The sequence below is a fragment of the Dromaius novaehollandiae genome, chromosome 2 (genome assembly GCF_036370855.1).
Source record: "Dromaius novaehollandiae isolate bDroNov1 chromosome 2, bDroNov1.hap1, whole genome shotgun sequence".
Taxonomy (NCBI): Eukaryota; Metazoa; Chordata; class Aves; order Casuariiformes; family Dromaiidae; genus Dromaius; species Dromaius novaehollandiae.
This window is the reverse complement of record NC_088099.1, coordinates 7,570,776-8,147,491: the sequence shown is the minus strand read 5'-3', so window position 1 is coordinate 8,147,491 and position 576,716 is coordinate 7,570,776. Positions and strand designations below refer to the sequence as shown.

Sequence of the window (576,716 nt, the reverse complement as noted above, 5' to 3'; positions counted from 1 at the left end):
TTCAAATGACAAGTCTCAAAATGTTACAGGTGGCTAATATGTACAGGGCTTAACATATATATATATATGTGAGATATATATATATATATATATATATTTATAGCAACAGTATGAGCAAGCCTATTTATTTAGCTATTATCTTCTTCATATTAAATAACAAGCCAGCTGCAATTCAGTGCTGCATCCACTTTATGTATTTGTCTATTATTGCAGGCTTCAAGACCATGTTATGGAGCAGTTTTTGACAGCAGCCTCCAACTTTCCCCACAGGGCAGCAAAAAAGGTCAAAAATCCTCTGCAGGGGGCAACAACTTCAGACAGTAAATAAAGCAGCCATCTGCTCTGCCTGTTTGAGGAGCAACTTGGGTTTGAGGCTTTTGAAACAGCCAACATAAAGGCCACAGGAAAAAAAGCCAGCAAGGCTGGCGCACATCCGACCTGACAGCCAAGGAAGATTTCCCAGCCCAGGGCAAAGCCCACCGAACAGCTGGGAGCAGCTGGGCCAGCAGCCCCGGCTGCTTCACGCCAGCACCTAGGAGCAGGCAGGATTAATCCGACAGGCCTAAAAGCAGCTGCAGCTCATCCTTCTCCTCCACGAGGACTGGAATTAATTCCATGCACAAAGCTCACAGAGGTGTCACCCCAAGGAAACGGGATTTGCATTCATCGTAAAGCCGCTCTAGAGCCCTTGGCACACTGCTCTGCTCCGTTTTGGCCACCCTTAGAGCCGCTGGGGCAAGCTGCAGCTATAGGGAACAGTGGAGGCTGCTGCGAGCAGCCGCAGGGTGAACCGGCGGCAGCCCCCAAGGCCAGACAGCACTGCCGCACTTCACCAGGTGTTGGGGAAACGATTTCCGGACACTGCGCTCCCTACAAGGGCCCGACTGCTTGGGAGGCGCATGGTACGGGCCTCAACCGACGGACAACCGCTGGAGAGGGCTGTGGTCGGTTCTAGAGACTTTCACTGGTAGGAAGGAGCTTGGCTGGTGTCTGATTACTCACATTATAATGCTTTCTCTGGAAGAACTTCCACTTCGGCCCATGGGTCTGGCTTACAGTAATTAAAGCCCCGCTTACCTTGCCGCTGCCTGCTCCTGTGACTCGCCACTGCCCCCCGCGCGGCAGGCGGCCAGGTGCCGAGCAGCAGCGAGGGGCTGCGCCGACCTGCTCATTTTCTTCTCCTGCACTTCCTCGCCCAGCCTGGCCGCCCTGGCAGGCTGCTAAAGGACCAAACGCAATTTGTCACCAGTCAATCTGTCCTCCCTGCAGGAAGACTCGGCTCTGTAATTACTCCAACATTACCGTTATTTGCCTCACGCTGCCAAAATGTCAGTAACTGGATGCCGCAGTATTTCTGCGGTTGGAAAACGCTCCTGCTGCCCAAGTGGAAGGGCAGGGCTGTGCCGGCGCTGCCAGCGCGGGGCTGCCTGCCCGCTTCCCAGGGAGGACAGGTCGCTCCTGCGTGGTAAACAAGGCCAGCGTTGCCAAGAAAAAATACAGTGGGTAAGACAATTCTTCTACAAATTGGGTAATACATTCTTCTACAGCAGCTTCCACACACTGGAGAGAGAGAGACTCAGGCAGGAAGTTAAAGTAGTGAAATAAATGAATCTGGGAAGGGAAACAGATAAGTGGAGAAGAAGAGAAAAGCTGTATCTGCCAAACCCTCCTGGAAGTGAGAGCAAGAGAAAGAACTGGCTGTGAACAAAAGGGAGTGAAAACAAGGAAAGACCCAAATTATGTGAGTGCTAGTTTGCATCAGTCTCTTTGTGCTTTCTGGGCTAATGGCTGCAGAGAAAAAGGCAATACTGATTAATAAAAAAATGGTATTTTATTTTAAATGTAGCTACTGTCATGAGTCATCAAAATAGACTTTGTAATAGTTACTTTGTTTTAAATACAAGGTGACAAATGACAGCTGAGAATTTAAACTACATGAAACATCCTAAAACTGGAAATTAACAGAACTAAACTTAAATATTACAAATGACAACTTCCAGAAGATAAAAGGGAATAAAAATATTTTCCAGATAAGGTAAAATAATTTGGCCAGTAAAATCATACTAAAAATGTAAATTAATGATACTGCACATGAAACACTTGAGGAGGACTCCTTTCTGTCACTGTCATTTAAAAGATCCACAGAGCTGAAATCTCACAATTTAGATTACATTGCTCTAATCATTTTTTCTTACTTAAAATCAGTTTGATAATCCAGGGAAATCCAAGAAACTGCAATTCTACATGTTGATTTTCTGTAGCGGGACGGCTGCATCTGACCAGGGACCAGCGACCAGGCGGACCTTCTCGTGCACACAGCCTTGGCAGCAGCCTATTTCTGAAGGGTGACCCGTGCAAAGGTCAGTGCCGGGTGTAGCAGCTAAGGGCTCCTCACAAAGCCCTCCAGAATCACTTGAAATCACGGCTGAAGGGTAATCAGGTCCGAACGCTTCTCAGAGCCGCATCCTTGCCGACTCAGCTCTCAAAATGCCACTGCTGAGGAAGGGACCCATCACAGATGGCCATGGTCACGTACCCTTTATGGCTAAGTGGATCTACCACCTTCATGCACTGCCCCACAGACACCTGGTAGAGGCGGTTGTTTTTCTGCAGGAGAGAGAGAAAGACGGGTGGGATTTATTTATTAAAACCTCTATTCTACTTAATTTTCAAACTGAAGCTGAAACTGCTGCTTAGGGTGCCCCTTCCTTAGGGATGACCATTCCAAAAACCTTTCTCCCAGGCCCTGACACACAAGACCCACAGCAGCAATAGTTAAAAACCAGAGTACAGCATGCCCCATAACCATGTTCAGAGTTTGAAACAAGGGTTCCCATGCCCTTAGAGGGGCTTAATTCATATTTTGTTTATACTGTAGTTTCTAAATGAGGTGGAAGGATGATCAAAACTGTTCCCCACGGCGCAGCGGTGAGGAAGCCCGCAAGGGTACCCTGTGGCACAGTGACCGCCGCTCTCCTGCATGGAGGGGGCAGGCGTGTGAGAACAGCCACGGAGGCCCCGACCTGGGCTCCGGGGCTCTGTTGACGGCCGTAAGCGGACAACCAGGGAAGCATGAAAACATGGCAAGAATATTATGATGCTCCCCCCCAAGTGCTCACCCCACCTCCAGCTATCATTAGCTCAGAAGATTGCTGGAGCTTGAGGCAGTCTGTGCTTTAGTAACCCCCTCCAGAGTGCTCCCCTGAGTATGTGGCCACTCTCCCGTAATTTTTTTTATACTCACAGCAGCCTTTAGCGAGGCGTTGTACAGCTCATGGCCTCGCCACACTACCAACCACCTCATTTTGAGCCTGCCCTCTATCGTCTTCATTTGACAATCTCATGTCTTGCACTACGAGACATAGCTTACAGTTGGCCTCTATCTACTTTCTCTATGCCACTGACTCTTACACATCTACCACAGTCCCCCTGCCCATACAAATCATCACTTTTCTAATCTAAAGGGTCCCAGACTACTCGCATATTCTTCACATGAAAGATATCCTACAGCTCGGATCTACCCTGCCACCCATTTCTGAACCATCTCCAGCCCTAATTTAGCCTGAAAGGAGCAGACCAGCATGCACAGCACACACAAACTAAGGTGGTATGATGCCATTTTTCTATTTTGGTCCCTATTTCTTTCCTAATAAATTCTGTTTGATCCGCTTTCTTTCGCTGTTGATCATCACTGCGCACCAATCAGACACCGGTACAGATACACCTGCCACAGGCCCAAGTGGCAATGGTCAGCTCAAAGCCCACGTTTCCTACCTGAAGCCTGATTGCCCACCAGCACATCTATCACCGAACATTTATACACATTGAATTTCTGCTGCAATTGTATTGTCCAGTCCTGTCTCAGGCTTGTCAATCTTTGCCCACTAATTCAAGCTGAAGAACCCTGAGCAATCCCCTATCACCAGCAACCTTCCTCAGCAACCTGCTCCCACCCCCTCTCTCAGCAGTGGGCTGTGTTGCTGCTGGATGCAGGCTGTGGCAGAGCTGCAAGGTGTCTCCAACTGTCAGACACACGTGTAACCCTGGGTCTGCCCTGTATCTGCTTCTTGAGGTCCCCGAACCTTCCTGGATTGCAGCAAGCTTCCTTATTTGAATCCACTTAGGAACCTGTGCTCCCAAGGAGCAGCACAGGAAGAACCCAGGACAGTATATACAGGGCTGTCCTGGAAGTACATGACTGTGCGACAGGCAATTTCCTTTCCTTTGTTCAACAATATTTCTATTACAGACTTGCTGCTGTACTGGAGGCATGTGAGGAGACAGCTTTTAAGTTAATACCAAGGAGTCATATTTCAGGTATATGCACCATCAGTTCAGTTTTGTGAAATCAGCCACTCCAGGCTCTAAGCCACTAACAAAGGAGATGCGACTGTACTGCAGAAGCAACTGCAAAAAACTCCTCTCAGTCCCCAGCGCTGCCCTGCGCTGCTTCAAGCGCTCAGCAGAAATAACCACAAGACTGCTCCTGCCTCCTATTCCTGCTAGCCCTGCAAGGCAACACAACACAGTGCTGTGAGCTGGATTTTGTTCTTTCTAGCACTTCCCTGCGAGCCACAGGTCTGTGGGTGGCTGTGTAAAAGGGACAAGAGTCTAGATGGGGCTGCAGAAACCTTCCTGCGTTGGAAAGGAAAAGGCCCAGGGAACATCTTGTTCAGGCTGCAATGCAGCCACCAAAGCTGTGCAACTCTGGTATGGGCGGCATCACCTGGGGGCTGGGACTGCTATGGTACAATCGGCTTAGTAAATCTGAGATTTCTTCATAATTAACCCTATCCCTGATGTCTTGTTAGTGTCACTGTCACTTATCAAGGTTTAAATACAAGAAATATGCTGCTACATGCCATCCACTCCACTTACCCCGAAAGTCCACTGTTGTGACCCACCAGACCCGTGGCATTTCATGAGACGCGGTGGATCAGATGAACGAGTTTCCGAAACATCCAAGCAAAGGAGATTATTTAAAATCAGCTCGTGGTCTTCATTGTAAACCCAGACCTGAAAGAGGAAAAGCATTTATCATGAAACTTCCAGGGTAGCTGCCTTACATCTTGTGTCCAGCCACAGAGCTGGCAATGTCACATCTGGATGTCAGAAATGTGCCTTGTAATGCTCATTGCCCCTCTGCTGCCTTTTCCCCAGCAACTGAAATGCAGCTGCAGCACTCTGCTGCCTTCCCAGCACTATCCCGTGCAGAGGCACCAGTAGGACAACCTGTTTTCCTGCTGTGTACTAGCATTTTTTCAAAGTTAGGCAGCACCCCCATATGTTCCTCCTGTCCAGACAGCTAGACAAGACACAACAGACGAGCAGAAGATCTCCAAGCAGGTGACCGGCCACTCTCTGAGCCAAGTCATTAAGCCAGGCAGTAAATCTCCTTATCCAAAGATGATCCTTTAGGCACGAAGGAAGGCTGGTGGATTGCCTCAGCTACATGCAGGAAGCCAGCACGGGGGCCAGCGGGGGAAGCTGGGCAGCAGCAGATGGCACAAGAGCTGTGTGGAAGCAGCTTGGCAGGCATGCAAAGCAAAAAGGCATCTCCGGTCTTCTTGGAAACTGCTGCATTTGGCCAGAAACATGTATGAATTTGCTTAATGTTGTGCTCTAGGGGCAGCTTGTGGATGCTGAATGATGAGGAACCAAAATCAGCTGTGCAAATTCCAGCACCAGGCAGCCTACTTTAGTCCCTGCACTGGTCCCAGGGTCCTACTCCTTAGAGCCAGTGGCAGAGACCCTTGCTCAGGTAGGAAATGATCTCTGATATCCAGATGCTATCAAAACTTTCCAGATCACTCTCTGGGGAGTGTGAGAAATTGCTGCTCTACCACCCTCACGCTGAAAGCTACATGTTTTACAGCTGACAGGTTACCTTCCCCTCTGTGTTCCCCAGCCAGGCTGCGTTTGCTAGTTGTGCCAGGGTTAAATGTCCGGGGGAGAGCAGCCCTCCCACTTTACACTCACTTTGTTTCAGGGCAACAGCTGACTAAATGAAAATGCCTTGACCTGGATCTCATCAGCCTACACAATATCCCAGAAGCCCACGTGGTGGTGGGAATCGAGCTCACATCTGAAGCCCCACCTCTCTCTGCAGTCTATCTATATGAAGCAAGAACACATCATTTACATTTGCAGCTATGAATATGTCATGTGACTTGTTTGGAGAGTTTCTCTGCTGTCACGCTGAAAACTACTGTCACCTCCCACAGAAAGCAAGGACACACTGAAGCTGTCAGTTTGTTCTCTCGCATGTGCTAACCCAGCACAAGCAGGTACTTGCATTGTTGGCGTAAAATGCTGTCGGGCACCGTCGGTTGCTGCGGTTCACACCCCTGTGCTGCTGGCACTCGCTGACCTGGCCTAAGCCTTGTCCTGGAGTGAGGCACACCTGCCGCACCCAAGGGTTCAAGAAACCTGGACCATCCATCCCATCTCAACTCAGGGGGCTGTTGGTCCCACCTCCCTCCCTCAGTGCCCTTCAGGCCAGCAAAGACTTGGGCCAAGAACAGTTAGGCAGAGGACCCTGGAGCTCTTACAACAAGACCCTAATCCTTGTGCCTGAAAGCAAAGAAATGGGTGTACCTTTGGTGCATGCACCTCAAAACCTCCTAGGTTACAGAAGGGTGGCAGCATGAAGAAAGTATATGGGAAAACTGGAACTCAGCAGTGAAAGGAAGATGCCTAGACCATCTAGCTAAATACCAAACATAACTTCTGCTATTCTGAACCCACAGTAAGGCTCCTACGTTTGCACAGCAACTGGATGTTGAACCTCTCTGGGTGCTGAACAGGTAAAGGTGCAGGTGGCCAGGTCCCTGGTTCTGCTGCTGCCCTCAGGCTGGCACATATGAGGAGTAGCTCCACGAGCCTGCCTTGCTCACCTCCATCAGCTCCCCTTCCTCTGCTTCTGCTGCTGTGAGTGACAGGGAATTGAGCCCCATGTAACTGTACCAGAAATAAAGACCTACAGGCGTGCTGAGCTCTTTGGTGTGTTCTTTCTTTTTGCACTGTAATGACTTCACACAGCTCAGTGCTGCAGTAACAGTGCCCTCTATGTGATTTTTTTTCCAGCAAGTCTGCGTGAGTTTTATACTCAAAGCCTAAAATATCAAACTACATGCAGTGAAGTCAGGCAAATTTAATTTGGGTGGGTTTTTTTGTTTGTTTTTTTGTTTTGTTTTTGTTTTAGTCTGGTGAACCTAAAATCAGCCTTCTGGAGGGAGCTGTGATTCAAGGCAGCACCTCAGCTGGAAGGCATGATTAAAAGGTAAACAGTTCACATAGTCACAGTGACTATTACAGTAATACAGTGAAGGACTCCCTCAAGGAATTGCAGGTATTACATTAAAATGTGTCCTAACCTTATGGGTTCTGTGTCTTCTAACATACCTTTTCACTGTAAACCTTGTCACGAAAAAGAAAGCAAGGAAAGATTAAAGAGGAGGAGAGAACGGAGAAATAACAATAATCTTCTGGCAACTCCTGCTATTAAAAGAAGAAAGACAGAGCAAAATTCAAACAGACAGAAATGATAATAATTGAGAATCAAGAATGCAGTGGCACAAGGGAGCAGACCCTTAATCAAAAGCTGAGTAATGGGCTGCTGGGAGAAGAACACACATTGGTTAACATCCAGTGCAATCCTCCAGAAAGGCCTATAGAAGCCAGCCAAAATTAATTTCAAGCTAGTTATATGTTTGGGGTGGAAAAGTAAGGAGAGAGAGAGAAATAAGCCCCACACTTGAGACACTTTAGTTCCAAATTCATAATAGAATATCAGTATGGAAGTGCAGATCAGTAACAGATTTGAGCATAGGGAAAGAGAAGTCACCAGTGTGGCCGATGCGTTTTTTGGGTTGTTATTTTTTTTTTTTTAAAGATTATGTAACTGCAAGCCTTTGCATACCTTGAAATTTATTAAGTATTTTCTTTCCCTGCCTCCACAGGCTGGAAGGATGATGTTTAGCTCTCATGGTTACAGGGTGACTGGAGTGGAAACCCAGTTCACACAGAAAACTGCAGTAGAGGAAGGAAACCTCACCTGTAATAGAGCACCTGACTTACAGGGAAAGTCTTCTGCTCCCATTTTGTCAGTGACTTCCTTGGGTTCAGGCTCAAGCCCAATAGCAAAGCTTCGCCTACAACCAGTAAAGTGTCTGCCTGGGCTGTATACCTCATGTCTAAATCATGGCTGGTTTTATCCTCCTACATGTTTTCTACAAAAATGCTATCAAGCTTTCTGGACAAGAAGCAACAGGCAAGGTGCTTCTGTGGCCTGCACCCACCCCCAAACCCCCGGAAGATTTCAGTTTTTAAAAATGTAAGTGTGCCTAGCTCCCACCACAGAGGAAACACATGTTTAACCAAGTCCTCCAGAGAGACATGCTAATTACTGACCTGCTTCACTCTCTACAGGCCTAAGGAGGGGAAAAAAATTAAAAAAATAATAAAAAAAAAATCACTGCCCATTTTCAAGGAAGTCAAATAAAAAAAAAAAAAACACTGGGATCCACTGAGAGTGTAATTAATTGCTTATAATTTCAGACAGAACCTAAACAGCAGATATTATGAAAAACCCTCTAATGGAAGTTCACTGAATTTATGTGAAATGTACTATTTGTTGAATGCTGCACGATTGACATCTTTCCAGTAGCTCTTTTCCCCTGCCTCCCAGCCCAGGGACCAGGACAGGAGGAAAGGTGGGAGGAGCTCTTCAGTGTTGGGGAGCAGCAGCCCCCTAAGCTGCCAACTAACCCCCTTCTGCGGTCCTACTGATGCTCCCCAGCACCAAGAGACCTTCCCTCAGGGAAAGTATTTCAGTTGTGGTAGTGCTTGGCAGACCTCATACCTTACTAAGATCCACAAGCTAGTGATTTTGCGTACTCTGCCTGTTGGGTGCAATCTGAGATGAGCAACAGCTCATAGAAAGGAAGAGACACCCACTACCCACAAGCACCAGTCACAGAATACGCACATCCACCTCTCTCCACTGCAGCTGAAAGGAACCGAGCCAACATCCTCCACTGCTCCCCGCTGAAAAATCAGTCGCTCTCAAACACCCTAGTGGGGGGACTTGAGCGTGTTTGGACTTAGAAGGAAGGACTTAACATTCACTCAGCCAGGAAAGGAAAAAAAAATAATAATAATTTCCAGCTGTTTCACTTGAAATGAAAGACTTGCCCAAGCATCCCATCCATCAGGGTCAACGCCTTCACCTTCAGTTACAGGGGCCAGAAGGGTCCTGTTCTCGTCACGGCTCAGTCACCTGCAGCGCAGTAGCTGATGCCCGCACCACAGGCAGGGAAAGCGTGGAAGTGGGATCTGGGGCAAACGCTCTCGCTGCTTGAGCAAAGATTGCATGTGCATATATCCCTCTGGTCACCTAGAGACACACACGGCCCTTGCTTGAGCAGATCTTGCAGACAAAATAAATGGGAGGAAGGCCAGAGTACGAAAGGCAGGCTTTGCTGCAAAAATGGGAAGCACCCAGTGGCACAGAGCCAGGCACCTAAGGAGCGATGTCCCTCCAGCATCACCCCTTTTTCACCCAAGTGCTGCTTATGAAGACCTGAATTTTGAATTTTGACCCCTCAAGGGGTAGTTCACACTATTGCAGATTTAAGACTGAAGTTTCCCCTAAGGCTTCTAGGATGTTACCTGTGCCCTAATTACACTTAAACAATCATCCAGCCTTCTTCTGGACTGATTGCTAAGACAACTCCACACTCTCCATGTGTACATATATGTAGGTACAAAACAGGTCTCCTGCATTATATCATCATATACAGCCTAATGCAGTCTGTGATGACAACTGTTATACTGCTGTCCTTGCAAGGAGTTTCACCTTGCTGGGTGTTAATGGGTTTTCTTGCGCTCTCCCATCTTACTAATATTTGTATTTCTTAGCTGTGGTTACAGGTTGCCACTGGTGGTAACTAATGTATGCTATCCTCTCCCTCCATAAACCCCCATATGTCATGGATCCCTCTCCATTTTACTATAATAAAAAGATCCTGGACTATCTTATGATTTTTTTTTTAAATAATGAAATTATTGCCACAGTGTGATCAGTTAATGTAAATGAACAAGAGCTACCCAAGCTACTTCAGAGAAAATTCAAGTGAGGAGAGGGCTCAAATGTTACCTCATCCTCTAGGATGGTGGTCAATACTGTCATTTCCTTTTGCAAAGATGGAGTTAACTATATGAGACTTTGGGTCGAGTATCAATATAGACATCTGTATTAATATAAAAAATAACTCCCAACCTAGACAAAAAAAATCTAAGAATCTGTAGTAGGTAGAAGAGGGAAGCCCATTGTTTCTAGGGAATAAATACTTCAAAATTATATGCAATAAAACAGAAAGCATCAGCCTACCCTCTGGTTTTCAGAGTGCAGTACAGTGTAGTAAAACGGATGGCTAGCCAACTGGCACAGCTTCATGCATATACACTCCTATTTTGTCTGCAGATTGCATTAGCAATAGAGGAATGCATTGAAAAGCTTCACTCCAAAAAATATAAGACAGTAACTGCTGGAAAAACAGCCCTTAGAGTGAAAGAAAATCACTGCCATGAACCATGTTGACAGGAGAAGCATTCCAGTACTTTGATCAGTGACAATCCACTGCTTAGATTGGCACTATTGCTTCATAGTGTCAGAGGGAGTTTTTAAAAGCCAAAAACTCAGCTTAAGAGCACAAAGAAGCCACCTCAGCACCAAGGAAGAGCTCTGCCTAGCTATTTGCATCATCACAGCTAGTTGCACATACTGCAGTTCCTGTTATTATGGACAGCAATGACATCACAGCATCAAATGACTTTTGTGAAAGTCACCAGAAACAGCAACGCTTGGTGCTTTATAAACATTATTTTAAGCTATTTTATCCAGGAAACCCGATGTTCACCTGAAGGTCGTTCTAAAGCATGTACACGTTCCCAGTTTTACATTTCAGCAAATGTGTTCCTGACATTTTGCAGAATGGACAAATTCTTTGTTAGGGAGACTGCGGAAGTGTGCTGCTCAAACCGCTGATGAAACTAAAGCAGCAAGCCAGTATCACAACCTGCTCTTCTCCACACTCACTCTAGACATGTGTTGTATCAAGAAAGCAAACTTTTATCCATGATCCAAAGATAGAAGGAGAAAGACCTCACAGAGAAATGCAGTGATTTAGTGAGTACAGCCTTCTACAAACTGTTCAAGAGCATGAGTCTAAAGTACTTGTGTAGCACTTTATAAATCCAAACAAGTGTTAACATCGCTTTTCTGAAATTCCCTGATCAAATCAATTATCTTTTAAAGTCATATTCAGCAGAGTACAGATGCACATGCTTAGACACCTGACCATCAACACCTGGAATGGCAACAGTCACATGATTAAAGCTTAACATATTGCTAAGTAGATGAAAGCTTAAATTATTCAGATGAAGCAAACACACAGAGGAGAGGTTATAAGAAACACAATCCAGAAAGTAAAGCTTAAAAAAGGTCAACTTGGTGCACTTGAAAACAAACAGTAGGAAAAAATGCACATAGCACAGTAGATTTTAAGAGGGGACTTTTAGGAAAAAAAAACTTGGCTTTAGGCATTTAGGTCAGGAGGATGACAAGCATGCATCAGATATACATTACAAATACAATTTTCTTTTAGCTGCTAGGTCACAAACACTCCCACTAATTTGTCTTGTTTTGGCCATTCTACTTAATGCCAAAGCCTTCTTTGATGTTCTTTTCCAAGTTAGTTGGTGGCTACTTCTATTTCTTTTCCTTTCTGGCAGTATCTAGTGCAAAGTCTGCTTCAGGATCCTTGCCTCCTGATCACCACCTCATTAACCCTTGGTATGGCATTTTTGGCTAGAATCTATACCACTTGATTTTTTTACTTCTGCATTTCAGACATCTCCAACCTTACATGCTCTTTCAAAGTCCTTTAATGTTTTCCATCGTTCTTCAACACACAGGTTTTGTGGTGTGCACCATCTTCAGCATTCTCAGCCTTGCTTCCAGAAAGAGCTCAGATATCCTGCTGACTTCAGGAAAGACAGCGCTTGCTTTGACAATCCTGGAAGTTCCTTCACACAACCACTCTTCAAGTAAAAAACTTCTCATTCCATGTTGGTCTTCTGCTTGCAAAATTCACATTCAACTTCTCTGCTTCTTAGCTTTTGTTACTTCAGACTTCTTTGCACTGACCTTTGTTCTACTAGATCACATCACCTCTCCTACTCATGCCATTTCCAACTACAAAATTTTCATTATTTATTCCAAAAGTTGTGTTCAGTTCCCAGTATTATCCCAGACTACTGAGTATTTCTGCTATGGCTATAAAATATGTTCTAATACGCATTAACATAACTTAGAGGAAGACCCTTATCTTAGAATATTTTCTAGATATATCACCTGTGAGAACCACTTCTCTTTTACATTTTCTTACTACAGAGAAAAAAAAAAAAACCACACCCCTGTAATGCCACTCTTAAGTTCTAGAAAATGGGTTCCTTTAACTTTGCTTAAGGATGATCAAAGTCAAATTGAGTTATTACGCATATTGATGATACAACTGCAAAGTTCCATAACATGTATTATTTCTTTAAATCAAGGAGTTAAGTGAAAATTCAGCTCCTCTTTGCAGCCATGAAAGACAGAAAACAAAGCAAGCCTAAACTAAAGGTAAAGCAGACTTGCTTGTAAGGCCAGTCTCATGACTTCAGTAAGTCTGTTGTGTTTTTTTCCCCTCTGATAACAGGTACAGTAAGTTAGCACTTTGGAGGTTAGCTCTCATGTCTAGAAATTGCCAGTATTACACAGAAGATCATTTTTCAGTCCAAAGAACTACAATTAATAAGAGTCTCAAGAAAGCCAAACTTTGTTTTCCCAGCTTTTGCACGTCTTCCAGGTAGACTGCATCTTACTCCTTACTGAACAGTAGTTTTTCAAGAGAAGATGCTATTTATTCACAAAGCAAAGGTAGCCTGGAACGAGATAAACAGTGATAACTTATTCCGATTCCTCAAAGAAAAATTAACAGGCTTCAAATGAAATCATCACCGAGTGGCATCACATTTTTTTCAACAGAAAGCACAGCTAAATTTTGGTACTCATTGCCACAGGATGCCAAAAACTTACATTGGCTCAAAATATAGTTAAACACCCATGAAAAAGCAAAATTCAAAGGCTGTTATTCACAAAAATTCCAATTTTGGCTCAGAAGGAAAAAAAAAAAAGAGACAGAAAAGTCACAAAAATACTCCTTGCAAGTTTACTTCCTTGAGCTGTCATCCAGCATAACTACATCTGCACTGTTTGTATTGCTCGCTTAGCCTTCTGCTACTGGGCATCCTCAGGACAGCACACTGGGGTACCTGCCTTTGACCTGACCCAACACAGCCTTTCTTGTTAGGCTAACAGTGTAGGACAGATGGTACAAAAATTAGCTGAAAAGACAAACAGATTGGATATTACCAGAAATGGCAACTAAAGGCATTTAATAACTTGGAAAGTTTCTCCCTATTTTTATAGGCAGAAACTATTAAGTGTCATCTTTCTTTACATTGTTCTCATGCATCTTCAGCAAGATTGTTCAAGAGGATCTGAAAGGAAACAGGCTGAAGTATATTCTCAGGATTTATTAGGAGAGCAAAGTCTAATGGCAGAAAACTATATACTGTTGGTTAAATGTACTTGGTTGGAGAAGAAAAACAATAAAAGAAGATAGCACAGCCAGTTTTCTATGAGACTGGTTGCTGCTTCCTACTACTAAACCAGATTCATCAGAAAGGGAGCCAGAGATCAACAATCTGAGCATTAATCAGTCTTTCTCGACACCAAAAGGCTAACTGGAATTTGTCTGTGGGAGTAAAGTAGAAGGTTCCGATAAGGGGGAGAAACAACAGACTTCCTCCAACCACATAGTGGTTCACCATTAGAAATATCACAGAAGGAGAGGAAGAGAAACAGTGACTGTGAGGACCCATCTGTTCTTACTGTGGACATCATCCACAGAAAACAGTTTCCGCTTCTTCAACTCAGACTGAATGGCTCAGAAAGCAGTTTAGCACCTTTGGCACTGTAAGTGTGAAATCTCTGGTGCCAACCGCTACATTTACATAGTCAGTAAGACTTGCTGACTTTCTTACAGCTTATGGAAAGAGAACATATTCGAAAACCTCAATTGCCCTTCCCATTCCAGCTTAAATCCAACCATCTTTAAAACAGAAGACCTACAGTTTGGTCACTCAGTATCCCCAAGGCAGCCTGAGCACAGGGATGTATTTATTGATGGGTTCAGTGTGACAGCTAGAGAGCACGTGTCTAGGGCCACACCACATTCACCCAGACACTGCCTAATGCCCCTCACACGTGCTCTCTCTCTCTCATAGCCAACTGGTGAGCCCACAGCTAAGAGCAAAGTCCCATTAATTCACAAAGTGTACAACCTTTTGTTTGGGGCTGTTATAAATATTGTGCTTCTACTGCTTCAGTCCTTAAGAAAATTAGTCTCTCTCATACAAAGTCATTACTAGAAATATTAACAAAGATCCAGTTTAAAGATTAATCACTTAACTTCACATCCACATCATTAGTTCTTTTTGTTGTCACTTATCATTTCTATTGAGGTCCATTTTTAAATCCTCAGACTGTAAACTCTACCACTCATCTCAGCTAATAATTCTCCACATAGCATAATATCAAGTGCTTTCATTGACTGACTGCTGCAGTTTTGTTGCCCTGAAAACTGCTGCCCATTTCATAAAACACCAAGTTAGCCTAGCACAACCCACCTGTGGTAAAGCAATGCTGCATTACATTGCATGCTCCATTTACTTAGTGCCTTTGACTACTTTTCTCCTTAGAAAAGATCCTAGTTTCAGACTTTGGTCCCAAGGACTCCTAAATCATAATGCTCTCAATGTAGTTCTTAGCTAGCTAAAGAAGTTAAAGGCATTACGATCTCTCTACCTTGAAGATGATTTTTCTCAGTCCTAAGTTTCTGTTGCCTGGAAAAATGGAAGTGGAATAGCAAAGGCTTTTCAGGAATACAAAAACTCATTAGATCTTTCACATCCATCCCCAGTTAAACACCACATTAGCAATTCACTCGCAGCCAAAGAACCTTCTAAATTTCTTAGAACTCCTTCTGTCTAGTGGAAAGAACAAATCACTCATTCATCCCAAACCACAAGCCACTACAACAGCAGATAAACACAGTGGCACACTACACAAGGAAGAGTGGGCCAAGAAAAGGCCACCCTGAGTCCCAACATGAAGAATTGACTGGAGGCACTTCTACAGAGCCTGAAGTGTCAATCAGTAGGTTATGAACTCATCAGAAGCTACCTGCAGCAGCTTTCAACCAAATATAGAGGCTCAGCCCATAAAGACAGGAGATTATAATAACCAACACTCAGCACTAGTAGGTACAGAGTCCTAAGCTCCGCAGTTTCCTTGGCCAGCCTTGCAGTTTGAAGAACAGTCTGAAATCAGCCTCCTTGGACCAAAATGAGATGTTATGCTAAGGTATTTTGCCAGCAGGAAAACATATTAGAAATCTGCAATATGTGCACCACTGTTCAGTACCATTAGGAAGAAAATATACCTGGTTTTGATCATTGTAGTCACATTCACGAACCACCACCAGTCCTCCTTTCTGACTCGGGTGTCCCTGGGCGACCAAGCATTTATTGGTTTGAAGGTGATACAACTGTGAAAGGAAAACAGAGTTTGATGGATACAGTAAACAGACATATCAGAGGGAACATATGGTAATGCTATTGGAAGCTCTAGAACTCAATGTACTCACAGAAAAAATCCCATAACAAAAAAGAAACCCTCATTCCCTTTTAAAATACCATTTTGTTTTTCACATAATTTGGAGAAAAGCCAGTATTAAATAATTCCATTTTGCTTTCTAACTACACCAAGATTTCTCTCTTAATGGTACAAATACAATACACACAATATGACAGTTTGGCCTGTGTACTCTGAGCCAGGTTTCTTTCATTTCTGCCCTTTGCAGAAGTCTAAGGTCACAGGTACTCACTCGCTAGCTCAAGAAATTAAACTGTATTGCATAAACTACATTTACTACAATTAACCTTAAACATGGCATTCCCCTCCCACAGCCCCTCTTCATGAAGTAGGACAACTTCTTTGGGGAAGGAGGAGAAAGGAGGTGCTTAAATACAAATATCTTAACATCATAAATAACATTTTGCGACTTGATTTTTCAAGAGCATTTACATAACTGAAAAACCATACTTACCAGCTATGTTATTTTAATTACAGATCAGAGAAGAAGGGAGAACTGTATACACCCAAACGCTCATTCCAGTTCAAATGAACTGCTTGCCCTGACCTAGAGTAATGAATGTGGTGGTGACGCTTGGCAGGAGGGAATAGATTCAAGTCAGGCCCATACTGCCGATGCAGAGTGGGAAGCATCTACCACCAAAGCAAACAAGGAGGTTCCTAGAAGGTTAACAGCATCTCTCCTTGTCTGGGCAATAAAGCCCCTCTAAAAGTCACCTAAGAGATTATCTGTAGAGCCTGAAGATTTGTTTGTCTTGTTCTAACAGTCCAGAATCATTAAGATGTTGATGTACGTAATCCCAGAGAATTACCCAGCATGCCAACACACCTTTATTCTGGGTTCAAATTGGTTTCTGTATTACCTACATACACGTGCCTTGAACTGGTGGCCAAGAGAATGCTTCTTTTTAACCCAATTTCCACCACCACCACCACCCCCCTTCATGTGCTGGGGAACAGCTATTTAGGCAACAAATCCTGCCTGCACCCCAAGCACTGTACTGCAGGCTGCAGAAGGTGCGTGTGGAGGCAGGCAGGCACGCCGGCCACGGCCACAACTCTGCCGCTTCCTTCTCAGCAGGGAAGAGCCCAGGTGCAGGGGAGCGCATATGCCACTGGGTATGGGCACGCGCAGGAGGTGGCAGGGCTCCACATGTGGCATCTGTATTAAAAATAATTGTTTCCAATTTGGAGCCAGAGAGAAAAAACTATTTTTTGTTCTCCTGAACTCGTAGCTGGGCTGACTGCTTTGCTAATTTTATTATGAACACACAGTTGCCTTGACCTTTGTATTGATTCTGCAGGGCTTTAGAAACCAAAAGGCACTTCCAATAATATGTTAGAAGGAAAGAAATAACTACGCCATCACAGGATAACAAAAATTAGAGAGTACATATCAAATACCATTCCTCTCTAAGTACCATTCCTGGCAATAGCTGTCCCAAGACACCATGTGCTTCCTCAAGTGCACCATGTTTCTCCTATTCCCTATACACATCTAAAACAAATTACACAAAACCTCCTAAGCAACATTTCCTTGCACCCCAGAGATTTGTAGGCGCAATCTCATTTACATCATAACTCTCTCAACACTAGGCTTTCAAATCATACAGCTACATGAGTTTTACATAATTTGTCCTTGTTTTTATTGACCATGATGATCAACATTTGATAACACTACTAAGAACTGTCACAATTTGTGATCATTACAGCTCTTCCCAGCTGTCAAACTACCATTTTATCTCCGGCCCAATTAGTTTTTGAGAATAAGCTGGGATTTGGAGTGATTCATTTTGAATTCTGAGAAGTTTGGCACATAATGGTGACATTGGCTGATCATTCTGTTCCTTATAGGCATCTGGAACTAGTTTATATAATCATCAGAGCCAAAGCTCTCACACAATGCTGGGTATAATGCTCAAACCCTGGAGAACCAGGCCGAGGAACTGCATTTTTCTGTGTCTTGCCTCCCTCCTTTTAAAGGATTCACAATCTTAAAAAAAAAAAAAGAAAAGAAAAATCATCAACACATGAGAAGTCATCATTAGGAAGGCTTCTCCTTTTTGTGGTTGCTGAGATGACTGGATCCCTCAGGAGCTTCTCCCCACATCAACATTTCTTTAGCTAAAACTCTGCCTGAATGAAAGCAGAAAGTCACTGAATTTCGGGGCAGGGCGGGGGGGGGGGGGGATGTCAGCCTAGAGGAATGCCTGGATCTGCTCATTATATCTGTTGTATTCAGGGAAACTATTCATGTCTGCCCCAATGAGTAACTTCTTAATTGTATCCCAGCCCAGTTCTAACATATTGTGCAAAGTCTGGGTTCCCAGACAGCTGCTTCCAAGCAAAAATCTGATTCTGTCCATAGGTTCTACGAGAGCTCAGGGCCTCCAACCTGAATCTACTTGCAGGACCAGCAACTGTCAGATTCTGCAGACGGTATTACGCTGCCCTCGTCATGGGGGGTACCTACATTCAGGGCTTAGTGGTTCCAGTTACTGAGTTAGGCTGGACTCTTTTGTTATCCGTAATCTCTGTGCACATGAAATAGTTCAAAGGTCTTCTCTTTCACAAAGGAAACACTGACAAAGTTCTCTCAGCTTTGGAATTAGCCATGATTTTTGGGAAGCATTTAAAAAAAAAAAAAAAAAAAAAAAAAACACCACTTATACCAGGCAAATTTAGCACTGGAGAAAACAGATGCACCTCTGGTTTTGCCTACGTACAAATCCATAAATATAGAAGTCAGAGTCAAAGGGTGAATCTTTGTCTAGATTTTCTTTGTGAACACATGTAAAAATATGTTTCCCCACTTCCACTCTGGGGATGGGGGCAGGGGGAAGACATTTTTTTGTTCGTTATCTGGGAACTGAGAATAAAAAAAATTCATTATCAGTCTCAGATGCAAATGTTCATCTTTGCAGAAAACTGTCCAGTAAAAGAAATGAGTTTGGAAGCTAATCGCATTGTTCTCTTATCATAAACCAACAGTGTATGAAAACTGCAGGCCACTTCTCTCTATTCAAAATCCAGCTACAGAACCAACAGCCCAGAGAAAAAACACCCTAAAGACTTCAAAACTTCAACTCAGAGCCTAGAGGTAAAAGACCTCACTGAATACTATCTAGTCTGAAGACAACCTGAAATACAGATTAGAGTCAGATTGATTTACTTTGTCTAAAGACACAAAATTAGTTATTTTCAAAACAAAATCAGTTGCAATACTAAAACTTTATGCTCTATGGAAGTGCATTATTTTATGCATTATTAAACAAATCTTGAGATTCTTTCGGAAAGATAATTCACAAGACAGACTTCTGTATTTTTAAGAAAGTTTCTTACCCTTCCACGCTGGATTATTTTTGGTCGCTTTTGCACTCTATTAATAAAAACCGGCTGCTGAGCTTTGGCATTGGGGCCAGATATTTGCATCTCAGGATAGATATTGTTTAAGTACCACTTAAATGACTTGCAGTTCAATCTTTTTCTCAATTCTACACGGTCAGTGATATTTCCGTAGTTCCTGGTCCTTAGCTCAGGTCTCAAAGCAAAATACTGCTCCTGTATTTAATAGAAACAGAAAGGAGAGGGGAATGTCAGACTACTTGTTTCCAACTTTTTCCCTATTTGCAGAATCCCCAAAGCTTTGTTTACAGTAGGTAAGCTTTTAGAAATTTAGAAATAACCTACAGAACTTGATTAATCTTATCACCCACAGAAAACTGCATTCTGTATTATTTCTAAAACCCACTTTTAGGAGCAACTAGTACAGCTCATCTAGTAAACATTAATCTCATTTTGCTAGTGATTTAAATCATTAAGTCTGAAAAGTTACTCTGAAACTATCATGAAATTCCAGGGTCTATTTTGCTGCAAGAAAAGGGGATTTACTTTGCCTAACTCTGGTCTAGTCTGCTGCTGAGCTAGTTCTCCTAGACTGCTTCTCTGATCACAACACTTTTCAGCCATGATTCTGCCGACCTATTTCAGATGCTAACTTGAGGAAGAAACTTGAAGACACTTCTGTTAGTAAGTTTGATTGTCCAGTTGATTGTTTTTTGTTAAGTATATTTTTTCTTCACCCACAATTACCAGCCTTCGTACTAGGACAAAGGGATCATATATAAGAATAGCCTTATAAGTGGGACTGTCTTGACAACTTCAGTGGGACCATATATTTATTCCCATGGGAATAAATAGGACCTTCACCAGGGCTGCATGTGAAGCTGAGTTTTTTCCCCCCCTACTCATTTGCATCATCTCCAGAAAGGCTCCTACAAACAACATTATTTTTTCATGTTTTAATTTATGATTGTACCCTGAATCGTACCTGATCAGGCAAGGATGAACCAAGATTCTGGCTGAATCTTAGCTTCACCTCAACTCTAACAGACACAGCAGGGACAAATGGAAAAACACAAGTATAAAATGCAACCGGCTGAAACTAGAAGAAAAATCCCCTTGTAGATTCTCAAATTTAGTTATATTTATGGGGCTCATAGAAAAAGCATTTTATTTGTGCGTTAACTAATTTACTAGGCATTATGTAGAATTCAACTGTCAGGGCACTAAGCTGTGGTATTTTGTTGACTGAATCTGTACTAGGAAAGTAGGAATTTATTAACAATGTTCTGACAATTTTCAATTACCTAGTGTCATCTCACACTCAGTGTCATACTCCAGTGACACAGTGTCATCTCAAGACAGATTACACGTCTGTCCTTGCTGAGTCTTCGAGCATTTAGATGAGTGATGCATTACTGCTATTTTAATAATGAAGGAAATGGAAACATTACATACAGTGGAATGCTGGACAATTCCAGGCAAGTTTGGAAATAGACTAGAAACACAATATCAGAAACTGCTCTGCTACAAAAAACAGCTCTGCTACTTCAATTGATTCTTTTCTAGTTAAAGTTCAAATTTTAGAATCCTCACTTTTTCGCATTATTTCAATTGTATGCATGAACTTACACATTTTCATAACTGTCAAAGCAAAAAGTGAACTTTGCTGTTTCCTTTCCATCAGGCAGTTTTATTTATTAAATACTGCCATTTGTTCTTTGATGCAGAACAGGCCCTCTAAGTCTCATCTTTGTGCTATTTATCATACAATCACTTCAGTAAATGATACCCATTTGGCACTAATATTTGAGTTACATTTGTAAGAGTAAAAATATCTCCAGACCTGCCTTCCATCCATACATCTGTGATAATGATAGACTCTGGCAGCTATCAGGGAATTAGATTAGAAACAGCTGGAAAAGGTCAGAGCACAAAACTGATAAGAGACCACTAGAATCAGCAGTTTAAGTTTTTATTGGACAAAGCAGTATTAGTTGGAAATGATAACAAAGAATCAATTCCAACCTTCAGAGAAAGTCATCATTAATCACAAAACAACTGTGCCCAGACACCAATAATGGGAAAATGTTAGATCAAATCTACAAATGCATTATAAAGATGGAGAATGGAGATAAATTTAATGATCCCTAATAGGTTCCTCAAACTGAGGGAACATCAAGATAAAGGATGGGTTTCAAAACACAAACCTCTAAGAAACGTAAAGTCAGCAATATATATAAATTGCATTTATATGTATTGCAATTGCATTTATATAAATTGCAAATTTATATAAATATAAATTGCAGGGACTAAAGGACCTGGCTACAAAGCAAACCCTGCGGTCTCACAAGGCAAAATGACCTGAAGTATCACAGAGATCAGGGCTTCACAAAAACTGGTGAAAGACCTAATCTACACTTAAAAACATCAGTACCAAGGTCTGAAGACGGAAAGAATACTGCTACCCATGAATGCAAAAGTCAATCCCCATTGACCTGCCATGGCTAGACAGACTCCAAGAATCAGATTGCTAACTAAAACAAAACAAAAAATAAAAACCCCCATCTCACTGACATGGAACCTGAAGGCACACAGCCATATAAGGCTGCCATGTAATATCGATTTGGACATGCAACAATGCAGCGCTTACAAGAAGCTCATTCATCATATTTTACTTCATGAGAAAGGCACAAATCGGAATCTCCTGAAGGCATCAGGAGCAAAAATGAAGGCAGGAGCAACAGGGAGTAAACTTGAGCACTCAGAAGATACACCACAGTCCTACAGAACTTAGAAATTTACACCAGGACAAACATTAGGAAATCAGAATACAGAAGCAAGCTCCTATTAGGAATGACAGCAGACATCGTCATAAAACAATCCTTTGACAAACAAGTCAGTTAACTTCATTTGTGGCCTGGAAACGTCTCTTACCTTATATTCATCCATCCATACATGTGCCAGCCTCAGAGAGTTATGAGCCATAGTGTCCTGTCCCCCTGGTGAGCCATAGGGGCGTCTTTTACGGAAAATGTGTCCCACCCTGGAGCAGGGGATGATCAGAAGTCTACCCCCACACATCCAGATCTGTCCATACAAAAGCAGAACATACCTCATTGTACGGTATACTGACAAGGCTCACTACCTCCTCCCCTTCTTCAAGAGATACTTAGGTAGGTTTATGCATGATGACGGGATTAGATGTCAGCACTGTTGTCCTACATGCCATGCTTTCTGACAAGTGAAATTATTAGATTTTCAAGTTAGAAAAGACCATTTTGGTCATATCATCAGACCTTCCACATAACATACATCATGCCTTTCACAATACACAAATACGGTATTATTCTAATGTCTTATGCTCTAACAATCTATTAGAAGACACTGAAATAGGTGGCCTGGGATTCAGCTTGCAGATGAAGATACCTAAACTTATTTGCCTACAGGAGAGTTACATGTCTACACTTCCAAGACAGATAATGAAATCAGTCAATACCACCAATGGAGCCTGGAGAGATTTTCAACTAAGTATGATTACCTATTTTACACGGTTGTTTGTCTCTGTTGACTATATGGGAACTCAGAAATATTGCTCACATTCTGACACTACATTTAGGTGTCTTAATCAAGCTCTACTGCATCCCAAATTGTTTCATTTATATTTTACTTCCATTGACTACTTTTTATGTTTTTCTTTTCAAACTTCAGCATCCAAAAAATTAAAATCATTGGACCTTTGTTGGATTAACATGTTCTCTGATTTCAAAAAGGAAGCCCTCTCACACAAGCAGTTAATAACCAAGTCACTCTTAAACTTCCTCCTGGATAAGATAAATAGACTGAACTTCTTAACAATGCTCTCCGAAGGAGGTAGGGCTTCCAGACCTTATAAGCTCTCTGAATACAGTCCAATTTTTCAAAGCCCTTATCATCAAAGTTTGGTGTATTACATAGTAACGACAAGAATTTCTCCATTTCTACTCCCTGCTCTCCTATTCATACATCTAACAATTACACTTTCTTACTGAAAATTTGGAAATTTTACTATTCACTACATACTCCTTTAAAGTCACTTTAATTTATGAAGCCCCTATTTTTGATCTCTATTCTTGATATCTCTAATGACACAATTAGACAACAGATTTCTCTGAAAAACATTTAACTGCAACTTTTAACCCTCTTTTGCATATTTGTCAATGATGCGCATCTCATTTTTGGGCAGACTTGTCAAACCTATTGATGAATCAACTTTACAAAACTGAAGATGTAAACATGACCTTCAACATGAAAAATTTTGCTTTTCTTTCAGGGGAGTGACAGTGAAGAAGAGAAAAATATAGCAATCTCAATGGAATATCACTTTAAAATCACCTGATAACCATTTTCTCATTATTTTTCCATCCAAGTTGACTCTTTTACATGCTTCTTCTCAATCTACTTATCAAAAATTACATTTCCAAGCCCTCCAGAGGCTGCAGGATCTGGAATGCCCTCAAGAAACATTATAAACTTTCTCATAGTCATTGCTGCTGTGAGCCATATGTTCACCTTTTAACTGGCTTGTGAAATTCATTAGACAATTCTCATCGGCTCAGTACAGAAGTTTACATGACTAGCATTCCCTGTGCTTCTTTATATGCATATGAAATGCCAGCCAAACAAAGAGAAACCACAAACTTAACTATGCAGCTCAAAATTCCCTTAAATCTTCCTGTTTATAAACTTAACTTGAAGATTATTGTAAAGGGTGTTACTGTGCGCTGAAGACATCCTTTCTGGGGATAGAAGTGCCAGTTTCTGTGTGCAAATACCTATTCCCTTGCTAAAGAATCTGTACACAGGGAAGTGAAGAAGCCAGACACTGAGGTTCGTACTCCGATACACATAAAAGCTAGATTACCCGAAACGATATTTCCAGGTTTTCTCCTCCCCAGATGTCCATGCCACTATCATACTGTCCAAGTTCATTGAAGTACTCACGATCCATAGCAAACAGGCCTCCAGCCATAGTAGGTGACCTAAAAAGAAACATTGAAAAAAGTTCTCACTTTAAAACACTGATCTTAGCTGAATCTGCTAGTTCTAAAGCTTACATTTAGACCTACAGAAGAAAGTTTCTATTTTCAAAAGCAGATCTGCAAGTGGTATTTGTGATCTTTCCTTATTCCATCACCTATAAAGCCTATTTTTTTGAATAAAAGAAAAACTGATTAGAATTGAGGAAGAAGGATGAGCCAGGTAAGGGAAACAAAGTGGCTGTCTCTTTTTACTCCAAAAAAAAGTAAAAACCTGTGCAAGTTTGGAGTCCTTCAAGTTTTCTACAGTGAAATTTAGACAGTTCCTTTCATTGGCTTCTGACAAAGAGAGATCTAATTTCCCCTACAGCTAGGAACAAACTAAAAAGAAATGTACCTTTGGGTGTGTGGGGGGAAACAGGAGTGCTCTAACTTGGATTGCACAACACCAATGCAAGTTTATCATCACATCACTAGGATCAGTAGTCTGTACCTGGTTCTTCAGAACCAACAGAAGTAATCTTCTCACCTAATCGGTTACTTAGACGAAGATGTATAGACACACCGCTTATTTTACCTAGCAATTCTATGGAAATGTGTAGACTTGCACACGATAAAATGTTCTTCCCTCTTACAGGTGCAAATTATACAGTCTGGGCCTGACCCAACTGGGGGAAAGAGTAGAATCCAGAGTACACATTACTTCCCAAATTAAATTAGATCAGGTAGTAATTCCCTAGTTATTTGAAACGAGGTCCAGATTTAAACTAAATAAGCCAGGAAGGCAAGAGAAATGCCACTATCTCATAGGTTAAATTTAAATACCAGGAACAGCATTGTTTCATCACTGATGAAATCATCAGTTTATTCAAAACTTATTTACAGTTCTTGTATTTGCATCTCTTCTCTTTGAGGTTCCCCAGTTTTTTGTCTTGCCTGTACATTACTAGAGTGGTGCTGTATTTTGTAGAAATCTGTATACGATCTCCATTTTACAACTCATGCACTAAATTGCTCTTGGATCACCAAAACTCTCACTTAATCAGAAAGTTGTAGTATGGGGATGCCCTACAAGATTATAGAAGGGAATAAAAACACTTCATAAACATGACATACAATAGTGGCTGTGAACAGGCATTTTCTCATTGTTAGTAAAAAGTTGTGATTAAGCTAAGCCTAAATCTGGATTTCCTTGCTTGATCCCACACAGTTTTCTACTGCAGTTTCTACTGTCACCTTAAAATCCGGGTTGAAAGATTACTCTGTTTTTTCCAGACCTGACACCAAAACATTTCATTTTGAAGGTCTCTAGATCATTAAAAAGTAGAACTTTCCATGTGATGGAAAGCCATTCTCAAAGGTTAAACAGCAAACTAGGTTTTGTTTTGAAGCAGGCAGAGAGCTCTAAGCAGGAAAGCCACTCTCAAACTCAGAAAATTTAATCATCTTAAATGATGAAACTCTCATAAAGTTCTCTGGGTTTTCCAGTTTTTCCAAGTGAGTTGAAGGACGGCAACAGCAGTGTTGATTACAGAGAGAACTAATCCTCTAGCATGCCTCAGATTAACCCTGACAAAAGCTCTTAACAGAATACGGATTTTAAGATTTTCTATGCTGTTTCCCCCCACAGATTTCCCCGGTCTGTCCTTTCCTTCTGACTTCAGAAATGGCCACAGTGACACTTTCCAAACAGACTGACAAGCCAGTCAAACTGTTAAGTAACTTAAGAGGTTTCCTGGCTCCTCAGAGCAAATCCTGTGATGGACAGATGGGGAAAGACTAACTGCAGAGCTGTCAGACCACGGCAGAGAGAATTAAAAGAAAAAAGATATGAGAGCACCTAGTTTCTGATTCACTTTGCAAATCTGATAAAAGCACCACACTCTGCAAGAAGTCAGTCTGTCCTGAAGTAGTAAAGTTCTTTCATTTTACAGAACCTGAATTCTGTACCGAGATGGAGACCTGCAACTAGAAGCAGCACAATCAGCTCCTTCCCGTTGCTCTACCAGCATTAGCCTTTCTCGTGAAGGGTTTCCACAGTGGGACAACTTCTGTCCTTGTGTCTGAACTGTATGCGCTTGCTAATGAAGGTGTCTACTGGCATCATCTTATAGCAGGGTTACATGTCCAGTAGGAAGACAACGTTGCCAGCTCTGTATGAGTCAGACAGCTGTCAACGGATAAAAGATTAAGGAAGGTGCTTTCAAGTCCTAGTGTTAAGTTTTATCGAGACTCTTCTTTCAGAATAACTCTCTCAAGCAATTCAGACCACAAAAACAGCAAGGACAGGCTTCCAACAGCCTGACAGTTTCAGGCATTTGCCACATTGTGCAAAGACACAGTTAAAGATGGTTTCCACATCCATGTGTGTTCAGTTAGGAAGCTTTATGACAAAATAAATGCTTTTCTGAGAAAGAATAATATAAACAAAATCAAAAAGAAGTTGACAGAAATTATTAAATGCTCTGATAGTCCCTCCCATCAGCTATGAAACCACCACAAAAATGTTCTTCCAAACTAGCAATTCACTAGCATTTCATCATAGAAATTTTAGAGACTATATTAGAGGGATATGCAGGCTATCGGTAGAGCAAATACAGTTATCAAAAATAATCATTATTTAGCCAAACATTAACAGACTGGAAACAGAAATGCACATCAATGCACAGTTCAAAAATGAAATTATTGGACTGATTTAGTGCAGAGTAACATAAGCTCTTTAAGTCTTCTATCTTCAGCAAAAGATGGCAAAAGATGCTGTAGTGTAAGCATTCGCTAAAGTGTGTTTTCTTGACCTAATAATACAGACATAGTTAAGCCAAGATTAAACACTGGAAATTAAACTGAAGCTTAAGAAATGTTCCTGATCAACTGTATGTTATACAAAGCTGACCGACTGCTTCGCGCCACACGGGAGGAACCTTACTTGATCGGAGCCGTGGCTCCCTCGGGTCCTTCCAATTCCGACAAAGGAACAAGGTCCCATTTAAAGTGCAGGCCCCAGTTAAAGCCTCCACGCACCACTGGGGAAGAGCTGTAGGTAAGCGTGTCAGCGCTGATTATGTCAATCACAGGGCACACCACAGTCCTGCGATCTTCTCTGATTGGTGTCAACAAAGGTTGCAACCACATCTCGTTCACCTCGCAGTGACTGTCCAGGAAAACCAGCACTTTTCCTAAGCAGGCCAAAGCACACAAGATGCAAAGATCGGTGGTAACATGAAATGCACAGAAACACACACACATTTGCATCGCCAGCAGAGTATTGACAGTGTCCTCACCATGCTGCGCAACAGAAGGGAAACACCATCTGCACTCAGAAGAGCTGACAAACCAGAGACTCCTCAGGGATCAGTTCAGTCACAAAGGCAGAAGGTAAATCTTGGCTATTCACATTTAACTGAATTGCTCAAGTGGGCAGTTATTTACATTTCCTTGGCAGGATTTTAGAGTCGTCAAATATTCTACCCGGACTCAGCGGAGGTATTGTACTCTAAATAAAATGTCTTGATCAGCCCACTAATGCTAAGAGCCCAAGCGATGCTGGCCAAACATCCAGGGTGCGGTGCAATTGCCCTAATGCAGAGCACCTTCCAAGTCTGATTTAATACTACCAAGGGAGTTGATGAAGATGGGTGAGAATCATCCTTAGGACCCAGCTGTTTCCATCTACTGACCATAATCACCTTGGGCTCTCTTTATATCAGGCTTCAGCATCCATCCAGTTACTGCTGCAACTAAGATCTGTGGATTTTAAGCCAAACCACCCTAATCAATTAATTCGCACTCCTTCATAATTCAGACCACAGCGTTTCAATTCCTGAAGATGAACTAATGTAGAACATCTACTTATTTCCTTAGCTTTACAGTTACTGTGGATTCATACCAGTTTAAAGGAGAATAAAGCCCTAAACCAGCATAACAAAATCCATCAATGTTAGACCAAGCAACATTTCAGTCGTGAAAAATCAATCCCATTAGTTTACACAAAATTATCTGCAATGATCAGGGAGGACAGTTCAGTCCATGAGAGATCTTCAGGCTGCATTGGTCTAAAATGTCATTTTAAGTTTTACTGCACAACCTAAATATGCAACTTTAAAAAAGCGTGGAAAAGAGCTTTACAGAAAACAATTCAAATGCATAAATATAATGAGTTACCCATTAAGAACAGACAGTGTTTGAATGGGGGGAGGAGGAACAGACTCTAGCAGTTCAGAAGAGCAATAAAATGACTTAAAATTGCACTAAGTCAAATGAGTCCTAGCACAGTTTGGAAATTGCAATCACAATTTTCCCTCTGAATTATGCTATTACAATGCTAATGAGTAAACACCAATTAAGAGACTTTATCCAGCACTCAAAAATTATTTGAGAAACTAGCACATACTTTCTCAAATGCCACAGAATTTAACCAGGAAGCATATTATGGTAAAATGCACACAGCGTACATAAAGCACCAGATACAGTTTATCCCGATTAACACTCACTGCAACAACAGGAAAGCTTGTGAGAGAAACATTCCAGTGAGATGGGTGAATTGAAAACCAGTCTAAAGTTTGCTAAACCTTAATAAGGAAGCAAATTGCCATTTTAGAGCAATAGATTTCACATGAAGAAGTACTCTGCAAATACAACCACCTGCTTAGGAGGAGATGTTTCCGAGACAATGTTCTTTCAGAGCAGGAATAAGAGAAATTCTACTCCACCCTACTAAGTTTGTCAAATACTGTTTTGTTTTACTATCTCACTGACTCACTCTAAATGGATCAACTTTTTTTTTTTTCTTTTAATCAAAAGCAAACTTACAGGGGAAGTAAAAACAAGACAAGCCAATGTTTCAGATAAGGTTTAAGAAACTTGCTCAAATCAGGCTCCAAATTTGCCAAGTCATTGTTTGGCATGCTTCAGAAAAATTTCCTAGTTACAAACTATAAAACCATTTGAATTTATTATATCTGTTCTATATTTATGTATAAGCAAGAACCAAGTCCCTCTTGTTTCCATCTCATTAAGTGGGTAACAGAAGAGCCGCAGGTGAGGAATAATTCAGTAAAGCCATGACAAAATGCTGCAGAAGGTTTCATATAGATTATGGCCAAAACCATGATGGAAACATTCAAATACACAGGTAATGCTAGTTAAGATCTACAATCATCACCATACAAGTATTACTGAAGACACTTTATTTAGCTGTAGCAACACAATTTAACATAAGGACAGCCAAAGAAAGATGCAGATAACTTACTTTAAATAGTCACTAACATCTTGTAACAATCATTCAAATGTCTTTCACCTAAACTACCATTATCCAAAAATCTTCTTTCCCCTGCTTTAAATTGTGTAGCTTGGAACACGGCATGACACACAGACCCCTCACAGTGGGCTAAAGCCATCACACACATCCAATATTCAACATATGAAAGAGCTGCACTACAGGACGGGAAGTTACGCAAATACATATGGTCAGAGTATGCAAGGAAAGGAGAAAGAAGAAGGTATACCTGTGGCATGAGAGGCTCCAATCATCCTTCCTCGAATCAAGCCCTCCCGCTTTTCATTTCTTACCAACTTTGTGGTTTTTGGAAGCTGAGTTTTAACATATTCACTCAGGTCTTTCTTCAAGTCAGCTGAAAAAAGGAGAATAAGTTCAACAACTGGATGCAAGCTTTGCTTTGATTAAAGTCCCCAGATGTTCAACTCAAAGGGGGCTGAAGAACTCTACCAGAAAGCGGTCCCCAATACAAACTTATCAAACCAAACTTATCAAAAAAGAACAGTTAGCCATTCCACATCCTGCACTTGCTCTCCACTTCCCCTGCCCATTTTTGTTGTTTTATACTCTCATTATCCTATTATCTGCAACATGTTTCCCCGGCTGTAGTGTGGAAACCCACGCTGGGTGAGGCATGGACAAAGCACGCACGTATCCTGCACGGGAAAGGGTGACTGACCATATATTGGCCTTCCACAGCACCCACTCTGCTGATATGCATTTCCTCATATACTTAGCCTTGGTTTCTTAAATACAGACTATATTGCCTTTTTTTTTTTTTTTTTTTTTTTTTGCTGTTTGCAAAAAACTTTAATACAATATGACTCAAGTTTTAACTGAAACTCTATGCTAACAGGAATTACTGCTGCTAAAAAAAAGTACAAATTAAAAAAAACAACTCTCATGTGTACACAGAGATAGCATTTTTCTTCCAAATTATTCTGATGGTGGCAGTCTGACATTTGTAGCAGAAGTAATGAAAGCCTTTTCACAGAGACGAGTAACTCAAATCACTAGCGTTCCATATACTAAAGCAAATACTGACATCTTTAAAAAGCAGCATGAGGACATCTTTCATCATCTGTACCTGCCTAGCTGGTAAAAGTTTAGGTTTACAAAGTAACAATGCCCAACAGCAGAAACAGTTACAACTTGCTCATAGGTGGTTGCTTTCTAAAATCCAGAAGAAGCAAAGACACTCCTGGCAAGCACGTGCTTTTGAAAGACAGTAAAGATCATTAAAGCCTATAAGCACTACTGTAATTTAAATAATATTAATGGCAGCTGTAACAATATTCCCCCCCCCCCAAAGATAGTAGCTTCCAACATTAAAGCAGGCAGCAAGCTTTTACCATTGAAGAGAAGAGGGACAGATGAAGACTGCAGTAACGGAGAAATGTAAGCTATTAAGCTTATGGAGAAATAGAAAGGAATATAAAATGAGGAAGAGAAAGAGCAAGTCAGTTGAGATTTTACAGAGAACCTTGGTATAGATATACAGATTTTTCAATAGAGGAAATTCTGAAATAAGATTATTATTCTAATGAATATCAATTCAAACATCAAAGTTACTGTAAAAAAAATTAAATGCTAAAGGAATATACATGGAAGCTGGAGCTGTAATCTTCAGGAAGTACAAGAAACTTCAACAGGAAGACTGAAGAGCAAATTCCAAGAAGCAACGAAATGTTAAGATCTCAGCCTCCACTCTGCCAGGTGGCTTTGCAGATCACGAATGAAAACGTTCCACATAGCAAATATGGTACTAGGAAATAGTCTGCGACAAAGAAAAGTCTCTTGAGAGATGCACACTGGATTCAATTAGGTCACAGGGATCCACTCTCTCCTTGTCTTCAGTGTGACATAATATGCCAGAAACAGGAAAGATTTTTGAAGGAAGTCTCCTAGAAAGTTGAGGAAATTAAGTCATTCCTATAATGCTACCCATTAAGGAATGCCTTATTTGAGCATACCTCAGGGCCAGAGTGTCATTCGATTTTGTCTCTACACTAGTATACCCAGACCCACAGTGTCCCTGGAAGACTTTTCAGATAACTTTTAAAGAAAAGGTTAATGTTCCTTCACCTCACCCAATGTGGGTTTCAGCTTCATGGCCACTGGGAGGACCAATTTTTTCCAACATAAACCCAAAAAATTGCTTCAACACAGCCTGCCTGTGAAATTTTGCTCCAAGGAGTGAACACCTCCCCTTTGGGCCAGTGGAGTATCTCCAGAAATTACTTTTCCATACAGATGCAATGATGGCTCCTCCAAACAAGAAAAACTAGGACAGAAGTCCATTGGCAGGGGCGGTACTACTGCAAAGTACTCAGTTGCAGAGTTCCCCAAGCTCCTGATATCACTATTCCCTTCTTAAATCTCTTCCTCTCCATAGGAGAATAGCACCAGTAACAACCTTTAACACCTGGTGTTATCCCACACCAGGTAAAGCCTAAACCCGAGAAAAAGAGGCTGTACTAGAGAAAGAAATCCTGCCTTGCAGCAAAGGGAGAGAAAGATGTAATGGTGGGATCAACTGAGCCCTCAAAATGCCTGCTCAGCTGGTGAGACACTTCATGATTGAAAACATAAGCAGCCTGCTGAGCTTAAAGTAGAGGCAAAGACCCAATCTTTGCACAACAGCACTGATGTGCAGCAGAGCTCCTACGATTAAAGCTGAAGAAACAGGCAGAATTTCATCTGAGCTATCATTTCAGGAAACAGTACCAAGTATATATTTCAGGAAAATAAAGATCAAAGAGCCAGAGAAATTAAGCAATTCACCCAGGCTCACATATGCAATCCATGGCAGAGCCAAAGACAAGTCTTGGACCACTTCCTCACTCACCAAACTAGCTTTGCTTTTTTCAGCTATAAAATTCCATCAGTTAAAATTAAGCAGCGGTGCAAACATCAGTTGTTTCACCATCGAGAGCAGAATTTCTTTGTATAAAGAGTATCACCTCCCATCTTGTGCTTCAAATCATGCTTGTTTCAAGTCAGAAATGCAAGAGCAGCCACTTGAACACTGAGATTAATCTGGCCTTTGAAATAGCAACAGGTCAGAAGAGCGATGGCATTACTGCTTAAACACAGCATGCTAATCAAATGCACCACCGTACTGAAAAGACTACATTTTGAAGTAAGCTTAGTTCTGAATGTGAAGGTTATGAAACTTGAAAGCAACAAATTGCACAACGGAATTTGTAGCAAAGGGTGCATATTGCTTCCAAAGCACAGAAGGATGAAAAATGCTTTTAAATATTACATACACATGCTTATCAGCAATGAACAGTATTTGGTCTTTGTTCTCTCCCGTATCTTAACATTTGATCTGACCTCACAGAAACAAACCTGTTGCGTGATGACAAGAGAATATCATTCTGTGTTAAGCATATCTAATCGGTCTCACTGAGAAAGTGAGACCTTAACCCAGAAAACAAGTTATGAGACCAGGGGAGTTAATTATATAAACTAAAAAAGAATTTAATAAAAACATGCAGAAAATTGTGAACTTGTATACAGGTAGCCAGGGAACTCGCACAGTCCTGACTGGAAGGACTACTACACTAACACATTCCTCTACAGGCTTCTGGCTTTTAAAGTGCCAAAATGCTCGAATTACATGTCTTTCTTTGCCTTGTGCATCATCCAAGATACCACCCTCCAGGGGCCTGCCCCGGGCAGTGGAGCAGGGGCTGCTCCACCAAAACCCAGCGAGAACTACTCCCAGGGTGGCCACAAGAGGCTGTACAAGAGCCAGGCAGAGCCCTTGCAGCAAGGCTGCTCCGATCCCAGCACACCACCGCCCTGAAACGCTGAGCAAGGACAAAGACCTGGCCACACCGTTTCCATAGTGCAACATCAACTTATTTTCAAGACTGCAGCTGAGGCTACAGGCATGCAAGTCCTTTCAGACACATTCACAGGAAGTCTCAGCCGACAAAATCTATAGGAAAATCGATGTAACCTGCTCTGAGCACTAGAGTAGCCCAGCAAGATTTGCTACATACTGCGACACTGTTAAAATCAGCTAAGCTATCAACAACTGCTTAATCATCCTCTCATCCCTTATTACCAGCTTCAAAACCTGTTTCTGTATCATATAGACATGAACACTCTTAAGTTCATCAGTAAAATTGGCGCCAGTGTCCATCAGCATGTCATTCTGGACTTCTCAGAACATCATGCGTCTATACTGGCACCTTTCAGATATGGACTGCAGTACAAATTGGTTTTACCCCTGGGCTTCTACATTTTTATTTGGACCAGTTAATAAAGCACAGGAAGAGATGGGGCAGGTCAGGAGCCAGTGGAAAGCATAAACAGTCACCAAAATACTACTGAAATGGTCTCTCACCCAATTCACTGTTGTCATCCACCAAAATAATTTCATGAAGAAGGTAGGCAGGGGTGCGATCAAGGACACTATGTACTGTGCGAAGCAAGGCAGAAAGTGCTTCATTGTAAAAACAGATAATAACACTGGCAAACGGCAGATCAGAAGGGTAGGACTTCTCTCTACATCTGCAAACAGAAAAACAGTATTTATCACTATTTTCAGTGGCATTTTCATAAGGCTGTATCACTACTAAAACTTCATAAATAAAAACAAACATTAAATGTGTAGGAAGAATCCCTAATTTGAATGTAAAGAGTCCAGGAGGATAACATCTATACTAGGGCTCAGCATACTAAGTTACCCTCCACATCATGCAGATTTTTAATAGCTGTGGGCTATTGATACACATTAGAAAACATAAGATATGATGGATTGGGGTGGAGGCGGGGGGGTCCTTTAGGACATGAGCAAAAAATAGAACCAAGCTAAGGGCTTGGTTCAGCTGTGAAAACACAGCGTCCAGTAATGCTGGGTGTCAGATGTGCACAAGAATGGCAAATATGATGTAAGGCTTACGGAAACCCCACACCTTTACTGGCCAGCTGCTGAAGGCCAGGTTGGATACCCCAGAACATCTCAAAAGATGCTATACGCCTGTCTAGGCAACCAAGGTTGGGATTCAGGTTGCAGATTAAGACACTTAAATCTAGTCAATACTGTCAGTGGAGCGAGGAGTGTTCAACTCCCCTGAGGCAGAGGTGTATTTTGTCAGCAGAAGAGCTCTGCATACTCCAGTAGTGACTACCTGTAACTAATCTGGTGCTGACTGGATCTCTGCTAATTATAACAGAAGTAGAGATGCCTGACTAGCATACAACTATCTACATTCAAGCATCTTAATTTGAAAGCTGAATCCCACTCAAAGCAGAAAAGCTTTCTTTCTGCTGATTTTGCTCACACAATCTCATACAGTATCACAAATAAATGCCATTTAAAGTAAGATGCCAGGCATGAAGGGATCCAATAAAAATATGACATACTACAAACGAAAACTGAGAGGTATATAAGTAAAGTCTTCACCGACTTGAAATGAACTCAGCTTTTGGGGAAAGACACATTTCAGCAAGTACAATTCATTACACTTACCCAGAGCAGAGCAACCACTAGAAAAATAGATGCAGGTTTATTCACAAGTAGCTGATCCTGGATCCTTCTCTCCCCAGGTGCCTTGCTCCCAGAGACACACACACAGGTGAGCCAAACCCCAGATCCTATGGTCTCTGGCTGCTGGCCAGGACCCCCGGTCCCCCGGTCACCAACTCCTTCAGACGCCTCACTCCTCAAGACACACTCACGAATGGGTGTCAGATGACCCCAGAACCGACTGCCTCTCCGGCAGTTGGCCAGGGCTCCCCTGGTCCCTCCGGTACCCAACTGCTCCTATGGTCTCACCCTTAAACACACATACCTGGCCCCAAGGCCACTTCACCAACTTGCTAGCTAGTCTGGCTTGACATTTGCTAGCGATCACACTCTGACAAGCATTCCCTCACTCACTCCACTTGCTGGTACCACAAACACACTGTACCTGTGACTCAAGGTCCCGCTTCAGTTACTGACTCTTGATTTCCACTCTAATCCCAACCTCCTCCTTAAAAACCTCTGTCCTGTCTTAAAATAGCCTCCTGATAACACTCTGGGGTGAACTCATATACTAACTACACTGAATCAGTCTCAGCTTCCCATTAGTTTTGTATACAGATACAATAATCAGCTGTGAAGAATCCCTTTTACGGACAGTCAGCTGGAAGTTAGCTCACTTCAGTACCATATTTCTAAATATGAAAATCCCAAATGGCTCCTTGGATTTTTTTTTTTTTTTTTTTGCAAGATATATGTTAGTCAATCAAGCTGCTTCATCTAGCAACCTTTCAAAACACAAACCATTTTTGTTTTACTCATTCTGCTCATTCAGCCTCAAACTAGTAAGATTCCACCATAGAGGCACTTCTTTGACAGCATCCTAAGCTCTAAAGCTAAAAACAAAATAGCTATCTGTTTTAAGCCACCTTAAATTTCACATATATTTCACTATGCCTTTGGGGAGTAGCCATCTGTTTTAATGTAACCTGTTTTCTGGGGGCTTTACCAATCACGCTCCCTTTCCAGTTTGTATAAAATTAAGCCTCCAGAGCAATACTCAAGTCAAAACAACAACAACAAACACAACACCCCCACATTCATACCAAAAACTCCAAAGAATAAAAATCCTAACCACAAGCACTCTGGCTTAAATGGCTGGAAATCTGCCTTCAGGGACACAGTATAAAGAGTATCTACCATAAATGTGACACCAAAAAAATGTTATTTACTAAATCAGTATAACATGTGTGACAAGCCCTCAAGCACATACAATTATACTCTGTTTTCTCCAAAAATTAAGTACATACTTTGCATCTCTTGTATCAGGTACCTCCCTGTGGTACCCCAGCCGGTTGCTGATAAGCATATTGAAGGCATGCTTCTGATAGCCCAAGTCTCTCACCTCCTGATCTTCTTCATTAAAAATCATCCCTGCAACAAAAACATGCCAAGATCAGTTTACAGGCTCAAAAATATCCTTTGGAAACTATCAAGGATTGAAAAGTAGGCTTTGACTTCCTCTAAAGCCCATTTTCTTCAGAAATCTCTTTAGCCTCTCATTTTGCAAAGTGCATTTTTGTGCAACTATTTTAGTTTCTGCCCCTCTAATAGATAGTATTTATGAATAGTCCTTACATCTGTAATACAATGAAATATTCTCCAAAAACTGATTGCTCCATTGTGTTTATTACCTTACCAGATATATTCCCTTCTTTTAAATTGCCTCTTAACTCTTACCACTGCCTAAAAACCCACATCAAACAAGCAACAGAGGATAGACTTCAGCCACACAATGCATCAGCTGCTATCCATACAGATGAAGGGTCTAGAAGCCAATTTTTCAAGAGAGAAAAAGAAAAAAAAATTTACAAGGGTAGAAAAAAACCTTATAATAATGTCTCAAATTTCATGTAGGTTTTTTCTGAGGTCTGCAGTAATGTAAAAAGATAGCTATGAAAAAATTGTAAACTTGTTTATCTCACCTGGGACTTTGACAGCAAGCTAAATAGCAACACAGCTAGCTATTTCTGATACTCTAGCAGAAGCATCAACTGTTGCTGAGCATGGCAGAGGCAACAGTTACCAGCATAAGTAAATAAGTAAGTACCCTGTTAGTGGCAAAGGGGAAATCCTGAATGCCACCCTGCCTGCCTTGACTCAGTGCCACAGGCTTCTCTCTCACTCAGCCGTATGCTTACCAAGGTGGAGAGAAGCAAAATATTACAGTGCACTGAACTCCTACAGAAAAGCGGAGGAAGTGGTAAGAGTGCACAGAAAGATTTGCTTTCCTTACATTCTCCTATCTGCTAGACACTTCTGCAACAATTTAGAAAGCAGATCAGTGTTTTATGGTCTCCATTTGAATGGCTGCACAGAATGAAATGTGAATGTCTTCTACAGCTATTACCAAGCTACAGAGGCAATTTCACCAAAATTTTAGTACAAGCAAGCAAGGATCTTGTAATCTATCTCCTTCCACTTTGCCCATTATGTTAATACGGTTCAAGATCTGAAGAAAGCTATTAGTAAGTCAGTCCTTCATCCACTTGCTTCCATACATCCAGGATAATGTTTCACACAATCACAGAATAATTTAGGTTGGAAGGGACCCCTGGAGGGCATCGAGTCCAATCTCCTGCTCAAAGCAGGTCCAACCAGATCAGGTTGCTCAGGACTTATCCAGTTAAGTTTTGCATACCTCCAGTATGTCCAAGAATTGAGATTCTACCACCTCTTTGGGTGCCTACTGAAGTATTTGACCACCAGTAAACTGAAAATATTTTTCCTCTTATCTAATTTAAGTTTCCTGTGTTCCAACTTCTTGTCATAACACCATGCACCTCCAAAGAGAGTCCAAGTCCATCTTCTCTACAGCCTCTTATTAGGTACTTGTTGACTGCAATAAGATCTCAACCCTTAGCCGCCTCCTCTAAGGCTGAATAAAACCAGTTCTCTCAGCCTCTCCTCAGACCTCATGTTTTCCAGTTTTAGAAGAGTTATGCAAAAGTCAGCTGAGCTCAAACACAGAGATGGAGGAAAAACAAAAAAAGACAGAGCAGAACAAAGTTCTGTTGTGTTACAGCAACAGCATTTACAGAGAGACAACAGGAAGACTTTCCGGAGGGAATTCTGTGCGTCCAGATTCCTACCATTGACATTTCCTACGCTAGCACTCACAGTTTTGAGCGCAGCAATGGCAAATAAGCCAAGGGTAGGTGCCTTACATTTGTGCGGGACCAAGCCAGAAGTGGTGGGTACCAATATCTGCAAAAGATGCGGGACACACACGGCCTGTCTTGTGGTGACTGATGCTATTAATCCCACAGATGAGCACTCCCACTATGGATAAGTTGTATCGCAGGGGGCAGGAATGAGGTCCAGTCACAAGGGTCAGTGCCTCTCTTCAGGCACCAATGGTCTCTAAAGGGATAAAAGTCAGTCCCTCCTTTGAACTACAGGCATTGCCAAAGCAACGTTTCCAGCTTGTCTGTTCTAACACCCAACTCTATTATCTTGCAATACTTGGCACCACAGCAACACTGTGCCACATGTTGTTCTATAATCCATCCATACACAACCACTAGCTACTTTTTTCTGATCTGAATGCAGACAAGAAGTAACACTACTATTCTCAAAACATTCTCCTGAAGAACAACATATAAAGTACATGCAAAAGGCCTGAAAGATTTCAGTCCAAACAGCAGATCTAACCCCTTGAAAAATAAGGTTTGCAGTGGAAACATCAACTCAGGCTTTACTTCAGCAGCGTACCATGGATTTCACAAATTTTTAAGGAAAACAAAAGATAGATTAACCTACCAGATGACAGTTTGGTTTTGGCTATCATACGCCAACCTTTTTTCCCCCCTCATTTTTTAGCTTTGCATGTTTATCACTGTCCTGCCACAGACAGCCAGGAATTCCCTGCAGCACCAAATCTAATTCTAACAGAGACCCAGCTGTCTTCTGGTGACTCACTTAGAATTTATCCTGGCACTGTAATTCCACTTGGCTTTCAGGAACCAAACAAGTCACTCTGCTTGAAGATCAAGGGACTTCTCAGCTAAAAGCTCCGATCTCTTTCCTGGCCAGTACTGAATAACTGGAAAGAAATGGTCACTTCTGCACTGACTTTCACTTCACTTGGCTCCAGTAGGTTTTGCAAGGAACTGGTAAACATTTGTAATCCCACAGGGCAATGCAAACCAGCATTTCGTTTTGGAGAACGTTTTTCCACGTATTCAGTCACACAAGTCTAATGACCAACTTGCAGACTGAAGCGTGGTAAAGTTCTATAAACCCTTGAAGCTGGGGATCCAGCAGCCATCCAAAGCAAGGGTAGAGGACTTTAGTCAGCTATGTGAGTATTAAACTCCTGGCTTCAAAGGGTACTGCGCCATAATACCCAAAGCAGCAGCAATACTCCATACTCAGAACGCACAATAACTGCCCCCAGACTTCCAGCAAGTTTGCAGCTCAATATGCCAAATGCCTCGCTTTGCATATTCAAACACAGCAGAGAACACTAAGCTATATGCCACTAAATATATGAAGAATTTTAATTAGTAGTTGAGGACAAACCCAAATCACCTCATTCATGAAATATGTTAAAAAAACACCACCCACAGATCTACTTTCTGGTACAAGGCAAGCAGGATTTGGCCAGTATCACTGTCATCTCAATAAATCTTTCATTGTAATTTTGTCCCAGAGTTGTTTTGTACGCGACTTCACACTGCAAGGATATTCTCCACATCAGTGAGTCCCCTTCACTGTGTATTGTTATCAAGGTGTTTAATTATTGCATATGAACAGAGTTTCTTTATGGCTAGTGAAAGTTTGTGTATTTGAGCCCAATCTAAGAGTAAGATCTGAAACAAGAATACACTGAACCTTCCAAAAACAAGAATTACAAAGGTAAATGTTTTGCTGTAATTCAGCCTTATTCTTTAGCACTTATGCAGCAAAGCTGGATATGTTAGGAATAATATATTTCCAACTAAACATGGCAGAATAAATTTCAAGTAATTCATAATGAAGAAAACTACTAGTACCACCTGCATTTTAATAAACAAAGATTTCATTATACAATTTTCCTGAGGATCCTTTAAAAACCTTATTAAATCAAAAGAAGAAATGAAATACTAAGTTCTTGTCACCAACTCTGAAAACCACTTACCCATTTCAGGAGAGAAATCTACCTCCCCCTTCACTGGGTCCTGGACATGATTTCCAAAAGGATTTCCTATCTTGTTCTCTTTCTTTTGCAATGCAGGTATATGAACTGGCCCCCGGGTAAAACGGGGGAAGAATTTTTTTGGAAACGGCCTCTGAGGTTCTAGCCCCTTGACGGGCACATTCTTGAAAGACTGGGTCTCTTCACTGAAGTTGAAGTAAACAAAGAGCAGAAGTGTCCAGGTCACAGACGTGAAGAGGCACCCATAGCAGAAATAGCGAAGTGTGACACTTCCCATTGTAGACTTAGCATCGTTGAGGGCCCATTCTCAATTACCTGGAAGAGAGCAGAACACGCATTTGAGAGTGCAGCCTGTTAACTCCTCAGCTCTGTACATTAGGAAATACATCCTATAGGTTACTTTTCCATTAAATAATTTTTGTAACAAACTTTAAACACAGACCTTAAGAATGAAATCCTTTTGCTTTCCCATTCAAAAAATAAATAGGACCGCATTTTGCTGAGGCTGTGTAGATACTATTGCTTTAAAACATAAATCAAACAGTGATGAAAAGCATAGTGTCACCCTTATCACAATGAAAAACAAAGATGGTTAATACTTCCACAGAGCAGTTACAATTATCATCTTTCTTCCGCAACAGTGTATTTCTCATATGCCTGCATTCTTTTAAACATATCACTATTTTAACTAAGTATATTCCTAAGCAGGGAATTGATTCTTGCAAGTACTGCTCCCATCCTGAAGCATGGAATGAGAGATTACAGATGCAGAAAGCTGAACAGTTTAGCCCTCCATGCCCCATATTTAAGAATAGTCATTCCGAGGGTCCCCAAAATCCATCACAGGGTGCGAATGAACGAACACACAGAATGAAGATGGCGACATTTACACATACCCTCTCATCAGAATGAAAGGGAACAGATACAGGATGGCAAAGAGGGAGAAGTGCCAAGGTAATTCACTGGCTTCCTGCAAACCCCTGCAGACTCCACACAGCTTTCGTACTCACTGGAGTAGATTCCCCCCAAACCTGGAAGGAAGCAAACCAGCCCAGTTTTATTGCACGCACCCATCCATTAACGCAGTTTTCCCAAGGTGTACTGAAAATTACTATAGTAAGCAAATCCTGGAATGAAGCATATGGTACTAGTGAGAACATTTTATTTACAGCCTAGGAGAACCAAGTAAACTTTCTGGAGTTTCTCATGTTTAAACTAAGCAAAAAAAAAAAAAACAAAAAAAAAAACAAAAACGAAAACAAAACACCAAAAAGCCCCATACTGCTCAGCTGCCAAACCCGAGAAACAACTCAAGAATTAGATCTCTCTAACCAGTATCTAAAACAAAGAATTCTTTCCATAGCAACAAAAAGTCAGGAAACCATTTAATTACCTCTTAATTATCAACAAGTTTGTGTTAAGAAACTAGAAAACATTGGTGGTGAGTGCCAAAGTTTTACATTATTGCGCTTCTCAGGTTTCTTGAAATGTCAGAAACTATCAGAAACGTTCAGGGCAGCCTCGCAAAGAAAAAACACGCTCACGAACACAGATTATTCCCCCCTCAATATAGAAAACTGCTAAAGAGAGGTAGATGGTGTTCACGATCCCATAGAGATCTATAAAAAAGCCACTTATTTTGGCAGCGCAATTCTGAGTCCTAAGCGATTTGTGTCCAAACAGAATACCTGTCAAAAATCAAACTGAAGTGTCCCAGACTGCACCAGGTCACTATCTCCCTTCCTGAAAGAAAATTCCCACACAGTGAAACAAAGCAACAAAAAAATTTTACCTGCTCTTCTTCCCATGTCAGACTCCCTCACTTCTGCAAAGCAGCAGTCTACGCAGCAGTTAAGCCCAAGGAGCTTAAATAGGTCTTAAACAGGGTTTAGACCTCATGCTGACCCTGTGCACACAGATGAATTGCATGCTCTGTGAAACAGGCTCTAACACTGTAGCACAGAAATGCTGCTGATTAACTGTAACTTTAGGGCCATGAGATTAGTCAGGCAACAAATACTGTGGGGGAGAAGTGATTCAAAAACCCCTTTTAGCTGGCAGCCTGGTTTACAAGTTTGAGAAAGGCAGAACACCAATCCCTGGTGCCTTATTCCCTGTGCTAACAGTGTTCAATGACCACGCCAAGGTGAATCTAGACTCGGATGAAAAATAAGGGATGCTGCAAAGGAGCAGTATTAGATAAACAGTTATATCCTCTCGTTACAATAATTCTTCTTGCCAGACAGTCTGCACACAACTAATGTTTATCCATAAAAGAAAATCTGGTTGCTTGCCAGTTTTCTTGCACGGCCACAAGAAGATCTGCTATAAGACTTGTCCTAACCTAATATACTGCTCCTCTAAACCTGCTAGAGTTGTTTTTTCCATTCACTATGGGAACACAGATGCACAATCCTAACACCATGGCACATATGCTTATATTTTGCAACAGAACTGTTGTAATAAGGTAACAATTACTCTAACAGAGAACAAACCTTATTTATTTCAGAGCCATGAAAGGATACATCCACACTGCAGCTCACACAGGAAAACCAAAGCTAAGCCTTGCTATCTCAGATGACACAAGGAACACAGACAGGGCAGAAGAGATCATCACAGACTAAGCACTTCTCCAGGTCCTTCAGTCTGTTTTACAGCTCATGCAGAGCTCCATGTTGCTGCTGTGGCACTGCTAGCCACACAAAAGTTGCAGTTTGTTGTGACTGAGATATAGACTTAGTCGGATTAGAAAAGAAGGGATAAATTAGTAATCACCAGAGTGGAAAAAACTGTCACACATCCCTTCCCTCTCAGAAAAGGCTCTGCTCAGGGTGAAATCATGCACTTGGAGACCTACCATGTTACTATAACAAAAGCAACAAATGCGTGATATTGTTTCCACGCGTTCTTTGCTAGAGCAGAGCTGCGTCACCTTCCTTTCCCATCCTTCACTGTTTTGCAGCTTTGTAAAAGGATACAAAGGTTGAAATAGTGCATTTAAAACAAATGGCAGAGCCTCCACCATGCAGAAGACTAGGCCTTTTCAGTAGCTGGTTGCTATTCAATCAAGACATTTGGTTATACCTCTGGCAGGAAAATACAGACTCACTTTTTATTAAGTTCCAAATGTTTTGTAGAGATTTTTTTTCTTATAAAGGCAGAATGGAAAGAAAAAAAAGCACTGCCTATAAAAAGCCACAGCAAGGCTAATTAGTTTACCTTAATTACCAACACATGAATATTTATATGATCACTCCGCTATGGCTCTCAACCACTTCTACCTGCCACTAGTTGTAAGCAGTGACACAAGTCACAACCTGTATCACAGCTCCTCACTCCAGTTTTAGACAGGGTTATGCTGCTGGAACACATCTGTAAGAGGAGTTATGGTCAAAGAGGCAGCAGTAGGTTTTCCAGGCCTGAGCAATGCCAGTCCCACTTGGGTCCTCCTCCTCCCTTAGCAGATCTCAGCCAAAGCTTCACACCAGGCAAAGGGCAAGGAGTCCTGAGACAGTGCTGGGCTGGAAAACACTAGGGAAGCGGGCTTGCCAGAGTGCTCACGAGCATCCATCACCACAGATTTGTCAGTACCACTCAAAGCCCCTGCCACGAGAATGCTGAAGTCCATTCACCAAGACATCACAGCAGGCAGACACCTTTACTGAGCTCAGCTCCAGAAAAATCCTGACCAGTGCCATCCTTCTAGCAAAACCAAGATTGAGGGGAGGAACGTACAGAGGACAGCTATAAACACACCATGGAATTATACGCCAGACAGGGAGAAAAGCTGTTTGAAGGATAACCTTTTCACAAGGACAAAAATCAGTACAAATCATTCAAGAACAGATTAAAGCTGAAAATTAGAAGGCAACAGTTTTCCACCAGGGAACAGGATTCTGGAAAAGACTCCCAGTAAATTTAGGGAAGAGAAGCCACCACCTAGTTCCAGAACAGAGCTGCCTCAGTTTATAAAAAGTGTAAGGCTTGGCTTTCTAACAGCAGGCGACCTGCCTTGATGAACCAGGAGAACCTTTCTAGTCCTGTATTTTGATGCACAACCATGTCAGTGCATCCCAGGGGACCTGCCCATACCCAAAAACTAGTAATCCTTGACTCATTTCAGAATATGATGGAGGAAGGAAAAAAAAAAAAACACAACACTTTGGTACACTTCAGAGGGAAGGAGGAGAGAATGCTTCACATGAACCACAAGAATCCAGGGGAAACAGCTCACAGAGGCAGCTACTTGCCCTTGATTTTTAGTCTGATCCTTCTCCCCAATTCCTGTATTTATTTTCCGCAAGTCTTCTAGAGACAGGGAATGAAAACCTTTCCCTCTCCGGAGTACTCTGCTCTCCAATTTTCTCAAGTTTTCTAGGCAACACACTTTACCAGTCTAACAACTTTCTCTGTCTATGCATGGTCACAATATTCTGGTGGTTGTCTTAAGGAAGCATCCATCCTCTCTCAGTTGGTTTCTCCAAGCAGGATTTTGAAACTTAAGCATCAAAGCCAAACCATTACGTTCATGTAAGCCAATAAGCTGCTCCTGAATACAGGAGACCCAAAGGACCTGCGTTTCACATCCAATACCAGCATCTTCCTCAAGCCTGATACAGGCTGCATGAGAAAGAGAGACACTGAAACTGAAGTTCCTGATTATATAAGCACATTTTTGTAGTTAGCAAAGTAAAGTTCAGGTAAAGCAAGCAGAGCTAGCAGGTTGGAATAGTTAGATCTAAAAAATTTAATCTGAAAAAGCAGAATTGCCTTATCCAAATAATAACATCAATAGACTCATAAGAATCAGTTTCACCCAAGTAATAAATATGACACTGAACCCAGTCACCACTAAACTGCTATTAGGATTCTATTTATTTAATCAAATACAAGCAAAAACACTGATTGCCACAGGAAAAATCTAGGATTTAAATACATCAAGAAGAATTGTTTCATAACATAGTTCCTCCTACAGATTTTACTGGTAATTTGAACTAGGGCTGAAGGGCTGAAGGATCTGCCCATCTCTCACCTTCATCTCTGAACAGCAATGCAGCTGCCTAAAGTAAGCTTCCAAAATACCTCAAACACATAACTCTTTTTCTCTTTCAAAAATGCAGGTAGTGAAAAAACATTCAGAATGAACGGAAGACACATACACTCCTTAGACAATATATGAGCTTTCACAGCAAGTAATGTATAAGTTATGATAATACCTTGAAGTATTTCGCAAGCATTCATTAACCTACACAACATCCTAGAAACACATGCGATTCATGGTTGATTGCATTGGTACACCTAGGAATCCAGTCAGAGAGAGGTCAGCATGACAAACAAAATCATTCAAGGTGGCAGCATCTCCTATACCAGGAGGCTGCAACCCATTTTGGAGGCAAGTGGGATGACAGAGAAAGGAAAAATCTGGGAAGCTACCTACTCAGCATCAACTCAATTAAAAGAGTTCGAGAGAGTATGGCACTGTCTTCTGTGTATTTCTAAACAAATATTCTGACTTTCAGCCTTGTTGCTCTATAGTGACTGCCATATACTTACCGCCTGATAGTTTTCCCACTTTGACAAAGCCTTGGAACAGAGTTTGCACAGCAGGATGCCAGAAATGCCAAGAGTAAAATATTCCTCTCTAATCTCCCTAAGTTCCAGTACAGAAATCTCAGTTCCTTGCAGAAGTAGTAAATCATTGATTTTTTTTTAAACAAAGTATAAAAGTTAAATATAAGTAACTTAGTAAAAACCTCCGAAAGTCAATCAGTTGCAGGGAAAACTCTAGGACCCTGCCCGTCAGTCTTGTGCTTTAGTAATTCCAGTGCAATTCTGTTTTCCGTGTCTGACCAACTCCTTGAAACTTCCTCAGAACACCAGCATGACATTCAAATACTTCAAACCCAGTAACTCTTACATTCATTTGATAACTGGCCTAACGATAGAGTCTGTTCCCCTGGACAGCCTGGAAGTTTGCCATTAGCAACCTGGGCAGTTCTAACACTGACCCAATACATGAACCTTCCATATTTTTAATGGGGGGAGGGGGGGGGAAGTCAGCTGCATTTCACAATATTTTGGCTTAAAGTGCAAAGGCAGTTACAGGATCTTTAACCAGCCACTGCTTAAATGCCGACATTTGCTTGGATGAACCTCAACTGTTTAGTAAACACACCGTATGACTAGATATTTCATGACCGTGCCAGAACTCCTGTTTGTCAGAGGTCAAACAGAGGATCAGCTCAACCTCAAAGATTTTTGAAGGAGAGTCAGAATTATTTGAGAACACAACCTCAAAGTCTGCTTTTAGTTTTTCCAAGAACAGCTTTTCTAAAAAATAAAAAAAATAAAAAAACAGAGATACAACTCATACTACCCAGATTTCCTGCAAGACTGCCTGTGTATTTTGGACCTATATTAAGGGAGAGAACAGATGTATATAATCTTCATTTTTAAAGAGAATTCTATTAAAAATTGCTAAACTAATATTTCTTATATTTCTACAGGGTAATAGTAATAGGATAAACTGGTGTATGACCTTCTACAGATGCTTTTAATTCTTATTCTGTTGTTTATTTTTGGAGGACAAAAGTGAGGATGATAGAGTAACACTACCTACAAGATTCTGCTCTTTCAATAGCCTTAACTCTTTATATCTTTCTTGGCCTCCAACACATTGTGGCTACCATTATTTTTCTTCCAAAAGAGCATCAGCATGATGTGCTTTTTTGTTTCCTTGTAAACTCACTAGCAAACAGCATTAACAGTTTGATGAATAGAGGCCAGATTAGAAAGAATTAGTACTCCAACAATATACTCATCACACAAGAAAACAGAAGCCATTCACAGCAGCTCCTGCAGTTTTATGTGACAATTTCCCCCCCCCCCCCCCGCCAGACACCCCTTACATTACAATCAGTCTTTAGGAAGCATCACAGTTAATAGACTAGAAAGATGAAGAATGGACACCTTAGACAGCTACTGTTTCAGGCTGTTTCTTGACTGTAGCAGGCATCACTACAGCAACCTACACTGAACACAAATATAGAACGCAAGAGCGACTTTTTCAGATAAAAGCTTAGTGTTTCACATGCTCTAGAATCTAAGCGCCAACCTAATTCAACCGCCTATGAAAAACTCCTACTGGATTGCTCTTAACACAAAACTGGATCCACCTACCAGTTTAGTTCTAGCATTGAGGAGAAAAACATTCATTAATTTTTGGCCTTACAGAACGGAGGGGTCGTTGTACTTTATGAATTAGGTGGCTATTTCTGACCCAACTTAGGCATGTAACAACTCACGTGACTACAGGTTGAAGAAATGGGCCAGCAGGGACCTCATGGCATTCAACAAAGATAAACGTGAAGTCCTGCACGTGGGATAGACAATCACTCCGGCCACCGAGACAGACTAGGGAGCAGCTCGGCTAAAAAGGACTGGGGAGGTCTGACAAAACACGAGCCAGCACAGCATCTTTGCAACAAGGACAGCTGATAACATACCAACTACAGCAAGAGGGGCAGAGCCAGCAGACCGAGGGAGGCAATTGTGCCAGTCTGCTCAGCACTCATAAGACTACGTGTAGAGTAGTGTGTCCAGTTTGGGACTTTCCAGTACAAGGTGGAGGGCCATCAAAGTTGTTGGGGGCTGGAGCACTTCCCCGTGCAGAGAGGCTGAGGGAGCTGGGCTGGTTCAGCTTGGAGAGGAGATGGCTTGCGGGGGGAACCTAACAGCAGCCTGACAGTACCTATGGGGAGTTATCAAGAAAACAGAGCCAGGCTCTTTACTGAGGTGCAAGGTGGGAGAATCAAAGACAATGATCTTAAGTTGAAACTGGATACAAGGAAAAGGTTTTTCCTCTGTGAAGATAATTAAGCACTGGAACAGGGGCCCAGGGAATCTCCAGAATCTCTCACCTTGCAGGTTTTCAAGACCCAGCTGGACAGTATCTTGAAGTACCTGCTCCAAATTCAGTGTCAACCTTGGTTGCAGCTAGTGGCCCCAAGGTCCCTTCCACCCTGAATGATTGAGTCTCATTTTAAAGATCTCAGAGAGAAGATACACTGTACCTTGTTTTACAGGTGGAAAGACAGAGGTGAAGCTGAAAAGTGACACGTGATAGTTCAGTAGCTACCAAATTAAAAGAGACTAATATAACTCCAGGGACAGAAAATCTCATTCACAGAAATACACCCTGAACCAAAGTCTGTCCTCTTGCATAAGACCATTGCTCCCATTCATTTTAATGAGATGACACATTAAGATCTATTTTTAATTAGCCTGAGCATGTCACTTCTAAGTTTAACTTATGAAGCTTTGAAAGCCAACAATTTAGTGATTTCAGCATAGCTATACAAACCCATGTCATACTGCTCAAAATAAGTCCTACTGGAATTAATACAACTTTTGATCAATACACTTTACAGATAAATAATTTTCAAATACACATACTTATTATACATCACAGATAAAGAAAGGTGCATAGACTAGTTGCATGAACTGCCAAAGTCCTAAGAAACTGTACTTTCCTACAGAAAGAAAATGTTTTGATTGATAGGAGCTACGAGTTTTCAAGAACTTGAAAAATCAGACCATATCTATCTTGCCTAAGATCACATGCAACCTGAGAGAAGAACAAGATTTGAGGGGTAGGGAACTTTAAATTTAAAGTTGTGTTGCTGCTGCAGAACTATCTTTCAGTTGAGAATAATTAGCTATGTGACATTAAATTGCAGCAAGTATAAAGTTTAAAAAGCTGATGATGTTTTACGGAAAATTTTAAAATTGATTATCATTTTAAACTTCAGTTCCCACTCCTCACTATTCTACCACTAGCAAATTGTTCACATCCTGATTTGTATTTCAAATCTTGGACTTTAACCAGAGCACTGCAGTTTTTAAAACTGTGGATTGTATATTGGAATGCCTCCTCTAGGAACAGGACTTTGCTTATCAAGCATTTTGGAATTTCTCAAACGCAGCACAAAAGCTTTACTTAAAAGGCTATCATATCAGAGTGAATGCAAGCAAATTTCAGCATTAAAAAAAAAAAAAAAAAAAGCAAAGTTACTTCTTTATCCACCTCCATTTGAAATGCTTCCTTACTGAAAAAGTTTAATTTCTTTAACCTATTTCACTTTGTCAACAGCAAAACATGCTGAATTTTTACTTTCCTTATTGACAAAAGATATCTTTATGCTCAGAGATTCCTTCTCTCCCAAAAAGTGAGACTATTTCACAAGGTCTCTCATTTAAGGATACAGAATTTAATTGCAAAAAGCAGTTACAAGCTTCGAAAGGAAAAAGTTTCATAACAGTCAGGATCTCATGTTAACCAGTAACAGAACAGAACACAAGTTTTAGGCACAATCAGTGGTACAACATTACATCAAGAAGATTAACATAATAGTCCAGTTTGTGATTAAAGAAAACAAGTACATTTGGATTAGAAACACTACCTTATTAAAATCTTAGTGCTCAATCTTGAGTAAATAAGCACTATATATTAGACGGATTTATCACACTGCAGCAGTGTCCTCGTCCCCCCCACCCCAGTCCAAAACGCTATCAATTTAGTAGGGCACAATAATACGCATGGAATTTTCTTACCTGTCTCTCTAGCAAACACGTTGCACTGTAGGGTTGCTCTGCTGGACTTTACTTTAAGCCAGCTGGCATATAAATACACGTCATGCCGTTCATGTAGTCCTAAAAATACCTTCTTCCTTCTAGTTGCTAATAAATACTTTCTTCCAATTGAAACAATGAGATTTTTTTGTTTTTCCCCCACTGGGGAAAGCAACTCTCAGAGAAACCAGAATGTTCACATTGTATCTCCAAAAGAAGGCACGTGAATTTTGTAATAGGTCACAATATTCGTTCCCTCATTAGCCCTTCCTTCTTCATGTATAGCTTAGAAAACTGCAAGATTAAAACTGGTAACTGCTTTTACAATCATCTCTCCCTTATATTAAAGATCCAGGTATCTAAACATTAGTTTATAACCCTCCAGCACCATATACAAATACAAAATGTTAGAGAACCTACAAGGTCAACCACATACAAGCAAGCTGCTTAATACCTTTTCTAAAATCTACTTAGCTGTTCTTGCATATTTTGTCTGCAAAGCTAACTAAAATAACAATTAAAACAGAAACGCATGCAGAATAATTAGATAAAACATACTTCTGCATAAACAGCTGAACAGAAAGGCTCTCACCTTCTTCCAGAAGAGTCGGCACTAAAGAAGCAGTGCAAGGTTACATCGTGAAAACACATTTACTGCAGTAGCAGTCAAATCCAGTTGGTGTCTTCATTCTCAGTGAACAATAAAACACCGAGCCTGAAACTTAACACTTTGTTGCTGAGCGCTGCTTCCAAGTCTTAACTGGGACTGGAGTAACAAACACAAGCTTCTCTATGACAACAGGCTAATTTGGATGAGTTTTGGGACACGAATGCTACAATGCCATTTCTCATTTGACCGCATATCCTGTGCCAAAAGCACTGTTAGTGGGGGATTTTTTGTTTGTTTGTTTTAATCTGATTCATGATCCATATGTTTGGCAGCATAACCAAGACTGGTCATTTTTCTGCCAGTCACTACAGAAGCATGATCAATCAGTGTATTCCTAAGGCATCCTTCAGCATTACAGACTGTAGTAATGTCATAGAAAACCATCATTAAGTCTGCATACAAATTTCCATTCTGCAGTTCTTCTGCTCCTCATTTTTCAAATCACTAATAATTTTAGAAAACTTCCATATTTTTAATGAAATTTTCTAGGTATGCTTTCTGTTTGAATGCCTCTTCTTAAAAAAACCTAATTAAGCACAAGTGGTTTGGCCTTTTTTTTCCCCCAAGCAATGTGAGAGCACATTTTCCAATTCTTAAAAAAAAAAAAAACAAACAAAAAGAAAAGAAAGAAAGAAAGAAAAGAAAATTCAGAGACTTCATTTGTACAGCTCTCCTGCCAAAAAAGCTAGCAGCAAAACAGACCTCACTGAAGTACTTCTCAGTGAGAAAACAAAATTAGATTCAATTTTAAGCCTATGAATACTGACCACAGATACTGCATTTTGCAAAAATTTTTTGCAACTCCCGGTTCTGTGATCAACTCCAAAGACATCCACTTGCTCAGAACTCAGTGCAATACTGGAACCAACAGCTGCGTACAGAAAGTACATTATAAATGCATCTGCAACCTCAGACTAGAAACTTCACAGAAGACTAACTGAACTGGCATAAAGTGCAAATCTACTGCACTTACATTTTAGTACTACAGAATTAGAGACTCTCTAATGCTGATATCATAGAAATGGTTAAGATGCACATTATCCTACAGCACTAGATCAAATACTTCAGAGACCTCCAAGACTGTTTTCCACAAATCATAAATGGCTCCTTCATGTCTGTTTTGTCTGCTGGATTTTCCTTTTCAATATGCAGAAACTTCCATTAAAAAAATACATAACAGAAGTGTTATGTTTGTACCCTGGACACGTTACATTCATTTACAGTCAAACCTCGGAAACGATGACAGGTAAGTAACATAGCTCACCCCAAATACTAGTCTATGACCTATGTACTGTGGCAGCACAGTTTGCACCTACAACTCAGTTTGGTTAGCTCTGGAACAGACACCTTTTTAGAGCTTGAATAACTGATATTAGCATAAACGTACAATATTTGTTCAAAATATAAAGATGAAATGCAGAAACAAAATTGTCAGTGAGGTTAAAACAAGTTAAGGTTTGCTGCGAGTCCACAAAAGCTGGCAGATCATTGCCTGTGATAGGAAAGCATTTAACTCTCTCTAATCTGTTAAGAACTATTAACTCCCGTTAAGTTTCTCTATTTGCTGAAGAAACAGCACAATCTTTGAGATATCCTCAGTATGTTATGCTGTAATTTAGCTTTTCTGGATGGCTGCCCATTGCTAAAATCTGTAAAACAACTCAAAGTAGTAATAAAAACAGGGTTTTATTGAACTCAAGGCTGATTTGCATTTCTGATACCCAAAAACAAAAGTCACTAGGATTTACTGGCTTCAAGCTTTAGCACAAATTCCACAGTATCCATACCAGGCGGAATAGCAGAGGTGTGGGACTTTCATTTTTCACAGTAAGGAACTCTTCCTCAAAGAACGCAGGAAAAGCCTTACAGCCTTCTTGCTTTCTAACCCACTTACCAGCAAAAGTTTTAAAGTCATTTCTCTATACAGATTTCTCTCCACTTCTCCCATTTGCTCAGTAATGTCTCCAGTCACTAATACAACATCAGAGGAAGCCTGAGGATATAAACTAACTTCAGCTCCATGTACTCTCTTCACCTCATTGACTGAATCTGCGCAGTTAAGGTGCCAGATCGAGCCATGGGACATTCTGGCTCAACCACCTGCTCTGCTGCAGATTTTGATGAGATCCTGGGCAAGTCACTGTATCAGCTCCCACCTATAAAAACTTTGATGCAGTAAAACAAAGGCTTCAAAGACACCAAGGCCACAGCAACAGAAGACGATACAAATACTGAACAGAGCTCTGGGTTTAAACAGCAATAACTCATTTTTTCTGCTCCCTCAGCATGCCTCTCCCCAAGTTATACCACCAAATTCTTGCATAGGAGACATTTTCTTTTTCCTTCCCCAACAAAATACAGTATTATAGTACTAACAAAAAAAGGTACCATTGCTGGTACGAACATGTCTAGAGTCAGAGTCAATGCAAACACTCTCACTCACATATCTAAACTAAGCTATCAAATTTAACAAATTTATATTGCTAAATTTTGTACTTGACAATAGGGTAGGGAGTTTTCCAAATATGTAAGCAAACAGACCTTCTATTAGCATACTTTGCTAACTAAAATCTGGTTTTTTGTGGTCATTAACTGTAGGACTAGAATGATAAATCAATAACATAGAAATTTCACATTGCACATAGAGAGAGCCAACTGCTGCAAGTTATGACAAAAATTAATTTTCTCCAATTTCTTTCTACATGATCTTACAGACTCACTTCCCTCCTCCAGAGAGGGTTCTCTGAGGAAGAACTGTGGAGCACTCCTCCTCCATCCCCTACTGGTCACTTTTTTTTTTCCTACTCATCTATTGCCAATGTTTTCAATGTGAAAACATACTCAGGATTTTCACACTGAAATCAAGCATGTTGCAACAAAGTAAATAGTAGGTCAAAAGTACATTTTTCCTACTTTACCAGGAGCCATACTTTCCCATGCACTGATAGCACACAAGGTTAGCATGCAATTTGAAAAATTTTTCTTCTCTTGTTCCACAAGGAATTAGTCTGAGCATCTGCTGATGAAAGGAGCAGACACTCATGCTAACTGTCAAAATTAAGGTGATTTTTAATTAGTCTTTCTTCCATATTTGTATGGTTTTTCTCTTCCTTCCCATCTCCTCTCTTCTCTCCTGATGAACTGCTGCTGAAAACATGCCAATGAAGAAACAAAGGTACAATTTTCCCAGGAAGTAACAAAATATACCTAGGGTGCACACAGAACTTGAATTCAGTCTTACTCCTTTAGCTTGCCAGAATGCTCCATAGCATGTCTGGACAGTGGCAGTTGCTGTGATTTTAAATACAGAAAGGGTTCAGCTATTCCCTCCTCCCCTATCCACCTCGGAAAAAATAAAGAAAATTACAGAGCACTTTTTGAAAAAAAATCACCAATATATAAAAGGTATTGACAGGGACAGTGAAATCATTTGTTCTTGATATCACACTTCAGGAATTAGCAAAACAGTCAAAAGAAAATACCTGCTAAGGTTGATTCATAAGGAGTTGTGTGTCAAAACAGGATAGAGTTTGGGGCTTCCTGGGAAAAGATCTCTAACTTTCAGAGGTGGCTTTAATTAAAACAGAGATCCTAATTTAATCCCTGTCTGCACAAGAAAATCTATGCCATTCAGCCAAGCCATGCTTAGACTGTTTTATATAAGCTAAAAACAAGACTTCCAAGAATATGCTCTTAACATTCACTGAAGTACTCATTTAAATCAGTTTGGCACACACCAATCATTTATTGAGGTATATTGTTTTTACTATGCCTCTGCAGGTTTTGTATTAGTTTAATCAATTTAAAATTTAACTTCTTGAATGGCACAGTGTCTCATAGGTAAAGGTCTTGGGACAGACATAAAGAAGTTTTGGCAAAAAAACAATTACCTCACATCAGCTGCTTTGCAACATTTCTTCGTGCATATACTCTTTCCCTCTTGCACAGCAGGAGAATTGATTTTTGTCAAGGTAGCTTGCCCCACAGCAAAAGAGGGGTTAGAGCACACACACCTACAGTTACTGTAGCACAGCCAATAAGCTTTAATCTGTTCATCATGTCAGATCTTTAATCTCAGAAATGCATGATCTTGCACAACTACTACCGCCATAAGAGAGAAAAATAAAACAGCTCACCCGCTGTAAACTGAATTTGGAGCTAATAAAGACATCTTAGTACCTGGCTGTGAGCAGTATGGGATGGTGGGGTCTGGATTCGTCCCCAGCCTGCATACCTATGTCTTGCTGATACTACAAAACATAAAGCAGACAATATAAAATTCGGAGCTTCCCTGCATTAGGGGTCTGTAGCTAGTGTAGACAGTGGGAAAGTTGATTCACACCTGAGCACCATACTCCAGTTTGAAACCTGCAAAGTATCTGACTGCAAAAACCCCAATACTGCACATGAAAAGGTTGAGATGTATAGCATATGATTCCTGCGGAGATTTCCATCCATGCTCTGTGCTGTGGCAACACAGTCAGGTGTTTAACCTACATGCTTAAGGTACTTTCATATCTTGGTGAAGGAGTCCAGAAGCTCCTGCAATAAAATATCTGAATTTCACATTGACACAGTATCAACAGCTTCCCAATTTTCTCTTTTTTTTTTTTTTTTGTTGCAGTGTATTACTAGCTTGCAGTTTTCAGATGAAGTATTTACACTAATTATTACACAATGCTGACTCACATGAGAAACATGCTAGGCCACAGCTGAAGGATGTGGTGGAGACCATTAACTCCTTCTCAGAATGAGCAGAACAAACGCATTTAACCATATTGCTAAACATTGGTTTAACATCCAAAGTCTTTGTACTGACAGTACTTTATACAATAGCACAGTAGCTGCAACAGCAGATGCATTCATCTCCACGTGTTTTGAAAATACATTTTTTAGTTTAGGGATACATGGAAACAGTAGCATTGTCCAGCTCCACAGAGCTAGTTAGAAAGTTGATAAACTCAATTGCCACAGAAAGGAATGGTTATACTTTTTCAAAATTTGACCTTGTCCCTTCAGCTGTAGGTCTCTTCTTACTTTTCTGCTTTAGTAATCAGCCCAGCTGCCATACTGCTAAACTCAGCCTGCCAGCTGCTCAGTCCCTGCAATCTTTTTACAGTACCTTCCAAGGTAACACAATTAAAGTACGATCCTCTCTCTGTTCTTTTCACCCCCGAGTATCCTATTCTTCCTTGCTGGAAGATCTGCAATTCCCATTGTTATTGTCTGCTCAGTTACTTCGAATCATCTCAGCCCAGTTTGCCCTGCTCTACAAACATGTCCTCTAATTAAAGCTTTTGTTTCTTTAGCATTTACTATCAGTCTACAGCATTTACTACAAGTCTATACTTATCAGCATAGACAAATTTCTAGCAATTCACCTTTACTTCCCTAACTCTGCTGTTTTGGGGCTGTCTTCCTCCTAAACGGCTTGAATCTCACCTACTGTTGTTTTACGTCACTATAAAAATGGTGATCGGATCCACCCATTCTCATAAACTGCTGTTACACAGTAGCTGATCAGGAACTCTTTCCAGTTTTATCCCTATGCATAATGGAGTATTGATTTGCCTCCTCTGAAACAAAATGATTAGATAGTGAAAGACAGGCAAGAGACCCCAAAATCTGCAGTCAGAATCTCTTAACTCAGAACACGTATCACATAGCCTGCTGGCTTCCTCATCTGAGGCTGAGAGATGAAGGCTCATTAGAGCTGCAGTGTTATTTCTTTTCTTCCCTGCTGCAGAAGAGCTCCTAAAGCTCTGCAGGAGCTTATCTTACCCAGAGATGAGGGAAAGACTATGCAGAAGGCATGCAGTTCTTCGGAGACAGTTACGCTGGGGGAGGCCAATGGCTCGTTAATCAAAAGCCTCTTATCTGAAGCCACCTGGACTTTCATGCTGCTCTAAAACTAGGTCTGGGAATCTCAAATGGATTATTTCACATATGCAGAGGCTCCCTGTGGGGGAGCAGGGCAGAAACACACTGCCAGGGAGAGGTTGGTACCACCCTTTGTCGGGCACACTTGAATCAGCTTAAGCTAATCAGAGATCTCTGGGAGCAGGTTTTTATTAAGATGGGATCCATACTGGGGGGGAGAAGCAGATGCTAGATCAGAAAGTATTCAAAAACATTAAAGGGCACTTACAGATTACTCTTTCTACAGAAGGACAGGAGAGATCTTATATTGAAATACGTTTTCCAGAAAAACAAGCATATTAGTGAGTAGCAGAACACCGATGATCCTGCCCACCTGCATAATTATTGCACTGGCATTAAGAGATTGCAGCACTCCCTCAAAGAGAAAGCACTACTCCAAATACACTAGGCAGAATGGATAAAGCACAGATCACCTACAGAGCAGCAAAGCCAAGTCATGAGATTTTTTTTGGGGGGGGGGGGGGGAACGGGGGGGAATAGGGGCTGCACTTTATATTTGGTTATAAAATAGAGTCCAGTAAGGTCTACTGCAGCTGTCCTGTAATTGATATTGAAAAGACAACTCAGAAGAGATGCTGTACTAAACAGCGCTAGTGTTTTAATTAGTGTCAGAGGCAGTTTTAAGCTTGGTATCTATGGAGAAGTGACCGAAGGCGAAGTGGCTCTCTGGAGGGGCAGCTTCTGATGCCGTGTTTGCTCCCAGGGCCAGACCACAGCGGGGAAGTCAGACCTGCTAAGCCCCTGCTACCGGCAGCACTGAGCTTTCGGTTGCTTGCTCCACTCAGGCTGCCCTCACGCAAACGAGGGACCAAAGACCCTCCTGTCGCCTCGCAAATAACTCGGGAGACTATTAAGTTGCTATCAGCGTTTTCAGCTGCAGCCATCCCTACAAGCTTTAACACACACCAGAAAAATATAACAAAAAAGCCACATGGCAGCGGGAGCTCGCTGGAAGGGCTGGAAGCCAGCCACGTTAAATAACGCGTATTGGCAAAGAGGAAAAGAGAGCCTCGATGCTGCAATCTCTATACTGAAAACCACAGGACCAAAAAAAAAAAAAGAAAAAAAAAAAGGAGAAACGATTTAAAAGTAAGTTTTCCAGTCACAAAGCTTCAACACGGAGACAAGCCGCTGCCCAGCTCTGCCCTCCGAGGGAATCAATGAGAGGGGCAGCGGCAGCAGGAATTAAGTTCAGGGCTCCGCGCCGCCGGGGCTCGCAGCCCGCCCGCCGCCCCTCCGCGGTGCCGTTAAACCGACGCCCCTCACCGCGCTGAGGCCGAGAGCGAAACAAGCCCGAGCGCCCCGCTCCGCGCCCACAGCCACGAGGGGGGAAACCCTCCCGCGGAGCCGTCCCAGGCGCGGGCGGCACGCAGTAACTTCGGCCGCCCCCGGGAGCGACCGGCCGAGCCGCGGCCCCCCGGGCAGGCGGGGTAACGGTCGGGGCCGCCCTCGCGCCGCCGCCTCGGCCCCCCGGGGCAGGCCGCGTAACGGTCGGGGCCGCCCTCGCGCCGCTGCTGCCGCCGCCGCCACCCCCGTCCCTCGCACCGCCACTGGCCCCCCGCACTCACCGCGGCGGCGGCCGGCGGGACGCGGCGGCGGCGGCATCGCCCTCCGCCCGCCCCGTGCCCTCAGCGGCGGCGGCGGCGGCGCGCACCGCCCGCGGACGCGCGGCGGCGCCACGTGACCGCCCCTCCCCCTCCCGTGCCGCGCGCGGGCCGGCGGCGCCACGTGACGCGGCCGGGGCGCGGCCGCCATGACAGGCGGGGCAGGGCCGGGCCGAGAAGATGGCGGCAGCTGCGGGGAGGGAGCGGTGGGGTTGTGGGGTTGCGGCTCGGGTGCTTGTGCTGAGCGCTGCCCGGCCAGGAAACACAGCGGGGACTCAGGGCTGGAGGGAGGCTGGAGGTGCAGCCCTCAAAACCCACCCCAGGCCTGGTTGTGCCTCTCACCAGCACACCAGGCACCCTGCGACCCTAGCACCAAGTCAAGGCCACTGGGAGCTCCCCGCCTTGTCCCCCTCTCTGAAGGCTAAAGCCCTCCCCAGTCCTTCAGGGAGGTGCATGCTTTGGGCTTCATGGTCTTAAATGTCTCCTGAAAGTACCTGGGCTATGGCTTTGCAGGGGAGAAAAGCGAAGAGGTCTGTGGAGGTCAGGACAACAGGGGATGTCTGGGCCGACTAGTGGGGTCTTCTCCTTGGCGTGTGTGAGGCTGGTCTGCTCCCCTGCTTTAGGGGATACAGCCACCCATCTGACAGCAGCAGGTATCCTAACAGAGCATGTGCAGCTGCTCCTTTGGAAGCAATCCCACTTTGTGCAAGTAATAAAATGCTATTTCAGCTGGGAAGAAATAATGAGTTCATACAGGTTGGTGGGTTAGGTGCTTGGAAGGGAAGGGCCTGAAATCTGCCTTTAGTAAGATTATTTTCACTCTTCTGTTGGCCCAGTGATTATTCATTGCTTGCATAATGGAGCGGTTGAGTGGAGGGGGGAGATAGCTGAGAGAAGTCTGCCATCTAAAACACCTAACATATCCTAAAATAACCTAAGCTTGGCAGTTATCACATACCTCTAGAAGCAAGAGTTTACATCCTCTTGGATAGGGAAGTTGAACCAGCAGGTTTTTCATATCCAGAATAAGTAATCCAACCATTGGCTTTTTAGGCAAAAGGGTGGTGGAGTAGCTTCTCCACTGACGAGGCTTTGTGCAGAACCCGACTTGGTGGATGTCCTTTGAGGGGTGAAACTGGGAGATGTTGGTTGGGTGAATCCTTAGGAATAGACTTAGTGCCAGACTTGCTCAGCACTGTCAAGACTGAGTGGTTTCTTGAGCTTACCCAGATGCAGAACTTGAGCTGCTTGCAGTGTTTGATAGCTGCTGAGTGAGACTTTGAGGATGGCAGATTTTATTTTAGTAAAGTGGAAATTAAGCAGAGCTGACACACCTGAGTTCGTTCTTTGGTGTGTATTGCCCCGGTATCCAGAGATTATGGCAAGGTGCTTTATAGTAACATGAACAGAGGAGAAGGCAACTTGTCAGAAAAGCTGTAGCTTTAAAGCATTAACGCATAGAGGCCAAAAAGCCACTACATAATCGGAAGCTACAGTAATAGGAGAAGGAGTGACAGTCCATGGAGGAGTTAGCAGGCAGATGACAAGGAGGTTGTGGGGATCAAGATGAAAGTAACGTGCAGTTACATGAGATAGTCACATAGTCAGCATCCCCATCAGCCAGCTTTTCATAATTCCTATTTTATAATGCCTAATATACAGCTTTGATCTCTCATTCATAATAATTCAGCCTGAGGATTGAAGGTATGTATTAAGCTCTTTCAGGTAAAAGCAGACTTAACATATACACTGTCTGCTTTCTGCAGAACTATTATCCCTGTAGTTCTTCTAATTTGGCCAGTTCTTGCCTACCTTGTAATTTCAGGTATTTCAACTACCCAAGTAGCCATTTCAGTTCTTATTACATTAAGAGTTTCCCTGATGCCTGGATTATTATTTTATTAATGGAACTAATAAATTGCTAGCAGCAGCATTCACTGTAAGATCTTTTAAGAGACAACCATTTCATTTCTCGAAATCCCTGATAATGATAATCTTCCCAGCCAATTGTTTAATATACTCTACAATGGCTCGTTAATTTTAACTAATTCACTGATTTCCCATGTGCTCACACCAAGGGAGGAAAATTCATACAAAAATGCTGGCAAAACTAGTAACCCAAACTAATCCTCTGTCAGTATGGATTGTGGTCAGAATTTGGGGTCCATATGTACTGAACTACAGGAAATTTATTTATACACCATTCGTGTTCTTGACATGTCGTGGACATCTTGGGCACAGAAATTTTACAAGAGAAATGACACTGAGCTACAAGTGATATTCTGTAATCCCATCTCATTTGTTGGATTGACTCTTCCCATCACTTCATGAAAAGGGAGAGGAACACCTTCAAACAGAATTAATACGTATTATTCTTTTAAAGCCAAATTATTTAGAACAAGTTTCTCTAGTTAACATGTAGAGCAGTTGACTGGCTGTGATAGAGAAGTCTGGAGGAAACTCTGACTGTTCTTTCCATAACTGGGTGAAACTGAATTTGTTAGAGTGATTTCCTTTCATAATAGTTTGCCTAGGGGCAGTCCATGACTGAAAACAGTCTGAAGATCCCCTAGGAGAAAGAATTTCTATACAATTAGTTTTGAATGGGGTGAATAAACCTTTCCAGGAGGTGGGCATCTCATTTGGAGTACCTGAGGAAACCAGATGTTTATCTGATTGTTCTCCAGATGCTCCTTCCTACTCTTACTTTTTGCTGCATATCATTTATGCTTTTTTTTGCCTGCTTTCCAGAAGAGAGAAGGTTGTATGACAACACAGAATAAGTGTTTGGGTTTATCTGATCTGCTCTCCCTTCTCAAACACTTTTGAGCTCTTGGGCCATTTTCAACAAATTTGACAGCAGTGGAGATCTCAAGGAGATTATATTCCTAATAGCTTTGCAAAAATAGGTACCTGGAAAGAAGAGAAAGACTTACCCACTGCCAAGGAAAAGCCTGTAGAGCAAGTTCATCCCACATACTCTTAAATTCATTGGGAGCACTCAGGAAACAAACTGTGGAGCTGTTGTGGCTAGTTCGTTGAAAACATCAGCTCTGTGCACTGTAGTAGGTGACAAGGCAAAAAGAATGTTAGGAATTTTAGGATAGGCATAAAGAACGCAGCAGGGTTGCACAGTCTGAATATTGTGTGAAATTCTCCCTAAAATATCAAGAAAAGTACAGAGAAAAGCAGCAAGCTGGTCAGAGGTATGGAATTGCTTCCTTAGAAAAAAGGTTAAATAAAGTACGACAGTTTAGCTTGGAAAAGGACTATGGAGGAATATGATCGTGGTATAAAAATCTGTTGTCATAGAGAAGGTGAATTCTCTGTTTCTTGTAACATGAGACTTAGGTGATCTGAGCAGAAATTTCAGGCCGTAAATTTAAAGAAACAAAAGGAAGAATGTTTTCCCTTGAGTTAAAATTGTAAGTGGCTGCAATATATTGTGGAGGCCAAAAGTATAAATGCATTCATAAGTGGATTAGAAATGGCAATGGAAAAAATGTCCATTGAGGCATGTTAAACATAACGCTAATGCAACTGCCAGCTCAGGAAATCTCCAAATAAAGAGGTGGATTCAGCTAGCAGATTAAGACACCTAAATTTAGGTTTCTATGTGTAGGTGTCTCCATGTGAACCAGATGTCTAAGCTCCCATTATACTCAGTGAAGTTCCAGTGTGGGATTTAGTTACATAAACGTAGGCATCTAGGGACATGTAAGCATTGTGGAGTTTCCTACCTAGCCTCCAGCTCCTGCTCCCAAAAGGTACAGGTTTCCTAAAAATCCTTTCACATCTGTCAGTCCCATGTAGGAGTCTTTGATACCCCAGACCATTATAATGATCGGTAAGCACCTAGGGTTAGGTAGCTGAACCCTGCTCATAGTTGATAGAGCAAGCCATTCAGATTGCCTTGAAGTAGATACACTGCTCTACTTTTGGTCAGCTGAATAACTCTCTATACTCCATTAACTTTATTGAGTAGTTCTCCATTGATTGTAATAGAAATTTAGTAAATCAACTCAGATGAAGTCACCTATGTGGGATAAGTTCAATCTAGGTGTCAATCTGCAGGCTGTCTCCCACCACAAGCATCAGAAATTTGAGATTGTACCAAGCTGTACCATAGTTTTTTATGCTTTTTCCTTAAGTTTCCTTGGCTAGTTGGACCACTGAGTAGATTCAGTTGGGACTGATTTAGGGGAAGAAGATAGGAGATGATATAACTAGGTACTGTGGTTACCCACAAGATACCTGATGGATAAGAATTCGGGGACATCTACAGATATTGCTCATGAAGCCACCAGAATGGACAAACCACTAAGCCATTAGATCCTGTAACTGAGGGGATATTTTACACAAAGTTGAATCAAAACTAATTTTTAAATGACAAGCTTTACACCTTCTATGAATAAAACAAGTTTCATCTTGTTAGAGTAGCAGAACTTGCCTAAAGGGAATTTAGGCTAAGATTCAGGCTAAAAAAATTAGAAGGAAGGTAAGATGATAATTAGATGACTTTTGGATATCAGAATCAACTTTCTCCTCAATCTCTTGCACTTAAAATTGTACACATTTTTTATCTGGATAAAGGAAATTTTCAGTACTAATGCTCTGCTCTTGGGCTGGTGAAAATTTTAACAGAACGAGTATTAAAACAACTTCTCAGCAAGTTCTGACTTAATTTTTTTGATTTTTTTAAAACAAGCTATGGAGGACGGTTTATGCTTTTAATCCTGTATTGGTCACCACTTGTGCAAGTTCAACATCGTTCCCTTTTGATGTTTATCGCCAGAATGTCTTAATAGTACAATACATAATAAAAACTCCTTCTTCAACATCACTGCTATTAACAGAGCATCTGTATCTCCCAGATGTACTGCTCTTCAGTGTGAAGCAGAGACAAGAGCAATGGACAGGCTCTCCTCCTTTATCCCATGCATGAGGCATAGATAAGATCTACCAACCAGCTAAACATATTAACAAGGTTATTTAATCCACATTAATGAAGCAAGAAAGAAGTTGTGGGGTAGCATGACAAGCCTACAAATGTGCAGGAACATGAGGAAGAAGCCAGATGCATGAGTCACAGTCTGTGCTTGAGAGAATTCACAGGCCTATGGATCTTTCCTTGTATTGTCTCAACAAGGAATTATAGTACTGAGCATGCTAACCCGTGTTATTTTCCTGTACTTCTCACACCTCTCTTAATATTTTCTGTGGAGTGTCTCCAAAACTGTGGAAAATTGTGTTTTAGGTATGAAGTGTTGCTGACAAAATTCCATCTGTTTTTTGTATTTACAAGTTCCCACTCTTAAGATCTGGGAATGAGATGCTAGATTTTCTGTCGTTTCTTTTTATTGAAATAAAACATTCCTTGGAATCTGTAGCGGGAGGTAATTAGCTAAATATTCTGTCCAGAGTTGCTCAACTGTGCTCAGATCACTTCACAGACTTGGGGTCTGGGCCAGCCTGGGCTGATTTCTGTTCCACTTTGGACTGTTTTACAAAGCTTTGACCGTGAAAACAATCACATAAAGCCCAGAAATCTCATCACTGAATTGGCTTTTTCTCACAGAGTTTTATAACTCTACCAGAAATTTCTTTCTGTTTTTGCTTCTACTCTCTGAAAAGAAGAAGAAAAAATAAGTTTATTTGCAAAGGAGATCAGTCTCATTATCTTCTTTTTACAGATGTGGAAGTTAAAGCACACAAGGATGAAATTGTTTGTTCCAGGTCATCCAACAGATCAGCGTCAGAGAGGAAAAACAGAAACAAGCCCTTCAGCGCTTGTTCTGTTGCATCACTCTGCCTTCCTGTTATGATGAAAATGTCTGAAATGCAACTTTCATAGGTAAGTGCATGAGAAAGGAGAGAATCAGAGTTCTTAAAGCCTGGAAACCAAAAACTTTAGAAATGTCACATAAATGGAGGTTAGATATGGTTCAAATTGAGATGAGGACTCTACTTCCTGAGTTGTGGCACTTCTGTTGTACTGATATTTTTTTGGTAAATCTTCCTCACAGCTGGTGTAAATGTCCCAGTATCTTTCATCAAAAGACACCTTAGCCTTAACCCCCATACCTATTGTAGAATGGGATGCTGACCTTTAATTTTTTTCATACTGAAGTTTAATTTTCTCCATTCTCAAGAATAGAGCTTTCACTTTCCTGGCACCAACAAAAACATAAAAAAGAAGTATGTGTAACAAGCAAAGGATAATTATACCGTAATATTCATAGCCTCATTTTAGCTCTGTCCTTCCCCTTCGTTTTACAGAATTATTCTGGTTCATAACAAATGGGGGGCAGTTCTTGTTTTTCGGTAGCAAATTTAGTGTCTCTTGTAATCCTAGAATCATAGGGCTGCAAATGGTGAACTGGTCTATAACCTCCCTTCCCCCCCACCCCCGACCACAGTCTGTCATTCCTGGCAGCTGTTTGTGTAACCCATCCTAAAAAATCTTCAGAATTGGTCACTTCACAATCTTCATGAACCACCGGACAACCATCTAGAAACCGCTACCCTAGATCATTCTTCTTCTTCGGAGGCCTGAGGTATATTAGCAATATAACTCATGTTTGTATTATTTTCAAAGGAAAATATGTGAAATTCAGTGGTAACTGTGTTTCCTATCTTATTATGCATATGTGAGAAACTGAAGAGAAATTATATTCTTACAGCTAGGAAAGCAAGAATTAGGAGACATGACTGTCTCTCAGGCTTCCTCTGTAAGTCTGGGTTTATTGCCTCATAACTGCATTTCTCATATACAGTATGTCGATAAGATTCATACCCCTACATCCCGTGTCTATTTGATCTATTTAGATTAGAAGCAGTGGTGGCCAAACACAGTTACTTATGGGACAATTATGTATCACTAAGAACAAGGGCACCTGATCCCTCCTGGGATTTGTAGGCACTAGGTCAGTACAAAACAAAACAGAAAATCCTCCTCAGTCACATACTCTTCATTGTATTACTAACTTGCAGTTTTTCCGGAAAATGTGCTATGAGATGCTGTCAAAAGCAGTGTCTCTAAAATGTAAGTTTTGTAAATGCCCTAAGCTTGAATTCAATAAATGATGACAACAAATTAGAAGATAAGTGTTCTGGTTGGTCTATACAGAATGCAAGAGCAGTACAGTTACTTCTTGTAAATTTACTCATTATTTTATCATGAACAAATTACATTTGATTAAAAAGCTCAAGGTAATTTGGGGGACTATTAAAAAGCCCTCATGTAAATAACGTGACCTTTATGTTAATGATTTTAGTGAAGGATTATCGGGCAATTAAATGAATGACTTGAGGAATCTTAAAATGTCAAATTCTGAAAGAAGTTTTACAGCGTGAGGAAAATGGTTGAACTGGAAGAAGAACGCTGCTGAAAGCTGCGCTAGGCAGACGCTGTGCTTGACAAGGGAGAGCACGGTGTTCTGTGCAAGTGGCGAGGTGCCCCCTGGCGTTACAAGGCTCAGCTGTTCATCTGTTGAGGCGTGATACGTGGTCAGAGCAGGAACAACACTGGAAGCGTTGACAGAGGATAAGAAAGTGTAAACAGTACACAGAACCTACAGAGAGCTGCAGGGATGGAGAAGGGGGGATTAGTAACAATGCCATTTATGATCTAATTGGCATTTACAAGAAGCAGAATTAGCCTAAGGCTTCTCAGCTGGGTAGGTAACATTTTTGATAGCAGGAGTTAGGGGATGCTGGGTGAAGGGCAAGGAGAGGTCACAGGGAAAGGAGATAGCAGCATTTCAGGGAGGCTGGAAGAGAGGCTTGAAGAGGTTGCAGGAGGCTCTGGAGACTCTCAGGGAGAGGAGTCTCTTCCTTCACCTAGCTGTCTCCCCCATACCACCTTGAGAATTATGGGATTCCCACACCTGCCCTTCCAGCCATGTCTCAACTCCGATCCCTGCAAACAACAAGGCACCCTGTCTTCCTCTTCCTACAGCAGTTTCTACTCACTTGGGGCTACTGAGAAGAGGAAAGAGAAGCAAGGAGAGAACAACAGAAAAGGGACTATTGCAGCAAAGGGAAAGGAAAGAAGAGAAGGTGCAGAGCCAAAGAGGAGGGCCTTTGGGGGCAAGGTTTTCTGTTCCTGCTATTACTGGGGTCAACCAGAACTGCTCCCAAGAGTCTTCACTCTAAAAGTAGTGCCTGCTTCCCTTTCTTTCAGAGGTACTAGTGGTTATGCACGCAGAAGGCAAATATGGCCTGTGTGGCTTGATATTTCTGAGCAGTCCAGAGCCATGAGGAGAATCCCTGTTTCTCAGATAGCAATAACCTAACTACTGGACACACTCATACCAAGAGCCCTATTTTTCAGGTAGACCTCTATGTATTCAAGCCATGTGCAGACATTTAAGTAGAAATGCATGAAAATATCACTTGTTAAAGAAATGCTAATCTATTGAGTAGTAGTACCTTGAAAACTGAGATAAAAAAATCAAAAGTGAAAATAAAACATTTTCCAGATGTCAGATTATGTGGTTGGCTTAAGGAGGATTTAGAAGAGTCAGGATTTTCTTGGAAGAGTCTTGTCAAGGAAGATGGAAGAAGAAAACTCTAATGAGGATGAGATAAAGTAGAATGTTGTTCAGGCCTGTTCATTAGTATTGCTCTTCACCAGCCTTAAGTGGCAGTTCTAGATGCTAGCAAGCGGTTCTGTGGAGCTGCATTCTCTGGGACTCTTCTGGAAATAAATTGTGTGGAACTAAAACTGTATAGGCAAGTTCAGAATCAAAAGCATGTGATTCTAAGTTTCAGAGGGGAATTCCCACACTATAACATAGCTATAACTTGATATTTAGTATTTGCAGCTCGTCTTCAAATGACAAAATAAAACATGGTTGCTGGTTCATTCAAGCAGGAAAAAAGAGTATTACAAGTTATTTTCAATACTTTCTGTATACCAAATCTCTGCCCCTTTTGCATGTCCTTATGACAGAAAAAAGGGCGTGTCTCATGGTATCAGTAAATATCAATGGTTTAGCCAGGTGGCTGGTTTTGGTGTCTACAGGTTCGCTTTTATATGGCAGTATTGTGGAGATTAATCACTTACAAAGGTTTTGGTTCTCTTGTGGATTAGAGGAGTGAGGACAGGGAAATGAGGACAAGTCCCTTCGAACAGATCAGTATTGACTGTAGCAAAACTTGCAGCACTTCATTGTGTAAAATTTTATTGTAAACCAAACAGTACTAGTGTTGTTATAGCCCCAGCTGTCAAAAGAAATAAGGTAAGAATTTTGGCTATGAAAGCCTCAAGCCCTTGTGGTCATAGGAATAAAACCTTGAAAATTTGAAACGTACATGAGATCCAACAAAAGTCAAATTAGGAAAAAAACTAAATTAAATCTCCTCTAGTGTTTTTGAATAAAGCCATTCTTCTGATTTTATGGACAGCAGCTCCTATTTTCCTAGTACTCCGGCTGGTAATACTGAGTTTGAGTCCCAAATATGTCTTCTGGCACTGTACCAATTTGGGTTAAACCAAAATATATTATCCCTTCTCTTAAATGCAAGCTTCTGCTTTACTATATTATGGAGCCATATTATCTGTGAGTTGCAAAATAGTGCCAGATGGTGAATGTATGTTGGCTGGAGTTTGCAGTCTCTCTCGGCTTGCCACATGTTTCACCACTTGGAAGCTTCTAAATTACATTGTTCAGTTATTTGTCCCCTTAGCTGAATATTGCTTGTCTTTCATTTTCTGATTTCATGCAGTTCTTCATGCTCTCACTAGGTGGGTCCCCACAACAGTACAGTGAGTAAGCAATTTGTTGAATAGCCTGACATGTTTGGGGAAATGTATGCCCCCGGACAGTTTTATTACCACTTTATTTGGCAGAAGTTCGCTGTGTGACATGTTTTGATGTACAATTTAGTGATTTTGAAAACTGAGTGTTGGGAAGTTGTTTTAAAGGGCCTGGATTTGGGGATCTTCCTAGGACTATTCCATTTCTAAGCTAGCCTATTTCAATTGGGGTTTTAAACAGATGTGCTTTTCTTGTAGCCAGTTCTATATCGTCGTATCAAGCTTTGCAATTATTTTACCTTTCAAAAGATGATGCGAAGCTGGTTGGTCTCCAACATCACATATATTCCTCCTTTCCAAAATCACAAGTAGGCCAGCGTATCTTTAATGTTTTGTGACTTTCCATGCTAATCAAAACAAAAAAAATCTCTATCTTTTTCCATGTATTTACTGACTACACAAGAAATAGAAAAAAAGAAAGATTTTTCAGCTAAAATCTTCAGAACCTGTCTTTCTAAGTACAAGTGCTTTGTGTGAGTGTGTACTTAGATTTGAAAGATTAGTCCACTAAACCTGACCAAAGCAAGACCCAAACACAAAACTTCTGACGTAGTACTCCCTATCTCCATAGTACTCCCATGAAGAAGATGAAGGAAAAAATGTCAGAGACTAGCCATGTTTCTTAATGTCCTATTAGAAAGCCAACCTAATAAATGGTTGGTAGCATGAGAGGTACACATACATAGAACTTGAGCCCTTTGTGATGCCCCCCTCCAAGTGTCTGAATATGATCCTTGCCTGGGCAGAGCACCCATTTGTCACATGGACCTGGGAGAAAGCTGCAAGTGGGGAACCGAGCAGCTATTCACCCTGTTAATTTTTGGTTAGAACTGTATGGTCTGTAAAAGTCATGGTGCTCTGAGCGAGGAGACATGTAGTTTCTTTACTGTCTCAAGTTATATCTTCATCCTGCCAAGGAGGAGGATCAGTTAACCTGCAGAAAGCTCTATACTGCCATGTCTAGGCTGTTTCTGACATTCAAGGTTGAACACTTACAGCTAGCTCTCTCTTTATAGTGTAGTCTGTAATGTTGATTTAATCTTAGACTAATAAGTGTTACCTGAGGGGTCTTGTCAGATGCCTTTTAATGACCACTTCTCATATCTTGGCATGTGGAGAAATTAAATCAAAACAGCCTACCTTATGTATTTCAATTATTGTGAGGTTTGGTTTTGTTTTTTCTTCTTCCCTCTCTTATCCAGGCTCATTAAGTAAATCTATTTCATCTGCTTATTTGACATGGAACTCACATAGAAGTCATTGCACATTACAGTGCAAATTTTGGTGGAACTAGGGATTTTGTTTCATATGATCTACATTTAGAGGTCAATGAAAGGTTTAGAAAACTTTTGCAATATGTGTTATGAAGATAAGCTGAAAACTAATGTTGATTGTTTTCCTACTCAGTGATCAACTTGCATTAAATAAAACTGATATTCGTTACTGAAAATACTTAAAGCTCAGATAATATTGGTCAGTCAAATAATTTATTAGTGCAAGGCAAGACAAAGGCTGTCACAATTTACGGAGTTACGGTAGTACTTCATGTCAGAGCTCTGGCTCAAAATGGATCCTCAACAGTAGCTATAACATCTGATTTCCTTGTTTAACAAGTAGGTAGGTAGAATTTGTGTTTTACCTAAGCCAGTATTAATGATCTTCTTATCTCCATTTTGAAGACTGTATTTTTTCTATATTCTTTTAGTTTACTTATGTCTCTAACTGATGGTTATGAGCTCCAATAATTATCTCTTCATTATCATCCTACTATCAGTCGCAGTCTCCGTTCTTCAGCTCTGGACCAACTCTACATTTAGGCTGAGTGCATATGCTCTAGGAATCCAGGGCAATGAATTCCAGTGAAACCTTGGTTCAGATTTGGGAAGTTCTTATGTATCCGAGCTTGGAGACTTGATCTGGGGGGGATCTCATGCTTTCCTGCATGAGAGTGACCATTCTGCTTCCCTGGGAAATTACACAAAGTATAGTGGGAGTGTTCATCATTTCTACTTGCAGAGTTTAAAACCACAAAGACAGACATACTATATGAGGTTGGTCTGCTCACACTTGTCTGGCACTATCATTTCCTCTGGGAAAATGGCAAGAGCAAATAGCAACTTGCCTGATTGCATGTAGGCGTGATCCTCCTGAGAACATATAATTTGGCACCATGTGCGAGTGAAGTTCAAATATCCTCAAACTATGAGTTGTTGACAACATCTCTCAGAATAGACGTATAAACTACTTAAAGAAGTTTTGGTGCTGTCTTATCTCAACATTACCTTCAGAAACTGTAATTGTTCCCAAATTACTCAGTCACCCTCAAATGTGCTTACAGCAGAGAAGGTTAGCCACTTCACCTTTGCATCTGCACCTCTGTAGGCAGAGGATAGCAAAACTTACCAACCTCATCATGACCCAGGGAAATGCAAAACACACTTAAACTTTCATGTGCATGATGAATGCTTATGTATTACTGCCCCACAGTGGCTGTGTTTACAACAGGTATAATTCTGACAGTAATGGTAAATAATAAAATATCTGACATTTCAAATAATAGAAATTACTCAGCCAGATTATTAGCTGTGGGAAATGGGCATTACATTCAAACTGATTCCATTTTACACTTAGGATTTTGAATGAGAGTGGCATAGCTGGTGGTGTCACCCCTATATTACTGTTGACAGACCTGTCTCCCCTTTCTAGGAGGTTGAATAGAAGTGCCAAGTATCACTCATGAATTCAGGAGGAGGTAAACATACAGACTTCCAAGGCCCCTCAAGACTGAGAGTCAGCAAGCAAACTTTGGCTGCAACACAGAATATTTGAGAGTTGTTAATAAAGAGGATTAAGATGGTAGGGATCCTCTGGGCTACAGCAGGATTTAACAAATGCCTGTGAGTGTGATGTTCACTAGGACTCCAAGGCAAAGCTCCACTGTAACTTGGAATCCACAGAGGAGAAGAGAAAGCAGTCCAGGATCATGTTGCTCACCTGATTGCAAAGGGCCCTGTTTTCAGCACTGCCCCCAGGGCTTTACCTGATCTATCCAAACAGAAGATGTCTGCCCTTCCCACCCTGCAATCATTCATACATAAACAACCTCTAAATAGTTTTCTGACTGTTCTGCCAGTTTCAGCTCTTGTTGCTTATTCAGTGCCTGCTCTCCTGCCAAAACAACAAACTGAGCTCGTGTGGGTTGTGGTTGAGGGCAGAGACAGGCAGCAGCGGTCTGTGCGTTTCCTTTGTTTTTCACGTTTCTGTTTGGCCTTTCCTTGGTTGGAAGCCAAGGGATAGATCATTGCTGGTTCCATCATGATACAGAAGGAGCAGACATCACTTTTCAAACAATGACAGCTTTATGAAGCTTAACCATCTCAGCCAAAATCTTGATGCTATCATCAGACATGCCTTTCTTCCCAGTCCCTGCAGGTGACTGCAGCTGGCAGTAGATCTTCGATAGTCAGATTCTGTATGTTATCTCTGCTGGACCAAGCCTTTAAATAATTGGATAGGAAGATCTGGGAAGCAGATAGGCTATTTCAAGGCATAAATAATGTAGTGCTGAGTGCTGCAGAGAATGTTTATTTAATTTAGTTCAGTTTGGTTCAAACTTGGTCATCTGGTTTGGCTTCCAACCAGGATTTCTGGAGACGTATGTTCAATTTCTTCTTAGATCACTGGTAGTCATATACAGATCACTTCTCACTCCATTCCTCAGCTGTGCAATGGGAATGGTAAAGTGTCCCCACTTGCAGGGAAGGGAGATAGGAGTAACAGAAAGTAAATGTATATTAGTTTGTGAGATTTTCTGATTTTCTAATCATAGGGATCCCTATAACTAAACCACATGACTGAAATGGCAGCAGTAATTGCTGCTAACAGCAGAGAAATGTGAAGAATGTTACAGTGTCATCATATCATGTCATATAACAGTGAAATCCATCCGTGTAAAGAAAGCCATTGTAGACCAGGCAAAGTAAAAACTATTTAAGCACTCAGAGTTGAAGTGGAACTTAAGTTTTGGGCACTCTATCTGACAATTTCACCATGATGGTTTAAAGAAGTTTAGTTCTTCAGTTTGCTTGCTGTCACTGTGATGATTACTCAGAGCTTCTTTTTAGGCCACAAGGTGATTCTGGTAGTGATCAGCTTCACATTTTAATCTGCACATATTAGCCCAGGGCTATTTCTTTGCTTCCAACACACCAAAAGTATTTAGCTAAACAAAAAAAACCCCGCCAAAAATGTACACACATTCCTGTTTGCCTTTTTTGTTTCCCCACCCTTTTTTTACAAAAGGGCAATTGCAACTACCTGGCCTTTTCTGGAATGCAATCTGGGAGGTGCTTTCATTTTGCTGTGTAAGGAGGAGCGCAGGACTCTCGCAGTGACAGCATCCTGCCAGCTCGCAGTGCTACCAGCGTATCAGCAATGCTGATCAGTCTGAGGGCTATGCGTTCCCTAACAGCTAGGGATCAGAGAGTGTAAAGAAGCATTTGACAACTTGACCTATGGCATTTTTAGGACATCTGCTCATTTCCCAGAAGTCTAGGAGGCTCTGGATTCTTTGGCGTCTGGTTGAGCCAGGGAGATAGATTAACTGAAGGACTGTTACTGTTTTGTCTTGGGTGAGGCCTTCTGGGCAGCCAGCTGTTTTATTTTGTATATCGCACAAAAGGTTGCTTTAAAACAGTGTGTTCTGGGTATGAGGAGTTGGAAGAGAGAAGTTAAGCTGGGAGATATTTTCTGTCTTTACACAGCAGTCTTTACTAGCCAAAACTGTTGGCAAAAGCAGACAGAAGAAAGATACTCCCTAAGAATAATGGTAATAGACGTTGTCCAGTCATGCGGAGTTTAAGCCAGAAGGGTCCAGTCTGATATGGTGCTAAGGGCCTCATTTTAAAATTAGTCAGTTGACTTGGAGCACTATATGCTGAGCAGTTCTGAAAGTCAGGATCCAAAACCCTGCTGTTTTAACTGGACTGGAATTAGCATGCTTTTGTGTACATGGTGAGCTCCGTTGTCTTTAATGGGTTTCTCCGTAGACAAGTGTTCACCTGGAAAAAAATGCATACCTGATTGCAGATACTAGATCATTGGTGTTTTACCTGCTGTACAGGAGAGAGCCTAAGCAAAACCAGGACAGACTGTAAGATCTTCCTCAGCTATGCTCAGATCATCCTTTTATAATGTAATACCCTTGTACCTCAATTCTTGCTCTCTTTCACATATGAAACCAGAAAAATCATTGTGTGCTATCTGCAATAATCCCTCCCTACCAAAGCCAACTCAGAATAGAAGGAAAAGACAGTTTGCTCTTCCAGCTAGGTCTTTTTATAACATTTTTGTCTGATTCTGTTAGATTCCAAGAGGATGTTTCATGGACATGTAGCATATTGTATTACTGCTTCAGCATTTCTATGTTAAACTTTTTATCATTCCAGGGCTCTGTGAAATAGGAAAGCCTCAGAAGTCTTGGGTTACAAATGGGAAAACAGTGGCACCGAACTTACCGCATAAGATTTCTCTTAGGCAAAATTTGCACATGGGAAGAGTTTGGTCCTTTCTTTGTCCTTGCCTCAGACCACTCAAATCAGTGAGGATGAGCAAACCATGTGGGATCAGGGCCATGCTGGGGTGGGGGGCAAAGCGATATTAGCTGAACTGCTGTAGCTCCCACTTACTTCAGCCAGAACTGTGAGCACACAGTTCTCTTGAAAGGCACGTCCTGACTGAGCTGGCAGTAGACATCCTCTCACTGCTTGCAAGAAGACTGCCAGTGGACCTCTGAGTTACTTGGTCAGTTTGTTTTCTTCCTGACTGGAGGGTAGGGAGGAAATGTGGTGCAGTAGCAGGTATAACACTCAGTTTGGGATGCCAAAAAAGGCATTTGTGTGTAAGTTATAACCTCCCTTTGCTTTCTTATGCAAACAATAATGAATAGAAAATATAATTGATAAGCATATTAATAAGTTAATGATTAACCTACTTAACAATGTTGGCCTTCGGATTGCCATTAGGAGGCATTTGAGCTAATGGACAGGTCTCAGAATTTGTGTTCCAAGTTCCATGCAGACCTCTCTTTACTGATCAAATTCTTGGGGTTTTTCGCACAACTGTTAAGAGCTAAAAACTTTGCTCTTTAATAGCGTGTATGCATGTGTTATGTGGCAAGGTTAAAGTCCACACTGCTAAAAGAAACGTAGGTATATCAGGTTTCTCTGGGTTTTCAGGTTTGTATAGAGATTTTTCTGATGCAACCAAATGAAAAACAAACTCATAAAGAGTTTGGACACAATCCCAAACTGCAGATGAACAAGCTTTAAACCCTAAGACAATATAAACAGAAGAACATTTGGTGTGTTCAGGCCACTGTCCTAAATTCACCCAGACGATTCCAAACTGGTTTTGGTTTCCCTGTCAAGTTTCTGGATCTAATTAGACTCACCTACATCTCACTAATCCATTTCGTGATATAATATAACATGGGAAAATCACACCAGTATAATCTAAGGTGTAATTTAAATTGTCAGTTTAGCTAGTGTTGTGATGGTGACCCTAAGTCTCCAACTCCTCCATTACTTTACTGCCTTCCAAGGAGACTTAGACTCAAACTTGCTAAGCAAATGCCTCTTTGCATCGCAGCAACTTGTGTTGTCTGCCTGTAACTCAGGTCTTTCAGGTCAATGGTAGATCCCCTCATGACTTGTGGGAGGCCTAGAAGTGTGCAGTAAGCCTTCCAGCAGTTTGCCAGTTGTCTCGCAAGTAACGGATTCATTATGCTGAAAGAAGTGCTGTATTTCATATCTGTCAGATGTGTAGAATCTGCTTTATCACTAGCCAAGACTTAAGGATGAAACAATATGTTTTACTTCAGAACATAAAATTTTCAATAACAGAATAAGTTACAAAAAGATACAACAGGATGTGTCATTAAGATTATGCTTAGCAATAAAGACCCTTCATAGCTGCTCTAATATCTCATCCACATTCTGCGCCTGACTTGACTGATTAGTTTCTGCAGTCTGTATCAGACCTGGTACACCTAGAAAATTTTAGAGTTACGTTTTTCATGTTCCTCTTGATGAAGAGGGTTCTCAGAGTCGTCTGGAACAGCTATTCTAGATTAAAGCAGAAAGTCTTGTCACCTCCCCCTTGTAATACTTTCCTTATTTCTTCTGATAGAACACTGAACATTATATGTTAATTAAGGAGATCAGGCCATTTCTGTTCACTACTCTCTTTAAAGTGCTTAATTAACTTTTCTCTGGTACACTTGTTAATACATTCCTGGCTTTGGCTTTGAATTCTTTTTTTCTTTTACAGACCCCTTCTGACAGGGTGCAAATCATAACTTATAAATATGTAATGTGCAATTCATAAATAATTTATCATCATTATTATTTATTTTATATATTATTCTAACTTATTTGTTATTATTATTTATTATTATTTATTATCCTATTTGAAAATGCAGCTGGAATGAGCTCATTTTTAGCAATTTAATTACAATACTGAAAGAGAAATGGATGGCAAAACTGGGACGTGGGTTTTCTACACTGACAGTTGCAGGAACTCCTCCCATTAGTTTCAGGGGCGTTTTCTTCTAAGCGCCTCACCCCTCTGCTTAGCCAAAGAGATGGGAGAGTTTAGCCACTATCTCAAATATACCACTGAGGATTTTTTTAGTTTGTGTATATGTGTAGGATTGTATATAGGAATGTACAGATCTCATACCCTTACACTTCTGGTGTAACTTACTCGGGTGCATTTACCTCTGCAAGACTTTGAACGTAGTATAGACCAAATGGGGTCTCAGCACAGTACACAGACCTGTAATATAGTCCTCCTTGCGTTAAAACTGCCCCATATCTGACACAACAGTACAAAGTTCAAGCAATTTGTTGAAGGCTGAACTGGACTTTTCTGATACGAATTTCTTTATCTTATCAGAAGTCTCCTCAGTGAGCCAGGTGAGTCCAGGCTACTTCGTTGCCTTTGGTTCTTTGGCTAAGTCTTTCTCTTCTCTTCAGTGTACCATTCTCTGGCTACCATTTTCTGGTTTTCTGACTGTTTTTCCTCTGATCATTTTTATCTGTGATGACATGTTAGGGATGTTTGGCGTCAGAAAACCCTCACTTACTTAATATGTTCTCCGAATAAAATCTTCCATGTTTTCCTAGTTCTTTCTCTGAATGTAGGCACACAAATTTTGACTGCCGTGTGTACTTTGCTTGGCCTTTTGGGATTCCCTGCCACCTCATTTCCTAAGAACAAAAGACAATTAAACGTGTTTGCAATTTTCCCCCTGTTACCATTTCTACATCCGCAGAATGATGATTGTGTATTAAATAGCAAATGCCCCTTTGCAGGGATAGTCACAGCTGCATTAGGCACTATTAGTATTCCTGTGGTGAAAGAGTGGCTTGTTTCAGCTTAGGTAAAACTCTTCCCCGCAGACTTCAGCAAAACAAAACAGGCACTAGAATAAGAGCACTCACATCACCTCCAGCAGCAGTTTAATTTTAGTGGTTGAAAACTGGGCCTTAAGGTACAGAAAAGCAGTATTTCATGTATACAGCTCCCCAGATATGGATGGAAAGCCTGTCATCCCATCACAAGGAGACAAATTGGATGAGAGGTCAGAAACCTACATCTGAATCCTTTGCTGAGGTTGAACCAAATTATCCTTACATCACAGTCTGGGAGGTTATCACTGGGACAGGTGCCTTTTACTTGAGGGCCTGTCACATGGAGTTAGTCCTGCTGGGATTGTAAATTTGGCCCCCTACATTTCTTACAGCTCTCTGATACAAGACGTGTAGATTATGGTTTAAAACTCTGTTGTGCACAGTTCACCCAGTTTTAAATGGGGCTAATGAGGTGAATGTTGCATGTTGGCCTGGGACTGGTACAGAATGAATTGCAGAATTATTTTCCTATGTTTAACCAGTTGTATTTCTCATTATGTGTGGCTAGTGGCTTCTTGTTCTGAAAGGCCTCTCTTTAACCAACTTACTTCCAATGTGACCTTATAAGGCTGCAATATGTGTCTGAAAAATCAATTTAAAAAGAACTGAAATACACTTCTATTATATATTAACACGTGTCCTTGTAAAAAAGGGCCATGATCTGGGTATGCAAAAGCTAATAATTGACCAGCTTGTGGTACCATAATATTTGATCTGTTTATTTTCTTTGCACAAGGCATGCAAACACCTTGGAGGGACACTAAAAAAATCTGCAAAATACTCATACAGTGTTTAAATAGGTACATTTTAAAATATTGAGCAATGATTATCAATGGCTATCACCAAAGGCTCCAAAACTCATCTGTCTAACAAAAGAGAAAATGTAGATTATAGAGGTTAATGGTAATGCATGAAAAATAGGTTTACTTTGGCTCATTATAAGAATACAGAAAGAACTGAAGATCTAATGTGATAAAGGAACATGAAAAGACTGGCTTGTGGTTTTCTTTTGCTCACAAGAAGCAAGCTCAGCATTTGATTTCAGGAAGTTTCTGAGGGCTCCACGAGGTGCTCAACATTTACACAACTGTGTCTGTAAACCACTGTAAAACTGAAGCTTAACTGTGACATTTGACTTGGAGGAGAAGCTCTTAGTGACTTGCATTGTTTTGGGAGAGCAAAGGCGACAAAGAGGACCATGCCTTCCTGTGTCAATACTAGGGGCAGAGAGTGTGTAGCCTGGGACTCCGGGTTCCTTGAGCAGCTGAGAACTGATTTGGCGTCCAGGCAGATGAGACCCAGCCCTCATTTGCCTTCCTTAATTTGTGTGTTAATGCTTGTTTGTCATTCGCTGGTTGTACTCCTTTTCCTCCAACTTGAATTGCCTTCTGCTTTGGAAGTGTTCTGCTTCCACAGATTTCACACCACAGGACTGTTTCTTTCCTAAAGTGCTCTGTGCTGTCACAAAAGCTTTGTCTTCATTACAGTAGTAACTAGGATAATTCATATTTGGTCTGCCAACAGTGTACATAGCCAGATTGCAAAGTCATCTGTGAGCTGCTGTACCCATGGACGTGCCACAGCTTTGGCTTAATGGTACTTCCATGAGGTGCTAGGACCTCTATAAAGAAATGTCCTGTAATGTTCAGAACTATGTCATGGTGTGTAGGACTACGGTAAAATGAGTCACTCATTCTTTCCCGGTGAATTTTGGGAGAACTCACCTTCCTTTCTGGACACAGACATATAGTCTGGGAAAACTTCAGAGGATTTTGAGCATTTGAATAGCTTAGATTCTATCCACATTATTTAAGGGTCTAGTCTTTCACCCAGATGAGTCAATTCTTTAATTTTAGTTTGTAACTCAAGATGAGCTAGACAGATGACCTTAAAAGCTAATTTGTGGTGCTTTCAACATAGGATTTCTAGCCTGGGAGCACCAAGAATTTAGGGTTAGATTTTTTTTCTCTGAATAAGAGGTAAACTGGGGGCAATGTGTCAACAATATACCAAGTTAATGTCAGGGAAGACTCAGCTGTGGTATCCGTGCATTAGCTGTGAATCTGACATTGGTCTTTTGGTAGTCACACCTTGTTGGGGCTAATCCTGAGATTAATGCTTGCATCATGGAAACATACTCCAATCACCTGTTATTGCACGTCATATCATATAATCCCTTTAATAAGTATATTGCATGGATATTTTTTGCCCTCAGTTTCTCACTGAAAATCTTCCAGAACTCACTTGCTCTTATAGCTAAGAAGCTTCTTCTAATTCCCATACTAAATGTATACATGCCAGTTTACAGCCATTTGTTCTCATATCAATCTAGAATTCAGCTTAATTGATTTGAGTGGGAGCTGAGAACAGTTTCAGAGCCAGGCTGATGCTTTCTGAAAGGTGCCTCTAACTCCAATGCTCTCCAGTTTTCTTCACGGAGAAGGTACATGTTTCCTCCTGCCCAGCAACAGAAATGCTTTGATACCAACAAGTTCCTTTAATTTTCTCAGAGCAATTCTTCAGTTTGGGGGCTTTGTTTTAATTTAGTCTTGTAACTGCTCTCTTGCAGTAGATATCGAACAGGAAAATAGCATACACTAACAGGGGTCAATTATATTAGTATTTAGTAACCCAGAGGATAAATGATGAAACAGCTTTATTGTGAAAAGACTTAATATTTTACAGATTAAAAAATAGTATCCTTCACTCAGCATTTCCATTGAAGCCCCAGTTTTCTGTCTGATTCGGTGGTAAACATTCATGTGAACTTTGATATATTTTTGTCTGGATATTGGGGTTTCCTCGGCTTCTTTGTTAGTGCTGGTGAACAGAATGTCCTAAAAATGTTTTTGCTGGAGTTGCCCTAATTTAGTGGCACATCTGCGTTCTGGTAGGTCTAAGCCTTTTGCTAAATGATTACTGTCAGACTCTGAAGAGATGAACGTGAAAAGTTGTCCCTTCATCTCCAAACAGCTTAAAATGAAATGGCTGAGCTTCCACTTCCAGTCTTGCTACTGAGTTAAATGACAGCAAAATTGGGCCTTAGGGATTTTAAGAGTATTGTAATTATTAGTCCAAATCTCAAGAAGTAAATCCTGAGTAACAAATGCCAAAGAGTGGCATCTGAATAACAAACATGAATATTCCAGAAAATCAAACACATTGTACCAAGTTCTTTACATTTTATTTTGGCAACGAGATAATATTTGTTTAATAGGGATCCTGAAGTCCTGATAAAAGCAAAACTTCCGTTATGATAAGAGAGCAAGATTAGTCCTGGCTTCGGTAATTAATGGCTTGCCTCCAGCAAAAACTATCAGCACTGTTTCCTCACTAGAAAATGTGGTTACCTTGGGGCCAGTTCTGCGTGGAATGCTTGAGACCAGCGTGAGATCTGTATGCCACACGCACATTTGTTCATGTCTGCGAATTAGCAGTTCTGTATTTTCACTTTGGCTTTTCCTTTAGTAAAAAAATAAACCTGTTTATAGTGCATTTTCCATATGGATGGTTCTGTTTCATTCCTAATTAGTTACACATTATTTAATTACTCATACAGTGTATGCTAGCCAAAATACAGATGTGTTAGGGTCCTGCTTTGAAGTTCCCAGGCACAAAACATTTGCCATTATAATCTGCTGGATACTGAATACCAGTTCGGACAAGAGAATAATGCACAGCACGGCTTACTGCTGTGCAACAAAAAAAGTCTGTCCCACACTATCAGCCTCATGGCATCAGGAGCAGCGCTGATGGGCAGGAAGAAATTGGAGAGGATGACTGCTCTGACCCTGCTTTGATCCAGGCTGCTCTGGGCCCACACTCACCAGCACACACTGGAGTGGGGCACAGACAGACTCTTGGGACCCCTCACCTTATACTCATCTCCGTGTGGAAAAGGGTCTTGTGTGGGTCACAGCAGTGCTGGTGCATGACAGACATATTTCACTCAGCTTAAAGATCCTCCCACTTTTCCCACCTGCTTTTTTCTTTCTGATATGTAGCAGAAGTCAAAAAAGATTGGGACCTGATAAAGATTCGTATTAAAAACAAGGCAGTAAGTTCCAGGTTATTCCTGCCAGCTGGGATGCTTGCAGAGATACTTGCTGAAAAAAATGCAGAAGTTGTTTGCATTTCACAGTACTTTAATCCTCTTGTTTTAGTCTCCCTCCTGCTGTTTATTCCTCTCCAGGATGTAGGTTCTGTTCCTCTCTCACAAGTGTTTCCTGATTTTAGTCTTCTGTCATACAGCAGTACCACTTTTTCATGTTAGGAGCTCTGCTCTCTTGCAGGGTTTTAGTAGTTTGTGGCACTAGGCCGTGCCAGATCCAGCTACTCTGTGGATGGGGAGGGGAGCAGGAAGAGGAGACATAGCGCAGTGCCTGGCCTCAGTGACACGGTGTCACCCCTTGCAGGTGTACTGTATTAGATGGTGCTCGGGGGATGCTAGTCCCTTCTTCTGTTGCACTTTCTGTCAGTCCTGCTAGTAAATATATACTTGATGAGCTGTCTTTTATTTCTAAATTTTGGCTCAGCCACATCCCCTCTTCTCTGGTTTGCTGAGAGTCTGTAGATATAGACTTCTCAGGGATAACATCAGGACTTTTTAGGGCTTTATCATTACTCTTTTCATGTTCTTTGGCAAGACTTCTGCCAAGAAGTCTCCTTTCTTTCATTCGGGTTGGCAGCTCTCTGTCCAGCATTCCAGCTAGTAGCGCTTTCCTCATTGGGTCTTGGCTAGTTTTCTCCCCAGCAGTGGATCCTGTCGCTTACCTTTGGAGGTGTGAATTACCTGGTCTGGAGGAGTGGATGACTTTGACATCTGCTCTTTCCAAGCAGATCTTTCTCCTCCTATCCCTTCATGATTCCTGCAGGCAATTGCACCCTATCTGTATTTCCCTTTGTCCTCCATACTTTCCCAGATCTTTGTGTGAGCTTCTGACCATGTTAAAATGAGCAATACTCCTGCCAGTTGCTTTTGTTTGACTCTGTAAGCTGATTGCCAAATACAGAGTAGACAAACAGCACAAATGAGGAAGTCGATTTGACTTAAAATAACACTTAGTGCTTCATAAATTCAAGGCTGTTCTCTGTGCTCTCCCTGCAGTGCTGAGCACCCTGAGAGTGGGGTAGAGTGACTCTCTTTTGCAGAAAGCATTTATTGTGTCCCAAAATTGAGACCTAAGTTGTTACCAGCTACAAAGGTAAAAAACAATTCTGTCTTGTTAGCTTTTTTGTCATGTTGGAGGGAGGAGTATTCAGTAAAAAAATACCTCTGATTGCATGGCCAGCACACCTCTGGTGATTCATGTTAACTGTGCTTCATGCCTTTCGAATGTCATTTTATGCCCCTCCTAGGGACGTCACAACTGTACACACTTCACCAGTGACAGAACACAATGAATTTCTTTTTGTTCTTGTGTTCTGCCTTCAAGACTTAGACGATCTCCTTGAGCCCTTCCCTTTCTTTCTTTAACTCCCTTTTTATCCTATATAGTATCTACTAATCTTAGGTGCACCTATCTGGCATTAGCTTTTAATTTTTCATTTAAGGCTGCAAAGTCCAGTTAGTTTGCACAATAAGACATAATCAAAAGCTTAAAAGAGAAAAAATTAATAATCTCAATGAAGCTACATTGATTCACACTAACTGAACATTTGTTTGGAGTTGGTTGGATCCAGGCTGGGGAGCACGTTTGTGTTCTAGGGTCATCTCTAGACATTTTTTGCTTCTAAAACTCTTACCCGATAAAAATTTAGATCATCATCTTAAGAACAGTCATATAGTTATTATGAGATATTTCAGAACAAAAGTTCTTCCTAACATAGAATTATATAACCATAAATCTCTTACCTGTCATTTTAGCCATTGTCTAACACTTACTGTGTGAGAGATTTAAAGCTATTCTCCTGGCTTTAGAATCTCAAACTGAGTTGAAAAATGGATTGCATTAAATCTATGCTTGCCACATTATAAATACATACTTATTTTTTGGAATTCCGTCGTTGCTATGGTAATGTGCAATCTGCAGACTTTGACTAGATATATGCACTGCCGTTCATGTGGCAGAATGATTTGCTAATAATTACAACCCTTTTTACCTTCAGCATAGTACACCTTCGTGCAATGTGGACAGCACTCCTCTGAAATCAAAAAGGAGTAGTATAGAAAGTAGCGCATTTTGTTTGTCTTTCCTATGAAAGTGGTCTATTGATAAGCTTTGAGAAGACTAAGGAGGAACTTCAGTTTTTGTTTGCACAAAGCCCAAGCCCACAGAGAAGCCAAGGATGTAACATTCCCAGCTTCTCTGCACAGGTCCAGGGTGCCGGCCTGAGGTGGTTCTCTGGCCCTGAGGCCAGTTGGTGCAGCAAGGCTTGTATCTATGTAGTGAAACTCTTTTACACCTGAGGCAGAGTAGCCATGTCCAAGCTTCCTACTGGGAATGGTCCCTGACCAGTGTTAATTCCTGAACCATGCCTTGGCAGTGTCTTGGAGAGTGGTAGCTGGCTTGAGCCAAAACTGTGCAGAGACTGTGTGAACCATTCAACAATATAGACAATCACAGGGCAATGCTTAGGTCTGTGCCATGGCCCTGTTTTTGGCTCATATGGATGTTAAGTACTGTTTCTAAGAAACCTTCCCAGCATCTGTCACCCTTCATTTGGGGAAAATGGGATCGTGGATCTGCGTCAGTGCAAACTTTGCCCCTGCACTGCCTGCAGACAGTATGCCTGCGCTCATCATGCATGGAGCAGCATAAAAGCAATTTCTTCAGCGCCTCAACTTTAGAAAGAACAGCTAGTTGGGGACTAAGTAATGCCTAGGTACTGTTGCAAGCAAGACTAATTTGAAGAGACCATGCTCTTAGTACAAGAGAAATACAATTTATTCATAAAAACAAGGAGAAGTTACCATCCACAGCTCATGGTTTCTGATGTTTGGTTCTTGTGATGACGTTCTGATATCCATAGGTGCTGCCAAGCTAGGTTGGGAAGCAAAGTCACCCTTGTGCAGGTGAGATTTCCTAGCATTCTGGACTCAGCTTGACTGGGGTGTCTTCCTCTTTTGCGTCATCCATAAATAGTCACCTTCGCATTGGTTCTCCACACATAATGTGATTTCTGGTGTTCTGCAATTAGTTAATATCATGTGAGAAAACACATTTGAATAGTTTTATGCAGGAAATACACTTGGTAAGTGCAATTTTGCTTTCCATTAATAGAGCCTAACCACTGGCCTTGGGCAGAGGTCAAGTGGAAGAACACTATTACAGGTACATTCACAATAGCAGCGCCTTGCACCACCACTTTGCAGCATAATGAAGTTGAAGCTAAATTTGCAAAAGTTATATTCTTTGAGATCTTACAGACTGTCCTGAATGGACTGCTTATGACTGCTTTCTGAAACCTCAACTATTTTTACATCTGCACCATCAACCAGTAACAGGCCGATGTTTTGGGGCAGTCTCATTTACTTTGCTATGGGAGGAAAGGGTCATTACTGCCTAGTATACTGCATGCAGCCCAACACACTCTATGCCAAGGAATAAATTGTGAGATTATCGCACAGAGAAGGCCATGAGTTTGTAATTCTTCCGCTCTCTGAATTCTTCCCAGTTCACTGTCAAGTGATAAACATGAAAGTATTTTCACATTTTTCCTGATGAAAACACTTTTTGTTCTTGTTCCCACACATAGCTGGCTAGAACTATGCCTCTGCCTCCTTTAAATGCTCTTTTAGATAATGTACTATATTACACATGCTGTTAGAAAAGAAAATGAAAAGCAGATTCTTCTTGTAGCCTATTTGTACTTCTCTGTTAATTTGCGGGACTGCAAAAAATCTCACAATATGGAAAGCAAGTAGATCTTTCCATTGGTTTTGCCTATTATCTGCTATTTTAAATTTTGATTGGGATTATCTGTCTAATTTGCAGGCCTATATATGCAAATCATAACCACTAAGTATTGTGTCTGGCTAACAGCCAGAAAGTCTGAATCACAATTAGTAGAAAATACAACAAAGGAAATTTCTGGTATCAGTAAGGAGGAAATTAGGTGTTTTGCAGGGCTTTGTCCAGTATTTCTGTGATTGTTCAGTACTAAGAAAACTTTTGAGGCTGAACAGCATCATTCCAATTAATGGGAATTTTTTTATTTGTAGAAATCAATATAAAAATAGATATTATTTATCTAAGAAGGAACACTGGTGCATCAGAGGGGTCTCATGGCTCTCAAAAGCAACATGTTATGTGAACCTTGAAAAATCAGCTTCAGAGTCTTTTATCAAGCTGTTGTGGCTCAAAAAAGAAAGTACTTTTCATGTTGTGCCTGATCACATCTCCCATAGACTTATTTTCTATGCAGAGATGACCCTGAGAGTACAATTCTTGTTTTACTCTTGTGCTCTAGTGACACGAGTGAGAACCTGCACAGGTGTACCTACCTCTCACTGTAGCGTACGGTACGGCGTCGGCACTGATGTGAACCGTACAGCACGGCTCAGGCCGTGTCGTCATGCTCCCGGCTGATTTATCGCGGTGGTGTCTATCCGTGTGGTGTCGGCTCTGCGCAGTACGCGGGCAACTGCGGCAGGATCTGTGAGCGGGAGGACGAGGGCTGGGGCGGTGAAGACAGGAGATGGTGGGGCAAGCGCTGCAGCTGGCAAAACAGGGGTCCCCCTGCCTCTCCTTGCCCCGGCGCCCAGGCCGGCCATGCTGCGGCACCTTAGGCACTACGCGAATCTGTTTTAGTAGGGATGGTTGCATGAGCCTGACCATTTCATGGTGACTCCTGAAATGTCAATAAAGACTCCTGAAATGTCAGTGAAGACTCCTGAAACTGTTTGGTTCAGTCATAGGATCAGTTATCAAGCTGTACACCCAGTTCAGATCTGCAACTGAGATACTTCTAGGAACCCCCCCTTATTTTGGCTGGTTGGGAAGACAGTAGCAGTGAGATTAAATTAGAGAAACGGTATAGAAAGGTCCTGTGAAACTGCCCCTCTCTCACTTCTCCTCCGCCTTGGGGCTGAGCCGCCGGTGTTGTCACTGACTCAGCAGGTGAGTCCCCACAGCAGCCCCGAAGCGACCGACCCGACCCGCCGGCAGAAATGACAGGAGGAAGGGGCAGAGCTGTAGGGCAAAACGGCTCAATGGGAGCAAAGCAGGCAGCTTTGAAACAGCGCTGTGTACGGCCGGGCTGTAGCTGATGAGAGAGAATTCATTCCAGTAACCGCTCATTTCCCAGAAGGGCTTCTGGCAGCCCGGAGAGGAAGCATTGCATCTGACCACCTCTCTCCTTAAGCACAAAGATTTGACAGTCTTTGTTACTGTTACATACTCCCGCCGGGGACCAGAAGTTTCTTGCTCATTAAACCTCATTATCTCACCGGTTAGGCTTTCCTGGTGGGTTTGCAATTTTCCCTGCAAAGTTCCCCGCAGGAGAAAATTTCAATTGCCGTTTTGCTACGAACAATTGATTTTATCTGTCTGCAGATACTTCCTCATGTTGCCTGTGTTGTACTTTATTTGAAAAGTTGTCCTTGCAGCGTACGGGGTTTCTCACACTTCTGGGAGTGTGAATGCAGGCAGACAGATGTGGTGCGCTGTGCCCACCCTGGCCTCGATGGAGAAGACTTGTTTGTGAATGTAGCCTTGCACCCTCATACTGCGTCGTATTGATTACGTCGCGCTGGGGACTGAATTAAGGAGCCCCGTACAGCAGGGTTGAATTCAGTCTAGTAAATGTGTTGAACAGAAAGCAAACGATAGCTTTGCATACACAGGAAAGTGAGTGGAGAAATGGAGAACAAAGAAGAATGGCGAACCAAAATGGAAGGATGAGAACAAGAGGTGGAAAGTGAAGCAACGGAGGGAATGGGAGCGGAAGGGGATGGATGGAAGAGGAACTGCAGTGACCAACATGGACAAAAGGTAGCATAGGAAGAAAATAAAGAGAAAACTAGCTATGATAAAGCATAGCGGATATTGGGATTTATGCCCTTAACCTTCACAGATGCCAATAATAGCCATACAAACTCTTGGACATCTAGACCTCAAGATATCTTACTTTTTGAGTATTTTTCTTTAAATTCTGGAAACATTTTTAAAAGGTTCAAGAATCCTAAGAATATTTATACATACCCAAATAAGAAATAATCTGGTTTATCTGAAAAAAATACAGTATTTATCCAGGTTTAACATAGACATTACTTACAGTGTGAAATTTAGTCTCCATAAAGGGGACTTTTGTTGGTTTTCCTTTTAATAGCTGCAGAATGCTTATTAATTGCATGTGTGAAAAATCTAAGTGAAATGCTGACAATAAGATGAGTATGTGTAGACCGAAGAGAAAGAACAATAGCTATTTTCGCAGGTAGTTTTATTCGGTAATAAAGTGTATGAAACAGTGCTTTGTAATATTAGTGACAGCAAATTTTAAAGCATTTAAAGCAAAAACGGCTATTTTTAATAAAGAATTTAAAAAGCACCAGGAACTCGCAAGGTTTGCACCATACACCACTATTTTTAGACACTTTTTACTTAAATTGAAAGTCTTAAAAAAATTCTTTATATATTACATATATATAAAAAATTCTTTATATATTGCATGTGAAAATTCAGCACAAAAGTTAGCTAGTGAGATATTATTTTACTTACGGCAACTGCAGTCAGTACAACTAAAGCTCAAGGCAAAGTTATATTGCTATTTTATAATCCAAGGAATGTACTGTGGGAGATTATAATGGAAAAATTGACTCAACCTGTGTTTAAGGAATAACTAGGGCAAATCCTGTGATGGGGTGTAGTCCAAAATGCACGTGCTATTTTTATTACAGGTATGTCTCATTAATGTGAAGCAATTACACAGGGAGAAATGAAATGTGGCTCTTGCGTTTGAGATCATCTTCTGCTGTCCACCTTGAGGCTGAGTATTTTTAAAAACTTGGGGTCATATTCTTGCAAGTATTTAAGTACTTGCAAGTATTTAAGTACCTGTTTGTCTTTAAAATTAGTAATTTAGATCCTTACCGGTCTTTGAAAGCATGGGTGTTAGTAGTCAAATTGACAAGATTCTGATGTGGAAAAAGTAATTCTTTAACTCTCATTAATGAAAGTATTCGCAGTGTTGCTTGTTCGTATGATGGTTGCATTCATCCCCAAAAATTAAAAAAGAAGAGTAAAAATACGATGCCTGACCATCTAAAATGATTGATGGTTCCTTTAACAGAATCTTATTAACACTTGATTTTATGGGGAGTCTTGCCTGATACTTAAAGTTCAAATTCCTGAATTATAGGGACTGTAGAAGTATTTTGGCTTTGTTTTTAAAAAGCATCTCTGTAACACTCAAGAATTTAAATACATGATTGGAGGATCAAAGGTCATATTTGTGATCTTAGAGGATCAAAGGAAAAAAGAATAACAACCCCAAATTCTGTTTTTATCAAAATTATAAATAGGCTTAAGGTATTATAATGATCTGGGTGGGGTTCATGATTTTTTTAAGTTTGGGAGGTTGGTCCTTATGCTATTTCCTAAAACTTACCTTATCCTATCCACCATTATGAATACAAAAAATCTACAAGAAGAAAAGGCATGGATTTAGATTTAAAATAGTAAATGTGGAAAATCAGTGACAATATTATAGGAGACACTTCTGTGTAAATAAGGGAATAGGTTATATGTCTGGTAGCTTTTATTCCCTGTCGGATACCTGTTGATTTAATAAAGAACAGCCCAGAGGTCTGCTCACTTCCGATACCTTCTGAAAAGGTAAAATCCTTCTGAAAAATTTCTACCTTTTTTTTTTCTTTCCTTGTTTCTTTATTTTAACTTTGGAAACCATACTAGTAATGCGAATGTCCTAACAGTTTTTTGATAGAGACCTGTTTAGTAGGAACTTTCTCAGCTGTTCCTCCAAGGGGCCGACCGTCGTTCCCAAATCTCCCCGCAGCAGCACTTCGGCGGCAGCAGAGTTTATGGGAATATGGCGAGAAGCAAGTGTTACGGACCCCTCGGATCTTCGCCGGCGGCATTTGTGGGCTGCCCCAGACACAGCTTCCTCTTTGGGGGAACTCTGCTCCCTCTGTCCCTTTGTCGTTACCATCCCTTTCGGGGCTGGTGACAATGTGGTGACAACCCCTGCAGTCCTATTTGTGGGTCTCTTCCCCTCCATGCCACTCTGCAGGAGTCTGTAGGACAGTTATATGCAACATTAAAGCAGGTTCATGTTTTTATCTGATTCGGTATGATTTTAGAGGAGTGTCTACTTAGAGGAGGGAAATAAATCTGAGTCGTGTCTCATCACGTGCCTATTTTTTCACAAGATAAGGAGACTTTTGTGTGAAAACACTTCCCCTTCTCCCCCTCAGTGGATATAAATCGTGTTTTCTAGAATCTCCTAAGTTTTGTTGGAGGTAATTATGGTGTAAATCCGGTGAATACACACGTGCATGGCTTTGAACTCAGTGAATATTTGTGTTCAAACGATGACGTGATCAAAGGCTTGTGGTAGTAAAGGGGCAGGTTCTTAGGGTGTAATCACCAAATTATGGGACGTCAACTGCCAAGGGAGAAAGAGTCACTTGTAAAACAAAACCTCCCATTTTGATGTAGAATGCAGGTTTTTTTCCCCGACATTTGAATCAGAACACTTGCTTTTCTTGAAGGCGGAGGCATCTCCGCTCTCCTGCAGAATTGGCCGTCCGAGCCGGGAGCCTCCGGGCAGCCCGGGGCAGCGGCTGCGGGCGGAGCGCCCTGCAGCCAGCGCAGGTGAAGGCGTTTGCAAAGCTGCTCGTTTGCTGACGCTCTCCAGCGGGGACGTGCTTTGTCTGCAGGGTGTGAGCTGCCTCTCTCGCCCGGCTGAATTTGCGTTCCCGTTCGCCGGCGTTTTGGAGGGAGGCAGCGGAAAAAGGAGCGGGCTGGGGCCCCCCGGGCTCTGGCAGCGGCTCCCCGGCAGCCGGCGGATCTTGCCGAGCGGGAGCGGTCTTGGCAGGGCGCAGGGGGCTGCGGGGGGGCCCGAAGCCGCAGGGGCACCGCGGGGGGGGGGGGGGGGGGGGAGGCCGGGAGGGGATGGCGCAGCCGCGGGGCGAGGCGCAGCCGGCCGCGGGCGAAAGTTGGGTTTCGCTCGCTCGGCGCTTCCTGTCGAGCCGCCCGCGGCTTTGGGCAGCGCCGCCGCCCCGGCACCTCCTCCCGCGCCGCTCCGCTCCTGCGCGGGGCTGCGGCGCCCGCTGCGCTCCGCCCCGCTCCGCCCCGCTCCGCGCCCCGGGCGCCGCTGCCCGCGGGGCGCGGAGCCGGCCCGCCGCGGGGCCCCGCCGCCGACGCCTTCGCCTCTCCCGCCGCGGGGGTTTTTTTCCTCCTTGCTCGGGGATTTTGCTGCTCGCTCCGTGGGAGCTTCCCTCCTCCTGCGCGGAGGGAAGGAAACTTCCTCGCCCCCCCCCACCCCCCCAGGATGCTCCGGATATTTTTGAAAGGGCGGAAGAGTGAGGAACGGAGCAGCGTTTGTAAGGGCATCTCATGCTCTTGAGAAGGTCCCCCCTGACACCTCACTTGGGCGATTAAAGGCCGGAGCTGGTGAAACTCCTCCCCTTCCCTCTGCTGCTCTCCCCCCCTTCCCCCCCCCCCGCCAATATTTCCTAAAGCCGTACAAAAAAAAAAAAAAAAAAAAAAAAAAAAGGAGCCTGGAGTAACTGGGGACGCTGGGGAGAGGTGGAAAAGGAGCCTTCCTTCCTCTCCAGATCCATCGCCCAGCACCTCGCCTGGGCTAAAGGGATGGGAAGCACTGCCATGGACACCAAGAAGAAAGATGCCTCCAGCAGCAGCAGCAGGAAAAGCTCCAGCCAGAAGAAACTCATGTTGCGAGTGCACATTCCCGTAAGTGCCTCCCGGCCCTTCCTCCGCTTCAGCAGCTCGGGTGACTTGGGTGCTGGTGCATGTTTCTCTTGATGTTTAGCACGGCTAGAGGCAGGCAGGCAGGTGGGAGCGGTGTTTCCTGCGCCTGAAACTGAGGTCCGGAGTTTGGGGGAAGCCAGGCTGGAAGGCGCAGCCTGCGCAACAGGCAAGTGCTGGGCATCTCGGGCGGGCTGGAGCACGGGAGTCTGCCCTGGTCCCTGCCCCTCCTGCGCAGGGCTGCGAGCCCAGGGCGCAGCGTCCCGGACGCAGCGAGCGGCGCGGAGGAGCGAGGGTGAGTCGCGCTGTACCGCTGCTGCTCTGCCCTGGGCTGCGCCTTCGGTATGTCTCACGCAGTTCACACACCAGCTGCCGGTGTGGTTTAGCCAAAAGTGTGTTCATCCCCGCATGGTGACTTCAGCATCCCCAGCTTTGGCTCTGGGAACTGTCCGTGCCTTGTGGCTGAATCAGAGTATTTAATCTGACTCTTCCATGTCTCAAGACTAATCCCCATCTGAATTGCCCAGGGCTCAGGAACCCAGAACCTTCTCAGATTTTGTCTCAAGCCACCTATGTATTGCTGAAAGAGCCAGAACTGTTATACTCTCGTGGTGGAGCAGACAAGTGAGCCTTGCAGGCTGTATACTGCCTCCGTTTTGTATATTCATGCTGTAAAGAAAGATGCAAGAAGCTGTAGCATGCAGATGCAGAAAAACTACAGACAGAAAGTTTCTATTTCCAGTGAATGCTAAAAGACTGGCTTCTCAGGGTCTTCAGAGTTTACATCCCTTTCAAAACTTTGGTTATTATTTACCATTACCATTTGGTTATTAAGAACCATTCTGTTCTTTTATTTGCAATCCCAATGTGCTTTTGGCTGCAGTGTTTCTGGCAAGAAATGGCTTAGTTCTGACATCTTTTTCTGTGCAATCCTTTTTTGGTCTCACTATATAGAAGTGGAGACAGTCCTAAGCATGTCTCTGCCAGGCCACCAGAGACCAAAGAGATAGTTTTGTTTTTAAGCTTTCCCTTTGTTTTAGAGAAGAATAGGAAGTGAAGGCAAATTTATTAGGTGTCTTGAGCGTGTGGAATAAAATGGAGGAGAAGTACACAGCTCCTCTGTAGACCTCGTTTTTCTCCGGACTGGAATGCAAGCCCAGGAACGTGCGCCAAACTTCTGCCTCATTGTTCGCGTGCATTCAAAACTAGGAGAAATGGATCTGCTTCTGGTAACGTGGGTGTCCCCCGTGCATTTGTGACTGGAGTGTTTAGGCAATCATCTTTGCCACATTACTGTATTACTTTCACAATAGGGTTATAAAATACCAAGAAAATAAAACATACCACATCAAAGAGCCACTCACACTATGTACCTTCTTCCTTTTCATCCTACCTGCTGCATTGCCTCTCCCATCCCTTTCCCTAGTCCTCTGCCTTTGGCTCAGTCGAGCCAGGAACTTCTGTGCAACTGTCTCTAAGTCTGTTCAGAGAACCTGTATTTTCTCCCTGCTGAAGAGCCCCAGGTAGCCTGGGAGATGCTGCTATTGCTTGATTCTGCAGGCTCTGTCTGGCGTTTTTTGGAATACCTGCCAACCACCACGCAACTTTGACCACACCAGTGCTAACTGCAATTTTTCACATTTTATGGTTGTGAAGCTAAGGTGGAGAACACTGTCTAAGTAACTTGTTCAAAATTAAGGATTTTTGACGAGTGAAAGGTAATGCTTTCTCCTAATCACCTCCCTAAGCCAGTAGACCGTCTTTCTTCAGGAGTGTTGTTGACTCAGTTTGGTCTTAGATAGAACAGCATTAGAAATAGACCATAATTTTTCATGTTCTTTGATCTTTTGGCTTCTTTGCTATGCAGTTTGTCACCTAGGCAGTGGTAGTTGTTCAGACACAGGATACTGCACCAAAGTCAACGTGAATTTTATTGTTCACCTATTTGGGAGCAATTCAAGAGTCAGTAATGAACTAGCACTGTCCCTCCCTCCTTTCCATGCCCAGAATATTACCCTTCTGTTTCATTCTGCATCATTCCAGCATTTCTGGAATGGACCATTGGGCCTAGGGTCTTTCAAGTTGTATTCTTATTCTTGGTGTTTTTCTATTATCTGGCAGTTTAAATTTGCCTGTGCTACAATAAGGAACATTTTTCTCATTCTCCTCATTTGACAGTGGAATCTGCATTTGAAAAGATCCATTTAGACTGTTTTTTTTTTCTCTTTCATAACGTTTTCTTGGCTCTTGTTTTGAAGCATCATTCCTATTATTTCAGTGGTGCCTGTCAGTGTTGCTGTAGTTGTCAAGGGAGCTTTCACCAGACAGCAATTTTTATTTTGTTCATCCTCTTCTTTGTTTTGCTGTGAGATCATGTTTATTGCTGAGACATGTAATTCTTGCTTATTGAGATCTTCAAATTAGGAAGAGAAGAAGGACTAATGAGGTCTGAGTAGGAAGGGAGAGAGGAATTAAATCTAAAAGTGAAAGCAGTGGGCCAGAAAGGTACTATTGTGATTCAGGCTAGGCTTAAAATACATGGTTACTAGTCATGTAGGAATCCTGACTTAAAAAGTGCTGACAAATATTGGGCAAAGAAGTGAATAATACAAAATACACAACAATTAGTGGGCATGTCTGCAAAGGAAGTTCGTATGCTTTTCTTCTGTCTCCCATTTATTTTTGTTTTATGAGTTTGCTGTGACAGTGGGAACATACAATTTGAGAAAGCTAGTCTTGTATCACGCAACCTCCAGGGCATTTCACAGGTAAATTTCTCAAGCAAGATCAGCAAGTCATGGTACAGAAAGTCTGAAAACACTCTGTTTTCACCTTCTTCCTGTGCTGAATGTTCTCCTTTAGCACGTGTCTCTTTGGTGGCACCCAAGTTTTGCTTCTGGGAGTAGTGGTAGACCACTAAGTTCCTGCCAGTTGGTTTTCTTAGCTACTCTCCACTTGTCATTTGGTAGCCAAGAGTGAAGTGGAGACCACTGTATTCTCTCCACATGGCAGGGAAATATTTGCTAAATTGCTGGACAGATTGAATGAGCTTTTTGTTTTGGTTTTGGGATTTTTTTTTTGATTGTTTATCTTCTTTGCAATTACACAACTGACTAACAAGCTGGTAATTTAGATGGACCATAATATAATCGCAGATGCTTGTGTAAGGCAGGTCATATCAACCTCCCTCCTTCCCAGCAGCACTTTCAGAAATCTTGAAATTAGAGAGACCCAAATTGAAATTTCTGGTCTCAATATCCTTCAAATCTGCTGCAGATCTGGATGCATATCTTTGCTCTCTAGATACAGCACATCTTCAATATGAAAGTATTAGCATTACAGGGTTTTTTTAAAGCCATTAGAAGATAATAGGATCTACATTTAATGCATCACTTGCTTTGAACATATTTTAAAAACTCTATTCTAAGACAGGCTGTGATTGCTGAGTAGGAGCTCTCAGTGGTGAGATCAGTATGTTCTTTTGTCATCTCGGTCCGTTCTAATGTTAACGTTACTGTTGTAACTCCATGTTGCTGTGGAAAAGGAGAGATTCTGCTCTGGTGTAATTCAGTCAGTGCCAGTAAAGTTATTTACCCTAGTGTAACTGAGAGCAGAACCTGTCTCAAGAGCTTCGCTGTGGCAAGTGCCAAGCACCCGCTGCTCCCAGCAGGTGGGAATTGCAGAACCTCGGTGCTTCCTTGGACTATACGCAAATACATGACAAGGTGACTTCTTAATGCAAAAGAACAAAGGGATTTTTCACAACAAGGACAAAAGTAACATCTGTAAATGAATGCAAAAACGTTCCCTCTCTCAGGCCAGTGAAGTGGCTATTGCTCTGGTACTTCTGTCCTGACACCAGAGCCGATGCAATAGAAGGAGGCTCTTGGAGACCAGGATCCTTTATTACCCATGTCGCACAAACATCTCTGGATGCTTTTTCCCATTTCTTTGCTGGCTACTGCGACTTTGAACAGATTCCTCAATGTGCAAATTTATGGGTGTTTTCAGGCCTGTTGTTATGTCAGGATGCCAGGCTGGAACATCAGATGGCTTAAACGTTTCTAACCCGATAGATGACAATGTTGTTCTGACAGCTTGTGTAGGCTCCCGCTCTGCCCCTCCATCTTGCTTTCCACACTTGCAAAGTCATTAGTAGCTGCGTGCCTAATAAATCACTGTGAAATGATTTTGTTCTGCCACAGTTTTTACAGAGTGCTGCTTTTCTCTTGGTAATTGCTGAGTGTGCTGATGAGAACTTCCCTTCAGTTTAAGGGTCACTTTAGAAAGCAACAAATGAAGAACAAGCTGGTGAATTCTTCCAAAGGAGATGCGGAAATCTACTTCCAATGGTATCCAAGAATGAAAATGTTTGTTTTTCTGGGGAGAAGGAGGTGGGGAGAGTGGGAGTCAAAGAGGAGGAGACATTAATGTTTCCCTAAAATTAAATCTGCAGCTATCCTCCCCCTTGCTCTCATAGGCCAGACTCTGAGTTGTCCTGAGTTTCTGTGGCCTTGAAGTTTAAATTTGGATTCCTCCCTAAAGGGCTGATATGTTAAGGATCTGAAGAGGGCAAGAGGTATTTGCCCAGGAGCTTTGAGACTGCACTCTGAATCTAGCTGAAGGAAAAAAGGATTAATGTTGGCAGTCATAATAGCTGCCACTGTAATAAAGGAGATGTTAGTCTTTAGTTTTAAAATACAATATAAACTGGTCATCAGCTAAGGCTTATTGGAAAGTACTACTTATTTAAAACATTGCTTTTTCTGCCAGGAGATTGCATTCCTAAGTTGTCTCATCCAACCTTCTGTATACCTGTGAGGGCTGTGGGCTAGCTAGAGAGAAGTTAATTTCATTGCAGGAATAACTCATGAATGTAGAAGAAACCGCACAGAAGTGCAGATCATTAGGGTCTTGGCCTCCAGGGTGGATGTTCACATGGTGCTTGTTGGGATTTACTGAAATAGAAGAAAATGTCAGACTCCTAGATGGATCAGGAGTGACGTAGAAAGTCGCCTTTGAAGGTGAGAGTGAGGTAAGGAGGAATGAAAATGAGTTAATGAAATTGAAATTGTAGTCCTCTGCCAAGGAAGATTCATGGTGCTAAATGTTAAATCACCTTATTAATTCCCATCATGTGAGGTTAGTCACTCCCTTTTGTAGAGAGCAGATGGCATTGCACCAAGTTGTGTCTGCCTCAATGACTCTGTGATTGAAAACTCTGTTAAAGTGTTGTTGTTTTTTCCCCATGTGCCTGTCCAAGGATATGCGAAAACCAGCTACATTCTTTCCTTCTCATGAATCATTTCCAGTAATAAATATTCTATGGTTAATGTGTGCCCTTATTAGCAACTGGGAGCTTCCAGTGCCTGTACACAGACCTGCAAGCTTCAGCTCATGCTTAGTTTCACCTGGGCACCACGTTGCATTCAAGGGACCTATTCACATGTGACTGAAAGCAGAATTTGACCCTGCAGGCAGGATTCAGAGGTCATTTTGTTGATGATGTATGGGCAGTCATGGAATTAGGTTGGTATGCCACGGTGCTGGCTTGGCAGGGCTTGATGGGAGTAGAAATAGTCAAAACTTTATCATGGCTGTTGGTAGATCACATTATGGGCCTACAGGTTGAGTGAAGTACTATTTTTAACTCTTGAGTTTTTTGGAAAAGAGATGAATTTGTATAAAAAGGTGTTACGTGCATAGGGAGCAGTGAAAGACAGAGCAGGGTTGGTTATAAGAGAAATGGAGCATCAAGGATGACATCAGTAGTGGATAAGGGATGTCACAGAGTATGTCTGTCTGGCACAGAGATACCCGACCTAGTCCCTTTGCAGGGTAAACTACCTTAGGCTGATCGTTGGGCCTCCACAATTAGCCTGCTTTCAGGACCTGATCCCGTTGCAGAGGAGTGCTGTTGCAGTTTTCTACTGGTGTTTGCATAGCAGACACAGCAGTGAAAATATTAAGGCTTGACAAGAAGGGAGTATTATGCATATCTTCAAAGACAAACTGAAAAAGCAGCTGGAGTGTGTTTTGAATCAAGTATATTTTGTGTATGCCTGGAAAGGAAATCTTACATATGCACATGTACATAATATACCATCAATAAATACATAATATTATTGGTGGCTTGGAGGTATAGTGCTATGCCACTACAGAAGTATTTCTAGTACTAGCAGTAGGTAGGAACAGTGGTGTATGTGACCAGTTCTGCTTCAGACTGTTGTGTTTATTCTTCAGGTGGTTGCAGGAGGTTCAGTTTAATATTTGCCTCTATAATACTGTCTCTTTTAAATTGCTTGCATCTTATGAAATCTTTAAAGCATGAAATAATTATTTATGAAGTAGAGAACCACAACATGATGTAGTACTTTAATTTTTGCGTTAAGCTTTGACATGGAGGATTTAGAGCATGGTATATGGGGTTCTTTACATTTTCATGTAATTTAGCATGACAGTAAACTGCATTATGTGAGGATGACTTAGTGGGATGCACAACAAATCCATTGCAGTGTGTGTTTCATGGTTGTCATTTATATCACACACCGTGGTTGTTCAGACCTCATGGTCATTATTACAAAGGGTGCTGCGGATGTTATGTTCCAAAAACATAAGCTGAAGATTTAATCTATTTTTGTAGCTAGGGTGATAGAGCTATACCCCTTTTAAGCTGCTAGAGAATACATTCATAGATCTGAAGTGTTGTTAGGAGGAAGTGTGCGCATTATAGGCATTATCTGCCATATAACGAAACCTTTATCACTGTTTATTCACTACAGGCATTGGGCAATTTGCAGTCTGCTTTTTAAGTTGGTAATGCTGTCGAAACAATGTCAGTAAGAAAATGCCCTGCTTCTGCAAACTGAGGAAAGGAAAGCTATCTCGGTAGTTAGAGCGCTGGCTTACAGTGCTACAAAACACAGGATTTTTCTGCTTCATTGTAGACTTTCCTAGTGGTCTTTGATGGATCACTGAAGTTCAGATCAGTCTTTTAGAAGCTATGTGCCTATCGATTCCTTTAGAGCAGTTTGGAAGGCTGTTTTCTGTGGAGTTAAAATAATCAATACCTTGTGAGCTGGATTAGGGGTAAAATTTGAATCCAAGCATGAAGAAACATTGTAGTGAAGATAAGCCCTTAGTAGGAAAGGTATAGTTGGAAGAATGTGATGGTCTAAACAGGTGCCATTAGTAATGCCTATAATCTGTTTAGTGAAAGAAATGGATTGTTACCTGCATGCTGCTTACTTTGAATGGACTTTATATGGAAACCAAGAAAAATATCTGGAATTATGCACAGAATCCTAATGTGTATTGCATTGACTGTAGTTTTGCTACCTAGCCATAATCCTTGACAGATTTCCACAGATTCAGAACTGTTATATGCCTCTAAATAGTTGTATCTATAAATATGTGTGCTTAATAATTACTTTGCTAAACCTGTGTTGCCCTGCTTTTGGTGACATTGTCTGTAAACAGTGTAACTACCAACAAATATTTTTACAGAACTGTGGAATGATTGAGGTTGGAAAGGACCTCTGGAGATCATGCAGTCCAGCCCCTCAGCTCAAAGCAGGGTCAGCTGGAGCAGGTTGCTCAGGACCTTGTCCTGCCAGGTTTTGATTATCTCCAAGGATGGAGACCCCACAGTTTCATGGCTCTGAAAAAATGTATTTGGGCAAGTGAAGGCTTATTAAGATCACATAAAGTTCAGCCACTAAACGGGCACATTAAATTTAGCAGCAGATTTGACTGTAACTTCTCCCAAAGCTTTGGGGAGTGAAATTGGATTCGTCTGTCCATTGTAGAGACTTCTGGGAAAAGCATGCTCTGAGATGAGAGTTGAAACTGGAGGCGCAATGATCCTGACGAGGCTTGTGGAAGAAGGGAAGAGTAGGGAAGGCACTAAAAGAGATGCTTAGTCACAGTGTCATCAAAATAGGTATGGGAGCTTGCCAGCTTCTCAGTGGAACATCTTCTGGAACGTGGTTTCATCATGCATTGCCATTCCTTCTGCATAAATTAATTATAGTGGGATTTGCTGTTACAGAGTATTAATTGGGGCTCCTGTTTTGGAAGTATGATCTAAATTAAGTGGCATGAGGAAAGACAGTTCAAGGATAAAAGCACTAAGTCATCACCTGCATATCTGAACCTCTATTTACTGTACTGCCTGAGGCAGGACAAAGGAGAGTCCTTGATATAAGCTTTGTGTGGATGAATGGCTGAGGTTGCAGGTCCACAAAGAATGTTTTATGCATAAAGTGCAAAATAATGATAATTTGTGTTTCACCTTTCTGTTGTTTTAACATAGTGACTGGTAAACTGTGAACTACTTCTAATGTGTCAGTATGCTACACTGAAATACATCTTATATATACATATATATATATATACATCTTATGGGACTTCTTTTCATTCATGATTGAATGCTGTTGTGCTAGATCTCTGTGTATGCATAAGGTACATACACTGGTAGAGACAAACTCTCTGAAGAATTTAAAGCCTTGATAGATGTTGTAGACCAGAGGCATGTGACAGGAAATGGTGTTGTCCCTGATGCACTGACATTCAAATGGATGGTTGGGATTCAGGCAACTTGTCCTGTGTTGTACATGAGTGTAGAAGCAGGACTCGCAAAGTCTTGAGGCCCACTTCACTTCGTCAACAATAAGTCCATCCTTCTTCCTATGGAATTTTTCACATTAGGATCCACGTACAAGCTCAGCCTAAGTCAGTGTCCTCAGCAGTGATGGAAAGTTGGGTTTTTTTTTTCCCTTTTGCATATGAAATGAAAGAATTCCAGTGTAATGTCTACAGACGGTGGTGCTGTGTCCTAAAATAACACTGTCAGGACTCTTTTGGCAGTCTGGTCAGGAAGACCAAGGATTGAGGAGATCAGATAAATTAGAGGAGACTACATTAACCTCCAACATAAAAAGTGATACTTAAATGAGTGTGTCTAATTATCACACCCTCTACGCGGTTCCTGTGGTTATCTGAAAGCTGTGAAACATAAGTCTTTCTTTTTTCTTTTTTTTTTCCTCTTTCCCTTGAATCTCTGGTGGCACCTCAGATGTACAGTTCTTGAAACAAAGGGACCTACAGCCATTTAGCGTGCAGTCATCTATAAACTCAAGCGGATGGTGTTTGGGGCATCCTAAACAGCACTTTACCAGCCATTTTCAACCTACAGCACCATCCAAAGAGTTTGCAGGCCTCCTGTGCTCCATGGACTTGTCTTTCTAGTTGCCACAGCTGAGCATTCCCCAGTTCTGTGGTCAGTGAGTCCAGGAGACAACACTAGCGTGGTCTCAACACTGTTCTTTTTGGATAGTCGGTCCATTAATGCTAGACCAGCTCTACCTTTTTACTGGGAAATGGAGAGCTTGTGCCATCTGACATGTTGAACCAACATTATTCATAAACATCAGATTTATGGGTGAGGATTAGTTATACATTTTTTGTATATTTTTTATGTTTTTGAAAATGACCGTGTGGCTCTAAGCTATGCAGAGGCAGGAGGGTACATGCAAACCTTCTTTATAAAGTAATACCAGTAATTCAAAAACTATAATCACTTCAAATTTTTTTTCTATATTGTGTATTTAAAGAGTTCTGGCTCTTTTAACAATCGCAGACCTGTGCAGGCATCATCAGTTGGCATGCAAAAAATGCTGTTAAATGAACTCTCCTGATTTTCAGCTACAAAATACTGAAGGCAGTAAAAGAGGAAACACACCTTACTTAACCATATAAAGTAGCGGGCTTGTCTCCATTAGTAAGACTAAAACGGTTTGCAGTGTTGAGCAAAGCATGTTGCCTTGCGGTGCTGTCTTAGCAAGCAAAGGTATTTTATTTTCACAGGGCACATTTTCAGATGAAAGAGCTCAACAAATGAGTGGCGACTTGGTAAGCCTCAGTAACTCATTCACTTTTGATGTCCATCTGTCTATAATCTGAGATACAAAACACCCAGAACAGATGACAAGGTAGTTAAATTTACTTGAAATGTCATTCACAAGATTAATTCTAGAGGAAAAAGAAATAGATGCTAAGAAACCTAGTAGTTCACATAGATGGGGCTTTCAGAATAACTTAGGCATATTAGGTCCTGTTGCCTTATTGAAGATCCTACCAGCCCATCTGCATCAGGAGGTCCTTAAGTACATTTGAAATTCTGGCTTTATGTCTTTCAAGCTTTCAAGATGCTGTCCTTTCCCATCTGCTTTTATGCCTGGATTACAAAACAAAAGCAGATTTTCATGCTTTTTCCGTTCCTAATAGGTTTTCAGCTTTGAACAGGGAGTAAAACATGCTCTTGCACCTCATAGCTGTAATAAAACAAAAAAATCCCAAGTCATAAGCCTGTTTTTACTGAATAGAAATTGATAGTAATACTGGGATGTAATTTGGGAAGAGATAAGTAGCAGCTGTTCTCTCATCGATAAAGACCAAAACTGATACAGTACTTAGTGCAGTGCAATCTGGTGTGACCTATGATGAAGTCTGTATGTAACCTTATGTTTGACAGTGTGTGACCAGTTACTACGTATGATTAGAGCTTCAAAAAGTAATTCCTTTTCTACCCACTTCAGCTTTTCAGTGTAACTTTGTAAAAAGCTTCACTCATTAAAACTCAAGATAATTTTTTATTTACATGTTTTTACTTATATATTTTAATTTATTTTTTAAAGTTATTTTATATAACTTTTCAAATGTGTCATGAACTACTGCAGGCATTTAATGTATTCAGACACTGTAGGTAGTTATTTCAAATGTAATTTTGAAATATGGATGTTTTAAAAGTAAAAATATATTTCACTGCCATAATCTGCATATACTTTTTGACACAATATTCACGGAACAGAGGTATTTGGGTACAAATGTATTTGGAATTACTGGCATTTTTGCAAGTCAGTGTCAGTATTGCTTTGTGGGCTGCAGCTTGTCTAGGTCACTGAAAGGGGAGAGGGGAGGACTCGGGCGTTCTCCTCAAATTGTCAGAAGCTGGTGGGGGTGACCAGTTTAGTTTTTGAAACTTTTACATACATATCTTTTGTAAAACTGCTTATAGTCTTGACTGTATTTACATTAAAGCAACAGAGGAAGAGAGACACTGGTAAATACCGAAGAGTGTTAATCTCAGTGACAGTGACCAGTGTATTCAGTTTAACTGATGAGAGTTGGAACACAGGCAGAACATCTGGGGACACATATCTGGGGGTTTTACCATTTTTCTAAGAAAAGGTAAATCTCATTTCTCTGGACTTCAGGAACAAAATGAGAGAAAATATTAAGCATATACTCTAAGGAAATATCCATTTTGGACAGAGAAAGGATTAGTTATTTCTAAGAGTTTATTTCTAGAGAACAATAGGCTATTTTGATTATGGTTTATGGTCTTCAATGTTTTGTGCACTTGACTAGGTTAATTTAAAGAGCATGTAAGGCCTCAAGTGCAGAGTCTGTGTGTGTGTGTATGCAAGGAAGATGTTTCATATAAAGCTGTTTATAATAAACTGAACGCATTCAGTATGTATGTACAAGCTGGCAAATTGCTCATGTTGCAGCGGAATGAACTGTGATGGAATACGACATGTATTTAACGATTTGAGAAAAAGATTATGGGTATGTTTTTGCCTGATGTTAAAACATCTGGATTTAGTTTCTCTCTGTGCTAAGATTAATTTCAGTTTCAGATCCTGTGTTTTAATGTCACAAAACAAATAGAACCACGAGCTGACTTTTTATATCAACCTTTATGCTCCTTTTATTTATTTTTTGTTTGCAAGACTAAATAATCTAAAATCCAGCCACCTGGGTCAATGTCCTGAGAGATTAAAGCTCGATAATTTGAGTCTTGCTGTCCAAGATAGATGTAATGTGGACTAACTTTCTTCTTTCTTGGCTCTGCCTGCTTCCCTGTGTACAACTGTTGCTGTAGAAGGCCTCCGAGTCATGTCATGTCAAATAATGCATGGTCTTCAGAGCTCACTGGGGGAGAGAAAAGCCTGGGAACAATGCGAACAGGCACAGCCAGCCACTTCCACTAATTGTTGGAGTGGACGGTGGAATACAAAAGAAGGAGGGAGGGGGGAATGAATGGAAATGTGTCTTGGTGTGGAAACGACTGTGTGAAAACAAATATGCCTGGACTTGCTCATTGGGAATGTGCATGTTGCACAGGAGCGCTCCCACAGCAGGAATCCTCTGCTTTAGTGTGTCCTTGCCAGGTACTTTTAGAAGGTTTCTGTTTGTTTAATTGCCGAGTGAGACTTTCTTGGTTATTTGGAGATGTGAGCTTTAGCAGTAGTGAACTGTAACAGTGGCAGTTTACTGCTGAGCTGGCTTGAAATCATTGGTTCATTTTCAGTTCTAGTTGTCTAGTACTGCCTAAATAATAGGAATGGGAAATTTAGAAGAATGAACTATTAATTTAACATGCTGGTAGCATTTTAAAATCTTGCTGAAGTGGGGTTAAATGTCTGCGTGAATCTTGTTCACTGTGTCCTCTAACTCAAACCATGCTCAAGTGCTTTGCAGATGAATTGCATACAACAAATAAAATGGAATAAAATGACATATTCTGAGAGTTTTATTCATAATGAAAAACAGAATTTCCTCTCAAAACTCATTGCACTCAAATGTCTAAGCTGTATTTTGCTTGAACTCTGAAAAAGATCAGGTAAAGACAGTGGCAGAGGGAGGATCCCTTGATAGGATGAGCCCCAAAATGGAACATTTATCCTATACGATGGGTGCTATAGGAAATTATGAGCAATTGCAAATGAAGTTAGTAAGGTTCGTAAAATAAAATTAGTAAGTTTCCAGTTTATTACGCAGTGGAACTTTACACAAGGGAAGTTGCCAGCCCTTGCTGTAATTCATTGTTGCCTGGAGATGAAAAACTCTTTACACCAAAAAAGCAGAAGACGCAGATGATTTGTAGGGCACTTCCACGTTCATCTGTGCCTGGAGGATCATTGTATTCCTACTGAAAAATAGCTATTTCTGCAGTGGAAATGCAACCGCTGCAATCAGTAATCAGCACAGTGCAACACAGTTGGTAAAAATCCAAATGCTTACTTTATCCATTTACTAAATGAATCTGAAATGTCTAACTGAACCAAGAATTGCTCCTTTACAGAGGCTAAGAGAAAAGGGAATATCCAGCAGAAGCACCAATTTGTTGATTGTATAATGGACTTATCATTAGTAACTTGATTATACCAATACAATTTCTTTTTCTCCAAGACAGATACGTGTGCCTACCAGAGCTGACTGATGTTTAAAAGCAGTCTGAATAAGCCACAGTGTGTTTCAAATGGAGATTGATAACAGAGTTAGGGAAGATGGAAAACTTTTTACTGGTAGAAAAATGATTGCTGATAGCGTTGCAGAAAAGTGAGAATGCTGAAAGAGAGCATGGCTTATCCAAAGAGTTAGATTTATCCCTTTTTAGTTAAAATTACATAAATTAAGTGCTGTAAAAGTTACCATGATGACAGCCCTGAAGACTGATTATGGCTCAGAGCATGAATCAAGTTCGTCTCATAAACTTCCTCACAATAGTTCATTGTGGCGCTTCAATTTTGACAGCAAGATTGGCCTTCAAGCAATTAAATGAAAGATACTTATCACTGTAGTGTGGAAATCTGCCTTCCTGGCACTGGCTTGGGAACTTCATTTCACACTAACCTCCAAAACATTTTTGCTGACTAAGAGTGATTTTGAAGCTGTTGCTAAAAGACACTAGGTTCTCAGTATTCTCGTCAGTCTTCCAGTTTTCACATCAGATTTCTTTTTTTTTTATGTATTTCTTTTTTTGTAATCCATTGGTCTGCAAAAGCCACTGTATCTTCCACACAAATAATACTCCCTCGAGAGTACTCTCCCAGCCAAAAGCACTAGCTGCTATCTCTAGATGTAGTGTTTAAAACCACCACCATCACAAAATACAAAACCCCACAAAATCGGTTTTACAGAGTTACGTGTTGTGCCTTTATTGAGAGGTTTCTTAGTTTTGTGCATGTCCCTGAGATGTGGGCAAGCATTAGGGATGGGTTGGGTTGGGGTTTTCAGAATTTTTGATGACTTTGGCTGCCCAAGGTTGGGGTACTTGATGCTAATGGGAGCTGTGGCGCTCCTGCTATTTCAAGGTGGACACCCAAAATTAGCATTTTAGGGGATTTAACAAATGTTCTTTGGCCTGGTGACCTGTCCAGTGCTGAACAGAGTGAATGACCTGCTGGAGGAAGATTTCCAACTGTCTGAGTCGCTCATCTCTAGACATGCTGGGCCTGATTCTGGTGTTACGTGCCTTGGCGAGAGTATTTTCCCAGGCATCACTGAAGTTGTTGTGATCACTGGGAGGCAGTATCTCTGCACAAAACAAAAATGTTACGGTTTCCTCTTGGCTCTCTTGCAGGTTAGAGGGATGGGAGGAGGAAACTCCTAAAGCTTGTGAATGCTTCCAGCAGCTTGTATAAATGAATGTATAAATGAGCACAGATAAATACCTCATTAGTAAATACCAAAATACCATTTTTTTTTTTTTTTAGTTCATCCTTTTTTGACAGACATCTAAGTTTCTTCTAGGTATTCTTCTGTGAGCTTTTCCTCTCAGCAGACAACCTTTCTAGCACTGCTTACCACAATTCTGAGTGTGTCCTTTAACACCACTGTGCAAAATGCATGCTGTAAGAGATCTGTGATGGAGATGGGTGAGTGAAACTTGGGCAGAGCAGTAATATACGGATAATGCTATGATTCATTCTCTGCTATTCCGATTATGTTACGGCTATAATTCTGTAGCTGTGGTTTCTTCCAGTGGCCTAAATGAGGAGGCAGGTAAGACGTTGAACTCGGTGTGAGCCAGAAACCTAAAATATCTCTGTATTGGCAAAGTGCCCAGACCAAAATAAATACATTCAGCCTTTCTCTTTCACATCCATGTTGTAGAGGCGAAATGCAAAAAAGCCAGACAGAATTATAACAGACCATATTTTGTTTAAATAGAGGCCTGGTAACTGTATGGATCAAGGGCCAGTTATAAGGCTAAATCCTGTACTTTATATGGATTTAGAACAGTCATTTAAACTAAGTATTTCTCAGTACTCAGGCTGAGTATTTGTATATTCAAACAATTTTATCTGTTTGCATAATTTATGTTTTTATGTGTGCAGTATAGATACTTGGCTAGATGTTTTATGTTGGAATCATCATGGTGCTTTAGTTTACATTGTTTTCTTTCCTGAACATCATGTCAGAATTTAACATGAACTTTTTGATAGCAAAAACTTCTTTCATCTGTCCCAGTTTGCCCTTAATGCCTGTTCTAAGTAAGGCTTGAATTTTCTGAGGATTTTCCAGAAGTTCCAAGCAAAACCTTCCACTTCCAACCAGTAATTAATTAAAAACTGTCTTTAAAAAGTCCATATTTTCCTTTATAGGATTTTCTGTGATTCAGGCCTTACACCACTGCCGTTCATGAGTCTTTCTGTCGTCGTAAGGAACTGTGCAGAAAAATGTCTGTGATACCAGTGGAGAGATGAGGCTTACCTCAGAGAGTTGCAGTGGGAGGTCTTGTCTGGCACGTTTGGGCTATGCAGGAGGTTACAACCTCGTGCTGGAAATTTAATGACATGTTCTGGTGATAACCATAACTTTTTCTTGCTCTTTTTATTGTGGGAAAAATTATGTGTAAAGCAACTGCAACTGGTGCAACGTATTTGTATATCCTATGTATAACGACAAAGTAGAGGAAGCATGGATGTGCATCTTGGTTAAGTATGTGTATTCATTCCAAGTACATGTATTCATTAAGCTGACCATAGAAATTCAGTCAAACATAAACTCAGCCGTTCCTTGTAATTCATTAACAGATTCCTCTGAAACTTTGTCTAAAGCGATAGTTTGTGAATCAGGTCATGAATGTCTCATTTCCTCAACAGTCCTCAAAGGCATACAGTCCATTTAGTGATTAAAACTAAGTCTAACCAAAGTCTAGCAGCAGTGCAAACTCCCAACCACAAACTTTATCTCGGATCCAGCTGTGCTTCTACTCCATGTGTCAGGACTACAGAGAAAAAGAGTATCCTCATAGTATGAAACATTGCAGTCTTGACCATGACACCTAGATAGCCTTTGGTATAGATCCTGAGGAGAGCATATAGCCCAAACAGAGCACTCACTCCAGTGACTCTCTTGGCGATTAGTCCCCTGGCTGGGTACAGAGTATGTAGAGTAAACTCTGGAACTGATACATGCCTTTTTATATGAAAAGCTCCAAAGTATTTTAGAAATTGTGTTTTAGAAATTGCATTTTGCCATATATGCCTGAAATGTAGATAGCTCTTGGGCAGAAAATGCTAGATGTTTCACTGGCACTCAGCAGAGCTATGCAAATTGAGGCAGTAATTCAAGAAAGATACTTCAGCTGGCTCGTCCAATAGGGAGGACTTGGCTTTTATCACCTAAAAAATGCAAAGTGTTCAACAGCATTTCGAATCAAAATTCATTGTCTAAAGGAAAGTGTCGGGAGCTCTTGAATGGACACAAGGAGCAGGATCTTGGGCTTCCTTCTCTGTTCCTAAAGAAAAGCATGGGTTTGGTCATTCCATTTAAACCTAGTGCCTCTGTAGCCACTGTGCCACTGTGACTGCCAGGACTGTCTTGGGAATTAATGGTCCTGGTCTGGAGGGCAGTGTAATTCCTAGTGAAGCATTAGTAGTGTTAATGCCTTAATTACTCTGAAACTGAAGTGTAAAAAACTCACCAATAATCAGACTGTCGATTCTTAGGTACATACAAGGTCCTGATATTCTTGTTATCCATATGCTATTCATTTTATCTTCTGTAGATCATAGCTCTTATCAGACAAGTGTACCCTGTGCACTCTAGTTTTCACTTCTACCTTAAAACACAGAGACCTGCTTTATTTGAACTTGCCGAAGAACTGGCTCTTGGAGAGTATCCAGGTTTTTATTGAAGGGGTATTTGATCCAAGTATTTGTTTTAAAACTCTGCTGAAAAGAAAGCCTAGTGAGAGCGCCAACATAACATAATAACGGTAATGCATTGCAAACATAATAATGGTAATGCACTGCACTTCTATCTCTTTGCTTCTGCAAATTTCAAAATGCTTTGCAGAAACAAATGAGTTAACACCCCTGTTGCTCTGGAAATATCATCATTTCTGATTTAAAACTTGGAAAGCAAAAGTGTAAAATGTAGCTTGTCCAAATGTATAGCAAGATGGAAGCTAGAGCTCAAAGGCTCCTTAGTCTTGTGCATTACCTAGAGAAACCTCATGCTTAAAGCCAGATTGTTCTAGGTGGTTCAGCACTGGCAGATGACTTAGCCCACGCTGGACCTGTTTCTCCATTGAGCCTGTGTGGAGCACTCGCTTTATAAGATCAGCTGTGATGAGACTCCCTTTGGCCTCAGGAGTTTTCCTGTGGCCAGATCTGTTACCAGACTCCCATGTAAATAGGTTTACTGCCTTTGGTTGTGTATGGTGTCAATTTGACCTGTCTGGGGCAGAATCAGATAGCAGTGTGAGCCTATGGCTCCCCCCAAAATGTCCATTCTCTGCCCTTCATTGTAGTTAAGGCTGGTGGGAATAAGCCAGTGTTAAATGAGGGGTGGGAAGGATAGCCTTGCCTTAAAGTGAATACAGCTGCTCTTTTGTTACTCGAGTTGAGTGCGAGGGGAAGCAGTGTTTTGGCATGCTCTTGGCTCCGTAAAAGCACTGCCGAGGGAGCAGCGGAAGTTACTCCCCCTGTTTTAAGAGACAGGTCACCAGACTCCCAAAGCTGCCGCAGCCGCTGCCTCTGGAGGGCTGGCTCTTCTGGAAGCCCTGGGGAGAGCGGAGGAAGAGCGTGTGCCGTGGAGTGCACCCCTGCCGTGGGAACTGCCGCTCGAACCTGCTGATGCGGTGACCGATAGGTTCAGCGTTAGGCCGATAAGTGTCTGGTTTTTATAGATGCCGTAAAAGTAGTCTTCCAGGTGACTGGGGCAGGTGAAGAAGGGACTGTGGTGATGGCTCACTGTCAGAAGCCCCAAACTGAGACAGAATGGTGCTGGTATGTTCCCTTCCCCCCGTTTTCAGGAAGCTTTTTTTCTTTTCCTTCTGTTTTACTTGTAATTCACTTTTAAAGCTTTTCCTTCCTGTTTTTGTCCTTAAGTATATTTAAAACCCCCCAAAATTCTTTCACATTTGTAGAAATAGATTTTGCTTGCCTGCTTGTTTGTTTTTCTAAGCTATTCAGTAGGTTACAGAAACCATTTCTGCCTGTGGGAGAGTTTAGGTACCTGCCTGTTGGAAAGTTTAGGTAGCTAGGATCATCTTGATTCCACTTTGGAGTCATTAGATAGCTCCTCATCAAATCTTGGGCCATTTCAGGCTCTTGTTTAAGCAGGCAACATGTTTTTAATAGAAGTATCCCATGTTTGTGACATATATGTGTATGAGTGTGCCTGCATACACATATATTTCCATGCATATTTGCGCATATAATCCCTGCAGTACATTTGATGTGAGGTTTTTGAGGACAGCAAGCATGGCATTATGGAACAGGGACTTGTTATGACAGATTTAGTAGTTTTGATGTAGGTCTAGCAAAAGAATATGGTTGGCATGCTCTGAACCCTGAATGGGTTGTTCTCCGTGACTCATAAGCACATGTTGCTTACCAGTCTCTTTCCAAATTTGGACAGCAGTCCAGAAGTAACTTTCTGAATCATCCTATATTTTTATGTTGACCCTCACATTATACAGAAAACGACTTCTTTCCAGATGGCTATAGCCCGTCTATGGACATCTAGCCCATTCATTCGACATCTAGATGGTGTCCGTTCTACAGGTCTGACAACATCTTGTAGCACCCTAACAGTACCAAACTTTTTGAGCCTACAAACACTGCTAGAGAAAATTATTGCTCCTTTCCCTTCTTGCTGTGAAAGAAGCATAAAACAAGAAAGAGCCTTCTTTTAATGTCATTTATTTCCATTTCCTGCTGTTCTAGGAAAATCTTGTAGGCAGCCCTGTCTTATACTCCCTGTAATAAATCTCACCAGTCTGAACAGCAGTTATGTTTCATGTCCCTATTGCTCTTGTTAGAATGTTGTTCCAGAATTTCACTCTTTTCCTTTCCTAATTTCTAGCCTAAATTTATTCACAATCAGTTTGTTTCCATTTTATAATTGCACCCAAGAAATGTCCTTTACTTCTCCCTCTTTGGTGTTTATGCCTCTTATGTAACTTTAGAGAGTGATCGCATACACTCTCAGCTGTCAACTGTGAAGCTAAACAAGCCAGGCTTTTTTAGTCTCGTCCCATAAGAGAGCCTCTCTATTCCTCTGATCATCAAAATAGTCTTTCAGTGCACCTGTTCCCAGTTGAATTAACCTTTCCTGAGCATGGATGACCAGAGCTGTACTGATTATTCCAGATGAGTTTTCACAGTGCTAATATATTGTATTAAAGCTTTTTATCTGCTCTGGGAGCTTCCTGATGCATTCTGTAATCACATGTGCTTTATCCATAGCTGCATTAAAATGATAGCTCCCAGTTAACCTGAAGATGACTGCTACACTTAGGTTCGTCTGTATCCGGCTGTTGAATGCTCAGGTTTTAGACGAAATTATAGCCCATGAATTTAGGGATTCAACTAAATTGATTGAATTAAATTGATTAAATTAAGCCTCATTTCTGTTCCTCCACTCACTGATGTGATCCAGTCCTTCCTGTGAGGTATTCTGGTGCTTCTGCAAGTGAATGAACCCTGCAGCTCGGTATTATCACCAAGGCGTCTGCCTCAGGTTGAAACATTTCCCGACAAACTTTTTGCTAAGGGAATAAAGCTATTTTTTTTTTCCTCCACCATTCTTTTGGAAAAATGTTGTTCACCTGTGTTTCAGTAAACTGTTTCATCGAGAAGATTGTTGCTTCTCTGCCTCGCACTGGAGACTTGTAATTCATTTTTGTCCTCCCTGCTGCCCAGCGTGCTAGCCGGAGGGAGCACAAGAGGCAGTCTCCTAACTCTCAGCTCTGATAGCTGGCACTGGAGTGGCCCAAGCTGGCAAAGAGAGAGGTACAGCAAAGGGGGGTACACGGGGTAGCAAAGGGTTTGCCAAGTAGAAACTCAATTTTGGAAGACTTTGCTAAGAAAGCTATCTCACAACTCGCATACCTATCACTAGGCCAGAGCTAAGCAGAACCTCATAGAGATGGCAAAAGACGGATCTGTTCCACCCCGTGATACCCTAACAGATTTCAAGGTCTTACTGGCAGTGATAGATCTTTTTGATTCAATACTGTGTATGTATTTTTTAATTGGGCAAATCATTTATTTTTCTAACCTCCCCCTTTCTTCATCCAGATTTTAGCTAAGGCATAGCTTGAAAAAAAGTGTACCTGGGAAGAACATCCTTCAAAATTTGTCCACTAAGATAGGGTTAGTAATTGTGAAGTATTTGTGCAGCCTTTGCTGTAGGTTGTATAGACTATGCATCTCTTGTTACAGAGGTACAAATGAAGATAGATCAATTTAGTGCAGGAAAACAAATTATCTAACCAAATTGTTAAAAATAGGACAGAATGAAGCACTTTGTTAGGGCTGCATCTGTCATGCTTGCAGCAGTAATAGCTGTCTAGACGTTTAAATTTACAGTAGTGAGAGTGATTAGGGCAAGCAGATGGGTGGATGTTTGGTGGTTTAGCTAAGACAAGGAGACCCTTGGAGCTAAGCCTATTTATACTTTGAGGTTGGTGTCTCCCTGTTTAGGATGATCTGCTTTTCACATTTGTACTTGTTTTGACAGAGTGTATAGTTCTTGAGAGAAGCTGAGCTCATTTGAAGTAGAAGTTGCTCAGATTCTGCTTCAAGATTTTTGTCAGCTGGCTTGAGATTCTGATAATGCATGGAATAATTTTGAAAGCTTTTTTTTTTCTTTCTGCTACACTTCGTAAACTTTTTGCTGTTTGTTTTCTCTGGTCTGTTTGAGCAGTCAGAGCTGTACTGTGTTGTGCAGGTAATTTTTCAGTGGTGATATTCAAGGGAAATAAGAGGTTAATATAAGATCTGGGCAAATAATGATTTGTTTCCAACAGTGCTACCAGCTGAATGCACTTTCAGCTGCATTGTGTGCTGAAAACTGATGACTTACAATTGGCTGGAGCTGAGAGTGGGGCTGGAGCATCTGTTGTGTAGCAGAATGGCAGAAACTTGCAGAAACAACTCTTTTTATTAAAACTGAAAAAGAATGTCACTTCTTCCCCTTCCTGTATAAGTAGGTGCTCTGAAGGTTTTCTTGTGCTGTTAGATACCTGCTGAAAAAGTAGCAAGATTTGAAGAATTCAGGAACAAAGCTGTTTGCATGTATCTATAAATTAACGTAGTGACATATTGAAGCAATCCTTTTAGTAATGTTTATGCTTTTGTAAGGATTGTTTTCCCCTGTGGATTTAGTGCTTTTGGAAAAGGTGCTGGATTAACAGCCCTGCAGACTGAAGTTGTCCATTTTCTGGACAGCATGTACTGCCCAGACCATGACCGGGTGTTGCCTTTGGCTCCCATGCCAACCTAGACCCCCTTGAGAGGATGGTGGGTGTCCATTTTGATGTCTGTTCAGTCCACAACCAGTCTGTGGAGGTGTGAGCAGTTATGCTTTGCTGTAAGCTGTGATAGTTATATGTTGCAGACCAGAGTCCATTTGAAATTTAACCGAGTACGAATTCATCTCATAGTGGTTAAGCTGATTTATGTGGGCATTCTCTGGGAGGGCTGCATGGCGTTTGCCATGCCAAGGGAACTCTTTGTGTCTCTGCGGCCAGTGATTTTCAAGAGAAACCAGCCTCAGCTCTTTAGACGATGTTCCCACCAGCCCTTCTTTCTGCTGTGTTGCTGCTATGACCAGTGTAGTTCTCCTGGAAAGGATTTTCTTCTGGCCAAAGGTATTTTTTATGCTATTACCTGGACCCTTTTCATCTGTGCTGACAACATGACTGCTGCTTCCCCTGGGGCTGCAGCATGCAGCCTGAAATGCATCAGCGTGCACTCAACATTGCCGTTAACGCTGAGCATTTTATTGTTTCTGTAATCCGTGCTGACCGCGTCGTGTCTGGGTATTACCAGAGAAGTACTCACCTCTAGCAGTTGCGTATGGTCCACCAGCTCCTTGTTCTTGTCTGCGTCATCACATGAAGTGGCATTAGAACTGGCCAGATCTTACTTCCAGAGAGAGGCGAAAACAAAGGAGAAGGAAAAGCGTAAGTGATTCTTATTATCAGCAAGAAAGAGGATTTGTTTTCTCGCAGACTAAGCTGCTAATGCTGAATGACACAGAGAGATAAGTGAGCCACTAAGCCTTTGAGGAGGGTTGTGGAGACAAAGTATGCTCTCCAAGGAGGATACAAAAGACAAAGCAAAGCAAAAACAATGTAGTTATAGAAAGAAAAAATAAGGCCCTCCAAGGGGAGGCTTAGCAGAGAAAATGGGCAGCAGGCAGCGAAATCCTGCTCTCTACATCAAGGTACCCAGGGCCAGTCGAGGATTCTGAAGAGATCATTTTCCAAGTAACAGAGATAAGATCCATAAGTAACAGAAGAGGAATTTAACATGAAGGAATCCTCAGGGTAAGGGGCCCAATTCTCCCTACCTTCCTTCAAAAAATTTCATTATAGCTGCACTGCTTAAAAGAGTTACTGCACCAGGTTGGTCCCAAATAAACTCTCCTGGATCCCCTTGGTTGTCACTGAAGAAGTTCCCAAGGCCAAAGGTGGAAAATGTCTTCTACTGATGCTGCTTCTATTTCCTGAAACAGAAAGAGGTATATGAAATACCAAACAAGGAAATCCAAGAAAGAGTGTCTTTCTCAGATAAAAGTACTGAAAGACTGATAAATTAAGTAGCTGTAAAGCCTAAATCACATTCACAAAACACTGAAAACAAGAAAAAAACTTGCGGTGTAATAGGATTCAGTGAACAGACTGAAACAGAGGTGGCAGAAAATCTGACCATTGCTGGTTGGTTACGTATCCATAAGATTACCTATGGAAAGAGCAGCTCCAGGTAAAAATCTGTGTTGCGATACCTTACTGTTCCTGAAAAATCTGAGGACTTTGTAAGAGTCAGATGGGATGCCCTGAGTGTTGTCCTGCTCTTCAGTGTAACTACAAGTGGGGCATGGTGAAAAGAACGGGTGAAAAAAGCAAGAACATCCTGCTTTAGGCAGTGACCAAGATTTCTGGAGTTGGTAATGTCTCTGTTAATGAGCTATTTTACCTGCATTCTCCACTTTATCTAGTAATAGTGTTAATGGAGATCTGAAACAGCACAGCCATAGGTTTCATCTTGTGTATTTTCCCCAAATTAACCTTGTCGTGTTGAACTGCAATTTTAACATTTTAGAGAAATAAAAGTGCCACTGATTACTGGATTAGCTACACTTAGTTCTTGCCATTAGTTTTGCTATATTTGCCATCTGAACTTCTCATGTTCTGGACAACACTAAACAGGGCTGCTTCAAAACAGAACAGTCAACTTGTTATTAGTAGTTTGTTTGTTTGTCCTTAGGCCTATTTATAAAAAGAGCCCCAGGGAGGGAATTCTGCCAGCAGTCCAACCACTAAACAATTACAGATCTTTTCTCGGAGCACTGTGTTCAGATCTATGCAATAATTCAGCAGCAGACCATGGTCCCCTGCTCACATGTGTTTTTATATGAAAGTAGCCATTTTTGTGTGGAGAACTATTTTAATAAAAATGCAGTCTCAAAAAATTTCCATGTTAACATGTATAAAAATCCAAAGTTTAACTTTAGGGGGATCGCTGATCATGGTCAAATAAATACTGACCAAAAACTATAGGCAGACTGCAACCTTAGACCAGGAATTCAAGAGACTGGTACTCAGAAAGGGCTTTCCAGCTTCCTCCATCACAACAGCTAAGCTAAGCTTAGCAAAATATATAAGGAAAACCCTCTGCAAAGCAGAAGATTTATCTTATTTTGAAAGGACACGATAACATCTCGTTCTGTCAGTGGTATGATATTTCACAGGTTGCGAATCATGAGTGTGATGCATGTTTGTTTTTTCAAGGTTAGTGTTGCAATGCCGGATGGATTGTGCTCTTCAGCTGCTGGATGTAGAACTGTAGGGACCAAACGATAGTCTCTTGCGGGCAAAAATATGCCTGAAGCTCTAGGTGGGTAGCATATGGATCTGGATTTTGTTTAAAAAGGGGTGTGGGTTTGGACTGCTGTAGCAGTATAGCAAGAGGATTTAGTGAAAATATCTTGTTAAATCACAGACATAAAACAAATTGAGTAAATCTTTTCAAAAGTGGGAGTGTTGAAATGAGACTTTGTGGAGAAGGGAGGGTGCAAGCCGAACAGATCTCTTCAATGGAAGTTACAAACTTTGCACAAGGCTGCCTCAGCTGGAAGGCTTCACGTGGTAGGAAGTGCAGAAGTCATGAACTGAAACATCTCTGCCTGGAAAATGTGTGTTTGTTAACCAGACTGGTAGTATTTCAGGGATTTGAAATGTTCTTTCTGAACCTAAAATATTTATCTGGATTTGATAGACTTGACACACGGTTTCAGCAGTTTTGCATTGAACTTACAATTTCAGCCCTACGGCATATCTGGAGTTTGGGATTTAACCCCCAAACCACTATGAAATACATTAGATGTTTAAACGGTGATTTTTATTATTCCTTGGAAAACAAAGCAAACCTGACTGGCTACTGTCATGGAGGAGCATGGGAGGGACATGCTGTCCCTGAAATATGTTAGACCCAGCTTATTAGTATATAAACACACACCTGAAACATTTAATCCCTCCATTCATGTCTAAATATGGAGGCAAACCCTGAAGTAGTTTAAACTACTGCAGTACATAGGGACACGAGTGGAAACACAGAATCCCTGTCTCCTTTTCCTGCGTGCACGTATTGCTGGAGGACACGCTCTGTGGTGGTACGACAGGGGCAGAGTCACTGCATCTCCAGCGCGTGGAGCAAATCGAAGGGATGCAGAGCATGGATGGTAGAAGTCCACAGCATCGTCTGCTTCTCCTCCCACGCAGCAGCCTGGTAGTACCTATGGTATAGATTGCATCTTAGGATGCATGCTGTGCCCCTGTCCACTGTTCAGGTTCAACAGTGTTTCTGTGAGCACAGTAGCCTTATGCTTGCTCTGCTCACAGCTCAAGAGCTTATGCGTAAGTCCATGGGCCAGTGAAGCCACAGCAGTTCCCATCCTGGCTGCTCAGTTCTGTGCACGTTGCTGCTTTAGTTAATGAAAAAGACTTCAGATACCAACTTTTATATGCTGTGGCTCAAAAATGAGGTCATCCAGTATTGAAAAGTATGTGTATTTTGCTTTTTGACTGGAGAGGTGAAGGAGATAGGAAGGAATCCTCTGGCGTGGATACTTTAAAAAAAAAAGGTTTTTTTTTAAGCTTTAAATATAAGCACTGTACTGTTCTAATGCAAACACTGAATCACTGTTATACTGCTAGCCTGTGGAAGGAGCATGAGAGGTAGTTGTTGTTGCAGGGAAATTAGTGCTTTATTAGTGTGTACTCAAAGTCATACAGGTGAATTATTTTTTATAGTATTTACTTTGTGACATGCAAGCTAGTATATAATATTGGACTAGTGAACAGATGCAACCTTTAACTATAAAATGTTAATCAAATTCTGATTAGTGGCCTTTTTTTTTTCTTTTTTAAAGCTTAAAAATGGGGAGCTGAGCAGAAATGTAGCTCTCGAAGTCTCAGTTCCTCTTTTGTGCACAGAGCCCTTGTTGAATGCCCCGATCTCCTTTCCTTAAAGGCAGATTATTCAGTCACTGTTCTTTTATATAAAGGGTTAATATCTGATGATGTTGAAACCAGTCTCCTGTTTACAATCATTGCAGAACTGTAGTATGGAAATTTCCATCTGCAGCAAGATTAAAAAAAAGTCCCTGCTGATTTTGTGAACGTTTAGATCCAAATAAAGAAGTAGTGGCTTAATCAAGCATATTAATTTTGATTAACACATACAGTGTGTTCAGCCAAAGGTCTGAAAGAGATTTAAGCTAACAGACCCCCATCCTCTGAAGGTATTAGCTTGTTCTGCTGCTACAATTGGCAAAAGTTTTTCAGTATCGGCAGAGGAACCACAATTTCTCTCGCAGAGGTATCTGTGCTGCTAACATCTGATAATCTTTGTAAGGAGGAGGTTTTCTAAAGTGTAGTTCTTCTTTGTTCAGGGAGATACAATCAAAGTAAAAACGTACTGACTTTGTAACTATTGCTAGGAGCAGCTTAATTTTTCTTGTCAAGCTGACCGGGATTGTTCTTTTCTGTTTAGCTCTTTCATCTGTCTGGGCAGTGACAAGTACGAAGTTGTCAATACTTCTGGAGAACAGCGTTCACAGTACAAGATGTCTATGATAGATTCAGGTCTTTGATTTGGTTATTTTGAGAAGGAAGAAAAGATCTGTGAATACTGTCAGCCTTTTGAAGAAACTAGGTAGTTGCTTAACTTCTCCAGAAGTACGATGAGCGCTGCCTGTTTCACATGCTGGATCTTGCATATATCCAGAATTACGAGGGGTGTAGCTTCCCAGAGAAGTTGTAGTGCTTTTCCCATATCACTTCTGAGCATGCATTAATATCCACAACTGCCTCTCACGCTCCTTCCGCAGTCCAGCAGTATAACAGTGATTTAGTGTCTGCATTAGACATGACACAGCACAGCACAGTGCAGTGCTTATATTTAAAACTTAAGTTAAAAGCTTTAACACTGATATTTTTAATTAACCCTGGATTTAAAAAAAAATTACTGGTGGTGTTTTAAGTTCCTGACTGTATCACATTAGGAAAAGCAAATTTTATGATAAAATTACCACTTGCGGTTTTGGGAAGAGGATCCTTCCAAGTACCGCTGTTGATGCTTTTAAGTTGTGTACGTGTTAAGGTCACTGGGCCAATCTGAGAAGGAGTATCATATACATTTGTGAAACCATAAGCCTGATCTGTGTGCCGTCGTGAGGCAGGAATCAACGGATCCCTTTATCGTGGGCTCTGTGTTTAGTGCCCAGCTGAGCACCAGTGTGCTACTGGCTTGCCATGGCTACCGAGCTTGCCAATCTCAGCCAAACCATGCTCCTAGGTATTTTTAAGCTATTCTAAGTGATTGTGTATTTTTACATGAGACCAAAGATGAGGGTGTTCCTCCTCCTCCTATTTTGCACTTAGGACAAATCATAATTAATCTTCTGCTGTCTTTGTAAACCCAAACCCAAAGTTCTGCATTAGCAATACTAATCAAGGTTAATAATTCAACACTCCAGTAATTTTTATTTTCAGAGACCTTTACAAGCATTACGGAATTAACCCTCTCAATGCCTTTGTTGTAAACAAGTGTTGCACTCTTTTTTCAGTTGGGGAAATTTTTGCTGGAGCACAGAGCTGCACTGTAAGTATGAATAAAACGAGCAGTGGCATTGGGACCAGCAGTGCTGTTTGCCAGCACAAGACAGGAAGACCTGGGAGTCCCCCCGCCCCCCCCCCCCCCAGTAGGGCAGAAGATCTGATAACGAATGACTTCTGTATTTGTTGAGAAGAGCGAGCATCTCCAGACAGCATCTGAGGGACCATACCACATGTTTCACCTGTGTGCTCACACCTGCAGACAACCTCCCATAGGAATAGTACGTAAGTGGCTGGTCTTGTTTCGGTGCTGTGTTGATCTCGTGTAAAGGTCTTGGCCTCGTGCTCGCTTGTCAAGGGGGTTTGCCCAGGGAAAACGAGGACGCCGTGGTAGAGTCAGGATCAGAGCTTGCTTTTATCCAACTGCCTTTGAGCTGCCAGTCTCCAAGTGAAATGTTATTTATAGCACAGGGAATAATTAATGGTGCTTCAGTGACATTATTAATTTTAGAAACTGATTTACTCAGTCGGCAGGACGTGGAGGAGTTCCCCTGGTAGCATCCTTGTGGGAAAGGCAAACAGACACTGAACAGAAGGAGAACGTGGGTGTCAGAAAGCCAGATGAAATTCCAGGGTGAGCAGCGTTCTTGCCACTGTGCTCAGCTGTATTTCATGGACAGTCCTCATCTAAGGATGCCTTCTAAAGGAAGCTCTGCAAGCTGCTGTGCATTAGCAAAATGCTCTTGTGCCATCATTTAAGAATAGAGCATGGTCCCTCCAGCTTCACTGATGGTGGGAAAGGCAGTGAAATGGGAGGAAGGATTATGTGCTCCTCCCTATTCCTAACACCACTGTTTGAAAGAGCAGGAAAATCTGTTTCTCAGCTTTTTTCCCCGGACAGTTCCATTGTTTTTGTTTGTCACACTCTACTTGGTACAGAAATAAAAATCTACAGTGGAAGAGAGAATATTTAAAAAATGAGACAGAACCCACAGCTTTGAGGGGGATCACAAAGTTTTCTGGACTTTATGATTGCAGAGAGATGCACCCCTGAGACAGGTCTGGGTGGGCATGTGTTGCTTTGCGCGGTTGCATTAGTAAAATACGTTTCCCTCAGATTAGAGGCGAAATCCTGGCTGTGGTCAAGTCAGTGGGAATTCTGCCACTAATTTCAGTCAGAGCCAGAATTTCACACTAGTTCTCTAATCTTGTATAATCTTCCTTTGAAGTCACATGGATTTTTAACCAATGGGTTAAACAACACCAAAACAATTCACACAATATATTTTGTTTTCCAATGTTACCAAAACTGAGTTGTAAATATATTTTCCAAAATCTGAGATGCTGTTGTATTAAAAATCTTTTTTTTTTTCTTTTTTGGAATACAGGGCTGTTTGTAGAATCATTTTGATGGTGTGGGTATTTTTTTTCTTTTGTTTAAACTCTTGCTCTGACCCCACAGCTGACCATGCTTTGAGCAGGAGGTTGGGATAGAGGCTTAGGTCCCTTCCAACCTGAATTATCCTATGATCTTATGATCCTATTTTGGATCTGAGAAATGGCTTTTAGACTAATGTGCAATGTGAGAAACTGACATGCTGCTGAAAATGCAGTTTTGTCTCCTTAAAATGAATATAATTATCAAGCGTAGGTCCAAGTAGGAGGTTCTGGGTGTGGGTTATATCACTGCATATTTGGGACACTGTAGCCAAGGGCTGGCTCTTCTGAGATCTGAGGAAATTCCATCTCTAACTTGGATGGAGCCAGGATTTGACTAGCAGGCATAGCACCTGGTATTTTAAAGGCTGCCGATGAGTTTTGAGTCTCCTGGACTAAAAGAGAAGATGAATTGGAAACATCTTTACTTCAATAGTATAATGTTTCCATTTCAGAGTAAATTAGAGGGGTAGCACACAACAACAACTTTATTTTGAGGGAACAACATCCTATATTGTTTTGAAAGGAGTTGTTTTTTTCAGATAATCAAAGATTTTGAGTCTTCAGAGGTTTCTGAGACAAGACTGGATAAAGTCCTGGGCAACCTGGTGTGAATTCAGTGTTGACCCTGCTTTGAGCAGAGGCAGGGACTAGAGACCTCAAGATCCTTCCACCCTGAATTATTCTATGATCTCGAATCATGCCTAAATCTCAAATAGGCATCAGTGGCTCCATGTCAAACACAGACTATAAGTTAGCAGGTGACAGTACATGAGGTGGAGTCCTTCTCGTGTGGATCATTCTGAAGTTCTGTGCTCATGAAGGACTGAAAGTTGAATTTTATGCGTTATATTTAAATTCCCCAGCAGTTATTCTGCCTATAATTAATGTATTTGAGACTTTTTGGTGACACTTGCATTCAGGACTGGAGATCACTTGTGAAAGAAATACAACAGGTCAAACATGAGTGCTTTGATTTAATGCAGCAATTACTGTATGAGGTTACTTGGCTTCCGCAGAAATCAGACTACACGGTAAGAATGGCCTTGGCTTAGGGGTTTACAAATCTCTTATCTTTGCTGTTTTTTACAGGAAAGTAAAGTCTTGGTCGCTCAGTAGGCCCTACATAGACATACAGTGAAAGACAAATTTTGCTCTGAAGAGTTTATAATGTCAGTGGTCAAGGCAAAGGAAGGGCTTGAGCAGAAATTGAAGCACAGAGAGGTAAAGTGACATACTAAAAGACAGAAAGTAGGTCAGTGACAGAGATGACTCTTAATTCAGTGTCCTGTTTACTTAATCACATGTTTTATCAGGATTTAGGAACTCTCATATAATTTTTAACTGGGAATATTTTATTCTCTCCTACAAACAGGTCTTAATGGAGGAGTAAAATTGCTGTTGACCTAGTCTGGTTTATATATAAATATTTTAATCTTACAATCTGTTCAGGAAAAGAATTCCATCTATGTTAATTTATCTATATTGTTCATTTAATGAGATACTCCTTTAAACCCTGTATTTATACTTTGGTATTTTGGATTTTGTTAAAAATACATGCCTGTCAGTTCCTGTTTCTTTGTGGCTTCTTCATTTTTGTGATTTTTATCTTAACTGTATTTAACGCTTAATTTCCTTACGATTTTTCTCATCTTAAAAGAAAAAAAAAAAACTCTGCCTTTACAACCAGTCAGGTTTGAATGTATTTAGACCTATTTAATTCTACTGAAATTTGCTGTAGAGTACTTCTTTTTAAAACTGTGAATTTTCTTTGGTGAGGGTTAACTTTATAATATCCTGAGTTGAATGTTCCAGCCTGGGAATTGTTTCAAGTGGCAGATTAAGAGGTTTATGAAGAGGTTTGTCTAAAGTGCTTAGGAAAGCAGGATTCGCAATAGCAGGTGAAATAATTTGTCAGTTAAATCTGGTAACCTGCCTTCAGCAGTTGTCAGTCTCTAATACCTGGGTGAAAATTTGTTCTCTTTTCTCAGCCTGCCTCGTGTGGTTGGACTGGTTACTCGTATACTGTGGTATAAGATGGCTGTGGGAAAAAGTAGGTTGTATTTTAAAAGAATCATTAAGCTTCTTAAACTGCAAATTTGGCCCGTATTTTTAAATATAGATTTTGGTATAGAAATTTCTGGACCATAAGTAACCTGGGTTTAGTTTTTCCAAAAAATGGGAGTTCTGGCCCAAGCTTTGTCCAGAGGCCTGTTCTCTAATTTCTCCGAAGTAACACGCATTTTTCTGTAGAAGTCGGAACAGTTCAAAGGAGAAGAATGGATTAGGCTTGGTGACTCCCCCAAGGACTGCTTTAAGAAAATAATTGGTACACAAGAGGTGACCAGAATTAGAACTTAGTGGACTAAAATTTGTTTGGTGGAAATAAAGCCCTGTTTCTAAACTGAGTAATGAGAAGATGGCCGTGCTGCTCGCTACCACTTTTTGGTGTCCTTAACTGGTAACCAGAAAGGCAAAAATTGCATTTGCAAATAACCTGTAAGAAAATATTTTTAAAGAAGATGCTCACTGCTTTGACGCTAATTTGGCCAATGTTTCCATACTTTGAAATCCCCAAAGCTGCTTAATTATTAAATGTCCTGCAGTGCCAGGGTCATATTTTGCCCGTGCACTCTCAGCACCTGTTCATTACACCAGTACTAAGGCAGCAAGCCCACTGCGGTGAAGCAGGGCATTCAGCAGCGTTTGTGCTCCGTGGTGTTCAGCCAGCGCCGCTGTTACGCAAAGCTCTGCGCTATGAGGAGAAGTCCCTAAGCAGCAAAGCAAACAAGGGCAACAGCGTGGCTTACGGTGTGGCCAGTGCAGTGACACCCAGTTCACCTCTCCCAACGCCAGTCTTCATCTTCTTACGCGACACAGAGCTGGTTGCATAAGGGAGCGTTGATTGAGGAATATTAATGAGTCAGGACACTTAGATTTTGCTCTCGAACCTCTGACTGACTTTGCGGGCAGTTTTTGTACTGTGTTCTCACCATAAGTAAAATGAAAAGTGCTTACGTATTTTGCAAGATTGCTGAGATGTAGCTGAAGTGTTTGATGAACAGCTTGAGTGGGATTTTAGCCTGGCTGGAGCATTTTGCTGTGTAAATAGGAAAAAAGACCTGATCAAAAAAATCTACTTGACCTGTGTTTGTAAGGTAGCTCTCTCTCCCAAAAGTAATCCACTGTTTTTGCTTTAGGGGAAGTGCACAGTTTCTACCAGAGAAATGCCAGGAAACTGTTTCTGGGGCCAAAGAACAGAGGGGACTGTGCAGACAAGGACTTTGGTGACAAACAGGTTGGCACCCAAAGGACCTTGTCTATTCACCGTGGTGGTAGAGAGTTGGCTAAAACCTGCTATCCACCAATCTCAGTTAAAGTTCAGAGTGCATAGGGGAAACTAATAGAGCAGACTTGGTAAAAGGAACACATGAGCACAGATATCTCTGTGTATTTGCTCATGTACTCGATGTGTTTATTTGACAGATTAATTTTGTAATTTGCTGAAAACTTACAGGCTTTGTATACAATCCTGTATATGGAAAAATATTCTCTACTGTGAATAATTTGAATGCATAAGCATTGAAAGGAAAACAAAGTAGGATTACAAATTTCATGATTGCAATGACATTTTGAAGACTGTGGCATGTAAGATGGCTATTTCAACCATTGCAGACCAGGACTATTCAAATACAGTTTTGTCTTTCCATTTGTGGTATGTTTTGAAGAGAGTCAGGTCTGACATTACAAAAACTTTATTTAATTCCTGTGATGCATTATCAGACAGCTCATAATCGTATGGTCTGTTGTGAGAGAAAACAATTGGAACTAGGATGGATTCAGGCTCATGAAGTCAAACACAAGTTCCTAAGCCACATCTTCTCCGTGGGACATGCCTTAGAGGAACATTGGGCTGTTCAGTACTTCAGAAGATCACCTTTTGCATGAAAGCAAGATCAAGTGTAGCTACACCAGAATGAGCTCAGGGACGGCTGACAAGCCACGTCGAGCCAGCAGGATTGACGAAAAGAGAGACTGCCTGCTTGAACAGCACATGTGCTCTCCCACAGCGGACTGTCTTGTCCTGGACTGCACACAGACAGATGAGCAGGTTGAGGAGCTGCCTCTCCTGAGTCCAGATAAGAGGAGGAGATGGTGCTACAGCCTCCCTCTGTACACGGTAAGGCTTGGGAGCCATCCCTTCATATATGTGGAGCGGGCAGGATGTTACAAAACTGAGATCCAGCCTCCAAGGCTAATAAGGTCAGACAACCTCTAGCTAAGCCATTTTTGATAGAAGTTCTAGCAGGTTATGCCAACCTCCAAAGCAGCAGGTTCTGCAGCATCCCTTGGTAGTCTCAATTTTTTTCATCATCTTGACAGAAAGTTATCTCTAGTGTCCAACCTAAACCCAACCGTCTTTTCTGCAAATCAAGTTGGTTATTTCTGCCCATGGCTAGGTGGCCATGGAGACTACTTTATCACTGTTGTTTTTATGACAGCTATTGACACATCAGAAGACAAGTTCCTCCTTGTCTCTTCTTTCCCAGTCTTAAAACCCCAGTCCTTTCAAAATATAGACCACATTTTGTAAACCTCTTACTGGTCTCTGGACTGTTCTATTTTGGGGCATTGTGTTTTGAGAAAGCTTTAGGCAAACAGGATATAGTAAGGGTCTCACAAGAGTCTTAAGAAGTGGAACAATTGCCTTTAATGTTGTCTGACAGCTCTCCGGCTATACCCAGTATGGCATTTGTCCTTTTTTGCAGCAGTTGGTCTCACGTCACTGACTTGTACTCAAGTAGTCAGCCCTTTTAGCAGTCCTGTTAGTAGCTGGCTATTCCCTGCTTCGTATTTATGCATTTCCTTCCTCCTTTCTGTAGTACTTTGTCCTTTATTGTATTTCATTTCATGGATGAGTGTCATTCCTTCAGGTTGACAAAATCATACTGGTTTCTCTTCCTGCCTTCGAGAAATCTCAGAAACCACACAGTCTAAATGAAATGCAGTTGTTTTCAAGTATATACTTTAATATGTCATCCATGTAATAATAAAAACACTGACTACAACCAGGCCAACAGCAATGCATGCAGGAGTCTCTCAACTTAGCAAACCATCACTAGTTACTAGTTCCCCTTTTGAGGGCTGTTTTCTGTCACACTTGCATGTGCTTCATATGGATTTTATCTACACCTTATTTCTCTAATTTCATTATGAGAATGTCCTAAGGAAAAATGTAAGGAGCTTTATTGAATTCAAGATATGCCATATCTGCTGTTTCCTCTTTATTCATAGGCTGCTTACAGTTTTGGAGTAAATTAGATTAGTTTGTGATTTATTCTTGACAAAACCATGCAAGACATTTATCTTATTCTCCTCTGGGTAGCTATAGTAATTGATTGAGCCCCCAAAAGAATCTTAAATTATAAAACAGGGCTGTGTCTACTGCTCTGTAATTTGTCATTTGAATGATAAAAAGTACCACAGTCAGAATGAAGAAACTACAATGCAGTCATGTATTTTTTATATATATATATATATATCTATAAATAAAAAAGTGTGTGTATATATATTTATGTATATATATTTGAATACATATGTACTTTTGAATGCTTTTGTTTACTGTCTGTATACAAATTGAAAAAGAGATTTGCTTTGCAGACTTTGGTGGTCATGTAGATGAAAGTATGACTGTTACTTGAGAGGAGTGGAAAGTACGTTTTGTGCGGGCAGGTCAAAGGGGAAAGTCTGTTATTTCCTTTGCTACAAGCATGTTTGAAAAGCCACTCTTTTTTCTTTGTATTTGCTTCAAAATGACCAAGCTTTGTATTATTGCAAATGTAAAATTGTTCTATCATGTAGTACGTCGTATACCTCTAGAAATGTTCTCTAATTTGTGTCTGCTGGGATATCTTGTAGCATCTTAGAGTAGCCTGTATGTAGACTGTTCTTTCTTAAATACCTTATTTTTCTTGCACAGTACGCAAATGCCGTTTATAAGCTTTCACCAGGCTCAGGTACACAGAGTAAGAGTCTTGAAAAGAGAGTCTTGTCTTCTGTTCTGTTGATTTGGGACCGTGAGAGTCTGGGATATGGACATAAAACTGGAAAAGGTAACCCCCAGTGGCTCTGGTGGGCAGTGGAAAGGAGAGAAGCCTTCTGTTTATTAGGCAGGCAAAAAGCAGGTTCATGGATCCAAAGTGCCACTGTCTAGTCCTGCCCTCGGTTGAATCTGTGTATTTTTGGTAGAGAGCCAAGCACAATGTGTAGCTGTTATCTTGAACACTAGTTTAATTGAATATGTTTGTGTGTGTGTGCACGCGTGATGAACTGCGAAGCCATCCTTCCTCTGAAAGTGGAGGCGGGCTGCTTTAGAAGAAAGTTGCCATTTCCCAAAAGCTCCAGGTGCGTTTTTGCCAGGTTGACTAAAATAAAGACTAGGTACACGTCCTCATCCCTCTGGGCAATTCTCAGCCTTCACTGAATTATGAGCTTTGCATAATGTTTCGTTTGAAGTCCTTAATTCTGTAACTGTGTGTAATCTTCACATCTGTCCAGGTGTTATCTCACTTCCGTTTTTAAAAAGTCAGCCACTCTGCTCACAGTAGGTAATTCTGTTAGCAACACAAAACAAGTATTTGCATTTCTCCAAGAAAAATTGCAGCAGAAAAGAATGGAAGCACAAATAAATTTCTTTGGAAAGCAGCATCACTATAGGCAGTAGCAACGTTCATGAAGTAATGTTGAACAGGACTGTAGCAAAAATGACATTGATTGGATTTAAGGCTCTAATCTTTCCTTTGCACATGGGTCTCATATCTCTTGCTAACTTTAATGAGACTTAGGTGCCAAGACTACAAGGAGAATCAGTCCTTAATTCATCTCACTGCTCAGCTGTTTCATTAGAAGGTATTCCCAGGTCTTTCTGTTCAAATTTTTGTTGACAGCACTGACATAGGAACGGACCTTGCAACAAGGAATTCATCACAGATCTAATACCTGCGGTGAGAAACGGTGCCTAGAAAGATCTGAGGGAGACATGTGCTGACTAGTGCATGACTAAAGATCAAAAACTCATTAGCTTGTGCTCTCTCAGTGACTCTCGGTAAATTACTTAGTCTCTCTTGTTTTCTTTTCTTAATTTCTGAAAAGGAGGATAATTAGTCCTTATCTCCCTAATAGAGCTATTGTGAAGATGAATTAGAACATGTTTGTAAAACTCTTTAAGCATGAAAAATTTTATTTATACATTATTATTGCTATTATTACATACCATTTTAACCCAGTCAACCTTTTCTTCTGAACTTTGATGTTAAACTTTGGTCTATAAATATCTTACAAGATTCATAAAAATGAATATATGGTGAGTGGCTTCACCAAATACTTGCAGTGGCTTCATAAATATAGTAACAATCTGCTAAATCCAGAATACTCAAAGAACAACCCAAGAATCAGTCACAGCCTGAAAAATCCTTATTTGTGGCTACTCTCTGCCTTCATCTTTGTAACATTTTTTAATTAGTCGCAGTTCTTTTTTATGCTAATACCTACTATGTATTGCACAGAGTACTTATGCCTTTTGGCAGCTCAGGAACAGAAAGAAGCAGACCTGTCACTCCTTGGCAGCAGGTGAATGCCTTGTCTCTTGAAGGGCCTTCCAGTTTTATGTTCCCCGGTAGCAGGCAGTTCAGCCAGGCCTCTTTTTGTAGGAAATTCCTAACTTGATTTCAAGCTTCTGAATAACAGATTGACTTCAGAATTTCTTTCTGTTCCCAGCCGCGCACCAAGGGTTTGCCTTCTGGGCCGGCTTGCCTCTAGAATTTTAGATGTTTTTGGCTTGAAGGTGGCATTATTTAAGAACTGTTCAAAATGGTTACAACAGTGTAGTACATGCAATGAAGGAAATTAAATTATCATTTTTAAGTGTTGAGGTACTTGAGGAAGGTATGATGTTTTTCCGGGATTCACTCTTGGTTGCTGTAATCAATATAAATATTTCTGTTTTTAGGTAATATGCAGCTATTTATGGTCAAAAGTAGTCATTGATCTCAGTAGCGAAACCTGGCTTGTGGAGCTTGCTGCTTTGTGATCTTCTGCAGTGGTTGTTGGCAGTATAATACAGGTTATTAACAGCTATTAATATGTTATTTGTTAACATACAATACTTGAGAGTCATCAGTCATTGGGAGGTCTGCTGTGGATCAGTTTTGACTGGTTTGGCTCTGTGAGCTGAGTTGTGATGTCTCTTTGGCAGACTTTTAAAATTTATTTTATAACAATTAAGATGCACTGAGATCTCCTACATGAAACTTACTGAGTTAAACATAGATTGCCAGCCCTGTGTTCCTTTTCTTGTGTTCTTGCTACATTCCCACTTAGGAAAATAAAGTAAATTATATATTGTCACTTTCTTTTGTAGATCTTACAAAATGTCTTCAGTCAGTCATTAGTACAAATCTCAGTTGCTCAACCTCTGGCTCTGGTCAGCAATGATATCTGTAAAGCACTACGTGGGTGCACAAAGTGTTTCTGTCGGCTTGGATTGCTTTTGTGGCTATGGATGATCGGTTCTTTTGCCATGTATTTCTCCTGCAGGGATCTTTATCGGTGTGTTTGGGTTAAACAACAGCCAAGAGAGAGGGAAATTCTGAGAGCTTTTTGTAATGGCTATAGGCGTGTGCATGTTCAAGCAAATGATAGATTTGGTAATTTCTGAGTGGTTTTGCTCTGCTGGTTTATTTCAGAGTAAATGGTAAGTGGGGATATGTCTTTGCACAGAACCGATTCAACTGGTTGGGTTAGTTTTCTGTTAGGATACAAAAATTGCTGGGAGATATCCTAGAAGCATTCTTGTGCTCCCTGAAGTCCCGGAGAAGACTCTGAAGGCAGGAGCACCTAGGATGCCACCCAGGAGGGCCTGACACGTGGCTTGCGGGGGAGCTGCGTAGGGTGTTGTTTCTCTTGCGCAGGCACTAACAGGAGGTGAGCCCAGCTTAAGTAGCTGTTGTCACTGAGAAGAGCACTGTGTCTGCCTGCTGTGGGCTCCTATCTTCTCAAGTGGAGTATGGCTAAATGTAATTGCTTGTGATCAGGGAAGACATGGTTCTGGTCTGGAATGCCATCATTGTGTGAGCTCTGACCAACAAATTTCTTATATTTGTATGTTTTGAAAGCTATAAGCGAGCACATCTTTATTCCTTTATACATCAAGTGTTCATCCGATGTCATATTATTTTTATTTTGTAGTAATTGTGCCTGTAGGCCCTGTGTCTTGGCCCTGAAATAAGTGACTAGGTAAACTAGATCTCTTAGAGTGCATGACTAAGAGTTTTCTTGATCCAGTTTGGATATACAGTCTTCCAGTGTCCTTTCAGTTTTTCTGTGGGTGGATCTAAGAGATTGGGTTTGGGACATGATGCTTATTTGGGAATGGTTGTGTGTTTGGGCTTCTGTTTGTTTGTTGGGCCAGGTTGCAGTTATCTTCAAAGTTTTGATTTTGATTGGCCTGTGTTTGGGGAGCAGCCATATTTCATATGGCCATGTTCTTCTCTCATATTCCTCTAGGAATATATGTGAAACCTTGAACTTTTAGCAAAGGTGGCAGGAGATGAGGAAGGCTGAGGTTGAGCAGGATGATCCTAACTTTCCAGCCCGTCAAAGACAAAATGCAAGATTTACTTCATAGGCCTGGTCTTCTACATGGTAACAGCAATGGGACTGAGAAAGGATGTAATCAAAATGAAGTATGTGCATTTTAGGACGTGTTTGGAGGAAATAGCATCCTGCATGTTAAACTAGAGTGTGAGCCTAAGATATGGGGAACTGATGTCTAGTAAGAATAGAAGTTAAAGAGTTTGTATTTTATATATGTTTTAATTTGCAGGACAAAATGATGAAAGGACAGGAAATAAGAGAGAGAGCAAGAAGAGGTGATAATGAGAAATAGAGGTAAACGTGTTATTGTCAGAATCAGCCTGCTAAATTGATACTAGCAAATCAATACACTAGCTTAAGAAAAGGAAGTGCTCCCTAGTGTTACATGGTTTGAGTAGACACGGGGCAGCATGAACAGATGAAGCCAGCTTATATACCCACTGCTGGTTAAGGCAAGCATGGCATTACTGCATCACTGCTGTGTCATAGCTCTAGCAGCCCCACTTGTTCTCATCTGTACAGGTAAGCTCCTGATTAAGCTGTCTTTCAAACTTTTAAAATCTTTCAACTGACTTTATAATTTCCTTTCATATCTGAAAAAAAAATCTGTATGAAACTGCTTGGAGATATCTGCTTTTTCATTGGGGAAAATATACGTGCTTACTGATGGGTAAACGTAGAAGAGGAGATGTTCCCAAAGTGTCAGTAGAATTTCTTGGATAATTGGGAAATACTAGAAAAAAAATGAAAGAGTTTTGTAATATATCTTTTAAAAAAGCTTGTAAGGAGCATGAAAGACCTGTAAGGCAATTGAAATATGAAAAAAGGGGGAAGAGATTTAAAGCTGATTTTCTGATGTGGGCCTAGCATCCCATGTTTCTCTCTGCTGTCGGCTGCTTCTCCATCCCACAGTGTTGCCTTTTGGTCTTTGTTTCCTTGTTCCTTCAGTGCTGGAAGCAACAAATGAGAAAGTTTTGGTCAGAAGAAAGAGCAAGAAAATACAGAAATCAGTTGAAATATGTTAGATTTTAGGACAGTTTGGGGATGACAGACTGGTATTATGCTAAGGATATTTTGTTTTTGTTCAAGCGTGGAGCTATGAACTCTGTTTTGAAATGTTGTACAGTTACAAAATCAGGCCTAAAAAGCTGAGGTTGCCAGTACAGCTTTGATTTAACCTTTCTGTTTGTATGACACAAGGTTTATTTACATTCTTGAATTAATTTGAACTTTTTTTCACCTAGCAGCTCTAATGTTCTTTTGCTGTAGATTTTTACCTCAGTTTCCTAGTACTACAAGGACCTGAGGTAGCAGAGACTCCGTAATGTGCAACAATATTGATTCGCAGCTTGATTCATGAATAGTTCAGATCGCTGTAGCCAAAGTCCAGACATCTGGTACCTGAGCAGACTGAGTGAACTGCTAACAGAGGTCTGTAACTCCCCTTATTTGAGAAATGACAGATGTGCTTGCTTCTGACATTTCTGCCATTTTCCCCCATCCTTTATGTCTTGCCTCATATTCTTTAGCTCTTACCTACTTTTATAGACATTCTTCTAGCACCAGAGCCATTTTTCTCCATGTTTTCCTGTTCCCTTGCCCTCCTGTTCATGCCCACCCTTTTTGGCTGTTCCTCCACCCTGTTCTTCTTTCCCCTTCACTTGTCATTACTCCTTGACTCTTACAATAGCTCTGTCCCTCTCTTTTACTCCTTTGCTTCACTGTCAGGCTTCATCATCCTCCTTTGTCTGGGATCAGCAAGGAAAACATTGAGAGAGAATCTTTTTGACCTCAGTTTCTGTGTCTGGGATTCCCCTGACTGTAAGAGATGCAAAGAGCAATTCTGAGGGGAGTCCTGGCCAAGCCCTGTAGCCCCAGACTAGGACATGCAGAATGGATTAAATCTTTTGATATTTTTCCCTTGCAGATGTCTACTGAGTATGTGTGAACTGTGATTCTGGCTCATTGAATAGTTTAAGCTTTCCGTTTTCTGATACATGATTTGTTCTAGCTTCGGGTATATTGCCAACATTAAACATCCCAAATATTTTCCACAGTTAAGGCTGGGGTTGGCAAAACACAGCTGGATACAGTCTAACAGAACATTTCACCCGCCCCTCTTGCCTTTTCTAAGGGCTTCTGCAGCTTGTTTGTGTGTGTCAGATCACCTGAGTGAGGGGGAAGGTCATCTTGGTGCTCATCATGTGAGCGTGGCATGTCTGGTCAGGGGAAGGGATGCACACAGACCTGCTGGCTAGTGTGAGGGAGATGCTTAGGTGTTGGTCGCCTGACAGGAGAAGGACTGGACTGCCCTTCAGTGGCTCCATGAAAGTCCACATAGCCCATCCCTAATGAAAAAGGCATTTCCTTGCAGGGGGAACGTTTAAGCTTCTGTTCCCTTTCATGAATAGTCTCGTAGGATCTTACTTTTTTGCCAAAGTAAACTGGTGAGCAATACCTTATCTGCATCTCTCTCTCTCTCTCTCTCTTTTTTTTTTTTTTTTTTTTAAGCTGACAGTTGATTTCCTTCCTCTTTCTCTTTGAAGATCTGATCTCTTCTTTTGTTGTTGTTTGTTGCACTCTTGACCCAAGGTCTAGCTGAGTTCTCAAACCTTTGCAGCTTTGTGGTTGCAGAAAGCATTGTAAGTACTCAGGAACTAGGAAATCAGGCCAGAAAGTAAACAGCTATAACAGCCATACAGAGAGCTGGATTTTCTTTTTTCTTTTGCACAGAGATTGGTGATTGCCAAACGTCCATGTAAGGTTTTGGGTCTGAGCTGCTTGATCTTTTGTTTGATGTTTCAAACACAATTTGCTCATGTTTAACATAGTGTGAAACATGTAGGTTTCCATTTTTTCTCTTCACTAACTTAGCTGTGCTTCAGACTTCCTCTTTGGTCTTTACAAGATACATAAATAGTTTGCAGTTGGTTTGAATTCCTCCTGAGTGCTTCTCAAGCACATACGAACAGGAGGCAGAGAAATCAAACCAGACTGGCCTGGCCCGCTCTCAGTGGGAGATCTTGCTTTGCTATTGTCTTTCAGAAATAATTTGTTTGACCATATTTGTCTTTAGTGGTTGGGAAAAGCAGTGCGGGGTTGCTTTAATTGGCCAAGGTACACATTAGCAAGGAACATGCTGTGCATTGATTATATATGCACAGTGTTGTTTTATTGATAATTACAAATCCAAGAGGATTAATTAATTTCATTCAGTGTTTTCAACTGTCCCAGTCCAAATTAATACATAAAGATCTTACGTACTTATACCTCCAGAGCATTGAAAGAACATTGATAAGATTACAAAGTCAATACCTCAAAAGTTAGGAAATGTTAGATAAGGGGTAGCTTGTCTAACTTAAATTCCTCTCTCTTCTACAAATACATTGAGATATAGCTCTTGGTTCAGCTGTCCATGTGTAAGTCTGTGATATACCATTTGAGTTGTGCTAAAGCATCCTGCCAGGCCTTCAGCTTCCTTGCTTGCATGTACGCTAACATTGAGTGGCACGTACAACCTTTTGTCCTCTCTTTGGATAGTACAAAGAGTACAAAGAGGATTAGCAAGTCAAGTACAAAGAAGATTAGCACGGCCTCTGTGAAAGAATGCCATACAAGTCTGTGCTCTCTTACAGAGCACAGATCATATGTAGATCTTGTGGCAGATCTGCCAGTCCCATGTCTTAAATAAATTCTGTTGTCTCAGATGACAATGGGGATCTCTGTTTAGGCAACTGAATGCCACTCTTGATTTCCATTTGCTATTCTGTGAGTTTAAACACTAGATCGTGTGCAGACACCTATGCTGAGACATCTGAGTTTAGGTGTCTTAACCTTGAGATGACCCCTTCCCCATAATGTCAGATGACCCAATCCCATATTTTTACTTTCTGCAGGAGGAATCAGTTCTGTTCCATGTCTTGGAGGATGCTGATAGTGAACAGACTCTTCTGCCCATTCCTGGCAAAGCTGTCTCACTCCCATCCAGTGCCCTTCAACCTTCCCATCTCTCTGTACTCTCTCTACCTCATGACTTTCCTAATTGTAGTTTCCGTTTTGTGGACACCTGAACATAATTTCAGTCCCCTTGCCCAGCAAGTGTTAGATTCTGTCCTCTACTTCTCAAGCCCTTGCTCCTTTGGAGATACTTCCAGACACCTTAGCTGCTAATTATGTAGTCTGGCTAAATTCTCTGCCACAGTCCTTCTCTTTTTTCTTTTTTTGAGGATGTCAGTTGTCCAACCCCCACTGCCAGTCTCCACAACTGCCAGTACTTGTCCAGTGTGAGTGTTAATGTGCCTCTACAGGGTAGCCAGGTTGTTGTCCTTACAAAAATGCATCTAAAAAGTTTATCCCTGATGCACAGCCTGTCCCTCCAATTTGAAAGTCTTTGATCCAAATGAAGCAGGAGCTAGAAATTTCCCTCTAAAACTCACAAGAAAATTGCTTTATCTATTAGGAAATGACGTATTTTCTGTGACACTTTTTAGAAATGGCTGAAATATTTTGGCAGAAATCTTCCCAGACAGTTCCTGTTTGGGGCAGACATGGCCTTGGAAAACTTCTGCCCTTTCTCATTACAGTTTGGCAGTGATTAGAGGCAATTTGAAACAGGCTCTTACAATGGGAATTGGCAGACAGTAGATACAGATGCAACCCCCGTCTCGAGCATTGTGGCTGTAGCTGATGCAATATATCAAATTTATCACTCGAAAGCCAGTTCTGTAAGGTATTACAGCTGCTGGCTTGTACTGGAGCATTTTCAGTAGTTGACACAGGAACTGCCTCTCAGTGATTTTTCTAAACTTAAGTTTAGCAGTGGAGTACAGTCACTATGGACTGCTCTGTGTTGTCCTGCTACCTCATTTCCTCTGTGAAAAAAGAGATGAGTTTGGCATGAAAGCTCAGTTTAAGCAGCTGAATGTTTGTGGTTACATATGGAGGAACAAGCTGAGCTGGTGGTTGCTGAGAACAACAAACTGATCCATGTGCAATGGTGCTTGTTGCCAGTGGGAATGTTGTTGTGGTTGGGTATATGTATGTGTGTCAGAAACGTGCTGTGTTTGCTTTTTTTTCCAATGTGAATAACTTCAATTAATTGTTTCTTAAGAGGTGCCAGTCTGTCAGAATTGGTACTGGCTGTCTCCCAAGACTGAACAGTAGGGCTTCATGCTAGAAGGGTCTAGAGGACATCTGCTACATCCCTTACACACACACATGCATGCATGCACACACCAATCCACAGTGTATTTCACAGCTTCTAATAACAAAGTGTAGACCTGTCATGAAAACCAAAAGCCACAACCACAAAACACTCCAAGAAGGGGTCTAGAGTAATCAAGACTACTACCTGTTTTTTACTTCCAAACTTACTTTCCCGGCAGGAAGAATTTGTCTGCTAAATTTCTCAAGTGGCCCTGGAAAAGGGACCACATGTAAAAAGACAAAAACCCTGCTTTCACATTCTGACTTGGAGCGGGAAGAATGGAAGAAAAGGAAATCCTTTCTATCCCCAAATGTTCCACTTGCTTTTCTGAGCATGTGAATCATCTCTTCTTCTCTCGGTGATCCAATATTCAGTCCGTACAGGAACCTAACATTTGTCCTTTTAGTACACGAACCTCAAACTGTAGCGCTGAGCCTTATCAACCTATTTGTTTTTGTAAAAATGAAATGAGATACGGATTCAGGAAGAAGGTTAGCCATGTAATAGATAAATGGATGTTATTGGTGTTCAGTTTTCCATGGATGGCTTTGAGTCACCTGTCTAGGCAAGCCTTGTCTTGGAAAACTGGCTGTTGGGATACCGGCTGGGCTGGCTTTCATCTGGGATGTTGTCCCGAGCCTGACACACTACCTGAATCACCATTGACTGGAGTGGATGTTGGACTGGGCCCTGGGGAGGAAATTCCACTCTGGAAATGCACTGCTAATCCCTCTGGGGTGTTAGGAAAAAGCAGCAAAACCCAAAGTCCCTGTAGACAGTGCTCGCGCTGTGCTGCACTCCCGTCAATGTCACAGGCTGGCCTGGATCAGTCTTTGGGCAAGACACCTGTTAGGAACATAAGAAGAGAAGGGCATAGTTATTATTCTTGCCTAAAAATGAGCAAATTATTAAGCTCCATACTAATTATAAATATAGTCCCAGTCAGTGGTTGCTTCCTTCCATGACTTTGAAATCAACATTTGAAATGCAATACAACAGGCAGTTTTAGGGGTTCCTTTTCCCAGGTTCCTTCTGCTTTTCCTCCCTTCCTCCTGCCCTAGAGAAAATAAATCAAGATAGCACTGTATCTACCAATATTTAGGATGTTGTCATTGTATTACACAATTAAAAGCCTGACTTAACAGTCTAGCTTCTAAAAGCAAAGAAATATTTTGTAGCAAAGTTCAAGTTAAAGATATTTCTCATATCTCTTTTCAGGAATATGCTCTTATATGCTCAGGAAGTCTGCTCTTAAAATGTGAGTGCTGATAATAATGGTCAGCCTATGAGCTGTACTGGGAGCCCATAGTGAGGGTCCTAAGGGAGGTAATCAGACTCTAACAGCAAAGAGTAAATTCTGTAGAGAAAAACACTGTGCAGAAGCTTTAGCTGATGTGAGAGTTTATTACACATGCCAGTGTGCTGTCAGAGTTTCAGCAGGAGGTCCCCAAGGAAAGGTTTGCCTGAAGTTTGTTAAATTTTCATATTCCGGGACCAGTAGAGTGGAAGGCTGAGGAACCAGGAAATTTGTTTTAAAAATGAAATAAAAAACCTTCTTTGCATTGAAGAAAGAGATGCAGTGGTCCTGGAGAAAGAAATATATTAAGCTGTACTTGGTTGGAAATGTTTATTCTGTTTCTGGACATTATAATTGGTGTATTATGCTACACTCCCAGTGTTTTCACTTCAAGTACTAGGGGAGGGTGGTCCAGGACTATTTTGTAGATGTGATTCCTCTTTTTTTTTTTTTTTCCTTCCAGAATATCTGACAGTTTTTGCATTCTTGAAAAACTGCTGCTAATAATGCATTCATATAATAATAAGCACATTCTAAAATAAATAAAATTATCCTTTCAGAATATTTTCATGGACTGTAGGGGTGGATTGTCCTTGGCAGGAGCATGGTAGAAGTATGCAACAGAAAGGGCAAGGCTGGAGGACTTTATGGAGTGGTTTGCATAGCCCTCAACCTCGAGTTATTGATTGAAATCCAAAGGTACTGTTTGTCATACTTACTCCTGGTGTCCTGGCCAAATTCTAATTTAGGTTTTCATATGATGCCTGTGTAATATTGTACTGTTATCTTTATATTATAATCACACCTAAGCTGTGCTTTGTAATGTATAATGTTCTACAAAGAGGTGGTATGGCTGAATGGCATATAGTCTAAAGAAGCAACAAGCAGCAATAACAAAATGGGAGGGAAGACATTAGAGATGTGAGACAAAAGATCCCATACACGGAAAAGTTAGGAGAACAACTATCAGTGAATTTTTCTTTTCTATAATAAGTACAAAGAAGGAACGGTTGTTGCCATTCCTTCTTGTTCTGAGCTGTTACTACTGCGTTTCACTGCAGAGCTGGCTGCACAGCCTGGTGTGGAAAAGGTCATTCTTGCTGATAAGTCTGTAGAAGCAAGTGATAAAACCTGCCAGATGGAAATGCAGTGTTTTGCCACGGGCCATGCAGCAAGTCAGCTTAGAAGTTGGGAGTGGGACCTGAGGCCACCACCAGCCTCCTGCTCTGATGGCCCAGTTCTGCTCTGGTTGGAAAATCTGTATGGACTCAGAAATGCTAGAAAGAGGAGGAAAAGTCATTTTATCAAGCACCTAAGAATATGCTTTAAATTACTGAATGTTGCCTAAGAAACAAGATTTCAGCCCCCAACCTTCAAAACAGACGATCCTGCTGTTTATGGGAATTGTTCCTGTTCAGCAGCTAATCTAGTGCTGACAGCTGCGAGGAAGCAGTTGGGTGCTTACAGCATGATTTCTGTAAGCTCCAGCAAGTTTTCAGACATACATTATCCAACAGAGTACTGTAACATAGTGATTAAAACAGGCACAATATAACAAAGCGGTATTTTGAGGTATGGAAATGGCCTTGCCATGAATGTTTGGAGAAGGTTGGATCATTCTGATCCATTTTTTTTAGATTGATATGACACAGCTTAGCATTCTGGTTGCAGCCTTGAGTATTTTTGCAGCATAATTGTGTTTTTGGTTAGAAGCGGTGAGAGATGTGAAACTGGGATATTGCCGCCTACTTCTGGTTTTCTTTAGGGCTGTTTCTTCAGCTGTACTGCTTGATTTTACTAATCTGAGTTGCAGCTGGAAATGACTCAGATGTCTACAAGCTAATAAAATCTATGAAAACGTTCTTGATGGGATTTTAATATTGGCACACCTTGTAATCATAAATACTATCCTGGGAGAATGAAAGTAAGTGCCGGGAGGTTGCCTGTAAAATAATCAAGCAGGATGACTGGGTTATGTCTGTAGATAATGAGCAGTAGCTGTTGAGTCATAAATTAAAGATGGTGATGCTTGAAAGACAGACGTCCTTGTGAGCGGAAAATGAAAAGGCCAGACAACTTGGTAATGTTAGTACGTTGTTTGCCAGTTCACAAAAACTGGCAGAGTCGTCTCAGATTTGGTGCAGTAAACGATAAATGGTCGACAAATAAGGAACAGGGAGGTTAAAAGGGAATTGCAAAGGGGAAATGCGCAGCTAGACATCCAGGCATTGAAAGCAATCGAGCCAAAATGCTCCTGGCGCTCTGCCAGCCCCCGTGCCCCGGCTACTTTGAGAGGTTTCACCGTCGCGCTTTCAGGCTCAGCTCCGCAGGAAGGCACTGGCGGGACAGCTGGTAATACCGTAGTGTGCCTCGTCCGTAGGTAGGAGGGCAGGGTTTGAGCTGCTGGTGGAGGAGAGCTTTCGACCGTGCTTTCCCGCAGGTTTGGGAGAGCTTTCGCCCCCGAATCGTGTAACGAAAGGGAGCCGATGGAGCTGCTGGCGGCTTTTGCAGCTAAGCAGCCGCCGTGGCTGCCCCGCGTGCGGGGCCGGGGGCATGTGCACACGTGATGTCTGTCGAAGTGAGCCCCGTCGGTGCGAGAACGGTGTGTTGGGCTGGTTTGCAGAGCGCAGCAGGCCAGGGGCGCGAGGGGCCCCCTCCGCCGCGACTGGGCTGTTCGGGACCCGTCTGGAAGCCCAGGCGTCTGTTGACGAGGACTTTGGTGTTAGGAATCAAGCAAGTGGTGCTTCATTTGTGGCTTCTCACTGCTGTAGCCGCCGTTTTATTTATGGGTTTAGGCCAATATCTCGTCAAATGCACAAAATAAAAAAAGCGAAATAAATTCCACTGTTTTCTTGTAGTTTCATGAAAATGCGCCAAGTGCATTTTAAAAAGTTGATTAAATCCTTCTTAAACCTAGGCAAAGTCTGACTGAGAAGCGAGACCAGAGAGCGTTCTGCAGGCGCAGGCCTTCGGGGCATGCCAGAGTTTGCACAAGTTGTGGCTAGGAATAGCTCAGGGATATCCTGCCAGCCTTCATCACAAAGCCGTCTTTCATCCCTTAAAATGTAGATGTAATAAGGAGTACAGACCGTGGAAGATGGGAAGGCCTAAAAATATGCACATGTGACATTAGCTCTTTTTGTGTGTCTATATATAGCTGTGTATATTTTTAGATATGTATACATATTCGCGCACACATAATTACTCCTATTGATCGGGATCAGGGTTTGAGTAAGAGGAATCCAGTGGTAGTTTACACCCTTTTCTTTGCTGATGCTTCTCCTTATAAATTATTTCATGAATTTTCTAAGCAAAAAAACCCCATAACTTTTTGATAAGCTTGAGTGATAGATTTCTGTGCCATGATATCTCACCTTTGCAAAAAGAAAAAGCACTAAAGAAATGAGCATAAACTTTTCTTCTGCAAGGATCATTTGTACTTGATTTTTGTTTCTTGGTGGTGGTGGTTGTTTATTCATTGGGTTCCTTAAAACTAAATTGCATTCCCTTTTCTTTAGGCAAATTTTGTTTCTAGGATGTATTTAGAAAGCCTGTGGTCAGGGACTTTGAGAGCACGCTTTTCTTTCGGGCGTGGGTGTATTATTTTTAATTATTACTGAAATGGTAAAATAGGAAGTAAAACCTACGCTGTGTGTGTGCTCAAATTTATTTTTTATTTTGTTTTATTTTTTGCAAATAAGTCCCTGTGGTAGAAATCAAACATTTCTTCTTAAAATAACTGCACTCTCACCGAGTGCTGCCTATATCCAGAGTTGCTATTTGCCCACTAAATAAAGACTGAGTTTTTATTGGAAATGGCATCTATTTCAGAGCTCATTACAAGGAGGCTTCCACCATGGTAGTGGATGCCACAATAAAAGAGCAGGCTTTCGCCTCCAAGCCTCTCGCATCCTTTTGGGCAGCAAGTGTGGCTCTGATGAAGGCCCTGAGCTCCGGCGTCGGATACTGGCCCTTGCCTGGTTCCCAGCCCCTTCCCGTGGGGCTGCTCCGCTGTGCCCTCCTGGAGCATCCTTCCCTGAGAGCTGAGCATCCCGCTGATGCTGCAGGGGTAGGGGAAACAACCTTCGCCAAAGAGGAGGTTATTCATAGTTTTCAGAAATGCAGCATTCAAGAGCCCTGGGTAAAAATGGTCAAGGGAAGGCCAAGCCCGATCCTGACTGCAGACTGACCTTCACGGGGAAGGCGTCCCTCTGCACTGGCAGGACCGGCGGAGGTCGTCCCCACAGCGCAGCGCCTGGGAGCCCAGCACCCGGCCTTTCCCCTCCCGTCGGAGAGCCAATTCCTGAAGCAGGCCCTTAACGCTGCTTCCTTTGCTTCGTGTCCTGGTCACGGTGCTTTTACACAGCCTGTCCTTCCTATATCCCTCTTTTGGATGAGGCAGGCTTGCTCTCAGACAGGGAAATTGCCCATCTGTATTCGAGAAAGTCCTTGCCATCACCTGTAATTGCAATTTAAAAATGCGGCTGCTCTTTGCTGTACAAGTAGCGTATACCATGGAGATAATTGTTCATAAAGCATTCATGCCGCTCTGCGAATGTCCTTGGTGCTTGCACCCGCTGTATTCAGCCCCCAATCCCAGTGTGTCTCTGTAAATCAAAATGAGTGGGTAAACCGGTTTACCTTATTTTCATTAAAATGATGCATACATTTACCATATTCTTTATGGTAAATTTTTGGCTCTATATAGGGTTTCTATTACATAATGGTATACATTTAAAAGTATTTATTTTCTTGCAACACTGACCTACTTTAAATGATGCAGGGTGGCATTACCTCCATGTTTTCAGCAGTCAGTTGATACCAGTAGAGATCTTTGTTCTTCAGCTTCTAAACCCTTGCTGACATTATAACTGCTCATTACTATATTTAAGCAGCTGCTTTATCCTTTTCTAGGTGGCCTCTGATTTCAGTTCAAAGTTAATGGTTACTATTTATTACATACTTAAAAGTTGCATGCGGTATAGTTGGTATGTGCACAGAGTACTTTGGAAAACACAGAATCCCCACTGAAGAACAGGCAGTTCCTAGCCAGGTTGTGCAAATGTGTAAATATGTGTCTAATTTACCTGTGCCCTGGCGTTATCGGGACAACTTAGATGAAATAATTGAGCATCAAGCATGACTAAGCCCTAGGATGGGTGTTAATAGTCATAAGGTTCAAACAAAATAAAGCAGGCTGTGCACCCTGCAGAAACATCTTGGTTCCTGGATAGCTCGGCTGTTAAGGTATTGTAGTGGGATGTTGTCTTTTTGGTAAATTATTGGTGCTCTCCAGAGAGCTGCAGATGTGCTGCACCATTTTAGACTCTCAGCCACAAACCGTAGACCAGTCTTGACCGCCTTCCCTGGTTCTTTTGACGCTGATTGCTCCAGCCCTGCTGCTGCCCCAGCCCTGCAGGACAGTGGGGCATGTTGCCATGAGAAGCAGCGCGAGGCAGCCAAGGGGGCTGGGCAACGAAGGAGGCAGCAGTAGAGCTGAAGCATCTCTTCATCCATGCTGATGTCGCTGTCTCCTCATGGAAGCAGTGGTCCTTGGCAGCTCCTGTTCCAGTATGTGAGTTTAGTTAATTGATCGAGCAGAGCTCACTAGCTTGGTCTCTGCTCCAGGCCTCATCTTTCACATTGTTGTGTCCTACCAGCAAAGACATGTGTCACTAGCTGGAGAGTGATATTGCGGAGCACAGTTTTTAATAGATCCCCATGAAGAGCCTGGGGTAGGCATGCAAAAATATGGGGATTTTACACTGAAGGCCATGGTAGGAGCTCTTACTGTTAAAGCCTTAAAATGTCCACCCATTTCCATATGCAGCAGTGTTCATCCTTCTTCTGTTGCCTTGTGGGACTATTTGTGTTTATTGCAAGGACTGAACATAAAGGATGTTTCTCAGCCCCTGAGGTGTACAGTAGAAGTAGGGTAAGAGATGTCCCCTGTCTTTCAGGACTTTTAAGATAGTGGTTTTTAGAGAAGGGAAGTGCCAGGCCCTCTGAGCAGGCCTGTGCAGCATAGTTCAGCTCATGCTGGTTCAGCAGTTGCTGCCATTGAGTTCTGAACAACTCCAGTTCCAAAAAACTCAAAACATCATTGACACCTGTAAGCGTCACAGCACCCCTGAACACCTCCAGCAAGGGTGAGTGAGGTATCCAGGGGCTCTGGGGAAATGGCGAGGTTGTCTTTCTCCTTTCACTGAGTGTCCTACATGGATCTTGCTCTCTGATTTAATCTTCCTCAGAGATCAGGATATCTCTGAGGGACTTAACTTCCATCGTACAGGATTACAGTCCAAAGTGTCAGTCCTTCACTCCTTGAGTTATGGACACCGTGTCCCAGCCCAAGCCTCATAATTCTCCCATGTCACTTAAAGACCTCCGCTGACCCTGTTTATAGAGCAGCTCTGCTCTGGCACTGCTCCAGGAGTGCCTCCAGCCTCATCCCCCGTCCCCTCCCGCCGTGGTAGGACAGAAGCTCTGTCTGCCTGTCTCCATAGCTGGATACGTGGGGACAAGGGGCAGGTGGGAAAGGCAGTGGGAGCAGGGCACAAAGCTCATGTTGCTTATGCTCCACTACTGCACGAGCACTTAATCATTTCGATAGCGTTAGGGCGTGGGTATATTTGTAAACACAGAGAATACACAAAACTGCTTTAGTCCTGCTGTCAGGCTGGGCAGATTAATTTGAGCAGGTACCACCTGGATGCAGCTCTCCTGCTTCTGGTACCCGAGCGAGCCGAGGCGTCTCCGTAGCGCGCCGCAGTCTGCCGTCGCCGCGGAGGCTGGCAGGGAGCTCTCTGCCCCGGGAGGGGTGGGCGCTTTCTCACTGAGTTTTGGTGTTTCTCACATGGATGCTCTGCTTCAGGCTTGTCAACAGTGAGTCATGAATTCCAGCTCTTCGGTTCACTGCTTGGTAGATCATGCTGAAAAATTACAAAGAAAAAACTGTGACTGCTCGAGATGAGTGGAGGGATGAACTATGGATTTTGTTTTGCAAGGGATATTTCTCTCTGTTCCTCTCTCGCTGTTTTGTCCTCTCCCTGCCACCCTAATTTATAGTCTAGCTTGATTTTGGGGCATGAACTCTATGGTTCAACCCCGTCTCTTTCTGTTGGGGTGTCAGGATTAAGACTTTTTTCCTGTACTCCTTTTTTCCAGCTCTTGCAGATCACAGCTGCCCTTTTCCAAACACCGTTCTTGAGAGGCTGCTTTGGGTATCCTGCTCGAGCAGGTGTCATTTATGGTGCTCCTCAGGAGTTTTCTCCTTCTCTCTCCAGCATCTCTGCCCACTCTGTCTTCCCCTTGGGCAGCGTGAGTTTTCCAAGCCCTGCTGTGGCTTTTCCTGACTTTCAAGGAGCTGCTTCTCTTACCCGAGCTTCTCCGGAGCGTGTTGGCTTCCTGGCTTCAGGCTGCCACCGTGCACATCAGTACCAGGTGTTGCCTCTGGTTGCTGCTCCCTGTGCTCAGGAGCTGTTTGCAGGCATGGATTATAGGGCAGCCACGGATATGATAACTGTGGTCTTTGAAGAAATGGAAAGAAACTTTCTTAACTCCTCAGTGGGCAAGAACGAATGCCCTGCCATGGCAAGCAGGGCGCTGCCTCGCAGTGTACCTTGGTAATCGCTATATGCTGCCATGTTCCTGAGTGATATCCTGCTTTCCAGACAGCAGCTCCACTGATTTCAAGGGTCTACTTGCTTAGCAAGTGCGAGGAAATATAATGGAAGAAGGCCCTGTCTACTCATCTAATTTATGTTGTACTTAAAACATAATCTGTGAAAATTGTACAATATAAATTACACCAACCAATAGCAAAACCTTCTGAGTCTCCTCGGGGGAATTGTGCAAGGTGGCTGTGCTGCCGGTTTGAAATGTGTGGGCCTTTGGGCTTGTACTTAGACCAAAAAGAAGAAGAAATAGAGGAGGTGTTTTGGAATAAAATGAGTGAACCCTATAGGAAGTCACTGAACTGAGTGATCTGGGTCAGGATTCTGGATGCCACAACTCACAAAGTGGTCAGCACACAGCAGCCTCTGTGAACCTGAATCCTTAATTTTTTTCTGGCTTTCACATGGAAAAACAAGATCTAGCTGGTACAACACTGACTCTGTTTCAGTTAGTTTCTTAGGTTTACGTTGGTAAGAATGTGCTAGTTATGAATCTGCTTTCTCTGTATTTTGATTTTTGGACCATATGCAAGTGTTTGATTGATTCGCTGTAGAAGGTGCAAGTGGCTTTTCGTGATTTTCCTCCACAGTGTTACTACCCTGTAAAATGTGAAAATCATATAATCATTCCAAATATGTTAATGTTCTAGAAGTGCTCTAAAATGAAATCTTTTTTAAAGACGTATTTATAATACAATCAATGGCGGATGGGCTTTAAGCACAACGACTTAATGCGAAGAAGGTTTTAAAGAGCTAAAAAATATAGTTGAATGCTTATACCTGTTAGAAATTATTGTTGTGAGGAAAGTCGATTATGTAAAGCATTTTTCTGAAGGCTTATAAATCGTCCTCGATATGTCAGGAGATGGCTGGAATTTTGGATCCATATTCCTGCAGATTCTTAGAACTTGTGATTAAAATACAATTGTAACCATGATTTAATGAGATTCTCTGGATGATTACTCATGTTGTACACAGTAGTGCAATATGTTGTGCACTAACTCGCTGCTGCTCTTTGTCAGGGAGGCTGCTGCATTTCAGTTATTTACGTGCAAAGCATCAGTATTTCAGACTGGAGCATGTGCACCTGAAACCACTGTGTAAATCAAATTATTTATTCAGAAATCAGATTTTTTTTTCCCCTCAGATCTTACCTAGCTGCCTAACCAGCCACATCTGAGCACAGGTATTTGATCAGAGACTATTTCAGCTATAAGACAGGTGTTAATTAATTAATGCAGAGTACATAAATATTTACATAAACATGATTTTCACACCCCATGCCTGTAGATTCAAGAGTAGCTTGGGGTTCTCTGGCATGACACATGCTGTGTAAATGTGAGTAGTCATTAAATAATGGGAAGAAATAATAATAATAGAAAACTTACCTATTTTTCATCCCAGAAGAGTGAAAGAAAATGGCAAATGATGAACTGTTTTTCATGGATGTCAGAAACTGGACAGAATCCAAAAACTCTTTCAGTGAATATTTATGAAACGGTATTTAAACCATTAACTGTGCTGCTTATCTGAGATGTAGTTGTGCAATCTGTTTCTCTTGCTTCACGTTCTTTACCCAAAGGTGGGGGAGGAAAAGGCATGTTTTCAAGGTAGAACTTGTGCCAGATCCGATGTTGAGACTCAAATGAGTGTTAAAGATTTTTAAAAAAAAACCCTTAATAGTTCTGTGTTTTTCTTTTAATTGGTTACGTGAGACCGAGTCCCACGAATGATTTGAAAAGGAATGATTTAGGGACATGAGACATTTTCCTGGCTCTTAATGCCCATTTTATTTTATCTTATCTGTAATCAAAATAATCATCCTTTCAAGTTATCTATCATTGAAGCATTTGAGCTGAACGTTGTTTTGCAATCCGTTTTTTAGGAGAACCTCTTTTATTCCAAGAAGAAAAAAAATCTTCCTTTTTGCCCGTCGTAGGGCAGCCACAGATGTCTTCCTCTCTCCTATCGCTCAAGTGGGAGAGAGACAACTGTGTTTCACTTGCCCCAGCTGGTTAACCAGTTTCTCTGGTACCACTGAAACAGATTTATAAAAAGAAGTTTGTTTTTTTTTCAAAAGTATTTGTATGCTCTGCACGCTTAAAATATTTATTTACCTAGGGAAAAAACCTTCTAAATGCTAAATATTTGTTCATTTCTGTCACCCATACTAAAAAAAGGCTGTTACTGAGCTGCCCTTAAAACGGTGCAAGAAATTCCTGCCATTAGTGAGTGAACAATATGTCCCATTTTCCGTCTTGTGCTCGGAAAGGAGGTGTTTTGTCGGATGGAAGTGCACTTAGCGCTCCGAGGGGAGCGGAGGGCAGCGGGCGTTTTCCAGGCCGTGCTCCGTGCCGGGCGCACCGGGGGCATCAGCGGGACTGCGGCTCTGTCGCTGGCGAGGAGAGGCATCTGCCCGGCCTCGGGGATGCTAATTGTTTGCTTTAGACGGAATTAAGGGCAGTTTTGGTTGGGCCCGGTTGCAAACGAGGTGCAGGCTCTTGCGGTGAGTTGCTCTGAGTCGTGAGTATGTCATGTATGGTACGGGCGATGCATAAGCCAGAAACTGGTAGCCATTAATTAAAGAAATCTTCAGTACATCATCATGGATGTTATTTGGAAATGGCCAAGAAAGGGTTGGCAATGCCTCACGGCTCAGTATTTCTCCAAATAGGTGTCCGTTCGTCACCAAAGTATTTTGATTTTGTTAAAATACTGGAAGCTGCAAGTGCAATTTTTCTGTCTTTTGCCTTAACGCCAGCTTGCTCTGCAGAGGCGACCCCGTCTGTGGCAGACTATGATAGCGTCTTGGCCAAAGATGCAGCCCTGTGGTGTGGGGTTTATTTCTTTTCCAGTAAAAGACACTTTATGAGATTGTTTGGTGGCATAATCAAAGCTGGATGTTATTATAAAGAGGGATTTTTCAAAGAATTCCTGCCGAAAAAGAAAACCCAGAAGATCCCCTCTATCCCTCAGCTCCTATTTGGAGCGTTTACGTTGCTGTGCTGGCGTATGTTTTTGCTCATGTGATAGGCCGTCTTGGATTTTCAGAATCTGTTTAATATGTACTGTTACCTTTATTTTTGATGGTAATGTTATCCTTTGCGTTTAGCCAACACATTCTCCCAATGAGGTCTTTATAGTCAGCTCCAAAGTCGATCGAGTCTTGCTGTGTTCATGTTGCAGACGGGAAAACTTCAGTGCAGAGACATAATGTGACTTTTGTGCAGACACGGCGGGGACTCATAGTTAAGTTGGGCACAGAAGTGTTACAGCGCAGCAGCTAGGCTTTTTGAAATGCATCCGCTGCTCCGCGCTGCCTTCCCTGAAGTGTTAGATTAGGATGCAGCTGCAGCCTCAGTTATTTGAAACTTCTCTTGAAAATAGGATGCCTTTTCCTCCGATTGCATTAAAAATGTCTGCGGTTATTCGAACTCCCACGCTTCCCCGGCGGACCCACCGCGTTTACCTAATGCCCCCAAGGTGCTTAAATCCCCGCTTGCATAACACGGGTGCTGCCAGCCCCCTTGGGAGTCGGCGTGACAGGTTGCTGCATTCTCGTAATTGAATCGTTCGGTGCCTAAAGCATTTTTGGCACGCAGCCTGCGGCAAGGGGGAAAGCTGTCGCCTGCGCTCTCCGGAGTCGCCCGGCGCTGCCTGCCATCCCCGTGCCCGCCGCGGCGTGCTGGGAGCCAGGCGCGCGCCCGGCCCCGGGGCCCCATCTGTTGCAGCCTCGGCTGCAGGAGCAGAGCCTGAAACGGGAAAATCCGCCTGCCCGTAGGGAAACAGCGTCTCATGCAATTCTTCAATGGACGTCTCCAGCCAGACTGCAGGATTTTTCAGAGCGGTAAGTCAGTGTGCATCTCGATCGTCTGTGGGTTTCTTCAGTTTTGATTTCTTTTTTTTTTTTTTTAAGAGACTCGTAAAGGGAGCAGGTTTTGTATTCATTTAGGTAGAGGAGCCTGAGTGCACTGCAGGACTCTGCTGAGAAGCAGGCGTTCTTCAGGCTCTGTAAGAAATGCATGGTTCTGGGGTATTTTGTTTTTTCGTCTTGTTTTGTCTCTTTTGTATGCATGGCTGGCACAGGGTTGTTGTCCTGTTTTTAGAGCATTTAATTACAATAGATATTCCAAGGCTGAACAAAATGTTCTTTTATCTAGTTAAAGAATGTAGCTGGGTTTTATTTTTCCTTGCACAACTTTTTCTTAGTGTTTTGGAAAGAGAGATTATCTTTTTGGGGTGTTTATTTAATTTCAGCCTAAAACCATCTGGTCTCTGCATCCTGCAATGCCTGTTTTCTCATGCTGATCATCTAAGAGAAGCCCGAACTGCTGTGCAACTAATTGCTGTGGCTAGTCTTTGCAAACCAAAAATCCCTTTTTGTTGGGCAGCTCGTTGATTGGAAGCCTTATTTTGTTATTTGCCTTTCTGTATGTTGATATTTGATGAAAATTTGTCTGGATAAGGATGCATATTGCAGGCTTCATGTGCTTCTCTTCCATTTTTCTGCTACCAGGCTACATGCTGAGCACACACCAGTTTGCACTGCAATTAATGGGCCTGTGAGATAACAGATGCCTGATGGGGATGATGCTGGCCGTTTCCTAGGGTCGAACCCGAAGCGGCAGGTTTAAAGATGCCCGGTTTTGGGGTGGTGGAAGGAAGCTGGTGAATAGTAACTGGAATCTGCTCTGGAATAGGATAACAGGTATTTTGCCAGCTCCTGTTTGTTTTGCTTTTTGGTCACTGCTTCTGCTAGAGGCCACGATTTCTGGTGCAGGGCAGGTTAGGAGAGATGGAGCTTATCTGCCCTTGGGGACCACGGTCCGATAGCTTCTCCCCTGCATGGGGCAAACGGTCCAGATCTGAGGGGGGCTGGAAAAGAGAGGTTGAACTGGCTTAGGGCACCCTTGGGAGACGAGAGAAATCTGAAGTTGCTGAAACTGGGAGTTTGGAGGCCAAGAGCATCTGCGAGAAGAGGAAATGACTGGAAAGAGGATGAAACGGGCCGTGTTGACATTGGGCCAAACCCTTGCTTTTCAAAATGCCGACTTGATCAAAAGGGAGGCAGCAGGAAACCCAGGAAAAAGGCTTCGGTTGCACTTCGGTTTTCTCCAGGGTTTACTGAGAGTACAATAAAAATACATTTATTCTGAATTTTTTTTTTTTTTTTTTTTTTTTAGTATTTATTTCAAATTGTGGCAATCTGTACTAGGATGTCTTACAGTCACCAAGAAGAAATTAGGTGAATAAAGAGCAATATTGGTGTAAAGCTTTAAAGGTAAACCACGGAGCTGGTGGAAATCACCTTGAACCTGAGTTTGGTCCAGGCAGCAAACTGGTTCTCCAGCAAGAAGAGGAAATCTGGTGCCATTTTAGCATGTTTGACTAGCCAAATAAGTCCAGTGACTAGTCGATTCGGAGTCAAGAAATATTTAATCATTTGAAGTCAAGAGAGTTAGTGGGAAAACTGTGAGAGCTTGCTATCATGTATGCATACACACAATATACGATGATATGTTTACCATATGCGTTCTCCTATATGAGCGTGTGTTCTCTATATGCGTAGAAGTAAAGATTCCCCGTGGGAAGATGAGATCCAGCAGCTCTGTTCTTGTCACCAGTGGCAACCTGTTTGTGTTTCTCGCTGTAGGTGCTAATAATTTTGTTTGAAGAACTGATATGCGGTGTGATAAACTTACCCTCTTCTTCTGATGCAGGAGATACTCTTCTAATAAGCATTTAACTACTTGTAATGTCTGTCTGTGTGCAGTTTTAAGTCCAATTTCCATCTGACTGGAGCTCGAAAGAAACGTGAATAATACTTGGATTTAAATGCATGCTAAAAGCTGTGCAGCTTTTTAATGGATATTGATACAAATTATCATTTTTGCTGAGAAAAAATAATGTCGGTGCCGCGTGCGAGGGCCGTTCTGGTGCCGCGGGGAGGGTTGGGACCGGCTGCCGCAGGGCTCGGAGCAGCGCCCCGCTCTAAAAGGGCCTCTCCGGCGTCGGGCTCGTGCTCTGTCCGTCTGTCACCGGGGCCAAAGTGCCGCGCTCGCTTGGAAGTGCTTCCCGCACGCTCTGAGCGAGATAAAAGTCTTTTCAGCACATTTTAATATACGAACTGCCAGCCAACTCAAATAGGGATTTGCCTGTTTCGGCTGACCTGTACCTGCTGCGTTTCTGAACCAATGCACCAGGCAGACGTGATTTTTAGCAACGTGTACATGTAGCTATCCAGCTCAAATTTTAAATTGGATTTACCTGAATATAAGTTTGTTTGCTTGTCTTCTCTTAACGGCGTATTCATATAGGCCCGTTGTAATCATTGATGCGTAGAAGGGTACATAGAGGGCAAGATGGTTAAAATTAGCCTGTTATTAAAGGAGCCAGAAGTAAACATGACTGTTCATAATTTTGTTTTCTTGTTCTGGAACTAAACTAGGCACAATTTCAGGGGGAAAAACAGTGTATAGCAATAAAAGCAATAGCCCTTGGAAGAAGCCTGCAGCTTATTTGGGGAAATATCTGCTCTAAGATTTTAGCGTGGCATGTGCGGTACTTGGAAAGAACGTAATGTGCGTTATTTCCGTCCTTCCCTTTCCATGCGAGAATTATTTCCGAGCTGGACCCACTGCGAAAATTTATTTTCAGGAGCAGCTATCCCCGACAAGTCCTGGCGTTGCGGTGTTCCCTTTGCCTTGCCGCTCACGAGACTTTCCAGCTGGGTAAATATTTTATCCATCTTTGTCCCCGAGATGGTCGTTGCTTCACTCGGATACGGCGACTCCTTCCTTTCCACTCCAACGAGCGTTTCGGGGGTGCTGAGAAATGCCGACGGAGACGAGGGCCTCGCCGTGCTCCCCGCTGCCTGTCCGGAGGGCGGGCGAAGACGGGGCCGTGCCACGGCGGTGCCGAGGAGCTCCCCGGGAACGGCTGCTCCGGTGGGGATTTGGCCACCTACGGCAACGGCTACGCCGTTAGCAGCGCTGCAGGGGAGCTGCCTTAAAACGGGCGAGTTTAAAGCACGCTTCGGGTTGCTGCGTAGATGTGCCTGCGAGAGGCCGTCCCACGTTTGGACAGCTTGCTGCTTAAATAGAAGAGATGGGGGAAAGAAGTGGTTATCTTCCCGTTTATAGGCAGCGAAGAGGGAGGAGTAAAGGGTTTGTCCTGTCTTGACTCATCCAAAGTTTAGGCAAGTTGTCTGGCCTCTCCCTGGCATCCCCAAACCGAGGAAACCAGAGTGAAATGCCGCTACGAGATGCCTGCTTTTCCCTGCCGCCTGTTACAGGAGCCTAGGCAAAAAGTGTGGGACAGATGCTGAGCATTTTAGCTGGCTAAAATTAGGTGGCAGATACCCTGTCCTCGATGCCTTCCTGGAGGTCAAACGGCAAGCCAGCCCAGGCAATGGAAGCTCCATCTCCCAAGTCCAACTGTAAAGTTATTCCAGAGTGGATTTGCAGTTTGTAAAGCAGCTTGGATTCCCACAGGACAGAAGATGTAATGTAGTTTATTAGCTTTGCATGGCAGCACTAACTGGAAAAAATGATAAAGGTATCTCAGTATCTCTCAACTCAAAGCCTAGGGTGGGAGCCGAGGGACATACAAGCTGAATTTAAGGCAGAGCCCTGTGCCATGACTGGGACAAATTTTCCGAGATTATCTCTGAGAATTTGATGTTTCCTCTGTCCTTGAGGGTTCTTTTATATTGTCAGCTTCAGCAAAATGTATGTTTAAATGAAAACATCCATGCTGAAAATTAGGGAGGAATTTGTGGTGGTGAGGAGCTTTGCTTTTGGGACAAGAAAAAAATACATAGTTTAGCCTGTGAAATAAAAGAAGGCAGTATGTTTTGCATGTGGTGCTAAAACTGTAAGCAAAGCTATAGCAAAGCATCCGTAAACTTTGTAGGCATGAAATTGTTTTCTGTAGCTGCGGCATGAACTTAGCAGAAGTGGGGAATCATCCTCACCCTCTGCTTCGTGTGTCGTCTCCTCTGAACTCCCATCCAGCTCGTCAGCACGCCAAGTGCAAAGCCATCCTGTTCTTCTTTCCTTTGCCTCATTTTCCCTTGGCTTCTAAAAGTTTCCTTTCTTTTTTAGTTGAGGGACTACTTTATCAGAGCGGGTTCCTCACTTCTCTAGCTTTCCAGCTGTGAGCTTTCTTGTAATTATTAAGGTTATTCATGGTTATTAGCTGAAAAGAATGTAAAGAGGGAACAAGCAGCCGTCTTCCTAAATGTAGTGCTCTGGAAGAATAGTTCCAGTTCAAGTATTTGTGGCAGAGAGTTTCTGCCTGGTGTGAATTTCACCTTTTTTAGTCACGTATGTGCAAGGCAGAACCCTACATGTCTTTCTCAGTTAAAGCCAGCAGTTGGAGGTTTTCAGTTCTGATTTTGTTGTGTTTTGCAGTTCCCTGAGGAAGTGAATTTCTGAATGATTTTCTGAAATCCTCCCTGTCGTCCCCTACAGAGTTGAGGGAAAATAGCAAAATGCAAAATACAGTGACTCTTTATGTAGCTGAAGTATAGAGATGATTTAGAAAGACTGATGATGATCTTTCCTTTGAATCCCCTTCAGATTGCCCCCATGCTATAGCATCCAAGTATTTTCACTATGTTATGGCAAAATCATCATTTGTTTCCTGTGGTTCTGCTATTTCACTGTGGCCAAAGTTATGTTTTATAGAAAATGTGTGCCTTTCTTGCCTTTCCCTGTAAATACTGTGAGATATTGAATCTCATTTATGGTAGACAAACATAAAAGTACTGGAAAGCAATCCTTTTGGCACTGAATACGTGCCATCTACAGGGTTGCGTTTCCAGTCTCTTGCTACCTATAGCAGTGTGTCTTTTGGTTGTTTCTTAATGCCCTCATCCTTCTAACTGGCCGCATTTTCCAGGTGTGTATGAGGTATGCCATCTTCTGCTTTTGCCTTGGCTCTCTTAACTTTGCATGTTTCTTGGATGAAATGTTTCACCAGAGAAAGGTGTCTTAGGTTGAGCACTTCGGAATAGGACTTAATAACGAGTTTGGAGCCAACAGAGTCCACGGAGCATTCATGGTTGCTCCCCAGTTTGTAGGCAGCTTCATCCTTGCAAATCATGAAAACATGACAAAGGCAACTGAGTTCTCCCCTAGGTTGGATGTGTGTGGGAGCCGGTTGCGGAGAGATTGTGTGTGGATCATGGTATTAGAGAGAATATTCAGAATTTTGTTGTTTTCCTCTGTGACATGCCTTTTCTGCTGTTCTCTGGCTTTCTCTCTATTTTTTTTTAAATGACATTTTGTTATTTATGCTTTAGCTTGGTTGTCCATCTGCCATTGTAATAAACATGCTGTCAGTCACAGCACTGTGTGGTTCTTAGTGTGAAGAAGCTGACGAACCAAGGCTGTCGTGTGCATGGGGATCTTATTCGTGCTTTGTTAGAGATGCCCTAGTGATGTTCTGTGATTTACTGACTGGCTTTAGGTAGAAAGCAGTATACTTCATCACAGTATTTCCATATAGCCCCAAGCTCTCCGAATATTGCAGATCTCATGGGACTCCAGGGAGAGCTGATTGTGTCCCACACCGGATCTGAGGGCTCTCTCCCGGCTGTGCCCACCTCCTTTTCAAAGGCTGCACCACTGAACTCACATGGTGGTGCTTCCTGGCAGGAAATCAAAGGTCTTGGAAGAAAATTTCAGTTTTGCCGTGAAGAGTGTAGGAATGTGTTCTAGCGATGTAACCCTGAAATTAAGAGAAAAACAAAAAACTAATCCACGATCTCGTGACAGATTTTGTTGATGAACCTCATAAGGCTTCATAAGGAAAGACAGATTTGGCGTAGACTGCTGCAGCTTAATACTTGTCAGGGTCAGTCAGGAGGTTTAGAAATGATGAAGGCTGTGCTGGAGGCTGGCAGCATCCCGTGATCCAGATAACTCGGGATGAACAGGTTTTTTTAGGAAAACATCAAGGAATTATTAGTTTCATGACTCTCTTCCTCCCCTTCCCTTAGAATTTCTCAGTTTTAGCAGCTCTTTTAGGCAAAGTGGTAGCAACCCAAGCCAGGCAACCTGGGAGACAGGGAGAGATGGCTTAAGCAGCTATTTAGTTCTTTGTTTGTTGATGCAGCCTTTGAAAATGCCTTTAGGCATGTAGGATGGTTTTCTTATGCAGACTCCTGTGCAACAGGAGCTGAGCTGAGACTGACAAGTTTTTGATACAAGACATTGCTCCCAGATGGATGATGATTTTCACAGACCAGGATCTGGGTTGGATTTCAGCCAGCCATAATTCCCTGACTTTTCAAATTGTATCTCAGCATTTCTTCCAGACAGGTCATTTGCTTTAGGTGCTTTGCTTCTGTTATTTCAAGTCTGATGCTGTAGCCACCTTGACATCGAAGTGTGCACAGCTTGTCCTGCATGGTCACCCAGGTCACAGAGCTGCCTCTGGGCATCCTCCAGCAGTGGACAAAATAAAGTCTTTGTGTCTTGTTTCTATGATCTCAAGCTCTCCAGACCAACTTGATTTTTTTTTTAATATATGAATAGCCTTAAAATTAATAGAAATCAGACTGAAAGAGCCTTGTGAAGTACAAAGCTGCCTAGCCCAAATCTAACCAACTTTGTACATCTGTTCCTGCCCACTCCCATTGAGTCATACTGAGACTTAGTCACCAGCATCCTAAAGTCTCACAGTACGACTTGCATCTGTCTCCAAAACACATGCTGCAGTCTAGATGGTATGGGGGAGGGAGAAAAGCAAAGCAATGAGCAACCTTCTCCTAAAGGAATAAAACAATGTAGCAAGTCTTATGCTATATTATGCCTAGTATATCAAAACAACAAAAATAAAAGGACAAAAATTTCTCTGTACATCAGGTATGAATCTTTCCTTGTGCAATGGTTGGGTGATTTGATATAAATCCCACAAGACTTCTAGATAGAATTGTTCTCAAAAATGAAAAACTTCCATTCAGGCAAAGCTACCAAGATATTCCCTCTATTCCTTAGAGTTCAGACTTTGCTTCGGATTCTGCTCACGGGCTATTAGCGTAGGTAGCATATTTGCTACTCAGAGTTTTACATAGACTTGCAATTGATACGAATCCAAGGTTGATCTAACAAAATCTGCTGGTGCTTAGGTTAAGCTCAAAGAAGCAGTTCACAACTAATGTTAAAAAGAAAGCCTGACTCTTCTCTTGGAAGGATGTTTGAAGTAGTCACAGTTCAGTAATGACAACAGAGGAGTAGACCCCAAGAGCCCTGTTAGGGCCTGGTGCTGAGGAGTGCAGTCTTTAGCAATGCCTTGCAAGATCGGGGCTTTTGTCAGCACCTTAGCTTAATGTGTCAGTATCTTATTTTCTTTGTTTGATTAAAGGAGCTGTATCCCCATATTGAAAAACTGTCTTGGTAAAGTGTCACCCCCTGCTTGGGTTTTGTTGTTCTAAGAGACACTGTAATGTCTGGCAGGCATTTCACATCCTTACATTTGTTGCTATCTTAGCATGTATAAAGAAGACAGGGAAACAGAAAAATAATGTCTCTCTGGTGACACCATCAGCAGTCAGGACTGTGTGACGCTACTTACACTAAGACTCTGTTTGAAGTTGCTTATAGCAGAGGCCACCAGCCTTTCAGCAGAGATGGCGAATAGGGCTGCCGTGAAGCCATTCTCACCTGAATCTCCCCTGCAACATGACCAGTGTGTAAACCATGCTCATGCGTCATGGACCGACCAGCGTGGGCACAGGTCTTCACACAACCAGGGATGTGCTCTTGCGTGATTGTGTCCTGCATTTGAAGGGACAGTTGTGATGGATGTCAATGGGGACCTGCTCATGAAATAGTCTTTTAATACCCAGCGCTGAAATGCATGGTGCTCATGGTATGTCTGGAAGGAATATACTCGTTCAAATTATTTGTGCTTAAATGGGTGGAAAATATTTTCCAGTTCACCTGCTTCATGTGGTGGGAGTTGCTGCTGCAAGGCAGCAACGCTTGAGGCCAGTTCTTCACTAACAGTATGTAGTCAGCTGAGCAGGGAAACACTCAGACGACGTTAGTGAAATGTCCAACTCTAACAACTGGAAGTACTCACTGCACAGCAGCAGTGCACATCTTCAAAGACTGGCTGCTCTTTGAGAAGTAGTAGGTTTGCTTCTGAAAAATGTGAATAATATTTAATTGTCTACGCTTTAAGATTAAAAGAGAGAAAGAAAAATATTTTGGTCAGATTTAACATTTAAAAAATGTCAAAATATTTGTATCCGTACAACCTTTAGCATAGGGCAGTTAAGAGTGCGAGTTACTTACACCCTTAAAATAAGTCGCATATATGTATTGTATTCTTGTGAAAGGAAATACTATAGATGTCTTCAAAAAAACACCAAACCTCTATGGTGTCAGAGGCAAGTCTACGTGTGGGGATCCGGTGGCTTCAGCTGCAGAGCTGCAGACCTTTTTGCATAGCTGTAAGTTTATTTTAAGGTCTCCATCCTTTCTAAGTAGCGTGGCTGTATGAAAAGAAAAAGTAGTTGAATGTGAGCTGCTCTTGCATTTGCAGCCCAGTATTGGCTTTTCCTTAAGGTTTCTTGGAAGGGCTAATCCAGCACATCAAGCATAAGAGGAAGGCCCTTCTCTGCCTTGCCATCACTCTGGCCTCAGAATAGTTACTTCTGCAGGTCAGGAGATTGGGGTCCTTGGGGCCTTGAAAAGGTCTTTCCCCCACCCTCCACCCCTTGAAAATAGGTCTCTGACCTGTCAATCCCAGCAGGCCCTGGAGTGCCTTACTGGTTCCTTGGCTTCAGCAGTTGCAGGAAAGCTTTATCAGCCTGGCTGCTAAAGCAGCCTTGAAACAAAACAATAATAAAAAAGGATCCCTTTAATTCTTAGTATCTTGTTTACTGGATTCAAGGCTTTAGTGGCCTGTTATTTAAGCTTGCAACCTCTGCAACAGAATTGCTGGAAACCCTCTTCTGACACCAAGGTCCCCAACTGCAGCAGCGGCCAGACCAGCCTGTCTGGGCAGGCCTTTCCCACAGGCAAGGAAAGGAGCGGGGAAACTGGCTGGAAAAGGTGAAAAATGGCTTGGCTAACCAGATCTTGTTCCGGTTGCCATTTGGTTATGCTGTGCCAGCTTGTGCAGTTGTTGTCTGTATCCTAAAATACAGTTTTCCTTCCTGCTCTCCAAAGCAGTTCCACGAAAAGGATATTTATGCGACTTTGTTTTTCCAAGAAATCAAAGAACAAAAATTTTATTTTTCTTTCTTTTAAGTAATTCTAAGCATTTTGGTATAAAAGCCATGAAAGGAGTAAGAGAGGAGTCAAGGAGGAGTGAGGACACTACAAATTAATTTCTGTGGGAGCAAGGACCTCTCCTTTACGTGTGAGGGTAACCCACAGAAGACTCACCTTAAAATTAGTCTCATCTTTGGAGACGAAATACTCTGAGGCTATTTTCAGGAGCAGTGTGAAGAATCAGTAACCTCCCAAGTATCTAATTGTCCCCTAGAGGAAATAGTGGAAGAAGAGGAAGGGAAGGGAAGTGCACTGGCAGACAGAATTGTCCTGATTTATACTCGGAAAAATTAAAGCAGCAGTCAAGCCTAATAAAAAAAATAAAATCAGTTTAGTTCCTTTTTTATCTGTCTACTGCTTCTATGTCTCTGCTGGAGCCATGCATAAAACTCCGTGAGCGACTGTTGTCTCTTGTAACAAGAAAAAATGTCATGGAAAATCAGCTGTTTAGTAGCTGTTGTGGGAGATTGTCCTCCCAGGACGGGGACCGATTGATGGCAGGAGCACAGAGCTATAGCTCTGCTCTATCGCAGCTCTGCCAGCCCTCTGGAGAAAGCAGGTACGGCTTTGATATCCCAGCAGCTGTATTCCTCAGGGAATATAGCACGAGCTACCCTGACAGCTGGTAAATGAAAGTTGATTGAGAACAAAATAAATCTGAAGTGGCCTTGTTGCTGTAAAGTAAATCTGAACTGTACAAGAGGTCTTTTTCTCTAATTGAGGATGACCGAAGTGATATCTGGCTGCTGGAGTGCACTGAGCGATGTGAAGGACTGACTGAGATTGCCATCGTCAAAAAAACGTGAGGGAAAATTTCAGCGTTGCATCACTTTATATTAAAGTGATCTTATATTTGACTTGGCGTTAGAGTTGAATTCAGCTGCAAAAAAAAAAAAAGGGACCCGCAAGATTCCCTTCTTCCTTCAACCGTAACCAAATGAGACATCAGAAGCTCTCTGAAGAGGAAGAAACATTAAATTTGAAATATCACAAAGGGCAGTTTTCAGAATTGGGAGTCTAAATTTCAGTTCTGTGGCAGATCTCTCTCCCCACCCTCAGCAAAGAAGTTTTTCTCTAGTACGCTTCAGTTCAGCTAACAAGTACCTTGCGTACAGTAACTCCACTTCGGAAGTACCACGTTGCAGCTATGATGGTTTATCTTTTACTTGACCTGCCTCTTAGAATATTTTCCAGTAGGGCAATTGCCATTATGTTTTCCACTGTTTGGAGGATTTTCTGTCAGAGTGGGGGAAGAGGAACAGGAACATAACAGAAAAGCAAATAAAACCTTGCAAAATAGACTTTTCATAGTCTTAATTCCAAATTAGCACCACGAGGAGCTGTAATCCCTGCCAGCCTTTCTCAGTTGTGGGGTCTGCCGTACTCTTTGGTCTCTACAAAAGTTTTTTATCAGAGGATGTAAGGCTAAAACCGATGGATATCGGGAGGGATGCCGTTTATTCTTCAGTCAGGGCTTTGCAGTCTCAAGGGAGACTGACTCTTCCTTGTACCAACACGTTACTGTGTGCCTTTAGCAGAAGTTTTTAAAATGTCTCTCCAGAAACACGTGATTTTCTAGGGCACTTATTCCAAGAACAGTAAAGCAGAAGTGGAGGGTGTCAGTGGATAATACCCATGCTATGCCCATGAGTGAGAAAGCTCAGTCTAAGGATGGTTTCTTCCTAAATTAATGGCAGAACGAGCCTTTAGCATTTATCAGTTGGCATAAGATCAGAGCAGCCAGATATGTGGTAAGAGCTAGGGCTGCAACACCGGCCAATGAAGATGTACTGCTGATGTCTTGCAACACTTCTGGAGCAGTTCTTATCATTTTTTTTAAGAGGTCCTATTTTTTATAAAAAAAGAGATACATTAACCATGTGCTCAGCATCTAGTCATATATGCTTCTGGATGACGAAGAAGAGGAAGAAGAAACAAGTATCTATTTTGTATTCAGCAGAGCTGCATGTAAAGAGGAAATAAGTGTCTAACATTTCCTTGCTTAACAAACTGGTCAGAATTGAGAGCAGTGTTTGCAGCCTGACCCTTGAAATATGTATTTTTTTCTTCTGTAAATGGATGTCTTTGCGTCTAGAATGCTATGAAGGAATGAGAGATGGAAAAATTGTTAAGCAGTAGCCTCAGCTGGGGACTTTTTCACAGAACTGAAACTACAATTATCTGCCTGTTTAAAATGTTCTCCATCACAATATTAACAAAGGTCTCATGCAAAGAGGTTCTGGTATAGCTCCAGTTATTTCTGTTTATAACTAGAGGTCTGCTGTTCTGCATTTGAAGACAGATACAATAAGTATACCTCCATGATATCTGAGAGGTACTAATTAGAATAGAATTATTGAGTGGGTTTCATGATACATTTAATCATTAGAATACAATATTTATATATTTTTAAGCTTGAGATTGTAACTGGCAACTGAAATTTAGGTCCTAGGAAAATAGTTATACCTACCCCTTCCTGTTTTTGAAGATTTCTGCTCCCAAGAGAAGTTATGGTTCCTTTCCCAGATGTTCCAGATTTCCTGAATCCCTTACTCAAGCCTGACTGCTAGATATAAGTATCCCCTTAAACCCAGCTTCTTCAGTTCAGCCTCCAGCCTTCCTGAACAGCATGTGAATTACAAAAAGTAGTAGTATAGGAATGTTTATATGTGGAGCTCAGAAGAGTTATTTTCTTCATTTATTCCATGGAAAAGGACATTGCACACATAAGATTTCATCTTCTTCACTACCAAAGATGGGTAGAGGAAAATGTTGGTAAATCCTTTGGCTAAATTAAAGTAAACATGAGGAGATATGTTTTTGTGTAACTTTCCATTTTGCTCATAAAATTCTTCACAGAGATTCATCATTTAAGTCTTGTAGTAACATATGAAGTAGTAATATACTAGTCCAGTTATTAACAATGTTTATACATGCTGTTTATAGCCGGATAGTTTTTATATGGAGTATGTAAGTCATTTGTGGTCTTTACTAATTGTAAGAATAAGCCAATTAATACAGAAGCTTTTATTTAAGACCCTGTGGTGCCTGGTTCAGCCTCAGTCAAACCTTGATGATAGTGAAACTTCAAGCCAAACAAAATGACTCTTCTTTTGGTTTTGAGATACTTGGTTACATTTGCATTTGCAAATGGTTGCGATATGAAACACATATGTCAAAACGCGCTAATGAGGGTGATGTTATGTAGTTCTGTTGGTGCTTTGTAGTTTGGCATTTGTAGATGGTTCCCATTGAACTTGCATAGATGGAGCTTGAAGCATAGTAATTTGTGATGAATACTTTGGTTTATGGCCTAACGACTCCGGGCCAGTTTGGCCAAGTGTAGCTGCTGCTTTTCTTTTCTTTTCACTTGGCACGAATTACTCCCATGTGCTTCAGTTCCAGTAATTCAATATTTTGTTCCTTATTTTTGTTGTTCATTATGTAACCAGAATATTTTCAAACACTTGTAAGGATTATGCCTGAGTTATACACATTTTTAAGCGTATTTTGGATTTAGTCTGATTACACAATGTGATGTGATTAGACCTGCGACTGAATTCTGAAGGCCTTTGGCAAGCAAACCTTGCAAACTTCTCAGCCAGTGGTAATTTTTAATTAAACTCTATTTATTCTCAAATTAAGCCTGTGTGAAATTGCTGTTTATTTATGTTTTAAACAGTTTTAAATGAGATGCAGGTGTGGTGTTAGCAAATGACTGAATCATTGCATTTGAAGGGTGATGCCTTGCATCAGAGATTCTATGTTAAGGAGAAGATTTGGGATCCAAGCCTCAGTTTTTCCCCTGCAGATCTTCTGCACCCAGCATCAGGTGCTACTGGTCATATTGGTCATCACTCAGTATCTGCTTTTTTTGATCAAACTGCTGCTAAATTTGCAAAGAAAATATCATTATGTCTCTCTAAAAGTCCCAGCGTTGGAACACAAAATAGCATGAACAGAGCAGACAGCAGGAGGTGGAATATAATTGCAGTTTGTTTTTGTTAAAGATGAGCATGTGTCCTTGTCTTATGGCCTTATTTTCTTTCGTCCCACAGAATTATATGAGCCTAAGTTGTGAAAATGAGTTGCTTATTTCCTCTCTGCGCACCGTGTGTCTGTCTTCTCCCTCTTTGCTATATATGTTACGTATTTTCATCGACATAACATTGGCCACGGCAGCATCGACATACTCTCATTCAGGTTTTGTTTATTGCCATAAATACTCTTTAAAATAAGATTATAGTCCCCACTAAAAAGGGATAAAGGCAAGATATGCCATTTGCTGAGCAAGTGGCTATATTTAGACTGTAGGTTCTTGTGAGTTTTTCTGTGGGATTTGGGTACCTCCCTTTCAGAGTTTTAGCCCCAGACCTTCAGCTGTGGCTGTCCAGATGCTGAGTGCCTTTTGCAAGGTGATGCAGCGCAAGCCCTGCTAGGGAATCCCTAATCACTTGCTACATTGATTTCACAGGCAAGTGGAACCATCAGAGCCCCTGTTGTTACTCACCGGTAAATGGATATGGATAAACCAGTGGGCATTTCAGAAATAAAACAGTGGACTTGGATCATGGGATTATCTGATGGAGGGAGGAAGACATTCATACAGGACATCAATTTTTCTTCTCTCTCCTGCCAGGATCTCAGCTCGTTTGCCATGCCGTTCTTAGATGGTGATGTGGAGAGCTCGGACAAAAATGCTTCTCGCAAGGTAGGATATTTTCAAAGCATCCTCACTGTAGTGGCTGAATCCCTTGGTGATGAACACAATTTATTATTACAAAAGCCTGGAGTTTTAGACTTACCTGCTTTACCCATAACCTCTTGGGAGAGGTACACCAGGGCAAAGGTAGTGACTTGTGTGGAAGACCTTGCCATGACTGTGCTTATGCAGCGTATCTTTTAAAGGATGGTAATGTCTGTGGTGGTATTGCTTTAAATACTGCAGATGTTATGTGTAACACTGTTGTAATTCAATGAAGTGATATTGCATAACCATATTCCTAGGAATATAGCAAGCTACCGAAATTTGCGGTGTTGCTACAGTAACACAGTGCCCAAATAGGCTTCTGTGGCTGCTGGCCGGTTTTCCTTGAATTGCCTCCTAATAGCTGCTCTCTGGCTGGACAGGGTTTGTTTAACTGTTCGCTGTCCTTGATCTATCCATCCTTGGCTCTGGCAAAATGAGCTGTGTTCATTTGCTGAAGCCAAAGCAGTAAACAAGGTGGGAAGGTGTCCCGCCACGATGTGGGATTGACTCAAGGTTATCCTGCTGGAGGCATTGCTATGCTTTGTTTTTCCAACAGTCTGCTATTAAATTAAACCAATGCATTCACAGAGTTTCCTTGCTTTAAAATAATCAGGCAAACATATTCAGGGGATAACATTAGAAATTATTAGACAGCGCCTACACATTTTCAGAGCAACAAGGATTGTAGGTGGGATCTTTCGTATTGAAGTCCTGGCCTCATTGTTTTCACAGAGCTTTGAAACACAAGTTGGTCTGCTAAATGTAAGTCTCCTGCCAACCAAGTTACTGGCTTGGCGAAGGAGGTGACTACTCAGAAAGCTGATCTGTAGCTACACAGCAGACCAGTTTGACTTGTGACAGGGGTATGGACCTCTGTTAAGATTAAACCTGCTACAGGCCATTTGTCACAGCGTCAGCAGTTGTAGTTCAAGGCAGATGAAGCAATAAATATCTCTTCAGTGCAGCTAATCTGCATCTAGAACTCTAATAATTTAGCTCTCTTGACAGCACAACTTTCTATTCCTTTGCACCTCACAGCAAAGGACAATTGTTTAAAAAACTTCTGCAATTCATCAGTAGTTGAATATGTTTAAAACATTGGCCTTGTTCTTTTCTGCATTGGACCTTTTAAGACTGTGACGCGGGAGTCCGTGATGGACGCAAAGGAAATCATGTAGATGCCAGGGAAGCTAAAAGAGAGTGTTACCGAAAGCCACTTGTTTGATGGGTTTGAATAAAGTCAACAATATGACATTTTTTAAAAGAGTTGTCATGCTGGAAGAGGGCAGGTGTTTCTAGCTAAAAATTGATTTTGACATTTTATCACCTCCTTTTCCCAAAGAATGGTGAGAAAGCTGCATGAGTCTCAGTCCTGAAAAAATATACTAAAGCTATTCTTGCTCATGTGCACGACTGTGCAATGTCTCAGAAGTTCCCTGTTTATGATGCCCCTAGTTTTTTCTCTTAATGGTCCTGTGATTCTCTTTTAATGAGTGGTTGTCTTGGAGAGAACTGGAAGAGTATTTCAGAAGTCACCTCTTTTTGCAGTTTCAGTACATGCTATTTTTCTCCCTAAACTTGGCTCAAGTTCTCCTAATAGAAGTGGGATTCACTTTGGAATAGCCAGAGGGGGGCTTGACATCTGAAATTGCTTTTTAAAACTTTTTTGATTGAGCATGTGAGATCCAGAGTTTTTTCTAACATTGTATTTAGATCCCTGTTCAACACATACAATAAAGTGGTAAGAGACCAGGTGACTAAGCCCAACTTCTGATAAGATCATCCAGTAAAATCCATTGCCATGCCTCTCATCCTATGTTTCACTTTTCTCCTCAATGGGAAGGATGGGATCTTTGCAGTTGGTGAATGATGACTTGCATCAGACTGCAGTATTTTATGTAATTCTAAGTTTGCCCATTCCTGCTGAGGCTACAGAAAAAAAGTGCCTGAGTTACTGTTCACTTTCTGGTTAAATAGTTTTCTTTTGTTCAAGTTTGAAACCACAGTTTAATGTTTAAGTTCTGTGTATAAAAAAGTCAATATTTCATTAGTAGCATGATTTTTCTGTTTACCCCTCATGCTGGAGAGTAGCAGTTAATCAGGGGTGTCTCTCTTTTTGCACTTAGCTTCTCTATTGCCTGGGCTATAGATCAAGCTGGAGGAGAGCGTTTCACAACCTGTCTTTCTGATCTGCCGTTAATTTAATTTGGCTGGTCCTTGTGACAGGCTTTTAGAAACTGTATTAACATTTTTTGCAAAGATTCTCATCACTTGACCATGGAAGTGTCTCTCATTATTATCCTATGATAATAAACCTCATTACACAACTAGGCAACTGAAGTGCAAAAAATTATTTGCTCAGGTTCAGATAGGATTTTTTTGGCAGTGATGGTAATGTGGCACACATTTCCTGAGGTTGAGCGCCTTAATCACTTATCTCTAATGTAGTTATTATTATGAGCAGTAAGTAATGTATTCTTCCTTCTTTTATGACCTGATGACAGGAAGGGAATAGGGAGCTTCAGTTTTCCCCTTTCTCTCTTCAAAGTGGAGAGTGCAATATGCTACCCTGAAGACTCTTGTGTAGAAGGTTTTGGCATGATGTGATGCATATAAGTAGCTCTTGTAGCTCTTGTTCCTGTGGTAGATAACTCCGTGCCTTCCTGTATCCTGACCAGGTACATTAATACTTGTGCTGGTGGCTTCCTCCAAAACAGCTGGTATTGTTGACTGGCCAGTGCTCCTAGCTAGCACTGTCCTGAAATGGCCTGAATCCTTCTTAGGAGGACCTTAGAGGATAACTAAATACAGCAGTACAGACAGGCACAACCGGGAGCCGAGAAGCAATTAAATACACTAGAACTCTTCAGTCCGGGAAAAAGACAGTGGAAGAGGGGCCTTGCAGAGGCCAGGGGAGTCGTGAATGATAAGGAAGAAGAAAACAGAGAGCGAGTCTGGTGTGGCAGGAGAGTGGTCAGTGATGAGCGCCCCGCTGTACCAAAAATGGCATTATTGGTTTTAGAGGTAGTAACACCCTGAATGCTTATAGATCCTTCCTCTCAAATGTAGATTACAGGATGAGATGTGGAAATTACAGCAAACCACTGGTCATTGCTTTTGGTTGGAAGCCAGGGATTGTGAATGATTTAGAGAAGAAAATGACATGAAAACAAAACTGTCCACAGGGTGACAACTTACAAAATATATATGGAGGAGGGGGTAGGAAAAAGAAAAGAAATACGAAGAACAGTATTGATTCATTGCTTTATGGAAATAATAGAATTGTCATAAAATATAAAAGAAAGTTTAGAAAAGAAGTGTTCATTAAAAGTTCTTTTCTCTACATGGGGAAAAAGCAGGTGAGATGTTTATCTTGGATGACAGTCATGACTCTGTCCTGCTAATGAGTTAAGTGTATTCAAAATAGAAGGTCCTGAAGCTAGAAATTTTAAAATTAGACCCAAGTAACTCAGATAAAACAGTTTTGAAATAACTGGCAGGGCTTTCCCTGACAGGCTGGTCCTGATTATGAACGAATCTTGGAGCAGAAATGAGGTTCCAAAAGACTGTGAAAAAGCTACTATTGCGTTAATATTCAAAATGTTTGCAGTTAGGATAATTTAAAGGTTTGTCAGTCTAACATTAGTCCTGGGCAAAATAATGAAGTATCTAATGTTGGATAATTAATGATGCCGTTACAATAGACTCATTTTCATGGGAGTTAATGACAAATGGTGCTCATTGAACAAATTTGGGTTTTTAAATGAAATTATAAATTTGGATGAAAAGTGTAATAGAATTGGTGTCACATGCATATAAAATCAGTACTACAGGATGCTTTGATTTAAGAAACTAGAATGATACTAAATAAACATGGAGTCTATCAAGTGGATTAAAACAGAGCTGATAAAGTAAATTGGGACTGTGGAGATCAGTGGAAATTTTGTTTCTAGGCAGACAAAACATTCTGTTGCTATACCATATAATACTTTATCAGTGATTTGAAAGAAATATAGACTTTATAGTCTTAAGCATTTAGAGTTTGTACAAACGTGAGAGTGGAAGGCAGTGGTAAATAACGAACAGGAGACTCGCCAGTGCAGGATGACCTGAATCACTTAAAACTCATTTTGCAAGCAAGCAGAGCCCATTTTTGTTGGGCCAAATTGGGATGAGTTACACCTAGGAACAAATGATGTAAACTTTATTTCTAGGAAGTCTGTCAAGGCTTCGATTAGGTTTTGAGAGTAACGGTAGATAATCAGCTCTACATGGATTCTGGATATGATGCTGTGGCTAAAGGATTAGTTTGGTTTTTTGGATGTACAAATGAAGGAACAGGGCAGAAAGTAGGCTGTGTTACCAGTGCATTTGGCACTGTCTTGCAGTTCTGCTGTCAATAAAGAAGGAAAATCTTGATGAACCAGAATCAAAAAAGAACTGAGGAATGACTCCCATATTGAAGGACTGATTCTGGTCCCAGCATTGTTTTTCTGCTTTGTCCAGTGACTCATAAATGGGAACTGCGCAAGCAACCCTTGGAACAGGGAGGAGAAACAAAAATTCTCCAGTTTTTAGGTCCCCTGTTCCTGGATAACCAAATAAATCTCCCTTTGGTTTATTCTTCCCAGCCTTTTAATTTTCCATTTCTTTCAGTGAACTGGCTTCAGCAGGAAGGATGGGGAGTGTATCCTGGCCGGTGCCAGAGCTGCAATACGAGGCACCGGCAGCGTGGGCCGTGGATGCAGCAAGCCTCGGTGGGAGGGCATGAGCGATGACCACTGCCGTGCTGTGTGGGTGGCCCCTTCCCATCTGCTGCTTTGAAATAAATGCGATGCAGAGGTAGAGGTTAGGAAGCGGAGCCGGGAGCCTCTTGCTCTCACCCAGACCCAGCAGCACCGTAAGCTTCCTTGCTCTTTGCCTTACCTCCAGCGTGCTCCTGCCTGCGAGCAGTCCTGCCGGCCGTCTGTACGGCAGCGCGGGGCGCTCTCGTAGCCTCCCGCATCAGCCAGCCTCATCGCATTGTATTTTAATTTTGATAAGTGTCATTGTATTTTGATTTTGGGAAGTGATGTCTCTGATCCTGTAACATACTCTATCGTCTCAGTCGTTCCTGCTCATGCGGAACAGAGGATGCTAATGGTGGCCAATGTAACCACACGGTGCCTGGGAGCGTATGTCCTTCGTTATCTTTCAGCCTAATCAGGGCAGCTCTTATGATTCTATGAGCTCTTTTATTCCCCCAGAATGAGAGAATCATCCAATTAAGTTTATCAAAGAGCTTTTTTATTGAGATTCAGTGGCAGGGCAGGAAATAAGTGCAGACTTCTATCTGGTGTATCGTCTCTAATTGTGTTTACTGTCCCTGTCAAGGATGGTGGGAGGTGATTCTCCTTCTGTTATTCTCCTTTTTTTTTTTTTTTTTTTAAGTGGAGAGGCATAATAAAGGTCAAATAACTCGCTGTTATAGAAGCAAAACAAACCTCAAGTGCTCCATAAATGTCCTAACTATTCAAAATTAGAGAGAAAAGGAGGAGAGCTCAGGAACATTTAATAACTTCAACTTAAATTTAGAAGCATTTTGAAAGGCTGTTTAGTTTGAGCGCCTCCCTGTTCAAGACAGTTTTTCCAAACTGTTCTGAAGGCGAATATAAATTCACAAGAAGCCGAATCGGAGCCAGAGATTTTTCAGGAATACAGAGCACTGTGAATCCCACGACACCCGGGAAGGTGGTTCGGGCAGGAGCTAGACAGCTGTGTTTGGTAGGACACTTCCCTTTCCCGCAGTTACGTGGTTCTTAACCTCTAGGTTGGGAGCAGCAATGGATTCACAGGGAGGACTTTACACCGTAAAACAGAGAGGAGGGATCAGATCTGTAACACAGCAGAGGAAAGCAAATTACGAAGTTGGGGAGACTTCTGTGAGGGAGTGAGAGGAGGCCGGACTGAGATGGATGGCGTGTGGATGACGAGGGACTAGTTTGTGGCAAAGTATGAACAGTTTGGTCTCTTAGCACTTTGCATTTGGGAATATCACGTGGTAGTGATTAAATGTAGTACACTCCAGTCTTTTTTGTAAGATAAACTGAAGAGTTATGAGTTAGATAAAAATGCACTTAAAGGGAAAGATGGCCTGCTGATATTGGTGGGTGGAAGGATAGCACTAGTGCAGTTTCCCTAAGCTCGTTCCTAGGACTGGTCGTTGCCAGTATGGCTGAGACGAAAACCAGAAGCATGCTAATGAAATTTGTTGATGATGCAGACAGAAGGTTTTTTCCGTCTTTCCGGGGACGTACCTACAGCTCCTCTCTGGGCTGACATAGGGAAGGACCTTCTACAGGAAGATCTGGATGGCCTTGAGAATGGTTGAATCTTAACAGCACAAGATACATGGTTGTTCACTCAGGATATATCTATAGTAGTAGTAAATAAAACAGGTCAGGGACCGTTCTTTTGGCCCTGGAGCGAGGGGCTTTGGCACGGCTCCTGTCATACAGCTAAACTCATGCAGCCACTGGAGCAGAGTGGCCACATGCAGCCTGGGGCTGTCTCTGGCTGGTGCTATCTCTGTGCCCAGGCAGTGTGGGGAGTGCTCACAATACAGGCTAAATCCACCTCGGGTAGTGGGCTCGCAGGGCTGGACAACTGCAGGGCAGTTTGAGGCTGCATCCAGCTGTGTTTCATTCCCTGCTAGTGCGTAGTCCGGGGCTGATAACGGTTTATGCCAGCGTTTTGTCATCTAGGAGTTTATCTGTTTAAAACGATGGGTAGAAAAGACGATGGGGCTTTGCTGGCCCATCACGGGATGGTTTGTGTCAATAATGTGTATAGTTGTGAGCAAGGCAGAGGGGATGAGGAAGAGAGAAATATTCCTGCACCCAGGTGAAATGGCGAAGGGGAGCTTTGGGGATGCTTTTTCCTGAGTTGAAACCTTCCAGAGATGCCCAGAGCAGGGCACATGCCATGCTATCATTTTACCTATCATTCCAAATTTGAAAGTACGTGTGCAAGACGTCAAGCAGTGTAAGACACCCCTTCTTCTGTTTTCAGCAGTGGCCAGTTCTGCGTGTTTCGTAGGAGTTTGTGTAAGATGGTTCAGGTCCTACTGCAGAGCTAAGTTCTCCCTGATCCTAACCGACAAGCCTTTCATGCTTCAAAGCACAATTGATAGCATCTTACAGCATTTTAGGATGTACTTACTCAGCGCTATGTAAGATAACTGGGTTGGCCTTGAACAAGCCAAGTCAGTCACTAGAAATAATACAACTGATCTGAGCTTGGTTAGTTAACCTTACTGAGAAGCAGATTGCGTCAGACTGCGTGGAGTTGCATTGACATTCTCATACTCCTCCATTACCTGTCTGCTCATTTAGGGCTATTTCTGGCAGTATTCTCTATAGACGTACACTTAGAGCTGAGATTTCCGTCTTTCCGGCGTAAGCAGTTTTAAGGTTTAGGGGATCCACACCTAGACATAGAGCTCAAAGTTCCTCTATATGCTCTCCATAAAGCCAACACTAGGGATGTTTTGTGTGTGTGTGTGTTGTGTTTTTTTTTTTTATAAGGTGAGCTGTCATAGTACTCAGGGTAATTTTTCAATTTGTTTGATTAGACCTCATTTGTGCATTGATGTGTGTTGTACTTTAATTGTTTGTTTGGATTACTTATCTCCGAAAGCCTAATTATCCAGTCAGGATCAAAGAGCCGTACCACCACGTGTATTTATTAGGTGTGTTTCATATGTCTGCTCATTCTCGCTGTGCTGGTTTTCCTGCACTAACACAAGATGATGTGAAAGGGTCATTAGTGTGGGGAACTACATTGCGATACTTTTTTGGCCTCTACAACACAGCTGGGAAAATAGTTGTATTTCAAAAGCGCATATGGGAGTTTTGTGCCCACCTGCCAGTAATAAATTCAGGAAATGAATCGAAAAAGCATGAAGAGCAGCTGATGATCCATCCAGCTCTGTAACCTTCTTCCAGCACCACTGCTGGAGTCATTATGTCGTGTCTGCGTGAGATTGTGCAGTTTATACCTCAGCAGAGATTTTTCTGCATTCCCAGCTGAGGCATGAAATTTCATATTGCCTTTTAGATTCATAATCATATTCATATATATTTATGTTCATATTGCCTTCCTATTGGCTTTTATATATGCTGTGCTAACTTAACTGTTGTTGCTGTTGCTTTTACTTGTAGAGGTGCCTAATCATCTTTTAAAACTTGTAGTCTATTAGCTTCAAATAATATTCCACGAAGGAAATACTGTTGTAATTCCGAAAATAAAATCACAGGTATTTATCATCTTTGATGGTGTAACTGGTGTATAATTAACATACAGAATAGCTGGGGAAGAGCTCGTGGTAGTAATTTCCTTTAATTTAGGAGTAGGCACATGTGTATTTAGCAGTGTGCCCCTGCTGCTCAGACAATTAGCTAATTCTCCTGCCTAGCGTGAGGAGGAGGAAGTAACTGGTTGTGATTGCAATAAATAAAAACATCCCGCTGCTCCCGTACAGATTTTGAGCACAATTTGCTTTTACGTCTGACTTGTACTTACAGGGCATGCTGCAATTATTTGACAAATGTTCTTTGACATTTTACGTTTCTGGAATTGCTTTAGCACATTTCCACAGGTTTTGGAAAAGTGTCTAAAAGTGTCTTTCGTGAGTATTTTGCTATAACTAGATAAGCACACACCAAAAGATGCAGGAAATATTGAAGATGGCACCAAAATGCCTTCCTTCTCTTCGCTGCACAGATTTCATGGCTTGTCACCTCAGGAAAAATTATAATGAAATTACCCTCCTTGAAACAGTCCTAAATTACGGTAGTAGTGGCAGGTTTGTATTATAGTTAATAATGAACTTGAAAATGCACTTCTTGCCCCCAACTTTCAAGCAGCGGATTTGGCAAAAGGCCTATTTAAATCGCCAGCGAAAGGAGGTGCTGTTGTGTTGCTTGGTTGTCTCCTGGACTGCGGAGTTGCGAGGAAAACAATACGGGAGTAGGTTCGGATGATTTAGAGAGGATATTTTAGGAAAGATAATGGGTGTTTGTGAAGTTACTACTTTGAGACTATTTGCCCATGATAAATGTGCAATTTGTTTATCAATTTATTTATAATGCGGTAATTATTCCAGGGCTCAGTTGAGGGACTGTGCCCTATTATTCGTGATGAATACTCACCAGGAGACGGTCCGCGTGCCAGAGGACTTATCATGGGAATAAAGGAGATACTGGCCTCCTGACAGAATAGATGTGAAAACTCATCAAGTGAGTTTTCAAGATTGTCCAGAGAATCTGTGACAGAGCTGGGAGATGAACTTCCGCTTCCTAAGGCGTAAGCATGCAACGCTGCTTCTCTTTCATCCCCGATGGATGCTGTCAAGCATCTGTTGTTGCGTTTTTTCACACAGGGCTTCTGTTAGAACTGGTTATCCCTCCCAGTATTTCCCCTTGAGGGTGACTGCTTGTCTCCTGCTGGTGAAAAAGAGCAAATATTGCTGAGATTGTGTTTCACAAATATTGTGGGATTGTGTACTAGGGATAGTGACCGCCTAGGTTGAACACCACCTCTCGCGAGGCACCGTGCTCTCTGCAGGCCCTTCCACAGCTCCCCCACAGCAGGTCACACTCAGCTCTGTGGTTGATCTGTCCCATCACACGTGGAAAGAGCAGCCGGTCCACAGCGCACGTGCAGGGGAGGGAAAGGATTGCGAGAAGTGAGGTCCCGTGGTACAGGGGGAGCCGCTACTTGGCCGTCGTGCTGCTGCTGCGCATTTCTGCAAGTATGGCTTGGAGCTGGGGCTGGGCATGCAAGGCAAGATTTGAAAGGGGAGTTAACTGCTTATCTGTTTTTAACCCAGCCAGAATCAGTCAGTTGAGTTTACATCCACAAGCCCTTTACTGACCTGAAAGAGGGCATGTGCACCCAAGAGGTTTTCTGTTCTTTCATCTATTCTTTTATCTAAGTCGTTCTAATAAATGTCATTATTTCTCCTTACAAACCTTGTCTTCCATGTGTCCTTTGACTCCCATGGCAACAACACTCTTATCTAACTGGAATAGCACATATCATGTGTACCTGGCGTTTTCTCAGATATGTGCGGTTCTCTGCTCCATACCTCCTTGTTTGTTTTGCATGGTTGGGAATAGAGGAGCAGGCGTGCAGAGGGCTGGAAACTCAGCACATCTCGTGCACGTAAAACGTAGCCTTTGCTTACATGTTCACAGCAGGCCTGAAACCTGCTGCTCCCTTTTTCCACAAGCAAGTCTTGCATTCATGAGAGGTGACCCCAGATGAAAAAGAAGTTTCATGCCCACAAAACTATTTTGTGCATCTGCAAGGAAATAAGCTCTGCCTACAGCCCGTGCACAAGTAAATCCCACGGCGGTTTGAGTAGGCTTCTGTAAATCGTATGTGGGGAGAATTTCATCTTTGCTCCTTTTCTCGTTTGTTTTTTGGGATTTTGCCCCCTCCCGCTCGCCAAGCCTACACAGTGCAGTGCTGTGTTGTGCACAGATACTCCGGCTAGCTGGGAAGCCAGCGCAGGTCCCGAAAGAGATACAGCAGGTAGGAAGGTCATACCCAAGCTGGAGGCTGGGCTGATGAGCTGGAGTATCACCACTATTTTGGGGCTGGAGTTAAAATCCCTGTGTGGTTCTGTCCGGCGTTGTATAGACCTGTCAGGCAGCTTGGGCACTTGTGCCATCTGTGCTGTGGCATGCTGTGCAATGAAGATTTAAGTGCCATAGATGGGTACGTAAATTCACTAGGAAGACGTCAAGGCACTGCCTTCATTTAAGGAGGATCATTCATTGCCCTGAATGGGATGCCAGTCACCTCTCGGTTTTCCAGGGAAGGAAGAGGGAGAGAGATGTGTGGCAAATAAAACCAGTAAAGAAAATCCTGATTAATACAAAATATATGTGGATAGGTTGGATTTTTATGTAAAATTCAGGGCATCAGTGCCCAACAGCAGTGGGCAGCACGGAGCCCAAGAGGTAGCCTAGACACGTGGTATCTTACATGTCAGTACAGGCAGATATTGGGGAAGGTGAGGTCTGGCTAACCCACGGCCCAGATAAACGAGAGTTGACTGTGTTGAGGCAAATTCTGAAAACCTAATGGCACAAGTTGAATTGAATTAATGGCGTTTTTTTCTTTTTCTTCCTTTTTCTCTCCTCCTCAGGTGGAAGAAAGCTACTCTACAGGCAGCCCTTCAAAAGGCCTTTTCTCAAAAGGGCTCCAGAACCGACCTTCCAGCCCTGTTTCTGCCCCAGTGAGGTCTAAGCATAGCCCCGGCTCACCCAAAACAGTGTTCCCCTTCCCATACCAGGAGTCTCCCCCACGCTCCCCACGCCGCATGAGCTTCAGTGGGATCTTCAGGTCCTCCTCCAAAGAGTCCTCCCCCAATTCTAACCCGTCTACCTCTCCTGGGGGCATCAAGTTTTTCTGCAGATCAAGAAAAAGTAAGAAATTGCTCATGTTATTTCAGGAAGATACACAGTACCTCTGGGCTTGGCCCATTCTTTACCTGCGGTAGTGAAGTAAGTGCAGATGAGGCATGTGCTAATTGTTCATTATCGCTTTCACTGACCGTGTGTTTTCAGGTTCTGACATGCTGGCTGCCAACTAGGGGATGACTTCTGCAGGGTGGCATTTTCCCATGCGCGGGCAACTACACGGGGCTGAAGAGGGAAATCATGCTTCAAAGCTTTGGTTAGAAATCCTGCTGTCCTGTGAGTGGGAGTTTCATGGTTTCACAGCAGTTGCCTCCTTTATTTTGGGCATAGATTTTGCCCCTTCAGTAGCCCGTGGGCTAACACACTACTTCTGGGACTCTGAAGTGAGCAGGGTCAAGGAACTGCTACGGTTTTTAAACTTCCTCACTGAATAAATGTTCATAGCGCAGGTCTACAAACAGGTGTGTCAGCTCTGCTTAGGGGATAGTGCACATAGGAAGGGGAATGAGTTACAGGGGAAAAGAAGAGGAATAATATCATACTGCTGAAGATGCTGGATTGTCAGACTACAATGTTTTCCATGATGTGAACAGAAGAAATAACTCAGTGGTAAATTTTGCCAAACATTCTCTGACAATGTAGGTACAGCATTAATGATGCGTATATCTAAGTGCTGGATAAGCTAATTTGGCTGATATTTTACTGCAATGTGACGATAGTTTTCTGTGACTTATAAATATTATGAAGAGGAATATTCTCATTTTTCTTCATCAGATTTTCCCTTTAAAATGTTGGTTTTAATCAGAATGAACAAATTCATGGTGACTTTTCTGCACTTATATACAGAAAAACACTTATGCAAACCCATAGAGGATTTTTATTTAGGTTTATTAGGAGTTCTGGCACAACTTAATTGAAGCGGCATCTTCAGCCGTCCTTGCATCTCTTTGAAACACCTTCAGGAGACTGAAAGTAGGAGGAGGGGCAGTGTTTCTGAAAGGAGACTCCAAGTGGACAGCAAGCATCATTTCTATTCAAGGGCACTTGTTTTTCTCTACATTTTTATTACATGCCTCTCTTTTTCAAGCCTGACAGCAAATAAAGTCCATTTAAGCTCTTTTTGATAGTCCAGACAGACTTAAATGTTGCATAGTCAATATGCTGCTGATTCAGTACGCAGAGAACTTGCAGCTCTATGAATAGCAGCGATATACATTGCATCGCTAAGGCATCTTGTGACATTTTAACTAAATTATCAAAGTAAATAGTGCTGTGGTGCAGGACTGGAAGCTTAAGTCTGATCCTGGCTAGGTGGCCTGTACATCAGAATATTAAATAAAAGAATCTTCCAGGAGTCAGCAGAATCCTTTGATAAGGTCACGTCACTGTAGCAGGAACAGGTCTGGAACAGGGCCATGCTATTTTTGAGCTAACAGAAGATATCCATGACTCTGCTACTCAAGAGATGGTTGCAGGAATTGTGGTGGGCTTAGGTGTTTGTGTTGTTTTGTTTTTGATGCAGGAGGAACTGTCTCTTGGAAGGGGCATGATCAGGAGAGCTCATGCATTGATAACTCTTCCCGCTCTGCAGTCTTCTGCAAAACAGAGCCCTCCTTTCCAAGTGCTTTTCCATCATTTAGCTCTCTTTCAGAGACTTATGCAGAGACACAGATTTTATTCTGAATATGCTAAACAAGGGTTCATGAATTACACTCTTAGGGTTTACTATATTTAATTGAATTGAATTTTATTTGATTTAACAGTGCCTCTTCAGGACTCCAGGAGCTTTATGACAGTTAACATTTCTGTTGATTGTATTATGTAGCTTTTTGTAGGCAAAACTTCTGAATTCTACTACTTTGTAAATAAAGAAGAATCCTATGTTTTATGAATCACTAAGTTAACAGATTAGATTCCATTCAAAACCAAGTCTTTGTGGTTTTAACAGCGTTTCCTGAGTGTTAGGACTTCTCAGAGACTCCTCAGACCAGATATCTGAGACCTCTGTTTGGATGCTGAGCTGAAGAACTCTGAAAAGAACTAAACCAGCACATGGCTACGCATTTCTAAATGTATTTAACTGCTCCATGCTCAAAATTGTCACAGGCTAAGTGATTAAAATAGCATTTTCTAAAGCAGCGTGGAAGACTTGTGTTAAAGGTCAATGAGACTTGGGTTCCTTGAGCACTTCTGCAACTGAGAGTGCAGCAGAACCACGCAGCCCTTGCCACGCTTGCATGCTTTCCTAGCTGGTCAGCTGCTATCACAGGGTTAATGCTATTAAAATGAACATTGTATGCTGGGCCGCATTAGGCAGAGTGTTGGCGGCAGCAGGTCGCGGGAGGTCATCCTTGCCCTTTGCTCGGTACTGGTGAGCTGGGTCTAGTGCTGGGCTCCCCAGTACAAGAGAGACATGGACTTAGTGGAGCAAGTCCAGTGAAGGGCCACAAAGATGCTCAGTGGCTGGGGCACATGGTGTGGGAGGAGAGGCTGAGGGAGCTGGGTTTGTCCAGCCTGGAGAAGACCTTTTTGCTGTCTCCAGTTACCTAACAGAGGGTTATGGAGAAGGCAGAGCCAGGGTCTTCTCAGCAGTGCACAGCAAAAGCACAGGAGGCAGCAGGCATCGGTGGCACCAAGGGAAACTGCAGCTAGACGTAAGGAAAAATGTCCTTGATGTGGGTGGTGCAGCAGCGCAGCAGGGCCCAGAGGAGTGGGAAACTGCTGCCCTTGCAGATTTTCAAAACTTTGCTGGACAAGGCCCTGAGCAACCCAGTCTATAGTTGAAGTTAGCCCTGCTTTGAGCAGGGAGGGGTTGGAGCAGGCCCTCCAGAGGTCCCTTCCAGCCTCAGCTATTCTGTGAAATGCTGCACTGGAGTTTTCCCTTCTGCTGTCTAGTAAATTTTCACTTCATCCAGACAATCTACAACTGGAGAAAGAACCAAGTAAAAGTTCCCAGTTTTCCTTCTTGCTTTACCTGACACGAATCCATGCTACAGTCATTTCCCTGTCGTCTTGGAGCAGTATGTGGAGGAACTGTCTGCTGTTTTCATTTTAGATAACACCCAGTCTTTCCTCCACTTCCTCCTCCTGCGCATTGTTCAAAACTCAGACTAACCTGTTACTCCGTGTATTCCTTGTTTTTCTTGGAAGCAACTTCTTCCTAGCTTGTGTTCGTTTTAAAGGATATGTGTGGTGTTTGAAGGGCTCACTTTCCCATGCAGTTTCTCCTTTCCCAGCTGAGTTATTTTGCCTATTGAATATACGCAGTTTAGGAAGGGCATTAATGATTAGGGTATGATGACGTTAAACCAGAAATTGATCTGAAGACACAAGGCTTAAAGCATTTTCCACTGTAAGGCTGGAAATTAATAACACTTGCTCATCTTTAATATTGTAAGGCTTGTTTTGGCAATTGCCAAAGGCTCCTCTCTGTTTCGTTTCCCTCTCGGTTGCCCAGTGCAGCATCGAGTCATAACCCCATGCCTCTGATCTGAAAAAAGATTTGCCTTGAAAGGAAAAATATCTTCCTACAAAATTTACTTAGCTGCTAGCCATTCCAGGTTTGTTGCAAGTACGGCTTTGAAATGGTAAACTGGTCGCTAGGGCTTCGCGCGGAGCGTTGCGCCTCTGGAAAGGCACCGAATGCTGTGTCCTCTGCTGGGTCCTTTGGGACGAGGTGCGTGCAGCTGCCAGCTGAGCCCCTTCTGCGGGTGTGCGGCACGCTCCTGCAGAGCACTGTTCTTAAAGTTAATTCTCAGCTTTCTGATTTCTTTGTCCTCAAGTTTCTTTTGAGTTAAAACAGCACTATTAGACCAATAATTGAAAAATGAACATGGATTTGGGACGAACAAACTGAGCTTTGCGGTTATACAGACGACTTGCTAATGCTGCTCCCCGCACTATAAAACTCTCTCCAAATGTGTTTCATTCCCACTTCCAACAGCGAGATGAAACTCTCCTGGTATGTGAAGCGCAGCCCTACCCAGCACTGCCCACCGCCCGCCTTGCATCTGCCAAATCCGTGCATCTTCTGCCAGCACCCTGCAGAGATTTAGATAGATGAGATGTGAAGCTTGGTACCTACTTTCACTTATCTCTGAAAGTGTGGGCAAGTGAAAAGCCAAGGAACACTGAGCAATTGCATTTTAATTATTGGTAGAAGATTGGGTAAGAAAAAAAAAAGAGTAGATTGGTGTTTTCTAATTTTAGAATAGTACTTGTGACACGTAGCTGGCAGGATGCTATTATAGAGCAGATATTAACTTACTTGAGATTGTATTTCAGAGGCTGTAATAACAAAGGAAGAGGTAATAGATGTACATTAAAGTCTGAGGTGCTGTGAAAAGTGAGTTTGAAATCGGCATTGTGGAACTGCTTTCCAGTTTGTCTTTGATTTGCTCGGTTTGCAGATGAACGCTGCATTAACGGCTCTCAGGGCCAACAGCTTGGGATCTGAGCTCTACTACTTTATTGAGTTTTAAGTGTGCAAACTGTACTAACTCTGGGTGCACAGCTTGAAAGAAAATGCATTTCTTTTGTTTATGAGTTCACATCAGTAGGTATAATGCTAACAAAGAATAAAAATTAGCACGAATTTACTGTCAGTGAAGCAAACTAAGGTGATCTGAAATAAATGCAGAAAGATCTGCTCAATTCAGATTACTTTTTTCCATAGTCTTGCTTGAAATCTCGCTTCTGAGACAGTGCATATACGAGTTACTGAGTGGAAATTAGGAAGCTATCCCTGCGGATATGCTAAAATCAAATACCATTAATATTTTATTAAAAGTACATGGTTATATGAAATTTAAGTCATAAAAACGTAGCTTTGTACTTGGAGGTAGCTGAATGCCCTTTTTGAAGGACAGCAGGGAATTTTCTAATCCTGCTTCCCAATTAAAGTCATAGCAATAATCATGACACATTGCTGGTGCTGCCTCTTCCAACAGTGAGGGAAATCAATTAAAACGTTTCCCTTGACCTAAGGCTTTGAAATGGGCTACTGTGGATGGGATCAAAACATAAATTAGCTAAGAATTAGAGGTTGCTTGAAGAACTTTAAAATCACCCACCAGCTTTCACACGCCTTAAAGCTAGTAGTTATGTTTGAATAATAATGAAATTGCACTGTATTTGAGGAAGGAAATGTTTCAACGTGAAATTTTAATTTTCTCCTTTCTCTTAGGAAATAATTTTCCCCCTTCTGAAATTCAGTACTATTAATCATGGTGCCTTAAAAAATAATCCATAAGGAGGACTCCTGCTGCTACAGTAACAAAGAAACAAATAGTATTTGCTCAGAAGGATGCAGGTGATAAGGAGAGGCTGTCATGTATCTTATTCATTCTAATAACTTATTTTTTTGGTAGAGCAGGTCGTGCTTAGAATATGCGCCGTGCAAAAAAAGGTTGTGACTGTACTAGTTTTTACCCGTAGATGGAGCAAGCAGCTCTCATTTCCAATAGCCCAGGGAAGAGATGGGGCTTCATGTGGCCACATTAAGCTCTGCTCCCTTGAAGGCCTCCTAACCGCGGCAGAGCCGTACTCAAGTTTTTCTTCAGGCTTTAGACTGCAATTGATTTCTCCCCCGATTTTACTGCCTGTTCGCAGCGTTTGGGTAGGAGTTTGCAGCGGAGCAGTTCAGCCTGTGGACAGACAGCGTCCAGGCGTGGGCGTTGCACGTAGCGTCGGGCTCTGGCTGCGTGACCCATTCTGGAGTCTGCATTTGGGTTTCTCTTCACTAAACCGATACAGTCTTCCCACAGTCTCTGACCCTCACGGCTTTTGGCTCAGCGGTAGAGAGAAGTCAATTATAATTTGCATCAGGACGTCGGAGAGCTGTGGATGTTTTCATCTTCAGTTTTCCGGCTTGTGTTCGCAATTCCCCTGCCTGCCGACGCGACAGGCCAGGAGACCACGAGAGGGGACCGCTGCATGGCAGCCGGGACCTCTGCCTGTGCCGGCCCGGGGGACCAGCCACGCATGGCGAGGGCAGCAGGCTGTGGAGGGACGGGCAGTGCCCGGTGACCCTTCGGAACAGGTTTACCGTAGCGTGCGCCCTTCCACCCTCACCTCCAGCTCAGCGCATCTCACGCGTGTATGGCGTATGCGTAAAACCCTCGGAAAGGAGCAAGGCTATTTCTGGTTTTCCTCGTTTTCCAATCCCGGCGCGCAAATGCATCTAATATGCTTTCTCAATCTTGCTTTGCCCCCAGAGGCAGAAAGGGGGAGTAACGCGATTCTTTGCAGTCTTAGCTACAGCCGAGGAATGACTTTTTGCAGACAGCACGTGTCAACAGCTGCGGCTGACCTGGTGCTGCCTCCAGCTTTGCGTGGACAAAGACAAGCCGTGCTCAGCACCATTTCCGCTGTGCCAGTTACTGACATCTGCTGTCAGCAGCAGATGGGTTTTCCAGCTAAAATCTGCCCATTGTGATTTATCTTACCTTATTTGGAGAGCTCTTTCGGTGCGTTTCCCATTTCATCTTAGTTTTCACATGGCCAGTATTATTCCTAACGTGCATAGGTGCACATGTACTCAGTATGTATATATTCAATATACTTCTATATTCATTACCACTCTTTCTAGGAAATAAGGAATTTTTAAACTCTCTTCAAATCACTAATGATTTAGGTGCAATGGTGCAAATAAAGGGAGCTTTTTCACCCTAACTTTCATCTGTAGGATATGTGGACAGACCTGGGAACCAGCTTCATCCCCATCTTCTGTTTCTTTCCTGCGATTTAAACTGTGGAATGTGCCGGAAACCATCCGACTCGCTTTTGGTAACTGAGTTGTTACTCCTTGTGATGTATAAACAAGAAGACAGTGACCTTAGATGTACATTTGCTCTTTTCGAGACTGTTGCTGGCATGCGGGGGGAATAGAAACTGCAGCTGGAGCATCTCTAAAGGTTGATGAACCTCGGTGGCCTGTCAGGGCGGGTGGCCTTTGGCTGCATGGAGCAGAGAGGTCTGCAGGGCAGTGCTCACGTGCAAGCAGCTTTGTGTCCCCACGGGTAGTCATCTAAGCAACCGTAAAGCTACAGATAGAGTTTTGGAGTCTCAGGCTATCGAATTTCAGTAAACCATTTTTTTGTTCTTGTTTTTCCTTTAATTATCTGTAGTTTAAAAATGCGTTAAAACATGTAGGGACGAATTTTCAAGCACGTTCAGGTGCCCAATTTCTATTAAGTACCTTGTTTTATCTGAATTTTAGCAAATGCAAGTCATGACCACATTGTGCATCAAATCTTTTTTGATAAGTAGCTAGATTCTGCAGTTTTATCCATCTCTTAAGGTATCAGATTGAATTTAGAATATCTCGATCATAGGTTCTCAGTGTTTTGTTTCATAAATAAAGTCCATGGAAAATACCTGAAAAATGGGCTGAATAAACATGATAAATGTTGAATCGATCTGTTTTCTGATCTGGGAAAATATGGAGTGAAAGAACCCATTCACAGGGCAGAAAAGTGCACAATTTGGTGTAATAAGTACTTAAATTCTAGACTCAGCCTGGCAGCCCCTAGTTCTTATGTGGCCCGCAAGCCACATACATTTGTGGCTTGAGTCTGAAGATGCTGAAGATAACAGAGACCTCTTTTGGGTTGCCAAGCTGTGGACTGTGGACAGATGGGGAAGGCCTCAGGACCCATCAGGATTCCTTAGCGGGTTGAGCAGAGCCCTGGGCACCTCCAAGCAAGGCAGGAGAGCTCTGCAGCCACTTCTGCCAGGAGCCCTCCCGTGCTCCTGGTTGTGATCCTGCCTGGTAGCGACTGAGTAGTCTGGGGAAAGGAGATAGACAGCACTTCTGTCTGTGCAATACCTTCAAAGTCTCCCGTACTAGCCCATGGGCGTGAGAAGGGCCTTTGACATTTGGTACTGAATAGGGATGAGTAGTGATTTTGTAATGTGTCCTTGGCGAAGGTGGTGGCAGCAACTTTAACACAGAAAAAAGCACGACTTCTCAGGATAAGTGCTCTCGACATCCAGTCCAGCTTTTGTTGCAGTAAATGTCAGTTGTACTAGTTCTGTGGACTTTCAGGGACAACGTTTCTACTATTTCTAGCAACCCCTTTGTATGAGAAGTAGGCATGGGCAGCCCCGTCAGTCTGAGCTAGTGTGAACCATCACATGAGCTCTTCTCATCTGCTGCAGTGCAGTCACTTCCAGTAGTCGCTACGAGAGGCAAGAAGTGGGCAAGGAATGCTTGTAGCATGTATTTCAGTTCAGTCAGTGGCTGGAGCACCTTCCAGCAGCTCAGCTAGCAGTCATCCAGCTATGGAGCTGTTGACCCATTTGGCACACACAGCAAATTTAAAGGCAGACTGGATGTTACCGGGACAAGGGGAGGTGAAAAGCACACCGTTTGCAGTGTACAGCTCCGCATGGTGCCAGGTTAAGGGTTTTGTTTTTCCCCATCACCATTATTAAGTCAAATGATTATCAGAGTGGATTAGGAGACCTAACGTGAAGCCTTGTTGTACCTGCAGTTTTACAGAGGTGAAAGGGCTGTGGAAATTGTGTAATGCCAAAAGTATGTTAACGTCATTGGATCTTATCTAATTCCTGTACTTCTGCATCTGCGTAATGAAACTAAGTCCTTCCATGCTGCTCTTTATCTGACTAAAGTAAGCTCGCAAGTTTGCTTTTGTCCAAATCAGGGGAGAACAAAGATGCCACTTTTTAAAATTAATTGGTTTAGGATTTTCTGGCCTAGTGAGTTAACTGGTTTGGATTTTATTGTGCTTAAAATAATCAACACATCAGCTGGAGATCGTGTTCTTAGTTTAAAATAAAAGCAGGACAGGCAAGGTCTTCTACTGATGGCAGACAATGAGGCTTGGGTCTATTTTTTGGACATTGTTTTATGAATGACTCCCAACCAGCAAACTGTTCAAAGAAATTTGTTTGAATAAGATATCCTAAATACAAGGATATGTGCGTTGGGAGCCAGTAACTGTTATTGCAGGTGTTTTGGTAATCAAGCAAAACTTCTGAGAAGTTCCCCTGACAAAGTGTGGGACATACTAAGTGAAGGACAACGCTATACAGAGGACCCAGTTCAGGTTTGCAGAAGTGTCTTATTAGTCACAGGAACACATACGTGCATTGGCTTGAGGCTCGTGCACGCCAAAGTTTGTTCTGTGTTTGGATCTCCAGGATGGGGTCTGTAAAACGCTCAGGAGCACCACCTCTAGTTTGCAAGCTGGCATGTGAGATGATTTGTTTTGCACAGTAACAGTGTGTGGATGCTGTACCGATTAAACTGCAAAGGATGGGGCAATGAGATGACAACTCATGATAAGTATAGCGTAAAGCTGCGATAAACAGAAATGTTTTAGCGAACATAATTTTGAGGGTAATGTTTTGGATGGTGTCCTTGCTGAAGTGAAGTCAACCCTGTACATTAAAGGTAATTATCTTTAATTGGTGTTCTCTGCAGGTTGCTTTTCCTTTGGCCCGCTTTCAGGAGGATGGGGTGTGGATGTTAACTGCCTAAACAGCTAGACTACCACACCTACGGAGCCTTGCTGGAAAGTCGGGTTGCAGAGGTCCATGTGCCTGGGAGCTCTAGCACGGATCAAGAGACTAATGGCCCTCCCCTCCCTCCAGGGTTGGCTGACTCTGGCATAGGGCCATTAAGTGTTTTATGAAATCTAAATAGGATCTTTCCTATTCTAGATTCAAAAGCAGTGTCTTGGGGGTGGGGGGCTTTTTTTTTATAGGAATTATTTTTCTTTCTTCTTGGCTTTCTGCTATGTCATTTTCTGTCACAATTCACCCAACATTTTAGGACTCTATTCTATCTCATCTTTAAGCAATTCTTATCTTAGATCATTGAACAACATTAATCTGTACATGCATCTGGTATGTGAAACAAGTACTCAAAGTCTTGGTGATCAACCATCAAAGTAACTGAATTTTTTGGCTGAATTGCTTTGAAGTTTCCTGTGAGGACACGTTATCCGTAGGCAGTTGCGATGGATTGTGAGGGGTTTCCTTGCAGTTTGCTCCTTGCAGCATCTCCTGCTGTGTAGGGCTTGTGGAGACGGAAACGTGAGCACTGCTGTGAATGACCAGGGGATATAGCAGACCTAGGAGCACAGCGACGGGCGCACGTAGGGAGCTCGGCCCGGCCGTGCCGCACTGCGTGACTCCTGGCCGGGAATGCTCCTGGGAGCTCCGGCGGGACCGTGAAACAGAGGTGCCCTGCTGCGGGCATCCCGCTGAGCATCGTTGCTGTAGAGAGAGGTGGGACTGTCTTGCGTGCCTTTAGTTGCTTTTGACTTATACTTTGAGCAGGATACTAATGACTGATTATTACCCTTTCTTTTCCTTTGCTTTTACACACATTCAAACAGAAGGGGCTAAAAGCACCCCTAATTCCGATGTGCACGACAGCAATAATTTCTAGGTTTGTTCAGGAAACCCAGTTCTCCTCTCTCAGTCCCAGGAAGGTTTGCCATGGCCCTCAGTATCAATACAGGCATTTAGTTGCATCGACAGAGGCACCTGGCCTAACGCAGTTCGCTTCTGCTAGGGAATCTGGGTGCAGGTAAGCCGTTACTCACACGCGCTTCGGCGAATGCCGTTATTTGTGAATCCTGATCGTCTCATTTCGGGGTTGTTGTGAACGGTTCTGCTCAATTGCCTCTGTGAGCTGGGCATAAGGTTTGGTGTCAGATGTGTTTGCTTAACCTCAGTATAAGGTTTCCATAGCTCTTAATGTTCATGGTCTTTTAACAGATCTGTTTAATGGTGAGTGAATTGCGCTTAGCAACCTTAACTGTAACTTAAACAGATGATACTGTCTGTGGTTACGTAGGTGCTCCAGTGGCTTTTCCAGCCCAACGCGTGCCCCGCAGAGCCCAAGAGCCGCTCGTCTGCCTTAGAGCCGTGGAGGACTCCCCACCGCCGTCCCACCGAGGCAGCATGCTGTGCCCGCGGCCTAAAGTCACTTCAGTCTGTGCAGAAAAATCCATGTCTAAAAGCCCACGTTATTTGCTAAGTGTTCGTCCTTTATACTGGGCACCTGCCGTCTTCGTGCTTGTCAGAGAAGTGGTGTGCGGGGCTGTGTTAAGGGTTTCTGAAAGCCGAAAGGCATGAATGGCGGGCGAGGCACGTAGACGGGTAATAAAAGCAGTGTTTTGGCACAGAAGTAGCCGTGTGCAGAGTTTTTAGCAAGGCTCTGGCAGTTAGTTGCCATTCAGCACTGGCCTAAACTTGTTTGGAAAAGCGAGCTTCAAAATGAATAGGCAGAAGCACTGAGATGAGCAGTTAGCTGATCTTTTCATCTCCTCCCCGGATGAAGCTACTGCTGCTTGCAGCGGAGCTCATTAAAATGTGGCTTCTACCCCTGGGAAGGTCAAATTCTGCTGTGCTATGGATATTAAACTAATCGGATTCACTACCACTGCCTTTCTGGAAGAATTACGTGGGGTAACTTTTGACCATTAAATTCTGAACACATTGGAAACTGTTTCCAAACTTGGATGTCTGAAGTTAATAGCGTAGATCCTTGCTGAGATACCAATGCTAGGGAGCCAGCTGACTTGAAAAAAAGGGTCTTTTCAATTAAAAAAAAAAAAAAGAAAAGAAGAAGAGAGGAAAGATTCTGGCCAATTTCTGTGATATTTGCATGTGACCATTTTGAAGGTAGTGAGCAATAAGAAATAATTTCCTGTGTAGGCAACTAAGTTTTACAGCGTTGTTTTTATTGCTTCAGAGCTAGGGGAAAACCCTACTTCCTATGCAGTCAAACGCACGCTCATTGACCAAAACCTAATTATGGCCCTTCCCTCCTTAAAGACGTGAATAGTCGGGATTGTCGCACATCTGACATCTTGTACATTCGCTGGCGTTCATGGAAAGCTTTCAAGCAAATGCTGGGGATTAGTGCAGACCAGTTTGCACAGCTGTCTAAATTTTTTGAATCAGAAGCCTAGTCTGCAGAAAAAATATGTGAATTATCAGCAAATTCTTAGTGGGAAGCGAAGACAGACAGGAAGAGATACTCCATTATTCTGAGACATGATCAAAGCTATGGCTATGGGGTAACGGATTCTGGCTGTGTTGCAGAAGTTTTATTTTTCCCCTGGTGTTCTCTTCATTTTAGAAACAAAGACTGAGAAAGAAACTGAGATTTAACGTTTTTCTTAATTAAATGAAGGCATTTAACTAAAAGCCATCACTTTGGTATTCCTTAGTGATGGGCCGTAATTCCTTCTAATTTGCTTAACTAAAGTGAATTTATGCTCCCAGAGATCCAGACCATTAGGGACCAAGAATGTGAAAAAACTGTCGGAGTACAAAAATGCAAGAAAACTTAACATGTCTTGTTTCCTCATGGGTCCTTTACATGTCCATGTAATGTGTCCATATATGAGTGACATATATCCATACAGTCAGAAAGCTCTGGAAGACGAGCACTTCAAGGTGTTTCTCTTGAGAGAGTGGGAATCTCCTAGATTTGTGGGAGGTCTGGTATGGAGCTTCTCTGCAAGGGAAATTTCGCTAGGCAGATTTCTGTTCCCAGCCCCATGGCGATGATAGTTTAATTTTTTCCTCCAGCTGCAGAGTTCAGGGGTGGTGAAGGGAGGCAAAATCCCCCCCTGCCATGGTCCCTGCTCGCTGACTTTTCTTTTTAGGGGATAGACCATGGTAGGTACTCGAAGATGGTGGTTCCTCCAGGACTGTCCCCAGCCTGAGGAGATGGTGATGAGAGGTGCCTGTGGCCCTTGCAGAGGGTGAGATTTCGGAAAAGTCTCTTGGTTTTGAGCGATGCCAGCAGGAGCAGGGGCAGCCCTCGGCTGGGGCAGCCCTGGGGGGCTGCAGCCATCTGGGTGACCCAGGAAAGCTTCTGCGGAGCTGGGGCCACCAGGGAGAGGGTGGGGGGAGTGCAAACGCTGGGGAAACTGGCCCTGGGTCCCTATGACATTTAGCCCGGCTCTCGCTCCGTCTGCAGTTTCTTGGCATGGGATACGTTATTAAGACAAGTCTGTACAATCGAAGTCGCTGCATGAAAGCCTAACAAACAAGCCAATAATTAGCGTTGGTCGGGAGTGGACGGCGGGGGCGGTTCATGCTGTTGTTAAACTGACCCATCGCTTTGGTATGAGTTTGGAGGCAGAGCGTCTGGGCCTTGGTCTGGAACAGCCAAAAGCTACCGCGGCGAAAATCCTCCCCAGCCAGCTAACGCCTCCCCTGCAGGCCCCGGCGTCCCGCCCTGCCGACTGTGTTGCAGAGCAATTCCTACTGAGCGGCCTTTTTTTTTAATTAGGCCAATTTCCTTTAAACATACTTTGGCTATAGTTTAGCTGGCAGAGCCAGGAGAGGGCACAGCTGTTCTGGGCTGGCTTGTGTTTCTTCCCTGCGATTGGGAAAGAGCCTTGGAAAGCACAAAGGCCGGGCTCGAATGGCAGTAGGGCCTCTCTCACCTTTTAAAAAGCAGCGTCTACCTGCCACTAATAATTTTTAAAGAGGCGATAGAAACTCTCGTGTAGCTCGGGATTTGCGGTGTCCTGCATCACAGTTTTCGGTCTTCTGCTCCCGTGTTGCGTTTTGCATTTGAGGAGAGTGGGTGCAAGCAGGAGGCTGCGAGCGCTTTCTCGGGCACTTGTTACGCGTGCCAGATGCTCATTCCTGGCGCTGCCTCCCTCTACCAGCTTCTGCATCTTCCAAACGACGAGTGCTCTTGCGTTTCCCAGCCGCAAGAGGCTGGCGTGGGAGGACAGCACAAGCCCTCGGCACCACGTGGCCCAAGGAACCCGTTCAGGCAGCTGCCTCACTCTTTCCACTGCAAATTGCTGCTGTTTTGTCCATTCCAGTTGTAAAGCTGAAAGTAAGAAGCATGATCTTGTGGGGAACTTACTTGCACTTCAAGCTTTCTATCCGTCTTTGACAGTGTTACGTTTTTTCCGTGTGAATTTTTTACCGGTGGTCAGATTGTAGAGCCAGGAGTGCTACGGCAGGAGGGTGTCTGCTTTTTCCCCCCCAAAAACTAGAGAGCCCAGACCTGCTCTCCAGGAATGGGGCCTTGGTGTTTGGGATGCGATTATTGAGGGAGAGAAGGGGCTGGGCGAGGTTGCCCGCTTGGGTAGTCAAAGCGGGTGGAACACAGAACAAATAAAACAAGCTGCACTAAAAGAAAGTATCCAAACTGCACATCATTTCCTTTGGAAAATAACTCTGCAGGTCTCCAAAAATCTGCTTCTGCAGAACACCAGGGTGACTATATATTGTTCTCCGCTGAGGGAGCATTTCAGGGATCTGACTGGAAAAATGATCTGTAGTGGGTTTGTTAATTCTCTGTCATCCAGCTGCCAGGAATAAGGGTTTTGTGCTGTATTCTGTACGTTCACTTCTGCCTGAAGCCCTCTCTCAAGTCCCTCCAAATTCTTTACCATAAAAGATAATAAGACGCTACAGCACTTCACTAAATGGCATCCAGGACTGTTTCTCCGCACACTAAGGCACAAGGCGGATTTGGAGCAGAGCAGCAGTCAAGGGAGAGACGAGGGGGAATTCTCTTCCCTTTGGAGGAGCTGGACTGTTGCCATCAGCGAGATCTGGAATCCACCCGCTGTAATGCAGAATTAGCAGGTACTTGTTAATGCTGCTTCTCCCCAGGCCCCATGGATACCCAGCGTGGTGATTTCCTGTAAGTACCCCGTGAAAAACGATGTTAAATTTTGCTGTGTGCTGCTTCGGAGGTCACAGAGAGAAGGCTGCGTGCACCTCAGCGATGGCAAATGCAAAACATAAAATACTGGGACATACTAAATGTCACTGGGACATACTAAAGACGGGGCCAAGTCTTAATCACATAAACAGATTCTCATATACTTTCTCCATGCTATTTTATAAAGCGCTTATATAACTGAAAAGATTAACCTTGGAAAAAGAAGGATAGAAAACTATTTTTATGGCTTCTTATTTATGGCTTTATTACGGTCAAGGAATTAGTTTGCATTTTACAAAGCCGAAAAAGGGGAGGAGGGAGAAGGAGGGATCTCAGCAAGGAGAGACATTTGCAGGGCTCCCACAATATTAAAGAAAAACTAAAATCCTGTGGAGTTATTGCTGTCAAATGCAGACACACAGGCAAATCCTAGAAAGGAATGGGACTTAGTATCCAGGCAACGTCAACATTTTTTGTTAAACTACTGCCAGTGCTGCTGACAGCTTGTGCCACTTTATGGTCACACTAAAAAAGAAAATGCCTGACATCCCTGAAATCCTTAGAAATTAATTTCTCCTCCTTCCAGCAGATGCGAGACTCGGCAACAAATAGCACATGCACATCTTGCAAAAATTCAGGGTTTGGAGCCTTTGAGGAGCTTATAGCTAGGAAGGTGTATGGATTCCTAGTTTCTTTTTAAACCAGGCGCTTCTTTTCTCCCCAAGTTTCTTATCCTCTGCTTTGGACACAGACACTTAATGTGCATTAGGGAGTCGATCGTATTTGATTAAGAGGTTTATAAGCAACTTCTGCCACGGTGCTATAGGCTGCAGGATTAGAGAAGCCCTTTACCACGCTGAGAAAGCCTCTGCTTCTTTTTTCCTGTTGCTGTTAGTACGGCGCAAATGCAAAGTGGCCAAAAGAGCTTAGGACCCGCGTTAATATGCTAATAAAGCTAATATGCTGGGGGAAAACATCCCTGCATTTTTGCATTCGTACGGAGATAAGGTGTGACAGATGGGCACAGGGCGCGTACAACCCCTTGGGTTAGTGCTGGTTGCTGTCGCTTGGGTTATGTAAGTTCCCCGAAAAGCAGGTAGTCTTTGTGCTGGAGGTGTTAATGCAGTAAATCTGACCCTTTTCTTGGGTCCGAGAAGCTATGAATGCGTGTGGTGAGCCAGCCTTACCCTTAGCCTAGGGCAGGGGACGGGAGCGCTCCCCGGGCACAGCTGCGCATCTCGTGCTGGCGGGGCGGGAGCGAAGCTGCCCTTCTGCCGGGGGAGCGCGTGGCCTCCCGCGACGGTCACCGGGAGCGGGCCCGGGCGACACACCGAGCTTCCCGACGGGTAAGGTCAAGCAAAGCAAAACCCGGGAAAACTCGTCGCTGCATGCGGCGATACTTAGCTCACTGCTTGCTAAGTAGCTAAGCACGTTAGGAGCGGCCGGAGGAGATCCAGGGGAGCGGCTGGGCTGCAGAAGGTCCTGGCGTACCCTGCGCCGTCCCTCCCGTGTGCCGGCCGTGTGTTGCGCCGCGATGGAGCAGGCCAGCGGCACGACCGGCAGCCGGGCCGGCGGGGACGCTGCGCGGGGCAAAGCTGCTAGCAGCATCCTGCTCCGCTCCCAGCTCCGTCCGCAAACCCCTTCCGCAGCCCGACCGCCTCCGGCTGCCTGTGAAGCTTTGTGAATTGATTCTTGCGTAGCGCTTTGAGGTCCTTGCGCAGCCAGTGCCCCGGCAACGCCGGGCACGCGGGGAGGTGTAGTTCCAGCGTGTGAATTTTGTGACAGGGGACTATAAATAGGGAGGGCTGAAGGTTGCAGGGGAGAATTTAGAGGACTGACTTTAGGCTCTGCCTGCTGAAGGCTGTGACTCAAGATAATGCCAGGCTGAGCTTGCCTCATCCCTGCTGCGCTCGTGTTGCATCTTGGAGTAAGTTGTGTGGGAAAAAACACTCCAAAAATTAGCAGGAGCCCTTCTTGGGGAGTGAAGTTGCGCTGTCGATGAAGCTGGTTCCTGCCGCTGAGGCCGGCGGGAGCTGTGTCGCTGTGGACGGGGGTGGCTGCTGCCAGCGCCGATTCTGCGCTATCCCAGTCTGAGCAATTTTTGAAGACATCTGAACTCCCCGGGGATTTTGTCGTTTGCCTTTTGAATGCAGAGGCTTGTGATAGGCAGCAAATAAACAGAAAGGAAAGCCAAACTCCGTGGTCGTCACAAATATCTACTTCATAAACTCTAGGCTTGCATTTTTCCTTGGGATTTTTAATTCACTTTCTGGTTAATAGGGGCAGAAGAAGGATCAGTCAAAGCGTGAGACTCACTCAGCACCTGAAGAAAGCTGCTCACCTCGCAGAGATCAGGGAAGTTATCCGTGGTCACGCAGTGCCCGGCAGCAGGTCGGAGAACGGAGCAGAAACCTCTAAATTCCTTGGTGCCATTTTCCTCCCCTCCTCTGCCCTCTCTCTGGGTATTTTATTAAGATTGGAAACAACCCACACAGTTTACAGGAATATGTAGCTTGGAGCAATAATTTCTGTTCCTGTCTTTTAACACAGAGGTTTCAATATCCTTTGCTCCAGTCACACGCTTGCGAATAGTACGACCATCAGATTTGCCAGCTCTCATTGCTAGCAGCCGACGTGATGACACGGAGCGCTTTCCTACAAATACGTATTACATAACAGCAACGACAGCGTTCAGGCGGTAGCACGGGTAGGTTTGCGCAGGCTGTATTAGGCAAGCTCGACTCTGAGAGCCAGGATTGCACCAGGTTGCAGTATGGAAAGCTAATAGTGGCAGGGGGCTAGAAGAGCCCCTGAGAACGGTGATGGCCCCGCGAAGGGCTACGGAGGCAGCGTGTTCTGGGGGGGACCAGGAAATTCCCGAACTGGAATTCAAGAATTCGTGATGTGGAACTTTTTAACTAATAATTATTTTATGGCTACTTTTTTCAAGTGCTTTCTGCTTTTACGCTAGGGGCTGCCCCGAGATTTGGGAGCCTGGTGGCACTGCGTGACAAGTCCTGCTCCGCGGTAATACTAGCTTAGGTCGTTTTCAAGTGAGCAGTAAAAAGAGCAGTGTGACAGGGCCACAGTGTTGCAAAGCCACATCGGCACCGAAAGAGGTGGAGGTAGGGGCTGTTGAAAAGAGGGTAACGTAGCATGCTGGGAATGGGGCAGTCGGCCTGCGGTGTGTATCGTTCCCCTGCCGTTTCTGGGCACGGGGAATGGCCAGTGCAGGGATGTTTTCTCATTTCAGTCTCCTTCAGGTCATGGATCTTGCATGGTCTGTACAGCCAGCCAGAGAGTGAGCCGTGCTGATCTGCACCGGCAACGTGCCCGCTCAAACCTCTCAGGATGATCCTGGGCACTTGCAGCGGCAGGACGGGCCCCATGCACCCTTGGCGCTCGTGTACGGCCACTTGGTCCCTGGCCGAGAGGAGCTGCGCGGCCCAGGAGCAGGGTCCGCGTTCCTGGCAGTCCCGCCTCAGTCTGGTGCCATCTCACAAGCGTCTCACCAGAGGTGTCAGGGTCCAAGGCCTTGAATCAGGCCGGCGTGCAAGGCCGAGCTTGGCTTGGCGAGCGGGAGCGGTGTGGCGGAAACGAGCAGGGAAAGGCTGCAGGTGCACGCTGAGCGGCGGTCTGAGAACTGTGCCGCGTTGGAGCCGCCGGAGCCGTGCTGCCCGCAATGTCCCCTGCGCCCAGGCAGCAGGAGCTGCCCCGCTCGATGCCCTGCCGCCCTGGCCATGCTGATTATGGTTTTGGCCTCTGATTCACCAGGGGACTCTTGAAAAATAAATAACCAAGGAAGCGTTGTGCAGAGAGATGAAGGGTGCAGGGTGCAGCCTCTTCCCCACTCTGTCCCCGGCTTTCAGGCTCTCCTCCCGAGGACACAGTAGATTGCCCCTTAGTCCTCTTCCTTTCATCGGTAGCTGTTGTGAAGAGATTTCAGACTTTTTTCTCTGGCCAGCTATTGTCTGCGCAGAATGGCAGGGCTGGGTTTTGCAGCCCTATTCTCGTATTGCCCCATAGGTCCCAGGTTCCCAGCCCTTCTGTCATCTACACGTAAAGGAAGACTCACAGAGCTTTCTCGAGCCCATGTCTGCACTGGTCCCAGCCAGGGAGATTTTTCACGCAATCCTAAATATAGTCTCTGCGCTTGACAGCAGTTGGTGTTTTCATTTGCACAGTGACTAAATGTGGAGTTTTTTACCGCCCGAGCCATCCCCCGCTGTCCTTGATTCACTCCCACCAGGGACTTGGGGCTCCCACGGTCCCCACAGCTTTCCCGCTGGATGCTGTGGATGTGCTGGATGCTAGTTCTCCAAGTTCGCCATCTAGCAGTTGCAGGAATTGGTAGAATCACCAAGAAATGGCAAAGAGTGGGGCTTGCGTGGTTTCTAGACCATCGCAGACACTATGCAGATTGGTCGCTTTGAAACCTTTCGTGGCCAGCATCTCAGCCTGTTCCCGATCTTTCCTTTCATATCCTAGCAGATTGCTAAATCCCTCCACCACCCCATCAGTAAGCCGTAGGATCTTTCTAACTGTGCATTAGTCCCTCTTAAAAATTCAGTAAAGGCTCTTTTGCTAGCAAAATTGTTGTTTGATCTGGGTGCAAAAATCTCAAAAAGAAAACCATAAAGGAAAGAAAAGCCAGAAAGATTTTGAATGATTTCTCTTCCAGACCGCATGTATGTGATAATGAATGTTTCCTCCTCTATGCTTCCATCTGCTCTGGCAGATCGTCAGTAATCTGGGTGACTAAGTCGAGTAATCTCTTTGGGGCTCCAGCCTGTGAGACAGCCACATCATGCACTTAATGGTTCAAAGCAATGTGAACAATATGGCATGTTCTTGCAGAGGAAGAAGCAGAATCGACCAGTCCGACAGACCTCCGTCTTGATTCTGTTCCTGCCTGGCCTCCTGCCAGCCTCTTGTGGGACCTCAGGAAAGTCACTCTGTGCAACGGAGTTACAAATCATGCTGCTCACATCTTTTGTGTAGTCCGAAAGATAAAAACGTGCTCTACGAGATCTGGGTGGTGGTGGTGTTTCCTGAGTTGTTTATCTCCTTGAACAGCAGAGTTAACAGGGCAAGTTTGCTATTTTTTTCAATTATTCATAACATAAAAGTATACAGTGTACTTGTTCTGTTCCCTCGCTTACAACTAAGGATGCTTCAGAATCATTTGTTTGTAGAAAAAATAAGGGCAAGCTTTTCTTTTGTGGTAATTTTTTCTTTTTAAAGCCCTTGAATTGTTTCTTAACCAGCAAATGAAGATCTGCTGTATTTGTTAGGGACTGGATGAACAAATAGACCAGGAGACCTGGAGTGCAATCTGGATTGGAGATGCTGTGCAGGAGGCTGGAAAGTGTCTGCACCCGGTGGATTCCTCCAGTTCTGTTATAATCCCCTTGTTGGAGCAGTCCTGCTTGTAATGACAGCGCAGTGGTGGATGATCCCTCAGGAATTTCACCTTTTGGCACCATGCCTGTGTTTAGTTCACTGGGTTGGGATCTAGTCCTGTGTAAAGTCTTTAGTCATTCATGTAAATGTAGAGCCTGTGGCTATGTAATAGGTAGTTAAAGCCCTTGCTGTAGCTAACGGGGCTGGTCATTGGGATTTGGGAGCTTTGTGTTTGAGTTCGATGAGCGATTCGGACAAACACCCATCTAGAGCTACTGTATGTTCACTGTCAACAAAATGGGGGTGTCAGTCATTAACAGAAGATGTCCACGCTGTGTAAACCCCTGCACTAGAAGCCAGCTTTAGCCAGTCTGAACGTGGTCTTCAGGCTCTCATCTAAGACCAGGAAAGCCATACGTAAGGAAACTCCTTTGCCTTTGAGCTTTTGCAGACGTGAAGTTAGGAGCTCACAGTGAATGGTTCATTCCTCCTCTTGCAGCAAAACAGAGCGAGATCCCTCTTTCTCTCATTGCTGAAAATCAGGAGCGTTGTCAGTGAGGTTGTGGAGTCAGGCTTGAGAAGGGCTTCTCAAGCATTAGCTTTTGGCCACGCATTTAGCTTTCCAAGGTGCGATTCAACTCCCTCTTCAGTCAGCACTTTCTGTGTTGTCTCGCACATCTAACAGAGTGCTGCTCTCTGCTGTCCCAAATTTTATGTATATTTTATATATATATATATGTACATATTTTCACTATGTCCACTGTGTCATAGGAATGGGTCAGCTGTGGGATGACTGTCTGCCTTTTCTATTTTTAGGGAACACTTCAGATTATTTGCAACCAAAAATAGCAGATAATAATGATTCCAGGCGGGGAGAAGAGTCTCTTGGTCACTGTATTTTGTCTGTATTCAGATTCTTCTGTTCATTGCAGGGAGCAGAGGGCTGGATAGAGAGCCTGAAATTACTCTGGAATCTTATCTTCCTATCCAGATTTCAGGATGAGGGTGTTGCTTCAAATGTGCGTGTACATTGTATATGCACAAATTGTATTTTGTGATAACTGTGCCAACACGAATGTTGAAACTGCAGTAAAAGCGTGAGAAGCTGTTTTACTGTTAATACTAGCTTATGACTTGCAAACATAGTGGCTCTGGCTGTGCAACCAAGGGATGCTGGCCACGTTAATTTAAGGGAGGCAGCCAAGGAGCAGCTGAGGATTAGTGCAAACTGTTGTTTACTCTGTGAGTTCTCCTCTTCTCCCCAAATAAATACCTAAGTCTCCTAAGGTAGGACCAGTGGAAGGCTGTATTTCCTTCCTGAACTGCGGAGTGGTGGTCCTCTGCTTTTAAAGTCTCTTGTGTTTTGGGATGGTCACAGTGACTATTGCACAAATTTCACTCTTCAGCTACTGGCCATCCCTCATGAATCACTTTTTTGGAATAGTAGCTGCCTTTATTCATTTGCTGTCATTCAGTTTGCAGGCAATTCAGTGTTGCTTGAAAGACTTTTTCTTTTAAATTTGAACTGAAGGGGATATTTGGAACTGAATTTAAACTGAAGGGGATATTTTGTGCAGCCCTACGATGCCCATTACAGCTTTAACATAATTTCATCTGTTCCAAAACTGCATGAGAAGTGAGGGAGGAGGAGAGAAAGAAGGGCAAGAAGAGGACAAAAAAAGAGAGATGCGATGTTCCAGTGAATCCCACCTCAGTGGGATTTTGTGGATGGAGATGTCTGGCAGGCTTCATAGAAGCAAGAAGGAAGAGAAACACAAAGAAGTGAGAAAAACACAAGTGGGAAAATGTTTCTAACAAACTTTACTGCCTCTCGTATTTCTTGTAAAAGTTCCTGCTGAGATGTTTGAGAATTTACTAAATTTTAGGATTTGTGTTTGTCACACTAGAGATACTGTAATTATTGGATCAAATACTGTTTTGCTGTTTGGAGCCCAGCCAGACTGTGGAGTATGTAACAGCTCCATTTTCACGTTACAAACCGAGAGCGCTAGAAGAGTGAGTGCTGCAAACGTGCACCACAGCTTATTAGTGAGACGTGGGGAAATGATTAGGTTACCATTTGGATGGGATCAAATTCATCAGTCCCAGCTCATTGGCCTTTGTGGATATGTACTCTGAGCCTGAAATACAGCATTTGTCTTACTAGAAGTCACCAATACACCAACTCTCCCATCACTGTCAGTCCTGTTCCTGCTGGTTCATATTATGAGCCCAGGAAGGGTGCAATAGAGAAAAAATCACAAAGATGCCAGCAATGTACTTTATCAGTAGTTTACCAAGTGAGCTGGAGAATCTCGTGTACACCTTTGGGTCTTCTAAAAATAAGTAAAATTAAACATTCATACTTTTCAAACCCAAGCAGCGCCAGCCTGACAGCTTTGGAGACTGAAATCTTTCTTAATGTACAGTGAAAGCAGCGTGAAGCATTATTAAAAAAAAAAAAAAGGAATAAAGACAAAAACTCATTACAGTGAAACACTTGGTTATGATTATGGGGGAGTAATTGAGCCCAGCTTGGAATCATAAACATGAAATTCTTTTATGGAGTGTGAGCTGGCCTCGGACCAGATGGAGAAACGGGTAGTTCATATTTCTCATTGAAAATGCAGGCAGTATAGTCTGTTCAAGCAGTGTGCAAGTGTTGTTCAGGCAAAACATGCTTTTCTTGTTGTGCATCGCCTCACTTACAATTTTGAGGACTTTTTTTTTTTTAAGCAAAGGTCTCTTTTACATATTTCTTTGAGGGTTATTTTAATATTTTCCCAATTTTCTGTTTATATAAAATACAGTTGCAATTACAACCAGTGTGGTGGTACGAGACTTGTAGGCATGCCTCCATACTAATGACAGTAATAGGAAATGAAAATTTTACCAACATCTGTCTGCAGAATTGAGAAGAGAAATTCAGAGTAATTCTAACGTAGGGAAGATTTTAAGGAGGACAAGGCAGAGAAATGCGCTGCACTTTTGCACAGTATTTTCACCATCGAACGGAATTTACACCTCCTTGCAATGAATAAATCAGTGTGTATAAAAACTGGTGACGTAGCCATGCCCTGCTGGTTGCGCTCCGCTCTGCTACGGCGTTTTCCATACTGCCAATAAGGGCAGGAGACCAAACCTTAACCATCAAAACCCAGATCTACCTCATAGAACAAATCTTCACGTCGCGTTCAAAACAAGGAAGATTTTTGTTGTGTTTGTGCCTGAAGAATCACCTTAAATCACTGATATGGGGGTGGGAGGATGCAAAATGTGCTTTTATCCCTGGAGAAGGGGAACTGAAGAGCAAGAACTGGCAAGAAGAGGGAGCGGTGCTCCCCATCTCCGAGCTCTTCCCAGCACACCTGGCAGGAGCAGAGGCCTTTTGCAGGTCGGACTAACGATGTCTCTTGCCCTGACCCTCCCCTCCTCGTGTGGTCCTCTGAATTAGGGACAAACAACAGAAAGGGGTGTCTCTTTTCCGCTTGGTCTGCTCTAGCCTCCCCCTAAAAAAAATTCCTCCTGCTCCTGAAAAGGGGGAAATCAAGTGTGAAGAGAAGCGGCTTCAGCATCTTGGTTTGCTCGGACGGTGTGTCTGCATAATGCTGTTGCACTCAGGTGCCCAGGGTTATAGGGAAGCATCTCACATACGTGCACGTGTGTTTGCTCCCTCCCCCAAAATGAGTTTGTGAAGATGTTGTGTGCTTGGTACCTCCCAGGGTGAGCCTTTTTTTTCCTCATGTGGCTCAAGAAACATACTTGATAACATAATACACTATAACTAATTTGGGAGATTTTAAAGTAGCTCGACAAAAGTCCATTCCATGGTTGTTTGGTAGGGATTGGTGTTTTCGACCTCCAGAACTTAGATGGCCCCAAAGGAGCTCTTTGAAGCCCAGCTTTTTATTATTAGTTTTACAAGACCCTTCCACTGGAATCATTAAGAAGATGTAGTATCTGGTGTAAACGCTGTAATATCTGCTAGAACATTAGCTGCAGGAGACAAAATGATCATACTCAACGCACTTACTGTTTTTTTTAACAAAATACTGTGAAAGTCAGTTGTTACACAGTGCTGTCTCATTTTCTGGTAGTGCTGTGCAGAAACATTGGGGTCTTAGTGCTTTTCTTAATAACGGGATGTGAGCCCTCCTGGTGCAATGGCCCTGCTTGAAAAGGTCATCAGCTACTATTTGTCCTTGGCTTTGACCAAAAGGGGGCTGTTTCTGTGCTGAAGCAATACCAATTTTTATCTCATTAAAAAGGGATTTAAATCTTTTGGTTTCTGATGACATCGTTAAGTCATTCTCAGCAGTACTTTGGCCGCTAAAGAATAAGGAGGGGAAACTTGACATCCAAGTCACATCGGTGTTGTAGGGAGCATCGTTTGTGTCTTTGGCCAAGTGAAGGCTGGAAGGGGAACTTGATAACCGTCTCCAAATGCGTAGAAGGCTGCTCCAGCGCAGAAGGGAACGATCTGTTCTCCATGTGCACAGGGCGTAAGACAAGAAGCAGTGGGCTTAAATTGCCGCAAGGAAGAGTCAGTTTTGATACTGGGGAATTGTTTTGCAAATGGCAAGGACTGTAAAGGTCATTGCTGTTATGGGAGTAGCTTGAGAGCTGGGCCGTGATGCAGATCATGACCCAGAGCCAGAGCTTGCCCCACAAGAGCCACTGTCTCGGGCTTGGTGGCATGAGGGTGGCAGAACACAGGGAAGATGGAGCGTGCGGAGCTCAATGTGACAGTCACACAAGGCTGGGCAGGGCGGGGTGGGCTTGGTACTTCTTACAATCAGAAAAATATTTAAGTAACCCTGATTTTCCCCTGTTGAGCCTTAAACACTTCTTCATTGCTGCATCTGCTTGCTCTCTGCACCGGATTAGCCGTGAGCCTCAAGGGAGGGGTTGGAGAAGAGGCTTTCAGAAAGCAGCATACTGACAGGCAATTTTATGCGAAAGGTTGTCATTTGGTGAACAGCACTGAGATCTTTATATGCAAAGTTAAAATGTGCGGCTGAGACATTCACTGCTGAGAGCGCAAAGACTGGGTTAAAAGGGGGTGGGAGGACAAGTCAGGAGGGGGAAGGTTGTGAAGAACTTAGTTTTTCTGCTTCCTTACTTGGATATAGTGACAGCCCTACCTGGAAGATAATTAAGTGTCTTGTTAATAATTACACTGATTATTTTATTTAATAGGTTGAAGAACAAAGATGCCCTCTGTACTGCCCTCTCCCATGTTCTCCATAGGGTAGGTAGAGGCAAGTGCTGAGGGTGGCTGAGGGACCTGCTGTCCCTTCTGCAGCTTCACTTGGGCTCCCTGAAGCCCTGGGACATTCTTGCATTGATGCCTTGGTGACACCCATCTTTCTGAAAGACCAGAGCTTGCAAGGAAACTGTTGACAGAAGTCTTTTCCCCATTACTTCTGGCCATTTTTTCTTCTTTCTGATGATGCTAAGTCACACCAGCAATTGTGGGCACAAAAGAAAGAGGTATACTTCTCTGGGAAGGGAAAAGGCGGTATGTCCTTTAATTCCTTCTAGGAATGAAAAAGATGAGACTTTGATTATTCATATGGGGTTTGATTTTTGCCAGAACTGAGCCTCAAGTTCCAGTGAAGTTTGGAGGAGAGGCTCACGCTGTGTAACTTTAAAATAAAGCTTTTTGTTTTTTTCAGAGCATTTGCTGTAGTCTCAGAAAGACTGGGCATGGTGGTTTGGCCATGCCTCGATTTGTGCCTGCACTTGTTTCCAGTTGCTCAAGATCTTGCCCACGCTCTTCAGCCCTTTCCTAAAATAAAACAGCTCTACGTCTACAGCCTCGGAGCCGAACGTAATACGGCCCTGCCCCTTACGGGGGAGTAACAGCCCCATGAATATTTGTCTCTTTATGAAGACCACAAGGTAGATTTCCATAACCTCACATTGCAAAGGGCTGCCTTGCGCACCTTCTGCTTTGCAGACCGCAAACGCGAGTAGGGCAGTCTGTGCCCAGCGTATGGCCACGTACGGCTGGGGGTGTGCGCGGGGAGGGCATGCCGCAGTTTGCAGAAGGTATCTGCCTTCTTTTTATGAATTGGCAGCAGCTCTTGCCCATTAATCCATTAGTCATTAGCCGCAGAGGGCCGGGCGCTTCTGAGCTTGTCAATAGGCAGCTGAACTATGCTGTCGCTGCGAAGACCTAGCGCACATGAATCAAAATAGTTGGGTGATGTCATGTCACGGTGTGAGTGTGCCTGGGCCGCTCGCTGCCAAGAATTGTCTGTACCGGCACGGTTTCCTTTTACAGCCTTTTTAAAGAGTCATCGTGCAGAACTGCACATGACAGTTGCCTTCAAGAGGGCTGGTGGCTCCTTTGCATATGTAGTATTTTTTAAAAGGAGGGAGCGTCTCAGCTGGTTACTGACCTTTTCCGCCTGAGCTGATCCGCTGGGAAATTTTCCTTCGGTCTCGGAGGCTTCTGACGGCTGACGGATAAGAGCTCTGCTGCTGCAAGCCGGACAGACTTTGAACCTCTCCTGGCGTCCGCAGATATTTGCAGGCTCATTACTGTATGCTGGAATTAAGACTGGAAGTGCCTTGCCTGCGAGGTTTGGCAACTCGCTGCGGAGCCACTGTCCACGAAGACTAAACCAAGCGCGTTCGAGTTGGATTTCCAGCACGCTGCACTTTTTTTTTTGCAACCACACGGTCTTTCCAGTGTTGTATTTTCCCGCACCTGGGCTGATGGTGTAAGCGGCGCCTTTCCCTGCCCCTCGCGCTGCCTTTTGGTCCGGTCTGCGTTTCTCCCTCGGTGCTGGGTATGCCTGACAGCTGCTGCTGCTTGGGTGCATGCTGCAGCTCATGAAGCGCTTTGGCAGTTTTAGAGGAGGCAAGAAAAGGAAGGAGCAGTGCAAAAGCTCTGAGAGGCGCCAGTCCGACCCTCGTGGCCTGCTAGGTAGGGACCGTCTGCGATCCCCACCCTCAAGGATGTTCCTCCGCGTGAGCGTGCCGCGGGGTGGTATCGAGTGATCGAGCAGCAGTTTTGCGCTTCCTTATTTCCTTGCCTGAGCTGTGCAGTAAATACCGGAGAGCGTTTCAACGGTATTTTTGCCCCAGAGAGGAAAACCTGAGCTAACAGCTGTAACACACATCAGAAATGATTTTTAGGGGAAGAGCTACAGTAAACTTTGCAGTAAGCTTCATGAAATGCATTCTGCAGGGGCTGTCCGCTCTGCGTTTCAGATTAGCGCCATTTTCATTGAAAAACTGTAACTAAATGCTAAGTTAGGGCTAACATTGTAGCTTGAAAGACAGATTTTCAGTAGAGAAAAGTTGCATAGCAATCTGATAAGTAATCCATTTCAAAACGTGTCTTCATGATACTGTAGTTTCCAATGCAGTTAGGCTGGAGCTGCAATTAGGGGCCTTTCTCAGTTAATCACAAGCTTTTCGTGGTCATTGAGTGTTAACTCCAAGACAGGTGCTGAGTCGTGTGGGAGATAATATCCGTGTATCAGATAAGGAGAAGTTGGCTGGGACACAGGGAGTAATCTGGCAGGATCTAGATGTATTTCTTAAGAGTACTGGAGGAATATAATGTTTAATGCATTTCCTATGCTGACTGACGGGAGCTGTTTTAGAGCTCTGTGGTTCCCAGAGGACGTGATTTCTGCTGAGAGAGTCTGTCCTGTGACTACGATGCTTAAAAATGATGTTATCCTGAGTCAGGCAGATACATTTACTGAGGCTGATGACTACAATGGCTTTGCAAGGCTCTTTTTAGCCTGTGTCAGGCAGGAGTCACTGCATTAAACCCAGCAGAATGACAGAGGTATGAGATGTGATGGAGCATATGGATGGTCTATAGAGGTGCATGTGGATTTAGTGATGAGTTATTCTTGATGGATGAGGAGTGGCTATCTGCCCAGAAAGCTTGTTTTTCTATTATTTAATGTTTTGAAATTTATTTCGTGATCATTTGAATTGTTTTTAAAGTCTCCCTGTAGCAAATAGTTCTTTTTTTTTACATGTTTTGTACAATTAAGTGCTTTTAAATCTAAGGTACTGCACTTCATTCTGAATTTCGCTAAACCAGTCTAAGCGTGTTTGTGCTGAAGTGATGTTAGGGTCAAGTTGATGGGAATGAGATACAGCCCAGGTCTTTGGAGTTTCACAGCGTGAGCGAGATGTGCAAAGACAGGCAACATAGCCTTTACGCAAGAAGAGGGGATTATTTGTTTTATAGATTGCCCAGATCTACAGAAATATTCCCAAAGTTCTGATTCAAACTCCTAAATTCCCATCTGGGCAGAAGCATGTGTGTGACTTGTCGATTGAGTGATTAACGGCACTTTGAGCCATTAATTCACCCTCTTCCCCATCAATAAGATGGGGATAGCCAACGTCTGCAAAAGGATTTGCTGCTGGTAGCAGCAAACAGAGTGTTGCAAGAAAACTTCCTTGGAGGTGAGCTCTGAACCTGCTGCTAATCTTCCTCTGCAGAGGAAATAACTCATCCTGCAGCAAGAGCATTGGCTATAGGAACCTCCCACATTTTTGATAGGGTTATAAAAAGACCTGAAAGCGTAATATGCCAAAAAATATGTTCCTCCTTCATTGTCCTTTCCCTAAGTTGGCTGAAAGGTTTCAGTGTCATGAAAGGGCTTTGTTGTATTTTGGGTTCCTCAGTGCTGTGAGTTACGTGGTTTATAATCCAACAGGTAATGAGCATCCTAACTAGGTTTGAGAAACAGAGCCTCACATCAGTCTAGCTGTGTAGCCCACTCTGTGGTACGTGGACAGAATTATAAGTAGATTTACACTGCCGCATGTGCATGAGCTGTTCTCGTAAAGCAGGACCAGGTCCGTCCCTGCTTCACCTTGTCCTCGTGAATGGAGCGCTACCGAGCCACCAGCGCAGGGAAAGGCGAGTCGGACGTGCCTGGGTCACTGGGTGAGCTGCTGCTGGGACTGCCTCCGCGATCCCCACGGAGCCGGGCTTCCTTTTGGGAAGCCGGTTAACACTTGCAGATGCTTTTTTTTCCCAATGGCCTTAATTATTTGCAGTGAAACATCAAAACAAAAGCTTTGCATGATTTGCTGGATTTTATCTCTATCTCGTAGCTGTTGCACGTCACTAAACACTTTCCGAGCAGCTCTTGAGGGAAGTGAAGGTGCTCGGCAGATTTTAGGATCATGCATTTGCAGCAGACAGCCTCCGTGGCTCACCTGGCTCGGCCGCGCGCCGGTGCATTCCCTCTAGCTGCCGTCTTTTGTCCGGGGCGAGAGGGGCACGGTGGTGACCCGGCGTGTGCTTTCCCAGCAGGACAGGGCAGGGATGACTGCGGGAAGCGTTTCGTCTTACTGCAGTTCACGCCGGCCGCTCGCCCCGTGTCCGCCCCGCTCCTCCCCGGGCCTTGTGATCACGCGGGCACAGCAGCGCCGGCTTGAATGGTTTTGATAGTTCTTTCGGGAAAGGGATGGACAGGGAAAGAACGGGCAAAAGCCCAGCGATGCCCCAGAACAGGGTGTTCTGTCACCAGGGCTAGTTGCATCTGGAGGTTCTGATTTTTCTCAGCCACCTCTTGTAAGTGTTTTAAGGAAAAAAAAAGAGTCCGCTCATCGTTGTAAAGAGTGGTTTCTTTCTCGGGGTACGTACCACCAGTCGTATGTGCGACTAAAATTATCAAATGTTTCTCAAACATTTCTTTTATATTCATTACTTTCTTTTATATGTCAACTGCGCGAAGCCCAGTGCTTCCTCTGCACCCGTGAAGAGGTTGACTTCTCGGCAGAGAAGCGGAGGGTAGAGTTGCCAAGCGTGGAGGTAAACTAGGATCTCTCTAACTCCCCCTCAGGGAAGCCTCCCAGCCCCCTTATGCCAAGTGAGCAGCGAGAAGAGACCTCAGCGTGGCCCAGAGCAGAGCAGAAATGGAGAGCATGTAGAGAGGGAAAGGAGATGGCGTGGACGAGCAGGAGAAGGGGCCGCGAGGAGGAAGCGCTGCGAGGCGAAGGTTGGCAGCCTTGCCCGCAGAGAGGAGCCGCCGGCAGAGAGATCCGGGAGCTTGAGCTCTCCACCAAGGCAGGGCCGTGATTTTGGCAGCTCCGTGTGGTGTAAGTAGATAGGCTCTGTGGCATTTCGGAAGGGGACAATATTTTAGCCCCAGTGAGGCTGATTGCTCTGCCCTTTAAAGGACACTGTCTATTCAGTAAAGGATTGAATAACACTTGCAAAAGGTGTAGCGTTAAAAGTGTTTCTTCCCTGCCGGAGTCGTGAGTGCCCAGCACAGAAATTTTTCCGCTCCACGCAAGGCCGCAGTGACCCCCGGAGCTGTCTTGTCCCCCGGCAGTTCGCCTCCAGCCGTTCATGTTGGAGTAGAACTGGCCTGGGGGGACGAGCTAGCTTAGCCAGCACCCAGTCCCTAGGCTGGGCTGGCAGCACAGGTAGGACACAAGCCCACAGCATTTCCCCCGCGTGCTGCCCGTGGAGATGAAATCGGGCTCAGCACATGCACGTGTAGCCATGCTTCGGCCCCCCAGGCACGCCGATGTGAACGTCTCGGTGAGAAGGGCAAGGGCATGGCATGGAGGAGCTCCGTGACTTGCTCTCGCTGCACTGGCGGCATTGAGCACAAATGTCCCTACTTTGTCCCTTCTGACCTCTGGGGATGGAGGGCTACGGGGTCTCTAGACCTAATGTACTGGATACTGTATTTTGGAGTATGTTTAAAGCACCTTTGTGGTTCAGGTCCTACGGAAACGCCTTCCCCATGTGGTCAGAAATGCCCTGGGCTTCTTCCACAGCTCATCGTTGTCCTTCCCTGATAGGCAGAGCCGGGGGTGAGTGTGGATCGTGTGTAGAGCAGAGAAATCATGGGCTCTTCTCTCCTGACGGCAGAGATGGGACGGTCACGTCGGTGACTACCTTGTGTGGTTACCATGTCATGCAGCGACTGTGCGCTCGGCTCAGATAACAGTCCACGGCATGGAGTGACACCAAGCCAACAGGCGCACAGCCTACAGCATTTAAGTGCAGCGATGGTGCAAACGTAAACCGAGGCGATGCTTCAGGCCGGCTCCGCTCACACGTTGTCAGCACAGCTGAGACACCGGTTGCAGGTTGTTGCGCTGAGAACAGGGCAGGAAGGGGGAAGTGGCCACAGCAGGAGCTCCTGAACTCCTGCTCCGCCGGCCTGGGGAGCTGCGGCCCATCAGACGTTTTGCCCCAAAGCAGGTGATGCCAGTGGAGGGAGGACCCGAGCGGAGAGTTTTTTTCATTCCGGTGGGCTGTTTCTGGTATGAGGCAATGCAGGAGAGACCACAGTGACAAAATTCCTGGAGAAATGAGAGTGATGAGGTTGCTGTGCATTCCCGGGGTACGGCACTCCGGCGATGATAGTAAAAGAACTGAAAAGACAAAATCCTGTTGCTCCTTAAAAGCAGCTACGAGAGACTGGGCAACCATCAGCATCAGACACTGGGAGCTCTTCCCTTTGTTAATGATTTTCTCAACTGGTTTTCATGCTCTGTTGAGCTGACAGTGGTTTTAGAAAATGTGCAGCCCTGACTGATCAGTGCCAATTAATCGTGTACTACAGAGAGCTCCAGGACCTGGGAGCTGTGAAGCTTTTGCAGCTAGTTGTCAGGGAGCAGAAAAGCACTGAAGAGTTCAGTGAAATATCTGAGACCTTTTCCCACGTATTCACTCTCCTGCTGCTTTCTGGCACACATCGGCAGGGCAGATACTCACATAAATCTTCACATTTGAAGGCATTTTGAATGTGGAGGAAAGGGTTGTGCCCATGGAGCAATAAAATCAGCAAGGTGTTTTCAGACAGGTGTTGGTAAATGCCAATAGCAAGAAAACCCACAAAACCACCACTAATTTGGTGGTGGTGCAGGTTAAAAGCAGACTAAGAAATTCAAAGTGAAATACGTTGAGCAGAGTTCTCCCTCCACCCTGGTGCAGAGCAGGACCCTTCACTCGCCCCCGCTGCAGAGCTGGGTAACATCCTTCCTCCTGAGCCCTTTCGTCACCCTTTTGTGGCCTTAAACAGGTGTAGACTCCTCACCCTCAGAATGAGTTGTCTGAGGGTGCCAATTATCCAAGTAATTTCTTTTCAAAGAACATTATTTTTGTCTGAAAGGCAGGTGATGGATGTGAAAATGCAGTAAGTTCTCTTGAGGAACAGATTTAGAGATTGTTGCTACAGATGGACCTACCCACTGACGCTTCCTCCGGGGTCCTGCAGGGGCTCCATGCAGCTCTGTGCACCTATTTGCAAAGTTCGATGCAGAATATTTATATTACTGTAAATGACATTAGTCGGCGTTGCCATGCTGTTGCCAAGAACATCTCCGGTGGGTGAGATGAGCTGGGCTCAAAGCAGAGCAGGACATCGCCTTCGGCAGGGCGTTTTGGAAACAGTGCTGGATTTAAGCAGGAGGAGCACCCGGAGGTCCTTGTGGATGTGGACCTTCCACTGAATTGAGCTTTCAGGTGTCAGACCTTGGTGCCTGTCGGTGCGTGTATTTGTCTCTCCAAGGCAGATGCAGCAGAACAGACACTTCAGTTTGTTACTGTCTTAGGTATATTTTTCTTTAATTTTGCTGCTATTCAAATGGTGTCATTTGGCAAAACAGGAGGAATGTTATCCCTGAAAGACAGAGGGAAACTAAAAGTGAATCTTGGGATTAAATCTAGATAAAGCAGTGAAATACAAGTGTGAGGAGAGGAAAGAGGATTCACTGAGGTGGAAGGTCACTTCTGATGTATAGAGGAAATCTGTATATAAGCCTGGAAAACTATCTGGGTTACCTTGTCATATAATTAATCATCTGACTCATTCCTGAGTTATAAAGGTGAAAAGAACATAATGCAGACAAGACTTTCATATGTGATGTCTCGGTTTAAAGACGGCAGCCTGGAGTCCCTTCACGCTGAGTGCTAGAGGATCACCATTTATATGCAGAGAATCACTTGAATTACTGATTTCGGTGTGTGATCAGGATTAGTCTCAGCCTTGTTGTACCAATTTGGAGTAGTGTGGTGATTTCTTTTTCCTGCTTCTTTACTCGTACTTTTCCAAGGCTTTGACTTTCAGAAGAGTATCTGCATGAGAAGCTGTTAGCCTAGGTTGACTTCCAACTTGATTTGAGTGTACTAACCGAGACCACAATTTATTTACACTTCCGTACATCCATATCACAAATGCTTTTGCCAGAGGTTAAAAGCAAATTTCCAGGACAGATCGTTTTCACAGCATAAAATTCCTCTTGACAGTAGCATTTAGGCAGGTAGGTGCTTTTGTTTAATTGGAAATCAATGTTTTGGACTATTGACTTCCTGCTCAAAGTTTCAGTGAATTGCCCAAGAACGCAATTTAAAAGATGTTGTTAAGGCAGCTTGTTTGTCAGGTTTATTGGATCAGCAAATCCCAGGAATTACTAGGATTCAGCTGTTTTCTACAAGGCTACTTTCACCTTTATTCCTGTCCAACCTAAAAGCAGTTCAAGGACTCAGAAGGGCTGTGAGCAGTGTGATTTAACTTCTCAGAATTGTTTTACCCACTTTACTGTCATTGCAGAGCTGTACTGAAACGTGAAGGCTTAAGTCTCGAGAGATGAAGCTCTGCTCCGTGAGATACCACCGTGCTGTCGGCAGGCTTGGCTTAGAGGCTCCACGCTGGAAGGGTCACGCAGCCTTACTTGGTGCAAGGACACAGCCCAGCAGTGCATCCCGCGCTCGCACAGAGGAGTTCCCATCTTAGTCCTGTTTCTGCTGCTCTTACCTTGATAAAGTTACGGTGATTTAGCTCGAGGAGGGATGATAGGATTAGCTCATGTTAATTAAGAGCATCCTGTTGTTTCTTCAGAGAATTTTCCAGGCATCCGAAAACCGCTGCTTCCCAGCAGCACGTTCTCAGTGCAGTAACGAGGAAGCTTTTGAAACGCTCAGAGCTTCAGTAACCAGATTGTTTCACGAATTGTGTCCGTCTGGCCCCATGGTTATACTTTGGTCAGTGAGAGAATTACGATAGTGTGCAGAGGACTCCTGGGAGAAGTGCTGCCTTTCCTGGCTGCGATGCTCTTGGAGAGGGACAGGATGATTTGTGACATCTCTGTTGCTTTCTGCTGGCTCTGAGTTACCGAGGCGGCAGGAGGGAGCTGCAGTGAATGCTGCAGGCCTCAGCTTAAGGTGTGGGAATGGCTGGGGGCTGCCTGTAACCTCTGGGGTCCTGGGTTAGTGCAGTAGCGTCTGAGTCTCCCACACGATGGATAGACATTGGGCCTTCGTGTTGTAAGAAAGCCCTGGTGGGAGGACAGCTTCTGATGCTCTCATTTGTAGGTATGCAGACATCAGAGACGTCGGACTCTGACATTCACTCGAGCTAATCGGAGCAAATTTAAGGGCCGATACTACATTATACGCAGTTCCCGAGTAGATGCAGATGCCACACAGGCTAGCAAAATGCTAAGCAGCGTCAGCAGCAAATAAACTGAGAGCTAGTCTATAGCAGAGCTCTGTAAGGAGACGGACTTCCATCATACAGCGTAGTTCAGTACCACTTCAGTGTTTTTATATAATCCTGTCTATCCTACAGGCAATTAAAACTCTTGTCAAAATTATTATGTGTAGTATAATTAGAGGTAATGAACAAGATTAGTGCAAGAAACCGATTTAAGAAATAGAGATAAGGGAGCGTGGGGAAGTGAGACACAGAATCAGCTGGATACATGAGACAGATGGACATGGCAAAAGTTTGAAATTGCAAGGTTCTTGCTGCAAGAGTGGCAAAAACCTGGGGGTGTCAGAGGCAAGGACTGTGCCAGCCTTACTGGCAGAAGAACTGAGTTTTAAGGATAAGAGGCTGGAATAATACTGACATTTTCCAATGGAAATACCTGAAACTAGGTATGGGCAATGCTCAGGCATCAGTATTGGGACTAATATTGTTCATTAGCGACCTGGATGATGGGACAGAGTGTACTGTCAGCAGGTCTGTGAGAGAGATCAAACTGGGGGGTGGTGAGCACCCTGAGCAACAGAGCTTCAATCTAGAGGGACCCTGGGAAACTTGAGCATTGGGCCAAGAGAAACCTCAGGAACAAGAAGTGCCGAGTCCTGCATTTGGGGCGAAATGGCCCTGTGCAGCAGCACACGCTGGGCACTGACTGAATAGCAGCTCTACAGAAAAGAGCCTTGGGGTTATGGTGGATACTGTGTTGAAAATGATCCAAAAATGTACTGCCATTATGTACTGAGCTACGTTAGGAGGAATGGAGCAATCCAATCAAGGAAAGTTATCATCCCCCTCTGCCTAATGCTGGTGTGGCTGCTCCTGGAATAGTGTGTCCAGTTTGGGGTACCCCAGTCCAAAAAGTGCTGAGGAACTGGAGAGGGTTTCCCTGGAGGGTCACCAGGATGGTCAGGAGCCTAGAGCACCTGATCTATGAGAAGCGGATGAGGAATCAGGGCTGTTTTCGTCCAGCAAAGAGAAGGCTAAGGGGCAATCTAATAGCAGCCTGCACCTACCTTAGGGGGAGTTGCAAAGATGCTAGAGCCAAACTCTTTTTGGAAGTGGTAGGTGGTAAAACAACAGATAGAGTTTGTGAATGAGGAGGTTCAGATTGCAGGCTAGTAGAAACTCCCTCAGGAGGGTGGTGCAGCATTGACACAGGTAACCCAAAGCGGTTGTAGACTCTCCATCCTTGAAGGTTTTCAAGGCTCAGCTAGACAAAGCATGACTGACCTGGTCTAGGTTGATAATAGACCAGTTTCAAGCGGGAGAACAAAGTGGAGGCCTCCAGAGGTCTTTTCCAACCACCGTTTCTGTGATTTTGTGGGCTATCTCAACTGTCCCAGTTGCAAGGAAAGCTGGAGTTGCCACTGTCCTGGCCATGTATTTTTTTGCACCAAATTCTCAATGTTGACATACATTTGCCCTTGTTTTTATAAATTTTCAAGAATAGGGTGAATCCTCAGGCAGCTCGGGCTGGTTGTACAGCTGATCAACATCAGCAGACCAGTGGAAGGAGACCACTGTGAAGACCAAGACTTAGCAACACCCAATCATTCACTGGTCTGACAGAGGCAGAGAGAGCTGTGTAGCATGCAAAAGGCACCCAGAGTTAAAGGCTGCCTTCTGGCTATTCTGTACAAATTAAGTGTGGCCTTGAGAGTCCTGGACAGTTATTAACGCAACCCTGAGCTAAGCAGTGTCGGGGCACCCCTGAGCCACTGCCCCGCTTGGAGAAGTGTTCATTTACCAGCTTGAGGAATTGCGGTGGGACTTGGTTGGTATCAGCTATCTGTCACTATAGCAACTCCTCACTTAACCAGTCCCTGTACTAAAAATAGATCACCTTGATCTCAAGGAAAGAAAACCAGGGGAAATCAAAAGGGACAGTGATACACGAAGGCTGTGGAGTCCACTATTGACTTAAGGAGGGAGCATCTGAAATCTCTTATAAATAATCTATCATGTAAAACCAGTATTCAAGAGGAATGTATTTCATGCGGAAACCCCACAGCGCCAGTGGGTTTGAAGCTTTGGCAAAAGGCGTACGTTACTTTTGATCGGAGAGAAGTGTTCAGCGTTACCACCGAGCGCACTAGGGATGCAGAAAGCTGTGTGGGATGTTGCTCGGGTGGGTTACGATGTGGAAAGGATCTTAGCTTTCAAGCAAGTAGATCTGCAGCTCTTTCGTTAGATCTGGTGGGCTCATATGTGTTTATATAACATAAAGTAAGATATCAAAATCCCTACTAATTATTGAATTTTTTACTAATATCTGTGGAAGTCTGTGAGGGATCCAAACCTGAAAAATGTTGAATGCCAGTAGGGAAGTTTCTGCTCTCTCATGCTAAAGCTAATGGGAGCTGAGTGTTTTCATATTACCTTGTAGGGACAAGGTCCTCTGTACTGTAAGGAAATCCAGATTATACTCAGTATTATTTTTCCTCCCAACCCAGCTAGTGCTTACCTCTGAAGATAACGAAATAAATCTCCACAAAGAGGGTAGTAGCTGGTTGAAGGCAAAATAGCAACAAGATGAACAGCTTGTTCCACAGTTAATGAGCTGCAGAACTAACTGAAAACATCTTTGATGGAAAAAGAACCAAATTTTTATCAAAACAGTTGACATCTCACGTATGGTATACATGACACTCAGGAAAGGGTTAATTTAGCTTTCAGAGGTGGCTGGAATTAGCATCGTGCAGTCAGCATTATCAGTCAGCAAGAGTTTGTTCTTGATAAAAGGCCAGATTATTTTAATGACCTTTTTGGGTTGACAGTTTGCAGACATAGTTGATACTGAAATGTGTAGGTCTTTAGCTGCCCCTACCCTACATATTGTCATAATTATTTTTACTTAGTATTACGAATTACATTTTTTATGTTTAGTTTATCTTCTAGAATGAAGATAAGCAGTTTTCCTATGGTAACGCAGACATCACAGGAGTATATTTGTGCAGTGAGGAACAGGGCTATTCCTCAGTTCCCATCATTATAACTTTTCAAACTTGAAACAAATGATTATAGGGGAAAAAAATAGGATTAGTTCTTACTTCATTTTCTGACCTCACTGGAGATCCACTGCTTTCACATCACCTGGGGATATGACCCATATTCTTTACCTCTTCCCTGGGTGCTCTTTTGGATCAGTTTTGGAAATCTGAAGAAACTATATTGCAAAGTAATTAGAAATGGAGACATAGAAGTGTGAAAACAGAAATGTAATTCTTTAAACAGAATAAAGTTGTTCACTGAAAAGGTCCAGTGATGCAAAGCCGATAGCTGTAAACCCCAGGCACAAACCTGGCCTGCTGTCTCTGTTGTTTGGGGAGAGAGCTACACCGAAGTGCGTGTTTGGCTGAATTTCTCAAATACAGAGCCATGGGTGAGAAGAAAATCAGAGCGAATAAACCTCATTCAAGGACTTGTGCATTCATCGTTAGCTGAGTCTCCTGGAGATGTTAGTTTACATTAGTGGAGTAATATTTTTTTGTATAGATATATACTATATATAATACATATTATATAATTCTATAATATCATATATTATTATTAGTGCTATATATGCTGAAAGGGAAAAATTCTCCCAAATCACAGGAGCTATTGCCAGCAAGTGCTCTGTTTGGTGCTCTTACTTCCACCTTCAGCCTGGCAGCAGCTTTGGCATGGACACAAAATTTGCTCTAGGAAAGAGCAGAGCTCCTGGTACTACTATTCTCTGCATGGGACGTATTCATGGAAGTCAAATTCTTTTTCCTCCCTTAGCTGGCAAGACCTCAGGTGGTCAGAAGAGCTCCTTCTGCCTCTAAAGAGGCTGCTGCTTCCACTGGGCTGCAATAAAAGTCTCCTCCTTATCCCAGAGCAGGTGACAACTTTCTGATTTGCTTTTATTTCCTTGCGTCCTAAAAGGAGTCCAGAGTTTTCCTTTGTATCAGCCAGGTCCTTCTTTAAAAGTTTATGGAGATCCTTCCTGGCAGTGGTAATAGGGAAATTAGTCTATTATTTGAACTAAAAAACTGAAAGCTTTAAAAATAAAAGCATCTTAGTGTAATTGGCTACAGATTTTCCTAAAGATAACACAGGAAGCTCTGATACAAAACACAAGGCAAAGCACCAAGATCCCTACAAGAAATCCCCACAGCACAGACTGACCTTGAGATGTGAGAGACGAATACAGGAAAACTGCAATACTCCAAACTAATGAGACTAACTTAGGAGACTCATACAGAAAGGATTATGTTATGGTAGTGAGCTGCCAGCTGAGGTGAAAGCCTACTACAAAAAACATGAGTGAGTAGCTCTCTTTAAAATTTAATTGCAAAACTGTCTGGGAGATAGAGAGATGCTGCTTCTCTGATGGTGACAGGTCAGGAGAGTGAAGGACATGCTTGGTGCTGGCTCTCTCCTGAAAATTAGAACAGTGAAGCTACATAGACAGAGGGGAAAACTAACCTAAACTAGAAAAAATTTGGACTGAAGAAATCATAATATTGGAGGTTTTCATCTGTGCAGGGATGATGAATAGCATAAGTCTCACAGCTGCCAAGGTAGCTTAATGGCACTGTCTCAACCCTGGGTGACCATGCAGATGCGAGTACAGCTCTCCCGCAGTTCCCACTGCACAAAATAACTCTACAGAAGCAAACTTTAAATTAGCCAGTTGGAGACTGGTAGCTCTCTCGCTGCCCTGTAATGGAGCTCACAATTCACCTTGCTTCCCAGGCAAGTTTTGCAGCTGTGCTGCCGTGGCTAATCTTGGGTATCTGAGTGTTGTGTTTAATGGTAACTTGGATGCATCGTCACTGCATTGCAGGCAGTGCGATTGCAACTTGCTTTAATCTGGTTCTTTCCTGATACGAGTCAGGAATCCACCAGGTTTGATCCTGCCACTGGTTTTGCAACAACATCTTGTAACCATGAACAGGCCACATAGGCCTGGACTTGATGCTTCACGCTTCTGAAATCAGCAGCTCAAGCCCCCTGTTGTAGACTTAAAGATAAACACAGGAAGGAGGTTTTGATATTAAAAGGTGCTACTCAGCCGCAGTTGGTGCTTCTGAAAATCAAATTTAATGCCTGATGTCTTGTATAAAGCTTTGTCACAGACCCTTGGCTATTTGGACTTGAGGACCGGGGCATATTGATGTACTTGGCCATCTCACATACTGAGAGGTTTAGTTAATAATATGGGTAATGCTTTGTCATTGTATCACTCATTCAGTTATAGATCCTGGAGCATCTTTAAAAGGTTGGTACTGTTAGTAGTGTGGTAACCTTTAGGCTCTGGGAAAATTAAGTATTTTATCATAATCACAGTGTGTTTGGAACTAGAACGATGGTGGCCTTCTGCACAGGCACTAGCTTACATTACTGTTATTACTACTTTGAAACTCACTGTACATAAGAACACAAGAATGAATGTACCAGGTCAGGGCAGACATCCCTCCAGCTCAGTATCTGTCTGTGCCTGTTGTCAGTAACACAGGAATGGGGAAGAGTGTAGGAACAGGGCAAGACTATAATGGTGTTTCCCACTATGCTCTCCCAGTCCCCAGTACTTTGTGGCTCAGTTCTGGAGCTGAAATTGGTGTGTTTGTAGCCCTTGATGAATATTTCTTCTGTGATCTTGTCCAACTGCATTTTTAAACCGAACTGTTAGCACTGACAGTGTTGCACCATTTAAGAGCACACTGTGTCAGTGTTTCCTTGGATTTGTTTGGAGCCTTCCACCTGCTAGTTTCATCTGATGCTCCCGTGGTCTTACTCTGGAGTACCCAGCTAACAGTTGTCCCCTGTCTCCCTCCTCCATCCTACTCCTGGTTTTACAGACCTCTGCCACATCCTTTCCCTACACTCGTCTTTCCTAAGCTGAAGAGCTGTAGTCTGTGTACTTCTTCTGTATCTTCAGTCAACCTTATCACCCCTTTCTGCATCTTTTCTAGTTATACTGTGTCTCTTTCAGGCGATCTCAGTCTGCACCTTTGTATTATGAAGCCATCTTTTAGCCATAAGTGACTGGTTAGACAGGACCAGGCCACCACGGATGCCACCCTGGGGACTGACCAGGAGGAGATGTCCCAGGAGCAGATACCTTTCTTTTGCGGCTCATCCACTTACCTATGCGCACTGTCCTCTCTTCACCAGACCTCTCCGGTGTGTAACCAAAAGTCTTCTGTCAGCCACCCAAGTAACTGCGTACCTGAAAAGAAATGCATTTGGACTTTGCAGTGTAGTTTTCTCCTATACTGATTTCAAGGACTGGGTACATTTACAAGGTGGGCCATTTATACAAGGGGAAACACATTTCTTGGCCCTCTGATAGGAAAGCAGCTTTGTAAGAACTGTAATTAGGATAGTCAAGGATAGTTCACTGTCTAAGAGATGGGAGAATGTAAACCTGAAAAATATTATGACTGTGATTTATTTATCTGGAAGACTTAGCTCAATAGCTGGAAAATATTTTGCTAGGAAAGGGCAGAGATCAAACTATCAACACAAGTTCAACTATGCACACAAGAGCCTGTAGTAAAATAATTCCCTGGAAAGTGAAGTTGTGTATTTATTAAGTATTTCCTTGGCTTGTGTCTAACTATCTAATCAGTCTTTGTACATGTCAGCAGCACATCCATAATAAGAAAGTGCTGTGTGGATTGTGTGAACTGGAATTAGAGATGTGATAATCAGCTAAACCGTTGGAGACAATGTAAAGGCTGCCTGGCATTTCTCTAGCTGAAGAAAAAAACCTTATATGTGCAAATGAGTTGCTGGTTTTTTTCCTAGTGTATTCTAAACGTGGATAAATCACTGTCAGGGCAGTGCTTCCCCGAGAGCCTGCCAGTTCACACTGGAGTGCCTCAGTGCCTGGTTAGACCTGCCCCAATATATACTGGTGACAGCTTGTGCTATATTCAGTTAGTACGTGAGGTTATGTGGCATATATAGGCATATAGATGTACATAGGGCAAGGAAAAGATTGCTGATGTGTAGGTAGGCGCTGTGGTCCCCAGCCAGAATGAAGGGCAACTGAGACCATAACTGGGATTAGAAAGCCTGTTTTTTATTCTTACCTAGTGTCACGGTTCCTCAGTTTTCCCATCTGTAAAATTCTGGTAAAACGGATCGATCCCATCAAGATGTTGTGAAGGTAACTACAGAGGGATCGTGTCGCTTCTAATGTCCTAAATTGTTATTGATTCCTGGAGTAATCAGTCTATCGGCCAGTTACTCTCCCTCCAGCCAAGTTCAGGGCTTTTTGTCTAAATCCTCCTGAATTCTTGTTGTCCCACATTTGGATTGGCATCACAGCTGCCGAGGTGGAAGGAGAGACTGAAAGCAAAAGCCTGATGTTGCACAGGGAAGGTGTGGGGTGCTGACTGGATAAAAGCAGGGTCAAAAGTGATGAGCACGACGAGTTCAGCAAAATCTGATCCTAAGTTGAATCACAGCCCTGTATGGCTCCCGGGCTTCTGCCTGTGGGAGGAGAAGGGCATGGGTAAGCAAGCAGGGTGTTGAAGATCGTACTTCGTTCCCCTTTTTTGGTCCCTGCCCATACGTACAGTGCCCCTTTTTGCTACAGCAAGAAAACGAGGCAGAAATGGGAGACACTTGAAATGCAGAGCTTGTTCACTTTAAAGGGTTTTGTGATAAGAGCTGTCCTGAAATACACCCGAGTGGGGATATAGCTTATCAAAACTCTTCTTTAGCATAAGTAGTTTTAAGCAGTGCCTGTAAATAATTGCCTCCATTTGTAAAATGATGTTGCTCTATAGGTTAAGAGCATGCTGCTCCCGAAAGCTATCTGTCAGCCAGACGGAGCTGGTGGAAGTTCAGCATGTTTTACATGTAAACTGTGGTTGGGTGACTCTACCTAGAGATAGATTACATGCCAGGTCACCTGCAGTGGAGCAGACTTCTGTCCCCCATGACATGACTCAATGTGTAGACCCTCCTGCCTTGAAACTCTGGACATTTAAGTTCTCAGCACTACAACTTGAGGGAGGGAGATGGAAAAAAATCCTATATGCAGCCCTAAAGGCACATGGGACATTTCTGTAGCCCTCTTTGCGTTTCTAAAATTCAGGCCGGTTGTCCCAGGCCAAGCCCGCCTGCTGCTGACACTGTACCAAAGGCTGTGGTTAAATGGCAAGTGTCCGGGTTCGTCCAAGCTAAACGGGCATCTTGAAGACAAGGAAATAAGAAGGGAGCTTACATGCCTGCAAACAGAGCGCAATTTAAGAGACAGTTTGAAGAGCACATAGTTAAGACATGAGGGCGCGATGTTCACTGGTATACTGGAAACAGGAACTCACATGGAAACCTTGGCTTCATTCCATTATCTAGCTGTAAGAGGAATGTTTCAGGACAAGAAGAAGATGCGGGGAAGCTGATTATGTTCTTTGCAATAATATTCTTCATCAAAGACACTGAGGCGATGCCTTCTTTTTAAACAGAAATATGAGATGACAGAGGTGGTAATGCACTTACGAAGGAACAAGCCCCAGCTCTGCGCTGTTTACACTGGCATTTTGAAGGATTTAAGGATGAAATAGCTGCACTGTATTAAAATGCACTATTTTGGAGGAAAGTGCCATGACGGAGCAGACTGTTTTCCTCCTTCCCTCAGTCTTCGAGGCCTCTTTTGAATGTTCAGAAACGAGCTGACAAAGGAAATCTGACTGATGTGATTTTAAAATCCCTTATGAGAGGCTGTTTGGGAAAATGAGCTGTTACGAGAATGAAAATTATTGCAGCAGATGAAACTCCGGGTTGTCTTTGCTGCACTGGTAGCTTGAGCTTCACCCCAGCTGACTCCTACTCACACGCAGGAGTTTCGCACTTTGATCGGGAGATGCTTTAAACCCGAGCTCCGTGCTCAGCTGGGGGTGGGTTGCTGCTGACACTCCAGCTACTGACAGTGATGATGCAGCTAAGTCACCGGGGTGCTGCCGATTAAGTCAGTTGGGGTATTTTTTTTTCTCATTCACAGGGAAGAAGTCAAATATAGTCATTTCTGGCCATCAGTAGCAGTGAAGACAGCCCCTAAGAGATAGGGCAAGCAGCACAAGATAATCCATGTTCAGTAGGGTCAGAGGATAACAAGGGGATGCCGTGGGGGACTGCACCAGGACTGGTGTTAATAGTAGGGCTGGTTGAAAAAGATTAATAGGATATACGTGGAATATTTTTTGTGTTACTTTACCCCAAACAAATATTTTAATTTCGGTTCTAAAAAGACTTTGTGATCCATCCTCCATACCTGCCGTGATGTGCCATGGTCTGCTTAAAGAGGGAAGCAGTGAGCCGTAAGAGGTGCTGTGGGTGCCTTAGGTGGTGGTGTCTGGCTAGGGAGCTCCACCAATCTGGCAGAAAAGGGCCTGAGGCAGGTAAGCGACACACGCTCTTTTTCCAGTGAAAAATAAGACATTCCCGATATAGGGGAACTCCTCAGTGTTGATCAGCAGCTGAGAAAATGCTGAGTATTTCTGCCCATGCTAATTTTTAGAAGATAGAAGAAGCAAACTCCTTAGAGGCATGAGATAAACAGTGCAGTTGCCTTGCATATTAGTGGCTCCTGGGCAAAACGTTTTGCATGTGAAGGGTCAGCTCCTAGGCTCCAGTACATAAATGCAAATCCATTGCAGAGCTGCACCCAGTGGATTTACATTTGCTCCCTTACTGTTGGGCTCTTCTTCTCTAAATGTCTCTTGAGACCCTCTTCCAGGATATTGTGTCAGCATATGTATTTTTGCTCACTTTGGAAAAACTGGAACATCTGGATGTCTTAGATTCCTACCCAAAGGCTTTGCTGTGTGTCGTGCTGTCGGCTGTATAGGTGTCTCCACAAGACGCTACTGAAAATGGATATTTTTGAGCACTAATGCCTTATATGCTGTCCTCGTGCCAGTTTAAGGAGCTCAACAAAGAGACTGGCGAGCCTGATGTCCTCCAAGGCCACGTAGTCTAAGGGCTGCTTCTGTCAGTGCCTTGTATGGGCTCCATGAGGGATGTGAAACCCCTGAAAGGTTGCTGGTGGCTGGGCTGGTGGCTCACAGCAGCTTCCACCAGCTGCCCATGCAAGGTCCTGCAAAAAAGCAGGGCAGAGGAACTGGCGGTGTCACCCCCTCGCCTTTTTTTAGGCTATTTCATTTTTCATATTGCTGTTAAACCCTCGTCAACAGTAGCTATGAACGTTACATGTATTTTTGCTCGTCTGTTCAGGAACAGATTTTGAACGCTGTAGTGGAAGAACAGAGCAATTGCGGTCTACAAGAAAGATAAAGCAGAAAAATACTGACGCCTCCCTTGAAACGAGGGGGGATCTCTGACTCCCAGATGAGCTCGCACGATCTTGTCCTCTCTCAGCTGCTGGGTGGGGAAGGCCGCCCCTACGGCAGCAACCGCTGCTGCTCCCCGGCAGAGAGCTTTGCCCTGGGAGGAAAGCTTCAGCGGAAAGCTCAGCGGTCCCCTGCGCTGTACGGACGTGATTTCGCTGCGTCTGCCCTGTCCCTGACAGACAGGCGTACGGTCTGGCCTTGGCCCAGCAGGGCTAACCTTGAGAAAATCGTCTCATCAGCAGGGAGGTGATAAAGTGTCGTCGCATCTCTGGCCGTACAGAGACTGTTTCACAACCCGGTTGAGAGAAGCGTGGCAGGATTTCACAATTAAGGGGACATAAAGGCCATTTCTGTAATGGTCTCAAATCTTCCAGGGAATTTTTGTGGGGTTTTTTTCTTTACCCCGCTTTAAAGCTTTCCCTCTCTCTGACTCTGCATAAGCAAAAAGGAGAAATAACAGGAGTACACTGGGGAGGCAAGCAGAAAGTCCTGCTAGATGTCCTGTTGCTCTGTGCTAGTTCTGGTTATATGGGGAGGGAGAGGTGTTAGTAATAGCGGAAGAGTTTCAGACAGAATGGTTTTTATGGGAACTGTGTCCCTTTAAATACGATACTGTATTTTGTGTTTGGGAAAACCAAACAGACACATGGGATAATCTGTAATTTCCCCAGCGATGGCAGACGTTGCTCAACACAAGGAGAGAAAACCAGCGTGTTTCAATTCACTTAGGTGGCCCGCTCAGAGGAAACCTGATGGATCGTGTCAGCGTGTCTGTCTCTGACACTGTATAATTACATCTGGCCACCGTGTAGCTGTGCAGAGTAGGCGTTAATCTCGTTAAATCAGGTAACGCTGTGGCAGGGAGCTTCCAGGCAGCCACCTGCATAAATACCCCAGGGTGCTGGCAGACCTGGGAAACGGCACCCGCGCACTTGCCAGCTCTGGGCTGCGGTACAGACACGCTCTTTGGTGCAGTCAGCAGGTTGTTTGCCCAGACCGTGTTTTGTTAGGAGGTTAAAAAGGATGTTCAAGCAAGTATGTTGCTGAAGTACGGATGATGAGGCTTTCCGTGTCAGATCTGGGCGTTGATGTATATATTGCTTAGAACAAGAGAGAGGGAAATGACAGTTTTAGGTTTTGTTCCTTGATCAGAGCTTGCTGCGTGTTCTTGGACAGATCAGATTAAAAGCAAGCACATTCAGGCGCCTGAAGTTAAATCCCCGCAGAGATGCCAGCACAATTTTTCAATTTAAATTAATGCTATGGATTTGGGTGTCAGGTCTGAGTCTACAGCTTTTTCCTTAACCTCTCTGTTTACCCAGCTGGCAAAATGCGTGGAAGAAATCCCTCCTGCACAGGAGTCCGGCAAGGCTGCACTCTGGAATAGCGCTAAATCTGCAGAGATCTTCATTTTGCAAGAATCCACTATATTCACCATTGCCACTAATCTTCCCTAATTTAATTTATCTAACTAGTATCATCTCATATACATTAATATAGGATGATGATAAGATTCATTGATCTGAGATGAATATGAGATGTTGCTTGGCATGGACCTTTTAGATCGATGCGTTGTAAGGACTTTGGAAAAGCAGCTGATGTCTGTGCTCTCACGTAAAACTGTGCTGCCTCCGCAGTCCCCTTCAAATTCTGGAATTTTGTCCTGTGTTGGACTGCATGGTTTTATCCCACTTTTTGTGGACTGTTTGTGAAAAGAGAGGGTAACTCCTTTGTAGAAAAGCAGCCTTGTCCCAGGGAATGAGCTGGAAATGCAGTATAAGGTATTTCCGTAGGAGGAGGCGGCTGTGCTGGAGGTCATGGACGTTGTTACCGATGCGGTCACCAAGGGAGAGGAAACCAGGACACGTGGCCTGGAGTCCAAAAATCAAAGGAGTGTTGACGTTTCCAGAAAGAGCAGGTCGTTAGCATGATCGATAATGCAATGTGTCACCAAAGGAAAAAAACAAACAAATCCCCCGCTGCCCTAGAAAACAGGTTACTGGGCCTTTTCGGAAAAGAAGGAGGAACTGTAGTATGCCCGGAATGGAAAAGAGAGGAGCAGAGTCTTTGAAAGGTTTTTTCTTTCCATTTCTGCTGTCTTTCCTCCCTGTGGTTTCAGGCGCCTGGGCTGTGGGCCATACCTGGGGGAGGTCTCACCGTCTGATCAATCTGCAAAGTCCCCGGTGCTCATGAGCTGCAGCAGAGCTTCCTCCATTCCAGTCTTCCATCTCCAGAAACGAGGTTTGCAAGCGGGGCCTTTAGGTTGGTCCCCTTCCTTGCTCCCTTCGGTACACCCAGAGCGTCACTCTCCAGCGCGGTGGAGCGAGCTGGGCCTAGGGAGAAGGTGAGCCGAGCTCTTGCGGTTCCCGAGCGCTAGCGGGAGCCTCCAGCGCGCATGCTGTGCTTCACGCATCGGCTTTCAAGCTCCCAGGGTCTTCCTCCCTCCTCGTGTTCTACCTCGTGCCGTGGCCAGCAGTGAATTGTGCTGACTTCGGAATACAAATAAAATACCTGTGATGAGGCTTTCCTGTTGTCATATGATTTAATCTCAAATAATATACCAGATTAGGCAGAACATCTTAAAAATGTTCTAGAAACGCTGCTTTACCTGGTTAAACAGTGCTGCTCGGTTACTGACACGGCCTTAACTAGTCCAAATCACCGTAGCTGTGCAGGAGGTCCTGGAGGTAGACCGGACGGTACACCAGCTCGTGACTTGACCTGTTGTACTTTTCACGGAGTTATTCTGCATCCATGTGATATTAAAGCTGTAAGTGAATATAGGCTTTGATTGTATTAAAAATCACAGAGGGATCTCTGGGTTTGGTGTTTCCAATATCATAAAGGCTTCCTCCTGTGAATAACTCGCTGAGAGACTGACTATTCCTAGCAGTAAGCGTTTCTATCAGCTCTAAGGGTTTATATTTCGTTTTGCATAAACTCTGTCACACTGACAGGATAGAGAGCAGAGCGTCTGCTCTACTCGCTTTATGGAATTTGACCATTAAGGCAGGGTAGTATTGAAATAGAGGCACGATTTACAGATGAGTCACTGACAGAGGTGGCATTCGGCAGAGGGACTTCAGGGCAGAAATGTGTGACTATTTTTTACTCCATCAGGAACCTTAGTACTGGATTTGGAGATGGTAGAGGTGCAGCTAGGGGAGCAGACATCAAATGGGCTAAGTCTGGAGGGAGTCATATGTACCTTGAAGGGGCTGACAGGTAATATTCACCTGACCTACGCAAGCTGATGTGCGTTTGGTGGCAGCGAGCGTCTGGGAGGGAAAAGCAAGTGAGGAAAGGGGCTGTGCTACAGTCGAGAAGCTCCCTGTCCTGGCCGGGGCGGGGGGGGGGGGGGGGGGGAGAATTTTCTGAAATCTCGTTTGCTTTGAATTGCTATTACACTTATATCCCACATAAAACCAAACAGGAGCTGGATTTACATCCCTGCTTGCAAAGCATCAAACTGTCCATCACTTCTTAACATCTCCACTGCTTAAAACTGGCAGAGTTATTTTAATCATCTTTATTCGACCTTGTTGAAAACTCATAGTGCATCAGTCTTGCAGGCTGGCTTGCAAGTTTTGGGCAAGCTGAATTTGTGGTATTGTTTGGTGTGTCTCACCATTTCAACAGGAAGAGTGTGACAGTTATCTTCGTGGAGATGTTTCACAACCACCAACCTGTCTCAAAGTGGTCTCACAAGCAGCTTTGCTTGATGTCCATTAGGGTTTTTTTGACAGCCGCTTAGATCTAGGAGTACGTGATTGGTCTTGGTCTGGATCGCCGTAAGGTGTAGACCAGGTTGTCCATAGGATGTCTGGAGGGAGCCCAGCGGAGGATCCGGCACAGGGCGTAGAGCGAGGAGTGTACAATCAGGTTTAACCTCAGGGTGCTTCACTTGGGCTTGCTCCAAGCCCAGGTGTCCCCGTGCTGTTGAAAGGCACCATGTTTCGGCAGCTCGGGGAAGGCTGCCAGGTCCCGCGGCTGGACAAGCGGACGTGCCCTTGGACTTGCCTCTGACACGTTCAGAGACCTTTAGCTGATGTTTGAAATCATCTCTGTTTTAAAAAGAGAGGGATTGCGACGTGCAGGTGTCAGTCTCAGGCTGCAGGAGTGCTTTCGGTTAACGAACTGGCATCCGGGCAAGTTTGGGCATGGTGTGAGTGTCCGGTAGCCCTTTCCCTACCGTACACAAATACTCTTCACACCGGCTGCTGGAACCGTAATCACGTCTTCTCATTTTCGACATTATTGGTGCATAAATGCTTGTGTTTCCACTGAGGGGGTTGTTGTTGTTGTTTTTAATATTGTAGCCACTAAATCTGCCTTTCTACCTCAGTTTCTTTAAAGCACCTTACAGAACACTGGAGAGAGTGTTTTATTTATTTATTTGTATTCTTGGACATGGCTTTGTACTGAAAGCCTTTCCCCCAAATTTACTCTTCTAAGACTCAGCACAGGACATCTGAAGGGTGTTCAGTCTGGGTTTTCTACCTGTGACGATTGCAGATTTGGGCTCTAAAAAGTTAAGTTATCGTGATTTTTCTCCCTAATTTGCCTATGCATATGTGTATACACATACCAGTACACTCAGGTACAGGCAGCTCAAAGCTGGCCTGCAAGTCTGGCAATTAATCAAGTGTCACAGCCAAATAAAAATAGTAGGTCAGAAATCACCCCTGGGTGGTAGGTGAGAAAAGTCCCTGGCATTTATAGATGAGAAAGTGGAAACAGAGGAATCGGCGTATTTGCTTGAGCAGCTTGTCTCCGCTTTAATTTCCTTCCTTTTTATCACCCGTACCATTACTGAAATGAAACACTTACTGCTCTTTGTGACCAGTGGCTCTGTGACCAGAAGTCCTAAGTACTTACTGCTTTTGTGATCGTGGTATGCACCAAGTAAGGCAGATTCTCACTTCAGAAACAGGGGCAAATCAAGAGTAAGAAGGTTTTTCTTCTTTATATCTGCATAACTGAGAAAAGGAATTGAAGGCTATTAATGAATTTTAATTACCAAGACTGAGTTTTATTGCAGCTTATTCAATATGTAGTCTCTCGTGTCCACAGCTTCTGGAATCGTGTGATTTTATAAAACCTTCCATTTTCATTAAAATTTTTTTTTCTTGTAATTTTATAAGCCTTTCTGGTTGCAGAGAAAAATTTGGAAGGCTTTATGTCTCACAAAGGAAAAGGCAAATTAAAACCCTGACACTTAAGATTTTAAATATTGTGATACTTTGAGGGTTTAGCTGATGATTTTTTTGACACTTAAAACTAGTATTCCTAATGAATATGCTAATGCAAATGTTGTGTTTGCTACAGTAGGACCATATGCATTAAAACAGATGTATAATTACAATGTAATTTTGTTAGTTCATCCCCAAATTTTCACCTGGGACATATCAATGCAAAATCAATCATTTCAAGCAGAACTTAGCGTCATTTTCAGAGCTGCATTATATTGAATTAACACGCACGGCTGTTGAACAGGGGCATTGGCTCAGTTTGGAAATCACGGCAAATCCCCACCGTCAGCTTGAGCGCAACAGCTGTAAAGAGATTTTTAGGCCTGACCACAGAAGCAGAGAGAGATCGCAGTGTCCTCAAGCAGAAAGGATGAGGTCTACGTTACAGGCAAGTCCTAAAAATCCCCTGGGGGTAGGAGTAGAGCCGAGGGAAATGAAAATAGCTTAGGCTCCATGCTTTATGTCTGAAATGTGTATGTTTTACAGATGCTAATGTAAGGAAGAAAGGTTTCGTGACATTTAAGCACAATTCAGTCCATCTGTTTCTGCCGGTATGGCAGACCTGTGCGCTGCAGCCTCGTGCTGGCGTGGGGGAACGGGAGAGGCAGGCTGCCGCGAGGGATCGGGGGGATCGGGGGGAGAATTTCATTATCCAAGTGGGATGAAATAGGTGGAAGATGGAAAGCAGAGCAGATCCGAACGCTCCCTAAAGGGAGAAGGCTTGTCTCCAGGAGAAACAAACCCAAACACAACTAGCCGCGTTGCAGGCTGGGGACGGCCGGAGCGTTACCGGTATGACGAGCATGTGCTTTCTGCCTTGAATTTCTGTGTCACGTTCTGCGTTACGTGCTCTGTGCAAGCTGGCCTCTCCCGAAGCCAACTATTCGAGCAGGACTGATCGGCCGGGGGTGGAGGGGGCTGATGAGCAGCCCGAGTGCGACGGAGGGCAGCTGAGTCAACGGCAGAGGCTGCTGCCAGGCGCCAGCCGGGACGGGGCAGCTTCGCATTCCCACTTGGTGCGGTGGGAGCCCGGCCAGCGCCGGCTGCCCAGCACGAGCCTTGAATTAATGCATGCCTCTGCCCAGGACCGGGGTGTGCTGACGACATTGCTGGGCCTCTCTGGAAAGGGAGGTGGTTGACTGCCTTGTGCTTTCTGCCCCCTCTTTGAAAACCGACTTTTAACCATTGAGGGTATAAATCAGGGTTTGATAAACCCAGCTGTGTGCGTTGCTATTTTTGCCTACCTCCTATTATAGATTGTGCTTTACATATTTGATGGAGATGATGCAATAAGTTTGAGAACATGTTGCTCAAGGGATGGATTGCACCAGGGCTCTCAGGGGAAGGAGAGACGCTGCTCTGGTTGAGTCCGACGGGAGCTAATTTATGCAGAGCCCCCCCACATACTCTGCTGGCGATGCCCTTCCTTTGCTTTGAGCAAAAAAGCAAAAGCCTGACCCAAGCGCACTTCGGCAGGGAGAGCTCTTGGTAGCGCCTGGGCAGCCCACGGTGCTCCTGCGTCCTCCTCCCCGGCAAAACAGGGGAGCAGAAGTGGTGTGAACGTGGGGCGCTGCTGGGAGAGGAGGAGGAGCAGGGGGTGGTCTCTTGGCACCAAGACCTGTAACCCCGCGGGCATAGGGGAGGACACGTTTTCAGCATGATTAGTGCTGTCATATTCCCGAGGGAGTGAAATCCCCAAGGACAGCACCTGGCCCCCAGCAAAATCCCTCTCTCCACTACTGATGTTGTCCAAGACATTTACTTGTTTCATGCTGGTGCAACTGTGTGATTATTTATTTCCAAACTTACTCCTGAATTTGGACTCTTCCCCTCCACAGCATCCTTGCTTAGCGAAAGATAAGGACTGTGAGGAAGGAAAACTCTCTGGGAAGCAAGAGAAAGCCTTCGGCTAACGATTTCAGACCTGCCTGAAGGTCTCTGGGAGAGCCCAGAGCCGAGCTGAGGAGGGATGAAGGGCCTGCGGAGGGCTGTAAATGATCCAAGGCATTTCCTGCACTCTCAGCTTCATGCATGTCCCTGTCAGATAGTTTCCTTGTTTTCGGCTCACATTTCTCTTGTCTCAGTTTAGTTTAATTTAGATAAATCCCCTGCGTCAATCAAACCAAACGGCTCCGAGCGCGCGCGAGAAAAGCCGACAGCTCCTTAGGGAAGGGGAGGAGGAGAGGAAGGAGATCGAGGGAAAGGACCAAGCCAGTTTTCCTTGATCACACTGTGGCACGTGACTGGGAATCACAGGGTCCCCGGTCGTGTGTCCCCCCGCCAGCAGCAGCCATCCACATGTCTGTCACACTCTGACACTGGATCTGCAGCAGCAGTTGCTTCAGCCCGCTGCTGGCACGTATTTATCATCTGTGGTGTCGAAAGCAAAGCCAGAGCAAAATGTCATTAAAAAAAAAATCCAGCTCTAGACATCAGCAAGCAGAAGTTGGAAAAGATATAGCGACGTGAATGAAAACAGGGTTTTTTTTGTTTTGGTTTGGTTTTTAACACAAGATTTGGGCTGTTTGCTTTTGGCCGACTTCAGGTTTCAGATCAGGAGAACGATACAAAATAGTTATTAATGTGCCCTGTCCCCCCTGCACCGCGCGGACCTGCTTCTCCCCGGGGTCTCGCGCGCTGCCCTAGCACGCAGGGGTGCGGCGGCCGGGAGCCGTGGAGGAGCGGGGTCGCCCGTCGGCACCGCCGTGCCCCGGTAATGACGCAGTTACATAAGGACATCCTGCCGGGGATCCTGTTCCTAACGGCACGCGGCCGAGGGGCTAGCGCAGACTGCGCCGTGTTTGCCTTGGCGGCGTTGCTGGCTCACCCCGCTCCGGTCCGTGTCCCTTCTGCTTCCCCAGCGCTCGCCTCCTCCGGCGGCCAGCTGTGCCCGAGCCCCTCTTTTCGGGCCTGATTATTTTCATTCACACTAAATCGTTTTGATTCGCCGTCAGAGCTTTTTAATTTCCTCGCGGGTTTTGTTTACCGAGATGAAGCGAAGCACGCGGAGCACAGGGAGGAGCACGAGCAGTCAGCGTTTTGGTGAAACTCCCCCCCGGCGCCTGAACTCTCAACCTTCCTGCTTGGCCCCGCCGGCGGGACGGGTATGCCGAGCTCCCCCCTCTTCTCGGTTTAAATCTGCTGCCGCTTTTGCTGCTGCCACGGTTAAGTGGAAGTTGGAGCCTTCTGGACTCTGAAGTGTCAAGCCTAGCGGGGAGATGGCTTTGAGCCAAACTCTGGAGCTTTCTGGGGTGGGAGAGGTTGGCACAACCTGCACTTCGGTGTGGGGCCAACCTCTCCTTTTGCATCATCAGGACGGACCGGGTGAAGGCAGGTGCTGTCAGACGTCCCGCACTTGGCTGCGCGCGCGGTGTGAATACCGCCCGGCTCGCGGCCAGCCATGTGATGGCCTGGAGTTCTCAGCTGGCCTGGGCTGACCTTCAGCTTGTGCCACCAAGGCCCAACACAGCCAAGCTGTGCATGCTGGTCCTGTTCAAGTTCGGCTTCAAGATGATGCTTCATGTTCAATTCTGCATCAAGGAAAAAGTGGCTGTCTGAACTTCTGTGGCTTCAAGTTTCATTTGATTAGCCAGAAGCAAGAAAGCCATTGACAAAGAAAGATAGCTAAACCTAACTTCAGATGTCTCCTGCCCCTGTGCCAGAACTCCCCCTGAACGAACCAGTTCAGTTACTTGCTCCTGTTTGACTCCAGAAGCCATTTTCCTCTTTCCTTGTCTCCCGTGCTCTCTGCAGGAGGGATGTTTCCCCGGGTCATTGAAGCTGCTAGAAGGATGTTGCTGGGATGGAGAGCAGGAGCGACTGCTGGTGAATTACGGCTCTCCAGTGCTCATTTCATGTCTTCAACTAGATAGACCCTAAAAAAACCAAAATTCTTTCTTTTATTAACATGCACCACTTCAGCTGCATCAGTAGCAGCATTTGTAGGAGCTCTGCTATGGGTTCAAAGGCATTAGCGTGAGAAGGGACTACTGCAATGACCTTGTCTGACCTCATGCATAACACAAACCCTAAAAGAAATGTCTCCATCAAACCCAGTACAGCATCTATTAGAAAAAACATAAAGATTTCAAGTGACAGAGAATCCATCCTACTTTGGTAAGATGTTTCGATCACTTTTACTGTTAAAAATGTCTGCTAAATACCAGCTATCTTCTACCAAGCAATGATTAAACTGCTTTTGCAGTAATGAAACTTGAGAAGCTTAAATCTGTTTAATGGATACAATAGTTAAAAAATAAAAAAATAAAAAAACCTCTTGGGGCCACTGCTTTACAGCCTGATCAAACCAGGGATGCAAATGAACTGCTGGAGTTCGCTGTTGTGACAAGGGTCTACAAGGATAAATCTTATGGAGACGTGGAAGGCCACGAGCACTGCTCAGTGATCTCCTGTCCTCTCTTGCCAAGCTGCAAGGAGAATATTACAGAAGTTTTTCTGCTGTTCTTTGCAGTCGGTCTGAAAGCTCTCGGTTTGGTAGGAGTTAAAGAGCGTGTGTTTATGCTGTCTCTGCAGTGTCATCTTCTATTTTTCTGGAGGTGTCAGGAACATAATCAGCTGTCAGGAAAATTAGAGGCTCGGAGAAGCAAAGGAGGTGTTTTGCTTGGCAAGCACAGTCTCCTCGTCTTCTCTGAATCTGGCCAGGAAGGACTAGACAGCAGCCCTGTTCTCAAGCGGTTTTTGCAAGCCTGGCCCAGCTAATGAACCAGCAGCAGCTCTTTAAAGCCAGCTGGTCTTTTAACATCTAAATGACTCTTTTGTGTTGAGCAGCAGCTGATGACCCTCAGTATCAAATACTGTTTAGCCAATGCTCGATAAATTGGGGGTAATACAAAGCAGTTTATTACTTGCAGAAGTGCCTGACAAGTTGTCACAGTCTGTTTGCGGAGGCAGATTGGATCTAAACGGCTTTCCAAGGGGGAGCCCTGGTTACCCCGGGGCCGTGCTGGGCTTATGACAGCCTCGTCCCAAGCTGCCCGTACTTCGAGGAACACGGAGGAACGGCTTGTGGCACTGCCTTGCCTTAATGACCAAAAACAAGCAGCTTTCCAGTGCAATAGTTACTTGGTAAAAGGAGAAAACAGCTCATGGTTTATTTTCAGAAATGAGGTCAAAACAGTGCAGCTGGGGAGGGAAGTGCCTGGCGCAGTGGGGCGGTAATGAGATACAAAGCCTTTCCCAGCTAGGTTAAATCCAGCTTCAGTCAGCAGTGACTGAAGTCTCTTATCATTTGACAGTTGTTCGCTGCAGCCTTTGCAGCGCCGGCTTTGCCGGGTGCTATCGGAGTCAGTGCTTGCGTAACGGGTGCCCTGCGCAGCTGCGCGTGGCCGGGGCGGCCGCAAGCGCCTGGTGCCCGCGGGCAGCATAGCCGGGAAGTGCCTGCTCCGCTCGGCCCGCAAAGACGTCTCCCTGGGTGCTCTCCCTGGGTGCTCGCTGCCCTTGGCACTTAAAACATTTCAGGCTGACTGTATTTTCCCCCTGCTTTAAAGCTCTGAACGTGTCGGTGTTTCCAGCTGCGCCGTGGGGTGGAGGTTGCAGTAATCATCTGCTCCAGGTTGAAGGGCGGTGTTGGAGCGGCTCTGCCAGGGCAATTGCAACGGCCTCACCACTGCTTGGTCTGGTCCTGGCCGGTGGACCCATCCTGCCCTCAATCTCCCCTCCCCTCCTGCCTTCAGGATCCCTCCCTCAGCCCTTCTGTGTCTGCCCCTCTGCACGTGGTCTGCTGAGGTTGAGGCCTTGGATAAATGTGCAGAAGGGTCTTCTGTACGGTTCCTGTCCTTGGCCGTTGTAGTCTTGCGGAAAACAAGATGGTGGATGGTGAGATCACTGCCCACAAGTTGTTCCCTAATGCAGATCCTCTTCTAGGAATTGATGGAGCTTTCTCACTGCCTCATCTCAGGAGGAGAAGCCAAGATCAGGTATTTCAGACCTGCCCATGCTTTTCTTCTCTGGCATGTTAGGCAGTGGGAGCTGTTTCTCCTTTCTCCCCTTGCAGTATATTAACATTCGTATTGTTGACTTTGCATCTGTTATTTCTGAGCTTTCAGATATTGTGTTGTCCTAGTTCAGTCCTCCTGAGTCTGCAGATTGAGACTGTGGCTCTGGGATTTGTGATCCCTGCCCCTCTTTAGAGTGTTAACTTGAATATGAAACGAGGGTGCTTGGAGTGTCAGTGTGAGCTACATGTCCACAGCTGATGCTGGTGGGCAAGGAATGGGACCGAAGTCTCTGGACACTTGATGGAGGGAAGGAAATATGGAGGAAAAAGGAGGGAGACACCTGCAAAAGGAAAAGGACTGGTGTAATAGGGTGGAAAAGACAGAACAAAAAGGGCAAAGAGATCTCTCTAAATAGATCAGATTTCCTCACTGAGTAACACTGAAGTACGGTACTGCACCTCTGCCGTGCAATGTGCAGGTTTAATTTCTGTATAAAAGACTGTTCTGTGTCTCTGTGGTGGCTTTCCACGGCCACCAGTTGAAGCCTGTGGTGGAACGCAAGTGGCATGTTGTTGTAATTGAACAGCTGAGGTGACAAAGAGGATTTGTTTCTCCTCACAGAATGAGTTTGATTCCCTGCCCTAAGTCACCAAATTTGGTGGCTGGTTTGTTGTCCACGTATCTGTGAGCAACTCCCAGTTGTTCTGGGTGGCTTCATTAGACCATTGGCCCAAGACTAGGGTCACGATGGGCTATATTTTAAAGATGAGATTTGACGACTGCTCTTGGAATTAGCAGAAGGAAAACCAGGTCAAAGCCTGATTGTGTTTTTAATGGAATATGTGGCAGAGCAATGGTCCACAACCAGCAGTGTCTTCACCTTACTACTACAGCCTGTGTTTAGTCATCTTCCTTTGGCTACAGCAACCCACCTTCTCCTGCTGCACCATCAGAGGTGGTGAGCCACTCTGCAGCATGCAGTTTTGCTTGGCATAACCTGGCTGACTTGCTTCAGTCTGGCTGAGGACAGGATACAAAGGTGTCAGCCATCGGTTTGGATGCCTGTTGCTGAGTAAGCATCCTCAGCCTGATGGGACCAGGACGCAGAGTCTGCCTGAAGATATAGATGGGGAAACCTGGAACGTCAGTCAGAGACATGCACAGCAATTTGGAATGGCTGGTTTTGTGCACTTTGCCCACTTAGAGTGGGCAGAAGCCTTCTGTGTTGTTCAGAGGTGGATCAAGTGAATTACATGCATGGTACAGGAAGAGAGGATCTGGAAGGGCTCATGCAGGACCATTCTTGGTGCAGGTTGGAAGCTGTTTCCATTGGGACGTTAGAAGAACTAGAAAGATGAGAAGGGGAATCAATGTGAAAAATAGAAGTGCGAAGGTTCAGAGCTTGGTGAGGAGCAGTAAAAGCCAGGGGAACTTAAGGCAGTGTGCAAGAGATGGTATCATGGAGAAGAGTAGGAGTTAGGTGAAGTATTTGTATCAGGAAAGAAATAGGATTTTGAAAAGGGAGAGGAAATTTTAAATTAGGTTATGGGTTGGAGGGAAAGAAAACTTATTTTCTGAATAGAAGGATTTACAAGCCAGAAAATGAAAATATATTTATAGTTTGCGTGGGGAAGCTGGGTACAGGGCAGAGACTGGGTGTGACTGGGTGAGAAGTGGGGACAAGGACTTCTCTGCTGTGCTACCTGCGTAGGGCTTTACCTCTGGCAGGAGGTCATCCCCTGCTCCAGAGAGTCTGCTGTTTAGGTGCTCACTCTCTCGACATGCTGAATACTTTTGCCTTCTACTGTTTTCAGATGCTTTATAGCAGGATGACAGCTCTGAAGAGTAAAACACACCAGGAATGTGACTGCTGTCATGTGCTGGAGGCTTGCTGTAATAGTGACCTGGGATGGGCCGTGGGGTGAAGCCAGGGTTGGATGACAGGGGAGGGGAAGGATTTCCTGGAGAGGAAAATTGCCTGGCCAACCCTGTGGAAAATGTAAGCATACAGTGTTGAAGGGCAGTCGTGCTTGCTGCTGCCAGAAGCTTGCAGCAGGGCTGGGTGTTGAGAGGAGACATCAGCTGCAGCCCGTTGCACAGCCGGGCTGAGGAAACCTTCCTGTGGCCCATTTTTGGGGCTAGTCTTGAAGGAGCTCTAGGCAAGCGCATGAGGAAGGTTTGCAGCCTGTGAGCAGAAGCCGGAATCACAAGGCCATTCTTGTGCCGTGTGGTTGATGCAGAGTTATATCAGAAATGAGTGCAGCTGGTGTAAATGCTTGGCGACACAGGTGTGAAATCAGGCCTGGTCTTGGTGGATCCAATGCCATTGACTTCACTGAAGTTTAATCCCCTCCCACGAGTCAGAATTTTACTTAGGGACAGTAAGGAGAATGATAAGATTGTGGGAAAAGATCATTAGAAGTTTCAGGGGACCTCCAAAATGATAGGATCACTGAATATCCCGGGATGAGTATTGCTCATTCTGCATGACTCATGTCTATCCAGGTAAGTGTTTAAAGTCTCTTCAAGTTTATTTTTACAAAGTAGGGATTCATTTCTGACTGAATTCCTTCTCCCATTAGCATGGGCCAAAGTGTCCATAGCTCTCTTGAGCTTGTGGCACGCTTACTATGTCTATGAATTCCACAGTCATGGCAACACTAGTATCTAAGACGTTGTAGACATACCTGTAGTACACCTATACTTTGGTGGAGGGAAGGAAAGGAGGGAAGCATCTCAGGGTCCCTCCTTGCTCCATCATGAAAGACGTGATATCCCTCCTCTTTAGCCCTATTTCATTGCTGGGTATTGTGACAGTACTTACTTTATTGGTAAGAGCATGAAGAATCGCTGCAAAAAGGCAGGACTTCATTTGGTTTTAATCTTACCCAGCTGCTGTGCTGGAAGAAGAAAGTGATAAGATGGTGACTTTGATTCCTCATATGTGGGAAGCATAGACTTGGCAGTGGGACACAAAGGCTGGAGCTCACCCTCATTTAGCACTTCCCAGCTCGGGACAAAGACGTGGCTGTGCAGCTGCCTTCTCCCCATTTTTCTCCCTTCTACCCTCAACCAGATCCTGGATGCATCCAGCCCTGCTCATAGCAATTGTTAGAAAAATTTAGGCTCTAGTCTTCTGCACACTGCCACTGTACAAAGCGATTCTGCTTTCTCCCGCTCCCCTTCCTGGTGCCCTTGCACTTGTGCTGGGACGAGTGTTTGAACTGGATGAGGAAACTGGTCCAAATTAGCACTAACCAGAAGGACAGAGGTCTGGGATTAGTTTTAATCTAACACCGCTTTGAGATCTAATTGGGAAAGGCAGAAGAAAACCAGTGCTGTGTGAATCATTTCATGGGAAGGAGGGGGTTAGTCTCTGAGCAGCCCAGTGTCTGGAGAAAGCTGTGATCTTAACAGATTGAAAATCTCCAGACCATGCTGTTTACTGCACTAATGTCCAGCTAAAAGCATGATCCAGTACCAATGAAGGTAATGGAAATTATACTACCAAGTGGCATAAGGAGCAGGAGCAGGCCCATAGCAATCTATTTTCAGTCAAACAAGAGCCACGAAGTCATTAGTTATTTCTTCAGAAGGCTTCGGTAGGTGTGCTAGGAAGCACTGCACTGTCTCTGCTGTGCCATATGTGCACAGGAAGATTAATTCCCAGGGTAGCAAGATAAGAATGAGGATGAGACAAGTCTGAGTCAGACAGTGGGGAGAAGAGACACCACAGGCTGAAGCAGTGCTCGGACTCCTGTTGAATTTTGAAAAGAGCTAGAGTGAGGGAGGTGGGGTTTTTTGCTCTTTTAATAAGAGAACGGAGGTTTAGGGAAAAAAAGAATTTCATAAGCAAAGAAATTGCAAAGTCTGGCTTTGTCCTCTGCTTACAGCTTTCCTGAGGGTTTGGAGTACTTTGCAAATATTTAATTACTTGCACCTGAGTGCCCTTGTAGAAAACAAAAGTAAACTGTGCTGAGAGACTTGCAATTCAGCTGTAATGCTGATGCCTTCACTGCAACCTCTAGAGCTGTTTTCTTCACTGTATGGATTAGGAAACTGAGGTTAATATAAATCGGTAAACTAGATAGAGGGTAGGTCCCAAGACCTGAGTGCTGAAGACTTTTGCTCTGGCAGTCTTATAACCTGCTATTCTCGACCTCAGAAAGTGGCAGAGTCTAAACACTTGCCTTTTTGCTGAACAGTAGCGTTGCAGTATGCATTGCCCTGGCACCAGCCCTGGAGCTTTCATGGCTGCGTAGTGAATGGATATCCTCGTGGTCTTTAGACGCATTAATATTCTGTCTCTCAGTTATAGAGAGTAGATGAACTATAAAGATGAAATTACCCACAGTGATTTCAGTGGGACTCTGCAGGCTACCATTCAGATTGTTCTTTTCATTGACGTGGACCTCTAATGACGTATTTGCAAAATGAGGGCTTGTAGGTCTGCATGGGGTATTCCTCTGCTTTTTATATAATAAGGTACCATATAATAAGGTACACAGTTAAAGATAAAGCTCTGATTTAGAGCAAGCAAGGAAGCAGAGTCTGATCCACCTCTTTGCCACAGTTTCACCTTTACTGACTTATGTTTGAAGAGCACATGAGAAATCATAGGAGAAGCAATTAGTCAGAGTGTTCTGCAATCCTCCAAAACAGGTACTTTTAAAAAAAGTTGGTATTTAGTGCAGTGATCAAGTATGAAATCCATATTAAGCATCTGAAGAGGCAAGTAATGACTTCCGAACTTGTGCTCAGCCGTTGAGTATACAACATTCCCCCTGCTTGCTTTCCCCCCTGAATTCCCCTCCTCTTTTCCTTTGCCCGTCAAAGTGTAAACACTTGAGGTCAGGGCCAGTGTGATGTGTTAGGCTTGCGTGCGTGCGGCACGCAGTGGGTGCCGCCAGAAACAAAAAACGAGCAAGGACAATAACGCTGCGGTTTGGGAGCTTGGCCCGAGCAAAGCGTGCGAAGTGCATGGAGCAAGGGGGAGGGTGCCGGGGCAGCAAGCTGTCACGGCAGCCTTTCCTCCCGCGGAGACAGAGCAACGGAGAGACAGACAGCACTGGCAGGGCAGAATTTAGCTCATCTTGAATTAAAAAAAAGCAAAGAGCACCCGCAGATTGGACGGCAGAGGTTAGCGTGGAAAGAGCTGTTGAATGTCAGCTTTAGCAGCCAGACCTAGCTTTGCTAAAATCGAAAACAAACGTTATTTCATTAAAGCCTCTGATGCCGAACACACAGTACTGAGTGAAAGTTTAAATGCCAGGTGGTGTTTTAAGCAAATAAAGTACTCCTGCTGTAGGCACTGTTTCTCACAGAAGCCGGCCAAAACCAGCGCACAGTACAAGCGACCATGTGAATCTCTGCCGTGTGATGCCGTGCTGTGTCCAGCGAACGCGCTGATGCTGGGCTGGGAAGTCAGCAGAGACTTCTTCTCTTCCAGCAGTTATCGTCAGGGTGAGAAGGGCCAGCCAGTGCGTGTGGCTGCTTTGCATGGGCTGACTTACACTCATTAGTCACCTGGCTTGGACCGTGAAAGGAAACTTGGGTTTTGTGCCAAAGTCATGTGTCTTTCCAGAGCAGTCTGAATGAAGAGGAGCGATTGATACTCATTTTAGTGGCTTTTTAGATTTGTGTCAAAGTACTGCACAGTTTTTGTTGTAACTCAGTGGTTTCCCCTGAGGCAGCGACTGGTGAATATTGGATCCTGTTAGGGGCAGTACTGGATTTGTGCACAGCGATAGTCATTTGGAAGGTGGCAGCCCTAAACTCCCATTGCTCTGCTGCCAGTCAGCAGGGTCAGAAAGTTGGCCAAATGATTCAGAGAGCAAAAAACTGGTATTTGCAAGGTGCATGCCGCGTGCTGTCCGTGGGGCAGGGAAGGTAAAGCACTCTCTGCTCACGTGAACCTCTCATGGGGATGCACACCCAAACCTCCTGCTTCTGCTTCCTGCACCACCAGGAAAGGATATTTCTCCATCAGGCCACTACCTTGCAAAATGAAGGAGAAGGAGTAGCAGAAAGTTGGGAGCTGGAAGCCAAACTGGAGTCACTGTCGCAGCAGCACATCTGCCAATGAGAAGTAAAAATCACATAGTGAGTGATGCTCTAGTACAGGATTTCTGATGTGTTTGTTGCTTTAAAAGCAACAAGGTCATAATTTTCTAGATCTCTGGATCCTGCATACTGCTTCCCGCAATGTGCCTGTGGCCCTGGCAGCCCAGGTTCACAGCCCTTAACAGCGGTATCTCTCCCGGCAACCAAAGCTCCCAGGCCTGCTCACATAATCTAACAGAATTTTATCTGCTGAACAAAGGAAAAATGCAAGTCTCTGTTGAAAAGAGGCAACGCCAGAACCAAAGTGAGTGGCAAAACTCATCTAGTTGTGGAGAATATGTGTAACTATTTAGAGCTATATGTGAAAATGCATGGGCTTGAATCCTGGGGTGGGAAGTAAGGAGCCCAGGGCCACCGTGGGGATTTGAACCCCCAAAAGTGCTTCCTGTAGGCTACCGCTGCCTCACCAATGGATATGATCTCCCTGGGGGCCGCAGAGCGGTTGGTGAGTTCTCTGACTCACAGGCTTAAGGTGATGTGAAGAAAATGGCCTATACGGGCAGCCTGCATGGACCTCTGCTGCTCCTTCTCCTCGCCAGCCTCTTCTTCCTCATTTTTGCTTTGGCAAACCCTCTCTCGCCACTTGTTTTCTGGCGTTCATGGTTGTCTGTACATGGCTGTGCCCTGGGATGTCACAATTGCTAAGTAGGAAAAAAAGCGTGTCTCTCTCATTTCAGTTAGACCAAAGCTATGCTTTTCTCTCGCCTATTTAACGGTTCCCATCAGTAGGCCCACTCGCCAGTAAGCACTGGTGATGGGGCACCTCTTCCCTGGGCTGGTTGGCCTGGAACGTGCCGCGCAGCTGGGGAGCAAGAGCCAGAAAAGCCTCCAAGGTGGCAGAGCAGCCAGGGGAAAGCCGCTTGGTTTGGTGGCAGCTCTCTCCTTTGCGTAGCAAGATCCGTCTGCAGGGTGAGAAGAAGGGAGTCTTGACTTGGATCATCGTTTTCCGCCTGCTCTGACAGTTCACAGGTGACATGACACTGGTTGATGACACATGAAGTCACCAAAGGTGCCTAAGTCCAAAATGCAGCTAGCCCAGCACTTTGTCCTTGACGGTGGATAACAGACGGTACCCAGGAACAAGTGCAGGGAGAAAGTATATGCCTCATGCCTTACATGGCTACCATTCTGATTGCATCAGTTTATTGCATAGAGACCTCCTCGTGTTTGCTGTGTAATTAATAATTACTGTTGGAAAGAATAGATGTCAGCCTTGTCTAGTCTCACTCCACTGCTTGAGTAATGTTAACAAAAGAGTCCGTTTGTATGCCTGCCTTTACTGCCTCAAAACTGAATCAACCGATACGTGATAAGCTTGGGAGAAGGGGAGAGTGGAAGCCAGGTGCGGGAGTGTTTCCGTGGTGGGACCAGGGCGTTTCTGCAGGGTACGTCCTGGGGCCGGGAGCCCGTCAGACTGATCCAGCCTGATGCTGCCAAGGTGATGAACGCTTTGGTCTCATGCTCAGAAGCTAGCAGTCTGCTCTGAAACGGCAAAACACCACAAAGGCAAAAGCTTCAAGGGTCTGTGAAGCCCCCTTTGCCTGAAGTTGGAGGCATATCCTGTTCCCGGTTCCTCGATGCTGTGTATTTGAAAAACCGCTCTGTGTAAGGAAATGAAATATTCTTTTAGCTATCTTCTGTAAGCCATGCTGACAAAACCGGTCAGTCTTTCCAGATTTGCAAGCACACTTCTCAAATGTAAGATATTGGGGAAGGGGGAAGATCAGGAGTGCGGCAGGAATCGGCAGTGTTGCGTGACACCAGACACCAGACCCTTTGAAGGATATGCCATTAGGAAAGCATTTCTCCTCATCAGCATTTTCTCATAAAAGGGCCTTGAGCTCTCCAGAAAGAAGACCAGTTCTCAAAACTTTTATATAAAACTCTTTGGCTCCCTGATTTTCTCAGTTTTAGGAGCAAAAAGTGTTACTTAATTCTCAGATTCCGCAGACACAAGTGTTGTTCAGGTACCCAAACAGAACAAAAGCAGAGCACAACAGCCTGAATACTGGAAACCAGTATGTTTTTGTCTTCGTTTTTATGAAGTGAAATGTCTCCCAATGCAAAGCTCTGTGCTTTCAGGTTCAGATATTTCAGTGGTTGAGATAACTTAAAAAGTGGTTTTCTTCACTATTTTTGACCTTATCTAAAGAAACCAGATTTTTACTGCAAAAATACACATCTCCCCATTAAAACTTCTCAGGCAGCATATGATTTTTTTATTGACCTAAAGGGCATATTCCGCTTTTTTTTTTTTTTTGGATAAAAAACCCTGAACAGTTTTTTGGGAATAAGTAGGCCTACCACTGAATGGTGTACCAGCTGCATGAAGAGCCATGGAGCTGTTTCATTAAGACCAGAGTAGACTGACTTATTTGCAGTTGGGATAGGTGCTGCCCAACCTTCACTAGGGTGCTTAGATGAAGGACTGTAATGCTCGGCCATTGAGTGACGTGTTGTTGATCACAGATACAAGCTATATGGGCTCATATAGTAGGAGCAGTGAAGTTCCTGTAGGGTGGGAGGCATCCTGAACTGGTGTGCTTGTGAAAATGCAAGATATGGCAGGAAAAGTTCCTCGGCAGGATCTGTCTTATTTTTTGGTAGAGTAATTACTGTGCTTAAGTATCGGGCTTAATTTTTTTCTTTAACTAAATGGTGTTTTCAGACCATATCACCAGCACTACTTGATTAGAAACAGCCAGTCGCCATTCACCTGCGTATGGGTTCATAGCTTTACAGCCATTAAGTAACAGTCAGTGGCAGTAAGCTTCATTTCCCATAATTTGCATCAATTTGCTTATGTGTCAAAATTAACATAGTATTGTGCCTGAAGAGTGAATCAGCTTAATGAAGAGCAGCCTCAGCTAAGATTCCCTTGTGCTTCTGACTACTTAAAATGCAGCAGCCACAGCCTGCCTGCTTCTCTGTCTCACTGCCAGCTGAAGCATGCAAATGAAAGGACCGTGTTGTCCTGATTTATGGGAGGAATCAGACAAAAATTGTCACTTGGAGCCACTGCAAATGGAAATTTCTTTTGTTTTTTTTCCTTTTTTTGAGAAGTTTCAGTCTGAATATATCTCTGTGCATAAACTTGGAAAGCTATTTTAGCCGCGTCTCTGTATGTTAGCAATGCCGTTATCTGCTTGATCGGGTACAGGACGAGGGAATGGGAGAACACCCATGTGTGATACCTAGGAAGAGGTAAACTGCAAAAGTGATTTATTTTTCATTCCCTGTAACCCTCACCAGTTTTATCAGCTTCATTTTAAGCAGACAAATGCAAAAGTGAAGTTTGACAGCAGGCTGCTGGCTATAACCTTTGGGCCCTCCACAGGGGAGCGCGACTCTACACGGAGCCGCCCAGACCCACGCGGATGTGGGCAGCAGCAGAAAGGAGCACTGCTGAACTGCCCAGCAACCTGACTTGTGGGCAGATGGCTCCAAAGGTTCACGTGGGGGCAAGGACTGTTCTTCTTTCTGGGCTGATTGTAGCACTTTGGACAGGACTACATGTAGCGGAGCTAATAAATAAAAGGGAGGCTTTGGCAGGAATCGCTGGGCTGTGAGCATCCTTCCTCAGCGAAGCCACCAGATGCATCCTGCCAGGTCAGGCATGAAATGTAGGTGACAGAACTAATTGTGGGTGTCACCCGGGAACATAGGAAATGTGGCAGGGCAGCCACCCCTTTTCCCTCGGGAGAACAGCAATGCCACGCTTTCTCCTTTCCTGTTATGCATCGGTGGAAGGCGGCTCTGGATCAGAACGACCGGGTGGCTGGGCGGAGGTTTTAGCACTGGGCAAAATAAGGGCTTTGTTTAAAGGAAATAGTTGCACTTGTTTAGAAAAAGAGGTGAAGGTACCAACCTGATTTTTGCAGTTTTGTGGCAAACTGAATGCCGCTTAGTGTTGTGTGCTCACCTGGGCCAAAGCACTTCCTTGGGGCTTTGAATCCAACAGCCCGTGCAGTGCAGTTAGAGCCAAGCTAAAGTTGCTCCAGTGCAGGCAATGAATTGCAGGCTGAGCCATCACCACATACCATCGGAGATGACACTGTCATAGGCCGAGGACAACCGAAAATCGCCCCATTTTGCCCAAATTTAAGAATAGCCTTGTAGCTTCTGTACGTGCATTTCTGTTTAAGTTGATACATAACTGCTTTACCCTCTGTAGGAGGCTGAGAAACTTCTTCCCAAAAATTTGTTGAAATGCAAGTGTTTTGGGTAAACAAAACAAAAATGATAGCTATTGAAAAGACAGTATTTGAAATGGACATGTTTGGATGTTGGGAATGGGGGAAAATCATCTGTATTCTGAGTAAAAAGTATGCTGTAATAGGTAAATTACTTCCTTACATTAATTCAAAAGAAGGAGATTTGCAGATATTGGGACTTATGAATCATCCATAAGGAGAACACCAAGTTATCTTTCTGTTCTTGCTGTTTTGCCTCCAGAAAGGAAATGTCAAGATGAATTGGAACAAAGCAAAACTTTTAGACCGCCTTAAAACTGGACAGGGACAAGCAATAGAAAACAGAGAAGAAAGCTTTCTGCTAGCCAAAGATAGAATAGATGATCTGCTGTAATTTTTCCCTCTATCTTTTTAATTTTTTTAAAAAAATTATTCTTTTAATGATTTAATGGAAAACAGAAGGGCTATTTTAGTCTGCTAACATGAAGATACCACATTTGATTAGGCATTTCATTCTCTGATGAAAGACACGTTAGTGTAAGAGACGATTACTTGCCATATCACTTAATCTCATTATCAGAACTGGTAGAGTTTGCAGGCAATTGCAAAGATTGTTTCTTATCCAAAATCCTACATACATACTGATTTTTTTCAGCTTCATTGTAGAAGAGTCTAGAATCTGCTAGTTTTTAACTGCCTAATTGTTTTAACTGTACTTTCTCCAAAACATCATCTTTTGCCTGAGTTGGCTGGGAGAGCTCTTCGTTGCCTGTATGAAGGGGTTTGGGTTTTAGTGGGTTTTTTTTTGTTATGGTTGTTTTTTTTCCATCTAAGGGAGTAAGTTAGACATTTCTTTAGTGTATTTGAACCATGACTGTTTAGTACCATGAATGGGTACTTTTATACTGTACATTTATACAGATGTCATCTGTTTAGATGTCAGTTCAACAGGATTTAAGTTAATGCAAAGTTCTGTTATTCTGAAACTGATTTTGGTTTGGGGATATATTGCAGATTTTCATTCTTTACTGTGACAGGCCTTTACAAAATGCTGTGTAGTGTTTACAGTACTGAGCTGTATCATAGCAGCGAAGTCTTTTGTTTTAACAATCATAAAAACATTTAACATTTTTTATGAGAATATTCCTCTCAATCTCCATATTGTACAAATGTAAATAAAATAGGTGGAAGTTATGAAGTAGACTTCTAAATATCAAAGGTTGAACTCTAACTAGATAAGCTAATCAAATTGTCCTCAAAATAATTACCCTTGTCCCTCCACATTTATTGCAGAAACTGAGTCACAGAAAAACTGAATCTGAAATTTATTAAGGTGTGTCTTATTTTGAGGACATTTTGTTTTAAGTGCCTAGTAAAGACAGCTAGTTCTAAGCACCAAAGTGCTCCCATTAAAGTTGCTGGAGTCATAGATACCCATCATCTATAAAAATTCATGCCACGTGTCCGAGGCTGGCATGCAAAAGGAGGCTTATCGTTAGTGAATGTTTTAATAAAATAGAAGCCATGCTGTCTATGAGACGTCCCGAGCAGGAACTCTCCTGGCTGTGTTCAATAAAGTGTTATACATTTATAATGAGGTGACAATAGTTTTCATAGGATGTAAAAGCTCTCCTTTGATCCACCTCTTCCTGTGTCCTATAGCTGTCCTCTATACTTGATCTGCCAGCCTTGTTAGGACAGGGCATATGTGGTTCCCCTGTGTCTGGTAATAACCCTTTTGGCAGAGCTCGTTGATACTGGAAATATTTTCTGTTGACTTGCTGAATACATTAGCACAGAATGAACACATCCCAGCAGTAAGACCTTAAGATCTAATGGTGGTTTTCTTTCCCTTTTAGCGGTTTTACATTTGCATCAATTACAGCTACCATCCACCGCAAACCCCAGTCTAAGTGCTCAGGAAACATTTGTACATCCATAAAAACACGGAAGATAACAGCACCTTCCCCAGTACTGTTCATCTAAATCTGCTCTTAAGCAAAAACTGAACAGGAAAGTTAGCTGTCCTTTTAATCCTTCAGGATGTGGAACACCCTCCAATCCCACTGAAATCAGGAGAAGCCGAGGACATTCAAAATATTTGTGGCTATTCTGCTTGCCTCACTCTGTGGCGTGTCACATTAACCAACATCTGTATCTGCCTGCAACACCCGGTCTCCACCGGATCTGTGATTATTGCTGCTTGAGCTGCAGAGCTGCAGCTCTCATCAGTGAAATACGAGTCCTTGGAGGGCAACTGCAAGTTTGGAAAAGGACTGAAGAGAGGGACTGAGCAGGGGTCTTCTTTGATTCCAGTAAAGCAGAAATTTTCCAGTGAGAGTTAGGATTTTCATTCAAAGAAATAAACACATTACACTGTACCACTAATACCAGTATAAATAGATAAGTATAACACATTAGAGCATAATCTTGCAGGTTTGCAGCTTTCTTGGTGAATGATTCTATTCTCTTAATTTTAAGTCACTAGTATGTAAAAGTCATCTAAAAAGGCTGTTTTTAATCAAGAATGATATTCAAGGAACACTTATTTAAACTCCTTTACCCATTACTTCCTTTAATCATAAAATACGGTAGCTCTCCCCCAGACATGTCAGGAATAATAGTTTCTTAAGTAATAGGTGCTTATTGTTGAGTTACTGGTTTTCTGACTCTAGCATCTTCGTTACTACTGAATTGTATTGCTCAGTTTCCATAAATATCAAGTTCTCTTTGAAAATGCTGTCTTTGAGGTAGAACGTGACACTGAGAGGTAATGGCCATCCTCTGAGGTCAGTGGAAGTCGTGACATAAAAATATTCCTGAGGGTTCAGTCAGTGAGGGTTCTTGAAATGCATCGGGCATTTTGACTACAAAAGTGCTTTATGAGTATAACGTGAGTTGTACTAATGCACTTAACCCCGGGTTGAAACCAAGGTAAACAGTACGAGGGGAGGCTGTGTTTACATGAGTGCAAAGCCTTTGAATGGGGGTGAGCAAAAATCTCTGGCAGAGCCTTGGAAGTTCGCACTGAGAAAATGAGCTAGACTTATCATGAAGAGGCACCGTCATGTTCTGAAACATTTGTCTGAATGGCTTGGGATCGCAGCCTTATTAAAAGCTATCTATTTTGCTTCCTTTTTATGTGCTAAAGTCCCTTCTGGACTAACTGATTATCTGCACAAGTCTCTGGGTACAAGAAGTAAATCAAATTCAGAGATCATATAGGTGCCTCCAGCCCACTTAAAAGTATGTAGCTCTGTTCAGCCTCACAGTTTTTATGCATTTAACGCTATCGTGATTTATGCAGTTATGAGAGAGTTATTCTTGTTTATTTACTGATGTGTAGCTATACCAAGAAACACAGTTGTTTTAACTTGAATTTTGCAATTGGATGCGGATGTCTGCTGGTTCTTAAACGGATAATAAAGATAGCTTAAGTGATTTGTTTGATCACAATTCAGAACTGCAATAAGAATATAACCTGAAAGTACAGCTGAGGTGGATATATCTGTCAAATAAAAACAGGATGTTTACAAGAGAAATGATCTACTGTTGACATTGATTTTCAGCAAAAGATATGAACAATCATTCCCCTCAAAGGCTGCTGAAAACAAATCTAGTTTGCATAAAACCATTGCCAAGAGCCTTATAGAAAGCAGATTGAGGATCATGGGAAAGATACGTTGGAGTTTTTTGCCTCTGCTCCTAATTTTATTCCAACTGCTGGCTGAGATATTGTTAAAATAATAAAAAAGAAGAAAAAGCAACAATTAAAGTTCTTGAGCCATTTGCTGTAGGATATAGATAATCCTGAGACTCAAAGGAATATTAAAAATCATAACAACAAAAGTAATATCAGTGCTGAGGATGATTGTCCTTTTATATCATTTTAGGAATAAGGAATCAAACAGGAGGTTAATGTAGTGGAAACTTACAGCTCTCTCAACTTGCCACTGTGCCTCCTTGTACCATGGATCAGATAGCTCAACCAGTCAAATTATTAAGAGTTTTAATGGGAAGGTGGAGCAATGCCCTTTTATAAACGAGAGCATGAGATGATGGATATTTTTTAGTCTGGGGAGAGCTGATGAAAAAATACAGGTTCACTGTAAAGCTGAGATTTCTGTCTGCTTTCCTTCTGAACTGATCTTTAGTAATTATCCTTTTTTTACAGCCTCTGGCCTCTCCTCTTCTCCATCTACCCCAACACAAGTGACCAAGCAGCCCACATTTCCTCTTGAATCCTATAAGCACGAACCTGAGAGACTAGAAACACGGATTCACTGTTCTTCACCTCCGGACACAGGGCAGGGATTTTCTTTGCCTCCATCCCAAAGTGCAGCCAAGCCTCCTATAATGACACCAGCTCCCTGTGCTACCTCAAAAACAGTAAGTAAAGCATGTGCCCCGTTTTCCCTTGGGAAATGTACAGGATTGGGTGCAAGTATTGCTTATTTTGTGACTGAAAGGCTAGGACTTGTGCATCCATTCTGTGGAACAGAATGAGAACAGTTATTTCATGTGCCTTTTACTTCAGGCTTGTCTCAGCCACTCTCGGTATTCAACTGACAAGGCAGGAGGAATCCAAAGGCAGTAGCTCCTCTTGTGATCTACCAGATAGCAACTATTTTTGGCACTACTCTGAAGCGAGCTCTGCAGTGGCTACAGATCCCAGCATACATTGCTGAGATGCCATTTTAGAGGAGGATAAAATTTTATTCAGGATCATTTACCTCCCTTAAGAAGAGCTGATGAGAGCTAGCCACCAAGGAGAGCGGATCAAAAAGAAACTCAGACCCTGAGCTGCAGGGTTTGAGGCTCCTGCTGCCTCTGGAGTCTGAGGTGACTGGGACAACCGCTGTCCCATGGCACTAGCTGCTATCTTGTCTCCTGCCCCAGCTCAGAGAGTAGAGGAAGAAGAGCAGAAGTAGCAGGGGATTTGAGCAGCCCCCCAAGTGATGGAGGTGTCTGCATAGCTGTGGTTTACTTGGTTCCTGGGAATACGTGAATTCCAACCTCTGATACGTTGCACTGCAGCGTCGGCACCGCATGCCTTTGCAGTGCCTCTCCCCTCCCTCCCTTGGCCAGCTTGAGCCTCACAGGCATCCCCGTTCTTCCTTTCTGTGCTCCTCTGCCTTTTTGTTCCTTCTTTCTTTTTCCCAGTAATTTCTTTGCATTAACCCTCTCTCTCCTTTCCCTGCTCTGCTGCCTCACTGAACGAGCAACCTGTATCTGTGATCCGTCACCAGAGTTAACTACGCTGTATTTGTTTTTCCCCAGCTCTTCCTCTTTTTCTCAGCATGTAAAATCTTTGACATTTTCTGTATCTAGAAATCTAGAACTGTAAAGGACATAAGGTTCATGAGGTTTGTTTCCCTGCTGAACAACTACAAGTTCTGTTTCATTTGAGTTCTTATTTATTTAAAAGCAGGAAGTTTCCTCCCACTCGCCCTTGGGAAAGCTGTGCCAGGATCTGATTTTGCTAACACTGCAAGCCCCAAACTTTTTGCTCTTGCTGTTAGGTACTGTACCAGTGGCAGCAGCAGTCATTATGCTGAATGCATTTAGATGTGGATCAGTATTTGCATACCACCTTCAAGTGGTTTGCAGACAACTAGTAAAACACATTCTCTGGTTTGGGGACCCCTTCTCTAATGGTTAGGAAGTCTCTGTTTTTCAGTGTAAATTTTTCTGGGAGAGTTTATGACCATTTGCTCGTACAATTAACTGCTGTTTTCATTCAGTATTCTTTACATCCTTTTGTACCTCTAGCCAACCTTTGTTTTTCTAGACTGAGAAACCTAAACTCTCTGTGCAAAATACAGACTTTCAGTTCTGCTGCTAAATCCCATTTTGCTTCTGTTTCACTTTGGATTCATTTTCTTGATGAGATCTTAGCCAGGCCCATTCAGTAACACAACTGGGAATCCCTCTCCTGTAAAATCTGTTAGCTTCTTCATGGCCAGGTTATGCTGATAGTTCCTGTTGGCTGGGACACTCATGTTCTTCCCGTTTACACCTGACGAACTCCTGTTTTATAGCAGATTTTTAAAATTCATCTTCAGTTATATATTTGTATTTAGTACTGTTGAATTGCATCTATTTTCTATTATTCTATAGGATATCCCATTTCTTCTGTGTATTTTGTTAGCATACACCGAATTATGCAAAAGTAAATAATTAAAGTATTAAATAAAATAAATCCTACATTTATAGTTGGGGAACTTTATCAGTAACCCTTCTCCAGCCAAATCCTTTCAATCCACTGCCTTTCCATGTCAGGTGTAGTCTCAGGATACACAAATTATGAAACTCAAAGGCTTGTAGGATGCAAAAATATGTTTTGTAAGCTTCAGTCAGTTGGCCATATTATTTGCATGTGAATGTGGCTATCGGTGTGATGCAGCTACAGAGGAGTCTTTTGTACCTATTAGAACAGAAATAGGGGACCAACATAATCTTAGGTCATTCCAGTGACTGAAAGACTGAAAAGTTTGTTTTGTTTTTAATTACTTGCTGATTGGGAGGTATGAAGTTGAGTAGAAGATGCCACAACAAAGAAACAGAATTCATAGCAGATGTTCATAAACTGGTGTGGTTGTATATCTGTACAAGAGGAACTTTCTCTGGAAACTCAGTATATAGGACCTGATTATCTTCTGTTCAGAAAATACAGAAATTTATATATTTTTTTACATATGGAATGTATAGGACCTGATTATCTTTGTTTTGTATCTTCTGTACTCATTTACATCTGAGAAGAGTGACTGGGCAGGGCTGCTCGTGAATCACTGGGATTTTGCTTTACTTGGGAGCAAATGTCAGCAGCTGCAGTTGAGTGAGGAACAATGCCCTATATATTTAATTTTCAACAGACATCATAGATAGAGATTTGCAGTGCTCTTCTAATAGGAAAAACTGTTTGGCAAAGTTTCTGCAGAAGGATATGAATCTAAAGCTGATGAGTGTTCACTCAGGACTGTTGTGTCTTTTGATGATTGCAGGGTTTCTGGTTTTCCCCTGTAAGTTATTTCCCTAGCATCCCTTGCAAATGGCAAGCAGTAGACAACTCAGATCTCAGGATTGCATTTCAAACATTTTGTTGTTTTCATTAATCCCAAATTTGGTTTCTCCATTGCATGTTAATAAGAGTTTGTTTTCATAACGCCCATGCCATAAACAAATCTATAAAAGGCAAACTCAACTTGTTTACTGAGATCACTGTTTCTCTGCATGACGATTCCAGTTATCTTAAAGACATGCTATAAATTATATGATGTTTCATACTGGTAACACTGTTAGATGTACAGATTAATGAGAGGAAAGCTTCTAGGCTGACATCTGAAAGAAGCTGAGTCTTATCTATGGGGCACTATAAACTGAAATCTCCTTTACTTATTATATTGTTTACTTAGCGGTGTTAATGTGTGATGATTCACAATTGTTAAAGGTATTGCAGTAGCAGAGAGGAACCCTTGGACTCAGACCCTGAAGTGTTATAAAAAAAAAACCCAAACAAATAAACAATAGAACAGCAGATGAATATAGGAAGGTGTAGTATAAGGACTTGGAACTAATCTTAACCCATGGTTATAATTAACTGCATTTCAAGCTGATTGTGTACCTAAAAATATATTTTTTATATGTCTGAGACTGTGGCCCTGAATTGTTAAATCTGTTCAATAAGAAAGCATGGAAGAAAAGAATAACAATGTTTATTCCCCACTAGAAGTAATCTAAACCTTTCATGCTTTTATAGCACTTAGAAAGTGTCTGTTTTTATGTGATTTTTAAGTCTCAGATTCTGGAGAGGGGAATAAAAAGTAGGAGACAATTCCTGACAAAGGGAGATGCTGCTTCAAGGAGTATCATCACAACACGGTATACAAAGCTAAATAATTAACTCCATGCTAAATGGATGTCTGTGATAATCACTAATGCCTGGATTTATCCCACCTAACTTTAGAAACCTATCTGAGCTGCTTAAGTTGGGAGTATAGTAGCTCTAATTGTCTCTATATTCAACAGAGAGGCATTTGCAGAGGATGAATCAGGTCTTAAGTGGGTTGAACAGCCCTTTGCACTGATTATAAAGGGAGTGTCTCCAGGTGTTGCATTTCTAACTGAGGCACTTCAGCGAGGTGCCGGAAGCTAGATGTGATGAGTCTGTGACACACCATTGCAGCACCTAATACAAGCTTTGGTCTGGGTGTGTGTAGGTGTTTCTTCTAGTGGTGGAGTTAGAAGGTTAAATTCAGCTGATAAGAGATCAAAGCTAAACTGAAAGATTAGTGTGCACCACGTTAAATGGGGCAGGAGCAACTTGATTTTTAACTGTGCAGTTCATGACTCTGTACTTTGGTCTTGTGTTGTTTGGACTGTGTAACCTTCAGGCAGTAAGTGGTGAATGATAACTTAATTCTTCTCTAAAGTGACATTACTAACCATGAAAGGAATGCAGAGAGGTTGCAAATTCAATAACAAACATATTTTCCCTGTTTCTGCTTTGCCCATATTTTGAAGTGCAATGTAGCATGTTGAGCTTAATGTGGTTGTATTGTTTTCATTTTGTCCTTTCTTCTTCCACTGACACATAAGACGCTCTGAAAATAGCAGTATTCCCTGTCTCCCACAAACGCAAACATTTCTGTGGTATATCATTTCTTAGCCTTTATGGGTTTCCTTTTTTCCCTGCATGAGGAGAGTCCAGGCCAGAGAGAAAGGATGCTCCTCCAACTAGAGGAGTTCCCTTTGAGCCTTCTTTTTCTGAAAAAAAACGGGTTTTGGGCTTCCCCTGCTTAGAAGTGAAGACGGCAGAACACATTTACGAAAGGCCCCTTCCATCTGGTTGTGTAGTCACCCACTAGTCTCTAGACAAACTTCAAGCCTAGCAACTTCCCAGCACTTTCTCAAAAAGATGTCATCTCAGCCAGAAGACAGGCTTAGACTTACCCTTAACTTGTGTAAGTCCTGTTAAAACTGCAGATAACCACATGCAGGAGAAACTGGAGGAGTCCAGTCTGCATTCATTTTACACAGCTGTTCCTGCTCCAGTATAAGGAAGAGGAGAGGTGGAACATACAGCTGGGACTCTCTCTTCCTGCTTGTTTAACAGTAGCACTTCCCTGCAAGGCTATTCATGCTATTTCTTAGCCAAAACGTAGTAAACTCAAAAACACGGTTGTTAACTTGTTCAGCGTGAAAGACTATTACATCACACTGCTGCTGGCAAGGAGCCTGGGAACTGGGATATGTGCAGCAGGTCCTTCTTTTTGGCTCTCTCCAGAAAGCCATGCCACCTATCAGAGCCCCATAATCGGGCTGTCTGATTAAAGAGATTTAAATCTGATGAAGAGAACAGAAGTCTTCTTTGATTCAAACATTGTCTTAAAAAAAAAATAAAAGCACAGGCTGGGAAAAAAAGAGTCCAATCTGCAAATGTATAAGAACTCCTTATTTCAGCATTCATGTGGTTTAAGGCAATATACTGGTGTGCCAAGGCATTATTATGATTCAGCCTTGACTTACACCGCAGTAAACTGATCACAGAAATTAGAGCCAAAAAGGCTGTTATTTACTGGTGAAGAAAGCTTTTGCAGTATTATTGTGTCCAGGCTAGTTTTAAGTGCCATAATGCCAGCACTCCTTTTGGGAGATGAGTCTATTCTCAAATGATCTTATGGGCTGTAACATGCCATCAGTGTTTAAACATTTCTCTCTACTGTTGCTGTCCAAGTGAAAGTGTATTTAATTTTAAAATGGTATACATTTGTCCAGTAGCTGAGATGTAACTAATTAGTTGCAAACCTAGTAAATGAGTAGCTGTATAAATTAACTATGTAACAATTATGTGTGGTATTAATAGAAAAATGTCTTGCGCCTGCCTGATTTGATTGCAGTCTCCTTTGAGGGAGCATCAAAGTGGCTCTACTGAATTGAGTGTAGGGCCACAGGAGAATTATTTAACATGGTTGGAAAGTATACAGTGAGAATCAGTGGAATATAAAAGAATGAATCTGTAAAGTCAGGTGGAATTGAACATTACAAAAATAGAAAGCTTCAACTATACCACACAGTACTACTGCTTAATTACAACTCCTATTTTATTAATATTCTGTTCTGTCACTTCACCTTCTTCCTATTAGTCTTATACCACATTTGGTATATCTCTCCCTTTTAGTATTTAAAATATGTGACAAACAGCTTACTAGCCATTTTGTGGCAGCTAATTTGCTTTTTTAAAAACTACTTATTTGGCTTAGAAAAAAATGCAAAGTCACAGCATCCTGAAACACTGGTTTCCTAATATATTTGTGTTCTGGTTGCAGTGTGCACATTCATGGCAATCGATCTTAGGATGTAGAGGAATTATATGACATAAAGATAAATTTCTCTGCCTTAAGGAAATGAGTGTCTGTTTCAGTTTGTGGCCCTCTCTGCAGCCACAAACTAAATTAGTCAACTATCTATGGATTCACTCAGTGGAGAATTTATTTTAATGGCATAAAGTCCTACAATTCCTGTTCCTCCTAGGCCCAGATCAAAAGGAGACAGGCTACGTAGAAAGGACGAATAGCCAGAATGCTGAGCCCAGTGAATTCCCAGCTGCTTTGACAGCTCTCGTGAGGCTGTAGGTAGCTAAGGCAATTAAAACCAGAGCATCTAGTCTACTCTAAGTTAGACACTGGCACCAAACTCATGACCCCAGCATCTTGAATAGAGAGTTAGTGACTTAAAGCTAAATTACTTTTATTACCCTATGTCCTGCACTATGCATGGTATAAAAAGGCTAATCCTGAGGATCTGACCTTATGTGTCCATAATATGTATCTTTTGAATAAGTAACATTACTTAAGATGGTGGTTTAAGATTGACAGCCTGGTTTTATTAGTTGTAGTTATTTTTCATGATGCAGTTTACTTCTGAGTCTCAAAACTTATTAAATTTAATAAGTCAGACTTAATTTAATAAGTGTCCTGTTATTTTGCTGGAACTCCTCAAGAAAGTAAGCTCTAATAGCTACTAGAAGCCTGATGTGTACTTTGATTTAATGTAAAGCTGCAGCTTAATACAGGACTGCTGCCAGTTTTCTACCAGCTATATTTGGGCAATTCAGGAAGGCAGAAAATATTTACCATCCAGGCTGTTCATTCACAAGGCAGTGGGGATTACAGACCAAAGTCTTCTTGAGAACTGAGGAAAGATGAACAGTTTCAAACCTGTTCTTTTGCACCATGCCTGCTTATGTATTGGACCAGAGGGAAAACACAGCTAGGAATGAGCAAAATGCTAGAGAGGCTGGGATCCTCGGGAGGATCCCTGACCATCTCCAGCTCTTCCAGTCCCTCTTCTGGCCTTGTTTTGTCTATACTGTATTTTTAGATGCACTGCCCTTAATAACCAACAGAGCTTTAAAGAATATAAAGAGCTGATTGATACCAATTAGACATGGGCTACATAAAGCAGTGATACTTCTTTGTGTCTTACTCACAACCTTCCTTAGTCCCTTCCTCTGACTGGATGAAATAAACTATTGAAATTGGGAGAAAATGAGGGGAACATTATAAACAACACTGTCTTTGTACATCTTATTTCCCGAACTTTCATATTTTATAGTGTCACTATCTGCTTATGCATGAGGAGAGCAATACGGCTCTTTAAAACTACAGCTTGTGTCTGTGTTTCTTTTCTTTTAAGATTACAATCAGCCAAGTTTGGCCATTTGAAAGTCAGCTGCATGGGCTGCTGACTCAGAAGAGGACTAGATACCATCTTGGCAGCAGCTTGGAAAAATGTTTCCATTGTGCTGGTGAAATGAATGCAAAATATTTATTCTCTGAGCTTGCTCACAACAGCATTCTCAGCTGGAACTGAGGGTGGGGCCGTGTGTATTTATTTGTAGGAAGACAATAATTACTTGTATAGTGCCCAAGGTTTGCATAATACTTTGTTATCATAAAAATAAGACAAGGCTTCTACCATATGGGGCTTATAAGCTGAAGTGTAAAACAGTGACAGAATCAATATACTGTAAAGGAGAAAAAGCATCAAAAGGAGAAGGTCAGCAAAACACAGGGCAGGGAAAATTCAAGAGAAGAGGTTTTAATTTAGTCATTTTGCATGTTTAGGGTTACAGTCAGTTGCCTGTGATTAGGTTGATATCTTAGATTTTAGAAATTTTATCTATTATACTTTTCCACATGTATCTCTGCAAGCCAGGGCATCTGTGACATGTAGAAAGCCTTCTTCTTCGTACCTCAGAACAAAAAGTTACTAAGCGTTAGTTTACAGTATATATGCACATGCGATGTTCAGCAGAAATGTAAACACGTTCCTTGCCCTGAGTATCTTATTGTCCAAGGGCCTGATCTAGCAAAACAGGCCAGGCAAATTCTAAAACTGTAAGTAAGCATTGGCTTAAATAGGATTGCTCCTAAGCTTAGTTCCAGCACACGCTTGCAGAATAGATTTTAAGTGTAGCCATAACACAGCTAGTAATGACAAAAGGCATTGAAGAAAGGTAGTCTGAAGGTTACAGTATGGAGTTTGGTTGAGGTTGCTATGTATTTATGTTGTTGAGTCTCAGGTGGTGTTTTGTTTTGGTTAATGTTAATGTCATTATGGCCCTGATCCAGGAAAGGACTTAAATGTGTGGTTAATTTTAAGTATGTCAGTAGTCCTGTTGGGGTCAACAGTACCAGAGCACTTAAAGCTACATGGGTGCTTAGCCCCTTTGCTGGATCTGGGCCTTTGTACAATTTTTATTGTTTATTAAAAGATTTACAAATAACTAGCACAAGTACTGGAGATGAGAAAATAAGCTGACTGGACATACTGACAGTGGAAAAAGAGTTGGGGAAAACACCAAAGGTTTGGAAAGGACTAGAAGAAGGAAAAAGCACAAGAATCAGAAGAGAAGAGAGCTCTTGGTGACAATGGGAAATAGCTGATGGCTGAGCAGCACAAGAGCAGCAGCTGCAAGATTGGTATCTGCCTGGTGTTGTGTGTTTGGCCTTTTGAGCTTTGGGTGTTGGGATCATGTTTACTTGGAAACATTCACGGTGCGTACGACCTCAGCACCCAGCTCCGTACATAAATGGAAGCACCTATTGATGAAGAAATGGTTTTATGAAATGAGACGACAGATTCTGCTCCTGCCCCTCTCCCTTAAGTGGGCTGATAGTGGCCACACAAGTGCACATCCCAACAGACTCGTTGCATGCAAGGACAGGATGCTGCCAAAGCTATTTCTGAGGGAGCACTGTGAGGAACCATTTCTACAGAGGATGCACAGCCTTGTTTCCTGGAATATACCCTTGGAAAGAGACAGCAAGATGCTACCGAGCACCACTGCAGTACAAAAGGACATAATACAAGCTGGTCACCAAGTAGTTTCTTTCATTTTCCAAATTTTACAGAAGTTATATTTTGAAGAAAAGGATGGCCTCAGCCTGTGTTCTTTTCCTTATGGCTCCACACATTTAACTGTTGCCATTTTAGAGAAGAAATCTTGAATTCAAAGAGCATCTCAAAGTCGTTAAGGAAAACAGAATTTAGAAAAAAGAGAAAATACAGTGCCAGTAGCTAGGGCATGCTCTTGAGATCAGAAAGAAGTGGCTGCAACTATTTGCCCTTTCAGAGATCTCTTGTGCAACCCTAAGTAAGTCACTTGGTCTCCCAGTGCCTCAATTTCCCATTTATAAAAATTGGGGTAACACTTCCCTATGTCAAAGAGATATTATGATGGTAAATACATGAAAAATTCTACAGTACTGAGATATTTTTAGAATGAGAGCTGTAAGTGGCTTAAGATAAGTTAACTGTAGATAGCACGTGTTGTATTTAAAGTTTGTAGCAGTCGGCTTTTACATTAGAGACTGTAATAATGTGTAGGAAGCTACCACATTTTCAGAGCACACATAAAGATTTAAACAAAAGATCACTGTAAAATAGGCTGCTCTTCTGATTTCTACGTTTGTTTAGAGCTTCCTTTAAAATAATTCAGACATTCTCAAGAACTGATAGTTTTCAAGAATTATCATAGGACCCTATCCTGCATATCAGATACAGATTAGTATATATATACACATGTCACAGATTTGATGCTTTCATACTGGAATGTAGACTTGCTCATTTTTACTCTTGTTTTTTAAACATGAGTAGCTATGAGAATTACTTTAAAAACAGGAACCAGTGTAGCATCTACCTACGTCTATTAACAGTGTTAAATAAATACTTACTGTTTTTAGAGATCTAGAGCCAGGAGTCTATTCTAAGCTCGGCATGCCTTTTGCAAAAGCTTAACATATCATCAAAATAAAATAAAAATGAACATAACAACCACTGAAATGTCACAGCCAAATCAGATCCCCTTCTTTCAGGAACGTCCTGTACTGTCTTTCACTTGCAAGGCCTTACATGGGCATCTCCTGAGAACATCCCAGCAGGAATGCTTGTGCCTTACCCAAATGGCCAAAGTTAGAGAGCGCTTTTGGGATTGCCCAGGCAGCAGCAGTTACCCCTCTGCACTGTCATTACTCCTCCATGAACACTTTCACTGGCTGTCTCCGTGGCAGACAGCAGAAGACACAGGTAGTCTCCCTGGTACAAGGGTCCAAAGCTCTGAGAACTCTTCATCTCAAAAGATGATGCTCTTTGTCTCAAAAGATGATTAACTTTGAAATATGATCATTTTGGCAGAAACAACCAGTTAAATCTCAACCTACTGATTGCATTATCCAATTTAATATTCAACTGCACTTATTCATTTAAATGAAACTGATACTGAATTTCCAGTCTGCTACTTAAGTGTGCTTCAGAAAGTAAGAGGCATCTCCATAGAGATTATATCCAGTTTAATGTATAGTAGGTAGAATTTAATCCTAACTCTACTGAAATCAATGCTAAAGTTTCTATTGACTTCAGAAAGGCTAGAATCTCTCATGGCTCAAGCAGTACCACACTTGTAATGGCAATTTAAACAGTCTGTTTGCTTACTGTCAGTGATGGGATGTACCATGCTATGTACAGAAGCTTCCTCAAATTGGCTGTTAAATATTGAATGCAATGCTTTATTTCCATACTTTAAGAACGTGTGATAAGCTAGAACAAAGCACCCTTGGGAAGCATGTCAAGAAATATCTGGGCATCTTAACAGACATCTAACTACAGACCAAGTCTATATCTAAGCTTATGTGCTTATGAATCCAGTGTCTGCCATATCCGCACTATGAACATCCATACCACTGACCACGAATACACAGACTTTTCTATCCACATCTGCGCAAGCTCTGCAGTAATGTGAGCATAGTGGCAAGCTGGCTGGAGGTGTATCCCAGGTCCTTAGCAATGAACTAATTTGAGTTTTTTCTGGAACTGGTTCATGGAATACAGAGGAATTTCTTACCAGTATTTCTAGGTCACTTTACAGTATTGTTTCTAATCGTAATACACTTAGCTGAGACACTTGATATGCTTCTTGCTTAGTACAGTCCTCACCTCAGTCCCTTCCAGACAGTGTCAAACCACAGAACCAATACTGTAGGATGATCTGGTTTCACTTGTGGCTTACCTGAAATGACAAAAGGATATTTATGATGATAAGAGCCTGTCGAAAGGGAAAGCATGCATGACAGAAGGAAGGTATCCATTGCATGTTGCTATCATTGCAGATTTCTTTTACGCAGAACAATACAGGAGAAGCAGCACACAAAAGTTAGGCCTGGAGTGATCAGCAACAGATCTGGAATTAACTCAGGAGAAAAGTTAGAGTCCTAAAGCTACACACATTCAGTGCCATCTGAAAAATACCTTTTGACAAAAAAAAAAAAAAAAAGAGACATATCTGGAGATATCAGGTCAAGCATGGACTCGCCATTAGTGGCAATCAGGCCCGTAGTTTGTCTGCTTTTGGGAGAGCACAAAAATCTACTGCAAATGCACAGCCCGTGAGTGGTACGAGGTAGTCTCAGGAGTTTAATGTGCTCCTGGAATTGCAATGAAATACACTTTGTGATCTCTGTTCAGCTCAAGAGACAGCTTTTGACTACTCCTGCTGGAGCCCTGGGCTGCTAGCAGTTGCTGTGACTCTGCATGACCCCCTGGCCCACCAGCAGCACACAGAGTCGAGAGCCTCAGCTGGGATAAGCTGGGCAGAAAGTGGCCAGCTACAGAATAGCTCATTTGCTATGTTTAGCCTGCAGGTATCTGCTTCTTAATGCAGCTCGTGCCACAGAGCGAATGATCTGTTCAGTCCGGGTCTATGCAAATTTCTTAAAGGAGTTTTGTCAAGATTGTGGGTGACTCAGTTCTGTGCTGGAGATTATCTCTGTTTTTCCAGAAATCATCCTTGTAACTCTGACCTGCAATCATGCTGCTAATGCCTAGGTTCAATATATCTGCTTCCAGTCTTTTGGAACTGATGATGATCATGAAAATTACATTTTAAGGGTAGGTTATTAATAAGTTACTAGAATTTTGCAGGGTTTACTCAAGCCTGAAGTGTGGTATCAAGTAACTTCTGGCTTTGCTAGGGAAAAGGTATTTCATTTTCGGTTTAAAACAACATCATCATTTAAAGCTGGTGTAATAGTGTTTGTACACTGAAGTCACTATCCATGACTGAGGCTTTGAAATACAACACTAAGATGAAGAAAGAGAAGTGGTGTATAGTAAATGCATTTATTTAAATCAAACTTGGCTCTGCTTTTTTTAAAAAATCTGTTATTCAGAGTGGCTTCAGTTCTGTAGCATACTCAGCAGTACTCTGGCCTCAATCCAGCTAAAGTACTTAAGTAAGAAGTCCTTAACTTTAACTAACACAGGTAATCCTTCTGTATTCAATGCCAGTAAATGAAGACCTAGGGAAGCGTGGGCTCGCTCTTACTCTTTTTTTTCCATCCACTTTAAACAAGTCACTGCTTACCTGTTTGTTACCATTAGTATTATCTTAATCTGTTTTTTTCTACATCAAACCAGTATGTTTGTCACAACCACATATAACTACTGTAATCTTGCTTATTATCTGATTACTACAGCTCCCTCCTGCAGTAAATTCCCTTTCCCTGCAGCCATGCCCATAATTCAGTGTAGTAATAGATAGGTCCTATTTCAAAGAGACTCAGGAATACTCAAGCATATGTGTGAAAACAGCTAAAGAATATGTTTTTAAGCATATACAATACAAACATTTAAGACAACTACATTTAAAAAATCTGGAATAGACTGAAATATTAAGAAATATTCCTATGTGTTTGCAGAAGCAGGTAGTCCTATTGTAACATCAATATTCTTAACAAGCAAACTCAAGGAAGTGCCTCACAAGTATGTAACTTCTTGAACTTTGTGTTCAAAAGGACAGAATTGAAATTGTTTTGCTATTTGATTAATAATGTACCATGCTGATAATATTGATTCAGACTCTACCTATATTCTACGAGAATAATCTGAGGAATTAATATTGTCCACAAAGGCTTATTTAGAGACTTCCTCTTTGATATTCTTAATTCTAAAATCTGACTTATCTGAGCTGCAGCGATACCAGGATCAGACATACAGCTCTTATTAGAGGTTATGTAAACAAATCCTCACTCTTTTCCACTTCTGTCTGGACTCCTCTGTAAGAGTTTAGCTTGGGGATGCAGACTATACCTGGGTCTTTTAGTTCCTTTGAAGTTTATTTTTTAAAGGTGCTTAACTTCCATCACTGACATTTTTTTTTCTCAGACTGGAAATGAGAAATGAGGGTTGTAGGACACTGTTCTTAGATAGTTTTTTTGTTTCTCCTGTTAGATTAAGAGAAGTCTTGTAATGAGAATCTATCCAGTTTCTCAGTTAAGTCAATGGCAGAACTTACTGGGATTAAATTGCAAGTTCATTTCCATATGGAAATATTTAGCAAAGGGTCTCCAATAAAAACGTGAAATCACTCTGCACATTTTAGTTAATCTGTTGTCTGGGTACACAGATCTTAACATTTAGTACTAGAACTGCACTGAAGATTTAACAGAAATTTCATCATCTTTCCTAGCTCTGAACCCATTCCTATATTCCTTGTTTCGCTTTGGCTAAATTTTGTTGTTGTTCCACTTAGCAATCCATTTAACTTACTAAAGATCCTCAACTGCAACTGCCTGTCACTCATCAATTAACTGCATCAAGTAATTAATATTATAGCTACTGTTATGTCTGAGGACACCTGCAGTGGGAGGCTAGTTACTGGTTATAAGATGTAAAAACAACCTGTGCCTCTAACTCATTGAGGGCCTAGCAGATTAGGACCAGAGCGCTGAATTGACACCAGTAATGATTCAGTGGGGAACGCAGGGTGCTGCTACAGAGCAGATTTTCAATGCCGGGTTCTGCCACAGGATTAGGTTGCTGCTTTCCAAACAAACTGGAATCTCGGAGTTGTCACCAGCTTCCTTTATACACACGACACACTGAAATGATTATAGCATCTAATATTTCAAAAGCTTTTTAAGACTAGAACAAATCTGATTGCATTCCCTCCAGGTGCAGGAGGAAAAAGCTCGAATCCAGTATTTTGTATGAGACATCCCGTTCCTTACTAGTTTGTCTGGTGAGATTCCTTAGAGTTAATGGTAAACAGAGATTCCTTAGAATAAGTGGTAGAAACTCTACATTCACTGCACAGCTGCTCTGTTTACTCCGAGGTCTTGGAGGGAAGGAGGACTTTGTGTCCGAACCAGGCCCAGAGCTCCACACTGGGACTGACCGTGTTCTCTAACCACATAATACGCTCACAGTGTCACCTTACAGGCATCCCTGTCCACTGTGCATGTAGCATTTTTAACTACAGAAGGGATCCAAGATGGGATCCTAATCTCAGCATTGCTGATTCCAGTGTTCTGAGTTGTTGTAAGCCACCAATATCAGTTATCACGCTCTAGCAGAAAACAAGTAGGAGTTTGATTTGCAGTTTAACCAGCAGATAAAACCTTTTTTTCTGGTAACTTTCGTCTTTTTCTGCTTCATAAACCAGATTAAATTAAACCAAAAATAAGGAATAAGTGTTTTAAATAATTTTGTGCAAACAGACTGCTACAGAGTAGACATATCTGACATAAATTTGGAAAAATTCTAAAATGTTCATCGACAGCTCATCAGGAAAAGGGCTGTTAACTACTTGGGTTGTATAAAACTGTAATTGTAGTAAGTAGCACTAGCAAATGGTGGGAAAATTACCATTTGTAGTTTATTCTTGCATTCAGAATGGGTTTGCCTTGATTTGCATTTAGATGGGAATTCCTTCTTGTTGCTCTTCAATCCATTAAGTTTTATAAGGCAAGTAGGTTTTTTTTTTCTTCTTCTGAAGTACTTCGAAGGGCATTCAGTTTTATTGCTGAACTATGAGTTGTACAAGCAGCACCGCTAGCGTATCGGCATTAATAGTGTCGCTGCCCTCATTGATCAGAATGAATGAGCAATCGGAAGTCAGGAAAGGCTTTGTGACAAGCAGCTCTGAATTTACCTGGGAATGCGTATTTCATAGTAAAGGGCAGCTAACGCTTTTCTTGCAGTGCTTGAATAAGTCTCTTGCACACAGATTTATGATTTGCAGCAGCATTTCTTTTTAGGTTGTCTTTTTGATTCCTGACCAGTCATCAAAGACTAATGTGTAAGCTTTGTCATTACTCAAATAATACTTGCTTTAATATTTTTCCAATTTAGAATTAAAGCTACTTGATTTGGAGAGGGAAAAGCAAAGCAAAATGCATTTGTATTAGATTGTTAGTAAACCCTGACTTTTGTACAAAACTTCCATATGAAGATTTCTCATTAAATTCTCGTATTAGGAAAGACTAAATATATTTTTCTGAAGACTGGACAAACATAGACATAAAAGAACTCTAGAAGGGACTTCGAAAATTCATTTCCCTCCATAGCAGGAACAACTATATGTACATAATTCCCAACAAATATTTTTCCAACTTGTTGCCAAAAACCTCTAGGATGGTAGAGATTTCAACGTTTTTCTCAGCAAAGCATGCTGGTATTTCACTGTCCTTATATTTAGAAAGTTCTCCTGAAGTCCAGCCTAAGACTTCCTTGCTGAAGGCTAAGCTGGTAACTTCTTATCCCATTACCAGTGGACCCAGAAGATAGTTTATCACTTTCCTTCTTGCAACAATGTATTACATTGGGAGATCATTATTGCATCTTCCTTCAGTCGTCTTTTTTCTTTTTCTAAACTAAGAAAATCAGAAGGTTTTCAAGTCTTTTGTCACCAGTCATATTTTCTGAACTCCTAGATCCTTGACTTTCTTGAACTCTTCTTGAGTTCGATGCCCAGTACTGAATGCAGTATCTCAGCTGACATCTAACCCAGGGCTGCGTAGAATAGGCTCTCCCTGTCTTATCTGTAACATGTTTGTAGATAGTGTGATGTTTTTTCCGAGTCTGGTATTGTTGTCTCATACTTAGTTTCATCCTCAGATCTTTTCCTTGCACAACTGCTGTAAGCCAATCTTTTCCCATTTTATTTTTGCATTTCCTTATTTTTACTTGTGTAAGGCTCTCTAGTTACCCATATCAAAGCACAACCTGTTTGTTTCAAGCATTGCTGAAATTTTTGAGATTATTTTATGTTCTGATGCTATCCCTAAAAGTGCAGCCTTTCTTACTATTGTGTCAGCTGAAAATGTAATGATCATTTATTCTTTATTCCTTCATCAAGTCAACAGTGAAAATGCTGAATATTAGATAGAATACAGACCTCTTTGGAACCCTTTCATAAACCCTTCCAGTTAGATAAAGAAAGGTTACTACCTTTCTTGGGAATATGTTTGTGTCCTCTGGCAATAGTTTCATCTAGACTATCTGGCTTGCTTAGGAAAGCATCATGCTAAATAGTGTCAAAATTCATGATATACAACATATGCTGCATCTGCCTACCACAAGACTTGTAATGTGTTATTAAGATGGCTGAGACTGGTTTGATGCTATCCATCCATATTTGCTGTTCCTGATAAACTTTCTGTCTTCTAACTACTTAAAAATGGGAGTATTTGTTCTCTTACCTATCTTGGAATCAAAGTTACACTGACTAGTTTATAGTTCCTTGGTTCCCTTTCCCCTCCCCTTTAGAAACAGGTATTATAAAGTGGAATAATCTGATCAAATGGAGAAGTAGAGATCTAGTCAGTAAAGTAAATGGAGTCCAGCATGCCAATTCATTTCACCTTAAGTAGTTGTCTAAAATAGGTCATGTGAATAATGTCCTAGAAATGGCTGTTTCTCCACTGGCTGTGAGAAGCAGCCTAGGGTGAGTAGGTCCACTGTGAATAACTACTAACTAAACTCAGATGAGATGTCTAAGTGCAGGTGAGAGGAATCTCATTCAAAGCATTTTGATATAGCTGGTCTGTTATGGTAACGGCCACTGACAGATCCCCACCCCTATCCTAATGCATGTATTCCTGCTAATTCAGGGAGGCAAACTGGCAGGAAACTACCTCAAAAGATAAGTAGCTTTCTGTTGATGTTAACTGCTATTCATATCCCTGAAGTGTTGCTACAAATTAAATACTTAGCATGTTCTTATGAAAATAAAGATATTCCCTTAATAAGACATAAAAGAGATCTGCTAGATCATCAGATATGTTTTAACATATTCATCATTAAGTGCATATATAATCCACAGGACTGATTTTACTTTTACAGAGTATGAGTAAATCCCTTTACCCTAGAAAATTAACAAAAGCAAGCAGAGACAGACAAAGTAAGCAGGTACCTATTAAAATTTAAGTCCTAGCCTTCCCAGAAGTCCTAGAACCTCTTTTGTTTACATCTGCCTTTTTATGACTTTTGTTGTTGGATCAACCTTGAATTATTTGTTTTACTTTGCCTCCACAAAGATTGCTGGCACTGCTGTATTAAACTTCTGTATCAGCATTGTGTCATAGGTCCCTGTTTTTAGGCATAAGTAATGCCCCTGTAAGAACTAAGCTGAAACCTGGCAAAGAAATTTATTCAGGCAATTTCCTTTTTACACATATTTTTCTCCTAAACTTTATCATATAAAAGTACCTTTTCTTTAGTATTTAGTGTACAGAGCGTATACTGTCTCATCACATTGGTATCACATACAGTTAAAAAGGGTTACCTGACACTGAAACCAAACATTCAAATCCTAATCTAGACAAATCCCTAGGATATAGTTAATAGAAACCTCTTGTGGCAGTGGATCAAATAGTCTGAATAAACAGATATTGGAATGTTACAGTATATAACATCATCTCAGTGGGATTTATAGCTCCTTTGAAAGACAGATCTTTTCCCTATCTTTAACCAGTAATCCTTCTGTAATAAGGCAGGCAGTGTTTGTAGAGAGTGCTAGTATCTAAGACCCTTCAAAATATCTGCTAATTTGTATAATCCTATAGTAGTTCGCAATGAACACGACAGTGGTTTCACCACTGATCTAAGCTGAGTTAAGAGTGGGCTGTCTCCGGAAGCTGTGATCCCATTGTCACCCCTGCACTTGGCATCCCTTGTGCCAGTGCCACCTGGTACAACTGTACAGTGAGCTGGATCACGAACTGACTTGGATGAAAACTAATCTCTTCTTTTGGTCCGGTTAGTTTTCAGCTGCCTCAGTTCCTTGTCCTGGCTCACTGTGTTGCCTACAAGCACAAAAGAAGAAGCTAGAATGCAACGCAAGGAGCAAAAGGAAAGCCACCATCAGCAGCTTGTACTAAGACTGGCTTAAACAAATTGTGAGACTGCAGGCAGAGTGAAGGATCAAGTTTCTGCCTTTAGTTCTCAATTTCCTTTGTTTTTTTTTCCTAAGCAGTACAGAGACTACAGCATAGCTACAATGTTTCCATTACAAATCTCTGTTATATATTAAATTACTGCCTTTAAATTGTATTGACTTACTCTTAGTATTCTTAATCTAGATACAGTTTCTGCCAATGTAAAGCCCTGATATTGCAGTAAGCTCTGAGGTTCACAGTGCAGTGTAGCTCATTGCGTGAAACAGGCTTAAGTGTCTTACTATAAACATATATCTGTGTTTTATAGCAGGTGAAACGCACTGCACACCTCTGAAAATTCACTTGCATTTCCAGTTACAAACAACCTTGGAGCTGTCTTTTATCATGTCTGCTGTTTACTAGACTAGTATGTGGAGTAAATACCCATTGTGTTAAAAAAGAAACAAAATTGTGAAAGTTAGTAACTTATTTCCAATCAAATGTCATCCTAGTTTTCTCCTTTTTTGGTTAACAAAATAGGAAAAAACCCTTATCAAAAATCAAGACGAGTGATACAGGAGATAAATTGTCTAGAACTTTTAAAGCTCTCAGAGGTAATTAACTTCTACGGCATTTTAATTAGTGGACTTAAAATATTATAAATTAGTATCTACTGCCTTGGTATCTTCTGTGGCTGAGCAGTTATAGTACTTACTGCTCTCCTGGAAGTTTTTAAAAATATATATCTGAGTGAAATATTTTAGGATTTTCTTTCCAAAGGATCTTTACAGGAAAGAGGAATTAGAAATTGTTACTTCCTAGTCTATCCATAGGAGCGTCCCTGGAAAGAGGCAGCTAGGGAAAAAGCAGCAGTCATCTGTCCCGGGAAGAGCAGAAGCTGGTCTTGGCTGAAGCTCCTCTGGACTTGAGAGATGGCAAACAGACAGCTTCCTGGTTTCCCATAATTTTTTCCCTAACCTCTCATGCTTTGCTATGTTATACGCACAGTATTGTGCTGTCCTAGATCTACTCATTCTTCCCTTCTTGAAGGACTTGCTGAACTTCTGAAGTCTGAGCCTTTCCTTGGGGACTAACAAATGTTAAATACCCTCTAATGGCTCCCGTGGGTCCTTTGGAGCACCACGCACAGGCATGTCTGCCCGCTAGATCTGTTGCCGTGGCCAGAGAAATAATCTGCTTCTCAGACAATACTTTCCTTGAGGCTCTGGGGCGACTAGACAGAAGGCTGACTTTTTGCAGGCCTTGCAGACAATCTGCAGGCACAGTGTTTCCGAGGAAAAAAACAGTAAAGTAAGAGGGTGGGGAGAACACGCTGCAGATCATTAAGATTAAAAAAAAGAAATCTGAAAAAGGGAGAAAGTGTTTGCTAATTAGGGCTGGAATTTGGATGACTAACGATCCCCTCTGGCAAGTCCGGGTCTGAGCTGGTGACGCTGGGCTTCCTATATAGTCAGTAGGGACCTCTGTGTCACAGTCAAGGAGGTCTAGGTATAATTTACCACACGCCAGTGTCTAAACGGATCTAAATGCTACCTGACGAATCTATTTCAGATATTTCCTTCTTTCTATTGATTCTGCTGTAGCCCTGGCTGCAAGCTCAGACGTAGACACCTAAAGCTGGGTGCAATAAATCCCAAGGAATAAACTCCATCCTACAGCCAGGGGTAACGGCAAGCGGTCTGGGCCGTGGAAACTACGCGCTCAGGCGCTCGCGGGCGAGCGCGGGGCCTGCGGGGGTTCAGAGCCGAAACATCAGTGCCTTAGCGATAGCAACGGCCGGGTGCTCGGTGTTCTGGTTCTTTAGGTGTTTTGAAGTGTGATCGCCCAGTCTGATCGGCGTGGCGCAGACTAGACTTTCCCCCGCCGCCCGCCGGCTCGAGCCCTCCGCAACTTCTGAGGGAGCCGAGGCGCGTCAGGGGCAGGGCGCTGGGGCACGCAGCCTGGTCGTGGCCCTCGGCGGAGCGCGCCACGGCCATTTGTCACAAACACGCGTCACTTGCGGGGCAGACCCTGGCATTCGGGCCACTCTTGGCATTTCTGAGGTGTTTGAGATGGAAACGAGTGTATCTGCTCCCAGAGGACACAGCGCAGAGAGGGGAGCGGGCGCCCGGCGATGGCGGCCCCGCCCGCTCCGGGGAGCCCTGTCAGGCCCGCCCCGCCCGGGCAAGCCCCTGCGCAAGGAAGCCCGGGAGAGCTCGGACCCGCCCCCTCTCCCCCCTCCGGGAGCAGTGGAACTGCCGGCTTCCCCGCTGCTGCCTTGCAGGTGAACGCGCGGGACCATACCAACCCCGGCTGGCGGGGGGGTAGCGGAGGACTTTACTGCCCTCCTCCCCCTTCACACCGCCCTAGTCTAAAGCAGCCAGGCGAACACCCCAGCCCGCAGAGCGGGCTGCGAAAGGTGGGCGGCCTGGCCCGGCTCTTGGGGCAGCGGCGGCAGCAAACCTCTCCCTCCTCCCCCTCCCCCTTTGCGCGTGTGAGTGGTAGTTACCTTCCCCTCCCGCTGCTGACCAACGGGCTCGACTGCAGCAAAACGGGATGTACCAACCCCTCCGCGGAAGGGGGAGCGCGGGAGAGGCGGCGGCGAGGTGCGGCGGGAAGCGCGGTGCCGCGGCGGGGCGCGCGGCCGCCGTTGGCGCCGAGCGGCCGCCGCCGGCCGCTGCCGCCGCGCGGAGGAGGGGCGGCGCCTGCGGGAGGCAGCGCGGCGGAGCGCCCGGGGGCGCGGGGGTTAATGGGCCGGGCGCCGCCGCCGGGAGGGGGAGGAAGGGCGAGTCCCGGTTCCTCCCCCTTTCGGTGCGTGCGTGTGTGTGTGAGTGCGAGCGGCAGCGCGCCGAGCCGTGTGTGCGAGGCCGAGGGGCCGCCGCCGCGCCGTCCCGCCCGCCCTCCTCCTCCTCCTCCTGCCGCCGCCTCCCGTCAGCGCTCGGCGGGAAGGGCGCCAGCCGCCCCCTGCGCGCGGCCACTCCCCTCCGCCGCGCCGGGCCGGGCCGCTCCGATGCCGCCGCGGGGCCGCTGAGCCCGCGCCTGGATGCTCACCGCCTTCTCCTCTCTTCCCTCCCGCAGGCGGCGGCAGCGGCTCCGGCTCCCTCCCAGCCCCCGGCCGCCTCCGAAGGGATGCTGGAGAAACTGGAGCTCGAGGATGAAGGTAAAGGGGAAGGGGGGGCGGGGAGGTGCGCGCGCGGGCACCGCGCGGACGCGGTGCGCGGCGTTAATCCGCGGCTCCAGCCGGCGAAGGTCGGCGGAGGGGGGAAGGCAGCCCTTACCGCTTCTCCCCCCCCCCCCTTAAAACGCGCCTTCTCCCCTAATACACCCGCGATACCAAATATAGGCGTCGAGGGCCAGGCGCGAGCGGTGAAGGCTCTCAGCTAAAGCTCCCGCTCCGTGTGGGATATACGTACATCGGTTAAAAATGGGCAGCCGTAAACAAAATTTTCCTCAGCCGGCTCCTTTTTTTTTTCGTGTTGGCCTTAGCCGTCTTGCTAAGATCCGCGCGGAGCCTGCGCTGCTCCTGGCAGAGGAACTCCAGGCAAGTTTGCGCTAAGCTGTATCATTTGCGCTTTTCGCTAACTTGAACAAAGCGTTCACTTACCTCCTAAAAAAGATCTGCGCTAAATATCGTGAGCTTTCACTTTGAGAAAGGATTAGGTCGGTGGATGCACTAGTGGACCCATAGATAATCTCTATATTCGGTGTTGTAAAGTGGTTAAAACTTCCTGGGATGCGTTCTGCTGCGAGTTGTTAAACGGTATTGTAAAATGTAGGACAAATATTTAGGGAAAACTTTGAAAATAGTAGGCTGAGTCATTCTGTGAAAAGAAATGTCTAAGCCCGTGTGCTAATAAGCCAGCTTCTTGGTTACTGTCAAGCTTTCTGCAGTTGGTAGGGCTGGTCTGACAAAATAACAGCTTTATTCTGGAGTTTGTGTGTGTTTATGACTGTATGACTGTGTGTGCGTGAAAAAAGAAGCTCTTAATAACTGGATCCCTTAAGGTTTTTTTTTTTTTTTTTTTGTAAGTTAGACAAAGTTTGAATTGTAGAGTAATGAAATACTTGCACCTCTATGAATTTCAAATGTGAATAAACATATTTGCAAGGAATTTGTTACTAACTTGTAGTTATTCTTCTTGCACTGTTTAACTGCTTTTAGTTACACCTTGATTTTTTGTTTATTCTGGACTGTTTAAACTGAAGAGCTGGTTTATATATATGTGTGTATGTTTGTATAAATCTAGTTACTTCTAGAGAGTAGATTCTAAAAATCTGCTGACTCACTAACAATTAAGCCATTTTAAAGCTATTTTAAACACTTTAGAAATTGCTATAGCTGAAAAGGATGTCTAATTAAAAAAACCCCCTCAGTTTTGGAACACCTTTGCAATTTTAACATTGATGTCATATAGTATTGTTTGGAGATACTTGATTAGGCTGCATATCTGTATGTCTCTAAATCATTGCAATAAGATAATGTGACTTCTCTTCTTAAGAAAGTTTGGTGGTTGCTGCTGGCTTTCAAACTCTTGATTGATTTTAGTGTCTGAATTTTTTTAACCTTAAGACTTTGCCTGGGGGTACACGGACTGGTTTGGGGAGAGCAGTTCAGGGATCTGTCAAAAGCGATTGCTTAATAGCAAACCTGTGACCAGTTCAAAATAGTATGTGAACTTCGAAAGGAATTGGTCACCTCGCTAGCTTTCCAGATTAGATGAAAACCTAGTTTTATGCCTAATTTTGAGGCCAAATGGATCAGATGTCTAATGCTGCATTGAGAGAGTAGGATGTAAATAACACCTGTCTTACTGTCCAGAATGCTATATGGGGGGTCCTGTAAAAGGAGAACGATAGAAAATTGGGATGCAGATGGAAATGCAGCAGCTAAGTTGCAGTACCTGTTTTATGACCTAAATTTTTGGACTGGATGTTGTAGTTGCATTTGTGCTAATATTGGGGGTGGGGGAATAAAATAAGATCTGACAGGGCTCACTGTTTGTTGAATGGCAAGTAAAGTGCTCAGAGGTTGGATAACTTTGAAATCTTGACTGCATGTCATTAAGTGGATGCAGCAACACTGTAACTGATGATCTTTTGTTAGACTCCAAGTGGGCTCTCTCCAGTGATACCTAAAATTCTAAGTTAAATTAGAAATTTGAAACTTGTTTTGAAACTGCTTTTCTGACTGCCTATACTTCTAAATATTTCACCTTTCTAGCTTTGAAGTTTTTGTATCCATCAACAGTTGATAATTATCTTGTGTATCAAATTATGCTGCAGTTCTTTTGAAAGAGAGCTTACTAAAAACAGCTGAAAAGAGAGGCTCAGTGTGTGCAGAGAATGCCTTCCAGTATGCTAAAATAGATTTTTGCTTGTCATTCTCCTCAAAGGTTACACAAATGAGAATGTGAAAGCGCAGAAGGCATTCTTTTAATTTGAATTCTAATTAAGAGGGTTAGATTGAAAAAGTAGTACAAGAGAGACACATACTGTGAGTAGCACTGTAGTGAATATACAGTCTAGCCTGATGAGATGACTTCTAAATAAAATGGTACTGTCAGCTCAAGGGGAATATTTTTTCCCTGGCCCGAACACTCTGTACCTAATGAGTGTGGACAGTGTGGAACACGCTCTTACCATCCCAGAAAGAAGTGCTGGTCTTCCTCTTTTTCGTTTAAAACATGTTTACGTCATGTATCTGACTGGATGCTCTAGGATCAGTGTAACTTTTTATTGGTTGGTTACTAGTCCTCTTCTCTTGTTTGGCTTGATGATACTGTCCTCACGTGAGGTGTAAGAGCAAATCACACTGAAATGATGTTTTAACAGCCTTGGCTGCACTACACCTGAAATAAGAGAGGCTGCACACTGATATGTGCACAGAAGGGAAGGACTGGATAGGCCAGCGGATATTTATTTTGTTTAGGATTCTCTAAAGGACCTTTTTCCAACAGCAGTCAGAGCAGAAAAATAAAAAACCTCATGTAAGAAGTTCAGAGTCTCTTACCATCAACGATGTTCTGTTTAAAGTAAACAGAAAACTGAACAGGATGAATTCACTGTGTTTTACCTAATAAATGTTGCTTGGGGATGGACTACCTAAGTCTTCTCTAACAGAAAGCTACCTCTTGATGGGTGAAGAGTTTCTCATTATAGCCTGAAATAGATTAGTGCAGTGGCACCTCATCTAGTAAGTGTATACAAGCTATCACAAGTTGTTTGTGCAATCATGTTTTATATTGAGGTAGAACAAGCAAACACTGGAGCTGTTCTTTGCTTCTGATCAGTGTCAGGAGTAGTTTGGGGTTTTATTTTATGGAGAGTAGGATGAGTTTGGAAAGGAACAAGGACAAATTATTCTGAAGATCTAACAGGAAAAAAGGCTTTAGTTAACTATTTACACTGATTAGCTTTAATTTATTAAGCTGGAATTCCAGAAGTGGTTGTGTTATGGCAGCTACCTGTTCTGTAAGAGTGGAGCCTGGGTTAGAGTAGCAGACCCATACCTGTCAATTGTATGAGTTTAATTGGTATAGTTTTAGCACGTTACTTTGGAAACTAGTTTTATTGCAATGTTGGCTGATAGCCGTGTCTTCCACCTTCCATTTGTTCAATTCGGCAATAATGTAGTAGCTACCGATGAATCAGAATTAACTACTTTTCTTTGTCATTTGCTAGCCTAAGGAGTCTTTGCAAGGTATTTTATGCAGACAGAGTGAAGTTAATTGCGTGTTTCTCCAGTGCTCAAGTCCTAGTCCAAGAAAAACAATTCTACAAACTGCATTCAGCAGTTGTAGCATTTGCATCGTGGGACTGATGCACTGGCTCTTGAGTGCTGTACTTCCCTGGACTGTTGCACAGAGTAGCATTTAGACAGTTATATGATTAACAGCTTGCATTAGAGTGGAATTTCTCATAGCAATGCTCTGGCCTTCATCTCATTTTCTTCTTTTGTATCATGCATCTCCTGTGTCATATGCTTGTTTCTGACAGTCTCTTGAAATAGACTTTCACCAGTAATTGCGTCTCCTCTTAACTAATTGTTGCGTCTGGATTAATTCCTCCCCCACTTTGCAGATTTTCTAGAAACTAGTTTCTTATTAAGCTTTTACTATCTGCCAGCCTCCCACTGTCAAATGGATTTCTGAATCAAGGTACGAAAACGGAGGTTGTGTTTGGGTGAAAAATGGTTATGAGAAGTTGGTAATAAGATGCATGTTGATGTGCATACTACGTTTTTGTTTGATCCTTAAGGCTGAAGGGTCAAGCGTTTAGGTTAGGAAATACTAAAGTTAGTGTTCTTTTGCAACTGTAATTCATTTCTAATAAGCATTCATTATGCAGTTATTAAAGCTGGAGCCTGGTGAAGTAGAGACACAGTATTCTGCACACAAGATGTGCTTTCCAGTATTAGGGTATGTTGTAATGGAGGATGCCTTACATTACCTTTTCCACAACAGATTAGAATCTGAAGTGATCATGGTAAGATACTACTAAACAGAGGTAATATTCAGACATCATACTGTCTGAAGTCAGGATTATTTCCTTTTCTTCTCAGGATTCCTCTGCGATATAAGAAGCAGCACAATAACAGATTCTTTAAAAATATCCTATTCTTTTTTGGTGCTTTTTATTTTCCTGGGTATGTGATTTGAAGTAATATGGAACACTTACATTTGACATTATATTCAACCACTGCTTCCGCTGTATTTACTCAGCTTTTATTTTTCTGTCATTTTGCAATAAGCCTATCAAGGAGGTGAAGGACTTCCCTGTGATATACTTCCCAGAGTTAGGAACAACATATCTGGGCCATTCAAGTTCTCAGCTTTATTGGTATATGCAAGAAATTTTGATCTAGTGCCTTGCTGTCATAGGCAACTTCATGTCCATTTTAATGTACAGTAACATCATAGAAAAATTTCTCATGGAAACTTTCATCTTCAAAGTTGAAAGATGAAAATTATGTATATAATTCTATACAAATGAAAGTATAAAGCCTTATCTGAGTAGTGCAAACGAAGCTATTTGGAATTTTGTTTCCGAGTTGAAGGTTGTTTGTCCGTGAGATTTACACATAGATCATTACTTTGTGTAAGTATTGCACATGGTTCTTTTTGTTATCCCAGTGCTCCTTATCCAGCCAGTCCTAACTCTTTCTCTGCTTCTCTGTAAGATACAGCTGTTATTCTTAACATGGTATTTAGTCCTAAAACGAGGAAAGCTCTACTTTGTCTTGACTAGGGAATATTCTGTTTATAGCACCTAAAGAACACAAAGTAGCAACCAGTCTTTCTCGAGAAAAACTTTAGGGTTTATCCCTTTGGCAAGTGATGTTTTACTGTTTCAAAAGATACATCGCTGTTACATGCTCTAAAACGCTCTGCTTCTGGTCCTAGGCATGCAGGAGTTTCTCTGTGGGAAAGGTTCTGGAATATTTTAATGTGGTTAAAACAACTTATTTTCCCTAATCTCATTCTTGGAAATAATGAAGCTGTTCTTATTGTTTCATGACTGAGACTTCCTTTAAAAAAAAAAAAAAATTAGGGAAAATATAGCATGGAAACCTTGAGTCCAGATGATTATTTTGACAAAGCTGCAAACAGCTGAAAACAGGATCTTATAGGAAGTGTTGGAGCCAATTATGTAGTATTGCACTTGCAATATTTGCTAACAGAATCTTCCCAGTAAAAGCCATTATTAGCCAGCCATCATCTATGAGGAGTATTAAGACAACTTGGTATCCCCCTGCACTTGAAAGACATTATTACTTCAGGTGTATGTATGTGTGTTGGTATCTGGTGGCCAAGGTCAAATGCTGTTTTACAATAACAAACACTGGGCATTTTTCCTAGTGCTATTGCTTTTCTCTGCATCAGGTAAGGGCCACTGCCAATTCCACTAATAACTTCCATGTGGTACTTCCTTGACTTAACATTGAGTTCATCGTGGGCTATCATAGTTGATAAGCAGCTGCTTGACATAAGTTCAAAGGCTTTGGACAGTAACATCTCAACTTCCAAGTGTCCTGAGAATCCCTAACATACTGATTTAGAGGTATAGAGTTTGCAAAGACACACATTTGAGTAATTATAGAGGTGGCAGATATGACAATATCGGTGTTGCCTTACAGCTGACTACCAGATACTGTTACTTGCCTATGACTGCCTTGCTGAGCATTAGCAGGATTGAGTAGGGCAGCTAGTGATTCTCTTCCTCAAGAAACTTTGTGTGGTGATCTGCAATGTTCTGTCTGGTGACCTCTCCATTGCTGTACATATATATAGAGAGGACAGTAATGGAGAGTAATATTATCATCTTTGTAGTTTGATAACCTCAGCTGGTACACTTGGTTCTCCTGATTAAGTCAGTGCTCTTGAAAAATTAGTGCTTTGGGGCATGACTTAGTACTAAATGAAGGTGACCTCATTTAAACTGAAGTAATGCCAGTGTGACAACAATGATAGCATAATACTTGCATAGGAAAATGGTATGGCATTGAGCAAGTTGGGCTGATCTAGCTGTTGCTAAACCATCATAAGAGATGTTCATGCTTAGTAACCTGCAATAGATGTGACTGTCCTTTAAGATGGGCCTCTTCTAATGTGTGCTGTGTTCTGGTTAATTGGAGGCTGGATTATCACAATGCCTTGTCTGTGGGGCCTTCTTGTAAGACAGATTGCTTAAAACAGCACTGCTTTCTGTTAAGAACTCTTTGGGTAGCATTAAGCTGTCTACAGTTACTTTATTGATTTGAAGATTTTGACTTCCAGGACTTAGAACTGTACTTGCATTGCACAGGGGGAAAAAAAAAATAGATGGGGCAAAACGTTTTAAGGAATGTAGCGTTTCCAGCATAAGTACAAGGGTTGATGGTACTGTTCTCCATAGCAGTTCTTCCCTCTTGAAACAAAACTTGCCTGCCTATCCACACTGAGACTGTTTGCCTTTGGATGCATGTTGTGGTGGGCTGTGCTGTGGCTCTTCTTAGAGTAGAAAGTGCTTACTAACAAAGTGAAGATCATGGAGTTTGGGGAAAAATTCTTCTGTGGAAGGGTTACACTAGCAGTTACTATTAATGTATAGCCAAAGTAGTTGAGCAGGGTAAACTTGCGTTTGACATTTAGGTGCCCAGCTTGGCATCAAGGAGCTTTGGAAAGCCCTACACTTTTAAAAGTCAACCATGTCTAACATGGCTTCAAATGTGAAAGCGATGTGGAAATCTTCAAGGCAGCCTTTGAGTTTTATTTGAATAAATTTAACTTTTACTTTTTTAAAATGATTCCTTCCTCTCTGCTCAATTTTATATGAATTTGGCTGTTTTGTGTAAATCAGTTTGAAGAACTCTGTTGATCTGATAGTTAAAACATTGCCAGATTTGACTATGGAAAAAATTAAATTTTCATATGCTATAAACTAATGGTTTTATTTTTTAAAGTTTTAAAAAGTTTTTTAAAATCATGTAAACAATAAAACTTTCTTTAAACAAGGCTGTTTTTTTTTCCCTTTTCTGTGTTTTGTGGCTGAGTAGTTAGCTCTGACAGTGAATGTTTTCAGAAACTGAATCAAACTTTTTTGCTTTCACCATTCCCTTCGACTGTAGTATATTTTTCTGCTGCTAAGCTTGTTTGAATTTGTACTGATGTAAAAAGACAGATGATATTTGAGATGCTGGAAAAGTAAGCAAACTGAAATAGGTGTAGAAGAGGGCTGTTCATGCGAGCAGGGAATATAGAATTTATTTTAAGGTAGGAAACTAAAAGGCTTTGCTCATTTGGCTTAATAGAAGGAAGGCCAAGAAGGAATAGTACACTGTATAAGTACATCCTGGAAGAGGTGGGAAGGAGGTAAACACAGAGGAGAAAAATTAGCTGAAGAACAACACTGGCACAAGAACAAATAGGTATAAACTCTTCCTGTATAAGCTTTGAAATAGTATTCCAAATTCCAGCCTAATTACTAAAGGAATGAGTTTGTAGAATAGACTTTTAATGCTTCGAATCATTTTAAGGTGGAACAGGATTGCTCTGTCAGAGGGATCACATGGTTCCCTGCAATTGGAGGCTCTGAACAGTATAATACAGAAGGTGAATGCTTGTCTTTTTCTTTGTTTTACACATGCAGTTACATGTTTATCTCCTGCCGTAGCCTTGCTTGAACTCCCTAGTATTCTTGATCTTAAAAGACAAGCAAAAACCCCACTTTATACAGTGTGGATGTCGTGAGTTCAGAGGAAGATGAACTTTGGGGGAAATTGCAATTAATTGTGATGTAGAGTATGGATAAATAGAACTTCTAAAGTGGGATCCAGAAAAATGTATCTGAATATACAGTATTGGATGTGTGTTGGATCTCACCTACTTTACTTAGGAAATTGCTAATTCTATTTCTGTAAAGCTTCCAGCAATACACCTGCCAATATATATCTCTTAAGTGATATATTGAAGCCGGATTTGTAATCTGTTAAAATGTGCATACAGATTCACAAACTGTAGGAAGAGACCGCAATAACAGCTAGTCAGAAAATATTGACATGCATAGGGATGGAAGCAGAAGCGATGTATATGTAAGGATTCGCTAGAGAAAAATAAAAATGTAAGTACTGAATTATTAAAAGCTTCAAGTTAGGATGTTGTAAGTAGTTATTCAGGGCTTGATACCAACAGTTGAAGAACTGACATGAGAAGTACCTGAAATGCTCACTTACAATGCACTTTAGCTTGGACAAAATTGTTTCTCCAGCAAAATTAAAGATTAAACTTGATCCCAAGTCCTCAGTCTTATGCCTAAAATTTTATTCTTCCCTATAACATTATATATATGATGCTTTCAGGTTAGAGTCTTAGTATACAGTGGAAAAAGGCCTTTTAAAGATTAGATGCTTGCCCTGTTCGGTAAGGATATGGCTGTGGCTTGTGAAGATGTATTCATATTAAAAATGCCTGTGTTGTAGACGATACTTCGCTTAAGCTGTGTGTTTAGGTTTAGTTTTAAACTAATTCCTAACAGAGTTTAATGCATATCTCTTTTCTAAAGTGTGTGTGTACGGTATGTGTATGTAGTAAGATTTATGCTTCCTTTAAAGAAATTGCACAATTTATTTATTTTTTAACCAATCTTTCTCTGTAGGCAGTATTTCTAAACACATAGGTTAGTTTATTCTTTCATTAAGCACTTACCTTAAATCTTCCGTGAACTCAACCCTCCAGCATATGGTTCCTAATATTAATATTCAAAGGCTTAATACCATTTTTGGTTTCTTGTGTTTTGTGGCCTGAATGTCTCAATCTTGAAGAGCATGCCTACATTCCAGACAGGCGACATCTTAAATTAGATCTTTGTTTGGGATGCGTAGAGAAAATCATGCTGCTTGTTGTCAGGGAAAGAACTTGAACATGTTTTAGAAAATTCTTCACATTAACTCATTCTTTATTGTGGTGAAAATTGTAGAAACATTGTTAGGTTGCAGTCTGAAGTTGCTCCCTTTATTCACAAAACCTCACTGATGTGGTTTTCCTCAAAATACAAATTGTGACCAAAAATTGGTTTAAGTGCAGTAGGCTGTTTTTTAAAGTCTTCAGTTGAACTTCTGATAATGCTTGCCTGTTCTCTAGTTTAGTCCCAAGGCAGTTCTTGCTTGTAAATAAGTGAGTTTGCCTGCCTGCCTGGGCAAGAAATGCGGTGTTACTTTGATTAGCGCTGGAATGTGAAATTTCTTAAGATGCTCATTGCTTTTTGTCTGCCTCAAATCTCACATAATCACTTATCCACACAGCCAGCAGAGAGCTACAGTATAAAATAAGTGTTACTTTCTCAGCCCATTTACCAGGACCCTTTAACTCCAAAAATGAGAAGCAAAATTCAGTGCAGGATTTTTAAGCGTGCCGTGAATACAAGGAAGATTCAGAGCAAATGTTGAATCTTTTATTGTTTCAGGCAGCTATTTGTATTAGTTTTCTTTTATAAGTCTTGGGGGTATTACTAAAGTTTTGGGGAACTGAAGATTTTTAAGCCTCAAAACCTGGAACTGTGGATCTTTTGAAGTATTTTCAGGTGCTAATAGTCTTCCCCCCCCCCCCCCCCCCCCACTAAAACAGGATTTTCCTAGGCAGTTGCTGACAACATTTATCTTGTTCCATGTTTAGGACCTTTAGGGAAGGAGACTGTACAATATCCCCGGGCTGCCTAGTTCTGTGTTTAGCCAACTTCAAGAGTGAGGAGTGGTTAATAGTCCTCCAACAGTTGTGTGTATTGGGTTTTCGTTTTGTTTTTAAAAAGCAAGGTACCTCCTTTTTTTTTTTTTCCCCTCCTTCCCACTCATTGTACTGCCCTGAATGGTGATTGCTCTTCAACTCGCCCTGTTGCCTACAGCAGCACAAATCACCTGAATAACAGTAGCTTAGTTCTTTCTCAGTTGTAGTGCAATTTAGTCACTCCCCTGATTCGTGCTGGCCCAGTTGAGTGCTCTCTTCTGATTCTGGTATTCTTTGGAATATAATATTAACTCTAAACAATTTATGAATTTAGTTTGAAGATATCCTGAATCTTAAAGTCTTGCAACTGCTTCTAGCCCCTATTGCAAACTTGTGAAAGCCTATTCTATTCCTTTTTTGGAGATCACTAAAGAGAACATTGAATAAAATGAAGCCCTGATCCTCTGATACTTCTTTGGAGTATCTTCTCCATGAAACAAGCCACTGGTAAAAACTGTTCAAGAGTAACTTGTAGAAAGCTAAAACAAGACGTGGTCGTGCTGTCTTTTTTGTCCCTGAAATCTTTTCCTTTCCATGTTCCTCCAATACTTCTTGCTCATGGTAGTCGGTTACAATTCTCAGAAATGAAGGTTTCAAAAAACTCAATTCTGTCAAGCTTTTTGAAAGTGGGAAGAGAGCATCCCTCTTTAAAACCTCGCCCATACAGAAGAGTTGTAGCATGAACTTGCAGTGTTCTGCACTAAGTGATGATTACATGACTGTACATGATACACTGTAAATGCAATTTGAGAAGAATTTGAATTGGAGCTAACATCTTCTTGAACACAGTTGTCATCCAGTCTTGCAGACTCGCTGAAAAAGAGGTTTTAATAGTTTTGCTACAGAGAAATGCTTGTGCACCTACATTGTGGTGATTCTACCATATCTTTTTAGGTGTAATAGTATCATCTTGCCTAAAAAATGATATATCAAATGTATTGTCATTTTTTTCCTCTCTCTTCTTCCCTTCCCTCCATCAAGGGAACCCTCATTAAACTCAGCTCTTCTTGACAAAATGGGATTGGCTTTCTTACTTGCTTTCTATCACCTTCTCCTGTAGGCCCTTGTAAATACTTTGTTTTTAACAGCTTGTTTCAACATATATCTAGGAATTGGTTATTCTGACTGTTTTTAGAATCTGTTGGGCTCTCCTTTTAAAGACATGTATTTTCTCCTTCATGAACTTGCTGAGTGCAGAGCTGGTTGTTTTCAGCTACGGTGACTCCTATCTACATATGTAATAATTTGCTGTGTCTGTATCAAGCAACTCCCTGTGACAAGGGGAGGGAGGAGGGAATCTGAGTTACCTTAGTTATCTAAGGAGACTGAACAGTTCTGCAAACTCTGAAATTCAGAAAACACATACAAAAACTTGTGTGCGGAAAGGCGTAGGTGCAAGCAATCTTAAATTTTATGTTTAAAATTGTCTTAAGACAATTACAATTATCATTACAGAACTGAAATGTCTAAGGTATGGGTTTTTTTCGTTTAAGCATCATTATTAGTAGAAGCAATTAACCTTTTTCTGAAGACTGAAGCAGTAAGACAGTGTGTGCTTACTTCTTCATTTATTATTTACCTGTTAGCGTACCTATTTTTCCCTCTTATTTCATGTACTTTCAAAACTTATTTGCAGGATGAATTAGAGTTTGCAGGGTATGGATTAGTCTTTCTAATGTTATCCCTATGTGCACGTTACTTTTTTTTCTTTAAATCCTCTTCTTGCTATCGCAAGTCATGTATTCTTGTTGTAATGTGTAATTGGATTCATCTTGGATCCCTGAAGAAACTTCTGATACTGATCTCCAGATATGCTTCCTGTCACTTCTTTGTATCACAGTATCTTACGTTTGTAGACTTAATATGATCTTTCTTTAGCTGCCAGCTCATGCATTCCTTTAGATCGGGATGGGAAATGTTCAATCTGCAACTTCCATATCATATAGCCTGTGGCTGCATGAATAATGCTACTGTGGAAGTTTAGTGTGTGGTCTGCCAGGATATTTTAAGTTCTTTGCACCTTTTGTAAAGAAAAATTTTCTCATCTTTGTCATTACACCCTCTTTATTGATTCCTTGCGTTTAAAATCCTATTAATTTCATGGAACAGTTAACTTCTATCACTTTCATCAAATTACTTTCTACGTATTCGACTTTAAACCTCTTTCCTCTTAAAATGAGAAATAGTAATTTGCTAGCATTTGTTGCCACGTTTGCAGCAAAGTTGTTCCTGGCATGTTCTAAAAACTTGATGATTTATCTCCTGCCACGTACAGTAGGCATGTTTGTAACTGTGTTCTTCCACCTTTACCATCTTTTCTTGCCACTAGGCTGTATTCTGTGAGTTCTTACCCACCCTCTCCCCCTGAAAGAAGCTTCCTCTTGATTAAACAGAAATGAAACGATATAGCACAGCACCACTTCTTTTTCTCTGCTTGCCCAGCTTAAATTATGCCAGTATTCCTCTGCTGCAAAGTCTGACACTGATTACGCTTTGGGGATCTTATTTCTTGTCCACTGTTTTCTATGCTTCTGCTTCTTAGATAGACAGCTTAGCAGACTGGAAAGTCATGCCTGCACACTGTGGTATTCTGTGAAAAAAAATTGCAGTTTCCTAGTCATTTCTCCCAGTCCTGTAGTTCCCATGCTTTCTACTGGATATGACATGTAAATTTTAGTTTGTCTGTGTGTCTTTCAGACCTTTAAAAATCCTCATTATGTTGGCAAATTAGTCATATTTCTCTTATAGTAGGTTGGTTGAAATAAAGCTGTTACCGATGGTATCGTCGGCACAGTCTTGGATTCATTTTCAGTATTTGTTCCTGGCTGTCCCTCAGCTGGGAATGTTGATAAAGGCCTACCTGTACCCTTGATTCCTTGAATGTTGTTCTTGGAACACTGTAATCATCCTTTACTTTATGGTATATCCAGGTAAGCAGCGTGGGGCATTGGGGCAAACATCAGGGGTCATTCCAGGATGTCTCAGACCTTGTTTCTTAATTCATGTTTCCCACTTTCTCATTCAGACGCCTTTATTTCTCTTGGAAATGACTTTCTGTTGGTTGTTGGTCACCTTGTAGAGACGCTTTGTCCTCTCAGGAATAGCTTGTGGTTCCTGCTACTTAGTGTCACTGCTGCTCTTCTGAGTTGGTTGACTATATCCATTCAGTTTGTCTTTTTAGATCTATTGGAGTTAGCGATTTACATTAGAGCTACTATCTCCTGCTTCTTGGAAGTTTTAGGAGACTCTGTCAAGGATTTTAAGGAACTCATCCAGTAAATTCAGTCTGGATATTGTCAGACATGTTATAGCCAGCTTTGGGGACAATTTTTAGATAAAAGTGCAGGCAGAAGAATGAGCAGGGTTAGTGACATATCCCTTGGCAGAATATACAATAGGTTAAAGATATCGATAGCAATAGGGAAGGAAGGTAACTCATGCTGCCTTGTTTATGTGATTAGTCACCCTGCTGTCTTCTGGTACAGTTTGATGGAGCTACGCTGATCTGATGGCTAGCTGCCACAGCAAGGGTGGTGTCCCTGTGCCGTGTGTTCCTGCCCTTCCTTTGCACTGCAAGCTAATCTGCTCGCCGCAGGGCTAGATGTGGGAGCCTAATAGCCCTAAAGCTGGCACTACCCAGAAACGAATAATTTGTGACAAATTCAGCTTTTTCAGCCAACTTGTCAAACCATTCTTTGTAAATCTAGATTGAGTATGAGGAAGGGACTGGGACCATATGGCGGGTGGAAGGGGAACAGTAGCTGCTGCTACTACGCTGTGCTGCTGCTTATGCTGCTGTGGAACTGCAGCTTTTGACGTGCCCTGTGAAAAGTTAACGTTATTCTGCCTTTGCTGGCAAAGGAGTGTTGGCTAGGGATGTGAAAAAATCTCTGTTAAATGACAGCTAAAGCCAGATATACATTAACAGCTCTCGAAGTGCTGTCTTCACTGTGAAGATATATATTTGCCTGAGTTCATTTTGTTATTATTTCTAGTTAATAAAAGACTTAATTATGCTAACTGATTAAATGATATGAGCAATAATAGCATAGAGTGTTTTTAGTAAAGTTTGTCAGCATAATTATACTGATAAATCTTTTCTAATGTATTGTTGTTGCATCAGGTCTGTAGTAAACACTGGAATGAAAAACTCTTTTGTGTCCCTAACTGTAAAATGTCAGTTCTCTAGCATGCAAAACGTGATACAGCATACTACTTGAAGTTTTGATTTTTCTGGGAGTAGGACTTGGAATAATCTAAACTGCAGATGCATATGTGGGCAGTAACTGAAAAGAAAATGTGTTTGCTAGTAAATAGGTTATTTAGTACATGTGAATACCACGTAGAGTGTGTTTTTTACCCCCCCCCCCCTTTTTTTTTTTAATCTGGCAGTTGAGCTGGCCAAATGGAGATAGCTGTGCTAATGGTATTCAAGTTGAGGAAGAGTCTAGTGTTGGGAATGCTTAGCTCCTGTTGCTGTAAGGAAGCTCTAAGCCTTTAGTTTTACAGTTTCCCAGCCTAATTCTGATAGAAACCACATATATACACATTAAAATGCTTTTTCCACTGAGTTTTATCTTCCTCTCAGTTGTTCATCTAGCTGGATAGTTAGCTGAGTACGTTTTTGACACACTGCTACAAGCTGCTTTAAGTGTGTTTCAAATTTGACAGTCAATTTGATAGTAAACTCAGAAATGTTTTTTATGCAAACAGTCCTTCAGGTCTGTAAGAAGAATTTTTTTGTGGTCTTCAAATGTTCAGAAAATTACTAAAGCTACCAATTCTCAATCTAATCATGAGGAGCAGGAGTGTTATGGAGAGTGTTCTGCAGCTGCCGTGACATGATTGTAGTCTGTGGTTATTTTAACTCTTAAATCAGACAAGGGGAAACAGTGTGGGGAACAAAGTCTTTCTTTCAAACACGCCTGGAAACACAGCCTAAACTTGAAATGCTGCTGGATACCAGTTCAGAAAGACGAAAAGCATAATATAGCTCTAACTTTAAAATACAAAATAATAACCTCTTCTGTTATATTTTGTGATGTTGTTGAAACTAGGAATCGCTTGTGGACCAGGATTTTATCACTGGGCTGGCCCAAATGAATATAGCACAGAAAGACAGTCTGTAGTTTTCAGTAACAGGCTTTTTTGTTCGTTTTGGTTTTGTTTTGTTTTTTTGGAAGGCCTTGAAATTGTTAGGGGAAAAGTTGGAATTGCAGGGAGCTGTTCTGCAGATCTCTGGGGAATGGCTTCATTTCAATAATGCCACTGAAGTTTCCTGGGCTTTTATGGGGAGTATTAAGACACTAGTTCCACCTTAACTTTTAAACAGATAATTGTACTTATCCCAGTCTCTGATTCAGTATTGCTGAATACTTCTGCTGTGGAAAAAGAGCTGTGATTTTTTTTTTTCTAAGTAATGTTTATTCCCTGAAATGAAAAGTTAAAGCATGTCTGATTTTGCAGGGGAAGGTGGAGGAGAGGAAGGGAGTAAGAGGCATTTGGTGTGCATGAGATTTGTGTGGGTTTTTTGTGCCCTCCCCCTGCCCTGCTCCCCAAACAGTTAGGTCTTGCAGTCTTTGAAGTATCTCTACCAGCAGAAATAAATAAAATGATGATACAGTCAGAGAGAGACCTTACCCTACAAAAGGCACTGTATGAGGGAGTTCTCAACTTCAGGTGCTTGAACCTTGCACAGTCTTGCAACCTTTCTGGTGACTTCTCTTTGTGCTCTTTCAGTCAAAAATTGTGGGAGAAAGCACTGGGGATCTGGAGTTCTTCAGCTTCACCTGTGCCTGGGGGAAAACATACAGGGAAAACATCCACTTGCAAAATAAGTTTCAGATGAATTTTCAAGAAATGTGCTTTCATGAATGAAAATCCATATGGAAATATCCACTCAACTATTTATTGGTGTACTATTCTCCTCCCCTCATCCTTACTCTAGATTCAGATGCGTCCTGCTGCAAATCCGTCTTTATCTTGAGCTAACTAGCTTCCAGATCATGTGCTAGGACAGAGGACAAGATTCATGGTGGTGGTAGGATGGAGCTCCACGCTTTAGCTGAGGTTTCCTAGCCTCCACAATTGATTGCAGCAGAAATTTGCCAGTTGAATGCTCTAGAGTAATTCTCATGAACCAATATACGCGATTTAGATGAGAATTCTGCCTGCTTAGTCACAGGATTACTTGCAGTAAACCTTAACGCTTGCTTGAAGAAACTTCACCAGCAAGCCTTTAAGGGAAGGCAATCCACTGAAGGTGGACAAGCTAGCTTTGCAAGAAATAAAAGATTTTTATTTTCTAGCTCCAGGCATCAGGACCTTCTTGTGGTGATGGTCCTGATCTTCCACAAAATAGATATTTCAGGCTCAGCTGAGTGGCCTCTAGTGAATTTGAGAAGCCGTTGTAACAGATCCCCAGGTAATCTGTTTTGCTCATGCAAAGAGTAGCTATGAAATACCTAATAGCAGGTGTGTCTCTGCTTGCTTCATCTGCATAAGAACAAGCTGTTTATGCACTATAGCCACAGAGGCAACCAAGGAGGGTGGCTCAGACTTTTATCCAACCTGCATGACTTCCCACTATTCTTTGGAAGTAGCTGAGTAAGAAGTTTGTCCCAGAGCCAAAATAGCTGGAAGCTCAGAGCCACATTTCCCTTTGATCTCATCTGCACTTCCAGTTCACAGAAGAAGCAAGGCTCTGCTTGAACATTTAGCTCAACTGAAGCAAGATAATCTACTGAAGCTGGCTTTCTAAGTAGCATGGGGATTGCCGTCAAACTGCTGAGGTTTAAGCGTAAGATCTTTGCAAGCCACTGGTTGCAAGCATTTTATGTAGATATTCTAATATAGTCATCTTCTGTTGCAACAGGCTTGGCTAGCACTTACTGGGAGCCTCTCAAGGCCATTTTGCAGGCCAGGAACACTTTGAGTATTGAACCAAGAGACTTGAGTCAGGTTCTCTGACCCTAGTATGAAACAGATCTTGTGTGCAAGTGAGATGGAACCATACTGTTGGGTGCAGGTTTCTCTTCCTGGCCTTGTAGAAACATGGAACAGAAAGAAGAATAACTCTTTAAGTTCAAGACTGAAGAAGAGTGCTAGGAAGGAATTTTGAGGTAGTTTTCTTGGTTTTCCTTCAATAACTTAGCTTAAGGCTCTAGCATGTAGAACACTAGAATAACTGCTGGGTTTTACGCAGAAAAATCTGTTACAGTTTACCAAGAATCTCTGTATACAGAGAAACTAATGAAGCCTTGATAAGTGATACAGAGCTGAAAAGCCGTAAGCTTATAGAAAACTGCCAAAAAGGGCAGGGTGTTATAGCAAAAACAAAACTAGAGCTAGAAAATAAATAGATAATAAAATGCAAATAATCAAATATAATTACCCTGACCTACATTAGGATGCTTCTGTTTGCAAGGCAGCCATGGCTGGATATAATTAAAAGCAATAAGTTTGTCCTCTTGTGAAGGTGAGAGGGACTGTAAAGACGACTGTGCCCTGCCCAGTAACGCTATGTGGGAAAGGTGAGCAGACCCGTGAGATATAGTAAGAGTCTTCAACTCGAGAGATTTTTGCTCTTTAAACAGTTATATGGACTGACAATGCATAGAATATCTGTGCAAAGAATTCGGTTAAGGCATTTGTGTCTAGTAATGCCAAGTGGTTAAAGGTGTGTAGGTCTCAAATATCCTTTCCAATAGACATTTGAAAGCCATTTAAAACATGTGAGGGAGATCAGCATTGCTTATGTTTTACATATTTAGTTGGTAGCTAATAAATCAGTGTATTATACATGTTTGAAGTATAAGGATCTTCTGTATAAACAAACCTCAGTTCCAGCTGGACAGTTGGATCCTTGTTCAGATCCTGTTTAGAGTTTCATAGCTATTATATGGGTGTTAAACACAGTGCTCGTGGATATCTATCTCATGCCTCTCAGCATTTCCCGTTGTAACTTTCCAGTATCCATCTGCAGAGCTTTTGCTGTGTGGTGTCTAAAGGAATTTAACCAATTCTGATTTCCAAGTTGGAAAACAATGAATGTAGAGTGGGATAGTTAGGTGCCCTTAAGTAGGTGAGGGTTGTTGAGGTTCAGTGGAAGGTATGTGTTTGGTGGTGGGAACGTGTCATGAATGAGAGAAGGGTCTGTAGGCACATGTTCTTTGTGGTGGTCAATATACAGAGTTCCCTACCGTTGCTGCCACTGACAGCATTACCTGAGTAAACTGAGAAACACGTCCTGCTTTTCGGTTACTGCATTTGCTATTGTAATGTATTAACTTGCATAATTGTTAGTAAGTCAGCAAAACTGTAGAGAACAATGATGTGCTCTGCTAAGGGTTTAACTGGAAAAATATTTTTACACTACAAAACAGTTGTTTTTATCAACTGCTTGATGTCTTCCAACACTTGCTTCTACATGCAGTATACTTAATTGTATATAAAACAACACCATTAGGGCTACAGAATCAGATGGAAATACAGATTCAGAATTAGAGCATTAATTTCCCTGGGTACCTATGCTTGTGGTAATTTCTATATACATGACGAAAGCTTCATAGAACCTCCATTTCTGTCAGTGCGAAGAACAGGCTTGCCCTGCAGATGATTCAGAACAGTCGGATCACTGTTTTGCTTGTTGCAGAAATTGGAAAGTACGTAAGGAAAGAGGCAGGGGACTAAAGCTGGAAGAAAAGACAGTTTCATGCTGTTCCATGGCTGTAGTACCAGACTGTAGTTTCTGTGGTTCTGGAAAAAACATGACAATGCAACATCTCTCCCATGGTTACTGATTATATTAGTAACAAGTCTTATTTACTGGGGGATTGACTTACCAGTTCAAGCCCAGTTCTCACTGTGTATTGTGCTGGCTGGGGGGGAAGAGAGACTCAAATAAATAAACACAGTCTCTCTATACAGTATCAGAGTCCTTATGGTTGTGGAGGCAACCTTAACTTCCTCATGATCAGATTTTTTTACTTTGTCATCCAGATGTTCTCATAGTATTGTTTTTAATGTTTAGTTTTCTTCCTCCCTCTAGATCTTGCATTTAAAAACAAAACCCCCACCCCACTACAACTCATCGTATCACATGGTAATTAAATTCATCCTATACAGACAATAGCCATTTAAGCTATTGCAAGAGTTAGAGGATGATAAGCTTTTACTATGTTATGGTGCTGTATAAGAGGTTCTGTGTCCCAGCCTGCCTTTTTCAACCTCTTCTTCTTTATGCCCTTGCCAAGTAAGTACCGGGTCCATTTGGTATCACCTCGTCAAGGTTGCTTCTCACCAGTCTTTTCCAAGTCTGCCTGCCTAGTACTTTCCATGTCACTTTGCTCATGTTGTTTCCTAGTGTCTTTGTTCTTGGCTCCTGCTGTTTTCACTTCTGGTCCTGATCGTTATAGCCACATAACTCCAGCAAATGACTTGTTTTTCCTCCCCCTCTCTCCTGCTTCTCCCTGATTGGACTCTTTTCCCTTCTGTATTTCTGCGGAACTGCTATTTCATGCTGCTTGGGTTTCAGTGGGAAAAGGGCTTTTTTAAAAGTAAAGGAAGTACCTGAGATGATCAGAAAACTAGATGCATCTGCATCTAAACTCTGCCAAATGTAATTTAATCTACTGTAGACTACATTGCATGTTTGATCCTTGCCCCAGGATTTTCTAAATGGCCCAAGTGGATCCTGTTTCCATAAATCACTAAGTCTGGGTTTTGTGATGGTGTGTGTTAAGTAGCCTTAATAGGATGGTACTGATTGCATAATCTGCCAAACTGGCCTACTGCCTCTTAAGAAAATACAAAATTACTAAGTGAAAAGTATACTGAACAGAAACAAGATCGGAGAAATACTAATTTCAGGAGCTTGAGTCAGTTGAGCCAGATCTTGGGGAAAAGTCAGTTTGAAAATTAAGTTGTGTATATCTAGAGTTCAGGCATCTAGTATGCGTATGAGCCTATTCAATAGTTTGCCATTGGAAAAATGGGAATTTTTTTTAATATAAATCTCCAGTACTAAAGTCCTTTCTTTTTAAGGAAGAACAGCACATTTCATCTTTATACTATGTAATTGGAAAGGAAAGATGCATCTGAGATGCAAAACTCAGAACTATGAACTGTCTGTCCAGATCTGAAAGTGTGAATTTGAGTTTTGCTGTAGGGATGTCCTTCTGCAATAGTGCTTAGTTGATTTGGCATGCTTTTTACATTGTTTTATTTAAAATAACCTTAAAGAAACAATGTTTTTATTTACAGCACTTGAAGAATCGGAAAGTGACATTTATGTGCGATTCATGAGGTCACACAAGTGTTATGACATTGTTCCGACAAGCTCTAAGCTTGTTGTTTTCGACACTACGTTACAAGTGAGTATTCTCCTTTCAGTCTTTTTTTTTTTTTTTTGCAGTTCACTTGTTTTTCTTCTAATATGTATGTTTCCTGAGTGTTAAATGAAATTTGATCTCTTGAAGCTCTCCTGTAATACTGTGCTTTGACTGCAAAAACCCATAATGTTTCAACTATATCTTTCATGGTCTATTAGAGAAGGACATGGGGGAAGATTTCCTTGCTCAACAGAAAGAAGATAGAATTTATATTGTAGTTGGAGTCTCTAGCTAAAAAATTTACATAAATGTAGATGAATAAGATTTGATAGCCATGAAGAAGTCAATATAACCCTGTGCTCATTTGAAAAAGATCTCTGTTGTAACAGTTTTGAAATATCCAGACGTTTTCACCCTCCTCTTTCTCTATTGTTAAAGCAATATAGGACTAGAATGGATGGCTTAATTCTGCAAGTTATTAAATTCTCCTGGAAATCTTTGTTTTCAGCTTCTCATTTTGCTTTTAATCATCATCTGCTAGACTCTTGGCTCTGCATGAAGAATTTATTTGCCAAAGGAAAGCACTAGCTGCCCACTGTAGAAGCAGAGTGGAGTTGTGGTAGAGAGTTGTGGCTTTCTTTGTCTGTTTCCTGGATTTTGAAATTGGTGGGAGGTTTCTTTTGTTCAGAGATGCTCCGATTTTGACTTGACTAAACCCAGTGAAGTAATATTGGCTGGAATGTACTGCTCAGTTGGATTTCAGTCTCCCACAGTCAGAGACAACCACATAATAGATATTTAGTCCCAAAGTGTTCACAGAACTATCCTGTGTATCAGATAATCCTTTACAATGTAGGATTATCTGTACAACAATCTCAAAGATGCAAAACCTACACTATGCAACAAGGAAAAGTAGTGTGGCAGCATTGCACGTGTTCTAGTCAATTTATATAGTCACTCATCCTGGGGGTGCACTCATCCTTCTTGAGTTGATCATTGCCTGAGGGGGCAGGAACTTTTGATGTGAGTACGAACAGATACTTAATTAGTAGAGCAATATGTCTATTTATATTTGGTACTAGAATTATATTAAAATTTAGACAGGGCTCTGGATAGGAGCCTGCCCATGTGCCAAAAGGCTTCCTGGTGCTGATAGCCAGGTGCTGATACCAGCCTGAGCTGATAGCCAAGAGGGCAGCACTGAACATAGCAGTTTATATGACATGAGACACTGGTGACCTATTCCTCCTTTATTCAGCAAGGCAAACTTTTACTGGAATCTTTTCATTTTTAAGTACCTTGGTACTTAAAGTACCTTAAGTATCATTTTAACAGTCACTTTTTTTCCCTTCGTCTTCCCAAGGGTTCTTTACTGGGTGTTGGATTTTGTGGTGAAAATACATCTGATCTGTGGTTAGGGATGGAGGAGAGAGTCTTGGAGGAAGAGCTTTTGAGCACATAGGCACAGAGTTTAAATATTCACAGTATCAATTTTCCATGCCTCTTCCACCTCTTGACTGTTTTGATACAGTCTTCCAGCTGCGTCTGTTCTTGCACTGAACCAGTTGCATGGACTCAGTGATTATCTAAGCACTCAAGCTATCAGTGAAGAACATCTGTTACATTTAGACATAATGAATGCTTCACCCCATTCTTTTGCCATGTTCCTTTTCAGAGACTGCTCTCTCTGTCTCTTAGGATCTGTATTCCGTGGGAGGTTAATCCTGTTGACTTTCTTTCACCGTCTCAGAGGGAAAGGGTTCTACAGCTTTTCCTTCGTTCTGGCCAAAAGAGAGAATGACTGTTAGTTCTGGGCTAAAGAATCCAGACCCTTTCACCTGAAAAGTCAAGTTTGGGGTGGTAATGTTAATTGACAGCCTCTCAGCTCTTTAAAAAGACTTGGCTTCCTTTTTTTAATTCCAGAGGATACTTATTCTTGCACTATGAGATAATCTTTTGGGAATTGGTATGTTTAACTTGCTGTTGGCATGACCTACAATTAGTTGACTTCTGAGCTGTCAGTGATCACCTAGGTCAACGGCTTGATCTTGGTCACTGTTGCAGTTGGAAAGACAAGTCTTCCTCTTTGCTTCATGAACCAATTAATCAGGGCAGGTCACCTATTCCTTTTGGATTCCCCAGGTCTGTTGATGAATTGCATAAAGTCATGCTAGATACCAGCTTTCTTTACTGCAGCTGTGTTGAGATAACACTATTCATACCAGGAAGCTGGAGTTTCATCTCCAGTTGGTGAGCCAATGTGGTATAATACTTGGAGAAGCAGAGTGTGAGTGAGTGAAATTTGTTAGTCATCACCATAAAGCAAAACAGGTTAGTCATTGATAATAAAACTTTCACCAATACCCCACCCAAATCCATGTCTTATTTGGGATTCCTAATGAGGGTCTTGGATTGTAAATGGAGAAGAACAAAGGGGATGCTTTGGCCTGTATTCATGGGAGCATAATCTCAGCTTGCTGCTTTTCAGGTATTTCGAAGTGGAGGAGGGGAATGGTAGAGGGGTGGTCTGTAGTTATTCATTCATACTCTGGTATATGGCATATGTGAACTGCATCTTCAGCTTGGATTGCTGGTAAACAGCACTTCTTCCAAACTGAATACTTTTGTGCTTCATACCATTAAATTTCATCCCAGTTTCATCATTCTCTAATTTATGAAGTCATAGCTTTCTTGTAAAATAATAGTCCTCTTCCAGCATCGGCATTGTCATCCAGCTTTGCTGCAAGTTTCACAAAACTAGTGAACTACACATTATTTAAGAAAACTGTAAGCAGGTTGATGTGAACACAGATCCTTGGGTACACTGCTAGCAGGTCTTCTAAATACTTCTCCGACAGTATTTTCCTGTGCAGTTCCTTACCTCTCACCTTGTATTAATGTTCCAGCTATAGTATCTTCAACACATACTAAATTTCTTCATTCTGATTGTAAAGCTGATGCACATATATATATGTCTGAAACTTAAAAACTGAAGAGTTTTGGAGTTTTTTTTTTGCAAACGAAGGGATGGAGGATAAAGCACATCATAGGAGTAGTCAAACAAAGCCTTATAAGGTGTTTGTATTACAATTTTTAATATATAAACAACTTATTGTTTAGTGCCTCAGGACCCCACATTGATTCCTCTTTGGGTAACGTAGTACAGTCTTATGAAGCATTCAGTGTCCATGAATCCTTTTTGAGTCAGTGCGTTTTGCAGATGTTTGGTGTCATTCGTGGATCTGTTTCACTCATACCCAAATTAGTGTTTCTCCTTATTAAAAAAAAAAAAAAGTACCTTGACATCTTGATACAGTTCTTCAGAGACTTTATTTCTAACTGAATTCAGGTTTTAGTAGTTCAAGATTCAAAACAGAATATATGATAAGGGCTCATGTTTTTTGCATCCCTTAGCGTAAGCTAGTAGTAATTGATGGAAGAAGAGAAAAATCGGAGCCGCATTGTGTTTTAATGCGGCGGTCCTTTGAAAGTGTCTGCCTTTGGATTTGTCTACAGTATTCTGCCTCCCTCTACTGGTCAGAAATCACAACACACATCAAGCCTGTTGCTATCTTGGATAGTATTTATGAGATGTTATGGAAGGTCTTCTAAAACTATTGTTAACTGTAAGAAGGCTGAAGATGTTGTTTATATAATGGGATCTGAGTCATACCACTAAAGCAATATCAATTCTTAAAAACAAATATTTAGTCCTAATATCTTGGAGGGATTTAATGTGAAGATTTGTAAGGAATTTTATTTTAACACTGAATAAGAGAGAAGATGGTAAGGTGGCATTACGCTGCAAACAGAAAGGAGGTCTTAAGTAGCAGCAGTGGTAGCTAATAAAGAGCAGGAATGGACCAACAGTCTCTTCAGTCCTGCTTATTTGTTAGTTGGAAGGTCTGAGGGCCTCTTGATTCCAGCACCTACCAAACACCTCACTTCCTAGTGCTAGCACACCAGTCTGGACTTAGACATTGAGAATACACCTATGCAGCTGGCACCTATGTTATGCTATTGTGAAAGCAGTGGTATATCTTGTGCTTTTTCAATTACGCATCAGATCATATGCTAAGGGATAAGGGTGCTGTGTTCAGCTGGAGAATGTGCCACTTGGTATGGACTTGGGCAACATCTGTACTAAATAAATAAAATGTACTAAGCCAAGGTCCATTTACCTGCCTGAGGCCAGCTGGCACAGCTTGATTTGCCTTTGTACAGCTTAGTTTTTATTTCCCTCCAAACAGAGGGTTTGCATCTGCCCTGCCTACCTGGAATGGTCCCTAGCCTGCGCAGAGCCCTGCGCAATGGTCAGGTATTATCTGAGAGAGTAGTCGCTGGGTCGGTGCTAATGATTTAACAGTCTTGCAGTTGGTAGACTTTTCGTTCTCCCCCTTTTCAGTTTATAATACAGATATAACCTGTAAGTAATAGACTCTGGTAAATATTGAACTCTCGTGCAGTGCAGCCTCCTCATATGTGACAAGCTCCAGTGTTTCTCTTTTTCCAGAGAAGATGCTATCTTTGCTTAATGCACGTTAGGGAAACTTTAAAAGTGCGATCTGAGCATGAAGGATTGGAGTCAAGAGACAATTAGATGTTATGTTATAAGCCATCCTGTGAAGTTTGGCAGTTTGATTCTATGGATGGTGGGGAAACCAAGCAAGTTGCAATGGCATGTTGCAGCTCACAAAGAAAAAATTGTCTGTCAAGCAGTTGCTGGGTATTGTGAAGTTCCTAAAAGCCTCTGTGGTGTGAAAAGCTCTACCTAGCCTTCTGTTCTGATTAAACAACATCTCACCTATTAAAAGTAAATCTATGCTTTAATACTAACACAGACATGGCTTTTGCTCAAGATGATCTGGAAGCCATTTTTAAAGTATTTGCTCAGCACTTCTTTATAAACTAATAAAAATCATGTTTATATAGAAACAGTCATGAAAACAAGCTTTCAGAATCCTAAAGATTCTCTTCCTGTATGTGAAGAATTCTTGGACAATTAAAAGACATGAAGGTTAGATAATTTAGCCTTTCTGTTTAATTAAATGATCTAGTTGGTAATGGACCAGATGTTACCATCACTGAAGTTGGCTTTTGCCAGTAGTTATCACACACTAGTAAGAGCTAAAATACTTATTTTTCTATGGCATAACTAGAAAAATATTTGGTATAATCTTCTAGAAATTTTATGAGGGTTTAACAAACTGGAAATAAATATAGTTTCTGCAGAGCATGCAATGGATTCCACATTGGAGAAGTGAAAGAGCATTTGTGTTCCTCCTCCTTGTACTGATTCTATTCAGTAATTGGATTTATTATTCTTGTTCCCTCCAGGTCATTCTTGACTGGGGTGTTGCCTCTCTCCAAGGTAATAAGATAGACCAGGTTTCCAGGAAGAATACTCCAGAATCCCTTCCTTCCAGAAACACATAGCAGACTATGGGTCTGCCCTTGCAGCAGAGTTCTCATAGCTTTACGAAAGGATTGACTGTCTGTTCCTTAATTGGCTTTGAGGTTTTTCCTCTTCAAAGCTGCTAAATTTAAACTAATATACTGTGTACATTTCTGAGGAGTGTAAGCACCTCTCCTTGCTTACGCATCCCACAGAATTGTAAGAGAACAATATAATTTGGCTTCTACTGGCATGTGGGCTGAGACAGTTTGAGCAGGCCACATAAAAGATGCCTTTATTTAGATAAGGCCAGAATCAGTAGTATAATACTGGAAGACTTCCCCCTGGCCCCCAAGCTGCTCCTGTTTGTCTGGTAGGCAGTAAGCATAGGAGCTTAATTCCTGCAGCTCTGAAATCCAGTAAGAAGCATTCATTCCTGGTTCTCTGGGGAAAATACTGTGAGGTCCTTTGTACCAATTAGGCAGAAATTTCTGTTTCTACGTGGTGTGTAGATGAGGTTTGTACTGGGCTGAGAGTTGCATATTATTTTTCCACCCCCTTTTTTTCTTGGTTGGTAGGTAAGATCTCAGTCTGAAAGAACTTCTGTAATCTTTCTGGTGCAGTTGATCCCAATGGCTCTGGCTGTGAGGCTTATTTCATTTCTTAATCCACTGTAGCATGGAATCTAGCAGCAAGAATTCTGGCTTGAAGTGATTGATTTCCTAGAAAACAGACCGGTGCTATTTTTTGACATTATTGCATACTAAGAACTAGAAGGCTCCCCTCAAACATGAGGAGGAAGTAAATGTCATCAGTCTCTCTCATTGAGATGAGAGAATAGCAGAGTTGGTTGTAATCATGGAGCAGCAGCTACAAGGAGGAGGTCTCTGAGATCAGCACATCTGTGGCATTAGATGGAGGAGAGTCCTTAATTGTCAGCTTCAGCATGAGCATGTCAAGCTCAATAGAGTATCTGAATAGATTAAAACCTCAATTTGGTGTCTTCTGTTGGATTGAGTCCCTTTGGTGCTGGTGGGGGATTTCTGCATGAGAATATAAAGTGTCTGGGGAGAAATGCAGGATGTGTGCTTGCATACTGTAACTTAGGCTTAAGATCATACCTCTTTTCTGGGGTTTGGCTTGGGTCTGATGAAGGGTATTACTCCATCAGCTCCTAAATTTTATGAAGTGCTGTATGCCCCATAGTATATCTGTCTGGAGTGTTCCCTTTCCATGTCCTGTGAATGGAGGAGAAAAATAAATTTTGATATGGTTTCATCTCAGCTTTCTAAAATTCAACATGAGCTAGAAGAACCACTCGTGTGTTTGCGAGCTAAGGTTTTTAAGATATGAAAACAAACATCCCCTTTAAGCTGATAGTGGGTTTGTCTAATTCTACTTTAGTTGAGGGTGTGACAGAGGTAGAGTAGGAAGTTCTTTTCAAAACCTACTTGGTCTTAACCTTAGGTGTAAGTCTTTATTGCTGAGTCCTCAAGTAGACCCTTTATTAGAAGGGGTAATCATACCAAGGAAGGAATACTTCCGCTAAATCCATAGACTAAAGAAAAATAATGTGGAGAATAAATTTGAATGCAACAGTCCTTGCACTTCTATAATTAATCTTGTATGCAGGTTTAGTCTTTCCAGGCAAGCCAATTTATAAAAATACTGGATGATATACATGTACAGTAAAACAATTTTTCTAGTAACTTCTTAAAATAGCTCCTCTACAGAACTGTAATTTGCTGTAACTTAAAAAGATATATGGCTTGGACAATTGCAGATTTATTTGAAGAAAAATTGGAATTGCAAGCTAATGTTTAATATCCTTCCTGGTATTTTGTTGGCCACTTCCTGGGAAAGATAGAGATGAAGCAATCATTAAGTCTTTTTTTTTTCTTTCTTCTTTTTTTAAAAAGGAACAGTTTCTGTGATAATTTTTAACTCTTCTAACCATAGGTATTACCACTAGATTACAAGTTAGGACAAGCCTGTGCCATTTTCCTCCTGACAGCTTGGGAAACTGAGGCAGAAGTTCTCTGGAAAACTTATTTACTCCCCGCACCTCCCCCTCCCCCAATTTCTTCACATTTTCTGAGCTTGGGCAGCATTACCTCCTCCTCAGTCGAAGGTGTTTAAATGCCATTGCCATCTGGGTGTGCATTGCTTCAAAGTGTAAGTGTGTGGGATATCTGGAGAACATTTACTCCAAGAGCAAGATGAGCTAGGAAGGTGTTAATCGCAGTATTTGGAGATGGATCAAGGAATCCAGCATTTCAAGTTAGCTTACAGAAAATTTTCATACTGTGAAAATAAACCCTTTGGAAGATGATGCTGACAGTGTGAAAGAGGAGGGTTGCCGAAGAGCTTTCTGTGGTGAAGTTATACTATTTGTAACGTAGTATTGTCTTTTTCTGTGTTCTCAAATACTGCATCACAAATGACCTTTCCAATGAAAATTGGGTGTTTCGCTTTCTCCATATGACCTTTTTGCATTACTTGGTGTCCACTGACTTCAGTAAGAGTGAATAAGGGGGAAGGCCAGCGTGAGCCTCTCCAGTCATTGCTGAAGAGTATTTTTCAGATAAGAAAAAGCTTTTGTAGGTTATGGTTTATATAACATGGTGTTTTGTAAAATATATAAAAGTGTGCGTGTGCTTGTTTGATGTGTGCATTTTTATTTGTTTATTTTTTTTTGAAACAAGCTCATCCTCAGTCTTTCTGTGAGAGGCTTCCCTCATTCACAGATGTTTCTCTGAGAGAGCATTTCCACAAGGACAGTCTTAAGCCAGTGAGATTACTGGTCCAATGTATCATAATGACCAGTGTTTCTTTCAGTGTTTCCGCTCAGTGAGGAAGAGCTATCATGTAGCCTGGTGAAAATCTTTCATCCGGTATCCTCATCTCTTGTCGCTGCTGCCTAATTAAGCTATTCTGGAGCTTGCTAACCAGAAGAGATGAGAATGTTTTCCAGATATTTTACTGCCTGAAAGATGCGACTTCCTATGTATGGGTCTAACACAATCTTTCTTGGTAGTGACAGTCTTATTGGAGGAGGCTAAGTCCTCCTTAGAGATGAGAATGGGAACATTTGGATGGTCTGTAGAAGCAGATGACCTCTGGAGATCCTGACAAGCTAAATTACTCTCTTGCTCTATTCAGCATATTCACAAATAGTACAATAAAAAGGTGAAGATATTTGAAAAAAGTAAAGTAAAGATTTCAGAAGCACTTGCTTCTGTAAATGTCATGAATGTTTCAGCCACTCATCAGTCTTTGAATCATCAGAACAGTGTCTATGAAATCCTTAGGATATGTCAACCTGCACCAGCCTAAGGCCTGCTTAATGCAAGCTTAACCATTCTCAAATGACTATTCAAAGCCACATAGTCTTTGGGTTGAATTGGTGGAATGAGTTTCTTGTAGTAGAAAAAGCTTGTTTACGTTCTGCTTGCTGAAGTGCAGTAGCACCTATTGTTGAGGTGACATATAATATAGTGCATGGTTTTATTTGCTGTGTTCTTTGCTCTAATATGGCCCTTTACCCTAAGAGGCAGAATGTTGGAGGAGACAAGTAGTCACGTAGGGTGGGATTGCTCAACTGATTGTAGATACCGGAGTGTACACATCTTGTCGTCAATGGGAAGAGCCTGACATTTGTGGGACAGAATTTATCTCACTCGAAGGCTAGTGAGTCATGCTGCAGAAATGACTAATTCCCCCTGTTGGCTATAAAGAGAAGATGGGGTGAACTTGCAAGGTTGGCATATACATCAGAGCAAGCTCTAAATTTGGGCAGATAAATGCTATCCTTAGTGGTTCATTATGCTTGTTAGGCCCACTACACAGTTAATAGGAATGAAAGTGCTTTGTATAAAGAATGTTTGTACATGGTGTTAACAGCAACAGTCTACGGGATCTGGCTAAAGAACAATGGTTTCATGAAGGTCAGGCCAGTCCAACCCTCAACTTAAGATCAGAGAAGGAGCTACAGCAGATGACTGGCCTCGCAGAAGAGCAACGCTGTTGATGGGGTTGAGAATGAGCAATGCATGTTGGAGGTTGAAAGATATGACATGGTAGAAATTTTCAAAGACTACAGACTAATATATATAATTTCTGAAAGAAAGGTCCTTGTGGCTATACTCTGCATGAACATCATTGAAGCATCTAAATGTGCTAGAGAAGAAGCCTGGTGTCACACCCCAGTGCCTTGGCTGACCACCAAGCAGTACTTTGGGCAACTGAAATTGGTAAACCACAGAAACTAAAGGGAAGTGTGAGTGGATGTGTGTATGTTTGTGCTTGCAAGCAATTTTAGCAAATAAGAATGAAGTAGTTCACCTTGTAACAATCTCGCTTAAATAAGAGACAAGTATTAACATTAAGCACTTCTGGCATTGTTGTTATACTTAAAAGGTCACTGTGTAACACTTCTTGCATAAGAGCAACAGGAGTATCCCCTAATCTGAGATCAAGGAGGATGACATAGGGGGACAGGTTCAAGTATTCTCGTACTAAATATCAGAGATCTGTTACTTTAAATGCTTTGTATCCTAGTTCCCAAGCTGAACCTGTTGGCTCTTACAGCAGTTTTAACTCTGAGTTAGCTCAGTAGCCACGCCTGTCCAGCTGCCCTCAGTTTTTCCAAAAGCTATACTTCTGAAGCCAGGCAAGATGGCATCTAATAAAAGATTCTTGAGATTCTTGGAGACAAATCACTCTAGAAATCAGAAAAAATAAGGACAAGATCTGATCCTCTGAGATTTTTTTTTTTCTCCATTAGGATTCTCCACAAGCTCAGTTTATTGCTTAATATATCTTTGGAGTTCTCTGTCTTGAAGCATCATTGCTGTATCTAAAATCTTCCCTCAGTTTTGCCATCTTGACCATCTGTACCTTGTGCTAGGTGGTGTTCTTTGCTGCTACTGTGTCTGAGAAAGAGAAGTAGTACTGTGAATTTAGGGATTGCCTGTAGTCTTGTACTTGGCATTCTAAGTCTTTCTACTGTGGGCATGATTCTTTTCCAAGTTATCAATTACAGAGTTCATAAACTCCCTTGAGAGGTTGTGTTGCATGATTACTATTTGGAAAATTTCCCCCCCCATTAGCTGTTAGCTTAGTGTACTGACACAGCTTGGGCAGCTTGCTCTTGTGAAAGGCTTGGTACTTAAGCTGACAGCGACCGTTAACCTTTTCTTACAAAGTGTGACAGCTTTTCCAGTGGAAAGATGTCGGGGCTGAAAGCTCCCTATTTCAGGCGGTTTGAGTGTACTTTCCTCTTTTTTAATGAAGAGCAGTTAGAACCTATTTACCTTGGCCCAAGGTGGAGTTAATCTGTGTGAACTCACTTCTCTCTCTTATCGACTCCCCAGATAGCTCGCTGCTGCTGCTTTTTGCTGCATTAACAGCAAGTGTGATGTTGTTACGTGGGAACACTTTATTTCGATGTCTGCCTCGAGGGTTTCTTTGCTGTTTCAGTCTTTTTTTTTTTTTTCTTTTTTTTTTTTCTTTTTTTTTTTTCTTTTTTTTTTTGCTAGTAATCTCCTATGCTGAATTTGGTAACACATTTTACCTAACTTCATCCTGTGTAGTTGTTAATGAAATAGCTTAATATCTCTGGGACCTTTCTCATTTAGCTATTTTCTAGAGAAATATTGTGTCGCATGTATGTTGCATTCTTATTGGTAGGTTCTAGATTTTTTTTTGCAGTACGACTTCTTTAGTTTCACTGCAGTTTAGGGAAGGTGGTTGTTATGCAGATCATTACTCCTATTCAGTGATGATATGGCAGAAGCATCGCTAAAGTCAGAAGACAGCTTTGAGAGCTGTTCCTGGCTGAGGTCAGATTTCCTTCTAATGGTTAGAGAGAAAAGAAGCTGCCTGAGACTTGAATTGCTTACAGAAGCCAAGTCTTAAAGATTCAAGTTCATGTATGGTACGATAGCGCTGGCTCTTTGAAATGTTCAGTGTGAATTACTGTATGCCAAAGTGTAGCCAGAGCTGATGTGTTCTGATGCAGGCTAGAAGTCTAACAAACTTTTAGAAATGTAAACTGATTTATTATAATACTAAGTAAAGTTTAAATGGAGATTCTGTCAAGTATCTCATGACGCTGGATTTCACATGGGTGGCTTTGCAAACTTTTCTGAGATGATTGTAACTAACAGTGGCAGACTTCTTATTTTTGGCCTACCAGTGACAGTACCCACTACTCTTTTGGATATTGATCCCATTGATGGTGACGTTCTTTATTCCTGAGTCCTTTGTGGAGAGTAGCCCTCTGACACAGATTTTTAAACAGCAGATGTTTAAAATATTCTGTACTTGTGATCTATTCAGATTACTGAACTGAGTCAAGTGGTCACAATTGCTACTTCTATGTTTTCTGGACCTGGAGCATTTCCATGGATATACGCACGTCAGCTGTGCCCTGTGAGGCACAAGACCTGGACAAGAACCATTGCTTTTTATTGTGATTTCCGTGTGAAGGCAATCTAGGCATGTGGGCAGAAGAGAAGCCATAGTATGCTCAAGCGTATATTGTTGAGATCGGGGCTTTGAGGACCACCACAGCCTGGATCTGCTTCATGCTTCACAGAACTAATGCTCACAGGTGACTCTGTGGAGAATGACAATATAACCTTAACTTCTGGTTCAGAAGTGGAAGGAGGAAGGTTAATTTGAAGACCAAAAAATGTGATTATGGGTCTTCTGTGGGAAAACTGGCTAGCCCTTTTAACTGTTTCAATCATATTAAAATTATTTTTATACTGATTAATTTGTATAAATCAGGAGTCTAAAAGCTGCTAGAATGGGAAAAGAAATGAGACTTCTATTGTTTCTGTTTTTTCCCCTTGCAATTGTTGCTAGAGTGAATGTTGATCAACTAAAGTATAATAAAATCTCAGAGTTTCAAGACATAGACTTAAATTGGACACTCTGACTTTTATTCATTACAGACTTTTTTTTTAATGTCATGAGTTAAAGGCAGGGGGATAATCTTATGTTTAATATCAAACAGGAAAAAATTTAAGGTTAGGGAGCATACCTTTGCTGCTGCATCAGGTTATTTGTTCATCAGAGCGTTTTTACTTAGAATATTCACATAACAAAATAAAAACAGAACCAGTTTTGGGTTTTTGCTAAGCGTTTTAATTATTTCGTGCAAGTTTTAAGTTTTTGTTTGTTGGTTGTTTTTTTGAATACTAGCTACCTGATAATGCTGTGTTTTTCCTAGCAACTGTGGAAACTCTTCTGTATGCTCAGTTAAGAGTAAGGATTTGTTTAACTGTTCAATCTTTTTGCAGGTAAAGAAAGCCTTTTTTGCCTTGGTGGCAAATGGTGTTAGAGCAGCTCCGCTATGGGAGAGTAAAAAACAGAGTTTTGTAGGTAAGTAGATCCTAACATTTTTCAGGATTATTTGAGTTTTCAAGGTGCTTCACTGTTGCAGAAGGTGATCAGGGCTAGCCATGGTCTAACAGCCTAGAGATGTAGTGGTGAAAAGTTTCTTTAATATTCTATGAGTAAGGAGTAAGAGCTAATGCTGAATGCTACAGATGATATCTCCCAGAGAGGGGGGTGTGGGGTTGGGGGGAAACAGGGACATTAGCTGTGTATTGCTTATTTTAAAGTCATGCAGCTCTCTCTAACATTGCCATAATAATAATAATCTAAAATTAGAGCTATGTTGCAGTTGAAAAACAGAGTCATAGTGACAGTTATAAATACTCTTACGAATACTTTGTGTGACCTGGAACGTGGATTGAGGGTTATTGGAAATGATACTTTATAAAGTATTTCTTATAATATTTTGAATCCATGGGGGAGGGAGCAGTAATTTTGTGCAGTACATCTCAGGAATGCTGGGTACCTTCATTTATATTTAATTTCAGTTTCTGTCTGTAACTGAGTTCTAGTCAATTAAAGCTGACCTCTGAATTAATTTTTCCATTCCCCATTTCTTAGCTTCTTCAGTTTAGATGTAAGAGTAGTAATCAGTGGAGCAATTACATCTTCTCAAATTTAGAACTTGAAAGCTCAAAAAAGATTAATATTTTCAGGTAACTAAACTAATTATCAATATTATGTTCAATAGCTTGGTATTAGTGGTTTAAAATGTGTGTACTATGGATGTACTATTTCTAAAAAAGTCCTATTTCGATACACACATTGGGGATTACAATGGATTGAGTGAAGTTCTTTAACAGGTGATAATCAAGAAAATGGATCATACTATTTATTTTCTTCTTGCATTAGATTCTGAGAGTCTGCCTGACTTGGCAAGTACTTAATGGGAGCGTGTTTTGTTCAAAAAGAAAATCAAAGGCAAGGCTAAACCTTAAATGCGTTTTGAAATCTCTTTTCTTTCCACTCCTTTGGGGGTGGATGCAGTCTGGATTCAAGGTTTTGTTTGGGTCAGTTTGAAAAAGAGGAGGAGAAGCACCTGGATTGTAGTTTTGAATATTAATTCAGACTCGTATGGTTTTTATTCTGAAATATTGTGTCAATGTGAAAATGGATATACATGGTTTTGGAATGATTGTCTATTTGTATTAAACTAATAACAATGTATGTTACACAGATGTAATGTTTATTAAATTATGTATTGTGAATGTAAACAGAGAAAATATCTGGAGGTTATACACCTTAAGTATGTCTGAAGAAATTCTTTTTTTATATATCACTTGTTACAGGGATGTTAACAATTACAGATTTCATTAACATACTGCATAGATACTATAAGTCTCCAATGGTAAGTATCATGTTAAGCTATACTTTCATTGGTTGCCATATAGTACAGAAACTGAAATTTTGAACTGTTGTTTGAAGGATTAATTAATATTTGTTAAGTGTCTCAAAGCTTAGATATGTCACGGATACGCTAACCTCTTTTGAAAGAGATGTTTTTGTGGTCTAGTTAGTAGAATGGATCTGTACATCTGTGTTTAGTTCCCAGCTTTGCTGTGGGCATCCTGTGATTTTGGACAGGTAACCTAATCTGTCTGCTTCAATTACACTTTTGTAAACATGATTTTTTTTTTTGGGGGGGGGGGGTGGTATTTAATAGACATAATGATTTCCTTGATTTTGGATACTAAGCTCTATTTAGTGTTACAATTAATACTTAATGTATTTGGGATGAAGGATCTAGCTAAAATATTTACTAAAAATTAAATGTAATTTAAAAACTGTGCAGGAAAATACTTGATTATTGGTGGTTGTTTATTTGTTTCTGTCCAGGCTGTTTCAAAATACGTGGTTGCTTCATGTTTCATAGTAATCAGAACTCTCTATAAATGGGCAACTTCAACCCAAAACTGCTTTTTGGTTTTAAAATTACGTGAAAAAGTTCATCTTAGTTAAAAGATAATGTTAATTATGTAGTGGTTCACATGTTTTATATGTAAAGGTATCTTTGGCTTCTACCTATAGTAGAGGTTGGGGGTTGTTCTGAAAAGAGTATGCAGGGTTAAGTAGAATGCTAATTTACAGAGGCTCAGATGGATTAAAAGATTACTGCACTAGAGTGATGCTATAATATGAACAAGTTAAACTAGTTAAATACATGCAGATATTTTAGTTGCATGGCCGAGTTGCACAATCAGTTTGAGATCGCTTGACTTCAATTAACTGTAATTTAAAATTCCCACTGGTAGTCTGTTGATGAAATTCTCTTGCTTACATGTTCATACAAGCATTTACATCACTTTCTTGTTCTTTTCAAATCACAATTCCCCCACTACCAATTCAAATATATCTACCATGTTTTATTAGCTTAAAAACTTAAGAACAGCTGGGTAAAAATGATAAATGATGTAAGAGGCTTTTCAAGGCTAGTTTATCCAGTTCATTTTATAATTTATAATGAAATATCTTGTCAGATGCGTATAGTTTTGTGCGCTATCCTTTCTTACTGTTACAAAAGATTTTATTTTTTTCCTTCTGGGGATAGAAGAAAAAGCAAATTGGAAGTGATTGCACACTGGTAACTTATAGTAGTTTCCATGTAATGATTCTCAGCCTTCAATAGTACTAGTTTTTCCATATGATTTTACTTAAGATCTACATGTTGGCACTCCTATTTATGTTGTCCACCATCTTATTCCATATGTTGTGCTTAAAATAGTCTCTGTGCAGAGGAAAGGAGGATAGTTGAGTAAAGTGGCAACTTTTGACTTATGTGATATGGTCTTCTATAAAAGAAGTAAAAAGTCTGTTCTGTATCCAGAGGTACTTCAATCTTAATTATATATTCGGCCTAATTTTGTCCAAGTATTTTAGTTCTTTCTAAAATTCGCCCTGTATGTGATGTGATGCAACATGCTGCTGTTCATGTGCTAGAAGATATTTTTAAATGATTGATGAGGAAAGTTCAGGGAATTTCTCCTTATAATGTGAATGAAGTACTAGGTTTAGCCTCGCCTCATCAGCGCCTAAGGCATTTAGCTAAAAGTTGCTCATGTGATCATTTGAATAGATTTAACTGCCCTCAGCTGTCTTATTTGCCTTTCTTTTGGCAAGTACCCTAAAAGACTCTTAAGGGTGGTTGATGCTATAGCTGAGCTGACCTAAGGGTTAGCTGCCATCAAAAGGTGCAGATTTACCACCTCCTTTGTCCAATATCATTTGTTTATCTTTGCTGTGGGTCACTTAAGGGAGCTAAACCATCAGAAAACTGGTAACTTTTTTGTAGCTTTTTATTTTTTTGCCTGTTTGCTTCCTTTAACCAGCTCAACACAGGTCAGCATCATTGCTGGCACAGGGGAAGTACTGAGAGCATGCCGGGCTTAGATGCAATATCCAAAAACATTTGAAGAATTTAACCTCAGTAAAAGGTTAAACTTAAGAAAAAAATATGTTTATATAATAGTGGTTCTTCTTGAAGGCTGATGGAACTGAGTATTAAACCAAGTGCTTTTGCTTGTGTGTAATCCAGCAACAGTAAAATTCCTCTCTTTTAGCATTAACAAGTCAAGTGTTCAGGGTGAGCTCCTTACTGGTTTGATTGTGGTGGGAATCATCAGACCATTTACTCTGGCACATTTATTTTAAGAGGGATAAGCTACCTGAGGGGATGCCTTTGAGTCTGGAAAAGATTTAGACTGCAAACCGAACTTCTAGATCCATAAAGATAGGTGAAAATCTTTCCTGTCCCCTGAGATGGTAGGTCCAGCATGCTACCCTGCATGGAGCAGGATCGCCCCTTGCCTCTTGATATTGCCAAGAAATGTTCTTTTTGACTGGGCAATTAGTTACCTGGAATTTTTGCTCTATATCTTGCCTGCAATAAAACGTAAGGAAATTATTTGAATCTAAATCACACTGTTAATAATTTGGGGTAGAAATTAATACTTTGAGTTACAGACTTTCCATCTGTCCATTGTAGGTTCAGATCTATGAACTGGAGGAGCACAAAATAGAAACCTGGAGGGGTAAGAATATTTATTACTTGATTGCTAATTGAAAGTTTCCTCACTATTTTTTTTTATATATAGTGGATTTTCATTTAATCACAGATTTTTAGCTTGTGTCTCTCTACATTTTAATGAAAACAGGAATAGTAAGAGTTTGTCTACTTGCTGCTGCTGTTTATTTTTCCACTAGAAACAATGTGTGAACGAGGGCGATATGTGCTATATTCTGTTTCACCACTCTTGCATGATAAGCACCATCTCACTTTTTTTTTTTCTTTAAGAAAGCTGATTCTGAATAACAGCTGAAATTTAATTGTCTTGTTCCTGTTGTTCAGAAGAGCTATAAGAACTGGGTCAGACCAATGGTCCGTCTGGCCCAGTGTCCCTTTGGAGACATTAGCGTTGGTGTTTAGGGAGAGCATGCAAACCTGACCACTTCCTGTGATCCTTTCCTCTCGCCCTTCCCAGTCTATACAACTACTGTATTAGGTATGCTAGAGCCCCTGCTCTGTCCTTTTAATAGCCATTTGTGGACCTGTTAGATCCTTAAATTTGTCTAAAGTCCCTTTTTTGAACTTGTTAATACTGTCTGCCTTCACAACCACCTGTGGCCGCAAGTTCCAGGTGTTCACTGCTTGTTGTGTGAATTGGGTATTTTTGTGTTTAAAACTTAATGTCCTACTAGCTTCAGTGAGTGCCCCGTTGTTTGTGTATTGTGGGATCTGAGGAACAGTGCCGTGTTCAACTTGCCCACTCTTTTGGTTTTTGAGATTTTTGTAAATCTCAGTCTTCTCCTCTCCAAACTGAAAAGTCCCAGTCTTTAGTTTCTCTTCATAAGCTCCTCCATCTCCTTGGGTATTTTGGTTGCTCTTGTATAAAAAAAGACAAAAAGAAGCTGGAGTAAGGGCGTGTGTATAGCCGTAGAGTTGATACACTCCCATTCTGGCGATGCATATATGAGCCAGGATGCGAGGATGAATGGATGGGAATATGTATTGAATGAGCTGACAGGTGAGCAGCAAGCCGTGCCCGAGCTGCGGGGTGTGAGCAGAAATACATAAATATGCTTGGGTGTGAAGTGCTGAATTTAGGGAGTAAGTTTTAGGGAGAAACTGACCATCTGCCGTGTTAAGTATACAGAAGTACTCTATGAATAAAGTTTGTGCGGCAGACTTAGAAAAGAGGGAATTGGTAAAGTAAGATCGTTTCTGTTGTTGTAGTGGCCCCTGGTGGTAGCATTTCCCTTGATTCAGTTTAAAGCTTGGTCTAAAACCATTTGATCGTCTTAATGTATCTTTAACATGTGGAACACGCATAAGCTGGTAGACTATCTAAAATAACTTAAATATATTTGTCTTTCATCCCATTAATTTTGTACTGAGGAATTCATAAAAATGGTAATGCTTTCATATAAAATGGTAATGGAGTATTAATTTTCTGTACACAGAGCTTTATTTACAAGAGACCTTTAAACCTTTAGTGAACATCTCCCCAGATGCAAGGTAGGATTTTGCTTTTCATTCTGCTCAACTTCAAACCACCTAACTCAATCTCAATACTGAATTTAAGATTGCTTTATGAAAAAAGAAACAATTTCTATTGTAAACGGAGTACAATAACAAATGAATGTCTTTTTAATTTAATCAAGAAGGCGTGGGTGCGTTATATTGTGTGTGAAGACTTTTTTTAATTGCCCAAAGAAGATGGCTTTCACTTTGCCTTTTGCTTTTTATCAGTCTATTTGTTCAGGTAAACGAATTAGACATATGCAACCGAATCAAAATTAATTGCCCAAAAATACACAAAAAAGGCAGCGTGATGACCCTTCAAAGTAGCCTGCTTATCGTGTATGTTTTACAAAAAGTAAAAAGCGTGAAGAGCCTTTTGCTGTCTTGCTTTCAGTCAGTCATAGTAATGGAAAACTTACTGTACTTCCAACACGAGACATTTCCTTTTACTGAGGGAAAGATAATATCCATGCTTTTTGTTTTGCTCTGCTACTAAGTTGTGTTCATTAAAATATAAATGACTGTCCTTAGTTCAGTAGGTATCTTTTCCTTTCAAATTCCTTCCAAACAATAGTTTTTAAACTGCAATTATACCTTAGTTACTAAAAGTAACTTGAGAGATAGCTTTAGCAGATCACTTTACCATTCTCCTGTTCTGCGATTTAGCAGTACTGAAGTTAATTTCTGATGCTTTCCTTCGGTTTCTGGACTAGGACTGCTTATATACTGTGGAAGGAAACTGATAAAGGGAACGCTAGTGATTAAACAAAGTAATGATTTACTGTGTCCTGAGTAGGAATGTGTTTAAGTTGTAACTGGTCACTAAGCATACCATAAGAGAATGAAATAGTATAATTACCTTCAGTCAAAGGTGCAGCAGGAGAAACATTGGAAAAAAATAAGATGCAGTAGGACGTATATAAAAAGATACTGCAAGTCAACTGAAGACCTAATCCAGAAAGAGACTTGGGCTCTGTGGCAGTTGGACTGCAACATTTAACTCCTCAGTGTTTGCTCCAGGAGTGGAATTTGCAGGGCGGCGTCGGGAATTTTGGCTCCACATACATCAGATGAGGATAGCTGATTCCTGCAATGTACTCGTAATGCAGAGCATATTGTGTGTGGGTAGAAGTCTAAGCCAGCGAGTAGGCATTTATCAAAGTTCTTACGAACTTTATAACGTACTAATTTATTATAAGTGGTAGTCGGCTGTTTCTATCAGTCTTAGTAAGACAAAGAAAAAAATCAGTGGTAGTTGCAAGAAGAATAGTATTATATAGGTTGGACTATTGCTACATCATAGTCCACAGTGCTTGGAGGAATGTTTCAGATCTCCTGAGAATAAATTCTCTGCAGTTCCCCAATGATAACGTAATGGAATGGTTAGATAACTGTTTTGGCCTAATTGCTTATGTGCACACGTTCATTTAAAAAAAAAAAAAAAAAAAAAAAAAAAAAACCAACCACTTCTAGGAAAGTGTTATAGAAGGAACTGCTGTTGGTCTGTCTCAAGTGGTTAGAAGGAAACAGTATGAGGGATTGGGCTCTGCCCCCTGCCTGGTGGTATATTCAGTGTGGGATCAAGATGCATGAAATGCAGAACTGTTTTTCACTGTTTTTTTGTCTCTGACAGAAGTATTCTTTCTGGGCGAAGGGATTCTGACAGCATGACAGTCACGGGGCGGGGGAGTTAGACATAAGACTTGTGAAGGAATGTTTCTGCTTTCCTTTCTACCATAGAAAGTCACTCTTCTTGTTTCGTATTGATATTAAATGTTCATGAGCATGTTATCATAGGTTTGTTCACAAAATGCAAAAAGCCCTAAAGATAATGCACATAATTACTGATTGAGTGTATTTTATGCAGGTTTTTAGAAGTGTGTATGTATTATTTGACATTGCTCATTGTCAGCCAGAATTCATTAAAAATTTAATGTTTTCTCCTCAGCCTTTTTGATGCTGTATATTCATTGATCAAAAACAAAATCCATAGATTGCCAGTTATAGATCCTGTCAGTGGGAATGCACTTTATATACTTACCCATAAAAGAATTCTCAAGTTCCTCCAGCTTTTTGTAAGTATTTAAAGATGTACTTTTGCTTAACAGATTTTCAGTACAAATCTATAACATTAAGTAATTTAAGACTTAGTGTGGAAACTTGTTGATAACCTTACATAGTTGAGCACTTCAGTGTGTGTCTGTGTCTATCTCTTTCTTGATAATCGAGAAAGTAAGCTTGATATAGGAACTATATGTTACTTTTATGTTGTTCTAGTTATGTAGAGAAAGCTAAATAGCCAGCACAAATGTCTGTACTATTGGAGTATTTTGCTGTCCTTTCTCGAAGAACTACACAGTGCCAGAAGCTCGTTTGATTACATGAACAGAATAACAAACTTGTCACCCAGAGACTAGGCATCAGTCTTGTAACTTAAGTGCAGGTGACAAGGGAGTGTAAAGACTATCATAACTCACTGTAGTATGTTAGTCGCAGGAATGGATAGGAGGCAAAACAAAGCAATATAAGTTTGAAATAAGCATGCAGCATATTGTATCTTTTGCTGTCCTTTTGGTTTCAGTGGAAATAAGGACACTGCTTAGGATCAAAAGTTTTTAGTGGTTTACTACAAGAATAAACTAAGTCAAAATTGAGAGTTATATGGTCTTAATTTAGAGCTACTTGGAACAGAAGTAATGCTTCTAGGTCTGAGCTTGTTTTGGTTTTACATTGATTTAGCAGCAGATTGCTGTAGCAACTGGTCACAGTTGTTTGGATTCTGTAGATGGATGCATGAATACTGATTTCCTCATGTAAATAACTATCACATGGAGACCTGCTAGCTATAATGTATCCTGCAGAAGACTGCCCTGTAAATGCATTCATTCTGACCTTCCTAGATGTCAGAGATGCCAAAGCCTGCCTTTATGAAGAAGAATTTGGATGAACTTGGGATAGGAACTTACCACAACATTGCCTTCATACATCCAGACACTCCTATCATTAAAGCCTTGAATATATTTGTAGAGAGAAGGATATCAGCATTACCTGTTGTGGATGAGTCAGGTGTGTATTAAGTATACAAGAGTGTGGTAAGATAAATGGTGGTAAAACACTGATCTGAGAGATCAGATATATTATTTTATTATTATTACTAGGCCCATCAGGAAAAAAGAGAAAAAGGAATATAAAGAAATATTTAAGATCAAGGTTCATGGGCCTGGAAGAACTCTTTATGGTTTATTTTTTGCTCTTGCCTTCTTGATCTGTTTGATTCTGTGTAACTATAAGATAATGAATGATTGTAGCATGCAAGAAAAATAACTGTATTTTAAACACTCTGCTAATGTATGTTTTCCTTTTTAGGAAAAGTTGTAGATATTTATTCCAAATTTGATGTAATAGTAAGTATATATTTTAAATTCCGTAAAATATTTTATATATAGTATTTTAAAATGAATTCATTTATATGTCTGTTTCAGCTGTTTCATTCCTTAGCCTTTAATTAATGAACTGAATAAAAGAGATTCAGCTCACTCTGTAAGCATTTACAAATTAATAAATAAAAACAGGAGCTTCTAAGCTATCCTCAGTAATACTACTTACACACAGACATCTACTGCTCTGGACATGACCCAAAGTTAGATCTGGCTTTACTGTTACAAAAGAGGGCATAGGCTTTCAATACTTGTGTCTCTTCCAGAGATTGGACTTGCTTTTCCCAACTGCTACCATTCTGCTGTCTGTTTTCAAGGAGTGAATGCAGATTTCCTCCTGCAGTCTTGACCTTTTTCAGTGAATTAAAATTAGTTGGTGCATTCTTTTGTGTGGGTCTCTGGATCCAGAGTGTTGCATCTGTATTTCTTCTGGTTTAGATCTAATTTAGGCCAGTATCCTGTTTTTTTTTCCCTCAGGCATGCAAGTGTAGTTGGATTGATGCCATAATGCGCCAAAATAGAGGGCCAGCGCTCTGCTATTCTTGTATTTTTAGAAAGTTGAAAATGTGATTTCTCTTTCCCCCCCCCCTCCCCCATCTCCCACCCTGTGCAACTGCCTCCTAATTGGGACTTTTGGTAGCTACATTATTTTTAGAGATCTAAGTGCCCCACTTGCTTGCTCCATCAGCCTGCTTGTGATAATGAACAATCCAGATGTCTGAAACTCTGCACTGAATGCTCTCAGCAATATGGAGGACAGTCCCAAAAGGAAAAATAGTTTAAGCTTGTATATATTTCTTGTTGCAAACAGTGCTCCTAATACTGCATGTTTCAAAATGTTGATGTTCCTGCCCATCTTCAGTTCTAGACTTCTGTCCTTTTGTTCTTCTAGATTATCTCTAATTCTGTGGAAGATACTGTTCTGCCATAAAGGTGGCCAAGGAATAGCTAGAAGCTGTAAAAACAGAAGTTTTCTAACATATCCAAGGCCATGAAAGTTCACAGTTGATAGGTTCAGTGTTTCAATTTAATTTTGCAATTTCATTAGTCTTTGAGGTAGGACATACTTCCTTTATTTCCAATTCTTAGGAAAGACACCGAAAGGAAGAGGTTCCTTAGATAACATTAAAAAGGTCACTACCGAAAAGAAATGAAAAATGCAAATCTAAGTAATGAGACAACCGAAGTTCTGTAATTCTTAGAGATCCTGGATCTTTTGATTGGAAAAAAAATATGTATTGGGAACCAGAAAAAAACACAAAGGCTTAAGGATGTAGTTGTTTACTGCCAGCTGGTTACATGGGAAAGAGTTAGGACATCTATTGATTATTTGTCCAGAATGAGTTTTTCCTCATATACAGTAGTTTGTTGATTAACCAACAGGGGGGGAAAAACGATATTTTGTTCTTTATGCTATGGCATCCTTGATCAGCTTTTGTATGTGGATGTGCTCTTGAGTATATTCCTGAGAATAGGAAATAGCAGTTGCAGCAAATGAGTTGTTACATATCTTCAAATTTCTTGGTTTTAAAATAACATAATCAGCTATGACCTGTGAGGTTTCCAGTCTTTCATCAGTCTGCTTCAACCAATCTTTCGGGGGGGGGCGAGGGGGGTTGTTTTTTGTTCTTTAAGCTTGGAAAATATAATCTGAGCTTTCAAGGAACACAGTATTTGCAAGATTCAACTGGTAATTTTTAACTTTTAACTAAACATGTTAGCCACATTGTATAATCACCTAGTTTTAAACTAGGTCTGTAAATACAGTTAGCTAAATTAATAGACTTTTTCTTTTTTTGAGTTCTGTGAATGAATTTTACAGTTCTTGGGAGAGGATTTGGAATGGTGTTGATGCTATAGAAATAGCTTTATATTACAGTAGATGTGTGACTTAAGTTTGGATGGGCTTTTTGTGTTCTCATGATGTCTGTCATTAAGAATTTGGCCTGAACTAAGCTACTTGCATCTTTGATCATCTCAAAACTATCCTGTCACACTTCACTGTAATTGTTTAACCAATCCAAGAACTTGACCATTCACAATAAATTCCAGCCAAAAAATAATTCCACTTAAATGGAAACACTGGACCAAGCAAGGAAAAGGTCTGCCTTTGTTCATCCTTTAATGCTTCACTGAACAAAATTAATAGGCCAGGATGTGCCAATGTTATCAAAATGCCGCTATAGTCCGTAAGAAGACTTCTCTGCAGTCTTAGGCTTGAAAAAATATATATTTGCAACTTGTCACTTGTGACTTAAATCTTGATGTCACTAGGAGTCCAGTATGCACAAATCCTTTAAGTTACTCTAAAATTTTGACTTTGTTTAGATTCAAATTATGTAAAAACAGTGAAATGTCCATTTCTATAATGTTCATGAGTACTAATCTGCACCAAGAACACAAGACTTGAGCTGATGTCTCAAAGTCCCTTTCAGGCAGAATGTAACTTTTGCAGGCAGTATGTTAATTTTATATAGAATTTGGGCCTTGGCTGAAGAGTAGTTCGTGGGAGCAGTAGAACAATCAATCAAAAACGGAGAAAGCCTGATCTTTTTACTAGACTGTTAAGGCTGAAGTTTAGGCAGCTTTGAAGGTATTTGCAGCCGGTATATATATAATTGCTTCTGTGCTGATACCAAGTATCTTAGATGACACTTTATTAGCTATGTTTCTACTGAGTAACTGTATTCCCATCTTCTCTTGTGTGACCTTTCAGCCCACTTTCCTGAGTGATGCTCTTATTTCTCTATCTTTTCTACTTTAAATTTCCATTTTTGGAAGACAAGCAACCACAGTTTTATACGGTCTTTGATGTGATGTTTGTTTAATGTTTTGTATGTTGGCACTAATGTTACCTCATGTTTTCTGGTAATACAGGATAATTTTTGCCTCTTTTTGGCTGCAAATGGTTGTTGATAACTGTCCTCTGATTGAATGACTAATGCATGTGGGGTTTTTTTTCCCTTCTCTGTCAGATCAGGTTGATATTTTTTGATAGAGCAAAAAGTCTTATTAGATCCTAGGTACATGACCATATTCTTAACAATATTGCACCCTATTAACACTATTCAAGTCCTTAAGGTCATCTACTTCAGAACAGATCAGATTATTATATATGAAGATGCTACCAGTGTTGTCTCAATTGCAGATTTCATTAATATCTTCCTGCTCAGGTGAGAGAGAACATACATTCTCTTTGCATCTCTCCTTCAAGGAGAGCCTTTGCTGGTCTGGAGTCCTCTTAGTACAAGCATGATCCTGTTCTTAAAATAAAAGCCTTGGAGGTTAGCTTTTGAATTCTTTAAACCTTCTTACCTTAAGTGGTGGTGATGGATTTTGTTGTTGTTGTTAGCATATAATTTTCAACTTAAATTACTTTCTGGTGCCAAATGGCAGTGCCAGCATAGTCCAGGAGAGGGAGTGTGAGCATACAAATAAGAAGAAAGGTGAAGGAAACCTCTACTTAGATTTCCACTAAGACCTACCTTGTGGGTCATTTTCAGAGCAGTGGGTGTCTCCCCTTATCCTGTGAAAAACAGAAGGAAGCTAAATCTGTATTTTCTTACAAACTCTAAAAATCTGTAGAAGTAGATCTTTATATTCTCTACTCCTTCTGTAAAAGCAGGACAAGTGACATCAAGCCAAATACCAGAGAGCAAAGTAAGAAGACTTTCATTGGCCTAATGCATATTGCAAAACATATTATTAATTAATCCAGTCTGTCATATAGTATTTATTGCATGCTTGACTTCTGAAAAACTGAAACTGAAAAACATTTGCTTTATTTAATGTATGACTTGGAGTAGGCTCAGCTTGTACCAGAAATGTGTGTCTACTTGATGCCAAAATATTTACTTTATTGATTGATGGTAAGTACTGAGATGTGTTATGTGCCTTACTTTTCAGAATCTTGCTGCTGAAAAAACATATAATAACCTAGATATCACAGTGACGCAAGCCCTACAACACCGTTCTCAGTATTTTGAAGGTGTTGTAAAGTGTAGTATGCTGGAAACACTGGAGACCATTGTGGATAGAATAGTCAAGGCTGAGGTAAGTTTGCGTTTTATTTTTTCACTTCACATTGGGTTAGAAGTTGTATGACCAAACAAATAAATAATACAAATGCATCCTTTCAAAGTCATTTTGGTTACTTGAGGCAAATGCTTTTCTTAGCTATATGTGTAGGTATCAGTTTGATTTATAGTCTTAGATCATGGATATTTATAGGGATAGTCAAAATATTATTATACTGTACATCCATAATTAGTTATTTTTGCATCTTTTGACTTGAACTGAACACAAAGGTGTCTTTTTTTTTTTTCTTTTTTTTCTTTTTTTTTTTTTTTGAGTAAGTCAGTCTTTTTCCAGTCTTGTCATAAGTTTTGCAGGCAACCAAACGATTCTTTAAAACCCAGCTTATAGTTAGATTGATGTGGCCTATTCAGGAAATCTAAGGGGTGCAATTACTTAATGCACATGGAATACTGCACTGTTCTCATACAAATACTGTGAAACTGGGGCAACAAATTAATTTTTGTGAAGAAGCATGTACTGACCGCTCTTGTAAATGATTTAGCTGGGGGTTTTGTTTTGTTTTTTCATTGTTTTGGTGCTATTTATCCTCTGTCTGCTGTAGTACTGGGACCTGTCTTATACAAGGGGGGAATGAATAAGTGGATCTTGTTCCCTTTATGCCCCTTTGCAGGAGAAAATCAGTATTATCAGTTTCAGTTGCCTCTAAGTTGTGATCAGCTCCATTTTAGATTCTTCAACCTTTGCAATTACAAGATTTTTTTTTAATCTTTGAGGCCCTAACCATAAATGTACTTAATCTGAGTAAAATCTGTACTTTGTTATATCCCCTTAGAACCTCCATTAGACAATTTTTATTTCTAACTTTCAGCATCTACTTGAGCTTTTACTGGAAACTTGAAAGTTGTGTATCGGCGATGCTAAAATTCTTAAGTGTGGCTAATTTTTATTAATGTCCTCAGAGGCTTTCAATATTTTGGTTTTAAAAACTACTACTCTTTAGTGCAGACTACGCATAGCATGAGACTATATATAAAGATGGGTGAGTCAAAATTACAACTAAGGCAGTAACCAATGCTGTCTTCAGCTGCCAGACAAGTGCTTGATCTTACTGGAAATGAAACAGTCTTTTTTTTTTTTTTTTTTCCTTAAATCCATTACACTGAGAGAAGAAAAAATGATTAAGTATGGATAATGTACAGAAGCTAATGACCCTGGTCTAAAGCATCACTGACAGTTTTATTAAAAAGACAAAATGTAGAAACATTTCCCTTGCTTTTCCCCCATTCTGTCAGGTGGGTGTGATTATTCAAATAATTCCGAGCTCCTCTCTTGTATCTGACTGGTAATGGTGGTGGACTTAGGCCATAAATGAACATGCCTGTTGGAATCAAGAGAGCTTCGGCTTTCCTGCTATCATGTCTGTGGCAAAGATGAAGAAAAGTTTCCTCTTAACAATACTTGATAAATTTGATTCCCTAGGCTTCTGAAACTTTGACGACATGGTATTGAGGCTGTACTGTTGCTTCACCTGTAAAGCCAGCTTTCTGAACAATACCAGCTCTTTCCAAATAGTGCTGGAAAGAGCAGTCCCGCCACTTGCCTTTTTTAATTTCTCTGCATATTTCCTGGGGGGAAGAGTGTAAACAGAAAATAGTTTTGTGCAGTGGTTGTGAAGAAACTGTTAAATGTTGTGTTTTAATATAACTGCTTTATTCAACTGAGTGTGAAATATGGCTTTTATTAAGTGTAATCTAGTTATCTATTTGAGCTTTCAGCTGGATAGTATACTTATGTTGGTGTTAAATTTGATTATTTGAATAGTGAAGAGAGATAATTCACTTATGTAACACGTTAACAAGTAGTAGGTGCTCAACTTTTGACAAACAGACTTTAGGAGAGCTTGCTTATGAGCTGGTTCAGCTGTGATGTTTAGTTTATAAAACTGTGCCAAGTTGCCCTGGGCTCTGATGCAAGGACTGAAGTAGGACAGTCTCCCTGTTTTACTACAGCCCATCACTGCTGTAGCCCACTTTGGCCAGTGATTCTCAGGATATAGCATTATCACCTACTTAAAAAATGGAACCACTGGTACAGGCAAAAATTGTTTAAAAACAAACAAAAAAGCCCCTAAAACAAGGACTAAAGTTTTACAGTGTGAAATGTTTCATAAAACAGATTTGTAAGGATAAGCTCATTATTTAAAAATACAGTCTTATTGTTCATAAATCTAGTTTTGTTCCACATTGTATCCTCTTCTCCTTCATTAACTCCACACTGAGTTTGCATAGTTAAATGAAATCTTTTTTTCTGTCTTCATGCAAAATTGTGATTTTTTTTTTAAAAAAATGGCCCAGCATTCAGCCTCATTTATATAGCCTTATGAGAAAGGCTGGTTAAACACAGTTTGGACAGGTCAGTATTCAGCAAGTTTGTGCTGTGCATCTCCTCACTGAGAGTGTTTCTCAGAATGAAGCTTGATTTTTTTTTTTTTTTTAATTGTATTTATTTAATTAGTTAGTTGAGATCCCAGGCTAGAGCTGAGCAGAGCCTGTAAGTTGCAAAAAAATGTTTTGTATTTCTGTGGAATCCTCTAGGCTTTTCTTATTATGGTTTTGGAAACTCTTGGGATGAAAACTTCTTTAAACATGTATGTAGTGATATCTGAGGAACTTTTTTGAGAGCAGAAATTAAGTATTTTGAAAGGCCTAGATCTTGGTTCGCTTGTCATTTCAAATCTGATTTTGTTGCTCTATTCAGATCACTATGAGCTTTTTAAAGAGGCACTTGTTTTTTATCTAGGTCAGGTAAGCATATTTGTATTCCTGTGTGCGGTTAATAATGATAACTTGAGCAGTTCTTTCTTCTACTTTCCTTTATATGTCATTGCTTTATTTTATTTATTTTTTTGTTCTGTTTTGCTTTAGCTATTATTTCGTAAGTCAGAAAAATCTCTCTTAAGATATTTTTCCTACTTGCAGGTGCATCGTTTGGTGGTAGTGAATGAGGCAGATAGCATTGTGGGTATCATCTCCCTTTCTGACATTCTACAAGCTTTGGTACTCACACCAGCAGGTACGGATGTTGTCGTCTGACCTCTGCAATAAGTCTTTTGATTGTGACCAAAGGTAGAGCCTGCTGGTTTTAATTTGTTTATTGATGACAATAACAAGTTTTACTACTACCAAAACTTTTGCTTTTAAAGTTTCATAACTACTTGATTGTATTTTCATATATACTTTCATTTCTCTTCAGGAAAAAACAGGCAAAATATTTAATTGTCAGTCTTTACTGCATGCGAAATACATGCAGAAGTTTCATGAATGTCACTGCTATTAATCCTCTCCTTTTTAGAAAAGTGGACTTAGTTAACGCTTTAACAGGAAAGAGAGGATGAGGTCTGAACGTTGCATGTATAGACAGTATCTGCCTCAGGCCGCTTTTCCCATCTTCCTGAATTTCTGTACTCCTGGCAAAGTGTAGACACAGCTGTGCTTTCCACTAGCTCTACAAAACCACCTCCGTGGAGCACTGCAGTTGTCCAGCTACGCTGTGGGTTCCTCTTGGCACAACTATGTCAGTAAGAGACTTCATCCTGGACTGTCAGAATTATTCCAGTAGAAATCTCTAGTGTGTGTTATTAAACATGATCAGGTCCCCTTTAACAAGAGTTTCCAACAATAGGTTTAATTATTTCCGCTACTTTTAAGTTTGTTTTTTGTTTGTTTTTGCCTAAGTTACTAATCAGCTTCATTTTCTTAACTGTAACTTTTCTTTGATCACATAAATAACTACAGTGTCACAACAACTAAAGCAAAGCCTTCTTTCGGCTTTGTGAGGAAGACAGAATATGTCCTAAGGATTCAAATATTGCCTTCAAAAATATTGGGCTAAGCAAACAGCTGAAAATGTCCTACAAAAACAAAAGTCTAAATGTAAGCTTAATGGGGGTCTTTCACTTGCACTGATAACATGATGATGTAAAAGTTTTCTTTCTCCATAGATTTAAACAAAGTTAATATAGTTTTTAAAATAGTAACATTTCTCCTCTAAGAAGCAGTAATTGGTGATATTGCTGGAGTGCATCTGGTCCATTTTAATGACCTGGAAGAGCAAGTAACCTAGATTTCTGTGAAAGCCATGGATGAATATGAGAAATCAGCCCAAAGGCCTGATTGAAATGGACTCCTTGCCTAGAAGGAGAATGGAGGGGTAGATATGATTTGTAAGAGGGAGCAATAAGGAGGGATAATCAGAAGGGGGCTCTCCAGGCAGAGGAGGTTGCTCCCCTGAGGACTGGAGGCAAGTGCTACCTGATCCAAGGAGGGCAGAACTTCTAGTTATTGTTAATGGAGCAAAGTCCAGACACAAAAGATTAATCTGGATAGGGAAAAGCTAAGAGATTTGTTATACTGGAATTATACAGACATTTAAGGACAGCGCTGTGAGCTGATAATTGAAATAATTGTGCCCTGTAATTGAAAAGGGGAGTTGCTGTTCCCCTTGCTCTGGGCCATGGGCTTTTGGTGCTTAGCCTGTGGCAGCACCTGAGCTCATGAGACCCCTCTATGAGCTGCTTTAACTCCTTGATCTAGCAGAAAAATGACCCAGCCAAAAAGCTGCATAGTTTTGCAAGTTCACTAGCAGAAGGGTCCAGTGAGCACAGCAATTAGAGCAACAGAAGGAGTAGGATTTTGCCACCAGAAGAGATGGAGCAAGTAAGGTGCGTTTTAGGAGCAGTTAGGCGTTAGATTACAGTTCCACAGTCAACTGGGCCAGTCTAAGGCTGGGATTTATCTGATTAAATGCAGATGGTCTGCAACATAGATCTAGTTGATGGAGTTCAGTGTGTGATTTGCCTCTTAAAATAGATGCGTTAAGAGTGATCAGATAAATCATGCTCTAAAAGTGTCCATTTCTGCTCAGTGACAAGAGAGGATAATGTATTGACTGGCAAGAATTAAGATCAGTTTGCCTTAGAACAAAATATCAGTTATGGTGTGAAAACTTGATGTATTTAATGATGTATTTAATGGAATTTTCAGTGTTTGTGACTCCAACTCCAGAGACCAGGAATCTCTTGCCAGCAACCTGGATGTGACAAGTAGTAACTCCAGGTTGCTGGCAAGAGATTCCTGGTCTCTGGAGTTGGATGCTGAAGCCAGACTCACGACAGGGTTCAGTCACTGCCCAGCATGTAGCTAGCTTGAGTAATTGGAGAAGAGGCAAGATGCTACACAGGTCTGTGGAGTTCTCCTGAACAGGTCTTTCAGATGCTTAATCTAATTAAAATCTGCCTCTGAGCCAGGAGAAATTGATCTATCAATGCAGTGTAGTTAAAATAGATTGTTTTCAGATGAGACCTTATTTGAGGCTGTTAAGATGATTACTCTTGTCTCTTAAGCAGACAGGAAGAGGGGGAGGGATGGGGGGGGGGGAGTGGTCTTCCCTCCACCCTGTGCTGAGGGTCTTGGAAGCCAGTTCTAGCAACTTCCCAGAAGAGTGTTACTTAGAGGATTACATCTGAATTACCAGTGAAGTCAGAAGCAATAGTGGTCTAAATGCCTTCCTCACTCAGCTGATGCTACCGTTTCCTAATCCTGAAGTGTATTTCTTTATAAATGGTATCCAGTACTAAGATTGTGATACTTGGTGAGGCGAAGTTGCAACCTGACTTAAGCTGTCTACCTAGGGGAATCACATGTGCTTTCCTCTTCTGTTAACAGGTGCCAAACAAAAGGAGAATGAAAGTGAATGACTGCTGTGAATGTATAAACGTTTGTAGGAGAACTTGAACAAAGTTTCTGGGTCAAGTTTGTCTCAAGAACAGTGACTGCAATAGAACAGAGCAGAATGGTTGAGAATGTGTATTGGGACTTAGTGATGGATGATGAGTCTATTCCCCCCAGTGATGTCGCAAAAAAGCAGCATGACAAAAGCTTATGTTAAAATGTAGGCTTGTATTTCAAAATGTCTTCAAAACATTTGCTGGAAGACTTCACATGATGTCCTTCATTAAAATGCACTGTATTCTGAAACTTTTTCATTTTGTATTTGACAGAAGTCACTGGTCAGCAATGGATATATGTGACATAAGGCAAGTGTATGGCATATTCATATCATAGTGCCTTATGTCAAAATACAGCAATATGTCATCACTGTTGCCCATCACTGTCAAAGGAAGTATTGTGCTAAACGAGACACTGTATTTGAATGTGAAAGTCTTTAAACCTAAAACCAAATCAGTTTCAGTTCTCATTAGATTTGTCATAAAAGCTGTAATTTGAATATTGGTAGACTTCTTTAAAACTTTAATGACAGTTTTGTGTTAAATGTTGCATTCTGAACTGAGATGTAAAACGAGACTGATTTTAAGAAACAGCTTTATTTATTTTTACTTTCATGACAATTTTTTACACATCTTTGGTGGATAGCTAAAATTTCACCATATCCATTAATAAACTGTTGATTGTTATACAAACAAGTGGTAGATTTTTCTCATTATTTAAGCCATTGGAGTTGCAGAAGCTGTGGCCTGTTGATCAGTCCATATTACTTAAGTTGAAGATTCCAGAAGCATGCATCAAAAGTGTTCTGTACTGTAATACACAGGCACCATGGAGGAAATCAAGTGCCAGAGAACAATGCTTTCCTCTGTATTGAAGTATAAAACGATGTTTGTAAGACTAAAATGAACCTTTTTATTGTATATGATTTGTACAGAAGTGGAGGAGTGAGGAAAACTGTGGGTTTTTCTGCTAATGTAAATGCACTGTAAAGTTTGAAGATGAGGGTTTTTTTTATAATTGTAGATTCTTGTAGATGGACGAAATTAAACCCTACAACATCAGTTTGTTTTTAACAGTTTTTGCTGAGTTCTTTTGCATGTATGAAATGTACATGCAATTTGGTTAGTGTAAACTAGATATGGAAGCAGTCTTCTTTTTCCTTCTACTTTAAAGGCAACTTATGCTAATGCAATAATACATGTAATACTACTTTTGAAAACACTATCCTTCTAGCGTGAATCTGTGCTGGAATAATGACAGTAAACTGACCAGTTATTTTTTTCCAGTTATAAACATTGAGGTAGAATGCTAAGTTTTCACTTATAATATAAAATGTGAGGTTTTTAAGAGTAATGAAAAACCTTTTCCTCAAAACTTTTCACTTTCTATAAGAACTTAAATTTTGATCTAAATGTGTGGAAACTTTGGCCTTTTTCCTGCATAAAATCTGAATATCCATATAATACGCAATGGAAAACTGTTTTCTTACACTTCATCTCTCTTCTTCTCTCTATATATTCTCTAGAAGACATTAGCAAGCTTTCTCCAGCACCTTTTCTGACTAGATAAACATTGCCTGTTCCCTTGCAATTCTGCATGATACTGAATTGAAAGAGCTGCTTTGGCTTGACAATAGCAACCTCAGCAAGTGGGGCTGTTTGCTGCCATCACGGATGACATCAGCACAGCTCTGGGCATCTTTGTGGGGGAGAGGGAGTGATAGAAACTAAAAAATAGTGACTCTTGTTTGCTGTGTGGTGTGCGGAGGGGGTGGTTTGTGGTAGATCAGAACTTCATATTAAGGGTGAGCAGTCAGTACTACCTACAAATGACACCCACATAGTATAGATATAACTTCTTGAAAGTCCAGAGTTGTGAGATATTTCTCCAGAATTTGCATTACAGGTTTCTAGAAAATAGGATTTCAGGGGGTCGCCCAAACATAGCACTGGTATCTCTCTACCTAGCCCTACTCTACAGGAGCATATTCTTCAGCCCTGTATCAGGGCACTTGTGAAGACCATAAGGGTTGAGTCACTGATCATTCTTTGCTTTATTTTTTTGAAGCACAAAGTTTTTTGGCCCTATCTCACCCAGACAGCTTTGGGCTTGTCTGCATGGATTAGTATGCAGAAAGCCAGAACATGAACTTGCAGTTTGCTAACAACCACGTGCAGGCTTCTCATTAATGCTATTACAAAGTGCTGTTCACCTGTTGTGGAGACAGGGCTAGCAAAATTATAGCAAGCAATCTTAATGCTACAAAATTGTATTTGGAGACTTTTAGGAATTCATAGTTCTGAAGGCTGAATTTTTAAGAAACACAATTGGAGTATAATTCTACAACCAAGAAAGACAGCGGTGCCACCAAAAAGGCATAGTGCCATACCACCTTTGTACTTGTGCTGATGCAGTAAACAAAACTGGAGAAATTCTGTAGGTTAAAGCTATCTAGGTTTATTTTAATACAGATCAGTTTACTACAGGGCTAGAAAAATGCCTGTTCCAGCATAAGGAAGGGATAGGAGTAACTAAATAAGGGTAGAGAAAGGAGGGGCTACTCAGCAGCAGTGCAGTATTTACCAAATGAAAGTGACCGTCAAACTAAAGTTTTGTTTTAGGACCTTCCCTTTCACGTGGTTCACGAGACGCTTCCACTGTGGAAAAGAGTGGATCGTTATAAAGGGAGGTTATTCAGTTCCAGTTCTCGTGGAACTTTTCTCTGGGCAGGCAGCAAGCAGTACCTGTAGATGGGAGAGCGTGGAAGTGGCTCCAGGTGCTCCCTTTCTTTAGACAAATGGGGGGGGGGGGGGGTTTACATTGCATTGGACTTCTGTGACTGCTGAAAGAATATTCAATAGTGTAGGTGATCCTCAGCCAGAAGGTGAGAGATGCTGTAGAAATCAATTATGTTTTAACCTGTAGGACTATAGGATTGATTTCTGTGCCTCCCTGTGCACTTCCTGCCCCAGCAAGAGATGTCTGAAAAACAGAATTATTCTAAAATACTTCTTGGTCCTGGAAGGGAGCAGATTAACTTTTTTTTTTTTTTTTAAAACCTACTTGGGATATTTGTACCTGTTTAGGTGTAAGAAAATATTTCTTGGTAAAACCATGTTTTAGTTTTTATTAGACTTCAGCCCTCAATATTTTTCAGCATTGGTAGAGATACTGTGAGCTTTTGCTTCCATAGGAAAATTATCATTTGCTGACACTGAACGTTTGACTAACGATCAAAATTTTTTCCTTCTGTTTTACTTCTGGAATCCTTTTAGTTAAAAGGCCTGAGGTCTGTAATCCCCCACAGATAGTATCTGCTGTTCACTATGAAACTGAACTGCAATTGTTGAGTCTCTGAGGCCTATTCATCTTCTGGTACTAAGGAATATTATTCTGCGGGGAATGTCTGGGTAACACAGAGAGAGGCAGGATCATTTTCAGAGGCTGGAGCTCTTCTCTTCACAGCAGACGAGGAATCTGACTGAAGTAATTCCAAGACTGAATTGCATTGAGAGCATGCTTTGCCATCTTTCAAGAGAGCGTAGGGGTAAGTTGGAGGCTTTGCTTTTGGTCCAACTAGATGTGAAACCAATTCTTACGTGCATTTTTAATCCTTTCTTATGGCAGCCTATTTAACTGCTCATATGGAACTCTCCTGTTAGTTTTAAAAGCAGCCAGCTAACTTCAAAAGTTTCTGTGAACTTTCACTCATGCTCCCACATTGAATACTTACTAGGAGGAGTACTTTCTAAGGGAAAATGTCCTGTCAAATGATTTAGTACTACCCGTGTTTCCACATAATGCACACTATGCAAAAAGAGTATTCTCCAGACACTTATTTACACTAATTTCTTAAGGTCTTAATTTCAATGCAGTTTTCAAAGTTATTTTTTTAGTATCCACTTTTTTATGCTATTTGCAGTCAGAGTTGTTCCCACTGAATGCGAACAGGAAGTGACCTGCAGTCATACATCAAACTGATTCTTTAAAAGAAAAATCTCTACAGGATGCCTCCCTGCTAGCTGCATGCTGAGAACCATATGGCAGCAGCCCCTGTGGGGGTCAGGGAGTTGCACGTAAAGTTTAACAGTGAATGTTTCTCCTCCTCCTCCCTCTTTTTTTTTTTTTTTTTTGCTATTATTAGTTTCTTCTATGCTACTAATATTTGTTGAGGGGGAACTGTAGTCTTACCATTTTGCTGATATTTCTAACTGAATTTTGGAAAATACTATCACTGTCAAAATGCAGGAGGGAGTAGGCACAAGTATTAAGACTTGAACTGAATGTACTTTCTAACCTCTGTGGGCAGCAAAGTAGATGCCATACAAGTAGAAGCCTGCCCAGTGCCAGGCAAACTGCTGACACTGGATACACGTCAGAAAGAATTTCTTAGAAAGGTCCTGATTTGCTAAAGTATATAGTGAATAATTAAATCTTCAATTCCTATGGCAGCAAATGCTAGTACAAGAGCTCTGTTGCATTTGGAGCAAGAACAGTAATATGTTCATGGTTTCATATGTACTATGTTACCATGAAAATATTTCAGCATTGAGTTTGTTACACAAAATTCATTGCAGTTTTTCCTCCATCACAGTAAAGCAGATAGAGGCAACACAAGAAAGATGTGTTCCCTTTTCTCAGTCTGTCTCAGAATTTGTTTCTGATCTCACTGTATATACCTACTCACTTCGTGCTTGCACTCTTCCCCCTTTTTTTTCCTTTTTCTGAGCCTAGGCAAGTATCTTATATTCATGATTTGCATTCAAGTGACTCTTGTTAATAATTTATAATAAAATGAATGTAATTTATCACCTAAGATGATATGGAGACTACATTTGATTTGAGGGTGTAACTATTTAATGAAGCTAGGTATAAAACAGGCTTGGAATACACCCTGAAGCATAGGCGCACAGTGTACGTCATTTGTCCCAATGTTCTCTGAACTCTTTTTTAGATCTAGTTCACAGCACAACTTGAGAACACTGTAGAAACGGAGACCCTGGAGGAGGAATAGGGAATGCATAGGTAAAGCTGTAATCCCTAGTGCTAACATTGCTACAGAATGCTGTACTGTAAAATCACAACCTGAACATCACATCCAGATTCACATTGTTAGACATCACATTGTTAGAAGGAAAGGGCCAAAAAGTATAAGGCTCTTCAGCCCTAAACATATAAACAATAAAAGTTCAAATAAAGCACAATGCACTAATTAGACACATTGTGAATAGGTTCCAGCTTATAAGCATGCTCTCCCCCTGCACTGGAGTGCTCCAGGAAGCATTTAGGCCTATCCTCAGTGGTGGAAAAGTAATGATAGCTCTACTATGATCTAGATATCTCAGCTCTGCTTAATATGAAACTTAGAATTTTAGTATCCCAGAGTGCCCTCCAAGGCCTCTCAGCAGTATCACCATGTCCTCTGAATGTAAAACTTACAAAGTTTGTCTGAAAGCTCCGTCTTTGCTGGTTTCAAGTGTCCCAATCTAGATAGATGCTTAAGTGAAGCTGAGAGTATAACGATCAGTCACTTCCTTCCAAAGAACTAGTGGAAGAAAGTGAGATCTACTTTTTTCATAAGTCTAGAAAAAAAGCCATGCCCAGGAAGCCTGAGTTCTGGGTTCCTGTCCATGCCAAGGCTGAGCAGGCAGGGTAGCCTGAGCTGGGATGGTTCTCGCAGTCAGAGGCAGTAATGAACTGATGCAGCTGAAGGGGGAGCAGAAAACATGCAGTAGCAAGCTCTCCTAAATTAGGGCAGAGTTAACAAGTGCAAGTTGACAGGAACAAGATAAATAGACAAGGGTCCAAAAGGTGAGCGAGATAAGAAAAAAGGACAAGGGAAAAGACCTGATCAACACAAGCAGGGTGTCAAGAAGGGAGCAAATCCAAAAACCCTAGGAAATGGAAAATACGCTGCTAACAACCTGTGCTCTGAACAGGTGGAAGTATCTGAATATATTTTCTGAAAATGCAGGTTAGGATTAAGGAGACAGAACAGAACAGTGCCTACCTACTACAGGACAAGCAGTAAGGAATGGGAGAATATGGAAGCTGAAGGTGTAACTGCCACAAACTTCACCTATGTTCTCAAAACCCATTTATGTTGCTGGACAGTAACTCTTATTGTTGGTATTGACCTCTTGTCTTGGTCCTGTGGCTCAGCAATGGCCCAAATTCAAGAGTGTGCCATGGTTTCAGGCAGAGGGAAAAGGTACAGAGATGACAGCACAGCTGCAGAGCTATTCAACAGATGGCCCTGCAGGACTGTGGCCACTGCAAATCCTTATGCCTTTTAATACACCCTGCAAGACAAAAATGAGTAGAGTGATCTACATCAGGCAGGACTGTCCCTCCATACATCTTAGCTTCAGAGCACTGAACAATTTTCCAAAGATCATAAGACAGAATTTCTACATGCTACTCTTTCTCCTCGGCCCCACTCAATCTATCTGTGTGGTGGGATTGCACCAATCCCTACGGTACAGTCCTCTATAGATATGAAAGTGGGAATGTTTCTTATTGGAAAAGTGGAAAAGAAAGAAGTTGGACATAGATAAAAGAGCATGCAGAATGATGTCCACCGGTTATACACATCACTGTCTTGACAGAGTACATAATCTCACTCCAGTCTCAGGAAATAACTCTTTTCATCATGTACCTATTCACTAAAGACCATCATAGCTGGTGTTTCACAAGTTTACCAGTACTCAGTGTCCTTACAGGAGATCTTGTAATCCAGAAGATGAAGGGTATAATCAAGACTGTGCCAAACAATGACAACATCCTCCTTAAAGCTAATCTACTTCTTCAGAATTGAATCACTTTCTGTACAAATAACATTCTTTTGCTTTAGTACCCTGCCCCAACTCTTATCAGGCCAGTTGAATTCTAGTACATGGGAATGATTGAGGTCAGGAAGGAGAAAAAGACCATTTTCTTTTAATATCATCAAGCTGTTAGGCCAATTTAGCTGTACCAACCAGTTGTACTCAAGCATAATTGCTCATAAGACATTTAAGTGTACCAGAAGAAAGACGAGATGCACACTGCATTTTTTTTTCTAAGTATGCCCATTAAAAAAAAGTGGGATACGTAAATAAGTTATTTGTAAAGGTATGTGGGAAATGAGCAACAGCACGGGGGGAAACGGCGAATTTCCTGTTCTTCATACCTTTCCGCCTTAAATTCCGCGTCTATTAAGCGCTGAAGAGTCACCATTAGCAAACACAGCAGCTGCTTTTCTCAAAGCCTAAGACTGGCTATCGCTTGGATCCCGCAGTTAACACTCGTTTCCGACCCGCCCCCGCCTTTCCCTTTGCACGCAACTGGACAGCATTTCATAGTCAACCAGGACCGGTATTTCCCTAGGGCAAACAGAAGTCAGCGGGCAAAGGGAACGCGCTGAAGACACGTGGATACGATTAAAAAGAGGGGGGTGGGCTGCGTGAGGGGGCTGCAGGCCGGCGGAGTAACAGCACAGCCGCGGTGCAGGCGCCTGCCCCGGAGGAGCCCTGCGGCTGGCGGGCGGGCGCCGCCCCACAGAGCCGGGCGCAGCAGGGACGGTTGGAGCTCGCGCGGGCGCCGCCGCCACGCGCGCAGCCGTTGCCACTACCAACGGCCCCTCCGCGCGCGAGCGGCGCAACGCGCGCGAGGCGGCCCGGCCGCTGGCCAATCCGCGCCTCCCCTGGCGCCGCCGCTTAGCCCCACCCCTCCCTTTGAACCTCGCCTATCGCCGCGGCCTGTTTCTCTCCGCCAATCGCCGCCTGGGCTCCCCCGGCGCCGCGCCTGCGGCGGCCCAATGAGCGCTCGCGCTGCCGCCCGGCGCAGAGCGGCGGGCGCTGGTTGGGGGGGGGGAGGCGGCATGACGCAGCGAGTTTTTTCCTCGCGGCGCCTCGCGCCGGCTTTTCGGCGGTGAGGTCGCCGCTCCGGCCTGTGACGCGTGACGCACAGGTACGTGAGGGGCTGGCGAGCCCGGCGGTCACGTGAGGCGGGCGCCGCCGCTGCTGCCAGGCGCCGCGGGTCGCGCGCGGTTGGCCAGTCGCTCCCGCCGCCGCCCGCCGCCCCTCCCCCGCCGCATGTCGCTGGCGGCGCTCCGCGCTCCCTGTCGCCCGCCCGCCGCCCTCGGCCTCGACGACTCCCGCCCCCGCCGCTGCTACTACGACCGCCGCCCCAGCAGCCGCAGCCGCCGCCCTTGATGTGGTTCGGGGCCGGGCGGGGAGAAGATGCCGCCGTCCAAGTCCCGCAAGATCGCGATCCTGGGCTACCGTAGCGTGGGTGAGCGCGGGGGCGGCGGGGGGGGGGCGCCGCGGCCGGCCGTTGGGCCCGGCGGCCGTTGGGGTGGGGGGGCGACGCCGTGCCCCGGCGCGGGCCCCGCAGCAGCGCCCCGCGGGGGAGCCGCCGCAGCGCCCTGCCCCCGCGGCAGCAGGTGCCGGGGCGCGGGGCCGCCGCGCTTCCCGCCGCCCTGCGCCGGGCCCCGGGGGGTGCCGGGGCGCCGGGAGCGCGCAGCCGCGGCGGGGCGGGCGGCGCCATGGCGGCGCCGCAGAGCGCTGCGGGCCCGGGGCTGCGGCCCGGGGCCGCCGCGCCTCTGCCGTGCCCTTAATAGGAAGTTTAACTTTTCTTCCTCCCTCCGCCCTGCCGCCCTCCGGTGCGGCTTTTTTAGCACCTGCACGAGGAGGCGGCGGCGCGCACATCGCGGCACATCGCGGAGGAGCGTTTCCATTTATGTTTATTTATTTATTTATTTTCCCTAAGAGCTTCCTGTCTCGCTGAGAGGAGCGCGACCGTCAGCCTGCTGGCAGTTAGGGCATACCCCTTTTGGCAGGCTCGTACCAGTTGTCTGCGTGTCGTCCCCCCCCCCGCCACGCTGCTATGTCTAATGGAGGGATCGGTTACGCCGGGTCCTTTTAGTGCTGGTAATTGTGAGCCCTCGAGACAGATAATGGATGCAGTAGGTATCTAGAGTGCTCCAGTCCCGCTGGTTCAGAGGAGCTGTGATACAACTCTCGCTAACTCCTGCCAGATGCTTCTGTATGTAGTATTTAGAGCCTTCCTTAGAAACGCTAAGGGGAAATGAGCTTGACCTTTTTCTTGTCTGTTGCTGATTTCTGGCATCTTTCTCTATAGAGATACAGTTGTACGGAGATGCTTCATATCTGCATCAGTAGTGCAGTGAAGAAATAGCATTGTAGAGCTGGTTGTGCCGATTAACACTATGGCTTCGGGCTTGTGTTAAATCTGCGAGACGTCCGTTCACTGAGCGTACCGCTTAGGATCGTGTTGCTCTTGCACGCTGCTGCTGGTGGCATCCAATTCAGAGTAGTCGAAGTGGGAGAACTTCCTGGAACCATCCAGCACCAGTCTCTAGTAGTTGACAGTTTTTCTGTAACTGCCCACACCTGTGATTTTCTCTTCCTACATTCATGATCTTGATGGCTTTGGTGGAAAACAGTTTTAGATGTTTCAATACTCGGGTTTTTAAAATAGAGGTAGATAAGCCTTAATACAGCTGGCTTAAACTTGAAAACACAGATCAATACTGCAGATAATGTGTGGTTGGAAAAAAGTGTGTGGTTGAAAAAAGTAGTGATACTATTGTACTGCTGTAAGAGGAGTTTCTACAGTAAAGTAACGGCTAAATTAATGAACTGTCTTTGTATACATTCAGCAGAAAAGAACCCTGAAAACAAAGCTTTTTGTTTAACATAAAAAAAGTCTAAGTAAGTAGACGTGTTTCGTTCATGTTTTGTATGAAACTGCACAGTGACTTGGAGATGTGATGATGTAAAAAGGGTGCTGAGTTTGCTTTTAAAAGTTACAGCTAGTAGTAGACTGGTCGCTTTATGTAGTATATTTGACATCACTTATTGCAGTTTTGTTGTTTACCTTGTTAGGTTTCCTGTTCCCTTTTCTCTTTGAGCACTGATAAAACCGAGTAATGGGCAGAATAAGTGGGAAGGAAAAGTTAAAGTTGGGGTAGGGGACTGAGTGTAATTGGAGCTTTGTCTTTCAAAAATGAAAGTCCGGATTTCATCTTTCGAAGATGAAAACCCAGAGCTTTGGTCTTTCATCTATTGACGATGCAAAGCAGCAGTCAAATAATTAGGTGATACTAGGATATATAATCAATGGAGGAAAAACAGGGGAAGTAGTATGGTATTGCTAATCTTGTCAGTGGCGCGAGCTGAAATGCTTTGAGCAATAATACTTATACAAAAAAGGCTTCTAGAAAGAGAGGGGCAAGAAGTTATTTAATGTCTTTTAAGACCTACTACTGAACTTCCTCAACTAAAGTTTTCTCAGACTAGTATGGTATTAAAACTGATTTTGTCCCATCAATTCTATTAGGATGACTACAGGTCATAGGTAACGAAGAATTATCAAGGGTAATGAAATAAAAACTACAGTAAACCAGAGAATGTTTTTCCCTCTGTTTCTGTGTTCCTAACTTGCTCATCTTGCACGTTAAAGCAACTCTTCCTAAATATAGGAGCAGTGAATTTCTAATCAAATACTTACATAAATGTTTAAGCAGCAGAAGCACATCATTGGGATCTTACCTTTTATCTTGTAAAACTATTTGAAAACCAAGAAACTTAAGCTATAAAATATAGGTTGGGTTCTGTGTTTATTTTATTTTATTTATTTTTTATTTTTATTTATTTTTTAAGGTCTAGGAAAATGGCTGCTTAGTTGGGCTTTGAAGAAACTTTAAGTAAAACTTGCTTTATATAACGATGGAAAGAGTGTTATTTGAGCCCTGGTTAAGAAAAGATCTAATCTCTTCTCCTAAGAAGCCCCTTGAGAAAACAAGGGGCATCGGTTCTGGAGGAAAATGCAGCTTTTGAGTAGAGTATTTTTGAATAGTTCTCATTAAGATGGGAAACAATTCTAAAAGCTGAAAGACTATTGGAGGAAATGTTCTCTAAATTTCCTTTTATAAATAGAGAGCTGTATCCCCTCACCACTGACATTAGTCTTTACTCTGAAGAAAGGGAGGCTAACTCAGATAAGTTGTAAAATGCTTACAATTGTATAGGTTAGAATAGATGCTTAGGTGACTCCATCAGTGAAATTGTGTGTAATTTGCGTATACATTATGGTGCTATACTTACTTGTGATTAGATTAATCAAAAAACGGAGACCTTTATTTCCCATGTTTCTTTCAGATATATGTTGAAATAATTTGGTGACATATTTGAAGTGGTGAGCTGTACCTTACGGATGATGATTCAACAGCTTGGGGGAACTTTCAGGTTATATGTGTGTATAATAGTGGGCAGGCATATCCTCCATAGGGGTTTGTGAAACTTCAGTCCAAATCTTTTATTGACTTTGTTCTAAGCCTTCTACTTACATTAAACTTCATCCCAGTGCTGTCAGTTAGAATAGTGTTTGGGAGTGGTATCTGGTATAGTAATTTCATATCTGAAACTGGTAGACGTTACTCTGAACCGCTAATCAAAGAGATCACAGGGGAAAACCTTATAAATTCCCATGCAGATGTACTTCTGGGGGGAAGGGAGGTGCAGACAGAGTATTTGCCAGAAACTTGAGGACTTGTTTTTGGTGGAGAAGGCCAGTTATATGAGGATACAGGTTGTGGCATGAAGCTAGACTAAAAATCATAGAAGGATGTCTGCTTTGGGTTTTGCTTGGACTTAAATTGGTTTTTAAAGGAAAGTTAGTTTCCATTATGTAGGTATGCTTGTGTCAAAAGTCTCTGGTAGTAGAAATCAGATCGATTTCTCCCCAGAATCTAATAGTTTTGCAATGGGAGGAACTTGACTTTGATTATCATTGTTCAGTAAGTGGTCAAAATGGACCAACTACCTGAGATTTGACTTGGGCGGGGAGGGGGAAATCTGTCTAATATACGATGAAGAATAAGATTTTGAAATGTTGCTACCATCACTAAAAGGAATCTGCATACTTGTGCTTTGATCGTAATTTGTATTTCCCAAATATAATTGGAAATAATGGATTTGTGTGAAAGTAATCCAAGCAAGACTAAGATTTTGGTGTCTGGATCAGCTTTTCTGAATCTCTTCAGAATAACAGCCACTTTAAAAAGCAGTGTATACTTGTTTAAAATGCTTTACCTTCAGTTTGGCTCATTTTTATTTATAGAAGAAATATGTAAATTCTGACTGCAAACGTCCATATCAAGGAAGAAGCTATTTAGATCATCATGTAAAGTGGCTTCCTGGGATTCTCTGTGTTACAATGAACTGATGGATTTAAGATAGACAGTGAGGTATTGTTTGGATCAAATTCTTCCACAGCAGGTTGCTATCTCTGCCTGATTTGTTCTTTGCTGTGCATATGAGTATTGCTGCTGGTATTCCAGATAAACTTTCAGAAATCAGAGTTCTGTTTCTGAATTTACATCTTCAGACTGATGATCTGAAAATGCTTTCTAGGTCTGTTTATAGCTCTGAAAGGAGAGCGCAATTAAGTTATTGGTAACTTACCTATTTTCCAGCCAAGTAGTGACTAGTGACTTTCAGGTCTATACATCAACCTTTTTGTGTAGGTGGAAAGCATTCCATACTGCAGCTTGCAGACAGAAGTTACCATGGTCTGTGGATGTAGCAAGCAGATAGCAAACAAACTGCAGTTGAACAAAATTATCCATCATGTTACAAGTTTGAATTTGTTTTGCTCAATACAACCACCCGAAAGCCTTTCTAACAAACATTTTTTTCCCTCTCTCCCCAACCCAAAGGTAAGTGAAGGCAGAAAACACAGTATCCTCAATGCACAGTTGTAAATAGTAAGAATAATTAGAGTGTTAGGATAGAAAGTAGTTACTGGTTTTGTAATTGTTTGAATATTAGGAGTTTGTATTGTGACAAGGATTTGAGGCTTGGCTTTTGAGTTACTTCTGAAAGAAGTACATCTGTCAGCACAGTAGTATACCACTCTGAGGAGGTATCCGTTTGGTATTGGGACAGAGGGAAGTGGTAACTTCAGTGGGCCAAAGTAACTGTTGAGAGGAGAACGAAGAAATTACAGCTGTTACATGATGTAAATTGATTGGCAGAATTGGTCATGTCTGTTAAGATTTGAAGTCCTGAGATTTAGCAGCAGAATTGAGTAGTTTAGGATCCATCTGATAGCTAAGGTAAAATTTTGCCGAGTCCTGAGCAGTGCCAAGATTCTTTTTTTAGTGCTTCCCTCGTTACGACTGTGTTCATTCTGCTGGGATGCAGCAATGTTGCTAAATGAAATGGTTGCAACTACCAAGGGACTGAAACGAAACTTGAAATGCCAGTTTTAATTGCATTGCATTTTGACTGGCTTTACTGTTAACAGTAAAAGCTGCTACAGTGCATTTGATAGCGGTAGCTGGAAGCACTAGAGGCAGCATGTTCAGCTGTAATATCAAGCCACAGTAGGGTTATTTGAGGACACTGTTCTAGGATTAACTCTTAAATTGCCTACTCCAATTTCTTTTAATTGTAGTACTTGCAGTTTTTGCTTGTATATTTGAGTCTTTTAGTACTTGGTTACTCAGCTTAGAGTTAACATTGAAGGGAGAAACTGAGTAACATAAAGACCCTGTAATTTATAAGCTATATAAAGTTGAAGCTCTTCATTTAGGTATGTTACACCATTGTGAGTGTAGATTCTGGGTAAACTAACCACCTCTGTGGTACGCACTGCTATGGAAACTTAGTATGACCGTATATTTGGAATTAATGATTATGATTAACTTCCTGTAGCTCTCCTGAAGGTGACATTCAAGGGCTTACTTTAAACACTACTTGACTTAATTGTGCGTTGAATCTACAATATCAATAGCTTCTCTGTGGGATCTTCTTAATAAACTCAAGCTCTGCAAATACTGCCTGAGTCAAAATTAACCTGTCCAGGTATCAACCCAAACTATCCTATATCAGAAGTTGCAAAAATGAGATGCAGTAATGAAACATCTAGCTGTCCTTGCTGATCATAAAGCTATCTCCTGAAGTGCTTGAGAAGCTTTCTTGTGTTTTCAGAGACCTATATTTGAAATGGACAGCTTCCTTGCTGTGAATTTAACATGAGAAACCCAAACGTTCCTGAGTTCGGAGGTGGTCGTTGCTTAGAATTTCCCTCTTCCATTCCTAGTCAGGAAACTTGCTTTCACATACTGTGCTTGCACACTGATTGGAGCAGTCCTGCAAATTGTGTGGTTACGGGGAAGGGGGAAGAACGTGGAGAAAATCCAAGTTACATGTTGCCTAATAGACCTCTTGATGAATTATGAGTATTAATTTCAGCAAAACCATATAGGAATGTGAGCCATTTAAGATTATAGTCACTGAGAATTATGAAGTACAGTGGGATGCTGAATTGTTTTGCAGGGGGAAAACGCTTGCATTGAAGTTGTAGCAAGGACATAAACTGATGCAGTTCTTTAACGGAGTGCTGAAACTCAGGTGTTTGAAATGCAGCTTTTCTCATGAGACATAACTGCCATTTTCTGTTTTAATTGCCATATGATGAAGGCACACGCAAGTGAACTGTGCAGGGTGGGGCTTCACTTGGCATAAGTCAAACTAATCGTACACTGTCACTGGAAATTGTGTGTTCCTGCCCCCACCCGTGTGCTGGCACTAGCACGCTTGCGGCCCTCTTACCAGGTCAAGGAGTCGATTTCTTTGAAAACTAATGCAACGAGAAGAGAAAGTTTTTGTATAGCTCAGCTGCTTCGGCTGGTTGGCTGTGCAAATACCAGCACTGGCAGGAGGGAATGGGGTCAAGAACCTGTGCTGTTTGGGGGAGGGTGGAGCAGGCTCTTTGTGGCGGTGCAGGCTTTGATTCAATCTGACCTATTATGAAACCACATCTGTAAGTATTTTTCTCTGCTGCTCCAGATAAGCATGAACATTTTTTTGTCAACTTTCAACAGCAGGCCTTATGGGCTTGAGTAGATCTCTTGCCAGGAAAAGGTAGTCTTGTAAAGCTGGCGAAGTGTGCATTAAGGAACCATGAAGAAATCCAGTTTTTCAGGAGTCTTGTTTTAATAATCTTTTCAATCAAATCTAATCCTTTTATGCAGAATCAAGGAAAGGTAAGGTATTTGTCCTATGGTAAATCTAAACCTTGTTCTGAAGTTGTCAAATTCAGATAATTCTTCAAGTGATATGATTTTCTTGGAGTTTTGTGGAAACAACTATTTGATAGTAAAGATGCCACAGAGGATCAAAGCCAGAGGTCCAGACTAGCATGTGCAAGGCATTTAGAATCAGTGGTTGCCACTTTACTTGGAAAAAGGGGTGGAAACAAATCTAAAGGGCTCTGTGGCTTTTCAGAATTATCTTCAGTGTTTGGTAAGTTATCCTACAAAGTATCTGGTACCTGCAAACACCAGTTGACTCCTCTTTTATATGTAGGTATTTATCAGCACTCTTGCAGCATGGAGTTCTGGTTCTTCCTTGGTTTACCATACACTTTGATCACTGTACCTGCAAATTTTAAGTACTGTGGTATGAAGGTTGCAGGATGAGACAGTGGTGAAAAATTTTGACTTATCAAGCAAAATCTGCCAATCAAGATGAAGACAGAATGAGCAACAAATAATGTGTGAGCCTTGGGAGCTACAGCAAGAGGGAAGAGTATTTGGAATTTCTTATGTGACTTCCTAAACCAATTATAGAACTTCTGACTAGAACATGAAGAAGAATTTATAGTTGTTTAATTTGGATGAAATCCTTAAGAGGTGGTGGCTGATGGCCAAAGATTAATCTTTTGAAGCAGAAGAGTGAGTGAATGATTTCTGATGGCCTTTTAAGGAATAGAAGACTCTAATGTGTGACACTCGGAAGGCTTCTTCGGAGAAGTTGCAGTGTTTATATATTGAAAAAAATTGAACTGAAGAAATTATCACTATTCCCTGTTGTGGTTTAACTTACATTTTAAGCCCTGAAGTTTTCTTTCAGCTGTCTTTTTAATATAACACTGAAGTCTTAATCCATGGGAGGCTAATATTTCTGATATGATTATTGATATTCTAAGTACATTAAATTATGACAACCATAACAGCATACATGCCAAACGCTAGCTAGTTATTTGTATTCTGTAGAGATCTGAGTTGAACAAATTTTCATTTGAAAAGAGAGGGAATACGTAAGTGGTCTTCAGTGTGTGGGCGCGCAGATTCGTGTGTAAGTGTAATATGAAACCATGAGATGCAAAAGTGACTCTTGACAGCATTGTCTCCTGAGTTAGTGGGATGCATCTGTCTAGCTTCAACAACTTGTCAGATTGCATTGCCAAAACATCATTCAATATGTAGGACCTTCTTTAAATGTACCCTTGCTACGTGCAGAAGAGCTAGGATAGATAACGTGCAGGAAAACTCCATTAAGTCTTTATTACAAACTGGCAAAATCAGATGCCTGAGAATAACGTGGTAAAGCATGTTTTGCTTTGAGGTTTGCTCATCCATTAATCATACATTCTAGAACACTAAAAACTTATTTCAAAATAACCATTTTGAATTAAAAGGGGAGGTTTCTGCTTTGAAACTTACATATTAACAAGCATTGTGATTCTTAGTTTGCTGCAGTCCTTTTGCGTTGCTTTCTTGGAAATGCCCATTTCTAACAGATGTTTTGCTTTGTCTGTATGGTTTGGTGCTGGTGTGTAAATTCTGAATAAAAGTTTCAGTCATGCTGTTTCAACTTAATTTTAAAGAACATTGTTCTCTTCATGTTTGGAGAAAACGGTTGCCACATTTTTTGGTAAGCCTTCTGTTGGTTGCTAAACTGTAGTTTAAAAATTGTTTAAATACAAGATAAATCAAGTTTTTTCTGAGCAGTAAAGTTAGAGAGAATGAGAAATTGTCCGAGTGTTTCAAAATCATGTTCTTTATACAGTGTGTATCAAAGGTTCTTATGCCACCTGAATTTTTCTGCTTGTTCTTCCTCAGCTGCAGAGTAGGATATCTTTTAACCCTAGATGTGATGGTAGGACAGAGGGAAAAGTTAGCGTGAGACTGCTGGAACTGTTTCAGTGACTAGCTTGCTTAAATTTCTGCTCGGATGTTGTTCCTAAGCCTAGCATTGAGTGGTTGTGCGTTTGTCACAACAAACTGCTATAAACGACCATAAGTTAACAATAGTACAGAAAAGTAAGATGATGCCTTGTCTCTTAGGGCTTCCAGGCAAAGAGATCTTAATCTTAAAAAAAAAAAAAAAAAAAAAAAAAAAAAAAAATTATCCCATATGTAATTTATAGATAATGGCAGAGCTGTTGAATATTTGTTCCTTTTTTTCCAAAGATATGCATAAGAATATCCCATTACTTTGGCATCCAGACACTTATGCAAGCATGGGCTGTACGTCCTGAAGATTGAAGGGATTAAATGTGGAGGTTGATAAAGAGACAAAGGACAGTATGAGAAGGGGGGTGCATGGACCCAGGTTTTAAGGGCAGCTCATTGTGGGGAGAACTGAACCACTCGTCTCCAGTTCTTGTAGCATGGAATTGTGGAAACCAAGAATGAAGGTATGGCTTATTTCCCAGACAGCCAGGTTAAAGAAATAAGCCACTTCTCAAAGGCTTTGCAGTTCCTGGGGTAAATCTTGGCCCTTGACCTATTTGCCTTTCATTCATATTTTACCCATTCCTGTCAAATAGATGCTGTCAAGAGTAGACTTGAACATTAAATTATCGTTTAACTGAACAATAGCTGAGTAACAATCACTGCTACCATCTGAGGATTTAATTTGTGTTGATATGCAAGACTTGTACAGCAGACAAATACGCTGAGCTGCTCTGTCTCTTGAGGAGGTCAGCTTGAAGTTAGGATATCTAAAATTGTAGCCTCCTACTCAATTCCTTGTCCAAGTTGCACGGTTGTGCTGAGTACTGGGAACTGAAGAATTCAGCTTCTTTTGGCAAATACTTCCTCATGTCCTGGATGTGGAATGGCTGGAAGACGTTTCACTTGTGAAAGACGGTCTAAATGTAAAAATAATTTAATGTAGGGTTGCAAGTGTGATCTTCAGTTATTTCCTGGACTTTTTCAAGTGTGTGGTGTGGTGGGTTGTGTGGGGGGTTTTTGTTTTGTTTTTTTATTTTGTGCATTGCAAAGGTTAAGAGTTTTGTATTGTGACCTTTTAGTACTAGCTGGTATAAAAACTCAGAGTAGAAGATCATGATTTCAGCCGTGGAACTCATAATCTGAAATACCTTATGATCCCGCGGTGGATACACACTGGTTTGGAAGGTAGAAAAGCCAGTTGGCTGCCATGACAAGCTGGGATTTTATAGTACATTGTAGAAAACAAGCATTACGTATTCTGTCTTCTCTGCCCTATGGCAAGATCAACGGTGTCATGTTATATCTGACAGATCTTTGGCTTACATTCCCTTAAAATTTCCCAAGGTTGGGGACTCTGAAGATTCCTCTAGTAATCTGTATGGAATTATCCTTATGCTTGGAGTCTTTTTTCCCTGTTGTCTGTCATGCTGTGATTTTAGCATACTATGACTTCAAATATTCTTTACTGTTAACAGGTTGTCTTCTGTATTCAGTGACTACTATGTTATGTTGAGCTTCTCGACACAATCCTTTCTCCATCAGTTTTGTAGGTTTTACGGTGGAGAGTATATTGTACAGGTGTGAAGGAAAACCTAGAAAAAGCATATGTGTATAAGTGAAGCAGCCTTGCAATAAGAGATAGTGCAGGGCTGGGTTTTAGTGACTAACTTCAGCTATATACAATGCAATGCTGTGAAGATGGCGTTTAACCAATTGCGGCTTTCTTAAACCTGGAAGGGTCAACAAGGGGAGGAACTTCAGATGTTATGTAGATGGATCATGCAAGACGCACATAGCGTTTAGAAGATCTAGAATTGAACTGGAGGAGAGAAACTGTGGTAACTTGTCAAAAGGTGGTCTAAAACTGATGGAGAGAGATGGTATTTGTAGAGGAAAGTACAGTTTTGGGCTTACTGTTTTTAATGTTGACATGGTTGTGTAGGGATTTACAGGAGAGGCTTATACGCATTATTACTTGCAGAATTTTTGCACTTATAGCAGCCATGGCAACGTGCTTCTGCTATGCCAGCTGTTCCTTGTGCTAGTGCAGGAGAATTTAAGTGATCAAGACTCATCTGTATGATCTTTAATCAAGACAGTCTCACTGTCTACCTATGTATCTGTTGACAGAGGTACAATGGAGTTGGCCATGTCCTGTTCCACTGGTGGGAGGGAGAGGCAAGTCTGAATTTTTGTCAGTAGCCCTAGACACCACCACCTCTGTTTCCTGCTAAGAGATCTTAGTGTGTCAGAGTTGGTACCGTACTTCTGGCACTTCATGCGGCTTTGGGAACTTCCAGCAGGGCAGGGCTGGTAGATGGTGCTCTGTGTGCATCCTGAGTGCTGGTGGCAGCGTGCTTCCCGTGAGAGTCAGGTTTAGGCTGCCACGTGCAGCGCTGGCACTGCTTGGCATTGGGTTCATCAGACTTTGGACCATCAGCAAAGACAGAAAGAGTCTGTTACATTGAGAGGATACTTTATAGGCCGTTTCAGCCTCAAGGCGTAGACGTGACTTGTGTTGCTACGGTCTTCTAGTGATTATTATGCAGAGGTTTTGGGGGGGTTTTGTTTTTTGTGTTTTTTTTTTAACATATTATATAAGTATTTGTTGGGACAAATCAGTATTCTCTGCAGGTTTTGTTACAGGTTGGTCAAGAGCCCTGTGGAGCTTCCTTCCGAGTGAGGCTGAAATTCCTTAGCTATAGTTGCTGGATATCACTATGACACAGATATTGCGCTATCCACTTGGGTGATGTTACCAAGAGAGGGCATATTACTATTATTACCTTGTCAGGATGTTGCCAGGTGCTTTCCTCCTGGCATCCTACAACAAGGGAAAAAGAAACACCTCTGTTAGTGGTGTTCTAGTAATGCCAACAAGATCCTTGAGGCTGATGATCATATCTATGTCAGTAATACTGTCAGGAGGATCTGTTCCTCGCTATTTCAGCTGTATTCCTGCAAGTTACGTGGTGTTATGATATGGTCAGGAACAAGCTCCTAGACAGGCTAGCTTTCACTTACCTTTTTTAAAGTGATGCCGGGAGAGATTCTCTGACCTTTTCAGAGACTTAGCCCTCTGCTCGGGGGTCATTATAAGCAGCAATGAGATCTGGTGGACACAGCTTTGTGAGCAGTGAATGCTACCTTCCTAATATTATAGCTCCAGTCCTCAAATACTAAGAAGATAAAGTCCTTAGGGAGTACCTGCATTTCAGTGAAACAATACTGATCAGCTGAAAGATTGAGGTCTTCCATCTTGTAAAGTGTTCTGTGCTTTTAAGGCTTTCTCTGTTACTGATGTAGATCAGGTGGTCTAAAGAGGCAAGTGAGGTGTGCAGCAAAAGGAAGAGGAGAGAAGGGTTTATTCTGTTCTTGTTGCTGAGTTTAAAATCATGCTTGTCCCTATGTGTTCTAGCTTGTTCAGTGGCATGCTGCTCTACCAGGTGATCTGTAGCGTGAAGCTTAATGCAGCTGCTCTTAACTGCAGGCAGTTGAGTAGAAAGGGAAAAATGAAAATAATGGCTGCAAGCCTGTGATAAACCTAAGTGGTTACTTTATCCCATGTGGTGTGTATAGGATGTAGTTCATTAGCTACTGCAGTATAGTTAGTGAATGTCTGTACAGCTGACAAAGAGCTAGTGCTGGTAACTTCAGTCTGAAATATTCCCTTCCTTTAAGAAGTGCTAAAACCAGTTAGTCCTGATGCATCATTTTCTATCTTAGAAAAAGGTAATTTAAGCTTTACATCCCAGTGATCTTTTGCTTCAAGAAAGAACTGAATGGAAGTTGGGAGTTCCTGGTAAACTGAAGGCATTAAGCTGTAAAAAGAGAATTCATGGAATGCATTCAAGCAAGATATATGCATTTTTTGATTTTGTAATGACGTAGAATTTTAAAGCTGATTTAATGATGAAATAATGACTGTTACTAAAAGTATCTTTGAAAGACATTTAATATTGTGCATATCTGGTGATCCAAGGTAAAGGTCAGGTTTATTCAGATACCTAATAGCTGCCTGACATGTGTGTACAGTGAGAGATTACTTGGCTTCTACTCAGCAGTAAGAATTGAATTCTGCCTCTTGGAAATAAAAAAATCAGTATAAAGCTCCAAGTATTGCCCTCATGTGAGTGTCAGAACTTAAACATTAGGGTCTAATCTCTTAAGTTCAGTACGTTTCCCTTGAAGGGTAGACAGCACAACTTGATACACTCTAACATTTAGTTTGGGAATAGGTTTGTATACTCCTAATTATGGTAGCAGGACATGCCTGCTAAGTTACATCTGAGTTTCTATTGCCAGCCTCATATTTTAGCCAGGGTGCTGTGGAGAGGGAGGTGGAAAAGTGCAGCACTGCACTGTTCTTTTCTTCAAGAAGTCTGAGGAGAATATAGAGGGATTATTAATCTGGAAAAATATTGGTTGACTTAGATGTGAATGTCTAAATTTCCTTTGTAATTAGCAGAGTCTATGGTGCAGTACATCTGACCTACTTAGTGCCTTGGATGCAGCCATCTATACATGTATACTGTGGCTAGGTGAGACAAATGCCACACATGGTTTCTGGTTTTTTTTCTTTTTCTTTTAAGCGTTGGAACAGCTTTTCCGTTTCTGACAACTGATAGCGAACACATGGAATTAAAATTGTTTGCTTCATTAAAAGGGAAATACCAGGAAAACTGTGGTACTCTGCATATTTCTGCCAACAAAGGTAACAAGCAGAGATGGTTGGAATCTGCACTAAAATGACTAAAACATTTCTACTGCCAATCTTCTGCTGAGGTTACTGACTTTAAAAATGGAGACAAAATAGACATCTGGAAGTGGTAACTAAGCTGTCGCAGCAAAACGACAGAATTTTTCTCTCAATACTTGCACTGACATCTAGTTTGTGGCAACCAAAATACAAGTGAACATTGAGGGAAGAGCACTGCTGCTGGGTAGAGCACGCTTGCTGTTGTGTAACAGATGGGGGGTAAAGCACATGCTCTCTTCTTGCTCCCCTTACAGCAAATCTGCTGTAGAGAGCATTGCTAAGACTTTTTGGTTCATGCTTTGAGAGCTCATTCCTGCCAGCTTTGCAGGGGCCTGCAAATATGATTGGAAGCTCGACTGACTGCGTTGAAACCTGAAGAAAATAAAGGAAGCCATTTGACATCCTTTCTAAATGACTGCCTCTCGGATTTCTTCCGGCTTACAGAGGAATACATTTGACAAACCTCAAGAAGATTGTGTAGTGCAGAAGGAAGGGAAATGAACATGTGTCCTTTTCTCCCTGAAGCTTGTGTTCTTAATTATACACTGTCACATGGAGCTCTTGTTCTACAGTGGGAGTGTTTCTTGCAACAGTATCTTACCTTAGGCTGTCAAATATATTTCTTTATATCCTGGTCTAGAAATAGATCAGAAGAAGGTAGGGAGGAGTTGTAGCAATGGGCTGGAGTGCCATAAAAGTTGAGATGGCTTTTTGTTCTCCTGAAATGCTGATCTGCTGTTTGGTTGTCGTGAAGTTCTTTTTTTATTCTTGAGGTCCTTCACTACTTTACCAAAAGTTGTCTCACCAAGGTCCTAAGACTTTCGCTCTTACGGGATTATAAGGCCAGATTCCTTCATCCTTTAAAAAGCTCAGCGAGCACTTTGAGAGGACTACCACAGTCTTTAAGTGTGGAGAACTGAGTGTGAGTATAATCCAGTACACGGACTGAATGCTAAGTCTGTACGTCGGCAAGATTTTTCTCTGTAAACATCAGAATATCAATTTTATCCTGGTGTCATAGTGTTGCTGTCACAGGGAGATCGCTACTAAATTGATAAAAATTACAGCCCAAAGTAGACGTGTGTACCATGCTCATGAGCGACTAATCCCATATGTTAAAAATCCAATAATAGAATTAAGTTGTATTTGAGTAAAACATAACATACTCTAAGTGTACCATTGTCTCCAGAAGTTAGAAACAGAATTCTTTACTGACTGTGGAATATCATTTTTATAGTAATTAAAATGATTGACTGAACTACTTGGCAACGGTCAGCAAAATAGCAAATATGTAGCCATAAATAGTATGGGGAGGGGATCTTAACTAACTACAAAAAATTGCTAATAAAGAGGACGTTTAATTCTGAGATCCTCTACCATCTTATGGAAGGGTTTTCTCTAAGAATAATGCTGTAAGTTTTGCTGTTACACCGGGGAACCTACATCTGCTAAAAGGAGTCATTCTATCTCTTTCTGTACTCGGAGGACAATTTGATAATCTGCACTGTGGAAATGTTGATGTGACCGTTTTGTAAATCTTAGTATTCTGTATTACAGAGGCTAAAGAACCCAGTGTTCAAGTTAAACCCAGTGTAGCTTTCAGTACAAAAACTTGACTGTGTGCCAATATTTCTGGTATCTTATGCACAGTTATGCTCAGCTTATTATGCTTCACAGAGATTAAGTTTATCCAATTTTGTGTCACTGACAGCATTTTATTATGAAATTTCTTGAAGCTTTTTATGACAAAACTTAAACTAGTTTGTTCCATAGGTAAAACTGAGTAGCTTAGCTTACAGACTGTGACGTACATAAGGGGTTAGGCTTGTGGTGTGAATGGATTAGATGTTGCCAGGTGTTAATTGTTTAATAACTAAGCGAAGTACATAAGCAGTCGTCTTCATGGAAGAAATGGATTAAAGAAACTATATTGTTCTGGAGGTGCTAACAGAATAGAGAAGTGCAGCTCTTCAGTAGTTATTGTTCTTGACCCTGTTAAATTGTTTGCTGATTGCTTGTGCAGACTTTCTTTTATTGAGAAATTCTTCCTGTTCAGATAACCTACGCTGTGCTTCCAGTAGCTGTCATTGGGGAGATGCCACGTGCCAGGACAGCTGAGAAATCAAGCTCGCTCAATGCCTCGCTAGCTGACCGATTTCGTCAGTTTTCTCCTGGATAAACTGATTCGGGGCAAGTTGGCAGCAGGTCCGAATTTCATCTGGGCTTTGCCTCTGCCCGCTGTAATGAGAATAAGGATGTAGGGAGTGGGCAGCAGGCAGGTGGTGGTGCTGTGCTGAAGAGAGGGCACGTTGCCTTGTGCGATGCCAGCTCCCAACGAGCCTGCAGTTGCACATGTTCCGTGGGAGACTGTCCAGTGCTGTAAAGCTTGAGTGTGTAAGGCTAGAAAAAATACTACAGCTCTTGTCCAAAAACTAGAAAGATTAATAAAAACCTGAATTTGGCAATTGTGTTTTGCCTTCCTGAGCGCAATGATGCTTGAAACTGCTGTGCTATGACTGCGCTAGTCAGAATGTTTATAGGCTGTTCTGCTCTATTTAGAGAGTGGTCTGTTGTATGAACAGGAATATGGCAACTTTATTTTTTTGAAATGTGTCTGAAAAGTGCTCCTTTTCTGATTTGACAGCAGGAAGCTCCTTTCCCTACCACTCTAGCATCAGATGATAAATAATGAAACGTGTATGCAAATATCCTTCAAATACTCCCAGTCAGCTGTAGTCGTGCTTGCAGTCAGCTGGGCCTTGTATTGTAGACACTTGTAAACTCCATTCTTCCAAACTTTTATCTTCAGTCCTGTTTCTCCATGGAGAGTCAGTATATTTCCAAGATTTTGCTTATAACTCCTTCGCCGTAGGGTATCTAGCGTTCTCAGTTAGTATACCTAGTGTAGTTAGAGGAGTCATCCTGTTACCCTGCCCCAGTGTTGCTCTTTCTTGATCCGTCCATGGTTTCTTCCTGGTTGTTCTGAGCGCTGAAGTTAAGCCATTATCTTCTCCACTAAGATGTTGCAGGTGCTTTTTCATCTAAAATTCGTAAGTCTGCATCAATTTAATGAACTGCTTTCAGCTGCCATTTTGCCTGGCTTCTGCTTCTGGCACTTCACCTTTTGGTCTCAACAGATGTTTATTTTCCTCAAACTCGAGGACAGTGGATGCACTAAAAATACCATCGGGGAGGGTAATACAAGAGAAAGTTCAGCAAACTAAAAAGCATCTGGCGTTTGCTCCAAATGAGGGCATATTAGAACTGAGCCTTTTTTGAGGTATACACCCTTGAGTAATCAACTGCTGCTGGTGTAAGCAACCTGACTCCAGACTCTTTTTATTCCTTTTAGGCTGAAATCTGCCAGCAGCCTGCCTACAGCTAGGTTGCAATGCCTCCCCTTGCCCTCCCCGTGCACCGCACAGGGATGCAGTTAGCACCCCCTTAAGAGCACAGCTGCATGCAGTTCCTCGGCCCGTGCCTCAAGAATGTTGCATTGATGTCGTAATTCTCTCTGAAAATATTTCCTGATCTTCCTGAGGAAAGAGGAGATGGGAGTTAGACCTCAATTTTCCTCTCTGTGAGCATGGTTCAAAGGCCTGGACTAAAACCTGTGGGGCAAAGTTCAAGCAAAGCCCTTGTTTACGTGTCCCCTGTGCTTTTTGGGCATGGGCTGCAACAGGGCAGCGGGGTGTTAATGATCTAGGTTTCAAATTTCTGGTGCCTCTTTGGAAGTCCTGATTTAGCGAGATAGTGTTGCATGCGCTTATCCCAAGGGAGTATGTGGCTGAATCTAGGACTGTGAAGCGCTTCTCTATAGCACACCTAGAAAAAGTAGACATCTTTTGTGATCAGAAACACATCGTTACCGGAAGGCTTGTTGTACAGCTTGCAGGGGTTTAGCAGTGTTGGAATACTGCTTTTGTCTTCCTCTTTCCTCCTTTTTTACTCCTGGGAGGAAAGCAGTAATCAACACAGCCAAATGTTAAATGCAGCATTTTCTGTTGACTCTGGTTTTTTTCTAGTATTCAGTTTCCAAACTTAGTAAAGACAGTGCAATCAAGTCTTTCGGTCAGTTTAGAATCCCTCTTAGTAGGAAGAGGGAAAGGAAAAATGTTCAGAAGTGATGATCTGCATGACTGTTCTTCCAGATACCTGAAGATAAAAAAGCCTAAAACAGGAATAATTAACTTCCTCTTTTAAAATAGAGGGTTTGGGGTTTGATTTTGTTTTAAATCTGCCTGTATTTTGTTGACAGTCCGGAACCATGAGCTTCAAGTAACTTCGTCGTAAGCTTATGCCATGAAGAACAAAGAGCTTAAAAGCTCTTTTAACTCCTGTCTAAAATATACAGTGTTTCAGAAAGTTCCCAAAATGTGTAGTCTCAGTTCTGGTACAGCTGTGCTTCTTCCTTACCAGGATGACTTCAGATGCACATGATTATTTCTTCTTTCCCTGATTGCTGTTGCAATCCCTGCAGCACAATGTTCTCTGTAAACCAATCCATGTAGGATATCTTTAGTTTCACTGTTAGTCTTATTAGGAGATGATATCTAATAACTTCATTTGAAAAAGCAACTTTAAAAAATTGGCACACAACTTTTTGAATAGTTGTAGCTTGAGTAAACTGGCATGATTTGTAGGAAGCAGCAGAGGAATAAGCATTGCAAAACTGTGCAGTGATGTTAAAATAAGCCAAACGTTGAGTTCAGGAAGGTTACAGCTATACGTTAAATAGAATATTCCAAAATGATGGTATTCCTGTAATGCTTTCTTCCTCAGTTATGATTTCTTGGAGAAGTAAATCCTGGAAGTATTGCAGTTAATACAGGAATTCACTTTACGTCTAAATATTAAACTGAGCTTCCCTTTACATCAGTTCTGTCTTTGTACCTTATTTGTCTGACTTGCCATTTTCAGAATAACTTCAACACAATGACTTGCTAAGTAGGCTGGTAGCACTGAAATCAATTGTTGAGAGGTCAAGAGCCTTGCGGGAGGAAGGAAAAAAAAAAAGTTGGAAAACTGTTTTTCTTTTTTCTCACCTCCTGGACGAAGGCTTAGGAAAAGGTTTTTTCCTACATCAAAGTATAAACATAGCATGGTCTAAAGCACTACACGTGAACACAATTTATCCAAAGCAATTAATACTTGAAAACAATTTTACTATAAACTAGTTCACCCAAAACACTGGTTATTTGTAATTTCACTGAAATACTTCCCCTGAGCGGGATGTTCTTGATGCAGGCAGTTGGTAGATTTTAACCTGAGGTCATGTTTTGTTTGCAGTTCTTGCTGGTGAGAGCATAAGAGCATAAAAAGTATATTCATGTCCAAAAGTAGCTAACACACTTGGCAATCTTTGTAAGATTATATTTGTCCAGTAAACATAATGTAATAGGATCTAGTAGATTCCTAAATGTAGGAGATGTGCTGTAATGGAAATTGTGTTAAGACTTTAGTAATGCTTCAAAATGTCTTTATTTGCAAAGCTTTTAAAGGTGCTCTTTATGGTCAGTGTTATCTGGTTCACATTTTCCTATCTTGTAAAGTATTTCCCAACTAAGTTAATTCCCTCCCCCCCCCCCCCCTTTTTTCTTGCTCTTAAATACAGCATTTTGCATTACTGTATTGGGGAGAGGCTGGGCGGGGTGATCAGATCAGGATAATTGAAGTGGGGAAAGTTGAGCTGTCTGCAAAAGTCACACTTAAATTGCTTTAAAAAGAAAGATCTGATGATGCCCCCTCTCCCTTTTTTATGCTTTAAAATACGTCTGCTAGTCTGTTGTAGTGTGGCATGAATAAGATGAATAGAGGAGAATATACTGATCTCAATAATTTTGAGATCAGCCTTCTGTGAAGGGAAAGATGTCTAATATCCCAGTCAAGCTAGTCAGTGAAAACTGGCAAATTTGACTAATTCTTTCCAGTTTCTAATTTTCCCTGTAATGACTGAAAATTATTCCTAGTTTTCCCTACTTCTGGATGAAAAATGTTTCAAGTATAATCATTTGCCTTATGAGAGTAAAATTAGCCTTTTGAGATTTGGACGGTGCTGCATTTAGATTGGTTTTTAAACAGGAGGGTGTAGTTTGAGCTATGCTATAGGACTTATGCTAAAACAAAAGCAGAACACATTCTGAGCTTTAGCTTTTGCACTGTTTTCAGTATATGTTCAGACGATTCAGTTGCCAGAAATAGGCACTTAATTAAAATATAGGTCAGTTGTCTTGTACAGATAGTTTAAACGAACCATATAGAGTTCATACACTAATGTTTTTATAAGAGCCAGTATCTGCTGGTAAATGTAATGTGGTAACAGCCTGGAGACTTGTTTCAATACCAATTCTCTTTCCCTTGCTTTACAGGAAAATCTTCACTGACGATTCAGTTTGTGGAAGGACAGTTTGTTGATTCATATGATCCAACCATAGAAAACAGTAAGTGGATAACTGACAAGCTGCTTTTCAAGTGACTTCTCTAAAGGGCACTAACTCTTACCAGAAGTCATTTTGATAATACATATTATATGTAAATGCCCACACAAATTAATGCTAAAGCTCATTAATTCAACATAACTGTTAAAGTAATCTTTTAAACCAGTGGTTACCATGCTTACAGTATTGCAGCTTGGAGATTGTTGTGCGCATATTTCTCCAAATACTCCAACTACTTTTTTAACACAAAAGGAAAAAATAAACCAATCTGGCTGAAATGTATCTGCTTCTTGTATTATGATATGTACCTTGTTGAACATCTGCTTCACCTAGGATCATTCAGGGCAATTCAAATTAAGTATGTCGTACCTCTGTGAAAATGTGTTGCTATCTGGAAGTATTCTAAAACCTCAGATTTCTCATTAGATCAGTATATCTAGATGAATACAAAACAAGCTATTCCAGGAGCAAATGACTGCCTTAGAAAGTAGGCAGACTGTAGCCATGATAACGTGAGCATCTTTAAATTGGTCATTTCCCATTGCACGATAACAAGCCTTGTGCACAATCAACTTGCAGCGAATACTGGATAACTCTAAAGTGATTTTTTTTTCCCCCCTGTCTTAGCAGTTGTTTTAATATTAAGTGTCTTTGTGAATAGCTAGCATAGTGGGCAAGTAAAGATACTAATACTAAAAGCTTGTGTGTTTGTTTGGAAATCTGAATGAATTACCAGGAGAAAAAGGTTACATTTTTTTATATATCCTAATAATTAGAACTCAGTAGCTATCAGGATATTTTACTCAGATTTTACTCAGTTTTATTGTCTAGAACTAGAATTTTAGTTACTACTTTTTGAAGAAACTTTGAACTTTGTTATAGCAAGTGGATAACTTGTGCTTTGACCCACGTGACCTTTTAATCCTTATATGGGTGTCATTATTAAATACGGCTATTAAATCCTGTTATTAAATTGCACAATCCCACTATACTTTGTTAGAAATCTAATTAAGGTTTGCTTTGAATTAAAAATACTAAAAAAGCCTACTGGGTATTAAGTTTCTGCATTTTAAATCTTGACATTGGTGGGTGGGTATTTTTCATTGTCTGTGCTATGAAAATACAAAATGTTTAATATTCTTTTAGTTGTATGCAGGTATATGGAAGTGAACTAGTATAAAGCTTGAGAGAAGGGGCAGAGTCTCTCTCCAAAATACTGAGTGAATGTCTCGTTTCAGGATTTTGACACTTGGTACAATTCTGACTTTTCTGATCCTTTGGAGGTTCTTGTTGTCCACTGAAGAGTATTGTATGGTGTTTATAACCGCTATGGTCTATAGCTGTATCTCTCTCTTGTAGCTTTTCTGAACAACTCTATGAAAAGATATTAACTTTAAACATCATACAGATTTAATCTCCACCTGGATTTGATTAGAATCTCTAAGGTGTCTACTATGCTTGATGATATACATGTATATATGTATATAAAGCATTCAGTTGTGGAGGAATTCTGGGTTTACTTGATTCTTACAATCTCTACTGGTTACCTGATCTGAATTCTGAATGCTAGGTATGTCATGGCTTTAAAATTTGTCTAGTGGTAGAGTGTCTTGAAAAAGCTTGTCTTTTTCACTTGGTTTTTTAATTGTTCAGAAAACAAACAGCATTATTCATTTGGCGAAAGTCTTGTGATCTGAGGCATGGCTGAAGGAATCTGCTTTCCGAGAGGTAGAGAGTTGGAGGGCGTTTCTTGCATCACAACTTGTTGCTGGGGAGTAGGGGATGAAAATGGAAAAGATCTGCCTTCAGGTTCGAAACAGTAGGAAGTCTGTCTATTCTCTAAGCAGTGGAAGGCCTGATAGGGAGAATGTTTTAAAAATATTTCTATGAATAACAAAGGAAATAAAACTTTCAGTTTTGTCATTGAAATACAAAATATATTGTTTTTTTTAAGATGTGAAACTGCAGTTTTGATCAGATTAGTATAAAAACATTCTTTTGACTCAAATTTTTAATCTCTCTGAAAAGCTTTTTCTAAATACAAATCTTTGCTCAGTCAAATTTTCTGACTCTTTCAACTGTATACTTCTGATTCTGTGCAGGGTCATAAGACACTGGGATTCTTTTTTTTTTTATTTCCCTAGCTTGTATTTTTGAATATGTAATTAACAGTGCTAGTAAAAGGGCTTGAGAATTCCAGCTCCTGTGCTAGGAGTGGAGCTGGAAGATGTTGCATTTTTCCAGTGTTTCATAGCAGTCTACAAGATCTTCAGAACTTTCATCTAATGGTAGTGTCTACTATGGTGTCACAAAACTTAAAATGAAAAAAAATAATAGCTAGAGAATTGTGTGTTGTCTGTTTTGTCTCTAAAAAAAATTGCTACTGATAATCAGTGTCATCAGTGCTGTTAAAATAGTGTAGGAGACTGTAGTATGGGAATATTTAATATTCACTAGCACCAAATGGTGCACCAGAGTTAATATTTTTATTGCTAGTGGCTTAGTTTTTATAATTTATGTATTCAAATGGTAAGACTGGCACCAAATGTTGGAGTGTAAAGCTCTGTAGTTGGGCTCGTACTGGACAAAGATGTACAGTGCACAAGCCTTCAAATCTAAGAACATGACCTAGCATTCTAGTATTTTTACTTTCCAGTGTAAAAATCTTCACCTGCTTTGGTGGGAATGGTACAGGGAAAATAAGCTGCATCATGTTTAATTTCAGTGTTCATTAAAGTCAGCACTGCTTCACTGTTGCATTTTCCTTTGCCTGTATTATGTTAGATCTAGAAAAGTTAGTTAGAGTTAAAGAGCATGTTGAATTCGGCTGGTTTTAGCAAACCTGTGTATCAGGAAGAGTAACTTTTAGGATTTTGTGGCAGCAGTGGAGGTGAGAGTTAGTTATATAGCAAAATAAAATTTCCTTTTCTTAAAATTCCAACAGGAGTAACACCACAGTGGGTAGCTATTCTTAAGGCAACCAGCTTGAAGAAATAGTAGAGCAATTCCTTGTAGAAGTGTCGGAAGGAGAAGCAGAAGCACGATAGAACGGGAGTCTGTTTGGACATTGAGCTGGACAGAGCTTTGAGGCCGATCAGCACAGGCGTTCTTTTATTTTGCGCTCCCGCAAAGACTGAAAGGCTTGAAATCTCTTAGATTTTATTGGAATAAAAACTAGAATTTGAATTTGAAACTCAAAGCAGAAAAATAGGTTGGAAGGAGTGGAAAATGAAAATGTGTATACAACTCTCCCTCTGCCCCCATCTTTGCAGGGCTGTCCTTGTTTATCACTAATTCAGTGACTCTGCATGGCAGCAGACTTGATTTGATCCCCCTAGTCTCAAGAAAGTTCTTGCTCCAGCTCCTCTGAGGCCTCGCTGGCTGCTTTTTGCTTTTCAGAGCAGTCTGAGAGGTTCCTAGCGCTGTGCTGTGATGCCTACCCAAAGGGTGGAAATGAGGCTGCTGAGAAAACTGAAGCATAGCTGTATTGCATGCATTACACATCTCAGAGGTTATAAAAGATGTCCTGACAGATTAGCAGCAGGTATTGACTTTAGAATGAAGATAAGATAGACTCTAATGGAGGGCTGCAGAAAGCAGTAGCTAAGGAACTCTTACGTGGTGACTCTATTTAGCAATCACTAGAGCTGTGGGAATAGTTTTATGCCACTTTCATACCTTTACTCAGTAGTGCTAGTGATCTCAAAGCCTGTATCTGTGTGCTTGGCGCTGGTTTCTTATCATAATGGCTTGTTTTCAGAGCAGCCATCATTTGAGTTGTGTGTGAAAATCATTTCACTCATGTTAGTCTAATTGAAATATGCTTATCTCAGGGTAATGATGGTCAACAGCTGATGGAGCTGCAGTGAGAGTTACGCTTCCACTGTCCTATCAGAGCTGCGGCACCATTCAGGACTGCACTCTGCCTGTACTTTTACCAGCAGTTTCTCTGACAGCAAAGTGGCTTTAGTTTCTTGGCAGCTGCTGTTTGCTGCTACCCCCTTAGCTGTATGAATACATCTGTTTGGTGTTGTGCTTTTAACTGCCTCACCAAATTCTTTGAGTTTCAGCAGTGTGTCAAAACTGTAAACAGTTGTGTTCACCTATCTGAGGGTTAGAAAAAATAGGTGAAGGTGGGAACTGGAGCTTTCTTCCTGTAACTGCACTTGAATCATCTGTTGCAATCTGTAAGCACGTCCTATTCTGAGATGTGGGCTTCGGCTAAGCTAAAACAGGCTTTACCCGTACTTCAGCTGACGAGCAAAGTTTCGCAGATGGTCCCGTTTTGACTGCGACTGCAGAGATTGTTCTGGTCTGCTGAAATCTGTTCTTGCCATCCCAGGAAGAGCTGCAGTGTGCCATAGCTTTTTACTGATCGTGTTTTGGTGGCATTTGCCTTGCCGATAGGCACGGTGGAGAACACCGTGTCCCAGGATGGTGGTTAATGGAATTGGAAGAGACGACTTCCTCGGGGCTGAGGAGAGGAACGTGTGGATCGAGTAGTTGGTGTAAACTGATCGGTTTACTAATAGCACTTAATACAGCTTTCCTGAGATTGATTTCGTACCAGGAGTATTTTTAACAAGCTTCAGCAAAGAAATGGGAGCTATTAATTACGACTTCCAGCAAAGCAGCTTTGTGTTCGGGAGGTGGGCTGCTCTCTGTGCTGGGAGTCCGCACTAGCAGTTCCTCTTAGCCAGTCTGCGGCAACTCCTCCACTGTGCTCCTTACCCAAGCTTTGTCACAGTTTGATTTTTTTGGTGCTGCTGCTGATGCCTTTGCTTAGTTTATTCTAGGCTTCTAGAATGGTCTGAAAAAGCTGCCATCTGTCTCTGTCCCTTTTTAAATACTAGCTTCGTGAGCTTCTTGAAGCTACTTCGCAGAGTGCTTTGCTATGTATGTAAAGTGTCAAGAGGCTAGAAACTTAATACACCTGTTAACGTATTGTGTCTCTCCAGAGGAGTTTTTTCCCTCTTATTTGAAGCGGTGATTTTGTATATAGCAACCCTGTGTGTTAACATCTTCCAAGAAACAGTTGCCTCTGTTCCCACCATAGTATTCATGTAAGGCCAAAAGGTAACTGCTGTTGTGGACTCCTTGCTTCATAACCCTAAAATTGTGTGCAGTGATGACAGCAGTGTCCTGACGGTGACTTGGTGGTGGCTTGTCTGCTCTGTTCGTGCGCGAGCTATACCTGACATACCTCTTCAGGGATGGCCAGGGTATGGTAGGAATCCTCTTGTTGAGGCTCCATTCAAATCACACTTACCAGGAATGTAATGGAAACTATGTGTATGCTTTAGGCTGTTTATTTAGACAATGCAGAGCTAGAACTAATGCAGAGTATCTACTGAATGACCCATTTTTAAAGAGGTAAGTTTTAAAAATCCCTTTGATTTACTGGGCACACTGAAAACCAGCAGCCTCAGATATTCTGGTGTGGAGTCAGCCCACTTATTCAAGATAATATTCACGTTGTGAAGACTTGACAGGGCAACGAGCGTTGCTGGTGGGGAGGAGGAGGATTGGCTAGCTTCAATTTATAGGAGACAGTGTTTAAACAGAAAACAAAAGGAGCAGGCATGAGTTAGAACAGTTGCCAGAGAACATGCAACTTTACAGCTTCTGGGAAGCTGTCAGGCCGTTTAGGATGTGTTAAGTATGGCATTTCAGGGTTAGCTCTTTCCCCACTCATCGTTGTGCAGAAAGATGCAGTTTCTAGTGGCTGTTAATTCTTGGAAAAACTGCTGCCTTAACCAGAGGGTGACATAAAGCCTTATTTGGTATATCAGTAACGTTCGGTAACTGTGCTTTAGGTGAGTGCAGTGCGAAGGCCAAAGTGAAGCTTTGTGTCTGGGTTCGGGTGTTGCAGCTGGGTCACCTAATGCTCTCTAGTACATTATACTTGGGAGTTGTAACTTTGTTTGCTTTGGTAGCTGCATAGTACAAACACTGAGTAAAGCTGCTCTGCTCACAGCATGTATTGGCATTTCATAAAACCTAGGATGAGAAGCAGCTCTCATCTCTCTTTGGAACTGAATGTACTTCCTGACTGAGGAATAAATAGGCTAGTGGCTACGGCAAATGTAGAAGTAACATGTGGTGAGCTTCCAGCTAAATTTTGATTATTTGGGTTTAGCATACTCGAAGTTAGGCTATGTGTGTCTTGCCCCAAAGAGGTTTTTTTAAATCTGGATCATTTGCTTCGTGGTATTTCCGTTTAGGGAATTGATCTTGCTGAACTGCTTTGAAACTGGGGAAAATATCCAGTGCTCAGTTTAAAGTTAGCTTTGATGCTAATGCTATTTAAGTGTCTCAAGTTACCACAAAATACAGTTGCCCTGAAGTCTCTTTGAAATACATGTAAAAATCTTTTGTTCTTTCCTTTAGAGTTATTTAAAATTAAAAACTGCTGCATCCAGCGTGGGAATCCTCTGAAATTTGAAATTGTAAAGTAAATTTCTTAGTTTCAGTGTTTGCAATATGGTAGTTGAAAGCACAGCCACCTGATTTAGCCTCTTCCTGCTTAAAACATAGCACTAATATTCTCGCTCTTAATGCTCTCTCATTGGTATAGAGCAATGGCGACTGCCCTGTTCCTTGCTTATAATTCTGAAATGTGTATGTATTTCTTGTTTGTTCTAGCTTTTACAAAACTGATCACAGTAAATGGCCAAGAATATCACCTTCAGCTGGTTGACACTGCTGGCCAAGTAAGTAATCTTTTTTTGTTCGAGTCTTTCTTCAGAATTAAGACAACAGGTATTCACACTCTGGTAGAACTAAATTGGTAGCGACCCATGCGTTCAAAACTGAAATTTAATTTAAATGATACTGCCTCATTGTTAAATCACCAAAGAGCAACATTTTTATAGTGTTTATTTAAAGGCTCCTTTTCCCCCTCCTCTATTGCTGTCCAAACAGTAGCTATTGTTTAAAGTAGATAATGTCTAAAAAAAAGTGAAGAAGGTACTGTTTTAACTTGAACGTAGCCAAAGTCTGTGCTTATAAGTAGCCCCCTTAATGTTTATGGACTAAACTGACAGCCCTGCTTTAGATGGAGAATGTCAGTTCAATAAAGTGGCCAGAAGCTGTTCATGACTCCATTTTTGTATGCTCTAGCTACACCAGGGTAATCTTGTATCCATGAAATGTTCCTAAGAAGTAGACAGAAATGCACATAGTACTTTATCAGGCTACCATAAGCTAGTACAGTTTGTTTAAATTTTTAATTGAGTGATGGTTCATGCATGTTTCTGCGCTGTAATGAGCAGGAATGTGGGACGAGGCCCTAAACAAGTGTCCTGTGGCATGCACAGTAGCCTTCGTGAAATACAAGTATTCATTAGATAGTGCTGCTTGTCTGAACCTGTAGGCGAGTACACATTCCAGGCACAAAAATGCTCTGTCTTTTGAAAGACTTTATTAAAAAGGGGGAGGCGGAGGGGCACAGTTAAACCCTTGTCTTTTTATCCTGAATTTATTATTGTTTACATGATCTTACCTACTGTGAGTCTCTGATATTATGCCTGTGGTTTTTTCAGAACCGAATAGCATTAAATAATCATAGCATTGACAAATATGTTGCTAGTACTTAGACTTTAAAGCTGCAGGAGGACACTTGTTTGTAGCTGGGAGGGGTGTTCAGAATGGTTGTAACTTTCTAGGCATGACCCATCCCTTTCTTTGAAGAGAACAGTAGGACCAAAGAATAACCAGGCTTTATTTAGGTATTGAAAGCTTGTGCTGATCAGTAACATCGTATCCTTTTAGAATCTGTCAGATAAGTGCCAAGTGGTTAGAAACACAGATACTGACCATGCCTAACAGAGCCAGTGTTGTATGAGGGGGGTATTCTGCAGAGGAGAGTGAGGCTGAGAGATGGACATGCTGTATTGGAATAGTTATCTATGAAGTGCAAGTAGCAGAGCAAACTCCACGGCTTTTGCTTTGTGCCAAAAGCATGCTTTCCTTGCCTCTCAAATTGCAGTACGATTTGTAAAAGTGAAGTTTCTCTTTCAGAAAGAAATGGCGTTCTAAGGACGCAGTGTAACCTCATCAGTAACATACCTCTGCTGCACAGGTTTATTTTCAAGGTTGATTTAATGCTGTACAATATTGTGAAACTCTAAAGTAATCTTTTTCCACTCTGGTTATTTCCAGATTTGATTCTTCCTGTGAAGGACTTCAACTTTGAGTTCTGGCTCATAGGGTTAGAGGGGAGAGATGATGCTGGGTTATGGAAAGCATGGTTTGAACAGATGTCTTTCCAAATTCTGTCTTGCTTAATGATCCATAGGAGTCCTCATGCATCTATATAGCATAGCAAAGATTATATTGTAGATTTATGTGATGTACTTAAAAACAAAGTTACAGCCACATTGTGTTGTCACTTACCAAAGTCCTTGATTTGACTCACGAATTCCAGGAAGCATACTGGTGGGGGTGTGGTTGGCTTTTTATTTATTTATCTACTTTAACTTCAAACAAGCCAAAAACTTTAAGTCGTGAACTAGAAAGAATTGAGGTTATGGCACTCCTTTTTTGTCTTTACCTTTTGTGACTGTCTACTCAGATGTACATAGTTCAGTAAAACAGGTGTCCCACTATGGGATCACAGAAGAAAAACGTAAGAGCATGTCTTATCTAAACCTGTATTCCAACTGTGGCAGTTCTGAGGAATTCCAGATAAAGTCAAATAGCTGGAGTTGCACTTTCACCTGTTTTAGGTGCAGACTAGCTCAGGTCCCTTCTGTATTGACTTTTGGATTACACAGCCGACTGAAGTAGCCGTTTGGCATTTGAGCAAAGATGGGGGTGGGTTGTCCTCAGTGTGTAGCTATAGAGGTAAATAAGGGCATCTTTTGTCAAGTGTTGTTCTAGAATGGTTTTTGGCTGAATCTGTGAAGAAAGTGATTTAAAAGGGTTTTTTCCATTTGCCTGTTAATGGAAATTCAGTTTCTTTTAGCTGTCTAGACTTAAGCTGAATGATTGCACTGCTCCATCTGTTCAGTCGTGACAATACACGTAGAGGTTATGTCATTTTTTTAAGCTAGAATTAACATCTTAAGAAACATAGGTTGAAAAAATTGAGAACTCGTACATTAAGATGTATGGTTCTTGACAAAATGTAAATGTTCCCTGAGAATATCTATTAAAATATTTAATTTTTTTAATGTGGGATTTATAGTATTTATGTTGCATTTTCTGCAGTCTTTCAATCTTCTTTCAAAACTACTGGTTCGTTAATCTGTTAAGTCAGTTTGTTTTTTATATAGGAAAATAAATTCAGTGATTGATTTTTTTTTTTGAATGAAACATTTGCCATATAGTGAAAACCTCTAGTTCTCATAAAGCAACTAATAAATAATAATTCTTCCATTTACAGTTGATAAGCCTTAGCTGATGAGCTGCAGTTACTCAGTTCCTTGCAGATCTCTTAAATAATTCTGGTGTGATCAGTGTCACTTTAAAATATCAAGCTGCTAGATCCTGTCTTCAGCTGTTGAAATTTGATTGAAATCTATCACTAGCAAGATAAGAGGTGTAATTGCTAATTAGCGGTAGTACTGAGTGGATGTTTTGTGCTAACATAAACTGATAATTAAGCATGATAAGAGGATTGGGAGTAGCTTTAGCTGATCCGTAGTCTTAGAGGGAATGAACCAGCAAGGCTGTGGATTTTTTTTTTTTTTTTTTTTTTTTAAGCGTATACAGACCAACTCAGGCTGTGCCCCAGGCTTGCTTCACTTTCTTTTAATTTGGTAAAGGTTCAACAGCTGGCATTATGATAGAAAACCCCCTCAATTCTTGAAGTACTGCATATACAAGAAAAAGTCATGCACCTGGCATCTTACAGATATGACTAACTTAACTGCTGGTAATCTGCTAGTATCAGGTTTTGAACTGTGGCAGTAAGTAACTTTAAATGCAATATTCCTTCCACAGGATGAATACTCCATATTTCCTCAGACATACTCCATAGACATCAATGGATACATTCTTGTTTATTCAGTCACGTCAATAAAAAGGTAATAAAATCTATTATATTCTCATGGTTCAAGTAGCAACCAAATACATTCTGGGCTCAGCTCCTGGCTCTGCTGTATTTGCTTTACATATGTATAATTCATTTATTCTCTCTTTCCCTTTATAAGTAAAATAGAAATAAAAATCAATGGCTTTCCAGGAACTTCTCGTCAGATGCAAATGTCACAGGCACTCTGCTGACTAATAAAAAAGATACTGTGTAAGAAATGAGAAGAATTGAACTGTACTGATGAGGTGTAAGTAAAAATATGTAGATTGATTTCAGAAATAAGTAGAGTTCATTGCTGTAGCATCAAATAGAAAGATGGACTTAAACATGAACTGAAAGGGCACTGTCCGCTTTTGTGAATTACTCAATCAGCTGTTAGCTCAGTCCCTCAGCCTTGCAGCTTGTTACAGTACTGATATTTCTTTGACTTCCCGTCTTGGCTTGTTCTTGTTAATCATCAAAAACCTCTGTACAGATAGCAATAGAGGACTTTTGACCTGTGGACCGACTGTTGCCATGTTGAAGCAAGTATCTTTTTGACAAATTTTCTAGGGTAGCTCTTCTGTCCTCATAGTTGGCTACAGTCCATTCTGACATGAGGACGGATTCCATCATAACTGGAATCCATTGTTTGCTTGTAAGAAGTATTCCAGCCTTCTTGCGAGGTTTTGTCATCTTCCGTTATTTTGTCTCTTCCCTCTGTTTTTCTTGATTTGTTTAAATACTGCAGCTAAAATAAACAAAAACTTCTCAACTAATCCTTATTTGAGCAAAACGATTGAGACCTCTGAGGCCTTTCACTTCATCCTTAGGGGAGGGTAAGGGGTTGCTGCTTCTTCATACATAACACCTAGTTCTCCAAAAGGTAAAATAGAAACTCACAAGCTTTTATGAATTCCATGCCTTTTCCTCTGAACTAGACAACATTGGGCATCTTATGTGCTCTTATGGTAGACTATCATAAAACAGGTAGAGCAACTTGATTTTTCGCTTGCTCATTGACTGTTCCGTGCTTCTCAAAGAAAGCATATGGTCTGGTTATAAACTTCCATTGCTTGCAAGGCCTTCAGTGTTGAACAGATGTTAAAGATGAGAACCAGGAATGGAAGATTGCTAGTTCCAAAGTAGTAAAGGGAAACTGCATGATTTGGAGGAAATGCAACAGGTGTTATGCTTTAATCTAGAGATACTAAAGTACCTAACTTTTTTTTTTTTTTTTTTTTTTTTTTTTAGTTAGAGATTCATTGTTGGTGCTGAGTAACCTTCTATGAAATAAGAGTTAGTATTCTTAAATGGATGAATCCCTACTTAAGGTTATCAATCAACATTTTCTCTTTATTATGTAAGTGGCACTGTTGGGACACAAGTGTCTTTGACCAAAATCAACCTAGATTGCTTGGAAGCTTCTGCAGCTTGTGCTGTTCCCCGATCAGCAGCTAAAGGACTTGCTCTTTGATAGTTACTGCAGTCTTTGTCTGATGGTGTCTTGCACTTAGCAGCTCCTTGAGCTTAACAGCCCAGATAAATGAAAATTTGTTTTCTGTGGTAGCATTCCAACACTTAAATAGAAACCAATTATGGTGAAAATACTGATAGAATAAGATGCATTCTATATATCTTTATATATAGAAGATATATAGAATATATAAATAGATATCTATAAAATATATATAGAATAAGACTGCGGGTAGATAGTATATTGATCAATATTTTAGTCTTAATCAACGTATTGCAAGTTTTTCTTTCTTCCTTTAAACTAATAAATTAAATAATAAATAATTATGTCTTGTTCTATACATTATCTTGTGTTCTGTACCAAGACAGTGTTTAGGCAATAGAACAGATCTTCCACGGTACTCCAGCTCAGATGACTCATCTAGGCAGTCAGATTACATTCGCTGTCTTGGGTTGTGTCACTTGGATCGAAGTGTGTATATTGATCTGAGTGTTGATCCAGCAGAGTACCAGGTTTGGCAGCAAACAATACAGATATCCTTTTTAAAAAAAGAAAAAAAGTATAATCTTCTCTGCTAAACTCCAGTGGGAAGTTTAAATGGGACTTGAGTAAAAGCTAATGCCCTACTTTTTTAATATTCCCAGACTCTTAGCAGCAAGGTTACTGAAAGGCTTTTGCTCTAGTTTAGCTTAATTAAATTCCAATTTTGTATCTTGTTAAGTTGCATGATTTTGTATAACACATTTGTCTGACAGTTTGTAAATTTTTAGTTCCTTTCACACGCTGATATATTTACTGTAACACTAATTGCTTGACTGAACTGGAAAGGACCTCTTATGGTCTTCAGATCTCTTGCTGTTTCAGGACTCTGTTATACTCTTTAATGGGTTGGTCAATATCTATTTTAAACTCTGCCCCTGCACCTTTTTCTACCCTTATTACTTTGGCAAGCTTTCTAAATCCTTCAACTGATCTAGTCAAGCCAATTTCATTCCTGGCAGGTCTTAGCAACTTGTTTCTGTATCGGTATTTTATTTGAGTTTAAATAGTGCTTTTCTTTTGATGTCCACCTTGATCTGTTAATAAAGATCAGCTGTTTCTCCTTAGTCTTTTTAGCTAAAAACTGAACTCTTGAACTGTACTAGATAAGCAGATATACAGAATTGGGAAATGAAGAGAATTAGGAATATGAAGAGTCATATTTCTATAGAAGTTTTAGCAGAACTATACACTGGAACCTCAGGCGAGGACTCACTGGTGTCCTGTGCAAGGGATGGCATTTTCCTAGCTCTACTGGAAACAGTGCACATAATAGTCAAAAGGAAGCAGTGTATTATGTTACGCTAGCAATTCAGTTATCCTATGGCTAGGATAGTCCTCAGACTAGGGAACATATTTGTGGTCTGTAGCAGATTTTTTTATTTGTCCCCTCTTTCAGTGTGCAGGGTCATCTAGTTCTATATGTAGTGATGCCTCTGAACTTTGTCACAAGCAAGCTCCAGTTAACTGGTATTTTTTTGAAATAATTATAAGAATGTGAAAATCGGTTCTGAGACCAGTTCTCAAGACCAGAATTTCATTAATAACTTTTCAGCATAAGCTGTTTGGAACTTAAAGTCCTTTCATTGATTCCTACATTTTTCTATTTAATACATAGCATCATACTCGATTTATTAATAGTAAGTTGTGCCAGACTAAGTCACATTTTTCTTTGCAGAGAACTCATTTCCTTAACAGGAGGACTAAGAGCTGAACACTAAAAAGTGTTGTGTTCTAGCCTACCCCATTCACTTATATACGTTGTCTCTAAAATTACTGCTGAAGTCGGACAAACAGACTTACTTGACACAAAATCCTTTCTAAATATATAGTAACCTTTCTTGTTTCGGAAGTGAGAATTTTTAATGATTTAGATAGCTTGAATAGCACTTGTAGGCACCAGTTCTTTCAAAACTGTGGGTTGGAAGTATATTTGAATGCTGCTCTATTTTTAAGTGTCTGAATTCTAATTAAAATGCAGTGCAAGTCAAGATACTGCCGGTGGCTAACAACCTTGGAAGCTGGAAAAGTTTCAGTCACTTTTTTTGTTGCAGTATATTTGCATGTCTAATCTGTGAACCTGTGCTTCTTTCTTTAAACAAAACTGAATTGTGCACTTCATGTATCAGTATTTTTTTCCATAATGTAATTGGAGGAGCACAACATCTACTCTTTAACCCTGTTTATAACTTGTTCTGAAAAGTGCTAAATGTCAAATGCAGTGGATTTTGTTAGCGAGTCTTTAGGCTTCTTGGCATTTCATAGTACTGCTTCTTATTTCCAGTCATTCAAACTTCATGTACATTATAGGTGAACAGACAACAAGTATTTGAATAACCACTGTTTCAGAACCATCTTGCAGATCAGTTTACTCACGTTCCATGGAGAATTATAACTCGGGCGTCTCTTGCCTTTCATGTGCATGAAACTGTAGAATTCTATATGAACAAAGCTTTCTTAAAAAGTGATGTATTATGTCAAGGCAGAGTGCACCTAACTGGATATTTCTTTGGAACTGTGCTTTAATTTGACATGCTCATCCAGGCTTGTTGGAATATAGTGGTTAAATTTCTTACTGCAGTTACAAACCAGATTGGGATGGGGTGGGAGGGGGTGGGGAAATACTGTCTTAGTGCTTTTATGTTAGATGCATCAGTCCTAAGTAATGTTACTTATTTCTGCAAGTATCATAACTGGGGAGGCTATAATGATAGACTAGCCTTTTGTCATTTCTGGGACCATTTTGTCTGTTGTACGCAAATCAGTAACACTTTCAGCATCTCTGCAGTTCTGCCACTATACGTAGAATAAGTTTTAAACACGGCAATCTAAATATGCAATTAATTGCTTGTGTATTGGGTATGAAGGATAAACATTGGAGTGCATGTGTGACTTCATCCCTTTATTTTGCAGTTTTGAAGTGATAAAAGTTATCCATGGCAAGTTATTGGATATGGTGGGAAAAGTCCAGTAAGTAGTGACACTTTCATCTCATTTCATTGCAGGCATGTTACTAGTACTTTGTTCAGTATACTATAACTATTCTGAAGTTCTGAACTTTCTTTCACAGAATACCCATTATGCTGGTTGGAAATAAAAAAGACCTGCATATGGAACGGTATGTGAACTCCAGTATATGTGAAATGTAAGACAGCAGCAGGCATTCCTGTGGCTGCAGTACAGTAGTTTTGTTCTTGGCTTGCCATAACTGAAATAAAAATTGAAGGTTAAAATAAGGTGCTGGCAAAGGAATTGTGTCCAGAATGTGAACTAAGAGCCATGAACTTTTGTTCTAATGTTGATTTGCGCTATGAGATTCCAAGGACAGCGGTTTAACACTTTGTTTTTTTCAAAACAACTAACAGAAGTGTATTTTTCACAACTGTAAAAACACTAGATGATATTGCAGATTATAAAAATTGAAACTGTGCTTTGGGACAACTGCTCTTCTGGGTCACAACAGAGTTTTACCTGGCCCAGTAGTGTATTTCACAGTAGCCAAGAGCAGATGCTCAGGATCACAGAGTTCATGAGACATTCCTATTATATGTATTTATGTGCTTTGGTACTCTGAGGGCTTTCCTGAGGTATCAAATTCCAATTCTTCTGCAAGTTATAAAGAAACATACTTTTTCTCTTTGGTCAGGGTGATCAGCTATGAAGAAGGGAAAGCTTTAGCAGAATCCTGGAATGCAGCTTTCTTGGAATCTTCTGCTAAGGAAAATCAGGTAACAGATTAAGATTGACTTTCTTTGAATAACAACATAATGGAATGTCTCTATAATCTCACTCAATAAAGGAAGCTAAAATATGTACTTACACTCAACAGATATTTTGTGTAGATGGTTAGAAACAAAACAGCTGTCTGCATTCAGGTTTAAGTATGCAGTTTTTTCTGTGCATCTGTAAACGAAAAGAGAAGTGAAGAACTGAAAGCTTAGCTTCACTGAACGTAGCAGAAGAGTTAGTAACAAACGAAAACTTGAATCTGCGTGGTGGGTGGGGCAGGGCCTGTGGTTCACTACAGTTACCTTAAATAGTGAGCTTGTGGTGTTGTTGCGGAGGAGTAGACTGGTACAAGGGGAAGAACCTTGTGTTTTAAGGCACTAGGCAAGACTTTGTTGCTCTAATGTGGGAAGTAATGGTTTCGTGAGCCCATGGCAAATCAAACAAAAATTACAACACAGCAGAGGCGGCTGGACGCTATTGTGATACAACTATAGTCAAGTTGACAGAAGGCCACAATCTGACCAAATATGATCCAGGCACACTTGCACTTGTTGGTCTCCTGTCAGAGAAAATGCTTACGTGTTACGTGTTAAATAGCATCCTTTTTCATGCTTAAACTTACTTTAACATACCTCCTGAATATGTTTTGGTATTTGATTTTGTTCCTATGGCTGTTGATAATACTTCGTCTGTCACTGATTTGACACCCTATTTATGTAAGCTACAAAGGTCTGCTAATTTGGACTTGAACTAATGAAGAACTGCTGTTGCATTTTTTGTTTTTGTGTGGATTTTTTGTGGGTATTTTTGTTAGCTATTGCTTGCAGCAACTTGGCATAGTCCATACTTTGCTTTTTGAAAATGCAGACATATGATAAGGGTCAAAAGGACACTCAGGCTAGTTTGAAACAAATAAGTCCATATTAATCTTTATGCAGAAGAAATGCTTATCTTGTCCTGTGTTTAAGCTAGGGTATCACATCTTCAGTCTCCTGGATAACCTCAGCACAATCAAATGGTCCTAGAGCTAGAGCAGAACTTGTTTAAACAACCTTTCCTTCCCTCCTTCCCATCCCTGAAAGAAAAACAGATAAATTGTCTGACAACTTCTAAAACTTCTGACAGTGAGCAGTTGTGTAAAGTTGGATTTTCTCTGGAAGAAAAACTTGCTGGAAGAAACTCGCCCCCTGATGTGGACAATCTGGACTTAGTTTATCAGTACATCGGTTTCTGGCTAAAACTTGCATTAACCTTGTCAAAATTGGGCATAATGAAAATATGAAATTTCTCAACATCGTCTCTGTACTGCTTGAGTGGTTCAAATGCATACTCAGGAAAGCTAGCTTGCTAGTTCTCTAGTACAAAGAACAAATCATTTAAAGCTAATCTGATTTTTTTTTTTTTAAACAACTTAATACTTCTGTTGCCTGGACTCTTTTTTTGGTATGTTTGCCGCGTATAAGAGTGTACTATTTCATATCTTACGGTATATCTTCCTGATAACTTTTCAGAAAATTGTTTTGTCTGGTTCCAACAAAAAAAAGCTGGGTGTATTTATGCAAAAAAGCTGCAAGTTTTATATGATGCTTGGCATGTCTTGCATATTAAATTGCTGCACTAACAAAGTTCCATTGACTGCCATGTATTTGTGTTTGTTCCTTAGTCCATGGAATGGATTGTGTGCCTCAGACTGTCTGTATTAAGTTATGCTGCCAGCTGAAACTTGTGCAGCAAAATTTGTAGGCTTCATGGAAATAGGAATGATAACTGTGTGTCAGATATTCAAATTTCTGTAAAGTACTGTGCAAATGCAAAGAAGAATTAGAAGTTTTGTTAATTCTTGCTGTTAAAGTTGTTCTTACTAGGCCTTCTGTAAGCATGATCCACCGGGTAATGCAGGTTGTTGAAAGTGTAGATTTTTGTGTCTCTGGAGAGAGAAGCAGGTGCTTGAATACAGTTCTTCCTTGCCGTGAGTGGAAAGTACAGTGGTAAGGTCATGCCTCTAACATAATATGCTTGGTAAATTTGGCTCACTTCAGAATGTAGAGGGATTGTGTGTCACTTCTGAGATGGGTGCCCACAATACTAAGCGTCTTTCAGGCCATCTGGTATGCTTCCTGTGGAGGTTTGGGATATACAGAAGAAAGCATGAAGGAGTTCAAAATGGGAGCAGCTCCCTTAGCCTTTTAGCAAACAGTTGCTGAGGAGTGCTTATCTCTGAGGCAGGTGGAAAATTATGGTTTGGAAGTTGAGTATAAAGTCTAGGAGAACTGCGGTGCTAGGGAGAAGAGGAAGGCAACAGGTAGGTAGGCAGATGATACAGTGCCCCTTTCGAGTTATATCAGAAACATCTCTGAATTCATGGCTTGTTTTCCCCAAACCGTAATTTGACAGGATCAAAAAAGCTGATATATAGACCTCTGTCAAGACAGAATGTCTTCTCTTACTCTGAAACTCTATCTGGTTTGGGGAACAAAGTGTTTATTTTGAACTTAGTCACAAGGCTTGTCAGTTCTCCTGGTATTGATTGTTCACCTTACCTAAGTCCATATTCTCGAGAAAAGAAGTCTGCAGACACTTTTTTCTTGCAGGTTCATCCAGATCTTCCCCTGACTGGGGTTGGTACAGCAAATGTAACTTGTCTATCAAAATTAAGCCTAAACTCCTTCCAAAACTGCTTCAGATTCATTTTGCTTTTCAGAAAGCTAATTTAATGCTTAAGGGGATGAGCTGAAATGGATTTGGAATTTAGAGCTTAAGAACTTAGGCAGAAAGCTCAAACCTTCCTGGGTGGGGAAGAATTCTGTTAAATCTTTTTCCTCTGAAGTCTGTCCATCTCTATTTGGCGGACAGAAAGCAAAAGTATGGTGATTTATAGTACGATGGTCTGAAATTGGTTTGGTATGTGTTCTTCAGCAGTGAAGAGTTCTCCTTGCTAGAGAGGTCAGCTGATTCCACTTTGGCTATATATGTTCCATTCTTCACAACAGCTCTGTTTGCAAAGAACTGCTGAAACTAGAGAAGGTATTTCCAATTGGATGTTTCCTCCAGAATAGGCTCCGCTTGCCTTAAAAGGAGATGGGAAAGCATTGACTCTTACCTCTTTCTGCTTTTGCCAAAAAATCTTGATCAGAGCATCTGTGGAGTCATAAGACGATATCCCTACATTATTAGGCAACTGGAATGGTTCTGCAGATTAATTTAAGCAAAGTAGACCTATTCTATCAAAAGGTACTACATTCTGGGAATGGCATGGTAATCACTTTGAATATATGGAAAGTGAGACGCACAAAGATCAAAGTTGCAGTGAAGATAAATGTTAGTGGTTGGCAAGGGTTTACCAGGTCAGATATACTTTTGAGACTCTGTATCAGCCCTTCCATACTCAGATGACTAGGTAAGACTTTCAGAGGAGCCTGTGTATCAGTCATGTAGGCAAACTGCTAGTCTTTGAGAAGGCAGTTCTGTGACTTAGTGGAAAAGACATCTTTTGGATTACTGCTGGACTAGGTAGGACTGGAAAACAACCTGATTGGGTAAACACTTCTTATGAGACCTGAATCTTGCATCTTTTTTGGCAGACTTTACTGTGAAATTCATCTTTAGATTGGAAGTATGTTTAAGGGCATCAAGTATCTTGTAAGCAAAATAGGAGGTACATGAGATCACGCCATATGAGGCCCTGGAAGCTAAGGTCAGAAGTTAAATTAGCCTGTTGTTTTTGGACCCTGAATGATCTTGTCCTATTTCCTCTCAAGCTGTTTAATTATAACTGGATATGTTGAACTGCTTTGCATCTACCTGGCTAACTTCAGGAGCTTAGAGCTTTCTTCTGGAACTCCCAACATTGTTTCATCTAAGACATAGTATAGTACTTCCTTTTCCTCTTAATCCTGGTTTAAAAAAAAAAAAAAAAAAAAAAAAAGTGGGAATGATTTGAAATACAACCAGAATCCAAATTGGTCTTAAACTCAGTTGAAGTTGGAAGCCAGCTTCTACTGGAAGAACTTAGGGAGTAAAGAGCAACCAAGTTGTCCTCCTCCAGTTGAGCTAAACTCGTTAGATGAACTTTTTTTGGGAGGGGGGAGCGACACAGATACCTACCTCTGACCAAAACAAAATCCATTTAAAAAGCAGTTGCTTGGACATTGCTCCTTTTCCAAGAGTGATTTCATCTTCAAGCTCAGAAGATGCAGTATTCAGTGTATGCTATAAAGCAGTTTGGGATTTTAGCCCTATTCCAGGAGTCTGGAATGTTTTTATTTAGGAGACTGTATTTGGACTGGCAAAGGATGGGAAAAAATCTCTTCCTTACCTTACCATTGTTCAAGTTCCTTTGCCCAGTCCTGAGCCAATATCAACTCGTGTGAGCAGTTGAGAATTTACTTTCTGAAATAATAAAGTAGTCTCATGCTTGTGTTTTTTTAAAAAAAAGAAAAAAAAATCTGACTATGGCAGCTGTGGCCTGGGTCCCTGGATCCTGGATTTTGGATCTTACTGCACTGGCTGCTGGCAACGTGTTCCTGCAGAAGGAATTGCAGCTCCCGAGCTGTCTGTTCCTTTCATACCGAGGGGCACACGTACAGAAGCAGTTCAGCCTCTGGTGCCTCTTGCACACGGCAAGGTGCTGCGTTCTTTAGGCAGCATGCATTGCCCAAGCTAACATCTCCTCTGTTTCCTCCAGGGAAAAGGCAGCAGAAAGCCAGATGGAAGCATTCAGTAGGCTAGATATGACCCACATTTTGTAATTGGACCATATGGAGTCAGATGTGTATAAAGTCTGGCTACATTCTTTACTCCTTGCCACAAAGCATATAAACCTTACTATGTTGTTTAAAAGCAGCTTCTGAAATTCTTCAGCATTGTTGAGCCAGATTACGGATTCCTATGGGTTAGCTGTAGCACAGTGGTTAAACCTGCAGTGAAAGTGTATTTTGTATGAAATGGATTAACAAGCCCTGCGGCCTACTCCATCCGAGTTGTTCAAACAGTGTTTCTGACAGGATGTACAGCTTCTTGCTTGACAGAGTAAGTTATGTTTTTAATAGGTGTTTCTAAACAGGAGTATAAGGAATTTATGCATTAAAATGAAGCTATTGAAAATGTCAACTCCAAGTGATGAAACATTGGTGCAGTATATTTGTAAACCAAGTTTTCACCAAGTGAGCCAGTTTGGTATCAGCTGCAGTCCTGTCCGTGGTTCTCCTAGAATCTAATTAGCACAGGAAACACATTGTACAGTTCCAGGCTGATGAGCCACTTCTGTCAGATTCTGTTTGGATTGCAGGGAAACTTCATTACATGGAGGCGTACTCTATTTCCAACCAATTAGGTATTTTAAATAATTCCTGAAGTAATACTGTACACATGTGGTATAAGTATGAGAAATGTTAAAATTCAGTCTAATCTTGTTATGATTACTTTAAGATTTTGCGGGACTAGTTTAGTCAGTGAGATTAATTTGGAAGTGATCCAATTAAGAATTATACCTTGTGGAGGAGGAAAAACATCTGCCAGGTCAAAACACAGAGTGATAAATCATAGAGTGCTCTTCAGCATGCTGATTAAAAACAAAAAAAACTGATTTTTTTCTCCTTTCCTCATAATGTGGTTGCTTTTACATAATCAATATACTTCCCTTTTTAAAGTAGTGTGTACACTTGATATTCATGAAACTGATGGCTAGAATTAGATAAACTGCAAATGAATTTTTAGGGGTGTTAGGGGACCATCACCAATCATACAGTACTTCCAAATTAAAGGTTCACATGCTGAAATGCCATAATATAGACAAGCACTTCAGCACTGTATTTGACTGTAATACAGATTTTGTTTTTAAGTTACTTTTCAGAGATCTTATAGGGATGTTGCCTGTTGTAGTTTTGAGTATCTTGATGGATGCTAGTAGCCTTAAAAGCCCTTAAAACCAAGCATGTCCTAAAAAGGATAGATTTGCTGTGTACAGTATTTATTACCAGTAGCACTCATGGTTTTGTCCCAAGGACCTTACTCTCATCATCTTTCAGTATCTGAAAAAACAATACAAAACCAAAAAAAAAGCAAAACCAAAAAAAAAATTAACTGTGCTTAATCAGCTTCTTCCATAAAATCTGCTGAATCAAATTCAAATGTCTTGCAGACTTACTAAAAAAGGATGCTTCAGTAAAATGTTATTTTAATGGGAAATTATAGCTTTCCATCCAAAAGTGTTAACTTGTACTCACCAGCATCCTTGTGTCTGGGGATGTATTACCCTTCTGAGCCCATGTGCTCAGTTTCATGAGTTGCAATTTCTGTATTGGAGAACCTTTTCCACTAGACTGCTTTATTTTAAATATGGAGGGAGAAGACTCAGTGTAGAGCAAATGGAAAAGGTAACAGGACAGGCGACTTGTGTCACTCATTTCAAGAGCAATTGCTGTCTTGTTTCTGAAGGAATAGAGGGATAAAGTGTATGCATAATTCATTATTTTGCAGAGGGACTCTCTACAAAAGAGAGTCTACAGTCCTTTATATTCCATAAAAAACAGTAAGCTAGGATATTGGTGTAAGCCTGAACACATTAATAATAGCTGTTTTCCAGTTCAAGCTGTTTCAGATATAAAATAAGACACCTGTGCTGTCAGAGTGACTTTATCAAAGAGTATTGCTTAATGTTAGATCATTGCTGGTTTGACTTATGTTTCCCCTCGTGTTCTTGCACCAAGTCAAATACTGGGGTCACATACAGAGCAGACGAGAACATAGCAGTATATGAGAGACTTTGCTCTTTGCAGATCCGGTATGTTAATGTAACGCTCCTGTGCTGGGCTGTGCAAAGTCAGTGCTTGAAGCTGAAAAATCTGCCCTTTCTTCTGTGGTTACATGGAGTCTTAAAGCTTGCTTGGAGGAAATGAGTTGGTTTATTTTCTGGAGAAGCGAAACATTGAAATCTTCAATGCTGTCAAGTCACTCAGCACAACCTTTCTATTTAAAACACTTAAAATATAAAGCAGAATTATAGTAATTAGCTCTGTTTTGATACGGCTCAGTTGAAACATATTCCTCCCTGCAGTGATAGAGAAAATAGTTGAGGATTGTTGTGGAGAAGGGGATTACACTCTCCTTCCAAAAGGCTGTGTTCGAAACTGAAATTACCATGTTTTTCCTCTCAGCTCTTTGTCTATTGGAATAAGATTTGAACATACATTTATCTGTTGGTGTAGCCAGTGAAATCGTGCTGAGAGGATTCCCCCCCCCCCCCCCGTAAGTAGTAATTTCTTCCTACCTACTAATCTTGAACCCTCTCTTTGCAGACTGCCGTTGATGTTTTTAAGAGGATAATTTTGGAGGCAGAAAAAATCGATGGGGCAGCTTCACAAGGGAAGTCTTCATGCTCAGTAATGTAATTCCACTGCAGAACACGAAAACACTGGGAATACATTCTACCTGAAGAAGCAAAACTGCCCGTTATCTTTAAGGATAAACTATGCTTTTTTTTTTTTTTTTTTTTTCCTTCTTCTGTTAACCTGAAAGATAAACAGTTGGTTTGGAGCCTTTCCCTTCAGATTATGTTAAACTCTGACTCCTGTGCAAATGGCTTCACTTCCATTTTCAAATTTTAAGCAATCATATTTTCAATTTATATATTGTATTTCTTAATATTATGACCAAGAATTTTACTGGCATTAATTTTTTCAGTGTAGTTTGTTGGTTAGAATAATCATCAAAATGATGCATATTGTTACACTACTATTAACTAGGCTTGGATATCAGTGTTTCTTTGTGTTAAATGTATACTTGTAAATAAAATAGCTGCAAACCTTAAAAGTTCTGTTCATAATTTTTTGTTAATTGTCCATGTTAACTTGTTTTTGTGAAAAATGTTCACCTACTCACCTTAAGAGGAGGAGTGAGATCGTTGAAGCCAATGAATTCTTTGACTATTGCTAGAGAGTTGTTTGCTAGTGATCCAAACTATTTTTGCTACTAGAACTCCAGGCTGGCCCAGTAGCTCAGCTGTTCTTTGTGGCAGTTGATGGAAATGAGACACAAGTAACACGTTTGTCTAATTTGGAGGGAAATACTTGGGTTGCAAGTTGAACAACCTGCACTGTCTTTTCCTTCGTGTGACCAGAAGAGTCATGGACTAAAGGATGCACAAATCTGTCACAAGTAAGTGGCTAATATACACCTGCGCTCCAAGTCGTTCATGTGGACTTGTAACTGGGAACACTTTCAAGATTGCGTGGATTTATCCAGCTCACAAACTTAGAGTTGCTTAAAAAACAAAAATGCCATTTAAAATAAATTGTGTGTCTTAAACAAATTGATGTGGGTTATTTATCATGTATTTCTGTACTTCTTTTACATTCATATGTCACTGATAGAGGTGGGTGGTGGTCTCATGGTGGCCTGGCCTTTGAGAATGTCAGGGTTCCAGTGCAACTTTGGCCAGCTTCACTTAACCAGCTGCAAGCTTTTGTTTGGTTTTTGGACATGATACTTAACAATCTTGAATCTCTTAAGTCTGAAAACAAACTACTTGAAGTATATTAAAAAAGCCCAAAACTGTGCAGTTGACCTATTTTGTATAGAATACGACACTGAAATAGGAAAATGCTGTATTAAATGAAGAGCGTTTGTCATGCATTTCTGTTCTCATTGAAGACTTTCAGTTTCTGGCAGGAATAAAATGGAAGAGAAACTTGTAATGTTTTTGCAACCAGAACTAGCTTTTGCATTTCAGGCAGTGCTAAAAGATACAAGTTCAGCATGTCTCATCTCTTCATTTACTGTACAGGAGTTCCCTCATTACTGAATAAATTGTTTAAAACCATTGGTTAACAGCTCTCATGTAGGAAAACTTACTGTTTTCTCTGGCTGCCACGAGATTGATTATTTTCTTTGTTGATCTGGCTTCCTGGCAAAAAGCTTTTCTTTCTTTGCAATTAAGCTGTTGACCAAGTTTTTTTGAAAGCTGGTTTCTGTTACCTGCATTTTCATGATTTATGCCAAATACAGCTTCCTAGATGGATGATTTTCATTCATGATAGATCACTGAAGTTTAGCAAGGTCAGAGGGCTCATTCCAAGAGAACATGTGCCTTTTTTCAGGATCAGACTGATCTTGAGTTGTGCATAGGGTTTCCTTTATGAGAACCTGCAACACTGGAATGAGCATAGTTTGGCTGATGATAAAGATGTTGAGCATTTGGAAGATGATCTTCTGTGGAACTCAGGACAGTACATTTCTGTTTCGTAGTGTCCTCCTTTACCTCATCATTAGGTGATAGATGATGTGTTGCACGATCAGTTGTTGGCATTGCATCCTGGATATAATGTCCGTGGAGTTATGACTTCCCTTAACTGTAGGCATAAGTCTTGAAATAGGCAAGTTTAGTATCTAACTTCTGTGTCTTGAAAATTGTCACCAAAAGCTAGGAGTTGCAGAATACCAGAAAATTGAAGCAGACACTTACTGGCGTGGTGGGGTTTTTTTGTTTGTTGGTTGGGAGGGAGGGGGGGTTGGTTTGGTTTGGGTTTTTTGGTGTAAAGTAATGGCTGCATGAGAACTGATGATCTCTCTAAAGTCTGAAAAAGCCACTGCATTGATGCTTAAGAAGGACTGGCTGCTAAGGCTTTATAGGGGATGGATGAAGAAATGCACAACTCTATAGTCCTGGGATAATTAAGTCTAGTTTCCAGGGAGTGACGCTTTTTGGGAGAACTTCAAGCCAAATGCAGGCTCCCTGGATTATTTGCAAAGAGAACTTCCAAGACTTCCCACATGCAGTACTCTGAAGTATGGACTGGTCTTGCATTTCTTTCCTGCAATAGTTGAAGAATCACATTCAGCAACCTGTGTTGGTTTTTTTTTTGTCCTGTCACTGGCTTATCCAGTAAAATAGTAAATTACTCCACTTGTCCAAACCTTCGTCTGCTATTAAGATCTAAAGAACAGCCATGTGCAACAGTCTTGTATTTTTAATGAAACACCTGGACAAACATGATCACTGAACTGCTTGCACTTCACTGTACAGAGATTTCAGTTGACTTCTGAGAATGGCACCTTCCAGCAGTTACACAGCCTAATAGAGGCTTGAACAGTGATGCTTCCTTTACTAACTTACAAGTTGGCACAGGTTGGGTTTTGTTGTTGTTAGAGAGCCCTAAAAGAGGATGGGTACCCTTGGAAGTCCTATCTTGGGTACCCGTTTATCACTTTGGTACATAACAAACTGCTTCTTGCATGGAATTTGTATAATCTTGTCCAGCAAACACTCCAGTTCTTCTAGAGGTTCTTGAGGATTGTGACAAATGACGCATGGATTAAAAGCTAAATCACGAAGGAAGCAAGAAGTTCTCCAGCACAGGCTAGGAAAAGTTTGATGTACACTTAATGGGGCCCAGCCTTACTTCTAGTGATGATCACTGGTGAAGGAGGAGGTGCAAAGGTCCTGTTTTTGTTGAGAAAACGGGCAAATTTCAGCTACCGCAAGTCAGGTTAAATGAGCATTAACTTAACTGGATTTAAACTTCTGCAGTTGAATAGCATTCTTCTGTAAAAGAGAAAATATGCGAAGGAAAAGCAAAAATCCTGCATTACTTGCACTCCCATACAGCTCCTTGCTTTGTTGCATGAATGCTAAGAAAGTTTTTGGTATGCTGAGCTCGATAGTGCGCTGAGCAGCCTTCAGTCTGCTGAGAACCACGAAACGTATGAGGCAGGTGTAACTCCGCAGCTGGAGGGTGCATTGCAGGCAGCAAACCAGTATGTGATTATCCTTTCCCTGTCCCTGTTGCTTCTATGCATAGGGAAGTTTATCCCTGCTGCTAAACCTTATGATGGGGAAGGTTTGAAGGCAGCCAAGTTTGGCTCTGGAGCATCATGCCTAAGCTTTCTTCCTCTCTCTTCAGTAAAGGTGCTTTGCATGGTTGGTGGCTGGTGAACATGCTTCATTAGCAAACTGTTTCCTGCTCCCGTGTGTCCGCAGTAGTTGTATTGTAGCGTTTGGACCGAGCAGCCATATGTTGTTCCTCAACCCAAGGGCACAGCAGTGTGGACTAAAACTGGACTTTGCTTAGGAAGTTCTTGCAGCATTGGAGGAAATAGCGAAAACTTCAGGCTTTCCATTTTTCAGCTTCTCTGAACAGAGAAGTTCCTACATCCAAACTTACGGCCCAGAAGTGAATAAGCACCTCATGCATTGCTACTGCACTGAAATAAAAAGGTTAGCCTGTGTCATGAAACATATTTTATGTTTTCACCTTTTAAAAAAGCATGCAGTCTTGCACCTTTGTAGCTGAAGAGCTTGTGCTGCTACTTGGTACGGGCATTACAGGCTGCTGTGCCACCGGGGCTTGGTACCTCAATGCCACTAGGCAGGAACGTGCTGGAGACCAACCCGGTGTCCACACCCATGCTTGCTGGGTTTATATTGCTAATTAACAGTGCTTTGCTGTAACCTCCTGAAAAGGAGAGATCAACAGGTTCTAATTAGGCCTTATGTAATCAGTACTGCTCATCTTCAAAGCACTTTGGTAATACTGCCTAATCTTCACAGCCTCACCTAATAAGGTCAAAATTACTCCTTGTTTACTGCTGGGGAGAGGGAGAGCCTTTAAGCAGTTGGCCTTAACTCACCAAAGGCACAGAGTAAATGTGGTTAAAGTACGTCTAGGCGTTCTTGGCTTCTGGCTCTACCCTTCCTTTTTTGTAGATGTTGCGTTTCCCTATTGAAATCCTTCCTTTTTAAACAAAAGAAAACTGAAAGGGTTTCACCAGAAGCCCTGGGCTTTCTGGTGTTTTCCAGAAAGTCCTGTCTTAGTCTGCTTGTTCATCTGTCCCGACTTGTTGTGATGTGCAATGAGCTGCACTAGTGCTGATCCCTAGACAGAGTATTACTGAAACTAGGCTTTTGCATTTTTTTTTCAATATCTGCCTCTCTCATGCTGCTCATAAATACTTGACTAAGTCTCACTGGTTGGGCAGAGGAGGAAACTAGTTCTTCAGAGCACAGAAATGCCCCATTCTGTTTTCTGACTCCTCTGGTGGAGCTGATCTTGATTCATAGTGTCTTGCAGGGTTGTGGGTTTTTTTTGGGGGGGGGGTCTTTTTATTCTGATATTACTAATGAAACTCGTTAACTAGCTTGAAACAGTTCTGAAACTTTACTGAAAAATTCTACCGGCTCCTCCTCTGAAGAGCTGTGCTTCCACTTAGATCTTTTTCTCTCTTTCTCTCTTTCTCTTGTGACAGACTGACCATTCTTGCCTTATTACTTTGCTTAGAAGATGAGATTTTTCCTGCTGCCTCTTTACCAGAGGAAAGCTTCACGTTGGAAGAGACAGCTGGAAGAGCACACTATCTAAGCTAGCATTTTGAGGGACATGGGAGACAGATGCTTAAAGGGAAGTGGAAGGAGCAGGAGAATACTCAACCCTTTCCCTTCCTTTCCACTGTCATGTTGTCTTTGTTTCCCTTGTTGGAACTGACTCTCAGGACCTCTTCAGAGGGCTAGTGCTCATCTAGCACAAGAATTTCCCTACCTGTAGAAAGTCAGGTATGATGTGTGCCTGGCCTCAAACTCAGGGTGCCTTGCTTTAAATCAGGAATGAATGAAATCAGCCTAACAAGTCAGCATCAGCTCTTCTCGGTTTTACCAGCATCACCCATTTTATAGAAGAGAGAGGTGTCCAACCTGCACTTTCAGAAACCAAGTGTGCTGGCTTCCACTACAAGGCTTGAGACTAGGATCCCGCTTGCTGTCTTTTCTGTCGGTTTTTCAATTCTGCCTCTTTAGGCAAAATTTGCTGGGGAGCTCCTCTCTCCTTCCCTCTCTCTTCCATCCTTGGCAAGCCTGGAGATCCTGCTATGAAACTCTTCCTCCCGGGCGCTTCTGGGAGCAGAGCTAGCTGAAGGAGGGGCTAGGACCAGGACTTCTGGCAGCTACTGATTCCACAGTGAGGGGCTATTTCTCCTAGCAGGAACCTGGCCAGATGTGCACCACAGATCTGTTACAGGGTTTCATAAAGCATTTGGAGGTCTTTCCAAGTCCATTTTCCACGTGGGGCACTGCAAAGTGTTGCATAGCACAGTGCGTGCGGTGGACGTGGTACAGTATAGCCACCTGTCGTGGAGATGTGCTCCAAGTGACCACCAGCAGCTGCTTTGGCTTTGTACTTCTGCAATGAAGACAGTGCCCAGTTGTGTAACTTGTGAAGTCATGTGCGCAGCGTGGTCATAAAAATATTCCCTGGCAGCCGATCCTCATTTCCCAGCAAGGAGCAGGCAATGTGCTGCCGGTGAGGGGGTCGTGCTGCCTCTCTCTTCTGTGTTTGAATGGTGTGCAGAGATGTTTTGTGTTTGCTATCCCCACCCTTCCCAGCAGCTCCGGGAGGCAGGACATGGAGGTTCGCTTGTTGGGAATGGGTTACTCATCCGCAGAAATGAACGCTTTGGCAGCTGGGAAGAAGTGGGCTAGGTTTTAATCAAGTAATGTGGTTTTAAAATAGAAACTCAACTTTGAGTCATGTAGTTCCTCCCTCTGAGGTGTCTCATGCTCTCAAGTAGCCCACAAGATGCTCTAGTTTCCTTCAGCAGTGAGCCGAAAAAACTCACTAGCCGCCTGCATCACAAATCGTTCCAGGTGAGTGTAAATTGCTGGAAGGAGTTGCTAGGCCTGGGGCTGGTAGGATACACCCATGTGATCTTAAACACTTCCGAAAGCATGTTTTTTAATATGTATTTTCTCTTTCTAGTAATGCCTGAGATGTCATTGCTGCAACAGGATGATCTAAAAGGGAATCCCATCTCCTGTTTTCAGTAAGCACATGCTTATTGAAGCTTATTATTATTGATGCTCATTATTCTACAGATGCTTATTATTCAGTAAACAGATGCTGAGAATTGTAGGAAGGAAAGGGACTGCAGTAACCTTTATAAAGTGAGTGCTAGGGGTTGTTCCACATCTCGTCAGCTAGAAGTGTTTCTCACTAAGGTGAGTGAAAAAATCCCTTTTTTCAAGCTAGATGGCCTTTCAGAAGCACTGGGATGTGGATGCTCTTTGTGCCTGTCCTTTTGTGAATCGTAAAGGCTCTGCTAGAAGCTGGAGCGTGGCCCTTTGAGTGAGGGCAATGTTAACTCCTTGGCTATTGCTCACTTAATTATTATTTGCATGTAGTTGTGCTGACGCTATTAGGTGCCTCTGAGCAGAGAGAGCATAACGTGGCGCTAGGAAACGTTCCTGTTTGTGTTAGCAAGGTCATTCCTGAAGATTGACCTGCAGGAGCCACGTGCCGCTCTCTTGAGGAAATCTCTGTGTCAGAGAAGGAGCAAGTCTGGCTTCCTCCTACCGTGACTCCGGTATTTCGGCGGTATCCTGCTGCTGGCACCACCCAACGCTGCAGATCTCCGCTGTCTGCTGCAACGTGGGGCTGCAGGCCAGGGGTGGCTGCCGGCGGCTGCGGAGCTGCAGAGAGGAGTCGCCCGGCGTAAATCCTACGTCATGCGCTCTAGAAATATGCCGCGGTGTCTCACGGCTGCGTTTTGAGGACTGGATGTATATATGCTGACATAACCTTGCTCACAACCTGTCAGACCTCCGGCATCTCCCTGCACTCGCCAGTGCGGCATTTTTCCACTACATTAAGATAATAAACAGGTGAGGCTGAATGTTACCAGCATAAAAAAACCCCAACCACTTAAAAAAAACCAACACCGAGGACCTGAAACAAGAATCGTGGCCGTCTTACAGATGTTAACTACTCCTTTCACCCCACAAAAGACGCTGGTTGCTCTTCTGAAAAACCAGAACTACCTCAATTGAATTGCCCTGAAATGAAACGGTTTCACAGCTTTCGCAATCTGAGCATGCTCAGAAAGAAAAATACCATTTTGGTCAAATGGGAGGTTTTGTTTTGACTTTGAACGTTAAGGGTTTTCTAAACACAACAGAGGAAGATCTCAAAACGTTCCAAAGGCTAAGCTTGGCTAAGTGAAAGTTGAGACTTTTTTTGCAGAGCTGCTCCCTCGGCTTCGAGGGCAGGGGCACGCGAGCCAGCAGCCTCTTGTCCCTGGTGGTCATTGGGAAGGACGAGGTCCGAGCACCCTACGCCGCTCCGAAACCAGCTCAGTGCAGCTCAGACCGCTGGTTTGCCCTCTTGCATTGGCAACCTTTGCATCCTTTGGAAGGAATTAAGGGGTTTCCTCTGAGATCTGGGATTTGCAGCTCTTCCATGTTCTTTTTCCCTTTCTTTACAGCTTTTCCCAACGGCAACTCTAGCACTGCTGTGCATCTTCAGCACAGGTTCTCAAAGAAATAAGAATAATGTTGTTGCACCTGCTTTCTGTCTCTCCTTGAATAGCTTTCGAACCGGCTGGGCAGCAGTCTCAGGAACGTCAAGTTCCTGCGGACGTGATTAAAGCTGGCACCGTGTGAGAGGCAGGAAAAATCCCGTCGCGGCCCAGAGCCGCAGGAAACAGGCTTTAGCGGTTCCACAGCTGCAGAAACCTCCTTGTGCTGCAGGAACATTCGGCTCCCTTGATGTTTTAAGGTGACTTTGGGTTGAGCGTTACGCTTCTCCTCTCCCCACGCAGCGCTTCTGATGCCAAATATGGAGAGACCCCACGCACGGCGCTGGGCCCAACCGCCAGCGGTGGTGTCACCTCGATGCTGCCCAACCTGCAAGAGGGACGCGTCTTCTCCTGCCCCTCCGGAGCACGAGGTGACTTTGCCCATCATGGTGCCACCTGCGAAAGTCCCTGGGCGCCCAGGGCTGCAGCGTGGGAGCCACCGTGGATCGGCCCCGTCCTGCCCACGTGCACGCGACCTGCTGTTGACCAAAGGACACTGGTTGCCATCGCGTTGCTCCTCCAAAGGCGAATTTCAATATGTTATTACTTTTCTTGCACCATCCGGTGACTGAATTAGCATCTAGAAGATAACACTAGCGTTTCGATGATTTTTCTTTTATTAGATTAGGTTTTTCTTCAGGATTTCCTGCTTCCCATGAGAAGGTTTGCGTGTAACTTGCGTTTCCGGCGTCTTTTCCGTGATGGCGAGGCAGGTTTTCCCGGGCCAGTCCGAGGCTGTACCCATCCGCATTTCTTTTTCCACCCGCCACCTCCCTCCTCCAGCGAATCCAGGTAAAAGCAGTGTCTTCCGCCTCAGCCTACGTGCGCCTGCACACGCGGTTGCTAACTTCTGCATCTTCATCGAAAGGGTGGTGCGTGTTTAATCTTCAGTAATTACTTCCTTTCTTCGCGGGCGCTCTTTAATCTTAAAATGAAGCGGGAGCAGGGCGCGAGGCTCTTCCAGCCCTCTGCAATAGTGGAACTGAATTAAAACCACCTCCCCTAAGCACGGCAAGGGTGTAACGTGTCTGATGCGTGTTGCGCCTGGCAGGTCCGCGCTGCCCTGGCGCCTGGGGAGAGCGTGGTCTGGCCGCCCCGGGGCCACGGTGAGGGGCTCAGCCAGCTGCCAACAATTGCCTTTACCCCTTCCCAGAGTGGCTTGTTGGTGCGAACCGGTGGGGTTCGTGGCCCGGGGCTTTCCCTTGCTATTTGACCCAAGAGCAAGGCAGTTAAAGCCTCTGGATGCTTTTACGATATGGGGAAGAGTAGTACAAAGCAACGTTTCCGCGAGCTGGCGTTTCAGATGGCAGCCTGTGAAGGCCTACGGCAGCAAAACTAAACGGGAAATACTACTTTATGGCCAGCATAGCTCAAAAATCCCTCTACTCCTGAGTTATGTGTGTGTCGGTGCTTCAGCGCCGCAGGATCGGAGCATTCATAGAAATGGCAATAATGAATAACCCCGTTGAGGTTTCAAGCCCAACCTTGGCACCTCAGTCCTTGGCTTTCGGAGGTGCCACTTAAACAAGTGCGAAGGTTGGACAAGAAGCCGTGTCCCGGACGGACGGATGGACGGGGCGCAACGCGCTATCGTTACGGAGCCTTCCCAGGGCTTTGCTTTCGGCTGCCACGCTTCAACAGGGGGGAGTCAGCTGGGGAAAACCAGCGGTCTTCTAGCAAAGGGGAGCAAAGCAAACGCAGAGAAATCAGAAAAGAGCCACACCTTGTGCCGCGGCCTGTTTCTTGTTTTCTTGTTGTCCTTTTATTTTATTTTCTTAAAAAAAGGAAAGAAAAAGAAGTCCTTCAAAAGGAGCAGCAAATGTGCACCGCTCATCGCCCAAAGCGCTGCCAAGCAAATCTTTTGTTAAATCGCCTGCCCTAAATCAAAACCCCCGACTCAGCAGGCCCCACGACCCGAAATTCTGCCTGCGCAGCACGGCCGCTCAAAGCCCCCTGCTCCTGCCGCATTGTCGGAAAGCCCTCGCGCTCCCAGCCCGGCTCCCACGCCGGTATATAGCGGGGTGTCGCCGTCGCTGCAGATCGCAGTCCGGGTTTGGCTTTTGGTTTTGGAGCGCAGCCAGCAGCAAATGTCTCAATATTCAGGAAAAGTAAGTAAAAACCCAACGGCTTAGCTTTTGGCACGGGGCCGGAGCTTTTGCTAGGTTGGAGGAGCAGGTTAGAGCAGCTCCGTGTCGGGTGGTGCGGAGGTGATGGGGCTGGAAGCGGGGAGGCGAGGGGAGGATGCAGCAAAAGGAGCCGTGTTTTGCGCGTGGACTGTCCTGGTTAAACGTGGTTAATCAGCACTGGTTTCAAGTGAGGCTTCCTCAGGGCTGTGAGGAGCATGGTAAACGCGGGATGCACTGCGGTTCTCAGAAAGACAAGTACCGTTGCCAGAAAAGATAGCAGGGTTGGGCGCGTGTTGCTCTTGCAACCCCCGGTTCATCGGCTTGCTCGAAATGAGTGTCCCGCCTCACCTGGGGGGCCGTTCTCCTTCCTCGCTCCAGATCGCTTTCTACGAGGGCAAATGCTTCAGCGGCAGAAAGCTGGAGGTCTGCGGGGCCTGCGAGAGCTTCCAGGCGCGCGGCTTCCCCAGCCGGGTCAACTCCATCTGCGTCCGGAGCGGCGCCTGGCTCTGCTTCGACCACGCCGGCTTCCGCGGGCGGCAGTACGTGCTGGAGCACGGGGACTACCCCGACTTCCGCCGCTGGAACGGCCACAGCGACCACCTGGGCTCCTGCCGCCCCGTCGGGATGGTGAGTGACGGCGGTCGGCTGTCCCGAGCCCTTTCGCCGCCCGGGGCCCGGTGGGAAGGTCTCCGCGGGCCGCAGAGCGGAGTCGCGGGTTTCCGGCCGAGGCGTCGCGCGCCTTGCGTTTCTCACGGGAGCTGCTAGGAAACGCTGCCGGGGGAATTAAGGTGGAGGCTCTCCGTCCGAAGCAAACCTCAGCGGCGGCAGCCCGGCCTCCCCGCACGCTCCCCAGATCCATCAGGATGCCCCGACCCGTGGGGCGGCTGCAGCACCTCCCGCAAATCTTACCTGAAATCCCTGCTATTGCCAAAACTGAGTAATCTAGGACTAAAATTTTGCCCCGGACCGGGTGCCTTCCTCTTAACAGGCTAATGAAGCTTTCGATGAACACTGCTCGGAGGAGGGTTTAACTGGGAAAATCAAAAAGCAGCAAGGAAAAATTCATCTGCTTTGGTTCTCCCCACGTGCTTCCCACGTCGCCGGTGTGGGCACCCTCCGGGCGCCTGCACGCGGCTCAGCTGAAACCCCCTTAGGTGCTCTTTGAATTCTGCCTCAAAAGATCCTTGCCGCGAGCTCTGTCCCGCCGGAGCAGCCGGAGGAATTCACCCCGCGTCACCCCAAGGGCTTGCGTGGCCGCGGCTCTGGGAACGCTGCTTCTTCTCTATTTTTTTCCCATAAAGAAAAGCACAGCAGTGCGTGTAGGCAACCGCAGATATGAGCGGAACTGGAGGCCGTGTCAATTAGTTCAGGGAAATATTCTAATATTTTTGCAGATTTTGGATTTTTTTTTTTCCACTGTGTCTGTATTTTCTCGACTTTCACTCATGCAAGGAGCCAGCGCTCTCCGTGGGGCATTTTGGCTTCGGGGTTGCGTGAGTGGGGCAAGAGCAGGGGAGGCATCGGAGGTGTTTTGTGAAGCGTGTTTTTGCAAAGGACGTTTGTCCTCTGGCGGGGAGGGGGGGGGACACGTTACAGAGAAGAGAGGGGGATTGTGTGACCGAGCGCGCGACGCGTCCCGTGAGCAGCCCGTTTGCATGTGAAAAGCAGCCGCGGAAAGGTGTGGACGTTTGCAGAGATGAGCGCTTTCTGGGTGCCTGTTTCGTCCGGTGGTGTGGTTCGCTGGGAGGCGGCAAGACGTTGCGTGTGCTCCGTGCGTTGGCACCGTTACTGTCGGGCTGGTTTTCGCATTTCCATTATAAAATACCCTTGCATCTTCTCCTTTGTCTTGCAAAAGCTGGGGAAATAATTTGATGCATTTTTTTGGTTTCCTCAAATCCCTTTGTCCCCAGCACGGAGAGCATTACAGAATCGAAATCTTTGAGGGGAACCGTTTCAGCGGTCGCAGCCTGGAGCTCACCGAAGATTGCTCCTTCCTGCAAGGACGAGGCTGGGACCAGAACTACGTCAACGCCATCAAAGTGTACGGCGACGGCGCGTAAGTAGCCGCCTCCGTGCAGGAACGCGGTTGCAGCGCGGGCTCCCTTCCCCGCGCGCCCTCCTTATCGCCCGTCCAAGGAGACGCGAAGAAACGGATGTCATGGGAAATCCTGTCGATGTCAGTGGGGACTTGGAGCAAGCCTAAAAATGCTAATTAAGCATATGGTTTTGAAAGATGTTTTTTGGTGCCTCAGATGCTGAGTGCCAAACAAGAGCTACTTCAGAGGGGCACAATTTCCAGAGGGTGACAGCTCAGCACGAACTACAAGAGCTCTGAGACACCTTGTTTAGGTGTGTGAAATGAGGCACCTAAAAGCACTCTTCTCTTTTCCTTTTTCCTTCTTTCTTCGTTTCTTTTTTTTAAATTTTCCATGCATGTTTCCAGACACCTCCTCAAAATCTCCCCAGAGGCTCCCGGCTGGGCCTGGGGAACCATCCCTGCCTGTTGGGGAAGGCGGGCAGCTCGGAGCCGCGCAGCCCATGACTTTTGCTTTTTAAGTGGCATCTCCAAGGCTTGCTGCGACACTAGAAACATCCTCCCCTCTCCTGACAGTTAGAATTAGGCAGCAGCATCTCACCTCAAAATTAAACTATGTCTCAGAGAGACAGTGGCAGCTTCCAGTTCAGCAGTAGTGGATTCAGCGGAGCAAGCGGCTGTTTGGATTCCTGATCCTGAGTTTGGTGAGGGACCATCAGTGTTTGATAACTCCTGATCAAAATAGTTGCATACGCGAGTCTCTGGCGCAGCAGGTCCCAAATCAGGGATCTCCAACCCCCATGGGGTCATATGAGGAGTAGCTCAAAAGTCAAAACTCTCCATGGAGATGTGGAGCTCTTTGTTCCCCAAATCTGGCCCAGATTAGTGTGGAGAGGCTACAGCTGATGGCCAGCACGGATGAAGTTGGCAGCGTCTCTCCAGCCTCTGGCAGTCACGGTGTTTGCATGGCAAAGCCAGTTCCTCTTGGGAGAGGACCTTTGCTCAAAACGAGCTGTCCTGGAAACGGGGCCACCTCCCCACAGGCGTGGGGATGGGTCCAGGCTGGGAGAGCAGTGAGGGAAAGGGGGAAAAGAGGAGGGAGAGGAGCGAGAGCGTAGGTGCCCTGCGAGCGCTGCGACGCTTCTCTGCCAGTCTCGAGGGGGCTGGAGGTGGTGCATCTCAGGAGCACCCGATTTATGATACTGGGCACTTTCTGCCCACAGTGGTTTTTCTCCAGACTAGGAAAAGTCTGCAGCGTTTTGAGACCGTAACATCCTGACAGCAAGCCGCATGAAGGATCCCTTCTAATTCAACCAAAAAGCTCTCCACTTCCAAAAAAAATAGGCTTTAGGCTCAGGCAGTGCTACTTCATTAAAACCTAAGCTAGCGAGCAGAGCGACTAGCTCCAGAAGGAAGCGACGGCCGGCTCGCGGGCGTCCACCGGGGACCCCGTTAGTGATGTTTGGATGCAGTGATGTGGAAGGCGTTTGGATACTGGAGGAGGACCAGCAACATAAAGCCAAGAGAGACTCTGTGAGTACTTTGACAAGAGTTTTAGACCAATTATTTACTACGTGTCCCTGTAGTAGAGACTGGAACTTGAGAAATTGGGATGTTATCCAGAAACTTTCAAGCACTTAAACTTTTCGAATTGATTTTTCTCCCCCGCCCCCTGCCAAGTCCATAAGGGCCGCAAAGCTTGCTTTCCCTCGTACATGAGTCTAGACTGTTTGCCTGCTTATGCTGTCATTAAATGACTTCTCAAAGGCTTGAAGTAGCTTTGAGAAAGCAAGAAAAATACTGGGACTGTGGCGTAGTTACATTTGGACCCTGAAAAGACAGTCACGGTGTAGGGTCTGTAAATGTCATTAACCTGCAGTTTGGTGTGGAGGGTCCCGCTGGCGGAGGTACTGCCGCGGAGGTGAGACTAGGCAGGGAGAGGGATGGGAAGAGCCGACCCAGCGGAGGCACGAGGGCATTGAGAGGGCCTGAGAGGTGGGAGGAGGTAACGGGTTAACCCCAGCCCTCAGCCTGGTCTTGTTTTCCCCGGCTGAATGGAGGAATCGATGTTTTTCTGCAAGATGCACCTTGCGAGGAGAAGAGCTCAGCATGGGGTGGGGCGTTTATATCCCCTGCTCCGGCGGGCAGCTGGCACGGGGGCACGCGGCCCTCTCCCCCAGCCCTGCGGCAGCACTTCTCTCTCTTTGCAAGAAACACAGGATGGGACGTGTCCCACGGCTGTGTAAGCCCAGGCCACCTCAGAGGACATGTCCTCCCAGACCTGTCCTCAACCGTTTGGGGAGCGGAGGAGGCAGGGATCACGGGAGAGGAGAGGAGCGTCAGCCACGGACTGTTTCCAGCATCTCCCCAGGCACTTGCTGGCAGAGAGCCGGCATTGAAATTGTGTCAGTTTTATTTGGTGAGCGCTAAAAGCAGATGTGAAGCAGGCTGACCCGCTTTGCTCCTGTCCTGCCCACTTCTAGCAGTGCCCAAGTCTCACCCTGCGTCAGTCTGAGATCGTTGCTAGCTTGTATAACGCTGTGCAATTTTCTGCAGATCCATGTATCTCCAACCACTCCCTGGAGGTGGGAAAAATCACCTTATTCCAAATTTTTAAAAAGCACAAAGGTGAGATGTGCCTGATAAACCCAGGGGAGGAAACAGACCCTAATCAGATGCTCTTTCCCTGTCCTTTAGGCCAAGCTGCTCCCATGGAGACCGAGGGGTTCTGTTATCCCCATCTGTGATTTTTCCCAATTGCTCCCCTAATTCCCCCTACATGATGTCCGTTGGACACAGAAATATTCCCTTCCTCTCCAAAATCTCTATATGATGTCACGTGCCACTAAACAGCTGCTGCCCACACTACCAGCAGTGGCTGGGTCTGTGGGAAGTGATGCCGGACCGGCTGGAGACATGTTCCCGGAGAGAAACGTCTGCCACCTCCACTGCGCGCCTCGGGGCTGAGGGTGTCCGGCACCCTCCCCGCTGCGCGTTCGGGGATCGGGAGCGCTCCCCCATACATACAAGTGGTGATGACTGAGCTGTTAAGACAGCGCTGGAAATGAGAGCTATTTCCTCGCAGTTTCTGAGATGTTGCTGCCTACTTCAAAGCTGTTGCAGTTTGTGGGGAAAGGAGCTTTGCTGTTGGCATCCCCATTCCCACCAGCAGTGTCTGCTCTGGTATCGTAAATGATATAATCTGGCTTTATGAGAGAACATGTGCTGCTTCTCCTCTTTGAAGGCTCAGTCACTCACAAAAGATGGTTTAGAAATAATAACTTTATAAAGCCAATTATTTTTTTACAGTCTGGGAGAGAATACCCAATAAAAAGATTTTCTAAACTACAGCAGCATGACTTGAGGGAACCAAATCAAACATTTGTTCTGCTGAAGTATTTGAGTGTATTAGCGTTCGGTAGAGATCTTGCAGTCAGGCTAGGAAATTTCAGAGTGGGGAGTCAGACGTCGCTGCTTCGTCACCACTGGCACCTGCTGGCCATGGCACCCATCAAAGAGTTCTTTTGTGGCGATTTGGTGTATTTGAACAACTATGAAATCACATTGTTTGGCTAAAATGGAACCTGTAGCACTGCCCTGCTTAAGTGGTAACCTGCTTTGAGATTCTCTCGTAGATCCAGCCCATCGGCTGGTTTTTGAGCAAGACAGGATGCTTTTCCGGTAGAGATGGTGTAGCCCCGTGAAGATTATTGGTTTCTTCATGACACTTGAAATTCTCAGGTCTGTGGTATACGTGTGGATAAAACGGGTGATACAACAGTCCTTTCTAGCATGAAAATCCAAGCTATGGAATCTGCTGTAAACGTCCCATTGACTTCAGCGTAGTTGAATGTTCATACTGGTAATGAATTAGGCCCAGCATCCTTCTGCAAAGATGGGCTGAATTTTGTTAGGGAAGCACTTTCAGAGGAAAGGAGTCCGTTCACACCCAAGCTGGCCTGCGTGCGTTCCTCTGTTCCCCATCTCCTCTGCACTTCTTTCTGTCTCTTCCCCTTGTGACAAAAACACCCTCTTTATGGAGCAGCTACAGAACGGAGAGTGGGATTTATTTCAGTGGGAGTCTTTGCTAGTTTTTCAGTGTGAGCAGCTAGTTTTGGCTTATAGGGCCTGGGCTGGTTTCATGCAAGTTTTATTCCAGTGTCCTCTGGGTTTATGTGTTAATGAAAGACAGCAAAGAGATTTTTGAGGGTTGTTTGCTATGTGCCTGAATCAGCGGAACCATGCTGGCTTGAGGACTGGATTGTCTTTTTTCTGGGCTCCTGACTATCTTGATTTCCTCTGTTGCTGATGGTCTCAGAGAATGTAAATTTTAAGAAATAAAGGAGCAGCTAAATAAGCCATATAAGTCTTCACTCATCACCATGTGCTGCCAATATGCTTCAATCCTTTCTGCTATTCTGTTTTTCCTTTTTTTGCAGCCTTCTCCTAAGCAGAGGGACAAACCAGTGGGCTCTTATCACCAGACCAGTTTGTGTAATCTCCTTCCATTTACCCCAGAGGCCTGTCTGGTTCCCACCATGCAGCAACATGGTCATGAGTCAAGCGCCTCGAGAGAAACACAGAGGTCCTGAGAAGGACACGGCTATGATGGGCTGCTCTACCCCCAAGCACTGTTCCCCTGGGTCCATGAGCTGTCGAAAGATGCCCTAGAGCAGAGCAGAGCTGGAAGAACTCCCCTGTCCTGTTGGGCCACTAACGTCCTGTGTCCGTAAGACGAACATGCCTGGACTACCACCATGTAGTACTGTCACTAATGCTGGGTATCCTGAGCAGACGGGAGTGAATGGCAGGTGCAGAAAATAGGCAACAGCTCTTTTCAGGAGTGCTTGAGGGACAGATGGTGAGCTGATGGAGCAGAGAGGCCCGTGGTTATGCAAAAATATAGAGAGGGATGGAGGCAGAAGAAGAAAGTCATGAGTGCCTTATGAACAAGGCTAGGTGGATTCTAAAGAAGCAGGATAATTTTGTAACTTGTTCTTAATTAAACTGAAGAGCTTACCACCCCCTCTGACAGTCATAGCAGGATATGCGAGGAAGGACATTTCTGCAGGGCAACCTGCCATTACGCCCACATGAGCACTGGGCAGCCTTCATGCGCTGGAAAATGAGTTTCAAAGGAAAGTCTGAGGAAACTTTGTAATTCTGGTCAGAGTATAAATTGATTGCAAAAAGTGCCAAAGAGTGAACTTGTTTGTTTGGCTAAGGCCAAGGCTAAGGATTCAAATGTCTTGGCCAAGCACACTTCAGTGATGCTGCTTGATTGTAGAAAGGGGTTGTGGAAGCACAGGCAGCATGATGGAGTGGGATACTATACGGCTGTGCACCCAGCGTGCCAGCTGTATTGGTGCTGCACAAGGCAGATGGGAGAAGGGCCCACCACAGCCCAACCCGGTGTCCTCTCAGGAACAGAGGATAGATCTAAGTACATCCAGGAATCTGTAGAGCAGCTCAATTAAATGCCCTAACACTTTGCATTTTCTTTATAATGCCCATGGATGGCTTGATTTACAACTTCTCTCCTAGGGCTGCAGCTTTTTGCCCTGGGTCAGTCTCAGATGAGTTTGTCCGTTATTGTTTCACTTCTAAGGCTAAGCAGTCTTTGCCCTGTCCAGTACTTACCTGGGTTTCTCCTTGGGAATTCCACATACGTTAGGTCCCAACCAAGATGTCATAGCTGATAGACTACTGAAATGAAATGATTTTGAAGATTTCACTTGTGTTCCACTGTCTTTGCTGAGCCAACAGGTGGGACAAACAGCAGGGGTCCTTTTAAATTTACCTGTGATCTTGGAAAGAGAAGAACAAGGTAGAGATGAGAATTTCAGCAGTGATGGGGTGGAAACTGGGGTGTAACACTATCAGAGCAACGGCATAATTTGGTTAACTGGCATGGGAGATTTAAATAAAGGAAAGAGATGAAAGTTGTGGCCACATTAAGATCACAGAATGGTGCAAACTGGAGGAACGAAGGGAGGAAAGAGCAGCAAAGTTTGTCCCTCTTGGCCACCAGAATTGCTGCTGCCTTGGAGACCTTCAAATGGAGAAGGATATGTTAAAGAAACTGGTCAAGCTAGCTAAAGAAGTCAGGCATGCCAAAGTCAACAAGGGTGTTGACTGATGCAGCTATTTGACTATACTCCAAGGGAAAGTGGTAGTTAACTCTGGAGGTAGAGATTAAGTGAAGAAAACAGAGCCAAAACCTGATCTCTGTTGGAAAACATCAAAGCGAGGCAATTGAGAATTACTAGCAAAGAGAGAAATTATTAAATATGGCTATAGAGGACTAAAATTCCCATTATCGGAAGGAGGTAAAATGGATTTCAGCTGTTGCAGCAAGGATATTTCTCCTTACAGTCCAGAATGGATTTACCAAGGGAGCTAAGAGGACTTGTGTCCTTCATTTGCACCGTCGAGCACTCTGCGTGTGTTTGTTTTACACGGTGAAGCCGCAGCTGGGTAACCTGCTCAGCGCGATCACGACTCGCTCCACTCTTGCCGTAAATGGACTGTTCCTACAGCAGCATGAAGGGGGGGGTCCCTGGTCGTGGGGGAGTCCCTGGTCGTGGAGGGCTGCCTGAGTCACTGAAGCCTCCTTTGTGTTCAGGTGGGTGCTGTACGAGAAGCCCAACTACCGAGGCCGTACGTACATGGTGGAGCGGGGAGAGTTCAGCAGCTGCCACGAGTGGCAGGCGCAGAGGCCAAACATCCAGTCCCTCAGAAGAGTCATCAACTACTTCTAGCGGGGCGTTCGTCGCACCGGTGGTGCCCTGCTGCAAGCCGGGGGCTCTCCTCCCTTCCCGCTTGCTGCTGACATCTGGAATAAATTCTTAAACACCATCTTTGGGCTCTAAGTATTTTTTTCCCCCTCACTTGCCTGACTCCAAGGGGACTTGCAACCTTTGTTAGCTTGATTTGCACACTGTGATTCTACTTTTTTATCATGCAGTAATTTGTAAGGAGGACGGAGGGGTGACGTGACAGACCTCCTCCCAGCAGGACACCAGAAGTGGCGGGGACAAGCAGCCCCAGGACACCTCCCCGTGCCCCCTTGCTGTGGTTCTGCTCTGGCACGTGTGTGCGCTGCCTCTCAGTGCCTGGAGCGGGGTCACGCTACCGCACGCGCGTTGCGAGCGCACAGCACTCGGAGGAGTGGGTGCCTGCTCCTGCCGTGTGAGGACACACGCGAGTCTCGTGTCAGCGTTCGACCCGCTCGCGGGGGCTGTCTGAGCGTGACGGGCTGGTGCTGATGCAAACGTGATAGAAATCATTGTGCGGCTTCATCTTGACTGAGTTTGACCCTAGATTGGGCACATCTTGACAAAATATACTGAAAAAATTCCCCGCAGGCACAAAGCTGGAGCAATCTCCTCTTTGCTCCCAGATCTGTAAGCCTTTCTCTGCCAAAATCCACTGACATTTTGTGGGGGCGGCCGGGAGGAAAACAGCCACAGCGTTGTCGTATTCGGCACCGCGCTCTTCCCCTCTTTCTGTCCCTCGGGCAGCAAAGGGGCGCTCCCAGCCCATTCCCATCTCCAGTCGTTTCAACGTATCCGACCCCCATTTGCTGCTTGGCAGCTCTCCCTCGTCGTCTGCGCATCGCGGCGTGCCGGGATGGTGCCGAGACGCCGGCAGGGCCTGCTGGATTACTGACCAGCTACTACAGCTTCTGAGTTTCCAGTTGCCCTCAGCACCCAAAAGTCAAGAAGCCTTCCTTCCGTTAAATCGAAAGCCGTGGTCAGCGTTAGCTAAGAGGATTCCCGGCTATCTTATGAAGGATCTCTTATCTACGTCTGTCTGATATTTACTCTTTTCACTCTGTTCTTCTAGAGCTGTTCAGGCTTGGCCATTTGATGGTCTTTGACAGGTACTGGCGCGGTGCCTGCAGTGCTGAGCCCGAGCTTCTTCCCTGCCAGGCTTCGTGTTAATCCGCTGGAAAGTCTGCTGATCTAACCGCTTTCCCCGGCCCTTCGAAGGGACGTGAGCGAGGCTGACAGGCCCCCCCAGTATCTCAAAGCGGGAGGCGCGTGTGCCGTCAGGGCTGCTCTGCTGCGTGAGTTTGCAACGGAGAAGAGCAGGCAGGGGTCCTTCCCTTGGGAGCAAGGCCAGGCAGGAGCAGGGGGCTGCGCTCTGCACCCGAACCGGGTGCGTGCGTGGGACAGCGGGGTGGCTGCTGCTGTGCCTGCATCCCGGCCTGGCGCCAGGCCTGGCTGCCTTTGGTGAAGGAGGTCTAAGGTAGGCTGCTGCTGAGATCCACTCCCTGTCTGCCTTCCCCACTGGCGCCTTAGAAAAATGAAATAAAAACAATTTTGCTGCTTCTTGGGTGCCCAGAGTAATAAATCTTTTGGCATCTGCAACTTTCCAAGTTTGCTATTTGAAACCTGAATCAACTGACGCTTCTTTGAATTGCATTTCCTCTTGCCAGTCAAAGCCGCTTTACCAGCAACAGTAGCGGGGCACAGCTGGGCCTGTGCCCATGGGTGCAGGACACGTGATGCTCCCATGACACAGTGGTACCACAGGTAGTTGCATTGACTAAGGTTGGCCCCAAACGCACATATGACGTGTATGTGTTATAGGGGTATGGGGGTAAGGAACTAGAAAAAAACCCTACATTATGAATTTAACAGCCTGGGTGATGCTGGCCTCACCAGTGATATAAGTGATTATGCCCTCTTGTAAACACCCTACAATCTGGATGTCTTCCCCTATTCAAATCATTGCAGAAGTGCTGTGGTTATGCCGGAACAGCTCTATATTGCAACGGCTATTTCCTCTGTTCCTTATAGTGACACGTGGGCCATTGGAGCCTTAAAAAAAATCCAAGCATCTTTAATGGATTGCAAGGTATTTCTGTGTCAGAAAAGAAGACAGGGAAATGATTCATTCATTGAGTGGGATGCACAAACGTACAACTCATGCATCAACTCTTGCGTATTTCATTTTCTTTTAATTAAATGCAGCTTATGAAAGATTTCAGGAGTCCTTCCAGGATTAGCATTGCTCTTGCTTCATGAATCGGCTCTTGCTTTTGCTTCTAATCGGCTCCTGAGCTCAATGCACTCTATTAAAAGTTAATATTCAGTCATATGCACTGCTCCGTTGTGACCTTCTTGCCACTAATCTGTTAAAAAAAAATCCAACTGTGGTCCCAAAGACAGACGTGGAATTGTGACCAGTTTTAAAGGCGGATTGTCATTCATTCGTAGCACATTCAATGTCGCGGTGCAGTACAGGGGATAAAGCAGCAAAGGCTTTAAAATAAACTGCAACTGGAATCCCTGCTGCTTCACGTATTCTGAGGGTGGAAGAAAAGAAAAGAAAAACCACAAGCAAGCAAACCGATGCCCCCGAGAACAATAGACAGAGCAAGACCAGAAATTTCCCACACCTCTGTTTGTTGATGTGTGGGGCACACAGCCGGTGCAGGTATCTGTCCCCCTTGGGCTTTGCAGACCCGTGACACTGCAGAATATCCTGCTGTATGAGCTCAGAGTTCGGTGGTTCAAACCCCCCCTGCGCGGGGCAGAAGCGCGGATAGCCCCCCGCTTCCTTAACGGTGTATGTGCGGCTGCGCACGTACACACAGATGCACAGGCTGGCCCAAACACACAGATGCTGCGTGCAAGCACACTTCATCTATACGCTTCGAACTTGGGATTTGTTTATATTTTCTAGCAGATTAATATTCATTATTTAAACTGTGGAGGTATATATGAGCCCAAGTTGCAGACTAAACCCTGCAGTGTGCTAGGAGTTAAAAGCACAAAAAAACGCATTTCCTGGTTAATCTATGCTGCTGGGTGCAGCGCTGTTTGTAACCAGCTAGTGTTTAGCCATCTATAGCACATTTTATGCATGTCCGTAATATGTCTGGAGACCAAATAACCATCGTTTATTAACATGTGATATTCCATTTATCAACATACTCACAATGCAAAGAGCTAATCTCACGTGCACACTCTGAAAACTCCTCCGTATACAGAAGTCTAATATTCCTAAAAACTGTGAGCAGGGAATTGAAGTCCATCTATTTTTTTCTAGGTTTGTTGAGACCTAAATAGGGTGTACATGGGCTTGATCCAAACGCTGATGCTGCAGGAGCGTGCGTTGCGTTGGCAGCGGGGGGATGTGGCTCCAGTTCTCTCCCTTCTCCCTCCCCCTCCTGCTAAATCTGCACTTGTTTAAAGGACAGAACGCACAGCTCCCGTATGTATGCTAGTGGTTATTTATTTATTTTTTTAAAGATTATTGACATTGCTGTAGTCTCAGCTGCGAGTTTTCTGCATATAAAACGTAAATGACAAAAATGCCAGCTTGATGCGAGGTGAATATGAGCTGTGCAGTGGAGATTTGAGCTGTGTACGTCATTAAACTGTATGCCTGGATGAGTTCTGCTACGTGCACTGAGGAGGCAAGCAATGGATTAACTAAATTGGAAACTAGTCTACAAAATGCTAGAGATGATAAAACAAAGATTCAAAATGAATAAAAGGAACAAGTTATTAATTATGAGAGAGAGAACTAAACGAAATCAGCTCCAACTGGAAAGCCAGGGAAGCCCTAATAATCGACATTACTGGGCTTGGCCAGGCTGCTGCAGAGCAATGTTCGGAATAACTCTGAATTACATCTGGCCCCAAAGCAAATATCTCCTGCCAGAACGCCTGTATACATAAATGTCCTTTCTCTGTAGCTGGATAATATGGGAATTTGATGAAATATTTCTTCTGAAAGAATCCTTGGAAGACATTTGAGCAACTACAGTAGTTTTTCATTGCAATATTACCCAGTACACATATACATAGCAAAGGTAAGGAGGACACTGCCTGCTAGTCCACTGTTGGGATGTTCAGTGTTGTCAAAGCTCAGATCAAGCTCTACTAACTGCCTACACAGGCTAATGAACTGTGCAACCACCCCCCTTTCCCAGGGAATTCAGGAGTTATCTTACAAAAGATGCTGCCCAGTGCTCGCACCCTCCTGTGCTGTCTTCCCTCCTTCTCCAGAAACACCTACCCAGGTCTGGCAGAAATGAATTCACTCCTCGGTGTGTGCTAGAGCTGTACTAGCAGTTTTTTGAGTAGAAAGTCTTGCTCAACAGGGACCCCTGTGATTACAGAAAGGCAGTTAACAGCTTCAAAGGACATCCCTAACCTCTAGGGCCAGGAGGAAAGTCATGGTTGCTGTTAAAGTCATGGTAAAAATGTAGAGGGGAGACATGCTGGCATTCTGGGAGGATCAACAGCTCCCATGCTTCCTCTGGCTTGTTTTAGATTTCTCTTCCCTGTTACAAGGTTAAATGAAACTTGATTTGTGTCAAAATAGGTTTGCCTTTGAGATTTTTTTCAGTTTCCATAGGCTCAGACTCTTGTCCTGGAGTAAACCTGATTTAGCTAAGAAGTCCTTGCATCATGATACCTGCCTGATGTCGTCAGCATCCTCAGCATTGCAAATGGCAATTTGTTTTTGTTTTTAATTTTCAATCCTCTGTGTTATTGGAGACAAAATTTAAATCCACCTCCACTGAGTGGGACTTAGGTAGGCTCTGTTGCTCCATGTCCTCTTGTTCCAAAAGTAACCATTCGAGCAACACAGGAAGTGTATCACATATTTTGAGCTGTTCCGATATATTCTGGTGGCAGTGAAGGAAATCAAACCAACCTGCATGGAAGAAAATGGAACAGGACCAAAATAAAAGGTGTGTTAATTTTCCACAGAGCAACAGAAAGAGTGAAGAGTAAATTAAAAGGTCTGGCTAGTTGGTACACCGTGTATTCCACGAATGGCTGATCATCTAGGCATGGTTTAACGTAAGTCAGTTTGTAATCAAGTCAAGCTGTCCTGGTTTAAGCCTGTTAACATGGGGAGGAATGTACCATTGTATTCAAACTGCGTGTGAACCAGACATAAAATCATATTGAAATTGTTAATGTAAATTCCTTCTTTAAATACTACAATCTCTAGTGGATCATGGTAAGCCTGCACTTTGTGTAGGTTCACACCTGCATTCCCACAGTCCAAAATACACTGAATGTTTCCTCGTAATCAGAAGAATAGTTTTGCATGCTCCTGCAAGGGCTGGGATTGTGCATCATCTGTCTCTGCTGTTTTCAGCAATTACTGCTATTATTATTTTATTTAACTCACTGTAGCAGTTTTTGGACCCACTACTTGGTTTGTTTAGCCTGATATAAATCAGGATAGATATTTTCTCATGTGAGTTATTCTCAGTGGTCACCAGTGTTGCTCATAGTCCGTGATGGGATAAGAGAGCAGTGCAACCCTCCTGGCAAGGCACCACGCCAGGCAAGACAGCCTGCTCCAGGTCAGCACAGGTCTATTCATGTTTTGGGGGAGGTGCTGTTAAGCTTTGCTCTTGCTGCCCCATGATCATGGTGGTGCGAAGGTGGGTGAATGATCCTGACCCATAGATGGGCAAGATTCTGGTTTCAGCTGGCTTTTCCCTTGCGTTTTTTTGCTTTGGTGCAAACCAATAGCTTAAGGAGAGCTCTGCAAAAGTGTGTCTGTGGAACAGGACTCCTCCCTGCACACCATAACAAAGCTAGCTGCCTCCAAAAACAATTTATTTTCTGTACATGAGCCAGTGCTATGTGCACTTATATATGCTATAAGATACTAGCACATAACTGAACCAGTTTCTTACAGGGTAACATGCCTCACCACTATAAGCCTAATCCATTTTTGCAGCGTAGGCTGTACATGAACCCTGCTCTTAAATCATGCTAAAATTTTCAAGAAGACAACACACAGTGTGGCCCAGTCCACATGCAGAGCTGACCTGTTAAACTATGCGAGTGCAACAGCTGCTCCAGCAATGTTAGTGGGAACCAAAACTGCTGAGATTTGCAGAGCTTTATGTGCTTGTCATTGGTTTTCTTGGCTGGTAACGCAAGAAGAAAATAATAACATTTGAGTCATCTGAACCTAGAATAATAATAATAATAATAACAGGATTCCAAAGGTTTTATTTTGTGTGTATCCTGCTATTATTGACTTGCCCTTTGAAATTATTTTTCTGAAATTAATACAGCCTCTTTTTTTTTTTCACTGGAGGCTGAGGCCAGATTCATTTATCATCAACCGATTAAAAAGAGAAAGAGAGAGAGAAAAAAAAAGAAGGCAAAAACCATTTCGACTTTTGAAATTTATCATTCCGGTTCAGGTCTAACTCTAGAGGTAACAATCTGTATTGCAAAGGTTTCAGGCTTCTTTTTCTATAATTTATTAATAAACAATACCTAACACTCGGCTCCCTTGACAATAAGAAATTGCACATCCCATTGCAAATAGGGACTTTCTTGACACTGGAAAAGCTTCTGACTGCACTGAATGATTCTTTTTTTTTCAGCTGCATTCAGACAATACAGGTTTGGAGACAAAAAAAAAAAAAAAGGAAAATCTGGTCAGAATCCAAAACCTCTGTAACAAACCCCCAGGCCTGGGATTTGTCTAATAGTATGCTGTTAAAGAGTTCTTTGGCTGGAAAGAAGTACCAGACAAAGTTTCCCTTGTTCCAGTTCTTGGGGTATTATTTTCTTTTTCTTTCTGTTTTAAATTGGCATTTGAATCTTCAGCACAAACTTTCTGTCGAGGTGATGGAAGCTCAAGGAGAAGGCATGACAGCTAGGTTGCCAGACTCTCCAAGCTGGCACCGATTTTTTACAGGAGGTGTTCTTTCCCCAACGCTTTTTAGCGAGATAGAATGATAATAATAATAATAAAAACATTCAAATCAGTGATCTTTCCATTTAAGAACAAATCGACCCTTGAAAAGAAAAAGCAGAGCACTTCAGCTTGCGTGGAAAAGGCCCAAAAGTGTCTCAGGAGATTTTGGTCTCAGCCCTTTGCTGCTCTTGACTTTTGCTGGGTGCAGCAATGACAGGGAAGCTCTGATTTCCCGGTTGCAAAGTATGATTTCCCAATGTTGAAGTCAGTCAGTGCCAATTAATGTGAACAAGGACAGTCCTGGAGCTGTGCGCTGGCCACTGCAGCCTGTCCCAGAGGGACAGGAGCTGGCTTAGGATTTTTGTGCAAAACTGGCTTATCAAGTAAGCCACGCAGCTCAGTTAAGTTTGTTCAGCATGTTTGGATGCACTTGTTTACTGTAGCTAAGTAGCTGGCCCACAATGTGTACATTTTCCTGACTGGTTAAAAAAAAAATCAGTCTTCACATTTCCATTCCCATGCAAGAGCTCCAGGACTATGTATTTCAGTAGTGCCACTGAAAAGTAGCTATTGTTTTTATCATTTCAGTGGTTTAGCTGTGGAATTCAGGCTTGAAAAGAGGGGAGAAAGGTCCCAAAGCAGGCAACCAAGGTAAATAGCATCTCCTCTGTCCTGATTCTTTCCTCATGCCATGTCTGCGCCGTTGTAACCCCCTGGGATTTCATCTCAATGCCTTCAACACCAGACAGCCAGTTACACTGTGTAGAGTGCTGGTTTGATGTAAATGGCATATCAAATTATAGGCTGGAAATGAATCAAAGCCATTGCTCTGATTAGCATCTCCTTCCCTTCACCAACATGGAAATCAGGAGAAGGAGCACCTTTGCCATTAGCAAATGCTAATGGAAACCATAGCCAAATTTAGAGGGGCGAGAGGAAAAGTATATTTCCTAAGGCCACTATCCTTAGCTAATATAATTGGCTTGGTTCCATCAAAATCAGTAGTATGTAAAACTGGGCTCTGACTGTTTTGCTTCCTCATTGCTAGCTAGGCCTAACAGGGACTGAAGGGTTAACAGCACAAGGGCTAGTCTCCTTTGTATTTATCTGTATGACCATAAGTAATGCATATTTTGAGCAAATGCATCCAAAAGGAACAGATCTGTGAGAGAGATGGATCACTTACACAGCAGAACAGGAAGAGCCTGCAGCTGTCTTCCAAGAGCGTGGAGTGGTTTTTTTCAAGGTCCTAGTGCCGTTCTCAGCATATCCTGAGGCTTGAACACTTAATCAGCATGATTATCATCACACACACGCTGTCAGAGAGTTTGACTTGCATATTTACTTTCGTTACTAAATTAATAACCTTTCCAAAACCCCATGATGTTTGAGCCACTGTCATAATTCTTCTGAAGTTTGGATGGCTTTCCTGCATGTTTGGGGTTTGGCACTTCTGTAAAGAGGTGTAACAAGAAAAGCAATTCACAGGAGAGTTTAAGATAAAGCAGGCAGCTCAGTCTGGTTTAGCTAAGGCCTCGTTCTCCTGGGGCTAAAGCCTGACCATGGTATGAACAGATGCAGCAGCTCCTATTGCTTTCGGGGGAACTTTATCTACTTAGCATAAGGGAGGGAGTTTTGTCCCCCAGACAAGCAGATGTTTTGTCAAAGTGGCAAAGCTGCAGGGAAGTCCTCTGGGTCTGTGTATTTTCACTGTTCTCGCATCTTTGGGTGGGTGATCTCTGCTGCCTTGCTACAGCTTTCCTTTTTGGTATGTTCATGTCCAAATGCTCTGACTGCTCACCCTGCCATGGCCCCAGAAGGTCCCTGCTGCTGGCATGACACCAGTTTGAGCTGAGAGTTATGGGGATACCTCAGAGGCACCATCCCTTTCATCAGTATCCAAAGCATATCTTTGGGCACAGTGAACAATCAGCAGCTTGTGATCAACTAGGCTAAGCCTCCCCATCTCAGTTTCAGAGCATGGGCTTTCTTTGCCCCTTTTTGGAAGTGGGATGGGGAAGACTAGGTGCCCTAGGCCTCCAGAAGCAGTGCTGAGCCCCAAGTCACTTCAGTGCTTTATGAGCACCCTTTCCTACAGCCTCCTCTTTGCGGGTGTATGCAGAGCTACTGTAAGAGCTTTGCAAAAAAAGTATAGATGCTTTCACCTTTCTTCTTTTTCTCAGCTTTCAATTCATACTTGAATACCACCAGAATATAGCACTGAGCCTTCTAAGGAGCCCAGGGTCCTCTCCCTCCCTTTTACAGTCTTGGTTCTTGGCTTCTCCTCTGAATCACAAAATGTCCCTTTCCCTGCAGCCAACTCACTGCTCTTTCTCCTGTTTCTTCTCCATTTCTCTCTCTCTTTTTCTTAAATAGTTGGCAGGAAGCCCTTTCTTTCATAACTTCCAGTCTTTTTTGCCAGGTGATCCTGTGAGTAATCTCCCCCAACAAATAAGCAAAGGCCTGGTTAAAAGACCACTTCCGGCAGAAATAATATTCTTCTTTTGAACCCCTTCATTAGTCTCCCCATTGGATCTCTCAGGCAAACAACGCGAAATCTTGGCCATCCGCATACCTGGACGAGACACGACTCAGTAGGCACACTCATTTGCTTCTTACTTCCCACCCCGGTGAATGGCTCTGGAAAGAAGTTAACCTCTCGAGGCCAGGAAAGAGTCAGCAGAAGACTTAATAGCTTCAGTGATTCACACATAATATTCCATAAAGTGGCACAGCAATTGCCTTTATTCCCCAGAGCTACTCACACCAATTTTTTCTTTTGGTTAAGTTTCACCCAAAAGGCATTTTAAATGTCACGGTTTATATCCTAGATGAATTTCACTTGAGGGTGTTGTTGCTGAGACAGACCATATTGCAGCATCAATTTTTAATCAAACTGTTCCCTCAAACTCAACAGGGAGTTCTGCCTGAGATCTGCTGGAGGTATAAATCAAGAAGTTGCGCTGTTAGCATTTTTTATTACTCACTTTATGCCTCTCCATGAAAAAGAAGAAAGATAAAATGAGAGAGATTAAAAAAAAAATCTAAACATTACACCATTACACCCGTAAAACTCCAAGTAGAATCAGGCCTCCTTTGCTTTCCCTTCTGGTGCTCAGACGCTGGGTTTGGTAGTCCTGACATTTGACCGGCAAGGAGCTGGATGCTTGACCCTGAAGTCTGGCACGTGGGCCATGTGTGGGCTGAGGGAATCAGCAGGCTGCTCCTCGGCCATCAACCTTTTGACCGTGTCATGCTGATCTCCGCTCTGTCTTCCAGGACAGAGCAGCTCCCCCAACCTCCAGGCCCCACCTAACCCTTTGCACTGGACTTGGTTCAAGTCTGCACAGAGTGTATCAGTGCATTGTTTTTGTGGGCAGCTGGAAAACCTCAGGAATGAATGGAAACAGACGGTTACAGATCAGCTAAATTGCACTCTCTCCTCACGACAGAAAGAGACTCCAGTCAGGGCGCTTTCTTAAAACAAGAATAGGATGAACGCAAGTGCAAACTTGGTGGGGGAGGGAGAAAGGAGAACAGAGATGGGGAAAGATCTGCTCACAAAGCAAGCTGTGGGGTATGTTCTGGAAGTGAAAGCAGACTGTCATCCCATTAGCTTATCTGTCATGCTGTTATCAGTGCACGGCATCAAGCTTCCTTGTGCTACCATATAGCTGCCTTTTTGTGTCTCCACAACAACGTCAGTCACCATCTAGTCTTTCGCACTTACATTACGACACTGATTTCAGTGGGATTTTGCTTGGCAATGGCACTGTGTATCCGAGGAGGATGTTGCAGCATATTCCAGCTCTACTGAGCCCAGCAGCGATGACTAAGGGAGTCAGAGCTTGTTCACTGGTGAGCCCACGTTTTCTCATATGGTGGATCAAATTGTTCCTGGTGGCTAGAGGTTGTTGCAGAGCACAGTTTTTGCAGGCAAATCTACATTAGAAGCAAAATCCAGGCCTCAATGCAAGAGTATTTCAGAAGACAGAGCCCCATTTTTGCGAGGTGCTGCAGAAGCACACCTTATACATTACATAAAGAGCTGCCAAAAAAGAAAAGAATGGGTGCATCATTTGAGTATTTGCTATATGGATCCAACCCAGGATGCTGCATTTGAGCAGCTCAAGCTTCAGAAGTGTTAGTAATACTCATTGCAGGCTGAATGTTTAAGCTTGTGTCCCCCTCTTCACCAAGGCTTACCAGGGTATTTGATGGTGAGGAGTGATGAAGAACAAGACTGGCTATAAACAAGCTCTGGCAGAGGTACAGAAGAGGGCATCCCCTGGGATGGTACTGCTTGCTCCCACCTTCCCTGCCCTTCTCAGACCTCCCGGCACATTTTGCAGTTCCTGCCATACCTGTGCCAGGAACACGAGCAATCCAGCCCTGAAGGCCTGGTACAAAGCTTAGTTGAGGCTGTAGAAGTTTTTTCTGTTTTGACTGGGGGGTTTTGTATCAGCTGCTTGTTGGACTCTGTTAGCAGCAATGAGGTGTAATAGATCATGAATGATCCTCTCTTGCCTAAAGTGGCGTAGTGATTTGGCTCTGCTAACAACGAGGCAGACAAACCACTGAGAAATCTTTCAGAGGCCAGATGTGACTGTAATTGTTAAAATACTGCATAGGTCACTTCTGCATTTTTAGACATTTGTTTTTTCAGCAATGTCAAAGGCACTGGGTCTCTCTGCTTGCATCAGTACAAATCTGGAATGATGTGGTTAAAGCCACCAGAGTTGTATCACTACAAAATCAGTTAAAACAAGCTCAGAATCAGGTGCAAAAAGTCACTCTTGTGTCATTTAGTAAGACATATTTCTTTTGGCTTCCACTTAGATTTGGCCCTTAAGGAGCCTGTCATAAGAGATATGTGGTCTGAGCAAGAGGCCAATTAACTGTCTAGAAGCAACACCAGGGCTCCCATAGAAGAAGGGAATAGGGTAGAATGAGCTTTTCACAATTATTTTGTAATTTTGCAAATATTTGCAATTTTGAGTTATGCAATACACAGTGACAAGACGGAAGGTCCTTGCGTTCTAGAGCCTATGACAGGAGAAAGCTGTTTGCAGTAATCCTTGGAACAGCTCCCGTAGCATCTTACATTTCCTGGCATGTAGCATCTTCAAAATTTTTAGGAAATTGTATTTGCTTTCTTAGCAAGACAGATAAGATTCCTTTACAGAAGTGGTTTTTAAGCCATTAGTTCATCGCAGCAAAAGGTAAATTTGATCCCCCCTTGGAGATCATAGCTAAACTCCCATTGACACCAGAGACTGACACTGGTTTTAGGTACTAAGACCCCATTTGTATCAACGAGCAATCACCACCTCATGTTAAGTCACTGAATACCACTGGGCTCTCCCAATTTCAGGCTCTCGGATTCTTGACTATGATTTGGAGTAGTCCATCCACCTAGGTAAAGTAGTAGTGGACAGCAGAGATGTACATGGGTTTAGAGCTAGGTATTATTATTACAGTAGTAAGAGGAAACCTAGAAAACCAAGTGTTTTCAGAGAGCTGTTTTGGAGACGCTGCTTCAGAGCTGATTATAAACTGGAAGAACTTTGTAGATGTTTACAGGAAATCTCAATGTGTGAGACAGTTTCCAACTATCCTCTATCTTGTAGGGAAAATTTGCTAAATCTTTATACCCAGGCTAGACTCCTGAGGACACTGGGACATCTTTAGCTGCAAAGAATCCACACTTTGTGGTTACATGAGGAGAGGAAGAATTGCCAAATGTATCTACTGTATTACCTGCAACAGAGGCTGGTTGCAGAGGGTTCAGATGCAATTGCAATGCTAATTTAAGCCCTGAAGCCTGGGTATGAGGTCTGAAGGGATGACATCAGACGGTGTGCACAATGACACAGGCAAGCACTGTGCTCGGAGCCTCCACAGTCCTTCAGATGACCCTGGGAAAATGCAAGAAAATCCAGAGTAGGCAAATAGGGAGGGGCTATACACCTTCCAAAACTCTTTTTGGTGTTTCCTATTACAGTTGGTTTACCTCTCCATGTGCTTCCCCAATTCTGTTCACAAACTATGCCTCACGCACCACTACTGCTCTATATTGTAGGGCCTGGCTCTGCTCTGCAACTACATCCTGACTGATGTGTTAGGCATCACGGTGTGAGGTGCAGGCACACACCAGTCTCTCCAGGACTTGTCTGTGGATCAAACCAATCCTTGTTTTTCAAAGTGGCCCCATGAAATATTACGCACAGCCTGGATGTAATGCATGGTCACAGCCTTCCCCCTGCACTGTGACCCTGGCGCAAGGCCCCACATAAGCCTAGAGCTACATGGTGGTCTATGATAAATTTTGAGGGCTGGCAAAGTCCCAGTGGTACGAAGTGTTAGGGAATTTCTTTGTTAAGCTCTTGGCTGCAACGGCATCCTGTGGCAATGAGTTCCACAGACTGATTACACATTGCCTACAAAGTATTTCCTTCCAGAATTGTGAACTATCTGGCTTCCATCTCCATTGACTTGCCCTCATTCTTGTGGCATGGAGCTGGGAGAGGAAGACATTTTATCCTGCAAAGCTATGCATTTTCACACAAAGCTTTGCACCCATTTTTTAGCTGACGTATTGTGCTGCCAGGAAAAGTTGAATGTTGCTGTTAGAGGACTTACTAAAGGATGAAGGGAAGAGGAGGAGAGCATAGCTTCTCCTCTCCCTTTGAACATTAGCACTTGCTGGATTTGTGGAGTGGGGCCTGGGCACATACTGATCAAGAAGCTGTGCTGACTTCTACCCCCCCTCCATCCTCACTTCAGAGTAAGGCTACATCTCCTCCTCTTTGACAATTAAATCCATGTAAAAATCAATCTGCCTTCACCAGTGCCAATTCCTAATGCAAGTGAAGCTATTTAGACATTGATAACATTCTGAATTAAATCAAACCAGTAGAAGCTACATTGAAATCACTTTAAGATTAAATTGTATTTATATTGTACCAAAGTCGCTAGATTGATTTTTAAATCGATTTAACCCTACAATTGCAATTTTCTTAGCATAAACTAGGTTTGTTCAGTGAGGAGCTCTGCCTCTGGAAACAGCATGTAAACATGCTTTTGAGGCTAACAGTTCTCATTGACTATAATGATGTAGCTGTTTTTTAAAAAAGCAAGCTGGATGCCAGCACACGATATGCCACTATCAATCTTCTGAGCCCCTGAGAGTGGTTTCAAGAGAGAGTTGGCTTTTGCAGTTTTCTGAGGTGAGGAAAGAGGAGGCAATGCTTAATTATCAGCAGTTCTGACAGCGATTGGGGTTGACAGCCTGAAGCGGAGCCATAGGATTCAGCAGAAAGATGCCGGCAGTCAGACAGGCTCTTCCGCAGGAACGCGGAGGGGTTGGGATGGGGTTAATTCTCTTCGACACAATTTGCATTGCTGCACACTTTATTCTTTTGTTTTTGGTCGGGTGAGTGGTGCCTTCGGTGCTGACTTCTTTGGGGCATTATTGGCTCTGCTGCTTTGACAGAACAAAAGAGCCTTTGTGGTCCATTGAAGACCATTGCAATTCCCTCCACATAGCCAGGCCTGAGAAGGGGGAGGTGGAAGAGCTGCCCGCGGTCCCTCCCTCGCAGAGAGCATCAATGAAATCACTGAACTCCTCAGCATCATTAAGGAAATCTTATCAAGGGAAATCAAAAGTTGTTTTCCATCCGTGTGGCTACAAATAAAACTTACAGCGGGCTGGGAGCCTAGACTGCGTGTCTGAAGGGCTGTCAAGTGAGATCCTGCTTGAGCACTAGTTTGTCAGGATGAAGTTTGCTCTTCCATCCCACCATTACACTCCTACTGTCTCGCGGAGATATAGCAGTCTTATAGTGTGTTTTCTCTGGCTCAGAGATGTGAAAGGTTGAACCTGTGGTGGAATTAAAGTCTGTTTTAAAGACAAAGGTCCCAGTTCAACCCATTTAATTGAAGAGAATTAGGAAATTACTCATGTTGGACTCCTGGCATAGTCCACGGTGAAAGACAGACTCTCCCTGCCCCCCCCCCAAAAAACCCTCAAACAATTTAGCCGATCTAAACACCAAATCCGCAATTCGGGAGGCACCTGCCTCTCCTTGGTAACTGTTAAAAGAGTTTAAACAACTTGGCTCCAAACTCAGTAATAGCCATTAGATCCCTCAAATCATGTACTCTGAATCTAGGCATAAACACAGAGGTGCCTTCAAGGGTTTACATTTATCTGGATGTTTTAGGAGCACCTCATGTATCTCTGTATGGACATATCTGTATTTATGTAAACAGTTAATAGAAAATTGCTGGAGAGTGAGAAGTAAAACATATACCAGCAATGATGAGTTTTGTGCTGGCCCATCCTTGGGAGTCTGGATTAAGGAGGATTCATTTCAGGATTTGGGCCTTGAAGAGCAAAAGCAAGTAACAGGTAGTTTTCTTTTGGCTTCTGTGTGGCAGAGCACTCGAAAAAAAGAGAATACAAAAGTAATAAAAATAACCTAAAATAGAGGCAGATAAAAGCAATAAAAAGGAATATGAACAAGAACTAAAGAAGATGAGTAAATATTCAGGAAAATGTTCAAAAGCTCAATTCAATGCTTTCATCAGTCACCACAGGAGGGAAATGTATACATGAAGTATTAAGCAGCCTCTTGAAAAGGCTTTAAAAACGGGGCAAGTAACGGAAAAACCTCTGCTTCCTCAGGCTGCCCACCATCAACACGTGGCCTCCTGAGATGTGACGGAGGGGTTCCCCTGCAGCTCAGTCTCCACGGGAGACTGAACTGTGCATGCTTAAAATGTGCACACCTGTCCCAAACTCCACAAAATACCCCTTTTATCTGAAATTTTCCTTGCATTCACACCACAGCAGTATAGGAAAACGAAAAGGAGTGCTAATCTAGCCAACAGTTTGCAGAATAAGGGTTTCATGCAGCGGTTTGTGACTGGATTTGACAGATGTATGAGCAGACGGTGAAGGACACTTCCTGAGAGCAACCGATTCCCAGGCCTAGACATCTAAAAAAATGTCTTTCTGTGGATAATCTGATTTTGCAGAGGAGAGAAATCCAGTGCTTGTGTCTCACTCAAGAAATTATTGGTCATTTCTTGAAAACGCAATGTTGAACCCAGGGACTGTCTTCAGAAAAGAGCTGGCTGGTGGCAAGATGCCATGGGGCTCGATCCGACCCTCGCGACCACCCGGTCTGCAGCCCAGCGGCTCCGTCTCCGGCGAGGCTTTCCGCGGCTGTGCGGACATAACCGCCGGCAGAATCGGGGCCACGCTGCATTTCGGTCGGGCGTGATGTTAGTTCAGCTTCGCGTCTGCCAGGACGTGCTGTGCAAAACGCAGTTCCCGTCCAGCATCCATTGAACGCACGCGTTTCTTCGCAGCATGCGCACCAAAATGCAGCCCGTCGGAGCAGGGATGTCGTCTCGTTAAATGTCCGTGTGTGCCTGCCGAGCTCCTATCCCACATGGACAGCCTGAAATGGAGCCGCCTGGCCCATTTCACGGCCCCTGAGTTGACCCGAGAAGGTGCTTTGCTGATTAAATGGAGCGGGGAGCCATGAGAGATGGGTTTTACTACCTATGCTGCCACCGTAGCCTTCTTTTTAGCAGCAAATATAGCTCTGTTATCCTCTGTGCGTTTAATTACGCAGCGATGAGGCAGGGCCGTTTCGCACTGCCCCTAGCGCAGCGGCACCCTTCGCCTTGCCGCATTTCGAAGCCGCTTCACAAAAACGCCCCACGTTGCGGCTGGGCCGCGGACCCCGCCGGGAGCCCCGCTTGCCTGCAGGCCGGCCCCACACGACAGCGGTGGTGGTGGCGGTGGTGGTGGTGGCGGTGGTGGTGGCGGTGCTGGTGGTGGTGGTGGCGGTGCTGGTGGTGGCTGCCAGGCCCCGCGGAAGCCTCGCTGCCGGCCCCCGCGCATCGGTCCTCGCCCCCCGGCAGCCGGAGGCGGGCTGAGGGGCGAGAGGGGCCGTGGGGAGCGCTGCCTGCCCCCCGGCCCCCCAAACAAGCCGGGGGGGGGCACTCCGCCTGAGCGTTGTTGTGTTTTTACTGCGTTGCGGTTAGGGAAGGCTCCCGGCTGCGGGGGACCCTCCCGCCCTGGGGGGGGGGGTCTCCCCCCCTGCCCCGCCGGGCGGTAAAACGAGGTAAGAGGCGGCTTCTGCCCCCGGGGAGGCGGCGGTGGCCCGGGAGGTGCCTCCCTGCCCGCCCGGGCAGGGAGACAAAGCGGGCAGCGGAGGCCGCGGCTTCCCGCCCCGCGGAGCGGCGGCACCGGAGGGGGGAGAGGCCCTAAGATGGAGGGGGGAGGAGCCGCGGGGCGCTAACGGCGGGAGAGCCCGCGCCGGGGGCGGGGAGCCGCCCCGAGGTGGCCGGAGCGGGGCACGGCGGCGGCGGCCCCGCCGGCAGCGTTTCGCCGCCCGCCTCGGCCCGCAGGCGGCGGCGGGGCTCCGCGAGGTTCCCCCTTCCCGCCGCCTCCCCGCAGGGCGAGTGCGGGTCGCCGCGGCGGAGAGGAGCCCTGCGCGGAGGCCGGTAAGTGCCGGGGGGGGGAGGGCGCGTGGGGAGAGGGGAGCCCGCGGCCGCCATGCAGGGGGCTGCTGCTGGGGGGGGGGGAGGGCGCCCCTCCCACCTCCTCCGCCTGCCCCGGGTTAGGCTTGGACTTGATTAAAATGAATAACTAAATGAAAAACGAAGCGTGCTGGAGCGGCTGGGAGGAGGGGACGGGGCAGGGTACCGCAGCGGCTGCGGGGCGGGCGGCAGCGCGGAGGCTGCGTGTCGCTGCGCCGCCCGGGAGAGGTCGGCGAGGCAGCCGGCGGTGCGGGACCGTCCCTCCCTGCAGGGCGCCGCTCCCCGGGGAGGGAGAGGCAGCCGGCGGCGTGAGGCGTCCCGGCTGGGGAAGCGGGACATCCCTGCCGGAGATCCGCTGGTGGAGCGTGCCCTCGTCTCCTCCCTCGGCCCCTGTGCAGGAGCGCGGCTGCCCCGCTGCCTCCGCGGGAGCTGAGGTAATGGCCGAAGGTGGCCGAAGGGAGCCGGCTGGAGGCCCGCAGCTCTGACCTGCCCCGCAGCCTCCGCCGTGGCCCGGCCGGCGGGATGGGCAACGGCGGCTCGGCCGTGAAGGTCTGCGCCGACCACCAAGGAGGCATCAACTGGCTGAGCCTGAGCCCCGACGGGCAGCGGCTGCTGACGGGCAGCGAGGACGGCACCGCGCGCCTCTGGAGCACCGCCGACAGCCAGTGCCACGGCCACTTTCAAGGTACTTCTTCTTTCCGCCTCCTTCCTCGGAGTCCGAAGCACGATGCAGGTTGCACGGCGCGTTCTGGTCGCCGTCGGCCCGTTGAGCAGCCCAAATCGTGCTTGGTTTTCCTGTTTTTGTTTTGCCAAGAACTGGTTATGACGCTAAGCAGAAGCTGTTTCAGCCCCAAAAGGTGACCAGCACTACTGAAGACATGAATCCTTTAGCTGCAGAACGTAGAGCATAGCAATTGCCCAACTTCTGTCGCTTTCCGGAAGCCTCTGATTCTCACCCTCATGAAATCCTGACTTTTAGTTTTTGTCTCTCTCTTTTTTTTTTCTGTCCTTTTAATCATCTCATTTTCCAGATGGTCTTTATTTAGAAGCTCTTTACTCAGAAGTCTGGAAACAAACCTTACTAAATAAGATTTATTTTTCCATAGAACATAATATCTCCATGTATCAAATGCAGATTGCAAGGCTCTTTTGTTTTAAATTACTGCTGCGTTTTTAGCAAAATTTATAATCCATGTAGTAACATCTGAATAATTACAAAGAAAAGCAAAACTCTGTAGAAAGCATATCCAGGAGCCAGAATGTGGACCAAAGATCATGCTTGTGTTCTCCCTCACTTATGTTATTTTTCTCTTAATGCAGCAAAAAGCCCACCCTCTTGGAAGTTTCTGATCCCTTTTCCTTCCAAAAGTAAATGTTGTGATTTTTTTTTTGTTTGTTTGTTTTTAACTATAGAGTATTGTTTTGTCCCCACGTCCTACCATTCTTACGTCTGCTGGAAAACTCCCTGCATTTGCTTTAGGATTAGAAATCCTTTTAAACCACCCGTTAACTCTTTACTCAAAAGAGAAGTATATTGGATAATATTCAGAATCTGGCCTACATATTGCTAGTGTTTGGGGTAAACCTTGAAGTATGTTGGTCAGGTGCTTTGTGAACTGCCCATTGAATCAGATTATTGTACATATATTATGCATGCACACAATTCTTGTATGAATTGCTATTCTAAAAGCTGTAAGTATGACAAAGCTATACCTATAACACAAAGAGCACTTCAAGCTTCCACCAGAGCCTAACCACCATCTTCTGTGGTGGCTGTTTTTGACCAGACCAGCACTGGGCCTTGTCTACCATGGAGGGTTTTGGGGTCTTGAGTGTTACTGATGGTTAAAATCTGACTGACAGACTTCATTGAGGTAATCGAGATGTTGTCTTGATCTTCTCAGAGCAGGGCTAGATGATGCGGTGAAAAAGATATTGGTGGTTGAAACCTGCCTCATTTAAACTGCTTTGTAGAAAATCTGCACTAAAAGCGAGGATGGGTGTAGTTCACTTACAGCCCTGGTGATCTGTTTAATTTCTGACATCTGGTGAATTTCCTTAAGAGAAAACAAGACTGTGTGTGTGTTTGTGATGTGAATTCTGGTTCACTGATCACTAAAGGCCTTCAGACTCATTATTTTCATTTGTTGTTAATGAACCCTCAGATGGTAACAATTTTTATGAGTAGTCTGGTCTGGAAATGGACTGGCAGCTAGGAGAGTGTCATATCTCCTTGTTAACTCTTAAAGCCATCTTTTATTTTCTTAAAAGAGACTTTCATTATGGTGACATCTGGAAGGTATTTTACTTTCTGGAGCCTGTCATGTATTTGTTTTATTGCAGGTAATCCACATGCCATCTGAAAAGATGTACAATTTACTGTTAGGCTACTAATAAACATATACTTACGGAAGTTGTGGTTTACAGTTATTCTGACAGTGTATTTTATTATTCCTCTTTTATGAACTCAGTTCTAGTCATCTCTCAGCTGTAACATATGAATAATAGCATTCGATTTCAGAAAGGAGGACTTCCAGGTGTCATTAATGCAAATCAGTTTTGTTTTATTTTTTCAAAACTCTGAAAGGATTTCAAAACTCTGAATTGAACAGAAATGATTGAAGGTGTAAGCATAAGCAATAGAAAAGGAGAGGTCACAGTCAGCCCTGCAGTAGATGAAGCATTCTCTGTCATTTACATGCCAAGGACTCAAACAGCAGCAGGAGTATCAAAATCTGTTTTTAATGCTGACAGTGAACCTACCTTTAACTGAGCAGTCTGCTTTCCTCCTCATCTTTACCTTGGTTCTTTACTATATCTCTTTATTCTACAAAATGGTTCTGTTTTTCTACTGTCTCCCTCTCTCTCTGTCTGTTTTTATAGTAACTATAGAGCCCCAATACACTCTGAATGCTGTATAAATAATAATGCTCTTATTCTCTCTCTCTCTGTTATTTTCTTAAAGGTATACTGATATATCGAAAATTGTATTTTTTTCTCATGTTATTAGTCATAATGAGAGTATATAAAGATTTTCTACAAGTTGTGCTTTTTGTTTGTATTTCATTCAACTTGGACAATAAAACTAAACTTGCTGGTAAGTCTAATGTTTCATGATAACCTTTTTTTGTAGTCTCTTGCTTTAGTTTCATGCTGTTCATTGTGTCCTGACAATCAATAGGTTGGGTTGAAATGCAGTGTTTTCTTCTTGACTTCAGAAGAAGGAAGCAAAACCATTTCTTTATTTAAAAAAAAAGCCATTTTTTTACTGGTTTTAAACTCCAGTAATCTGAGTTTTATTATACTAATACTAATTGAGCTCTGTATGTTTTTATAAAATGTGTAGCTGCCTGAGTGATGAAAGCTTTACATTTTTCTTCTTTCATTTATTCTTTGTATCAGTGAAGCAGAGTTTTCCACTCTTAATTAAAAACGTTGTGTTTTCTACAAGTCCCTAAATGTGGAGAATGTGGCTGTACATTTAAAACTAGAGCTTCAGAATCTGTGTGGCTCTGGGGTTTTAGTTAAGATAAATTCAGTTTGTTGCATTTTTCTTCTGATTAAACTGAAAAGCTTGCTTAGTCTGTTCTGCTTGCACACGCTGTGATCGAGTTTCTTTTTTTCCTTTCTTATTTCTAGGACATGAAAGTTACATCACCTTTTGCCACTTAGAAAATGAGGCTGCCTTCACGTGTAGTGCAGATCATACCATTCGGAAGTGGGACGTGATGACAGGCCAGTGCCTGGCCATTTACCGAGGGCACACGTCGATTGTTAACAGGTTGGTTCCATGGAGTTGTTCTGTTAAGATCATTCTGTTGTGTTCCTGTAACTTGTTTTCACATATATTGTCATTTTACCACAATTCTCCGTTACTACGCTAACAAAGTGGGTTGTGTAAACCTTTGAGTGCATGCTTACACGTGTTTTGTGCTGTAATGATTAGTTTTCCTAGCAACAGTGCTGACATATCCGTAGACAGCAGATAGGAGAGAAATGAAAGGCACACAGCAAGGGAATTGAATGCAGCACTAGGAATGGAATTCCAGAAGAAATCATTCAATTGATAACAGATGATTCTGATAAATAGATTTCAAAACATCACGTCAAGCCTTTGTGTCAGTAAGAGGGATAAAGGCCGGGTTCATTTTAGAAATACTATTCCTGCTTGTGCAAACTGAGTTTTACATTAAACTGATTGTGCATGGTCCATTGGCCTGTCAATTTAAAGTGCCTCCAAATAGCTGGAATGGATTTGATTAATCAAAAATAGAGCAGTCAAAGATTGATATTTTTTTTTCTTTTTTCCTTTTTTTCTCTTCCTTACTAAACTAAAACTACATATGATATGTAGTTAGATTCTGTAAACAGTTAGGAAGGCTGGCTCTGTCTGTATTTTGGCACTGGCCTGATGAATCGCTTGGATTAGCAGATGGGAAATGTTTCCCCATTTGGATGACTTTGTTTCCAGTTTGAAAGGTTTCAGAGGTTCCTTTAGTTGATGAAGAAGACAGGTCATCATGTTTCCTATCTCCAGTTTGGAAATGTGAACTGTAGAGATTGTTCTGTTGTTATCTGTTTGTCCAGCTATAACTCATTATTGTGGAGCCCCAGTAAGTCGAGTTCTTGCACTGTAATCTCTGATTTGCTCTTCAAGTATGTAGTGAGTACGGTGCTCTTGCTCTACTTTTTTGAGATCCTGGGCTAGGTGACATTAGCTATCTTAATGTTTCTGCAGTCTGTCTATTTGATGATAGTGATGATTAGCTTTGTAGATTATCAGTTACAGTTCAGGTTCTTTTTTTTAATTCTAAGCTGTTTTCATAGGTCAGCTTATAAATAATTATTTGTTTAAAAAAAAATTGAAAGATGAATTCTCTTTTTAAAATACCTCATTATTTAGCACTATATAACCTGTGGAAAGTAAGTATTAGTGCAAGCTGGAAAAGATTTTTGAAAAATGTGAATGCCCAAAACTACAATGCTAGTGTCCACACTGGAGTACCTAAATAAGGGGCCTCATTTTTCAAAAGCAGAAATAAAGAACTCTTTTGCATAAGAAATGAAGTGTTTTCATATATAATGTGTTTTATGCAGGAAAGATGAATCAAGATTATATACGTGGTGGTCGTGCTACCATTTCTTACTTCAATGTTCTTGGCATTGAAATTGTGACAAAAAGTAGTTATTAAAGAATGATACTATAAATACTTGCAAACTTTATTTTTTTTATAGGATCCTAGTTGCCAAAGACTATCTCTTTAGTGGCTCCTATGACAGGACAGCCCGCTGTTGGAGTGTGGACAAGGAGAAACAAATCCAGGAATTCCGGGGCCATCGGAACTGCGTCCTGACTCTAGCTCACTATTCTTCCAAGGATGTTCTTGAAGAGGAGGAGGAGGAGGAGGAAGAGGAGGAGAAAGTGAGCAGAGACCTCCTGGTGACAGGTAGCACAGACTGCACTGTTAAGGTCTGGTGGGTGTCTAGTGGGCGCTGTTACCAGACTCTGCTGGGACACACTGGAGCTGTCTTATGCCTTATACTTGACGCACCAAACAGGGAGCTGTTTTCTGGCAGCACGGATTACACCATTCGAACGTGGAATATTGTCACTGGTGAGCAGTTGAAAGTGTTTAAAGAACATCAAGGATCAGTGATTTGTCTAGAGGTAAGAACGGAGAATTCTTCAAGAGCCGTTCGAGGGGGTAACTATATTCTAACTACTGTGAGTCTCAATTGTCTTTTCATCCATAGAAGAAACTCTTCTGAGACAGCATATAAATGGTAAGCTTAAACATTCATATAGTAACAAAACAATAGCACTCTATAACCTTGAAACAACTCCTCTTTCCCTAAAATGCTTTCTGGTATCCTCTCTGCATCTAGTGGCTGTTCCAGTCTAATTTCTGCCTTAGTAAAATCCTCCTAGGTCTTGAAATTCATGTGTGCTGTGGCTGGGAGCACTGTTCTTGAGTGGGATTGCATACACAGGATCATCAGTCTTTGAAGAAAAATAACATGAGCTGTTGCTGATGTAAGGAAACAGTCATAGGATCAGATAAAGAGGGGAGGGGAAACATCAGAGTAAACCCGATACCTTTCGAAAAAGGATCAGTTTTGGCCTGAGTTATTAGGGAAACATAAAACTAAAAGAAATCCTGCTTTAAAAAAACACACGGACATAGTTTGAGAAAAGAAAGAGAGAAACTAAGGGATGGCCAGGACAAGAGAACGGGCAAGGAAAATGGAAAAATAGAGCATAGGTGAGAGAAACCAGGCAAATGGCAAGGGAGAGAGGGGAAAAATGCAATGTGACCTGAAGAACCATATCCTCTTTTTCTCTGTTTGCATTTTTTTCTGGTGAACTTTGCCAGGTTTGTTTATGTTGCAGAAGAGGGAAGGAGGTTAGGCAGATGAAGAAGGAAAAGAGGAACTATGGCACAAATACTTGTCCTGTAAACTCCATTATACACCAGAAAACACTGATTTAAAGAGCTATATGAAAAGACCTATAAATTAAACACTATTTAAAGAGCTATATGATGGTCTGTAACTTAATCTCGGGTCAGCAAACCTAAATGTTTTTAAATACAAGTGCCATATTAACTTCCATCAGACAGTAGTTTTGTTGCTACTCTCCTTGTTTGTTTTTGTGGAATGTAATTGCTTTTCCTTTACAGAGGATAGAGTATGTATTTTTAACAGCTGTTTAATAAATGTTGTCTCTGGTTCTAAAGAAAATAGTCACAGCTGATATTAGCAGACTAAAAGCCCAATAACACTGAAGGAATTGTATTTTCCTTCAGTTTTAGAGAGGAGGGAAAAAAACTAAATCATGTTGCCCTGGAGTAATGTTTGTCTTGCTTGGGTAAATTCTCAGTGTTAAAAGCTTATTTTTATGATAGTGTGGTAATGTATTTTGAGGATGCTCAAGCAAATCTGTTGCTGTTCTTAGTGTCACGCTATGTTTTGCTGTTTAATTGTAACCCTTCTCCAAGGCACAGATTGGTAGCAGCAGAGCTGGCTTTAATTTAATTGGGTTCTTTCTAAAATTGTTACAGAAAACTGGCTTGACCCTCTCCCGGAAGCCTAGGAAATTCAATTACGCTCTTTGAATGCTCAAGAATGAGCAATGCCTCTCCGCTTGTGAGCACAGAGTTAAACAATGGTTTTAAACAAACAGAGCTTTTTGTAGGGGAGAAGGAAAGCGAAACCAACATATCTATTTGGAAAACCTGAGCAATTCAAAGTACACAAGATTGCTGCTGCCAAGACTGTGTTGGCAACAATCCTGGCCAAATCCTCCTCTTGTAGCTGCGAGTAACTGGTAGCCAGTCACTTCTCTCGTCACCAGTTGACATCTGAGGCCAGAAGCGTCCAGCTGAGGTACCTACTGCCCCCAAAGACAGCATTTAGTTTCTGGGGCGTTCAAACCTGTCCCAGCTTAAATAGTCAGCGTATTGCTGTTGAGTAAGTTTAGCCTGTCGATCTCCCCTAATTCCTCACTCTTCCTTACTGGGTGCAACACTAGCCCTTCTGTTCCACTTGGCTGCCTCTCAGCTCAGCCCACATGGTATTTTGATCGTTTTAGAAAGGGTTCAATCACCAGAATCTATACAAAGATGTTACAACAGAATGGAAACTTCCTGGATAGAGTGTTTTTTATTATTTTTCGCTTGTTTTCTTCTCGAAAAGCTCTTGGAGCCTTTGTTGCCCAGGGCTGCTTCGTAACAGTGTTGCAATCTATGGCAGTGAGTTAGGATAGTATTTTTCAAACCGTGGGTCAGGAAGGACGTGGAGGTAGTCGTGCATTGTTCCCACTAGCCAGCAGACAGCTTTAATTGCTGGCAATAGTTCAGTTTCTTCACGGCAGAGGAGTAAGCCACTAATTACACCAGATTTTCACTCCCTTGTCCTTGAGGAGCTGAGCTGGTACCAGCAATTAAAGGTAGCTGGCTGTTCTCTGGCTGTTAGAAAGCTTGTGTGGAGAGACTAAAGGGAAAAAAATGGAAAGTTATTTCTGTTTTATTTATGCAAATAAAAGACCCCAAGGGAGGTTACCCTTTCAAAAAATTTGAGAAATGGGCAGTGTGAGCTTTCGTCCTGGACACAGAACAAGAAAAGTTTGGATATTGAGACCATATTTTCCCTAGCTTTAAAACGTACTGTTATTAGCCGGAGTGCCCCAGGATGTTACAAACTGCTACAAATTAGGTCTGGGCTGTTCCACTCAGCTCCCCTTGCTTTCCAGCGAATACCAATATTGGCCCTGCAGCAGTGAATGGAAATTTCCAGGGCTTCCTGGAAGAGTCACCATGGGTGAATATCCTGTTTTCCACCTTGCTTCCTGCATGGCTGGTGTATGAAGAGCGACGAGGCGATGCCACAGGCATGTGCAGATTTTGAATGCTCCCAAATTGCTCTAAGATCCTTTCGGTCCCTGTTAGAGGCCAGGTACCAGCTGAACCGGCTGCATGTGGTCTGCTGTCAAAGTAGTCCTGCTGCAGGTACCAGCTTATTCTTCTGTTTCTTCCTCCTCACTATCTAAACTGGACTGGCAAAAGTTTTGCCAGTAGACTTTGTATCCGCAGCAGGAATTTTGTGCGTACCAGATGCTGTGGCTGCCTGACTACTTCACTCACATAGCCCGGCGAGGCAACAAGCAGTGGGGCAGCCAGAACTGTTCGCTCTGTATTTCTCCTGCGGTGTAATGGCAGCTTGGCAGACAAGGGACGGCAGCTGTTTTGACTGCTCCCACTGCATAGAAGAGCTGATGATGGGATTTTGTAGGAAGCAATGGGGAAAAGCAAGGGTGGGCTGAGAGCAATTGCACTACTCATTCTAGTTCTCCCACTTAAAAATTTCAGGGCTGGCTAAAGACCAGTATTTTTAATTAATAATCAAACATGCATTTTCCTTAACACAACTGCCTACAATTGGCTGAATAACCCTGACTTAAATATTTACTGGTATATGTTATTATAAATGTCTCCAAAGTGGTTTTGCAACTATTCACAAGGATTGCTTTGTCCTTTGCTGGTTGTTCAGCCTCTGTGAGTACTTATCAAAATTGCACTGCCAAAAGTTGGCAGAAAGAAATGATCCAGCTTGGAATTTAGCTTGGATACCACAGCAAGCATTCTTACTAGGATGAAAATTGCAACAGGGGTTGTAAATGGACGTGAGTGGGCAAGGACTTGCTTTAGTTCTGCAAAAGATCCTTTGTTGGGGCCATTCCCTTTAGTTGCCTTTTAAAGCTGACTAGAAGAAAAGAATGCTTTGAACAAAGCCATTGCCTGAACTCTGTTTATACACTTAACTATAATGATCACAGGGACGTAATGTTTTCTCCTGTCACACCAGTTAGCAATTAAATTAAGTGCACATAGTTTTTGTATTTGTGCTTGTATTTATTGCACAATTCATCCAAGGATGAAGATGTAAATTAGAGGAATATGAATGTGTAGAGCACCTGTTCGTAGAAAAGAAGTATGTTTCCGGGACCATTACGACAGTAGGGAAGTTGAAAAAATGTTTTTTAATGATCTGACCAGAGACTTCATTCTACATGGAGTCTCAGGAAAAAAAAAAAGAAAAAGCTCTCTCTTGACCTCAGGGAGTTCTTTAGCTCATTAAAATGAATGTGGTTTGAATGGGATCCCAAAAGGCTAACTCAGCTGAAGGTTCACTTGAGATTCGTCCAGTTGGTGATTTTTAACTTAGAAGTGGTTGTGAACTGAAGGCCCAGCAGACAGGTTGTGGGAATACTGACCCCGCTGGGGAGAATAAACCAGCAGTGGGAAATGTGGTTGGTGATGTGAACTCGAGTTCCTGGGAACCAGCCTGAATGCGCTGACCTTCAGAAAGAGGACATATCCCAATCTGATTGAGGAGCTGATTGCCTCTCGTTGGATGAGAGGTAAAGTATGTCTTGTAGCAAAGATTAATTTGCAGAGCAAAGTCTGCTTCTATAAACTGTAGGTTGAAATAAACAGCTCTATTTCAAAAATTTCTGGCATTCATACAGATAAAAATTGTCTTAAGCTGCTGCATATATTCAGTTCAACCAAGTTTGTGGAGCAATAGCGACATTTCCATCTTGAGAGAGCAACCTTAGATGAGATTGTTTCTGTTCATTTAGTTGAGCAGTGGAGTGTCTAGGGGCTACAACCAAGGTCAGAGTTGCATAAAATGAGTTTTTTATGTTTCCATGAGTAGCTACTTCAGCATTTACAATCTGTATGTTGCCACTGCTGTAACTTTGCTAGTTTTAAGCCAGCCTGAACTTTCTTATGGAGTACTACATCTCCAGCGCTTTGGCCTGGGGATTAAGACGCATTTGTTCTATTCATGTGTCTCAGGGTTTTGTGTAGTTCAAAGCAAAGTCACTCAGAGTAATGAGAAAAATGAACAGGCCAGACTTGCAGATATTGATGCAGGGATTGTCTGGCTGAGGCTTTAAAACTGGGCATCTGACTGCCATCAGCTTTTTTATTCTTTTGAAGGTACTTGGATTTGAAGTGTCCACTCAGCTCATTAGGATCTGAGCTGCAAATCTTGTTCTGTGTTCTCTGCTGTGCTACAGGTTTCCTTGCCTTGCGATGTTTTTCCCTGTCAGGAGCTTTGTTGGGAAGCTAGCCAAAGTGAACAAAGCTTCCTTAAAGCCAGCCAAGGAAAATACAGCTCTGAAAGGATCGCTGCTTCTCCAGGCATTGGCAGATTAGAATATGTAATTGTATCTACTGATCATTTTTAAACCAAGAGTTGACAGACTTCGGTATACTTGGAAAATATTGAGTGAAATTTTACATCTTTCCTTTTAAATTGTATGAAAATTAAATTCTCTAATAAGGATAGGACTGAGGTCTAGGGAACTGGATATGGGTTTTCGAGCCTCTGAGCTGGAAAAAGAAGGCCCAGGAGTTATGGTCCTACGGTTTGTAAATGCACAAGTATTTGCTGGGCTGACTCCACCTGGGTGCCTGTAAACAAAAATGGGTGCCAGTCTGAGCATCTGAGAGGCTTAGCTCCCACCTAAGCTGCAGAATGATCTAGCATTTTGGTAGAGAAGTCACTATGCTTTGCCCAACTCCCAAGAGGGGACGGATCTTCTGGGCTTCCCACATGTCAGCAGGGTTATTTAGCCCAAAGAACAGCAACTGTGGACATTTTTGTTCAGGAACATGACAGGAAGGAAGGGAACTTGCTTGTTTGCCCAATGGCCTAGCAGAGCTGGCAGATCTGGGTTAAATGGCCGCCTCAGACTGAGCAGATTGCAGTCCATTTGGAAAGTGCCACGACTGCAGGACAGGAGAAGACAACTCGGTGCCAGGAGGCTAGCAAGAGTCCTAGGAGGAGCATAAAGCAGAAGGCGACCTACATGGAAGTCGGTGCTTTGGGCACCTGGCTGGAAGTGGGCAGGGGGATCTGTGTTGAAGTCCATCTCTCTTGAGCTGGTCAGATGGTTTTCAACCTAGTCATTACTTAAGAAAAAATAATTACAGGAGCCAAGGACCTGCGCTGCTGGCTGGTCCTGGAACCTACACTGCTTCCACAGTGAAGGTGGCTTGAGCCCAACCAACGTGAGGGTATTTGCGCTGTCTCCAACCTCGGCGAGGTAGAGCTAACCTTGCTGTGTCTGTGTTGGGAGATATTCACACCTTCCAGATGCAAGCTCCCGGAGAAGGCTCTGGAATAAAAATACTGCTCTGACACAGATCAGTTTGAATTGGTGCTTCAGTCTTGCTCTTTTCAGAGAGAATCCCTTCTGGTTTTCATGTTCACTCTTGACCAGTTTCAGGGATACCGTGCTCTGGGCACTGATGCTTGTGGCAACCGCTTGGAGGCATATAAAGCTTCCCGTGCATTGGAGAGGGGGAATCAGCCTCCCAAATCAGGGCTGTACTCTGTGGTTCTGGCAGTCAAAAGTTAGCATGCCATAAGCTTCAAGTCCTTTTTTGGATAGGACTTCAGTTGCCTTGTATCTTGCTTCCCCCATCTATACGGTAGGGAAGATAATTTATCTTATGATTACACGGAGAGTGGGGTCTACTTGTAAGGTGCTTGGGCTGGAGGCACTGCGTGCAATTTGTGTGATTAAATATACATGTCTGTAGTGTTGTAGCTTAGGGTGAAGCTGTAAGCTAGACCTAACTTTAGTCAAGTGAAGTGGGAGTTATCTCACCTAAATTGGTATAGATGGCTACAACGGAGACAGCTATCCTTGTCAGTGGGGCAAAATAGCCTTTTTTAAGGGTCGGCCTATTTTAGACATCTCCTTCAGGATGAGATGTATCATGCCCTAGACTACTGTAGCTATAAGGGGGCTATCTCAGCTGTAGACATCTACATCAATTTAAATGAGATGATTGCTTGCATCATATCACTAAAGTTAGATCTGATTTACAGCTTCTGCCTGAGCTGATAGCTCTTGATGGCTTTCCCCACTAATAGCTATTTCATGCTCTGCGTTTTAAAAATACCTCGGAAATGAGAGGCTGTGTGACAGTCGGAGCCTGTACTGGGTTTTGCTGCTGGCTCTGCTGCAGACTTAGCCTGTGACATCCTTGTTTAGCCTGTTAGCACTGCTGTTTCCGAGCACGGTTGAGGGGGAAGATGCTTTCCAGTGCTGCACATATGGTATGACTACATCCTCGCTACTGTGCTCACCTCCTTGGAGGGAAGGAAAGTATATAAATGTGTACCAGAGGGCAGTTTGGGTGGCACAGAGGCTTTGAATTTAATGAAGGCAGTGAGTGTGCAGTCCGTCTCCCCAGGTCACTGGCTGGGCATTGGAAGCTTTTACGGCTCTCAAGATCCTGGTGCCATAAATTAGCTGAGTAAGCCCACATCATTTAACACATTTTTATATCTTGCAAAGAAGCAAATCCAGGCAAGTTGCTGCTATTCTCTTTCACTTCAGCATTTATACACCCACTTAAATGTAGAAATCAAGCAGTGTAACCTAATGTACCATTAACGCAGAGTGGCATTTACCTGCAGGAGGTTATAACTTAGTGTTTTCCCTTGTTCAGTGGGTGGGTCGATGCTGCTGGCAAGATGTTTGGAAGAGAAATGCAGTGACTTGGCCAAGAACAACCCAGCAGGACCCCAAGTCAAAACAACCTCTTGCATTTAGCAGGTGCAGTGTGACAAGGTTCTTCATGCCTATTCAGGTTGAACCCTGCCATTAAAGGTCAGGCTACTTTCCTCAGGCTAATTGTGTAGCTCTCAACTTTTGTTAGCGCTGCTGGTCATTCCTTCTCTTTCCTCATTGAGATGTAATATTAATGCCATTGCTAAGACAGCTCAAATGTAATAGGATGTGACACTTCGAACTACTGTTGGCTTTTAACAGTGGTATGTATTTTACAAGCTCCTGATGTTTAGCTATGAAAACTGTCCCGTGGGCCAAGTTCTGCTGGTGGGAAGCTATGCATGCACTGCTCCAACTGGGCTGCTGGGAACTGCGTCCAGTAATCATTTTGCCTGGCTGCATACGTTTCCTACACAGGTTAGCATAGTCCCATCACAGTAATGCTTTGTGTCTTTAAATGCAAACTGTTTGATGTTTTTACAACACTGCGTGAATGTTTTTTGCGCAAAGCTCCCTTAGTGATGCCTTTCGGCAATGGGGTGATTCCCTTTGCGAATGGAGGTGGGGAGGGGAGAGACAGAAAACATTTCCACCTCACAGAAACAGAGCGTGCAGAGTGGAGACCGAGGGTTTATACTGATCTGGGTGGAGGGGAAGAGCTGGACCCTTGGAAGTGCCATAAAGCAAGTCCCATTGGGTCAGGTTGATTTGCCACTTGTTCGGCAGCCAGTGCCTTACAGGGTTCCTGGAGACATCTGAGGAGCGGAAGGGGTTAGTGCTCTGCTGGTCAGTTCAGCCTTCTGAGCTGTGTGTCTGGAGGAGAAACAGGATGTCATTACTCCTTATGTAAATTCTGGTTCTCCCTCCTGTCTCTGCACCTATTTTCTGTCTGTTTGACATAGAGATTGTCACAAGTCCATGAGACCTATCGCAAGCTATAGCACCTGGGTTGCTGGGAGAGTGCGTGATTGACCGAGTGACTTTGTTATACTGCCTTCAAATGGCAAGTGTTCAGCCAGGCTTGGGCCTGGAGGAGGATGCAGTCAGAGCTGTATGCAATGGTGGCTGTTAAAAGCTTTACTTTGTTTTCCTTAGATGAACATCGAATGCAAGATTTTTCTTTATGCCGTGGAGGGTTTCCCTGCTAAGCTCTGGGTGTTGGATTTAGGAAGTCTCGTACAGTTGCTGTGCATGAGCTAGTTTTATAATCTTGCACAGGTCCCTTGCTTTCCCTCTGTCTCTGTTCCCCATCTGCATGGTGCAGATAGGAGTTCTTCCCTTTGCCATTCTTCATCTTGTCTGTATGGAAATTAAAAAATCAATTTCCACCCTTGTGCGCTTACACGACGTGCAGAATGACTGGTACCACGGGACCACATTCGTCCTTGGGATTTGTAGGCAGGGTTGCTCTGCTACAGCCAGCAGAAGGTAATGTGACTGAAGATGCTGAGAATCCTGTGGGGGGATAGGTAATTATTTAATCATTAGGTAGCACCATAGAAGGACTTGTGGAAAAATAGATACAAAACAATTTAAAGGAAGAAATGTTTCTAAATATTGACCTTGTGCAGACTAATCCTGTTAAACTGTGATTTATGTTGGGTGGGATTTTATTTTTAATTTACTCTCTTTGTCACTCAAAATCGTTTTGGAATTTTTGTTTTAATTGAAACGTGTGATCTGATCAGTGTTCTTGCCACTTGTGCTTTGCAGAAACTACACTAGATTTTTGAGGTTCTATTAATATAACTAATTATGGAAATAGGGGAAGCATTGTTAAGCTCAGTGAAATCTTGCCTGCTTGCACCAGCAGATGGGCTAATTTTTTCATCTTTGGAAACATGGAAGCTGTTGTTAAGGCCAAAAATTCAAATAGGAGACGTGATCGTGAAGAATGCAAGATTGGTTTTGCTCACTCTCCCTCTGTCTCGAGGTGTAATTCTTGCTCTGTATAATTGGCTTTTCAGTCAGAAACCATGACTTCGGATGAGTCACTTCAGTGCAGTTCTCTCACGAACGTGCCTAAGAGACTATTGCTGATGTTTTTTTCTCTTCCCTTCAGCTAGTGAATCGGCACTTGTATTCAGGAAGCGCGGACAGGACAGTGAAGTGCTGGTTAGTAGACACTGGGGAGCGAATCCAAACGTACAAGGCTCACAAACACAGCGTTAGCACTTTGAAATACCACGCTGGGATCTGTAAGTTGCCTTTCCTATGTTCAGCAATCCCCTGTCTCATTTTGGATGTTTGCCTTTGCTCAAAGACTGTTAATAGAGAATACTATAATTTTGAAGGCTTGGGAATTTGGGTTTAAATTCTGAACTGTGTGTGGATTGTTGGTGTAGCCATGATTCAGCCTCACTAGTCTGGTGTCCGTCAAGCTGCTGCTGCTGCATATCCAGGGACGGCAAGTGCTGCTGCGGAATATGCAGCCCTGTGCTTTCCTCTGCTCCGTTGTAGGTACCATGTTGTGTATTGTCCTAAACCAGGATGACATCTCAAATGCCCGCTGCTTTTTTCTAGCAGTTAGGATTCCTGTTCAAACTCTGCTCACTTCCTAGACTCATTTCTGCAAATTCTTTTCCTTTTGTCTGCCCTCTCTCCTGTCCTTGTTCCCCAAGCCACCTTGCCAGTGTAGCCAAGTATTGCTTGCCTCCTTACTTGTGCTTGGGACTCACGTTCATTGCTTTCAGTATCCCTATTAATAACGAGATCTTTATGCAAATGCCTGTTGTTGATATAACAGTGTATTCTGACCGTATAACTTCCCTCCCTGAATCCCTCTCTTGCCTGGCTCTCCTTCAGCACGTCGTCTATGCACTGCTGGGTTTGGCTTGCAAGGCTGCGGCTCTGTTTTTATCAGCCTGAACCTCTCTGTGCATCATCCTTGTCTTATCCTGCCACTGACCTTAGACCTGATGTGCCTTCATTCGCTTCCCAAATTACTTTCTGTCCTTTACTGCGTATAGGTTACAGGGGTTGTAATGCCTTTCCTGAACTAGTCTAGAAAGTTGCAGTGCTTTTCTGATTTAATTTCCGTACTTTGGCTATGAAATGCACATGTAACACCAAATGAATAGTTTCCGTTTGGGGCCTGATATCTCTTTTGGCAGATAATCAGTATAATGCTGATAAATGACTGACAAATGGAAGCTAATATGCATTGGAAGAAGGTGGTGTCCGCACATGCAGATTGCAGTTTAATGAAGGGGTTTTTTTGTCTTTTTTAATTGAAAAGACAAACATTGAATCCATCAAGCCTACCCAAAGGCAAGATAACCATGCTAAGCTGATGTTGGCCTGATCCAGTAACAGATCTTTATGCCTGGTTGGGAGACAGAGAGACTGTTCCCTTAATTAGTGAGACCTCCAGAGCTGCAAGTTTCCATGTTGATCCTGCTCTTCATCCAGTCAGTATATACTTGACCAGACTGTCAGAAACCATCATACAGAAAACTTAGACTCAAAGAAAAGTTTCATTGCAAGATGCCAACCCCATCAGCTCTGTGGCTTTCTGTCTCTCCCTCCCCCCACCCTGCCAAACACTTGCATTATTTTTCCATAGCACTGTCTTTCATACAATGCAGGCAATACTGCTGCATTTCGTCAGACCTGTGAAGAACATCTTGATAGTGTGATAGAAGTGTTTGCAATGTTATTTAAATTAAATGCAAAAACAGTGAAGTATCAAACAGGGAGAATTGAATTGGTCCACTTGAAAAGTAGAATAAATGTCACGGAAAAATGTTAGGGACCTATCTGGATACAACTTAGAGGCATTTTAATTTTTGAAAGAGGAAATTTCCCCTTAAAAGTGGATTTGCAAACCCTGATTGGTTGCGTTATAGTTATACCTTGAGATTCTGACTGAAACAAGATTATTAAGTACTGTATAAATATGTGATCAGAGGTATTTTCACTTTGAAAATGTTGGAGTTAGCATAGCTTAAAAAGTACCTGCTGCTCACCTGGGCCAGATCACCACTATGTGTATATTCTCTGTCTTTTGAAAATGTGAAGAAAATACTTCAGCGTAAATCACCTTTGTTACGTTTGTCACATTTGCATCAGCCCTGGAACATGGAGGGAGCCCTTGCTATAAAGTAATAACTTTATGTTAGAAGATCTTAGCTTTACTATCTGATCAGTACCAAAGACTGGTTGCCCCAAAGAGTTTGCAGTCTAAATAAAAGTATATAATCTAAGAATGAGAGGAAAAATATGTATGCCTGTTTCCCACATGGCTCTATGTAGTACGAGGAGTCCAGACAGATTTGAGAACTAAACCATCAGAATGTGTTTTTCAGTGGCTTTCCTCAATCTGTCTGTGTGATTAATAGCATGGGGAATATTAAAGCTTGTTCTCAATCCAATTTACTTAATGATGTTATGTTCGTTATTTGTCTCCTACAATATGTGCTTCATCAGTTAAAGTCTAATTTAATTTATGTTTTTTATATTGCAAAAACTCCAAGGGAACGCTTACCCCCCCCGCCCCGACTCTGAAATTCAAGTGAAAAATAAAAATGAAGTGTTGATTTTTTTGCTTGTTTGTTTTGCAGGTATATATATGCATATATTTAAATGCTAAATCCAGGTTAGATCAACAGCTTCCCTTTGAAACTTAGAGGTGCAAAGAGACTTCCTAAATCTAGAGTGACAGTTCAAAGGACATAAAAGATAGTTGTCAAAAGCAAAGTCCTGAGAGTGGTAGCTAAAATAAACTGACAGCTATAAAGTGAAAACAGCTCTTAATCAGTTCCTACTCTCTGTGCATGTGTGTAATAGGTGTTAAATGATTTCCGTTCACTGGGCGGGGGGGGGGACGTCAGTATCTTGTTCTGTGCAATGCATTGTTGTTACTGATTTGCAGAATGGGACGCAGGGCTTTTTCAGGATTGTGTTGGCAATTGCGGTTATACTGGTCCTTATACTAGCCCCTATAAAATGAGGCTGATTTTCCTCATCTAGATGAGGGTATCTTCTTGAAGATACCCTTTGGGCATGCCCAGGAAGTACCCAGCCTGCTGCTGTTTAAGTTGAAGCTGGAAAGTTGATGGCAGTAGGTAGCCTGTTGGCTGATCTCATGTTAAGAGTCCTGAATTTACTACAGTGCTCATTTCATCACCTCTCCGTAGGAAACCAGTTCCTTGATCTCTCCCAAAAGATAAGGTATCTATGTTATTCAGGCACTTCAGTTTTGCAAATTTTTCCGTGCTAGTGGCTTTTGTGAAGGCATGAAATGCAGGAATAGTGAATATATTGCTTTTTGCAGTTCTGAAATTTTTATCTCTTTGTAAAGTTGAGTTTAGGGTAAGTGAGGAAAAAGAAGTGTTATGAAGACAGTTTGTAACCCTTGAAGCAGGCCAATGTGCTTCTTTTGGGGTCTGTTGCTAAATATACAACCTTAATATTCAAAAGTACCTTATCGTTTCTAGATGCAGCAATTCTGGGGCCTAATTTGAAGACCCTGAGATGTTGAGAAATTGTTCTCAGGCCCTAGTAAGATACTGTAAGGAAACCTGATGAACAGTCAAAAAAACAAAAAACCCCAAACTCCTATAGCACATGTTCTTTATAGTACATAGAATACAAGAGTTATGGCCCAAAACCCACGAATAGTTCTGTGAATCCCTGCGCTATTCCAAAATGGAGATTATAGCTTGGACATTGAATCCCTTAAAGGCTCTGCTGCCTACAATGATCCTAAGATACAGGATTTAGCTGAAGAAATCTACTCTTCTAAAAATATTTATGAAGCCTAGCTAGCTGCCTAAGCATGCTACTCACCTTTGAGCGCAGATTTAACTGGTATTTCAGCAGTGATGGCCCTACTTATTGATAGAAAGCTTTTGGTTGAAAATGGGTGAAAAATATGGTATGTTTTAATAATGAAAAGGCCAAATGCCATGTTATTAAAATAAGAGGGGGTAGCAATCTGTTACTGTGGTTTGAAGCTTCCCTGTACAGATGTCTGATTACTTAACTTCTGCTGCTTGATGCAGCTGCTTGATGCAGCTGCTTGATGCAGATGTCATGATGAGTGGGAACCTGGAAATAACTATGGTAGAAGAACAAATGGAAAGCTTGATGGAAATCCTTGACACCTGACTTGAGATTCAATTGCCTGCTTAGGCTAGAATTACTGAAGCATGTTTAGACAGAGAAATATATATGGAAGAAAAGAGCGTAAATAGGTATTTGAAGTGTGTGGGGAGTGAAGTGCTGATATATGTAGGAACTTCAGACTTAAGGAAGTCCAGTGTTTTGAAAAACATGAATGAAAAAACAAGCCTGCTGGGCTCAGTGAAATTAAAGTGGTCTGATCTTGGTATAACTGAGAAGAGAAACAAGTGCAGAAATGATATGTCATGCTCCTTAGTGAACTGGGTTTTGGTGTGTTTTTGAACTCGTGTGAACTGGCCTTATGTGGCTGCTGACATCTGGCTCCATGCTGCGTTGTGCGGTTGCCTTGCAGTGTTCACAGGAAGCGGTGATGCCTGCGCGAGAGCTTTCAATTCCAAGAGCGGTGTCCTGCAGAAGATCTTCCGAGGACACAAGTTCATCATCAACTGCATCCAGGTAAGGAAGGGGGTTCTTTGCTGAGCCAGATGTTGGGCTTTTTCACTTCTGATTGCTCCCTCATTTGTTTTGTGGGGACTGATATGGCCAGCTGTTCTCTGCATTCCTCAGGTCAGACATTTTTCTAGGATAAGGGAAAATGTTATGGACTTGAATCTTCCTTTCTGTAATTTTACAAAACTTCATACTAGTAAGGGTACGTGAAACCACAGAATGGGTCCCCAGAGACGGTTGGGTGTCTCTGATTGGAGGTTTTCAGGTCGGTTAGGCAAGCATCCATAAGGCATGAGACAGATATAAACTGATCCTGTGTAGGGGGCGGGGAATGGACTCTGACCTCATGAGACCCCTTCTGTCACATGAGAGCATGTGATGAAAAATACTTGCAATGCTCTGTGCTGCATAGAAGCTTCTTTCTTATTCAAGCAATATAATATACAGCATTATCCCCCTAACTCCCCTGGGCATGGCATTCCTCAACTGTCTAGCAACTGGTGACCATCCCATCTGGTCTTAGTCACGAGCTAGGGGTGATTTCCATGTGTTACCCCATATATAAATATTTATATAAAATATGGCCATCAGCATGTATTTTTTGTATAAATATAGGTATACAGACTAGAAGCAGCTGTATATTGATGTTTGACTAATCCCACCAGACAAACGGAAGAGTCTCTGCTGTTGGGTTAGCAATCTTCGAAAAGTTAACTAAGTCCTCAAGAAGTTGCTTGTGCATTGTCTAGGTGAGAGATGTCTCTGCCTGCCTGAGCTCAAGGCATCCTAGCACTTAAATGTTAAAAGGGGGGAAGTTAGTAATCCTTGGGACAACTTTAAGATTGGTATCAGGGTTTAAGTTATAAATCACAGGGAATCGTGGCAGGGGGGATTTGAATTTGAATTGAATCCCATGGGCACTTTGTGCATTTAAGGAGCCACATCTCCATATACCAAGAGCTTCAGTAAAAGCTGTGTGCAGGATGAGGATTTTGATTAAGAACATAAGACTTTGCAAGCACTCCTGACAGGCTAACAGTCAAAGGAATAAAAGAAAGATAAAATTCCTGTTCAAGTCGATCCCAAGCACAGACAGATGTAAATATGACTGTCTTTTACTTTTGTATTTTTTTTCTGAACTGGCAAGTGGCTAATTGGTCTTAAATTGCAAACCTTTGGGTAGTGAGTAATTGGATTTCCTAGTGTTTGTTGCCTTGCTCACCACAGTGAATGCTGTGCTTATATATGCACTCCCCTGTTAGAGCAGGGTCTGCACACAGGGCAGTGACAAAGAGTCAGCTGTGACCCCCTGGTCACGGTTATGAGCAATATGTCCTCAGATATGTGGTGCTTGTGGTGCCATTGTAGATGAGATTGGCAGGTGGGATGCTGGCTATCGTGGCCTGCCTCGGGAGGGCTGAGAGCCCACGGCAGTCAGGAGCAGGAGGGAAAGACGACAGAGACCTATGGCTTACTGCTAGGAAGGGCAACTGGAAACGCTAGCAACAGAAGTAAATGTTTCTTTAATAAAACAGCACTACAGGGGGTAATCAAGGTGACATTCCTGAAGGTTTAGGAGAAAAAATTTAGAAGAGAAATTGTATCTGTTATTTACTGCAAAGGAGGAGGGAAAATGAGAAGGAAAGCATCCCTGAAAACCCGCACTGCCCACTGATGCAGATTTTGGTGCTTCCTTAGCCCTGATCTTCAAACCAGCTGTCTGAAAACAGTGCTGAAATTCCTAGCTAGAGCCTATTCTGATACTAAGAGCTAAGTTCTGCATTGCCTTGCTTGGTTTAAGTTACTTGGTTTAAGCTATAAACTCATGCTGTTTATTTTTTAGGGCTCTGTGAAGTGGCTGAGAAATGAGTCGTGACTTGGTTGTGTGTCATTCCACTTCAGCAGCTTTTGTGATAATTTATACTGACTCTTGCAGTGAGCTGTCGGGCCTTGAGTGTTAGGATCAGGCTCTGTTTGCTCTGACATTTGACAGTTTGAGTGTGGCGATTCTGAGCTGTACGGTTTGGTATTACGTGTGACCTTGTTGTTCCAGATTCACAATGAGTTGTTGTACACAGCTTCCCATGATGGCACACTAAGGATTTGGGACATCCGGGGAATATGCAAGAGAAATAAGCGCCGTTTGAAGAAGGAGAGGTCCGCCCAGGGCCGGAGCTCTCAAAAGGGAAGTCTGTCTCGTCTTTTCAACAACAAAGTCGGCTGTATAGTACAGCAAGAAAATGGGGAACCTGAGGCTGTTGAACTAATGTGACTGGCCAGGACAGACTTTCCATCAGTGACCAAAGCTGAACCTTTTGTCTTCTGTGCTACTGTACAAATAAGCCAGAACTTGGAAGGAGAGGGAAAATGGCATTGCTTGAACCTCTTTTCAGGAGCCAGGCTTCTATGTGACCATGAGACAGACTCAAGTCAGACTGTCACTCCTGATGGCTCTTAGCAGATAGTTCAGCAGTACTGGGGTCAGGAGGGACTGCAGTGTGGTTCAGGTGTGTGTGGGTGTGTGTGTGTGTGTGTGTGTGTGTAATTAGGAACTTATTTAAGACTGTGTGTGGGTTTTTTTGTTTTTTCAATTTCCTCTGGCACAGATGTGTTTCACATCTCTGCCTGGCTAGTATCTGATGAGAGATGTTTTCTCCTGTTCCTGTTGCCTGCTCACGTGCCCTCTGTTCAGCTGAATGTAGAATTGAAAGCTGCTTTGCAGCGTGACTCTGAATTCCATAGTCACAGCTCACCTTTGGGTCAGTCTTTGCTGATCAGACCAACTCATGCAGGATGGTGTGGCTCAGCAGGAAGAAGTTCAAAGCAGACCCAACAACTCTCTGGGAAGTTGGGAGTAATGGGACAGAAATTATTTTTTTTTTAAACAAAACATAAGCTAGAGAACAATTTAAACCTCAGGCCTTTTGTATCAAGGTTGACAGTTTGCCAAGGCACAGCAAGCTGTCCTCTTCCCAACAAACTAGCCGGTTCTTCTCTTACCTTTTAAGATTCCACACTTCAGCAAAAGCAGCATCAACGGCTTCGCGTGTATCTTCTATGCTGCTGGGGTGTGTGCTACCAGCTGTCTGTTTGTCCCAGGCACAGGTCACAGAGAGGGGAATGCTGGGGGGGTCCCCTGAAGGATGGCAAGATGTGGAAGCTGACCATATATTTTTCTGTTTGCAGAGACATCTCTTTGTAGCATCACTGCAGAATATCTAACCACATGTTTTTATTTTTATGGCTTTATTTATTCTGTACTACAGCAGATAAAAATGCTGTAATACCTTTTTGGAATGGAATAATAAACATGTGGCATCTACAGGTTGTTAACGATCTAGTTTTTATTTTCTTCTTGTACAGAGGGGATTTGGCTGGCTGCAGATGCACAGCAGTTAAGAATGGATGGAATATGGAAAAAAATAAACATACACTTTTGGAAATATTTCTTGCCTTTCCTTCACTGATGGGGCTTGGAATCAGTTGTGCTGTGGAGCAGTCCTGCCTCCTGCCTGTGATCAGACTGCCAGACCTTGGTTTCTGTAGTCAGTGGAGGGATGAGTAGCTGCAAACTAGAGCGTACGCTTAAGGGGAAAAGCATGGGTGATTGAGCCGTGCACACTGATTCAGATCTCACCTCTGCTGCTTGCGGTGGCTGGTATTTGTGCGCATTTCATAACCTTCATATCCAGCAAGGCAAGGGTCCTACCATCTTACAGATGCAGTAATTTCCAGAAAAGTAGGAATGGGCCCACAGTAGGGTGGCTGGAGTCAAAGCTGTCCTGTTGCTAATGTTTGTGCTTAATCTCGTCATTGTATCTGCTTGCTGTGCTTGCTTCTGCTGTTGGTTAAGTCTAACTGAACTAAAGAAACATTTTCTGCATTCAAATGTCCCAGGTTCATGCCCTGCTGCCTTGTTCAGTATTAAAACAAAACAAAATATCTCTTGGAGCTGAAGGATTGGCATTTGTCATGTCTATAATCAAACAGGCTGCTGAAGACCCCTAGTCTGGCAGGAAGCTGTAACATATCACTGCGCTGGGTCTGTCTTTGCTGCGCCACATGCACTCGCCTCTCCTGATGAGCAGCTTTGCGCTTACCAGGCAGGTTTGTCTCGCTAGCTGCAAACAGCACTTTCATTATGTTAAATGCCTCCACAGAGGAACTAATTTTAGAGCTCATCTGCATGTTATAGCCTAATTTCCCTGAAACCCCTCAGTCCTGTCTTGGTAGGCCTGTGGGAAATGTTTATGGGATGGTGGCTCTTGGTTGCTAGGATGATGGTTTGATATGCAACTAATTTTATTCGTATTTTGCTTATGAGGTTAATGCTAAGTAGAAGGCCTTCAACAGAAATGGATGGAGTTGTATAGATGGTTGGGGTCATACACTTCAATTAAAACTGCACACGGTACATTAGAAGGGAGAGCAGTTCTGGCCTGCAGCAGTTGGACACAGTGAACAAATAGCTGTAAGAGACAGCAATCTCATTAAGAATGGAATTAATGAGTCATTACAATTTCTGCTTGCTGCTAAACATATCAGTGTCTTCAGATAAATGTTCAAAATTAATTAAACTAAAAACTTTTAGCCAATGCCTTCTTGCCCTGCTCATCACTTAAAACTGCACACACAGTTACTTGGGGGCAGTGCTGATGGAATTGAGGAATCATTGAGGAATGGCTTCTTTGACAAGCATTGCATGTTACGATGCTAATTTTAAGTTCCCCCAAGGACAAATGTTCAGGTCTTAAGTTGTCACTGCCACTTTGCTGTGCAAACCACTTCAAAGAGGAGGAATACCGCTTGTACAGCATGCCTACAGGCCAGCCTAATGCAATGCAATAATGCTGGTAGGTCTGGGAACCCTTCTGGCTGAAGGAAAGAATAGATGTGTGCTTTCCCACCTATTTCTTATTAAAACTGCATGCAACTTAACTTTTTACTCCCCCTTTCTAAACTCTAGTAAAGCCAAGACTATAGAGAGGAATGAAGTCCATTCTTTAGCATATATAGACTCTGCTAGGAAACTCTATCCTCTATCCAGTGTTAAACTGACACCTGTTTTCAAGTGCTGGGTACTTACTACTCCAGCTAACTTCTGCGGAAACTGACTGTGTCCCCCTCATGGGATAGAGGCCTGAATTATTAACAGGGTTTCCAAACCCACAAAATATGTCTAAAGGAAAACATAACAGCAGAGCTTGAGTCCTCTATTCAGAGAGATTACAGATAAATTATGAATAATCAGTGAAAAGTGCTGCCTTAAAATTATCTTATTTTTGCTCTGATTCCTCAGTGCTCTTCTATAGACAAACAGAAGATGTAATAGTTGCTGGAGCTGTTTTTTCCTCAGAGGACATACATGACCTTCATTTTTGTAGCACTTGTCTTGATGCACAAGTGTGAAAAACAAATAATTCCTTAACAGCACAATCAATCCATGCTAAGATATCCAAGAACAAAAATCCACTACTGAAGCCTATTAAATGCATCAACTGGAATTGAGCAGTCATTTTGCAAGCCGTAGTTGAATCTCCTCCCCTGTCTTGCTTGCCCTAACAGAAGGGCAAGCCCTGATTTCCCTCACTGATAAGTTCTATGCAAGGATGAACTGCTACCACAAAGTTCATTTGCCAGTAGCTTCTGTCAGAGCTGGCTATAAGCAACGATCACTGTTATTTCCAGTGTTCCCTATGTTCCCACCAGCTCTAGCCCTCTTCATGGAGCAAGTGGGACATGAGCTCCCTCTACCGTGAGACTGACATTATTGGAAATTCCTTAAACCATTTGTAATGTAAGTTAATCATGAGGGGAACTTCAGTTCCCACGGGCCCAAGGGGGAGGAGTGCTTTTGTAGCAGGAATTTGGATGTTACAAAATGCACTTAAACAAAAAACAAACAAAAAATCCCACCTCAACAAAACCACCAACCAACCCAAAAGCCATTTTTCCAGGATTCTGAAGCTTGGGACAACTGTTGAGATAATGCCTGAATCCAGTTTTGTTCAACAGCTGAGTAAGGAAGACTTTCTAGTCCCCATTGAACAAAACCATTTAATCTCAGTCTTAACTCTGGTACCTGCAGGAAGTAGAAGTAGGCACTTGGGGAAACTGGTTTGCTAATTACATATTAAACTACTGCCCTACAAAGAGCTCACTGGAGTCTGGAGATAGTACATGGCCATGCTTCTGGTTTCTGCTGCTTTTTGAAAACAAAGCATGAAAGACTCCTAACAAAAGCAGAAGCAGCATATAGTCATCTTTATTGGCTCTGTAACACCTGCATGAAGTGACAAGCAAAATGCAGTATAAATCCATGCACAACGGATACACATAAATGAGAAGTCTTTCAGAAGAAAACAAAACCAGTTTGTAAGTTGATAGCTCTATATAGCTCATCAGCTAGGCTTCTGATTTATAAATATTTTTTAAAGCTGGTATTTTAAAATGGTGTAGAAATGCTTATTTACTTGTATACTAAGTGAATTAACTTATTTCACAACAATAAAAATATAGTTAATTCTATTAAATTTTCTTCTGAAAATAAATGTTTCTATTTTTCTGCTATGACAATAAATTATGATGTATCACAAATGTAGGCTTTTAAGCAGATTTATAAATAAGCAGGAATTAAGTGATTTACCTGTAGTTTAACTGAATTCAAGGCATTTAGTAAAAGATAAGCTGAAGATGCATTTATAATCCAAACTCAATTTGCCAAGGTAAATGCATATAACTGAAGCAGATGTAATAGGATTTAATGCTGTGGTACTTGTATATAGGATAAGTATTCATGAATGATCTGTTCCTCCTCCTCCAGTGTTAAATCCAGATAATCCTCTTCATGTTCAGGAATATCCTCTAGGATTTCATTGACTGCATCAGTCTCCATGTCTTCATCTGTTGGGGAACTAGAAGAACCTACCAGTAAAATAAAACAGCATTTTATTCACCTCTGAAAGAAGTTTACACTTTCCCCTCTTTCACCAGCACTACTGTTCTTCCAGAGTCAGATACTGCAGGATGGCAAACACTGTTTAAAGCTGTAGGAAAGCCCTTAGTTGCATAACAGTGACTACTACAGCTCTGACAGATAATGGAGGAGAGAAAGTGCGTTTTCCTCCTCGCTAAATGCGGAGTAACAGTTACAGCTCTTTCTTACAAGGGACAAAAGGAAGGGGTATGTGGTCCAGTGAGCTGACTGTAAAGCACAGATGTGGAATAAACCTCCTAACAGTCAAAAGTTAAGACATTAGCAAGCCAAAAACATCATCAGTGGCAGGTTCCAGGAAGCACGCCCGAGTCTTAGGAACTTACTGGTCTGTGAAAGTATATAGGAAGGGAAGCATTTATTTGTTTTTAAAACAAAACTGGTGTGAGAGAGTACGGTTAGATGGGAGAAGGCGGAATTACTTGTGGACCAGAGAGGGCAATGTGTTCTTCTACTGCAATGAAGACGCAGACACCCAGCATTGTGTGCCAAGGCCACGGCTGGGTCAGCAGCAGTTTCCTCTTGGCCCTTCCTAACCCTTGCAGGTTAGCCCTTTCGCTGGAGAAACGCGGCCTGAACTAGCCTCGTGAAATCTGGGACTCCATGTATTATGCACGCCCCTACAGCTGGTATGTACCCCTTATGGTTCTATATGTTGTCGCTGCTGACTGCTCAGGGCTATAGCTTGTTTTCAGTAATGTCTTCCCAATCAACGTTACCAATGAGAAGAGTAGTCTGGGGTGTTACTCAAAGCAGTCTATCGGTATTTAAGCAGCAATCACTTAATCATTACTTCTTTACTCCCTTTCCCTCTCCTGTTTGTTGCACGCAGCAATTCTTACCTGCAGACTCTGTAGGTGAGTCTTTCGATGAAGTTGATTCTTCTGATGAGCTGGACCCTTCTGGAGACAGCAGCAATGAAGCAGGAAGAACTCCTCCATAATGAGCAAGGGTTTGGGAAGCTAAGTGGATGTTGCCTTTAAAGACTTTTAATGCTTGCTCTGCTGACTCATGGCTGAAACCCATGTACATCAACTAGATGGGGGAGGGGAAAAAGTTTAGAGAAATCCAAGCTCATTCAGCATCAGGGACTGACAGGAATCTGACTCTGCATCCAACAGTCATTCCCTTGCCCAGAGGAAAGTGCTGCATGTCCGGAATTCCAGGACACTGACCCTGGTTTACTGGAACGGTTAACAACAGGGCAGTGACCTATTACAGGAACGGGGATGTTGGGCAGAATGAAGAGTGTCTTGTTTAATGTCAGACCAATTTTTTTTGTTGTTTTGAAAAAGAAAAAAGCAGAATATCAGGAGTGTGCACAGGCTATTTACTTTTTCTATGCAATATGGTTTTCCTTCCTATTGACATTAATCATATAGCTACACTAACTAATGAGGAGCTTTTCAGATGGCCTATGGAGAAAGATACATGCCAACTCTTTCCCTCGTACAGTGCAATATATTTAAAGACTTCAGTAATTTGCTGTCTTCCTTTCTTGGGTTAGAGCATTAAAACAGGCATATTTCCATTTGTATCAGTGCGTGGAGGTTGGCATAAAAGGCACCAAGTACACAACAAATTATATTCGAGCCTGAGTGATCTTTGGAATATGCAACTTAGTAGAAGCATGATAGCTTACAAGTGATGTGGGACAAAAATTTGTACAGCTTTCCTTAAAGAAGATCCGGTATGTCTGAAGGCAAAATTCAGAAACCAAGAAATCAAAAGGTCCAACTTACTTGATCAATACTTTCCTGAGAAACCTGAAGCTGGTCCATGGCCACAGGATCATCGTCATCATTTTCCAACAATAACTCAGGATTGTCAAGAATAAACTAAAGTAAAAAAGGAGCGGGGGATCAGATGACAGCAATACAGATTTAGTGTTCCTCAATGCAGCTATGTATGTGGCCCAATAGCTGATATAACCAAAACCTCAGCCAAACTAAGTGATGTCTGGTTCATCAGCTCAGGAGGTAGAAGTTCAGTCATTACAGTTCAAAAGAAGTAGCTATGAACTAACCAATACAGAAGACAGAAAGTAATCAGCTGAGCAATTCCAAAAACAAACAAAACCCACTTTTCTGTGCAAAAACACTATTCCTGACAACCATTTACCTTAAAGGCTTGGTCCACATTTCCTTGTGCTTGATGAAGAGCTATTTGAGCAGCTCTCTCTGAATAGCCCATGCTCTTCAGGGTATTTATGTCTTCCTGTCGCTGCCGCCTTTTAGCTCTCTCCTCCCTCCTTATTTGTGCCTTTTCCTGCAAGAACACAGTTCTTACAAAGCTAACTGTGCATGGGAATGCTTCAGCCTTCTCCCAGAAAGCAGTGCATATGGAATTTCTTTGATTTACGTATTTGAGTTTGGATCTTTTCAGGAAAAGAGGTTTTTTTTTTTAATATAGATTTTGTTAGATGCTCGTCACTACATAAAGTTGTATTTCCATTAGCAAGCACTGTAGCCACACATCTGTTCTGGATTGTCTGTAGATCAGATTTTACTGTACAACAGCTAGAATAGGCCTTGTGTTGTAAGTGTTAAACTAGTTTGGCAGACGGGCCTGTAGACAAGACTTGTCAAGGACATACATTCAGAACTGGGAATATAGCCAAGGAGTTGTGTTCAGCCCTTCTCTCACCCACTTGACTTTTCTATCTACATTTAATTGTCTCAGATCTGGAAGTGCCACCTCAGCTTACCAAATGTAACTTCAGGCTCTTCACTTCAGATCTGGACAACACAGCCTCGTTCACTTTAACGCACAAAAGCCTTCTTCCCTCCTGGCTCTCCCCAGTCCAAAGCCATAATACAGTGTAGTTTGATGGCTACCCTGAAAAATATTTTATTGTGCAACCTCTTGTCTCTCTGACTAGTCCAGCCCAGGAGTAACAGTTTTGGCCATGGTGTTTACGTTCCCATATGGAGAACAGCTGAGTAGCAAACACTGATGCAAACTCTTCCAACATGCCTCTGTGGTACAACCACAGGTCTTTGGCTCTCTCATCCCATGTGTTTTGCAACACAGCTTCCCTTGTTGTGCTAAGTTTTGGTTTCATACTTGCAGCAACAGATGTCAAAGTGTTAGTTACGCTATCAGTGCCAAAGCAGGGTAGTGAAAGTCCTTAATTTAGCACCATATTGCACTACTCATGCAAAACATGACCTTAGGGGCACTCAAACTAATATAATCTCGTACTTTCACTGCACCGTACCTCTCTCCTGTTGGTTATAAGATTGGCAGCATGCTCCACGTTCCCATGGCATGCTCGCAGGGCAAGGCGAGCTTCCTGTTCAGAGAATCCCAGAAGTGACAGGCGATCAACTTTTTCAGGATCTATGGACAGCTCTTCATATAAACCAGATGCCTGTATGTCGAAAGAACAAATTGATATGACTGACACTGTTGCTAACATACAAATGAAAAGATTTCGCCCCATTTTTATGAGTAAGCAAAGAACAGAGAGGAGATGCAAGACAAAGCCCAAACACATATTTCTGAATATGCTGGTTCCTAGTATGAAATACTTTAAAGTTTTGTCTAATAGTTTCTTACCTTCTGAATATACTCAGCAGCCTCCTTTTCTCTGCCACTGTGATAGTGTCCTATCCCTTGGAGAAGGTAAAGCCTTAGAAATAAAACCTTCTCACGACCATAGCTTCCCTAAAGAATTGTTTAAACAAGGCGGGGGAGGAAAGCATATGACAGAACATCAATACATTATTAATAGAACATACATACATTTCAAAAAAGAGAGTCACAAGAATGTGACACTTACTTTGCTGGTAAAGTATCACATTTAAAACAGTGATGTCTGTGCACACAAGTACACATTTACCATAACCTGGTTGTTAGATCCAGTGCTCTCACTATGCTGACAGTTACACAGCTAGATTACAGGCTAAGGAGGCATGAGAAAATTGTAAACTTCCACTAGAGATTTTGTAATACTTGAACAATGACTTGTTAAAAACAACAACAAAAACCCCCAAAACAAATAAAAACCCCCAAACCACCATAATTAAATCAAAATCAGCATACTTTGATATCAATAAGTCTTTCATGGTTTTCCCCATAGCACCTCTTGAAGCACCTATGGGCTGTGGTCAGCTTTTTCTCTGCGTCATCCAGACAGTCCAGCTGTTCCAGGCGGAAGTAGCACCACACTATATCCAGCTGCAATACTGCATAATTATCAACTGTATTGAGCAGATCTGTGCTGCACTCACTGGAGGAAAAAAGAACCCCCCCCTAAAATCAGTTTTTCTTTTTTTAAAAAAAGCCTTTTTACACTGTTTTACATGGATGAAATGACATGCTAGAATTATGTACACTCACATATTTGAGAAAGCGTGCACTTCACATTTAAGCTAGCAAACTGATGTCATTGGAACTTTAATAAAAAAACACTGATCTCCCCTTATATTCACTAGTCTAACACAGGATACAACCAATAATATTACATCTCAGAAGAATTATAGTAGTCACAATTCATTTTGTTACTGTGTAAGAAAACCTCTCTTTAAAAGCATGATGGATTTACAAGCCCATACAACCTTTGAAAGGACAGAGACCTACTGTCTGCCTTAGTGCATGCAAACATGCTGGGTTCTGCGCCAGTCTCCCTGCATCTGCACACAGATGAGAAACAGACGGGGACAAAGTTACTTTTGGGTATGTCAAAAGAGCAACTTAGGGCTCTGACTGCTGACAACAAAGTAGTTTACCTGCAGAAACTGATTCAGCTACTGACCTCAGGTATCCCCTGCATCTTTCACAACAGACTATCACTTCCAGAGCAACAGTAACAAAAGAGGATCTGAATCTGCCCCTCAGCTACTGCAATTTATAGGCTGGTACACAAGTCTTCACCAGTTCCAGTTTACATTAATAAGAAAGACTGTAAATTGCCTAGGGGCAGTATGTGCTTCAGCTGTTCCATATAAAACCACCTGCCACAGAGCCAGAGCCTTTCTGTCTGCTGTTTCCCATCTGTAGAGGGGGTATGAAATAATGCTGGGCAAATCAGGCACTGGTTTTACATGTAGGATAGAGCTAATGCTGTTCCTATGGTTTGCTGACAATACAGAAAAGCCAGATGCACAAGGAATCAAAAAGGTTCTTACCAGAAGTGTTTATCAGCATCCAACAAATATGGCAGTGCTATTTCATATTCTTTTTTCTTCATTAATGCTCTGCCCTTTTCATGATAACCCATTGCCAGCACAAGTGCCTAGAAAAACAGATTAAGACTTTTTTGCACTTCTCCTCCCCCATCCAATTCATTTTCATAATTAAAAAAAATATTTAGGTAATCTATTATAGCCTTTGTTCTCCCCAGAAAAAAAAAATACTAGTTCTGTAAGAATATTTCACATTCACTTCATACTTTTCTCCCATCTGCTAATGTAATAGATTATCTAATTAAAAGCAATGAATGCTACTGACACATGAAACCTTGTAGCAAATTTTAGAACACAATCCTAGATAGATTTTCAGTAATGAGCAATAAAAAGCTAACCATTTTTCTAGGTGTGTTTCTAACAGTATCATATTTGTTTTGCTTTGCTATTACAATTATCTTGTAAGATCTAATGATTAACTTCCTGCAGAAGTTACTCAGAACTGAAAATTAAATCTTGAACGTGGCAGGAAATACTATAGTTCCTGCAGAATGACAACTGGAAATGCAAATAATATTTCTCTATAGAAACAACCTGCAATATTTCTCCTCACCTACGTTCAATGCGGATGAAAGCTTGTGCACTCGAACATTTGACGCTTTAACTCTTAGGTGAGCTGCTACTTTCAGCACTTCATCAGAACAGCATGAACTGTTCTAATGGACAGGTATTTTTACCCCATCATCCAGAAACTCCAAAACACAATATGCCTCAGAAGAGGTTAAGAGCAACAGTTACCAAATCATGTTGGGGCATGCTAATTTGTTCTCTAGTTATTTTTTGGTTATTGAATGCAATTCTAAATGTTTCCATAGTTTTTTTTTTTTAATCTTTAGAAAATCTAGCACTTTAAAAGATGGTGTCAGTCACTATTCTTCTGCTTCAGAAGCCAAGAGCAAGTAAGTTACTCCTACTGCAATCTCAATGCATGGACCCAGCCAGAGACATTCTCAGTTGAGAATATGGAACTTTCTTGAGTGGTAAACAAGCTTAAATCTGAGAGAGGTCAGTGTGCAGAAAATCTCAAAACTATTTTTAAACAGTCTGATTTTGAGAAATTCATTGAGTTTCCAACTGAAACTGAGTTTCAGTTCCTAATGAAGAAGTTACTCTGTGTGGTTCTAAAGCATCCAAAAGTTACTGTATGTGCTGGTACACAACAAAGTTAATGGTCATCTTAAAGCACAAAACTAAGATATTGACCACACTGAGGTCTGTACAAGATGGCACAGAAATCAGAGATCCTGTCTTTAGATGACTGAAGTGTAGAGTTTTACTTAAATTTGAAGATTATTTCCATTAAGCTAACATCCACTGGACTCTGTAATATATCCCCAAACAATCTGACTGTATTTAATCCCATATTTAAAATACTTCATGATTCAAGCTTTAAAAAGTCATTTTATTACCATCATAAAATACTTTTACCTACTTTTTTAGCTTGAGGAGGAATCTCGATCGACCTCCCAGTCTGATTAGCTATATCTAGGTATGGAGTAGAGTCTGGATCTAAGTACTCCTCTGAAAGATAGAAAAAGCAGTCCAAGTTCTAAGAATTACCCTTCACAGAGTAAGATCATTGTCATAAGATTATGCCAGTAAGTACATGGTTAAATAATAGAAATAAAATCAGAATTATATATGAGACTGAATAGACCTACCCATGATGGCCCCAATCACACAAACAGGAGGAACTTTTGGAAAGCTCACTACAGGAAAGGCCCTTTTTGTCCAGAAATTTAGACTCAAACAAAGAAGATCCACAAGAATTCTTTACATTTCATGTGAGACAAAACACCTACATTTTACATGATATAACATTTAAAATTATCAAATAAAGCATGTAGAGTACAAAAAACTAAGCACAATTGATAAAACAAAAGAAAATACAACTCAGTATTTTCCTTTCCCCACACTCTAATGTTTGCTAGCAAACTATGATTTTTTTTTCATTTTCACTTGATTTAAAAGATGTTCTTCCTATAAACAAAAGACACCCAAGAAAGAGTTTGCTGAGACTAAAGTCTTCTGTCCTACAGTTTCCCTCAGCTGAAACAAAAACACTGTTAAATCCTTCCTACATTTCATATAGTTTCACATAGCTCCTTGAGCCTGTCAGGCTATTATGAACTCTGTTCCATACTCTCATATTGTATTATACCTGACAATCCATGGTAAATATGCTAAAAAGGCTCTACACAGGATTCAAGGACCGGAGTCTAAGTTAACCCTTAAATCGATAAAAGGAGATGCTTCCACCCCCCTCCCCCTTTTTTTTAAATGTGCTTTTATAGCACAAAACAGGCTGTCATTGACTATTAAAAGAAACTTTGCTCATATATTTCTGTATTTGGTAGGAATTCATTACATAGTCAGTTCCACAGTTCCTTGTTCGTGGATTTTTAGAACAATAAAATAGTTGGTGAGTTTAAATCATTTCTCTATCATTGCAATTTATGGACACAGTTAATCTCATTCTGAAAAATTATTACTGTTAAATTACTATATCCCTTTAATGTAATCCACAGTTGTGCGCAATCAACATCAACTGCAAAGATAACAGAATGGCTACATTACAGATCAGAAGGACAAGTGAGCTGTTTCGCACAATGAAACCATGGTTACACACAATCATAACTGAGATAAACTACAAAAAAGTGTGTAACAGCTTATAATATAAAATTCCACACTGCTTATGTCTACAGTAAATATAAGGCATGGTCTCAGAGCTGTCAGTCTAACTGTCAAGTGCCAATTAAATAATAATTGATTCATATTATATCCTTCTCAAAGTGCCATATTTTCTAACATTCCAGTTGTATTAAAAAGAGTAGAAGAGAAAATTATAATCAACTTAGAATCCAGTTTTCAAGTCAGCAGAAACCTATAAAACCATACACTGGAATCCAGCCAACATACTGGCACTCTTCTATGCAAAAGACCCATTGAGAAGATAATTTGTTATATGGAAAGAGTTAACCACCCTTCCTGTCAAAAAAAAAAAAAAAAGAAAAAAAAGAAAAAAAAAGCGCAGCAAAACCTTCTCTTACCTCTCTCTGCTAGAATTTCCAAACCCTTCTTAGTTCTTTGCATCTTGTCACTTATTTCTTTTTCTTTCTGACGCTGTAGTTCTTCTTCCTGAACTTTTCTTTTAGTTTCCTCATCGCTCTGTTCCAGCTGCAGTACCATAACTTTTGCATTGTGTGTTACACCTTGGTCTTCCAAGGTTTTTCCTGCAAAAGAGTATGATGAAAACAATCTAAATACTGTATTTATGAACACAGAATATTTTATATTGTATTGCCATTTGAAAAAAAAATCTACAAAACAAACTAAAAAAACTCCAGCCTTACTCACACACTACTATCGTAACACTGAAAAACTAAAGTAATTAATAGGACTCAAGAACTCAATCAAAACTACTGTCAGTCACTGACACTGTCAGCAGGAGTAGAAATTAGGATCGGACTGATATCTTAAAAGTGGTTTTAAGTGCTTGGTATATTTGCTTGCTTGCTTTTTTCAAAAAATCCAGAAAATATGACTGATTAAAATATCTTCATGCAAAAAGAAGAATAAGGAGGGATTGAACAACACGGCCAGGATCGTACACCACGACAGTAACAGGACAGCGGAACGAGGAATTGAATCTGAGTTCCCATTATCAAGCCTATGGCTCTAACTACTTCTGACTTCTTACGAGGAAACTAAATATGACAGATGCTTAGAATATCAATTAAAAGAAAGTAGCTATCATCAGTTCCTACAATGTGCCTGACAAGTCAAACATGTACGACACTACAAAAAGTTTTTGAATGTGCTGTTATACAATAGGGGCTGTAGGCAAATTTAGAGTTTAAGCACACATTTTGGGGTGTTTCAACACTTGAAAAATGGATTTTCAACATTCGTAAATGAATTACCATAATGGCTCCAGTTCCTTGAGGCTTCTGATCACTATAATTTCTTAGATTTCTTGTAGAGCAGAACCTGACATATGAGACTGCTATTCCTTGGGGATTGTTGGAATGAACAAAATTGCAAGAAAATTCACTTGCAAGAAACAACAAACTAGAAAATCACTCTACAAATCTATTCAACTAGAGATACATACCCAGGTCAAGCTGCTTCTTATTTATGATTATTTTGATAGCATTTTCTTTGAATGCGTGTTCTTGTGCTATCCTGTGAAACAAATAATTTTATTCCATTAATATAAAGATATACAATATACCTGTTAGAATAGTAATAAAACTACATATGCTCACAACTGGCTTAAAACTTTTGCTATAAGGCTACTTGAAGTAAAATAATATTACAGGAAAAGTTGCTATAACATATAGGGAGAAGATGGGATACAGAAAGTAGAAAAGCAAAACAGGCAAGATAAAAATCAAACTTTATCAGGGTTAAAAGAACACAAAAGGAAGGGAAGCAGATGTTCACTGTTCAAAAGACCTGCCTAGTTACAGATTTAGAGGGGTGATTGCTAGTGACGTCTCAAGTATTTGTTGGTGATCTACAGAGAATTCTCTTCTCACTAATTTTTCTGTTCTCTATTTGTTAAACCACAGCTTCTTACAGCAAAAATCAGTCACATAGGAAAACTGGACATAAGTGAAAATATTCTATTTAGACATGCTGAATGCCATGGAAAAGCTTAAGAAAATCCAACAAATAGCTTTTTTTTTTTTTTTAAAAAAAAAGTACTGTATGACAGTATGCTATTTCTTGAGAAATGAACCAAGAGTGTTTACACTTACTGTGATCTGAGTTCTTTGCCTGTGATAAACAGGTTAGTTTCCAGTGGGATTTTTCTGCTCTGTTGTAAATATATTAGGAGGGAGAAGAGGAAGAAGGAAAAAAAAAAGTAGTCAAGATACTTTAGACACTTTCTTAATTAACTGTTTTATAAATACAATTTCTTTTTTCAAATAATAATCACGTTAACAAGGTTATGGTTGGGCATACACATTAGTGATCTCCAGGTAAGGAGTCTTGTACTTGCTATAGAGTGCTAAAAATTAGCATAATAACAGCAGAAGATTCAGAATTAGGTAAATCCAAATTTAGATCCAAACAATTTAAACCAAGTAATTTAATTATGCACTTTAAATTTTAACTCTCCTTTGTAATGATGCCATTCGCCTGTGACTGGCTAAGTAATGATTAATTCCTATTAGTATCTCTGGTCCCAGATTAGATAAACCTAAATTTTAAATGAATTTTAGAGCATTTAATTCCCCAATGCCCAGCAGCATTGTAAAGAGCAGCTACAAAACTACTTGTTTGCTTTAACTACATGTCAACCACTTAACACTCCCTACCCTGTAGCCCACCACATTCCCTGATAATTATTTTCCCTCTGCAGAAGAGAGAATAATTATGATCAAGTGTTTTGTTTTCGCAAGTATTTATTAAAAAAATCCTACTGGACCACAGGGTAGCATCTAAGCTCTTCTTCAGGAGAACAAAATACTGCCCTTTTCTGAAGTGACCTTTGCTGACAAGGAAACTACAATTTCTAGGTGCCCCTAACTAGAGGAAGTTCATTGTTATCAGAGTAGATGAAGACAGGTTGATCTCACAGAAGACGCTGTTCCTGCACAACAAGGAGACCAAAACTAAGAAGTGATTGGAGATGGTGGTTGTGCTTGGCGGGGACTGTTTTTAAGGGGAAATATTCCCAATTAAGAGGCTTAGTTTGTAGTAGTGAAAAAGAGACCAAGGGTCCCTCTCTGCCCTGTGACCAACCTGCATGGCACAGTTGACATCCACATGGGAGAATTCTCCTAACCTTCAAAGCAGGGTGGCTGCATCCAAACTGCTGATTGAGAGCAGTCTGCACCCTGTGTCAGCCCTCACGCTGTGCCTGGACGTTGCCTGGCAAAATACCCAGTGGCTTGGGCTAAACAACATCAGAGCCAACTATTTACTGGTATGGACAACCACGCGACAGCACCCAGCCTGCATCCTGCTGGGGTTTAGTTACCAATGTAGACATAGCCACAGAATGCAATACGGTGACTAATACAATACCAATTTGATTAGATCCACATAATCATGCTGGCATGTTTTACACATGAAACTAGAGTCTGAATCCTGGCTTTAAAAAGACAGGACTCAATTCAGTTTTAAATGTCAAGCTTTTAGGAGCCTGACTTATAATAGGATAGATGAATACCATCAGAATAGTAAAATTCTCCATCTCAGTTCCAATCTTAAAGACTGGACATACCTATTTTAAAGTATCTTTAGTTAGCTGCCTGGGCTGGAATAGTTACATGAGGATAGTGTAATCACTGTAAGAACATTGTCACATGGCATGGTTAAAAGCTAAAGGAGTCCTTTTCAACGTCACCAGCCAGGCATGGCCTAAGATGACATTTAGCTCAAGCTGCTTATGGCACTTAAAAGTTCTCCCTCTCTCTCTCTTTTTTTTTTTTTTTAACAGTTAAAGCTGCCATTTAAACAAAAACTGTGGTAATAAAGTGATATTCATAGCCTGATTCAACTTTAGGTATTTTACAGCTGAAAAATAATGCATATATTCTTTACTCATAATACGAATGACTAAATCCAAAGGAATCAAACTGAATGAGACATGCAAATTAAATTTAATTTGCTTTTTTAATTCAAAGATAATTTCTTATTAAATGTTAAAGGGAAAACATTTACTACCTCACAACATTATACTCTTTTGCATATATGGGAATATCATGGCAAAATATACCTACTTAACTACCTCCCTTCGCCTCGCCCCACCATGCTTTATATACCTAAACACGTATCTGTCACCCAAAACACATGACAAAGTTGGGGAAGTGAAAACATTTGCATGACACCATTACTGTGATAGCCTCAATTCTAGTTAAGCTACATATCCTAACTTTTCTGCAATGTCACTTACTTTTCTACGTGGCAGATATATATCAAGCCTCGCAATCCCAGTCACCTTAAAATTTTCATTTCCTGTTCCACGCTCAATTGCTTTACATCGTATTTCTTCAAGCATGCTCTCTGTATCATTCTTATTGATATTCAGCTTGGATGCATATTTTTGTACAAGCTCCTAAGAAAACAACATAAAAAGAAATTGGAAAAATTCACAAGTAGCATGACATGGAAGACGCATATGATGAATTCAGAGAGAATATTTACCTTCATTTCTTCACCAGCTTCTTTATTTTCATTTGTATATGGTGGTTTCCACAGCTGAATTTTGTCTTCTCTTAAGCAACTTGTCAGTTTTGCTATTAAATACTTCTTTTGTGCCATTCTTTTAATAGAAAAGGACAATTGAAGGGGGGGGGGGGAAAGGGAAAAAAAAATCAATCTTTTATATACTTTTCCTGTACTAAGATAGCCTTGACTCAGTGAAAAAGTACAACATGTATTATATGTATTTTATATACATAAACAAAATAAAAAAGAAGTTGAGTATAATAAAACTCATTCTGTGCATTTTGGTGGGGAGGAAAGGAACGTGAGACCCAGACTAGCACCGCAATTTAGACTGGGGCTCAAACCAACATGCATGTGCTGCACAGGGACAGTGCAGGAGTCTACCTCTTTGCACCTTGCCTTTTCAAGGGAAATTAAGTCCCTTCCCAACCCCTCATGTGGGATGGAATTGCAGAAGGTACTGTTTCACCCCCAAATGACAAAATCCATGATACAAGCCTCCTGCCCTTCCCTGGACAGGGCAGCTAAACCCAGCCCTGCTCTAACATGTGGTCTTGCTGTACCCTCTGCCTTCTTGCTCTCAATTCCCTGCTTTAACAACCTAATGGGTGGCTTAACATGAGTAATCACCTTTCTGGGATGATGAAGAGGTGTCAGAAGGGGGCAACCCAGAACCACAAGCTCCAACATGAGAAGTCCATAAAGTAAAGATCTCAGCCCTCCAGCAAAGCAAGATCAGCTGAAGTGAAGAGAGCTAGCAAGCAGAGAAAGATTCATGCCTGACCTCCCTCCCCAATCTTAGTTATTTGTCAAGCAGACAAGTTTAGTAGTATCATGAAATGGTATTTGAAAAATTCTGGTACCACAGTGAGGAAATAGCAGGGTGTTAGTTTTCATAATCCAAAAGACACTCTTCTGACTCCTAGTGTAAAGCTAGAAAAGGCACACAAAGGACAAGCAACACAAAATGCAGAGCCTGGGATCAGAGATGAAGGGCACTGTAAATCTGCACCAGGCACTGACAAACATGTCACTGGGGAGAAGAAGACAGTGAGCTGAACAGAGCAGTTCTCTGTCTCAGAGTAAAGAGATTAGTCTGAATTCATCACAACGGTTTATTCTCATTCAGCTCAGAGCAAGTGGTAAACTCCGAGTGAATCATCATATCCTTGAACAAAAAGGAGAAATAGGGAAGGCAAGGAGAGGGCAAGGAAAAGAGGACGAAATCATCTCAAAAGAAGAAAAACAAAGAAAACTTAAGTGCATATTAAAGCATGGGGGGCTTCTGGCTATTGGACACTGCGGACCATATAGAAGATGATATCCTTCAATTTATACAGAAAAGCATTTAAAATGCTGGTAGATTATGTAAATAATCTAGTAATATTGGCATTGAAAACAGATTAATTACTTTCACTTTTAATTAATTTTGCTTTTACTTGACAGTGCTTTCATTTTCACATTCTTGCACATTAGCAGATCGCTCTCAGGAGAAAGACAACAGAAGGGTAGAATCAGAAACTGTATTGTTCATTTTTCCAATTCAAAAGACTGCTCATTGCTCAAAAGAACACAATTTGAGAGCGAAAAATCACTGGCAAAAATCCAGTGGCTGCTAAATTTACCGACCAAATTTATTTCAACCCCCAGGCATAAATGAGCTGCGAAGAATCTTTGAAAGCTACAAAGATAATACTCTCTCCTAAAAAAGCTGGGAAGGTTAAGTCAGTAAATAGATGGCTTAACAATCCTTTGTGTTTGTTTCCTAGAATTTGCAAAGTGTCTGCCCAAACCAGGTGAGACAACAAGGTATTCTTTTTCCAGCTAGGATGATGTTACCAATAATTATTTTAAGGCCAAGGCAAAAACATGGCATTTACAAGCAGAAAAGGAACAAATATAAAGAGATTTGATTTTCAAAGGCCTTATTAGTTATTTATATAGGTTTCCCTTTTTTCTCTTCCAAAACATGCCAGACAATTTTCATGAACAACTCTTTATCGATGTAATCCCATTTCCTAATTCTTAGGATAAGTTAAAGAATGATTTTATGGCAATAATTCTACTTAACGTTAACTTAAGAAACAAAAAAGAATCCATGGCTTTGCTGCATCCAGGTAAAGTCCAAAATTGCTGCATATTCTTAAGGTTACTAATTGTAAATATGAATGGCATCTGGAAACCAGTCACTCATCTTCTCATCAACATGCTACTCTATAGTTTCATAAAACAAGTATTTGTGATTTCCTACTAAGCTATTAAAATAGAAAACAAAACTAAAGAGTCTCCAATTAAACATATCCTAGAATTTTAACTTCCAACCCTCTACTACAAAGCAACAAATTTTGCTCTCACAAACGTAAAAGCTATTGTTTCAAACATAATTTTCAAATTTACTATTCTATCACAAATAAGTTAAAAAAGAATCCTTAACAAAACATTTATGACTTACTTCTCCATCAGCCAACACCACGACTGCTCCTGAAATAGTTTCACTTTCGGTAACAACTTAAAAGGACTTTCTCAAAACTATTTTGACTAAACAATCGGAGATATTTCCCAAAGGCCATTTTGAATGCAACACCGGATTTTTACAACTAAAATGTCGCCATCTGAAGCCAGCTGCTCTTTTACGTGACATAAAAGAAAGCAAATGAAAAAAATAGGGCTCGAAATGCAAGTTTTTAAGGGGAAGAAACAGAAGATGCTCAGGGACAGCTTACTGATTACATAATCCAGGCTAGTCTTTCCTAAAGACAAGCAGGAAAGCTGTCTGTGCCTAGAGGAAGGCTTCAGAGCCTCGAGATGCAAGAGATCGTGGCTAGAAACCGAGAAGCCAGGAGCTCAACGACAGGATGAAGACCCAAACGCTGCAAACGCCCGGCCCCCCCGGGCCGCCACGTCCAGCTCCCCCCGCCATGGGAGCACTGGGACAGCGGTGACCACACGCCACCGGTGTCCTCCAGCGGACGATAACCGTAACGGATATACATACATATATGTATATGTAGATGTATATATATATATACACACACACACACATATAGCCCGCCCCGGCGGTGAGGCCGCAGGCACCTCATGGAGGAGGGGGGGCGGGGTCGCCACCATTTTGCCGGTCGAGGCCCCCCTCCCCCCCGCGCCGGCCCGGCCCGGCCCCCGGGCACCCGCCCGCCCCTCGCGGCGGACAGGCCCTACCTGAGCGGCGGCGGCCGCCCCTCGGGGGCGCGGGCGGCCCCTGAGGGGGCTCGGGCCCCCCCTCGCGGGTCCGGCGCGGCGGCCTCTCGCTGACGGGGCGGCGACACCTCGGTGCCCCAGCGGCGCGGCGGCAGGGGGCGGGGCGGGAACAGGCCCCGCCCCCGCAGCGGTGTCGCGCACGCCTACCTGCGCACCCGCCGGCGGCCGCTCGCTGGGCGGGGGGGGGGGGCGGGGACAGCGGTTGTTATGTCCGGGAGGGGGCGTGTTCTGCGGAAGCCCAGAAGGCTCTGCGAAGAGGAGGGCGCCCGGCGTCAGGCAGGTCACGTGCTGAAGTCCTAGGCCTGCCGCCATCTTAGCGTCTTGCCCTCACAGGGAGGCGCTGCTGCTGGTGGTGTCGTTCTCGCTCCGTCTCCCGGCTCTGGCTGGCCTAGTCGTCGCCCTGGGAGGGGAGGGTGGGGGCTCTCCGTGAGCTGCCCGAGCGAGCCTCCCTTCTGGGGAAATGAGGGGCTGGAAGAGGCCGAGGCTGCTGGTGGCAGCCTCCCTCGTTGCGGTCCCTGTGCTTGTGAGGTGAAAGGGGTGGAAAGGCCAGCCAGGGCTCCGCGAGGCTTTCCCCAGAGCCCGAGGAAGAGCTAAGTGGGATTTTATAAGTGTTTTTTGAGGGCAGCTGTATTCAGGGTGAGCTTTTCTCTGTGGGCCAATGTTTCTCCCTCAGGAGTGACCTGCACGTCCCAGCCTGTTCATTGTGGGGCTGTTAAAAATGAATGTGGATTTGGAGACTGGACTGGAAAAATGTGTGGGGCTGAAAAAAATTGTGTGCTAAACACCATCTCTGGCTGTAGTGACACTGCATTGGCCGACAGTGGGGATGGGGTATGGGGTTGGATAGACATTTGGGTGCGGGAGGTGGGCTGTGCTGCATTGTCTTTATATGTGAGTCTTCCAAAGGTTTGGGGTTTGCTCCTGGAATCTTTCTGGTGCCTTTACAGGGAGTAAATATATAACTAAATAATTAACTGAAATGATAACAGAAATAATTAACTGTTGTGGAATAGATCTCTCCTGTGACTGGCTGTTGTGAGCCTAAGGGTTTTTACTCTAACTGTTCTGACTTGTGACTGAAGTTGTTGCATTGGGAGTATTATTTCTTCCAGAATAGGTGGCCCGCAGGGCTGTCTCTTGTGTAAAACACTTTCCTTAAGCAGTCATGTGAATGTAAGTTGGGCTGCTGTGCACTGGAGCTTAGGAGATGGGGAACCCTATGAGTATCATGAGGTCATGAACAAGACACTGAACTAGGATGTTCAGGAGACCTTGCTCCACCAGTGACCCTGTTCTCATAAACCAGTCAAGTTTTCCCACTGGTAAAATGAGGGTAACGTTACTCACCTTCCTTTTATGACACTCTTGAGTTCTATGTCTGAAACTCGGCTAAAGCTGTAGCAACTCAGTGATGAAAGTGACTCTCATGATCTCTAAACATGAAGTTAACAGCAAGGGGTTTGGAAAATCAGGTGTGCTCACGTACTGTGGTCTTCTAATATTGGAAGTTTACCATTTTTTTTCCTGATATAATATGTTTCCCTGTTTCATTTTTACTGTTGCTGCTTTAACTGGGGAGAAAAACTCACTTTGTCACTAGACTATGAGCACCCATAATACTTGAGTGCTTGAGGTGTAAGTAAAGCATGTTTTCTCTTAACCACAACTACTTTGCTAACAAATCACAATCTAGTGAAATCATTCCTCCATAATGTCCTTGGGAATTAAATTGGAAAAACTTCTCCAAAGGCAAAATGTCCTTTTTAACTAAGTTCAAGTCAGTGCAAAAGCCTCAGGAAAGCACAACGTGTTTGTATGAAACTGCCTACAAAGGAGTTAGTTACATAGTCTGTGCATAAACTTGTTTTGAGTTTTAAATCAAGATATTCAAGGTCCATGTTTAATTAAGATAAAACTTATTCAAAGCACTTTCATAGCAATTTAAAATCAGTTTAAGAGTATTTGCAGTAAATAATATCACCAATTTAGTCAAATGGATTTATAGAGTAGGTCTTTGCACAGACTGTGGCTAGATAAGGTTATAAACTCTCAGTGATACTGATTTCAAACTTTAAGCTGCAGTCACTGAAATGTTCTCAAATGTTTCATTGCAAGTGTCTAGGAAAAGTGATCTCGAATTCATTTTTTAATAGTTTTAATAATGGTCTAATATAATGGTGAATATAGAATTTTTCTTTCAGTTATTCCTCTGGCTTTATGTGGTTCTCTTGTGGTCTACAGACTTGAAGATACAACAGAAATAACACTCCAGTATAATGAAAGGCAGGAGTACCAATCAATGTGCCCTGGAATCAGCAAGCCAAGTAAATAGAAAACTAATGCATATCACATACTTCAAAAAATTCACTGTCCTTTGATACTTCCCTCCAGATAGTTTCTTGTTTCATATGGCTGGTTGTTATCTAATATTTTCTTCCTGCATATTATCCATATCTGTCTTTTATCTCTCTTTTTCTTTCTAATCTGTCCTTAGGGATGGTAACTACTGTAAAGAAATAAAGTATATAAAATGTATCTATGATTATTAATGTTATTACTTATTAATGTTTCATGCCTATCCAGAAATAGAAATCTGAGTTGTAAACCTGCTGGGGGCAGGCCAGTTAAATGAAACATTAGAAAATCTGGAAAATCACAATTAATGCCTCTCCCAGACCTATGTCTTTATTCTGCTATTTTTACTAAAGATGGCAGGAAATTTTTTCAGAAGTTATTGTGGCATAGTCACCACTGTTGATGGTAGCTAGTGCTTTTCATCAGGGTATCTCAAAGCACTTTACTAAATGAATCCTGGACAAGAAGATCAGCAGAGGGTATTTAAGGATATCTTTGGAGATTTTTTTAATTGTTAAGCAACGTAGATACTCTTTTGCTTTTATCTTAAGGGACTGTCAGGGGGACAAGATGCCTGCCTACCTACAGGTGCTGTCTGGATCAGTGTCCCCTGAATGCAGGACACTGTAGAATATAGATTTGGAACACTGTTGGGTGAGAAAATGACATTTGTCAAGATAGAGTAAAATAGCATTATATTCCATGTTCTATTTTTCTACTTTTGGACCTATGAAGTATTGTGGTGCACTTATAGCTATGAATCTCCTGAAATGACAGCAGATATCTCCAGATCTAGTATCCTGTGTTAAGCACAATAAAGGTCAGTGGAATTTTATAAAGGAATAGTGGTTTGATGTTGTCTTGGGTGCAGAGAGAATGGTAGTTTCTGTTGCAAGTAGGTAAATCTACTATTTCTTTGATGATAGGGTTTTATTTGCACATTGGTATCAATTGTATTTCCTAGATACCTGGTGGTGGGTTAGTTTATTTTTCTTGCTGAGAGGAGAATTTGAGTGTAAAAGGACATAAACCACAGCTGAGCATCTTTGACACCTCTTTTTTGCTCACTTTTTTTGTGAGTGAAAGGCGCAATTCCAAGACAGTGGTGGTAACTGGGGGTGTGTGATTGTGTAGTGTTTGCAGGAGTCACGAAGAACTTTGTGGGCCGTTGAACTGATCCTCACTTTGCTGTTCTGCTGTGGCCCTGGAGGATAGGGAATGGTTTAGGAGAGCCAGAGGCTGCCAGGACTGTAGCTCAAAATGAGTCATCATGAGGTAGGGAGACTTTTCAAGCTTTACCTCTCCTGAAGCCTGTGCTTGGGAAAGAGACCTCCCCTAGTCCTTGCAGCCAGAAGTGGGTGATACAGCTTGTGTTTTTATCATTGTTGAGAAGCACTTGGGAAAGAGGTTCTGCTTTCTCTGAAGATCTTTCAGGAGGAGAGACCAGAAATAACTACTTCCTTGTGAAAACCTGAACAGGTTTGTGGTGCAGTTGTGCCACTACAGAAAATGTTAAGCTTTATATATACAAAGGTTGTACTACTTGCTACAGTTGCACTTGCATAGTTGAAATGGTTATATCCCCTTTGTGTGCATAGAGTTGTAGCAGCAGAAAGATGCATTATACTTCTAGTGAGGAAGGTACATTGATACAGAGTATCTGTAAGTTAAATAATTATTTCAGAGTTTTGTTTTCTAATAAAATACTGGGGCTAGGGGGAACCCATCTTTATGATTTTGTAAAATTAGTAAATATCACCTTTTCTTACATATAAAATCCCATTAAAACAATAGAAATGAACATAATTTTTATTAATTGATTTAAAAATACACACATGAAAATGTATCATGGATATTTTTCCCAAAGAAAGTGAATTATGAAATCATACTTTAACTCAAATGTACCAATACATCCCCTTTAATACTGTTTCATTTATTGCTTATCATCTAATCAAATTGTACCAGACTGAAATCTAGCCTAGTTGCTTTATAAGCAGTTCTGCTAATTTTTGCTATAGCTTTCAAATGTTTCTAATGTTGCTGTGATAAAATCAGTAATCTGAATGTAGGAGAAAATAAAAAGAGAAAATTGCTCCTATATGTGGAAGAACAAAAGTGAGTATATATATTTAGTAGTACTCTAGGACTATCTGTTGTTGCAGTCCAGCATTATCATGACGACACTTCTTCTAACAGTGTTTGTACTGTAAAACAACAGATTATGTAGTAAGAATCTTCCTTGGCTAATCAGATTGCTAGATCCTCAGCAGGTCAATCAGTAACTGGGAAGACTATTATGCTGCAGTTTTACTTAGGTTTTTGTCTAAATTTTACATACTACTGAATTTTTTCAGTGTGAGACATACAATCCAAGCCTTCTTGCTGCTTCAGAAATTCTGGGTGTTTTTTTCTGAGGGAAAGGGTAAAAGTTTAGTTTGTTCCAGGCTGGCGTACATGGTGTGGAAGATGCATGTTGATGTGTCCAGACCGCTGAAGTAGGTGATTTTGAAGGAGACTTCTGGCAGATGCCTGAAATGTTGCTGCTGTTCTCTTTGCTGAAGCTGTTCAATGTGCTTGAACTTCCCAGTTGATTGAGCACGGGTTGTTCACTCACTGTTTCTAATTCCTTGTGTTGCAGTGTGCTATTTTGCTTTGGAATTAGTCTCTGATTGTCAAAACTACATGGTCCGTTCTTGCAGTGGGAAAGATCAAGGGGAACTTCTCGGTGAGAGGCTTGCGCTAGGCGATGGATACCCAGATGGGTACGCCATGGTGAGCTGTCTTGTAGGTTGCCGTTGCTGGTCAACTCTAGTCTGACCTTTCTGACAGGAACACACTCTTTAAATGATTTTGATTTCCTAGCATTCTTATTAATTAAAACAGCATTGACCATTGATTCTGAGAGAACAGATTCATTTTCACCTGTAAAGGAAATGTATATATGCACATTATTATGATGGCAAAAATTAAAGGTGTCATTTCTGTATAATAAATTCAGCTGAAGATCTTTAACAGATGAGTGTATCCATACTCTTTCTATCTGTGTATGATAGTAGTGCAAGTTCTTTTGATGCCAAATAATGGAGCAGAAGTACTTCATGTTTGGTTTTGCAATTCTGAGGACATAAATGGTATCCTTGGGTCAGTCAAATGAAAATGGAGATTTATCAAGTCAATATTGATCTAAGCTGTATGCCAAGGCTCATTAACAGCACAGTTTGAGAATTGACTTTCAGTAATTAATTACTTGTAAGCAAAAATTCTTAAGGTGAGCAGGGGTTTTCTCAGTGTGTTGGTAGATGCTGTGATTTGAAAGATGCAAGTATTCTGTTTGATACTGTTTGAAGTTTGTATTCACAAACTAAAAATACTGTGACTGCTTCTAGATGGAATCAGCTTGTGAATTTTTCTTTCTTTTTTTCCTTTTTTATCAGGGGGTTATCTCATCTGTTAGGGGAGCTTATTAACACATGGGCTTGTACACAGTATGATTTTACCACTGTACAGTCAGTGTGTGGTGTAAAGTAAATAGCTTACCACATTAGAGATGCCTGAATGACCACTTAAAGCAAAAATCTGCTTATGCTGTGGATGGTACAGAGGAGCTGTAGTAGTGGGAGTGAATCTGATCTCTTCTTTTTTCTTTTTTCTTATCCCTATGGTTTAATTTCTAAACAGTATGTAAAGTTACTGTTAGATAAGATATTAGGGATAGAAATGCTAATGCTTCTTTAATTACATGTAGCAGCCATCAAATTACTGAACACGACTGGCCTTCTGTGCCTTGAAAATGAATAGAAGCTGAACCATTATACTAAAAGATAAACAAACAGTGCCTGATGACACTGCAAGTGCTAATGAAATATACTGCATTTAGTATAAATACAGCTTAAATTGGTAGTGCAGGATGCTGATCTTATTTATAGGATTCACTCATAGCAACCGTGTGTGTTGTAGTATGAATTCTGAAGCATAGTAAAATGAAAAAAATAAAGGAATACTGCTTATATTCTGAAACAGAAGATCTGAACAGCCAGTTTAAATGAATTGTAAGCCTGAATGTGAAATGAAACTAGTATGAATAAGATGCTGCCTTAAGAAAAACAAACTTATAACTGACTTTACTTTCATCCAGTCTGTACAAAGAAGTATTTGAATATGCCAGAGCCAGTTCACTATGGCCTTAAGTGAAGCTGTACAACAGGGCTTCAGCTAAGGAGAGGCTTTAGCCAAAATCTTTTGCTCCCCTTGCTAAAGCAACAACACCAGCATAATACCACAGCATTTTTTTCTGCTCTGTTGGCAGAGAAAGGAGGATCTGAGAGACTTTGTGATGTTGCTTTGCTCATTCTTGTAGGTCTAAGTGCTCTCTCTGCTGAACAGACGTTGTTAGGCAACATCAGGTTTTAGGTCGACCATTTGAACTGGTAATCAGAAGAACTATGATCTGGCATAAGTTGATTGGAGAGTTCAAAGTAGTGTATCTAGTCCAGTTGCAGTAGTCTGAACTGGTTTTCAGTTCAGGTTTGATTTGACTCCTTGGCTATAGGTGTGGCGCACGGAATTGAGCAATGACCTCTGACAGAAACATGGGAGGCATGAACCACAGTGTGTTGAATTAACACACGTTCAGCACTCCCTAAACTTCTAAAGAAAGCTTGAATTAAACAGATCTTTGGTCTGTTTCCTTTTTTTTTTTTTTTTTTTTTTTTTTTTTTTTTTAATTGCACATAATAGCCTTGTTGCAGAGTTGTTTACCTTTCGGCATTTTTCATATACTGCTATTGTAGAGACTTTTAAGGTTCTGGAGTGACAGAAGTTAATCATATTTCAAGTTAGCTTGGTAAATTCTTGGAAGAGGTTTCTGCAGTCAGAGCCCCTGTGTTTATTCTGTGTGATTGCATGCTCTGAATGCTCCTTCCATTCTAATTCCTAAAATAAACACTACTTTTCTGCTTCTTAGCCAATAAATAATGAATACACTCCTGTATTAACCCCCAAATGGAGATTTTCAAATCTTGTCATCATTTTTGTTCTTCAGTATTGGGAACAGATGGATGTGCGAACATGTCCGTGTGTGTATTGAGGAAGGAACAGAGTGATGTTGTTTTCAGGTAACTTCTGTTGAGTCTAACTGTTCAGTTAAATGTTGGTATCAGAGGTGAATGAAACATGTTTTTCATATTGCTACTAAATGATTCAGAAGACAACTTCATTAATTGTCTGTTTGCTGAATGTCACTTTAACTTAGAAAGTAAATTAAAATATATCAGTGTAATATTGTAAGCAGTAGTCTAACTAAAAACTTTAAAATATTTGAATATCTGTTATATAAAACTTGTCTGATGTGGTAGATGAGTTATTGTCACTTATTTTTCTATTTATGTACTTCTCAAGCAATATGCAGTGGAACCACTTTCTAAAAGCGACCTCTTGGCTGAAGCTCATACCTTAGCCACTGCGACTCTTAGTATAAGTTATTTCTTAACAAAAGCCTAACTTTTGCTAGTCACTTGATATTTGCTATTGCTTTCAGTAGTCTTGTAGGACACATTCTTTACATAAGTAAAGATGAAGGGAAAAAGACACAAGACCCAGCACTGTTCAGATGGAAGCATTCAAGAGAGCAGAAATGTTACAGAATATATTGCAAAAATATACTGGTGATAGATATGAAGTATGTGGCTCCTGTAAGAGCTAACATTTATGTTTAGAATTTCACTTTATGGACATAATACCTTATCTCAGAATACATAAATCTATTTCAAATTCACATTGGTGTTTCACTGCCTTCTTTTCTAATTGACATAACGATAAGACCACCTTTCAGTAGAAAGAACAAGAAAACAAAATGACAGAAAAGGAACTCACTTTAACTTTCTTGAAGCTGCGCATAAAAAGAACAAAGAAGTTATACAAGACTTAAAGGAATATCCTTTACATCTATATTTACAAAGTTTCCTATAAATCCAAGCATACCTGTTTTGAATACAATAATGTGAGATTGCAGCTTTTGCTTCTGTTTTATATAGTCATACTGCTCCTCAAGTAAGCTTACATCCATCTTGGTTGGCTGCTCGTCGTGATCTGAAGCCTGTTGCTCTGAGGTATGAGTCACTGAAAAAATACCAGTCATGTATTTGTAAGCCTTCACCATCTGTTCCCACAAGGAAGACAAAGTCATGCAAAAGCAAGATTTTTCCTTCATTGTGTTGGCAAAAAAGGAAATAAGTTTGAAGCATCTGAAATGTTCCTAAATGAGGAAGTAACTTTCTTCTAAGTATGGTGAGTTCTTTCAGTGTGTGGTTTACTCAGAAGCTGCAGATTTCACTCAGCTTGTTTTCATGCAATGCGTGTTGAGCTACTGCATGCAGAGTTAATGATAATAACTGGATAGCTGAATTTAATGTTGACTTAAGGTTGTGAGCATATGAAGCTTTGCCAAAAAAAACAGTGAAATACAAAACCTCACTGAACACAGGTGCACAAAAGGCTGGATAATACTGGTTTGTGTAGTAATGTTAATTCTTAAAGAGACGCTGTCATGGTGACCTGCCCAAGACAGTAATTCCTTGTGGTAAATCTTTCTTTAGGTTTCTTTCCATGTTTTTAACATCTTTTCTCCTCCACTCTTCTTTCCTTAATTTTCATTGAGTTTCATTAATGCTGCTTTTGTGGTGGTGGTGGGGATAGAAAACAATAATAATAATGTTGTGTATGCTGCTCCCTTTTCTGAATGTGTTAAAAGTATCCAGGCCTGAGTGCAGAGTCAAAAATGTGTGTGCCATTGGCACTTAGGGTTGGGAGGCTAGAGGTAGGACTGTATTACTCTGACTCCTTCAGTTTTTCTGCCTTTCTGTTTTTACATTTATAAAATAAAATAAACTTGTAGAATTAATCATTTCCTTTCACATTCATCAGTGCGAAAGGGCATAGTGAGGGGAAAATGCCCATATGCTGTGTTTTTCCAGTTACTGGCAGACATTGTGCTATGGTTTGCTTCATAAATGACTTACTGAATCAGGCTCTGAGCGTGCTGATCTTGGGAATCCCTTTGGAGGTCATACGTACACAGGTGACAAGACTATAGTTATGCCATTACCTGCACATGCATGGAGCTCTCATAAGGCTCAGCAGGTACGCATGTGTAAGTCTGCTGTGTCTCATTTATGTTAGCTTTTGACTTCCCAATATATTTGTGTCTTGCAAATCATGTTCCCTACCTCAGCTGCTGTCCTGTTCTGTCTTAGCCAGAGAAAGAGGGGGAAACAATATTTTGTCAGACATTACAGATGCTCCTCAAGTTAGCTTCAGTTTCCTGATCTTGGAAAAAGCATGCGTCTTTGTAGAGTTGTTTTGAGGTATTGTGGCTTTGAAATATCTAGTGTGATATTCTGCCTCCTGTGGTAACGAACACCTAGCACTCTCTAAAAAGGAGTCTCTCAGTTGCCTTTTTTTTGTTTGTTTTTTTCAGTGTTCTGAGTTGTTGGCACATGGAGTCCTCCTTTGGACCTTCAGGCAGTCGGTTTATACATTGGGGCAGGAGACTCAGTTAACCTCATTACAGTTTGAGCTAGCATTCAATATAAACATTATTAATGGTCGTAAAAGTTACCCAACCTTTTTAAAATTCCAGTCACACTATTTGGCTCAGTGACCTCCTGAGAAAGGGAATTGTGCAACCTGACATATGTTGCAGAAAAAATTACCTTGATAGCATCCTTGAACATGAAATGTAGGCTCTGTCTTAAAAGATACACTCTTAACTTTTCATTCAAAGAGCATTTAAAGTACAGTGAGTTTGTATCTGATAAGAAAGTATTATGATTTATAAGTATTTGTACTATACCATTGCCTCAGGCTCGGGGAAAACCCACTGCACTTGGAGTAATACAAATGCATAATGTAACAGTCTCTTCCCAAATAGCTGCATGGGTAAGTAGGAAAAACAGAAACAGGGAAGAGAAAACAGATGCCCAGTGAAATGAAGTGACTGGCTCCAGGTGGTAGAGCGAGCAGATGAGTGGAACCAGGAATAGGATTAGCCTTTGTGTTGCTGAGCTGATAGTGTATGCATTGCATTTTGCTTCCGTTTCAGAGAAAGCTTGTGAACGGGGCGTCTTGATTAAGTCTCGGAGGGGTGTGTGTTTGGATATGTATATGTATGTGTATATATTTGTGTGTGCATACCTTGTTTGCTGTCAAGGTGTGTGTACGCGTGTGTGTATATACATATGCCTTGCGTGTGTGTGTGACATGCACATATATATATATATATGAAAACGCACCTTGTGTGCAGATTTATCTGCGAGTGTGTGTTTTGTGAATTTGCAACCAGGAAATGATTCATAAAGTGAGTTGCAAGTCTGATTTATGAAAGGTCACAAAGTAAATAGGATTAACTGTGTGTTTGATATATGGTGAGCTGATGCAACTAATCCTTGTTACGGCACTGACATAAACTTGGAAGTGGGTGACCTGTGGGGTTCTGTCCTTACAAAGCAAGTTGTTCCACTGCAGTATATAGCCAGCCTGTTTAGATGTTACTAGGAAAAAGAAGAAAAATGTGTAAAATTGCATTTTCTCATTGTCATACATGAATGCAAAATTGAAATTATGACTTCCGTTTACATCAGTCAGTCATCCAATACCCTTCTTTAAGCACCGTCATTTGGATCTGCAGACCACTGTACACTTTTGAAGTACACAGCAGGTGGCACTGTCGGAGTGGTATGGCTCTGTATTTGCCTTAGTCCTAAGCTTTGGCTCGTAGGTTGCTGAGGAATATAAGCAGTCAAGCCATTTCCTTGCATTGGTACACGTACTTCCAAACAGTACTATAGGTTCTGAAAATGTATTGCTTTGAATTAGGGTTGTGCGTAAAAACTTGTCTGTCTTAATTGAATAAACTCCTGTCAAAACGTCGGCTCTGAGTGATTTTAATGTGATTATTCGTTGAAGTCTGAGGTGTCATATTTTCTCCTTAATCTGTTTTTCCATCACACAATGGAAGCAATTTTTCATTTCTTTGAGGCCAAAAAATTTGAGTACTTCATAACCCAAAAGCAATGGCTTTTTAGAACTTGGTGTTTACTGTCCTTGACCTTGTTTGCAAGTCTCATTTATAAAAGATGCAACTAATTTTATTTCATACTCATTAATTTGTGAGTAGTAAATTTTTTTATTAAAAATTGTCTAAAAGATCTCATAGTAATAATTGTTGATTTAAAGATAATTAAGAAATGCTCCTAATGGTTAACTATACCTGAATGTACTTCCTGTAACACTGGGTTTTAGTCTGCATCTGGGACCAAAGGGTGTACAGAGGTGTATATGATTATTCTTGTTGTTCATGTGTAGAATTATAGAACTAGGCCCTTTGTAGGTTCATGCAACTTACAAACGGTACAAATATCTGTGTATTTTAACTTGCACAAAGAAGGAAAATAAAACTTGCTATGATAATCCCCTTTCTCTAGCTTTTTAGATTTTTTTTTTTTTAAATTTATATGCAGCCTTGAAATGTTAGAAACTGACTATTACAGTGTTAGAAAATCTAATAAAACCAAAAGGAAAGGTAAAAATAGGGTGGCTGCTATTATATGAGTTCCAGAAAGTATTAATAGAATCAATAGTAATTGTTTGCTTTCTAATGAGTTATTTGATAAGAGAGCATATGTTTCTGTTATTTGAAAGCGCAACTTTAAAACATGCTATGATTAGGGACTGTTTAAGTAGTTAGAGCACAAGACTCTAATAATGCAAGATTATTTTCTGGTGCTCTCTGTGTGTTCATGCTAATGGGATCAAGGTTCCTGCAATGCAAGTTTTCAGAATGATCTTGAGATATTTTTTGTGATCTGCTAACCTTTCATGCCTTTTCAGACATAAAGGGTTCAGAGTGTGTCAAAGGGAGAGTGACCCAGCTGTCCTGCAGATCAGCCTGGAGGTTTGGTGAGCTTAGGTTATACGTAGTTCATCTTGACATTTAGTTGATTGGATTCTGTTTTTCCCTTTTACATCTTGGGGTTCTTCTGCGTACATACAATTAGGTAGTGCATGTAGGTATATACGTTTATCTGCATATAAAATGTAAAATCAGGAGTGTTACTTAGGTGGGCTGAGGATTAGCACATCCTTAGATCCCCGAGGTTTCCAGCTGACTGAGTCCAATACCAGTGATCCGGCCCTAGTGATTGGGAAGGATTTCGCAAAGTGTTCTCATGCCCAGAATGAGGTAGGAGCTGTAGGAAGCTCCAGTGCTGAGCTCTGGCATCTGACTCTGCACTCTGCCTGGGTGGCAGTAAAGCTGGACACACCAAGTTAGTACTGAGGATTTCATCCTCATCATCCTGTGCTTTACCTTTAATACTCTGGTGTCTGGCTTTTCATGTGTTGAGAACTTGGTGCTATCCACTTCCCTTTGGAGACCTCCTCCCTCTCCTTGTGCGTGCGTGTGTGTGAATGGCAAAAGCAGTTGCCGTGAAACTACTCGATTCATTTAGGCCGAATTGAATCGTGCAGGTTGTCAGGAGTTAAATGCAGCAGATGTTCTGTATGTGTTTCCGTGCCTGGCATAAGCAGCATTTCAAATCCTCTGTTCTTCTGGGCTGACCTTGTTAGTGCTGAGGATTAAGTTACTTTCCTTTGGAATGTTATTTGCTGTGGAAAGTAAACTAAAATGCGGAGATTTGCTTACTTTGTTGATTATCTGCAGATAACCACCGGGACTGCAGTCTCTCCTTCTACGTGAATGATCAGAATCCAACATCTAGGATCAAGAGTTGTTACTCATTTTGTAGTTAGGTTGTCCTTGTCCGCTGGGAACTTCTGAGATTCCCTTTCAGACATGAGAATATGCAGAGGCAAGTCAAAGAACTGAAGTTATTTAGCAGCTGGAGATTTTAAATAGCTGAGGTCTGGCATCTTCCCTTGCCATTTCCCTGTCTTCCCTCTTAGTTCTAGGGATTCTTGAACTTGTTGGACTAACAAGAGCACAACCTTTTTGACCTCATGAAACTGTCCATGAGAAGAGGGTGAGAGGGAGCTGAATGGCCTTCATGGATATTCCTTTCCAGAGGATTTTGGACACTCATTGAAGTTTCCTTGATCCCACAGATGTATCTTGCATTGCAATTGCTGGTAAGCAGAGTTCACTTTTCTGGTACTGCCACGGAAATACCTTTTTTATACTGACTGCTCAGTGTTTCCTGTTGATAGAGTAATGGTAGCTACAGTTCTTGAGGTGACAACAACCCGTGTTTATTTGTTCTCCCAACAGATGTAATATGCATACAAGAGATCTGGGTGAACTTCTGATTTCAAATAGGGCCTAAAAGGAATTGGGTAAGCCGTATAAATATTCTGCCTTGATTTGCCCACCGGTAAACAACTTGATTTTGATTAATTCTCCATTGTAAAATGATTTTTGATCCTTGCAGGATGGTGCTGAAAAGTGCAAAGCTTGACCATTATTAGTTTTCACTTCAGTCAGTTGTTTGAGTAGAAATGAGTTTATCTTTGGTTTTGATCAAGGAAACATACTTATCTGTAAGTGGAATTTGATAAGAGTCAAGTACAGCATGAAAGAAGTGGTTAATCTGTTGTTAATGAAAAGTTTTATCTGGATGACAACATCTTGCTTCTGAGTTATTTGTCTTTGAGCATTAGGACAGAGACCACTTCAGTATTCAGCTTCAAGGAATCTGCCAGGTGTAGAAATTAATTTTAAGAAGCCTTGCAGATGAACCTAGTTAGGATAGTTCTCCAAAGAGGATGGTTAAGTACTACTACTGTTGTGAGAATGAATATGGACTTAAAAATCTGTGCAGAGGAGAGCAAGTGACAGTGGGAGTATCCTAAAAATAATTTGCTATTCAGAAACATCCTTCACTTCCGTGCAGAGATCTCATGAGTAATTTGTACTGCACTTGATAATCACTAGTAACCTAATTGAAGTCAATGAAATTACATCTGTGTAAAACCACTGTATGTAAAACCAGAAACAATTCTGCAGTGCCTGATTCAGTACCGCCTGAGTCAACACGTGTTCTCTTGAATTCAGAAGAAGTAAAATTGGAGGATTTTATGTACATGATTAAAAAAAGCTGCGAAATGACCAACACATATGAAGCTGACAGTATAATTGGGAATGTGCAGCTGAGCCATCATTTAAATTCTTTGCCTCTACCCGTTGTGCTTGTACAGTCATATGCTTTTGTGTGGACTCCTGTCCCAGTTCTTCATGAGGTCTCTGTAAAGGGCCTTAATTAGTTAATGCAGTGCAGTGCTTGGGATTTTGAATATGCATATGTCAAGAATTAAATCAATCAATACTTTTGTGGAATAATTACCTAAATAAGCTGTCTTCTGCCTTAGTGCAACAACTGTGGTTTGGGCTTCATCTCCTTGTGGGACTCACACACAGGGCTTTTGCTGGATCTTTGTAAAGACTTATTTGTTCACAGTACAATCAATAAAATTGCAGTGGATAACAGCAGTCTTGATCCATTTCTTTTGAACATCAAGTACTTATTCTTTCAGAGTGAATAATGAGCCTCTCCATAGTATTTGGTGCTATTGACAAACACAGTGGTTACCAGAAAATCATGCACAAAAATAACTGTAACAGATAAGTAAACATTTAGAAAAAGGAAAATATCTTGATGTTATAATACAGACTCCTTAGAAAGAATGGTAACTTCATATTGCAACTTAAGGTATTGCAGTATTTTGTATTGTTGTTACATGGTTAAACATTACTGGAGATTGTGATAACAGAGTACCTGCAATGCTATGCAGAAAGGGAATGACCTTTAGAGAACTATTGTTGTTTGGATAGCTTTACAGTGGGCAGGTCTACTGCTGAAGCTGATCCTTTTATTATTTTTTTTTTTTTTGGTGATGTGTTATTGTTGTGTTACTTGAAGCTTAACATTGTAAACACCTCCTACTTAATTAGCAGCACTGCACATGATTGTCAGGTTACTTGGCAAATAGATAAGAATTTATTTGACCCAGCTTAGTATGTTTAATATTTCTGAGGCTAATTAAAGACCCATGAGACTTCTTACTGGGAAAAGAGCAACTGTGCCGGCAGGCCTAACACTGTTAGCCCTAACTTGGGCTGCCTTGATTGCATTGCATGTGTGTAACTGATCTCTGTGTGCACAGTGGTTCTTAGCTGTCCTGTTATTCCTGCTATGCTAACCTCTGTGGATGTACAAATATGAAATACCTGTTTGTCTGGGACTTCTGAATATTTGACTGCCCAGCTGCTTATAATAGCTGGCAAGATGCCCCAAATCAGCTCCTGAAAGCAAAAGGATTGGCAGGTATGTAGTTTCCCACAGATTTCTAAAACTTCGCTTGAAGTTGTGAGTGTTTTAACATCCCATTAAATTATTTAGTCAATATAAATCAGCACTGCTGGACTGCAATCAATATAATAGTGTTCTGTAGTTTGTTGGCAGGTTTAAGATGTTGTGATGATACTGAAGTATGGTAGTTGGGCTGGCCTTGTTTTCTAAAGAATTCGCCTGTTCCAAGGGATACGATTTCTTTGTCACCTGCTCTGCGTAAAGCTGAAGAATGCAGTTAAACCTGAGTTTATAATCGGGGTAAAACTGAGATCAGAGGCAAATTTTGACATTTGACTAAAAAGTGAAAAATTCATGATGTGGGAAATAGGGAATACAGTTAAGGTATGTTTTGCAATGAATTAAAATGAATTGGCACTTGCAGTTAATTTGACCATGGGGGGGGGGGGGGGGAAGCATTATTAATTGGCTTACTGGTTATAACTTATTAAAACAGCCAAGGGCCTAGTGGAGCAGGAGAGTATTGCTTCTCCATCAGATAACGAACTAGTCAATAGGGAGATGGGAAGAAACTTGCTTTTCCCTTTTTCCTACTACATGTGTCTTGAGTGATTAATGACTCTGCCTCAAACTGTTAGTCTGACACTTGTTATAAATGGCATTCTGTGCATCCCCTCTGGAAATCCTGGATTAGTCAGCGCTCAAACATCACGAGTACACGAATACAACTTCACTGACGGTAACTGCCCAGCTAAACATCATTTGCTTTCAAGAACCAGTTTTAGAGGTTATGGTAATATCTACCAGCATAAAGTGTAACACAGAAAAAAACAATGCAGATTTTCCATACACAAAGAACTAAACTGGAAAGCACGTTGCCTTCATGGAAGGATGTGCAAGCGGGGGACTGGGTGAGGCAATGATTCAGCAAGCTTCCCTTTTTTCTCTAGAAAACCATGAAGAGAAAAGCAGCAGCGATAACATTCCCATTCTGTCCTTGAGTAGATTCCCCTGTACTAGGCTGTGCTGCTCTGCGGTTCCTCATTTAATCTGGTAGCACAAGAGGGTTGTTATTCCAGCCCCCAAAACCTTTCTGTGATACTTAAGGCAAAGTATTTCTAGCAACAGTCTGTCCATGTTTCTCCTCCAGACCCATTGCTAAAGATTATAATAGATTCTTACATCCTCATAAGATTGCTTTACTTATTTATAAACCGTTATGTTTCCTCATAATCTTTCTCCTAACCAATGCCTCCTGTTTTTTAAAGATTTTTCCACTAATATCTCCTTTTTTGGACTCATTATTTGTGTCACTTTCTTCAGAACTGGCTTCAATTTTGGTTTATTTTTTGTGTGAGTAGTTATATTTCGGAACTTAAAACTTTTCAAGCCTTCAGCCTCCAGATCCGTTACTTATTTATAGGGAATATGCAGTGAGTTGAAGGGCAGAGCAAGCCTCTCCTCCCTGGCTCACCAGTGAGAGTCTGCCCTGATGGAAAAGCAGCCTCTGTGTCCTTTGATCTTTGATTTTCTGGCAAGAGTTACACCAAGGAAGCCAGTTCTCGGTAACATTTTTTAAATGTTATTTCCTTCACAGCCCCTTGTTCATAAAGTGAGACCTTTGCTCAGGACAGGTCCTTGCAGTATGAGATCCTTAGGGGCAGGAAAATTCCAGTTGTTGGATGCCATCTGATTTAAAGGCAGCAAACTTATTTTTAAAACCCTTCTTTTTAAATGGACTGGTACTTCCACTCTCTTCACTGGGTCTTTCCCTGCTTGCAACCTCTGCAGATAAATTTGCAGGATTAGACCCTGAAAGATGCTGGCTAACACCACCATATTCATTTGAAAGGATTCCCAGATCTTAAGTGTTTTCCAGATAACTTTAAATTAAACTCCATCTTATTGAAAGATTTTTGTGATCGCATTTCTTTGGGAGTTCTCGTAGTGGTACAGGCAATACGAAGTGTTCGAAGGTGATACGATGGAGTAAGGTTGGTTTAAAAGTCAGTATATTAAGGTGCTTGCAGTGTAGGTTTCGAGTCTTCAGGATGGATCTTTCCAAGCCTTTGCAGTAATGAGAACTAGAAATACTGAAATAGGAATCTATGGGCCGCCCCGGAGCCTCCTCCCCGCCCCGCGCAGCGCCGCCGCCCGCCCCGGACCCGGCCGCGGCCGCGGGGAGGGCGGTGCTGTGCTGCGCCGCGCCGCGCCATGGCCGCCCCCGGCTACTTGGGATGGGACTTCAGCACCCAGCAGGTACCGGCGGCCCCTCCGCTGCTTTTTCCTCCCTCCCTGCGCGGGGCCCGGCCGCCTCCTGGCTCTGCCCGCGGCCCCGGAGCCGAGCGGAGCTGGGCCTGAGCCGTGGGGAGCAGCCGGCGGCCCCGCCGCTCTGGCAGCGGCCGCGTCCCGCGTCACGGGGAAGCCGCTTCCCCTCCGCCGCGGCCCGCGGGCCCGAGCAGCCTGGCCGCCTTCGCGCCGGTGCTCGCCCCTGCCTCGGCCCCTTTGTGGCCCCTGCTCTCGCTCCGCCATCCTCCGTCCTCACCCCTCCCGCGAAGCCGCCTGGGGGGCCCGCACGGGCCTTCTCCGCGGCCCTGCCGTCCGCCCCCCGCCCTCATTCAGCGCCCCAGCTACGAGGGGCTGCAGCGGGCAGCCGGCCGCCGTCGCTGCCTGCGTGGACACCGCACGGCCGGGGTCGAGGGCTTGCGCCTGAGCCAGCTTCTCCAGCGTCCTCGCGCGAGCCCAGGCTGGCAGGGTGGGGAGCCCCGATGCCCAAATCACTTCTTGGTATTTCGAATTGTCAGCGCGATCTGGCATTGACCACGCTGCAGGCAGAAACAGTGGCCAAGCTTGGCCTAGGCCAGAATACACACAACCCACAGGCCTGCGTATGGGCATCGATCGCTTCCTTGTGGCTGTGCTGAAGTTTGGGAGCTCGAAAGGACACCTCCGATTTACCCATGTTAGGTTGGCCAAGTGGTTTTCCATGTTGGTCTGCTGCAAACGGGAAGAAAATTAAGCTGCAGTGGGTCACTTCCATTTTTAAGGTAGAGCAGTGCACCTGCGTGGTAATGAATTGTGCCGACGCCTAACTGAGGGCCTTACGTTAGCGTGGCTAAAACTGAAATAGGCTGCCCCTGGATGCAGAAGGCCTTGCTATTTGAATACACCTCTTTGAGATGACTCCGGTCTTGGCGGTTTTTTTCTGTCCCTTTAGTGGCGGTTTGCACTCTCTCCCTTGTTAAAATCCGTGTGGAGTGTCCCTCCTCTCTTCTTCTAGGCTGTTACTGGCTTTTTCTTCTTCACTAGATGAATCTGGAAAAAAAAACAGAGGAAGGAAAAGTTTGCCGTACTCTTTTAGTGTATGCTTACAAAAAAAAAAGGCTGGGCTCGACGGAGTTACCGCATGGGGATGTTGCTTGCCGTAGCTTGGAGAAGCTCCGAGTATGGCTGTGTGTGCCAGCCTGGCTTGGCTGGACTGGTGGAGTTTGGTGACCTTCTCCTCTGGGGGAGGAGGGAAGGTCCTCCGTGTACCCAAGGGTCTGCTGTGGTACTAGTGGGGCCTAGGTGCTTAGATCCCGTAGATACGGGGTCTTGGACAAGAGTCCTTGCTTAGATTGGGGGAGGCACGTGGCATTTTTCATCTAAAATACTGTATTCTTTGGACACAAATTGGTTACCATGGTGCAGGCTAGAACTTGATAATGTGTTTGCTGTTCTTTAGCAAATGCCTGCATATTCATTCCTGTGCAGTGAAGCAGGAGGAAATGTGGAGGAAAATGCAAGCAAACACACACAACCATTGCTGAATAGGTGACATGCTGTAATATCACATACAGAGTTGTTTCATATAAGCTCATGTCCACACTTACACTGAGTTGTATGGATTGGAGTGATGTTTTCCCATTTCATGAATTATTAGTGCTATTTAATTATTGTTCTGGATAGTATTTGTTAACATCCTATTTTATTTCTTCTAGCTGAAAGTCATTGCTATTGATGAACAGCTGAGAGTCATTTATGAGGACAGCATTCAATTTGATAATGACCTTCCGGAATTTAGGTAAGTGTTTTTTTTTTTTTTTGTTTTGTTTTGTTTTTTTTTTTTAACATTTTACTCGGATAATATAATTTAGATATTTGTTTGGGGATCTGTGGGGGGCTGTTGCCCTGTTTGGTCTCATTGATACGTGGAGCCATGAAGAAAGTTCATGCCATGTTCATGTTTCATACTTGGCAACGGTGGTATACGCTCTTGCCTTACTTTATCTGTAAACATAGCAAGAACCCTCAAAATAAAAAGACCTCCCGACTCCAAAGGTATTATGTACAAAGAAATCAAGTTTTCTTTGTTTTCTGAATTCAAACTTTTGGATGTGACTGATTCCTTTTGGGATGCAGGAGCAAGCACAGTCTTTGTGTCAAGGTGGAAAGCTACGATAACAGCAAATAAATGGTGTGAGTTGAACTTTTAAAGGGCGTTTGGAGACAAGTTCAGTGCATTCAAATCTTTGCATTAGGATGACAGTATTTTTTTTTTCTCCAGTTTATAGGCTAGAATTTTCACATTCATCCTCCATGTTCATAGGTTTCCATAAAGAACATTTATTTACTTGATGGTTTAATAGCAAAAATTGAATTTGGTCTGGTAGATTTAAGCTGCTAGTAGTGAAAGTTAGGGAACTGAGAGAGAACTGTGACTTAGGTGGAGCCAATGAACTGTATCAGCATTGGAGTCTATTACAGATCTGACTTCAGGATCAGAGCCCTTCCTTGCTGATTATTTTCTTTACAGTTAGGTGAAACATCTCTAATTTCATTTTCAAGGATCTGACTTTTACTTTTTCAGGTTTCAAATACTGATCCTACCCTTGCTCTTAACAAAAAAGCCTGATAAGTTCTCTTTGGTTATTAAAAAACTTAAAGAACTGTGCTTCGTGGAAAAAAAATTGCTGAATTTACCAAGAGAAAATACTGTCTTTCTGTAGGACTCAAGGTGGAGCCTATGTTCACAGTGACAGACTAACAGTCACTTCTCCTGTGCTGATGTGGGTCAAGGTATGAACAAGCTTCACTGTTAGCTATCTGGATGCATTCGCAGCATATGATTCGACTTCTTCCTTGGTGCTATTAAAAGGGAAAGGTATTGGAAGCAGCAGCGAAACTTGCCTTTCAGATCAGTCTAGCCCTGCTTGTTGTTTGTTTCTTTTGTGTGCTATTCTGTGTCTTTGGGATGCAAGTGTTAGTGTTATCGACAAGCACAGTGGAAGTTGTTACATTTCTGAGGTTTTCTCCACTTTTTATAGCATTGTATGCATGGAAAAACCCTTTCCTGAAGTTCCCTCATTTGAGAAGTCTTATGCTTTTCCACTCGTCTGCTTGTTTCATGTGAAAAAGGAGACACTTCAGCTTTGCCTTGCTTAATTCTGTGCTTTTGCAGCATCCAGGTTACTTGCACTATTTTAGACTAAACTTTGCTAACCAGTTGATAATCTCAAGTGGTAAATGGTTAAAGAACACTTTATTCTCTTATACACAGTCACTTTGGCTGGTGTTTATTTTGAAATGCAGATAACGTTCTTTCCTATTCTCAAAGCAGGCATTCCTTGCTTCCAAGTAGATTCTGCAACCCTTGGTCTCACATGGTACTATACAAGCTTGTCTTGCTAGTGCGATTTGAATAGCTAAGGCATTTAAAAGGTCACAGAACCACCACTTGGTGATCCACAGTAGTTCCAGCTGATGTTCCACAAAGCTATGGTAAATTGGTCACAGTTGGTCTTTTGAACCCTAATGAACAGGAACATTTGTAATTGTTAAATTACTAAGACGATGATATAGATATATGATCATCATATGTTTCTTGGGAAATTTTAAAGTCTTACAATGGTTCTTTTGTCAAGGAAGCCTGAGAATTGCTGACCTGAACCAGATTATGTGAAGATAGATTAATATTTGGTTTTAAAATTTAAAATGTGACAAAAAGAAAAAAATTACCCTAGGTTCTTGAAGTGATAAAATTCATCTGAATTATCACCTTATCTTAAAGAGATTCTGAGTTTTCAGCTCACGCTGGGGTCAGTGGTATTTAGGATACTTTGCATCTTGTGCGATGGGGTGCACACCATTAAAATATTTCATGGATTTCCAGAAGTAAGAACAAAAAAAGATAATTGTGTTTGTGTCTGGCACTCTTAAAAGTGGCTTCTTAATGAACTGGAGTTCTTTAAATCTTTAACTAACTTGGTTAGTTAAAGAATTGTTTATGATTCAGCTTGTTCTAAGACCTTTTTTCCCAGTGTAATTCAACTTTTCTTTTATAGACTCTTACTTAGTAAATTGATTTATCAAATTCTTGAGACATACATAGTCATTAGGTAATTTTTCATTATCTGCCAATGAACTCTTATCAGCAATAATGTGAATTTACTCTTTAATTCCAAGGATTGTGAGTGTACATAATTTGGTAGGTTGTTACAGTCATTCTTGTTTCTGTTTATTCCTGTAGGCTCTGGATATGATTTTGGAAAAGATGAAGTCTTCTGGATTTAATTTCTCTCAAGTGAGAGCCTTGTCTGGTGCTGGTCAGGTTAGTTTATAAAGACAAAATTCAGTCTCTCTGTATTTCTTCAATAGAGCATAAGGCATAGTGGTACATTTTACCAAACTTTTTTGCAGAAGACCATAAAAACATCAAGTAAGGTCAGAGCTTCTATAGAAACATGCATTAAAAGATGCATCTTACGCAAGGGAACTTAAAACCTGAAGCACATTGGAACGGTCTCTAGAAGGTAGCAGGAATGGAGCATGAGGTTTACAGTGCAGTTATTTAGATTAGTGTAGTGCATAACTAGTTGGTTTCTGGTTGTTCAAATTCTTTGTACAGACTGATTTAGTATGATTTTGCAGACTGGAGTAATTTTGAATTTCAGCATACCAAGGTGCTTGTGGAAATGAGGTAGAAAAAGTAGTGAGGAGCAGTTTGTTAAAGGGATAATAATATCCTATTGAGCACAATTTTTGTCAGCTAGGATAGAGATCTCAGGAACCCAGGAACAATGGAAGCCAAATTATGGTTGTCTTTGCAAAGAAGACATCTTATGCTGCCTGGTAAGACATTTGCCATGATTTAGTCTATAATGCATAATAGCTTTTTTTCTGAATATTATAAAGCTCATCTTGACACTTAGTCAGTCAGCTAGTCTCCTAGTACTCTAGTGAGACAAGGAAGTTTTTTTTACACCTTTAACAGATTTGTAAAATGACATTTGGGGTGAGGGCAGCACTGCAGTGATAAGCTAATTTAGGTGCACTAGGTTTAGGTTATTCATCTTGATATTTCTGTGACTAATTAACCAAAGTTGCTTTGTTTCATTAAGTTCAGTTAAGGCTCTGAGCTAAGTGTCTGGAAATCATGGCCAGTATCAATGCTCTGTCATGAATTCTTCAATGGAACAAAGGTTAGGGACTGACAGGTAACCCCAGTTTACTCAAGTGAAGACTGCTTATATATATATATATAATATATAATTTTTTTTTTTTTTAATTCTTGCTCCAACAAATCGGGGGTGACAACTTTGTGAAGTACTCAGATTCTTTCAGGTACAAAGGATTTCATTTAGCTGCCACCTGCGAACCAGTATTGTCCTTCTCCCTTTTCTCTTTCAAGAGCCTTTTCTCTGTGCTGAAGATCGCAAACAGTGAAGGTGCACTGTGGATATGCCTTCCAAAAAGGAGGGACAAACTTGGTCTTAGTTGTCAGCAAAACTGGAAGAGCGATGTTAAATACAATCTGTATGATGCTGTGGGTCGGGTATTCTGTGCCCAGGGGGTTCTGTGCATGCATTTAATTTCATCAGAGCCATTAGTGGGCCACTGGATCATGCTTTGCGGTTTGCCTTGGGTGGCCTAAAGTTCAGCAACTAGAGATGTCTGGTTTTAGGAAGATGTCTGAGGACTAGAGCTTAAATAACTTTCTCAGCATTACACAGCAGGTCAGTAGTGGACAAAGTGCCTCGAACAGAATGACTACCTTGACAATTGTTATGAGGGCAGACATTGACAGGAGATGTGTGTTGAAGTGACCACAGTGGTGGTATTTGCTTGCAGCCTGGATGCTGCCTGGGCCCTTATAACTAATAGATAGAGTCCAGAAAGTATTTATTGGTTGCTGGAGTGACTGGGGCAGGCATGTGGCTGAAGCATATGGAGGCTGCGCTGCAATAACGCAGCCCAGTCTTTGCTGTGAACCCCTGGCTACAACTCAAAGAGCCCTTGAAGTAAGTAGCTAGTGCCATGGATTAGCAGTATAGCAACTAGAAGTTGCTATAGTTCAAGAACATCATTTTCTCTTGACTCCTATGTTTGCTGATTTAGTATATACTTTGTTCAATCTTGAAAAGTCATTTAATGAAGCAATTGGTTTGAATTGAAAAGGTGCATCTTTTTATGTCCTAGTTTGGAGGGAGTTTTCTCTCTGTTAGAGTTTAAAATTCAGATCAGAATATGAACTTGGCAACCTGGGATCATCTCCAGCTTCTGTTTCTTTACTGTGTTTGTACTTTCTGCAGCAACATGGGAGTGTGTATTGGAAAAAAGGAAGTGCTGAAATTTTAAAGAATGCATCATCTGAACTGCCTTTGCATCATACACTGAAGGTAATGTGCATAGAAGAGCTCTGAAGGGAGAGCTGCACTGTCTTTTTTTCTGATCTTTACACATTGGTTTCTTCCTTACAAACTTTTTCTCTTGTTTGAGTGAGTTGGAAGCTGCTGCAGCATAAAGCAATATGTACAGGATATTCCTTCAGCTTCAGGGCTTTTGACTTTTCCTGTTCTCCTGAGTGGCAGTATATGCTGCTTTAAAAACTGACAGGTGCCTGTGGGCATCTCAGAATCCTTCTGTGTCAGAGTAATACCCTGCTTGTTCTTTTAAACATAATGTTTTTGTAAACAACCTATAGTGGTTTTTTAGTATTTGTATTAACAAAAAACAATTGTGATGAGAATTGCCTGAGTTTCCTTGCAATGCTTGAGATTTCATTAGAAAATATATAAAAGACCAGTGTACACTTACATCTGAAAGGATGGAAGTGTCATGCTGTGTCAACAGAGACTCCAAACAACTGTATTGCTGAACTTCAAAATTTTGGGGGGAGGGAGGGTGGAGAGGTTGGTAGTTTTTGAACGTAGACTTGAGAAACTTTTATTTGAAAGGAAAAAGTAAGGAGAAATCAGCTTTTCTCTTGAAGACCCTTACTTTAACATCAGAAGGAACATTTGTACATTGGAGGGGAGACATTGGTGTAACTGATCTATTAAATGATTAATTTTGGAAATACCTCATCTGTGCAGAACTCTTGGGAGTGGAATTAAGATGCTGGCTAGTGATGTACCAAGTCTCATTTGCATTTCCAAAAGGTTATGCCAGTCATTGGAGAGAAATCTGTTAGTGGAACTTGAGAAAGATAATCTAATTGTTTAGTGAGAAATTCGAAAAAGTGGAGCTAAACTTGAGTAAAAAGGTGTGAGGCCTGGGCTGCCAAAGAAGCGTACCAAGGTACTGGCTCATGAGCTGGCGTCAACATACCATGCTGCAGGATGTATGAAAGAACAGCAGATAAAGCCTGTTGCTCCTCTCCAGTGTGCAGTTTGGGTTAGGCTTTCCCTTCCTAACCAACATGCTGTCCAATATCTGTTTTCCAGTAATTGTACAGAGTTGTTCAGAAGTCATTTCAGAGAACTGAACTGTGAGCTGCTACATAAGTCTGCTGTATTGTTATCTGTCCAGTAGGGAGTTCTTAGAGGTCAGTCTTACTAATAAAGAATATTGTTCGTTTCAGGATTGTTTTTCTGTTGGTAACAGCCCCATCTGGATGGATTCTAGTACAGCTTCCCAGTGCAGCTCTCTGGAAAAAGCCGTTGGAGGAGCACAACATCTAGCTAATATCACTGGTTCTCGAGCCTATGAGGTAAGAAGCAGCTAAGAAGAGAGTAGAAGTCCTTGGTAGAGTCTCATGATAGAAACAATTCTGCCATTGCTGTGGTGTCACAGCAGATAATGTGCAGGTGTAATCTGTGAAAGTCTTATTCCAAGCCTTTGAAAAAACTCTGATGATATTATGCTTTTCAGTAGTACTTCAAAGGAAGATGTAGAAATCCTGTTCTTTGGAAATTTTAAAACGAAGCTAGGCAAAGCACTAGAAAAGTGTGCAGCAAGAAGCGATGCACTGACGAGGGTGAGCTGTTGCACTTGGTCAGTGATTCCCAAACACAGCATTTGGCAGCCTTGCTTACAGGCTCAGGGACTGGTTCTCCCTGGGATCTCCTGTGCAGCTGAATTTCCATTGGGCTAGCAATCCAATTTGTAAATCTTACAGGCTTACTTGGGGTTATGACTCCCTATTTGGGGATCACTGCTCTAGGTTACTTCTGTAGTTAGCATATTGGCCTTTCAGTGTTCCCTTAAGGCTAACAAGCAGCTGTTGACCCACGAAGAGAAGCAAACTTCAGAAGTTCAGGACCGTATCAGAGAATACTGTCACTCATCTCTTCCTGACACTTGCCTCTCTTGTTACTGTGACAGTGAGTTGTGGAGTGGGAGAGGGGCTGCCCTCTGGGCATCTCAGCACCTGGGGAATAGGTTTTACTATTAATTCAACACAGTAAGTCTCTAAGCTCCCAGATTGCTGATTCTGTTTTTGAACGATCATGTAAGGCTTATGGCCAAGATTGCAATCGGACTTTATCTACTATTGACAGTTTATTTTTAACTTACTAAAGGCAATCAGATAACTTTAGAAGTTCAGTGTTAGAAGTTTGTTTTGTTATTTGGTATAACACATTGATGAAAAACAATTATCTTTTTGCTATTAGCCTGTTTTGGAGTTACTTCTTCCTTGAGTATGAATCTTCCTGCCTGCTCCCATTCACCTTCCTTACAGAGAGGGACATAGGTTGGGTAGCCTAAACCTGTCTGAGGATTCAAAGGCAGCATTTGAATGATGTGCGTCCCTGTGCATGTAATAAGTGTGATTCATTCCATTGAACTGTCATTTCCGAAATGTAAATTATGGATAGTAATGCTTTTTCACAGGCTCTTTTTCAAAAGGTGAGCAAAATTCTCATAATGAGACTATGCGTTATAGCCTGTTTAGTGCAGATTGCCTGCTGTGCGCTGACTTTCATCATGCATCAGGCAAATTAAATATCCAAAGTGCAATGTACTGAACTCATTACACAGAGTTAATGATTATTGACTCCATTTAGGGTTTGTGTTTCTAAGCATTTGCATTTCTTTCTCAGCGTTTTACAGGAAACCAGATAGCAAAGATTTACAGCCAGAATCCTGAGGTCTACATGCAAACTGAGGTTGGCTCAACTTCAATATAATTATTGGAAATCACAGTTTAAAATCTTTTAAAACTAATTTCATGGAGATATCAGATAATTTTTTTGTGAAGAGAAATATTTTGATTCTTGTGTTTAGTTTTAAGATTAAATTTGAGAATTGGAATGATGGTTTTATTTTATTTTTGTTTTTATTAAATTATAAGCCATTAAGCAGATAAGATGGAACTGATGCTTGATTTTTGAATGTTAGATTTAGCACAGTTGGATCCACTGGATCTGACCATTGTGAAAGAAGTTTTAAAAGGTAGACTTGCATTTGTGTGGTAATAAATTGTATGTACAGCAGTTCCAGCACTTGGAAATGATAATTAAGCACATAGTTGAAATTTTCACACCCCAAATTGGCTGTTTGCATGCAGAAATGTGATTGTTCTGCTATACATAACTGGCATTCCTACAGATGTGCCTAGGGAAAAAACTGCAATTGATTTTAAACTTTTTTCATAGTTTTTCTCTTGAGGAGCTACTTTGATTCTATTATTACAAGTGAATTACACCATGTAGTTGGTTTCCTTCATGTTTCAAATTTTAAAAATCAGCTATCAGTTTCATTATTATTTCAGTCTGTTGAGTCTGTATCTAGCAGGAACCGAAATGCTCTGATTTGCAGCAAGGTGAAAACTCCATGGATTATGGTGTAAATGAGGGGAGGGCTCCTGTCCTGTGATTAGAATCTGCCAAGCATCCTGACACGTGAAGTCAGACTGCTTGTGTTTTGTATTATTACAGTTCTTAATAGTATTGATCATAAATTTTCTGTGTTTTTAAAAATCTTACCCCTGCATGAAACAGTTAATTTCATGGGGAAGTGAGTTCCATAGCTGACTGTACTTTGTGGGAAAATACTTCCTTTTTAAAATATTTTTTCCTTTTTCAGTACCTATTCATCATATAACCTTCATGCTGCTGAGGGATGGCATGAAACAGATAGAAGACCAATGCAGTCTGATTATAAGCTTAAGACTAAATTCAAGAGGAAGGTGCTTCAGTGGGGGAAATTGGGTCCCTGGGAACTGAGATCTAGTCAGACTTTGACGGCTGGTTGCATTGATGGCCCCTTTCATCCATAAAAGACATGCAAGAAGTTGTGTTCTAGCACAAAATTTCTCCCATGCCAGAGTTGCTCTGGGGGACCCTTGAGAAGCACTTAGCAGCATGGCAGTCTCAGAGCCATGTGGAAGCTGGATGTTTTTCCTCCTCTCGGTCAGCTTGCTAAGCTGACAGATTCATAGTTTAACTTCATTCTTTTCCTTCCCTTTCAGGCAGCTAGTGCCCATTGGGGCAACACAGAAGGTAGGCCTTCGTTGTCTGAGCACAGTGCAATACGTTCTTGGGGACAGGCGCAAGAGCAAGTGTGTCGTTAAGTTTCCAGGCCATTATAACCACCTCTTAGAGCTCTGCCTGTAGTCTTTGAATGCTGTGTGAAACAGTGGTTTCATGATCACTAATACAAACCCTGTCACTGCTGGCTCACGCCACCAGAAGAAATTTGATCCCAATTAGTTATTGGGTGACAATCATATTTCCTTTGAATTAGAGCACGCAGTAAAGAATTTTTCAGCTTTTATGCCAGCTTCTGGGGCACAGACAGTACTTGATCCTGGCAGTTTCTCTAGCAGATTTGAACTGGCAGCGAGTTCATGCCGGATCCCTGCTTTGTGCCATACGGCTGGGGCATTTTTGGGCCGGGACTTAATGCTTTGTTGAAACATATCCCGAGGCTGAGCTGCAGGTAGTGGTTCAGCACAAAGCTAATTGTTACTGACTGGTGACTCCTGGGATGTCTGGGTCTGGTTTGGGAGGAGGTCACAGGTGAGAGGAAGGTAAGAGTTCACAAAAAGGTGCTGCTAGCAGAGCCTCACCAGAGTACAGACCAAAAAGCTTGCAGATTTGTGCTCTAGACTGACCAGTGCGTGATTTCTGTGCGTTTCCCCTGTTGTCAGCATACTGATATATATATTTTTTTTCTTGGTAAGCGTTTTTTGTTGAAATGAGATGGTGAGATACCTCACTTTCATGAATTAATTCCTGATGATATGGAATATGCTAATATAGTAGGTGTATTTTGCATGTTTCAGAGTGCAAAGCTATTAACAGCTTTTGTCATGGGGTTCCTTTTAGATTGGTATCTGTTGTATTCCTTAGACAGGAAAATATAGAACAGAATAATCCTTCTAGTAGTATTTTTTTTGTGCTTTCTGTACCTAACATTAAGCATCTATTAACACTTGCTCCTTCCAATTACGTAATTATTTACTTTCCTTGAAGTGAATGCTGATGGAAATCACTGTCTCACACTATTTTTTTCTTTCAGAGAATCTCTTTGGTTAGTAGTTTTGCAGCTTCCCTTTTTCTAGGTGCTTATGCACCCATCGATTACAGTGATGGTAAGTGTGTGGCCTTTCCTGCTAGTGACAGTTCCAACAAGGAGATTTTCCTCCCCATCCACCCTTACATGGAAGGGGGGAAAAGTCTTTGTCATTTATTTTCAGTCTTTAAACTTTAATGACAAGTTTATTAATTTTTAAGCTAAGTTACTTCTTTCAGTTTGTTGCTACTCTCGATAGTGCTGTCAACTCTGCTTATGTATCGCAATCGTGCTATAATTCCCATTCCTATAAAATGGATCTACAGGAAATACTTTTAAATGAAATCGTAGCCTTTTTCATTACTTCAGGATGCATAAAGGAGTGCTGAAATACCTGTCTAAAAGCATAAAAAAGTTGTGGTTTCTTTGTTAGACTTCATAGTTCTGCTATTTTTTCTTTGTTTTTGATGATTTTGTTCTTGAGTTACACAAGATGTGAACAAGAGGTATATAGTGATTCCCCCCCCCCCCCCCAATCTAACTGGGGTATGGCTCTGCAATGGAAATATCTTTTCAAAATGAGCCAGAGTAAAACCATAAACCAAGCAAGAAACCCCAAACTCAGTTTAAAAAATGTAACCTTTCATATCTCTCTATCCATCACAACAAAGGCAAAAAAAGTGACTAGGCCAACGTCTCTTTTTCTGTTGTGTGTTATCTCCCGTATCCAGCTTTTAAATGGCAATTTTAAATGGCAATTACAAGGAAGCCTTTTTCCTGGGAGCTGTGCTGTTATTTCTAAATAGCATTTTGATTCCTGCTCAGAAACTAAGAGAAGATGTATTTGAGAGCTGAAAGGTTAGATAATAAGGCTCTCCAAGGAAATTTTGCGTTATAGAGCCAGATTTGACACCCATATGTGAAGACCAACTCATTTTTTTTCTCCTTTGTTATTCCAACTAGGCTCAGAGGAAAAGGCAAGACATCTCAATTTTAGCTAATGGACAATTTATTCAATACTGAGTCTCCCATTTATACTTGAGACCTTAAAAATTGAAAGGCAATCCATGCTTATTTTGAAGCAATTGTGAGATTATTACATCTATCTTCTGGTCCTGTTCTGTTAGCAATGTATTTTCACAGCTACATTTTATTTTTTGTGTATTTTTGGCAACAGTAACTCTTTGAAGATTTGTACTTTGCTCCTCAGTAGACCCCAGTACTGAGCACTTCAGCTACTCAGTAACCTGCAGAACTAGCTCCATGTACTGTATTTCAAATAGAGATGGTGAGATCTTCCAGATATTTTTTTCTGGCAAATAAATCTGTCAGTGTTTGTTTTTTCAGTGAAAGCAAAGTGTTCATTTTGGTTGAAATGTTTAAAAAAGTAAGAATTAAAAATACTGGCTTTTTGTAATGTTATCTCTGCCTTTTCTGGTTGGAAGCAAATGGGGAAAACAGTGTCGCTTCCCTTTTTTAAAACAACAATTTCTGTGTTTAGTTGAAAAACAATACATTTTAAACTGTAAGCAAAGTGAAAATTTGCTTCATTGGAAACCTTTCATAGAAAATATATTGTGTTTTTCAAACAAGATCTAGGAGATCCTTTTAATTCTGTTACACCTCTGGATATTTAAATAACTTGAATAAATGTTAGCTACTGTTCAGAGGATGTAAGATTATTAAATGTGTGAAAAAAGATAAGAGAATTAAGCAGGCCATTATAATTCTGCTCTTACAAGATAAAAGATTTTGCAGCATTGTAAGCTATATTTTGTCTTGTATGCTCTTTTCTTCTGTTAACATAATGAGAGAGAATTCTAATTCTAGTAATAAAATATAATTATAATGTATGCAATAGTTATTTGGAACCAACTGAAAAACTTGTTTTCTTATCATTTACAATCTCCTGCAGTTCGCTAGATCTTTTATGTTGCACCTGTATATTGTAGTTTGAAATGCATCTCTCAAAATAATGTTCAGATAATAGACCTATTCTTCATTTCTGTAGGTTTAACTTCAGGTCATATCATCTTTAAAAGACCCTGTCAAATTGTTTAGCTCTGCATGATAACTTATCTCTCTAAATGTGCAGGTTACTGTTGGAAATGTGTTACTCAGTTTCAGGATTTCTCCTTCTTAAAGGTCCAATCTCATAAGGCTCAAATCACTCATTGTGAGTGGCTGAGCACCCTGGGTGATTGATTTAAAAAAAAAAAAATTACATTCTGGTGGAACGAAGAACGATTTTGATTTATATTGTGCAGATGTTAAAAATAAGATATGTTTGGGACCTAAACAACTTGAACACTCGAGGCATTGTCTCTTTTAGAAGACACCTTAATAACAGTTATTCAACTCTTGACCTAAAGAAGCTTTATCTTTTTGAAATGCTTTTCTAAGAGCCTTAGGCAAATCATAGCTTAGCATACTTGTTTTTGTTGTTCTATCAAACAAGGATGCTTTGAACTGAAGCCTTTTCAAAACGAAGCACAGTGGGCTGAATTTGCTCCTGATGTGGCTTGTTTGGTGTCAGGAGAGCTATACTGCCTAGGATTTTAACTCACTGAAAAGGCAGTCCGGAGTGCTGTAATACAGATGCACTTAGCTGTTTATAAATATATTCAAATATTGATCTTTTGTTTGTGGATTAATAAAACCAATTAGTCTGTGTCTTTTGGCCTTTGTAATGAAATTGTTTTTCTCCAGCCTTGAAGCACTTGAATTTTTTGTATCTGTAGTGAATGTTATCAAGTTCTGATTGTGTTTCTGGCCGTTCTGTATTAAGAGTCAGTGATGCTTGCGGTGAGATACTGAATCTATTCATCCATGTATTGACCCTTTTCTCAATCTTTACTAGACCGTGACCTTGGCTGTTGACACTATTCATTCTGATGGGGCATCCATTTGGAGTGACAAGTCAAAGGGCTGCCTTTGATTTTTCTACAGTCTTACCCCCCACCCCTTAATCCTCAGATTATTACTTATTTTAAACGTTAAAATCGGAGTGGCATGTTTAAGCCGTTTTAATTAACGTTTTTTTCTAGAAGCAGTGTAGATCGTGATCAGAGGTGATCGAGTTAGGAACTCGCTCTCCATCACTCCCTGTGTAATCAAAGGAGAAAGAGAAGCCGTTCCAGGGAGCAGTCAGCTGGGTTCTTTTCTTTCCAGTGCCTAGAGTGTCTTATGCAAGTGCCTAAAGTTAGACAGGATACATCCAGGCCAATAGGTTAATAATTCTTGTAAAATAGTTGTTTTACATCTTTTCAATAAGTTCTGGGTGGAGAGGTAAATTAGCTCACCTTTCTTTTCTCAAGTTATATTAATGTCTCTGTGCAACTGTATTTATGAGTCAGTGCAACTGAACTGTTGTCTCTGTGTTGTATAAGCTTAGACATTTCAGTTATGAAGATTAGTGTTTTGCCAGTTTTATGCAGGGAATATTGGGGGATACCCTTACATCTTGCAGAATGGCATCGGAGGATTCTAGTTAAATGTTTTCTCTAGCTTGGGAGGGCAAAGGGTTTTTATTTAAAAAAAAAAAAAACACAACCCTTTTTCTAATAAAATTCTTATTTATTTAAAGACTTTATTGCTCACTGAGTAATTAAATTGGGTTTCTCCGTATTTTACTCTAGGGACTTTTCCAGGAAACTTTTTAGATTTGCATATTTCCTGGTAGAAGGACTTGTGTTCCCTAGGGGCTTGGGAAGAGGCTGCTTGCACCTCCTTTAAGTGCGGATGATGATGCTAGACTCAGGAAGCTGGGGGTGGTTAATTTTAAGAGTGGTCTCATTTACAGAACGGAGAGAAGCTGGAATAAGTCTTGCCATCTCTACTGTTTCTGTTAGTGCCAGTGATTTTGACAGCAGAAAAGGGAAATGCACCTTTTGTCCATGGGGTGCATGTTGCCCTTTGTGCTCTGTCAAATTCCTGCTTTGGCATTTTAGGCCAAATTAACTAGTGCATAATTTATTAAGTGTATTTAATTTGCATGAAATGTGATTAATTGATTGAATTTAATAAAGTTAATTTTATTTTCTATGTTGTTAAGTATAATCCAAATTTCCTGCTGTTTGGCCTGGATTATTCCAGTGCCTCAGCTGGAATATGCCTCAGCATTTGCGCTGTGCAACTAGCAGCAGTGTGTGCCTGTGGAGTGTGCAGCAGGATTATCCCGTGTTCAGAATAAGAGCCCTGCTAGAGCTTTGTGGTCTGCTGGCCAAGATGTGGGTTGCATCTCAGTCCACAGACACTGCGTACTGGGTCAGCTCCACCATCTCTGTTTTGAAAAAGTTGAAGATTTATTGAATTGAAGTAAATTCTAGATTTTCCACCGTGCTTGGCTGAGTATGTGGCTGTGTTTCTGAGATAAGTCATGGGCTAAATGGTCTTTGAAATGAAAATGTTGTTAATCCAGAATAAGACTAATTTGTCCCAGAACAGTACTGACTAGAAACACGTACAGATTTTTCAAGTCTAATGAAATGTGCAATTGAAGACATCTTAGAAATATGGGAAAGAGATGTGGCGTGCTCAGATATGGAGTGCTCACTAACCAAAATCAATTAACTTTATAAAGAAGAGCAGTGCAAATGAAATAGTGAGGGAAATGCAATGAGAAGCTAAAGTAAAAGTGCACAGCCCTCCTCAGATCTAGTAATAGCAAACTCAGGTGGCCACAACAGTCAGTTAGCCAGAGCAACCAGTAATTCATTCACTAAATCTACATTTTGGAGGTATTGCACACTTGCAGCTGTTGCAGATTTCAGTTGGGCTGTTCAACATTTCTGAAAATCATGACTTTGATATTTAAAGCTGGACTATCCAAATTAGCCTTAGAGGTTAGTTTTGAAAATTTGATCTCTTGCTTTTTTTGACCTCTAAGCTTATATTTCATCATCTCTGAAGAAGGAAGCACTGGTATGGAAGAAGATTAGTCAGCATGGATTTAGATGCTGGTCTGATACTATACTCAAAGGTAGGAGTAGCATAGAGACATACCACCCAGGGAGGAATTTCTTTGTTGTTAGGCCTCAGATGGGCACAGCACACGTTCAAGTTACATTGCTGCATCACCTTTAGATAAGTGTAGTGAGGAAGGTTTTAGGAGAAGCTGATGGGAGGCAGTGACCTTGTTCTTCCTTCTGCTCTTAATCTAGGAGTAACTGAATGGTCTGGTGTGTTGTGTGTCAGAGAGGTCTCATTTTCTGCTACCTTAACAGGTGAAAGCTATCTAGAGGCTGAATCACCAACTGTGTAGTGTTCTTTATGCTTAGAAGAGCTGAAATCATTCTGTTTTGATGTAAGATTTTCATCTGTAATTTTTCTGTTGCACGTAACAAGGTGAAATTTTCTGATGCAATACTGCCTGTTTTCTGTGTACTAGTTTTGTGTTTAATGACCTGTGGTGCTTCTTGTGATCTGCCTTGTAGGTTCTGGGATGAATTTGCTGGAGATTTGTGAAAAGGTATGGTCAGGGTCTTGCCTTGACGCTTGTGCACCTGGATTAGCGGAGAAACTAGGATGCCCTGTGCCATCCCACTCAGTCCTGGTATGTGCCTGTCCAGAAGAGCTGTTAACAAATTGTCTTTGAAAGAAATTGGGCTCTGTGCTGAAAGTTCAACTAATGGAACTTTCTTGGCATATATTTGTGTGTGTGTGCATGCACAGTTATCCTCAGAGCAGTGCTGGTTCATTAATATTTCCAGGTGTGTTGTGAATGTATATGCCAGAGCAGGAACAGACATCTTTGAAAACTGGTCATTGGTATCTGTCATGGCTTTCATCATTGATCATCTTGGATTCCTGCATGCCCTGGGGTACAAAGACAGAAGGTTTTGACAGATGCTCCAGTGATAAGAATCTATTTTTTTCCCCCTGCCTGTGTGCCCACAAGCACCTGGTCACTGCAGAGCTATGCACAGCATGTATTACTGCAGAAACAGAACCCAACATTTGCATTTCTTAACAGTGACCTTGTTTTAAACAGTTTGTAGAGTTAATGAGTTAATCTTTATGGATAATTTTGGATATTTAAAGCTCCACATTTCACATAAAATAGTGAAATCAAATCAAGCTGAACGTCTCTTAAAGTAAGAGTCAACTTAGTCTTGCTACTCAGCACAAGAAGAGCTGTTGCTATAGGTGCTGCACGTGTAAGAATGTGGATGGCTGTCACTTGATCCCTCCGAATTCAGCACTAGTAAGGTAGCTGATTTGTGATTCCAGTGCCAGTCTGCTGTGCAAGAGGAGGAACATACTAAAACTCTTTGCACATGCCCTCTATTTTTTAAGGATAATTTTTATCTCCTGTTTTTTTTTTTTTTTTTTTTTCCTTCTCTGTGGCTATCAAACATGGTTTAAAACAATAGAGTTGTTGCCCCCTGAAATAACAGGGGTCATACTCTGGCATTTGATGTTGTGATGTTTATTAATATTGTATTTACTCTTATGTTTGCATTGAATTTCTAATTTCTATCTGTTAATATTCAGGTATGTGTGCAAAATAGGCAGATACATTTCTGTTACTTAATGTGAATAAGTGGAGATAGACCCAGAGTTAAAATGCTGCTATTTAATTGACGTATTTTAAAATCTAATCTGAGGGGTATTTTTGAGGTTCTCTTAATTAAAATAAAAAAAAAAAAGTGGTTCAAAATCTCTAGAATATTTATGCCTTAAAATCACAAAGGTAATTATCCCAGCTGCTCTGGGGCTGTTTGTTTCTCTGTTACAGCACATTGTGTCTTACATTGCAAGGTTACTTTGCATTTTTCAGCTTTTTTTCACTGTATATTTCTTTTTTTTTTTTTCCTTAGGGGCCCATTTCTCCTTATTATATTAAACGTTACGGGTTTAGCCCAGACTGTAAAATAGTAGCATTTACAGGAGACAATCCAGGTGAGATGATTAAACGTGTAAGATTCAGTAGATATGATTATTTACAAACTAAAACTCTAAAATCAATCTTATTAGTTCTCAGATGCTCCCTGTACACTTGTCAGCATTAATACCTTTTTCCAACAGCCTTACATCACTGTTTCTTCTCAGATACAGACATACTGTACGAGCTGGGTACTACAAATGAATTCCCTTTTGCCTAGTAATTACAGGTGACTTTGTTTACCTCTTGGTAACTTCGTTTTGGTTTGTCTGCACCTAATAAACTATTTTTAGTATGAATTGCTTTTATTTTAACTTGGAAAATGTGGATTCAGAAACTTCTGTTGTAACTTGTCAAGCTGAATGGTGGAGATGGTTCTCTAAGAGTTTTGCTTCTGTCAGATGGATAGATCTCAGTATGAGGGAATGTGTTAATTTGGGCTCAGTTTTGGGAATCCTAGGGACTAGACTGTTGCAGTGTAGAGCAAGGAAGTCTGTTTCTCAAGACTGCAAAAATAAAATATTTATCAGTCTTACAGTTGCATATCCAGGTTTGAATTAAGATGGAGGCTTTGTCATGTTATCATCATGCTTTACTTTGCATGCGTGTTGCAGGAGGTGGTTAAACTTGGAATTTCCCAAAGGTCCCATTTTTTTCTAAGACTCAAATCCGGCTTTGTGTAATAATAGTATGTCAGTAGTCTGACGTAAGTGGGAGTCTCTGTGCTTTAAAGTGCCGTATTACATAAGGGTCCACAGTACTTAGAACATGAATGTGTAAAACACTGGAAAATCTTGACTTCTGCAGATTTTTGCCTTGAGCATTCTGAGTCTATGCTCAGAATGACTCCCTCACCCAAACTCTTTGCCCCTCTTTCACAAAACCAAAATGCTATTATATAGGCTAAGGCCATTGTGACGCATACTATAATTGAGTCTCATGAATAACTTTTTATTTATGTTCTGACTTTTGCTTTCAGCATCTTTGGCAGGGATGAGACTTCAAGAAGGAGATATTGCAGTAAGTCAAAACGTATTCCTGAAAACTATCCATATCCCTGAATAAATGAAAGACTTGAAATGTAAAATGGTAACATGGACAATAACTGTAGAGTATCAGTTAAATTAATCTGTTATCACTGATTTTGTTTGTTGCATTCAAGCTTTTTCTTTTCTTTTCTTTTTTTTTTTTTTTAATCAATCTGTAAGCCGGCTGAAAGATTTTAAGTAAACTCTGAATATTTTTAAACAAATGCTCCAGACGTTAAAACCTGTCTCCGTCTGGTATGTATTTCACTGATGTGACAAGTCAGAGCTAGTTTCAATATGAATCCAATTGACTTAATGTGTAATTTAAAAACAATTAGTGGTAATAACAAATGGTTTTAATTTAATTTCTGTATTGCTTTCCATGCACATTGTGATAAGGCTTCAATTATTATTTTTTTTTCTTCTAGATTAGCCTTGGCACAAGTGACACATTGTTTCTTTGGATCCAAGAACCAACTCCTGCCTTAGAAGGTCATATCCTCTGCAACCCTGTTGACTCTCAAGCCTATATGGCACTTTTATGGTAATATAATTTATTTTTTGTACATGTGGGATCAATAAGATATATTTCTTTCTCTATGTTAGTGTTTCATTTCTTTTGCAAAATGATAATGAATACAACATTCAGCATTCTGCATAGTATATGGTAATCTATTGTTGAAACATTTGCATCAACATTATAACATTCACATTGTTTAATTTGGGTAGCTGCAACTGCAGAGTTGTGGAGGATAAATTTTCGTGGCAATAAAAAGATGGAATTAGTTTCTTGTATTCATAGGGTCAGCTCGCTTTGCATCTAAGGCAATATATTTAATGTACAGGAATAACAATCATCTGAAATACAATAATCTGAAATGTGAGAAGCTTGAGTAGACCGTGTAACTTCTGTGCTGTTCTACTGGTCCAGAGAGGGCATAACAGGGCAGGTGAAGATGCCTTTCTCGTAGAGGAGAACGCTCAGTGCTGTTCAGGGACACATCAGGCTGTGCATGTGGAAAATACCGAGATCTCAAGAAGCCCAGCTGTGAGAATGATCCTCATGGTAGCATTTGGCTGCTGTAGTTAGGGAATGGTTTGGCCCCTAGCCAGTCAAGTAGGTGGAAAGATGGCCTAAAGCTATGTTGTCCCTCACTGAGTCACTGTATTTGAGAGGAAAAACTTTCAAAGTGGGTCAGACCATTTAGGCATATATTTGCAAGTAATATACCCAAAATTTTGTGTCAAAATCCCCTGGACTGCACAGAGCACAACCCAGAATTTATTGGCAGGGCAGAATGGATGGGGCCCTGTAGCCCTCTTTATAACTTGGGGTTAGGACATTGTGCTTCTTGGGAAGGCCTTCAGAAATGGGCAACACTGCAACAGGGCCACTAATTGTGAATATACAGATACAGCCCTCCTAAGGATCTAAAATAGTTCCCCCCCCCCCACTTAGACTACTACTTATTTGTCGTAGTAACATTGTTTCCTTTATTCCAAAACAACAGATGTGTAAAGCAGCTACTTTGAGGACTAGTTTCTGAAGTGCAGATTTGATGGCATTAGTGATTAACTCAACCTGCTCCCTGTGGATCCTGAGATTTCCCCTTACCTCTAACACCACGAAACCAAACTGTAGATTCTTGTAACTCAAAACTTCAGCAAAGCTCAAGTCTGCCTTTTAACTATAATGTCGAGTCTTACGTGTACATTAATAGGATTGTGTAGGTAACGGTGGGAACAGTGTTAGTGAAGTTGAGTTTATTAGGGCAATATCAGTTGTAAGTTGTTGAGTTTCATAATACAGTTTCCCAGCAATTGTTTATTTTTTGAAGCTTTGTTATCAAGTTTCTCTTCTTCCTGATATTTTTCCAATGCTGCTGTGTGAAGGAGCTATATAAACAACTGTTTTGTATTAGGAAAGGACTTGGTGAGACATTCTTCTGAATTATCATTATACTTCTGTTCTTTTACTTCTGCTTAACACATTCAGAAGGGCAAATCTCTGTCTTTCAGAACATACTGTATTTCTGTAGCCATGCAGATGTAGAATTCCTCTTCCCCCTGTCTAACTGTTTCGCCTCCACAGTGCACCTTTTGCACCAAATGCCCCTTACGTGGGTATAAATGTTTGTAGCATAATGGTATAAACAGGGGACTTACCTGGCTTGGGATGAAAAGAGTACATGAGCTACCAGGCAGATTACCTGTACAGAAAACTCAAGTAACTTCAGCTGCCTTTACTGGGCATGTTCAATGATTTCCTTGCCCTCTTTCTGGACATTTCTGTGCCTTTCCAGCTGAGTTGCTTAGATAACTCTGTGTTGGAGAGTATTCAAACTGCTTTCCTTTGAATCTGAGTCAAATGCTGCAGTATATTGCAGGAGTGTTATATTCACAGAGGAGACCAAGGAGGTGACTGCACAGGGGGTGCACAGATTATGGACACTGAACAGATGCATATTTTACAGGCAACTTTAATTGTCTGGTTTCTGCATTACTTGTGCCTCAAAGCAGAGCCGGTTAGGGTCCAGCATGGTTTATGAGCTTTGGAACAGAATCACGCACATGCAGCTGTGGTGCTTTTCTTTGCCAGATCCTGGCCCAGAGCTAGAGCTTATAAGTCTTATTGGACCCAAGCTGGCGCGGCGCCAGTACCATGTTCCTGAAATCGGAAATGCAGTGTGGAGACACTCTTGCTCCTGCTTACAGAGTCATCTCCTGGTTGAGTTTTTGAGCGTTGACTCTGTCAGAGTACTCGTGACTGCATATGGTAGCACTGCCTCTGCACCCACAGCACAGAGCTCTCTCCCTCAGGTAATTAGCTCCATCTGCAGATGGTTTCCAAAAGTAGGTATCCATCTCAGCTCCCACAGTGCAGCCAGACTCAGTGAAGCCCTTTACCAGAGTGCTGGCACAGTGCACAAACACAGCTCCACAGGACCCAGCCCTAGGCCAGCTCGGTCAGAGCTCCTGCTGCTTCAGTGTGTGCAGGATGGTCTCTAGTGCTTTGGGCTCTGAGAAACCTTAGTAGGTCAGGGACTGAGCTGTGGCTTCTGTGTATGGAGCTCTGAGGAGGTATCTGAGCTGTTCCGCTAGCCTGGGTTTGGCGTGGCCTGCCAGACTGGATCTAAGCCGACACACTGGAGAGGTGTGTACCAGCATCTCTGTGCTGTTCCTCAACGTGTCCCGTAATATTTGTATTCTTTCCTGCCTCATTTCCTCCCCTCTCCATTTCTTTGCATAATGAAGAGAAGGTTATATCCTAGTTTGCACAGCTATATCCATCTGAAATAATAAACAGCAATACTAAATAAGTATTTTTTTAAAGCAAATTGCTTTGAAAATCTAGGACCAAATGCTTTGGAAAATGCATATGGTATGTTTGTGTGTTTTAGTTTTAAGAACGGCTCTCTGATGAGAGAGAGGATCAGAGATGACTGTGCTTCAGGCTCCTGGGATGAATTCTCCAAAGCCCTAACGTCTACTGTTGCTGGAAACAATGGAAACTTGGGTATGAGCCTTAGCAAGGCTGGGAATTCCAGGGTTTCCTTAGGCACGCTTAAAATTTTGTGGGAGTTGCACCTACTTTTTAATTGGGTCACAATAAAGGCCAATCATTAACTTAACTGGAGCAAGGAAAACTCCTAATGTGTACTCAGAAATACTCTCTTGGCAGACTAAGTGTCACGATAGTGTTTTCCTTTAACGTTCAGTAAATAAGAAAATGATATTTATGGAACTGTTTTGGTAACTGAAAGTCTTTTAGTAGCCTCTTAGCAGTAGAATTTTAAAACCGGTGATTTCTAGAGGCTTTCATTAAAGTTTGTTGCTTTATACTGAGGACTCAAACCAGGGGCACTTAAGTAGCTCCATATTGTCTCTCAGTCTTCAATGTTTTTGATCTCCAAATGTTATTCTATAATCCTGTTCAGTGCATGTGAACAAAACAGTGATACCAGTGTCAAATGACATGCAGATTTTTTGCACTTTCCCCAGTCTGTGTCACACAGTCTTATCTCTGTTTTTTCTCACATTATGCTAAGTGAATCAAATCAAACAAAATAACGATGAAAATATTTAAAAATTATTCATAAACCTCTGTATTTGAAGTTTTACATTATTTTCTTTCCTAAAATTTAGAATTTCACAGGTGTGGTATATCGCTCTGAAATAAATTAACAAAAAGTGAGCCTGTGTGTAATCAAGATTAAAATTTAACCATTGTAGGGCTGGATTTGGAATCATTACAGTTGTATTAGGTCTGAATTAACAAGAGTAAAATTAAATTAAAATTTCTGGGTTGAAAAGTCTATTTTTAATCCAGATATTTAAGCTATAGAAGACTTCATTCCCTAGAAAAGTGAATTTAAGATATAGTTTCTTGACATTGTGAGGTTAGCACTGAATTCATTTTTAGAGGCTTCCTTCTGTTGTCTGTGAAATCCAGTCTCTGTGGAGTATTAAAATGGCCAGGAATTTCTTTTCACTATAGAGCAAATCAATTCAGGTGTTTTGAAAATGGGAAGAAGTTAATCCAAATCCCAGAAGTCAAACACTTTAGATTGTAATAGAAAAAAATGGAAGCTGATGAGAATATTATTATTGATTGCAGGGATGCCAGGACACTACCTTAAAGTTTTAAAATTTGTTTTGCAGTGTATTCACTTGGAGAACTCGGTCCCCTTTGAAATGGGTGTTTCATGGAAGTAATCCTCAATAACCTGCATCCTCAGATAACCTCTGGGTTACCTGAGGATGTGGTTCGTATGTAAAAACACAGTAGAGTCCATAATCTGAGTTCCTGAGGGGAGCAAAACAAGTAAAGAACTGGCAAGGCTTCCTCTCTTTTATCAGCTGTCCCCTGCCCTTCCTGTTGGGTAAGAAGATGCCACTAGAGGTTTCAGAGATTTGGAGATAGGCAGAGGCATGTGCTAAGGTGATGTTGGGGTATGAGAGTAACAGTGGTAAGAAATGGGGAATGAGGAGCGGGGAATGGATGAGGATCCTTTAATGTGTGGGAGGCACCTGAGAAGGCAGGAGGAAAATTTGGAGGAGCAAATTTCCTTGAAGGCCTCGTCTACCAGATTCGATGTGGCAGCAGGGCCAGAAGGGAGGGTGCCTGCATACATCTGTAGGCCACGCTGCTGCTCACTGGCAGGTTTTCTGAATATTTAACCTTTAACATATTTTTCTTATTTAATATTTAGCCTTAATTTAAGGTTGTGTGCACTAAAGCACAGTGCTATTTTTAGCTGTTGGATAATATTCATAGGACTGCTAGGACATACTCTTGTTCCAAAGATCTGAACCTTAGAGGCTCTCTTTAATTTCTTAACTGATCTGTCCAGCTCTTGTCTTCATTTTCTTCTATTTTTGTCTCCTTTCTTGAGTATCTTTTCTGACCACTCCTTCTCGCTGTCAGTGCAAAGGAAATCTTTTTCACACTTTTGTCTAGTTATCTACAAAACAGTACTGCATTTCTTCAGGTCTCATCAAACCTGTTCAGAGACCAACTCTGCTTGTAACATCTGATGCTCTTTAGTAAGCTCATGAAATCTAATCTAGTGCATGAAGTGTTCCATTATTCCCTGTTATTCCCTGTTCTTCTTACTAAACTACCATTTGTTCCGTTTTTTTTCTTTCACTCTTGCATAGGACCTACTGAAACTATTTCTAAGATTTGTTGTTATCTATGCTACTTGCGTATGTGTATGTTTTGGTGGATGCATGCTGTTATATAGACTTGTTTATTATATTATTTGGATTTTTAATGAAGTATTAAGCATGTCTGGCTCTAGGCATCTTTTAGATGCACATTTTTGTAAATTGATAGTAATAAAATTAAATTCAATAAATACCTGGTCTGAAATTAGTTAAGAAACAAGCTGTGTGCTTTATGTGTGTGCAGAGGGAGGTACTGTACAAAAATGAAATGCTTTCTCTAATGAAGCAGGCTGAAATGTTTTTGCATGTAAATGGTGTACATTTACGATTGTTTTAGCTATGTGCTGAAATAAGAATATAACTCTGGGCTCAGTGAAAATGTAACACTCTTTATTTTTTCTTGATACAGGTTTCTACTTTGATGTGATGGAAATTACTCCTGAAGCTGTTGGGATTCACAGATTCAACAGAGACAACCAAAAGGTAGTAATAATCTAATTAACATCTAAAACCTTGAAGGAGTACTGTCAAGGCTTAAAATCTTTGCCGTTATCTTTTTCATCTGAGATATTTGCTTTTGAGTTTCATTTACTGATGCAAGTCCTTGGGATGATTTTCCTAAGGAATTGTTTGGTCTGTAGCTTGAGAGCATCTGCAGTGTGAAGGCTGAACTAGAACTCAGAGGTTGTTTTTTCTATGAAATATTTCCTGTGCTTGAAAACATGGATTTACTGAAATCAACACTCTTCCTAAAGCAGGGTTAACTTTAAGTTTATTGAGAGCTTCAAAATGTTAGACACAGGGATAAGAACATGTTGAAATTTTGGGCTATGGTGTTTTGTCTTTTATCTCGCTGTGAATGTGCATGTAAAGACAGTACCTCATTTTGCTGTCCTGCATGCCTTTGGGTAAGCTGCAAGCCATGTGGCAGTATGTAACAAAAGACTCAATGCAATTGGAATTAAAATAGAAATTATGTTATGGAGAAGAAAGTTCTTTGTATCCTTGCTTTTTTTTTTCTTTTGAGGAATGGATGTTGTTTCAATGTCTGGCTTTCCAGGTGGTACTGAAACTCAACAGATGTCTTTGATCAATCATGACTCCCAGTCGATTAGATCTCACTTAGATGAACAGAGATTGATACTATCTTGTGTTTGCAGTGTAGTTCTAGTGTCTTAAATACTTACTGTTTAAATGAATGCATAGTCACTTCTTGCTGTTATCCAAATTGTAGGCACTTACTGTAGTGCATGGAAAAACTCAAGTTTTTGTGAAAGAATCTTTGTATTTGCTTTGTAGTTCGTTATTTTCCTATTTCTGCTGCCTCTCTTATATTGAGGTTGGCAAAAGGGCAGAAAAATGTTATACATAGCAATTAAATACATTAATGAAAAGATTAAGTGGTTACACTTTTGTGCAGACAAAAATAGATTTAAACTTTTCTTTGTGACATTGCCTAATGCATCTGAATTTTGTCCAGTCACTTCAGTATTACATGTTTTGAGCTACAGTTTCCTAAGCAGCCTTTGATGCTGAGGAATACACAGAGAAGAATTTACAGCTTAAACTAGAACCTCTTCCCGTCGTTCATTGATTTCAAGATTGAAGGATTTGCTAACAGTACTGAGGTTGTGGGTTGCATTCTCTGTCATGAGTCTTTAGGAGCACCTTGTATACGTGATTGAAGAACTGGGGCTGAGCTGAAATCAGGCTTCAGAGTGAAGATAAGGATAATGAACTATAAATCTGTTCCGTATTTCTAACCAGTCTCCAACTTGGTATTGTATACTGTTATAAGGTGCACGTTGACTTAATGTATTCCTTCTTTGATACAGGTTTCAGACTTTCCAAAGGAGGTGGAGATACGAGCATTGATCGAAGGGCAGTTCATGGCCAAGAGGATTCATGCTGAAAAGCTGGGATATAAAGTCAGTAAGTGTGATGAAAAAGCTGCCGAGCTATTGGCACTAGAGATCAAGCACGAAGATAGAAATCTGGAAAGTAATGCCAGTATTGTGATTCTTATTCTTTCTGATGAATACAGAAACTGGTATGAATTCTAAATTAGCTTCCTGGAGAATTTTCGATGGTATGTTGTGGAGAAGCTTTTGGCAGATACTACCTTTAGAAGGACCAAGGGTTTAACTTTTAAGATTTCTTTTCTCGAGCATTCTTGCTGTTTCATTGTTATCGAGCTGCACTGTCAATTTTTAAAAAATAGCTTGGGTTTCCAATAGCTTAATAATGACAAGAAAACTAGCCCTCTGCCTAAAGCATATGACCATAACTCAGGAAATCTGAAACCTGTGTTCAACTTCTGGCTCTGCTGTAAGCTTACCTTTTTACCTCAGTTTTCTGTTCATAAAGCAGAAGCCCTTTCTCTGTCTTGTGATCTAGAAAACATAATCACAAAGGATTTTATATATATATATTTATATATAAATACATCTATATGTATAGTAAAGAGAGAACTCCAGGAGCTAGAAGTTATGAAAATCTAGAGATACTGGAACAAATCACAAGGTCTGGCAAGACTTCCTTATAAAGTTACACTTAAGTTTTTCCTAAGGAAGGTTTTTCCTGTTACATGTTTTCTTGTGTGCTTGAAACATTATTTATTTATGGAGACAGGCAGAGATTCAAGTAGATCATGTTTAAAATACCTCTTAATCCTTCGTTCTTAGATTCTGTTATCTCAGAAACTTTGCTTATATAGCCTAGAAAGCTCTTGGCTGAAGAGGATACATTTGTGCTCTGTGCATATCAGGGAGCAGACAAAAAACAGAGTGGGAGGAGAACTTGCTGAGATACAGGGCAACTCTAATGCAAAAGCAAAGGGATGGAAATTACCTGTAAAAACATTTAGGCTAAGCAGGATAGCCAAAAACCTGATTAGTTTTAGGACATGGCTTAATAAGCTTTAAAAACATTTTTTAATATTGTAGGTATCCACAATAAAAAGGCGATGGGTGTGATTGCATTGTGTTCCAGGTAGATGCCTTGGAACCTTCTGTGCTGTTGTTTTGTTTCATCTGAAGGGTCTTTTAGTTATTTGGTAACTAACAGATGAGTCGTTTTACAAAAAGAACAGCTGTACATAGCGCAGGCTGTGCGCACCTCCCACTTTTCCTTAGTGGCATTATTTAAATGCCATATTCCGTATTTGTGTAGCGATGGCAGCCTTGCATCTGCATTTGTTGCTTGACAGGTCTGAAAACAGGGTGTGTTCTGAACGTGTTTCAGGGTACCGATGGGCATTGTGGGAACTACTCTGATAGTATCAGGCTTTCTCTTGTTTAATAGCTGCTATTTTTCAGGCTGCTTTTTTGTTTTTTAATGTGATTTGAAGGCTTATTTATCTTTTGGATTAAATATACAGTCAGGACCCTTGTGTTTATTCAATTCCATTTAGGCCTTGCCTGCATGGGGAATTGACTTTGATTTTTCCAGGAATCAAGCTGCTTTACATTCAGAAATATAATTACAGCAGTGTAAATCTTGGCTTTTTTTTTGCTTATGCCAGAGGGGGGATACAATAATAATTGCTTACAAAGTCCTGAAATTTAGATGATGACTCCTATTAAATAGGTCTGTAATAGAAGATGGAAGTGACATGATCAGTCACAACATTTTCCTGCGATATCCTGTGGGTTTATGTGGTGGTGTCTCAGTGGTGCAGATGAGCCAGAAAACTGACTGCACATTTCCCTAGGTGCCATGAAAGCCTATTTGTAGAATCATGAACCTGCCTCTCAATTCTTGGGCCAAATTCAGTATGACTGACGGTAATCTTGAAAGCATAGGATAAGCCAGAAAGCAGCATACATGGAAAAGAATTTTGTAAAAAGAAAAAAAAATCTGTCTTATGGACTTCTTGGATATGCAATATGAATATTGCAAAAATTAGATAATCCCTTATAATTTAGTTTCAGTTAATGAATTTATTATCTTGCTAGTAGCAGTACTTTAAATCTCCTCTCTGTATAGCTAGCTCTGCATTAGGAAGTGTAATTATGCTGAAATGCTGTTTTATGTTTGAGGTTTTGTTCCAGTTTGATGTGCCCAATACCTTACAGATGATGCTTCATAAATTGCAAATAATATTTTAGTTTCAAAAATCTGAAAACAGCTGTCCTGCTGTGTTTATGCTCTGATACACCAGTAGAGGGCAGGGGACTCTGTCTCTTTTATTTGCTTCGAAGCTGGGATGTGGCACAGAGGCACCAGATGGTCCTTAGGAGAAAAGTTAGACCTTAGATTAATCGTGATTAAAGGGTTTCCAAAGTATGTGTCACTGTGTTATAATTGCTCTAATCTTCCTCAATCAGATTTCAGGGGAAATGATTCAGGAACACCCTATATCCTGTTTCCCTTATTTACTTAAGGGATGGATAGAGCGATGTGATCTAGGAACACACAAATGAGTCTTGCTCTGCCCCGTCGTTTACATACTCCAGTTCAGAGATTCATGCGGATAAGGTGAAGGTTTGCTGTTTTCCCTTTTTTTTCCTGGGTTTTGATTGTATCATAAACACCTTCTGCTTTGTCACTTCCTTTTTCCGCCATCCCCTTTTGAAAGCGCAGCTCAGCAGTTGGAGTTCAGGGACTGATGATATAGATATGCTTGATGGGAACCTGTTGAAATAAGGAACTCACACAACCTCTCCGAAGCCAAAACCACGGCAACTTTGTAGAGAAACGACAGTGTCTGCAGCTCCCTGATGCAGGTCATCACAGCAGCTATAAAACTGTCAGTGGTTCAAACTGATCTGCCCGTTTATACTGTAATAATCTTGATGACCACTTCAGATTTGATTCTCTTCCTGACCAAACAGTTCTGAAATTCATATTGTCGCTGACAGGAGAACGTTACGGTCCTTGTGTGGATCCAGTGAAGCTGCCCTGGTGGAGACCTACAAAACTGTTTGCTCTTGGGAGCAAATTCTACCCTTGCGTGCACAACTGGGTGAAGTAAATATTATCGTGGCGTATATTATGTATGCTAAAGGAAAGCAGTACACAAGCAGGGCTTCTGCTGTAGTTCACAGATGTAGTCAGTAGATGTTTGAACGGTGTGCTGGCCTACGGTGCAGAAACCCCCATGCCGATGGTAGTTGGAGCACTACGTGTGCACACCCTGGGTCGGGTGTACTGGGACGGTGTTGCCGAAGCTCAGTCCTGTTTTTCCCGTGGGCTGAGTACCAGGAGTGGGCTGCAGTGAAGCTGTTGACTTTGGGCCTGGGTCTCTGTGCACTTGGTAGCGCCTGTCAGCAGGTACGTAATTCTCCAGCTGCCTGGTGCGCTCTCGGTGTCATGTTTATGCGTTTAGGAGTCTGATTCTTGCCACCTAAATGTCATCAGCAGGGGCAGAGATGGATAGAAGGTGCCAAGTTTTACAAGCTAAAGCATTGTCCATAAAATCCTGCGTCTGTTTATTATGTAATTTACAGTTTGTTATGTACATAAATCCGTCGCTTGCAATAACATTGGTGCCCTGAATTGTAGTGACAGTCCTGAGTGCTGAAGCATTGGCTTGGGCAACGCAGACATGTCCGTGTTTTTGCGCTGGCATAAAAACGAGTCATTTTTTTCTCCTAAGTGCATTTCAAATGTGTGAAAGAACATTGTTCTGACTGGGTATGCAGCTAGGTGTATCCGTAAACAAAATAGCAGTCCTGCAATACTGGAAAAATGAGGGAGCGTCGGTGCGTGGTGGGCCTGACGTTTCAGTGATAAGAGTGAGAACTTCTGTTTTCTAAAGAAGTCAGTCTAAAATTACATGACGGCAAAATCCAAGATGTCAAGTGATGCTTTCCTTTTGCCTTCAGATACTGTTTTCATCTGATGATATTTTCCGCAAGCAGAGGGTAATAATAATTTGTGGCTCTTGATCTGCGGCGAAGGCAGTGAGAGGCGCTCAGAAAGTGCGGATTAGGATAACGTGGAGGCATTGTGTTTCATTGTTCATGGTGCCGTGCAGAGGCACAAAATCCCGAAGGTGAGGCATGAGGTGTCACTTCCCAGCAATGTGTTAGTCTGTTGGATGAGAAAGTGGCTCTCTGGTTTGGCAAGGCTAGATGCTGCTGGTCCTTGGGACACTCCTGGGATGACTTTGTGTTAGGCTAGGAAACAGAAATTTTGCTAATAATTATCTTTGACTGACTGGCTTCTACAGCTGTAGGCTCTAAACTGCTTATAAGTCATCAGCAACTTTGGGGTACTTGTTTTATCCATCTTCTTTGCCGTCACTGCTAAGCATGCAGCTGCTTGAGTTGTAGCAGTATTTTAGCTGAAATGAGGAACACTGTGAGTGAAGCCATTTTGTAGTTGCATACAGATCAAATTGATGTTTATGCCCTGCGGGATTTAAATTTCTCAGAGAAATCAATACTAAAATGTTGTGTTGGCTTCATGCTTGTCTCTCGCTGTTTGCTGCTAAGAGCGCTGACGATATTTCAGCAGCACCAGGGTGGCTGCTTTGTAGAGGCCCTATTGCTTCAGCGAGCGGATGAAAACAGTTTAAAAATAATTTGAGGACAGCACCCTTGATGGGAAGAGAAGTTGAAATCCTCTGTTTAAAATAATAGTAAATAGTGGTAATAGTCAGATTGGTAGTATTGGAAGATGTGTGAGTAGTGGTGGGGCAGGCAGTGTTATTTAGCATGGAGTGCACACAGAATGCAAATAGCCACTGGATCTTAAGCCTACATTTTTGAGTGAGGAGTGTTGGCTCAAAAAGTACTTTCATATTCATCAAAGGCAGAGTCTTCCTCTCACCTAAAGTCAGCTATAAAGGACGTTTGTATTTTCTGATGAAATTTAGTCTGATAAGAGTGCCAGCGTGAGGCAGGCAGTACAGTGCCAAGAACTTTGCTATATAGCTCCTCTCTTGTTTCCTGCAGAGCATCAGACTTTTATCACGTAGCAGAACCTTCTAGGCACGATCGAGCAAGACTTGGTTTTAAGCCAGTGATCTGGAATGGAAGGTTGGTTAGCTTGTTATCAATTCCCTGAACAAGTGTTTTACAAAAAAGAAGGGCTTTTTATTATTATTTGGCTCAGGAGAGTACAGTATTAGTTTAACTAATTTTTAAAAGAGTTAGATAAAATGTCTCTAAAGGAAATGACCTAATGTGCAGTAAGGAAACTGCTTACGTGCTCTAGTAATTTTTAATGCAGTGGCTATTGTCTTGCTTTTATTTTGTTTTATTGTTGTTACTCATACACAGGAAACACAATGAAGGCGGAAAAGCTGAAGAGTTAATAAAAAGATTGGAAAGGGTACTATCTGTCTTGCTTTCCTGACACATTGATAAAATGTTGTCATTGTTTGAACAATCGCTTTTAATGTTTGGTCAGCAAAAGACCAAGTATTTAAATGGTTCAATTCCTGTGCCCTGATGTTAGGAGAGATTGTTTATGACTGCTTCAGTGGATGTACTGTTCAAGGAGCCTTCTGAAAAATAGCCAAGCTGTCAGTCGGCTGGTTTTGTTAGAGCTTCGTGGACCTCTAGAAGCTAGAGATTTGGAGTTCGGTTGGGTTACCTGATAAATTGCCTTCTTTCACTTGTTTTCTGAGCCTGATGTATAGTTTTAAATCCATTTAGATTAGCAAGGGAGTGACATGATTGCAGTCTATAAGTACTTTCTTGGGCAAAGGAAACTTGATAGTATAGGACTCTTGAGCCTAGCAGACAAAAACATTATGATGTTCAATAGCTGGAAGTTGAAGCCAGGCAGACTTCAAATGAGAAGCAAGGTGCAGATTTTTAGCAGAGAGAGAAATCAAGCAATGCAGTAATTTACAGTGGATTCTTTAGCACTGACAGTTTTAAGAACAAGACAGGATATTTTTCTAAATGCAGATGATTTGGTTGAGAGGGATCATCTGTGTTGCAGAAAGGTGAGTTCTCAGGATCAGTGGTCTATTCTGTCTCAGAAATACGTGGATCTGTAAGATGCTGCTGTTAGGAAGCTTTGTCTGATGTGTACCTGTTTTTACCTTGCTTTGTGCTAATCATTTATAGCTGATAGCAATCTCTGGTATCACCCTCAATGATCCCCTTTTCTGATGATCATTCTGCTTATAAAGTACTACATTTACCGTAGTTGACACTTAGCCAATTTATTATTTTAAATCTTTCTTCCCGTGTCTTTCCAGATTTCCAGTTTTATTGCTCAAATGTGACAGGCATGTGAGTGAGCTCTAATCAGCTCTCCCAAGATTCTCCGGTCTCTCCAGCTGCCTTTCTCTTTTTCTGGTTTAAGGTGATTCAGCTTCTCTTGTGCATCTCACATTATACAGCAGTTCTGATCACTGTGTGTCAGTGCTTCCAGTTGCAGCAGCCCATACTTGAGTTTTAGCGTTAACGGGGATTCTACCGCATAAATCCCCCTTTCCCTACCTGTTCTGTCTATTTACACATACCTTGATTTTTAGCTGTGATTGTCTGTTGCATGAGATTAGGGGACAGTTTTGAGTTACTTTATAAAAGAATATAGCCTAAGTTTTCAAAATAACTTTAAGTATATAAAGCATGGATTCCATCCAGACTCTGATTTCCAGAGGACAATAACTCAATACTTATTCAAATGCTCTCAAATTCAAGGAGTTAATTTTTTAATACATGTGTGTGTATTTATATGTGTATATATAATTATATAATAATGTGTGTGTGTGGTTTAAGTCATCTTTGCTTGTGGAAGACTAGCAAGGCTGTTGTTTAAAAAAAAAAAAAAAAAATTCCAAAAAATCATCCCTCTGTCCGTTCACTGTAATAAGTGATGTTAATTTACCTTTTCTAATTTAAGAAAAAAAAAAAACCTTCCAAACTCCACGTTTCTTGTTGCAGTAAAAAAATTTTAGAAAGTTCACACTTTTGTGGATAAGCGGAATTTTGTAGTCTACCTCTATAACTTTAATTCTGTTCAGATATGAAAGAATTAGTTTGGGCAGCTTTTCTTTATTATTTCTGGCCTGTGGTTCTCAAGAACAAGTATGAAGGGTATTCTTTTTCCAGCTTTAAACTTTAATGTTATTTAGCCTGTATAAGCAGTATGTAATTTATGCACTAGCAAAGGTGTGCATGGTGCACATAAAATGACAGGTCTCAGCCCCGAGGCTTGCACAGTGTCGGTTTGGTCAGCGTAAAAGGTGGCGAAGGATGAGAAGTTCGTGGAAAATAAGCTTAAAGTTCTCTCTTTGACATGAGCATGAATATAAATGGTTTAGGTTTGCATGTGAAGGTGGGAATTTGGGATCAGTGACAAGACTGACCCATGATAAAAAGCCTGGAAGTTTGGAAGAGTGAGATTAGCATGTCCATAGAAGGAAGTCCCCTGATTTCCTTAATATGGTGGCTGACATCGGATTCCTGAACCCAGCTCCCAGACCGTGATACCATTTCTGTCTTTGGTGTACAAAAGGCTGAACTTAATGGCCTTTTACAGCAGCCTTTAGCTCATCAGTTGTATGCTTTTCCTAGATGGAAAATCTAAAGAATGAATGAAAGAATGACAAGAAAAAAGTTTTTGCTTGAATCTGAAATTGTCTTCTTCTGGCTGCACTTACGGTGATTGTACAGCATCAGAAAAACTTAAAAAGTAAAACTGAACTCAGGAGTACCCGCTGTGCGTTGTACATCTATTACTGCTCCAGGAGTGAGTGAGTTTAAAAATGGCCACTCCTCTAACACTTAGGTTTAAGTGTTTGTCTTCCATTTGGAGGCTTAACAAATCATATAAAAATCTTTTTAAACCATGAAATTTGAAATTAAAAGTAGACATATGTACATACATAAAAAGACTGGGTGGATTTGTGATAGTTTTATTTTTGATCATGCCTCAAAGCAAAATCAGTTTTTAGAGGATACTTCTGCTGCAGATAAATGTACTTGTCAATATTTATCTGAAATGCCACTAAAGTGTGGCTTAATTCTTAATATTTCGCCCCCAGATATGCTTATCTACTGAGCTGTTTTTTCTGAAAAACAGTCTGTTTAGAAGTTTATGGAAGTTTTGGTAGATGAAAGTTCAATTAGTTCCCATTTGTATAAATCAGCTAGCTGCTTACTAAAATATGAAGCTATGTGGCTTTTTATTTGCACTTCTGCAGTAACACAAAGTGAAAGGAGTCTTTTGTACTGGAATTCAAATGTGCTGAATGTTCTGTCTGAAAAACTCCACTAGAAGGTGCTTGGTATGCCCAAATGCGTAATATTGAGTTCTTTTTTTCTTTTTTTTAAAGCCAACAATATTACCAATGGTAATAATACTAAATAATACGTATTCATTATAAATATGGTATGAAATGCCAGTAATATTTTGGACAACAACTGAACTGGCCTGAAAATACAATAGATCTCCTTAGTTGGCAGCCAACTGGTATTTCATGTGACGAAGCTCCAAGGTATTGATCTAAGTACTCTGTCGCTGATAGTAGCTTTCCTCAGGGTGTTCTTGGGTCTTGCTTTCAACAGGTTAAGACGACTCTTGTAATATTTCAAATATGGACTTTGTTGGTAGAATTAGGTTAGGGTTAAGGAACGCTTTTTGTCCCTACTAGACGTTGTGTTCTGTGTTCTCAGTGTCAGAAGGACAGTCCTGTGGTTTGATTCCTAAAAAGCAAACCCAAGAGCTCTATGTGGCTGACATCCTGAAGCCTAGAGCTTGCTTTTGATCATTGAATGGAAATAATCTGGCCAAAACTCGCCATGTCTTTTGGCTTCTAGACTGGTTGAGGAGTGGGAGTTTTCCATTCCCTAAATCATGTAGTTGTAAGACCTGCTCTAGTTCACTGCTTTCCTCATTGGGCACCTGGTGGTCTACCCTGAAGGTCTGATACTACGAGGTGTTCATGTGCTGACGGCAGGCTTTGGGGCTCAGTTCCAGCACTGCCTTGGTCACCTCCTCAGCGTTTCCAGGAGCAGATTGCTCAGTTCCTTCGCTGTCCGTTGCTGGTATCCCTTTACCTAACAGGTAGATGTCAGTTTTAATGCCTGTGTAGGGATTTCCACGTATGCGTCTGCAGAAGTGATAATTATGGAAAGCTGGAGGGCACTCGGCATTGTGACAAATCAGCAATGCATTTTGGTCCTCTCAGTGGCCAACTTTAAAACATATAAAATAGCAGAATGTAGTGTCATATTAGCTTATGTAGTAGCAGCCCTGTAAGTCGCACTGAAATCATGGTGGTCACTGGAACTGCTTAAATAAGGTTTTTAAAGTATATTTTCAAAAGCATGTGGATCCCACTCTACTCAAGGTGCTTTTGATTTTTTTTTTTTCTTCTGTGTTTGTTCTGGTCAAAATTGAACTTTTTGTTTTTTTGAAGTAGTTCTAATTATAATGGTAATACAAGTGTACAAGTAGAGAGCTGCTTGAGTAATCTCTTCAAATTAAGTGCACTTCTACTTAGGTGACTTAAGTTTACCAGCAAGTGAACACTTGTGCTGCAGAGAAAGCAATACTAAGCTCCTTATTTCATACCTAATTTTGTCCTTCAACATAAAAGCCTAGTACCCACTGAAATGCAGGTGAACATCTGAAATGATTGTTTCTAAAGTGTGAAAGAGTAGAACAAAGAATTTGTGGAGTATCTATTTGAAAAGGTGGAATTATGTTTTTAAATAAAATGCATGTACTCAGGTCCTCGTGGATTCTTGTTGATTTTTGTATTTAATCTCCTTTTTGATTCATGATTAAAAATATTAAGTTCTTTCGACTACACTTCCCCTCTGAGCTGTGATAAAATCCAGTGCAAATTTGAAATTTTAGCTAACTTGTTACTTGCTAAAGTGGTCATTATGAGAGTGTTTCTGTTGACTCCAGTGTTGCCATTTGGGTGAGTAAGGGTGGTTCATGAGAACCAGGCGAGTGCAGGACAGTAACCCTGGTTTTCCAACCCTTGCATGTGCTTGAGAAAATGAGCTAAATAACTCCTCAGAGGACTGAACTTTTTAACCATTTTTCGTTTTAACCAAGGGACTAAACTGATTGAGCGAGCAGTTCCAGTTTACTGAGGCCTCAGTTTGTCTCTTTGCGTTTACCTCCACCGTCCATCCTTTCTGCTTGGCCCAGTGTCATGTCCAGTCCACCAAAATCAGCTGTGAATTCCAGGAGGCTGCAAAAATTAAAATATGTTGAGGACTGAAGTAGGATGTGTTGTATTCTTACTGGTTAAGAGAAGAAAGTTTTAAAAAATTTTTGTAATGCCTATAGCATACAAATAATTTTGCTGTATGATTTAGAGAGTGGGATGCAAGACTGTAGACTTACAGACACCTAGTTATTGCGGCAGTGTACAAATAATTTGTAATAAATATATTTATAACTGACGCACATTTCTGAAATGAATTCTTTTGTCTGAAAAGTCACTGGTGTGTGAGTGACTACTGCGTGTGGAGCTATAGAAAACCATCTTGTAAAACTCTTATGGCTTGAGTAACTCGTGTGTGTCTGATACTTAAGAGCAATACCACAAATGTATAGGAAATGTGATCTAATGGATAGTATATACCTAAAGAGCTCTTCATAAAAGGCTCAGAGAATAATTATCTCAGTCGAATGCAGTGTTTTAAAAACAGCTTCATCCATTTTCCTGCCATTCTTTGTGCTTTTCCTCTAAATAACTCTAATGTATATTAATTAATTGCTTGAAATAATACCAATAAATCTAACAAGGTTTGTCTGAAGCTTGACTGCACAGAGGAAACTTCATGTTTGTTTCAGTGGTGAGAGAAAAAAATCACTTACTGAAAATATTAAGAAAGCTAATATTAATTTAGATGGAACTTAATGAAATCTTTAATGGCTTTTTAAAATTGTTTTATTTTCCTTAGATTTTAATTTGAATTAAATCATTACTATTGTTAAATTAGTTAAACACTAAATTAAGAAATGCAAATGAAGTGAGCCCAGAATCCAGTGTGGATATTGTTTTTATTGATATATGTAGTCTAGTGGTGTGGAACAAATTCCAATTATAGCTGATCTGTTATTTGTAGTACAAGTTCCTGACTCTTCATTAAATGTAATACATTAGATTAAATGCTTTGCTCAGTAAGACCTAGAAAAATAGCAGTGTTATAATAAAACTCTTGCTGCTTTTGCCTTTTAGTTTGGCCTGTTAGCACTGTGTATTAACACAGGCAGCAAGGCCTTCTAGTTTGAAGTATTAAAATCCTGCCCAGCTGTGATCATCAGAGAAAGATAAATGTAAACTTTAGGGGGAGTAGTCACAGGAGGCCCAGGAGCTAGGGAGAATTGCTAGAGGCAACTCCATTACATACATGAGTTCACCTGAATAACTGTTCAGTGGCTGCTGCTATGCTAACTTTAAATACTAGTAGCTAGTGAGGAAAATGCTGCTTTCAAGTGATATCTCTCTCTATATGATTACAACCTCCAAAATAAATGAAGCGTATCTTCTAGTATCAGAAATAGAGTATTCCAAGCTGCTCTTTATGCTTTGGTTTATATTTTAGGAAATTGTATGGTGCTATATTCTAAGCTGGCTGAGATCAGTAGAAATCTATTTAGGAAAGAGGAAGATGGATGTGCCATTTTAGGCTAGTCTGTTTTGTACAGACTCAAGGGACTCATCTGTACAAGCGTTTCTTTTTCATTTTTAGGCTATTGTTTTCCTTAGAATTCATCCAGGAAGGTAAAATTGAGCAAACCTGCCCCTACCTACCCAGCGGGGAGAGGATGCTACGGCTGAGGGGACGCCGTGCTGGATGTCCGGCCGGTCCAAACATGCGTGGTAGAACCTCCTTCCAGTGGTGTGGCTGCTTTGTGCCCACGCCGCTGCATCTGTCCTGGTGCTGCATCGCTCTGAATAAGATGTTAGAGTTTCTGTGGTGTCCTCCAGCGTTCCTGTTTGAGCTGCTAGAGCTGCTAGAGGAATTGTATTATATATTGTGAAATAATTTTTCGGTCCTATTGAGCTGCTGTGCAGAAGTGTTCTTAGCTTGCCAGTACAGTAGTATAAAACCAGCTCAGTGTGTTCCTCACTTTAATTTATTCTAGTGCTATCAAGGCATGGGTCCAGCACAAGTGGGTTAGCTGCCTCTGCTTCTGGCTGCACTGCTTTTATAGCAGGGTGCAGAGAGAAAATATGGGACCTCCTCACTGGTTTATAACCTCCTGGAAGGCACTGTTGGGCTTTGGTGAAGAACCATGCAAGTGGCATGCTGACAGAGGAGACAGATGATGCCTACAGCAGTTGCTGTGGTGTCACTGTACATAGATACATGTATTTTGCTTTCCTAGTGTTTGAGGTAAGCAGCACTAGTTGCACCAGAATTATCCACACGAGTAAAATCACAGCATGACTTTGGTCAGTGGCTTGGGGTCAGATAAACAGGGGATGAGTATCAGCTATCTTGTTTGCCTGCGCTTATCCCTTGCATAGTGGCATATGTGGGAGAGAGCATATGCTGCAAGCAGTTATGCTAGAGATATGCATTTGTGCACTATCATCAAGTTTATATATGGTAGAATCACAAAATAAAACCCCCCAAACCATTATCTTCAAAAATTATGGATGTGTTCCCTGATTGGGAAAACAGTGAAGTAAAGGTGTTACGTACTGTGGAAAAATAAAGACACTTAGGAGTTCAGTCTGGGCTGGTATGGAGATCAGTGTCGGTGGATATCTGTACTCTGCAGTTTTGTGGGAATAGGTTGAATGAGCTTGCTCGCAGCCCATTAGATCGCTAGTGCTTCAGCACTGACTTCAGGACCCTGCAGAAGTAGACAGAGATGTTGAGTACTGAGTGTGGGTGTTCAGTATCAAAGGGTAAGGTGACACCAGCTTTACATGGGAGAGAAGGTAATTTAGATCATGCAACAAAAGATACTTGAGGGTAAGTTGACGCCTCAGGTCTTGATTCGTGGAGGGTTCGGCTATAGGACAGGATGGGAATAACTGTTTCCTTCCCACCATGTTTAGAACTGTTTTGTAACTGACAAAGAAAAAGGGACATTTCTGCATCCTTTGAAGACAGCAGCACAATCCCACAGTATTTTGAGAAATGATTCCCAAAATAATTTCCTCAGCAGGCCTTCTGTGTTTTTGAAAATGCCAGGGTGCCAGTGATGCTACTCGTGTTTAAGCATGCTTTGGGGAGGTTTCATGAGTTTATATCCTTACAGAAATCCCATAAACAGGCACAAGTGGCTTAGATCAAGTTTCTTGAAACTGAGAACTATTAGTGTAGAGACCTCCACAAAGTTTGTGGTTCTAGTATGTTGGGCACTCTGAATATAAACATTGAGAAAGGTATTATGAGAACAGGCCAAAGAGGTAAGCTGTGCATCACTCTGCTTCATCCTATGTACACCTAATCCTGTCTTGCACATTCAACTCTATCTCCAGGATTGTCATCTGATATGTTGATGAGAAGCTCATGCTCATGACTTGAATAAATCATGAGGAATGGTCTGACAGGAGCCTCATGAAATTCAGCAAGGAAAAATGCAAAGCCTTGCCCCTGAGACACATGAACCGCCTGCACTGATACAGACTGGGGAGCAGCTCTGCTGAGAAGGGCCTGGGAGCGCTGGCTGAAAATGAGCTAGCAGTTTGTCCTAGCAGCGATGAAGGCTGACAGTGCACAGACTGTGCCAACAGGAGCACAGCCAGCAGCTTGAGGGGAGTGAATTACTAAATTACAATTCCGTTCTCATTAGACCATATGTGGAGTAGTGCACCCAGTTTTGGGCCCCCCAGTGCCAGAAATGCATTGATAAACTGGAGTGAGTTCAACAAGGGGATCACCAAGGTGGTGGAGGGCTGGAGCACTTGCCCTAAGTGGAGAGGCAGAGAGAGATGGCTTTGGGGGGACCTAAGAGCAGCCTGCCAGTGCCTACGGAGCCAGGCTCTCTGCTGAGCAGCACAGCAGGAGAACATGGGACAGTGGTCATAAATTCATAGAGGGGAGTTTCTAACTGGATGTACAAAAAGTTTTCATCGTGAGGAATACAAGTATGATGCACTTTATTACTGAGTTCTCAGTAACTGAAAGTCTTGAAACCTTGTCTCAGACATGTAACAAGACAGAAGGCTAATTTTATGTTGTTCTCCTTGTGAATAAAGTTGGTATATTAACCTAGTTCTGTCACTCAGCAGCCACAAGCCAATTGGAACCCTCAGCTGCCACCCCATCTCAGTTTGCCTTGTTTGGACAGATAGAGCTAATTACAGTAGGTAGGCTATCCAAATTTTTACAGATTAATTTACAGCATGATGAACAGAGTCAGTGATGGAGATGCAACCAAGGAAGGGAGGGATGCTCTGACCTTGTCACTCAAATGGATGTGGAGACATACTGCTCTTTTCCCAGATGGCTCTTGAGTTTTACAGAAAGTCAGTGACATGTTTAATTACTTCTGACAAATAGTGAATGCTTTTTCTTTTATCTGTATTGTGTTATGCCCTTCATGACAGTGAAAAAAGCAAAGCAGCATCTTGACCAGCCGCCCACCAAGTAGGATATGGTAGAGTGAAGGGGGTTCAAGTTGCAGCTCATGCTGACTGTTGGTGCTGTCAGGTTAGAAATGCCTGATGCAAGAAAGTGCTTAGGTACCTGCGAGGTCAATGAAACTTAAATGCATGCCTAAATACTATTCTACAAAGAGATGTTTTCTCAGCAATCAAGATGTAGTTTACACGCTACGTGGCATTTGATAAGTTGTGTTAAACAGAGAAGATTAATTTAAAATTGCATTAGGATGTGGAAAAAAAGGTCAAGATTGTTGCAACCTTCAGAATTATGATAAATATAATTATAAGTTGTAAGACTCTTGTTGTCTCATAACTTTTTGAAACAAACACATTCTGGGGTGAAGGTGACTGTACTTGGAAATTTAGAGCTGGTGCGATCAGATACCTCCTTGCAAGATTTGAAGCTGCCCTTAGCTGTTGGCTTGATGGTGGATTTTTTTTAACATTCAGTGTCAAATATTTTACATATTTTGTGATAGGGAAAGGAAAGAAATGTGTAAGGTTAGTCTTCCCCATTGAGAATTGTTTTGGACCAACTCTGTTCTGACCTGATTTGCACTTTCACTGAAAAGTGACAGAAAATTAAGATGATCTTTCAAGAATGCTCAGCATTGAAATAGTTTTGCAAAGGTAAGAATGGCTATCCTGAGCCAGACCAAAGGGCCAGCTAGGCTAGTGTCCTGCCTCTGGCAGTGGCCAGTCTCTGATGCCTGAGGAGGGCTAGAACAACAGGTAGATATCTCCTCACAGCTTGCAGCAGTCTGCAGCTTAGCAACTTCCTGAGCTGGAGGTTTGTTATTTAACAGCTGTTGACAGATTTTTTTTTTTCCCCCCTAAGAACTTCTCTAATCACCTTTTAAAAGCACGTAGACTTTTGGCACCCATGGTATCCGATAGCACTGAGTACTTCGGTTCAGCTGTGCATCGCGTGAAAAGTCCCTGTTTTTGTTTGTGTTGAGGCTGCCACCTGATAATTTCATTTGCTCCTCCGTAAGTTTTGTACTACAAGAAACAGTGAATAGTTGTTCCCTATTTATCATCTGCTTGACTGCTTGTGATCTTCTGGGCCTCCCTCTGGTATCCTCTCAGCCATTTCTTTTCTTGACTGGAGAGCTGTAATCGACTGACTCGTGTCTGGTTGAGTCTGTTTCATACCTTTGATCATCCTTGTTGTCCCTCTCTGTATTGTTTCCACTTTTATTACATTCTTTTTGAGATGGTTGGACTAGCATTACACTGAGTATTAAAACAGAGGCTATTCATGGGTTTATAAGGTTGCATAATTCTGATTTTGTACTTTTTTTTTTTTGCTTTTGAGCATTAATCTAACATTTTTATGAAACTATTGAAATTTTCCACTCCTTACTGTATCATAATACCTACTTTGGAGCCTGTTGAGTGTGCAAACTTAGGACTGTTCTTTCCACATGCATTACCTTGTACTAATCAACATGGAATTTCCTCTGCTGTTTTGTTTCTCATTCCCTCTACCATGAGCTAATTCTGTAACTCCTCAGTTGGCTTTGTTGCCTCATTCTTTGCCCTTTTCCACATTACTTGTGATCCCCTGCCACTAGTGACTGAGAAAACTGATCACTTACTCCTACCATTGCTTTCATATCTTTTTTTAAGCTAATCATTAAGTCATAAGACTACTTTAATTCTTATCCTGTGACAGCCTTTTTTCAGCAAGAAACTGAAGGACCTTGTCAAAAACATGTTGGAAATTCAAGTTTACCCTTGTGTACGAGTTCAGAAACTCCTTTCGAGATTTTCCCTTGCAAAAGACACTGAATCTTCCCCATTAAATCACAGTTGTCAAAGTATCTAATGATTCTGTTTTTTCCAGTGCTGCCCAATTGCTGGAGCATGGATTTCAGTTCTTGGAAGTTATCCCCATATCTAACCTGGAGCTCATTTTGATAATCGGCATCTCATTTGTCACCACCCCTCCCTCTTGTTACCAAGGCAGTTTTAAGCATTAGGTTCTGTTACCTCACCCAGGTAACATTTTAACAGTTTCACACTTGAGTCCTTTACAGTTTTTGCAAGGGTAACATCTGATCTTACCTATTTCTTCTTGATTTTTTTCTTAAACCTCCTTTGTTGACACCTCAGTGTGGGACGGGTCCTCCAACACATCCCTCCAGCATACCTAATTAAGAGCTTCTTCATATGCTGTCTTTCAACAGTCTCTGCGTTACTTAGGAGCATTTTAGGCTTTTGGCTGCTACCTTTAATTTCTTTTTGATGTGCTTTCTCTTTTTCATGTTATTCCCCTTTATTGAAACTTACTTCCGCTTAGATTTGTTTTTTGATTTACTGGTTATGTATAGACCAGTGTGTCTAAATACTTCATGTTAACTACTGCAAAGTAACTATTCCATAGTAACTTTCTGAACCTGTGCGTTTTCTGCTTAAGACTAAGACAGGTTGGAAGTTGCTTCTTCTGGGTTTCTGGAGCAGATGTAGTGTAAGGAGTTTATACTGTAAAAATTCAGTGTTTACATCAAGTCTGAGTATAATATTTAAACTAACCCCTGTAAGGATAACTGAAGTCCCTCTTTGTTGTTGTATTTTCTATCCAGTCTCCCCAATGTCTTTTCATGTGTTTTTGTCACTGAGATCTGTTCTATGGTCCCAATGTTGTATTCCTCTATGGAGACATGGTATTCAAACTGTACAGATTTTGTAACAATTGGGTACAATTAGCTTGCTTGTCTGCTTGAACTTTAGGTTTCCATTAACGTAGACTAACACTCCATCACTACTGTGGTCTTCTGTGATGCTGCAGTATAATTTGTTCGTTTATTTTACAGCATTGTAATGACTGTCTGACTTTCACCACTATGCTGCTTCTGTCAATAGCCTCATTGAAAACAAGATATTTAAAACTTTTCAGTCTTACATTTTAGATATCTAGTATCTGTATAGAAATGCTTATACATTTGGCCCGGTGGCCTATTTTCTTGTGCTATGATTAAAATGGAGTTATTTCCTCTTTGCAATTTCTTATTTAGAGTTATTAATGCCTGTTCTGTCTGTTATTTACGGATATAAAATTTTAATGGTTTCCAGCCCTGGAAGACGTGTCATTTCCATTTGTACCAGCCTCTGTGGTTTTCAGTTTAAAGATTCTCCTGTAACGTTATTAATTGTAAATGCCAATAGTCTAGTACCAACTTGATTTAGAGGAAATCTGGCTTTCCTGTGCAGGCACCCTTTCTTCCAAAAGCTTTTGCAGTTCCTAATGAATCTAAAATTAAGAGTAAAAACTCATATTTGTGAGAGAAAAGTTAGGCCAGTGCAGATTCTTTTTGAAAATCGTAACCAAAATATTCCAAAGACTTCATTGGCAGGAAGAGCTTTGTTAGGATTGAAAAGCTGTTTGGGTTACAGCAGCTCTGTGGATACTGAAAATGCGGAAGGTAGTTTCCAAGGCAATAGGCATTCAGATATTGGCTGTGACTTTGGAAGGATATATAGAAGATCATTTTGTTGCACCATTGACTTGGCACAGGGGATGCAGAATCCTTAGCGCTGGGCAGAATCTGGCTAATAAAGGTGGATGCATGGCGCATGGATAGGATTTGGTTGTAGCAATTTGAAAGTTGAAACAGGAGAAGACAGTAGGCTAAGCAGCTTAACATCTTCAGAATAGGAGGGAGTGAAGCTTGTAAGTGCGTCAAGCTGTTTGCTTAGATCTAGACTAAGGAGCTTAAGTAGCTTATAACACCCCAAGCTGACTAGCTCCAGAGGAAGGGACTTACAAGCTGTGCAACAGCTCCACTTCAAAGACTGTACAAGCACCGCTGATGAAGCCTGCAGGGCTTCTAGAGTGCATGTCAAGTAAATCTGTCTGTCTGTCTGTGTCTCGGCAGTATCGGAGTGCTTCCTTTTCTTTCCTCCATATAGAATAGTGGGCGAGACCTTCTCCCTGGAATTTATCACAACTTTAAATACTAGGCATTTAAAAGTCAGGAGGTTCTCAAAAATTTAGTCACGTCCTGGATATGTATTCTGTTTTTCTTTTCCTCATTGGAAAAACGTACTATAGTGCATGTTAGGATGTACTTTTGTTTCTGATGTGATGCTACATGAGAATCTTGAAAAGCATGAAGGTTCCCCTGCCGTTGTGGTGGGAGACAGAGTTATCTTAATTGTATAGTTGTAAAAGAGCTCTCATGGGGGCCTGAAGCTTTAAATGTGTTCATTTATTTCTTGTTGAAGTCTTTAGGACTAGATAATCACAAGTTGTAAAGTTGCACTCCATTCCCTAGGTCCCAATCTAATTCCCATTGAAATCAATTGGCTTACTTGGGGTCAAATAGACTCCTACAAAGCAGAGATGGCTACGTTCACAAACTTCTCCTGCTGTGCTGAGTAACTGTCACATCCTCAGAGTTTCATTGCCAGCGAAAAAATGACCCTCATAGTGGTGCTTTCTAGAATTATTTTGTCATCATGAGCTTGTTCTGTCACTGGATAGCACTGAGAAGATTTTGGCTCCATCTTCTTTACTCCCTACTGCCTGATGAGGTATGTATACACATTGATAAGATCCCCCTGAGCCTTCTCCAGGCTAAACAGTCCCAGCTCTCTCAGCCTTTCCTCGTATGAGAGATGCTCCAGCCCCTTAATCATCTTCATGGCCCTTTGCTGGACTCGTTCCATTATGTCCATGTCTCTTGTGCTGGGGAGCCCAGCACTGAACCCAGCACTCCTGGTGCATCTCACCAGTGCTGAGTAGAGGGGAAGGATCACCTCCCTCAACCTGCTGGCAATGCTCTGCCTAGGTGCTGTTGTCCTCCGTTGCCACAAGAGTGCATTGCTGGCTCGTGTTCAGCTTGTCCACCAGAAAGCCCAGGTCTTTTCGGCAAAGCTGCTTTCCACCTGGTCAGCCCCCAGCGTGTGCTGGTGCATTGAGTTGTTCCTCACCAGGTGCAGGACGTGGCATTTCTCTTTGTTGAACTTTGAGATTCCTGTTTGCCATTTTCTCCAGCCTGTCCAGATCCCTGTGAATGGCAGCACAACCATCTGGTGTATCAGCACTCTTCTGAGTTTCATTTTGTCTCCAAACTTGGTGAGGGTGCACTCTTTTCCCATCATCCAGGTCATTAATGAAGACGTTAAACAGTGTTGGCCCCTGTATCAACCCCTGGGAGACACCACTAGCAACTGGCCTCCAGCTGGACTTTGTGGTGCTGATCACAGCACTTTGAGCCTGACAGTACAGCCAGTTTCAATCCAGCTCACTTTCCACTTATCTAGTCTGTGCTTTATCAGTTTGTCAATGAGGATGTTGTGGGAGAGAGTGTTGAAAGCCTCACTAACGCTGAGATAAACAACATGAACTGCTCTACGCTCATCCACCAAGCTACTCATCTCATCATCGAAGGCCGTCAGGTTGTTAAAGCATGATTTCCCCTGCATAAATCCATGTTGACTACCCTCAGTCACCATCCTGTCCTTCGTATATTTGGAAATGGTTTTCAGGATTATTTGCTCCATCACCCTCCCAGGGATTGAGGTGAGGCTGACTGGCCTGGAGTTCCCCAGATCCTCCTTCTTGCTCCTCTTGAAGATAGGAGTGACATTTGCTTTCTTCCAGTCCTCAGGAACCTTCCCTGACCACCACGACCTTTCAAAGGTAATCGAGAATTGCCTCTCAGTGACATCGGCCAGCTCCCTCCCCGCTTGTGCATGTATTCCATGAGGTGCCATGGACCTCTGTATGCCCACTTCATTCAAATGTTCCCCAGCCTGATCTTTTCCATTGAGGGTACATCTTCCCTGTGGACTTTCTCACGAATGTCAGAGGCCTGGGACTCCTGGAAGTAAATCGTACCAGTAAAGACTGAGGTGAAAAAGGCACTGAGTACTTAAGCCTTTCCTGTGTCCTTTGTCACCAGGTCCAGTTAGTTTGTAGTTATATGCTCTAGATAGTGGTCCGTACGTGTGTGTGAGTATGTTTATGTGTGGGCACATTTCCAAACAAACAAGTCTGAGATTCGTGCTGATTTCCCAGACAAGCTCTTCCTGTTAGTGGCTCAGGATATTAGCAAGCTGCCCCAGTGAGCCAGCGATTCAATTCCAGGGGAAGTTCAGCTTGGGTGAAAACAAAGGCAGCAGCACACGTTTACACATTTTTCTTCTGTTTTTAATTGCTTCCGTCTTTATATCTGAAGCATTTTTATTAAAAATACTTTTCTTTGCAGGTGTAGCCTCAAGGACTTTCTCTGATCGTAGCTTTTCTCATCATTTGTAGCCATTAGAGAGTTCAAAACACTTCTGGCAGGGGAATTAACACAGGTGCCCTGGAGCAACTCCCATTGGAATAACTATATTATTTTTACTTAAATTCCTGTGTTTGTCAGCTGTTATCTTAGGTTTCATGTCATGTCACGAGTTGTACTTTGCCATGCTGTCTACCAGAGGAGGTTGTATTTCACTGAGGACTTTGGTGGGGCTGAAACTTTTGGATGCAAAGTAATTTTTTTTTATACCTGAGAACAATCCAATAAACCATTTTCTTTGTTATTGGAAATTGAAATAATGACACTTTTTTGGATGGAAAGAAGAGTACAGGCTGGATTTGGTGTCTCATTGATTTTAAAGCAATGCATCGATTCTGGTTCACAGTGAAAAGGTAGTGTGATTTAGGTGCTGCTTTGACACTTAAGAGACCTTGCATGCATTGCTAGTTCAGTTAGATGGGTATCTTTACTATACCTTAGTTTCTCACTTGTAAAATAAGGATGATGATAATTCCTCTCTCTTAAACATGTTCTGAAGATGAATTGATTATTGTTAGACAGGATTGTAAACTTGCACCATCGTTTTGTGGGAGATGAGATCAGATTCAGGCCCAGAAATGGTTTTTCTCCTGGAAGTAATTCAAAATGTCTGAACAAGATGACTCAACTTGTGGTTATTTCTCTGATAAAAAATGTCTAAAGACCCTGTAAACCAGCATGTGCAGCGATCTAGTCCAGGGTCACAGAAGTTGTCAGATTCCATGGTTTACCTTGGCTTTGGACGAGATGCTTGGATATAAGCAGAGGAGATAAACCAGACTGATGGTTCTGGAGGGCAGCATTTGTTGCTTTTACTTAAAACTTTTGCAGCAGCTGAGTTGGTTTTCTGTGAGGTAGGGAAAGGGAAGATGTGGGGGTAGGGCTCTCGTCTTTTCTTCTAGAAAATTGTGAAAGGAAACAGTAGTGCATAGGTCATGTTGTCTTTGCATGGTGAACATGATGTCTCTGATGTGTCAGCTCTCTGACACGTGTAGTTCACAGAAGGACAGGGCACATATGGTATATCTTGATACATTTTGCATTCCTCTCTCTTCAACCAGTCAAAATTTGAGCTACCAGAAGAAAACATGAATGCAGAAATCTGAACATACGGCAACCCTAATTAAGGAGATGTCATTTTTTCACCTTCAAACTCATTGCAATCATACTGACCTTAGCCTGCTTATTTTACTTTCCTATGGTGTGTTCAGCTATTCTCATGAAAAGTTTTGCTTGGTAATCCCAAGAGCAGGGAGACCGTGGAAGTGTGTGATCAAATACCAATATTCTTGTTTCATAGGAAATGATGTGCTTTCAGAATTTCTTTTCAAACTGTCTCATAATTATAGTCACACTTCAGAGGGCTTTTGTGAAGTAACATAAAAGATGCATCTCCTTTTGGAGACCGAGACTGAACTCCCTTTTCTGACTGATAACAGAGCTGTGTCTTGAACCTGGATTTGGCATAAATCAAGCCAGTGCCTTAGCCACTGGGGTTAGAGTCAGTCTCTCTTCTGCTTGGAGCTATTCTACTTATGAAATATTCACTGGTCCAGAGAGACAATGAGACTTTGTATGACTTGATGGTGAAGGAAAATTTGTGGGATAAAAGCAGACCTTGGTTCAGGCTCTGTCTCCGCTCTAAGTCAGGTGATTTAAATCCCAGGTGAGCTGACATGCAGTGGGGCGATAGTGTTTATCAATTCTTTTTCTGATCTTCCTGCTGCTGTTCATTTTTTGGAAGGGCCCGGAAAGACTCTTTGATTAGCTCTCGCGGTCCAACAAGAAATATCTTGTAGAAAAATTTCTGGCTAGCTCTCCCAGAATTACTTAGTAAGTTATGAATTATAAAACAAAGGATGCCAATATGTTCTAGGTAATAGTACATAGTTTCTCATTTTATCTAATTAGTCTTTGTTCATAGTCAGCATCTGTAGTTAGGTCCTTGGCTTGTTTTCAGCTTCCATATTCCTACTTTCTATCTGCTGGTATAAGAAGGTCTAACATTATCTTCCCCATGACCAGAGCTTCTACTTGTAATTCTCCATAATTTAGATAGCTTTACGGTGTGTCTTAGTGGATTTTTAATTTTGCAGAACTTGAGTCAATTTACTTTTGAAAAATTAACTAGTCTGTGCCCTTGAAAAGTCATTGCATCCATTATTACCTCCACATGTGATAAGTTTAAGGAAATGATTAGCAAAGGTGTCACTCATTTCTGCATGCTGTACATCAGATCGGACTTGCTGTGAAGTAGTGAACCATATTAAAGCTGTGAAATCAGCCCTGCTCTACAGGGACTACAACCAGCTGCACCAATTTTACTACTTTTTCACTTGCAGATTCAAGCATGATTAGAATGGAGTTTGACAGTTTATTTACAGATTTGCTGTGACTGACAGGTTGCCAGAGGGGAAATGTTTGTACTCCCTGAACATAGTTTTTGGTAACTAAGGCTAAATGTGTGACAGGACTTCTGTTACCAAACAGAGTGTGATCAACAGTTGTATTACTGAGGAAGTCATTTAAAATAGAGCTAAAAATACACAACCAAAGCCAGAATTTTCCTTGATGTAAAGCGGCCACACAAAACAAGATGCAGCACTGATGAATTCAAGCTCTCCTGTCTGATTTTGATCTCTCCTCCTTGGGAGACATTGACTTGCATGAGGGAAAGGAAGATGAAAACCACTTGCATACCTTTTTTTTTTTTTTTTTTTTTTTTTTGTCTTGGACACTGATTTTCAAATTTGAAATTTGTGGAGTCCCATAAATTTTTCAGAATGTGACTGGACCTCTTATGTGTCTCCTTGACAGCAGACCTACTTCTCTTAGGTACCTTTACAGCCTACCAAGTGTTCAAGGACTGCTCACTGAAAACATGCCCATGTGTGTAATTTTAAAGTTCAGTGCAGTTTGACCTTAAAATTAATGAAATCAAATTATGTTTATTTTCCTTTTGCAAATCATCCCTTGGCTTTAAAACTAGGGCAAATGGGCTTTTTCTTTTTCATCATCATGTCCTCCAGTTTCTGGTTGTCATTGTATATACTTATGTCAGCAACTTGACATAAATTTCCCTGCATATAAAGATCATGCAATGATATCATGCAATGATACTTCAAAGCAGAAGCTGTTTGGAGGAAGATGTGCTAGCTATACACTGTATTATTTGCAATGTATATGTATTTATTAATATCATACTCCTTATTCCCAGAAATAATATTAAACATTTGCTCAGGAAAGTATTTTTTGTTCATTAATAGTTCTTTGTTCATCTAAAAGGTACAGAAGCTTTTGTACATTGAAAAGGTTAATTATACTCTGAATAAAGGAACTTGAATAAATTGTGTGTTTTATGGGTAGCAGAGGTTGAAGGTGGACAGATTTGTGTAGCACAGAGAAAAAATATATTTTTATTACATCGTTAGGTGTTAAGAGGTGCTGCCAACTAGCCAAATGTAGTCTGAGTATTCACAAACAAGAGATTCTGATGTATTGCAGGGGATAGAAAACACGCACCGGAGTGACTGTGTCCTTATTTAAGCCAGTCCTACTAGTTATTTGCCTAGTATCAAAAAGTGTGGTGGGTTAGTTGTTTTTTTTCTTCTCATTTGTTTTTGTTTGTTCTGATGGGATTTGTCACTGTGCAGTACCGTAAACTGGATTCTTTCCTGTGTATTTTTGTTGCAGTAAAGCTATGCAGCAAGAAAGAGGCTTAGAGCACAATCGAGGGAGAATGAATGAGAAACGGCAAAATGAGCGTTTCTCTGTCATAATCCTCTAGTGAAATATGTCCCCGTTTAATACTGATATGCATGGCTTATGCAGAGGCACGAATACGCTGCGTTGTAGCACAGCTCGCAGGAAGGCTTCTCTGGGTCCCTGGGTGTTAGCGCCTCGGGCTGTGCCCACCTCCTCCGTGATGCCGCTCTGACAAAACCTTCAGCGTGGATGCAGCAGTGTTGACAGGTGACTCCTTATTTGTGTTTTTTTGATTGTCAGGAATAAAAGACATACTGCTGACATCCAGCTTTGCCCTTTCCCAAATATATTCTCTGGCTGTTAGACTCCAGGGTCACCGTTATTCTGCCTGTGACTCCGGCAGGCCTGGCTGCATGGAAGATGACGGGTGTCCCTGCTCGCATGGTTGTTGCCCACGCAGTCAGGTCCCTCCCTTGGGGAACGGGAGCGGTGGGTGGTGTATTCCAGTGTCTTGCTATTTTTGCTATTAAAAAGCTTTTCCTAACACCAAACCTAACTTTGGCATGTCACAATTTAGTACAGTCTTTATTCCAATCATTATGGCTATGGAGAAGGGTTTATTCCCTTTCTCCCTGTGGCTCCTTCTTTTATCGTGATCCCACTAGATTTAATGTTAATACTGTCTGTTTATAAAAGCAGAATATACTATGCCCTGAAACGCTGCACTCTTAAGGGTGAAGGAGTTTGCCCAAGGTCTTGCAACAAGTCAGTGATGGTATAAGGCAGAAACACAATCCAGCAGCCTGAAAGCTGCTTTCCAGCTGTAGTTCTAATCTTAATGTCTTTTAAAAGATAGAAAACAAATGTAGACATAGTGTGCTTTTGTTAGACTTGAGATAACCCTGAAGTGTGGATCGTGAAATCCTTAGCTTCTGGGTTTTCACAGTTGCGGTAAGCAGAAGTTAGGTGTCCACTGAGCTGCCATATTCTCGGCAGATGGTACCATTCCTGTCCTGGTTAGTGTCTTGCACTACAATTATTATGGACCAAGTCCATGTGCGGGCTGTGACTCCATGAACTCTATTAAAAACATACAGTCACGCTTTTTAAGATCCAAGAAAAGTGACCAAAATAGTTTAAGAACAGTCAGTGACCAGGGTATCCAATATTATACTTGAAGTTCTTCAGTAATTGGGTTATCTTGTTAAAATACATGACATGATATAGCAGGAATGAAATGCTTTGAGATCAACAACTGAGCTGTGAACTGGAATCACAGGTATTACTAACCTGTGATTCAATGCCTAAAGACAAAAGCAACATTACAATGCAAAGGTCATTTTTTCCTAACCAAAGGACAGCTGTATACTGCCTTTACCAAAAAAAGAAAAAAAAAAAAAAAAGAAAAGAAAAGAAAAATCAGTATGTGTTGCATTGCATCATTGAATTATTCATCGAGATCAGACACTTTCTTGTTCAATTTACTTTGTCATTTTCCTCTAGCTTATTCTCAGCAGTTTTGATGAAAATATAACACAATAGCACCTACTTACAAGAGGCATTCAATTCACTAGGTGTCTTGATTGGAAAGACTTTTGCTTTGGTCCAACCTAGAATCAGATGCTCTTTGTTTTAATGAGATATTCATGTTTTATGGAGAAATAACTAGAACTGGTATTACGATATCTCTGTCAGCCTGTTCTTACAATTTTAGTGAGATATTTCAGGACATTAATTTCGAATAAGGAAGAATTATTCATGGATCAGATCCTGTGTCCTTTCTTACTTCTGTAGAGCATTTGTTGAAACAAAAAAGTGTTTTCCCAGCAATAAGATCTGATCGTCTAGAGAGGTGTAAAGTTTCCTTTTTCTTAAGTTGCTTCACATACGTAGGTGAAAATAACACACTCTTAGGATATTTTAGACACGGTTAGATTACTTCAGGAGCCTGGTTAGAGTGCTGAAACAAGTAAATAATAATTACTCTGTTGCTCCACAACCTTTTCTTCTTATATGCAATATATAGAGCTGCTCAAGCATGGAAGGAGATCAGAATCTGGCCCTGTATGTTCATCTCACCATGATCACTTTTTTTCTTCTTTTGTTGCTTTCCCCCATAATTTACTTCGTTTGCATATTTTAGTGTTTCATACCATGGTGCCTGAGTCAATTTTCTTTTGAATAATTAAACAGGTACATGCCCTTGGAAAGTCATTGCACCCTTTATTGTCACTTAATGTGTTAACCGTGAGGAACTGGGGAAAGACGTCGTGCCTTTTTGTTGACTGCTGTTCTGTGTCAGGGCTGGATGTAATGCCGTGAGCGGGACTCCGAGAATAAGCGATATTTTGTCATACGCGGTGAACTACATCTCAGAAAAAGAGGAAGCCCCAAGCCTGGGGAGACATTTCCATGTCCGTTCGCTGCTCAGTGGAAGAGATGAGCGGCCTCTCCTCTGCAAAGATGTTAATAATTGATTGGCGGAGTTGGTGACCTTGCATACTTAGATGGGGACCAGGTTTAGGTGGCAGAAGCTTTTGCCTTCTGGAGGAGAAAATGTAGAGAAAAGAATTAGTCATGAGCCCTCTGTGCACGGCTCAGGGACGAGGGGGAGAGAGAGGAGACTGGCAGGAGGAGTTCTGCAGCCTTTTAATCAAGCTAACCGGGACTTTTCTGGAGGGGAGACAGTATCAGCTGGGGACCAGGAATGGTGTAGTGCTGCAAGCTGCTCTGGGATCATTTGGGTTAACTGGGGAGTTTCTCTAAGCCTTGGAGAGTTTCAGATTCTCATTAAAATCCCGATCCAGGTGAGCTGGAGTGTAGCTACACTAAAGGTGCAGCGGTAGTGGTAATATTATAGGGATTTGTTAAAATCGTGGCAGTCTAGATAACTGAGTCACTGTTTTCAGTCTATGAATAATGAGTGCTCGCCAGGATAGTCCAATGACAAAACGTGCTTTGTTAAATAGTATTCTGTTTTACTATTGTCCAGTAGTCGCGCTGATTTTTTTCTTCTTTTGCTAGTGAATACCCTTAATTGTAGACATATTTCAGTGTCTCTGGCCACTCTAAATGACATTAAAATTTCAGCTGTTTGCCTTCATTGCTTATTCAAGCTCTCCTCTTTGCAATAAGGATGTTAGCAGAAATATATTGATTTCTAGAGAGGCTTTTTCCTTCGGATAGGACATGTCTCTGCCTAAACCTTACCAAATAAACCAGCACAACTGGTGTTCTTTAATGCCAGCAAATTGGGTGGTGGGACTGTTCGCCTGCTTGTTCAGCGTGCGGTGAGTCCGGGGGAAGACCCCAGCTGGTCTCTGTGGCAAAGGCGGCCGCCCGACTCCGGCTCCGTGCAGGGAGCGGGAGCATCCGCTCGGACTTTGCAGAGCAAAACTTCTGCCCAGCCAAGCTTGGCGAGGGAGGGTATGCTGGAGCTTATGCTTTTGGTGTTTGAGTTGATTAAGAAATGCTGGAATAGAAGGAAAAGGTTTGACAGGGTAGTTCTGGATTCAGTGCAAGGGGTAGTAATTTATTCAGAGAAAAGGAGCTGCACGCACTGACACATTTCTCTTCTTTTGGCATTTGGAACTGCTTATCCTAGAATTGCCCAACAGTGATTAAATTTTCCCTGTGCCAGGGTGGCTGATGCATTCAGCCAAGTGCTAAGTGAAATGCGTCCAGTTTTGGGGTTCTTCAGTGTGGAAAAAACGTAGCGAGTATGGCAGGGGTTCATAAAAAAGACTAGTAGCTAGAATCGAAGAGATTAACATCTCCGGGAAGATTACAGGAGTAAAATATACCTGAACAATGATCATTGAAAAGGTGTAAGTACTTTGGAGGTAAAAAAAACTTTTCTAGATTAGAGAAGAGATTACCAAAATCACTCACACCAGACAGCGTTAATGATGCAGATCTTGAGATGTGTAGTGACTGAGATTTAAATGTGTGTTTTGATATGTATTATATGATCACTCATCAAATGCTTCAGACCTGTTGTTTTTTAAAGCATGTTTTCTTTACTATCTGAATCAAACATGTCAGCTCTGCAATCTGTGGCAGGTTAATTAATATGCAGTGAGAGTGCAAAATTTGGTTCAAGCATGAGTTTGACAAACTTTGTTCAGCCTTTTATTTATGCAGATCTCTAAAACAATCCTTGTTTAGCTTGAGAACTAGTGACAAAATTAGTATGATTCTCCATTATTCCTTAGATAGGGATTTGGGCTGTATGGAGCCTGAAAAAACAATTTGAAATATATCATGTCACATTTGACAGGATCGAGTGCCTGAACAGCAGGGTCTTGAGGAATGTCTTATTATGGTCTGATTATAGTTACTCTTCAGTGTCCAGCGATGGACTTTATCTCATTAGAGTAAAATTCTGGAAGTGGGATAATATGAACCCAAAATACCCCAAGGTAGTTCCCACTCTCTCCCTTTTCCTCATAAACTGCTATTTAATTTTATGCGATTGAATATGGTGACATTTAGTGCATATTAAAGGGAGGAATTTATAGCACTGTCTAAAGCAAAGGCTATTTCAGGCTTGTTCTTTGTGAGCTTTTCCTGCTATTCTGCCAAATCCACTGGCACCTAGGCTTGCTAGAGACCTGTGCCGTACCATTCCCGAGCTTCTAATTGGGCTCTTTCCGTAAGATCAAATGATGTGTTCGGAGACTGTCAACAGAAGGAGAAAACCCCCCGTTGAATTCGTAAGAGCTGTTGAACTGCAGACTGAGGGGTTGAAGGCGCTCCTTTCTTCTCCTGAGGTGGACCTTGTTGCACGTCACTTTGGTTCCCCTTGAAGCGTTCTCCTGACTGCTTTAATTTATATTGACTGCTGGGGATTTCACAGGAACGCGGTGGCAACTGAGGATGATTCAGATGCTACGAAGATCCATCACGTCTATGTACCCTGATCCCAGCTGGAGGGGAGTGTGGTAAGGGAGGCACTAAAAAAATCCCCCCCTTCCCAGCAGCATTAAGTTACTAGGATGTTTAGAAGTGGAATATTGTAGCAAGGGGTTGTATTGTTCAGTACCCAACTCTGTACCCTTCCCAGGTCTGGTATTTCATTTCAAAGCAATTTGCCAGAATAAAATAAAATATGCATGATGGGTGAACACAGATGAGCTCTGTTAATGTATTCTAATTAACTTGCTAAAAATATTTTAAAATCTTAATAAGCTTAAAGAGAATTTCTGATGATCAGATGTGATGTTAATGAGCATGGTATAAAAACATAAGAAGGCAGAGTAGATAGCTGATTGGCAGTTGCAGTGTTGTCTGTATGTATAATATTTTTCTTGTGCAGAAGCAAGCTCTTTGGGTTAAATTTTAGCTTTTGTCTTGGTAGGCTAATTTCTGAAGATCTTTTTTGCAGAAAGCTTAATGAACAAAGCATAAAACGGAGTTCACCTGTTTGATTTGGGGTAGGCGGGTTTTTATTGCTTAATTATGCCTTGGAAAAACATGCTAAGGATATTTATAATAAAGTATCTGTGTTTTCCGTGTGTGGGAGAACAGCTCTTTTCCTTTTATATGTGCCATAAATCTCAGGTTGTAGTTCTTTTTCTCTCCAGGCTATTAGGTTTCTGCAGACTGTATTTCATTCCTTAGCACCTATTGTTGCTTGGCAACAGCATCCCATTTACATGAACCCAACCCCGTGAATGAATACTTACCTGGACCCTTTCTGTTCAGATACCCCGAGAAACGTAACAGCTTTCCTATTCAGCGTGGCAATTCTTGAGAAATAGTATTTGCTTCTGTTTATTAATCTGTCTGTACTCTAGCCTTTCTTTTCCAGTTAAAAGGGAAAAATACTATGCTCTCCGCTTAGTTTTAGTCCGCGCGAAGTCACAAAAACCCTTTATAAATAAGCCACTTGGAAAGCAGGAGGTTTATTAATAACAGAGGAGTTTAGCAGTGTTCAGGGCCCCACCTGGTAGAAGTGGTCTCCTGTGTTACACCCTTTAGGTACTGAGAGAGGTTCAGAATGGTGAAGTGACCTGCCGTAGTCACATATAGAAGGTCCACGTGTTTCTTTTCTCTTAGCAGGTTCTGTATAGTTTTTAAGAAAAAAAAGGAGCAAATGTTTCTTGCTCAGTCATAATTGCTTCCCTTCTTGGCATACGGAATTTCCTTGAAAAGACAAATAAAATAAGCGGATTCTCTGGCTGCCTCAGCCTGCTTACAGCAAGCACGATGTACCCTCCTGTCAGTTCGTTTTGTTCTTGCAAAGTACTTTGTAATCTATAGGTTACTTCTGTTGAGAGGAGTAGAAGAAAATATTTAAAAAAAAAAAGGGGGGGGCAGAGAAAAACCTTCACCAGCCCCAAATACAGAAACAGTCCTATAGAAGTAAGAAATTGAGAGCTACAGAAAATGCTTGTGGATACCAAAATACTTCTAATGATTTTTTTTGAAAAGCCTTATGAAGAAAAACACCAAATTGTCTAGTCTTGCATGTTTTATTTTTTTCGCTTATCCTTTGCAAAAATAAAATGATCGTTGGACCTTGGCCTTTTTATGTTCTTTTTAATACGCCTTTGCGTATTAATATTTTTGATACTATTGAAAGGCAAGTGTTGAATGAAGCAGAGTTGAGTTGATCAGCAGAGGTCTGGTTTGCAAGTCCAGATCCCACACTGATTTTCCCCAGAGGTGGTAGTTGTTTTGGCTTCTCCAGAATGAAAAGACCTTGAAGGATGCCCTTTTCTCTCTTCACTCAAATGTGGCATTCAAGTTCAGGTCCTCACACCCTGCACCTTCTAATTACGTTCTGTGGCTTTCAGTAATGCTGAACTTGCAGCTGATTATTATTACATTTTCTCCCATGGACATGTCTTCTGACTGATGCATGGACTTTGCAGATCAACTAATGCAGAATCGAATTCATTTGTGATCTAAGTAATGAGGAGGCCTTTGTTCTGTTCTTGGTTGTTCTACTGATTTTGTGTGACCTAGGAAAGTTCATTTATCTCCTTCCTTACTTTTCTCATTTTAACCTTCTGCAGATGGTGTTATTTGTTGGTGTGCCAGTGTATTTTTTTATTTCCCTTATAAGCTTTGCGAGGCTGAATGTTGATGCAGAGGAGGACAAATAGTTCTAAAAAATAAAAAAATTGGTGTTTTTGTTTTTCTAAGGAACTCTATGGGAAGCATTATATACTGACAGGTGGTCCATAAAGCTACGTGTCGTGTTTATGCCCACAACAGAGTCATGATATGCATGGGAGGGTGTATTTTCCGCTCAGATTCACGCATAAATTTCTCATGTGTCGGAATATTTCATGGAAATACTGAACTTAGTTCAAAGAAATACTGAACTGTGCTGCAATGCTAGCAATAGAGCACATTAAAAAAAATTTAGAGTTTTTATTCTGTGCAAAATGCCTGTAGTAGCTGTTACTTTTTTTTTTTGCACCAATTTCTGAGAACATCTTGCATTATCCTGATTTTGGGTGAGTCTCTGACCTCCACCCCTGGGAACTGAGCCGTAGGGATATAAATTTGCATTTCCAGTGGTCCCAGATGCGCTCTTGCATAGCTTGGTGCAGAGCTCTCCCTAAATCTGGGACTGCCTGTGGCCAGGACCGTGGACACTGGGCTCCTTACCATGGTGCTCTAGCAGGTCTCTTGGAGCTGCAGACCTTCGAGGCTGGCATATTCTCCCAAGAAACCAGGCCGATTGCTAGAAAAGGCTTCTCTATGATTAATCAGAAGTCCTTAGATACTGGCATGTTCCTACTAAATATTTGGATAGGCAAACTGACAACATGCAGCGCCAGATAATTCTAGGCTAGAGGTTGTTAATACTGTTGCCAATTCTGCTCTTTTCTGATAGTGATTTTGGTGGTGAGGATGTTTCTGCTGGGTGCTGGTAGTGTACCAGCAGCTCTGAGCATCAGTGGTTTGTGGTCTTGAAAATATGCCTTGGTGGAGCTTAATCTTCTTAGCTTATCAAAAGAAAAGAGAAGATGCAATTCAGTTGTGGTCTGTAAGTGCCAAGACATGAAGGGGAAAGAGCCTTTCAGCTGAAATTCTGTGTCTTTTAGAATACTGTAGTTCAGCAAATACATTACTGGGGTGGGTGGAGGAATCACTGTGTTAAAGTTGTGTGATCTCTTTTAAGCAGGTGGTCCATTGTGATCTTCCCATTTTTGAAGCACTCTGTAGGTACGTTATTAAATGGTTGGATGTGAGGGTTAAATTTCAAAAGTGCCAGACATTAGTTCTGGTTTTCTTGGTGGGAAAGAGGTTCAGAGTACCCAGTTTGGGTGTCGTCTTTTGTTTCTGAGTTGAAAAAACGAACTGTTCAAAAGCTTCCTCCCTCTTTAAAAATGTTCTATCAGGGATGGAACTGCACAGTCTAGTGGCCTCGGAAGTCCTCAGCTCTAAATCTGGGTCTTGGGCAAAATCTCATACATTTCCTTCAGCATCCCCACGTGTAAAATCAGGCTGGTAACACCTGCTTCAGAACATTTTTTGAGAATTAGTTAATTGGTTGCATTCGGTCCAGATTGCACATCCCTCTGCTGAAGGACAAGAATTCTGAACTGCAAAGTCATGGTTGAGGTGTTGCCAAGCATCTATGAATAATTGCTGAAGCACGGGGTAAATCAAAGCAGGGGATGCTTCGTTATATTAAGCCTTTAATTGGAACTTTGGCTACTTTATGGATATCTGGACAACTGCTGAATAGCTTTTATGGAGATGAGTACTTTTCCCAAGTCTGGTTAACAAAAAAAGAAAACTTCTGCTCTGAATCTGCCTCTTTATTTTTTTTTAACCTTACTGTAAACTCTATGCTGTGTTGTGGATTTTTTAAAAATTCATGATCATTGGAATTTAGCCCAGGCTTCATCAAAATATTCTGTCAAATAGAGATTTGTGTCTCAAAAAAAGAAAAAAAATACCCATGGTGAATTGATAAACAATTGCAGTGCTGCAGTATTTCTGTAAGAAGTGCAAATATTCCAGAGGTCTTGTTGCGGGCATGTCAATGTATAAGTTAGAACACTGTTATGACTATTGATCTGCGTGTTCCCAAAGAAGTCTGTAATGTTCAAGAACCAAAGTTTTCCTTGCTGTCTAACTGCGCTGAAGTCAATGAAGTTGCATTGACGGTGGGGTTGTATCCAAAGTCGATTTTGTTTCCTACATTCTGACTTAGACTGTGTATATTTTTGGGATGATTTACCATAATTTAAGGTGCTGGTAAAAGAGAATTTCCATGCATATGTTGCAGTGTTTATTTTTCTTGAAATCCATTAGAAAGGAGAAGGCTTTGAGTCAGTATTAAGTCGTAAATTCATATCTGAAGGTGAGCTAGATGAAGAGGAATTTCAGAGCTAGACGATTTGATGTCCTTGTGCTTCAGGTTGTGAAATACAGTTTTTGTCTTTAGTGAGGCAGGGTTTCAGGAAAGCCAAGTTCAGTATCTTTATGTAAGACAACTTGTGCTACCGGAGTCATTGGTATTACTGGAGAACGTTCAGCAACCCGGATTAGTAACATGTAAGTTGGTTTTGGGGACTGTTTCTACTGTTTCCCCTAGGTATATGCACATCCACTCATTTTAGTGGTATTACTCTTGCATTACAGCAGTGTAAGCAAGAAGAATCATGCCACGTCTCCCCTACACCTCTGTAGAGACTATGTAAGTAGCATAAATATCGAGAATATTAGCTATATTTGTCATTACTGTTGAAAAAATGGAGTCTTTTTTTCCTCTGTTGAATTACAGCTGATATAATACTAGCTATAGCTTTATAGGCTGATGATCAATTCTGTCCTTAAAGGTGTCCCCCCTGCCCCAGCCCTGTATTTAAAAAAGAAAAAAGTTTTATCTGGAAAATTCTTGACATTTGAGCAATTAAAACCCTTAAGGAAATTAAAGCAAATCATGAAATGTGAAATCTTCTTTGTTTACAAGTGAGAAAACAGCCAGCCTATGTGGCAAATGTGGCTTGTTTTTCTCTCTGATAAATTAGCTGACACTCTAAAATAGAAGTGAGAAACACTTTTTAAAAATACTTTTTTGCATGGATTTTAAATATTATTATTTTCTTTTTAGTATTGTAATGATGTCTGAATGTATTTTATTGTTTGGCTTTAAACTTGTAAGTCATTCCCTTGGGTAGTTATAGTAAATCTTTAAATTGTAGTTGTACTAAATTTTTAAAAATTTAATTTTTAGTTGTCCCTAATTAAAAAAAAAAAAAAAAAAAAAAAAGAGGGTTCTAGTTTATATCACTTTTGCCTTAATATTTTCTAATATGCTGAAGGTTGGTTTGTGGCAGTCTTTTCTCTTTATTATGATGTATTTTGAGATGTCAAAAGTAATGCAGCACAAGCAGATAGAGAAGCAGGTGCCTTTGGACCCATTCCTAGGAGTTCCAGGAGCAAAATGTACAGCACCTTGTACGTTTTCATATTTAAAAGGCTATAGACAAGATAAGCCCTGCACCATAGCAGAAGCTTAATTTCACAGTGTTTATATGAATAAGAAAGATTAGCATGAGTTTTGGAAGCGTTAATGTATAAGTAGGACAATTTCGGAGCATTTGTTTTATAAGTGGTACAAAATGATGACATATTTTTGTTTTGCTTTTCTTGAATGAAAAGCTAGAAAATACATTTTTTTCCCCCAAATTACAGTGTTTGGAGTTAATCAGAGAAATAAAGGAGGAGCTGATAGTTTCCCCATTGCTCGCAAATTGTAAATTGCAGTTATTCGCAATCACGCTTCGAGCGGGTATGGGTTCATGTGCATAATCAGCTGCTTTTTGAATGCCAGCGCTATTGTTCTGTTTTATTTATGGATTCGCTTGCGATGGGAAAGATGTTACGCACGTCTTTTAGGAGTTCTGGGTGCCAGCAGGGACCGGGCGTTTGGGGTATGAGCTGCGAGGACTGCGTGTCGCAGTGGAAATTCAGATTAAAGAGTTGAAGGGTGTTTAACCTCAAAATGGTGGGTCGCAATCTGCTCCGTGACTTTGCTGAGCGTGAGCTAGCAAAATTCAGGACAGAAACGGGCTGAAGGCAGACCTTGAAAGCGCTGAGGCCAGGAGCCTCCTGTTGAGTTTGGTTGATTTTTTTCCTTCTTGTCTTAATCTGTTCAAATTGCTTGCTTTTCTGGGAGGGAATTGGTTCTTACTGAGCGTTTGTATATATACAGTGCTACAGGACTTAAGTCTGTTTGGGGGCCACTGACAACTGCTGTAATACAAATAACAGTAGTTTATCTTCTCTGTGACAGATCTTTTTTCCTTTGTGTTTTTCAATGAAAGTAGTTTTTTGACTGGAAACAATAGCCAGGAGGTGAACTTTTAACGTTGTTCAATTCTTCTTGCTGGATCTCTGTGCAACTCAGAGTGGGGGCTGTCGGGTGAGTAGTAACGGGTTCAGAACCGGGCTGGCTTCTCAGTCGTGCGTGCAAAAGTGCGCGGTACTCAGTCTTGCTGCGGAAGTAAACTTCTTTACCTGTGCCTTTTTTTTTGCTTCCAGTGGGAGTTACTATCTTAAACGAATTTCATTAGATCAGTCCCCGCAGCAGGTACTAGATGTGCTGAGCGTGCGTCTTGCAGGACGACACCACTCCACGTGCCGCTGCAAACGCTTTCTGGACAGGGTTAAATTTTGCATCGGCTCTCCCCAAATCATAAAATTTTAAATAGGAAGGAAATAAACTGGTTGGTTAGGTACCGTGCGGAGGGCTTTTAATTAAAAGATGTTTAAACCGATTCTCTCAGCTGTCAGAGAATCGAATTCGTGAATTATGTTTGCTACAGTTGTTGGTTTTTTTCAGGAACACGGTATTTAAGTTCTTTCTGTGCACTGCCGTAGGGGTGGCTCCTGACGGATTCAAACGCAGTTGGCTGAGAGCACCGCTAGTGATGGATGAACGATGTCTTTGTTAATGCCCCTGTATACATAAATGATGGGCTTTTCTTTATTTATTTATAAGATGTATCCAATTACACATCTCAGAGCAAATGTCCACCGTTCAGGAAAGCACACAATATTGGCATTAAAAAGACAATCCCTGAAACCAGTGATCAGTGCATTTTCCTCACTCTCAGGAGAGAGATTGAAATACCTGAAATTCAACAAATTCACATCAGTTCTTTTGGGACTTACTCCTCATCTGTAATAAAGATTGGCTGAACCTTCACCAAGGAAGCCCTTGTCCCTGCTCTGGCCGTACCCAGAGCTGCCTCTAGAGATGCCGTGTGCCAGGTTCACCCGAGATCTCTCTTCATGTGGTCAGGGCAAACCAGTCCCACTGTACGGGGCGTCAGGTTCAGTGGTGGAACAGTTATGGCCAGGGTTCTCCAGGCCATCACCTGCTGGGACGTGTTCTGGTGAAGTGAGCTGCAGTCGTTATCAGAAGGGAGGAGAACGAATGATTTGCCCTTTATGTAGCTTCAACATAGTTTTTTTTTTTTTTTTTTTTACTGTGTATCTGTGCGTGTTTTTACTCATGAGTTGATCCAGTTTAGAACTTGATATGTTTGGCCAACATTAGAAACTTCGTAAGTTATTTCATTTATTTTATCAAATAGACACAACATATGGTTAGATATATACTGAAATAATCCTTAGCATTTAGCTGCAGAGGAATTAGTCAGGATTAAGATAGATGTGCTGATAATCAGGTAGTTAAACGTTTTTAGATTTAAGGTCAGGTTCCCCTCTTGGTAGATGTCTAACTGGACTAAAAGTAGTAAAAATGCATAGTCAGGGATGGTTGCTGTAGAATAATGAATGCACTGTAAAGTCATCCCTGTTTTTCTTATAGCAACTTATTTATATAGCAGTACCCTAAGTTACAGTTATGGCATAAATCGATATGTAGACAAAACCTAAATCTTCTGATGTAGCAATCAGTAGATGTCTTTGCAGCATCCAGTCAAAGGATATTATAAGACCCAAGAAGGTATAATTTTCACCTTCGTAGCTGCTAATCATTTGGATAGTCCCAAGTAATGTGGGACTAGGTGAAGCAGTTAGGATCACCATGAAATTCTGAGTCAATAGAGTTGCCACTGATAGCAGGATGCTTACCTTGGTGACCTGCTTTCTGCTGGCTGGTCCCCAGTACCTTATGCAAAAACATTATCACTGGCAAGAAGCAGCTGAGCTAAGATGGGTTTGCAGTTTTCCCTGGGGTGGCCAGTGCTTGACTTCACCATTCTTCACCATCCTACCGTGGTGGTAGCCCAGCACCTCCTTACGCCCTTTTCCAGGGCTGTGGGAGGAGGCATGTTGCATTCTTTGGATTTGGTCACTGTGAAGTTTGTTTCTCGTTCTGCCTTGCTGGCTGATTTTCAGTGGTGTTTTTGTCTTGGATAAGGTGCTTCTGCAAGAATTTATATTCGCAACAAGGTTTAGCAAGACAGAATTGCAGCTACTAGGCAAATCATTTAGACTTCAGTTTGGGTTTTGGGAACAGAGGCTTACTAGTTATTGTTCACTGGTTTCTGTGCTATTATGTTGTTGTGATAATCTTGGCAGGGATCTGTCACTCTGACTTGGTATAATTGAAACTTGTTTTCCCTGAGGAATCACTCCGCTGTTTCTTTTATTTGTTTATTGACATTGACAGAGATCCTAATGGCTTTTAAAACCCAATTTGTGCATCACTGAATATCCTCCAAAGAGGAAAATAAAATAAATTTTATCAGGAGAATAGGGTCCTCCATGCAATGCTTTGGCTGGGACTTAGACTTCACCTGAGCACCTCACTGTAGGTTTAGAAAGGGCATGGGGAATCTTTGTGAGCTGCATCTTCTCTTGGTTGCTATTTTTATCTTCAGGGCTTTTGTCATTAAGGCACTGAAAAGACTAATTAGCAACAAGCTGTTTAGGGCCCCAGTACAAGTTGACCAACTTTTCCTTTGTGTGAAATAATTTATCTTTAGCTTTTACTAACACTGAAGATAAGATAACAAAATAATAACCATAGTAAAATCCCCCTTTTGGAGAGGGTGTACTCCATTGTAGCACTTAGTGTCATAGATTATGGTAATTAGTGTTTAGATACATTTTTTTAAAATGAGGTATATACGGTATCAAGGTATTTAAAAATTACATTAAAAAAATTTAAAAAATTAAATTAAAAAAAATAAAAAGCATTTCTTTAGCTTGAAGCCTTTAAAAAATTTCAGTGCGATCACTTGGATTACTCGTGTGTAAGTACCTTGCTGAACTGTGGTTATGGATAGATGTACGGCTTGTTGTATGGCATGCTCCAGAAGAGCACGCACACAAATAAATGGCAGGACACAGGACCAAAATTCAGGAAGGTGGGATGGAAGGGTGAATTTCTTAAAAGACTAAAGAATGCAGAGTGATTTATTTTTTAATACCCACAAAGCTATGAATTTGCATTGGACGAAGATTCAGATAGTTTTGAAATGACTTTTACCATCTCTAATTACCTTTTGACACACTTTCTTGTCATTCAAGCATGTAGGGATTGCCCAGATTTCAGTGGATCTTGATTGTGAACGTCCTAAGGAGACAATTTTGGAAAACACTGCTGATTTTAAAGGTTATCTGTCAGTTTGTATATATACAGCTGTGATCCAAACCAAACTGACCTCAAATGAGAGCTGTAGTGTAATAACACTCTGCCTTTCTCATTATATACCTCTTTGCAAATCTTCATGACTTTGATAGCATTATAATAATAATAGAACTGCAATATTTATATTTCCTCTTCTAATGAAGTGTTCTGATGTGCCTTGGAATGGTGGGTAATTAGTTTTATCTTTATTTTTACAGTAGGTAAATTAGATGTGCAGAGAAAGAGGCCAGACCATCTGACTCCCACTTCCTTGTTCTCATTGCTTGGTTCAGTAGTGCAAATCCCGACAATATGCACTTTCAGTCTGACCTATATCTTGTATTGCATTGCAGTGCCGAGAACAAGGATTTTGGCTACCGGTGGTGCATCCCATAATAAAAAGATCCTACAGGTAAGTACAAAATTAAATCAGTTGCACTGGACTCCGTCTTCTCTGTAGTTTTATTTCAGAGTACTGAATCCAAACCACTACAGCTGCCTAGGAGAGTATGGATATCGGACTGTGAGTCTGCTTCAGGTCTTTGGGGTTTTGCTGAGGTTTAGTGTGGAGAGCATTAGCCTAATGTTAATTTCATGTTGAACTTTCCAGTTTTTTACAGTTGACTAGTTTCATGTGTATCTGAAACATTCGTGATTTCCAGGCCAAATCACTTCTGTCAAATCAATCAGCAAAAAACCCAAGCAGAGACTTGGTAAGATACCTGGGATTTTTGTTGTTTTTGTCATTAAGATCAAGTGAGATCATAGATTTAATTTGGAGAGGGGTTTTGCTGATGCTGAAAACTCAGAAAAATACTTTCCTTGCTGTTTTGATTGCCTGTGACTGATTAGTGTTAGGCCACGTGTTGGGCAGGAGGCTATGCTTCTGTACAGTCTTTCCTCCCTCTTCCCACCCTCCTCTGCTCCTGCATCCAGCCCTGGTTAAGATCCTCACAATGCAGTACTACATGCTCTCCGTTTCTGCATTCCGGCTCCATCCTGAAGGTCCCTTCCAGGGATGGGAAGGTTGCCCAGTTTCTACAGCCCATTTATTTGTCGGCCTCCCTTTTGAAATCAGTGTCAGAAGAATGGCAGCTGTATTTGAGGTGTGGGCGTGTGCCCACCAACAACAGATCTGAAGGGTTTTTTACTTCCCAGTAAAGGGAACCACTTTGAGACTTTGCAAAGCCTTATTAACGGTGAGAAGCCCCTCACCAAGCTTTCACCGTCAAAGAGACATCTGAGTTGGGGTTCATCTTATATGAATTCAGTTTTCTGTGCTGTGATATCTGTAGGTGATCTTTCATGTAAAATCCTCCAGTAGTCAGCAGAGATCTAGTCAGTTATAGCGCAAAGGAAGCCGAATGATGATTTGCTGTATCAAGTGCAGATATTTCCATTCAGGTGTGTTGAAGAGCTTTCTAGACTCCACTGACTGTATTGACTGGTCTTTCCATTGGCTACAGTGGGGCCTTAGACACTGAGCTTGGAGATAGATGTTTACACCAAAAGGTACATGTCTTAATTTTGGGCTAAATCCTTGCATTGACATTGGTCAATATAGGGAGAATTGCTTTCTGGAGATGCCAGTCCCTTTCTGCCATCTACAGAGGAACTCTAGCCACCAGCCCACATGCCATATTCCTTGATGATTGAAATTGTGTGAAATGAATGTCATTTGTACTTCAAAACCTAAGCTGAATGAATGGAGGTCAAAAAGCAAAGAGCAAAACGCTCTCTTTGTCCTTCTGACTTCTTTAAATGACTTCTTTAAGTCACTTAAAATGCCTGTTTATATCAGCTGTAGAGCTGACTGGGACAGAACAAATTTGATGTTTTGTCTGTAGATACCACTTTTCTCCATCTGCTTGGGTTATTTTGCTCAGTTTTCTCCACCTGCTTTTGGTTATTTTGCTTGGCATTGGAAAAGTTAAAAGATAGGTTTATCGATTAAAACATTGATCCCTATTGGAGTAATTCCACTAAGAATAGGTCAAGAAAGAGACTGAATTAATAGATGGATGTGTTTTTAAAGATATATATCCAGCTGAGGTGCTAGGAGGATCTCCTTGCTGTGGAATGAAGGCAGTGAACTGAATGGTTTTGTAACATGTAATTCTGAAATGTACAGAGCTGAAAAATTGTGGGGATGAGAAAGTGACTGCTCTAGTACTTGCTGTTCAAGTGTAACAATGGATCTGCTTTTAAAACTCATTAGAATTGTCTTAAAATAATATGATCAATACAGTGTCATCCACTTAATTCAATCACTGGTTAATTGGATCCTCCTTTTTAATTTAATCAAAACCTCAGAAACCATATCAGTTGCATGGAAAATAACAGTTTCCACCCCTTATCATGGTCAGTTTTGGATAATTTGTTCCAGAGCTACAAAAGACTATCATTTAATTAATCAACATTCAGTAACTCCTATATTTTACACAGCAAAAGAAGCAACTTATGAAAATGTGTTTAAAAAAAAAAAAAAAGACAGCCATAGTAAGACAGCTCTCCTCCTATTTGGGAAGCTTTATAGAACATATGTGGTGCTTGATTAATGACCACATGAATCATGGTGAAATATTTTTGACAGTAAAACCTCTAACAGTTGCTTTTAAAATTATTCATGAGAAAAATTACAGTTTCAAATGATTTACTAAATATACGAACTTCAAAATAATCTCAATTTGATAGTCATGTGATGCAAAAGGTAGTTATTATTTACTTAGAGTATTACAGTCTGTATTAACATTCAGTATACACTGGTGCCGTGTTGTATAAGGCTCTGCAGTGATGCAAAACAAAAGACCTCTGTTGTCCAAAGGAATTCACAATTCAAGCGTAAGACAAGCAACACCTAATAGAGATGAAGAAACGGATGGGGAATGTGATGAGACAATACAATATTATTGGCTAGCAGCATGAGCTGTGCAACCAGCACTCTATGACCTTCTCATTTCCAGAGGGCTTTTTAGTAGATACTGTGATTAATTTTCCATTTGTCCTCTAGCATTGAAGCTCATATATTGCTCAATGCTTGCTTGCAAACAGAAGTTAGACAATACTTCCTTGGCAGTTTTATCAAAGAGAGTGTGTTAAATGTGTATGCACAGGCTTTCATTGGATTCTAATTGAAAGGTAGCCACTTTAGTTCAAAATCACCTGAATGAGTGATATTCAAACATTTTGATTTGTAGATTCCCAAAATTTTCAGATGGAGAGGCAAAATCCTTCTGAAATGTCACATGCTGTTTTTTCTATAGCATATATAAATTAAATTCCATAGTCTTCTTGCATGAAGCCCTCAGGCCTGTGATCAGAGGCATTGTAAATCCCTGGATCAGGGTTGCAAGTCCCTTATCTGAATGGTTTGGATTCTTGGACACTGTGGCCTTATTTTAGACTCTCTTATACTGATGTGAATCAGGCGATGCACTGTTGCCTTTGATAAAAGTAATAAAACCAGCACAAGTTAAATCTGAATTGTTATCTACTTCTTTTGTTGTTCAGCTTGATGGACACCTGCAGTTCTATAGCTGATGAAACCATAATGTCTAATTGGAAATCAGTTTGTTGACAATGTTTTCAGCAAAGAGTTCTTGAACCTCCTGTGTCCCTAAACCTCCCATTTCCTTATCCAAATACATCTTTTTTTCCCCCTCCAGTATCTGTTTTCCTAAACCTACACTGTGAGGAAGAGTGCATATATTCGTAAACAGGAGACGGCTGGTGTAGATTTCAATGCAGTGGGTGGTATGATGTGCGGTGGAATAAATTAATCTGTTGGATATCAAAACAAATTCTTTGTCTGTACCATTTTCTTCATATTGCTCAAGCTGAGAGCAAGCAGACTTGACGTATCTTTTTAGCTAAAGATTCCTTGAATACAGGAAAGTCCCAAGTAGATGTACAGCCTGTGTAACCAGCTCCTATGTCATTCTTCCTGCTAACCCTAACCCTAACACAATGGGAATGCTGGAGGCAAAGAATACAGGCTTAGACAGTAGCCTTTTATATATTTTACTATATGAAAGCTGAGAATTAGGGAGCCGTGACTGATCCCTCTCTCCTTCCTTCCCACTTGGCTGAGCCATAACTGTGATGAAAGAAAACTGTCACCACAACTGATTGTGGGGTCCTGAATAAATATCCTTACTCTGTTGTAAGCCTTTGGCATGGGCTGGTTGTCTGTGTTTATGAGGGAGATGATAGCTAAATTCAGAATCCTCTGAACTTGTAATGAAACAATGGTACCCAGGAGATCTGGAGAGAAATGAGGCTTCATTTCCTGGCTGCAGTTACATCTCTAGGTCAGATTTACCAATATTCTGTTGTGTGACAAGGTTCAGGACTCTTTGCCTTTGGTGCCTTTTTTTAGTGTGTGCCCAAATGCTTAGCTAGAGCATACAGTAATTTGTTTTCCCAAACAGTGATAGGGAATTGCTTATCCCTCGTCTTTCATGGACATGCGTAACTGATGCTTTGATACTTCTCAGGTCCTGTCTGACGTGTTCAACGCACCAGTGTACACTATCGATACCGCCAACTCCGCTTGTTTAGGAAGTGCTTACAGAGCAATTCATGGTAAGACTGTGAGGAGAAACTTCTGAGCAGTCTGGGCATTTAATTGCAGCTGGTTAATACTTGGGATTAATGTTACTGAAAACGAGGAGAGAATAAAGCAGTGTGGATCTGACTGAAAGGTCACTGAAGTCAAAGGGAGGGTTTGCACTTATATCAGTATGCTTGGATCAAGCCCAAGGATAGCATTGAGGTTATAATCCAAATCTGGTGGCTGCTTCTCAACCAAGGATAGGATTGGAAACTGCTGAGATCGGCAGGGGAGGGTCTAAGACCTTAATGTGTTATGTTGCTGCCTCCAGGCAGCTTTTTCTGGGGAAGAATACAGCCAGCTGAAGGTGTCAGCTTACCCCGTTGCCACAGGTTGTGGACCATGATGTAAACTGGATCGCTGAAATGGTCAAACCAAACAAACAATAAATCCTGACAAAGAGGATTAGAGAAGGCAGGGTAGACAAGTCCAGTAATAATGATGACTAAGTAAATATCATTAAAACTGTATATATCTTAGAGCTTTTAAACATCAAGATGAAGGATGTGCAGGCTGTACTGGACTCCATACTCGAGTTGTGTGCACTTTGTTTCATAAAAGCATAAATCTTGAGATATTCTTAGGTTGCCCAGTCATTTTGTTTGTTATACGACATCACTCAGTGTAATGCAACAGTCCAAATTCCAGATTTAAAGTATTATTGAACTTATATCTATTAATACATGCAGTTGTATGTTGAGGGGGAGCTCTCAGCCATTTAATAGAGTTGAATCCCAGGCAATACATTTTATTCAGGTATTTTGAAACAGTTTCTGTAATACCTTGCTGCTAAACAAGTTCAGGAATGTGGATCATATTTTGGAGTCCTTTGTTAGGCCAACTTTTGTTAGCCTCAGTTATTCTGAATAAAACCTTAGGATTTCAGCTTTTAAAAATGGATAACTTCCATACAATTTCGTGTAAGATCATGGCACTGCAGCAAGCACGGAAAACAGAACATCAGCCATCAGAAAAAATCAGCCAAGTTTTAATTTTAGAAGCAAATTCTGCTGTCACATTATAGCTTCTGAAGGCTGCATGCTCTCCTGCATTTGAAAGTAGCACAGAAAATTGCACAGCCAAGACATCGAGTTTGTGTGTTTAACACACAGAGCATGCGCTCTTCTTTATTTCCAGAAAAGATGCAAGGGCTCCATCAGGAAAACTGTGCTTTTGCAGGACAGTAGAAACAGTACCGTTAGATTATCGCTGCATTTGAAGCCATGCTGGGAATATTTTTACACCTTGGGGACCACATCTCCAAACTCTTTTTCTCTATTTACTCAAACTCTGCCTACTGCTTCAGAGCCACCAGAACCTTTCCAGTCCATAATGCTACAGGCAGTTTCCTTTTCCATGAATACAAGTGAAACATGGAGCCTCCATTAAAATTTGTGCAGTTACTTCGTACGGTCGGAAGATGTGCATTCCCTCTGCCAGTTTGGCATATGCCATCTCAGGGCTTGGTTGACAGAGCATCCGAATGAAGATTTTGGCTGCCGGGCCGAGCGAGGGACTCCTTAGCTCGGGTGCTTTGCTGCCTGTGTTTCGAAATGGCATTTTCGATTGATGCCTTGAGCTGACTCACTCTTGGCCAACCAAAGGAATTGAGTAAAAGTGAAGACCTGCTAATATAAATGAAATAGTGATGGCAAGGATGCCTTAATTAACATTACAGGGTTTATCTACCAGTAGAGTATTCCACAGTTAGCCTGGGGTTCTTGGCAGGAGTAACAAGGAATTCCGGAAACGCGAAGCAAAATGCTGTGGTAGTGGGATTCCCCTATTATTCTGCTTCCTTATATATCAGTATGTTTAATGATGATATGTAGCATATTTTCTTGATGCTGTTTTCACTTCTCTTCCTTTTTTTTTTTTTTGTTTAGTCACATTTTGTCCTTGAATCCCTTGCATCCACATATTTTTGCTGCTGTTTACTGTGTTGTTGTAGCCATAAATAATTACTGATATTGTTGAATAGCATTTCTGCTGCCTGCCTATTCTCCAGGGTATGAACTGAGTGATTGGCAAAAACTCAATCTCAGAGCCCCCACTTCCCAGACTAGTGCATCGGAATGTAAGATCTTTGGCCATTTATCCTTCAATCCTGAATGCTGACCTGACCAGGCAGAATCAATATAATGTATTAATTTGCCAGGGAGTCCAGGCACATCCCTCATCTTGCTTTTTGCATTGATCAGGATTGTGACTCTCATTGCAGGGCTTGTGGCTGAGACCGGTGTGTCCTTGGCTGATGTTGTGAAATTAGCACCAGAACCGAGACTGGCTGTTACACCAACCACCGGGGTTGAAGAGGTGAGCAACCTTGTGAATGCCATTTTTCTTTTCCTTTCTTCTGCTTCAAAATGCAGTGGTTTACTAATTTTTTCTAGTGCTTTCTTGATTTTTCTAGTGAAATAGATTAACTTAAGAAATGCTTTGTTAACTCAGTTCTTGATCCTTGGTGTAAAGATTGACTTTTGGGAGATCTCTAATGTTGTAATAATATAATATCTGAATGATCACTCCATCCGGATCTGAGAGAGTGAATTTTCCTATTTGGATGTGATCAGAGAGGCAAGATCTATTCCTTAAGGAGCAGAGTAAGTTACAAAATAGGTTGAATTTGAACACAGGTCAATCAGGTTGTCACTGATAATACTGTATTGACAAAATAGTTTTCACTTGCTTGCAGCAAGCAACACTGAAAAAAGTGTGGTGACAGTATTTTTCCCCTTTTGGAAAACACCCCAAAAGTCCCCTCCAGCCTGATCTTAAACAGTGGTCAGCAGTTGTACATCTTCACTCACAGCTCTCAGCTGGAACAGCTGAAAGGATGTCGGCTAGGAGGACTGTGTAGGCGCAATTCTTCAGTACCGTGTCCATCCCGGAAATGTCAGCCTACGTGAAGGTGAAGCTTGTGCTTTACAGGGCCACGTGGATGAAGCAGAACAATTATTTATCATGATTAGTCATTATTGCTAACAACATGGTTCCAGCCCATGTAAAACCAAGGAGGGAATTTGTCTCAGGGCCTCCAGTGCAACCCCGCACCTCTCACGGTCAACTTCCAAAGGCTTTCGTTTACTACAGCTTCTGATATATAGTGCCAGGTAATAAATTAGCAATATAATGTAGCTAGAATCCTAGAGAATGCAGACTTGAATAACCAAAGGTAAATTTAACTCCATATTTGGCTGTGTAGAAAAATTCTTTTACATCAACACAGTGTTACACTCTGTGTATGAGATCTGGGTATGCCTTAACTGCAGGCAACAAGGTTTTAAAGCTTTTATTTAAACTGGGAAATTAATGATCTGCCAAAACTACTAACTCCGAGCTACATGTGTAGTGGAGCACCAGATATCATCATGAGTAATAATAGAAATGATCATGCTGCATTGTGCCTGCCAGCATATTATTTAATTATTAACTGAGATGGAGGAGCTCAGTAATCGAATAGAAGTCCCCTTCAGAAATATTAAGACATTGAATAATTTAAACTTGATTGATCTGATCTCATTTACTCAACCTTCTCCCTCATTTTAAAAGATAAAATAATTAACAGCAATGGCCTGTGTCGTGTGTGTTGCCGCTGAAGCCTGCTGTGGGGAGTACACTTCGGGAGCCGTTCCCTGGTGTCTGATTCGAGCCCACATGCTACCTTGTTCTCCCCAAAAACGCTCGCTGCCGAAAAGCTGGCAGGCTGGCTTGCGTGGAGGTTGCGAGCACTCAGAGGCTTGCTTTTGACCCCCAGGACTGCTTCAGCTGTAAAACTCAAGGGCAAGGAGCAGAGCTGCACTCACTGAGACCTGCGAGAGCAGCAAGCACCTTGCACCCCTGCAGGGGCCAGGCTGGACTAACTGGAAAGATCAGGAGGGAATTCATTTACCTCTTCCTATTTTACTGTCTGCATAAAATGGCCTGGAAGCTAGAAGAGTTAATTATTTCCCTCTCAATACTTTTTTTCCACTTGGTTAGACCTGGCTCTCATAGCACATCTTTTTATTGGTTTTAAATGATGTACAGCAGTGAATTATTGCCCCAATAGATAAGAGTGAATGATAGAGAAGGTAGTGGCCAAGCAGCATGTGAAGGAATAACCATTCATGCGCTTTAGCTTAACTTGCCAGCTTTGTTCCATTAAAAGCAGCTTCTTGCAATTACAAATTCCACACCAATTTTTTTTTTCTTCCTGTCTTATAATTTTACAGTTGATGGTGGATTCCCTGGCTAGTTTCATGGCTGTGAAACTGCAGAAAGCCAGAGGGCTTGTCAGTAATACAGTGTGTTAGCATGAACAGCACAGTAAAAATTCATAATGTAATGAGTCAGTTTGATTCTGTTTTTTACAGGGCTGCATCTCCCTGTCCATCCAATTTCGTTCTGTTGAGTTTAGAGGCTTTCACTTAAATGACGGTTCTTTTTATAAACTTCAAAGTCATCCCGAGGTTAAGTTCTGTCTCGCTGAGGAGCTCTTTTGAAAGAGTCTGGCTAACCAACGTGAAATTGCCCGGACCATCTCGCTATGTTTTTTGGACTGCTAGAGCTAAAACTTGGCATGGTGTTAAAAGAAAAAAAAAAAAAAAAGAAAAAAGAAAGGCATAGCCACAGCAATCTGCTCTGGTTTTGTCCTTTTTTCCTGGTGCAAGTTGGAGGCAAAACATGCTAGATCATTGGAGGAAGGAAAACCTCCTATGGACAGAGGTTAAACACTGCAGTTTGTAGCTTCAGCTTGGATGTCAAGGCTTATGCATGCAGTAGAACTTTTCAGGAACCAAAAATGCGTTTTTACTCATGCGTTTCTTTGATTGCTAAAGGGTTGTTTGTGATGCTGAGTGTGAATTCGAAAGGGAAGGGCAGAGCATGCAAAAGAACTTTTCCGGTTGAGATTTAGTGCCATTTTTTGTGTTCAATTAAGCTGATGAGCAGGTAGAATAGGGTAAAGTCACAAGATGGGAAGTATAGTGCTTGTGACAGGTGATGAGTTAGTGGAAATTGAAGTCCTGCTAGTTGCAACTTGTCTAGTAAAACTGTGTGTTTATGCTGTAGAAGACCGTGCTGACTGAAAGAGGCCATTTCTAAAAGGATAAATCTCTCTCTCTTGCTAAGACCCTAACTTCTTAGTTGATCATGTTTTCACAGTAAATTTGTAGGGTGAGTGGTTTACCCAACTTGGGCTTATTTCTAATGCAGTAGATACCTAAATAGGTCATAAGGTATTGTGGCGATAACCACTGTGGTGATCATCTTTGGTCACTGCTCAACCAGGCTAGCTGAAGTCAGTCAGCTATGGGTAAACCTGCAGAATTCCTCTCCTCTATTTTCAGAACAGCAAAAATTAGAGAGTCATCTCACCTCTTTGGAGCTCCCTGCCACTTCCCCCCTCTCCCCCAAGGAAAAAAGATTAATCAGAACCACTAAGCATGACAGAAATAACCAGGAGACTTCATAGCAATAAGTGTATGTTAACAGACAGTAGGAATCTATTATTATGGCATTAGAATTCAGCTCTATTTTAGTAATCTATTAAAACAGAAATGGTTGGCTTGTTGGTTAATTAAGCAAAAAAGCATGAGAGGGAGCATGATTATCTGGAGTTGATCACTTGTGTTTATACAAGCCGTGTGCCTGTGACATAGTGTCAGATTTATTGTAATATTGTTGTGTAGGGTTTTGTAGGGAGAAGATGGAGTGCAGTTCACTGCCTTGGGATATGTAATTTTTAATTGCATTATTGACTCTACTGAGATGTATTAATTCTGCAAAAATTCAACAAAGGAAAGTGTAGGCCTAACAGGTTTGCTTGACTTTGGTGAATTGCCTTGTAGGTATGTGGATTTATAGAAGTGACCCTGTTACCCAGGAAAGTTATAATGACCTTTTTATTGATTAAAAAAATATATTTTTATTGAGTTAGATTTTTAGAGGGGGAGGTTGCCTTCTAGACTTGGTTTAGGTTGGTAATTTAGTGCAAAGTAGGTAATAATAATACAACCATAGAAATATGATAATAAGTATTGATGGGAGTTTGATTGAAGTGATTTATGTAGCCAATAAAACATTTATTTTAACCTGTTAAATGGATTAAGATATGCTTACAGAATGAATACTTTAAGTAAATAAAGTGCCTGTTTGAGGTGTGGTTCCTTGGAGTTTTCTTCAGGTTATTTCTGGACACTGTCATACTCTTTCTGCATTAAGCATGTTATTTCTATGTTAAGCAAGGTGAACAGCTCTTTTGAGATTAAAAATAAAACAGCTTAACTCCATCTCTTGATTTCTTAAGCAAATCTCCGACTCAGAAGTAATTTGAGTGTGACCAGTAAAAAAAAAAAAAAAAAAAAAGAAAAAGAAAATACAGCCCCCCCACCCCCAACAAACCTATTGAAAGTAGCAGGTGTTTGCTAGGGCCTGATTAATTTTAGTCTACTCCAACAATCAGCAGCATCATCTTTTTTCATTTGTAAATTCTGAATTGCTCCAATCGCTGGCTAACATAGCATAGCAGGCGATAGAAGGATCCATGTGCATTGTAACTTAGTAGTAGTAGTAATTTGTAGCCAATTTTGCTTGCAGAGAACAGCAGGGGCAATGTCCCATTGCTCTAGACGTTGTGCAAAGAAACGGTGAGACCCGTGTTGAGCTCATAGGCTAGTACTGGGGTGAGCTATAACAGGAGGATGACACATTTGATTTGGAGTAGAGGGCAAGGTAACATTTATTTGAATGTATTTTCCAGGAAAGGCAGTTTAAGTTATCCTCTGTTACACTGCAGTATTTGTCATTAGCATTTTCTTATTTATTTGTAGGACTGTCAAAGTGTGGCCAAATTGTCCCAGGAGTGAAGTTTAGGGTTTGTAAATGAAGCCATCAGAGTGCTGCTAAGGTTGCAGAATAGGCTGTAGAGATAAGCAGGAGAAAAGGCCATAATATAGCAAGGACAATTAAGTTATGGACAATAATAAGGTTCATGTTGTGATACATGTAATTACTTTTGTTAAATGTCATGGTCTGATATATTACGTTTGAGGCTACGACAGAGAGGGAATTTATGTTCTTGAGTTTTTATGCATCATTGAGAGTTCTTTATTCCCTTTGGACCTCAATTATAAAAATAAATCTATATAATTGCAGTGGGAAAAATGCTCCTGGAACCACTTAGGAGGAGTTGTCCAAGGTTCTGTAAACGCAATTCAGTCATGAGAAATGTGGAGAATAATCTTTCACAAACACAACTGGGTGAGTGCACTTAGGCCACATCCTCAGCTGAACCAGTTCGGCTTTTTTTCTGGATATTTCATGGGAACGGCGCTGCCTCGGAGCAGAACTTTAGCTGGTGTAAAGCTGCCCTATAAAACACTCCTTATGAAAAGCTTGTACTACTGCTGCGCTTACCAGCCGTGATGTACTGCGAGAATTACGGCCAACTTCCCTAATGAAGAGGAACTTAAAACTTTGTGTTAACCTCTGACCTGGACTGCTTTTTACCCCAGATGAATAGAAAAAAAGAGTACAAGAAACAGTCTTGATTTTTTGTTTGCGTGCTTTCAGACGGGACATAATGCAGCATTCATTTACGCTAATGGCTAGGAAGCTTATTGCAAGTGCCTGAATTTCGTCAATTAGCAAGCTAAGTGCTTAAGTCCAATAAACAGGAAAAGACAATGTATCAGTAAATGTAGTTGTTCATTTATTTTGACATGTTTTAATTTAGAGTGATGTATTAACAATAATACTTCTCAGTCTTCTAGTAAATGTGCTGTTGTATATTTTGTAAAAAATACTGCTGGGTAAGTAATACGGAGTCTGTTTTCCCAGTAGCCAAGCTTGGCTCTTACCAATACAGCTCTGTTGTGCTAAATCTTTGTTGAGAAGTGTGTGGGGTTTATGAGATTTACACAATAGCAAAGAAAGAAATAGCAAGGCTTGACTGTAGGTGTTTCAGTGAATAAAGGACCATTTTTGTTTGACTTACTGATACTCCTAGTATAGCCATAATTGCCTGCTCTGTATTTTGTGTACTCAGATGTGCATATTCAGGAGAAATGGGAGCAATAACATTCTCCGGGGACATGAAAAGAATATATACGCGCTCCACAGGAAGCCAAGGCACTTGGCTTCACCGAACGCCCAAGGCTCCCGTGTAGTCAGTTAAACATGGCATGCTGAGTCTCGTGGCATTTAGTATTAGTAGTGCTGTATATTTTCTAGCCCCATAAATCTGTGACAGCCTTCATGGATCTCGGTATCACCGCCCTGTAGAGAAGAGAAGTTGGGGCATATACACATTATATAACTTGCCCAAGGTCACTGAATTAGTCCGTTGCAGACCTAGGGGTGAGTAGGTTTCTCTGTTTTAATCAGTTTAAGTTTGATACACTGTAAGATGCTCTGTTAGTCACTGAGATGTGTTGAAAAAACCCTGGACGGGGCCTTGGCTGGTGAACAGTCTCTGTTTCCATTTTCTGTAGATGCTCCTTCTCTTCTTCCCCTTGGTATATTTAATCGGTTGAAGAAATGCACTTTAACTGCTGTAGCATCTTGTTGACAAAAGGGAGGAGTTGATCAAAACAGGCTCCTTCTGCAGAATTTATCCATTAAGTCACTCTCACCTGCCATAGTGGATGGTGGAAGTGGAAATGGAGAGAGAAATCCAGGTTTTGCTGTTCAGGCTGAAGCTATCATTCATGAAGAAGGAAACACAGAAACTGGGTATTTTGCCATCAATTGAAACACAAGAACAAAACACTTTAATTTTTTATTTCCTAGATGAGAAAATTGTGCAAACACTTGACGTTTATTCTTTCATCTGAGGAAAATGTGACTGTTATAGACACTGAGGCTATTGAAGGACTGTATGTGAAACTGCGCAAGAACGACATTGTCTCTTTCTACATGGTTTACACTTTAAATATCTTCATCCTGAGTTTTTCTTGTGCGTGCAGTTGTTGGCTGTGCTTCTTATCTGGAAAAGGCTAAAATGCATTTAAATGCTGGATCTTACTTATTGATGAAAGCAATAACTCAGTTTACTGGGTATGATTCATTATGGCTCTATAACCTCTTTGAACCTGGAGCCAGGAGCGAGACTGCCCTGATTATGAATAACATTGGTGCAGAGGACTTGTAGACCAGACTGGCGGCCCATAGGATTCATTGCAGCAGGGATGTGACCTTATGCCGTCCTCCTAGGGACGGCTGGCTCTAGGCTGTATCTCACAGACCCCCCACTGGCTCCTGGCAGTCCCCTCTCTAGGGCCAGCAAATGGGCGAAGCTGTCCTGCTGTGGCTTGTCAAGCTACTGATTTTATTAGGTGGTCGGTTAAAACTAGAAGGAGGAGAAAAGGAAGAGGCTTTATCTTCCAGATCTAAATGAAGTATAGTTTTGTGTTGGAGCCCACAGTAGGGTGAGGCTCTGCTCAGGATTTCTGCTTATGTAGCTAAGTTGCTTACAAGCAGCTGATCTTCTGAGATATCGCTGGTGCTGAATTTGAAACAAGAAAAAAAAAAAAAGTAACAAATGGAACAGATCCCATCTTGGAGCTTGCCCATATCCAAAAACACAGGGTGTGTTTGAACCTGCATTTTTGAATACATTTGATTCCACTTCTTATGGTTGTAACAATCATGGATCTAAAAATTTGGGGGAACTCTAGCTGCAGGGTAAGGAAATGTGAAAAAGCTACTCGAATCTTCAGCGCAGCTGTGGAAAGAAGTTGGCTCCTCCTTTGCATCCCAGGACTAGGATTACAGGGAACGAGCGCAGCCGTGGAGCAGATCAAAGATGGGAGAAGTTGTGTCTGTGAAAGATGTGAAGGTGAGAAGAAGCAGCTGAAACAGATATGGAAGGATGAGAGGAGTGGGAGAGGGAGTTTGAAGTGTGTATTTTAGAAGGCTCTGGTCAGCATATTGGCCAAGGAGGACCTTTTTGACAGTGGTATTTAGCCATACTGGAGGGTGGCATGTGCTTATTAGTGAGGCAGAGGAGGAGGGTGCAGAGGCAGTGATCCATCCGGAGATAGCAGAGGGAGGCAAGGACAGGCGTTCTGCCTGGGCGATTCGCACAGCTATTACAGAGGGGCATGTCGGACTTGCCGAGGTGACTTTATCAGAGCTGCTTCCTGTGGAAGTAATGACTTCTGCTTATAGCAAGAACACAATCACAATAGGAACAACCTGTGTGTGTCATAAAATTAAGCTGTAAAGGAGATGGTAAAAAGGACTGTGACATTTGAGAAGGGAAGACTGCAACATTTTCTTGAGGAAGATGGAAAAAAAACTCCAAACATTCAGCTGTGTATAAAGATGTTGCAAATTTCAGTTCTGAAGGTGTTTTTAACTGCTGTGTGATTTAAAAATCTGTTTTTCAACCTGGATGTATTTGTTTCTCTTTCCTTTTTAGCTCTATCGTCCACTTCTGAAGAGATATGCAGAGCTTGAACAGAAGGTGATCTACAACCCAACCTCTTGTCTGGCGAAGTAACAAGCAAACAAAATTTATAAGTCAGCTGAAGAGTGGATTGCCAAGGAGAAGATCGGAAGAGATTTGATCAGAATTTACTGGAGTTGTTTAAAGCATTCTGTTGCATTTTGTGTCTTAAAATAGTATGACCAATAATTTTTAAATGACTGTTTTTGAGGATGTTGGAGGAAAAGTTACTTGAAGATTGAAAATCTGATTAAAAAGCATCACATTGTTCTGTGTATCTTTGACATAAATTTTTCTTGGGTACTTTTCAGGTCATGCTTGCTGTTTCGGAATAGCCGGAGTCAGGTGCATTGTATACCCGAATCTCTATACCCATCTCTACCAGTTTCAATTCCATGTGTTTAGCATACTGGCCTCTCTGCATACCTATTTAGTACAGTATCTTTCTTCTGCAACCTCTCCCACTTGAATCTTTTGAAACTATCTTTCTGCATGTCTGTAATTTATCTATGTTTATATCCTTACCTACATAAAATCCACAAAAAGCGTAAGCTTACTGACTTAATCCCATCCCATCAGAGATGTGTGGTGTAAAGGCCGATTACAGTTTACGAATATTCAGTGGAACTGTCAGAGAAGGGGAATTCTTGTTACGTGTCATTATGGAAAATCTGTTGTGTGATGAAACATGATGTGTTTGGATTGTCTAAGACCAGGAGAGCAGAGATTCTTGTAGATAGGTTTAATTCAACCTGTGTGATATAGAAACTGTGGCACAATATTTTACTTGACATTAGTTTTGTAAAAAATTAAAAAGGGACAAATGTAGACGATGTTGCACAGTGTTTCCCTTCTGTAGTAGAAAGCAGAGAGTCAGCTCCATCTGCACACTGGCTTAGGGTAATAGTGTTTTCCTTTCCTCCTTCAGGTGTTATGGCCATGAAATTCTTTGTTGCATGCTGAGTGCGGCAGCAGAGGTAGGGTCCTCCCCCCAACAGGGCATGAAGGTCGCTAGTTATTTGTACCATCAATATGCCATTTCTTTCTTGGAGATCTTGAGCAATGACTGTCTTGCTCTGATGCTACTCTTCCACTTCAAATGTTTTTAGTCCCGGTTAAGCAGATGTAGCTGAGACAATCTTAGGTAAAATACAGACCAGGAGATCATTCAGCAGAGATGAGCAGGAGTCACAGAATTGGAACAAACATCCTAAATCATCACCCTGTGCAAGTGGAAACTCTTTATTGCACTGTTGTACAGTGCCAGTATTTTTCCCTTAGGATAAAAACTTCTTCTGGGAGTAAAGTGGGCTTTTTTAATAAAAGTGACTGGAGCCTTTCTTCAGCTCTTGTCGAAGTCAGAATATGTCTCGGGAAGAAGTCAGGGAATTGCAGGAAATGAGTAGAGGATCTCTCTACTGAGTGTTTGAGCTCTGCCTTGGAGAACTGGGTTATATCCCTACCTGAGGTGGGTGACTCAAATTTGTGTTCTTCATATTAGAGCGGTCTAGGAGCACTCGTAGTCACTGGTGCATCTCTGCTGTGAGGGTGGGAAGACCTTGCAGTGACTCACCCGAGGAGCGGCAGGGGAATGGGCACGTTCCTCCTTTGCTCTCCCTTTTGCATAGAAGTGTTTCGTTTGCGAGTATGAGCAGTGCCTTTTTTTGTTCACAGCTGAATAATTATAACTTCTCATAATATTAGCAAGATTACTCAGCAAGGTCAAGCATTACGTTTCTGAGTTTCTAAAGCAGGCTTCTTTTAAGCAATTGCTTTAAAAGGTGGCATTATAAATACACATTTATCTCTTTTATGTGCTTATTATTCTGGGTCCCAAGGTACAGTGCTAAAGCATATAACACTTCTCACAAGCCTCCACCTTCAGCAGTCGTTTTGTCATTGAGCAAGGCTGTAGAGGTGCAGAAGAATTAAAACAAATGCAGGTTAAGCAGTGCGAAGCAGTATGGCCATCAGTAGCTCTGTCTGGTTACTAGTTTGGCATCAGGGCTAACTCACATAGGGAAGGGATTCAGAGAGGCATTTTAGGTGTGCTGGGTTTTGGTGACAATTTCCTGAGTAACTCGATTGACTTACTAGAGTGAGAGGACCAATGCCTCATACAGCTTTGTGGCTTACTTATTTGCCTGTGAAATGGGAGAATTAGGGTCAATCCCTTACTCAGCTTAAGAAGCTTGAAGCTCACGTTTCCCCTCTCATAGCACAGTGCAGTTAATCATAGGGACATTTTTGTTAGCCAGAACATTTCTAATTAGATCATTGCCTCCAAATGGAGCGTTGAGGGTGTCAATGAGGTATCGCTCTGAATGAGGTAGCTAATTTTGGGGCCCGAGTGCTTCTGGCTGTAAAAGGCAGCATTGCCCAGTGGCCAAAACTGTCCATTTCCAGCCTTGCCATGCCACATTGAGCTGGCTCGGGGCTCTCTGAACTGTGCTTTGCTGTGTGGTGTAGATGTGTCCCATGTCGGCATTAAAACGCTGTTTCCTGGGGGTAAGTGGTGCACTGTGTGCTTGGTGCAGGAGTCCCTGAGAAAGGAGTCAGAGGCAAGGCTATGAAAGGCCAGGAGTTGAGCACCACTGAGTTATAGTATTGCTGTGGTGATGGGTTTATTAGGGCTGGCCTCTGAGGAATGGTGTCTGGAGTATAAGAATTTATAGACAAGCTCTTTTTTTTTTTTCCAGCTCACCAAAGTTGCACATGTTCACTGACTAGTGTCAGATAGAGTAAGACTCAATAAATCTCCCCCTAGAAAAGTCTTTTGGAGAAATGCTGCTGTAGGACTTCCACCACTCTTTTCTCTTTGCCTTTTCCAGGGATGCACATTAGTCTGCCAAGGGACTGCAGGTTTGTTGCTGTCACATGCGCATCCCTCTAAAAAGACCCAATGATGGACAGATCTGGTGCCCTTTGGTTTCCAAATCATGCTTGTTTTCTTGCCAGCTTGTTTACCTTATGTTATTCTGGCTTCTCGTTGAGCAACTCTGGTTGTGTGGAGTAAAAAAAAGTGGTTAGAGTTAATTAACGTCTTTGCTAACACGTAGCTAAATGCAAGCTAACACCTTCTACCTCACCGTATTTGATTGAGCTTGATTTCCCCACCACTTTGGTGACCTTGCCATTCTTCAAGTTGAACAGCATGATATCGCAATCTTGTCTAGAAGGAAGGTTGGCTTCTGTGATTAAAGACCTGCTGAACAATATTCCCCATCTGGACAGATCTGCTGCAACTTGCATGGAGGAAGGAAGCTGTTCACCGCTGCCCAACCTGCACCTGCTGTCCTACACCAGCACAACCGGTCGAGGTCGCAGCCGGATTGTGGCCGAATCCAGGCAGCTCCCCTGCCTCAAGGGCCCTGTGCCCTCGTCAGTCCATCAGAGCTGCACTGGGTTCACCCACGAGCTCTCGTTGTACTGTGACCCAGAGAAAAACCATTTTCTTTGCAGCCTCGAGTCTTTTGCGAGGCAGCTGGAAACAAGCAGGAAAAGACATTTGCTGTTTCTTAAGGGACCAGTTCAGAGAGCTGGAGCTCTGATTGAATAAGTAATGCACTGAAAAAGGTCTGTGCTCTGTCTGTGATTTAATAAGTAATTGAATTCAATGCCACTGGGTGTGATCCCGGTGGGACCTTTTTGTTTTTCAGCTTTCTTTTCCTTTGGACTTGTAGCTACCACTGCAGATCACAGAGCAGCGCACTGAAGGATGTGTATCTGCAGCCATAAAAAAAAGCCAAAGCAAAACTTTCAACAAATCATTTGTTTTACTGCTCCGCATGCGGGTTAGGGGCTGGGGGAAGAAAAGCATGATGTTTTTGAGAACTAAACTGGCTGATATTGGTACTTGTAATGAATAAGGGGCCAAGTTATAACCCCTTCCTGGGCAGAAAGGTGCTAATTTGGATTTTTCCTTTACCCAGCTGCTGATTTTTCATGTAACCTTTAGGATTTTGATTTTGTTGAGATCTCGACCCTCAGTCAGATTGGAGTGAAAATGGCAAACAAGTTAAACGTAGGAATAAGGATGATGAGCAGACAGATGGACATTGAGGCAGATAAGTGATCTTGCGTGGAGTGTTTCCTTGAAAAGCCTTTCTAAAGATCTCCTGACCATAGTCCTGATTCTGCCTGGCTTGAAATCTTAATACAGTGTTTACACTTGTGTGAGTTGGATATAAAATCTTACCTATACCAAAGAATCTTACCTTGTTATTACTTTATGCTGGCTTTGTGCAGGTCAATGTGACATGCCAGGCAGCAGAACTCAGGATGACTTTTTTTGCTGGTAGCCAGCTTCTTTCTGAAGTGTGTAAACATGTCTCCTTTGACATGGATATTTACAGTGATTACAGCCTCTGCTCTCCCTCCATGCTGTGATTACAGCCTAAACCAAGCCTCTTTGGCTAGCACATTTGAGTGGTCTAGCTTTGAGTCATCAAAGCTTATGTTGCAAGAATGTAAGAATTTTAGATGTTTTCCTCAAAGACTTGTTTTTTGTTTTCTCTCTCCTGCAGCAGTACAACCTTTCCTTGTACTTGGTTTGCTTAGTTACCTGTTTCCACTTCTGTGAGGTGCTAGGAACTTTCTTTTTTGTGACACTGTGTTGAGTGAGCTCGTCTCCTGCTGAAATCCATTCCCAAGAATCATTTTCCTTTACTCGTTTTTCTGCTCCTCTGTTGCTTTGTAAAGTTGGCCTTGACAAATGGAATGACATTTCTGCAGTTGGCCTGGACTTCTGGGAATATCTTGGCCATTGTGGGAAATCACTGATTTTGTTTGGCGCTCTTGAAACAGATATCCTGAGGGGTAAGGGTGAGCGAGCAGCTATCATTGCGTCTGGATTCTGCTATCATCACTGATTTTGGTCTTTGACTAAGTTGCCTAATCTCTCAGCCTACCCAATAGAGCAACTGGGGATATTATTAATTACGTAAAATGTGTCTTCCTTTAAGATCCTTGGATGACAGGCTCTTGTGCTATGTTCTGCGTTAAGATGCTGCTTTAATTCTGTTTTTACTGGGTAAGTTGTGTCTTAGTATTCTGTAACACATCCATCTGGTTGTCCTTTCCCTTTTAGCATCTGATCAGCCAAACAGAAGGCTTTGGTCACCTTAGGCATGGGATTTATCTGACCAGTGTAAACATCTGTGTCTGTCAGATGGGCTCCCACTATAATCAGAGAAGAGGACCATGAGAGAGTGGTGGTGTTGGCTGTCATTCATCTTATGGTAGCTGGCTGCAACAGAGCAGGTGAATTATGTCCTGAGAGCCATCTCTCCCTGCTGAGTTCAAAGGCAGCTGAGTGGAGAAGGGGTCAGAAAAAGCCAACTTTTCATGGTGTGCCAAAACTCCCCAAGACTTGACTGAAAGCTGATCTCAACTTTGATTTGTCCCCCGTTACCACTAGAAAGCTTTCTTGTTCCAGGGCTGCTCTGTTTTCCTGCCCAGTCCATGAGATCGGCTCCCCAGCTGCTTCGGACAGGCCTCTTCCTCCACCTGCGTGGAGATAACCAACAGATGGGGGTCGGCCGCTCTGTTACTCACACTCTTGCTCCTTGTCCGGTTGTTGCTTGTCCTTGCTCATGTTTATCCCTCCAAGCTGGACTCTCCCAGGCATTTGGATTGTGCCTGCAAGCTCCGTACCCTGGTACAGTAAAAGACAGCTCCCGTAAGACTTAGATAAGCATTGCACAGGAAAACAAAGGTCTGTTTGACGTGCTGTTGGGAGATGATATTTACTCTCTGACTGACATGTACTCGCTGCCCTCCTGAAACCTCAGCTCTGTTCCGAATCTGATAAATACTGCTTTAGCGGAAGCTGGAATTCTCTTTAAAAAATAGTCTAAGCCATATTGTATAAAAGAAGGGCTTAGGCAGTCACCACAGAGCTGCTTCTTAACTGTGAGCTTTTATCTTAAAATAAAACACGAGTTACAGAAAACAAATAAGTAGCAAAGGATTCTCACACAACTTTGATGTCGCAGCTTGTGCCTCTTGAGAGCATTTCTTCATACCGCTGCTGTAGCGTGTTAGGTTAGGACGGGACGTTCCCCTGTCACTCCTGGTATCCTTTCTTTGTTAGACTCTAGCCCTAAATGGCACAATTTGAGGACAGTTGCTTATAGCAGAAATACCCGTTTGATCAAGAAAGATATTGTTGAAAGATGACAATATGTTTTCCCAATTTCCGTTTCTTGGCCTAATTATTCTGGTCCCTGCCATTGTTGTCCCTTTGAAGAGATGCCTGCTCAAGCAGAGGGGAAAAGAATACATTGAATGTAGCTAATGCAATATGTGATTTAGTCAGACAGTTCATCCAAATGAATAAGCAAATAAGCTGCATTTCAAGACCTCCCTTGGCGTGAAAGCATTTTTTTCCTGGAATGACTGTTAATTCAGAAGATGTAGCCACGTTGTTTCATTTGATTCCATCTCGCTGTGTTAGCAGCACAGCATACTCTCTCAGAAGCCTTTCAGCATGGACCCATTTTGCTGTTTGCCCAGTGAATATGGATTTTTCACTTTGATCTGTATTGTGTGAGGTTTTGGCACACTTTATAAATGGACCGGTTAAACTTAAACAACTATTGCTAACAACTTCCCCTGCCAGTCAGTAGTCAACCCCCATGGTTCATTGGCTTCCGTAGTAAAAGAGATTAGCCACCACTGTGCCATGCCCTTCCTGTAACGGCTGGGATGAATGTCACAAAAGCGTTTCCCTTCTCTCTTGGCCCAGCAACGTTGCTGTAACTCAGTTGCTGAGCAGTGATCAGTGTTGGGTTGTCCAGAGCATTTTGGGGGTTGAGGGAAGGATGCCAAGAGGTTGATGTTCAGCCAGATTGTCTAGATGAGAAATCACTGTGGTGAGACTGGTTGTGTAATTGATACCAAGGTGTGCATTTTATATATCAAGTTCTGTGCTAATTTATACTCTGAATCTTTAAATGAAGAAGTAGATTAAATTTCTCAGATGAGTGAGAGTCATGTACTTAGAGGGGGCGGGAGAAGACATCACAAGTCAGGAATTGCTTGGGGAGGGGGCTCAGGTACTCCGTCAGGCTCCCCTTCTTGTCGCCCAGTGCATCTTGCTTTTTTTCTCTGCAGCAGCCCAGCCTCTCAGGGGACAGGGCACTGCTCCCTTCCTGAGCTCCTCCAGCCTACCAGTGGCAGTCTGCGGGTGAGGACCCATGGGTCAAGCCCTCCAGGCTGAGGAGGCCTCACTGGTACCCAGAGCGCTCTGCTCCTGATGAGGGGCTGTCATCACGAGGCTGCTGTCCACAAAACTGGTGGCTTCATGCCCATTGTTTTTTGTTGAAGATGAGGCTCTTTGGGGGCTGAGTTTCAGTGCTGTTTGGACTTGTATGGGACTGGGAGCTCAACCTTCAGCAGCAACAGAGGAAGTGAAAGATTTCAATATATTAGCTTTTCTGTGCTGAGTAGGAAATGTCAATATGACCTGACCGTGAAGGAGGTAAATGTTATTCTTGAGCTCATCTGTGTCACCTTTTTACCTGGGACAAGGTGCATTGCCTTGTGCGTGGCACTGGTGAAACCTCGTTTGGGATAGCATTTGCAGTTCTGGTCTCCTGTGTTCAAGAAAGTAGAGTTAAAACTGGACCAGGTGAGGAATAGGGCTGTTAAGTTGTGCAGGGGAATGTAAAGTCTGTCCTAGGAGAGGAGATTAAAAGCATAGCTTTTTTAGCCTAGCAAATGGAAGCAGAGAGGTGGTATGATTGCTCACCATAAATCCTTCAGGGCTGGGGGTAAAGAGAGGGAGAAAATCTATTTAAGCCAAAGGACAATATTGGCACAAGAGCAAGTGGACATATACTGATTGTGAATAAATTTGAATTGGAAATTAGAAAGTTTCTGACCATCAAGGGAGTGAGGTGCTCCTGTACTGTGTGTGGTGCTATCAATGCAGAGCCAAATACTTGTAGCATGACGTGTGGCAGGGTTGTAACATGGTCTCAGAAATTCTGTGCTGCTGCTCACCGAGTAAAAAGCATGAAGTTTGGACTAGTAGTGACCTCTAGAGAAATTACTGTTTGCCATGTGAACGGAGGGGGGGTTCACACTTGACCTCTCTTGAATTTCGTTTCTGACTATGTTTTATTTGTGAGATTGAACTAATATGGAAGGGATAAATAAATAGAAAGTTTCAAACTCTACTTCTTAACCTTGGGACGCGTAATAGCCACACATCAGTTTGCTGGGCTAGTCCTCCAGAGAAGAGGAATTTTCCCCATGGCAATCTTTCTTCACTAGAACCCTGCAAAAGGAAGTGAGGTTTAATTAGCATTTTAAAGTGGACAGCCTTGAAGTTAATGATATTCAATAAAGAAAAATTGTTTTAACCTTATTTGCACTTTTCAATTTACTTATTAGAGGCCATCTGTTATATTTTAAGCAAGAGCACTGGGAGCTAAACTCTCAGCTTGTCAAATGAGGTTTTAACTGGCTAAGCAGAAGGGAAAGAACAGGCTGCCTTAAATGAGCAATTAGACTGTTTTTCTTCAATTTCTCACTTTTGTGTCAAAAAGCAAATGGTCACCATATCAAGCAACAGTTGAGTTACTACAATGACATCTGTTTTTACAGGTGCTGATCAGTCCTGGGAAGTATCAGTTGTCATCAGATCTCACATGTGGTCCAACATGGATGAAATTAGAAAAGCCAAAAGTGGGGTGAAACTGGTTATGGGTGTGAAGGGCAAAAATAAGTATTTCTATAGGTACATCACCAGAAAAAGGCAAATCGGGGAACATATTGGTCTGCTGCAGAATGGTTTGGCCAACCTGGTGACAAAGGACTTATAAAAGTCTGAGGTACTTGATATGTTCTTTGCCTTACGCCTTACTGGCAAGGTCTGCTGTCAAGCCTCTTAGACCTTTGTCCTAGTGGCAGGGTTTGGGGGAGGTAGGTACTGCCCATAGCAGAGGAGGATCGATTTAGAGATGACTTAAGCAAACTGAGCACATACAGGTCTTTGGGACCACATGAGATGCATCTGAGGGTGCTGAGGAAGCTGGTTGATGTCATTGTGAGGCTGCTCTCTGTCATCTCTAAAAGATCATAGTGATTGTGGAATCATTGTGGAAAGTCCTGGATGACTGGGAAAACGCAAATATTAGACCCATCTTCAAAAAGAGCAAGAAGGATCAAGGGAACTATGGACTAGTCAGCTCCACTTCTGTCTCCAGGAAGGTTATAGAACAAATCTTCCTCAGAGCTGTTTCGAGGCACACGAAGGATGAGAAGGCTCCACTGAAAGTAGGACCAGATCTCCACTGACTGTTGTGGGAATCTGACCACCAAACTTCCTGTCTTAAGCCTGGGCTGATTCCCACCATTGGAGCCTTCACATCTGTGAGGAGCTCGGTGTTCTTGCTTTGCCCAAGGACACATCCAAAGCCCATTTGGCAGGACAAGAGCCAAACCCTGGTGTCCCAGGTCTCATGCCAGTAAATTAAATACTGGGCCACCCATAATTTCTCCTGGATGGGGAAGCAAAACAGCTTCTCAAAATCTGCTTTAACATCTATGGGAGCCATGCACAGCTGGTACGGTGCATCTGGATTTGGGACGGTACATTCATGTTATGTATGTTAATAATCCAGTTGGATTTAATAGTAATGTACAGCTATTCAGTTGAGTAGAGGCTCTGAGTCTGGCCTCTGTTGTAAATTTACCATGCCCAGAGCTGGGGTGTAATAATTCCTTTTGCAAATGAATGCAACATGCAATCAACGCTACGGGCTGATAACCGGTGCCACAGGAGTAGCAGCTTAAATTGCCACAGCATGGGTCGCCCAGACCTGTGAGTTGAAGCCGTGGAAATTTGAAGACTGATCCTGCAAACGTTTGAAAGTGCAGATCTTAGCTTCACTCCTGTGGTTCATCTCACTGAAGTTAGACTGAAGTTAACTTCTGTATGCGAGGCCCTGTCGGTATCGCAGATCCGTTAGGGGCCGAGCCCGACAGCTCCTGTTGACTCCGGGCTTACTCTGCGGTCGGCTGCGTTTCTGTCCTGCGCGGGGCGAGTTACGGTGACGGGAGGGAGGAGAAACGATCCAAACAAAAGAAACAGGGCAGAAGTGTAAACAAGGCCACATTGATTCATGACGGTACTTAGATCATTAAAAAGAAAGCCCCTATTAAATAAAACCAACTGTGAAGTATCTGCAGCAGCGAAATCCAGCTGCCACAATGTTATTGAAAAAAATAGCCGTGGGTACTGTTAGTTTGCTGTAAGCACTAAAGCAGAATGTGCATGCAGTAAAATGGCTTGTCTAAAGCCTTACTTTTGTGTCATTCTAGGCTTAAAGTGCTATTTTGTGTGCAGATCTATAGAGGAAAAAAAACAACTTGAGGTGACTTTTGTTTTAAGACTGTTTTAAATTTATAACCGAGCTGGCTAAAATGCTTTTCATCAAAGTACAAAAGTTTCATGCTGTAATTAATGGCAAGTGATATCTAACGCAATAAAACACCATCATTTCAGTGTTCTTACAAGACTATTTATGACTGGATATTGAAACTGATAATGATTCTGCCATTTGTCCTCATAATTTATTATTCCAAGGAGAGGCAAGTGGTGTTAAGGGTTCACGATCCGTTTTATGGAAAGAGTGCTGAATTCAGCTTTTTATGCGTGTAAATGACAGTGTTTGGTGCCCTGTGGAAAATATGCATGGGACAGTGAGCGCAGACCCTGCTGAGGGGTCAAGATGGGCAGTGTTGTTGCTCTTTCCTAGCGAGGGAGTGTGATCCCGTTGCAGGTAGTGTTGCTGGGACCAGTGCAATGACCCAGTCATCGTCCCAGTGGCTGGCAGTGAGGATCTGTTGGAGGACCAGGGCAGAATTTCTCCGGAAGCCCTGAAAGTCTTCTATCTGTTTTGTGAGCGAGATAATCTCACGAAGAATTGCTTTGGGCAGCCAGAACTGAATTCACTATAAACCACCTGATCCAGAGCCTGTTGAACATAATGGAAAGAATTATGGGTTCTGGCAAGTCTTGCGTCAGGCCACAACGAAAGCTCAGCTCTGGAGGAGATGTCCGTGGTCTTCCAAAGGGCTCTCAGTGCCAGCCAGACCGTATCCCTCTGAGCGCAGCCCTCGGGCACTACCCTGGGCAGTGCCCAATTTCCCGAACTCTCAGGGTCTCATTCTGACCTTATTCATGCTCATAGAAACCTGGAAAAATTTCTTTAAAGTCACTGTTGACACAACTAGTGTAAAATCTGAGCGAAGTCAGGCTTTGGGGTTTTTTTGGACGAAGATTCAAAAAACAGAGATGATACTCCGGCTGGCTGGACTCCCAGACTGCTAGGTACGTGCTCGCTAGACTACAGCTTGCTGCTTTTCCCCAGGCTGCTGTTAATTTGCTGGGGAATAAGGTACTGCAGGTAAAGATTTGCATTTCCATCAATAGCCCTAGCAGCAGCCTAATGAGTTTCTTGCTGCTTTGCAAGTAGCTTGGAGTGTATCTGATGCCACAGAAGGAGAGGGCAGGATGTGACCCATTTTCTTTGCTTTTGAAGAGCTCCATGGTCTCCTTCTTCTTTACTTCCACCTCCCGCATTTATTCTAATCAGTGTGTCAAAAGGGAAGTCTCTGCTTTATTGGAGGTTATCCATGTCAAGGGAAGTTACGTTCCCATCACTATCTGGGGGCCCATCAGCAGATGAAGATGGAGAGCAGTGACTCAGAATGACTTTGAAGCAACACCCAGCAGCAACTGAAGACAAGAACATAACCTTAGCGGAAGATAAAATAACCCGATACACAAATGAAACCATTCCACTAAGTTATATATCCTTTTCCTGTTGGCTGTTCTTAAAGAAAGGGGACTGGGTGAGTGGTTTTTTTCTTTTTTAATGTGTCTGTTCCTCCTTTTCCCTTACTGGGAGCTGAGTGACACATGCACACTGATGGAGTGTAGTGCATTGATTTTTGCTGCTGCAGTACTTTATGCTGAAAAGAAATATAGCTTTTAAAACGATGGAGGGCCACTACTCAGGAAGAAGAAGCAGCGAGGCATGTGGGTGAGTTTCACTGAATGGGCCTTAGTTATCTGCTTGGAGTTAAGCACAGGCCTAAATGCTTTGTTGACCAGCATTGATGTGAACGTATTCAACAGCAGGGTTGAGTTGAACTAATTAATGATTAAAGAGCAAGCAAGAAAAATAAGGCAATAGGGATATTAAAAAAGTCACTTTCTGTTTCACTAATCACTTGAAAGGAAGAAATAATGTGCTAACTTTGAAGCTTTTTCCACGCTGTATTTGTGCCATTGCTTGTTTGCTCCTCTCTTTTCCCAGGTGAAAAGTATGGACCATGAGCTGAGAGCTGGTTTCAGCTCTTCAATTTTACAGCAGCCACCTATGTTTCTACATTGCCACTGATTTCTCCCTGTTTTCACCAACACATACCCTTGCCGAGCCTTCCTGAAATCCTTTGGCCCAGCTCTTGCCAGATGTAACTTCACTACCAGGATGGAGATGCGTCGGTTGACCTTGAGTAAGGAGCTGCCCTCAGGCTTTCATTTAGTGGTTCTTATTTAAAACTCTTAGGGGTCGGGGGGAAGAGGAAACTTTTCTCAAGTGATTTGCATATGGTTGTGTTAGTTTTCCTACTGCAGCAGCACTGAACGGCTGTAGGCATGGACAAGCATGATGTTGCACGGTTGTGCAGGCATGGATCAAGAATCCCACCCAGGCCCCCTTTTCTCTTCCTTCTATGTCTCCTATAAGGCATAAGTGGGCGATGAAACCAAATTTTCAAAATTCAGACCCAGCTTGTGGCTCGGGGAATCCCTGGGCACAGATTTCTGGAAAGCGGGAGAGGTTTCTGGGAAGTCCGTCAGCCTGCCCTGTTTGTCACTCTTTCCCTGGTGCCTGGTTTGGCCGCTGAGGGTGGCAGGACACACAGCAGCAGCCCTGTTTGGCAGGGATGCTTGCATTTTGCCGAGACCTTTAACATGACGTCCTAAGCAGCACTGCTCTGTGTAATGGTTTGTATGGGAGATGCTGCAAGGCTGTACCTTTTGGTGGTTGTCTGAAAAGATTTAAGCATCGCATGTGACAAGGAAGCTGGAGTTTGCAAGTGGAAAGTGAGTCGCTTTAATGCTTGTCCTCCTCCCCTTCCTCCGAAAAGAATTGCTGCTACCGGTGGGAGATGGTGATCTGGGCATAACTCTAATATCCTGGGCATGGGCTGAGTCACCTCTCTGATAGTATTAGCTTCCTAAATTGAGTTTATTCATTTTTGGCTGGTCTATGGTTTGAAGATATAAGCTAATTTTAAGAAGGAATCTTACAACTTTATGAAACAAAATCAAGCGTTTTAGAATATATATATGTATAGGGAGAAATCTGTCTCATGTCTCAGCTTCGTCTTCTGAGAACATGTGTCCCCATCCCCAAAAGACCATGCAATTTAGCATGACAAGCAAGAGGCATTTTAAAGGTCATTAAAGGAACGCACTAGCTGATCTGCCTGAAAAAGCTTGTGTAGATCCTGGCTTAGTCCAGGTTTTTGTGTTTCCCCCTCTCTAACACTAACTAGTGATAAAGATTTAAGCTGTGTAGCTGAAGTCCTTGTGTTACAAGGGCCAGGCAAACATGCTAAGTTTTGTATTTATTAAAAGGTGAACTTTTTTGCAAGATGGGTTTTATAAAATTAGATCCAGCTTTAACCAGAGCTGAGCCAGATACATGGCTTACATTACTGGCCGCTGAGGTTTTTTTGTGTGAAATAACTGGCTGATGTAGAAAAGCAGAGGAACCCGAGGAGGGTGCTGGGTGGTGTGAGAAGCGATGCAGGGGACGCATGGTTGGGGAGTGAGCAGGTATCCAGACCTTTGGTGTTCAACTAACAGGGCATGAAAGAACAAGAATGAGGAAAGCAACCTGTGGGTTTTGGGGTGACAGACTCGCCCTGAGCTGAACACAAAATGCCCTTTTCTCTGCAGGTGATAGGAACCATCACAACGTAAAAATGCCGGAGACGAAGCAGCAGCGAGAGCGAGAAGGGGTGATCTTCGATGGCACGAGGCATCTTCAGATGCCATCCTACCTACACCTTCCCACTGCTGAAGGTCGGGGCACTGACCCCGTGTCCTGACCGTCCCGCGCTGTCGTGGTCTGACCTCGAAGAAACGTCGTCGCCTCGTCTCTGCTCTCTTTGAGCCTGGGGAAGCGATCGCCCTGCCCTTAGCGGGCAGGTTTTGTTAATTAGCGCTCATCAGAGCGGTCCGAGCCCCTGGCAGGGGACAGGGCTGTCCGGGTGTGGGGTGTTTTATTTCCTCCTGCCTGTGCTGCGTGCTGGTTCCCTGGATTCAATGATAATGTGAGCTGTCATCCGGAGAAATATATGGGAGCCTGTTTACCATTCTGGGAGCCGCGCTGGGCTGATGACACAGCATACATTATCCAAAAGTTCACCGGCGTACGGTGAAGGTGATTAGGGAGGGAAGAAAGTTGTTTTTCCTTTAACAGCTTGAGAGCCAAGTCGTAAAAAGCGAAATATTCTTTTATGGCTCCGGTTGCGCCTGCTCCGAAGGGCGGCCGCTGCCGTCGCTCCGGGCTGGCGACGCCGGGGCTGGGACTGAGCTCTCGCCATGGGAAAGGGGCCGCGGGGCTTCGGGAGAGCCGGAGGATCCTGGGGCGGCCAGCTGCTCGGAAAGGGCTCCCGGGCCAGGGCCTAGCTGTGTCTTTTGTATAATTAAGACTCCTATGGCTGAAGAGGAGCCTGGAGCTGCTTCCATCCAGATCTGTATTAACGGAGCGGCCGGTGGAGGTTTTCTGGATGAATATTTTGGGGGAGCAGAGGGGACGAGGTGGGAGGGAAAGGACACAGAGATTTCTGCTGGTTTTCCAGGCGGCTGCCAAGCAGCAAGACGGGAGGGTGCAACCGTCACCGCCGAGACCCGTAAGCGGTCCCTCCCCGCGCCCGATCCGTGGCGGCGAGGAGACTGAAGGGGACTCGTCCCCTTTGGTTATATTTCCAGCTCTGGTAGCCTTCTGCTTCCTCCGCGGTGCCTCCTCCCAGATGGCAGTGGTCACGCAGTCACCTGCATCCGTTCTCTTCCAGCATTAACGCTGTCAAAGAGAAATATCTCTCATTACGCAGCGTGTGCCCTGGGACGCGCGTGCTTTCCTTCTCTCCGCCTGTACGCGCTGCTGCTTGTGACAGTGACCCCAGCGTCCTGGCGGTACGAGCTCTGGCGCTTGCTCAGCCCGAGCTGTGCCACGTCCCAGAAAGTCTGAATCTCTTAAGGCCTCATCTGGGCGTCACCACGCATCTCCCAAAGCCCTGGCTTGTGCATGCAGAATATCTTGTGATGCAAATGGCTCGATGGGCTCATGGCGACACGGCACTGCTTGCGCTGTTGCATTTCGTGCTATTGTGCTCGTGCTATTGCACTGCAGAGATTGAACCCGTGGGCGCGTAAAGCCTGAGCACTTTCGGGTCAACGCTGTCTGGATGAGAAACAGTGACGGGTCTGGGAGGGATGAGCGTTTCTTAGCGCATCACACTAGAGGGTGCCAGACTGCTTCGTTCCAAGGCACCGCTTCTTCCCTTCGCTGGCAGCTGCGTGGGAGTGGTGTTTCCAGGTTTGGAGAGATTTGGCTTTGTACATCTTGATGGGTCCTTCTGCTCTCTTAAATTGCTCATGGTATATACTTGCCAGCTTGCCTGGTCATCTGCAGGGCCCTGACTGCCCGCAAATCCGTGCTGCATCTGTGTGGTGTCTTCCTCTCTGCTGGGTGGCTTGGTCTAAAGCCCAGCAACTGGGACAACAGGAGAGGAGCTGAGGGGAGACTGCAACTGCTTGATGTCCCCCAAGGAGAAGGTTGGAGCCTGGCTTACACCCTGCACCGTGGCAGATCCGTGTGCATCTTGTGTAGTGGACTGTTAGCATATCCCAGGCAGCAGCATGTCTCTGAGCAACAGCACCCCGTTGCTAGCTCTTAACCAGTCTGTGGTCTCCGAGGCCATAAACCAGCATATCGTCTTCTTGTGTTTTGGGCTCTGGACACGTCCTTCCTGAGGGCAAGGGGGTGAACTTGCCTCTCTTGATTTTCCTCTTGCTTGTTTCAGGTCATTTCACTAATGTGTCATGGTCATTTTGACTTTTGCTCCTCCCTCCTGAGTGCTCACATCCCTCCCAGGCTTGGTCCCACCATGCGTTTCAGAAGCATGTTCTCTGCTCCCTTATCAAAGACATTAATCAAAATGTTGGCCAGACCTGGATTTGAGGCAGGCCTCTGCAGGTTTGGGAGTGAGCCATTGCTAACCACTTTGCATGTTTTTCAATCACTTGTATCGTTTCCTTCTCAGCTTTTCCCACAGCCTGATGTTATCAGCTGGGCTTTCTGGGCCTAAAGCACCCACAGCACAAATGTACCATGGATGTGCCTGCAATGCTACTCTGCAGGTCCTAGCCCTGCAAGGGTGCTCCTGCCAGGGGTCACCTCTGGGTGCCTAGGCCGACCTTTTTGAAGCAACTATAATTTACTGGGACAAGAGCTTTTCCTTCCACACTGCTTGATGGGTATATCTAGTTTGCCACACTCTCTCCCACATGGGATTCTGGTAGCTGGAGGCTTCATTTAGCTCCCTTGAAAATACCTCTGCTTCCCCTAAAGGTCGGGCTGGCACTGCTGATCCCTTTAAGTTTGAAATTGTCTCCTAATTGCAAGACACGAAGAGTCTGAAGGAGAAGGGGCGTATACAAGAGAGATGAGTGTCTCCTATAGGGACTTCGGCTACATAAACTCTGTAGTGATTAGATATTGCAGTGGTGGGTAGTAACCTATCAGGTAGATAGGGCTATGTGGTGGTAAACTCAATAAAAATAAAAATAAAAAGCCTGAATCCTAAATACCAGCAGGGTAAATGTGTCTTTAGCGGTGGAATGCCTGTAGGTGTGTCCCTGGCTACCTTGCACCAGTCCAGGGACTGTTTTCCTTCTTCCTCTTGTTGCTGTCACCGTTGGAGCCCAACCTCAATCTGTGTATTATCTCTTTCTAGCCTTGTGTGGATAAATTAGAGTAGATGTGATATGAGGCGTAATCAGAAGTGTCAATTAGAATTACGTTCAGTTATACATAATGAGATGAATTAGCATCCAGGGTAGATCCAGTGGAACTCAGTGAATTTGCGCTGTGGATGCATTTGGCCCAGGGTTTTCATGCCATTCATGTGCGGGGGTAAACGGCTACACGTAACAATCCAGTAGCACCTTATGGCAAGCCAGTAAGAGGAGCTGTGTCCTCCTGACCCATCCCTGCTGCTTGTTCCTTCATCGGACCCGTTGCACTCACAATTGCCTTCCTTTATTTTAGAGTCTGGATGTTATTAAGCTTGGATGGCTCATCCAAAGACCATCCCATCTGATTTTCCTAGATGCGTTTGTATTGCTCTCTTTCATCATTCACAGCTGGTAGAAGTAGAGGTGACTCAGCCTGTGAGCTTTAACATTAAGCACTGCTGTGTTTCCAGCAGGACTGGGCAGGATCAGAGGAAGAGGACAACCGGGAGGGCAGCAGGCTGCAAGGACTGTCCAGAGCAGAGGGAAAGGATAGAGAGGGATGGGAAGGCACATCTCATGAATGAACTTCTTAAAACAAGTTTGTACAGACCCAAACTCAGCCAGAGTTGGGTCTGATTTGGGAACAGAGCACCTGGGAAGACGACTTGGGTCCAGTGGCCAGTGTAGGGCCCGCAGCAAATTTTTTTCTTCCACAGCAATGCCTGGGTTTGGAATGTGTGGCTGCTGTGCAAACATACCACAAACCATGTTTTGTGTCTCTTATTTAGCATATTTTCCCTGATTTTTCTCATGACAGTACCAGGAGATTGGAATTCAAGGCGTTCTCCTCCTCCTTCCTGAAAGGAAATCTCACCATTTGAAAAAAAATGCCACTTCTCTTTTGCATCCTTGTCCCTCTAATCCTATCCAAGTTTGCAAGCTTTGCATGTTCGCATTTAAAATGCAAAGGAGGGCAAAAGGGGAGTGTGCCTTTATTTCTGGCAGTGTTGTATGTGAACCTTTCCCTTGTAAATGAACAGGGATGGCTTCCTAGGTTACTGCAGTAGAGCAAGTAGACGTCTGACTTCTCCATGCCTGGTTCTGCAAACTGATGTGTGTCCACAGCTCTGAAATAAGTTATTCTTATTGTGATTCTTGTTTATAACACCAGATTCATTGTTTGCAATTTTGTTCAGTGGCATCCAATCAATAGCAGACAATAAAATATTATTTCGAGTGGTGTAGACGTTCCACGAGAATGTGATTGATTGCTTTAATTTCTGCCTTCCTCAGTGTTTTTACTAAGCCCTGTCTTGATTTCTTTCATTCTGCCTAGTTTCTCTTCAGCATCAGTTGTTAAATAAAGTGACATATTTATTGTATCAGCTTTATCTGACAGATTGCAGAGCGACATATTTTAGATTAATATTTTCATTTATATATGTATGTATATGTGTGTGTGAAATTATACATATACAGTGTATGAAATCAGTATGTGTGCGAATGTATTCAAGGCCAAGATTTGCAAGCATATAGATTCTAGGTGCTGTTTTTAGGTGCCTAGATTGACACCTATTTAAGTAGCCAAGACTGAATCATCAGAAAGTGTATGATCATGCAATATAAGTGGCCAAGTTAGTGTCTTTATGAAGTTCCCATGAGTCAGCTGAAGTTATCGTCTCCTCAGCTGAGACACGGTAACAAACTGCACGAGCACTCCTGGTTTCCTGCGTCTAGCGGGTTAGCTGAATAGACCACCACTGAAAATAATGATATTAAAACAAACCATGGAGGGTGGTTTACAAGTGTATTTTATACCGGCATTTCAGAAATGTCTGGAAAAATTGTTTTTGTAAAAGAAAGGAAGTTTGTTGGAACTATTTCTGGTAACCCTCCATCCCTCACTGAGCACCTCTGTTCCCATATGACTGGTGTTCACAAGGCTCAAAGGTTAGAGTCAAGCTTTTCAGGTGGTATATATTGACCATTTATTTCATGTAAAGATATGGTCCATAAGATTTAGTGGACCTCCTAAATTATGACTTAAATGAGCTCTTTTTCCCCCGTAAATATTGCATGACTTTCAGTTAGATGCCTCAGGATCTAAATGGTCAATCCCTCCAGCAATCCAGTGTCAGAGGGAGCATGGCAACTGCTTCCAGTTTTAGTTGGTCAAGATATTGGGCTATAAATCATAGTCTTGGTGGAGGACCAAACATTGCTTTAAAACGTGCCCCGTGTGCTTTGGGTATGGAGTTTCATAGCTGGAGAACAGCTGGGGGTTGTTAAACATCCGTTCCTGTTCCCCATACGACTCCTCCTTTTTTGTGCTAATCTTAGTTTTTCATTTAAAATGGCAATTGTCTGAACTTGCTTAGCAATTTAGGATGTTCTCATAGCAGGGAAGCATTAAAGACTACCCAGACTCTGAACCACATATTGAAAATGGAGTACATTCGTGTTTATTTTCTAATCCTTTCAAAATGTTGTTGGAGTAGGGTTTAAGCTCAGCCATCTCCCTTTTCATAAACATAGCTTGTTGTCTCTGAACTTAAAAAAAAAACCCCAAACAACCAACAAATAAATCCTATTACTCCCGAATATGATTAGTGTTTCTGGTTTGAGTTATAAATCACCTTCATTTAAAATGCACTGTTGCTACAAGTTAGGATTTGAAAGTACAATCATGCAAATGCCATTTGCAATGTTTTCACTCTAGTAACCTTGGCAATACTGCAAACACCTTTCCTGTTCGATACACACATTTTTGGAATCTCAATTGTAAGGCAGAGAGAGGAAAGCTGCCAACTTGTGACACTTCTGCGAGGGAGGATGTCGTTTCTGGGATAAAATTTGGCCACAGCAGGAGTTGTGCCTTTTTAGTCCGTCCCATTCTAGATACTACTGCTTTGTTTTACGTTGTTTTACACTGGTTATATCTAGCTTTACAATATTTAAGCCCCTCATATAAATCAAAATCATGGAGCATAAATATTTATCAGAAAAGAAATACATTGCACAGGAGACGAGCTTGGGAACAGAAGAGCCAAGTATTGCTTAGAAAGGCAAAACCGCGGGTTACATTTTCATCCCATCCAAAGTTAACGTGTAAAGCAGTCATGGAGCCCAGCACCTTAATTCTCTCTCTGTCCGATACTAAAACATCCCAGCTTGAATATTTCCTCTGTGGGCCACCCTCACTGAGCTCACGCTGGCTTCGCTACCAACCCGCGGTCCTCTGGCTGGTGGTGGGGGGCAGCAGGGCTCCCCTTGGCCAGGGCTGCTGCCCCGTCTGTTGAGGTTGCCATTGCTTTTGGATGGACTTGTGAGACCAGGAGTGGGAGCTTGGACTTGGATGCTGGAAGGGCTGTTACCTGCCTGGCAGAGCGTGGAGGATGTTTTGCAAGAGATGTCTCATAATGAAGCTGGGATGGCCAGAATTTCCGCTCGTGGGCAGAAAGGAGCCCTGGTAAGAAACAGCAAGAAACTTGGCTTCATCAGCCTTTGCCTTCTGATTGACAAGGCGGTCTGACATTTACCAACCCAGGAGGCTCCTTACTAACATTGATTTTTCTGACAGCAGCACTTCTTGGAAATTCCTGCCTCTACCTTCCTCAGGCCACGGCTTGCTGCTCCCAGAGGCCAGTCCTGCCCTTCTTTGAGCCCGGGACGTTTGAACCCGCTGGACTTTGGAGAGTGTGAAATGACAGTGCGTCAGCTCCTGTTGCTTCCCTGTCGTGCCCCAAAATGCTGGAGGCCACGTGCAGCTCTGCCTCTGCTCCCAGAGGTACCTGCGACAGCAGTACACGTGCGGTTCGGGGATCAGCCCCATGAGATGCTGCTCTTGAGGTCTCCCGAAACCTTCCTGCAAGGAGAGGGTCTGACAGCTCCGGTCATAAAAACAGGCAGAAGGAAAAAGGGTGAATAAGTATTAGTAGAGTTTTTAGGAAAAAAGTGTGTTTATGTGCCTGTGTGTTTGTAGGAAAAAGTATTGCTTCAAACTGACTAAAAGTACTGAATCTAACCTCAGAGATACTCATGGACATGTGAGTCTCAGCTGATTTCCAATGCTGAATATTTTAACAAAAGCATGCGAGTTAAAACTTAAGCTTATCTAATCCTGTCCACAAGACAATGCCCTCATTAGGTCTATAAAAGTCATCCAATAGCACAGAAGAACGTAAGTTGTGTTGAAGGTACCTGCTGAAATTGAGAAGAAACACTGTTAGCAATAGTCTAGCTGGGTTACATCCCAAGTGGTTTCCCACGGGAAGAGCAGGGGCCAGATTTGCCAGCTGGTTTGAATTGGAGCAGCCCTGCGGAAGCCGGCGGGGATGTGCCGTGGTACCCCGGTTGCGAACGGCAGCTCTCCGAGGCCCCTGAGGAGTGAATCAAAGGACAGCTGTAGCTCAGAGCTGCGAGTTCGGGGGGTGGCTGTGCTGCTGGCCGTGGCCTCTGTGTCCGTGAGACGGGAGGGATCCCATGGGCCGACCTGGGGGGTTAGTGCATGGCTGGAAAGTGCTTTGAAGACAGAAAGCGGGATGTTGGGGGTGTTTCTGATTTACAGGAGCGAATGGCTGTTGCCGTCCCTAAGGGAGTGCTCACCGTGACGTGGGACGTGCCCGGCCATTCTGCTGCGCACACAGAAAGATTTTACTTGAAAACAAACTTTTCCTGCACTTTTTTGACCTGGGTAGCTAGCGTGAACACTAAAGCAGCCCAGTGGCTGGGAAGAGGAAGCCGTGTATCGTCCTTCCTGCCTCCACAAGGGCTCTTTGTGTCACCGTATTGTTTTGCATTGCCCTTTCAGGCGATTTTGCAGCCTTTAGCATTGTTCAAGTTCTATAGCAGAGTCAAATGTTAATCAGTTTGTTGTAATAAAAAGTTTTATGGTGCAATTTAGCTTGGCTGCACCTTCCCCCTCCCTCCCCTTCTTTTTCTTCAGAAAACGGAAGGTTCTCTGTGGTGCTGTCTGCCTACATGTGAGGGCTCTCCTGACCACGCTCGCTGTCCTTTCCTGCTCAAGCAGGGAGTGCAGTGGAGGTGATAAACTCTGTCATGTGCATGTGGGACAGGCGTTTCTTCTGTCCATGACCTGCAGATGATTTGCTCTGCTTTTGTTGGCTTTGAGTGGGATTCATCCCACCCCACAGAGCAATCCAAGTCTGACTCCCATCTGAAGTGACCAGGGCTGTGCTTAGGGTGCTTGTCATCCACGGGGGATTCACATTTTCCGCGGATTTCCTTCGGACAACCTGTCTCGTGTCAAACTTCCAGTCTTCCCATCATCACCTGTGACACAACTAGGCTCATAGTGCTGGGCACGTGTCCCTGTGCTGGTGGTGTTCTTTCCCGACTGAAAGGGTGAATAAGGAAATATCTGTGTGTTTCTAATGCAAATTCATTATTTGCAAAATAATCTTCCATCATTTTTCAAAGTCATATTTGGAGCAAGGGAGGGATGGGGTGCTAAACCAAGCTTGTCGTGTGCCAAGCTGCTGTAACGTCTGTTCTCCAGCAACTTCTCCAGGGCTAAAACCCTCCTGGTGAGGTCTCAGCTGTGCTTGGAGGCTGGGTTCTCGGTTGCTGGGATGCCTCAGGATCACCAGTAGTCTGTAGCCAGTTGGCTTCTGCTAAAAGAGCCACCTGGAAGCCAATGTATGTGCTTTGTGGACACCCTGAAATCCTCCCTTAAAATTTGCTAGATCAGTAGTAATCAAGAGGAAAGGCTTTGGAGTAGGGTGTCCAGAAGCAGATCCTGCAAGCGCTGTACCCACTGGGCAGCAGCATGCAGCACAGCGGGGAGCCGCGAGGGAGAAAAGGCCGTGCAAGAAGAATGAACCTCCTCAGCCTTCAGAAACGTCCATGCCTGAGCTGTGACCATACCTGCTCTTCCCCAAGTGAGCACGCAGCTGGTGAAAGGAAACAGCTGCATCACAAGGGAGAAGCTCTCCTGGCTGGCTACTACGGACAAAAGTGTTCAGACAAGACAGACTCAAGCCAGAGGCAAAGAGAGGGCTGGCCCTGCAGCTGACCTTATCAGCTGTCTGAAAACTCCACCAGAGGTGCAAAAAGACATGGCTGGAAACCATGGTATTAGTCTGCTATTTGGGGAAATTCCATGAAATTCAGTGGTGATAGAAACAAGAATGTTCTGTAAACATCAAATACGATTCTACAGACTTTTTTCCTGTAGAATTTAATACAGGTCAAGATCACTTCTATCAGTGTCTTTAACACGTTCCATTTTCTATTTGATTCTGTTGGCAGGGTCTAAACCAGAAAGCATAGAATTGCTTTTAAAATACATGGAGCGTTCTCCTAAGGATTTGGCCTCTGAGGTCCATAAAAAAAGCGTGTTCACCATCAGTTAAGGATATCCCTTTGTCAGTGTTTCTGTTCTCTCCTAATCCCTCCCATTGTCAGAGGTCTTCATTCAGCTGCAAAGCAAATCCTCCACTCTGAGACCTAGGATCCAAAATTCACCCTCTAAACAATGTGAACTAGACATGATTTGGTGTTTAGGATTTTGCTCATACAAGGGCCATTGCAGTGTTAAAACTAGAACGTGAAAATGGGTCTTATGTTGTCCTTGTACCATGGAGGCATCCCAAAACATGAACTTCTGCAGGAAAAAAGGCTGGAGGGGAAATTTCCATGCGTGGTGGCAAGGCAACGGGCATGCTAATTAGCTGGGCTGTTTGCTGCACTGGGTCTCAAAGGATGTGGCTGTGTTGAGGGATTTCTTAATTCCTTCCTTCATTGCCCACTTGTTTAGTTGTTTGCTTTCTTCTTTTGGCCTTCACCTGTTTGATCTTGTGGGAACTGCCATTAAAGACTCTGAGAAGGCCTGCCAGTGAGTACTTGCTAGCACCCAGTAATTAGCTGAACTAATCAGAGGTGCTTAATTGTGATGGGATAATAAATATAGTAGCCCACTATGGTGGTTTGCAGAGTGGAAAGGAAGCTGTGGAGGTGAGTATTAGCACCTATGAGCAGCAGCGAAAGAGAAATACAGAGTCATGATAAAGGTTTGCTTTGCTGTGTGTTCTGATACAAGAAGTTAAGTGACCCTCAGTCATGGTAGCCTGATGATGCAAGAAGTTAAGTGACTCTCAGTCTTGGTAGCCTGATGTCTGGGCACCTCTAAGCACAGAGTCCCAACTAAGCTGCATGAGGTGCAGGTTTCGTTACCCTGCTGTAACTTGTGGTTCCTTATGCCAACTTGGAGCTTCAGTCCAGAGGGTTGCAATACACCTTGGATGGAAACACTCTGTTACCTTCTTTTCTTGCCCCTTGTCCACAGAGGTGGGTCTGAGTTAGAATGAAGGCTTTGAAATTACTACCTGGATTTTGAGGATCCTGAGTCCCTATTCTCCTGCCCCTTGGCTTGCTCTGGTAAAGGGCCTGTTCTGTGATCCTTATCCATGTGAGAGATAGGCTTTGGCACATTGCACTAGCTGAGCAGCCAATATATGGGGTCAAAACTCCTACATCAGGCAGTGGCTGAACCTTCATGCCTAAGAGGCAAGTGCAAATGCTACACAGAACCTGGCTTTGCTGGACAGGACCCTGCAACAGAAATAAGATGTTGTTCTCTTTCCTTTCTCTTCCCTTATGTTTTAGACAGCATTCCTGTTGTCCTGCCATTTTATGTCTTGGTTCTGAAGACCTCCCAGTCTTCTCTTGCAGAATTTATTCTATTTGTGCCTTTTTGACTATGTTCTTCAGGCATGCAATCATCATCACATTTTGTTTTCCTTGTACTGTTAATCAAAAACTTTAGACCATGGCTTGGAGGGGCCATTTGTGCCAGCTCTTGTGGTCTATTGACAAGAGATTTGATTTGATTTTAATTTTTATAAATGATGAATGTGAAAGAAGTGCTGGATCTATACAATAGCAGGAGAACAAAGTGGGTTTTTTTTCCCCTAAGGACAGACCTCATTTGGATGTGAGCTCCTGTGCTGTCTCGTGTAGTGCGTCTCTGGGAATTTATGACTGCATGGTAGGAAATAGCTTCTGGAAGCTGAAGCTTTATGTTGAAAGGGTAGAATTTCTGGTCAAAGACAAAAATCCTCATCTATGCTAAAATACCTGAAGGTGGGATGAGCTGGGTGATTGACTGAGAAGGGGGAAGCTGAGACTCATGTCACTACTCCGGCTTGAAACTCCTTGGTTTGCATCCCTGGTGTATTGCCCTGCTCACAGTTTTGTTGTCACAGTAGTCACTTTGCATTTTTAAAGACCATTGCCCCACCAAATACTAACCAACCACTTCCTCTCCCATGATGTGCTGGAGACCCTTCGGGGGGCTGTTGTGAGTGCCATGGACTCTCTTCCAAGACCTTCTGTTTTTCCTGATGGCCCTCATCACTTGCCCTTCAGCCTAGAAAGAGAATAAGAAGCTCCATGGGAAGGAACTCAGGCATGCTGGATTGTACCAACAGGGTAAGTCACAAGCTGTAGCTTACTCTACCAAACCAACAAAGGCCAAGCCCTTCCAAATTTTAATCACTCTTAAACACCCAGATTACCTGATGGCTTACAGAAAACTTAGTTTGTCTTGTCTAAATATCTCCTGTTTGTCGCTGGTGTGTTTTTCTTCCTGTGTCCTTTCGTCTGTCTGTCCTTGGTGTGAGAGAAGCTGTCACTTCTTGAACATTTGAGAAAGGCTTCTCACACTGTAGACTTATAAATAATAATAGAAACCTATAACTCTTCATATTGTAAACGCAAGTTAAGCACAGGAATTTGCATCTGTATCTGGAAGAAGTATTCATATTTTATGAGAATCTCTCCACAGCCAGCTAGGCACACACAATACTGAGGTGTACAGAATAGGTGAACAAATAGCAATCTAGAATATAAATTGTGCTCCCTCACTAGAAGTAGGGATGTATTTATTTTCCTAGAATCACTCTGCTTTCTCATACTAAGAGTAAGATGGGGTTGTGAGGAATGTATACATGAGCAAAGGTTTGTCTTGTGTTCTTCTCACTGAGTCTTAAAGTAGATTTTCCCGACAAACATAACACTAGAAACAATCAACAGACATTAAAAATGTGTCATGTTAATGACCTATTTCATATTCAAGTTCAGTTCCAGAATTCCCTTCTCAGCCACTAATTTGCATAACATTTTATTCATACTCGTTAACCATCAGGAGACTCTCTAACTCAGCAAAAGTGGATATTCATCAATTTCCCTTTGATAATGAATTGATATGACACCAAAAACCATTGTAAGCCTTCCTGTACCTACTGCAGTACCTGGAAAGAGTGTGTTGTGTAGCCCAGTCACTTCGTATCTGACAAGGATGCCTTAGGGGAATTCTTGTATTTGATTTCACTGAATAAATGAGCCCTGAAGAGAGGCGGTAAAAATATGAGACCACGAGTGCATGCTAATGAACCCAGGCTTGCCTAACTGTGAAGATTTCCAAAAGCTCCCCAAAATGCTGCCTGAAGTCCAGGAATCTCTTCCAATTAGCAGCTGAAGCCTTCAAAGCTGTGAAAGTGTTACCAGAAGAGAAAGGGAGGCAGGGGAGGAAATAGCATAACCGACAGACAGAAACTGATCCTGAATCTGACTGATCAGCCAGCCCGCTTCCCTTCTGCCACCGACTCAGACCCTGTCAAACTGCACCAGATCTTCGCACAGGAGCAGCAGTCACCTGTCACGTGAATGGAAAGCAAAGGACAGCCCCATATGCAACAGTGGAGAAGACCAGAAAATTTTGCATCTCCAAAAGTTGTTTGGAGTAGAGTAGCCTGGATTCTTCTCATGCTCCTGGAAGACTTGATGGGACACACTGGGTTTGTTTTCAGAGTTCAGATGAGTTGTCTTGATGTCCATGAAATCTGTAATGTTAATGGCACAGAGGAACCCAGCAAATATAGGTTTAGTGTGATTTGTTGTTAGGAGACAGATACTCAAACATGAAGACTAATTTTGAGTGACTTCTTTTTACATAATCCAACTGGACATGCTGGACATGGAAAAGCTTCATGTTCTGGCTCTAGAGGTCTTCACAGCTGTCTGTGTTTAACCAGATGAAAGCCTAGGCCTTGCCAAGCACAGGAAGCCTTGTTTGCCTTCAAGTGTCCAGCAAGGGAAATACCTCCTGAGAGGGGAAATGAAAAACACAGCAGTGCCCTCAGTGAACTTGTAACAGGTTTTGTCCCTGATCAGCAAGGGAGGATTTATCCAGGCAGGCAGGACCTGTTAGTGACCTCCTTGAACACCTCCGTGGGGCTCTTGCAGCACTGTTGGGGTGGTGCAGAGCTGCTTTGCTGGCTACCGGGATGGCGAAGAAGATGGTGTAATGTCCATGCTCATGTTTGGAGCAGAGCGTACAGAGGCTGGCTTTGCAGCACATGTAATCTAGCAAGACCAATGACTTTCAAAGGCTGGAAGATGACGGTCCCTGCCTCTCCTCAGAGCACAGGGTCAGTCCTGCGAGGAGGGCAGAGCATTGCGTTGAAGCACGTTCCCCTCACCAGGATGTGCAAGCTGATATATGCAACTGGTAGCTACCTGAGCTGCTGGTGCAGCAGCGCTTTCCTCCTCCTAACATGCATTCCTTGGTGCTGCCTATAAAAACTTCTCATGTGCAGCAGCTCCTTTTAGCAACTTTGTTAACTGGGGGAAAAAAAAATAAAGGGGGGATAGAACAAAATGTAAACCAATCAGAAATGGGACTTGGTGGGTTTGTCCTTGACTGCACGAGGGAAGAAGGTATTGGGGGAAGCCTTGCTCACCCCCCTCGGGTCTGCATGTGGAGGGACTGTGTGTCTTACAGCCCCAAACACTGGAAAGGTTGTGATCTGAAGTAATTCTAGGACAAAGCCAAGGCTCAGTTAATAATGTAAGAGAATTCCAGGAGTGGGGGTAGGGGATAGCCTGCTGTTCCTTGTATTGATCAGGAATTAATGTCTAACTGTTAAAAATGCAGTATAGAAGCTCAGTGTGATTGTGAAACCCTACTTTGTGCTGTCTGTGATCAGTTACCCCTGGGGACCAGCGGAGCTAAGGCTGCTGATTACAGATGCATTTGGAAAAACCTGAATTTTCAATTTTTCACACGAATCTCATAAAGCGAAACGGACTCCTGCTGGGATTTATGAAAACTGGTTTACTCTCTGCTGCACTCCATACATCTATTCCGTGCTAAGTTGGGAGAGCACTCCGACCGGAGAGGCACTGCAAGAATTATTCCACCCTCAGCAAGTTAATTGCTGCATCGCCAAGCAGTATAGTTATCCATCTTGTCCCTTCTGCTTTTCCCCTCTTTCTCCCCTCTTCCTCTCCAAGAGCTGATGTGTGATGCTTTTTATTTTTTCTCCTTCTTGCCATCTGTTTCCTGTTTGTAACTTGGGGAGGGTGGGTGTGTGGTAGTGGAGCTTGTGATGAAGTTTGCTGGTGGAGGCATTTCTTTCACTCTGTTAATTAGATTTGTGTTTTCTTTACTCCCAGTTCTAAGGCCCATGCAAATAAGCCTAAATTATGCATTAATGATATGCCCCAGTGTTTAAAACATTCTTACTGTTGGGGGACACCAGCTCTATCCCATCTTCTTCCCTTTCATGGAATTCAATTATATTTAAACTATTAACAGGGAAAGTCTAAAAATTCTATTAAAATGTCAGTTTAATAAATCTTCCAAGGTTTAATCTTTCATTTCTGGACCAGAGGAAGGGGAGGATGAATTATGACAGTTTTAAGTTTTCCCAGAGCAGCCCCTGTGTGTTAAATTGTCTGTAACTCTCAGAGTGTTTCAGAACTTATCTCTATTTGTAAAACAACTTGACGCAATAGGAGGGTGTCCAGGGTATTTGCTGGAATCACGCACTTCGGTTCAGGTCTGGATCTGAAAAACGCCATGTTGGAGCAATTTGGATCTAGGCCTTTGGTTCAAGAAGTTACAGACACAAGGGAAATTGTGCACTTCACACGAGGTCTGACTCCACTCCCCTCTCCAGGTTGTCAAAAGACGCAGAGATTGGTCTCTAGACCTGTGATTTGGACCCAGCACTATTTAATGCTGCTTAGATTGCTGTTATTTTTCCTTTCTCTCTTCCTGCACGTATCACTTTCATAACACCATGGACCTATGGGGAGCTGTTGTGGTTGGGACCCTGTTGTGCTGAGTGCTGTGTGGACATATGTAAGTGAGTCTCTGCCCCAGAGAACACGCTCTCTTTCCACCCTCCTCTCTGCGCACTGTACTGCAACCTTAGTAAATGCCAAACCTTGCGTCTCCTCTGTTTGCTTCAGCTAATGCCTGATTTGAAGCTGTTCCAGTGTCTAACACACAGGGAGTTTTCTGCTATCTCCACTCAGCATTCCTGTACTTGAAATCAAGATTCGTATATGACCATATAAAGAGTTTGAGAGATCCCAGCCCACATAAAGAAAATACATCTCTTGACCTTGTACCTTTATATCTGTAACACAGATGCTGCAGGTGAGGTGGTTGTTTTGAGACTCAGGCCGTGGCTGGAGACTCAGGACAGGAGTGGAGCCTCAGGGAGTATCTTGTGCGAAAGTACTTGCTCATGCAAGGTCAAGAGCTAAATAGACCCTTGGGTGGGATCTTGTGGGCACTGTCAGGGAGAGGAGGGAAGATCTAGATGTTCACAGAATCACAGAATGGTTGAGGTTGCAAGGGACCTTTCAGGATCGTCTAGTCCGAACACCCTGCTCAAGCAGGGTCACCTAGAGCAGGCTGCCCAGGACTGTGTCCAGATGGTTTTGAATATCTCAAAGCATGATCTGATTCAAGTGAGCTGAACACTTAGGAGGGCAGGTTCAATGAGGAATTTGTCTGTACCAAAAGCCCTCCTGGGCCTGTGCACAGAAAATGATCAGGATAGTGATGTGGGTGGCGTTTTCACAGAGCAATTGGAAGACAGGATCTGCCTGTCACCTAGAAACGTGGAGCTTTGCTAGTCTTTAACTGAAGGTGGTTTTTGTGGAGAGCAACAAATGGCAGATGTGACACTGCTTGATGGGGTTGAGTTAGGGTTTCTCCAGAGCTGCCTACAGTGACAGATCATTATTTGTGTTGGCTCCACAGGCATCGCTCATGCATCTGTGGCAGATCTAGGAGTGAGAGCAAACCCACCAAGTGTGGGCTCTTCAGAGGAGACACACGGACAAGAAAAATCCAGCCGCCTCTCCATGGCGTGGACTGATGCTCGAGTCAATGCAGGTGAAGATCTACATGGAGACGGAGGAGATTTTCCTTAGTTCCCTGGCTCTGCTGGGGCTTCCCTGTGTACTCTCAGGTGAGCTGCTTACACAGCAGGAAAATGTGGTGGGCACAGGCTCTGCCAAAAGAAATGAAACAGTGCTGAGCCTGCTTCCTCCCTCCCTCTCTCCCCATCTGCATACCTGGCACACCAGATCTTAAACATAAAAGCTAAGATCCCTTTATCCTCTTTACTGCAAAGAGGAAAAAGACCTCAGCATAAATCACTTCCTTTCTTTGGCTCAGGTCTTTACCTGAAAATCACTGCTTTGGGACAGGGATTTCTCTTTGGCATTGCTTGCACAGCACTTAGCACAGTGGGGGATCCCTGATCCCAGCTGGCCAGTGAAGCAAGTGGAAGTGGCATGTGCAAAAGGTCGAGGAGTTCCCATGCTTCCACATGGGAAATGCTGCTGTGGGTGTCAGTGACTTGGGACTGTCAGAAAAACAGGTCCTCCTCAACAGCCCTGCTGAATGGTGACGCTTGCGATGACCTAGCGAGAGCAGCTCTTCCCAGCGGTGCCTCGCATTGCTCCTGAAGATGGAACTGGAGGGAGCCTGGCACAGGGATTCACGGCACCCCGAAAAATCCTGTTCCTATGCATCCCTCCCTCTTGCACCACACTATGTTATTTTCAACTTCTCCCAAACATTTCAGCTCAGAAAAGTTGAATTGCCCTATTCCGGCCTGAAAATGGAGAAATTTGGTGACCATCACGGAGGGCCAAAACATTTTCAGTAGCTTCTAGGGAGAAAGGGGTCATAAACGACACTGATCTAAGGCCTTGGTCAGCCAGGGCGAGGCAAGCAGCTAATGTCAGGCTGCAGGGAGAGCGCGCAGGGTGCAGTGCTTTGTTTGGGTGAATAAACCATGCATGTTCATGGAATATTAATTAATAATAAATGAACACGCATGAATTATTCATGCTCATAAAAGCAAATTTGCCCTGAAGGCATAACACAAGATAGGTTTTAAGATTTTTTTTTTTTTTTAACTGGGGGACAGATTTGTATAGGGCATAACTGATTGGTGGTAATT

At 42.1% G+C, this 576,716-nt stretch overlaps 8 protein-coding genes and 1 long non-coding RNA gene across 25 annotated transcripts; 5 read left to right on the top strand and 4 right to left on the bottom strand.

The window, feature by feature from the left end:
- Nucleotides 1–1,812: 1,812 nt before the first annotated feature.
- On the bottom strand, nucleotides 1,813–58,080 carry GALNT11 (polypeptide N-acetylgalactosaminyltransferase 11). 3 transcript variants are annotated; one of them, XM_064505737.1, is made up of 12 exons: nucleotides 57,952–58,080; nucleotides 40,126–40,458; nucleotides 36,254–36,377; nucleotides 33,822–33,988; nucleotides 29,691–29,816; nucleotides 27,113–27,362; nucleotides 24,072–24,189; nucleotides 22,106–22,258; nucleotides 19,169–19,387; nucleotides 15,615–15,719; nucleotides 4,879–5,016; nucleotides 1,813–2,607 (listed from the first exon to the last, which is right to left on the bottom strand). In XM_064505737.1, exons 2-12 carry the CDS (start codon nucleotides 40,418–40,420, stop codon nucleotides 2,476–2,478), a joined length of 1,827 nt encoding a protein of 608 aa, XP_064361807.1. In that variant the 5' UTR covers nucleotides 40,421–40,458; nucleotides 57,952–58,080; the 3' UTR covers nucleotides 1,813–2,475. The 3 variants fall into 3 exon arrangements, with proteins under 3 accessions (XP_064361807.1, XP_025952731.2, XP_025952741.2); XM_026096946.2 differs by lacking the exon at nucleotides 57,952–58,080 and adding an exon at nucleotides 50,366–50,480; XM_026096956.2 differs by lacking the exon at nucleotides 57,952–58,080 and adding an exon at nucleotides 45,697–45,750.
- Nucleotides 58,081–89,546: 31,466 nt separating this feature from the next.
- Nucleotides 89,547–317,800, top strand: PRKAG2 (protein kinase AMP-activated non-catalytic subunit gamma 2). 4 transcript variants are annotated; one of them, XM_064505725.1, is made up of 17 exons: nucleotides 89,547–90,161; nucleotides 100,044–100,088; nucleotides 160,811–160,882; nucleotides 172,119–172,398; nucleotides 243,016–243,230; nucleotides 264,638–264,719; nucleotides 285,079–285,188; nucleotides 297,852–297,933; nucleotides 299,238–299,296; nucleotides 301,931–301,976; nucleotides 303,406–303,460; nucleotides 305,415–305,541; nucleotides 306,367–306,532; nucleotides 306,833–306,870; nucleotides 310,810–310,956; nucleotides 313,920–314,066; nucleotides 316,665–317,800. In XM_064505725.1, the coding sequence occupies exons 1-16, from the start codon at nucleotides 90,060–90,062 to the stop codon at nucleotides 314,031–314,033; spliced, it is 1,740 nt and encodes a 579-aa protein (XP_064361795.1). In that variant the 5' UTR covers nucleotides 89,547–90,059; the 3' UTR covers nucleotides 314,034–314,066; nucleotides 316,665–317,800. The 4 variants fall into 4 exon arrangements, with proteins under 4 accessions (XP_064361795.1, XP_064361794.1, XP_025952703.1 ...); XM_064505724.1 differs by having other exon boundaries at nucleotides 89,550–90,161; nucleotides 313,920–314,013; XM_026096918.2 differs by lacking the exon at nucleotides 100,044–100,088 and having other exon boundaries at nucleotides 89,550–90,161; nucleotides 313,920–314,013.
- LOC112981361 (uncharacterized) lies at nucleotides 225,027–264,486 on the bottom strand. 4 transcript variants are annotated; one of them, XR_010387530.1, is made up of 4 exons: nucleotides 264,069–264,486; nucleotides 254,340–254,412; nucleotides 229,458–234,600; nucleotides 225,027–226,443 (listed from the first exon to the last, which is right to left on the bottom strand). It is a non-coding gene; the product is annotated as an uncharacterized LOC112981361 (long non-coding RNA). The 4 variants fall into 4 exon arrangements; XR_010387529.1 differs by lacking the exon at nucleotides 225,027–226,443 and adding an exon at nucleotides 227,647–228,865; XR_010387531.1 differs by lacking the exon at nucleotides 225,027–226,443 and having other exon boundaries at nucleotides 227,647–229,639; nucleotides 230,245–234,600; nucleotides 264,069–264,485.
- Nucleotides 317,801–324,542: 6,742 nt separating the features above from the next.
- RHEB (Ras homolog, mTORC1 binding) lies at nucleotides 324,543–368,030 on the top strand. 3 transcript variants are annotated; one of them, XM_064505720.1, is made up of 8 exons: nucleotides 324,545–325,001; nucleotides 344,890–344,961; nucleotides 351,604–351,671; nucleotides 354,907–354,989; nucleotides 359,406–359,462; nucleotides 359,563–359,610; nucleotides 360,139–360,220; nucleotides 367,517–368,030. In XM_064505720.1, the coding sequence occupies exons 1-8, from the start codon at nucleotides 324,950–324,952 to the stop codon at nucleotides 367,607–367,609; spliced, it is 555 nt and encodes a 184-aa protein (XP_064361790.1). In that variant the 5' UTR covers nucleotides 324,545–324,949; the 3' UTR covers nucleotides 367,610–368,030. The 3 variants fall into 3 exon arrangements, with proteins under 3 accessions (XP_064361791.1, XP_064361790.1, XP_064361792.1); XM_064505721.1 differs by lacking the exon at nucleotides 359,406–359,462 and having other exon boundaries at nucleotides 324,543–325,001; XM_064505722.1 differs by lacking the exon at nucleotides 344,890–344,961.
- An 8,601-nt stretch (nucleotides 368,031–376,631) lies between these two features.
- CRYGN (crystallin gamma N) lies at nucleotides 376,632–386,558 on the top strand. Of its 2 annotated transcripts, XM_026095978.2 has the most exons (4): nucleotides 376,632–377,665; nucleotides 378,062–378,310; nucleotides 379,594–379,739; nucleotides 386,344–386,558. In XM_026095978.2, exons 1-4 carry the CDS (start codon nucleotides 377,645–377,647, stop codon nucleotides 386,477–386,479), a joined length of 552 nt encoding a protein of 183 aa, XP_025951763.1. In that variant the 5' UTR covers nucleotides 376,632–377,644; the 3' UTR covers nucleotides 386,480–386,558. The 2 variants fall into 2 exon arrangements, with proteins under 2 accessions (XP_025951763.1, XP_064361789.1); XM_064505719.1 differs by lacking the exon at nucleotides 376,632–377,665 and having other exon boundaries at nucleotides 377,843–378,310.
- Nucleotides 386,559–403,609: 17,051 nt separating this feature from the next.
- WDR86 (WD repeat domain 86) lies at nucleotides 403,610–427,102 on the top strand. Of its 3 annotated transcripts, none has more exons than XM_064505718.1 (7): nucleotides 403,610–403,949; nucleotides 404,384–404,670; nucleotides 407,625–407,766; nucleotides 409,221–409,653; nucleotides 419,144–419,279; nucleotides 423,560–423,663; nucleotides 425,736–425,897. In XM_064505718.1, the coding sequence occupies exons 2-7, from the start codon at nucleotides 404,508–404,510 to the stop codon at nucleotides 425,754–425,756; spliced, it is 999 nt and encodes a 332-aa protein (XP_064361788.1). In that variant the 5' UTR covers nucleotides 403,610–403,949; nucleotides 404,384–404,507; the 3' UTR covers nucleotides 425,757–425,897. The 3 variants fall into 3 exon arrangements, with proteins under 3 accessions (XP_064361788.1, XP_064361787.1, XP_064361786.1); XM_064505717.1 differs by having other exon boundaries at nucleotides 403,619–403,949; nucleotides 404,483–404,670; nucleotides 425,711–427,102; XM_064505716.1 differs by having other exon boundaries at nucleotides 403,619–403,949; nucleotides 425,711–427,102.
- A 2,804-nt stretch (nucleotides 427,103–429,906) lies between these two features.
- On the bottom strand, nucleotides 429,907–446,389 carry NUB1 (negative regulator of ubiquitin like proteins 1). 3 transcript variants are annotated; one of them, XM_026096846.2, is made up of 15 exons: nucleotides 446,221–446,389; nucleotides 443,002–443,119; nucleotides 442,751–442,912; nucleotides 440,604–440,662; nucleotides 439,955–440,025; nucleotides 438,891–439,073; nucleotides 437,273–437,361; nucleotides 435,784–435,890; nucleotides 434,699–434,885; nucleotides 434,213–434,320; nucleotides 433,872–434,024; nucleotides 432,773–432,919; nucleotides 432,394–432,489; nucleotides 431,494–431,686; nucleotides 429,907–430,581 (listed from the first exon to the last, which is right to left on the bottom strand). In XM_026096846.2, exons 2-15 carry the CDS (start codon nucleotides 443,116–443,118, stop codon nucleotides 430,418–430,420), a joined length of 1,836 nt encoding a protein of 611 aa, XP_025952631.2. In that variant the 5' UTR covers nucleotide 443,119; nucleotides 446,221–446,389; the 3' UTR covers nucleotides 429,907–430,417. The 3 variants fall into 3 exon arrangements, with proteins under 3 accessions (XP_025952631.2, XP_025952639.2, XP_064361785.1); XM_026096854.2 differs by lacking the exon at nucleotides 446,221–446,389 and adding an exon at nucleotides 445,478–445,623; XM_064505715.1 differs by lacking the exons at nucleotides 431,494–431,686; nucleotides 446,221–446,389 and adding an exon at nucleotides 445,478–445,623.
- Nucleotides 446,390–450,407: 4,018 nt separating this feature from the next.
- C2H9orf152 (chromosome 2 C9orf152 homolog) lies at nucleotides 450,408–455,035 on the bottom strand. The gene is made up of 2 exons (XM_026095795.2): nucleotides 454,594–455,035; nucleotides 450,408–451,536 (listed from the first exon to the last, which is right to left on the bottom strand). Exons 1-2 carry the CDS (start codon nucleotides 454,820–454,822, stop codon nucleotides 450,965–450,967), a joined length of 801 nt encoding a protein of 266 aa, XP_025951580.2. The 5' UTR covers nucleotides 454,823–455,035; the 3' UTR covers nucleotides 450,408–450,964.
- A 9,017-nt stretch (nucleotides 455,036–464,052) lies between these two features.
- On the top strand, nucleotides 464,053–545,644 carry XYLB (xylulokinase). 2 transcript variants are annotated; one of them, XM_026096833.2, is made up of 20 exons: nucleotides 464,053–464,192; nucleotides 465,914–465,996; nucleotides 466,922–466,991; nucleotides 468,442–468,522; nucleotides 470,504–470,590; nucleotides 471,775–471,903; nucleotides 473,237–473,302; nucleotides 475,659–475,731; nucleotides 481,088–481,206; nucleotides 482,474–482,555; nucleotides 483,518–483,558; nucleotides 483,995–484,110; nucleotides 486,968–487,083; nucleotides 489,646–489,719; nucleotides 491,072–491,168; nucleotides 530,679–530,737; nucleotides 534,822–534,909; nucleotides 537,159–537,253; nucleotides 542,075–542,179; nucleotides 545,343–545,644. In XM_026096833.2, exons 1-19 carry the CDS (start codon nucleotides 464,148–464,150, stop codon nucleotides 542,141–542,143), a joined length of 1,590 nt encoding a protein of 529 aa, XP_025952618.2. In that variant the 5' UTR covers nucleotides 464,053–464,147; the 3' UTR covers nucleotides 542,144–542,179; nucleotides 545,343–545,644. The 2 variants fall into 2 exon arrangements, with proteins under 2 accessions (XP_025952618.2, XP_025952609.2); XM_026096824.2 differs by lacking the exon at nucleotides 542,075–542,179 and having other exon boundaries at nucleotides 464,054–464,192.
- The last annotated feature ends 31,072 nt before the right edge of the window (nucleotides 545,645–576,716 follow it).

Bases quoted from the DNA above. Each gene is read 5' to 3' on its own strand.
- GALNT11 (XM_064505737.1), bottom strand. From the start codon at position 40,420: ATGGGAAGTGTCACACTTCGCTATTTCTGCTATGGGTGCCTCTTCACG. The intron at 27,363-29,690 runs GTATACCTTCTT...TGGCCTGCTTAG, and splicing joins TGGAGCCTCTCATGCCACAG to GAAAAGTGCTGGTTTTCCTG. The intron at 15,720-19,168 runs GTAAGAAACTTT...TTCCTTTCACAG, and splicing joins AAATAATCCAGCGTGGAAGG to TTGTATCACCTTCAAACCAA.
- PRKAG2 (XM_064505724.1), top strand. From the start codon at position 90,060: ATGGGAAGCACTGCCATGGACACCAAGAAGAAAGATGCCTCCAGCAGC. The intron at 243,231-264,637 runs GTAAGTAAAGCA...TCCCTCCCGCAG, and splicing joins CCTGTGCTACCTCAAAAACA to GCGGCGGCAGCGGCTCCGGC. The intron at 310,957-313,919 runs GTAAGTTTGCGT...TCCTACTTGCAG, and splicing joins ATAGAATAGTCAAGGCTGAG to GTGCATCGTTTGGTGGTAGT.
- RHEB (XM_064505720.1), top strand. From the start codon at position 324,950: ATGCCGCCGTCCAAGTCCCGCAAGATCGCGATCCTGGGCTACCGTAGC. The intron at 354,990-359,405 runs GTAATAAAATCT...TTTATTTTGCAG, and splicing joins TCAGTCACGTCAATAAAAAG to TTTTGAAGTGATAAAAGTTA. The intron at 359,463-359,562 runs GTAAGTAGTGAC...TTTCTTTCACAG, and splicing joins GATATGGTGGGAAAAGTCCA to AATACCCATTATGCTGGTTG.
- CRYGN (XM_064505719.1), top strand. From the start codon at position 378,014: ATGAGTGTCCCGCCTCACCTGGGGGGCCGTTCTCCTTCCTCGCTCCAG. The intron at 378,311-379,593 runs GTGAGTGACGGC...CTTTGTCCCCAG, and splicing joins CCTGCCGCCCCGTCGGGATG to CACGGAGAGCATTACAGAAT. The intron at 379,740-386,343 runs GTAAGTAGCCGC...CTTTGTGTTCAG, and splicing joins AAAGTGTACGGCGACGGCGC to GTGGGTGCTGTACGAGAAGC.
- WDR86 (XM_064505717.1), top strand. From the start codon at position 404,508: ATGGGCAACGGCGGCTCGGCCGTGAAGGTCTGCGCCGACCACCAAGGA. The intron at 404,671-407,624 runs GTACTTCTTCTT...TCTTATTTCTAG, and splicing joins GTGCCACGGCCACTTTCAAG to GACATGAAAGTTACATCACC. The intron at 419,280-423,559 runs GTAAGTTGCCTT...GTTGCCTTGCAG, and splicing joins GAAATACCACGCTGGGATCT to TGTTCACAGGAAGCGGTGAT.
- NUB1 (XM_026096854.2), bottom strand. The intron at 434,886-435,783 runs GTAAGAACCTTT...TTTTTCCTCCAG, and splicing joins GATGCTGATAAACACTTCTG to TGAGTGCAGCACAGATCTGC. The intron at 434,025-434,212 runs GTAAGAAACTAT...TTCGACATACAG, and splicing joins CTGCTGAGTATATTCAGAAG to GCATCTGGTTTATATGAAGA.
- C2H9orf152 (XM_026095795.2), bottom strand. From the start codon at position 454,822: ATGAAGGAAAAATCTTGCTTTTGCATGACTTTGTCTTCCTTGTGGGAA. The intron at 451,537-454,593 runs GTATGCTTGGAT...TTTCCTTTACAG, and splicing joins CATTATTGTATTCAAAACAG to GTGAAAATGAATCTGTTCTC.
- XYLB (XM_026096824.2), top strand. From the start codon at position 464,148: ATGGCCGCCCCCGGCTACTTGGGATGGGACTTCAGCACCCAGCAG. The intron at 464,193-465,913 runs GTACCGGCGGCC...TATTTCTTCTAG, and splicing joins GGGACTTCAGCACCCAGCAG to CTGAAAGTCATTGCTATTGA. The intron at 482,556-483,517 runs GTGAGATGATTA...TTTTGCTTTCAG, and splicing joins ATTTACAGGAGACAATCCAG to CATCTTTGGCAGGGATGAGA.